At 38.1% G+C, this 491,391-nt stretch overlaps 1 protein-coding gene and 1 pseudogene across 1 annotated transcript; one reads left to right on the top strand and one right to left on the bottom strand.

Annotated features, from left to right (window-relative positions):
- Positions 1-14,805: 14,805 nt before the first annotated feature.
- Positions 14,806-427,253, bottom strand: Lrrc7 (leucine rich repeat containing 7). The gene is made up of 25 exons (XM_052178844.1): positions 427,157-427,253; positions 318,925-319,127; positions 285,659-285,776; positions 257,394-257,472; positions 241,836-241,925; positions 238,275-238,331; positions 173,609-173,672; positions 152,681-152,755; positions 143,407-143,551; positions 138,334-138,406; positions 109,172-109,301; positions 107,867-107,982; positions 103,751-103,820; positions 101,988-102,087; positions 99,423-99,547; positions 97,334-97,582; positions 92,747-92,947; positions 86,070-86,181; positions 85,687-85,867; positions 82,004-83,684; positions 70,018-70,137; positions 48,545-48,766; positions 40,419-40,511; positions 27,572-27,646; positions 14,806-14,913 (listed from the first exon to the last, which is right to left on the bottom strand). Exons 1-25 carry the CDS (start codon positions 427,251-427,253, stop codon positions 14,806-14,808), a joined length of 4,584 nt encoding a protein of 1,527 aa, XP_052034804.1.
- Positions 112,539-113,144, top strand: LOC127682443 (ATP synthase subunit g, mitochondrial-like; annotated as a pseudogene).
- Positions 427,254-491,391: the final 64,138 nt, after the last annotated feature.

Here is a 491,391-nt window from a genome sequence, read left to right as displayed (position 1 = left end):
ACAAGCAGCTTAGTGCTTAAGTGTCTCATTAGACTAAGCAAGAGGATCATTTACATTTGATCTTTTTTTTTCCTAACTATACTTGAGATAACCACATTTTATTTAATATCTATTTCATTCCCCTGAATTTATCAGTTTTTCTTTAAAAAATATTCACATATTTGGGTAAGTCCTGTTCAATTTCTGACAGTAGACTTGTTGCTTCTGGACACTGAAGCAGTAGTTGGGGCTGCCAATGTCTAGCCATGATGGAACCTAAAGTTCAAAACAAACATTTAATCTTGGGGTTGGGCTTTCTGATTAGTCCTCTTCCCTTTATGCCTACATTCCATTTCTAGCTTTAGTAGACCTTTGCAAGATCTTCCCATGTAGCCAGACTGGCATCAAACTTGTAATCCTCCTGCCTTTGACCTTCCATTGTTGGAATCATAGGCATACATCATCAAGCCAGATGTAGTTGCTTGCTTTTTCATACTTAATCACAAATTGTCGGAACTGAAGTGCCCCCTCCCCCATATAGGTAGCCACACCATCTGCATTCCACCTGAGTCTTAGCTTCTTTTCAAGAGCTTAGAGCTTGTTTGGCCTCTTTGCCATTTTACTTATGGGGAAGAAATCTGCTTAAGTGCCTCTCATCTTGCCATTACACCCTGACATGAGGCTCATTTTAGGACATGTGTATTTCCTCAGATACACTGGGTGTTTCTGATAGAAATTCAAAGTTGTCTTCTGTACATTCCTGATAGATGCATTCATGTTTTTGACACTTGGAACAGGAAGCCACAGGGAACCAAAGGTCAAATCCTTGAAGCTGTAGTAGCCTCAAAGGCCTCTGCATGTTTTCTGTGAGAGCTTTGCTTGGGGATAGGGATGGGAAATCAATATAAGAGGTAAGAAAATTTATTAGCAAGAGAACTCCAGTCTCTACTTGTTTATGTGGCACTTGCCCAAAAAGGATTTTACATTGTGATCAACGCTAAAAGAGTTATACTTTCTCTGCCAACATACATGTTGTCATGGGAACTAATGAAAGAAAATGAAAATATGACAAAGAGTGAAGAATTAAATTGGAAAAAATGATAAGGAGTTGATTTCTACATTGCTGTTTAAGCCTTTGGGATTTAAAGTGTTACTCATTTGGTGAGATCAATGAAAATGTCCAGAATGATTTGGCAGATGCAGGCAGAAAGGAAAAAGTAACAAGCCTATTTGGTTAAAGGAACTCTGTAAAACCTAGTTCCATCCCTGATAAGTTAAGCTTTTCAGCCCCTATGTGAATTGTGTGGGTAAGCAGGCAACCTGCACAAGACGTAAAAGCCCGGCATAACACCTGACAGGATTACCACATACCTCACGTTATTGCTTAAAGCAGCCTCCCAAGAAAAAGCCAGAAAACTTCCACAACAAAAGCCATGATTTAAAAATCCTCCCTTTCCCCTGTCAAGCAGCCACCTGAGAATTTAGTTTTTCAGGGAAATGAGGATTTAGTCCTCTTCACTTGCTCAAAGGCTCCCTGAGCTGTTGTCATCTTCAAGCCAGCCAGCTAGGAAGTTGGCAGTGAGGACCTAACAGTTTCAACTCTGATATGGGTTGTGGGTCTGCATTTGTGCTCCTGCAAGCCACCCCTCTTGTCCTCCCAGCTTCCCCAAAAGCTACTTTCACAAGCTACAGACCCTAAAACGCACCGTCACATGCAAAAGGTCCAAGGGAGGTCATTCAACTGCTTCTGAGAGTTGATTTCTAAATCACAGCGATGGCTTTTATTTGCCCTCACCTGGTGACCTTGCAAATACACATGACAAATCTGAACATTGCATCCACCAGGAATGGAGTCTGGACAGTCGGAACTAAGCCATGGTCAGGCAGTGATCCTCGAAGCAGCACCCTGCAAACCAGTTCTCTAGAAGCCTTGATTTAGAAGTGACTTCCTGACCTGTTAGAGCTCCTAACCAAAGCCTTTGGCATTGTTCAGAGCCCTTCAGAGACTTCTGGGATCTATGAGGGACCTGGACACTCAGGATACTAAGCATGTTGGAACCTAAAACCTAGTGTATGCAGACTAAATTTCTTTACATTAATACCATAGTGAAGGTCAGGATTGAATGATCCATGGAACTCTGCTTTTACTGAAGGCAGTAGGTAGTAGGGATATGAGTGAAAGAGGCAAGCACAACACAAGGTCTTCAGAAGTAGCTATGAAGTTGGCTATGAATAGGCTGCTGCTTCTCTCTGTCTGTCTGTCTGTCTGTCTGTCTGTCTCTCTGTCTCTGTGTATATATATATATATATACACACACACACACACAGTCTAAAATAGTGGCTAACTTCAAAGACTAACTGGCCTTTTCCTGGTAGCTCATTCTTTGGGTAAACTTGAGCCCCTCTGAGAGGCCACCCATCTCCTGTATATAGGAATTTTATCACATCCATCCCACAAGACGAGAGTTCCACACTATGAGAACTCCTGTAAGGTGCTAAGAACTAAGATTCTAGTCCACTTTCTTTTGCATGTATGTCTTTGGGTTTGTATGTACATGTGTGCATGTACCTGTGGAGGCCTAACATTATTGTCAAATATCTTCCTCAGTCTCTCTCCAGTTTATATATGGGAGCAGGGCCTTCCATTTGAAGCCAGAGCTAATCCAGCTAACTAGCTTGCTCTGTTGCAAGAGTTGGGGGCAGTGTAACTTGTTTTTGCCTTCTGAGACAAGGCATGGAAGGAGGCTGTCATGCCTGCCCAGATTTATGTGTGCTCTGAGGGTCCTGACTCAAGCCCCCATAGTTGTGCAGTCAACTCTTTACATACTGAGCCCTTCTCTATTTTTTCAAACATTTAATTTATTCTCTTCATTTTTTTTTGGTGGCTATATAAGAGATTCTCTGTGGTATCTGATGTCTTTGTGTGACAGGCTCAACTTGCAGTTTTTTTTAATGTATCATGTAACAGTATATCATTAAAATAAAGTCTGTTTTTACTTAACAAAGTATATTTATTGTTTTACACTGTACCAAACATTTGGTTCTAAAGACTGGCTTAAAAAAATGACAGTGTTCGTAGAGCAGGCACTATCAACTTTCTACAAGTAGACTTTCCATTACTGGCCAACATAGCTGTGGGGTATGTTTCAGTGTTTCCCAACCTAGATATCTAGCATGCTTAAAGTGGTACCTGGAGGTCAGGAAATACTTCAAGTATTTACAAAACACATCACTTTTTTATTTTTTATTTTTTTATTTTCTTGGAGTTCTTGAGACAGAGTTTCTCTCTGTAGCCCTGGCTATCCTGGAACTAATTCTGTAGACCATGTTAGCCTTGAACTTCAATACCCATATGCTTCTGCCTCCCAGGTAGATAATCTCATCTTCAAATGTGGTTATACTACATGTTTCTGCTAAATGCACAGATACACTAAGTCACTCTAGCTCTTCACCACCAAGGGTAGCTGTGTGATCACACCTGAATGCATCCTAATTTATTACTGCTGTCCTGACCCTAGACTAATCTGGGGTGGGGGTGGGGCTCTAGTTTTAACCTCAAGGAAGTAAAAAGCAAACAAACACAAACCTCTGTTCTTCTTGCCAAGGTAAATACAATAGCAGGAGAGACTTTATATGGGAACTTGAGGAGTTATCTCTTCATAGTAGCTAATGTGGATAAGGCAGCTGCAGTGGTCACTAGGACCAACCACTAATAATCTCAGCTGCTTATCAGGTATCTGCAAGGTGTTTACAGGAAATCTAGTTCCAGGAAATCTGATTTTTACTTTTCCTCCATTTAATTATCTTAGGTGCAGTTTAAGTTGCATTTTTCGATTTGCCTCTCGGGGTCTTATTTTCTGCACAAACACAGTACCTCAAGGACATAGGTTGTCCTTTCCAGCCTTGAGAATCCCTATTCCTACATCCTCTCTGGCTTTGTTCCTTGAGGGCAGCCTCCCTGAAGGACTAAATCAAAAGGAATGGTGAACTAGGCCTAGTATGACTCATCCTGGACGATACTGCCTCCTCTGTCTCCAGAGATTTGTCCTTTCTGGACAATAAACACAGGTGAGAAGCAAGAGCTGGCCTTCTAGAATGTTCTGTATCCACAGTGTGACTCAGAAAAGCTGAAAGGAATTCTTTGCTGCTGTATGAGCGTGAGGGAGACCGTGAGGATGTGGACTCTGCTCTCACATTTCTGGAAGACAGCATTTTGTTAGACTTGAGCTTATCTGTCTCTCCACTAGACTATTTCTTGACAGGAAAAGTTGGAACTTAGTTGTATGTTTAACTGTTCCCACAGTACAACTGAAAATATGGCTCTTTTTATTTGATTTAATTGCAAGGGCAACCAGAAAAGGAAAGGCTTAAAATATCATAGCTAGTTTAAAAATTAAAGTATTAATACCACAGGCTAGAACTCTGGAAACAGTCCCTTCAGCACTTCCGTATGGGTTGGAGTGAAGCTCAGGGGTGGGGCATCTACATGCTCCATAGGCACAAACTCCTGGGTAGAATGCCTAGAAACAACAGTCCCTGAACTGTCCCTATTCAAACTACAGGTCTGGAAGCACTCTAATAAATAAATAAATAAATAAATAAATAAATAAATAAATAAATAAAGTCTCTATAATGGTATAGATAAACATGTTGGGCTATTTATTAAAATAATTATAGAAAAGAAAGCCAAAGTCATGATTTCTTATTTTTGAGCTATTTATGTGACCCCAGGGCTCTAGGTCCAGAGGCCCAGATTTTGTAGAGATGTGTGAGAATGAAAAAAAAAAAGGAGTACTAATACCGAAAAGGACAGAGGTGTGTATCTGTGTGTCTGTGTGTCTGTGTAGTTGGTGGAGGATTGGTTCCCACATCTGACTCGTGTTGGGAGGCAGGCACAGATTTGTGTGTGTGTGTGTGTGTGTATGTGTAGTTGGTAGAGGGTTGGTTGTCACATCTGATTTGTGATTTGTGTTGGGAGGCAGGCACAGATTTGTGTGTGTGTGTGTGTGTGTGTGTGTAGTTGGTGGGGTTTGGTTCCCACATCTGACTTGTGTTGGGAGGTAGGCACAGAGATGTGCAGTTTGGGCAACAGTGCCTGCAACTGTATAAAGCACTCTGGTGCTCGCTGGAGTCTCTCTTGGCCAGAAGGAATCTTTGAGATCCTACCAAGTGTAAAATACTTACTGCTAAGTTGAATTTTCCCACACTAAGGCTGTACAAATGTGTTTGCCAACTAGTTTAAAACATGAGGAACACTGGTCAAGATGGGTGACTAGGAACAGGTTACATACAGTTTGGGAGAAGCTGGGACCTGCCAGCTGCCTAATGATTTTCCTACATGTCGAATTCTGCTTTAACAAACACCAAAAAAAAAAAAAAAAAAAAATGAAATAAAGAAAAAGAAAGAAAGAAAGAAAGAAGAAAGAAAGAAAAAAGCTTTGCTGATCACTATCATTCATCTATCGCAGAATGTGACAAACTGGGACAGGGTTAGGGAAGGTGTCAGAGGCCCCTTAAGTTAGTGCCTTTTTTTCTTGCAGTGTTCTCTTTCCACACTGAAGGCTAACTCCACTAACCAACATGGGTAACTCTAACATTCTGAACAGCTAAAAACACAGCCCTGGGCCCTTCATACTGCAGAGCAGAAAAGGGTGTTTGCTTTGCATCAGAGCTGGCAGTCTAGAAAGCAAAAGTAATGAGTCTTGATCTCGAAGAGCATGGTGATCTCAGGACAAGCGGGAATGTACAAATTGAGAGACTATTCCAGGAACAGAATGCTAAGATTACTATATAGACAAAAAAAAAAAAAACAAGCAAAAAATACTTCAATGGTTTGTACCAAAATTTGAGTGGCAGTACTGTACCAGAGCCACAAGGAAGATTCAGCAGAATTGTGGAGCACGGAAGAGCATCCGGGCAGCCTCTCATTATTGTTCTAAGGTTCTTCCCAGTTCTCATTCTCTTGTTTAGTTCTACAACCAATTTTTTTTTTTTTTAGGAGTTCTTGAATGTCTGAAAAGAGGATAATGATGAACTAGAGAAGAAAGCAAGTTAAAAGTCAAATGTTTTCCAAAAGAAGAGACAAGCGGTTGGCACTGTCGTGCTAGCGGGCAGGTTAATGCTGCTTAGGTCCAAGCTGGCCGGGGATGCTTCGCCTCTAAAAGGAGCGGACGGTCACCTGATGAGCCTTCCTGGTATCATAAAACCAGCAGGCTTGATCAAGGTCACAGCAATTAGTCCCAGCCCCTTAAAGAGGCTGACTAAATCTGCTCAGAGCTCACTACAGGAGCTGGTGACCTGGTGGCCAGAAGAAAGCAGCTTCCTTTGGAGAAAACCACCCGGATTTGAAGTTTTAGTAAGCTTCAGGGAGGAACATTCTGTCGCCTGTCTAGTTTTGCTGAAAGAGGACAAGATCAAGTGTTGGCAGAGGGGAGTCTGAAGATCCACTGGGGATGGTAAAGTTCTGATGGGGCCAGCAAGGGAGAAGCTGAGGCAGCGTTTCGGTGAAGACATCCTTAGCTTAGATGAGCTAGGACCCAGCTGTCAGGGCCTTGAAATTCTAAATATCTCAGAACCACAGTGTACCACGAAGGCAGCCAAGAGTTTGTGCTTGCAATATGTGGATCTTTCTGATTGAAAGAGGCTAGGGACGGGTTTACCGTAGGCCTTTTTTGAAACCCAATTCTCACTTTACGAGATGCCTTTTAAAAAAGCATTCTCTTTGCAATAAACTCCATTTAGGATAGGCTTATTACTGGTGCACATGAATAAAGTAAAAAGTGAGTTTACAGAGGAGTTACTACCAGATGTCAGCAGGAAATGTACATTCATGTAGACTTTGATTAGTATTTCATAAGAGAGGCCATTCCGGTAAACTTGATTCCTCATGCTCAACTTTTGGAGAGATAATTTACAAAGTAAATAATGACTATTTAAAGCAGAAATATTGCCACATCAACTGAAGGGAATTGTGGATAAAATAAGGGAGATCAGCACAAAGTACTTGGAAGACTCAAGGAAGCTATGAAACTGGAGGATGTCCTTGCTGAACAGTTTAGAAAGATCGGAATCACAGCACACACTGGTCCAAGGCTGAGTGAGAGAGGGAGAGAGAGAGAGAGAGAGAGAGAGAGAGAGAGATGCACTCTGGAAAGTTGATTCAAGCATTTTAGTACAGAAAGATACAGAATCCACTGGCATCATTTAATCTTAGAGCATAATTACAATCTTTAATAAAGAGCATGGAAAGGGCTATTATTAACAACTCCATCAACTACAAGAACTGGCTGGGAAGATTTGTCTAGACATCAAATCTAGGAAGACGTTCTCCACCTAGTGGTGACTCTTTGTAACTACATGCTCCTAAAAAAAAAGTTTTGTGGCCATGTTCAAATGATTGCAAGGATAGCGTGTATCTCAGGCTTGAACCCAGAAACCGAAAAGAAGGAAAATTTGGTGGAAGAGCAACAATAATTTGGCGCTTCCTCAGTTTTATTGGTGGGTGGTGGTAACACAAAGGTAAGACAGGCCCCTTCTCTGGGGAATTCAGGTGATATGTTGTATCTCAATAAAGCGATCTGTTGACTATGGGAACCTCATTTCTCCCCTGAATTTCTCATATTTTCTTCTTTTCAACATCCTTGTCTCTTCTCTCCACCTTCATATTGTAAAAACAATTTAAGCCAACAACTTCCCTAGTCATACAGACAAAAGGATCTTCACATTAAATGGGTCTAAAGTCAGCCTTGACCACATACAGTCTTCAATAGTCACCTCAAAGGGGCTTGAGGACTATGTCCAGGACTTGGTGGTCTCTAAGACGATTAGAACCACAGCTTTGTGAGTTCCACATCATCCTTCATGTCTCTAGGACATTTCTGGCGGCTGAACACATGAATTTTCCCCAGAAGAAAATTCTGAACTAATTAAGAGGATACACACACACACACACACACACACACACACACACACACACATACATATATGTTTTCAAACCAAACAACTATTTTGTTGTTAAAGGTTTTGGGTGGTGCTGGCATCTTTAGAACATGTTAAAAGAAAATGAAACTTATCTTCTGAACAGCACAAAGGTTCTGAAAATGTTTGAGAAGAAATGGCAAAGAGAGGGAGAAAGTCAGCCTAGAGGATGATGTCTCCACGCCCAGCAAAAGTGAGAATAGGTTTACCATTCTATACCATAGATACCATAAAGTGAATCTAAGGTTTACCATTATCTAAGGATATCTGTATATCTAAAGATGTACAGATTACCAGTTACCTAATTAAGTCAATATCTGTTAAATATGTCACTTATTCTGCTTGTGGCACTAAGGTTGAAGGATTGATGTGTTCTCGCATTACTGTTCAGAAGGTTTATAAGTACTTCCTGTTTTTTCTGTCTCTCTGTCTCCCTGTCTCTGTGTCTCTATGTGTCTCTCTGTCTCTCTCTCTCTGTTTCTCTCTCTCTCTCTCTCTCTCTCTCTCTCTCTCTCTCTCTCTCTCTCTCTCTCTCTCTCTCTCTCCACAGACCAAGCAGCCAGAGGCCAGAGGCTCAGGCAGAGTGAAGACTACATCATATCAGTGGTTCTGACATGGAAGTTTTCCCATTAAGATTAGGAAAGTCTTCATGGTCACTGAGGCAGGACTCTGAAGGCCAAGCATGATTGGTAACTTGAAAAGGAGGCTGGGACAGGAAGCTTGCTAGCAGAACCAGTGTGTACTGAGGTGGTGAATCACTGGGACACACAGAAGTGAAAGGACACCTGGTCTGGGTAGGGCAAAGAAAAGATACAGGCTGGTCCTCTAATCAGAGGCCTCAGCTCTCCTGGAGGAAAAACAGATAGTTTGACTTATGTAATCCAATAGCATACAGCAGGCTGTGACAATGTTCTTAAATTCACAGGAGAATACACAGGCAAAAATATTGTTCCCTATTTATTGCCTTTCTTTTTTGATTGATGAATTAATTAATAAGAGACAGGGTCTCACTATATGGCTTTGGCTGTCCTGGAACTTACTATGTATACCAGGTTGGCCTTGAGCTCATAGAGAGTCACCTGCTTTTGCCTCCTGAGTTCTGGAATTAAAGATGTGCACCCCTACATTGGGATGTTTACTGCCTTTCTGAATGGCTAATTCTAACATCGGACACTGAAAGTGTGTTCTAGTGGCAGCCGATACAGGAGGGATCTTCCCCTGTGTCTGTGTCTGTTAAGATGTTATCATCTTCTAATGCCAGAGCATGGAGCTGAACACTAGGCCAGATTGAGGGACAGCTGTCTTCATGATAACCCTTTATCCAAAATCCAAGAGTTTCTGGGTTCTATTTCCCTTGTCCAAAAATATCTTCAGTCCAGCCATGATCAATCTGTCAAAAGTCTTTTTAAGTTCCAACAAACACTTGAAATTCACTCCCAGTGGCCCTAGGACCCAGTAGGAAGAAATATATAGAGAATTCCAACTGAAGTACTGTTCCAATCCAGACAGAGTAGATGCCGTCAGCTGTGGCATGGGGTAAGGGCAGAGACAGAGGACTCACCATACTGCCTCATTCTGTCTTAAGCTTCTCTTTCCTCCCAGCTATGATGTTCTGTGCAGAGAAGAGACTGTGCTGTGCCCCCAATAGACCTGATGCATAAGGATGTCCACCAGATAATTGTCATCAAATTTATAATCACTGCACTTTGTTTTTATGGCAGTCTACAAAGCCATGTCTCTCGATGCCTTGACTGTATAACATACCTTACGTTTCTGAGATCAGCTACTCTATTGTGAAGGAGTTTTCTGTTGAAAACAATATTATGTGAAATAGTTTTCTGGAGGTGAGAGATGCCTGCCTATCTGTTCAACTGTATGCTCATTGTTTTATTTTAAAATAGGGGTGGGGTGGGGATCAAATAATATACTTGTTCAAAATGAGAGAACCAACTTTCAAAGGGAGAGAAATCTGAATGATCCTTTTAAACCCCTTTTTCATATCCATTCATATACACAAATGGTACTAGCTTAAATGATAAAACAAGAGCCCTTTTTTTAAATAAAGGAGGGAAAATTATGCTAGATTTGGAAATTTATGTGCTGGGGACTGGGAACACAAGATTTTAGCATTTTCTACATAAATGTGGCCTGAAATTTCCCAATATTTAATTTGTTATGGTGTTACCATGAACAAAGTTGTGCCAAAACAAGACTGTGTTTTAAAATTTTGGAAGAAACGACTATACCTCAGATCTCCTGACTGCTTGCACATGTTGGCTCCAGGCCTGTTATTTTTAAAAATTTTCTCCCTACCTAGGGTGAGGTCACAGAATACACCTGCAGAACCCAGGGAGTCAAGATGTCACTAAAGTTGAAACTATATCTCCTTATTTCCCTGAAAAATTAGCTCCTAGGAAAATCAAGACAATCATAGAGTGAAAAAGCAAAGGGACCCACATTCTTTTATTTTCACTGTTGATTTTTCCCCTTCCTTGTTTCAAAACACTTGAATGCTTTAGGGTGGAAGGCGGGCGCTTCTGTCCTCATAGGAGAGTGTTTGTGGATAATTTTCTCACAGTGTTAAAGGTGGGAAGACTGCTAGGTACCCCAATGTGCATAAAAGCAGCTCAGAGAAAGTCTCCCAGTATGGCAAGAACCTAACACTGAGAATAGAGAGGCAACAGTGAAAATAAGCAAAGAAGTGGAAAGATGGCTCTGTTAAGGCACCGCCACCCTCACACATCTTCGTGTATGAGCTGTTTGCTGCTGCCAGCAATGTGCGAATTACTGACTCTTCCCTAGGAGAGTTGCTCTCAAACTGGGGCAGAAGCCCCCAGCTGATATTCTGGGTCTTCTGGCAGCTGGAGCTCTGGAGGCTTGTCTCAGTGGGATGGAAACAACACCCACCTCCATTGGACAGCATGGGTAGGTAGGGCAAGAGTCTACTGAAAGACAACAGCTCTGAAAGGAGACCACCTTTGCATGCTAGACACAGAAATGTCTCTAGCTGTGTCATAACAGAGTTGGAAACACAGTTGTATCTGTCATAGTCTTGTACATGGGTGTTGTGGGAAACTCACTGAATCCTGTTGACTAGAATGGAACCATACAGATGTGCAGGAGAGTCAACATTCATTTTTTTTTTCTTTGATAACATTGTCTATGTGTGTCCCACAGAGCACACCCAATTTCCCTTAACTCACATTCTATTTGATTGACATAGCATGTTTTCAGAGGATGCCAGGCTAATGCTCCAAGCCAGGGAAGAGGGTCTCTCCTAGGATTGCTAAGCAAAAAAAGATTGTGATAGTAGTCTTAAATCTAGAAAATTCACCAAAGTCGTAAGTGGGTCAAGAAGTTGCACCCACGAGATGGACATGGCTACATTGCTGACTGACATTTGAACATTTGGTTAAGCTGTGGAAAGATGAGCATTTCTGCCACAGGGTTTTCCCTGGCCCTTCAACCCGGGTGTCTGTAGTGAACAGCCATCTTAGCCGACTGGACTTCATTATTTTCCTAACATGTTACTTTTTGCTGATCTAGTGTTCCAGGGAATCTGTGGGTAGGTTGTTGTTTCATGGATCATCCAGGTATGTTATGAATGGTTCAAACGGCAGTCTGACACCAACATGAATTTTGATGTGATTTGGTCATATTCTTCCTCTCTGTAAGAATGTGTTCACTGGAATAAATATCCTAGATCTTCCCGTCAAGGAGAAGCAGAAAATGATGATGACAACTCAGACCCATTGTGAGGAATGGAAAAGAACACTGTTTTCCAGATGTTTACACTGTGGTGTGCACTCTAGACAGGTTTGGGGACTAAAAATTAAGCGTTTCTGGGTTTTTCCCATCTAATATTTTGAAAAATTTGGAAACTTTTCTCTTGACATTTGAACATATAAATCAAACTCATTTATCATTTTTCTAACCTCTGTCTTCTCTCTTTACTTCACACATGGTAAAAAGTAGCTCCATCCCACTTTTGAAGAGAGAGTGGCAGCGATATTTTGCATCCACTCATCTCTGAAAACAAGGCAGTGCCAGTCCACACTCCTGATGCGGAGGTCTCCTCTATGGAGGCAGCGCTCCAAGGCAAGGCCTAGACAATTCTAAGAGACAGGCACAGTTCCACAGGCTTCAAGTCAGCACGACATGTGTTTTGAGGGTCTGTGTTGCCTGGCAGTCCAGGGTCACTCAAATAAAGTGTTATGACAAAATACTGTCTGCCCTGTGACTCAGTTTTAAAAATTGTCCCTTTATGACCATTTAATATCTTGCAATCCCCCCATGTTGGCTACTAATTGTCAGTATTTGTTTTTTCCACCTCTAATGTGTCCAACCTACCCCGTATTACCCTATTGATCATGCCTATAAGTAGCTTCCTCAGCAGGAAGCTCGAGGACCTATCAAGAGATAGAAATTTTATGATGCCACTGGGGAGTTCGACTTCTTTGTCTTGTTGGAGATTTTTCTTTTTTTTTTTTCTTTCCTTTTTACGGCACACTCTTGACTTATATGTTTGATATTAACATGAACCAGATTTAGTTTCAGGCAGCAAATTAGTTACTCAAAAATAAAAAGTCAATACCTCCAGATCAACAAATTATTGGCTCGGGTCACCTTAAAAGTCAACAAGAAGCCCCCACACCACAAATTGATTTATGATTCCATTGAGTTAACCTAAAACAGAAAATACCCTTCTGTATGACCATCTACCTATCAGTGTGTAGCATTGACTGTGTCCACACTTCCCCAAGAGGCCCACAAGCCCCGTTTACCCGTTTTTCCTTTCGCCATGGCTGGACCTCAGAGAAGGAAGTGTCAACACAAGGCCTCAGGCAATGTTGTCCATTAAGTAGGGAGCTCCAGCCTCTCAGCTGAAGGCCTCAGAAACATTTGATGCTCTGACACAAGAAATTTCCTGGGGAATCCTATCTGGCTGCTTCCTCCCTCCCCTGTAGATGGTTGGTTTCTGAATGTTTCAAGCTACCACACTATGGTCTGAACTTGGCTGGCTTCTCTTGACTAAGGCTGAGCCTAGAACATCTGCTATAGTGATGTGCTGTGAGTTTTTGACACAGAAAATTAAACTTTGAAAAACACTTCTCATTAGATGCTCTCAATATATTAAAATGCACATAATAGCTGCTTCTGTGTAAAAAGGCCAATCTAGAATGAGCAGCTAATTGTCCAAGTCTATAAGACTACAGCATTGTCACCCTGGCATAAATCAACACCAGAGTTAGTGCACTGCTTGGAAAATGAAGTAACATTTTTCTCCTAATGACAAATTCTATGCCAAAAAACCCCAATGTACTTCTAATAAGCGGCACTCATTTTAATAGATCCTACAAAAATACAATATTTTCAATGTCCTCATAAAACAAACTTACAAATATTATCCTCAGAGCTCTGGTGACATCCACATGTGATTTTATCATTAAATTCTATAGAATATTTAAACACTACTATATGAGATAAGTTTGTTGTATAAAAAAAGTGATGTAGATATATGAGGGAGCTTATACAACCAATTACAGAAAGTTGATCTGAAATTTCAAATTGACATTTTAATCAAATTGATGACTAATATAAAAAGAAATATTTTAAAGGATTATAAAACAAATTTTGAATTTTCACAAAGGTAAACAGAATGTAAAAGTACATTATTTAGGCTGTTTTCACTCTCTATTATGATTGAATTCATGTTTATATTCCTTACAACTTTTCATTTGGAGAAAAAAATTTTGTCTATTTCTGTCCACAAAAAAACCTAGGAATTAAGATTAATGATATCAGTAGACCACAGCTCTGAGAAATTATATCTGAAGTTTCATATTTCAATACCAAAGTTTTGAAACCACCATAGCGTTCTAACAAGTCTTTCTCTATAATAAATGTTATCAATTTCCAAAATTCATTTAAAATGATTTAAAAGTAGCAAATTAAATAAATCAGCACACAGATAAGTTCCACATTTACAGCAAAGGAATCACAGGGGCCACAGTTTATAGTCAACAAAGCATTAAGCCTTTCCCGCCAACCACCGTTCACTGCTTGTGGTTTTGGTGAAGAGACTGATCTGCAGTGATATGTGGTCTTTCTCTGAAGTCTGCTTGTGTCCTCTTAACTAGCTAAAGGCATTGAACAGATTTACCTTCTCCAGTTTTTACTCAGGTCCCAGAGATTAATGGATAATTTACGAATCATTTCACTCTACTGTGGGAATTTAGCAAATGGCTGTGGAACCAAATATAAATACTTCATACTTTATGTACAGTTGCTTCCGTAAGGCGTGATCATGTAATTTTTTATTGAAAAAGATTCAATATAGTAAAGTCTTATTTTAAGATATATTTTCTTTCTCAATCCAAGATGTTTACGAAAATATCGTTTTTCTATATTCTTTTTTTTTGTATATATGCCAACATATACCTTGTGCTAGAAATAACTTTATGGGGATTACAACTCTTTATATACAATTTTTGAGGCAGTATTTCTGATGGAGAGCAGAATTTTTAAAGAGCTTGTGTGTGCTTCCGTGCTCCGAAATCATAGGAAATCCACTTTGAGAAGACAACTTATTTGATTAAAAAAACAAAAACAGAAACAAAACCGCACCAATGCACAGCCAGAGGCTGCCGCTGGAACGGATACAGAACCGCACAAATGCTGTGTTTATAAGTAACATTTTTGAGGGTGGTCAAGGCTAACATACATTATTATACACCTGGCACTGATGTTTGCCATTGGTCCAGCAACTGGCAAAATTTGTTTCTATGTATAAATTTATTTTTAAACATTAGCTCTGGCCTGACATATCTTCACTATTTATAAAAACATTTAGACAGTGAGCTCACGTTGAATAACTAGGTCTACTGTGTTCTGGAAGCTCTTCAGTAGTAAAACAGCTTTTTCATGTTCCATATGCACAAAACTGTGTCCATTTGCCTGAAAACACAGGAATGAAACAGGTCAGTCAATGCAAACAGTTTAGCCCCCTCTGCACCATTGTAATTTCAGGGCTCCAAGGAGCACAACTACAAGATCTTAAGATCCAGAGTGAAATGGCTTTGACATGTATTTATCACAAGCCCAGTAAGCTTGTGTGTGATCATAATGCCTTACTTACTGAGTAGGATTCAGCAGTTCGGTTTTACTGGGTTGTTATGGGTTTTGTCTTTGGGGGTTTTGCTGTGCTAGAGATAGAACTCACATCTGGGTACGTGCTGGGCAAGCCCTCTGCAACAGAGCCATGCCCCAACCTCATGGCTCCCATTGTTTGACCAGGTTCCAAGTTGAGGTGGCACTTAGTTGATGTTATTACTGGCACAAACTCACCAGTATATTTTTTTAAAAATGATTTTTATTTTCATGTATGTATATGTGTCTTTGTGAATACATATCTTATGTTTGTGGGAGCCTGGGGAGGCCAGAAGAGGGCATTGAACCCCTATTATGGGTGGTTATGCGCTGCTTGGAATGGGTGGTAGGAACCAATTCATGTTCTTTGTAAGAGCAGCAAGGTTCTTAACCATTGAACTATCTCTCCAACTCCACGTTAGACATTTTAATCTTGCCAAACGTAAGTGAACATTTATGGCACTATTTAATCTTAGTTTGACCTACTTAAAAACAGTTGATTTATATATTCTTTTTTTCAGAGGTGCACAACTTTAATCCCATGATTTATATATTCTTTAAATTAAAACAATCTATTAGTAAATGCTAGCACTTCCATTATCCATACAGTGGCTTTTAACCCAGTTCAATGAATCCATGTCTTAGGAATAAAGCCCAGCAACATTAATCACAGAGAAAGCCTGCAGTTTTCTAGCTAAGGTTCATCAGTCAAGACATCAAAATTCAGTTAAAATGTAATTAGCCTGTTGGAATTTTAGAGCCCAGCTGGCTACTGCTGTCACAAAATGTATATTTTTCTCTCTAACAAGTGTCAATGGTCCTTGGCTTTCTTTATATTGAACAGCAAATTGTACTACTTGAATTATTTTCATTCTTATTTTAGGGAGAGGTAGGTCCATATGCTTCTGAAGGATTAAAACTAAATTAAAACACAAAATTATTGAAACTTGGAATAAATTTCTGTCACCCAATAACTGACAGTTACATAACTATTTCCTTGAAGGATGAGATGCATTGCATTTGGAGTCAGTTAATTGGACTGCTTCCCAATGCATATGTAGTAGAATCCGTAAGTTTCTGTGTGTGTGTGTGTGTGTGTGAGAGAGAGAGAGAGAGAGAGAGAGACTTGTGCAAGTGTGCACGCATACATGTGTACATGCGTGCGAGTCTTGTGTGCATGTGTGTGTATGTGCATGCGTACATGAATGAGTGTGTATATGTCCATGTGTGTGTATGCAGGCATGTATGCACACATGTGAGCACATGTGTATACATGAGTGTGTATGTGGAGGCCCAGAGGATGATATCAGGTGTCTTCCTCGATAGCTCTCCACCTTACTATCTGAGACGTGGTCTCTCATTGAATCGAATGCACACCAATTCAGCTAGCAAACCTTACAGATCCTCTTGTTTCTGTTTCCCAGCGTAGGATGACAGGTGTGTAATGCTATGCCCAATTTTTATATGGGTGTTGAGGACCCCAATTCAGGTCTGTGCGCTTGCACAACCAACTGTGACCTTTGAGTCACCTTTCTAGCTCAACTTCTCCAATTTTCAGTGCACTCAAACTTAATCTGGGGTCTCTTACTCTTTTTTATGCTTTTCATATTTTAATCAACCATTTAATTAAGAGTTAAATTGTTTTCACTGTCTTCATCTCTTCCAGATTCAAATAGAATTGTACCTCAACAATACTACACACTTTTGTAACTTAGACAAAAATTATTGTATATATAATTTTATATCTAGTTAGTTAAAATTGGATAGTAACATAGTAAAGAAGGTTCAGAAATGCTGAATTTAAAACCATGGCATGTCTATCAATAGAGAATATCCTGGGGAATGGGAAGGGAATCTGTGTTCCTAGAGCTACAAATTTGTTTTGAATTATCCAATTGTGTAGCTTTTCTTTTATAGCATTCAGTTAATGAAAATTCTGACTGGTTGGCATGAGTTATTTCAGTGGCAGGAGACAGTAGCTGAGTAGATTTGGGGGTATGCTAAGTTAAACTTTTTGATTTAAAACAACAACACCTTCTTGCTTTAAGTTGCAACAAAAAACAAAACAAAACAAAATAAACAACAACAACAACAACAACAAAACAACAGAACCCAATGAGGTTCCAGGGAATAGAACACAGCACGAGGAACTTTTTCCTATTCTCATTTTAGTTTGGCCATTGGGAAAATAGCAAACCCTCAGGAAAATGAGTATCCCACTGTAGCAGGAGTGATGTACTTACTGCTTTCAATTCTACCAAAAGGTGTTAGTTGTAAAATGACAGTTTAATAAAGGAATATCTCAGTGTTAAAGTTTAATAATCCCTTTGCCAGTGCTCATATTCGATCTGCAGCCTTAACCTAGAGTTGCAAAGAACCCACAACCCTCTGAGAATTGTCCAACGTTTTTATATTTCAAAGTGTCAGGTTGAAGGACTTCTGGATTTGGAGACCATAAATAATATACGTAAGATAATGGAGCTGGGAAACTCACAGAAGTAAACAGAAAGCTAGAGGGGAGGGCTTCAGTTAAGGAAGCACTAGGCAGTCCTGAAGAGGTAGACAGAGTCAAGACAGACTAATGGACAATAGATAGAGATTGGTAGCTGGGCAGATGGATAGAAGGATAGTTAGACTGAGACATAAATACATCACTGGAGATTACCCCTGGCAAACAGTAGTTTACCCACAGTAGTTAGCATTGTACTTTGGTACAGTTTGATTTTGGCACATTTTTTTCTGGATGTTGTGAATTATTCTTTTAGGTTTATTTAAACAGTGTTTAGCGCTGGGCGGTGGTGGTGCACGCCTTTAATTCCAGCACTTGGGAGGCAGAGACAGGCGGATTACTGAATTCGAGGCCAGCCTGGTCTACAGAGTGAGTTCCAGGACAGCCAGGGCTACACAGAGAAACCCTGTCTCGGAAAAAAAAAGGGGTGGGGGAGACAGTGTTTAGCTATGTAGCCAGGGTAGTTTTGAACTCATGTTTCATCTGCTACAAGTACATGGGTGTATGCTATTATACCCAGCCTTAAAAATTATTTTTAAAACAGTAATTGAGCTATTCATTTAAATTTTTTCATTCTAATTTTTAAATTACATTTTTATTTAAATTTTTTGTGTTTGTATGTGGATCCATGTGGATGCATATGTGCTGTGGCAAATGTGTGAAAGTAAGAGAAAAACTTGTGGCAGTCAGTTTTCTCTTCCCTCCTGGGATCAAACTCAGGTCATCAGGCATGGCAGCAAGCACCTTTATCTGTTAAGCCATTTTACTGACACTGAGCATTTTCTTGGTGTAGAACATACTGAAATGCCTATTTCAATGTGAGGCAGTGTCAGAATGAAAAACTGGTTGAGTGCTATCAGAAGTAAAAGGACACTGTCCCAGAGAACTGTATTCTCATCCTCAGGACAGAAGAGCCCAAAATAACTTACACTATTTCTGTGACCACGAGCATTGGATACCTTCTTTCATCTTGTGTAGTTCAGTCACTCAGAGTCATTGAATTTGTAATTTTTATGATTAAATAAAGATGAGAAAAACCTTAAAGCACAATTAGCAAGGTTGTGGTTGCTTTGTATATGTGCATAAGAGTGGCTGGGGAGAGGAAAGCTGTTTTAATGGTGGTGTCAACCGCAGGACACAAATTCAATGATGTTTGAAAGACAAATACATAGGAAACATTACTATATGACACTTAAATATGTATACAATATAAGTGCAAACAATCCTATGGACCAATGCTAAATCAGTAAACTTAGGAAATGTCACATTTGGTCGTGCGCACGTGCGCGCGTGTGCGCGTGTGTATGTGTGTGTGTGTGTGTGTGTGTTTTAAATAAACGTCAGGTTCACATAAAATGTGTGCAATTTTGAGGAAATTGGAAGTTAATGAAAATGAGAAACAAATGAGATGCTTATTAAGTTCTAGTAAAGTTAATAGGGAAACAATTGTGGAAGTGATATTCAGAATACGTTATGCTTTGAGAATATATAATTAATGGGCTTCTAGCAGGAGCTGATTTGAAAGTAAGGAAGACCATTCCAGTGTAATCTTTACCCTGCTCCCAAAAGGCACTCTGCCTAATTTAAATCTGGGAAAACACTTAAAGGGCCAGGGGACATATATTTGTATACCAGTATCTTGCAAATTCGAACGCTTATAACTCTTGAGATAAAAAGCACAGCCATTCAGCAAGCCCCAGCTGTGAAGGCAATCCTTTATGGGACCCAGCTCTGATAGCCAGGCATGCTGGGAAACAGTTCATCACAGATAATTATTGTGCTTCAGTAATTAATTTCCTAGAATTAATTCCCATTCTAGAATTGTCATGCTTTTTGTTTTGTCTTTTCTATTACTTTATCCTTCTCTTTTCCTTCCTTCTTTCTATCCTTCCTTTCTGTTTTGAGAGAGAGTGTGGCTAGGCCAGGCTGGCCTTGAACTCAATTCAACTCCCTGTTTCTACCCACTTAATGTTGGGATTACAGGAATGGTCCACGTCTGGACCAATTTTAGAATCTTTATTTGATAGAGTGTTCTCATTAAATGTGCTACATTTAGCACCGAATGCACTATATAATCGATACTACATTGACTCTGACCGAATTTACCATATATTCAATCCCATGCTGACTCCAACTGAATTCACTATATAGTCAATGCCATGCTGACTCTGACTAAACATACTATATAATCAATACTGTGCTGTCTCTGACAAATCACTAAGTAATTTTCTGCCACAAATCTCAACTATAGACCTTTATTTCTGAAACTGTCCTTTGTTAGAAAAAGAATTCCTCTTCTGTCTTAAGCAGAAGACTGATACCCGCTCTGCCTTTAGAGAGTCTTCCTTCCTGTCATGCATGCCTAATCTTTAACAAATAAATGTTTGAATTACCTGGCAGCTTCTCAAGATGATGGATCTATTTTATATATTGGCCACGTAATTTGAAAATTGTCTATTTTAAGGGGATTCTTTGTGGCTGGGCTGTTTTTTGTTTCACTGCTAATGTCCCAATTAGATCTAGGAATGGAGCTAAGTATGAGAGTGCTGGTCTAGCCTGTGAGGCCATAGGTTCCATTCCCAACAACAAATAATGACAGACTGGTGTCCATTGCATTATTATTATTTTATGGTGATGAGATTTGTCACAAAGCCTTAAGCAGGCTGGGCAAGAACAGTACCTCTGAGCTCTACCCCTAGACCCAGTATCAAATGCTTGATATTAACTCTCTAGTCTTTCACCACTTTTTGCTGTGTATTCAGAGCATCACTAGCTTGTAAAAAAGCAGGAACTTAGGTATATTTCATATTATTTTTTATATTTCTTATCATATTATTTTTTTATGTTGTTTGTCTCAATGTTTTTTACATTTTGAGTCCATAGTCCAAATAAGGAAATAATCAATCAGCCCTGCTCAATGGAAAGTGCTCAAGGTTATGTAAGGCATGCCAACAGCAGGTACTTACAGCACTGTGTGATTTAAATGACACCATGTAGATGCTTAATTAACACTATTTTCATAGTAGCCAAACTAGAGAGCAGAGGCAGAAAGAACCCGCTGAGCCTGACTGGTTTTGTAAACACATAGTTCAGTTAAACTCTGCGATATAAAACCATATGCATTTGAAAACAGCTTGGGTACTTTCTAATTAATCTGTCTTTAAAGGAAATTTTATTTTTCAAAGCATTCTGTGAGTATACACAATAATGAAAGATGTTGCTTCTTTTAGGAAAGATGGTGTCCCCTTTAGGGTCTCTGATGTTTGTGGTTTTTTCAGTCACCAACTAGGATTAAACTATACATAATTTATTCATGGTGCCTTGAATTTAGTTCTTTAAGGGCACAGAACTTCATTTGAACTTAAAGTTATTTCTCATTTTCTGATTTTTGTATTTTGGGCAGAGGAGGGAGAAATTTTTTAAAGATTCAGAAAAATGAAGGTGCTTCACCCTCTTCATGACTCAGGCTAATGATTGTGAACCTGCTGCTCTGGGAGACAATGATGAACTTTTGGTATAGGTAGGTCCCTTCTAAAAGAAGCAATTGCCAAAGTATGTTGCATAGAAGTGGACAGAAACAACCCACTGGGAAGCTTTGTAAAACTCTCAGGCTCTTAAGGAGCTTTGTACGAAATTCTGAAATGGGAAGGGTTTAAGGTGGCTTTGCAACTTACTTGATCAAAGAACTCATTTACTAAAGATATTTTAAAAGAACCACTGGTAAGCTATTGGCTTACACTGTCTGACTGCTATGCTGAGCCTTTGGAATACTGCTTCTTCTACTTTTTAAAACAAAAGTTGCACTTTCTTCCCACACAGGTAAGCTGTGACTATTCGCTCCTGGCAATATGTTTGGGCCTAGAGGCTTTCCTCTGGGTTTTCTAGGTTAGGTAAGAGACTCCCAGTATGAAACAAGTTCTTTGCTGTGGTAGCTATGGGTTCTCAGAATCTGGTTTTTGTTTGTTTGTTTGTTTGTTTATTTATTTATTTATTTTAATGTATAGAAGCTGGAGGCTTCTGAATAAACAATTTTTACATAAGACGATTCTGTTAGCTAATCACACTCATTGGTCATTAAATAGCCACAAAATCTAATTCCGACAAGGACAATCGGCCTCTTTAGTGGTTGTCAGAGCTATAGATCTGTATAGCCAGATCTAGCCAGCTACAGACAGACATTCTGCCAGACCATTGCAGAATCCATGACTACTGTCACTTTACTCTGAAGCTACACGATACTATGTCCCACCTGGTTCAGTTTATCTCAATGTTGGAGCCCATTCAAGTCCATACAGGATGGTACAGTGCCTAAAGGGTCTCTTTCCTTCTGGAGTCTCTTCAGTTTTCCCTTTGTGTCCCCCATAGCCACTCTGGTGTAAGTGCCTACCCTGCTTCTGTCTTTCTCTCAGATACTCTTCTTCCAGCATTCCCTCTGCCCCTGCTCACTCCTTGCCCCTATGTGAAGCTGGGATGAACTCTGTCACTGGGCAGAAGATCCTCTTCACTTCTTGACACATCTTGAAGTCTCTCCAAAGTCTTCAGTGCCCCTGTCATGCTCGTCACTGGCTCAGTGTTGTAACATGAGGAGGACCAGCACCTGGGTCTTTATCTTTGCTTGTAAGTGGTCATTATCCACTCCTCCTCCCAAAAGACAGCCTGTTCTCTGACACTTCATGCTCTTAACACTGATACACCTCCTATGAGTCTATCGCAGAACCAGATTCTTAGAATTTCAAGGTACCTTTAACCATTTGTCTCCTTAGTTGCATATAAGCTCCATTGGTTACATGTGACTTCACAATCATTTAGTATTACTGTTCTACATTGAACATGAATCATCCTCCAAATGCTGAGCAATGTTGGGAATTTGGTTGCAGTTGATAGCAAGGGATGAGATCCTGAGGCCTTGGACCTAATAAGTGGTTGTTTTTCGGACAGTGTAATAGTGTGCCAGCATTTGGGGTGAAGTAGTGGAGTCTAAAAAGTGGGGGCTGGCTGGAAGGAGAAAGCCACTCTCAGAGGTCTGTATGCTTTTGACATCTCATTTCTCACCCCTTCTCATCTCTCAGCTTCCTGTTAGACATACATTGAGCCACATTGTTCCACTATGTATTCCCTACCACACGGCTTTGTCTCAGAATGTGCCAGAATCAATAGACCTACGGAACTTTGGACAGGAACCTCTGACACTCAAACAAAGCAAATCCTTCATCCCTCAGATGTTTTGTTACAGAAATAGCTGGGAAACATCTAACACCCACTATTCATATGACACCAGTGGGGATATAGGGTAGAGTGGTTAAAAAACAGGACAGTTAGGTAACAGGCCTGGTGCAGACCAAACTTTAACAGCACCTAATTACACCTGCAAACATCCCAAGTGTTCACTCTAGATACTGTGCCTGACGATTCTTTAAACTTCTGTATAAACTCAACCACAGTTTTAATGATTAGTACAAGGGCTAGAGAGATGGCTCAGTGATTAAGAGCATTTGTTTCTCATGTAGAGGACCTGGGTTCAGTTCCCACTCAGTGGCTCACAGACCATCTGTAACTCCAGTTCCAGGGGATCTGATGCCCTCTTCTTATCTCCACGGGCACCAGGCATGCACATGGTACATACAAACATGTAGGTAAAACACTCATACATATAAAATAAAAAAACCCCAAAATTTTAGCAAAAAGGAGAGAAATACATGCTTTATATTACTGTCACCTTAACTATTTTGTTTTGGTCTCTTAGAAATATAGTCTTGGATCAGAGATTGAGGCTTGTCTGGTAGAGAGTTCCAGGTTAGCCAAGGGCTACATAGTGAAACCCTGTCCAAAAAAAAAAAAAAAAAAAAAAAAGAAGTAGAAGAAGAGTAAGAGGAGGAAAAAGAGAAGGTATAGAAGGTGTAGGAGGAGGAAGAAGGGAAGGAAGAATGAAAGGAAGTAGAGAAATGAACTATAGCTCCTCAGAATGATTATAAGTTATAAGAAATTATTTTCAATAGGGCAACACACTGACATGTCACAAGTTGGAAAAAAATATCAGGCCGGGTAACTGGTAAAATATAGATACTGTTGGTGAATTTTCTTTATGTTATGCACTTTATCTTCTCCTGCCCAAGATAGGGCTGTAAATGGGGTAGGGCCAGTGGGGGCAGAGTAGAACATAAGCACTCAGGATTTAGGCTGTGAATTCTATTGCTCACTAGCAAGTATAATTTCCTCCAATTTATTCATCTTTTCAACAAAGTAACCTCAGTGAATGGATATCTCTGTGCTCAGGAACATTTGGAATTGCAGTGCATGTAATGGATTTGGTTGGATTCTTTTCAAGTGGAAAGAGCATTAGAAAGAAGAAAGAACAGTAGATATTAAAATAACAAAACTGTCATTTGGATGGTTAATGATCAGCAAATATGCAGGGTTCCACTTAATGTGTGTGTGTGTGTCTTTTTAATGGTTTGTGCAATTTCACATTCTTTATCTTTCCTCCTTCTATAAATTATCCCAGGTAAGGCTGCAAAGTGCCAGCCTTTTGATAATAGAGTTTCTTCTGTGCTGTTTTAAAGCAGAATAGGACTGAGTTGTTTGAATACATCTGTCCTTTGCCATGTATCTATTCAGGGAAAACAAATGGTAAAGTACAGAAAAATCAGGCAAACATTTTTACATGCTCACCAGCCCTTCAGACACAGATTTTATGTTCACCATTTCACAGGTGTATAAAGGAGTGTTGGGTGAGTCATGCAGAGCTGGGAGGTGGCTCTGTTGATGAAACACCAGCGTAGGAACCTGTATCTGGACTCCAGACAACCATGTAGAAGCCAGGCTAGCATGAGTCTGTGACCTTAGTTCTGGTGAAGAAGGTTGAAGACAGAAAGACTTCTGGGGCTCACTGGCCATCCAGTCCAGCTAGCTGGTGAGCTCAGGTTCACTGAGAGATTTCATCTCAAAACTAGGGTGAGAGTGATATACAAAGATGCTTGATATTACTCTTTGGCAGTTTTCTCATGGTCAACATGTATACACACATACATATGCTATACATATACATATGAGTCACACACATAAATGTTACACACATATAGGCTACACACACATTACTCATACACACACACACATACACTTAGGTTACACATGTTACCCATGTACATACATACGTGTATTACACACTTATGCACACACATAAAACAGAGTCACAGAAAAGGAGAGAAAGAGCAGACCTTATACATTCTGGCTTGCGAGGTGGGGAGTGACATCTCTGCATTTTTGTCTCTTTTGTTCTGTGCTGTCAAATCTTCCTTTTACTTAGATGTCTCAGGAATTTTATTGTCATTAAGCTTTCTAAGTATATTTGTCCAAATGACAAAGTATAATACTGATCTTGTGGTTGATAACTAAGCCAATTCCCAGCAGTCCTAAGGATTCAAATGTGTTAAAACAAATCAAGAATACAGCTTACTTTGTCACTTATGACACAAAGCTACCAAATAATTAGTCTAATTTTTTCCCTAGAGAATGTAATTAGCCACTTTTGATTTTAATTACTATGAGAAAAACTGAAACTACACTAATGTATTTTTATTAAGGTCTATGAATTTTCCTTCTTTTCCTGACAGTGAACCAGGAAATGAATTCTAAGGTGAAGACAAAATGTCCACCTCCACCGTCATTTGTGGGGAGGAGTGATTTGAGCCATGTTCTTGCCTTTTTACTCACTGACTTATAATTCTTTTCCGCCTCTTATTCTATGATCCCATTTTGTATCTTTGGCAGCCACTGTATAAATCTCAGGATTTCAATGGCACACCCTTCTGCCCCACATGCACCCTCACCAGAATTTCACAGGAAAGAATACCTACTTATCCTATTAGGAGACATGAGTGTCTTATTTTTCTACCTTCAGAGGTAGTGGTCTCTGACCTCTTTTCTAACTCCGGCATGGGTAGAATGGAGTCTACCACTTGTTTGAAGCTGCAGATGGGAATCTACACAGCCTGGCCTTCTACTAGCTCAGATATCGGAAACTAATTGGCTACATTTTTCTCAAATTCTGAGTTTCTTTTGGAATTCAGTGAGGGCAGGGCAAGAGAACAAGTGAGAGACTGAGTTAAGGGAGAAAAGAGGGAGAAGAGAGAGAGAGAAAGAGAAAGAGAGAAAGAAAGAGAGAGAGAGAGCGAGAGCACTTGTAAACCAAGTGTTAGAAAGTTGTACTGTTAGTATTCTTGGTTGTTCTTTACAATTCAAAAATTTATCCAATTAAATTTTCGATCTGGCAGGAACTTTGTATATCAATATAAACTATGTTTAGAAAATCTGAGCTCTGTCAATATGATGCAATCTGCTTAAAGTCCACATAGTAGTTAGACCTTCAAAAAACAGATTCTTTCTAATAGTGGTCAAGAAAAATCTCAACAATTTTATGCCTGTTTTGTTTCCTTGTCCTGACTCAAAGGCCTTCTGCTTACTAATCTGCCTGAGGAGATGTCTCATTATAGACAGTCCTATGTTGACATTGCTTCAGCTCAAATCAGTCCATGGTCTTTTCAGGCATCTATTGCTTTAGAAACTTGAGCAGCTGACAATGATCTCACTAATTTGTTTAAAATACTTGTGAGGTAAATTACTACAGCAATCTTATTCTTTCTTTTAATATTGGGCTACTTTGTAATTCCTTTTTCTGAGACTTTCTGTGAGTGCTCTGTAGATAGAAGGCAGAAGGCCTCTTAGGGCTGAGTGAAGAAAGTCTCTGCATCTTTCTGACTGTTACTACAGAGCTATGTCAACTTATTTTTCTCCAGATGCCATGTCTCTTCAGGGTACCTGAGGCAAATGGTAGCAATTTTAGGTAATTCCATCATTTATATAATGGGGAGTTTATGGTAAATCATTTAACTTTGAGTATCCCGGGACCCTTTAAGGGGCTTTCATGTAGTACAGGAAATAATTACACATCTCTTCCATGGGAGTTAAATTTGGGGAGAAAGAAAAAGAAGTTAAATGGTTAAGGTTAAGGAAAGTGCATGTTTAACCGTTTAATACTGTGTCTCTTTTCTGATTATATGTACAGTTTTAAGTTTGAGAAAAATCTTTCTCTACCTGACGTTTAAAAAGCTTAACTTGTATTCTCGACAGGACAACAGGCAGATACAACCATGTGTTACAACCTTTAAACAAAACAAGCTGACTCATGACCTGACTCACTTTTCTTCCTCAGGTAGAGTCACCCAGGTGCCTACCAAGGCAACCGTGCTTACTTTTGCTTTATGACCTTACAGTTCATGTGTTCACATGTGTACAGATTCTTGTGTTATCACATAATCCGATTCAATCCAACAAGAATGTGCAGGGTGCCACCATGTACTGGAATTGTGCTCAGTGAAAGGCAGACACTGAGGCAGATTGTTTTTGTTGGTAAGAAATTTGCTAGAAGAGCTGTTACGGCCATGGACAGCAGCATAGCAGGGCTCTGGGGAGAGATCAGGGCCACATGGTAGAGTGAGGAACCTTTCTTACACATTTTAGAAGAGACAGGTTCTATAGGAGGTGACTTAAGGGGAGTCCATAGTATATGTTTGTCATCGAGCTGTCTCTGATTCCTGGTAGGCAGAAGGTGGGCATGGGGGAGTCTGATACCCTGGGCCTCATATGCAGAGTCAGCTGTGGGGATGGGGAAGGCAAAAATCCAGAGTAAGTTGCTTTTGATTCTAGGAACTGAATACCTTTGTTTCAGAAATTGTCTTTGTTGAAATAAAATGGAGGAGCTTTATAAAACATCATGTCCATGGCTGACACTCAGGATGTAGTTTATGGCATCTGGGGTTTTAACCAGTGATTAATCAGTGACAAGTAATGACACAAGAAGAACCGATTGTCAGTGTTCAGTTCAAGTTCTTTAACCCAACAACAGCACTATGTGTACTTGTTTTGACCTGACATTGAAATATCAGCTTCTTTTCATCTCACCTGAAGGATTTTATCCCCGGGCTGTAGTAGGTTAGATGCTGGTCCATCAGGCTGAACCCTAGTAACAAAGATACCCTATAAGTCAGAAGTGATAGAGGTTAGGAGTTTATCACCAACAAGTAGATGCATTTAAACACATTTCCATTCATATAGAAAACAGTGAAAAACAGTTTTTAAAAATTACAGTTTATACAAATAAGCTTTACAAGGATTATAGTATTTAAAGTAGAACATTTCTCTGCAGAGTCAAGTCCAATAAAAATCATGTGTAATATAAAGATTACCTTGTCTTCATTAAGTACAATTGCAGTTTATATACAAACCTCACAGACATCGATAGAAATGTCTTTTTGTATAAATTCTGAATTTGACAGAACTACTGATGTAGGCTGTAATCTTAGTACTCAGGAGGCTGAGGTGGGAGGATTGATGTGAACTTAAAAAAAAACTGTTTTGTTTTGTTTTTGAGATGGGATTTCTCTGTGTAGCCCTGGCTGTCCTGGAACTCACTCTGTAGACAAGGCTGGCCTTGAACTCAGAGGTCTGCTGCCTGGTTGGATTGATGTGAATTTGAGGCAAGTAGAGCTACATAGTGAATTCTGGGTCAGCCTGGGATACAGTATGAGACCCTGTCTCAACAGTGACCAATCAACTAACAATATAATAAAAGACCAACCTAACCAACTCAAACAATCAATCAAACAAACAACTCAACAATAAAAACCGCATTGCCAAACTTAGTTGTAAAATGGAAGATTTGGATGGGAAAGAGAAATGAGTAGTTTGAGAATCAAGACAGGTTGGTGAGATGCAGCACTGGTTTCATTAATCACTGGGGTCATCTACATTGTGATGACAGACACAGACCCTGCAGTCAGTCATCCCCTCCTTGGCATGGTAAATTGTGTGTGCATCCACCCAGGGGACTGCTACTGATGACAGCTTCCTTTGGAAGCCTCCTTCTTCCCTTCTGTGCTGTGACAGGCATCATGACAGCACTGTGCCAAAGAAGCCACTGGATCTCTGGCTGCTGAGGTGAAGTTTCAACCCTTACTTCATCCTGTCTGCCACTCAGCTGATCCTGATCACCCCTCTTCAGCTCACTAGCTCACCATGCAGAGACAGTTTAATGAGGGCTTCATAAATCCAAACCACAGGGGGCTAAAGTACACAGTCATATCCACAATACTGGAGACCTCACAGTGCAGAGTCTGGCTGCTTAGACAACATGAAGGTGACATCGGTGGCATGCTTAATTTCAGTAGTAGCATCATGATTGCAGGATTTGATCACTGTGGGTGGACTTGCCCTGAAGCTGACTTTTATGGTGGTCTGAGCTTTCTAAAGTCATTATTTCCCTTTTTCTAAAATTTTGCTTTTTTATTTCCAGTAAGTAAATTTCAAAAGCTAAAATGCTTCTATTTCTGTATCTTTCTCCTTTCTTTTTTGTTCTTTCTTGGCATATGGCCACACTAGTGAAACCAGAGAACAGTGAGGGTGCCGTGTGATCCTAGTCTTGTTATTTGTGTATTGTTTCCCAAAGACTGCCTCAGAGTTTAGGGCCAAGGTGTTCCAATGTTATATGTAATGTAAAGATACTACTTTGGGAACAATTTTTAGCTAAGTCCGGGTTATTCTGAGTCTCTAAGACAAGGATTGATTAAAGATGAAAATTATCATAACATCTTTCAATAATTTACTTCGTTCTGAGACTTGGAAGAATATTTTCACATTGGAGACAGATTTTGGCAGAAAATCAACAGATTCTTTTGGTATTAAAAATGTAGATGAATAACAACATTCTTTCTGGTAAAAAAGTTTCTTTCAAATTTCTGGGACAACAGGAAGCCACCTGGTTGACACCTTAGCAACTTGTATCTGTGTTGAGAGGATCTAGGCATGCTCAGATTCTGACATGTGACAGTGTGAAATGGGCTGCAAGCTATCAAGGAATACATTACAGAGTACACTAATATCCAAGTATCTAAAGCCAAACCATTTCACTCCAAAAGGTACTCTCTCCTTTGCAATCTATCTCTCTCACATTGAACAATATGTATTTGACCTTTTACTGCAGGATAACACATCCCCATAGATGTAGTGACTTAAAACACCGCCATGTTTATTATCTCATGGTGTTAGAGACCTGACCCTGCTGCCAGAGATCCCGGTGCCAAAGCAAAGGGTCTGGTAGAGCTGTGTGCTTTGACTGGTCCTCCTGTGGAGAACTCACTTTTCTAGAACAACTTCTAGGGAGGGGTAGATTCTTGGATGATGGCCTCCTTTTTTGTTTCAAAGATAGCATGGACCATCTCTGTGACCATTTTCCCTCCCACCAGAGCCATGGGAGATTTCTCACCTCAAAGGACACATCCGGATAATCTAGGATAATCTCAAAGTTCTTAGCCTTCACATATTCCTGTTTACTATATAATGTGCTATAATCATGGGTTCTGGAAATTAAGATCTGGGCCTATTTGGGGAATCATATATTCTATCTGGTATACTGAAGCCATAGCCAACATTTTTCTGGAGTTAGTCTTCTGTGTGTAACATTTATAAACTGGCAAGTATACTTTTAGTTATGTAATGTTTCTTCATTAGTAAAATGTACATAAAATGGCAAATAAGAGAGAGCTGTCTTAGGTGGACAGATGCATATAGAATATCTGGACAGTAGACAATCAATGATGATCAATGTAGATGATTAATCAAAGTAGATGATTAATGACCAATGCTATAATTTTTTAAGGTACTAAGGCTGAGCTACATCTGAACATCTTATATCCAGCAAAGCCCACATTTAGAATGTTCCTAGATTCACTGGCTAGCAGTTATTCCTCTCAGTGAGTATATTAAAGGCCAACATTTGTCATTTTATTTGAATCTGACAGACAAAGGGATTATTAACTTCTCCTACATTGGAAAGGAGTTCTGGGAAGTCTTTCCTGCCTCATTTGTGGACTCCTTGGGGTGGCTCATGGTGAAAGTGGCTCTAATCACTGGCCACTGGCCATACACAACCTGGGTTCCATCTGGGGAGATTTCCAGCAGTGATTAATGACTTCTGGAAGCTCTTCCCATGGTGGTTCCAATACAGCATTATCAGCTTTCCATATCTGATCTAGTTTATGACATCTCTGACTATGTTTGTCTGTTTCTTACTTTATGATCACCTCTGTAGTTCTTTAGTGACTCAGACAAATGGCTTAACTTGGTAGCCCTCCTAGATGCTGTCTCATGGCTGCTATAAAGTTTTTTTTCAAAGACTGAATCCTTGTTCTCTGTAGATATTAGCATGGGGTATATGTGACATTGACTTAGATCTCCCAGTATCATACATCTGAGACCACTATAGATTTTTAACATTGATAATCCAGATAGGGTTCACTGGCTGTTCTATGTGACATGACCTGTTGCTACATAGTTTTAATTGTGTGTGTGTGTGCATGTGTGTGTGTGTGTGTATTTGGATGGGGGAATGTGTGTATGAGCGTAAGTGCTCTCAGAGGTCAGGAGCATCAGATCTTCCTGGAGCTAGAGTTTCAAGTGACTGTTAGCTACCTGATTTGGATGTTAGTAAATGAACTTGCAAAAGCAATATGTGGTGTTAATCACTAATTCATTTTTCCACCCCCTATATTTCTGCCTTGTATTAAAACTTGTCTATTTGTAAGTTATATGACTCTTCAAGAATCATCCACCATGAACAGGCTTATGAAAGCATTTGCTTTTCACAAGTCCTTGTGTAAAATTGTGAGTTGGGATTTCTTAGTGTTGATATCTAACCTCTTCTGGTTATCTACCCTCAGCATCTCTGAATACAAACTGAGGACTCAGCAAGTTAAGCCTGCAAGGCCAGCACCTCACATTCTAATTTTAGAGGAGATTGGAACTTTATGTGGTTTTTTAATGATGAAGGTGAGTGACTGTGACAGTCTCAGCTATTGTCAATGTAGACACAAAAATAGAGCTACTCTTAAGGGACCTGTGACCACAGTGCATAAAATATATTTCTTTAAAAATTCCCCAAAGTGTTACCTCTAGTCACTGCTTGGAAAATGGTTTCTAGGAAGGCCATATCTCAAGTAAAATTATATATGTTACAATTCATAACACATTACATGCTTTAGAATACAGTGTTCCATGTATTCTTGTAAGTACAAAAGTTAAAAGAGGCTTTCCAGAGGGAAAATGACTCATTAAAATAGCAAACAGAACTGGAGGTGAGATAGTGTTTCAGGGGATACTGTCTTCTCTCCAGAGAGTATTAAGTACTGATTTCTTTCAGAAAGCAGGTACATGATTTACTTATGTTGAGGCTTTTAGAGGCAAAGTTAGGTCACTGTACAGTATAGTATTTAAGGGCTGAAATGGATATACCAGCAATAAAGACATCAGCGACCTATAATGATGAACTCTCCCAAAGTTTAATTGCTATGTGTCAGGACTTAGGCTTTGAAGAATCTGCTGCCTTACTAACAGAAGAATTGAGGCAAGAAATGAAATTTGTTCCATGCACATTAGAAACTAAGAAAAGAGAAATCCAAGAAGGAGGGAGTGGGGAAAAATGGAAGAGAAAGAAGGAAAGTCACCAGAAGCTGAATATAGTGTTTCCATGCTATGTCCAAACCTCATTCCCTAAACAGCGAAGCTTAAAATCTGTAAAAGTTCATGTTGATGGCCAGTGATGGCTCAGCAGGTAAAGGTGTCTGCCACCAAATCTGACAACCTGAGTTTGATCCCTAGACTCACATGGTGGAAGGAGAGAACCAACTCTTGAAAACTGTTCTCTGTCCTCCACATGTGTGTCACTGTATACTTGCTCATGCAGGTGCACATGGAAGGAAGGAAGACTCTAAATGTGGATTGTACCGTTCCATATGCAAAGGACAGTTCCAGACTGAATAAATACAGAAGAAAGGACGATGCTAGCTGAGTGCCAACGGTCATTTCTCCTTGTTCCTCGACTGAAGATGCAATGTGACCATAAACCTCACGCTCCCACTGCCGCACCCCCCACCACACTAGAGGGGACCCTCAAACTGAGCAAGAATCAATCATTCTGGAAGGTGCTTTTTTATCAGACATAGTGTCACAGCAATGAGAGAAGCAACTATTATAAAACTGATCAGAAGGGAGAATTCCTTTAGAGATTTAGAAAATATGTGAGAGAGATCCAAATTATAATTCTCCAGTTGACCATTGTTTTTTCTAGAGGAAGAGACATATGGCTTGGTCTTCTGAGTTCTAGTCTCCCTTGTCATTTCGAAACATTTTCAGTGAAAAAATAGTAAAAAAGTAAAGGTTTTCTGATTTAAGAGCACCCTTAGCAATTCCATTTTCCTCTGAGGCTGCTTTCAGAAACAACAAAGTGACTACTAGAATATTCTGTAGCCTGTTGTCCTTTGGGAAATTGGAATGTGTAAAGCCATGCTTGGGTTTGACTCTTGTATGATTATGTCTTTAATTTTAGCAATTGTTCCAGGAATCACATTGCAATTTCATAGATGTTTATCTGTGAGGAACAAAGGGATATTTTCAATGCTGTCTATTTCTTGGTGAAACTTTGAGCTGAAAACAGTTTCCTTTGGTATTTTCTTGAAGTCAGTGGTCATCTCCTTACTGTCTGGTCCAGATTTCTGGATTTCTAGGGAGGTGGAGGTAGTGGGCAACTTCTACTTGCATTATTTTTTGAGTCCTGCATAGCTGGCAATGGTGGAAACCTGCTTAGCTTTGCACAGGTTACTGATTCTGTCTAAGCCTCTAATGACTCCAGAAACTATTAAAAACAGGAGGTAATGAGGGGTGATTGTGTATTCTTCTCTAAGCTCTACCTAAAAATAGTGGTAGCATGTAGGCTTCATCTATCACCCCTGCAGGCTCCCCCAAAGCCCTGTCACTCTGCTATTTTTGGACACTACACTACACATCATTTCAAAATCATGAGCAATGGATTTAGTTAAACTTCTTTTTTACTTAGGTTAAATTTTTGGTGGTAAGAAAATGTTTCTCGAGTTGGGCAGTGGTGGCGCATGCCTGTAATCCCAGCACTTGGGAGGCAGAGGCAGGCGGATTTCTGAGTTCCAGGCCAGCCTGGTCTACAGAGTGAGTTCCAGGACAGCCAGGGATATACAGAGAAACCCTTTCTCGAACCCTCCGCCTCAAAAAAAAAAAAAAAAAAAAAAAAGAAAGAAAGAAAGAAAAGAAAAGAAAAGAAAAGAAAATGTTTCTCATAAGCTATATAAAAATCAAGCCATGGCTCTTACAGGTTTAATATTGTTTTATTTAATTGCTTATGCATTGTTGTATCCTGAGACCATTCTAGAGATATTTCTTAGAAGTGATGCTGAAACCAAGAGATCAAATTATCTATGGAAAATAGTCCCACGCACACTGCAGTTAAGAATCCCTGGTGAAAAAGAGGCTCTCAAACAGATCTGTACAATATAATATTCTCCTTTTCACTTTTAATCTTTATATTTCTGTATTGTTTGAATGTTTTTTTGAGACAAGGTCTGCTATATCCATAGCTGGACTCAAACCTACTATATAATTTTGACTTTGACCTTGAGCTTCTGATCCTCCCACCTCCACTTCTTAAGTGTTGAGATTCCAGGTATGCATCACCATACCAGATTTAGGCCGTGTTGGAGATAGACAATAGGACATGCATGCTAGGCAAGTGCTCTACCAACTGAATCACACCTCCAGCTCCAGACCCTGAATTATAAGAGATTTTACAGTGATAATATTTTCACTTACTACATGTACAGTTTTTCTAAAAGGTGTAAGTCAAAGAAGAAAAGAACTCTCTGGGAGTTGGACTGTCAATCATGTCAGGCACTTGCCCTGGCACTGATAACCAAACAGGCATACTTCACACCCAACAGAACCAACAGAAGCTCCAGAAAAAGTGGTTCTTGGATCTGTGGATCCCAATGAATACATTCAGCTATGATTTAGCAATGCTGAACCCAACCAGCTGGTCCAGTATAATTTATACAGATTTGTTTATCTTTCATGCTACAAGGGGACAATTTCCCAAGTGTGATGGTTTGAGCAAGAAATGTCTCCCAGAGGTTCATGTGTTTTAACTTTAACTTTAGTCCCTAGCTAGTGGTCCTGGTTGGGAAGGTTGTGAATCTTTAGTTCCTAAAGTTTAGGAGGTGGAGCCATGCTGGGGAAGGTTATTGGGGTGGGCATCCTTGAGATCTTATAGCCTGTCCTTACTTCCTGTTCACTCTGTTTCCTGACCTACATGCAATGTGACCAGCTGGCTTCCTTTTGCACTACCTGCCCTGCCATAATAGACCCTCCTGGAATTTTAAGTCAAAATAAGACACTCATTCATAAAGTTGCTTGGTTAGGGTATTTTAGCAGCAAGAAAGGTAACCAATATGCCAAATTTAGGAAACAGACCTAATTAGCCATTCTCAATTAGAGGATGTTCATAAGCAAAGAAGCAAATTAAAAATTAGATATGAATCTTTTTACCCACTTCACTATTTATGTGGGTAGTCTAGGTCCATAACAAAGCTTTCCTGTGAGTCTTGACCAGGTATTATAGCAAGTCTCCTTGAAAAACTTTAAATTCTAGGCAGTTAGTCCTTTTCTCAAATGGAGCTAGGAAGGATGTTAGTCCCTGGATGATGAGCTTTGAACCCTAACCGTCATTAGGAGCTCTTCACCATTCAGGGGATTTCAGGTTGATTTATGAAATCTTGCACAGCTTGGTATCATTCTGTTACTTTGGTCTTCTCCTTTCCCATGGAACTCACAGTGGGAAATTCCTTGGATTCTGCAACCTCAAATTAGTGTGTGTTTTACTAGAAAGCATAGTGAGTTTGCTTCATTGTTAGAGTCGCCACTGTGATGATGATACCTCAGCCCACAAGTTACATAATTGATTATCAATCTTCCCTGTACTGAACTCCCTGATTACTGAGGTTCAATGGAGGAGACATGCTGACTTCCACTGGTTTGTTGAAGCAAAAATGAGGATTTTGACTAATTAGGGAACTCTATAATATGTTCAATATTAGAAAAATTGTGTCTCAGCACCACAGGATGTGAAGCTGTTATGTGCTTTGCTAAGTGGCATCTGAGATAGAGGCCTATGTAAGAGCTCATTAAATGAAAAAGATTTGGAGGCAGAGCAATTTGGTTTCAGATTTTGTCTGTCACAGATTAGCTAAATGACCTTGGTCATGTTAATGAACCATGCTGGGACTCAGTAACATGTCAGTTACAATACTATCTGGCTAATAGATGTTGCTAACATAATCACATGATGTTACACTTGGATTAAGCTTCATACAATGCCTAATACATAATAATTAATACCATTCTTTTTTCCTCTCTTATCATTAGATTTATTTGGTTGAAATATTTCATTTAAACAGCATTTTACTACTGTGACAGTAGTGTTTCTCTCTGATGAAAAGCTGAATCACAGCTTCTATTCCCTTTACTGAGATGGCAGAGGTGGACTTTTCATGATTGAAAAGGTGTTTGCACCCAGTGTTCCACCACTTTCTTCTTAGAAGTACATATAAGCAGTTTTCACTTTGTATGATTCTTGTTCAAAATAGTGAGCTTTTTGGTAAGTAAGTTGTTTTTTTTTCATAAACTACATACTGTTTTGACAGTGTCACATTGATGCCTTGATCCCCAGAGAACACATTTGCTCAGGACCACCTCGGGTCTTAGAGAGAAGTCAACTTTGCTTCAAATGCTGCTCCAGATATGCCAGTCCTGTATGAAATGGCCTGTCAGTCATGTGAGACTTAATCATGAACCCATCTAAAGCCTCAGCAAACTTCTTGGCTTGTCTGAGGTGATTTACTGCAGGAATCTCACACAACCCAGAAAAGATGTGACCTAAGCAATGTAGCTCCCCCCTTTTGCCCAATATGCACCCCCTTGCCCAGTTTAGGGACTACTATATGCTTGCCCTGCTTGTTACCAGTGTGGGTATTCTTCTATACTCATCTGTCCTTGAGATTTGCTGCAATAGCACCAATAATATTGAGCAGGATGAGATAAATTTTGTGGTAACCATAGCATAGAAACTTCCAAGTACTTTCAGGACATGAGATGGTCAAGGATTCTCAGAAGCCAAGAGACAGCAAGCTTAGCAGCACAGCGTGTGCCCAGGAACATAGCTAATGTTTAATTTGTTCACGGGAAGGGAACATACATTACCCTGCAGACTAGAGTCTCTATGACCTGTCTTCTTCAGACGGAGGCAGTATCTGTTGAATTTAAATTACCACTGAATTTGGTACATTTCATCTCCAGATGTGAATAAGTCCACTCATGAAAAGGCAATTTCTTTTTTAACATTGAAGAAAATAGTATATTAGTTTATTTTCATATACTTACTGTTTATTTTGAGGATAGGTATATGTCTTCTCTCTATCTCTTTGTCTGTCTCTTCATCTATCTCTCTGTCTCTCTCTTTGCGCACATGTGCGGTGTGTGCATATGCACATACATATGTGTGTATGTGGATGTGTGTGAAGGCTAGACTACTACCTCAGATGTCATTCATTCCTCAAGCAGTCCTTTTGAGATGGGGCCTCTCATGGCCTGGAGCTACCTTCCAAATAAGGTAGGGTAGTTGGCTATCAAATTCCTGGGATCTGTCTGCCTCCCTTTCCCCAGTGCTGGGATTATAAATACATGCCACCAAACTTAGCTCCGAAAATGTGGAAGACTGAGGAAGTGTAACTGTGTTATGTAGACTTGAAACACTCTTCCAATGAACAGACTAAATTCTACTGTAAATTATTGGAATCAATATCTTTAGATAATTTGAATAATGTCAATCAAGAATCCATCGTAAGTTTGGATTGCCAAGGAAAGTATTTCTAACTTGAACAATGTTCTATAGACCTGAAATTCTGGTTACCTCCATCAGTTTTTCAATAACAGGGAAACATGATTTAGACTGTAAAGTGGTTCAGAGTGTAATGAGGCAGAGAAATGTACTTTCAAGGAAGGATCTTTCAACAGCTGAATTAAACAGACTATCTGCTACATTTAACCCAAAGAGTGAATTATATGATCACAGAAACGGTTGAGTCTCAGTACAGTCACCCAAACAAAAGATAAATTAATGCTTATAAGGTGTTCATAGCCAACATTCTGGAAGGAAATTGATGCTGAAGCTTAAGTTCTCAGTCTTTGCACTTAAACAGAAGCGAAACATCATTCCATTATTTTACTTTGTAATGTGTCTTTAACTTAAAAAGTTATCTTCTACCTACTGAAATAAGTGAATATTTTCCTATGCTGAGAGAAAGGAGGGGAGCACATCTTTTGAAAGGCAGCTACTCAGAGGATGATTATGTAGCCAAGTTTTTATTGAAAGAGTTCAGGGAAAAAAAAAAGAAAGAGTTCAGGGAAGGGATATGAGGGCAAAGGCAAGAAGAATGGTCAGCCACACTGTTACTGTCATGTGGATTTTGATGAGGATGCCAGAAATGTCAACCAGGGCAAAGGTGGCCTCTGTAGTACTTGTGCTAAGTAAACTGGACACATAGAAGATAGAATTAGGCCCATTATCTCCCACTGTGAACAGAAGTAAACTCAAGATGGACTGAAGACCTTAACATAAGAACAGAAATTTTGAAACATAGCAGAGCATAGTGGAAACTCTTCTGATGGACACAGGGAAGGAATTTCTAAGTCCTTCAACAGCAAAAGAGAGAGAACTAAAAAGTGACAAATGATGCTACATGAAATTAAAAGCTTCTATACAAGAGAGGAAACAAGTGCATCCTGCAGAAGAGAAAGTCTGTCAACACCTTTGACAGAAGTTTAGTACCCAAATATACCAAGAGCTGAAAATCTTAACCCCTCATCAAGTAGTCCACCAGGGAAGTCAGTATAGAAATTCCTTAGAAACCAAAACCAAAACCAAAACCAAACCAAATCAAACCAACCAACCAACCAACCAACCAACCAATTAACCAACTAAAAATATAAACAAAAAAACCAAGACAGAGTTACCTCATGACCGGGCTGTACCACACCTGGGGCTACCTGAAGGACTGGTGGTACAGCACAGAGACACACACACATGCACTATTCATAGTCACATTATGCAATCAGCTCAGTTGTCTGTTGATAGATTATGAATATATATATATGACTAACAAGATGGGAAGAGGGGCCAGGAGACTGATACTGAAACTCATCACTTCATACAATGCCTAATATCAATAAGAATTAAAAAGAGAGGATCAAGATGAACAAGACAGAACATCATGAAGTTTAAACACTCCTACATGTTTCTGACAGTTTTAACTTTTATTGATAATTTGTCAGATTAAATAAGTAGTTGCTCTACTTCTAGACCATCATTTTAACTTTATAAGTCAGCACCATTTCTGTTATGATATCTATTACATATCTCCTTCCTGCTGTACATCACTATGTTAAAAAATCTACCCCAACTTTTTCTATCCTTCTTTAGAATGGAGGAAGGATAGAAAGAATGTAGGAAGTGTGATAGCTGAGAAGAAGGTTAGAAAAATACGGGATGAGGGTCTTACTTTAGGCTTTAGAAATCTCCAGATAGGAGGAGTCAATGCGCATGTGTGTGTGTGTGTGTGTGTGTGTGTTCTTATGTGTTTAGCCCACATTTGTGTATGTCTGTCTGTTAGGCTCTAAGTTGATTTTGGATGTCTTCCTTGATCACTTCACCTTACGTTTTTGAATTAAGGTCTCATCCTTGAACCCAGAGTTTTCAGATTTGGCTCTTGCTAGCAGCTTATCTCTGCATCTTGCATTGGCGATTACAGGCTGCCTGCCATGCCTACTGGCTTTTATATGAGTGCTAGGAACTGAAACTCTGGATGTCAGAGATGCAAGCCTAGTGCTTTAGCCACTGATGCATCTCCCCAGTCTTACCTTCAAGTTTCCCTCAGAAGTAGACTATTTTCAGCAAATGATCTGTGAGCTACCTCTGTAATAGCAGTACATTGAAAAGGTCTGTATCTGAAGACACAACAGTGTAGTTTGGTGAGATCAAAGGTAGATCATTGTAATTCAGTGAATTTATCTGCACTGGATTTTAGTATGAGGTTGTTAAGCATTAATGGTAGTGGAGTAGGATACATAGCTTGAGGTAGAAAATTAGACTGTCCACCCTGTGGTCAGACTGGCCTGCTGGGTGGCAGTGGCCTACAGGGAGCAAGAAAGATGCACATTTATCCAATGAGACGAGGGTCTTGTTCTTCTGCTAATGCTGACTTCAATTTTCTTATAAAATTTGTTTTCTGTGATTTATCATTTCCAAAATTCTGTTAATGATACCCTTTTCAAGTCTGGTGGATTGAGGTCAGCTGCTGGCCTGAAACCTCAATCAAGGTGGGATCATTTTGTTGCTGTAAGAAAACATTTTCTTAAGTTATAAATGAACAATTTACAAATAAATCTTTGGAAAAAATTCTTATAAAATTTTTACATAGATTTCTTTACCACATACAAGTATAAAGTCAAAACAGATAGGGTAACACACACACACACACACAATCACACACACACACACACACACACACACACACACACACACACACACTAACTCCATGGAAACTAATCATGAGAATAGTTCCAAAAACCTTTTCTTTTTGAAGAGAAAGATTAAAATTTGGTTTCTCCTGCTCTGTTTTTTTCAAGCACTATGTGAGATTCATTTTTCGGTTTCTGACTGGCTTCATGGTTAGCTAGATCAGCTCAGCACAGCAAACATACCCACAAGCTTCCTTTCACCATTGCATCACAGTGGAAGACAACATTTGAAACTAAGACTGTCGATAAGGAATTCACTTCTTACCTTGTCGGAAGGCTTGAAAGGATTTCCTTGCCCACTAATTCCACCGCTGATACTAAATCCAAGCCCAGGATTCTTTTCTATTCTCACACAGAACTAAGAAAAGAAGACACGAAAAGTCACCAACTAGCCATTACAACTAAATATTTTCCAACAAGGTTTACAATTCATTCATGTTTCAAGTGAGCCAGCCCATGTTGATCTGGCATGAACAACACAAATTCCATAAAAGGGGTAATGTCTCTCTATGCCTCCATATTTTGTGGCTTTAGATGCCCAGTAAGCCTCAGGAGCATACTGGGTGGTGAGGCAGTATCTGTCATTCTATACACGTCCAGACTACTTAGAAAAGATTGTACAGTGAGAGAAAGCAGAGATAGCAATTTAAATATGGTCATGGAGGACATCTTTGGAAGGCCTGGTAGCATTTAGGGATGGTAGGGCTTTTAGTTTGAGAAAGGATCCACAAATAGGGGGTTGAAATGGAAGGGAAGCACTGAAGGAAAAGAGGATCAAGTTTCGTAGTAGCTGCTGAGGTGGGAGAGGGAGAAATAGTAGGAAAGCCTTACGGTCATTAGGTCAGAGACTGTGGTTCAGGAAACAGAGACTGGGCAGGAACAGTGTTCAGGGCTGTGGAGAATCTGGTCTAGCATTTATGCCGTTACTCCCTTAGGAAGCAGATGATTTTAGATGGATGGCCTACTGTTGGCAGAGGTTGCAATTCAGTGGAATGGGTGTTTATGTTAATGTAGACTGTAGACAGAACATCTGCAGACAGGAAATCTGCAGACAGGAAGCTAGCAAGATGATATCAGGAAACCTCAACAGATGAGGGCATCTGGGTGATCCTGGGCTGGGATTGAGTTTCGAGTGAGGGAAAAATCCTGGCTTTGCATATAGGGTGGGGCAGAGTGATCACAGATGATGGCAGTCTTGTGACTAAGAGGCAGCACTTTGTTGTTAAAAGAAGAGAAAAGAGATTCATAAGTGATAGGTACAGAGCAAGCAGGGGAGCCCTGTGGTACCAGACGACAGCAGTGAGGTGACTGACAGGTCAAGGAAAAAAGTGGTGGGGTACACACTGGCATGTGCTTTGTAATTAAATAAACACACAGAAGAACAGTTCTTAAGGATGATCCAATGACTGGCTGATTAAGCAACTTTATGCCTCTGGCTAGCACTTATCCACTCTCTTGACCTGTTAAACTCCAATGCCCAAAACACTCTTAATCGTTCTATTTTAAACCCGTCTCTAGTCACTCCTCTTAGATGGTTTAAGAAAAACACAAATCACATTTCATACTTAATTAAGATATACTATGGTTGCCAGACTTTGGATGAACTAATCCTATTAGAGGCACCACCTTAGTATACTGTTCTTGTTCTTAAAATGATATCTGACTGTCTTGTGGTTCACTTGTAGTACAAGGGCAAAAAAAAAAAAAAAAAATCAACCACTAATGTGATTTCTATTTTCAACTCATCAGTCAGTAATTTCTAAATTATAAATAAGTGCCATTGAAAAGAACACTTTTTTCATATTTTACTTTAAAGATACACTTATTTTCAACTTCTCCATCAAATGATCTAGATTTGTTAAAACTAGTTTTTATTGGGTAGCAAAAATTAGCTAATAGTTTATAATTTACATGACTCAAAGCCTATGAGTATGAATATAAAACAGTTTGATGTAGCTGGAGGGAGTATTTTAGCTGTATTTTTTGTAGCACTTTCCCTCTTTACTAATATTTATTAATTAGAAAATGACAGAGAAACATCCCATGTATTTGTATTTGCCCACAGGTACATGTACTTCCCCTCATCTGTAGATCTTAGAGCTTTTTATAGACATAAAATCATGTATACACATATGACACAAGGTAGATGCAGAACTGTCTAAAGCAGTGATTCTCAACCTGTGTGTTGTGACCTCTTCAGGGTCTGTCAAATAACCCTTTCACAGGGATCACCTAAGACCACCAGAAATACAAGAAAACATAGATCTTCATATTATGATTCATAACAGTAGCAAAATTTCATATCGGAAGTAACAAGAAAAATAATTTTATGGTTGGGGGGTAACCACAATTTGAGGACTATATTAAAGGGTCACAGCATTTGGAAGGTTGAGGACCACTGATCTCAGGGAAGAAGAGAATTATGGGAAACAGGAGGAACGTGGGCAAGAGAGGTTATGGAAAGGAAGACACTTATTTTTTTTATATTAAAACATCCTTGTGAAATCCCAATACTGCATATAATGAAGAACATGGGCACACACAGACACAGGTACATACTGACACACACACTCATGGGTGCACACTCACATGGACACACACAGATATGAAAACACACACACTCATACCTATATACTTATATGGACACACACAGACATGCACACACAACCTCACAATGCACACTCACATGGACACACACAGACATGAACATACACAGACTCATGCACACTCACATTGACAAATACACACTCAAACATGCACACTCATATGGACACTTACACACATGTACACTCATGCATGCACACATGGGCACTTACAAAAGTATCTACACAACAACAGCAACAACTATGACCCTATTTCATAAAAGCTGTACATAAGTAACATGGAAGCTGTGCTTCCTGGCTTCCCTCAGGTCACTATAAAACCAGAAACAATAGAGCCAATTTTTTTATTATGTGGACAATTTCCACAAGTAGATTCTAGTCATCCTTTTAAAAGGAAGTTATTATATTTAATTTATATTACTGAAAATCTGGAATGTGCTAAAAAGCTAAGAAAAACAGTGTTTCCGACATCAGCTCTGGGGAGTGTTCTTAGTATATTTAAAAAAATTGAAATAGTAAAGGTGATGCTTGTTTCACTGTGACAAACAGACTTCTGCTGTGATCTGCAGCTCAGCTATTTCTAGAATGCTCACATGTATCAGATTGATGGGTTGTGACTGGGGTCTCCTAAAGTCTCTGGGATGGAGGATTTCTCTTGTGATGGGGGGGGGTGCGGGTTTCTCACCTGCCTGCTGTGGCCCAGGGAGGAGAGAGAGAACCTCACAGTCAAGAGAAGCTGAAAAGAACTGGAACACAATGTTTTTACAAAAGCCCCTGAAGTTAATAAATAGCTTATTTAGTGAAAAATCAGTATTTCAATTTTCCCTTCAGAGACAAAATGAAATGTCTATCTAAAGCACTGTGAGTCTATGTGCTTCCTGCATGCTGCTTGACCAGTCTGTATTGATCCCACTGTAATTAGAACAGGTCTTAGAGAAACCTGCTTCTGGAATACACTAGTGAGGTGAAAGCGAGTGTTGAGAGATCACACAGTATCAGTAAGTACAGTATCAGTAAGGGCAGCTCTACCTGAAGACCTTCATCCAGGGATGAAAGGAGTGAGCATGGAAAGTCAGGGCTAGGAATTTCCTTTTGAAGGATGGGAACACTCTAAAATTACATTACAGTGATGCTACCCAGCTATATAAATATTAATATACAACCTGTGTACTTTAAATACACCGGTCTATGAGATGTAAATTATATGTATAATGTAGTTAAAAACAGCAAGATCATCATGACCAGAAGACAGATCAGTAAGGAAGAGAAGGCAATGTGAGCAAGGGCTAGACCCTCATGGACATTATACTATTCTGTAAGGATACAAGCAGGGGCTAGACCTATGGGACATAATACTATCCTATAAAGGTTCAAAAACAATTCAGCAATCAATTGAAAGCCAATAAATCATTTTAAGTAGAGAAGTGCCATGGCATAGATTTCATTTGAAAAAACTAACTCTGGGAGTAGAACAGACCAGAGGGAGATACACTGGAAAGAGAACATTTAGAAGGTTTCAGGAGTATTTGGAGAGGGAGGGATGTGGGTGGCAAGGAATCTTGGAAATTTAGGATATTCATGACAGAGGTGTTTTGGATTGGAGGTGAGAAAAGAGAAATCAGACACTTTTGATCATAGCAGAAAGCTGAATAGAAGGCCCTTGAATGGGAAGTGGACATCTGGAAAAAGGCAGGAGTGTGGAAGAAAGAGCAGGTGAAGAGAGTTGACAGCTCTTTTGACCGTGTTTATCAAGTGCTTGGAAAACCCAGGTGGAGAGAGTACTGGAAGACATAGCTCAGCCAGTGTACTCAGACAGCTGGAACCCGGGGCGGGAGGCAGGACTGGAGATAGAGTCATCCAGCCCAGGACTGAATGCTGTCATTGAGGGGATGGTGTGGATAGAGAGGCTGGACACTGGGTCACTCCAGTACTTAGAGGTCATCTCAGGATGAAAGTTTGTGAGCTCTCCTGAAAATGATTTCATCATACATGCAGCCCATGAAGCAGTGGCTGAGAGATGGTGACCTCAGACATTTCTTTCAGTTGGCTGCAGTCTTATAATCTGCTGGAAGTGTGTGCAAGACTTCAGGAGAGGTTTGCAGCTCTTGGAGTGGCTGAAGAAAGCTATATTATGTTAAATGATATAAGAAAAAAGGCTTGTAAAAGCCTGTTGAAACTACCCATTACTTATCAAAATCTGCAAGGAAATAACATCTCACATTTTTTAGAATGGTTTTTATAAACAACAAACTAACAAACAGTGGTGATGTTAAGAGAGGCACTCTGTCATGCATGCACATGCAATTTAGTACATCATGGAGAAGAGTGAAGTCTCTGTCCTCTGACTTATCTGTCTCACTTCTGGGCAAGTAGTCAAAGGAAATGTACTAATCATACCAAAGAGAAGCCTGCACATCCATGTTTACCACAGAGCTATGATTGGATGAACAGACAACGAAAACAGGAGGTGCACAGCTACAGACAGTGGAATGTGACTTGACTCTGCAGAATGAAGGCCTGGCATTTGCAGTGAGCTGGATGGAACTGGACAACCCTATGTTAAGCGAAGTAAGCCAGAGACGGGAAGATGAGCACAGTGTGTTCTCTTTCTTATATTGAGGCCTCAAAAAAATCAACATGAACATGGAACTATGATTTCTAGAGTTTGGATATTAGCAGAGTGAAGGTGGATAAAGGAGGCTGTACTACTCTAGAGTAGTGTACTAGATTAGTTCAGTGTGTGTCTGAACCCAACTAATAAATACAATTAGTACATGCTAAGAAAAATATAGAGCAACACATTTTCTGGATGCTCTTTCTTGTAGTTATCAATAAGTCCTTACTTGCTTACCCTCTGGTGGAAAATAAAAGAAAGACAGGAGAAAATTTCTAATTTTTAGATTAAAAGGCAACTATTTAATTAAGATAGCACACACTCAATGACTGGGCTGTATCCTATTTTCTCCTACACCTTCAGAGATACCTTATTCCCCACTCAGCCCACTTTACTTCATAAAGTATTCATAAATATTTTTCATATTTTTATACAAAAAGCCTCAGAACTCAGTGGCTCTAATAGTTCATCATTTGGCAAAGAATGTATAGTGAAATCCATACGTTGACTCTGTAAGTTGTGTGTAGTCACATGGTGGAATCCCTGAACTGTAGGGTGTATTCCTATCTCTACTCCTCATAGGAATTTACTCTTGACTGTGTTAAAGGTTATTGTGCCTCAGGCCACAATGTGGAATACAAAACCTCACAAAACCAGGTACTGATTCCAGGTATGTTTCTAAGATGCTACATTGCCACATTTGGGGTACAGTACATCCCTTAGCCCTCATCTATTAATGAGATAGGTGCTGGAAACCTGGATCATACAACTGAGAACTGAACTGTACTCTTGAATTTCTGATTTTAGGATGTCTCAACCATTGTCCTGAAGTTTCCCTTCTCATGGCTGCTTGGGTATCTCTATGTTCTATGCATGTAAACACAATCTGCCTTCGGTTATCAATATGCATAAAGAAAGATCAAAGATACTATCAGTTTATTTAAAAATATTTAACTAGTGTGGCTTCTAGATAGTGATGACACAAGTACATTGTCCAACTAGGACACTGTTGGGCCACAGGGCACCTCAGGCAGTGGCTCTCAACTCTGGTTGAACTGTGTAGAATGACTGAAGGGTTCTAAAGAATTCCCATTACCTAGGTCATGGGTAGGTGAACAAAGTGAGTTGACCTGGGAAGGAGGTCTAGCTTTCAGTTGGAAGTTCTATGTTGTACTGTGTAGGACTATGTCATATAACTCTCACCAAAACATTTTGGGGATGTATGTGTATATGTAGGAGGAAGCTGTGTGTGTGCAGGATGCATTCATAAGTGCACACATGCATATAGGGGCACGAAGTTATGAATCTTTGGTGTAGTTCCTTAGATGCCATTCTCTCTCTCTCTCTCTCTCTCTCTCTCTCTCTCTCTCTCTCTCTCTCTCTCTCTCTCTCAGAGAAAGGCTTTCTATGTGTAGCCATGGCTGTCCTGAAACTTTCTTTGTAGTCCAGGTTGGCTTCAAACTCACAGAGATCAGCCTGCCTCTGTCTCTTGAGTGCTCAGATTAAAGGCATGCACTGCCAGCACCACCACCTGGTTTTCACTTTGCTTTTTGAGATTGGGTCTCCTATTGACCTGGAACTTGCTGAGTAGTCTTTATTAGCTAGTGAATACTAGGGAGCCACTGAAATCTTCCTCTTCAGCTCTGGGACTACAAGGGTATACAACCACACCCAGATTTTACTTGGGCTCTGTCAATAGAACCCATGTGTTCATGCTTGCACGGCAAGCAATTTACGGGCTGAACCATCTCCCAGTCCTCACCAAAACCATCTGAAAGTTATTGACAGGTGTTGTCATTTTCAATTTAAAGAAAGAAACAGAACCTTAAAGGGAGTGAATGACTTCGGCAGGGTCACAAGGCTAATAATGGTAAAGGAACTGCAGATCTGGAGCCCTGGCTTAGTGATATTTCTTGATCAATAGAGCTTGATGAGGAAGAACAGAGATTAGGGAAGGCAAAACAGAAGAGAAGCAAACACAGAAGCAAACTCTGTGTGCCTAGCAGCTCATCAGTTGAGGTACACTATGCTTTAGGGTGATTACCAGTCTTGTGGTTAATTATTGCTATAATGTCAACTTTTTGATGGAGGATAGTTTTTCCTGCAGAGCCAGATATGCACAGAGCCTTTGTTAAAGCATAATTTAAAATTGATTACCTTTTTAGAACCTCTGGAGAATCAGTAGCTATCTACATCATTATCTGACTACAGGTGCCTGCCTGGCTTGTCACACATTAAATCCAACATGTAGCCTGGATCAAGGAAAGGGAATGAGAAACATCTTGAGCATCTATGATTCTGAGGATGACTGCTACAAAGCAGGTGTAAGAAATAGACATTGCTTGAAGCAGCTGGGGCTCTCGGGGATAAATGGCTCTTAGCAACATCCAGAGAAAATCTGGAGAAAGAAGTTAATATTAACTGGTGTGTTTAGAATACAAGGTTGACTAACATGTACAGCGCTAGATAATAACAGAGCAGACCACTTATAAACCATGTGAGGGGTGAATAAAGCCCTGGAGTTTTGCCTATAGTAATCTGAATAATGAAGTAAGAGGGATTAATTGTAGGTGCTAGATCATGTTGTCTTCTCTCTGAGATTCCTAGCAGGGAACATTTGTTCTGGTATCAAGGAAGGAGAACATTCTACAGTGGAGAGTGAGTTCTCGATTCTAGTCAGGGCAGGAGAACAATAATTCTCGTTATTAAGATTTTGCTACATCGCAATGATCAGTAGCTTTTTAAGCACCTAAAATATTTCTTTTCTAATAATTTGTAAGAGTTTTCTATACTCTGTACTAGCTAACAAAATCCAGAAAATAGGACTACAAATGTTTTTCTGCAAATGAGGATGGGTTAATAGTTCACCTTTCAGACCCTGCATTTCTCCAGGGGCCTTAGTCAACATACCCCATTCACAGAGCTGCTTTGTAACACTCAAAAACAATGCTGAAGAACTGAATTGGGTTGGGCAGTGGGAAGAAAGGACAGGACTGAAACGCCACTGCATTTTGTATGATTTGAAAGAGCATTTGATCAATGTGTTATTGACTATAACCATTGGAAGCAACAATCAGTTCCTATGAAGAGCGTCATGTGTGAAGGACTAACATGCAACATGGAGTTGTTTTAGCTTCCTGAATGTTTATTTACTGTTATAAGACTAGTACTTACCTGCTCAGGATAACCGTCCATACTCCTCTGCCCTTTCGTTTGAATTAAGCACCGTCCAGGCTGAGGTCCCCGGGTAGCTTGTGATGAGGGGATCTGGATGGGCAATGGTGACTGGAACTGCTGAATGGTCACTTTGTTGATGTTCCCTTCATATGGCTGCTGCTCCCGGCTGCGGTGCTGAAGGCTCTGTGACCCCATTAGGGTCTGAATGTGGCTGCCTGCCTGTGGAGAGCAGAACCGTCAGGCCAAGTTCCCTGTGTGCAAACAGAAGGCAGCAGTGCCACCCCATGGGCGAGACGCTGGAAGAAGATACCCACGGGTAAGAGGGTATCAAGTGGCCTTCCAGTCTAGGCTGGGAAGGATAACAAGAGAAAGGTAAAGGGGTGTGCATGGGGCTGGTGGAGATGTTTGTACTGGTACAGATACCTGGTGGTTTACCAAATATTACTTTATTCCTTGTTTTAAGGAAACAAAATTCACCTGAAGAGAGTATAAAAAATGAGAGAGTTCACAATAAATATAAAGGGGAGTGCTAGCTGACATTTATATTGAGGAATAACTCAAAGAGATATGTAGGCACCAGGGGACAATGATTCTGCTTCCTAAAATAAAACAGAGGAACTGCCTACATTCTGTGATACAGGTGCACAACGAACTTGTTCTGAAGAGAATAATCAATGTTTAATAATTTGTTATTAGCTCGAGAGCACCAAAAACCAATCATTTGATAAATGTCTATAAGATTCTGCTGCCTATGGGAAGTTAAAGGTGTTTAGAATGAACTGTGCCCTCATCTTTGTTTTAGAGCTCTTAATGAAAATGTTAAATAAAGAAACCCATAGTGAAGATGGAACATCATCTAGAGGAAAATATTTTGCTGGTCCACACAAGAGGTGATTTAAAAATAAAATACTCAAATTTACTAATTGGCAATATGCAATGCAAAATAAACAACTCTTGGGTTATATTTTATATGTCCAATTAGCTGTCTTAGCATGATGAACCATTTTCTAATTTCATAAACATTAAAGATGTTTGAGTCATGGGGAGTTGGAGGGAAAGTTGGGTCTTTACTCTGTACCAGTGCAAGGTGCAAACAGTTACTCACGTGACAGTGACCACAATGTCATAATCTTATGAACCCAATTAGTGTAACCTCAAAGGTAAATGCTTTTCCTCAGGCTCATCTGTCTCTTTAGGAAACTTCCAGAATCTTTGTCACTTTCCTGCCAGTATAGAAGACTGGAAGTCCTTATGGGAAGTTTGGCTATTCTCTACTGCCATAAGTTTTTCTATTCTCTTGCTTGGTAGATGGAAGCCCTGGTAAGCTCAGGATTATATTCTGAGTTGTCTCTTGAGTGACCTCACTTGGCATGGCCAGTTACATGCAAGAGAGAATGATCTAAGGTTTGAGGAGGAAAGCTGACAGGGGTTGATTTCTGCATTCTTACCTGGTTGCCTGGTAAAATATTTGACAGCTTCTGCACCTTAATATATAATCTGCATGAAAAAAATCAATAATGTCTGCTTGAAAGCTACTCTGCTGATTAATTTCGAAGTGACTCTGTCCAAAGGCAAATCAGACTTCTCTGTTCTGCTAGTTCTTAACTTTAGACATGTTTTTCTGGTGTATTTTTTCTCCCGACAGGCCAATTTGAACTCAGGATTACATAAATGTTTGAATTGTTTTTATGTGATGTATGTACATGTTCATGTGCGTGTGTGCGTGTGTGCACATGTGCATTTGTGTACATCCAGGTAGAGGCCAGATGTTGACACTAGTGTCATCCTTAATTGTTCTCTCATTAAACCTGAAGCGTGTTGATTTGGCTAGGCTAGCTGGCCAATGAGTTCTAGGAACCATCAGCCTTTATCCACTCCTGCCCCTTCAGTTCTGGGCTTACAATTATTCCTCATGATTTTTTTTGTGGGTGCTGGAGATCTGAACTCAGTTCCTCACGTCTATGTGGGCACTGTACCAGCCGAGCCATCCCCTGGCTCCTATTTTTGAATTGTTGAGGACATGCAGCTTATCCCACTTATTCTTCTCAGCAAGTGGGCACAGTAAATGCAATTAGCAATCACTAGGTATCAGCAAACGTGAAGAGCGTCCCAAGACATCTCACATGAGTTATCTCCTTGAGTTCTCACAGCAGCGTTAAGAAGTGATTAGTATTATTATCCAATTTTACTGAAACTAAGGTTGTGCAACAGCATACAATATTTCCAAGTAATTTATATAACTGGGAACCGTCAAAACAGCCCTTGACAAAGCTGTCTATTAAAGGTCAACCTCTTGACTATGACATTACACTGCATCCTGGTCCCCATCCCCAGTTTAACTGAGAAAAGAAAGGAGATCATGCAGAAGAGCCTTTGGGTATGGCTGGTATTCACAGCCAGTTCCTTAGCAGCTATTGTAGTATTTCCCACTCAGCGGATTAGGCCTGTGAGCCTTGATGCTCTTTTTGGGACATCATGCTTACAGGTATGCAAACAGGACAATGCTGTTGTAGTTATTAATCTTTCCTTTACTGTGAGTTAATAAAGCTTATGTTCTCAGATCGTGGGTGTGGAAAGGGCACACTGGCACTCTACAAGTCATTCTGCCTGCCCACCCACTCTCCTGGGCTACAGGCAGGCGATGGCAATGATGGCTGTAGAAAGCAAAGAACAAACACCTACTTGTATAAACGAAACAAACGAAAATGACAAAACACTTAGAGGGATGCGATGCAAGGACAGGAAGTGGCACAAATGCTTCTTCAAGGCGATGAGAACATTGATAATGAAGCACAATACAGCAATGGGAACACAAATGTCAGAGGCTATGTTTATTCAAGCAGGGGCTTCCAGGCAGTAAGCCATGTACACTTGGCCTCTCTCTGGATGGGAAATGCCAACACAAAGCTTTCTGCAAAGACAGCATGATATGTTGAAAATGACAAAAAGAATCAGAGGGTTTGGTAATTTTGGAGCTTTCAAGGGGAGACTGGAGAAACTGTACATATTTTTTCACAGAGTTGGAGTATGGCATTTTCAGGTTGAACCCCCCCCTAAAACAAGGTTTACAGGGGAAAAATCTCATATCATTAGAAGTCAGGAAAATATTTACACCAAAAAAACCAAGGAAAAGAATGGTGATTAGATACCAAATGCTATAACTAATTCCAAATTCGGCCTGGGTTTATTATGGAGAGTTGCTCATTGCTGAGGAGATTCATGCAAGATTACCACTCAGGTGGTTTGCTCACAGTGTTCTTTCAGACCCAAGCATGAGGATACACTGGGATATCTAGTTGGGCTTGTGCCTTACTATATCCATCTTGACACTTGGACAACCGGAAAATGCCCTGGTACACTTGCCTCGCTATCATGGGGTCATATGAAAGCCTGACTCCATTAGGCCATCTCCCACATCCCATTGGGAAGGCAGTAGTCTTATTGTGGCTCGATGGGAGGGGCTGGAAAAATCAAATATAGCTTCAAGGGATGACAGCTCATGGCACTTAGGGTGTTCAAACGTGTATGATTTATGTTATAAACTTAAAGGCTGCTGAAGTACAATACCAAAATCCTTAATTCCCAGAGGCTATGTAGGGAGCCAGGGCACTCAGATGACCAGCACTCAATGCCTCCTCCCACCCAGCCACAATAAAATTGCTGTCTTCCCAATGTGATGCTGGAGGTAGCCCAATAGAGTCAGACTTTCATCTGACCCTGTGATAATGAGGCGCTTGTTCCAGGGCATCAGAGGAAATCACTGGGGAGTTGGATCTTCACCTTAACCTACGAACTTTTGTCTGAAGTTTCAGTGAAGGCCCAAAGAGAAATCTTTCCTTTTGTTAGATTTATTTATTTTTATTTTATGTGTATGGGAGGTTTGCCTGTATGTATGTCTGTGTACCATCAAATCTAGATCTTCAAACTAGATTTACAAATGGTTGTGAGCCATCACATGGATGCTGGCAACTGAACCTGGGCCCTCTGGGAGAACAGTGTTCTTAACCACTGAGCCATCTCTCTATTCCCAACACCTATATTTCTATCTTCTTTTGATTACAAGTCACACTCAATCCTTCTCAACTGAATCAGAATCAGAGAAATCTAGTTAAAACAAAAAGACCAAATTGAAATGGAGAGATAGCTTAGTCAAGAAAGTGCTTGTCTTGAAAACAGGAGGACCTGAGTTAATCCCTAGAATTCGAGTTTGAAAGGCAGGGCATGATGGGATATATTTGTGGTGCTGTATTTTTTCAATTTGAGCACTAAAGAGAGGGAAACATGACATTCTTAGATTTCCAGGTGAGTACAGGATAGTAAGAGAGTCTGTCTCAGAAACATATGTAAAAAGACAGTATCCTCTGACATTCACATGCATACACACCCATGAACAAATGTAGGCCTTTCACAACACACATGCACATTTCCCCCCAACTACACACCACACACACACTACACACACAACACATACCACACCCCCACACCCAACACACTACACATACAAACACCACACATACACAACACCCATATACCATATCCCCCCATATGTTGTGTGTCAAAATAAGACTGAGTTTTAAAAATATAAAAGTGTTCACATCTCAATGGGAAAACCACTCCTCATACCATGAGTCAGGAAAATCTCAGATGCAATGAAGGTAAACAATCAATAGATATCTATACTGAGAAGATGAAGGTGTTAGAATTACCCCTTTTTAAGGCAGTCATCAAGAAAAAAAACCCCAATGACTGACTATACACACCCATTATACTTAGAATTATAAAAGCCCTCAGCAAAGAAATATTATACCTCAGTGAACACAAAGAAGCAGAAAGAAAATACGTGGGGATTTTAGATTTTCTAATTCAACAAAGTGGTTGAAATAGAAAGCCCAGTTGCTGGAGAATCTTAGCGAGAGACCACAGAGAGCTGGGATTTAGGAAAACAGAAATCATCTAGTCTGAGTAACAGAGAAAGAACACACTAGAAAAAGTCTCAAAACCCCATGGGACTACACACAGTTTTAGGAATCATGTTGTCAGAAGGATAAGGGAAAGAAGGAAGAGCTAAAAATGCTACCAGAAGAAATAATGCCCTGGAGTTGGGGAGACGACTCAGTAGCTAAGACCATGTTTGCTCTTGCAATGCCCAGTTATCCACATCCTGGAGCTCACAACCTCCTGTGTCTCTAGCTAGCTACAGAGGATATGATACCCTCTTCATCTCAGCTCGGCATACACACATAATTCACAAAATTAAACACATAATTAAACATAAAATAAATCTTAAAAAGTAATCCCCCCTCCCACCTGAGACAACATAACAGGTTCGGGAAGCAGAGAAAAACAAGGTACATGTGCAGACACAGTCTAATATGATGACTAAAAGCTAAGGTCAAATAGAACCTTCAAAGCAACTAGAGGAAAAGATGACACCTTCTCTACAAGGGAAAAACAATTTGAATGCCAGCAGATGTCTCACCAAAAGCCAGTAATGACAGAAGGAAATTACATAATTTTCAAGCACTGGAAAGAATTAGCCGTCAGCCCAAATCCTCTAACTGTTTAAGTATTCTTCAGCAATGAACAGGAAATCAGAACAGTTTTAAATGAGGGAAATGAGGGGAATTGTCCCAAGAACTCTCTTAAAATAGAGCTGTAAGGCAGCTCACCAGCAGGAAGGCAGCTCACCAGCAGGAAGGAAATGGGAAAAGAAAAATCTTGTATTAGCATTGCCAAAAGAGCTGCCAGTGGATAAACTGAATTTCCTTTCCTTAAGTTTGTAAACATTCTTTGATGTTCAAAACAAAATTATGACACTATCTGATGTGGCTATATGCAGACCCACACAGGTCAGGTGCAAGAGGAGTCTGCATCCTATAAGGCAGCTGGGACCAGGAAGATGGGGCATATCAGGTCTGTTCTCTGTGCTTCAGCCTCTAAATCATGACACCAGTAGATTTGTAAATGCTCTCTTCTTCTCCCCACCCCTTCTCTCACTGAGTATGTGCGCGCGCGCGTGTGTGTGTGTGTGTGTGTGTGTGTGTGTGTGTGTATACATGCCCTAGGAGTAGCACTACAAAAGATATATAGAGGGTCCCACTAAAAACATAATAAATGAAAACGAAATTTTAAGAGATGTTCAAATAATTCATAGGAAGCAGGAATAAAACCTCAGAAGCAATAAAATTCATAATCAAATGTAAAAGAAAAATAAGTGGAATTAAAGCTCTGATGCATTGGAATAGGATTGAAGACCCAGAAATGAACACACACACCTATGGTCACTTGATCCTTGACAAAGGAACTGAAAACATCCAGTGGAAAAAAGATAGCCTTTTCAACAAATGGTGCTGGTTCAATTGGAGGTCAGCAAGCAGAAGAATGCAAATCGATCCATTCTTATCTCCTTGTACTAAGCTCAACTCCAAGTGGATCAAGGACCTCCACATAAAACCTGACACACTGAAACTAATAGAAAAGGAACTGGGGAAGACCCTTGAGGATATGGGCACAGGAGAAAAGTTCCTGAACAGAACACCAGTAGCTTATGCTCTAAGATCAAGAATTGACAAATGGGACCTCATAAAATTACAAAGTTTCTGTAAGGCAAAGGACACCATCAAAAGGACAAATCGGCAACCAACAGATTGGGAAAGGATCTTCACCAACCCTAAATCCGACAGAGGGCAAATATCTAATATATACAAAGAACTCAAGAAGGTAGACCCCAGAGAACCAAATAAAAAAGTGAGGTACAGAGCTAAACAAAGAATTATCACATGAAGAACTTCGGATGGCTGAGAGGCACCTTAAGAAATGTTCAACATCATTAATCATTAGGGAAATAGAATCAAAACAACCCTGAGATTTCACCTCACACCATTCAGCATGGCTAAGGTTAAAAACTCAGGAGACAGCAGGTGTTGGTGAGGATGTGGAGAAAGAGGAACACTCCACTGCTGGTGGGATTGCAAGATGGTACAACCACTTTGGAAATCAGTCTGGCGGTTCCTCAGAAATCTGGGCATGACACTTCCGGAGGACCCTGCTATACCTCTCCTGGGCATATACCCAGAGGATTCCCCGACATGCAATAAGGACACATGCTCCACTATGTTCATAGCAGCCTTATTTATAATAGCCAGAAGCTGGAAAGAATCCAGATGTCCCTCAACAGAGGAATGGATACAGAAAATGTGGTATATTTACACAATGGAATACTACTCAGCAATTAAAAACAATGAATTCATGAAATTCTTAGGCAAATGGTTGGAACTGGAAAGTATCATCCTAAGTGAGGTAACCAAATCACAAAAGAATACACATGGAATGCAATCTCTGATAAGTGGTTATTAATTAGCCCAGAAGCTCTGAATTCTCAAGACACAGTTAGCATATCAAATGATACCCAAGAAGAGGGAAAGAGAGGGTCCTGGCTCTGAAAAGAGTTGATCCACCATTGTAGGGGAGTACCAGGACAGGGAAATGGGGGGTGATTAGGAAATAGGTGAAGGAAAGAGGGCTTATGAGACTGTTGGGGAGGGGGGAACCGGGAAAGGGGAAAGCATTCAGAATGTAAACAAAGAATATAGAAAAAAAAATAAAGCTGTGATGCATTTTATTACTGCTTTGTATGTGTATGTGTGTGGTGAATGTGTGTATCTGTATCAACATGTTTGTGGGTGTGCACATGAGTATGTGTGTACATGTGCATGTGAAGGCCAGAAGTTAAAGTTGGGAGTGTTTCTCTGTTGCTCTCCACTTTAATTTTGAAACATTCTCTTACTGAACCTGAATTTCCTGATTGAGCAAGGCTGACCAGCAAAACCCAGGGATCTGCATCCACCTGCCTTCTCAGCACCAGGACTACACGTGTGTAACTACTGCTTCTAGCTTTTCACTTGGGTTCTGGAGATTTGAACTCTGGTCCTCAGACTTTTATGGGGCAAGACTTTATCAACTGACCCATTTTCTCAACCTCTCAGTTTTTACTTTAAATACAATGATCTATTTAAAAGCTAAACAGGTTTATGAAGTGACATTGTGTGAATATTGATGAAAGGAAAAGAAAAAGTGATTGGGTGAGACCGAATAAAGATTTCAGAACAAACACTTTGCCAGAGACAGATTGGAATTTTATATTATGAAAGAAGTTTAGCTCATCAAAAAGCTCTGTCTTACATATAGTCAGATAATGAAGGTGTAGATATGACAAACAAATATTATTGAACTACAAGAGGACTAGATGATGGCAATATCCTTTCTAAATAACTGATAGAAAAACTATATTGATAATTATCAAGAATATAAAAATACAGAGAAACCCAACACCACCACCCACCAAACACATCTCATTGTTATGTCTAGAATTCTCCCTAATTTACTATAGGAATCTGTCTAGGCCATGACCTAAACTGAAAATCAACTGTCAACAAGTCACACCAAAGGTGGTCTCCAACAATAATTTATGCAATGGCAGAAGGATGGATGGATACTCCCACAAAAAATAATTTCTAAGTAGTCCAGGCTCAAAGAAGAAACCCAGGGAAAGTAAGACAGTGCATTGAAACAGTGTACCTGAAAATATGAAATCTTAAGGTCTGTGGGACACAGCTAAACACAACTAGGAGGGACAGTCACAACACCAAAATCACTTTCTAGACAGAGACATGGACAGCCCCCTTCAGTGACAGCAGAGAAAATTAGCTTAAGACTCTGAGATGCTGGCCATAAGCAGGGACTTTCTGAAAATGACTCCAGTAGCTCAGGAAATAACACTAACAATTGATAAATAAGATTTAATGAATGAAATTAAATGAATTCTACACTGCAAAGGAAGCACTTAAATAAGTAAAGAAACAGGCTAGAGAATGAGAAAAAAATTCACCAGGTATTTATCTTATAGTGTATCTAGAATACTTAAGATCTAAATAACAAGAAATCAACTATGTCAATGAAGAAACTAATGAAATGAGCTGATGATTCTCAGAATATGAAATGGCCAATAAACCGATGAGGCTATTCATCTTCTCCACCCTCCAGGGAAGTGCAAATTAAGACGATATTGGTAATTCACATAACTCTAGTCAGAATGACAGCTATTAAGACTAACAATATGTCCTGGAGAGATGGCTCAGTGGTTAAGTGCACCAGCTGCTCTTCCAGAGGTACTAAGTTCAATTTCCAGCAACACATGGAGGCTTATAACACCCTATAATGAGTTCTTATGCCCTTTTTCGGCATGTAGGTGCCCATGCAGATAGAGCACCCATACATAAACAAATAAATCTAAAAAAAAGAATAACAATTTATGCCAATGAGGATTTGGACAAAGCAGTCTCATATATACCCTGGTGGGAATCTAAACTAGTTCAGCCAGTGTGAAATCAGTATGGAGGTTTTAGAGAAAACTGAAACAGACCTGTCATATGACCCAGCTCTACTACTTTTGAGTGCTAACAAAGAATTCCAAGCAGACATGTATGTCATAGAGATTCTAGAACATCAAAGCCTCTGGCAGCACCATTTACAGAAGCTAGGTTATGAAACCAACTCAGGTGTCCATTAACGGGGGGAGGGGGGGAGTGGGCAAAGAAAATGTATTTTATATACAAAGAGGATTCCTTTTTCATCCACAAGGAACAAATGCATGCTTTTTCTCTCACTTTTGGTTTCTAGATTTTATACAGATGTATGGATGTATATATATATATGGCATGAAAATGGAAACAAAACTGTCTAGGGTCCATGGACTTGTGGGAAAGGGAGGGAACTTGGGGTGGGTATGCTGAAAGCATATGTCCTTATTTAAGCCATCATGAAGCACAATGAATATACACCAATGAGGAAAGCAGAGTACATTGTATGCTCAGAGTTGTCAGATTATGACAACTCTGTAAGAACTATTAGTAAGAAGAATAGGTCTTCTCTTTAATTTGAATTTGGTACCCCAACCTATCCTCACACTTGGGTGCTAGAGTAGTCTCTCAGGGATCGGTGGTGTGTCTGCAATGTGAGTGGCATTCACAGTTCTTGCTGATCTCTCAGGTTTTAGTTAGAGGCAGGTGACACACCATTGTTTCTCTAATGGCACATGAGATATGAGGTAAGCCTTCTCCTTTGGTGCCCAATGCCACAGGGTCACAGCTGGATGACGTGAAGGCAATCACATCTGTTTTATTGAATATCCATCAGTATACCATTCCAAGATTAAACATCAACATAGAAAACAAAGCAATGGAACTGGGGTTAATAACCTAAGTCCATGAAAGTGGGATGTAGCAAAAGTCAGTATGTCTTTTCATTTTAGCCCATTTCCTATATCACTGTCACATATTTCCCCAATAGCAAGATAAGATAAGAGAGATTAGCAACAGTGATAAAAACTACAAGTTAGTTTTCCATCTTAATATTTTTTTTGCTTGATATATTTTTTTCTTTTTTTATTTGATATATTCTTTATTTACATTTCAAGTGATTTTCCCTTTCCTGGATTCCCCCCTCCCCAAAAGTCCAATAAACCCTCTTCCCTCCTCCTGTTCCCCAATCCAACCTTTCCCACTTCCCTGTTCTGGTATTCCCCTACACTGCTGCACTGAGCTTTTCCAGGACCGGAGGCTACTTCTTTCTTCTTCTTGGGCACCATTTGATATGTGCCATCTTAATATTTTTAAGAACCAATACATAATAGAGGGCTAATAACCATGTGACTAGAAACTGAATCGTTTCTTTGGCAATAACTCTTGATCCCCCAGTTAGTATGTTATCTAGGTCTTCTAGCTACACAGTAAGTCATGGGCATTTTTGTGATGTTAGGCTAATTTTGTATTTTTGTTTTTCTCAAAGCAAAGATAGCATGAATGGAAGTGATTATCTCAAATTTCTGAAGTAAAGAAATACTTTGCGAAATACTTTGCTTTATGCATCACCTGTGCCAAAGATTGATATACAAAATGTTTTAATCCAATACCCTTTCTAGTGCTTTAATATATGATGAATTTATTCTCTGCCTTGACTTGATAACTATATAATAGATAATTTTGGGGCTTAGACTTTTATTAAAGGGACAATTCAGAGTCAGTGGGGACAAGTGGGGTTCCCTGACTTTGTGGCTACTGCATGGCTACACTGGCATCAGGAAATAAAGGAATGTGCTCTGCTAATAGGAACCAGGACAATGACTATCACATTAAAGACCACCTATTCACCTGTCACTTTGCCTTTAGAACAATTTTTGATATATATTTTCACAAGCTCCTACCCATGTTGCTTTTGCAAATAATTGGAATTACATACCAGAAAGAGTAAGTTTTAAAAATTTTACACAGTCCAGTTAACATTAAAAGCAATTGGTAGGACTATATCATCTTGGTCTTCTGAGTTTTCAAAACAAATATTTGAAATGGATCAGTTGAAAGGAAAGTTATTCCTTCAAAACTATCTTCCTGACTTGCTATTACAGTGGTGCTGCCTCTGTAAACTCTTATTTTTATAGAATTTGGGGCTTTATTTCTCATTTAGCAAGTAGATCAATCCCTTTCCCCCTCCTATCCTTCTCTCCCATATCTGTCTAGTACAATCTTATTTCTCTTCTCTAGCATCTCTCTGTCTCATGTTAATTACATAGTAAAAAGAAATAGTAAATCCCAGTAACATGTTCCTTTAAAGATTTTTATTTAGTTATTTTAATCATATCTATGGGCATGTGTGTCTCTGTGTGGGCTTGTGCGTGTATGTGCAGGAGCCCACAGGATGCCAGAGGTATAGATCTTCCTGGAGCTAGAGTTAAAGCCAGTTGCTGGACATAGGTGGTTCCTCTGCCAACAGGCCGGTCATGGGGCCTGTGTCCTATGTGGAGAGCAGCAGAGGGAGTGACTCCCCATGGCCATCTTCGCTTCCTGCCAGGGCAGAAAAGCCTCACTAGGTACAGTATTATCCCGAGCTTAAGATCTCTGGGAGTGCAAACTGCCAGGGGTCTGCCTGTATCCAGGACCTGAACACATAGGCGGTTGTCTGCCAGCCAGCCTGTCGTGGGGCCTGTGTCCTACGTCACGTAGGATCAACAGAGGGAGTGACTCTCCACCGCCATCTGCCATCTTCGCTCCAGGACAGAGCAGTCAGGGAACACCTGGTTCACTGAGACAACCCAAGTATAACATTGCTTGAGGCAAGACTCAGCAGGGCTCCAAAGGCACAAAAGAGGAAGGCAGCATATCAGCAATCTGTGACAGGGGAAACCCAGTCATCCAGTGTCATGGAAATAGCCTTAAAGGTCCACAGGAGGTTGAAGCACCAGCCAGTGACAGTAAGACCATCTAACACCAGTGAGAACCAGGTGACTAAAGGCAAACATAGGAACGTTACTAAAAGAAACCAAGGCATTATGGCAGCATCGGAACCCAATTATCCAACAACAGCAAGTCCTGGATACCCCAACACACCAGAAACACAATAGTTGGATTTAAAATCACTGGTAAGGATGCTGTTAGAGGAACACATGAAGGACATAAATAAATCTCTTAAAGAAATTCAGTAGAAAAATGATCAAAAGCGAGAAGCCCTTACAAGGGAAACACAAAAATCACTTAAAGAAATTCAGGAGAATATGGGTCATGATTTAGTAGCCAATAAGGAGGAAATGCAAAAATCACTTAAAGAAATACAGGAGAACTTTGATCAACAGGCAGAAGTCATGAAAGAGGAAACACAAAAATCTCTCAAAGAATTACAGGAAAACACAAATAAGCAAGTGAAAGAACTGAGCAAAAACATTCAGGATCTAAAAACAGAAGTAGAAAAACTAAGAAATCACAAAAGGAGACAACTTTGGAGATAGAAAACCTTGGGAAGAAATCAGGGGCCATAGATGCAAATATCAACAACAGAATACAAGAGATAGAAGAAAGAATCTCAGATGCTGAAGATACCATAGAAACCATGGACTCAACAGTCAAAGAAAATGCAAAATGCAAAAAGCTCGTAATCCAAAACATCCAGGAAATCCAGGACACAATGAGAAAGCCAAACCTAAGGATTATAGGCACTGATGGGAGTGAAGATTTACAACTTAAAGGGCCAGCAAATATCGTCAACAAAATTATGGAAGAAAACTTCCCTAACCTAAAGAGAGAGATGTCCATGAATATACAAGAAGCCTACAGAACTCCAAACAGACTGGACCAGAACAGAAATACCTCCCGTCACATAATAATCAAAACCTCAAATGTATTAAACAAAGAAAGAATACTTAGGGCAGTAAGAGAAAAAGGGCAAGTAACATATAAAGGAAGACCTATCAGAATTACACCAGACTTCTCACCAGAGACCATGAAAGCTAGAAGATTCTGGGCAGAGCTCATGCAGACTCTAAGAGAACACAAATGCCAGCCAAGAATACTATACCCAGCGAAACTCTCAATTACTATAAATGGAGAAATCAAGATATTCCATGACAAAACCAAGTTTACCCAATATCTTTCCACAAACCAAGCCCTACAAAGGATAATAGGGGGAAAACACCACTACAATGAGGGAAACTATACCCTGGAAAAAGCAGGATATTAAACTTCTTTCATCAAACCCAAAAGAAGATAACCACACAAGTATAAAATTAACATAAAAAATGATAGGAAGCAATAACCACTACTCCTTAATATCTCTTAACATCAATGGACTCAATTTCCCAATAAAAAGACATAGACTAACAGACTGGATAAGGAAACAGGACCCTACATTTTGCTGCATATAGGAAACACACCTCAGTGTCAAAGACAAAAACTACCTTAGAGTAAAAGGCTGGAAGACAATTCTACAAGCAAATGGTCTCAGGAAACAAGCCGGAGTTGCCATTCTAATATCAGATAAAACTGACTTTCAACCTAATGTCATCAAAAGAGACATGGAAGGACACTTCTTGCTGGTCAAAGGAAAAATCCAACAAGAACTCTCAATCCTGAACATCTATGCTCCAAATGCAAGGGCACCCTCATTCATAAAAGAAACTTTACTAAAGCTCAAAGCACACATTGCACCTAACACAATAATGGTGAGTAACTTCAACACTCCACTCTCTTCAACGGACTGATCAGGAAAACAGAAACTAAACAGGGAGACAGTAAAGCTAATTGAAGCTTTGGACCAATTGGATTTAATATATATATATATATATGTATATACATATATATATATATATAAAACTTTTCATCCTAAAGCAAAAGAATATACCTTTTTCTCAGCACCTCATGGTACCTTCTCCAAAATCGATCATATAGTTGGTCACAACAGACCTCAACAAATATAAGAAGATCAAAATAATCCCATGCCTCCTATCAGATCACTATGGAGTAATATTGGTCTTTAATAACAATAAAAACAACAGAAAGCCCACATACACATGGAAACTGAACAATACTCTACTCCATAATACCTTGGTCAGGGAAGAAATAAAGAAAGAAAGCAAAGATTTTTTAGAATTTAACGAAAATGAAGGCACAACATACCAAAATCTATGGGACACAATGAAAGCAGTGCTAAGAGGAAAACTCATAGCTTTGAGTGCCTCCAAAAAGAAATTGGAGAGAGCATACACTAGAAGCTTAATGGAACAACTGAAAGCCCTGGAACAAAAAGAAGCTAATTCACCCAGGAGGAGAAGAAGACAGGAAATCATCAAACTTAGGGCTGAAATCAATCAAGTAGAAACTAAGAGAACCATACAAAGAATCAACAAAACCAGGAGCAGATTCTTTGAAAAAATTAACAAGATAGATAAACCCTTAGCCAGACTAACCAAAGGGTACAGAGACAGTATCCAAATTAATAAAATTAGAAATGAAAAGGGAGATATAAAAACAGAAACTGAGGAAATTCAAAAAAATCATCAGATCCTACTACAAAAGCCTATACTCAACACAACTGGAGAATCTGGAGGAAATGGACAATTTCTTAGACAGATACCAAATACCAAAATTAAATCAGGATCAAATAGATGATCTAAACAGACCCATAACTCCTAAAGAAATAGAAAGGGTCATAGAAAGTCTTCCAACCAAAAAAAGCACAGGACCAGATGGTTTCAGTGCAGAATTCTATCAGATCTTCAAAGAAGACGTAACACCAATACTCTTCAAACTATTCCACAAAATAGAAACAGAAGGAACACTACCCAATTCCTTCTATGATGCCACAATTATGCTGATACCAAAACCACACAAAGATCCAACTAAGAAAGAGAATTTCAGGCCAGTTTCCCTTATGAATATCAATGCAAAAATACTCAATAAAATTCTTGCTCACTGAAGAGGTGGGTGGGAGAACAGGGGGAGGGAAGGGGGCCTATGTGACTTTTGGGGAGTGGGGGACCAGAAAAGGGGAAATTATTTGAAATGTAAATAAAAATATATCAAATAAAATAAAAAAAGAAAAAAACAATTTAAAAAACAACAACAAAAAGAAAACTGGTAATATCACAAAGAGGATGCTCAAAACAGTTTACATATATCACTAAAATTACCATCTACTATTGACCTTAAATCTATTACAAGGTAGTGTCCATGTATTGTACAATGACTCAAAATAAATGTGTTGTTCTTTTTAGTTAATTGAGCTATCTGACAAGTAAGCCATCTATGTTCTCTGGGAGAATGCCAGACATTGAAAAGATACTTTTGTTGACTGGGTAAATGGAAAGGCTGCATAAAGTCCTATAATACCCTTGACTCTAGCAGAAAACAACACACTACACGTCAGTAAACTAAGAAGGAAATTATTGAAGAAAAACATTAATAAGAGTCTATGGTAGTTGTACAGGAATTACAGGGACAGCAATAGCATCCTGGAGGCACATAGCAGGTAAGAAAGGGCACATGACTTCTGAGTTAAAAATGGCAAAAGAGAAAAAGTTTACCAAGCCTGGAATCAGAAAAGGCCCCTTGTAGAAGTACAAACTTCAGTGAGGGTCAGTCAAAGACAAAAACTATGCTCCAAGACTCTGCTTTCTCTGTTGCTGATGCAATGATCAAAGTCAAGGTTGGCTTCCAAGGACATGGCGCTGATGGAACAGAAAGGAGACTGAGGGAGAAACAGAAGCACCTCACATAAGGCTGATGTCGTTTAGTACTGCAAAGAAACACAATCCAAAATAAATTAAGAATAGTACTAATTGATCACTGTGTGTTTTGAAAACATGAAAAGAAGCAAAGCACAATTTAAAATCAATAAATTAAGTTTTTTAAGAAAAATAAATTCTTGCCCACTGAATCCAAGAACACATCAAAACAGTCATCCACCATGATCAAGTAGGTTTCATCCCAGGGATGCAGGGATGGTGCAATATATGGAAATCCATCAGTGCAATCCACTACATAAACAAACTCAAAGAAAAAAACCACATGATCATTTCATTAGATGCTGAAAAAGCATTTGACAAAATTCAGCATCATTTCATGCTAAAAGTCTTGGAAAGGACAGGAATTCAAGGCCCATATCTAAACATAGTAAAAGCAATATACAGCAAACTGGTAGCCAACATCAAACTAAATGGAGAGAAACTTGAAGCAATCCCACTAAAATTAGGGACTAGACAAGGCTGACCCCTCTCTCCATATCTTTTCAATATAGTTCTTGAAGTTCTAGCTAGAGCAATTAGACAACATGAGGTCAAAGGGATACAAATTGGAAAGGAAGAAGTTAAACTATCACTATTTGCAGATAATATGATAGTATACTTAAGTGACCCCAAAAAACTCTATCACAGAACGAATTCCTACAGCTGATAAATAACTTCAGCAAAGTGGCTGGTTACAAAATCAACTCAAGCAAATCAGTAGCCTTTCTATACTCAAAGGATAAGCAGACTGAGGAAGAAATTAGGGAAATGACACTCTTCACAATAGCCACAAACAGCATAAAGTATCTTGGGGTGACTCTAACCAAACAAGTGAAAGACCTACATGACAAGAACTTCAGATCTCTGAAGAAGGAAATTGAAGAATACCTCCGAAAATGGAAAAATCTTCCATGCTCATGGATTGGCAGGATTAATATAGTTAAAATGGCCATCTTGTCAAAAGCAATCTACAGATTCAATGCAATCCCCATCAAAATCCCAACTCAGTTCTTCATAGAGCTAGAAAGAGCAATTCTCAAATTCATCTGGAATAACAAAAAACACAGGATAGCTAAAACTATTCTCAACAGTAAACGAACTTCTGGGGGAATCAGTATCCCAGACCTCAAACATTATTACAGAGCAATAGTGATAAAAACTGCATGGTATGTAATAAGGATACATGCTCTACTATGTTCATAGCAGCCCTATTTATAATTGCCAGATGCTGGAAAGAACCCAGGTATCCCTCAACAGAAGAGTGGATGCAAACAATGTGGTATATCTACACAATGGAGTACTATTCAGCCATTAGAAACAATGAATTCATGAAATTCTTAGGCAAATGGATGGAGCTAGAGAACATCATACTAAGTGAGGTAACCCAGACTCAAAAGGTGAATCATTGTATGCACTCACTAATAAGTGGATATTAACCTAGAAAACTGGAATACCCAAAACATAATCCACACATCACATGAGGTACAAGAAGAAAGGAGGAGTGGCCCCTTGTTCTGGAAAGACTCAGTGAAGCAGTATTCGGCAAAACCAGAACGGGGAAGTGGGAAGGGGTGGGTGGGAGGACAGGGGGAGAGAAGGGGGCTTACGGGACTTTCAGGGAGTGGGGGGCTAGAAAAGGGGAAATCATTTGAAATGTAAATAAAAAATTATATCGAATTAAAAAAAAAAGAGAAAAAAAACTGCATGATATTGGTACAATGTCAGGCAAGCGGATCAATGGAATAGGATTGAAGACCCAGAAATGAACCCACACAACTATGGTCACATGATCTCCAACAAAGGAGTTGAAAGCATCCAGTGGAAAAAGAGCCTTTTCAACAAATGGTGCTGGTTCAATTGGAGGTCAGCATGCAGAAGAATGCAAATCGATCCATTCTTATCTCCTTGTACTAAGCTCAACTCCAAGTGGATCAAGGACCTCCACATAAAACCTGATACACTGAAACTAATAGAAAAGAAACTGGGGAAGACCCTTGAGGACATGGGCACAGGGGAAAAATTCCTGAACAGAACACCAATAGCTTATGCTCTAAGATCAAGAATTGACAAATGGGACCTCATGAAACTACAAAGTTTCTGTAAGGCAAAAGATACTGTCAAAAGGACAAAATGTCAACCAACAGATTGGGAAAGGATCTTCACCAACCCTAGATCTGACAGAGGGTTAATATCTAATATATACAAAGAACTCAAGAACGTAGAACCGAGAGGACCAAATAACCCTATTAAAAAGTGGGCTACAGAGCTAAACAAAGAATTTTCACCTGAAGAAATTCGGATGGCTGAGAAGCACCTTAAGAAATGTTCAACATCATTAATCATTAGGGAAATGCAAATCAAAACAACCCTGACATTTCACCTCACACCAGTCAGCATGGCTAAGGTAAAAAACTCAGGAGACAGCTGGTGTTGGCGAGGATGTGGAGAAAGAGGAACACTCCTCCACTGCTGGTGGGATTGCAAGATGGTGCAACCACTTTGGAAATCAGTCTGGCGGTTCCTCAGAAATCTGGGCATGACACTTCTGAGGACCCTGCTATACCTCTCCTGGGCATATACCCAGAGGATTCCCGGCATGCAATAAGGACATATGCTCCACTATGTTCATAGCAGCCCTATTTGTAGTAGCCAGAAGCTGGAAAGAACCCAGGTGTCTCTCAAGGGAGGAATGGATACAAAAAATGTGGTATATTTACACAATGGAGTACTATTCAACCATTAGAAACAATGAATTCAAGAAATTCTTAGACAAATGAATGGATCTGGAGAACGTCATACTAAGTGATGTAACCCAGTCTCAAAAGATCAATCATGCTGTGCACTCACTGATAAGTGGATATTAGCCTAGAAACTTTGAATACCCAAGACATAATCCACATATTAAATGATGTCCAAGAAGAACGGAGGGTTGGTTCCTGGTTCTGGAAAGACTCAATGCAGGAGTATAGGGGAATACCAGAACAGGGAAGTGGGAAGGGGTAGATGGGGGAACAGGGAGAGGGAAGAGGGCTTATGGGATTTTCGGGGAGTGGGGAGCCAGAAAAGGGGAAATCATTTGAAATGTAAATAAAGAATATATAGAATAAAAAAAAAGGCAGTTGCTGGGATCAGAATGTAGGTCCTCTACAGGAACAATACATGCTCTTAACTGCTGACCCATCTCTCCAGCACTAACATATTCATTCTTATTTCCACAGTATAGAAAAAATTTGCTGTGTTGATTTTCTAGAAAATGTAACATAACTGACTCTTCTAAAAGAGTTCATTTAATTTGCCTCAGTCCCAGTTTGGTTACTCAATACATGAAAGGAATTTTTTTTTCTTATCACAAGATACTCCTAGATCTACCTGTTGGGCTTTTAATGCATTCAATTCCTGTCTACATACTATGTTTCCATTTTTTCTCCTCTGAATAATCATAGAAGCTTCTTGGCTTGTTCTTTGGTTCTAAGCTCTCTCCTTGGCAGTGTGTTCTCTGAAGACCCATTAGAGACAACTGTTTAAATAAACATTGGATCATGCCATTTCCTTTGACAATACTTCCATGTTCCCCTTTCCATTTCTTGTAGGACACAGCCCATATGATTTGACTTCCAGTTATTTTCCACTTATTTGGACACTATGCCCCTGTCCTTAGGTCCCGTTAATTTCTCCCCAAATGGTGTCTTTCTTGGAATTGTCAGAGTCTGCACCCCTTCACAGCACAGATCACATTCATGCTGCCCAAGTGCATTTGAGTGTCTGCAAAGCAATGACTCACCAGAGATTCTGGAAAAAAATGTATATCTTTAAGAATGACTAAACTCATCTGAGGCAAAATCCCCAAGGTTACACTTTAGGGAAATTATGAGTATAGTTCCAATGTGCTGTCACTGGACCCTCAACATTCTAGTGTAAGAACCACAGTTATCGGAAGGGTTTCACCCAGTGTTCTCCCTAAAAGTATGTGGAACTCTAAATACAGTGCTTATCATGTCCTCATAAAAACAGTTCTCTTTCTCATGTCTTAGACCAGAGATGCTCAGATCTAGTCCTGTTTGGTATATCTCTGGCTTTAGGGCTTATAACCACAACCACAATCAAATTTATTCATTGTTCAGTTCTGTAAAATATTCCTTTGTGAACACAGCAGAATTTACACACTTTCTTGCTGACAGGCAATTGAATCTGCCCAGTTTTTTGGTAAATGTCCCATGACCTTGAATGACACCTAAAGTTTAGTTTAATGATTTTAGAGACTTTGGAGCAGGTCTGTGCTTACTCAGCTGCACAGCATCATGGGTCACCATAGTCGTCATGTCCTGTGTTCTTATAGGCATAGACATATGAAGAGTCTTGTCTGTCTCATCACTCTCTGCTTAGCCTGTGTAGCAGATGAGAAATGGACTGTGCCCATTTCCTTGACTGCTAAGAATGTTTAGTTTCACTGTAATGTTTACTGATTTAGTCTCTCAGGACAGCTCTTGTTTTACTAATTTAAAAGTTAGGCCAGTGTCTCTTTTACTGTTTTATAAGAACTTAAGATCACAGTAAGGGGCACAGACCCTCACCTGTTCACATGTTGCAGCTTTCCTTTGCTGTGGTGAGCTATCATGTCTGACCCTCTCACTCACTACACCCATTTGGTTAAAAGATTCTTGAGGCTTGTACTCATCTTTGCTTCTCTAGCATCAAGCATGTAGTGTGTGTACCATTGCTCAGTGAGTGCTTGCTAGGCAAAACTTTAAACAATTGTTATTGTATTTATTTACAGATTGACTTATATGTGTGCCTGTGTGTGGTCATTATTGTGCCACAAAGCATGTATACTTTGTCAAAGTATTTTTTCCCTTTCTCATACAGTGTACTTGTAGGAATTGGTTCTTTCTTTATTGTGTGGGCCTGGGGATTAAAATCTGGTAGTCAGACTTGAAGGGAAGCACCTTTACATGGTAAGGCATCCTGTTGACCCTGTTACAACTTTAGATGTGGCAAATCAACCTTTTAATGATAAATTTAGTTTTATGGATGGTGGTTATGTGCATTCATTGAAGCCAAGGCTAGATGAAGTATATGCAACACATCTTTCTGTTCTTGCACTTCAAAGCATCTTAAGGCACTCCTAGAAATGGTAAATCAGCAGAGGGGCACACTACTTAAATACAGCTATTACTAATTGAGCACCAGGCTGTGTTTATTTTTTTTTTCTTCAATGCATTGACAGTTGACTAGAAGCCCTTGAATGTCAGGATAGTTAGCCTGTATTTACCATGAGGTTAGAAATGATGTTAAGACACAAGATATGGACTACAAATTACGATGGATGTGTGAGGTTCATGGTTTGTGTCAACTTGAAATTGATTACCTTTTTAGTAATGGTGTCCGGAGGTACATCCCGCCTCCCAAGTGGGTAAGGATTCCATTGGCCACTAGGAGAGACATCTTCTTGTCCATTGTCTAAAATGTTGCTTTGCTGGGACGGGGTCTATTGCGAAAATGGTATGGCATTCTTTAGTGATGTTTACGATAGTTTTCTGAAAAGAGTCCCTAACAATTATGGTAAAATTAATTTTGTTTGATTATATAAAACATATAACCTAACTGGAAACACTATTGTATGCTATTTACTGAGTAAGAATTCTAAACTGACAGCTACTTTGGAGCAATGAGAAATATGATTAAAGTAACCATCTCAGAGTTACTTACTGAATTTTAAAGTTTAGATTCCTTATAATACCCGAATAAGATAATCAGAATAAAATTAATTAATGCTTAAAAAACACCCACAACATTTTAAAGATTGCTTAGTTTGTCTCTTTAGTTTGATCTTACCATTTATAATATAAATTGAAACCATGGAATTCATAGACTGGAATGTGCAATATTCCAAGCCTTAGCCTAACATGAATTTTTGGACTTTGATGTGATTTTATAAGGATGTATTTTCCAATAATCCTTGGCAGGATCAGCACTGGCAGATGAAGATGCTTGGCACTGTGCATTATTAACAGAAAGCTGTTAGAGTCATGACCAAGTAAGCCATTACTGTTCTAATTACTAAATTCATTTATGCATTACTTATATATTAAATTTAAATTAATACTTTTTTTTTATAAAGAAATTGATTTCTTAGTGTGGTTATTTAGCAAATAGGAAAATCCTGTCTTTATTAATATTGATCTTAGATATTTTGAGATGATCCATACTCTATCTAGATTCACATTAAGCAATCATATACCATTAGAAGGTAAGACCCATAGTTTCTACTGGAGAGACAATTGGTGGTATATATAGTATGGGACATGTATACAAATTCTCTTTCCCTCTAATCTTCAGGATGCATGAGTGCTGCCTGTCTTATCGGGAATCTGTGTGAGTCCGTTGCTGCTCACGCCAGTCCTTGCCTACATTTTAAAGTATCTGTGGTAGCAGAGCCTGGCTAGTGCTTGCTGGTACTCTGTGTGAGGTGGGTCCTTCAGTCTTTGTGAGCTGAGCCATTGCCTTCATAACCATCATAGACAGCTGCTTGTCAGGCATCATCTGGCTACACTGAGTAGTCCTACCACTATAAAAAGCAGCTCCATACATAACCTCTTATCTGTATTATGACCACATAAATGTTTTTAAAGAACTGCTGGAAAATATAGTAAAATTAACAGGACTCACAGTAAAACTGTCTCACTGTCCTTCCAATGGACATAATGAAAAGGACATAGCTCAAATTTCACCTTTTACTTTGACTATGTAAATTGTGTTTCTTTAAGTCCATCAGAAATGGAAAAAAAAACCAGCAAAAAAGGTTTTTGAATGTAAACTCTCATGTTAAGAGTGAATTTGTGTTTAAAAAATCAAATGAAGAGTAACACATATGGAAAACATGTTTTTTCAAAGCAGTGAGATAGTTATCTGATGCATGTTTGAAATGGATTTCTATTCTTTACTATTTCTAGACCAGTATGCTCACATGTGCCCACATACAACTTCTCTAGACATTAAAATATGGCAAATCAGAATACAAATATTAAGTAGCTAAAAGGTATTCATATACTCAAGAGCCACTGATTATTGGATTTTCAGTGTCTGTGTCTCTGTGGCTTGGTCCTTTGCCCTTAAGAATGATACAACCTGTCAGCTGGCTGTCTCTGTATCAGACACATTCTTGAGAGGTGGCAGAATTCAACACAGGGTTCTTTTTCCTGTTCAAGTTCTTCTTGTTTTTATATGCATTTTCTCACCTGCCTAGGAGTGAATAGTTCTATTTTGAATAGTCACTGAGAGCTATTCAAATTGCCACAATTCTTCTTGGCCTAATGCAAAGGTACAGCTCCATTCATGACCCAGGTTCTTCGTAAGTGTTTAAATTAATTTGTCTTTTTTTTTTAAATTAGAGTTAATTGTCACACTAATTCTTTCATATTACAGGGACAAAGGGGACTATTCAAGAGATTCTTTTTCTTTCTTTTCTTTTCTTTTCTTTTCTTTTCTTTTCTTTCTTTCTTTCTTTCTTTCTTTCTTTCTTTCTTTCTTTCTTTTTTTTTTTTTTTTTGGTATTTTTTTGAGACAGGGTTTCTCTGTGTAGCCCTGGCTGTCCTGGAACTCACTTTGTAGACCAGGCTGGCCTCGAACTCAGAAATCTGCCTGCCTCTGCCTCCCAAGTGCTGGGATTAAAGGTTTGCACCACCACCGCGTAGCCTATTCAAGAGATTCTTTTTCACTGCACAGTAAAATCACTTTCTGAAAGCATTCTCCTTATTTCGAGAATGAGCCATGACTCGATTTTCCTAACTGAGGCACTAAAGCCTGAAGAAACAGAAAAGCCATGGAAACAACTTATTTATGTTGGGTAGTGATAGAAAATGACTGAAAAGTGAAATATTTAATGTGCTCACATTGTTTCTTAAGGGACAAATGCTGTAAATAAATTAGTCATCTAGCTGTTAAAAGTTCTCCAGAAGATAAAGAAACACAGTGCTCAGGACCTCAGCTGTTGGATTCTGCTGGTTTGTTTATTGGAATAACAGAGAGAACTGCCAGTGTGCTTTAGTGGAAAAGCAAACATTTTGATAAGGACTATAGCTTAAGAAAATTGACTCCAAAGTATGCTTTGGTTATTGGTAGACTCAGTGTGGAGAATTTTGAGAACTAGGAATGATGGTGTCTAGTGAAAGAAGTAATTTCTAATCTGGTTGAGCCTACAGTGTGCATCTGTGTGAGTATATTTGTACATGTATTTGTGTACATTCATGTACACAAACGGATGAATATTTATGTATATATATGCATACATACATAGCATTAGCATGAGTAAATGAGCATAGCTGAACCAGTAGCCTTGTTCCTTTGGTAATTAATGGTGCAAAGCATGATTGTGAAATTACATGTAATGCCATCTTATGAATGGCATTATATTTTGACACTTCGCCAAGTTCTTGTGACATCTTTGATGAATTCAAGGTTCTATTTTGTTTGGTAATTAGTATATGATTTGCAAAGGACATTTTCATAGATTTAGGAACATGTTAAAGATAATTAGTCCCAAGAAGCATGGTGTCAGATGCCTATAAGCTCAGCACTTAGGAGGGAAGCTGAAGTTGGAGAATCAAAAGTTTGAGGCCAGCATGGGCTATGTACTGAGACCTTCAACAAACCAAACAAAACAAAACAAGCAAAACAAAACAAAACAAAATGCCCAAACTGGAGCAAACATACAAGTCAATAAATAAAACCTAATAACAAAAACAAAAACAGGAAAAGCAAGAAAAATAATCTGTCCAGAGTAGTTTTAGTGAAATTATTTCTGTATTCCAGCAAGCTTTTTTTTTGAGAAGAGATATTTATGATAAAGGTAAATATATTGTGAGGAAAAATCTCTGAGGCAATTGTTTTAAACGACTATGTTAGCCTGAAACAGAGATGAGGCATCATCCACACTGATACTAACATTGTTTGCTCATTTTAGCCTCTGTCTGTGAGGAACTGTGTGCACTTGCAGACTGGTGGCTTTTTTTCATAATTATAATGATAGATGGCTCTTTCTGGAGGGATAAAGAGCCATTCATAAGCATAACAGAATTGATAGCAATTACAGGCAAAGCTGGCTAAGGTACAACATAGATTTTGCCTTGCTTTCAACAGGGAAAAATGGCATTTAATAAGTGACTCTTGGCTTTAGGGTAAATAAATGGACAGTAGTGATGGAGCCATCCTGTCCTGAGTCATCTGCATAGGTCCAGTGAAAAAGGACTCCAGAAGTTTAAAATTAGTCAGGGTAAACATTGCTGTATAATTTTCTGTAACCCAGGAGTTTCTTAGACAACAATAAACTGATTTAGTAACTAATAAAACAGATGCTGAGGACAATTTCTCCCAGATAACTTCAAAGAAACAATTATTTAATATAAATATATATATATATATACACATACATATATATATATATACATATATATGTATATTTACATGACTTTGGCCTTCATTCTCTAAAATTATAATTTATATTACTGCCTGAGACTATAAACAATAAGCAAAAGATTCTAAGGTATAACATTATGATAATAAACACTAAAAGAAGAGGTGGCAAATGTAACTCTAGCTCTGTGGAAACTACTGTACTCATTTTGGAAGTCACAGCTGGACTGGCATTAGCAAAGGCCAGGATTTCTTTTCTAGTTCTGATGCTCTTTGGTGATACAGCTGTCAGCGGGGTTAGCATGTGAGGCTTGGAGTCTGTAACAGTCGTGTCACCAAGCACATTCTGGTGAGACCCAATAGTCAGGAAGTGCAGGTGGATCTGGTGAAGTACAGGGTAACCACCGACTTTCACTTAGATCAGATAGCCTGAGACCTGGAGTGCCTACAGAATCATGTGTTATCGGGTCAGTTAAGTTATTCCATTTATTTTTGCTTTTAATTTTTTCCTATCCCATATCATCTACTTTCATGGTCATTTGGATAAATAAGGTGTGTGAAGGAATTGTATTGACTACTGAGAATCATGAATGAAAATGTCAGGAGTTAAAAATTGTGAAAGGCATCAACTTTTGGTAGAAAGGGTATACTCTAGGTACCAGGCAGAGTCAGATTTAAAGTCTTTCTATTGCTATGCTGGGTATTAGAGGCATGACAGCACATGATATGTTTGTATGACTTATGATCTCCAGTCTCCAGTCTGTCTCATAACTTCCTAAATATGTCCACTTAGGTTTGTGAGTTGCAAGTAAAACCATCCCTAAAGTACCTCGTGGTACCAGACAGATAAAGTGAGTTCTCAGTGTTTCTCAGCCTTTGTTTTTTTCCCAATGGAAATATTTATCATTCTATCATTAATCTAGGCAATAAAAACAGGGTTTGAACTGACATTCCCTTATAATGTTATCCTTTTTTCAGTAACATAACATTTCAAGACAATAGCTGAACTCGTTACAGTAGAACACATCCAAAAAAGCACATGAACCATTAAAAACATCATAGAAAGTTGACTCAAATGCTTTTTGGAAAGGCAGCAAATAAAGGATGAATGAATCAATAAATGAATGAATAAATAAATAGGAAATATTAGTATCCTATAATTTAAGTCTGACTTCCATGTCAACATGTTAGTTCATAAACACTCTTAAAATTTCAAGTTTAGCAGAAATGTCAACAAATTATTGAATAATCTTAACCCTTTATATTAATTTTGTTGTATCTGGTGGCATTTTCAAAAGTATCTTAAAGACTTTCATGAAATTATCATTTGTTGTTTATATAATAGAAAGACCATAGTTATCTGTTGATCCATGGGAAATGTATGATTGACTGAGCATGCAATAAAGAGATGAGTTAGAAATGTTTGAAATACTCAAGAAGATCAGCTTGTCTTCCTTCCCCATGCCCTTGATCTGCATACCTTCCCCCAATGCCCTTAACCAACATGTCTTCCCTTCCCGTGGCCTTGGTCATATGCTGTGCAAGCACTGCCAGGTGCCAGGGCTCTTCATTACAAGCAATTGTGTCATTTAATTAGCTTATCGTGAATTTGCTTAAGGACAGTGTCAGTGCTTTGGAGGGAATTAGAATAACACCTTCCTTCTGATGAAGCCAGGTTTGGGAGGAAGAGAGGATTGCTACAAGGTGTGATTTGGGAAGGGCACCATTCTCACAAATGTGTGCTTCTCATTCCATTACATTCTTTAGGAAGCATCATGCTTTTTTTTTTTTGTTTGTTTTTGTAGATGCCTGAGAGTAATTTTCTGCACAAAGGAAAATAAATGTTGAATGTGATCTTGTCTGGCAAGAAGGATTGAGAGGAAACATGCTATATAATAAAAACAGTTATCCATGGCTCCTGAAGTTATGGTAGTTGGTCAGAAACTGAAACTGAACCAACTGAAGTGGTGAAGTAGATGTAGACAAGCTCTGCACATTTTCTCTCAGGTACAGACTTTAATATATGTGTCTATACATTTGTGCACATGTATGAGATCATGAGGGAGCATGAGGAAATCTTAAGGGAGTGGAGAAAAGAGAGCCCATGTGACATGGAAGCAGAAGGGGGCTCTGAGACAGGAAGGAGGCAATGGGGAAGGGAGAGGGGAGGACAGGTCAGAGTGTAGTGTAGTTGAGTGACTATAACACCCATTTCCTTGTATGCTAATTTAAAAGTATATAAAAATAGATTAGTTCTCTCATTTGGCAGAAAACCTCCCCAAAATTTCAAACCCAAGGTCCTCAGAGATGAATCTGGCAGAATAGATAGAAGCTTAGGGTGTAACCTGTGGAGTGGAACACAGGCTGAACTGCCACAGCCGCAGCTTTGGCTACGTTCTGAATGCTTGTGTGTAAATGTTTTCAAAATCATTACATGCCATGTCGGGTAGTATATGTTTTTCAAAGGTCTTAACTGGTAATTTTAGAAATGGCTTTTTTATTATTCTTCCTTCTCCTTTCCCTTCTCCTCTTCCATGCAGGAGATAATATATTGATAGTAATTTACTTTGAAATCTTTCATTGTATTAATTGCTGGATTGCAATTTATTGTGCTTTCCAGAGGGACTTCCCTTCCAAACGAAAGTCCATTTTGTGTAAGTTCTATTTGTGTCTGAGAGAGGATAGCTGAGGTTCTCAAATAGAACTCTGCCTTATTGCTTTTAACGAAGTGTGGTGTAATTCCAGTGAGATGTAATGAATCTATTCTCTAGGGTCACCACACTATAAGGTTAACACAACAGGGATACTGTCCCTAACTCATATCTGAGTTACCAGAGACACATTTAGGTACACTGCTGCTGTCCAGTTACTGCATGAGTCCACTGTATAGCTCAAATTGAAATTGGGCCCCAAATGAGTTAAAATAGGCTTGTTGCTATTAGATATTTTTATAGGGTTCGGGCAGTGGCTTTCTTCCTTTAATCTGCTTGTGAATTTTTTTTTTTGAAATTTTATTATTTAGTTTCAAAGTCTGCTTTTCATTACTTCCCAAGTCCTCTTGTGGAGAGGCTACCGTTATGACAGCTCATCCAATACTTGAGTGTGGGTAGGATAAGAAAGTTGGTTTTAGGTGGAGAGAGGATGAGGCTTTGGACATATAAGAGGTGTCAAGAAAATGGTTGATGACATACTAGAGCCAACTTGTGCTGGCTCAAATAAATTAACTGCACACAAGCCCAGTTCTAAGTTTAGGGGCTGTGAGCTGGGTCATGGGCATGGTTACGATGGGAGATACTGCTGACCGCAGGACAAACCAGCAGAGAACATTATCAAGCACCACTGGTCATCCCCTGGAGACTGAGAAAGTTTCTGGTTTAGTTAGGCTTTGATCTCTCTCTCTCCTTCTCCCTCTCCCTCCCTCCCTCCCTCCCTCCCTCCCTCCCTCCCTCCCTCCCTCCCTCCCTCCCCTCCTCTCTCTCTCTCTCTCTCTCTCTCTCTCTCTCTCTCTCTGTGCATGTGTTTAAAGTTGCAGATATAAAATATCTATGTCATGCTACTCAAAGCATGGATTTAATGATCTAGAGTTAGGGAATGTCACCAGACATTTAACAGTGAGTGTGAGGCATAAAGCCAAGGGAGTTTCTTCCACATTTAATCTTCTTCAGAAAGCAGAAATGTTAGGAGGCTGCTATCACTCTGTTTTTCTACTTTGTATTGCTTCCTCCACAAAATGACCACATTAATATACAGTCATAGTGACATTGTACGAAAATGATTCATTAGTCTCTACCAACATGTAACAGAAAAGCATTAATGATTCCCAGTGCTGAACAAGAAAAATATTTCTTTAACAACGGGGATTTTTTCCTCTCATTAATATGCCTATATTTTTATTTAAAATATGTGAACTCATTACTACTTACATCTCTCCCTCCTGTGCTCTATTTCTACAAGGAAAGTGGACTTAAAAAAAGCATTTATAGTGCTAAACACTTAAGTTCCATGCTCAGTCATAATGTGCCTTTTAAAGGAACCACCGAGGTCCAAAACCAGTTTTCAGCATTGGTCTCAGTGCTTCACCAAGGGAGGACAGCAGTCACTTCCAAAACAGTAAATGATAAATGTGTAAACACAAAAGAAAGAAAACCATGGAAGAATAGAAAATAAGTAGAAAGAGGATGCTCAAAGCAATCTCAGAAGCCATGTGCCTGCTCAGTCCAAAAAGCAAGAGTCTGGTAATCAGTCTGGCTACTATAAACACCGAGCAGCTATGGACTCAGGCTCTACATCATTTGCCCTGGTGTTTTCGAACCATGGGGAGTCCGTAACAAGTAGGGCTGGATGCATAGCCTAAATACATCAGGTGAACAAACATCAAGTGGCTTTGGGATGCTGACACATGTAGGGCAGTCCATACTTACTTTCTGAAGAGGTAGGTCTTGAAGGTCAAATTTAGACTTAGTCTGCAAGTTTAAAGTCATGCTTCTGCCTGCATGCATTGCTGAAATACCTCCATAGGGCAGCATGCCAAGGTTAACTGTGTTGTGTTTGTAAGCAGCATTCTGAGTAGAGGAGATAACCATGTGACAGGATGTAAACACGGGCTCCACAAACGGATCATTACATGAACACATCTAAATTCATAACATTGAACTGTAAGCGGGCAAACAGTAACTCTTTATAAACATGCGCTCGATCAGACAAAAGCATACAGTAACAGGGTTAGTTGTGCACAAAATGAGTACCGTCCAGAGCTACAGAAATGACAAGAGCAAAGATACACTGTTTACACCTGCTCTCACATAAAGGCTAAGGTCTGTCTCTTAGATACCATGGTCTGGCTTGAGACAAATATTGCTCATCTACAGAAGTCTATTAGTTTTGCAAATTCAAACAGTAAGATTTTAATAAGATCCCCTCTGCTATAAATCTTAATGTCTCACATTGCCAGATCTACATGTGTAAAAGACAGATGTTAACCTTTAACTCTGCCTAAGCTAATGTGTGGCAGCCTTAAGGGCAATTATAATTTAAAAATGGTTAATACTATTCCTTTTTTTTTTTTTAGTATGCATCAAATGTCTGCACAGCACTCATGATATTTACATTGTGAATATCCTTTGCCAGGTACTAATGACCAATAATTTTTAAAAAAAATTCTCTTCAGTAATTAAGATATTTTAAAATGGCCTGGCATCAATTTTCAATCTACAGCGGAAACAAAATTATTGGCAATGTTTGCGTCTGTCAGTAATTCTCTTATTTTATGCAGTAGACTTTTTCTTGGGTATCATTAAGAACTAATGGGTGGATTCCAATTCCAAAGTAATGGTTTTTACCACCAGAGTTTGGTGAGCTATGGAGAGAGATGACTAAAGATAAACTTGTCTGCCAATTCAGTTTGTTAAGGACTAGGGACTAAAGTTCACTGTCACCGTGCCAAAAATGAAAAAGACTCCTGATTTCTCCTCCTTGTTCAGGGTTAATTCCTTAATGACCTATAGAGGACAAACAATCTCAGACACTTAGATTCCTGTTTTATTCTTGGTCACAAAGGTGTTCTGTCATGGAAGCCTTTGTGATTAAGGGAGAAAGCGGAATCCTTTTTCTAGTGTAGTACTTGAAGCTGTCTGTCTCTCCAAGGCCAACACTGAAATCTTTTGCCAACTCCATGTTGGACTGTTAAGCTTATAACAGGAACAGTTCTGCAGGCAGTTGGCTTTTATGTGAAATCACAGAGATCTTGTAGCTGCTGGAATTATTGTTTGCTCAAGATTGGACAACTTTCAGATGAAAGAGGTACCCCGAATTTCTGGTGCCATCTGATCATAGGCAGAATATTAATAGCTCAGCTCTGTCAAAATTATTTGACATTATAATATGCGCTCTGGCACCCTGAATTCATTTGGGAGAATAGCTGGAAGATTTCAAAGGAGATGCAGCTTGAGTTATTGCTAAGTAACTCAGCTGACTGGGGAAGGAAATGCCACTTGGAGTAAAATAGGAGAAAGGTCCTAGAAAACCATGGCTTGGAGCAATGGTCTAAAGTAACTCAACTTCTTGAATCAAAGGAGAAACTATTGAATATACATCAAAATGGCTCTGAAAAGTTAGCGCTAGAACCAGAGAGTTATAAACAAACAGCTCAACGGAAAAGGGAGGTATCATCACAACAATGAAAAGAATACAGATAAATTCACGTTAGCTATTTGGATCAGTCAGGGCCTTCAGACCTACTTATCCAAACCCACTCTTATACTCTCTCCAGATACAGGAGTCACCTAGTTCTTAATGTCTCATTTCAAAGTGTGTGGGACACATTTATCCAGGACACCAGTAAACTGATGACACCAAATGCTTCACATGTGTTGTTCCATTTTTATGCTTTGTTTCCATTCATTCTTTTGTCTCCAATTACTAGTCATCTTACACACACTCCTCACACCTTCTTAGAACCTCTCTTAGTTCATATTACTCTGTTATATATGGTCATGTCTACATAATGCCAGAGTTCCTGACTGTATTATATTATTAGACCCTAAATTTTCACCCTTAAGGTATTTGTCTACGTGAGGTATACTTCGGGGTAAAGCATGTACCATCTGGCTAGGTGTCTCCTATGACATCAGCCATGAAACTTTAACAAAACTTCCTTCAAGGAGATGGAGTATATACTTATTTGAAACATTTTGATCAAATACTTTGCAAGGCAGAGATAATTTTCATGCTGAGAAATTAATGCTCACAGCCACATTTATGAATTCATTCTTTCTCTAGGAAAATGGTTTCCTTGTCATGTAGACACAACGTACAAATCAGATTTAAAATGAAAGAAATACTTAATGCAGTGAACTTGCTCTCTAAAAGCAGAACATTAAGTAAAACTAAAATGACTGCGTGAAGCACCCTGGTGGATAATATCACTCAGAACACCCAACTTAAAGACATGATAGGAAAAAGCCCCATTTTACAAACAATCCTTAATTTTGACGTGAGTTTGGGGCACGCACACTCTTCTGACCTAGAGCCAAAGGCTCGGCAAATGATGATGCAGATGGCCAAAGCTCTAGAAAATGAAATTCATGGTTTCTTTTAGAGAGATTCAACAGGAACTAATTCTAAGCCTTGTACTGTTTTTCTGTTTTTGTTTTTAATTCTCCAATCACTGTTCACTCCACACAGTATTATGACTCAATTTTTTAACTGAATTAGGATTAATTTGGGATTTATTTCATTGTTGTGCTACATTGTATACACTAATTTGTTTCATTTGTAGTCCTTCTTGAGACATCATCTGCATTTGTTATTTGTAGAGTGACTTGAATTTTAGAATTTCCTTCTACATAAAAGCCAATATTCTAAATGGCAGGATTTTATAATCGAATAAAATAGTGTGTAGGAGGGCATTTAATCTCTGCTTATTTTATTTTCCTGTTACTTGCTGGGAAGATTATGCTCATTAGAAGTAATAACTTCAGTTGTCCCTTAGCTGTAGCAATGTGAAAATTTTATAAACAAATTAAGCCTGAGTTTAATATAAGTGAGTCCGTGTGGAAAAGGGTAAAATACTCACTTTTTATAGACTCAATAAAAATAACACTCTTTAGGTCACCAGGGAACAGTTTTGGTTCCTGGGAGAGGTGGCCTTGCTTCCATGACTAGAAAAACATCAAAGCACCGTCCCAGATAATAGAGTCAAATTTGTTCTTACCAACATTATTTAGGTTATCTTTGCTAAGTAATTCACCTGCTGGTTATGACTTCTTAGAAAGCATTAACAATACTGACAATAAACTGTTGTAATCCATCTCCCCCGCAAAATAAAAATAAAATTCTGGGAGCTATCATTCCTGTAACTCATGTGCCACCACATGTGCTAAGAGACGCCAGGAAAGGAAAACCCAAGGCAGGAGGGAATTCTTACAAAGAAACGCCAGACATACCCTGTCTAACCTTCTAGCTTCTATATGTCTAAGCAGCTGCTGTCTCCAGTCTGCCGGCATTTTGCCACAGCTCTCCTCTCCCTTCACAGGGGTGGGCCTTGTCTTTATATCACTGTTATCTGATGTCTTGTCACCATAGTTACCCAAGTTATAGTCAGATGGTATTTTTTCCAGTAGGGCTGCCATGGTAGGCCTAGCTGAAACTGGCCTGGTTTGGGAGGCCCCATAACTCTCTGTGCTGTAGCTCCTGGCAGACAGCGGCCTCCTCTGGGTAAGGTTTTTAGCAGGAAAACTTCCCGCCTGCGTTTTCACTTCTTGATATGAAGGGTGCTCATCTTCGTACCTGCCATTCCTCTTGAGGAATTGGGGATCAGTCATTGAAATGCTGCTCTGGCCTTCCAGCCCTCCCCTATAGGCTGCTCGGCCATACCTGTCACCAGGGGGCAGCTCGTGGGGCTCACTGACCCTTCTGAACATGGCCATCTCGGTGGAGCTGGCCAGGGAGTCAGCCCTCCTTAGGAAGCCTGCCCTGGGCCCCTGGCTGGCGAACTGAGCATTCACCATGGCATCCTCATTTACAGATGGCTGGGAAAAGGAAAACATCTGCTCCATGGGTGGGTATCCTCTATAGGCTCTGGGACTGACCAGATCCTTGGCGATGTTTTTACTGGGCTGCTGTACATACTCAGAATTGTGTGCAAAAGGGGGTGGAATCCTCTTCTCTGCTTTTACTTCCACCGCTCCTTGTGGGTTGAAGCTTTGGTCAAACTGATAGACCTTCTTAGTCATAGATGCTTTTTGTTGGGGTGGGCCTTTACTACTTCCATACATGAGCATCTCATCATCCAGCATGGGTACCGACTGGCTCCTGGACATACTGGACATGCCATGCTCTGGTCCCAAGAACTTGTCTGGCCTCTCGTGGCTTCCTAAGTGATCGCTCCCGGAGGCATAGTTTTCTAGTGGAATGTTATAGACCTTGTAGGTACCGACGTCAATCTCATCAATACTCTGGGACTTTTTGAACTTGTTGGACTTTATATCTTTCATGAGCGGGGAAAGCCTCTCCGTGCTTTTGCTAATTGCGATAACACCTTTAGACGAATCTGGGCGGCAGTGGATTTGAGAAAAGACATTACCGAGACTCCTGTTGGGGGTGGGGTCGTGGTACTCCCATGGCACTCCTGGAGAAAAGGGACCTGGTGTCTCTGTAGGTTCCTTCATGTGATCTTTTCTTTCAGGCAAGGGGCTGGTAGTAGGGGTTGTTTCTAATTTGGAAGGAAAAGCAGTCCTGTCTTCAAATGGACTGGGGGTTCTGGTCCAATTCTGCCAGGGATTGGAAGGAGGCACTTCTGTTTCTGGTGTGTGTCTGTGTGTGGACTGCTCCAGTTCCAGGGGAACACCGACAATCCTTTCTTGCCTGATTAAAGGCCTGCGCCCATGAGCAGGTATACTTCTAGCCTTGGAGCTTAAGAGAGGGTTATTGTTGGCATTCTCGCCTGTGGCTTCCTCGGAGACAAAACCTGTGTTGTCGTAATGGGAGCCATCGGTCCAGTTGTCAGGGAAAGCATCACTCATTGGCAGCCTATCAGGACGCTGGGGGAGGTTCCCTGGAGGGACGGCCTCCCGTTGGCTGAGTAATGGCTTTGCATCTAGAGGCTGTGGGAAAGGTGGTGCAATCCTGTGAACACAAGCGGGAGGAGAAAATGACCAAGAGGAAGAGGAGACTTTTCCTGAAGAAGAATAAGTAACAGAGAAGGCCACCAGCCTTTGTGTAGCTCATTTATCCCCACCTGGCTTATGGTTAAAGTCACATCATTTCATGTCCGCCATCCAAAAAAACCCAGTTTAACCTGCTCTGACTTTGATATCTTCTGAGTAAACACAGCGTTGTAGAACACTAGGAAATGGACTGCCTAGTATATTATTGTATACCATCTTAGGTCCTCATGCAAACATGAGGAGGGAGGTCTTCTTTCTGGGCGCAGGATAGATGTTGGCTAAATGGGTGACTGAATAAAGTAAGCGCTCTTTCAACCATGGTCCTGAAGACTGACCGGCAAGGGGATTTCCCCTACTTATCCCTAGAATTTCTGACTCAGAACACTTTCAAGTCACCAGATGAAAGAACTTAAAAATGCTTAGTATTTCTAATCAGTATAAGCTGTTTTCAGATAAGACCAAGTCTCCAGCTTTGTTTTATTTATTTCATTAATTTGTGGGGGTTGGGAGACCCTCTAGAAAGAGACCTGGATGTGAGAGATTCCTGGGACTCAATGGGTATGTGTGTGTGACCTTAGCCAAAATGTGCAACTGTTGGGAGAGGGAACCTGAAGAGGGCACCCCCAGTAGATAGTCAGAGCCCCAAGTGGACCGATGGGGTTACCAACTCACTGTCACAGTTTCTGACCCAGAAATGTTTCTGTGTAAAAGAAATACATTTTTTAAAATTAATTGTTTATTTACACAAACATGGAACAGAGACTGAAGGAAAGACTGTTCAGTGACCAGCCTAACTTGGGATCCATCTCATGGGGGCACACCAAAGCCTGATACTATTACTGATGCTATGTTGTACTTATAGACAGGAGCTCAGCATGGCTGTTCTTTGGAGGCCCTACCAGCAGTTGACTGAGACAGATGCAGACACTTACAGCCAACCATTAGACTGAGGTTGGAGACCCCTATGGAAGAGTTAGGGGAAGAATTGAAGGAGCCGAAGGGGACGGCAACACCATAGGAAGACTAACAATTTCAACTAACCTGGACACCTGGGAGCTCCTTGAGACTAAGCCACCAACTAAAGAACATACACAGGCTGGTCTGAGACCCCTGGCAGACATGTAGCAGAAGACTGCTTTGTCTGGCTTTAGAGAGGTTGTGCCTAATCCTGCAGAGACTTGATGCAATGGGGAAGGGGAATTCTTGGGAGGTAGAGAGTGGGCCACCTTCTCAGAGGCAAAGGGGAGGAGAAATGGGAAGATGAACCGTGGGAGGGGGAAGTAGGAGGGGGCAACATCTGGAATGTAAATAAACAATTAATTTAAAAAATAGCATTAAAAAGCATCTTCAGACTTGGGTGGCATTAGACGTTGTTCTAATTTGGTCCTCTCCATTATTCCTCTTCCCCAAGTATTCCCTTTCACTTCTTGTCACATGTGTCTGTTGCCTTCTCTTTCCTCCTTCCTTAAGATCTCTTCCTTCTTCTCATGATTTCATAGCCTTCTATTGGCCTATAGATAGTCTATCCAGGGATGGTCTATAATATTGACTGCACTATGGCATCAGGCTAGTAGCATATTTGAGCCAGTGGCCACTTCTAGCATATGCCTGTTTTCCTGAGAGTGTGTGAATTCATTTGCTAATAATGCTGAATTATAATACTTATAATCTAATATATTTCATTATTAGGGATGGTCAAACACAGATGTTCACTTTCAAGATTTTAGTTCACACTGTGACTTCCTATAGTCTCTTCCTACTGGCCTTGCATGGATGCCAGGCCCTGGAGGATGGCTTTGATGCCTTCCAAAGTCCCAGGTGAGCCCACATGCTTACCTCCATATTCTCATCTTCTGTGCCACTCACATGCCAAACCCAAGCCCAACATAAAACAGATCCCGCTTTGTCAAAGTTGCTGAAAATGAGCATTTGGGAACACAGAGGGGGAGTTCTCAACACACCTGTTACCCCACAAAGAGTTATGGACGGCATCTTTAGCTGTTGTCTGCAAGGACCCCACTTTCACCCGGGTGTTAGAAGATGCTGAAGAAGCTTGGGAGGGCGAGTAGTCTGAGTAGGTGCCTGAGGAGACACTGTTATTCAGACAGTGAGTTTTGTCAACTTCAGACTCATCAGTTGATTCTGAAATTTAAAGGGGAAACATGTTATAATGCTACGAACACTGACATATACAAAAGAAGTATGAAAAGCAGATTCCATATGGATTAATGTCAGAAGCACACATGTGCGAGTACTTATAGACTATGGCATGTCATAATGTATAAGTGGCGATTTATCATGCACATGCATCGGGCACAGTTCCACATCGGCTTCACGATGTTACCTTTTTTGTCCTTCCCTAGCAGAACAAGTTTGGGTGGGTACAGAGGGGTCTCAGCTAATGAAGGGTGAAGTTCCCCAATCCTCATTTCATTAGCTGGATGAACAAAAGAATCCTGAGAGATATAATAATACAGGACAAGGAAAGTAAACATTTAAATAACGGTTAACCAAGATGGCAATATCTTATTTGGCTCAGACTCAAAGATTCGGCCCTAGACTTTAATTCACCACAGGGCATTGCGAAATAACCCTCTGTGTCTGTAATTGAGCACTAATTATTTTTCTAATTTATATGAGCCCATTTATTCATTAGATGTGTTTTTGGATGCTATTTGTATGCCTGGCACTGTGCAAAGAACTGTGGAGGTTTCCCAGAACGACACAACGTGGTCCTCTGGGAATTTCCAATCTAATTGAGATGGAACAGAACTCATTTTAACACAGCATTAAATTATGCTGCTCCCTCCACAGGCAGTGTGGCTCATAGTCATATATACTGCATGTGAGAATTCTAGAGGCCGAACTCTCATGAGTTCCAAGTGGGAAGGGCATTGCTGACCAGTGGGATCTTTGTTCTACTCCATTACAATATCCTAGTAGTCCTGCACGCCTTCACCCCTGGCCTCTGCTCTTCAGTCCCTGCCGGGTCCCTGGTGGCTGTGTGAGCAGTCACTGTGGGTCTGCTGTTTTTCCTTCCTGGATTGTTAGCATTCTCATGGTCAATTCCAACCTACTTAATCTTCATATCGAATGTTGAATGTAATAAATGGCAGTGGTGCAAGAATATGACTTTATAAAAAATGAACAACATAAAAAAGTCCCACAAGCTTTGAAATCTCCCCTCTTGATTTATTTCATTTTATGTGTTAGTGCTTTGTCTGCATGTACATAAATGCACTATTTGTATACAATTCCTGTGGAGGCCAGAAGAGGGCATTAGATTTCCTGGAATTGGAGTTAATACTGTGGGTTCTGATGAACTTGAGGCCCCCTCAAAAGCAACCAGAATTCTCAGCCATTGAGCTGTCTCACCAGTGTACAAATTCTATGAGTTTTAATTTCTAGAATTCAGATAATTGCCAGTTAAACAGGTATTAGGAGAACATTAAGAAAGCCAATATTTAAATCCCCACTTTCTATAAACAACAGCTGTGTCTTTTAACTTTTTTATGATAATTTGAATTCAAAGAAGAACATTCAAGTTTTTATTTGTTTGTTGTTTGTGTGTTAATTTGGAACACTGAACTAACACAAATAGGGATGTTTTGTTGAATTAGAGAAGGGTATACTTAGATAAAATAGGAATTTGGAAAGATTTGTCTAGTGTTTGGTTGGTGTAAAAAATGGGCATAAAAACACTCAAAAGGACAGGATATAGGTTTCTGGTATTTCAGAAAAACACATCTATTTCTTTAGGTCTTGACTGAACCTTTTTCTTTTGAACTTATTTTTGGGGGTGTATGGGATTATTTGCTTATGAAAAACCAACATCTATCTGATATGTATCAATTTTTAAAAGAATTATATTCCAAGATGAAGATGGACCTATCAATTAGTTCAACTTTTGCCCTGGATCTGGGTCACAGAAAACACTTAACAAAGACTCAGCATTAAAATGTGATTCTCTTGGGTTCCCACATGGCTAGTTCCCCCCTCCAAAGTGAGGCTTTCAGTGAGATCCCCTGTATCAGGGACCTAAAGCAAATGATCCAATTCAAAAGAGATCCTAAGAGAAAAAGGGTAATGAAAAGCCTGGGGTTGAAGAGAGAAACATGCATTTCCATGGAGAATGAAGTAGAGGGAGGAAAGGTGAACCATCCTTTCGCCTTTAATCCCACCACCCTGCCTTTATTTAAATAGAATCTTGGCTCTCAGTAACATGGAGAAAGAGAGTCCTAAGGTAAGAGTCAAGAAGAATAAAAGTTTATTTTTTTGAGCGTTTGAGAGTTAATAAAGGCGACAAGAGAAAAAAACTTCAGGGACAGTAGAACGCTTTTCATTATTAGGCAGACAATATAGATTTTCTTCCGATGGAAAATATGCTGTCTCCTCACTATGAAAAAGGCGTGCATCATTTTTGACTACAGCAGACATGGTGAGCAGGTATCCAGATAGAGATATGCAGCCACTAAAGAGAATGGGACAGGAGTTGGAGTTTTATTTTCTTGATGAATGGTCTGGGGTTATCATTTACTTTAGCCTTCTGAGCTAAGTGCTAGGCTTAGCTTTGCATATAAGTGTCGGTTGTCCCCCTATTCCATCTCCACAGGGTCTCTTAGCACTTAGATTTTTAGAGGTAAAGAGATTGTGGCCTGGATACACCTCCCTTGCTAAGGTCAGCAACAAGTTAGATCCAAAACAGTAGTTCTTGTCTCCTAGACTTAAAAGCCCTCCTCCACAGTTCCCAAACTGTGTTCTGAGGCACCCAAGGAGGCCATTGCTGATTCTCAGAGATATTATGGGTTGTAGAGAGTGTTTCAGGGAAGCAATACTTGAGATCAACCAGACAGGTGTGAATCATTGGCTCAGTGTTGCACTTGGTTTCAACATTTGACTGAATTTACTTGGTCTCAATCTACATGAGGCTGGATTTTGGTGGTTGCTATGATCAAAAAGTAAAACCTCAGTGCTAGTGTGCGACATCTGACATCTGAAGGTTGTCTTGCTATGACTTCCAGCTTTGAGAAAGCATAGTGTCTGCTGCATTTTAATATTTGACTTTGGTTATTTAAAAATAAGACAAAACATTTCCTTTCCTAGTTTATGCACTTTATTTTTCCAATAACCTTATAGGAGGATGTATTTACTAAGTTGCACCTAGCTACTTCCATGGAAATGTTAAGTATTATTTTAATCTATGGACACTATAACAAAAATTACTGAGATACAGAGGGCTACCTATCTCAAAAAGATATGTAGATAAATAAGCTAGGAATTTCTTTAATGCCCAGGTGAAGAGTGGCTACACAAGGCTGCCAACAAGGATGAATCGATTCAATAAAACCTCAGAATCTCACCTGGCCTTCCATGAGCTTCTAATTGGGTGGAGAGTCAGATTGTAACACTAGACTTAGTTAAACATTATTTTATTCCACAAATATTTATTGTGTGCTTTTTATGTGCTAGATTCTGGGCATATAGATGCTCCCAGCTTGTAGTTACATCTAGTAAACCCAGAATAAGTTGAAAATATCATTACATAGAAATGCTTTTGATATTTTTAACACTCTGCATTTTACAGCCCAGTAGCCCAGTACACTGTAGTGGATGTACTTGGGATGTAGTGTGTACTTGGGATGCTGCAGCTGCTGAAGGGCACATGGCTTGTTGTTGAGTACGGAGAGCACATTGTTAGCCTAGCAAAAGGTCAGAATCCAAAATTGGAGCATGGTTTTTACTAAGAGCTGATCGCTTTGGCAGCAATGCAAAGTTGAAAAACTCCAACTTGAATCACCACATACTACTAAGACAGAACTGGCTCTTATTCTCTGAAGAGTAAAATGTCTGAAGGTAATATATAAAGTCATTGTAAATGTCATCATTGCATTCAGTGCAAGCAAACAGTGATGCAGTAGAGAATGCAGGGAGGTTAGACTGATCAGGAGTGGCCCTTTGAGATTTGAAGGGTGAGGGCATACTAGCCACGCACAGAGCTGGGAATGAGCACACAAACTTCTAATGACATTATGAAGGAAAAAGGCAGGAGGGGAAGCTTTCCTGTCACCAGTTCTCTTTGTTTCTATGGCTGTCCTGGCTCTCTTCTTTATCTAGTACAACTGTATGAAAACTCTAGGGTGTGGAAAAGGCCGACTGGGGCTGACTTTCCTTTCTCATTCACTTGGCATCTTAACAATTACCTTTTTAAAAATTATTATTATTATTATTTGCTTTGTCCTTTTGAGATAGGATCTCATGTATCCCAGGCTAGCCTTGAACTTACTATCTAGCCAAAGATGATTTTGATCTCCTAACCTCCTTTCCTCCACCTTCCAAGTGCACCATTACACTAGGTACTTTGTATTGCCTTGCAGATTTACTTTTTCAGTCTTGCTTACCTCAATTCTTCATTTTTCTCCCTTGGTTAAGGTGTTTAGTCACCTGGCTGATTCTATCATGAAGTGTGTAATTCTCTATTGCACAGTCTACACATACCACTGACAAGGTGATACAAACTTGCAGTCATGGTCCTCAGGAGGCAGAAGCAGGAAAGTTTTGATTTTGTAGCTAGCCTGGGCTAATATTAAAATATTAAAACCCTGAATAAAAATGCAAAATATATACAGATGCAAAATATACAATAAATGCGGAGTTCATAACTAATAACATACTTGATTATCCACACTAATTAAATCAGGACCCTGAATAAAATGTAGTGTGGCCCGTAACTTGGCTATTTTAAGAGGGCGATGAATGCCTACAGTTGGCTCAATGGGAAAGGGAGATAAAATCTCGATTTCAAAAAAAGTATTGAGATATTCATTGGAATTTCTTTATACAGAGATCACTTCAGCAGATGGAGAAAGGGATGGGGCAGGTTACACAGGACACATGGAGTTGGAAGTCAGCTTCCATTGTAGCTTCCCTGGCTAATGACCCTCAGACTTTTCTCCCAGCAGTAAGAAGCTATTGCCAAGGAAACAATTAGGTTGGCACTCTTTTTAGGAAAAGTGTTGCCAAGGCAACAAGGAGACTGGGGACAAAGTAAAGCAAAAAGACAATGGCTTTTCTAGCAATGCTGACAGAGTTGTGTACTTGAGGAAACACAGCTGAAAATGTGAAGGTTTGAGTAACTATTTGGAAGGGATAAGGAGTGAAGAGAAAGAAAAATTGTTACCCCAATTTTAGCCTCAAAGATAGATAATGGTAGATAATGTTGTGAAACCAGATTAAGGTTGGGGCAGAAGATGTTTTATTTTTGGCATGTTCATAGGAGACTTAAACTAGTTTTATCTACCATGAGTTATTATTAAGTTTATCATCACAGATATTCTTCTTGCTTTTTGCCTATCCAATTCTGAAATTAAGCAATTATAAATGTTGTTATATTTGTAGTGAATTTGGTCAAGGTTAAGTTTTCATAACCACAATGCTTCAAAGGGTGTTGAGTGTGATTCCATGAAGTTTAAATACAAAGGGTGTGTGTGTGTGTGTGTGTGTGTGTGTACTTGTTAAATACTGCTTTCTTGTAATATCTTGGATAGAAGACTGTCACTTTGCTTTTATGTGTGTGGGTATCATGGACAAAAGAGACCACAGTAGTGCTTATAAGGCAAAGAAAAAGAAAACTAAACTAAGCTGAAGATTTATTTTATCCTCTAAAACTCCGGGATTTACTTCTGTAGGTGTAAAAGTGTGCTTCTCTTTCACGTGAATCTGCATTTTATAACTATGTATTTTTTTTTCTTTTGCTTTTACTCTAAGGTCTCACTCTGTATCCTAGGCTGGCCTTGAACTTCCAGCCATCCTTCTATTTCAGCCTCCCAAGTGGCTCTGGCTGTTTTTGCTCCAGGTCTTCTCCTTGTCTGGAATGTCCTCCACTGGTTTCTATGTTAAGGAAATTAAGCCATCTTTAATACATGTTTCAGCCCCAATTCAGAACAAGAAATGCTGGCATCACTTCATGTGTGTTTCTAGCTTAGTTTTGAATCAGTGGGGAGTCTGGGACACAGTTTGATTTATTTTATCCTCTCACAGTGTTTAGCACAGTGCTACATATATTGTTGGTGTTCATATGCCACAAATTGATTATCTGAAATGCAGATTTGTAAAAGAGTTTTGTCAATTTAGATTTTAGAGAAGTAATATGGACCAGACATGCTCACTTCAATTGTGTTTCTAGCAAAAGTAAATGATGCAACTAATTAGTTGAAGAGTTGATGAGATAGCAGAGGTGGCAAAATGTAGTTGAATTCTTTTCAGACTACGCAAATCAGTAAGACTGAAATTCTAGCTTATTTCCAAACGTAGGAAGCAAGTCTTTCATGGTCAGATCCCACAAGCCTGGGTTTTACTTGTTCCTGATCCTGGTTAATGTTTGTGGGTTTTTCTTTCTCTTTTTCTCTTTCTTTTTCTTTTTCTCTTTCTCTTTCTTTCTCTCTTTCTCTCTCTTTCTCTCTCTTTCTCTCTCTTTCTCTCTCTTTTTCTCTCTCTTTCTCTCTCTCTCTCTCTTTCTCTCTCTCTCTTTCTTTCTTTCTTTCTTTCTTTCTTTCTTTCTTTCTTTCTTTCTTTCTTTCTTTCTTTCTTTCTTTCTTTCTTTCTTTCTTTCTCTCCGGCTGAAACTCAAACACAAAAATATTAACAAAAAATTCATGCTAAACTTAGTAGGGATTTTACTATGATTATTTGAATAAGAATGTCCCATTAGTTTTCCCAGGAAATGATCAGATAAATTTTGGGTAGCCAATATTTTCATGGGTATAACACATTATGGGCTAGCCTGGGTAGCTGATGAGCCACTGTATGTATTAAAGATATAGTAGTGATTTGGGCGATGGGGGGTGGGGTGGGGCAGCCATCTTTGATTTACTAGATCCAACCATCCTATCTCAAAAAGGAGTCATTTTTATTTAAGAAATAATGTGTAATTTGCTTATTAAAGCAATCTACTCAGAAGAAACATCATCACGCAGAAGTCTAAAAGTCAAACCACACTGGCAATTACCAATAACCTCCAAATACCTCCACTGTAATCTCCTTTGGGGCCACCGGCCACTTGTGTTCAAACTTTTCTTTCACAGTTTGCTCCGTGTTAGCTGTTGGATTTGAGTTCTCAACACGCACTCCATGGCTTGGCTTACCCACCAGATTTTGAACAGATTTTACCATATTCTTTAAATCCTCCGGGTAAGGAGTTGGATATCGTTTTAGGTTTATTTCAACCTAGAAGTTTATAAAAAGAAATTTAACATAAAAATGACTTCAGCAAGCACGTTCACCAAGCTACTCCATGGTACAAACATCACGAAAAACAAATGCAATACAGTGAGTGTTGAGCTTCCCAGGGAATTCTTGTTGATGTGAGGAGTTGGGATTGATGCATACTGAACTCTGTGGTGCTGGTCCGAACTCCTTTACACTCTTATACATCATCAACAACTTTTTTAGATTATAGCCTATCTTTAGGTGAGTGAAATAGCAGTCCATAAAACTCTAATGTGACTGCTAATGTTAAAAAGTAGAAACAACATATTATAAGCTGCATTACATCTTAGAAGTTTCCCACCTTTGGTATTTAATAATTTTAAAATTTAATAACTTTCATAGTTCAAATGTCTTTGGAGTTCAGTGCAGGTATTGGGAGGAGACCTCAGAAGATTTACAAGTGGAGTTAGGCATTGAAAAAGCCAAACAGGTTGTTAGCTTTATACACATTTTTAACACAATGTTAAAAGTAAGGTGGCTTTTTAAAATACTTCCCCAAAATCTTTGGGGTAGCTTCCATACTTGTTTTATAAACTAATAAAACCATATGCTTCTTAAGTAGTAGTTTACATAAAGAGAAAGAAAAAAGTCTTTGTTTCCTAGTATGTTTTAGGTAAATGTACACATTTAGGCTGATTTTTTCCATCTTTAAATTCTTTTGCAGGTGTTAATCTAACTTTTAAGAACATATTTGAAGGCCTCTGCTTAGTACTGATTTTGTTCATGTAGAATATTCTACTAGGAGACAACTCATTACAATGTATTTATTTGAAAGAGACTCAATACAAATTGTTCATGCTGACATAAACAGATAGGTGTACCCAATTTGACTTGTGTGCAAGCACTATGTTATTTTGAATCTGAGCAGAATCAACTTTTTAAAATGGAATGGCTTAAGTGGCTGTAGTATGTGTTTGTGGAAAGCATGTGTGTGAGGCTGGAGGGTGGGAACAGAAGAGGTGGGAAAGAATGAAGGAGGAAGAGGGTGGGAATAGAGGAAGGCAGCCAGGAGGGACTCCCCACCTGGTCCATGGCATGAGGGAGAGGCTGGAGAATATGAAGGAGTCAAACACTTTTGCTAATCTGCTCTTTTAGCACGTTCACCAACGGTGTTATCTTAGGAGTCACTGTGGCTCATTATCCTAATCAGATACAGGGATTGGATGTTACTATGTAATTTCTTTTGATATTAAAAGCATAAAATTATTTTCCAATACATTTGGATTATAGAGAAAGACCATTTATTTTTGTTAAATAGGGTAACTTATTTAGTTTTTTAATGTTCTAAAATGAATGAGAATAAATGAATAAATAGAATTAAGGCTGTAAGAACCAAAGAAAAAAATTAGGTTTCATAAGAAAAGGAGAGTAGTGATAGTTTACTACTGATATGTTCCAGGAGGTTAACTTACAGTGTACTCTTTAGTAGTCATAAAACAACGATGCCCATGCTGAGCGGAACACACTAGGGTATATGTATTCAGCTGCACTGTGGATGCTTCTGGTCATTTTTAAAGTGATTGGTGCAGTATTTTGCTCATATCATCAGAATGTTTGGTTGTTTTAGTGCTGTTGAAATATTCACACACAGTAGCTCTCTCACAAAGCTCAAACTCTTTGCCTGTCACTTTCAAGGGTGTGGGAGGGTTGCTACTTAATTACTTATTTATATGGATCATTTTATATATTTTTTTCCTTACAGTGGCTCTTTCCCAAATTTGGGAATCTTTAGGAATCATTAAACCTGAATTTGTTTTGTTTAGAAAATAAACACATTGCGTTCATTCACTATTATTCTCACAGAATGTCGAACTTGGGGTCATGGAGTACAAATTCCATCCATAGATCTATCTATAACTAGCCAATCACCTTTAATCCTTTGTTTCTACTTATGAACAATACAAACCTAATACCTTTCCCACTCACTTGCATTTACCTAGAACTAAAATGATTTAAATATGAAAGGTACCTGAAAAATGTATTACATCTATGCAGAGATCTCAGTTTGTAATACAGGTTTGTACTGAATCTCAATCCTCCTGTCTCAGCCTCCTGATTACTGGGATTATAGGTAAACACTACCATACCCAGCTTGATATTATCTTTAATACAATATTTTGCTTGTTTATTTAAAAAACTCTGGATTCCTTTGATAATTTAGATTATGACCCACATGTCTAGCTACATGCTAAGTTTTCCCTTTAGGCTGTATAAGAGACAATTATTCTATATTCACTGTGTTTCAGGTATTATGATAAATGTTTTATAGGGATATTTTATTTAATATTGGTTAACTATATGATATGCAACAAGGTTAATAATTATTCCTCTGGTTTAAATACAAATTACCATATCTTACTATACATCAACTTATAAATACTACACATTATAGGATGTTGTTAATTTGTAATTGTACATTTAAATTTTATACAGTAGCTGTTGTCACTTTACAAAAGGTATATTGGGAGTGAGAGAGCTTAACTTCTCTGAGATCATGTTAAAGCTTAACATGGACTCTAAAGGTTTTTTTTGTTTGTTTGTTTGTTTTTTGTTTTGTTTTTTTTTTTGGATTTTTTTTTTCCGAGACAGGGTTTCTCTGTATAGCCCTGGCTGTCCTGGAATGTAGACCAGGCTGGCCTCGAACTTAGAAATCCACCTGCCTCTGCCTCCCAGAGTGCTGGGATTACAGGCGTGCGCCACCACAGCCCGGCTTGGTTCTAAGGTTTATATCACACCACTGTTGCTTAGTTTAGAGCTATTCTCTGCTATAGTATGACACAAAATTGTGTGACCCCATTATAAAGCTGTTATAAAACTAAGATGTATGTAAACTTTACTGTTAAATAATAAGATATTTGCAATTTAAAAATAAAACTAGGTAATTCCAATTTCACTTCTTTTAACATGAAACTGCATTTTATAATTCAATTCTATTTTAAGCTCTGTGCAGACATATTTATATCTTTTCTTCCTCTCAGTTCCTGCCTTCGGTACTTCAGAAGTGGGGTAACATCATCATAAAGAATTATATTGCTAATTCAGGGAATCCATATCTAAAAGCAGTTTATTTAAAAACATCTGGGCTAGAAACATCCCCCATCCTGTTATGATATAAAACATAGTGATTTTTCTGATACGCAGAGGTGGGTAAATCTCCAAAATTCATTCTCAGATAGTGTTAAATTTGTCACTCACTATAAAGTATTTGCTTATGTCACACATACATTGCATTAGAATGCAAGAATTTTACTAAAATATATATATGTATATATTTTAATTTTTGGAGGTAAAATGCGTCACAAGACTCTTAGCATCTAAATACAGTACATTAAATGCAAATAGCTGCTTCAAGGTATTGAGGACCTTGAAAATTCAGTAAAGAAAGAATTACCTATAATAGAGTGGGCATTCAGAAATGGTGTATTGGATTCAGACAGAACTGTTTCTCATATATTATATTATATATGCATAATATAATATACTTGATCATTGAATTTGAATTTGATTGTAAATTCCAGTAAGAGAAACAATAGAGTATTGAAGTGATTATTAAATATCATCTTATTCTAGAAATTAATGGAAGTTAATTTTACAAAAAAGGAAACAGGGCAGTTTTAGTCAGGAAGGTGCATTCTCAGCTTGTCTTATATTGTGGAAAGAATATAAGACATAGAATGAGAATCTAGTCCATTACATGTGGGTAGTAACATTTACAAAAACACACTGTTTGTGTTTTCCCTCCTATCAATTACCCTCTTAACCCCCATCTCTGGGAAAGGCAACTCCTTCCTACCATACCTCCCAACCCTATCTTCTCTTACAGGAATTCATATAATTTGCATCTTCAAATTAAGGGAAACTGCTGCCCGTGAACAGAAGTCTCTGCTCAGAGTCCATTCCCAGCAAATATCAGTTTTGACTTCTGTTGTTTTCGAGTCAGGTTTTATCTAGTCTCCTCAAGCTAACCCTGAGAAGCGTGCATGTTAACGGGAGGACAAGTCTAATCTTTTCCAAAGTCTGGTCAGCATTCTCACAGCTCGCAGTATCCCGCACGTTAAAAGAAAGAGCTAAGAAGAACAAATAAAAGCGAAGCCCCAACTTTAAAGCCATGCCAGATACCCCGCAAAAAGGCACCTTAAATTGAAGTCCCCGCCCTCTGACTCAGGCCTCCCCAACTTTTGCCAATGTCCAGAATCTAAAGATAAGTTGTATTCAGACACTGGCAATCTGAAGTGTGCTGTGCGATCAGCAGTTCTCACCCGTAACCATGCAGCACATACCCCATAAAGCACTGTTCCAGGGAGCCTCTACTGGGCTTCTCCTACCCCGCACACCTAGGCCTACCTGTCTGCCACTTAGAGAGGGAAGAGTGGTGGACTGTGCTGCCACTGGCAATGGAGCACACATGCTCCTCTCCTGCTGGAGGCCACTTATACAACCCCATGCCAGCTGGGGGTCACTCTGGGGGACGGGCATATCTTGGATCTGCTGATCACACCTGGCCCATGGTGTGCAGCAATCGCCAGACAGCCTGGCAGGTTGGAGAGTAATCCCACGCTGGCCCCTGTCCCAGGGGGCTTGGCAGGAGAGAGCCTGTGGGAGAAGGAATCTCCATTTTCTGGGAGAAACAGGAGCACTGCAGCAACACGTTTGCTTGATCATTTTCTACTCTTGAATAGGTTTTTTTTTTTCCCTTTCATTCTGGGCAATGCATTTAAAACAATGAATTTTACTTCCATGTAATAAGACAGCATAACATGAAACCACGGGGGCCACCTTTTCCCACAATGCAGCACTCACACGCACTGTACACACTGCAAGCAGGGCTTTTTGTCCCATTGAAAGCTGATGGCATAGGCCCATGGTTCCTTTTTAAATTTCAGGTTGATTGAAATTAAAATAGCGCTAATTTTAATGTACATGTAATGAACCAGAAGAGCATGAGCTGTTAAGACTCCAGGGTGTTCCATTCATCATCTTTCCTCGATGATGGACCTATGAGTGTTTCTCCTCTAATTTGTCTGATAGCCAGTGGCATCAGGAGCAGCCAAATTAGTCAAAGCCAAGTAGTTTGAGATTTTGGAAAAACATATTGTTTCACCAAAATGCAAATAAAAGTGAATGTAAATAAATGCAGAGAAAAAAACAAACCACTCTAAAGCACATGGAACCCACTATGAGCATAGAGAAACCAGTCACAGAGCACACAAACAGGGGCTCGAAATTTTTGTCTCCAATTATTGTGTCTGTTTCTCTATCTCTTGTTTTGATCAACACATTTATGGAGCATATTCAAGGTATTTTCCTTTGGATCCTTGATTATGCAGTTTTAAGAGGAAGCATGTAGTTATTTTAAAAATACAGTGAAATATAAAAATGTAATCAAGAGTCCAACACAGAATGCATCATCCACTGGATCTTTATATAACCAAAAATCATTGAAAGCAAGAACTGAATTGTTTTAAAGGTTCTTATCCAGTTTAGCATAATTATCTTCTAAGATTTCACAAGTTTTAAAACATGTCTCTGTGGTTGAAAGTGAGCAAATAACTAATCATCCATAAATGTCTTTTCAACCAAAAATTCTAAATGTAAGTCTGCCAGTTTGGATTTGTGACTCCATTTTGAGTTTCCCATGATGACTCAGTCATCATGAATAATGGTTTAAAAAAACAGAAAATGTCATAAGGTGGGAACATGGAACACACCACACAATCTTGACTTATTAATAAGATGCATACATAGTTACTTAGATCATTAGTCACTACGAGTGAAAGCTGTTAGTATTTATGACAGTTTTTAAAAAGTGCAAAAAATTAACGAGAGATTCAAGATGCTATCATGACAGAACATGAAAATTAGTGTTAATGAAATCTCAGCCAATTCTGATATTTGAAAATTTAAATAATGGAAAAAATAGATTAAAGGTTTAATCTTGTTTCTTCATCCAGGATAGTCACAATAAAAGATTTCTTTTAAATATAGTTCTAAAGAAAAGAAGTCCTTGGCCATGTGGAAGGCTTTGGGGATGCAGCTTTAGCATGCCGAGTGGCCTGTCTGCCAATAATACAAACACAAACATGTATTTTGGCTGGTACTATCTGCAGGAAGCATGGCTCAGTGAAGGAAAGGATCACTGCAAAGTGTTACAGCTGTGAGGACTTTCAGCTTGAATCTCTCTCATGTTATTATACTGGAGGGTGTGTGGAGGGGGAAGTGCAAATCAGACTTGCTCAGTCAGAACTGGGACATTCATATCATTCTGAATCACACCAAAGTTGCCCAAACACTGGCCCTCTACACTGGGCATGTTCATGAAAACAGACATGACTGAGGCCTTCCAGAGAGGTCACTCAGTGTATCCTTCCTCTATCTGAGTAGTAACAGTGGACATATAAGAACAATAACAGAGAAACAAAGGCCAAAAGTTCACCTTAACTTTCCCAGCACTTTCGTCATCTTCTTTTTTATCCTCAAATTCAAAGGCAACAGTCATGCGCTGTTGTCTCTGTTCCTCCCACAGGGTGGGGTTGAAGCTGTCGCTGTCTGACTGGAAATCTATAGAGTCCAAAGTATTAATGCTTTTCTTTTCTTTTATAGACACAATGTATTTAATAAATTTAATATATTATGAAAAAAGAGACAGCAAGCACCATACATGATTACATTTAAAAGGACACAGGAGAGAAATATTGAGAAAGAAGAGAATGGAGACACAGGAAGGGGAAAGTAGAAAATTCCTTTTCATGTTTCTTATGTGGTCTTGTGCATTTTACTGTTACTCATGCGGGGTTGGGAGGTTTCCTAGCATAAGAGTGGGCTTCCCTAGGCTAACAGGAACAGCATGGAGATTGATTGGAGCATTCCAGTCTCTGGACTCCTCACAGCAATGGAGTCACACTAATATCATCCTTGGTATGGAAAAGATGGCTGAGTTTTCAGATTCTGATCTAGGGCTCTCAGGTCTCTCCAGGGTACTACTCTCCTTCGTGGTGACTACAGAACCTGAGCCACATTAAAACCAAAACAAAGCAAGAAACTGCACAGCAATGAGTTTTCAGTAAAGTGCCTAATAATCTAACTTTCTTGTTGGTTCTTTGTGTGTAGGAAGTGTATGTGACTGGAGTAACTTCATTTTTAAGGTAGGGATCAATTCAGTTTTAATACTATTGTTTCATTTGATTTGAATGTGTCTCAAATAAGCAGGGAAGATTTGTAAATCTCTAATTTACAAAATGTTGTCTAATACTAAAATATGCTTTGTAACCCAATAGTGAAAACTCAGGGACAAATGCTAAATCCTTTAGTTGAGGCTAAACCCTTTTCCAAAGACTTTCTCTGTCATATCTTTCTTTGTTTTACAGGATTCTTAAAATTCATTTACTGTTTTCTTTTTCAACAGACAGAAGTTGACTGACTGGGTTGAAATTCAAATATTATTTTTTAATTATTACACCAAACTTTGTCCTTTAGTAGAAGAACAAACAAAATCCAAGACAGCAAAGGTGAATGCTTTCATATCTCAGGTCACCACTGCTGACCTCATAGCCCAGAAGTAACAGGGGTTTAGGCAACTCACTGGTTCTCAGGGATGACTTATGGATCTGGGTTACTTTTGATCTTTTCTTTGCATTATTTTGAAACCCAGGGAGGGATATTGCAAAGGAGAGGAAAATAAATCCAGGTTAATAGAACAGTCCTCTTTTGGTTCTTTATGGTACAAAACTTAGAGACTTTTCTTTTATAAAATCAAAAGATTAGTTTATGTAGATGTGAAAATTATATTTCAATACAAACTTCCTTCTTCATATTTCTATAACTCAGAAGTATCCTTACATATTCCCCAATGATTCATTCACATTCGATGTCAGAGAATAAATCCATTTATTATCATTATTCTTGAAAATGAGAACACTCAGGCAAATAGTTCATTGTACAGGTTAATTTCAGACAGGTGGGTTTATCTGTGACTGTATCAAAGTGGGCTCATTGTTCTAAGAACTACTATGACTTTGCATGACCACAGAGAACACATATTAGCTAGTGCTGTTTCAAATAGGAAAGGACAAACCTTTTTAAAGATTTGAATAATAGTCTGATCACAGGCTAGAAGATTTATTGTAACAAATGAAGATTATTTTTAGAAAGTGTCTTTTAATTATAGCTGTTGACATTGCTTAGGGAATCTCAATGTAAAGATGAAATGCCATTATTGTAAATCTCATCCTAGGACTATCTCTCATGTAGGGATCCAAGATAACTGCACTGATACTTAAAATATGCTGTGAAATATATGATCACAAGAGAAAAAGACCCTCCCCAGTCAGTCCTTCTTTTGATTTGAAGCCTGTCTTTCTTTTTGCTCCTAGTAGCTATGCACAACATTTGACGACCAGGTCCAATACCCTGAAGCTTAATCTTGAAAGTTGCTGAAGAGTGCTGGCATTTTTCTCACATTTCTCTTTGGAGTGTGTGTGTGTGTGTGTGTGTGTGTGTGTGTGCCTATGTCTGTGTCTGTATGTTTATTTGCATTTGGGTACATGTGTGTGCACACGTCAGTAGAAGCCAGAGATCAACAGTAAGTGTCTTCCTCATTTTTCTTTATCTTAATTTTTAAGAAGGCATTTCTCACTTGGGACCTAGGGCTCACCAATCGGCTGGACTGGCTGGTCAGCAAGTACAAGGTATCCTTCAGTCTCTGCTCCCCAGCTCTGGGATTACACAGGCTATGTGTCACCATGCTGGGATTTTTACACTGATGGTATGGCCTGGACTTAGTTGGTTCTGATGTTCGCTTAGCAAGCACTTTAGTGAGCTATCTCCTGAAGGAGCCATGTCTTTGGACTCTTACTTAAAATATTACAGCATGGAGACTCAAACTCCCAGATGACATACTATAGAATTTTCTTTTATTGTCTGTGAACTATAGATTATAATTAAACATTTTTTTTGTCCACAACACCTTAAACATTAAAGAATGTATCTGTTGACAGCCTACCTTCATCGCCACGGGGCTGCTGGGGAAACATGTAGTTGGTCAGTACCCTTTGCTTGGTTTCTGGATGGGCTTCTGTTTGCAGAGGGATAAGGGCCTTGGACTGGAATCAATGAGCACCAATTAGATGAAGAAATCAGCCAAGATTTTACACAAGAAAATGTCCAATAGTCTGATCTCTCAGAGATGACAGGGCAAGATGAGACACCATAGATATCGCCGAGACTCCAGATTTTAAGGTTTTCACTTTTTGTCTTCTTTAGTAAATTCTTACAAAGCTTACCAAAACCTGTTCAGCTATGCACTTCAGTTCTAAGCTTAAGGAGACCAAAGAGTGGTAAACTGTTTAGTGGAGTGAGTGTTTGGTGGGGTCCTGGACATGCATTCCATTTCACGGGTTGTGTTCTAGACAGATAAGTGGTACCAGTGCTTTCTACTGAGCAAGGCACGCCCCGCATATGGATAAAAGCTGTGCAAGTATCTGATGTTTATGCTGAATTTTTTCTCCATCACTAATTTGATATCAGAAATACAATTTTAAAGGATTTTAGAACTCAGGTATTATTTTCATAAGAATAGCATAAAGACTACTTAATAGGACAGACAGAAGGCCTTCTGAGGTACTATTACATCTCATGAAGCTGTTTAGAGACATTAACTCACAATTTTAGTTAAATGGAGCAGTAACTTTCTGGTTATTCTCCCACCAGAAGAATATTTTGATAAAGAAATTTTCATAATGTAAGACTACTGCCAAAAAAAAAAAAAAAAAAAAAAGACTACTGCTCCATCAGCACAGTTCACAGAGTCTGGAAATGACCACTTAGAAGGACAGACCAGTGCAGAAGAGGCCATAAGAGTTTGGATGACAATCTGACCTTTGACCAGCAAATGGAGGCAAGGCCTGTGATTAGCTGAAGAAATACCAACATTCTTATTATGCTTACACTATAAATTTTGTAGGAGTCATTTTTAATTTTTTAATAAAAGTACCCAAATAATTGAAATATATACTTGATGCCCAGTGAATATTGATATATCAAACCAAAGGTGTATTGTTTTTATTTGGCCATTCATTTTATTTTTCAAAGATTTAGGAACATGAAAAATGATTAGTAGTAAACTCTGTTTAAATGACCCACAGCCGCTTTTGATGCTCTGTTTTCTGTTATTTTTCAGTTAATAAAATTATTCATTAACATGCCATCCCTGATTTCATTATAATCTATTTTCATGAGTATATAAAAATATTAAGATAACCACAAAATACTGAAGATATCTATCAATATATCAGCAAAGGTCTTGAATAAAGTTTTAGAATTAAGTTGATTATAATTAAAAACAGTGAGATAAAAGGAAGATAGTGGCTAGCAATTCCCTCCTGTGGGGATTATGGTAATGATTTTTCATTTTTTACCTTTAGAGCTATAATTAAAGTGTATCCTCTAAGGACATGTGTACTACCAGGATCTGAAAAGCCATACAAACCATCCATTGTGTGTTGTATCTCTGAAAATTAAGTAGGTAGAGAACAGGGGTATTTGAGGAGCATGGAGATCATGACATTGTTTCACCTACAGCAGTATGTTATGGGGCCTTTGTACGAATCTGTCCTCCAGGCATAAAGAATCTATACTCTATAATAGTTGTCAAGTGTATCTACTGGGACCCAGTAATCCAGAGTTTCAATCACACACACATTTAAGAGACATGATAAATCAGGGCATACATGTTTTGTTTATTTTATTATTATTTTTTTATTTTACCTGATTGTCAGAAAGCCACAATGCTGCAAGCTCTTTGAGTTTGGTGAAGGAGAATGGCAAATTCTTCAACCTGTAGAGACAAGAGACATCTCATAGCACAAGCACAGACAGTAAGGCTCATTTCTAGGAACTTTAAACATGCTAGTGTGTTGGTTAATTTCTCTCTTTAATCCTTTCTCCTGAGTGCTCAAACAATCTTAAAAGAATGAATATCTTCCTTCCATATATATTAGCATGTGTGAGTTTGTGCATATATATGTGTGTATATACACATTGTTCATGTGTTTGTGTGTGCATTTGTGTGCGTGTGTGTGTGTGTGTGTGTGTGTGTGTGTGTGTGTTTGTGTGCACATGAGCATGTGGAAGCCAGAAGACAAGCTGGAGTTTTTGCTCTCCTACCATCATGTTGGTTTTCAGGAACAAACACATGTCATCAGGATTGGAGGCAAGTGTCTTTACCTTCTGAACCATCTCCCAGGACCAAGACAGCAAAGACCTTTCTAATCCTTCAGATGCTTCCCATAATTCTCTAGATAACATAAAAATCCTCTTAGCCCTCATGGTCAGGCTTTCTAGTATGCACCCTGGTGCTAGAGAGATGGTTCAGCAGTTAAGAGAACTCCTAGGACAGGAGTTCAGTTCATAGTCCTTACATCATGCAGCTCACAACTGCTTTTAATTCCAGCTTCAGGAGCTCTTCATACATGTGGCACTCACCCCCCAATACATACATAACATTTACACTTACACACATACACACACACACAAATACTACACACACACACACACATACACACACACACATACATACCCACCACAAACATACCACACACACATATACATATACATACACACACATTCAAAACTCACTACACACACACACACACACACACACACACTCACACCACAAACATACCACATGCACATATACATACACATACACACATACCACATTCACATACATACTTACATAGACACACGATATATATATGTATGTGTATATATATATATATTCCAATATGTACACTCAAGGTGGCTTACACTGGCATACACAAACACATATAAATAAAAACTAAAACTAAAATCTTAAAGCCCCTAAAGCCATTTTTACACCCCAGCATTGATTGTCTTTTTCTCATGGCTGAAGTACACAATGATGCTCTACCAACCCAGGAGAAACTTCTGCATAGCCCCTCCTGTCATGCTTCTCTTTACTAAATCCTATAGTTCTTCAGTGCTTAAGTGTCATTTTTTCCTGGGAAAGGTTTTCTAGCATCTCAGTTGAGCTACTTAACTTAGTCTAGTCTTAGGGTGCCTTGCACTTTGCCTGTATAGAACATTTCACAGGTTTTACATGTGACTATTATTTGTTTACTCTCTAATATCCTCACAAAACTGTTGTTTCCATAGGTTCAAGGGTCATGATGTCTTACATCTAAATCACTTCAGAGTTTCCAAAGTGATGCTGATGTCCAGGAAGTGTGTGGCTATCTTCTTTCTTCCTCTGTACATTGCACAGTAGACATTATAAGAGAGAATCTTTAAAAATAGTATTTTGGAGATAGGTTTGGACTCAGCTGTAGCATTTCAGTTTAAATGTAGCTTTGACTTATGGAAACCCAAACTGAGAAACATACTTCAGTGTGCTCTTGATGTCTTCAAACCAGTACGTGATCAGCATCTCTGGTTACCTGAGTGACTATCACCTCTGAGCTGTAGAGCTAGCATCACAAACACACTCACAATAACATCCACAGCAGGCTCATCTCCAAATATACAAGCATTCTACACATATAGTGCAATGAAATTTCCATAAGTCTCTTATATACTGGTTTTCTATTCACCAAATGACAAATTCACTTTTAGAAAGAAGTACAAAATGTTACAATGATTAATAATGAATTAACTTGTGTCTAAAAAGTAATCAAGCACTTTAAAATAATTTAGCAAACATGAAAAGAGGTTGGCAACCAGAACAAATGTTACCAGAGTGTGTAGTAGGCAGAGATCTTAGGGAGACCTCCTAAATCTTATAAACTAATGAACATCTGTAAAACATAAATAAGAACACAAACAAAGGAGGTCTTGACTTACACCATGGTTCTTTCTTGGTAGAATTACAACTTTAATTTCAAACTCAGTTACCCACACAAGCTGTTAAATTCACTTAAGCTGGAAACTGGAAAATAAGATTTGTGGGGTAGGGTAGTGCTTTTGATATTAAACACAGTTAAATAAAAAGGTGCCAGTAAGTGCTACATGAGTAAAACTCATCTACTGTTCTCATCGTGTTCATGCATGTCTCTGAGGAGTCATCACTGTGCATCCTAAAGTGTAATACAGAAAGAAGGATGTGACAGCGCAGGGATCTTATTGCTTAGTACTCCCCCAGTGGTCTTTGATGAATGAGCAGGGCATTGGTCAAGGCCTTGTAGCTGACAACAAAACAGTCACTATTTCTAGCTACAGTGGCAAACTCTGAAAGTCTATTACATTTTAAACACAAATTATAATAGTTCACTACTTACTATAGTACTTCCCAGTTAAAGTTTCTCTAACCACCTCATTTTCTGTGGCAACATTAACTTTGGCTTCATATTTCACTATGCACTGACCGTCCTCACTCCCAGATTGATTCATTGATGGAATAATTAACTGAAAATATTAATATGGTTGTGTTGCAGCTACCATTTTACAGGATAAGTATGACTAATATAATTTTCTTTCCTGATAAGGCATTTTTAACTTCTGGCTTTGTGAGTCTCATATATATATTCAGCATCCATAAATGTGTCTGACCTATGGCAAGTGCTGAAGTCTACTAGATTTGCTAGGTTAGGATAGTCAACATATCAATACTTCTATCAGGTATATGGAGAGACAGAAGGGAAACCCAGAGGGCCAGGAGAATGAATGGAAATCTGCTGCTGCTGGGAGTTGCGGGTAGGGGGTATTGGGTGCGGGGTAGGGGGTAGGGGAGTAGGGGACATGGGGGAGGTGGTAGGGGGTAGGAAGAATCTTCAGGAGGTCCCAGAGACCTGGCACAAGGGATGCTGCCAGGAGTCAATGAGGCTAACCTTAGACAATATGCCTAACAGTGGGGACATGGAACCTTAAGAGGCCACCTCCTGTAGCCAAGCAGGACCAACAGTAGAAGGATAAGGACACTAACCCACCTGCAAAACTTTCAACCCTAAATTTGTCCTGTCTAAAATAAATGCAGAGACAAAGATGGAGCACAGATTGAAGGAATGGCCAACCAATAACTAACCCAATTTGAAACACATCCCATGGGCAAAAGCTAATCCCTGACACTACTAATGATACTCTTATGCTTACAGACAAGAGCCTAGCATAACTGTCTTCTAAAAGCTCCACCCAGCAGCTGATGTAAACAGATGCAGATACCCATAGCTAAATATTGGATTGAGGTTGGGGCATTTATGTAAGAGTTGGGGGAAATATTGAAAGCCCTGAAGGGGAAGGGAATCCCACAAAAGGACCAAGAGTCAACTATCCTGGACCCCTGGGAGCTTGCAAAGCCTGATCCAACAACCAAAGTACACATTGGCTTGAACGAGACACATGACACATATGTAGCAGATGTGTAGCTCAGTTTCTATGTGGGCTCCCCAGTATCTGGAGTGAAGGATCTCCCTATAGCTGTAGCCTGACTATGGTATCTGTTCCCCAACAGGACTGCCTTATCTGGCCTTAGTGACAGAGGATGTGCTTACTCTGGTTGAGACATGATTTGCCAAGCTTGGGAGAATACCTGGGAAGGCACTCTTTCAGAGAAGAAGGGGAGGGAGGGTCTCTATGAGGGTCTCTATAAATTGTAGTTTCATTTTTGTTTCTTCATAAGAATAGGGTTCACCTTATTTTTTTGTCCCTCTTACTCTGAATGTGACTAAATATTATCCATCCTTGTTGCAATGGGCTCTACTGTGGCTTTGGATCAGAGTTGACTAGATATTCTTATCTATGGTCACTATATAGACCAGGTTGGCCTACAACTCACAGAGATTCACCTGTCTCTGCCTCTTGGGCATTGGGATTAAAGGGCTGTACCACCACATATGGCTTCATAATTTAATTTTATCAAATAATACATACCTATTATCACTTAGATTTAAGACACGCAGTCTCTGCATCTGCCCAATTTCTTCAGGAAGAAATTCTAGCTTATTAGAGCGTAGAGACATAACGGTGACATTCTTACAGCTTCCAATCTGCAGGTGGCAAAAGGAAGTGGTTTTTTATATTGTTGCACTGTTTCTTGTATAGAATTCTCAAACAAATAAAAGTATATTTAGTACAGAAAAGTATAGAAAAGAATCACAAAGTACTGATACTACATATTAGTTTCTCTAGTGTTCAGAACAATTTAGTGCTCTCTCTCTCTCTCTCTCTCTCTCTCTCTCTCTCTCTGTTTCACACTGTAGTCCATGCTAACCTAAGATTCACAATATTGTCAGGCTGTCTTGAATTCCAGGTGATCCCCCTGCATCTGTCCCCCGAGCTCTGGGATAGTAGGAGTGTGCCATCACAGTTAGCCTAGAGATTTCTTTACCATTTTAATGTCTCTTAATATATGTAACAGGGAGTACTTACTGCCTTATGCTTTTATAATATTGCTCTTTACAGTGGTATGTACCTTTAAATATGACAGTAACACATATCTTATATTCCTTCACATATTAAAAATAATTTTTTAATAATATAAATTTTCCAACATTTGGTAGCCTTGTGGCTTTCATGAATCATGCTATTTTCCCATATGATTACAAATCTACCTGTGTTTAAAACCAGACAGCACACATATTCACTGATACTCTTGATAATTCCTGGGAAAATCTAATTTTATGTCACATTGTGTGGTACTTGCTATTTTTATTAAAAATGTTTGATTCTAAAATAATGGTGTAGTTATTAGTCTATCATTGTGGACATCTGTAGTAGAAAGTTTTAGATTGAAAATATACTTTACAGTTTTTTTCTGGACATTAATAAATAAAATCCAGTTTAGAGACAAAATTAAAAGAATCTCTTCATATACCCAGAAACATCAAGCCTCACAGACATAATAGAAACATACTCTTTCACTTCAGAAGTAGAGATACAATTATCCTGACTGCTGTGTATAACTATTCTTAAAAGTAAAGTAAATAAAAGATCCAAAATTGCATCCCTTAGCATTGATTAACATATTTTACTATTCTTTACTTGCAAAATTTAGTCAATGCATCATATGAAGTTCATCACTCAGAAAAGCAATTATCATACATCTACATAAACAGGCAATGCCTACATATTTTCACAATTCAACTCATAAATCTATCCTTCGATTGCACCTGTTAGGATTTCATTTCAAAACAGATTCATTGACAGTTAATTGATAGAAATGAGCTTGCTTCTCACTTCTCTGGGCAACTCTGGGAGGAAATTCTCGTCGACCGCTAAGGTTCGAAGGCTGTGCAGGTAACCGATGGTGGGAGGGAGGGACTCCAGCTCATTGCAGCTGCAGTCAAATTCTTCTAATAAAGACAAGCTGAGGAGTTAAAGCACAGCGTTAGACATCCTAAAGGGTTACATGGTGAGGGAAAAAAAAGAAAGGTTTGAAAAAGCCACATGTCCAAATTCACCGAATATTATTAAGCGAGGATGGCACAATAGTGTATAAATCAATCTAGTTAGTGACTACAGGGGAAAAGATCAAATACCATCACATACATGATTGCATTTGTCATTTATTTGCAACCCTCAGGATGACACAAAGACAGTTTACAACTTAGGTGTTGTTGACAAGAGGAGGCTTGGAATGAGCACCTGTAATTGGAGGGGCAGAAGGTGAAGGGGGCAGAGAGCAAGATAGAAGCAAGGTAAACTGCTCCAGATTTTTCTAAGGCCTTAGAGACTAGACCCCTTTAAGAGATCCCCCTTAATAACTGAATAAAATATCTACCTTTAAAAGCCATTTTACAGATGGGGAAATCGAGGCTTACAGAGACCTAGATTTGTGCTCCCAGCCACACAAAGCAGTAAATCTGGGGTGGAAGCAATGGCACACAGCTTGCTTGCCTCCATTATCCCACCTGTCAGACAGGACATGTTCAGTGTAGAGGTGTATGCTATTGGAGTAGCACAGTATTTGAAATATATCAAGTTCTACACAACGGCTCAGATTTTGGTGCCTCTTGAAGCAATTGGCTTTTCCCTGTCCATGACTGGCATTTGAAAAAGAATAAGAGGCAGTGTCTTCAACTGAGCATAACTCTTCATTTTGTCACAGTCCCCAGAACTGTACACTTAGTCATGTGTTGCACAGCTTCTGAGGAAAGACACCCATAATTGGCTGATCTTCACATGGACACATGTGCTTGCACTGCTCCACAAATGTACTGGCATATGCATGAGCGTATACCATCTCCCAAATTTGAGTGTAGTACAAGAGAAATTTCTAGCACTGTGGAAATAACTGCAAGATTTGAACAGATCTACAGGAGGAATAATGAACCAGAGGATTGTTGACACCATTTTAGAACCCTAGATAGGCTGTCAGAGGCTCTTCATGAGGGCAATGTAACCTACTTTACAGAGGAAGTGACCCAGAAAAAGTGCTGGTGAGGGAGAGACTGTCTAAGATATATCATGACAATGAGACCACAGAGAATCAAGGTATCAAGGTTTGGAAATGGATCCAAATAACAGCAGTAGCAGCAGCAGCAGTAGCAGCAGCAGCAGCAGCAGCAGCAGCAGCAGCAGCAGCAGCAGCAGCAGCAACTGCATTTGTTTTTAAAGGCAGGGTTTCTCTGTATATCTCTGGCTGTCCTGGAACTAGGTCTCTAGACCAGGCTGGCCTGAACTCATTGAGATCCACCTGCTTCTGACTCTCAGTTCTGGGATTAAAAGTGTGCATCATTAAATTGGTACAACCACTCTGGAAATCAGTCTAGCGGTTCCTCCGAAAACTGGGCACCTCACTTCCAGAAGATCCTGCTATACCACTCCTGGGCATATACCCAGAGGATTCCCCACCATGTAATAAGGATACATGCTCTACTATGTTCATAGCAGCCCTATTTATAATTGCCAGATGCTGGAAAGAACCCAGGTATCCCTCAACAGAAGAGTGGATGCAAAAAATGTGGTATATCTACACAATGGAGTACTATTCAGCCATTAGAAACAATGAATTCATGAAATTCTTAGGCAAATGGATGGAGCTGGAGAACATCATACTAAGTGAGGTAACCCAGACTCAAAAGGTGAATCATGGTATGCACTCACTAATAAGTGGATATTAACCTAGAAAACTGGAATACCCAAAACATAATCCACACATCAAATGTGGTACAAGAAGAAAGGAGGAGTGGCCCCTTGTTCTGGAAAGACTCAGTGAAGTAGTATTCGGCAAAACCAGAACGGGGAAGTGGGTAGGGGTGGGTGGGAGGACAGGGGGAGAGAAGGGGGCTTATGGGACTTTCGGGGAGTGGGGGGCTAGAAAAGGGGAAATCATTTGAAATGTAAATAAAAAATATATCGAAAAAAAAAGTTTGCATCATTACACCTGGTGGATCCAAACTTCTTAAGGATGATGGTAATCCACCAAGGAAAAGAAATACGTTGGCATGTTTATCATGTGTGTCAAAACTTGCTGGTCAAGGTCTTCCTGGTGGATTTTCACAAACAAAATGAATCTTTAATTCTCAATGTTCTTAGTGACTATGTACTAAGTAAATATCAGTCTTACTATTTTCCCCATTTTGTTATACATTTATGGTTTTCTGTTAGAGTATTTAATTTCACAACAGACAGATGCAAAAAAAGAGTTTTTATTAAAAAGTTATGCACAGTGTCAAAATGCATGATCATTTCTATGGGCCCAGTTGTAATGTAATTTATACTGACAAATATGTATCTGATATTCTGATATCCAACCAGATACAGGCACAGAACTCCTAAAACTCTTGGTGTGGTCAAAGGCAAGGTGTCTTTTTGTGTACTAATGAGAAGACTTATGACTAAGAACTCTTGCATAGCTTCAGGAGAGGTGTGTATCATGTAAGGTAACGGTGTGATTTTAGGGTTGGAATGTCCAGCCACTCCTGACCTCCGGGGAGGGGAGAAAAGCTGAAGTCGATCTGGACACCAAAGGCCAATGACATAATCAATTATGCTTACAAAATAAAGTCTCAATAAAATGCCAAAGGACAAGGTTCATAGAGCTTCTAACTGCTGACCTCATGTATGGGCCCAGTTGTAATGTAATTTATGCTGACAAATATGTATCTGATATTCTGATATCCAACCAGATACAGGCACAGAACTTCTAAAACTCTTGGTGTGGTGAAAGGCAAGGTGTCTTTTTGTGTACTAATGAGAAGACTTATGACTAAGAAGCTGTTGGAAGGGGGTGTGACAAAGAGGTAGTAGAGTCTGTGTCTCTTTGAAAATACTTTTCCCTGCACAGCTTCTCATGTGGCTGCTCATCTGTGCCCTTGCAATATAACTGACAACCATTTTCTGATTTCGCTGAGCCATTCTATAAAAAGCAAAACAAAAAAACAGTGGACCTGAGAAGGGGATTCCAAGAATTCCCAATTTACAAGTGGTTAGTCAGGGTTTGTGATTGATCCCCGGTTGGAAGCCAGTCTGTGCGACTGAGACCTTATCTATGTCTTCTGATTTTAGCTAAAGAAAAATGGGAAAAAATAAAGAAAAATGTGTGTGAATTCATTTAAATCGTAGTACCTCTAGGGTGACATTCATTCGGTGGTTCAGGGATATGTACCTTCCACCTCAGACCGTGACCAAGTTCATCCGTAACTTTGGGGAGAATGCACAGTCAATGGTGGTCACTGCATTGACTTACTCAAAACCTCCATTGGCCACATTTTGGCACTATGCCAAGGTGAGCTGGGTCCCCCAACCCGTGGTGAAATCCCTACAGCTATTCAGAGTGTAAAAAAAAAAATCAAAGTGCTAAAAGATCAATCATGGTATGCACTCACTAATAAGTGGATATTAGCTTGGAAAACTGGAATATGCAAAACATAATCCACACTTCAAATGAGGTACAAGAAGAACAGAGGAGTGGCCCCTAGTTCTGGAAAGACCCAGTGTAGCAGTATAAGACAAAACCAGAACAGGGAAGTGGGAAGGGATGGGTGGGAGAACAGAGGGAGGGAAGGGGGCTTATGTGACTTTCGGGGAGTGGGGAACCAGAAAAGGGGAAATCATTTGAAATGTAAATAAAAAAAACCTGGTAGCTTCAAACACCATACAGTTAAGGAAGCTGTGTTGAATGGTTTAGTGGCCATTGAGGTGTGGATGTGGTTTTTATATTGGAGAGATCATAGGCAAACGTGGCATTGTTGGCTAGGATGTTTGAAGGCCAATCTTTAACTTCTGATTTGAATTCTTATTTGAATGTTCTTGGACCATGGGTAATGGGACTGCTATCTGAATAAATACTAGGTGTCGAATAAATAAAAAATGTAGCACCTCAATTTGGGTCTACTGACAACTGAAGAACTATTTTGTGTGGTATAAGACTACAGATTTCAGTTATAAGTATTGTTCTCTATTGAAAATACCAGAGCAAAAGCACCTAAAATAATAGTACTATGTTACTGTAAAATTGGAAAATTCTTTTGTTAGAATGATATCAGACTTTTCCCTATGCAGTAGACAGAATGAATTAGGAGCCTGACGGTTATGAAGTAAAACTGATGGGCACAAATACTCATTTCTCAATGACCTCTAAAAGCCCTAAGATTTAAACCCATCACATATAATGCCAGCTTATTTTATTAATGATTATCTGGTTAAAGTCACTAAAAGTGTTTTAATACAGGCTCTTGTATAAAATCAGTCATCACATTTTATCAGGTTACCACAAGTATTAATAATGAAGTATAAAGAACAGACCAAATAGACAGTATTAATATAGAAATCTGTCTATAACTTTTTACAGGTTAAAAGTGAAAACAAGTATTAGGTATTTTTTACATAGTGCTTCCTAAATTTCAGTATCATGTGTATCCCCAGGACAACCTGATAGGATTGAATGATGCCATGTTTATGGATGGGACCACACTGCACCTATAACAGCTCCTGGGATACACGTGTGCTGAGGGGCCAGAAAGGTGTAAAATAAAGCTCTTGCAAATATTTCAAGAGCAAGATGTAACACACATATCATAGACATACCAATAACAGTTGGTGTCAGGTGTGGACCTCAGCTCTCTCAGCACCAGTGACCAGAATGGCAGGGAATGCCTTAATCGCATTTCTGAAGATGTACTCTGGGCACATCCTCCTGTTCTCCAGTTTAGTTAGGAATCTTTAGGAGATTCCTGGCTGGAAAGATAATTTTGTATTCCTGGTCCTCAGTTACAGAGTGAATAGAGGAAGGAATGTGGACATGTCACATATAGAATCTATAAACCACTTCAAAGTTATTTATGTCATAATGAATATAATCAATGCAGTCACTAATAAACAGGAACAAATGATTTTGAGCTTCATCTTAATGCATCCTTAACTCTTAACAGAGTAATGTGGTCCTTGAGAGCTGAGTGAATTGAAATGGGTAACACAATTGTTGAAAAGGCTATCTTTTTCCCCCCCCACTGGATGTTTTCTGCTCCTTTGTCGAAGATCAAGTGACCATAGGTGTGTGGATTCAATTCTGAGTCTTCAATTCTATTCCATTGGTCCACTTGCCTGTCCCTGTGCCAATACCATGCAATTTTTAACACTATTGCTCTGTAGTATTGCTTGAGGTCTGGGATACTAATTCCTCCAGAAGTTCTTTTACTGTTGAGAATAGTTTTAGCTATCTTGGGTTTTTTGTTATTCCAGATAAATTTGAGAATTGCTTTTTCTAACTCTGTGAAGAACTGAGTTGGGATTTTCATGGGGATTGCATTGAATCTGTATATTGCTTTTGGCAAGATGGCCATTTTAACTATATTAATCCTGCCAATCCACGAGCATGGCAGATTCTTCCATTTTCTGAGGTCTTTTTCGATTTCTTTCTTCAGAGACCTGAAGTTCTTGTCGTATAGATCTTTCACTTGTTTGGTTAGAGTCACACCAAGATACTTTATATTGTTTGTGGCTATTGTGAAGGATGTCATTTCCCTAACTTCTTTCTCAGCCTGCTTATCCTTTGAGTATAGGAATGCAACTGATTTGCTTGAGCTGATTTTATAACCTGCCACTTTGCTGAAGTTGTTTATCAGCTGTAGAAGAGAGAAAACTCTGGTGGGGTTTTTTGGGTCACTTAAGTATACTATCATGTCATCTGCAAATAGTGATAATTTTACTTCTCCTTTCCAATTTGTATCCCCTTTGACCTCCTTATGTTGTCTAATTGCTCTAGCTAGAACTTCAAGTACTATATTGAAAAGATATGGAGAGAGAGGGCAGCCTTGTCTAGTCCCTGATTTTAGTGGGATTGCTTCAAGTTTTTCTCCATTTAGTTTGATATTGGCTACCGGTTTGCTGTATATTGCTTTAACTATCTTTAGGTATGGGCCTTGAATTCCTGTTCTTTCCAAGACTTTTAGCATGAAAGGATGCTGAATTTTATCAAATGCCTTTTCAGCATCTAATGAAATGATCATATGGTTCTTTTCTTTGAGTTTGTTTATGTAATGGATTGCATTGATGGATTTCCTTATATTGAAACATCCCTGAATCCCTGGGATGAAGGTCATCGTGGTGGATGACCGTTTTGATGTGTTCTTGGATTCGGTTGGCAAGAATTTTATTGAGTATTTTTGCATTGATTTCAACAAATGGTGCTGGTTCAACTGGAGGTCAGCATGCAGGAGAATGTGAATTGATCCATTCTTATCTCCTTGTACTAATCTCAAATCCATGTGGATCAAGGATCTCCACATAAAACCAGACACACTGAAACTAATAGAAAAGAAACTGGGGAAAACCTTTGAGGACATAGGCACAGGGGGAAAAGTTCCTGAACAGAACACCAATGCCTTATGCTCTAAGATCCAGAATTGACAAATGGGATCTCATAAAATTACAAGTTTCTGTAAGGCAAAGGACACTGTCAAAAGGACAAAATGGCAACCAACAATTGGGAAAAGATTTTCACTAACCCTACATCCAATAGAGGGAACCCACACACCTATGGCCACTTGATCCTCAACAAAGAGGCTGAAAACATCCAATGGAAAAAAGATAGCCTTTTCAACAAATGGTGCTGGTTCAACTGGAGGTCAGCATGCAGAAGAATGGGAATTGATCCATCCTTGTCTCCTTGTACTAAGCTCAAATCCAAATGGATCAAGGACCTCCACATAAAGCCAGACACTCTGAAGCTAATAGAAAAGAAACTGGGGAAGACCCTTGAGGACATCGGTACAGGGAGAAAGTTTCTGAACAGAACACCGATAGCATATGCTCTAAGATCAAGAATTGACAAATGGGACCTCATAAAATTACAAAGTTTCTGTAAGGCAAAGGACACCATCAAGAGGACAAATCAGCAACCAACAAATTGGGAAAAGATCTTCACCAATCCTACATCAGATAGAGGGCTAATATCCAATATATACAAAGAATTCAAGAAGTTAGACCCCAGGGAACCAAATAACCGTATTAAAAATGGGGTACAGACCTAAACAAAGAATTTTCACCTGAAGAAATTCGGATGGCTTAGAAGCACCTTAAGAAATGCTCAACTTCATTAGCCATTAGGGAAATGCAAATCAAAACAACCCTGAGATTTCACCTCACACCAGTCAGAATGGCTAAGGTTAAAACCTCAGGAGACAGCAGGTGTTGGTGAGGATGTGGAGGAAGAGAAACACTCCTTCACTGTTGGTGGGATTGCAAGATGGTACAACCACTATGGAAATCAGTCTGACAGTTCCTAAGAAAACTGGGCATGACACTTCCAGAGGACCATGCTATACCTCTCCTGGGCATATACCCAGAGGATTTCCCAGCATGCAATAAGGACACATGCTCCACTATGTTCATAGCAGCCTTATTTATAATAGCCAGACGTGGAAAGAACCCAGATAGTCCTCAATGGAGGAATGGATACAGAAAATATGGTATATATACACAATGGAATACTATTCAGCAATTAAAAACAATGAATTCATGAATTTTTTAGTCAAGTGGATGGAACTGGAAAATATCATCCTAAGTGAGGTAATGCAAACACAAAAGAATACACATGGAATGCAATCATTGATAAGTGGATATTAATTAGCCCTTACATTCTGAATACTGAAGATACAATTAGCATATCAAATGATTCCCATGAAGAAGGAAGAAGAGGGCCCTAATCCTGGAAAGACTTGATCCAGCATTGTAGGGGAGTACCAGGACAGAGAAAAGGGAAGGGGAAAGATAGGAGAATAGATGGAGAGAAGAGGACTTATGGGACTTATAGTGGGGGAACTGGGAAAGGGGAAAGCTTTTAGAATGTAAACAAAGAATATAGAAAATAAAAAAAAGAAATGGGCAACACCCAATTTATACAGGTTCAATAAGGGATAAGTGTACATTAACTTAGGTCAGACTCCATTAATACTACACAGCAGAAGCTAGAAAACACACTGAGGAATCAAAGCCTGAGCAATCTCCTCCTCAAGCATGCAGATGTTAAGAAAAATTTACTTAGTTAAATTTGGTTATGCCATGAAATAAAACTGCTGATAAATTATCCACAATTGATTAGTAGTTTGTGGGAAGCATATGAACTAAGTCTATCTCTGAGGAATTTAATCTGCAGATATTTAGGATAGAGGGAAGAAGGGGAGGGAGTGGAGAGAGAAGAGAAGAGGAGAGAGAGAGAGAGAGAGAGAAGAGAGAGAGAGACAGAGAGAGAGAGACAGAGAGACAGAGAGAGAGAGACAGAGAGAGAGAGACAGAGAGACAGAGAACTGCTAAACTAATAAGACTCAGACTTGGTGTGAATGTGTCAATTTAGAGCAGGGCAGAGACCAAGGTTTAGACTGAGTTAAGCTAGAGTCCTCACTAACGACCAACAGAGGGAGTATCTATCTGGTCAATGGTCAATTTTTTTGTTTGTTTGTTTTTTTATTTGATATAATTTATTTACATTTCCAATGATTTCCCCTTTTCTAGCCCCCCCACTCCCCGAAAGTCCCGCAAGCCCCCTTCTCTTCCCCTGTCCTCCCACCCACCCCCTCCCACTTCCCCGTTCTGGTTTTGCCCTATACTGTTTCACTGAGTCTTTCCAGAACCAGGGGCCACTCCTCCTTTCTTCTTGTACCTCATTTGATGTGTGGATTATGTTTTGGGTATTCCAGTTTTCTAGGTTAATATCCACTTATTAGTGAGTGCATACCATGATTCATCTTTTGAGTCTGGGTTACCTCACTTAGTATGATATTCTCTAGCTCCATCCATTTGCCTAAGAATTTCATGAATTCATTGTTTCTAATGGCTGAATAGTACTCCATTGTGTAGATATACCACATTTTTTGCATCCACTCTTCTGTTGAGGGATACCTGGGTTCTTTCCAGCATCTGGCAATTACAAATAGGGCTGCTATGAACATAGTAGAACATGTATTTTTAAGTGGGTAGTAGAGGTGCCAGTAGAGCTTAGCCATGCCTATAAGGTTGAAGTGAACAGTAATGAAGTAAAACCCATCAAGTCCTTCTAGGGCAAGAGAGACACTGAGTTTTGTTCTACTCTTTTAAATGTGTCTCTCTTACTCATCAGAGAAATAATGGGCTCATCATAACATGCTCACACATGTATGTAAAACCCCCTTTTCTCCCCACTTTCCCTTTCTCAGATAGCCCTTCTATCTTTCTACTTATTCTTTATTAAATCCCAATTCTACATATAGGAAAACAAATGTAATTTCCATTATTCTTATTTCAGGTATTGTAAATCAATTCACTTAATTTAGCCTGGGGATTAAGTCTTAGATCCCATCCTTCATGTTCCCACTAAGCTTAGGAAAGTTGTGAGGCTGATTCTAAATAATGACAAGAAGTTAACAGACTTCAGTCAGATTAATTCTCTATTGTTAATGGAAGAAGCCTATTTATTTTCAGGTCTAAATTCCCATCTGAGTTGGGTGTGGCCAAACTGAGGAAGAGGCTGTGTCTTTTAGAAGTACTGTCCAGATCTCAGCAGTTCCTATCATTACACAGAAAACACACAGCATTGTCACCCATCCAGAGGAGCTACAAGCTTTCTCTTTCTTTGCTCTCTAGGGAGCCAATTAGATTGATTGAAAAGAAAGACTGAAAAAGTATTTCAGATTGCATGAGAAAATTGTCAACAGAATGCAAACTACTGCCCTCACCACTTTTTTTAGTGAAAAACAGAGAAAATAACCCTACCTGTACCCTTCCCCCCCTGCAACTAGTTGGCTAGCGGGCACCCAACTCTTCCGATGGCTACCTCCGGCCTTTGTTCTACAAACAAAGGGACTCCACACCTCGGCTATCGACACCGCCCCCAGGCCGGCGTTCACCTGAGCTCTCAGGCAGTAGGCAGACGACCCGCTGAGACTTGGAGCCAGAGAATTCACAGCACCGCCTTTGAAGCTACCGACTTCTGGGGGGTTGGCCGATCCCCCAAATGTCTATAAAACCTGTCTTCAATTTATTAAAAGCAGTCTTGACCAGAATCCTAGGCTTGACTCAAATCCCTTGTCTGTGTCCCTGTTCCCCAAGATTCTTTCAACAGGTAACCTGGTTCACATGTAGCCGCTGGCGGTTACATACTGGCGCCTGAACGTGGGAGACCTGGCACGAGAGAATTCCTGAGGTGGCCCTATCCAGCGAAGCTTCGCAGAAAAAAGGTGAAAATTAATGGTATCTGCACGGTAAGCAACATAGAAGTTAAAACTAGCGCTAGTGAATTCGTGTCTATCGTTGTGAGTGCAAGGAAGAGATACAGTTTTTCAAGCATATTGTGTGCACCCGACACAGGAGTTGCTTGGGTTAAAAGGATAGGAAAAAATGGGACAGGAAAGTTCGCGCGAGATCTGCGCACGCAACATTCAAGAGTTGCTTCAGGCAAAAGGGATTGGGTTTGAAGAGGAAAGATTAGAAGATTTCTTGGACCAGATATATTCCTGTTGTCCTTGGTTCCGAGAAAAACGAACGTTAAATGAGAGAACTTGGCTGAGAATTGGTAATTCGCTAAAGGCAGCCAAGGCAGACAATATCACCCTCTGCCTTTGGACTCTGATTAAGGACATCATAGATGAAGGGAGTTTGGAAGAATTAGGTGTTATTCATGAAAGTGAGGATTTTCAAGTAAAAGGCCATGTGGAGAGGATCCCTGTTATAGAAAATTCTCCACAACCTGAGTCTCGTAAACAAAGAGACAGTTCTGATGAGTCTGTGGTTAGGAAAAAAATAGCTCATCCCGAGAAAGGAGCAATTGAAGTTCATGGAGAAACTTGGCCCTCTGTAGCGCCATCCGCGCCGCCTGTGACCTTGATGGCAGAGGCCGAAATCCAGAAGGATATGCAATTACAAAAGTTAGAGTTTGAAATTAAATTGCAGAAATTGACTAATGAGTTACAGGAGCTAAAAAGGGTCTCTAATACTAGAGAGAACAATAACTCGGAGACCCGCCAGTCGCCATTAGAAAGAGTTATAAACCAGGCCCGCGGAGAGGGGCAGGATACGTCAGAAATCTTAGCTTTTCCAGTCCTTGAGATAGAAGACCAGGACAATGTGGTCAGACAATATCAGACCTTGGAATTTAAGGTGATAAAAGAGTTAAAGCTAGCCGTAGCCCAGTACGGCCCGACAGCTCCCTTTACACAGGCGTTGTTGGATACTGTGATTGAGTCGAATCTAACTCCACAGGATTGGAAAACGCTGTGTAAAGCTACGTTGTCGGGGGGAGATTTCTTGCTCTGGAGTTCTGAATGGCGTGAGGCTTGCAAAAGAACCGCTGCCACTAACACTCAAGCAGGCCATCCAGAATGGAATGCGGAGATGTTGTTGGGGGAAGGCCTATTTGAAGGAAATAATAACCAGATTGGGTTTCCCATCGCAGTGTATGCGCAGATTGCGGTGGCCGCCCGCCGTGCTTGGACTCTGTTACCAGCTAAGGGAGATATTAGTGGAAATCTAACAGCTGTGAAACAGGCTCCCGACGAACTCTTTCAGGATTTCGTAGACAGATTGCTGAAAACGGCTAATAGAATTTTTGGAAACTCTCAGGCAGAGAATCCGCTGGTTACGCAACTAGCCTATGAGAATGCTAATGCGGCCTGCCGAGAGGCCATTAGACCCCAGAGAGGAAAGACAGACCTAGCCGGTTACATTCGCCTTTGTTCTGAGATCGGTCCTTCCTATAATCAGGGTTTAGCTATAGCTGCAGCGCTGCAGGGAACAACTATTCAAGGAATTCTGTCACAAAGACGAGGAAATAGGAGATGTTTTAAATGTGGTAGTCTGGGTCATTTTAAGAGTGATTGTCCTGATAATAAGCCCAGTATAAACGGGCAATCAGGTGGTCCACCAGGAACGTGCCATAAGTGTAGAAAAGGAAATCAATGGGTTAAGAGAGACAAGTCAAAAAATAACTTCCAAGGTAGACCCGTGTCGGGAAACGGGGGGAGGGGCCAGCCCCAGGCCCCGATGCATCAGACTGTCTGTGGGGCACAGCTACTGCCGAGCCAAGGAAATCCATCCTTGACCTCACCAGAGCTACACCAGGAAGTGCAGGGCTGGACCTCTGTTGCATCTGCAATGCCGTACTAACTCCAGAGATGGGAGTTCAGGTTTTGCCCACGGGAGTTTTTGGGCCATTACCTGAAGGTACTTGGGGATTGTTGTTAGGACGAAGCAGTTCTACTGTGAAGGGACTACAGATTTATCCAGGAGTCATAGACAGTGATTATGAGGGAGAAATTAAAATTATGGCTGCTTCCTCTCGTGGTGTCATAAGTATTCCAGCTAATCAAAGAATTGCCCAGTTAGTCTTGGTGCCCTTACATGCACTGCCTTCCAAATTCATTAAAGATAAGAGAGGGGAGGAGGGCTTTGGCTCCTCCGGAGTGTTCTGGGTTCAGTCTATTACTAATAAAAGACCTAACCTTAAATTGACTATTGAAGGAAAGAGTTTTGAAGGATTAATAGATACGGGAGCTGATGTTACAATTATTAAGGGACAGGACTGGCCGTCTAATTGGCCTTTGACAGAGACCCTAACGCATCTGCAAGGAATTGGTTATGCAAATAATCCGAAACAGAGCGCTAGACTTCTAACTTGGAAAGATGCAGATGGAAATTCAGGACAAATTCGGCCTTTCGTGATGCAGAAGTTGCCTACCACGCTCTGGGGCAGAGACCTGTTATCTCAGATGAATTTAATTCTGTGTAATCCTAATGAAATTGCCTCTAAGCAAAAGACAGTGTCGGAGGAATCCGAGCCTACTCGGGGGCTTGGATATGAAGGACAAGGCACTAGTAGGTTTAAAAACCCCCAGGCAAACCCTAACTCTAGAAGTCTGGGGCATTTTCAGTAATGGCCACTATCTCTCCTGCACCCCACGCCGATAAAATTCAATGGCTTAGCGACATTCCAGTGTGGGTTGATCAGTGGCCTTTAACTAAAGAGAAATTGGAGGCTGCCTCGCTTTTGGTGCAGGAACAGTTAGAGGCAGGACATCTGATAGAGTCATTATCTCCATGGAACACGCCGATATTCGTAATTAAAAAGAAGTCCGGCAAATGGAGATTGTTACAGGATTTAAGAAAGGTAAATGAAACAATGTTGCCCATGGGAACCTTACAAACAGGTCTTCCATCTCCCGTGGCTATTCCAAAAGGGTTTCATAAAATAGTCATAGATTTAAAAGATTGTTTCTTTACCATTCCTTTGCACCCTGAAGACTGCAAAAGGTTTGCGTTCAGTGTTCCTTCTATTAACTTTGCAGAGCCTATGAAAAGGTTTGAATGGACCGTGCTTCCCCAGGGCATGGCAAACAGCCCCGCCTTGTGCCAGAAATTCGTAGCACAGGCCATTCAACCTGTGAGACAGAAATGGCCAGATATTTACTTTATCCATTTCACAGATGATTTTCTAATTGCAGGAAAAAATCCTCAGACCTTGCTTTTATGTTTTAGAGATTTGCAGCAAGCCCTGGTCGCTAAAGGGCTGCAGATAGCTCCAGAGAAGATTCAGATTCAGGAGCCATATAACTATCTAGGTTTTAAACTTACGGACCAGTCAATTTTTTCCCAGAAGATAATTATCCGCAGGGACAATTTGAAAACTTTAAATGATTTTCAGAAATTATTGGGTGACATTAATTGGCTTCGGCCGTATTTAAAACTTACCACAGGGGAATTACAACCTTTATTTGATATTCTTAAAGGAAATGCCGATCCGACATCCCCTAGGGTATTAACTTCAGAAGGACTTTTTGCCTTACAGACAGTGGAGAAGGCTATTGAGAACCAATTTATTACCTATATAGATTATTCCTTACCTCTGCATCTGCTAATTTTTAATACTACTCATTCGCCTACAGGATTATTATGGCAAAAGGCTCCTCTGATGTGGATTCATTTGAGGGTGTCTTCTAGGCGTAATATCTTGCCATATTTTGAAGCAGTGGCCCAAGTAATTATGCTTGGTAGAAAGCAGGCATTGACTTATTTCGGTAAGGAACCGGACTTTATTATACAACCTTACAGTGTAAATCAGGATGAATGGCTAAAACAGCATAGCACAGATTGGCTGCTGGCTCAGATTGGTTTTAAAGGGTGTATAGACAATCATTATCCTCAAGACAAGTTAATAAAGTTTTTAAATATGCATGAGGTCGTATTTCCAAAAATGACATCTCTACAGCCGCTGCAGAATGCACTCCTAGTGTTCACAGATGGTTCATCAAAAGGAAAAGCCGGATATCGTGTTAACAATCAACAGGTGGTCGTAGAAACGCCTGGGTTATCTGCTCAGTTATCAGAGCTTACAGCAGTGCTGTGTGTTTTTCAAACTGTAAATAGTACGTTTAATCTCTTTACTGACAGTGCTTATGTTGCATTTTCGATACCGCAACTAGAAACCTGTGGCATGTTTAATTTTAATACGCCAGCTGGATCCTTGTTTTCACAATTGCAAGGTATCATTCTTGCTAGAAAAAATCCTTTTTATATAGGACATATTAGATCTCACTCGGGTCTCCCTGGACCTCTGGCTCAGGGCAATGAATGCATTGACAAAGCACTAATTGGTCAAGTCTTGGCACTCACACCCATAGAATTGGCAAAACGTGATCATGATAAATTTCATCTTTCGAGTCATACGTTGAGACTCCGCCATAAGATCACAAAAGAACAAGCTAGAATGATCGTAAAGCAATGCCCTAATTGTCTCACTTTAGCACCAGTGCCCCATTTAGGGGTTAATCCACGTGGCCTGGTGCCCAATCAAATTTGGCAAATGGATGTAACTCACTATGCGGAGTTTGGGAAATTAAAATTTATACATGTTTGCATTGATACGTGCTCAGGACTTATTTTTGCTTCCCTGCATACCGGAGAAGCCTCTAGAAATGTAATTGATCATTGTTTACAAGCCTTTAATACCATGGGAGTACCCAAGGTCATTAAGACAGACAATGGACCAGCCTACACTGGTAAGAACTTTATCTCATTTTGTAAAGAATTTAATATAAAACTTAAAACTGGAATTCCTTATAATCCAATGGGGCAAGGAATAGTGGAGCGCGCCCATCGCACGCTTAAAAATTGGCTTATTAAAACTAAGAAGGGAAATTTATATCCCCCTCGGTCCCCAAAGTCACATCTTGCCTTTGTTTTATTCGTTTTAAATTTTCTCCAAACGGATGCGGAAGGCCAGTCTGCCGCTGACAGGCATTGGCATCCGGCTACTTCCAATTCCTACGCCATGGTTAAGTGGCGGGATCCTTTAAATAATTCTTGGAAAGGCCCAGACCCCGTTTTGATATGGGGAAGAGGCGCGGTATGCGTTTTTTCACAAGAACAGGACGAGGCGCGTTGGTTGCCAGAAAGATTGGTAAGACAAGTGGATTCGACCCCAAAAACGGTTGGTAAGTATATTTAGGTCAGAAGGCTGTTTTCCAAGCCGCCCCACTCATTTGGGGAGATATAGTTCCTTTGTCTCCTTGCAAATTAAGTTGCAAGCCAGGCCTTTTGCCTGAGTGGATTCCACCCCCAAACTGTAGGTAAGTATAATTAATTCAAAGGCTGTTTTTCAAGCCACCTCCCAGTTGCTTGGGGAGGCATAGTTCCTTTGTGTTCATGCAAACTAAGTTGCCGGCCAGGGCTCTTCCCTGAGGCCACTGAATTTCAATTAAACCAAAAACCGGTTTGACCTCCCAAGACTAACCAGACAGGTTCTCTTAATCTCCTTTTATATTTGAAGCAGATAACACTCAGAAGACGAAATTCCTTCAGCAATGGCCCTAGGTGGAAGATGGGTTGCCTTTTCAGCTAGCCAACGCTTAGCCGCAGAGAATTTACTCTGCCAGTGGAAGTCCTCGGAGATGAGGCTGCTTGATACTCGGAATCATGCGTGTTTGTTGTCACAACAAACATGGGCATCAGTTGAGGTGCGAGGCGAGGCACTGCAAGGGAAAGGGAAAAAATTCCTGGCTCCGAGTTTCCCTGAAAAGCACGCCCAGCTGCATGGGGGTTTGACATCGTAAGACCGTCCTGAAAAAGGCGGTCTAGCCCCCCCCCTGAAAAAAGATGTCGGTAACACTTAAGGGGGCTGTGGCCAATGCTTTCACTCACTGATGAATGCCCGTCATCCATTGGATGAACTTAATCATTTCCACTGAGTGGTTTTAAATTTAATAATTAAGGGGGAATTGTACCCTTCCCCCCCTGCAACTAGTTGGCTAGCGGGCACCCAACTCTTCCGATGGCTACCTCCGGCCTTTGTTCTACAAACAAAGGGACTCCACACCTCGGCTATCGACACCGCCCCCAGGCCGGCGTTCACCTGAGCTCTCAGGCAGTAGGCAGACGACCCGCTGAGACTTGGAGCCAGAGAATTCACAGCACCGCCTTTGAAGCTACCGACTTCTGGGGGGTTGGCCGATCCCCCAAATGTCTATAAAACCTGTCTTCAATTTATTAAAAGCAGTCTTGACCAGAATCCTAGGCTTGACTCAAATCCCTTGTCTGTGTCCCTGTTCCCCAAGATTCTTTCAACAGGTAACCTGGTTCACATGTAGCCGCTGGCGGTTACACTACCTACTGACCTTTTTTTTTTTTTAAATTAAATCCCACATGCTCCAAGTGATACTAAACAATACTAAAGCATTGTCTGACCAGTCAAAGCTACAAAATATTTCATGAAGTGGGAGGATTATGTACAATTTCAGTTTAGCTATAGCAAGATGCTGTGGCCTGGTGGGGGCAGTAGGAGAGATAGATGTGCCTCATAGGTATCATAATAACCTTTGTACTTTAAATATTTTATGTGTTTTAATATCACCAGTGAATTCCATGTGATTACTTCTTTGTTTTTCTCAATAATCTGTGAATACATGTGAAGGCATCTATCATTGGGGCAATATTCTTAATTTGTGCATTTCAAATCTCCCTAATAACTTCGACCTGTAATCAAGCACAGCAGTGTAGTACAGCCATCTTTCAGTGACTGTCAGATGGAATTATGACAGCACTTTGGAAAGATGATAATGGGGCTGAAGGATTTTTACTGCTAAACTTGGGAGAGTGGCTCCATTGCAGAGCTCTTATCTGCTATCTATGAAGGCATGTGACTGTCCCTTAGCACACAAAACAAATGAAACAGCAAAGCAAAAACAACAAAATGAAGCAGAACCCTGGTTGCTTGGTGACACCCTAACACATAGTATGATTGTACTTGGATGTATGGTAATGCTGGTATAGGCAGACCTTTTGTGCTGTTAGTCACACAGAATGCAACACATGTAAAGATGTACAACAGATACTCCTGATAAGGACAGTAAACAGTCTACTGTGTAAAATATTTACTAGGCTATGCTTTTTTTAAATCAGTATTTTGGAGGGTATTCCTTCAACTTTTTCAAAAGTTCAGTGTTGCCCTTGTGGAAGGAAGTGCCTCTATGTTCACACAGTGATATAATGCATATCCTTGTTATCAAGTAATTCTTGGTTGCTCCATGACTTTGAACAGTTTATTCCCGAGGACTCTATAAAAAAACTAGATGACTGAGTTGATAGCTCAGTGGGCAAAGTTTACTATTCAAATATAAGGAGCTGAATGTGGCCTCCAACACCCATATAAAAAGGCTGAGCATGATGGCTTGAATCCCAGCAGAAGGGGCATGAAGACAGGAGGATCCTAGGGTTTTCTATCAGCTAGCTCAGTCTATTCAATAAACTCCATACCAATGAAAAACTGTGTGTTAGACAGACAGGCAGACAGAGAGTGCCTAAGGCACAACACCTGAGCTTATCTTGTGGCTTCCACATGCAGGTGCACAAACAAGCATGTGCACCTTCACACATTTTCATTCATGCACATATACATATACACATACCCATATACACAAAAGTCTGTGAAATACTACATATCTCATTCATTAACATTACACTTTAAAGGTTTCAAATGTGTATTTTATAGACTGAATAGTTATTTTCTTCCAAAACTTGTGTGCTGATGTTCTGCCCTGCCCAGTGTCATAGGACTGGGACATGGAGCTTTAGGGAGGTAATGGAATAAGATACAGCCAAAAGACTGATGAGAAAGGATCTTCACACTCCCATGGGAAACAGAGAGGTCACAGGACCATAATAGCACAACAGCTGCTAGCCAGCCCCGTGAAGAATACTCTGGTAAAGACTGCATTGCTAGGTACAGACTCTTCAACCATCTAAATACATGTGTGTTGTTTCAGACCTCAGTGGAGCTATTGCTCCAAAGAGATGAAGAGACACATCATTACTTCATTCCCAAGGGAAAGCAGAACATTTTTCTTGGGAATGATGAGGTCAGATCTTCATGCTTGACTGGCAGTCTCTTTACTGACTGAGTCATTTTTCCAGCCCTGAATTACACTTACATGCAAAGTAAGTACATTTTTCTGAACCAAACCAAACCAGACCAGACCAGACCAGACCAGACCAGACCAGACCAAACCAAACCAAACCAAATCAAACCAAGTAAAACAAATACCCCCTCAACAAGACTAAAACCAAAACCCTGGGAGAAGTAGTGCCATTGTTTTATTCCTGTTATAGTCAGTACTGATTTTCAAGTTAGTTTTAGAGGAGTTAGTCCAATCTACTGACACTTTTCTTATTTCTTCCCTGAAACAATAATCAAAGGAATATAATAACACTAAAAATCTCTGAAAAATGAGTTATTGTGATGGAATTCTCAACCTCTGCCCTTGTAAACCCAGCCACCGACCTTTGAATTAAGTGTTCCCATTTATCTTTGTTAAGTATCTCTCACACTTTTAGGAGAGTTACCAATTTTAGCGAAAAGAAAATTAAGTATGTGTTAACCTGGCACCCACTTCACTTGCATAATTTCCCCATTTTTCATTTTGTATTTTCATTCTGAGTCAAGGCAATTAGCGAAAAGTCAGAACATTAGAGTTCTAAATAGAAAGACACATCCATTACCCACCCTTTCTGCTTGATACTCTCTACCTCTTAACAACAAGCACAGATCCACAGAGAACTCCGGAGAAACAATTTACCAAAAGCAAATTAGGTACCATCATTTGTAGAAGCTTTATAAAATTTCGGAGCTGGGATTTAAAAACTACCTTAATTGAGATTCATTATACAATTTATGAGTTGGAACTGAAGAGTAAGATAATCCATAAAATAAGCCGTAATAAACTGTGAGGAATGGAATGTAAAATCCAGGCTTGGTAGCACTTTCATGAAGGAACCACAGGGAGAGAGAACATTTTATGGTGGACATTTTGGTAAGGAGTGTAAGGGAATCACAAGCAAGTAGTGTTTAAACTCATGCCTAGAACCTTGATACTCAGGGCTGTCTGTGTATCAGATGTCTCCTGGACAACTGGGATTGGTATAGAACTCTAAGCCCTATTATTCCTATTAGATCAGAGCTTGTTTATTAAACAAGATTCCCAGGAGCCTGCGATGGCTGTTGCAGTTTAAAGGCACAGACTTACAAGATGTAAAGCAGCAAGTCTTAGGAAGAGGAGTACAAACTATTCTAGGTAACATGTAAGACAGGACCAAGGAATCAGACAAAGTTTGTTTCAATGGAAGTTGAGAACAAGGGAAACCTAGAAACAGGCAGAGCAGTGGGACAGATGTGTGTCAGTTGTCATAATCAGGCCAGTGTAACCTGTGTTTATGTATTTTATCAAGAGCATTCTTAATTTTATAACATTCCAGTAATTTGTATAAAATTTGTATCAACAAAGCCTGTACTTTTTCATTTTCTCCCTCTCTTCTCTTTGTGTACTATGGAGTTTAATTAGGGATGTCTACAGAAACATGGGTAACTCTGTTACAGAAGTATGGACAGCTTATCAAAAGCAGACACTGAAAATAATGTCTCTACCTTCCCCAGCAACCACTAACTGTCTATAGATTTTCAGGAAGTTGTGGGGCAAAGCGTACTTTTTGCATTCCGGGGAGGCAAGGAAGATGGCATTTATGGTTGGATGTGCAATATTCCTCCAAATAGCTGAAGACTGCATCCCTCATGTAATGTATCAGTGGCAGAGCTCTCGGAAGCAGCTGGATCATGTGGGTTCTAACCCTGTAAAAGAACTTATGCATGGATGGATCCATAACCTAATGGGTGACTGAGGTGGAAGAAGCTTTAGAAAGTGGGTCCATGTGGGGGAATATTCAAGAGTGTGCTGTCCCCATTCCTTTCCTCTCACTCTGCATTTGAACTACTGTGAGTTAAGCAGCTTTACTTTTCTGACATTCACAGTGTTCTGCTGCATCACAAGACCAGAGCAACAGAGTCTTGTGACCATTCATTGAACCCACCGATACCATTGACCAAAACAAACTTCCTCTTTTAAGTTGATTTTCTCATAATGATAGACCAGCACAAGTGGTTACTGTACATAGTACTCTGACATCAGAAAGAGAGTCTAGGACTAGAGACAGTAACAGTGGGTGATAGTGGTTTTTGGTTCCTGAGGTATGCAGTAGGGAGAGTGTCAGGTGACAGCAAAGCTGGAAGTGGCACTGGGAATATACACTAGAGGGCAAAAGCCTGTGACCATGGACTTCTAGGTACTCTTGCTTTCTCAGCGAATTGTGAATCTTCATGTACTCTTCAGAACACATTTCTTTAGGACAGCACCTTTATCTTTTCATCATAAATTAGACTTCTTCATGGTCACTTAGGAGTCCCATTAGAGGTGATGCCTGGGTCTAAGAACACTCTACCAATGAGTTACAGTAGCCTGAGAGTGGATCTCTGTGTCTACACAGTCCATGGTGATCAAAAGCAATGCTGGTAACAGTCAGTTCAAGTAACAGATTTCCTTTCAGGAGGCACCTGCCCTGCTCAACTCTTAGATATTGCTTCTTTGATCCAGCACAAGTGTTTCTTCTGGCTTTGTGGTATCTGAGAATTTCATAAGAACCTGCACTTTCAACCTGGAGACTCAGTGCTCTATCTTGTTGGTACTTATAGATACTGTGTTGCTCTATTTACTACCTCTCAATCAACTTGAGAGCTGATAGCTGACTGGTGATCATGAAGTCTGGTCCTTTTGAATATAGTAATATAAGTGCCTGCATTGAGTTGCCATTTGACCAGCACTGGTTTCTCCTTATTTGTAAGTCAAGGAACCTGAGTTCAAAAGCCAACTCTAGTTGAGTTTGTGCAATACTACCTGGCTGCTGGGAAGGAGGTGGAGAGGTGTAGTCCTGCAGCAACTAGCATGAGACAGATCTTGCACTGGGGAAATGCAGACACTTAGGGTGTGGACTGCCAGCTTGGGTAGGAACTGGTCCTAAGTATGTTTGGGATTAAACCAGATGCCAGAACCTAGTTTATACCTCAGGTGATAAGAGGCCAATAGAGTCTCAGAACCACACCTAAGGGCAGGAGCTACTTCTCTGGGAAACCAAAGTCAGGTGTCCTTTCCTGCTGAGAAAGCAGTTCTGTGCCCATTGGATTGTCTTATCTAATCTCTTGATTTTGTTTTCAAAAAAAATCAAGGAATTAGTTTGTATAAAAAAATGCAAAGTTGTCAGCAAAATGCCAATCACAGCCTTTGTAGTGATAAATAACTTTGAATTCAGCTCCCTTTTGTTTGACCCAATGAAGAAAGATCAGTGTCTAAGCATATAATTGGGAAGTGAATTTTGAAGAAAATCAGACTGATAAGAAAAATTGCTTTTATTCAAACCTCAAAGAAGCACATTTCTCTCTGGTAGGAGAAATGGAAATAACTACAGAAGCATACTGGATGGTCTGGATATTTTGTCAGTGTTTGAGGCTTTTACTGATCTCCAAAATAGAATGTGTACATTTACATTTTTGAATTGTTCACTCTTCAGAGGTGATCTTTCCAGACAAATGGCTGCTTATCCACTTGACAGAGGACAGATGGGACAAGAAAAGGCAGGGATAAATTCACCACTACAGGATAAATAAAAAATCTATCCTGTAGTGGTGGTGGCTCATTCAGGTATCCTTAATAGTAATAAACATAGCTTTTTATTTTATTTTATTTTTTTATTCAATATATTTTTAATTTACATTTCAAATGATTTCCCCTTTCCTGGATTCACCCCTCCCTGAAAGTCCAATAAGCCTTCTTCCCTCCCCCTGTTCCCCAATCAACCCCTTTCTGCTTCCTTGTCCTGGTATTTCGCTACACTGCTGCACTGAGCCTTCCAGGACCAGGGGCCTCTCCGTCCTTCTTCTTGGGCATCATTTGATATGTGAATTGTTTCTTGGGTATTCCAAGCTTCTGGGCTAATATCCACTTAACAGTGAGTACATATTTGTTCTATTGTGATTGGGTCACCTCACTCAGGATGACATTCTCCAGTTCCACCCACTTGCCTAAGAATTTCAGGAATTCATTGTTTTTAATTTCTGAGTAGTAATTCATAGTGCAAATATGCCACATTTTCTGTATCCATTTCTTCGTTGAGGGACATCTTGGTTCTTTCCAGCTTCTGGCTATTATAAATAGGGCTGCTATGAGCATAGTGAAACATGTATCCTTATTACATTCTGGGGATTTCTATGGGCCCAGGAGTGGTATAGCAGGGTCCTCTGGTTGTATCATGTGCAGTTTTCTAAGGAACTGCCAGACTCATTTCCAGAGTGACTGCACCAACTTACAACCCCACCAGCAGTGGAGAAGTGTTCCTCTTTCTCCACATCCTCGCCTGCACCTGTTTTCTCCTGAGTTTTTGATCTTAGCTATTCTGACTGGTGTGAGGTGAAATCTCAGGGATGTTTTGATTTGCATTTCCCTGATTACTAAGGATGTTGAACATTTCTTTAGTTGCTTCTCCACCATTTGATATTCCTCAGGTGAAAATTCTTTGTTTTTCTCTGTACTCCATTTTTTAATAGGGTTATTTGGCTCTCTGGAGTCTACCTTCTTGAGTTCTTTGTATAGCTTGGATATTAGCCCTTAGTAGGATGTAGGGTTGGTAAAGATCTTTTCCCAATTTGTTGGTTGCTGTTTTGTCCTTTTGTCAGTGTTCTTTGCCTTATAGAAACTTTGTAATTTTATGAGGTCCCATTAGTCAATTCTTTCTGTTGTTGTTTTGTTTTGTGTTTTCTGAAACAGGGTTTTTCTGTGTAGCCCTGGCTGTCTTGGAACTCACTCTGTAGACCAGGCTGGCCTGGAAGTCTGAAATCCATCGGCCTCTGCCTCTCAAGTGCTGGGATTAAAGGTGTGTGCCACCCCTGCCCGCCCATTTGTCAATTCTTGATCTTAGAGCATAAGCTATTGGTGTTCTGTTCAGAAACTTTTCCCCTGTGCCCATGTGCTTAGGCTCTTCCCCAGTTTCTTTTCTATTAGTTTCAGTGTCTGGTTTTATGTGGAAGTCCTTGATCCACTTGGAGTTGAGCTTAGTACAAGGAGATAAGAATGGATCAGTTTGCATTCTTCTGCATGCTGACCTCCAATTGAACAAGCACCATTTGTTGAAAAGGCTATCTTTTTCCCACTGGATGGTTGTAGCTCCTTTGTGACAGATCAAGTGACCATAGGTGTGTGGGTTCATTTCTGGGTCTTCAATTCTATTCCATTGATCTACTTGTCCGTCACTGTACCAATACCAAGCAGTTTTTAACACAATTGCTCTGGAGTACTGCTTGAGGTCAGGGATACTGATTCCCCCAGAAGTTCTTTTACTGTTGAGAATAGTTTTAGCTATCCTGTTTTTTTTTTTTTTTTTTTTTTTTTTTGTTATTCCAGATGAATTTGAGAATTGCTCTTTCTAACTCTATGAAGAATTGAGTTGGGATTTTGATGGGGATTGCATTGAATCTGTAGATTGTTTTTGGCAGGATGGCAATTTTTACTGTATTATGCCTGCAAATCCAAGAGCATGGAAGATTTTTCTATCTTCTGAGGTCTTCTTCGATTTCTTTCTTCAAAGACTTGAAGTTCCTGTCATACAGATCTTTCACTTGTTTGGTTAGAGTCACACCAAGATACTTTCTATTGTTTGTGGCTATTGTGAAGGGTGTCATTTCCCTAATTTCTATCTCAGCCTGTTTATCCTTTGAGTATAGGAAGGCTACTGATTCGCTTGAGTTAATTTTATATCCAGCCACTTTGCTGAAGTTGTTTATCAGCTGTAGGAGTTCTCTGTAGAGTTTTTTGGGTCACTTAAGTATACCATCATATCATCTGCAAATAGAGATAGTTTGACTTCTTCCTTTCCAATTTGTATCCTTTGACCTCCTTTTGTTGTCTAATTGCTCTAGATAGAACTTCAAGTACTATATTGAATAAATATGGGGACAGAAGAAATCCTTGTTTAGTCCCTGATTTTAGTGGGATGGCTTCAAGTTTCTCTCTATTTAGTTTGATGTTGGCTTCTGGTTTGCTGTATATTGCTTTTATCGTGTTTAGCTATGGAACTTGAATTCCTGTTCTTTCCAAGACCTTTAACATGAAAGGTTAATGATCGTTTTGATGTGTTTTTGGATTCGGTTGGCAAGAATTTTATTTAGTATTTTTGCATTGATATTCATAAGGGAAACTGGTCTAATGTTCTCTTTTTTTGTTGGATTTTTGTGTGGTGTTGGTATCAGTGTAATTGTGGCTTCATAGAAGGAGTTGGGTAGTGTTCCTTCTGTTTCTATTTGGTGGAATAGTTTGAAGAGTATTGGTGTTAAGTCTTCTTTGAAGGTCTGATAGAATTCTGCACTAAAACCATCTGGTCCTGTGCCTTTTTTGGTTGAGAGACTGTCAATGACCACTTCTATTTCTTTAGGGGTTATGGGTCCATTTAGATGTTCTATCTGATCCTGATTTATCTTTGGTAGTTAGTATCTGTCTAGGAAATTGTCCATTTCATCCAGATTTTCCAGTTGTGTTGAGTATAGGCTTTTGTAGTAGGATGTCATAATTTTTTTGAATTTCCTCAGTTTTTATTGTTACTTCTCCCTTTTCATTTCTGATTTTGCTAATTTGAATACTGTCTCTGTGCCCTATGGTTATTCTGGCTAAAGGTTTATCTATCTTGTTGATTTTCTCAAAGAACCTGTTCCTGCTTTTGTTCATTCTTTGTATAGTTCTTTTTTTTTTTTTTTTGTTTCAACTTGGTTGATTTCAGCCCTAAGTTTGATGATTTCCTGTCTTCTACTCCTCTTGGGTGTTTTTTTCTGTTTTAAACCTTTCAGGTGTGCTGTTAAGCTGCTAGTGTATGCTTTCTCCAACTTCTTTTTGGAGGGACTGAGAGCTATGAGTTTTTGTCTTAGCACTGCTTTCATTGTGTCCTATAAATTTGGGTATGTTGTGCCTTTATTTTCATTAAATTTTAAAAAGTCTTTAATTTCTTTCCTTATTTCTTACTTCACCAAGGTATCATTGAGTAGAGCATTGTTCAGTTTCCATGTGTATATGGGCTTTTTGTTGTTTTTGTTGCTTTTGAAGACCACCCTTACTCCATAGTGATCTGTTTGGAGGCATGGAATTAGTTTGAACATCTTATATCTGTTGAGGTCTGTTTTGTGACCAATTGTATGGTCAGTTTTGGAGAAGGTACCATGAGGTGCTGAGAAGAAGGTATATTCTTTTGATTTAGGAGGAAATGTTCTATAGATATCTTAGATATCTATAGATATTTGGTCCAAAACTTCTGTTAGTTTCACTGTGTCTCTGTTTAGTTTGTGTTTCAGTGATCTCTCCATTGAGGAGAGTGGGGTGTTGAAGTCACCCACAATTATTGTGTGGGGGTACAATGTGTGCTTTAAGCTTTAGTAAAGTTTCCTTTATGAAGGAGGGTCCCCTTGTATTTGGAGCATAGATGTTCAGAATTGAGAGTTCTTCCTGGTAGATTTTTCCTTTGATGAGTATAAAGTGTCCTTCTTTGTCTTTTTTGATGCTTTTTGGTTGAAAGTCTATTTTATTGGATATTATAAATGCTACTCCAGCTTGCTTTCTGGGACCATTTTGCTTGGAAAATTGTTTTACAGCCTATTACTCTGAGGTAGTGTTTGTCTTTGACACTGAGGTGTGTTTCCCATATGCAGCAAAATGTTGGGTCTTGTTTATGAATCCAGTCTGTTAGTCTATGTCTTTTTATTGGGGAATTGAGCCCATTGATGTTGAGATATTAAGGAATAGTGATTGTTGCTTCCTGCTATTTTTGATGTAATTTTTATGTTTATGTGGTTCACTTCTTTTTGGTTTGTTGAAAGAAGATTAATTTCTTGCTTTTTCTAGTGTGTAGTTTCACTCCTTTTGTTGTTGTTTCCTATTCATTATTCTTTGAAAGGCTGGATTTGTGGAAAGGTACTGTATAAATGTGTTTTTGTCATAAAATACCTTGGTTTCTCCATCTATGGTAATTGAGAGATTTGCTAGATATAGCAGTCTGGGTTGGCATTTTTGTTCCCTTAGTGTCTGTATGACATCTGCCCAGGCTTTTCTAGCTTTCATAGTCTCTGGTGAGAAGTCTGGTGTAATTCTGATAGGTCTATATGTCACGTGACCTTTTTCCCTTACTGCTTTTAAAATTCTTTCTTTGTTTAGTACATTTGGTGTTTTAATTATTATGTAATGGGAGGAATTTCTTTTCTGGTCAAATCTATTTGGAATTTTGTAGCCTTCTTGTATGTTTGTGGGCATCTCTTTCTTTAGGTTAGGGAAGTTTTCTTCTATAATTTTATTGAAGACATTTACTGGCCCTTTAAGTTGGAAATCTTCACTCTCTTTTATACCTATAACCCTTAGGTTTGGTCTTCTCATTTTTTCCTGGAATTTTTGGGTCAGGAGCTTTTTGCATTTTTCATTTTCTTTGACTGTTGTATCAATGCTTTCTATGGTAACTTCTGCATCTGACATTCTCTCTTCTAGCTCTTGTATTCTGTTTTTGATGCTTAGATCCATTACTCCTGACTTCTTTTCTAGGTTTTCTATGCCTTTGTGATTTCATTATTGTTTCTACATCCATCTTTAGATCTTGGATGGCTTTTTTTTCAATTATCTCACTTGTTTTGTTGTGTTTTCCCTTAGTTCTTCAAGAGTTTCTACCTGTTTACTTGTGTTCTCCTGTATTTCTTTAAGGGAGTTATTTATGTCCTTCTTTAAGTCCCCCATGAAGCCCTCCATCAGCATCATGAGCTGTGATTTTAAATCCAAATCTTGCTTTCCTGGTGTGTTGGGGTATCCAGGACTTGGTGTTGTGGGAGAATTGGGTTCCGATCATGCCATATTGTCTTGATTTCTGTTAGCAACATTCCTACATTTGCTTTTTTTGCCATCTGGTTATCTCTGGTGTTACTTTGTCATGCTGTCACTGGCTGGTGATTGCCGTCCTATGTGCCTGCCAGCCTATCTCAGCAACCCTGGGTGACCTGTGTTCCCCTGGCACAGATTGCTGTGGTGCTGCTGAGTTCCTGGGTGCAGGTGGATTTCTGTTGGGGTGTGTCCCAAGCGATATTCTACTCAGGTGATCCCTGCCTACTAGTCTGCCCCTCTACACAGTCACAGGAACAAAGATGGCGGCATCTCACTTCTAAGCACGGGACTCCCTCCAACCATGTCCCTGCAGGGCAGATGACTCCCGGCAGGATAGGTGCCCAGCTGGCTGGCCATGACATTGCCAGGTTCCTGCGTGCAGGTGGATTCCTGGTGGGTTGTTTCCCAAGTGATCCTCTACTCTGGTGATCCCTGCCTATTAGTCTGCTCTCTACACAGTTCTTGGAGCACAGATGGTAGCACCTCACCTCCAAGCAGGACTCCTTTTACCAGTCTCCCTGCAGGGCAGATGACTCCCAGCAGAGTAGGTGCTCAGCTGGCTGGCTGTGTTGCTGTTGAGCTCCTGCGGGCAGGCAGAGTCCTGGCGGGGTGTGTCCCAAGTGATCTTCTACTCTGATGATCCCTGCCTATCAGTCTGCTACACATTCACAGGAGCAAAAATGGAGGTCAGCTTTTATTTATTTTTTTTAATTGAATCTTTTTTCCCTGAGTATACTGAACTCTCTCATGTGAAAGGGCTTAGATACTTCACATCAAGAAGAGGTGGCCAAAACCTGATGGAATGCCCTTGTAGGGATGACCCCACATGACTTCAGGTTGGAGATGTCTTGTTCTGATATCTCATTTCATACATTGTCAATAAAATCATTTCAGTTAAACATAGGGCATACATAGTCTATAAAGTATTGTAAACTAAATGCTATTAGCAATTTAAGCTAAAATCAGTTAATAAAAAATGTGTAGTATATTTTATCCTTTAAGATAATGTTGAGATTTATCTTTGAGATTTTTTTTTAAGATTTATTTATTTCCTATATGTGAATACACTGCTGCTGTCTTCAGACACATCAGAAGAGGGCATCAGATTCCATTACAGATGTTTGTGAGCCATTGCTGGGAATTGAACTCAGGACCTTTGGAAGAACAGTCAGTGCTCTTAACTGCTAAATCATCTATGTAGTCTCAATTTTTTTTAAGTGTTGGATAAGCAAATGCTTTCTCTCAGGTATCAAAAAATATATCAAGCTTCTCTATATATACAAAATTATTAGAGTTTAATTTCAATATATACTTATTACCAGGACTTAAAAACTTGATTCCCTTTTACAAGAAATAGTTAACTGAATTTATGTCTGCTACTCAGTAAAAAAATAAAACAAAACAAAACAGATTGATACTTTCTGGAAAATACTATTAACAGTGTAATTGCAGATCTGATCATCACTTGCTTGAGAAAGGTTCATGATTGGCTATTTTTCATTATGCTTTATAGCAGTATCTGATTCTGTGGTCAGATATAAGGTATGTATAAAGATGTATATAAACATCAACTGAATGAAACACAATCTAAATGAAGAATCTGCAGCTATGCTTTGATATTTCTTGTCACACCCAGGCTGACGGGCTGGTTTGGGTACTTACTTTCCGATTGTGTTGGGTAGCATTGTAAGTTGATTGTCATCTACTTTTAGAGTTGTTAACTTTTTCAGCAACCCTGAAACAGAGAAGAAAAATGTAATAATACCTTGGAGCAGGAAATAGCATAGAAGGAAATCAGTGGATCAGTCATGATGAATACATGGTGTTCTGATTGGCCATATTCTGATCTGCATATTACAACACACAAGCAGAAATAGACTAGCTTGGGGTTTTCATTATAAAAAATTCACATATCAATGGGAATAAATAACATCAGAGCAGACAAGTTCACACACGTGTCAAGAGATGCACTCATATCTCCTGTTCCTATTCTTCTGCAAATGGACTAGTATAAACATTTCAAGTAAGCGTATATTTGATATTGAATTAATTCCCAAGTTCCAATAACTAATTTTCTTGTTGTGTTACAGACTGGAAACAGATTTAAATGGAGTATAACAACCAACAAGATATAAGGAAGGTCCTGCAATGAAGTTCTTATGATTACAGACTTGGAAAATGATCACACATGAGTCATGCTCTATGAGATTCCAGAAATGTTGAACTTAATCAGTGTTGGAACAAAAACAGTGTGATTTTTAATGCATCCCATAGAGCTGAGCATGGATTAATGTTAATCTTTTTCATATGTATGTGGGAGAGGTGTATATCCTTTTGTGTATGTGTTTTTGCATGTGTGCATGTGTGTGGAGACCAAGGTTGGTGTCTGGAGTTTTCTAGGATTGCTCTTATACCTTCTTTTTTTATTGAGACCAGTTATCTCTGTCTTACCTAGACTGGGTGATTTTTATTTATCTGGCTTGAAGGTTTACTCTAGGATCTTCTTTCTGCACCTTCTGAGGCTCAGATTACAAGTAGACTATCGTTTATCTGGGTGCTTGGGATCTAAAGTCTAGTCCTCACTTGTCTGGCAAGTATTTAACCCTGAGCTATTGCCTTAGCTCCATAGCTCTTATTTCTTCACTGTCTAATCTGTGCCCTTCACACTTTTTATGGATTGCTCTGCTATCACCTTAATGCGCAATCACCACACAGTAATGGGAGAACAACCACTTTTGGCAAAAATCACCCCTCTTACCCAGCCATTATATAGCCTGTAAATCAATGTGGCTTAAATAGCCAAACCCAGGGACAGAATATTAATACTTGGCTAGCTTTTGCTTTATATGGGAACTATGTATGTATGCTGTAGATCACTGAAAGTTTTTCATAAAAATGTTAAATTCATGATCAAACGCCTTTTTGAAGAATGCCAACTTTAAGAAAATTAAACCATTTTCTTTTTTTTTTTTCTTTTCTAAATTCCTTGTTTATATTCCAAATGCTTTCCCCTTTCCTGGTTCCCCCTCCCCATATGTCCCATAAGCCCTCTTCTCTCCACCCATTCTCCAATCACCTCCCTCCTTTTTCTCTGTCCTGGTACTCCCCTACAATGCTGGATCAAGCCTTTCCAGGATCAGGGTCCTCTCCTTACTTCTTCATGGGAGTCATTTGATATGCTAATTGTGTCTTGGGTAATCAGAGCTTCTGGACTAATTAATATCCACTTATCAGTGATTGCATTCCATGTGTATTCTTTTGTGATTAAACCATTTTCTTTAACAAAGTTCTTCTAGGATTTTTTGATGTAGTAATATGAAAATGTGATCCTCTGAAACTACCGTGAAATTGTGCATGCACATGTATGTGTGTGTGTATGTGTGTGTGTGTGTGTGTGTGTGTGTGGTGTATGTTTTCTGTGCATGTCTTTTTCTGTGTTTATGTCCCCACATACATATTGGTGTTGACATTAATGCTTTGTGGACATAGTGTCAGGTCATGTCACCCCTTTTAGTATTCTGATAGTTTTTTTTTAAAGGCAGAGGAAGTCACATGAAGTATGAAGTAAAGCTGTGGGTGACTTGAGATTCCAGTACAGTTACATTTTCTTTAGTAGTGAAAAGGAGTGTCCTTGATGTCAGGTTCCTATAACAAAATGCCTGCAACATGGTAGCTTAATTCATCAGTTTGAAAACAATAGCATGTGGGAAACATGACATTCACACTATGCAAATTTATCTTACCAGTCTGAATATCTACTGGCCCATTCATCTCTAAAAGGTATCTGAATCATTTTAGCTCCCCCAGTATATGTTTTGAAACATCAGATCTGGGAAGTAAAAGGACACTCGAGCTTGTTTATGAGTCGAGCCATGAATCACAGTAGAATATTTTGTAGCTCATAGCCCTAATCAGACTGCTGTGCTTCAGCTGACTTGTGGAACTATGGGAGTGTTGTTGAGCTTCTTTACCTCTGTGCTAGGTCACAAGAAGCTGAGGGTGGATGGCAGAAAGGTGAGCAGAAACCAGGAAGCCAGGTCATCACATGCTTTTCCAGAAGATCTGAGGCCTCTGGTATGAAGCAATTGTAAGGCAAATTTGAGCAGGTGTGGATTCAGGGAAATGTTTTCTGTGCAGATTGGAGACATGGCTCCCATATGGATCTTTACAGGAGAGGCAATCCAGTCCTTTTGGCTTTGCTGGAGTTTGTGGATTTATGTTCACAGGAACATTCTGATGCCCTTGTAGTACCCAAGCATTTAATCTGGATTGATTTAGAGCCTTGGTAGGACTCTGATTGTGGGACAACCACTATCTTCACCAAGGCTTGTGTTTTTTTTCTTACTCTCCTGTGTTTGCTCTCCCTGAGTTCTCTTTCTTTTTATATGCTCCTTTGAAATACTGGCAAAAAAGGATGAGGAGAACAATTATTGTGATTGTAGATATTCTTGTATAGAGACATAATTAATGTGAATGCACCAAACGTTAAACTAGCTTTTTTATTAAAGTAGACATTTATTTGGCATTTGTACACATTGTAATAGTGCTTTGAAAGCAAATGGCTGTGTACTCCCCAAGTCTAAGTTCTTACAGGAGCTGCCACTGATTGAATACTTGGTATGTCAGAGCCTTTCTGATAACATTGTATTAACTAGTGAGCTCCTCAAAATGAGTACGTGGTGCTTCTCCCACACAGTAATGAGCAAATGGAGCACAGAGATACATGTCTTTTTGAAGGTCACACAGCTGGCAAGCAACGTGAACTCAGGTATCTCGACTGTGAAACCTGTGCTCTAATTACTAAGCGATCATAGTTTGAAAAACAAAACATTATGTGTCCCCCTTTACTGATTTTCCTTGCCATTTTTTAAAAATTAAAAAAGTCAGAAAGAGCAATGAATAGAGGACATCTTACTCTTTGTGGAAACAGCATGCGGAGGAACCACACACAAGTAAGAGTGCTTAGTGGGTGTGCCTCTCTGTCAACTGATTCTCAGCTGCAGGACTTATACCAGAAATGGAAATTTTGTTTTAGTTATATTTTATTTTATTAATTTTGTGGAAATTCTTATCTATTATTTTTAAAATTTGTGGTGGCTCAATAGATATCCATGTACTAATAACAAAGAAGAGGCACCATTTCTCACCCAGTTGGTGTCTGTGGTGTTTGTTGTCAGCTACAATGGGACACAGAACAAAGCTTTAATGTCTGTTGGTCATCAGGGGAACTCTCCCAGGGAGGTTGGTCTGTGTCTATAACCAGGCTCTAGGTAGATACACAGGTACAATTTCCTCTGACATTTTACTGAGCTAGAAAGAGGAACTAGTGTTTCTAAGCTGATTTTTCTGTGATTTATGACACTTTGTCCCATTGTTTTCTATTCTATGATTTCTTTAACTTCTTTTATTTTGTCTTCTGTATGGATTATTTTCAATTTCCCATCCTCTGGTTCTTTACAAGGTATAAATTTTATCTTTTTTTAAGTGGACACATTTTCATTTTTAACATGCTTGTTTAATTTCATTTTTCTTGCACACTTGTGGGATTTTTTTTTTAATTATCAGAGAAATATTCATTCTTAGAGGCCAAATACACAGTCTCAGTACTGAGTATGCAGCTATGGGTAAACTCTGAATCAATTTATTTGTGGATGCATTTTCAGTTATATGGAGCGGTGCTGAAGCCACTCTGCTGTGTGTTCAGACAATGCGCTTTGTAGCTGACAAGCTTACAATATTTCCACACCCAAACCAGCTAGCTCTTCCTGTACTCATCTGCTCACAAATTTCATCTAAGGTGAATAACATTCAGATCAGAGCCCAATATCCTTACTGCACAAGAACCTCATGAGATGCAGCTGGGAAATGAGAGGTTTAATGATGGTTGGAGAAACACTGTTGCAAATGTGTTGATTATGTAAATAAAAAGGCAGCCAATTTATGAGAGAAACTAGTGTGATTTTGTTAAAACCAGTGTTCTCCATCAGCCTGAAGGAATGGTTAAAGCGATGATAAAATACAGAAGAGAACAGGAAAACTGCCTGTCATCAAGTTTCCCTACCATTGGGCTACTTAGCTTGTGACTTAACTCCCAAGAACATTAACAAGTTGCTGAATACATGGCACACCTACTGCAAATAAGTTAAAATCCCCATTTTAATGTTAAGTGAATTGATGTTTATTCTCCTACCTGAGATATCTCAAAAACATTAGGAAGAATATAAAAGAATTACTCGTTTCTCAGTCCTTTACAACTTTACTCATAAAATTCATAAAAATCCCTAGTGTGCATGCTATACTTACAGTTATTTCTACTGACAAGCATCTTACAACATATTAAGGGCAATGCATCCTTTAAAAATAATGGAATTATAAATCTAATTTATATTCACACATTTTGTGTTATTTACATGTTATTCCAATGTTAAAATACACCCACTATCACCAAATCATTCTAAATCTAAATTCTTACTTTTCATGACAACACTGTGCAATTCAGGACATTTGATAATTTAAAGATATACCAATTTACTAGGAGAGTTGGATTTGGCAGATAAAGTTAACTGTTCATTGTAAGGTATTCGTAATATACCATTTTATGATCTTCCATGGTAAATTTCCTAATTCATTAATGTAAGACTAGTATATTATCTACATGCATAAACAAGTTATACTGCCAAAAAAGAAAACTGTACACTTGACATAAATACTCATGACAAAATGTTACATCCTCACCTATTGAGTCAGGCAGCTGTTGCAACATATTGGATGATAGTAAGAGGTCCTCGAGGGCTTCACATCCAGAAATATCCATGTCAACCGTTTCTATCCTGTTTTTTGACATATCCAGGTATACCAACATCTTTAACTTCCCTATAGACTTGAAGACAGTGCATAAACTCAGGGTTAGTTGAGGGAACTTTCATAAGTCTCTTGAAGCTATAAAAACCACAATGTTGTGAAATTAATTTTAATACCATCACAGCAATAGGAAGGGTACAGAAGCATTGGTCAAATGTACATTGATTGGAAGTTGGTACAAGTATATCCATTTGGAAACACAGAATTCCTACATGACCTATACAACTCTAGACCTATTCTGCAGAATAAAACCACAAGTGCATCCAAATGGTCATGGCTACATTATTCACAGCAGCTAATCCTGCCTCAGTGACTGCATAGGAAGGCAAAAGTGGCCTGCCCACATAATGGATGTTATTTGGCAGTAGCAGTGAGTGAAGTGCTTCAAAATAGATGAACTTTGAAAGGTGCAAGTCACAAAATCCCACACATCATAGATTACACCCATATACAATCTCCAAAACTGGTAAATTTATAGACAGAAAGTAGAGAAGATTGCCAAAGATTTTGGATTTCTTTTAAGGGTTATGGGAATATTCTAAAGTTAGGTTATGATGATGTTTGTAGAACATTGTGAGTCTGCTAAAAATCCACAGAGTTGTAAATGCCTGTGAATTATATCTCACTGCAGTGGCTATAGATAAATTCTGAGTCAACGCAGCAGTCACAGCACAACGGTTCTCAAAGTTGCCAATGGAGCACTGAACATTGCATATTATTCTTACAGTTTAGATGCCTCAGAAATAATTAGAATTATCATCTGGACTTGATTCCACTAATTAGAGTATGGGAGGCAAGGAGGTTTTTGTAATCATAGATAAGGACTAGGGGAACCTGAAATGCTAAATACACAGGGTTGTTCCTTCAAAGAAAGGAATACATAACCAGTCATCCTCCCAGAAGTCTGGGAGAAGATATTAATAGCCTGCTTACCTTTGTGAGATCTTTGTGGGTAAAACTATACTGGACCCTTCCTCAGATCCTTATCACAAACTTGTTTTTCTCACTCAATCTACAGATCCCATCTGTATGGAAGGTGTCAACTTTACAAAGAGTTTTGATGTAGTATATCTGATCTTCATTTTAACTTACTTTGTTCTTCAAAGAGATTTATGTTTGCTTTATTGTGCACATGTGACTGAGTTAATTATCACCTGGGAAGTTTTTACCAAATTGTGCGTTGCTTAAACATACCTAAAATAAGCTACTCAGGGTCAGACTCCCAAAGTTTGAATCAACATTAGGTATTTATTTATGCTCAGCTGAACTGCTTTTTTGCTTCCCACAAATCATTACTCTGTTGGCCATGGTGGTCACAGAGACCACTGTATTAGAGTTTCAACATTCTGCTCATTCATTAGTCATTTCTGAGTCTCCCTATTATATGCTACTATCTATGTTATTTATTGCAGACAACATCATGAGCCAGGCAGCTATGTCTGGGAAGGCACAGATAAGGAAAAAGGCATTTTAAATTTTTGAAACAAACTGTCATTGTGAAGGACAGGCTGGTCATCAACTCAAAACATTTCTGATTCCTTCTTCCAAGGACTTTAGTCATAACTATTCAACATCATAATTGATAAAACAAGGGTTTTATCTTTAAGGAAGTTTTTACATTAGTGAGGGCAACATCCAAGGAAACAATTACAAACACTCATTATAGGTACATGAAAATTCATATGGGAAATATCACAGAAGAAAGGACAAAAATACAAAGACTGTCCAACAGTTGTTATTTGTCAAGAAAGAAGAAACTCAAGTGTATCAAGATAGTTTAGTAAGTAAAGTGCCTGCTGCAAAAGTCTGAAGACCCCAGTTCAATCCCTGGTACTCATACTGAATCCAGGCATACTGACAGATGGTCACACTCCTAGTGCTAGGGAAGCAGAGACAGACCTGCTATACAGATAGCTGGTCTACCTGAGCTAGTTAACTCCAGATATAGCAAAAGATGCTGTCTCAAAAAATACGAGAAGGACTAATTGAGAAAAGAACCTAATATATGTCTCAGGACTCTGCATGTGTGCACACAGATGTACACACACACACACACACACACACACACACACACACACACACAAACACACACTAGCACACAAAAAAAGGAAAGGAGGGAACCTGGAAGAGAGAAACAATTTCACATTCACAGAGAAGCTTGGAAAAGTATGGCATGCTGAGAGAATTAATAACTCAGAGAAATTGAAATGTGTGCTAAGGCCAGGTTTTCAGGAAGAGGACTACTGCAGAAAGATTTCACATGTTACAGGGCCACAAAATCCCTGTCTTGTAGGTGAGAAGAGAGACTAAAAGGTATGTAAGACTGAGAATGACTTGATCAGATCTGTGCTTGAAAAAAATTATTCCAGGGAATGTTCAAAAAGGCAGATTCATGATTAGAATCAAGGAAACCCACTAGATGCTGTAATGTAGGCTTGTGTCATCAGCAACCAATCGTATACCAGAAATATACAAAGTAATAGAAAGTTCTAGGCTAACTCAAGACATGTGGGGAGACTGTCCCAAAACAAACAAACAAAACTCATTAAAAGAAATAGTGAGAGTTTCCCCTTGCTACTAAATAGCATGGTTGTTTAGCACTTGCACTGTAGTGGCTATTATCCAGAACCTAGAGAGGATTTAAAACATTTGGAAGATCCAAATAGTTAGAGGCAAGCATTGCACCATTTCTTATAAGAAACTTCAGCACTTGTGGATTTTGGTTTGTGGTATACAGGATCTTGAAGAATCCCCTAGACACCAAGGAACTACTGATTACTGGAAGAGTATTTTGTGTGTAATAGCCAGGTACCCAAGGCAGTGGACGTGAAGAGGAAGAAGGATGGGCACAAGAAAAGGTGAAGTCAAAGCAAGGATTTCTGACTGACAGAGTAGGGTGGGAGGGTCAGCTTCTACCTGTGGTTACTCAACTTGTAGGTGGATAAAAGAAAACAGCTGGTAAAAGCTTCCATCTTCCTTTGTTTCAGGATGTTTTTAGATAAGTACCTTATGCATTTTGGTTGCTTGGTAGTTCACTCATTTGATCCACCTATGGGCACCTTACCATTTATTTATACTTATTTGACAGAGTATAAACAAGCCAGCAAAAATTATTCAACTTGGTTGACACTGAGCTAAGGGTTTTATATATTTTTTAAATTTAGTATTTTATATTCATATAATGCAATTTTCAATCAGACCAGCTACAGAGACCCCCATTCCTGCCTTTCCCTGAGCCTGCCAGGAAAGCAGATTCTCCAGCCCATCTTAGAGCCACTTTCCGCAGTAGCCTTCTAACAGGCACTAAGGCTTGGAGCTTAAGGTTGTAGATGAAGTTCCCTAGGAAGCAAAGGCAATGACTGAAATTCAGGATGGAGTCCTCTGAGAATCAGCAAAAGAGGACAGGAGAGATAGGGAAGGAAGGAAGCAGACCTGGACATCTTGGCCTGTGAGGGAGTTGTGAGAAAGTCCACAGCAAATCTTTTTTTTTTTTTTTTCCAAAACATTTTTTTTATTCATTATAATTTATTTACATTTCAAATGATTTCCCCTTTTCTAGCCCCCCCACTCCCCGAAAGTCCCGCAAACCCCCTTCTCTTCCCCTGTCCTCCCACCCACCCCTTCCCACTTCCCGGTTCTGGTTTTGCTGAATACTGTTTCACTGAGTCTTTCCAGAACCAGGGGCCACTCCTCCTTTCTTCTTGTATCTCATTTGATGTGTGGATTATGTTTTGGGTATTCCAGTTTTCTAGGTTAATATCCACTTATTAGTGAGTGCATACCATGATTCACCTTTTGAGTCTGAGTTACCTCACTTAGTATGATATTCTCTAGCTCCATCCATTTGCCTAAGAATTTCATGAATTCATTGTTTCTAATGGCTGAATAGTACTCCATTGTGTAGATATACCACATTTTTTGCATCCACTCTTCTGTTGAGGGATACCTGGGTTCTTTCCAGCATCTGGCAATTACAAATAGGGCTGCTATGAACATAGTAGAACATGTATCCTTATTACATGGTGGGGAGTCTTCTGGGTATATGCCCAGGAGTGGTATAGAAGGATCTTCTGGAAGTAAGGTGCCCAGTTTTCGGAGGAACCGCCAGACTGATTTCCAGAGTGGTTGTACCAATTTGCAACCCCACCAGCAGTGGAGGAGTGTTCCTCTTTCTCCACACCCTCTCCAACACCTGCTGTCTCCTGAATTTTTAATCTTAGCCATTCTGACTGGTGTAAGATGAAATCTTAGGGTTGTTTTGATTTGCATTTCCCTAATGACTAATGAAGTTGAGCATTTTTTAAGATGCTTCTCCGCCATCCGAAGTTCTTCAGGTGAGAAATCTTTGTTTAACTCTGTACCCCATTTTTTAATAGGGCTGTTTGGTTTTCTGGAGTCTAACTTCTTGAGTTCTTTATATATATTGGATATTAGCCCTCTATCTGATGTAGGATTGGTGAAGATCTTTTCCCAATTTGTTGGTTGCCGATTTGTCCTCTTGATGGTGTCCTTTGCCTTACAGAAACTTTGTAATTTTATGAGGTCCCATTTGTCAATTCTTGCTCTTAGAGCATACGCTATTGGTGTTCTGTTCAGAAACTTTCTCCCTGTGCCGATGTCCTCAAGGGTCTTCCCCAGTTTCTTTTCTATTAGCTTCAGAGTGTCTGGCTTTATGTGGAGGTCCTTGATCCATTTGGATTTGAGCTTAGTACAAGGAGACAAGGATGGATCAATTCCCATTCTTCTGCATGCTGACCTCCAGGTGAACCAGCACCATTTGTTGAAAAGGCTATCTTTTTTCCATTGGATGTTTTCAGCCTCTTTGTTGAGGATCAAGTGGCCATAGGTGTGTGGGTTCATTTCTGGATCTTCAATCCTGTTCCATTGATCCTCCTGCCTGTCACTGTACCAATACCATGCAGTTTTTAACACTATTGCTCTGTAGTATTGCTTGAGGTCAGGGATACTGATTCCCCCAGTTTTCCTTTTGTTGCTGAGAATAGTTTTAGCTATCCTGGGTTTTTTGTTGTTCCAGATGAATTTGATAATTGCTCTTTCTAACTCTGTGAAGAATTGAGTTGGGATTTTGATGGGTATTGCATTGAATCTGTATAGTGCTTTAGGCAAAATGGCCATTTTAACTATATTGATTCTACCGATCCATGAGCATGGGAGGTTTTCCCATTTTTTGAGGTCTTCTTCCATTTCCTTCTTCAGAGTCTTGAAGTTCTTGTCATACAGATCTTTCACATGTTTGGTAAGAGTCACCCCAAGATACTTTATACTGTTTGTGGCTATTGTGAAGGGGGTCATTTCCCTAATTTCTTTCTCAGCCTGCTTATCCTTTGAGTATAAGAAGGCCACTGATTTGCTTGAGTTGATTTTATAACCTGCCACTTTGCTGAAGTCCACAGCAAATCTTAACAGTTCTGTTCCTGCAAACCACAGGTGTCTGAGCAGGGGCTGTAGGGTGGCCCTTTGAATCCTCTAGAGGAACAGATTGCTCAGAATGGGGTTTTGACATTGAGTGAGGAGGCTTTCATCATAAAAGGGAATCTGAAGAGGCAAGGGAAAATGCATTCAGTGTTTCTAGAAGCTGGGGAATAGAAAAAGTTCTTCATTCTTGAAGAACACACACAAGCATATACTTTCTGTGTGACCTTTTCAGTTTGCTCCAAGAATGATTGTTGGTGCTGAAATGGAACTTTACCTGGACAAAGGTCATTCTGTCCCCAATGCCCCTCATTAACTCAGGGCCTCATCCTGCCTCTTTAGGTCACTCTGAAACTGGGTGGAAGCAGACATTTGAAGAGCTGGCCTTCCAGAACAGAGGAAAAGAAAGTTGTAGGTGGCATGTCCCCAACTCAGAAGAATGACATTTGATAAAAGCTGCCACTTCATTATCATGCCCCACGCCAAGGAGGTATGAGCATGTTAACTCTCTCTTTGCCAGGGGTAAAGGACCCTCTGTGCTTTTGTATTGTAGTCCTGCTACTGTCCTTTAATTGGGAGGGATTTTTCCATCTTTGAAGCTTCTCTCAATGCTGTCTTGCTCTTTCCAGCACTGACCAACATTTGCTATGCAGTTTCTAAACATTTTCTGGAATGAAAACAACACTTGGGTGTTTATTTTTGAGTCTTTCAAACACCTTCTCCTTTCCTTCAAACCCTTTCCTACAGCAAAGGTCTCCAACCCCTGGGAAGATTTTTCTTGCTTCATCACTACTCTGGGTGCAGAGGGTCCACTAGTGAATGGCAGAAGAAAGAGTGGAAATCACAAGATGAGGAAGATGCCAGACTATTTAGAAAGAATATAAGTTTATGCACCATTTGTTCAATAGCTGTAAGATAGAGCTTTGCAGAGGAGGAAATACTTGATCATTCTATTTTCCTCTCTGAGTTATGGAAAATGAGTTAAAAGCAAGAGTCTGGACTGTGCATGTTAGTACACTGCCACTGTCTTTAGACACATCAGGAGAGGGCATCAGAACCCATTATAGATGGCTGTGAGACACCATGTGGTTGCTAGAAATTGAACTCAGGATCTCTGGAAGAGTAGCCAGTGCTCTTAACCGTTGACCCATCTCTCCAGTCCTTGAGTCTAGACTTCTAAAAGTATAATAACTTAATATGTTAGGATGCATGAGCAAAGGAAAAAGTGGATTTGCTTTCCCTCCACATCTCTTCACAGTAAACACTAAGGTTATTAATCTTTGGGACTGATTGACAGTTTGGACTGGACATGAGCAGGCTGCCAAAGCCATGTAGAATGGGGCCACCTAAGCTGGAAGGAATGGAGAACTCACATGCAGGGCATAGCAAAATATCAAATTAAAGCATACTAAATAAAATTAGCCATGGATTACAGCTGAGCTAGTGGATTAGATACAACATTTTTGAAAGAGGCAGTCTAGAAAGATTGTCTGTCTCACCTTTTACTTATTTAGACCTTTAGATTCTGCAAATATAACCATTACAGAAAGCCCAGTGACCCTGACTCTCACCTGTACCTTCTGCAGGTTCCAGAGAACACACACACACACACACACACACACACACACACACACACACACACACACACAGTGCATAGACACACACAGTGCATACACACACACTGCACACACACACTGCACACACGCACAGTGCATACACACACAGTGCATACACATACATACACACACACACTATGAGGTCAGACACTACTGTACAAAAGCAGCTGCTCTGATTTACAGACCAGGGCTCACTGGCTCTGTGACCTGAGCCAGACTGAACCTACTCATAGGGTATCTTTGAGGATCCAAAGAATGAATATTTATGAGCTTAGTTAGGCAGTGCCTCACACGCAGTAAATGCAAAGTAAGTGGCTTTGCATAAATGAATATATTCAAGAAGCTGGTGAAAACTTGCAGCTAGGTAACATTCTGACTTTCCCAACTCTGTTCAGGAATTAAGAAGTGTTTTATCTTCATTCTCCAGGACTGTACATACACTGGTCTCCCTTCATTCACAGGGATAAACTCTAAGAAGGTCTGTAGATGTCTGAGACTGCTTGTAACTCAGACCTGTACAGACTGTGGCTTTCTCTATATATTTACCTATGGTAAAATTAATCAAGAAAACAGCAACAGACTGCAATAAAATATCAGAACAGGAGACTAGTAAAAAACTGCTTAAGCCAGGTGTGGGGGTCCACACCTTTCATTCTGGTGCTCAAGAGGCAGAAGCAGGAGAATCTCTGAGTTCAGTGCCAGCCTGGTCTACAGAGCTAATTCCTGAATAGACAGGGCTATGTAGAGAAACCTTTGTCTTGAAAATCCAAAAATAAATAAATAAATAAAAAATTGACAAACCATTTAAACTCATACATTTTTATTTCTGGAGTTATTATTATGTGAGTCTCCCAAACAATACAGCTGAGGGAGTTGGCTATATGACCTCTGTGCTCTGACACTGACATAGTTTCTGATCATATTAGTAAACTGTCTTATATAAATCAATAAGCATGAGATGTACAAACTTCTCAGTTTATGCCTGTGATGCTATAGATATAATAATATCCTTCCAGTGGCCCCTTGTTCTGGAAGGACTCAGTGAAGCAGTATAAGGCAAAACCAGAACGGGGAAGTGGGAAGGGGTGGGTGGGAGGACAGGGGGAGAGAAGGGGGCTTACAGGACTTTCTGGGAGTGGGGGGGCTAGGAAAGGGGAAATCATTTGAAATGTAAATAAAAAATATATTGAATAAAAAATATTGCACTATAGTAATAAAAATAGCATATTATCAGCACAAAAAATAATATCCTTCCAAATTAAAAAAAATCCTTAATTTTCCCTGATATATCTCCTTTTCTATGGCCTCATGATTATTTAGAGAGAACAAGCATCTTACCTCTGAAAATTTAATTTAAAGTAAATTCAAAAGAAGGGAAAATTACTTTGAGGAAATATTGAAGCTTCAGTTTTGGCTGAAAAATAATTTCCTCCACTTGACCCTTAGTTGAGAGACACGTATGTTGAGGTGGCCAGGAAAAGCAGGAAGCAGGGGCTTGGTCTGTTGGATGTGTGAGCACACACTCTTTCCAGCGCATGTAGCAAGGCTGTTACCGGAAATCATTCTCTCACTAGGTGGAACTTCAGCTCCAACAGTTGAACCTGCCCAGGGAGGTGTAATGAAACCACCTTCTCACTGAAGGAAACCTGGCTCTGGTTCAGTTTTTATTGGATACTGTGTGATCTTTGTGATTTTCAAAGGTGTAAGTGGGTACTACTGGATAAGAAGCAAACAGAGAAAGCCATTTCATTTGTGAAGAGTTCTAGCAGCAAGAGGAAAGACAGCTGTATGGTTACCTGTGAGAATAAGGCTGCTTTTGTGAAATGCAATCTGTATTAAGAATACAACTGTGAACTTATCAGCTTTTAAAATCCACTGAGTAGGATAATAGATATCAAGAGAAATCTCAGCTTTTTTTTTTTCTTCTGCAAGTCACAAACGACATAGACAATTAAAGACAAACCTGTGAGAAGCACTTAGTGCTTGAGGCCCGAAAACGTGTTAATCCCAAGCACTGGGAATGCAGATGTGGAATTAACGATTAAAAACATAATCAACCTTCATCAAGTCAGAACACATGCATAGCAAAGCTTACGTACCCCAGGCAGCACTTGCAATGCATTGTTATCCATCCACAGCTCCCTCAAATTCTGTATTTGATCCAGAACTTCAGGCTGGGTGAAAGGCAGAGAGAAAGAGAGGCAAGACAAACCAAGTTAGATCATTAGATATTAGATGTTTTTTCTTGAATCTTTAGCTTTGATTTAGGAATCTATTCTTAATCTAAGAAATTTCATGTTTAACAGACCTCCCAGTATAGAGGGAAAGCACAGACCTATAATCATGATATTAATCAATCAGAACAATCTTTATAAAACTTAAGATCTATTACCCAGACATCTTAATCTATTTCTTTAATATAGCTTGGTTATCTTTCATATCATTAATTCTTTTTTAATTACTTGGTAGGTTTATTCTTCACATAACTTAAGCTTTTCTCCTTCAAAAAATTGAACTTTTATGTGTATGGGTGTTTGACTTGCATGTATGTCTGTGCACCATACGTATGCAGTGCCAGTGGAGGCCAGAAGTGGGCATCAGATGCCCTGGAACTGGAATTAAGGACAGTTAATGAGTTTCACTGTGGATGACTTTGAACCTGGGTCCTCTGAAAGAGCAGTCATTACTTTTAAGTGCTGAGCCAGCCCAAGTGGCATCAGCATTTGAAAGCCCAGGCACTACTGTTTTAAATGCAGACATGTACCCTCACTGTGGCTCTTGATACACATTAGGTTCTTATTGTGTCTGAGCGCCACATACAAAACTCCTGTGGGCACAGAGCATCGCAGAACTGTGGTGTGCTAAGTCAAAGATCTGGCCTTTGAATTCCCATCTCTTCATTTCATCAACAAAGAACTGTTGTTCTTGATGATGATTCAGAGGCTGTCGTTGTGTGAGGTACTTTCTAGTCTTACAGTGACTCAGGTCAGGCTTCTTGAACATTCTCCCTCCCAGACCCTTCTGCTGAGAAACCTAGGTGATTGTGGGCACATAAATCTGAGAAATGATATACAAATTAGGCCTCTTCTAACAAAAATCAAATAGAAATTTATTTTAAAGCATTTCTAGGTACATATATAATTTTAGGATTCAGTAAAAATAAAAGCAAATGTGCATATAAGTAACATGTAAGTGCTTATTTTATAAAAATAATTTAAATTCTGGATGTGTATTACTGTAGAATGTAGAGCATCTTCAACATTTTCAGAAATGATTCATATTTTGATTTTATAATAGTATTAAGAATGTTGCTTGACACACACAACATAGGGGCTAGAAAAAATTGTTGTTTTTAAAAAATAATTATTTTATTTATTTACATCCCAAATATTGGCCCCTCTTGATCCCCCAGGGTTCTTCACCCTATCCCCCTCCCCTCTCAGAAGGTACCCCCAGGGTATCCCCTTTCTCTGGGGCATCAAGTTTCTATAGGATTAGGTGTATCCTCTCCCACTGAGGCCAGACAAGACAGTCCTTAGTTCTCTGTTACATATGTGCCAGGGGATTTTTTTTTTTTTAAACAAATGACTTAATTTCCTCTGAATGTCCTGATCATTGGTGCTTAAATTGTTTTTTTCACTCTTTACCCTTTCAGTTTTGTTTGGTAACATCTAAAATCTGCACCTCCTAAAGGACGATTACCTTCAGCTTAAGAAACTTTCTTCTACTTTTACTTAAACCTTTTATTTAACAACACACTTGCTTTATTACAAGCCCTTTGGCTCTCACAAGTGGCAAATGTTTTATTCATGAATTTCATAGCCCACATTTGAAACCCCAATACACAAAATTGGATAGCCGAAATTGTTCAGCACTTGATGAAAAGCCCACTTATGATTCTCTCAGTTGTGATGTACGACATGACTTGAGATTGTCTAACCTCTCCAGGTAATTTCTTTGGAGACAGAAAGGTCACCTCCATAGGGTCTGGACCTGTTTCAAGGTTACATTAATTTTATTCTTCTCTGTTTTATTTCAGAATCAATTCCACTAACATGCTCATAAAAATTTAAAGCTTTGTTTTAATTCACCCACTCTCAGTAATATAGGAAGAAAATGATGTTATATTTCAGTAATTGTTGAGTGAACAAATAGGTATTTTAGTGGCAATCATGAAAGGCATTGCTGAGAAAATGTAATTGATTCATAATTAATTAAAATACTTTAATCCATAAGCTCTTATGAATATTTTAATGTCTATGAGTTTAATATATCCATTTAAGTAATCAGATGAGTATATTGATGGAACAGGGGAAAAGATGACATGAAGCAGGGAAGAAAAGCCAATATGTGAAATGGTAAAATTAGCATAGTAAGAGACCTAAAGATTCTGGAAATCTGGCCAGTTCTCAAAAAAGTGGCAGTCAGCAGAATCTCACTTAGACCAAGCCCAGAAGTCTGGAGACAGAAGGAAACAGTGAATAAACTTGGGAATGTAAGTCAAGAATGAGCTTGGTATTCACTGTGACTCCATTCACTCCATGATATTTCCTCTACATAAGATGTGACAGTACCCAAGAACACAATCGGATAGTGGTGGGGTTGTCCTGTGTCTAATTCTTTGAATGTTCTTTTCTACAAATGCCAGCATGTCATGCATGAATGAAAAAAAATTTGCTTCCTTTAATGCTCAAGTGCTAAGACGTCTTCAACAAGGTGAATGCGTGCAGCCCTTCTGGAGGTAGTTCTAGAGGAAAAATGGTTTAGGTGACCCACATGGTCCAGATGGGGAAGAATGGCTGCCACAGATACTCATCTTTAAACATAGTAGAGTTGTTATAAGGAAGCAGGGCTGGTTTAATCTGATTTCACATTTGGACTAGAAAAAATTATCAGAGTCAGAGACAGAACAAAAGTTTACCCCAGTGGGCAGTTAATTTTCCCAGTTAGATGTTTCCAAAGGGGGAAAAAAAATCTAATCCTCTTTCAGACACAGTGGCTCCTCTATCAAATAAAAATGTAACTGCCTAGGAAAGCATTAATGATAATTAACAACAAAAACTAACACTCACTATGGCAAGACACTTTTTTTTTTTTTTGGAGTTGGGCTTCACAAAGGCTGGCCTGGCATGAAACTCACTGAGTATCCAAGGATGACTTTGAATTTCTGACACTCTGGGCATGTGCCACCATACTTAATTTATATGATGCTGAGGACCAAGCCAAGATTCTGTGCATGTTGGGAGAACTCTAACAACTCAGCCCAAGTCCCATTAAGGTGTTTTCCTATAGATTATTTTCACTAACATTTTTTTTTAGATATTTTTTTTATTCGATATATTTTTTATTTACATTTCAAATGATTTCCCCTTTTCTAGCCCCCCACTCCCCGAAAGTCCCGTAAGTCCCCTTCTCGCCCCCTGTCCTCCCACCCACCCCTTCCCACTTCCCCATTCTGGTTTTCCCGAATACTGCTTCACTGAGTCTTTCCAGAACAAGGGGCCCCTCCTCCTTTCTTCCTGTACCTCATTTGATGTGTAGCAACAAAACCTAACTGTAGCATGAAGAAAGGGAAAATACAAGCTGGCTCTCTCTATGGCAGCTTGCTCTCCTGGGACTAGCTACTCCCCATGTAAGGACTACATTAATTTCTGGTAAGGGCAAGACCTTCAGTGCCTTAATTATCTCCAGTCAGGCTCTACTTCTTAAAGGTTCAATCATCTCTTGGGACTGTCATTCCTAGACTAAGCTCCTGAAAAATGAACCTTTGTGGAAAATGGTTTATCCACGTTCAAAACACCTAGTGTTCAGTATTTGTCGAGTTAGCTTTAATCTTCATTTCAGAGCCCCATGCTTAAAGAAGCAAATGCATGTACCCCAAGTTATAACTATCATATGAGAAAAGCTAGCCTGATCTTAAAGCTATGTGAACTATGGTGACTAAGTTTAGGAGCAAATAATCATCATGGGGAAAATGACAGGTGGTTCCCATGTATGTGGTGTTTTTCAGGTAGAATCTCTGAGTAGGAGAGACTAGATGCCAGAATTTGGTTTTGACTTCTTTGACAAATCCCCTCAGCTTGTATGAACGCTCTGTTATATTCCAGATTGGGGAACTAATAATGCAGAACAATCCTCTTGGGAGTTATGTTCAGGTAGGTCACATTTCCTAGCTTGGTTAAGGGATGTGATCTGGTTTCAGACACATCACTTTATAGCACTACCTTCTACTTAGACCTCAAATTAATTGACCTTGGAAGACTCTAAATTTAAGAATAAAATTATGTAACAAATACATTCTCATCTCATAATGTGAACTGGTTTTACTTTCTCTAAAAATGGTAGCCATTTACATCTTCTGCCTCTAAGTTCACTGCTGTCAGGATCTATGTCAATGTGCTCACTCCTGTTTGAAAAGTCTTACACAACCCAGTAACTACAACTCTCAGCTTATATAGAACATGCTAGACTGCCCTGTGTTTACTCTGTGTCTTCTCCCTGTGCCCTATAGGCATGAGGAGTCCCACTTTCTACATTTTTCATGCTTACTTCTGCCATCTGGTCATCCTAAGCCTGTTTGCTGATCTCTGGCTGGCACAGACTTTTTCCTGCTGTTGGTATTTGAACAACATCACTGAGCTTGGAATACCAAGATGCTGGAAGCCCCGATCTGAATTCCTTGCCCCTCTGTTTTCTGCTCCGCCCAAAGCAACTTTTTCATGGGAATGCCCCTTAAAGGCCCATCCGAGTGAACAAAAAGGCAACCCATGCCCATATCTGATAGTTTCCTCAAATCCTTGTCAGTTACTCTCTTAAGATAACACCCAGACTGTTGTCTTAATGATCAGTATCACTTCTGCAGTCTGAACTGTGTGCAGTCTTGACACTGTTGACCACCCATCCTTGTTTGTTTGTTTCACTTAGCCCAGCATTCTAGAAGACCCATACAGCAATTACCAGTGTAGCTTTTCATTGACTGTACTTATTCTCAACTGGCCCCTCTACTTCCTTCCTGAGCATAGATACATTATTAACAGTTTCTCAGCATATCATTTAGCAAACTCTTGGCATAGTCTTGAGCTTAGCATGGGTTCAACAAGACTTTGCCTTTCTTGCAACTGTACCAAGATTTGTTGGAGAAAGCTACAATTTGGCTTTGACCTCCCTTTGTATTCCTGACAAATGCCTTAAGTGGGGGTTGGATGCTTGCTATTCAGCGACTGTCCTCCAGGAAATTGCTTTTCACTCTGGAGATGATTTTTTACCCATGTCCCAAGTGTCCTTTCTTTACTCTCTCTTCACCTTCACTACTGCTCCCTGAAGTAGTTAGTGACCATCCAAGTAGACTGACTAATCATCTGAAACTAGAACCTCAGAATCCTATATGTATGGTTACAAAAATTAGCAGATAACATTTTAAAGACAGCTAGCCAAGACATTTCTCTTGCTGCACAGATTTCTTCTTTATTTTACTTCTCTGATGCCACAGAATTTAATAGCTTATACCTTTAGACATACTACTGGGCTAAGTGTACAGAATATGAACTTGACTCAAAATAAGACAAAACCGAAACAAGCAACAACAAACCATTTACCCTCTACCTTCCAAAGCCCAGCAACAACAAACCCAAAAATAATGTTTCTAACCCCACTGCTCACCCCGCAAATCACATTCCTGTGGCATAAAGTGGTGTACTTAGGACCTAACTGAGGTTGAGTTGAGTACACATTTAGTTTAAATTTGGTGCCCTACATTTATGTATTTTCAGTAAGTTTTCTGATTCTCATTTACTACATCTGGCTCTCCCAAACTTGTATGACTTTCTTACCTGTTTTTTGGGCTCTTGATCTCTTCTAGACTCTACAGACTCCAGTCTCCTATGCATGTACAGTTTCAGCCTGCCTCTTCCCAGGTTCCTTGATCTCCTATCTAGGACAGTCTCAGCCTGCCTCCCCCTAGGTCCCTTATAGCAACAGCCACGTTCTAGTTTTATTCATCACTGTCTCTGCTGCCCCTTCTATCAATGACGCTCTTCCACCTGCTATTCCTCACAAAGACGTGGCAGAAGTATCTTACCTGTTCTGCCTGAGCCTCCCACCACTCTTAAGCCTGCTCTGATGCAGCATGGAAAGGGATTTATGAACTCTCTATGCCTTTGATCCTTATGGGTAGGTGGATCAAAATACCCATGGTTCACAGCCTACCAATAGACTGAGCATAGGGTCTCAAATGGAAGCAGCTAGAGAAAGGACCCAAGGAACTGAAGAGGTTTGCAGTACTACAGGGGGAACAATAATATGTACTAACCATTACCCCCCCCCCCCCCACCCCCAGAGCTCCCAGGGACTAAACTGCCAAAACTGCCAACCAGAATACACCTTGCCGGACCCATGGATCCAGCTACATATGTAGCAGAAAATGGCCATTTTAGAAGTCAATGAGAGGAGAGGCCATTGTTCCTGTGAAGGTTCGATGCCCCAGAGTAGGAGAACATCAGTCATAAAAGTGGGGAGGGGGTGGTGAGCAGGGGAGGGGGGATGGGATGGGGGTTTTTGGAGGGGTAATGAGGAAAGGGGATACCATTTGAAATGTAAATAAAGCAAATTATCTAATAAAAAAAGAGAAGTCTTTATGCCCTCTATACTGAGGCTGAACCCTAGAAAATATCTGAATATTTTCAGATATTGGTTCCTACCTAGCAACATACATAAAGAACATAAGGAAGAAAGAAAAATCAATGTATAAAAACAAAACTTACATTCATGACTAATTGATTAAAGAAAACTTCTTGGTTGTGCTTTCAAGACAGAAAATTTGTAATAGTCAGGCAATGTTTTGTTTTAGAATCTTCAGGTGATGTATAGATGCTCATTAATGGAAATTAAATTTAGATTAAGCTATATGACTTTTTGTAATAGACTAGTTTTCTTCATCTCAGCATTTGAAATGCTGAAAACATTTAGATATATTTTATTTGCAATTCCATCATTACACATTCCTAAGAGCTAAACTCCAAAAAATATAGAAACTTTTATTTCTTCCCCACAAGAGAAATACTTTTTTTCCAGTTTAGATAATTCAACAAATGAAAAATGAATCAGTTATTTTCTTATTGGCAAACCCATAAATAGTCTTCACCCTATTTTTGCTGTGAGGTGGTCTACACTGGCAGTTGTAAGCGCTGGAGCAAGGCATGCCCCTCTGAATCCCTGCAATTAATCACATGCCTGTTATAAGAATACTGGCAGTGACCCCTGAAGGTCATGGAAATGAACTGCGAAAACAAGATGCCTATGAACTTGAGACACTGCTGCTCAGTGAGCACTGTGTAACTCAGAACTGGAATTCTTTTCAAGTCAGCAGTCAGTAGCAGGCACATAAGAATTTTTGTTCTATTAAATTTTATGAATCTTGCCCAATTACTGGAACAGAAAACCTCAGTAGAATTGTGCCGCTAATCTGCTGATGGTGAGCATCTCACTGAATGAAAGCAGGAACCAACACTTGTGCCTGCATTATCTTTCCTGCCTCAGGATACATAGATAGGACAGATTAATGAAGTTAGATGTATCTGGAGTCAGAGATTGTGGCAAATGTTGTAATCTTAAGTGCTAAAGGAAACACTAAAAGAGTTGACGGAATGCTATCAGTCTCTCTGGCCAAGCACTCCATCATAGCTATAGAAAGCAAAGCATGTGCCGCTCTGCATGTTCTAAACATACCTTTATTTCCACATCACTTAGTTGCCCTTTTCATAGTCTTAGCCTTTCTATGCTCTGCATGAATGCCAATTAAGAATATGTTTTAAAACTTGTTTTTAAACTGCAATTGAATGCGCCATTTGGCAAGTATATTAAGGTCAGTAAAGCTCTACATCAGTGCACCTAAACTATCCTCATGGTGCTACATCGACACGTTTACTAATCCCTGCTCTAGGGCTAATTAGTGCTCTGTGATTTAGTAACATTATAATTTTATTGGTATAATCTACAAGGATCAAGGTTATGTAATTCAAATTTGAAATTACATACTCAATTCTTTGATTATAATAATTTTTGCTTTGTCTAGTCAAAGTTTTATATTTCAAATGAGCAAAGAGCTTTTGGGTTATAACTTCAACCTATGCCAATTACAAACACATCAGTTTTGTTAGCCCAATTTGGATTTTATCAGCTTCAAATAATACATGTTCTCCGCTACATAATTTTTCTAATATTTTAATTCTGGAACACTGGAAAAGCTATCCTCACATATTTTTATGTTACCCAGCTTTCTGCCCTCACTTTTAGACAGAAGGAAGTCTTGTGCCCTGCCAAGACCTCTGTATAAAATACCACTTTTTTTTTTTGTCTGTTTTTTGGATTTGTTTTTTTTCCAGACAGGGTTTCTCTGTGTAGCCCTGGCTGTCCTGGAACTCATTCTGTAGACGAGGCTGGCCTCGAACTCAGAAATCCGCCCACCTCTGCCTCCCAGAGTGCTAGGATTACAGGCTTGAGCCACCACCACCTGGCTCACTTCTTTTCTTTGTTGAACTAAGTTCCATTCATCCTTCAGATTTCAGTTCAAGATCACTTCTGCAGGGCACCCTTTGTTTGCCAGGGAAAACTTTACTAGAACTTCAGGACACATGTTAGGGTTAGAGTCCTTCAAGTCTGATTCTACTTGTTAACGTGTGACATCCTCTCTAGATTCTACATGAGTGGGACAACACCATTTCTCTTTCCATGTTAACTTGTATTCTTCTAGCTTGAGAGAGAAAGAGAGAGAGAGAGAGAGAGAGAGAGAGAGAGAGGGAGAGAGAGAGAGAGAGAGAGAGAGATCAGTGTGGTCATGTGAACTACACCAGCTATAAACATTTACTGAGCACTGTGCTCTGCTTATAATACAATACAATACAATACAATACAATACAATACAATACAATACAATACAATACAATACAATACAGTACAATACAATACAATACCATAGAAAATGAAATATGAATAGGAAACTTTATCCATTCATCCAACAATTTCTAAATGAATGAATGAGTGGATGAACACTTAATGACACCTGACCTTTGATATCACTTAAGAACAAGTGCTAACTTGAGCTTTGTTTCATCATGTAGTCCACAGAACTCTATAAGCACTAGTCTGTCAGTTGCTAATAGGAACCTATAGATTTCTGAGTGCACAGGTGAGGTAATCACAGATGTATGGGCTGCCACTATGTCCTAGTAACAATGTATGTATGTATGTATGTATGTATGCATGTATGTATGTATGCATGTATGTACATATACACACACACATATATACATGTATATGTTTGTGTTGTAGTATATACAAATTATATATATAATTTGTTACTCCACTTGTAACAAGCTAGTTTTTTCTCCATCTGTGAGCAGTATGCTATTGTTTTTTCTAAGCTTTGTTTTACTGTTGTTTTATTTAGCAAGAGAAAGCTAATAAAAGTTTACTAAAAATGCAAATTACATTCTTATGGAGTCATATAAAATGTTGCCCATATATTTTTCTTGTAGCATATGCTTTGATCCTTTGGTCTTTTTTTCCTGTTTCATGTACAATTGTGAACAGACACTTGGGCAGGCTACTTCTGTATCAATCTTATATTTCTGTTTGTGCCAAGGTGGTGGATAAATGCCAAGTCAGCTCTATGGCTCCCTTGTTGGTGATCAATCACACCAAGGCACTCAATTTTACTTTTATTACGTGAAAATGAAATTAGAGCTTATGCTGTGGGAAGGCACCTTGTTTCCTTCCTCTGCCCTATCTCTGGCTCTTGCTGAACTCACTGTCGACACTCCATATATGTTCCTCAGTCCTTTCCCTTTGATTCTGCCAATCTCATGATCAGCATGCCCACTTTTCTCCACACATATTAAATATAACTCATTTTTCAGGTCCTATAAGGTCTTGTTCCTTGAAGACTGTGCCTTAATTGCTTTACTCATAACTCACCCTTTTGAAAGACCAATTCCAAGTATCCTAGCATCTACTGTGGTCAGTGTTCATATAGTGAGGGGAAGTGAAACAATTAGGTAGTAGTCATATGTCATTTTTCCGAAGATGCTTATAGTAGCCTGTCTGCTCAGGAAATAACCTTTATCTGAAGGCAAAAACATACTTCATACTTCTTTATAAGTTCCTCAGGATGGAGACAGTGTCTGGTTCATGACAGGATTGAAAAAAAAAACTTCTGTTGACTGATTAATAGAGGTTATTTTCATTCATAAAAATCACCTCAACAGCGAACAAGAGGACAATGTAACACCTGGATTTTCTGTGCTCTGCTGGTATAAGCTAGGCATACAAGATTACTGCTTGTCACTGTTAACAATCAGATATTTTTATGCTGAGATGTTGGATATGCCTGAGAGTGTATAGAGAGTTCTAACCCAGGGCAACCTTATGATTGGTGCATGTTTTTTTTTTTTTTTTTTTTTTTTTTTTTTTTTTTTTTTTTTTTTTTTTTTAGCTGTAAACATTTCCTTAAATTGTATTTCTGTTTTACTAACCTCATATAAAAATGTTCTCTAGGATGGGGAAGAATAGTCACAACTCTCAAAGCTAATGGCTATCTCAGCTATGCTAGCAGATGAGGCCATTATTTTCAGAAAGAAATACTGTCTTTAGTGTTAAAGAGCTGAGTGACCAAGTCAACTGTGTGGCTATAGAAGAGAGTCTGGGGAAAGCCACAATCCCCTCCTTGCTTCTGTATCCCAGTTGTGTGGCAAATACACTAGAGTAGGGGATCTATTTCCAGATAACTCTTCCTGTGTTGGCAGAGTCTGATGTGTGACACACTGGTGAACAAGGAGGTGCTTCCTGACACTGCGGAACTTAGATTTCAAAGTTTTGTTGAATTATGGATCATAGTTATCAGTTACTTTTCTATAAGTTTTGCATAATTTCTATGTCTTTAATCATATACATAGGCCAACTCTGCTAGTGTACCACAGATATTATGTATAGTCAGGAACCTTTTCTAAATCCTGCATCCATATTTCTCCTATATTTTCCCCATATGTTTCAAAGGTATTCAAACTTCATGCTGACAGAACTGTCTTATCTTCAGTCCGCGTTCCTCTCCAGCTGTGTTTCTCTTACCTTTTACCCAGACTACAGACAAAGCTACACTCTAGCTTTCCCTACCTCCTCATGTTCTGAAATCCACCCTCTTTCCCTTCATTTCTTCCATTTTCACTTTGGTTCGAGTAGCCCAGTATTTCTTAAACCACTATGATTTTCACATATTACTTTTTTTTTTTTTTTTGGCCTGTTCCTATTGAAACAATCGTGCTGACTGCAACTTGAGACACGTATAGTGAATTAGTAGTGAACAGTTGTTGGTAAGGCATCTTTCATATCAGAGTACAAGGTCTTGACCTTTAAGGCAGGCTGCCACCCAGGGTTGAATGTTAGGTTCTTTCATGGCATTAAAGACTCTGCTGCCCTGGCTGTGGTTCTTTCTCAACCATTCTCTTTTTATTCTACAAAAGGGTCACTATCTGGCCCCACCATCACACAGCCTTCCCAGCTGCTTCACATGTCTCACTGCTCTGCCTTCCCAGAGCTTTTTAAGGGCATTCCTTTTTCTGAACTTCCATGCCTTTTCCAATCAAAAGCCAGCTTTCAGCTTTCCTGTCTTATTTGTCTGAGTAGCTTTCTGTGAGCTGCCACAGTGATTTGCATTCTTATTAAGCTTGAATTTCTAAAACGCCAAACTTGTGTTTAATTAATCTTTGGAACCTCAGTTCTTACAGAACAACTGCATAAACAAACACAGGGCAAATGCGTGTTGCATGGATAAACAGCAAGCTGACTCAAGACACCAGAGGGATTCGTCTTTTATTGCTCCCCAAATTCCACCAATAGGACACAACCAAAATTAAATTGAAAGAATGAAGGGGAAGATGCTGCTGTTTTTAAGCTGGAAAGACAAGTAAGAGGATAGGAACTTAGAAGAGGAGGTGTAGAAGCAATAAAGTAAATTTGATTATCCTAAACATTTTAGTATCATCTACTTGTGACTTCATAAATACTAAAAGGACTCTTTCTGGGTAATCATAGTTCTTTGTGTCCATAATGAGCTCCAAAAGTCTGTGAGAATTGCTATTTCTGTTGAGAGGAAAAAGCTCTAGTATCTATTATCATAAAAAGCACGTGTCTTTCTACCTGTCCAGTTCAGCAATGCAGTGATGATGTTTAGGCCTGGCATGGTGAGTGAAAGTGAGATATTTTAAGTTCTATTAATTTCTCCCATGATGTGGAAGAGGGTACTCACCGGCATGCTGGGGAGCAGGTTGAAAAGCAGTCAAATGGGGATACCTTTGACAAAGATTTGATGTTCTTTGCATGTTCTTCAACAATTTCTGCAGATGCCTTGTGGAAACTATTTAGATTTCAAACTTTGTGGGATTGCCTGGCAATACTTTCACAACTAATTCAGAAACTAACTCCTTCTCTTGCCTGTGGCTCTGATCTCCCAGATACTCTTGTCCTTGCCTAGATTATGGCAATAATATTAATAACTTCCCTGACTCTACCTTGACAAACATCACTTTCTTTCTGACAAACATTTCTTTCTGTTCATGGTTGACACAATAGTAAAGGAAATAACAGTAACATTGTACAACATAAGTCAATCCATATGTCAAAAGGTAAAAAGGCTTAATGAGAGCTTTACTGTCTCAGTTTCCCAAAGGACCAGGAGTTCTCCCTTGTTCACTACTGGTTCATTGCCATTTCCTCTTCCCATTCTACTGTGTCCTTTTGGTCTTGCAACCTTCAGTGTTACTGCCATATTAGAAGTGAAATACATCTATTTCATTTGAAAAGTTTTAATTGTGAACTTGAACTTATATTTAACACACTTCACTCTGGTTCCTTCAATACTTTTTCATTTCTTTAATTTTTCTGATTGAAAATGTTGACAGAATTACTTGTACTTGGCTAAATTGAAAGAGCATGCCCGCTTGTTATAGAGGTAGTTTGATTCCATTCATGATAGCCATTATGGTACTGTAGTAATGGGAACTACCAACAGGAGAAAGCTCTCTCTTTCTATTTCTCTCTCTCATATTAATATTTTTTTGCAAGCCTGGATAAGATGATTTATTTTATTGCTGTTTGAAGCCACAAAATAAGTTTTTATTTGCATGCTTGACACTGGAAACCATGAATTGAGATCCTATGTCAACAGATGTTGCACTGATGGACAATGGTGATCCCCTTAGAGTCTCTTATGAAAGAAATGTCTGCAACTGTTTTCACTGGAAATACTCTTTTAACTGAATCATTCATCAAAGATTTCTTTTAAATTCCAGAGTTAGTTGGTGTCTTAAGGTTTCTATCCCTGTGAGAAAATACCATGACCATATGCAACTTGTGGAGAAAATGGTTTATTTTCATAGTCCATCGCTAAAGCAAAGCACAAACTCAGGCAGGAAACTGGAGGTAGGAGCTGATGCACAGGAAATGAAGGAATGTTGTTTACTGGTTTATTCCCCATGGCTTGCTCAGTTGACTTTCTAATAGCACCCAGGACCACAAGTCCAGGGTTGATATCACATGAGCTTGGCCCTTTCACATTAAGAGTCAATAAAGAAAATGCAACAAAGACTTGACCACAGGCAAATCTTAAATTCCGCAATTGAGTTTTCCACCTCCAAAATAGGGTCTATCTTGTTGACATAAAACTAGCCATCACAATTTACCTTTTGTCAATGTGGCACACAAATAAATCGCAATTCATCTAGAGCCTTTCCTTCTTCATTTATACTCAAGAAAGTATGTTAATATTAACAACAGTCTAAAACATTCCAACTTTTAAAGTCCTAAGTCTTTCAAAAATGTGGGTGGGACAGGAAGGAGAGGAGGGGCTTTGACTGGGATGTAAAGTGAATGAATCAATAAAAAATTCAAACACTTTAAAAGTTCAACCGTTTAAAATATCTACCTTTCTAAAGTTCCCAAATCTCTCTAAAATTTTAAAATCTCATGCAACTGTGGGCTCCAGTAAAATAAAAAATATATTAAATACTTTCTCACTGCAAGAATAAAGAACTAGAACATGGTCACAATTAGATTAGAGTAAAACTGAAGTCCAGCTGTGTAAAGCTCAGTGTCAGGATTCTGGGCTCCAAAGCGTGTGTCATAGTACACATATTATATCTTGTAGACTCAGGTCAGCTCCTCTCTACACCTGCTGCTGTTCTTGGTGGTAGGCCCGTAGTACTGACCATCAAAATGATGGGGTCTCCTGCTACTACTTACACTGCTGCATTTTCACCAAGAGACACTCCTGGGATCTACTCCGGGACTCTGACCCTGCTACATGGCATCATGCCTCAACTTCTTCCCATGTCTCTTTCAATCCTAAGCCTTCTACAGCAACTGAGGCCACACTTTCCACCCATGAGCTCTCCCAGCTTTTCTTCAAGGATCAAGCATCAGTTGCTTTCCACAACTACTTTATGCCTATAAAACCAAGGTAATCCTTACACTGCCAAGTTTAGCTGCCAGCATGAGCTCCCTCTGTACCACAGTTTCCATTTGTTGACCCTGAGGAAATGCTCCCAGATTTATAATCCTTAATGTTGTTGGTGTCTTCTTAACCATTGCTAACTTCTTAGTTTCAGCTAAAATCCAGCATCAATGGTTTCAGTAAGGCTATTTTATGTTAGGGATGTTGGTCTCTTGTCAATCATGGCTAATTCTGACTAGAACCATAGAGTCTTAATTAAAAAAAAAATCACATGTATGGCCACAATAGAGTCTTTATTTCCCCTGAAACATCACAAACCAGGCCTCCATTGTCTGCTTTCATTTCATCAATCTTATTGTCCAAGGTCGCCTCGGAAATGCCAGCTGCACTCTGAGCATTCAATGGCTTTTTCAGGCCAGTGTTCATATGCTGCCACAATGGGAGTTTCTTAATTGGGACTTCCTCTTCCAAAAGGACTCTATCTTATGTCAGGTTGACACAGAACTAGCCAGCATAGTAGGGATGGTCACAATTTTGAATTATAAAGCTTCCTATATATATGCTGTTTGGAAGATGTTTAATATTGCTCTTGGAGATTGAATCCTCAAAAGACAGTTTATAATAAAATGATTGCTTTTTCAGATAAATGAAAATGTTTTTCCCATCTCCATTACTGTCTAGCTTGAATTAAACCTTTCCTGCATGGATAGGCATAATTCTGATGATTAAGACTAACTGAACTGTTTGCTTTTAAAACCAAATGATTCATTCCAAGTGCCAGGTGGGAGCTGGGTATCCTGCTAGGTCAGGGAGAACTTTCAGGAAAAAATGATGCCAAAATCTAGTCAGAAAGGATTTCTATTGTATATTGTACTTGGCACAGAATTAAATGCCACTTATTAGGCGATTGACTTTCCAATGGGAGCTTACTCTTTTATAGTCTACTTCAGAAATCTGAATTTTACTTTTTCTTTTTTTTTTTTTTTGACAGGAGGATCTGTGATGATCTATACAAACTTGGAGAGAATGAGGGGCTGGACAAATATTGGATTTTTAAACTTTTCTTCTCATTGTTTTACCAGCAACATTTCTTCAGGCTGTTGACACTAAACACTGTAAGACCATTTAGTTCCATTTGTGGTTTTCTCCACACAGCTACAAAACATATGATACCCATCAAAGACATAGTGCCAGCAGGTAAGCATTCCTCTCAACATCATCAGCTTCAGGATCTCATGATTCTTCATTTGTTCTCTTCTGTTGTATGTTAGTGGCTTTCTGGAGCTATCACTTCTATGTTCTCTCTTCCTCTTTCTCTTCTCCAGGGCATAATTAGTCAGTCTTTATCCAAAATTTCTGTGAAATAATTTATACAGTTTGTACCTCTGGTACTCCTGACCAAGGCAGACAATGATGTGCTTGCAATTACAGTAAGAGTGAGTTTCAGTTCTTAAGTTTTGTTATGTTAATAACTCTGGCAATGCCTCTGATGTGATTCAAAGTCTTAATAGTTCTCCAAATGCAGGAAAATGGGGGCATTACTAATCAGGATGTTTTAAGTTTTAAATACTTTGCCTAAAGATAAGATGGCTTGTTATATAATGATTCATTCTTATTTTGTTCTTTTAAAATAATCTTTACTTGAAGAACAATTGGTAAAATTTGATTAGATGTAGGAACCATGTTGTAATTACACATTAAGGAAATGAATAGGTACATGAGTGCTGTTTGCCTCGGGTGTGCATGCATCTTAGGTAATTAGAAATGAGCAAATCTTGCGAAACTAGGGAAGTGGAGGCACTTACTGTCATGCTTTTGTAAAATTAATTATATGGTCGAATGAATTTCAATTGCATGTGAAGACATTAAAAATGTACTCAACAATTTCAAATTTCTGTGAGAACACATTCATTGTACACACTACCCAAGTACATAGTCTATGACTGACCGTTTTAGTTATATGGATCAGGGTATATTCAATATACAGATTTTCATTAAATTTGAATATTTCATACAATCAAGTAGAGAAAATAGAAAAGAAATAAAATCCATTTGAATACTGAGATGAAAATTTTTTCTTGCTGTAATTTTCCTCTTCACTAGAGATTTGAATAGTGGTTTATAGAATACAGAATATTTTCTTTACTTTTTTATAAAGAAGTCTCATAGAGTATGAATTCTTTAATATATCAATGGGCGACTTATTTTATGAACTGTTTTTAAAAAGATTTTCTGACTTTCTTGAAATACTAGTCAAATATTGTTAGTTTTTGGATGAACTCATAAAGATGATAAATTCAGTCCACCTTTACACTGTTGGTAAAACATCAAGTCTTGGTCTTTCCTACAGATTCAACACTTTTCTTTTGCTCTTGACTTTTGTTTCTGCTTTCATTTAGTTTTTCTTTTTTTTAAATTAATCATTTTATTAGTTTATATTTCAAATGATATCCCCCTTCCCAGTTACCCCTCCACCAACCCCCCATCTCATTTTCCCTTTTCCTCCTCCTCCCCTTTGCCTCTATGAGAGTACTCCTCCACCCATTCATCTACTCCTGCTTAACCCATCTAACATGCCCCTATGCTGGGGCATCAAGCCTCCCTCCTTTCCCATTAATGTCAGATAAGGCTACATATGTATCTGGAGTCCTGGCTCCCTCCATCTGGTTGCTGGGAATTGAACTTAGGACTTCTGGAAGACTAGCCAGTGCTTTTAGGCTCCTCAAGCTCCTATATTTAACACAGAAGTGTTCAGCAGGTTCTGTTAGCAAGTGGCACATAATTTCAAAGAGTTACAAATATTCTGACAGTGATCTTTCCAGAAAGATCTAAATGCTGAAAGCATCTTAATACTGGAGAGTAGATACTATATATTTCTAAGCAGAGAGATTAAAAACATGTTTTTAAGGAATTTAAATATGTATTTAAAAAATCATTCCTTGTTGGGTTACTTTTCACGAAATGCATAAAATAAGTAGCTTGCATTTCTTGAACTTGCAGAATTTCTTGCTTATATCTTGCTTCACATCTAACAAATTTCAGCAAGAAAGAACATAAGTAGATTAGAGGGTAATTTTAAAGAGAAAAGGGCTGGAAATTATCCTAAGTTGATGAATTATAAGAATCTACAAAGTAGACAGAATAATGTATATAATTACAACTATGAACACAAGTTTAAAAAACCTGGAATTGGCAAGTGAATATATTATATGGTGATTTTTTTTTAACTATATGATTTTAAAATCTATACTGAAATGAAATCTCTATTGTACTGGTATCTAGGCAGGCACATTTTGTAAGTGGTTTATCATGTGTGCTGGGTGTTCATGAATAGATGGATATGTTTTGAAAAGAAGCTTCTGAGAGAGTTCACCTGTTCTGCCCTTCTGTCTTCTGCCATGTCAGAATACAACAGAGTCATCTTTGAAGAAGAGAGATGGACCCCAACCTAACACTGAATCCTCCAATTGTGAGAATGACTTTCCCTTGCTCATAAACTATCTACTCTAAGGCATTTTATTTCATCAACACACACACACACACACACACACACACACACACACACACACACACACAAAACTGTGGTCTGTTTATTTCAGAAATGGAAAAGTAGGTTTACATTGGAAATTCTTTTCATATATCTTACTGTCATGGTTTGAATGAAAATAGCCCTCACAGGCTCACAGGGAGTGTCCCTATTAGGAGGTGTGGCTTTGTTGGAGAAACTGGGACCTTGTTGGAGGAAGCATTTCACAGGTGGTGCGATCTGAGGTCTCAAATGTTTAAGCCAGACCCAATGGCTCTCTCTTTCTCTCTCTCTCTCTCTCTCTCTCTCTCTCTCTCTCTCTCTCTCTCTCTCTCTCTCTCTCTCTCTCTCTCTTCATTCTTCCTGGGGATCCAGATATAAAACTCTCAGCTACTTTTCTAGCACCATGTCTGTCTGCATGCCATGCTTATAATGGACTAAAGCTCTGAAATATAAGCCAGCTCCAATTAAATGCTTTCCTTTATAAGGCTTGCCGTGGTCATGGTGTCTCTTCTCAGCAATAGAAACCCTAAAACACCTAGTCATGTTTGCTGATCTAAATCTTTAAAGTATTAATTGACATTTGTCCATGTGAAAAGCTTGCAAAGTTTTAGGTGACTGAAATTCTTCAAAACAATATTTTACTGCAGATTTTCTTACATTCAAACTCTCCTAAAGTCCATGAAATATGTAAAAGTGATGCTCTTATTTTAATGGTAAGGAAGATATAGTTACAAAGTAAGATAAAGGCCTTAATTGATATCTGTGTTCTTTTTCTCTTGACATCAAGACATATGGGGTAAACAAAAGCAGGGCTCTCCCTAGAGTTTTAGCAATTAACTTTAAATCTGCCTGTATATACTTCAAGGTTATTTATCACCCTTACCAATCCCTGTCTCCACCATACATGTATTCCTTAAAAATGAAATGATTCAGGGCTAGAGAGATGGCTCATTGATTAAGGATGCTTACTGTTCTTCCAGAGGACCCAAGTTCAGTTCCCAGTACTCAGGTCAAGTAGCTTATAACTGTCTATAACTCCAGCTCCAGAGGATCTGAAAGACATTTCTGGCACTACACTTATGTGCACACACATACACACACTGAAAAAAAAAAGATCTTTAAACCATTGAGAGGAAAATGCAAGCTAGAATGCACATGTTCTCTCTTCTTTGTGCCCACACACAATAAAATGGGTGGCATAATGTGACAGATGGAAGGTCTGACATCTACCTTTCCTGGCCTTATCTCAGAGTACACATCCAGAGGATTCAGGCTGGCTGGCTATGGAACCACTCCTGGAGACTGACTGGCAAGAACAAAAATGACAGCTGAGCTGGTTTTGGAGGGAACATGGAAGGAGAACCAAGTATGGTAGTGTATTTAAGAGGGAGAGAGACAGTGCTTGGTTTCAGAGATACATGCTATAGTACATTGCTAAGTGTCCCTAGACTGAGAACCCAGCAACATCACGTGCAGCTGGCATACTGCTAGCTTCCCAGTCCAGGAGTCCTTTCTATCCAGGTCACAAAGACAAGTTATTGTGTAGGTCCATATCCCAGTAGCAGAAGGGAAGATATTTTACTGAGGGAATTTTTATTTAAAGATTGATTAAAACCTTTAATCCAGACACATAAAAGCCTACCTCTGACATTGACAATCAGCATGTAGGGCAGCATAATAATATGGTTAAAGTAAAACAGTGAGTATTCTTCATGCATAACCTTATAGCATGAATGAAAACCCTGCCATTCTACACAGGGCACTGGCTGAGAGATCTTTTGGCCCAATCTTATATACATGTTCAATTTCATTCTCACACAAGCCTTCTGAAGAAACAATCACTATAATACCCATTTTATAGATCAGGAAAATGAGGCTTAGAGATATTAATTGACTTTTCCCAAACGTGTTAACAAGGGTTGGAAAAACTGATTGATTAGTTAGAGGCCTTCATTTAACTACAGGTAAATTTGATTTTGGAGACTTGACAATGTCTAATGGGAAACTTTTGAATAAAGATGGTGTTTTTTTTTTTTTTTTTTTTTTTTTTTTTTTTACAAAGTACTTTCTGTTTGCTTTCTAATTTGATTTTGTGATTCTGATCTTTGGACATACTTGAAATAAAGCCAAAAATTGAAAATGGCCATCAGAACACTGTCAATCTTAAAGGCAGTGAATAAGGTATCAACATGTCTTCATGGGAAGGTTCTTTCATTAAAACTGGACCTTTTCATTAAAAGCTTTTATTAAAAGCTGCTGACCCTTCGGATTTACTTTCTAAATCATCACAGCAGTCTTCAAAATGAACAATGCCCTTTCTCATGTATTAGGGACCACTTCAGGTTCATTTAAATAAAGTTAAAATGACCATGTGTCAGGTGAAGATTAGCTGAGAAGAAGTACTGTGCCCTTCCTCCAGCCTTGAGCAGGGTAAATAGACTTTTAAGTGTTTGCCACAGTTGGACCTTAACGATCCAGGTAGAGTCAATTTCCTACAGAAGCAGACTGCCTGCTGAGCTTGCTTTGCAACTCAATCCAGCTGAAACAAAGGATGTGGTCTGTGGGCTTTCTCTATATAAATGAAGTGCTGACTATTAGATTTTGAGCCTTGATCAGAAATCTTTGTCTTGGCTTCATCCTTCTCTGGGGGGGTGCTCCCCCTGTCCTTTTTCATTTTTTCCAGCCTCCCTTTCAGGTACCCAGTTCAGCCAAAGCTGCTGGACAGCTAAATTGCACACTTAACATGGTTCCTCTTGCCACATAATTGGTACTAAATTGTCAACACACATCTGCTCTGATTCTGACTTTTTGTGATATGTAATACCCAGTTCCTGTGGTTTACTATAGAGTGGATCAATCAATATAACTCTTAGCTTTCACTATCTTAGTGTTTCGAAGCACACATATTTACTCATTGCTTTAATGCTTGGGGTTAGGAAGATACGACAGAAAGAATCTCCTTGAGACTATTTGACAAGTTAATGAAGCACATTTGCTTACCAGCTCACTGAATTCATTATTGCCTAGGTCAAGTCTTTCCAGCTGGGCCAGCTTGTGCATTGACCTGTAAAAGATGGAGAAGAGTAACCATGATGAGGCAGCACTTGACATATCTCTCTAAAGATAGTCTACCCACACTTGATAGATTTTTCTGACCATATCACGGACAAAAACAAAAGCAAAAACGTCAGGATATTCCTTAGCAAGAGATGAACCACAGATGCACAGAGAAAAATGTGAATGACCACCTGGGTTCAGTTCTAGAAGACCATGGTCCACAGCACTGAGCGTCCAATGCAATGTGTGATGGGGATCTAAGGACAGCTGTTTCACACACTTGGAATTTCATTAAGTATCTATACTAGAAAGCTTAGGATGGATCCACTACCACATTTTTAAGAGTCACTGCCCTGGTTCATTAATCACAAGTGGCTGAAGTCAATCATAGTAAAGGAAGTCCTTCTTCTACCTATGGCTACACCGTCAGCTTTGCTATTTCTACTTATTACAGGAGCTTCTGTTACAGATAGAATATTTTTATTGACCCTGAAATATCCTGCATTGGGGCTGCAATAGTGCCGAGCTATTGTAAGACTCTGGACTAAGAATTTGCTTCAAAGGCATTTTAGAAAACCCCTACTACAGTAAGCATTTCTCAAATCCTTCCTAAATAAACATATGACATTATAAAATATAGTGATTTTTAAAAAAATAATTTATCCCCAATCTCAGCATACACAAAAGCTCTTGAAATTTCAGAAACAATAATCTTAGAAATTTTGGTTCATTCTTAACAAAACTATTAGGTCTAAATATTAACTATTATTCACTAAATATAACTATTAAGTGAAAATATACTACAAGTTAGACTCAAACAGTGTGTGTTTTTCCCATGACCACATTATTGAGAGATTATTATTCACTAATTAAGGGTATAGTAATAAATAAAGCTGATTTTTTTTCACCAAAAGGCTTTATAGCTAGTTGGAAGAGAATGGCAGTAGGCAAAACAATTAACTAAAATACAATAATATGTTAGGTTAAAGGTGCTACAGTGAAACTTAGTGTCAGTGGACAAGAAGGAGACTTTTTTCAGGAATTATATTTTCAATAAGGTGATCAAGTTAGCCTTTATCAAGATGAGATTCCTCAAGAATGTTAAGTATTTTGATTTCCTTTTGTCTTCCAAATCCATGAACATGAAAGGCATTGCTCACATTACAAACAGCCCACAATCTTGAGCTGTTTAGCTCTGACACAATTGGATGAATTCCATAGAAAGGGCATTTAAAAGTTGCTAGATACACAGAGTAGTACTCTTTTAGCCTTGAGAACATGTTTAGAAAATAAAACTTAACTGAGATTTTGATTAGAGTAGTTGATCAGGCTATATGAAGATTGGGGGAACGTAGCAGTGAAATGTTAAGAAGATAGTTCACAAAAAATAAGACGTAAGAAATATAGCCACAAAGTCACATGTTCAGTCACAAACCCTAAGTTTTAGTCTAAAGGCAACACAAAGCTTTACTATTTTTGTAGTAAGAAGTTCTTTGAGTTTTACTTCAGACCCTCACTTTGGAATCATTATATATTGTAGGAAAGAAGAAAAGGCAGTAATAGCATGAAGCCACATAAACAAGTGTCCTGGGATCTATGATTGGGCTGGAAACAGAACATTGTGAGCTGGATACCATGGTGACATAGACAATATGCTCTGGAGAGAAGTGTGACTTCATGACTCATTTGATAGAGTGTAGCGTTTGGTTAAGACTGAACAAAACATTTCAAAAGTGGTAGCTCATGACTAGAATCAGAAAAGGCTAACAGCCAGAATCAAGGCTCCTATTCTCCCTAACAAAAGAAGCTGAACTAAATATGAACTAATATGCACCGTAAAGTGCCAGAATATATTGGTGAGTAAAATTATACAGTATAAACAATAGTGTAGAATGTATGTTATACATGTAAACAACTATGCATATGACTGAACACATTTCAATTATGATTCTGTGTAGATGCTTCAGTCAGGAACAGAAAACACCAATTTTTGATTTATTATTTATATAACCATTCATGTTCATTTGCTTTGTACAACTTACATATATTTACAAATTTATAAATACACAATAGAGTTCCTTGTTACATTGAAATAATAATGTAAATTAATTAACATTAATTTAATTAAAAAATGTAATTTAAGTAAAAAATGTGGAAATTTATTGAAGACAGTTCAAGAATAGTAAAAATTTATATTATTGTCTATTTAAAAGATAATAGAATATTTGTGAATTGATGTAGAGGTTTTTACTTAAAGAATTAAGTCGACATCTTTAGTCATCAGGGACATACAAAACAAAACTACTTTGAATTTAATCTTACCAGTAAAAATGACCAAGATAAATAAAACAAATGACAGATCATGCTGGCAAGGATATGGGGAAAGGAGAACGCCCATCTATTGCTGTCAGGAGTGCAAACTTGTGCAGTGACTATGGAAAGCAATGTGGTGACTTCCCAGGATGCTGGGAATAGATCTATGTCATGATCCAGCTATACTACTCTTGGGCCCTTCTTGCTCAACCATGTTCATTGCTGCTCTATTCATAATAGCCAGAAACTGAAAACAGTCTAGATGTTCATCAACAGATGAATGGATAGTAAAAATGTGGTAAGTTCACACAATGGAATATTATTCAGATGCTAAAAAAAGTGGAATCATGAATTTTGCAGGTAAAGAGAATCAGGAAAAAATACCATGAGTAAGGTAACTCATACTCCAAATGACAAATATATGTACTCTCTTATATGTAGGTGTTAGCTTTTCAACATGCAACAGGCAGCTACTATCTGAATAACCATAGGAGTTTGGTATACAGTAAGGGACAGGGGAGGGAAAGAAACTCTTAAGGTAGTGGAAATAGAATTTATAGTCATAGAGAGAGAATTTGGGGGCATTGGAATGGAAAGATTAAAAGGCAAAGGGAAAGGGAAAGGGGGAAAGAAAGAGAATATGTGGAGGGATAACTCACACTAAGGGCCATCTGAAGGTTACACATAAACTTACTGCAGAAGAAGACAAATATTGTGCATATTCTCTATTGCCCAGATATGTGTATTTGTTATTAGTTCATTGGTAAGTGGTTAATCACAGAGGTTAGTTGTGGAGTAAGAGAATAGATGTGGGATGGGAAGAAATAGAATAGATAGTTATGAAGGGGTGGGGAGACTAGAGTAGAAGGATTAAATGGAGGAAAGAAGAGGAGGTAAGGGAGAAAATATAAGGGGACAACTAACAACAAGTGCATTTTAGGGGTCATATAGAAACCTACTACTATAGAAGCTCCTTAAATATTTACATATATCAAAGAAGTCAAAATGGAGTCACCAAATAATGGGGGAGACAAAGGCCCAACTAGAGATATTTTGTAATCAAGTGAAACTTCGAGTGCCACGGACAGATTACATCTAATTGAGTTGTTGGTGAAAGGAACTCTGTGGAAACCCTCAAACAACGCAGGCTATTGCTAAGATTATTTGTTCTTCTTCACACACTGATGGTAAGTAAGTTCCTATTGCTGAAGACAAAACTTACATATCTAATTTAACAGGGAGAAGTAAAGCCTGTTCTTTTTTTTTTTTTGATGGTGAATTTTTTTTATTCAATATATATTTTTATTTACATTTCAAATGATTTCCCCTTTTTGGGCCCCCAATCCCAGAAAGTCACATACGCCCCCTTCTCTCCCCCTGTTCTTAAATAGGGCCTTCCCCCCTATTGTCTAGTATTCATGGTACTTAAAGATACTTTGCACCAACTTAGCTACAAATCCTACAATCCACAATATTAAACTATTAATACACAATATTAATACTATTTATGTATAGTATTCTGGTACATTAGTGGCATGAATGTATGTGTAATTAACCTTACCTCATTGCATTTAAGAGCCACTCCATGAGATGGAACTCATTTGGATAAATTTCTGACACCACTTGGTAGCCAAAAAATTGAGACTAAATAGGCCCAGGGCCTACAGGGAAACCAAATACTATTGTCCTGCTAGAAGAATGTAACAATAAAATTGACTCCTAATGACATTGTTTCATGCATCTATAAGTGTGTTCTCAGCCATCATCAGAGAAAGTTACCCTTGCAGTAAACAGTGACAAATACAGTGACCCACAACTGGACAATGTACAGAGAATAAAAGGCCTTGGAGTACTCAATTTTAAATGGGATTTCTTCATCAAACCTCTTCTCTCATTAATAAAAATACAGGTTTTTCTTTATTTCTTACTTAAACAAAATCCCAAAGTAAATGAGTAAAAAATTCTTGTATTTATTACACATAAGAATGTATAGACAGTTGCTAGCTATGCACGTGTGTTTGTGTTTTTTTGTTACATATTGTTAGGTTTCATTGTACATATTGCTGACATTTTTTCAAGTATATCATGTATTTTCTTTCTTGTTTCCCCTCAGTCCCTCCTTTTACTCTTTTCATGTCCTTTATCCTATGTGTGCTGGGTGTTAATCATTCTGTCAAATTGTCCCCACATTTCTTATTTAGATGAGCACATGCAGTAAGTATGACTCCATTGCAAGCATACAGGACTGGTGACATTTCCATGGAAGCAGTCCTCTGTGAGCTTTCATTCGATTATTTCTTTTTGGCAGGTGCCATGTTGGGCAGCAGAGTTGCCACAGTCTCTAAGATGTAGGTTTCTCAAACTTGTCATTACTGGTGTTTTGTTGAGATGGCTTCTTCTCTGACATAGGGGCTATCAAGTGTGTAGTGGGAGTTTTAGCACACCCTACACAGCCTCTTCTCTAAAGGGCTCATTTTCTAAATGGGAATGACCTTTAAGTGAGTAACTGCTTCCCAGAGCGATAACTGTGAGGAAAAGAATGTGTATAGATTGCCACAGGAGGTTGGAAGAACTAAAGACTCAGTAATTAGGAATAATGTCAGGAAGCAGAGACATTTCCATTGGGGTTTGAAGAGTTTGTTGTATGAATCATATATATTTGCACATCTGAAAAGAAACAATGAAAAAAAAAAACAAAGGAGAACTACTAGAGGACAGAAAGAACTCCATACTTCTGAATTTGTACCTTGAATAACAGTACATATAATATGGACACATGTCTTCAAGAGAGATGAAAGATTTTGGCCAAAGGTGAGGAAATTCTTGTGGGAGCTGGTGCTAAGAGTTCAGTATCTTTTGCTATAGATGGAAAAGGAGTTGTCTGGGAGCAGTTCTCAGTTCCTGGCAACTTGTATGGGAAGCCCTCCCTGACCAGGCATCAGTAGTACCGAACAGCTGTCTCTATAGACATGGCCAGATGGCCACCGCTTTCCCTGGTATGAGGAAAGAACAGCTGATCTCTACTATCTGCTTTGCATTTCAGTCTCTGATGCACTGTGAAGAGGAGGCAGACATGCACCTTTATGTCACTGGCTCTTCGAAGTGATAACAGTTGCACATAAAGGCAAACACTCCTTGGGAGTTAGCTCAGTTTAAGGGATTGTAAGCCATCATTTTCTGAAAATTTCATAGGATCTAATAGACATTGTAGGAGTTCTAAAAGATTTTAGATGGCCAGGATGTTTTTGAGACATGGATTTGACTTTCTTGGAAGTCACTATGTAGACAGGCTGGTCTTGAACTTTCAGAGAGCTCTCTGCCTGTCTCTCAAGTGCTGGTACAAAATGCATGAACCACCATACCTGGCTAGAGATAGATTTTGTATTGGTGGGAATTCTCAGATAAAAATACACAAATGCTCACAGTGGCTCTCCACCAGATGGGAAGAGATTATTTCCTGTTTACTTGATATGGAACATTTTTCTCTGCTTGTTATTTGTTAGACTAGGAACACATTTTGCTAGAGGTTCTGGTAGTTCATGGTTTATCTCAGACTTAATTTCACCACAGTCCAGAGACTCACAAGCACACACACTTCATGAAAACATGAGCGTACTGAGGATACTGAAACTATTAGTACCCTGTCACTTGCCATGTCTCACTAGTCATGTCTGACTCTACCTCAGGGCCCATGTTCACTTCAGGTCCTTGTGAATGTGATTGTGTTGAACATCAGTTATTGACTTGGCTCCCATGATGCTCCCCAAGAGATAAACTTGTTCTTCTCTCTGGAACTGGGCATAGAAACCCGACTGTAGAGAAATATACTGCCTTAGGAGAAAAGAACAGGTGATGTATCAGCACAGCAGAGGAAATGCAAGATAGAACTGGCTTCAATTGCAGCCTCTGTTCCCAGCCCAGGCAAGAACCTGAACCTTGTTTTGTTTACCCTGACCATTATTTAAATGACAAATACTTAATTTTAATGAAAAAATGCAGTCTCTAGCTCACTATAGTCTACACCAGGGGTCAGCAAATATGTTCTGTAAAGGGCTAGATAGGCAAATGTTGCAGACACTGGGGCCCATGTGATCTCTGTCTCAATCTCTCTAATCCACTATTATAGAGAAAAGTTGCCATAGTTGTATGTTCTAATAAATCTCGCTCTTTCTATCTGTCTGTCTGTCTGTCTGTCTATTATCTATCTATCCGTCTGCCTATCTATGTATCTATGTATCTATATATCTATGTATCTATCTATGTATCTATCTATGTATCTATCTATGTATCTATGTATCTATGTATCTATGTATCTATGTATCTATCTATCTATCTATCTATCTATCTATCTATCTATCTATCTATCTATCTATCATCTATCACCTATTCATCCTCTGTCTGTCTGCATACCTGTCTATTGTCTGTCTAGTCTTATTTTATATGTATGTGTGTTTGGTCTGAATGTATGTCCGTGTACTACATCCATGCCTGGTGCCTATAGAGGACAGGAGGGGCCCTAGGATGATCCCCTGGCACTGGGTTTACATGTGATTATGACCTTCCATGTCAGTGTTAGGTCGTGAACCTGCAAAAGCAAGTCTTGTCTGCAAGAACAACAAATGTTTTTCACCCTTGAGTAATCTCTCCAGCCCAACAATAAAGCTTTATTTATAAAAACAGGTTGGCCAAAGTTTCCATCACTTGGTGCACAGTCTTTAACATCTGACATATAGAAAACAATACAGGTTTTGACTACAAGCCCAGCCCCTAAGAACAGTGAAGATTTCAGATGCTTCACAAAGGGCAGATAAACGAAAAGCTAAGAATACATTTTGTTAGTATGCTTTCCTTAGATAATTATAGTAAGTGCTTTTGAAATAGTCATTTCTTGTACACGTTGCTGGCATCTGCGACACTGGCTTTCAATGAGCACTGTCCTTTGGCTGTGCTTATTAAAGTCAAGTGTGTCCTGCAATGCTATCACTTTGCAGCATTTATCCACTTCAAACATTCCAGCTGGCGTAGGATGGAAGACAATGCAATATTTCCACGGTCTGTGGCACTGATGGAATAGTGCAATCTATGATTTTCTTTTCATTTTGTTCAGAGGTTTTCTCTGTTCAGACATACAATTACCTCTGAGCTGTATGAAGTTGGCAGGACTGCAGCTTCCTCTGGATCCCCAGTGAGTCACTTGGTTACTGACTTACAGGATTCTGTGAGATTTTGGCATGGGCTTTTTCCTTCCAGCTTTAACTTGTCCTTGAAGTGTGCACACTTTCTCTAGTTACTAGCTATTTGTGGCACAAAGGCTGGGAAACTCAACGTTGATTTCCAGCGCTTCTCTATCAGAATTTTAGAGATGGTCCTTTGCACTTCACCTGAACTGTACACTAAGTGGATAGAGACACATTTTATATTTTTTTAGCTGCCAGTTTTATCTGTTCATGCTTTGCTCTTGGTAACAATGTGTGCATTTAAGGAACCCCATATCATACAGGATTTTATTGTTCTTATTATAGCACACACATGAAAGTCTAAAAAGTCCAGGAATTAACATTATTTGAAAATACAGCTACTGGCCAATGAGATAGCTTAGTGGGAAGGATGCTTTGCCTTGCAGCCAAAGTTTAATCCCTGTATACCAGGTGCCAGGAGAGAACCAACTCCTATGGTTGTCTTCTGATCTCCACATGTATACATACTTGCACACACACACAAATAAAAAATGGGTAATTACTAGTATATCTTATTATGAAATAAGGTCTAATGCTACAAACCTGGAAACAACATAAATTTAGTTTCTGATGGCAAATAAAATATAATTTCCACCCTCAAATGTTGAAAAAAAATCATGTGTGTGTATATGTGTGTGTGTGTGTGTGTGTGTGTTATTTCCCTAAACATGCAAAATAGTCAAACTGTCTTCTGGTATCTTCCAGAAAGAGGATTTGAGGCAAATTGAATATCTTCTTTTTCCCCCCAACGAATATTTGAAAGATCTATTTTTTGACCAGGCTTCTAAACGTTTATTCATTATGATGCATCTCTTTGTAGACTTTGAACTATAACAGACAATTAGACTCTGTAATTTCTACTGAGTTGTTTCCCATTTTGAGTGTCTTCATATTTTTATTTTTAATATTAAAACTTGACATTTAAGAGTTTAGTTGACTTTATTTATTTTTTTTATTGGAAATGCTTTCTTTCCTGTAATGACTCATCTCAAGTTTAATGAAATATTCTGTAAGAAGTATCAAATCCACAAGTAAGCTGCCAAGGGCCCTTCCACTTGATGTAGCAGAGTGTACTTGGCTGAAATAGAAAGATTAGATTATGAAAGTATGCCTTCAGAAGAGCAGCTGTCTACAGGTAAATCCAGGATCACTGCTTTATCTCATTAGGCTGAGGACAATCTTGCATTTTGTTGCTGCTCTTTAGTTTTCTTTGGTTTATAACCTGAACCAATTATTCATTCACCCCGCACACAAATTTTTCCACTAGCAAATTGTAGCTCTTGATACAGAGAAAGTAATCAAGCAAGCTTGCAAGACCTGCTGGGCTTCTGGGCTAGGGGTGCTATGTAATCAAGAACTTTGACTATTATCTCCAGAGCCCAGCTTCAGTAATTACATCTTCTGCAACACACTATAGCAGCATATCAAAAGGTTGCGGGTGCTGTAATAAGCTACAAATGCATCAGCTTTCACTAGAAGATGCTGCAGTTTCCATTATTCTTTCACAAAGAGGTTTGGGTTCTACTGAACAATCTTAAGCAGAATTGCCATTTAGAATGACCTCAGAAAACTGTACAGGGAACAACAGCAAATTTTCTCTCCCATGGACTTCTGCCACATGCACCCTTGGTTGTGTAGAGCCTTGTGTGAAAGGCCAGATTCAATGTTTCTGGGCTAAACTTCATAGAAACCTTTTTCATTTGTATTTGGGTTTTCTTATGTTAATCCTCATATACTTCATATAGGTCAATTACTGATGCTATGAATAAACAAAGTCCAATCCAACGACTAAGAAAAGGGAGAATTATCGCTTGAGACACTAAGTGAAGGTTTTGAAAATCCCACCCAGCCAGCAACAGTGGTTTCCTCTTTCATTCTTGCCAGTAAATATGTCCAACATCACAGACAGAAAGTGAACACTGTATACAGACAGGCTTTCTGGTTGTAGTGACTCCAAAGGAAGAAAGCCAGGCAGACAGAGATGGAGCAGGAAGACAAGAACCATACAACTGACCCAATTCAGGGATGCTTTTTTTGAAAGTTCATGTTGAGAAACAATTTACTCACTATTTCAAAGTCTGCTTTTATTCAGAATTAGGTTATTTTAGCTGAAAGCATGTTTCCTAACATATGTGTCTACTAAACAAGTAGGAACCTCATTGAGTGTACCTAGTGTTGGAGACAGGACGAAAACAAAAGTCACACCACAGGGTCAGATGTACCACACATTAAAAAGAAGATCCTGCTTTCAGTGACATATTTTAATAAATGTTAGTCAAAATAAGTCAATGAAAAGAAAAATAATTTAAAAATTTATCATATAGAAATTCTCTGTAATATATACAAATTGAAATACTATGAAAAATGTTTAACTAAATTAAAAGCAGTGTGGATTACTTACTAATTCAGTATAAAACATGCCCTTAGGATCATGGAAAATAAAGTTTTTTAAGTAAGAAATTGAAAGAGTGCAAAGTATTCACACATCTTTTAAGTATAAGCTTATAAGAACACATTTTGATTAATTGCTCACTTATTTTTTCTTCCCACATTGGAATTGTAAGTATTATAGATTCTCATTTTAAAATACACTTTTATCCACAGGGTCCCTAATGGAGGAGCTAGAGGAAGGACCCAAGGAGCTGAAGGGGTTTGCAACCCCATAGGAGGAACAACAATATAAGACACCCAGTATCCTCAGAGCTCCCAGGGACTAAACCACCAACCAGTGAGTACACATGGAGGGACCCATGACTCCAGCTGCATAGATATCAGAGGATGGCCTTGTCAGACATCAATGAGAGGGGAGGCCATTGGTTCTGTGAAGGTTCCTTGCCCCAGTGTAGGGGAATGCCAGGACAGGGAAGCAGGGAGTGGGTAGGTTAGTGAGCAGGAGGAGGAGGGATGGGATAAGGGTTTTTTGGAGGGGAAACAAGGAAAGGGGATAATGTGAAATGTAAACAAAATATCTAATAAAAATGGTGACATGGATAAAAAAGAAATTCTGGAAGCAACACACACACACACACACACATATACAATATACTTTTATCAAGTATTCTTTGTATTTACACATGAGTTCTAGTATTTTATACAACTGTTTTTCAGTAACTATTTCTTTGATTCTAAATATAGTTTCTTTACATCGTATGTCTTTATAGATTTTGAAATTTAGATGTTAGTGTTTTCAAACATACATTGTTTCCCATTTACATTTATTATATTGTCAAAGAAAATGAAAAATTTTTTCATTTGATTATTTTTAATATGTATCTGATCCAGATTCAGCTGTTTTTGACTTATTCAGCCCTTTCGTGCAAAACATTCACTGAGGTTCTCTTCTTACCATCTGGATGCTAAAACTTTCATTATGAGTATACTTGTTAATAGTATCTACTATACAGAGAAGTAAAATTAGATTTTATTCCAAAATTGAAGTGACACCTGTATTTCATTTTGTTTACAATGGCAACTTGAGAATGAATTTCACTTAGGGTAATTTTCAATTGTCCATAACTAGGTTTAATTTTTCCAGTGGATATAATATGGCATGAAGATTATAATACTAAAATATGATTATAACATCCACTACTTAACAGTTTTGACATAAAATATAGCAGGATAGCTATCAAGAATAATTGACTGTATTCTAAAAAATATAAATGGGCAAGAAATCTACTTGACCTGAGAAAACTGTGAACATACTTCATTAGAAAGCTAACTTTGTCTCAAAAATGTAAAAGATACTGATATCCAATTACATCATTTCTTATGTAATTACATCTGGATAAAGTAAATCTCGTTTTTAAATAGTCATAATATGTACCACAGTTTCTCAGTACAAGTTGTATTCTTAAGCAAAATTCAACTGAGGAAAGATTAACTTTGTTCAAGAGAACAAAATTTGGTAATTGTCAAAGAGGAACTGAGGACAAATACAAGTCCACTATTTAAGTTCTTTGCCTTCATTCCACAATGATGTATCACTTCATTTATTAAATCCTCTATAAATTAAGCTTTCATTTTCAGCCAAATATTTTTTCTCTACTTTAGCTGACTTCTTTGTATACTTAGATGATAGGCACTATAATATAGCTGCAGTTTTCAGGTAACTCTAAGCATCATGAAATTCTTATTAAAAAACAACAACAACAAAAAAAACCAAACTCCTGTTTAACAATAAGTATGGTGGCTTAAAGCTTTAGCTTGCATGACATCACAATCCTAGCAGAGCAAATTTGGTATAATCCCAGCTCTGGATCTTATGTAGGAGATCTAGTAAATTCAGAAATAAAGTGATCATGAAATGTCTTTTTTTTTACTCGATATATTATTTATTTATATTTCAAGTGATTTTCCCTTTCCTGGGTCCCCACTCCCCAAAAGTTCCATGAGCCCTCTTCCCTCCCCCTGTTCCCCAATCCACCCCTTCCCACTTCCCTGTCCTGGTATTCCCCTACACTGCTGCACTGAGCCTTTCCAGGACCAGGGTCCACTGCTTCCTTCTTCTTGAGCATCAGTTGATATGTGAATTGTGTCTTGGGTATTCCAAGTTTCTAGGCTAATATCCGTTTATCAGTGAGTGGATGCAAACCATGAGTGTTCTTTTGAGACTGGGTTACCTCACTTAGGATGATGTTATCCAGTTCCATCCATTTGTCTAAGAATTTCATGAATTCATTGTTTCTAATGGCTGAATAGTACTCCGTTGTATATATAAACCATATTTTCTGTATCCATTCCTCTGTTGAGGGACGTCTGGATTCTTTCCAGCTTCTGGCTATTATAAATAGGGCTGCTATGAACATAATGGAGCATGTATCATTATTACATACTGGGGAATCCTATGGGTATATGCCCAGGAGTGGTATAGTGGGGTCCTCTGGAAGTATCATTCCAAGTTTTTTGAGGAACCGCCAAACTGATTTTCAGAGTGGTAGTAACAGCTTGCAACCCCACCAGCATTGGAGGAATGCTCCTCTTTCTTCACATCCTCTCCAGCACTTGTTTTCTCCTGACCTTTTGATCTTAGCCATTCTGACTGGTGTGAGGTGAAATCTCAGGGTTGTTTTTATTTGCATTCCCTGCTGAATAAGGATGTTGAATATTTCATTAGTTGCTTCTCCACCATTCGATATTCCTCAGGTGAAAATTCTTTGTCTTTCTCTGTACCCTATTTTTTTAAGGGGGCTGTTGGCTCTGTGGAGTCTACCTTCTTGAGTTCTTTATATCTTGGATATAAGCCCTCTGTCAGATGTAGGGTTGGTAAAGATATTTTCCAAATTTGTTGGTTGACATTTTTTCCTTTTGACAATGTCCTTTACCTTACAGAAACTTTGTAGTTCTATGAGGTCCCATTTGTCAATTCTTGATCTTAGAGCATAAGCTATTGGTGTTCTGTTGAGGAAATTTTCCCCTGTGCCCATATCCTCAAGGGTCTTCCCCAGTTTCTATTCTATTAGTTTCAGTGTGTCTGGTTTTATGTGGAAGTTCTTGATCTACTTGGACTTGAGCTTAGTAAAAGGAGATATGAATGGATCAATTTGCATTCCTTTGCATCCTGACCTTTAGTTGAACCAGCACCATTTGTTGAAAAGGTTATCTTTTTTCCACTGGTTGGTTGTAGCTCTTTTGTCAAAGATTAAGTGACCACAATTCTGTGGGTTCATTTCCAGGTCTTCAATTCTATTCTATTGATCTACTTGCCTGTCATTGTACCAATACCATGCAGTTTTAAACACAATTGCTCTGTAGTATTGCTTGAGGTTGGGGATACTGATTCCCCCAAAAGTTCTATTACTGTTGAGGATAGTTTTAGTTATCCTGGGTTTATTGTTATTCCAGATGAATTTGAGAATTGCTCTTTCTAAGTCTATGAAGAATTGAGTTGGGATTTTGATGGGGATTGCATTGAATCTTGCTTTTGGCAAGATGGCCACTTTTACTATATTAATCCTGCCAATCAAAGAGCATGGATGATTTTTCCATCTTCTGAGGTCTTCTTCGATTTCTTTCTTCAAAGACTTGAAGTTCCTGTCACACAGATCTTTCACTTGTTTGGTTAGAGTCACACCAAGATACTGTATATTGTTTGTGGCTATTGTGAAAGGTGTCATTTCCCTAATTTCTTTCTCAGCCTGTTTATCCTTTGAGTATAGGAAGGCTACTGATTTGCTTGAGTTAATTTTATATCCAGCCACTTTGCTGAAGTTATTTATCAGCTGTAGGAGTTCTCTGGTGGAGTTTTCTGGGTTGTATAAGTATACTATCATATCATCTGCAAATAGTGATAGTTTGACTTCTTCCTTTCCAATTTGTTTTTTTAATTATATATTTTTATTTTCTATATTCTTTGTTTACATTCCAAATGATTTCCCCTTTCCCAGTTCCCCCCTCCCCATATGTCCCATAAACCTTCTTCTCTCGACTCATTCTCCAATCACCTCTTTCATTTTTCTCTGTCCTGATACTCCCCCCCCCCCCCAATGCTAGATCAATCCTTTCCAGGATCAGGACCCTCTCCTTCCTTCTTCATGGGAGTCATTTGTCATGCTAATTGTGCCTTGGGTATTCAGAGCTTCTGGGCTAATTAATATCCAATTATTAGAGATTGCATTCCATGTGTATTCTTTTGTGATTTGGTTACCTCACTTAGGTATATTTCCAGATCCAACCATTTGCCTAAAATTTTCTTGAATTCGTTGTTTTTAATTGCTGAGTAGTATTCCATTGTGTAAATATACCACATTTTCTGTATCCATTCCTCCATTGGGAGACATCTGGGTTCTTTCCAGCTTCTGGCTATTATAAATAAGGCTGCTATGAACATAATGGAGCATGTGTCTTTATTGCATGCCAGGGAATCCTTTGGGTATATGCCCAGGAGAGGTATAACAGGGTCCTCTGGAAGTGTCATGTGCAGTTTTCTGAGGAACCGCCAGACTGATTTCCATACTGGTTATACCATCTTACAACCCCACCAGCAGTGAAGGAGTGTTCCTCTTTCTCCACATCCTCACCAACGCCTGCTGTCTCCTGAGTTTTTAACTTTAGCCATTCTGACTGGTGTGAGGTGAAATCTCAGGGTTGTTTTGATTTGCATTTCCCTAATGACTAATGATGTTAAGCATTTCTTAAGGTGCTTCTTGGCTATCTGAATTTCTTCAGGTGAAAATTCTTTGTTTATATCTGTACCCCATTTTTTAATAGGGTTATTTGGTTCCCCGGGGTCTAACTTCTTGAGTTCTTTGTATATATTGGACATTAGCCCTCTATCAGATGTAGGGTTGATGAAAATCTTTTCCCAATTTGTTGGTTGCCAATTTGTCCTTTTGACAGTGTCCTTTGCCTTACAGAAACTTTGTAATTTTATGAGGTCCCATTTGTTAATCCTGCCAATCCACGAACATGGAAGATTTTTCCATTTTTGGAGGTCTTCTTCGACTTCCTTCTTCAGAGATCTGAAGTTCTTGTCATGTAGGTCTTTCACTTGTTTGGTTAGAGTGACCCCAAGATACTTTTTGCTGTTTGTGGCTATCGTGAAGGGGGTCATTTCCCTAATTTCTTCCTCAGTCTGCTTATCCTTTGAGTATAGAAAGGCTAATGATTTGCTGGAGTTGATTTTGTAACCAGTCACTTTGCTGAAGTTGTTTATCAGCTGTAGGAGTTCTCTGGTAGAGTTTTTTGGGTCACTTAAGTATACTATCATATCATCTGCAAATAGTGATAATTTTACTTCTTCCTTTCCAATTTGCATCCCTTTTGACCTCCTTATGTTGTCTAATTGCTCTAGCTAGAACTTCAAGTACTATATTGAAAAGATATGGAGAGAGAGGACAGCCTTGTCTAGTCCCTGATTCTAGTGGGATTGCTTCAAGTTTCTATTTAGTTTGATGTTGGCTACCGGTTTGCTCTATATTGCTTTATGTTTAGGTATGGGCCTTGAATTCCTGTTCTTTCCAATACTTTTAGCATGAAAGGATGCTGAATTTTATCACATGCCTTTTCAGCATCTAATGAAATGATCATATGGTTTTTTTCTTTGAGTTTGTTTATGTAGTGGATTGCATTGATGGATTTCCTTATATTGAACCATCCCTGCATCCCTGGGATGAAGCCTACTTGATCATGGTGGATGATCACTTTAATGTGTTCTTGGATTCGATTGACAAGAATTATATTAAGTATTTTTGCATCGATATTCATAAGGGAAATTGGCCTGAAATTCTCTTTCTTTGTTGGATCTTTGTGTGGTTTCGGTATCAGTGTGATTGTGGCTTCATAGAACGAGGTGGGTAGTGTTCCTTCTGTTTCTATTTTGTGGAATAGTTTGAAGAGTATTGGTGTTAGGTCTTCTCTGAAGGTCTGATAGAATACTGCACTAAAGTCATCTGGCCCCAAGCTTTTTTTGGTTGGGAGACTTTCTATGACCCCTTTTATTTCTTTAGTGGTTATGTGACTGTTTAGATGATCTAGTTGATCCTGATTTAATTTTGGTGTCTGATATCTGTTTAGGAAACTGTCCATTTCCTTCAGATTATCCAGTTGTGTTGAGTATAGGCTTTTGTAGTAGGATCTAATGATTTTTTTGACTTTTCTCAGTTTCTGTTGTTATATCTCCCTTTTCATTTCTAATTTTGTTAATCTGGATACTGACTCTGTGCCCTTTGGTTAGTCAGGCTAATGGTTTATCTATCTTGTTGATTTTCTCAAAGAACTAGCTCCTGGTTTTGTTGATTCTTTGTATGGTTCTCTTTGTTTCTACTTGATTGATTTCAGCCCTGAGTTTTATGATTTCCTGCCTTCTACTCCTCCTGAGTGAAATAGCTTCTTTTTGTTCCAGGGCTTTCAGGTGTGTCATTAAGCTGCTAGTGTATGCTCTTTCCAGTTTCTTTTTGGAGGCACTCAGGGTTATGAGTTTTCCTCTTAGCACTGCTTTCATTGTGTCCCATAGATTTGGGTATGTTGTGTCTTCATTTTCATTTGATTTCTTTCTTTATTTCTTCCTTGACCAAGGTATAATTGAGTAGAATATTGTTCAGTTTCCAGGTGTATATGGGCTTTCTGTTGTTTTTGTTGCTATTGAAGACCACTTTTACTCCATAGTGATCTGATGGGAGGCATGGGATTATTTTGATCTTTTTATAGTTGTTGAGGTCTGTCTTGTGATCAATTATATGATCGATTTTGGAGAAGGTACCATGAGGTGCTGAGAAAAAGCTATATTATTTTGCTTTAGGATAAAATGTTCTATATATATTTGCTAAATCTAATTGGTCTAAAGCTTCAATTAGTTTCACTGTGTCCCTGTTCAGTTTCTGTTTTCCTGATTGGTCCATTGAGGAAAGTGCAGTGTTGAAGTCACCCACAATTATTCTTAGGTGCAATGTTGAGCTTTAGTAAAGTTTCTTTTATGAATGAGGGTGCCCTTGCATTTGGAGCATAGATGTTCAGGATTGAGAGTTCTTCTTGGTGTATTTTTCCTTTGACCAACAAGAAGTGTCCCTTAGAGTCTCTTTTGATGACTTTCGGTTGAAAGTCAATTTTATCTGATATTAGAATGGCTACTCCAGCTTGTTTCCTGAGACCATTTGCTTGTAAAATTGTCTTCCAGCCTTTTACTCTAAGGTAGTGTTTGTCTTTGACACTGAGGTGTGTTTCCTGTATGCAGCAAAATGTAGGGTCCTGTTTACGTATACAGTCTGTTAGTCTATGTCTTTTTATTGGGGCATTGAGCCCATTGATGCTAGATATTAAAGAATAGTGATTATTACTTCCTGTCATTTTTGATGTTATTTTTTAAATTTGATTGGTTATCTTCTTTTGGGTTTGATGAAAGAAGGTTACTATCTTGCTTTTTCCAGGGTGAAGTTTCCCTCCTGGTATTGGTGTTTTCCTCCTATTTTCCTTTGTAGGGCTGGGTTTGTGGAAAGATATTGGGTAAACTTGGTTTTGTCATGGAATATCTTAGTTTCTCTATCTATGGTGATTGAGAGTTTTGCTGGGTATAGTAGTTTTGACTGGCATTTATGTTCTCTTAGAGTCTGCATGAGATCTGCCCAGGATCTTCTAGCTTTCATAGCCTCTGGTGAGAAATCTGGTGTGATTCTGATAGGTCTTCTTTTTTATGTTACTTGGCCTTTTTCTCTTACTGCCTTTAATATTCTTTCTTTGTTTAGTACATTTGGGGTTTTGATTGTGATGTGACGGGAGGTATTTCTGTTCTGTTCCAGTATGTTTGGAGTTCTTTAGGCTTCTTGTATATTCATGGGCATCTCTCTCTTTAGGTTAGGGAAGTTTTCTTCCATAATTTTATTGAAGATATTTGCTGGCCCTTTAAGCTGTAAATCTTCATTCTCATCTATGCCTATAATCCTTAGGTTTGGTCTTCTCATTGTGTCTTGGATTTCCTGGATGTTTTGGGTTACAAGCTTTTTGCATTTTGCATTTTCTTTAACTGTTGAGTCCATGGTTTCTATGGTATCTTCAGCATCTGAGATTCTTTCTTCTATCTCTTGTATTCTGTTGTTGATAGTTGCATCTATGGCCCCTGATTTCTTCCCAAGGTTTTCTATCTCCAAAGTTGTCTCTCTTTGAGATTTGTTAGGTGTTTCTACTTCTGATTTTAGATCCTGGATGGTTTTGCTTAGCTCCTTCACTTGCTTGTTTGTGTTTTCCTGTAATTCTTTAAGAGATTTTTGTGTTTCCTCTTTTATGACCTCAGCCTGTTGACCAAAGTTCTCCTGTATTTCTTTAAATGATTTTTGCGTTTCCTCCTTATTGGCTTCTGAATTCTCCTGAATTTCTTTCAATGATTTTTGTGTTTCTTTTGTAAGGGCTTCTAACTTTTGACCCATTTTTCTCCTGAATTACTTAAAGAGATTTATTGATGTCCTTCATGTGATCCTGTAACAGCATCATGACCAGTGATTTTAAATCCAAATCTTGTTTTTCAGGTGTGTTGGGGTGTCCAGGACATGCTGCTAATGAAAAATTGGGTTCAGATGCTGCCATATTGCCTTGATTTCTGTTAGTAACATTCCTACATTTGCCTTTTACCATCTAGTTCTCACTGGTGTTAGTTGGTCTTGTTGTTAATGCTGGACTCAACCAGTGCAAGCTTCCTCTTCACAGCTTGTCTCTGGGTGCACAGCTGACCTCCTGCACTGCATGGAGACTAGGTCCAGTGACCTAGGCTGTTCCCCATCCCAAAGCTGAGGCCTGAAGGCTCCCTCCAGAGGCCTCAAAACTGGATCCTCGGCTCTGCAAGGCAGGACTCACCAGAGCACGCTGCTTGCTTCCAGCCAGCCTCCAGGTGCCCCTTTCCAATTTGTATCCCTTTGACCTCCTTTTGTTGTCTAATTGCTCTGGCTAGAACTTCAAGTACTATATTGAATAAATATGGGGAGAGAGGGCAGCCTTGTCTAGCCCTGATTTTAGTGGGATTGCTTCAAGTTTCTCTCCATTTAGTTTGATATTGGCTACTGGTTTGCTGTATATTGCTTTTATTATGTTTAGGTATGGGCCATGAATTCCTGTTCTTTTCAATCTTTTAACATGAAAGGATGCTGAATTTTATCAAATGCTTTTTCAGCATCTAATGAAATGACCAGGTGGTTTTTTTTCTTTGAGTTTGTTATGTAATGGATTACATTGATAGATTTCCATATATTGAACCATCCCTGCATCCCTTGTATGAAGCCTACTTGATCATGGTGAATGATCGTTTTGATGTGTTCTTGGATTTGGTTGGCAAGAATTTTATTATTTTTGCATCAATATTCATAAGGGAAATTGGTTTAAGGATTTCTTTTTTTTGTTGGATCTTTGTGTGGTTTTGGTATCAGTGTAATTGTAGCTTCATAGAACGAGTTGGGTAATGTTCCTTCTGTTTCTATTTTGTGGAATAGTTTGAAGAGTATTAACATTAGGTCTCCTTTGAATGTCTGATAGAATTTTGCTCTAAAGCCATCTGGTCCTGTGCTCTTTTTGGTTGGGAGACTGTCAATGACCACTTCTATTTCTTTAGGGGTTATGGGAACATTTAGATGTTCTATCTGATCCTGATTAAATTTCGGTATTTGGTATCTGTCTAGGAAATTGTCCATTTCATCCAGAGTTTCCAGTTTTGTTGAGTATAAACTTTTGTAGTAGAATGTGATAATTTTTTGGATTTCTTCAGTTTCTGTTGTTATTTCAGCCTTTTCATTTCTAATTTTGTTAATTTGGGTACTGTCTCTGTGCCCTCTGGTTACTCTGGCTAAAGGTTTATCTATCTTGTTGATTTTCTCAGAGAACCAGCTCCTGATTTTGTTGATTCTTTGTATAGTTCTTTTCATTTCAACTTGGTTGTTTTCAGCCCTGAGTTTCATGATTTCTTGCCTTCTACTCCTCTTGGGTGTGTTAGCTTCTTTTTGTTCTAAAGCTTTCGGTGTTCTATTAAACTACTAGTGTATGCTCTCCAGCTTCTTTTTGTAGGCACTCAGAGCTATGAGTTTCCTCATGCACTGCTTTAATCGTGTCCCATAAATTTGGGTATGTTGTGTCTTCATTTTCATTAAATTCTAAAAACTCTTTGATTTCTTTCCTTATTTCTTACTTGACCAAGGTATTGAGTAGAGAATTGTTTAGCTTCCATGTGTATGTGGGCTTTTTGTTGTTTTTGTTGCTATTGAAGACCACCCTTATTCCATAGTGATCTGATAGGAGGCATGGAATTAGTTTGATCGTCTTATATCTGTTGAGGTCCGTTTTGTGACCAATTATATGGTCAGTTTTGGAGAATGTAGCATGAGGTGCTGAGAAGAAGGTATATTCTTTTGATTTAGGAGGAAATGTTCTATAGATATCTATTAAATCCATTTGGTCCAAAACCTCTGTTAGTTTCACTGTGACTCTGTTTAGTTTGTTTCCCTGAAGAGAGTGGGGTGTTTAAGTCACCCACAATTATTGTGTGGGGTGCGATGTGTGCTTTAAACTTTAGTACAGTTTCCTTTACGAATGCCAGTGCCCTTGTATTTGAGGCATAGATGTTCAAAATTGAGAGTTCTTCCTGGTAGATTTTTCCTTTGATGAGTATAAAGTGTCCTTCTGTATCTTTTTTGATGACTTTTGGTTGAAAGCCTATTTTATCTGATATTAGAATGGCTACTGCAGCTTGTTTCCTGGGACCATTTGCTTGGAGAACTTTTTTCCAGCCTTTTACTCTTAGGTAGTGTTTGTCTTTGACACTAGGATGTGTTTCCTATTTGCAGCAATATATTGGCTCTTGTTTACAAATCCATTCTGTTAGTCTATTTCTTTTTATTGGGGAATTGAGTCCATTGATGTTAAGAGATATTAAGGAATAGTGATTGTTGCTTCCTGCTGTTTTTGATGTAATTTTTATGTTTGTGTGGTTATCTTCTTTTGGGTTTGTTGAAAGAAGATTAATTTCTTGCTTTTTCTAGTGTGTAGTTTCCCTCCCTTTGTTGTTGTTTTCCGTTCATTATCCTTTGAAGGGTTGGATTTGTGGAAATATACTCTGTAAATGTGTTTTTGTCATGAAAAACCTTGGTTTCTCCATTTATGGTAATTGAGAGATTTGCTGGATGTAGCAGTTTGGGTTGGCTTTTGCGTTCCCTTAGGGTCTGCGTGAGGTCTTCCCAGGCTCTTCTGGTGAGAAATCCGGTGTAATTCTGATAGGTCTACCTTTATGTGTCACTTGACCTTTTTCCCTTACTGCTTTTAACATTCTTTCTTTCTTTCTTTCTTTCTTTTTTTTTTTTAGTACATTTGGTATTTTAATTATTATGTAAAGGAATGAATTTCTTTTCTGGTCAAATCTATTTGGAGTTCTGTAGTCTCTTATATGTTCATGGGCATCTCTTTCTTTAGGTTAGTGAAGTTTTCTTCTATAATTTTGTTGAAGATCTCTACTGGCCCTTAAGTTGGAAATCTTCACACTCTTCTATACTTATAATCCTTAGGTTTGGTCTTCTCATTTTATCTTGGATTTCCTGGATATTTTGGATCAGGAGCTTTTTGCATTTTTCATTTTCTTTGACTATTGTATCACTGCTTTCTATGGTATCTTCTGCATCTGAGATTCTCTCTTCTTTTTTTTTTCTTTTCTTTTCTTTTTTTTGTTAACATATTTTTTAAATTCGATATATTTTTTATTTACATTTCAAATGATTTCCCCTTTTCTAGCCCCCCACTCCCCGAAAGTCCCATAAGCCCCCTTCTCTCCCCCTGTCCTCCCACCCACCCCTTCCCACTTCCCTGTTCTGGTTTTGCCGAATACTGCTTCACTCAGTCTTTCCAGAACAAGGGGCCACTCCTCCTTTCTTCTTGTACCTCATTTGATGTGTGGATTATGTTTTGGGTATTCCAGTTTTCTAGGTTAATATCCACTTATTAGTGAGTGCATACCATGATTCACCTTTTGAGTCTGGGTTACCTCACTTAGTATGATGTTCTCTAGCTCCATCCATTTGCTTAAGAATTTCACGAATTCATTGTTTCTAATGGCTGAATAGTACTCCATTGTGTAGATATACCACATGTTTTGCATCCACTCTTCTGTTGAGGGATACCTGGGTTCTTTCCAGCATCTGGCAATTATAAATAGGGCTGCTATGAACAAAGTAGAGCATGTATCCTTATTACATGGTGGGGAATCCTCTGGGTATATGCCCAGGAGTGGTATAGCAGGATCTTCTGGAAGTGAAGTGCCCAGTTTTCTGAGGAACCATCAGACTGATTTCCAGAGTGGTTGTACCAATTTGCAATCCCACCAGCAGTGAAGGAGTGTTCCTCTTTCTCCATATCCTCTCCAACACCTGCTGTCTCCTGAATTTTTAATCTTAGCCATTCTGACTGGTGTAAAGTGAAATCTCAGGGTTGTTTTGATTTGAATTTCCCTAATGACTAATGAAGTTGAGCATTTTTTAAGATGCTTCTCTGCCATCTGAAGTTCTTCAGGTGAGAATTCTTTGTTTAACTCTGTACCACATTTTTTAATAGGGTTGTTTGGTTTTCTGGATCCAACTCTTCTATCTCTTGTATTCTGTTGTTGATGCTTGGATCCAAGTCTCCTGACTTCTTTCCTAGGTTTTCTATGTCCCAAGTTGTTTCCCTTTGTGATTTCGTTATTGTTTCCACCGCCTTCTTTAGATCCTGGATGGCTTTGTTTAATTCCTTCATCTGTTTTGTTGTGTTTTACCTTAGTTCTTCAATGTTTTCTCCCTGTTTATTTGTGTTCTCCTGTATTTCTTTAAGGGAGTTATTTATGTTCTTCTTGAAGCCCTCCATGATGCCCTCCATCAGCATCATGACCTGTGATTTTAAATCCAAATCTTGCTTTCTTGGTGTGTTGGGGTATCCAGGACTTGCTGTTATGGGAGAATTGGGTTCGGATGGTGTCATATTGCCTCGATTTCTGTTAGCAACATTTCCATGTTTGCCTTTTGCCATCTGGTTATCTCTACTATGAGTTGGGCCTGCTGTTACTGGATGGAGCTTGCCCCTCCTGTGTGCCTGCAGGCCTATCTCAGCAACCCTGGGTGAGCTACTTTCCCCTGGCACAAATTGCTGTGGTGCTGCTGAGTTCCTGGGTACAGGTAGAGTCTTGGTGAGGTGTGTCCCAAGTGATCCTCTACTCTGGTGAAACTTGCACAGTCACAGAAGCAAAGAGGGTGGCCAAGACCCACTCTCTTGCTGTTGTATTTGGGTATGTACCTCTGTGGCCCTGATCAGCTCTGGATGCAGGCTGTGCTGACTATCTCCTCCTAGCTGGCTGCTGGGAGTATAGGTGGCTCCCTGCACTGCTTGGAGATGGTGCACTGTGGCCCAGGGTGTTCCTGATCCAGAGGCGGAAACCGAAAGGCTCTTGCCAGAGGCCCCCAGACTGCAGTGCTGGTCTCACCTGTGCAGGCTTCCTCCTCCTCGCTGGCTGCTGGGTGTATAGCTGGCTTCCTGCATTGCTTGGAGATGGTGGGCTGTGGCTGAGGGTGTTCCACCATGAAATATCTTAAATAATTTTACTGACATTTATTCAATCTAGGAGAACGCAGATTGCTAAAGGATTTGGTCCTTCAGGACTGAACTTTGACAAGCACTATGAGATAATGTTCAAACAAGAGTTCAACAGATGGCATTAATGTCATCATTTTCCTAGCTTTTAAAGTATCTTGTATGTTTTAGAAATAGCAACATATTTTCTCAGTAAGTTCTCTGCTACATGGAGATCAAAGGAATCTTTATTTCTTTTAACATTCCTGCTCAAGGAACATGAGTCATGTTTTCCTGAGGAAGCCTCTTTCATTGAATTATTCCTTTGTGAGTCCACAGCAGGTCATGTTATCAGGGCCAAGGTATCAGAGCTTTCACACTGAGAGTACCACTTCTGAGGAGTGGAGAATGACCACCAGACAAACCAGAATATGAAATTCCCATCTCTACAGGAGAGGACTGTTCATCGCAATGAAGCCACACTAGAAAAAAACTGGCTCCTTCTCTTCTCTGCCTTCTCTCCGTAGACATCACCACTTCCTTCCCAATATCCAAACATAACAGAAGCCTTGAGCACTGGTCATTATGCCCCTGTGACATCTGACCTAAAATAGGTTTCATTCATGCTTTGCCATTGTTTTAGTTTACCTTCCTGACTGACACCTACCTGGCATTTGAGATAGTTTTATTATCAGACTCTGCTTTCTGGTTTTCACAATCTGTATCGCCTTCCCTTGAACAACCCTTAAGATAGCTGGATCCTGTAGCTTTTAGCTTTGAAATTCATAAAACTTCAGTAAAAGTTCAAATTCTTGGACAATGATCTCAAGCTACCTGAAAGTGTGAGCACAGCTTACTTTCAAGTTTTACTGGCCACAACACTTCTAACATACTATCTACAGCAGAGGAGAGAGCAACAGTATTCGTCCTAAGGGGCTGGTCCCTGTATGTAGCCCTGGTTTGACAAATCGAAATCCAAAGTTAAGGGATTGAAGAGTCTTTCACACACACTTGGGAGATGTCTAAAAAGTCAAAAGAGCAGTGTAACTGAGTTATTGTAAAAAAAATTCTCTTATATGCTACATCCGAACCACAGTTTCCTCTATTACCCCTCACCCCAATCTCTTCCCCCTCCCTCTCCTCTCCAACACTCCACCTCACCTCAGAAAATGAACAGGCTGCCTAGGGACATCAACCAAATGGCATAACAAGCTACAATAAGATCAGGCACATACCTTCACACCAAAGCTGGATGAGGCAAACCTGTAGATGGAAAATGGTTCCACAAGTAGGCCAAAGAATCAGGGACAGCCCCTCATTGCACTGTTAGGATCACCAAGCTCCTCAGCTATTACATATATGCAAATGACTTAGGTCAGATCTCCACAAGTCTCTTGAACTCTGGGACTCCTCCTGAGTGCCAGTCAGGTGATTCTGTGGACCATGTTCTAGTATTCTTATGTTCCTGACTCCTTTGGTTTCTCCAATGCTTCTTCTCCCTCCTCTACAGGACTCCTTGAGCTCAGCCTAATGTTTGGCTATGGGATTCTACATCTGCTTTCATCAGTTTCTGGGTGAAGTCTCTTTGGTCTCTTTCTAATGAGAAATTGCTAGGGGAAATATTATACTTGGCTTCCTAGAAGAAAATTGCATATTACAAAAATTGTTATTTTATCTAGGTTAAAACCTTAGTCAACACAAGATGAAGTCTCTTTGTGCATGTGTACTCAATTTGAAGTCTCTTGGTACATGCACATTCAATGTGAAGTATCTTGGTGCATTCACACTTAGTGTGAAGGATCTCATATAAGGCCAAGCCATGAACAATGTACCTTTAGAAATCTATGTGCTTTAACATCAGTGAGGAAAATGACATGGAATGGAAATTCATCACTGCCTTCTGCTCTGAAATATATGGCCTAGGTGGTCTGAACGCTACTGGGAAGGCCTAGATAAGTAGAGCCTTTGTTATAGTTACTTCTAATTCCACATGAAGAGCCAATAAAATTCTTTGGTTCTTGTCCTACACTGTTCATAAAGGCCATAGACTTATCCAAAATATGGATTATTATTTAGAGGAGACTGACCCACTGCTTTTCAATAACTTACAAATTTGATTTTTTCCCCACATTTTTCAAACAGCTGAAAAAACCAAGAGAAAAACACTGTTCCAAGATAAATGAAAATGTCCTGAAGTTCAACCTCAGGGCTAGAGTCTTACTAGAGTATAACTGTTCTAGAACACAGACCGAGGGAATGGGCAATCAATTAAGTACCAGAGACTAGAAAGGCTGGTTTTAAGGTGCCAGCATCTGTCCAGTACCCTCCTGCTGCATTCTCTGAAGGAGGGGCACTCTGAGTTTCCACAGGGCAGAAGATCGAAAGATCCAGGAAGGAGATGGTGTCTGAAATCTCTTCAGAGTTCTTAATCCTGTCAGGGAAGGGGCAGAGCCTATGGCCCAATTACTGATTATGTCTCTCCTTTGCCTACCACACCATTAGCACCTGAATTATGGAGAGGACTCTTTCATAGCCCAGCGCCATGGACACATGTACATTTTCTTACTTCCTGTCAAGGCTTGAATTGGCTTTATAATGGCAGCGTTGAGGGCAGATGCTCCATGACTTTCTGTTCCAACAAATCCATCATAGGCTAAAAATTCTATAAACTGTGGATTTAGTAGCCCTAACCTTCAAAGAATTTTCACATTTGAAAAATGAAGTATTGTTGAAGTATGCTCCTCACATGAGTTAGTAGTTATAAGACACTTTGATGACTCATGATATACTAATTAATGTTATGGTTATTTTGAGAAGTGGATCCTAGAACCAAGTACTAGTTTAAGAAGAACTTTCTGTATTATGTCTCTCAATCAACAATTTCAGACAGAGAAGAAGGCAGCCTATAGTACAAATCACCTAAAGAAGATTTGGAGGTTGAATTTCAGTTAGATGTATAAATAATCACTAAGAGAGTCAAATATTGCTCCTTCAATACTCACTGATAGCTACTGCATACCAAGCACCAAAAGCAGGCAGAGAAGTGGGAAAGCTCAACACTACCTTCTTTTAGAAGAAAGGAACACATAAGACAAGCAATAGAAAAGAAATGGGAAGGAAATGACACCCTTCACAATAGCCACAAACAATATAAAGTATCTTGGTGTGACTCTAACCAAACAAGTGAAAGATCTATATGACAAGAACTTCAGGTCACTGAAGAAGGAAATCGAAGAAGACCTCAGAAAATGGAAAAAATCTTCCATGCTCGTGGATTGGCAGGACTAATATAGTTAAAATGGCCATCTTGCCAAAAGCGATCTTCAGATTCAACGCAATCCCCATCAAAATCCCAACTCAGTTCTTTACAGAGTTAGAAAAAGCAACTCTCAAATTCATCTGGAATAACAAAAAACCCAGGATAGCTAAAAACTATTTTAAAATAGTTTTAAAACAAAAGAAATTCTGGGGGAATCAGTATCAAGCAATACTACAGAGCAATAGTATTAAAAACTGCATGGTATGGCACAGTGACAGACAAGTGGACCAATGGAATAGAATTGAAGATCCAGAAATGAACCCACACACCTACGGTCACTTGATCTTCAACAAAGGAGCCAAAAACATCCAGTGGAAAAAGATAGCCTTTTCAACAAATGGTGCTGGTTTAATTGGAGGTCAGCATGCAGAAGAATGCGAATTGATCCATTCTTTTTTTTTTTTATTCAATATATTTTTTATTTACATTTCAAATGATTTCCCCTTTTCTAGCCCCCTACTCCCCGAAAGTCCCATAAGCACTCCAAGTGGATCAAGGACCTCCATGTAAAACCAGACACACTGAAACTAATAGAAAAGAAACTGGGGAAGACCCTAGAGGACATGGGCATGAGGGAAAAGTTCCTGAACAGATCACCAATAGCTTATGCTCTAAGATCAAGAATTGACAAATGGGACCTCATAAAATTACAAAGTTTCTGTAAGGCAAAGGACACTGTTAAAAGGACAAAACGGCAGCCATCAAATTGGGAAAGGATATTCACCAACCCTACATCTGATAGAGGGTTAATATCCAATATATACAAAGAACTCAAGAAGTTAGACCCCAGGGAACCAAATAACCCTATTAAAAATGGGGTACAGATCTAAACAAAGAATTTTCACCTGAAGAAATTCGGATGGCCGAGAGGCACCTTAAGAAGTGCTCAACATCATTAGTCATTAGGGAAATGCAAATCAAAACAACCCTGAGATTTCACCTTACACCAGTCAGAATGGCTAAGGTCAAAAACTCAGGAGACAGCAGGTGTTGGCAAGGTTGTGGAGAAAGAGGAACACTCCTCCACTGCTGGTGGGGCTGTAAGATGGTACAACCGCTTTGGAAATCAGTCTGGCGGTTCCTCAGAAAACTGGACATGACACTTCCGGAGGACCCTGCTATACCTCTCCTGGGCATATACCCAAAGGATTCCCCGGCATGCAATAAAGACACATGCTCCATTATGTTCATAGCAGCCTTATTTATAATAGCCAGAAGCTGGAAAGAATCCAGATGCCCCTCAAAGGGGTAATGGATACAGAAAATGTGGTATATTTACACAATGGAATACTACTCAGCAATTAGAAACAATGAATTCTCAAAATATTTAGGCAAATGGTTTGATCTAGAAAATATCATCCTAAGTGAGGTAACCCAGTCACAAAAGAATACACATGGAATGCAATCTCTGATAAGTGGATATTAATTAGCGCAGAAGCCCTGAATACTCAAGGCACAAATCACATAACAAACAGCTCTCATTAAGAAGTATGGAGAAGGTCCTGATCATGGAAAGGATTGATCTAGCATTGGAGGGGAATATAAGGACAGAGAAAAAAAGGAGGGAGGTGATTGGAGAATGGGTGGAGAGAAGTTTTATGGGACATATGCGGAAGGGGGATCCGGAAAAGGGGAAATCATTTGGAATGTAAACAAAGAATATAGAAAATAAAAATATTAAAAAAAAAAGAAAAAAAATGGGACATGCAGGCGAAAAGCATGGGACTGAAAAGCTGACTAGTGGAAAACCATGGACAGATGCTCCAGTCAGACCACATGCATAAAAAACCTCCAGATGGACCAAAAAGCCACTCATTAATCTGTCTTTAACTTTTAGGTGTAAAACAATTATAGAAGGTAACAGATAAGAAATGCAATGCTCACTGGATTCTTATACATTGACCTCACAATATTACTAGAGTAAAAAGTAACCCATTGCTGGTCCCTGCCCCTGTCAACCTTCCTGAAGGAAAGTTGCTCTTAGCGGTTTCTGACAGCATAGATTAGTTTTGCCTTATGTTATACCATATGTAAATATGAAAAATATATATTCATTGTGCCTAGTTTCTTTTGCTCAACCTTCAATAGAGACTTTATATAAAGTCTATTTTCATAGAAGCCTATTTCTGTTAATCCAGATCTGGCAGGAAGAAATCAAAATATCCACTACTATGTGAACACAAAAATGGCTCTAGTATATTCACACCATGCAATAGTACTCAAGTGATAAAAATGACATTATAGCATCTCTTCATAATAATTGTTTAGTGAATAAAGCCAGGCATGAAATGAATATATTCATAAGTATATTTTTAAAAATTCTAAATTTGGACTAATCTCTGGTGACCCAAACAGAGTTGTATTTGGGTGGGGTACAGGGTAAGTTGGCCAAAGAACACACTGTGAATGGATTTGTACATTTGCCTTCACTCTACACATGTGCCCAAAACTTATATAATTACACACCTTCTTCCAAGCTTTATATAGAATCAGCTAGTGCCTATGAATGGCAAGTAACAACAGCATCTTATTTCTTCAGCCTGTAATTAGGTATGCACTGATGATACTTCTATAATCTAGATAAGAAAATATCCATCCATCTTGATAAATTTTGGATGGATTTTACTTTTTAATTAATTAATTTGTAAGAACGCTCAACATGAGTTTTTTCTATCAATACTATTCAAAGGTGATATCACTTGGTGGTAACTTGGGTTTTGTGCTGTAGAACACATCTCTGTAATCTCCTCATTTCCTGGAAGAGGCACTCTGAATCAAAAATTCCCCTGCCCCATCCCGGATAGCCAGAAGTCTTGTTTCCTTCAGTGTCTTCCTTTACTTTTATGTAGGAAGAGTCACACAGAATTTGTCTTGAGTGATAGTCAGCAGCATGCCTCCTGTGTACTTATAGGTTATAGGTGACAGACTTTTCCTTTTATAAGGTAAGGCCAAGTAATGAAATCACTGGGTACATTTTCTCTGGCTTCTTTATCTGTTGTTGGATTTTTACAGTTATTAGTTGTTGCGAATTTATACATTTTAAGTTTGTGTAATTTATGTTACTTATTCTTCAACAAAACTCTTTTCAGTAAAAAGAAGGTCTACTAATTCTACTGACAAATATTGCTAAAACTTTTCTGAGATCAATACACAATTAATATGTTCAAACCTCTGAAAATACCACAGATCCTTAGAATTTTAATATAATTTTGGTGGGCACCTGCATAATGTTAGCTAAGAGTCAGGCAGTTGGTTTAATTCTTTCTTTTTCACCTTGCTAGCCCTGTGACCTCAGGGAAGATGTTTTTTAGTGTATCTGTTTCCTCATTTGTAAAATGGGACATGACAGATTTTGCTTCAGAGTGACTCTGTTACTGAGAGGACTAGATGAGTTAATCTATGTAAATACTTTCAAATTCAAATATTAGCAATTCTATTAATTAGTAGAGTCAAAATTCTCCCGTCTAAATTAGGTAAAATCAAATGGGCATTATCTCATGTCAATTCACCTTAATGAGGTTAAAAAACAAATTCTTTCTGACCTAGTAATTGTACTGCATGCAGTCTGAAATGGACACTTCTTTCAGTGGTCAATGAGGTCCCGCCACCTCAAAAGAACTTTCCAGTGTTTTATTTTAATCATTTACCAGCTTCCTGTTCATTTATATTTTTGTAAAAGATGGTCCCTGGTCTAGAATGCCTCTTTCATGAAACCAAGAGCATGCTGAGAGAACTGCCAAGAACGTTTATATTTCACAATGGAGAAATTATGTGTTCAAATGCAGGAAAAATTTCCTCAAGAGACTGGGGAGATGACTCAGTTGTTAACACACCTGATACAAAAGTTTGGTGACATGAGTCCAGATGGCCACGTAAAAAGCCTGATGCAGAGGTAAGTGTCTGCAACCCGAGGACTGGTAATGAGGTTGGGAGCAGTTGGATTCTGGTTACTGGCCAGCCAACCTAGTTGAAACCTGAGCTCTAGGCACAGTGAGAAAACTTGTCTCAAAATTTAAGATGGACAGTGATTGAGGAAGAAGACACTTGACACTGATCTCTGGAATTCACATATACCTCATACTCATGTGCATATGCCCAAGTGAACACACTCCACAAGAGCATACGTGTGTGCATGCACACGCACACACGCTGACACACACATATATTTATTTACTTACTCATCAGTTAACTAAAACATGTTATTTTACAGCTTGGCAGCAGTGAATACAGAAATCCAGATGTCTCTCTGATGTGCTGATTTTCTTTTAGTTGGATGTAACACCATCTGTTTTATTTTGTTTTGCATGTTGGAGCTTTTGCTATGATGGTAATTCAGCTAAAAGGGAGCTAGTGCCTACACCTTTCCTGAATGCCAACCATTTTTGTCTCAACAGTATTCCACAGCTTATCCTATTCTGAGAGTCTCAGATCTAGAATACCCCGAAATCCAAAACATTTTGAGCCCTTATATAACGTCATAAGTGGAAATTTCCATACCTGATCTCATATGACAAGCCACAGTCAAAGATCAGGTTTACTACAAATATTGTAAAATTATCTTTGTGTAAAAGCTGCATGTGAGCTTAAGTGAATTTTGTGTTGGAACTCTAGACCCACCTCCGAGATTATGCTAACATGCTAATAGTCCAAGATAAAAAAATGCAAAATAATTTCTTCCATGCATTTAAGACAGAAGATATTTAACCTGTCACAAAATGATTGAAACTGACATCTCAAATGTACTAGGCACCTGAGAATAATTCTGGGTATAGTGTCATAGCTTTGTAAATAGACACAAAAAATACCCTTAGGTATTTTAGCTTTATTGTTTTTTATTATATATAATAGTCTTGAACAGTCAGCAGGAAATTCTATTTTCTCTAATTGTTACAGCTCCTCTATTCATTCACTGAAACAGCTTTAGAGATATCAGTTTTCCTGTCACTGGAGATGCAATGCTGCATAAGGCTGTCCTGCTTCTAAAAAGCCTAAGAAGGCAGACCCTAAGATGATCCATAACAGGACACCACTTTAGGATTTCATAACTAACATCTCATATGCTTTTATGACAGAGAGACTTGGGTTGGAGAGAGGAGAGCTCCACACTCAGCACTGATATTTAGGTTGGATCTTGGCCAAAACAATAAAGGAAAGCCATGTATGCTCAAGATGAAGCACATAACGGTTCTGTTTTGATATTTAACATTTTGGGTTCTTTACATCCACAACAGAACAAATGTATTAAGCAGATACTTTTTAATGAAATACAAATCCTCAATAAACATATAGAAAAGTGTTAATATCTCTGGTCATCAGGGAAATGCAAATCAAAAGTATATTGGCATTGAATCTCACTCAAGTCAAATGGTCATCATAAAAAACTAAACAGTGTAATGAAAACAAATGCCAGTGAGAATGTAGGGAAAGGGGAACCTTCAATGCACCATCGATAGGAATGTACCTTATTCTAAGCACTGTGGAAATCACCATGAAAGCTCTTGAAAATTTTAAATTGGAACTACCTTATAATGGAGCTGTTTAATACTTAACAGCACAAATCCAAAGGAATAAAAGTGAGCTTACTACAGAAACACTCACATACCCAGGCTTGCTGTGGTACTAGGTTCTCATTAATGGATGACCAAATAAAGAAAATATAGTGTGTGTGTGTGTGTGTGTGTGTGTCCAAATAAAGAAAATATAGTGTGTACACACACACACACACACACACACACACACACACACACACACACACACATACAGTAGGTTTTTATTCAGCCATAATAAGAATAAAATTGTTGGTACATAAATGGATGAGACTGGAGATTATCATGCTAAGTGAATTTAGCCACATTTACAAAGACAAGCATTGCATTTCTCTCTAATATGTGGGACTAAGGGAAATAAGAGGGCTGTCAGGGAGGATGAAGCATGATATATGCATTTCATGTGCAGCCAAATACTTTGTACAGCTCATATACGCTCCCTGATAAGCTGCCTTCTAATCATTTACTCAGTGAGATGTTCTTTTTTGACCTTGTGACTTGTCTTTGGCAACATTAGAATATGCTTCCATGTTGTGTCTGGAAAATAATTATTAAATTAAATCCATCAGGGCCATAGAGATGATCTGGAATACATTTGAGTACATCAACTTTACCCCTACATATGCTGATGATAAAGCACATGCTGTTGAATATCCCTTAGATTTACTTCCAAATTTGTCTCTTAATTCTACTTGCTTTTCTCTATCTTGATTCCATAGCACTCAGTCTCTGTTGACCTCCTTAGGGTACCTGTCTCCCAGTACACCACATTCCCTGACCACCATATGCATTACAATAAAATTGTTGAAAAGTATGCTTAATTTACCTTTAAAGTTATTTGCTGTGATTGAAAAGGCTCCAATTATTTGACCTCTGGCCCTTACTGATATTTTATAATTGCATAGCCCATTCTCACAGGAATTCTCAATTTTCTCTGTTAACAATTCCAGGTTTTATATCAGTCATCACATTTACACTCTAGCATCTCCTTGGTGTTGGGTGATGCCCTGTTATGTATATTCCTATTTACATGAACACTCAGTTCCAGCTTTTTCATGAAGTCCAGAGGCTAATTCCTTTTCTCCAGCATAGCTCTTTGCGGGATTCTTGTTCTTGGTGGTCTTAAGACTTTCATTCTGAGCAGGTTCAGGGTCATCCTCATCATGTGTCTTCTTTCTTCATTGTCTATGGTTTGGTATGAAATATTTTTATTCTGTTTGCCTAGGGACAGCATGGCTTGAACTTCACAAATATTAAAAATATAAGATGCCAAATACCAAAGACTGTATATAATTTCCTTATGTGAAATATACTGTGCAGGCAAATTAATAGAGTCAGAAAACAGACAACTGATTATCTGGGGCTGAGATTAGAGAGAGGGTAGGAGTTGGTGTTGACTGGAACAATTGGATTCTGGTGATAATTGCACAGTTGATTAATATTGAATTTTACAGTTAAAATGGTCATACTTTATATTCACCGCATAAGTGCATATTAAGACTATTTTTAAATGAAAACAGCTTCAAACCTCAATAATGTGATTTTAAAGAAATTAATTCTAGAATGGTGTATATTCTTTGCTTCCTTAGACTCCAGACTGCATATGAATTTGTTCTTCATAGAATCCCATCACTAACAGGTGTGGCTTACTTTCTTCTGACTAAAACTTTTTCATTGTGAATACATTGTTGCCTACAAAGCAGTATTTATGATACAATAAAAAACTGAGTCCCTTGGGAGCTCTCCCTAGTTATGCAAGTTATTCCTCCTCTGCTCATTCAATGCTGGGTTAGGCATCTCTGTTATAGACCTTGCCTCAAGGCTCAGGGATCTGTGTAGCAGACAGGGTAGAAAAATTATAAATGTCAGAGGTGGTGGGTGACCTCAAGGAAATAGCATTTTATAGACAGAGCAAGATAAACACATACATAAGCTCACAATGGTGGTAAAAGCAGGCAAAAGACTTACACACGCTCAAGCCAGCCCGAAGAAGGGGAGCGGGTATGAACCTCCAGCTGAGGTGTCATTCTATTTTGTTGTTGGAGGTAATCTTTTTTTAATGATATGATACTTGGTTTATTGACTAGATTTCAGGATAGGACCTACATCCAGAAGTAGTCTGGTCAACACAAACTGAGAGAGACAGAGAGAGAGAAAGAGAGAGAGAGAGACATACATACACAGAGAGAGACAGAGAGACAGAGACAGAGAGGATAAAGGAAGGGTTGGAAGGGAGGGAAAAGGAAGGAATGAGAGAGGAAGATGGGCAGTTAGGTGCATGGGGGTAAGGATGATCTGGGAGAAACTGGGGAAGTGGGATGAATATGAAAATACAGTGTATGAAATTCTTAAAAATTTTACTGCATTTTAAAAAGGAAGTTTAGATTTCATGTGTTTTATATGTTATATCACATTTCAAAATGGGATTTTGGGGTTGGTAGACCAACTTACCTTACTGAAACTTTGAGCTGTGCAGTATCTATATCCTCAGGTTGTTCTACATTTTTCTGTGCACCCACCTGTTATATATTTGCCCCACCCCCTCAGAAGGTTTTGTTATGTAGCCCTGGCTTGCCCGGAACTCATTATGTGGCCTAGGTTGGCTTCGACTTGTGGCAATTCTCCTACCCTTGCTTAAGTGCTAGGATTATAGGTATGTGTCATGATGTCTGGTGCTTATTATGTCAATAAACACAACACCAGTTTTATCCAACGTATTCTGATAGCTAATGCCAGAAACAGGAATGATATAAGATCAAACAAGCCACAGATGTAGCTTCTTTACATTTTATTTTTAACAAAAAAATTTTGGTTGAAAAAACTTAAATCTTAAATTCCACACTGCCATACCCTTCCATGATTAAGCATGAAGGAGAGGGAATAAAGAGTCACATGGAAGTTCACAAACGAGTTTGAAAAGAATGCAACTGAAGGATAGAACCTTCATGTGAAATGGAAGGAGGGCAGGGAGAGGTAGGCTGAGAGTTAAAAGAATTTAGCAGGGATGGGGTGGAGAGTGGAAGGCAAGAGGAGGACATAGTGGCTGCTTGGATATATATGATTGATATATGGATATATATGATATACGGACATATGAAAAAGCTTTATGGAATCCTGCTAGTTAGTAAGATAACTTCAAAATAAAATGACAATGACAAAAACAACAGCAACAATAACAATATCAGATTCCAATGAACTTACCCTGTATGGCTGAGCAATGTTCCTTCCAGAAGACATGGGTTATTAATTGAAAATCAAACTACTGGGCATGGGATACCTCTCTATGAGTTACTGGTCACAGAGACCCTTAAGGTCTCCAAAATAACACAGGCTAGGGCTGTTGATTTCTGTCATCCAGAACAACTTCATGATAAGACTCTATTGTTGAGGATGCTACAGTTTTTCTACAGAACATAGAGAAATAAATCACTCCTAAACTGACCTGGAATTGAACTCCTTGCTGGCTAGCTTCCATAGTGTCAGTGCTATGAAGACTGGTGGATGACCTGATGCCTTGTGTGTGTTAGCAGAGCTGATAACTTATTGGGCTATCAAAAACAAAAAGAATCCGAGAAGCTGGAGGGGAGAAAAATGGGCTGCTGATTGTATACAGTATAAAATTTTTAATAATAAAGATATTTCTAAAGTGTGATTAACTAAATGTTGTTTCAATGACAGTAAATGTATATTATTAATACAGTTCACTTTCTTGTTATCTAGTTTAAAAACCAAATATTACCATTAAAATGTATTTTATAAGATAAGCTGCTGAGGTGCTCACAGTGATATACATAGGTCAGAGGAAACACAGGCCAAAGGCTGTTCTGTGACATGATTTGAGTCCTGGTTCAGTAACTCCTCTAGGTCAGTTTTAAATTCTCTTGGCTCTGATAGTAGTTACCTCAGTCATCGATTTCTGTTCTATAATCTTTCAGTGGTTATGTATTGCCATGGAATCAGAGGACAGCCTGGCTAACTGCAGTAAAGACATGTCCATGAAGAAATTTTCCCACCAGCTGGACACAGCTACCAATGCAGTTGCAGCTTTATCAGATTTTAAGCTTTGACAGTGGGAAATGCAGTGACTTTCTTGTGACATCATGGCAGCAGACGAGCGACGCTTCTTCTTCTCCTCCCCCCTTTTAAGCACTTTCATGACAAGTGCTCTACATTATTTTAAAAATAAATTTTAGGAAACTGAATGTTGGTGATATTTGAAGAGCTTTGAAAATTCATAAGAACACATTATATAACCACCGAGAGCTCACAATTTATATTAAAGAAGAGAGAAAGAATGATGGCTTGACTTCTTAGAATAACACATGGTTTTCAGAACATTGTTTTTGAGACATATTTGCAATTATGTGAAAATGACAGAAGTAAGTATACAGCACACCCTGCTGAAAATAATGCTGTACACAATGAGGAACTTTACAAACACACTCATAAGTATTCATAGACAAACAAAGCTATACATAAGTTTAACAAAGGAATCAAAATCCACTTTTATGTGCACGTGAGGTTTATACAAATGGCCTTGCATTCTAGAGCACTTTCATATTTTGTGTATTTGCCATAGTACAATGCACAAGACATAATATCAGAAAGATTCATTTTGGTTCTATAGCATAGGTTTTTGATGAAGTGTCAGATTTTTCTATTTCCTAGACAGTAAAATGAAATAGAACCAATAGTGGACAACCTTTTAAATTCAATGCATTCCATTTGTAATAAAAAGGATTCTTCCAGTGGTATTTGGCCAAGCAATATCCTCAATATTCTTTCTTTGTTCTTCTTCCCAAAAGGAATGATCCGAAAGATGCATCATGAAGATCCCTGTTCGATAGACAGCATGCTTTTCAAAGCTTCAATAACAAATATGTCTTATTTCTAATTGTATGAAATAAATAGGATTTTGGGGATAATTTCCACTTGGGAATCTGTCATTGTGCAAAATAAGCTCACAAATAGAACATCAGGCAGGAAAACTGGGCACATTCAGCCTCTGAAGAGTTTGATGGATTCAACAGCTGTTAAATGATAGTTTAATCTATATAAAAATAGCCAATTCATATGCAACAGCATCCTTACACAATACACAGGAAAATAAAGTTGATGAAGGTTGGGGCTTGTGGTTCCTGCAACCGATAAAATTTCATATTTACTGCAAGTGGTGGCAACAGAATACACTTGGAGAAAAATTAGATCTCTTGGAATAGCGCCGTTAAATTTTAACAAAGACCAAACATTGTGTACAGAGAGGCAGTAAGAAGGCTGCCCCTATTGGCAGGTAGCACACCACAAATGTTTGGTTTCATAACAGGGTTTGGGAGAACTACCTCTCCAAAGTCTACTGGTGCCGAAGCTCCTGCTGCTGCCGCCTCCTCCTCATCTGTAGGTGCCACTGTACAGTCTCAGGCGACTGGGCAAGGGGGACACTCGGGATCTTCAGATGCTAAGATGAGAAAAATCAATTTCAATGCCCAAAAGATGGAACTCCTGAGGCAGAAGGTGACTATAGTAACTACCAGTTGGTCAATATGATAGGGAGGCAGAACTCAACTCGTTTTAAAGTGGTTGCATTCAAATAGGACTTGAGGAAGATATTGTGTGGAAGAACAAGTCTAGGATTAGGGAAATATCAGTAATAAAACTTAAGGAAGTGACTGGATGCAGAACTCATGCATGCTTCCTTCCCTTAAAGAGAATGCTAGATGTCACTAGATAATCAGTGTGATATGCATTCGTTAGAGTAAATTCCGCACTGAAATTTCTGAGACTACCTGTGTTTGGGTAAACAAACTGCTCTGTAATACAAGAAATGGTGATGGATGCTGTTCAAACCAGGCCAGAGTCATTGTCTTCATACATCCCCATCCCCATCAATGCAGAACACATCTGTTTAATCTTTCTTTTTTTCCTTGGTTTTTCGAGACAGGGTTTCTCTGTGTAGCCTTGGCTGTCCTGGAACTCACTCTGTAGACCAGACTGGCCTCGAACTCAGAAATCCACCTTCCTCTGCCTCCCAAGTGCTGGGACTAAAGGCCTGTACCACCACTCCACTGCCTGGCCACATCTGTTTAATCTTAATGTGAGTTTTCAAAATGCTTTTATGTAAGAAAAACCAGAGTTGACAGTGGTCTGCCAGTTTGTCTGTCCTTCCTTCCTTCCTTCCTTCCTTCCTTCCTTCCTTCCTTCCTTCCTTCCTTCCTTCCTTCCTTCCTTCCTTCCTTCCTTCCTTTCTTCCTTCCTTCCTTCCATCAGTCTTTTATCTATCTATCTATCTATCTATCTATCTATCTATCTATCTATCTATCCTATCTAATCAATCCATTCATCATTCCAATCTCTCTATATATGCATGCTTCTATAGAACAATGTATTTCACTACATTAAAAGAATTTTTTGACTGATGTGCCTGGTAGCAAATATCTAGAATCCTCACACTTGTAAGTATGAAACAGAAAAATGGCAAATTTGAGCACAGTCTGGGGTATATACTAAGACCCATTCTCTAAAAAAGCAAATTTCTGATTAGAAGATTATATTGGGTTTGAAACAAGCAATTCTTTTTCTTTTTAATAAATGTTTAACTAACTTTGATGGCTTCATGTTTTAATAAAATATGTATACCATGTGTTCTGAAAAAAGGTATAGACTTGAGTGAAATATTATAAATATATTAAAACAAAATCATTTACAAGAATATTTACTATCTCTGGAAGCCACAGTACATCATGGCTGTTAAGAAACCATTTTCAAAATCTGGCATTTTTACACAGGCACTTATACTGGATTCATTACATTTCATGCATAGCAGAGTGACAGATGAGCACAAATTATGACAGATGCTCATTGAGCAGAATTTGTCATAGAAGCCATTCTGAGTCAGTCAATCAAACCATTTCCTGATTTCCTTTCTACTTTACTTCCAGGAAGGCTATCAATCTCAGATTTCAATTAACAGCTGATATATTGTTCACATCTTTGATGTACTATATTTTATTTGTATTAGGTGTTACATTTTTATTAAATCAATTTAAAAAGTAGGTATGCTCAAGTAACAAAGCACAAAGCAAATTACTATTCCTCAGGTAAATGCAATTACAGCTATACAAAATATTAAATAATGGACAAATACCTTAAACTACATTAGAAGTTTCTCTTTACAGTAAAATACCTTTTGATATTTCAATTAAAAAGGAAAATGTAATATTTCTTTATATTATTTTACATATATCTAAAATTAGGGCACATTAATCTTCAAGTATTTTCACATTAGAAGGCAAAAAGAATGGACAACTCTATATGATTATGAATTACATTAGAAGAACTTGGCAAATGGCTTAAAAGTTAAAGCACAATAGAATTGCATAGTAAAGCAATACATTCTTTATGGGTGTCTTTGACAGCCGATGTGCATTCATGGTGTGTATATTTTGTATTGAGATTTTGTTATAAATTTGGCTGTATTTCTTTGTTTTTAGGCATATAAAGCATCATTTAAAAGAAATGTTTATCTTCAGGTTGATATGAAAATGTGTGCCTATTCATCACATTTTTATTTTTGTCATAAAAGATGAAAGAACATGTATACAATGTTGTATGTGTATTTATGTGTACATATATAAGTATATGTATGCATATTCCTATTTTTAGGAATAAAAACTGCTATTTTTTTTAGCAGTTGTTATATATAATCCTAAATAAAAATGTACACTGCTCAATGAATTTTGTAAGTCATAAGTGTATCAAACTAGAAAGTTAAAGTCAAGCTAAAGTTGAGGACACCCATGCTTCTTTTGTATTTTTTTCAGATGCTTTTGAAGTAGGCAACCTGCTAGTTACAGCTAGAGAAAAATCATGTCTTGGTACTTTGTCTCAGATTTCTGTCTGACTGTTTGCTGTTCTATCGGTCATCAATGACTTAAGAATGAAAATGTCCAACAACATAGTCAATAGGACAAAATGGCAACCAACAAATTGGGAAAAGGTCTTTACCTACCCTACATCCGATAGAGGGCTAATATCCAATGTATACAAAGAACTCAAGAAGTTAGTCTCCAGAGAATCAAATAACCCTATTAAAAATGGGGTACAGAGCTAAACAGAGAATTCTCAACTGAGGAAACTCAAAGGGCTCTAAAGCACCTAAAGAAATGTTCAGCATCCTTAGTTATCAGAGAAATGCAAATCCAAACAACACTGAGATTCCACTTTACACCAGTCAGAATGGCTAAGATGAAAAACTCAGAGGACAGCAGATGCTGGAGAGGATGTGGGGAAAGAGGAACACTTCTCCATTGTTGGTGGGATTGCAAGCTGGTAAAACCACTTAGGAAATCAGTTTGGCAATTCCTCAGAAAATTAGACATAGTATTACCTGTGGATCCAGCTATACCACTCCTGTGCATATACCCAGAAGGTGCTCCTACATGTAATAAGGACACACGCTCCACTATGTTCATAGCTACCTTATTTATAATAGCCAGAAGCTGGAAAGAACCCAGATGTCCCTCAACAGAGGAATGGATACAGAAACCGTAGTATATATACACAATGGAGTACTATTCAGCTATTAAAAACAATGAAGTCATGAAATTCTTAGGCAAATGGATGGAACTAGAAAGTGTCATCCTGAGCGAGGTAATCCAGTCACAAAAGAACGCACATGGTATGCAGTCACTAATAAGCGAATGCTAGTTCAAAAGCTCAAAATAAACAGGTTACAATTTACCCAGCACAGGAAGCTCAAGAAGAATGAGGACTTAAGTGAGGGTGCTATGGTTCCTCTGAGAAAGGGAACAAAATGCTCACAGGAGCAACAAGAGAGGCTATGTGTGGAGCAGAGTCTGAAGTAAAGGCCACCCAGAGAGTGCCCTACCTGGGGATTCATCCTATAAATAGCAAACCCCGACACTATGTGTACCAAAAGGATCATGCTATGGCTGTCTCCAGAGGGGCCCTGCCAGAGCCTTACAAATTTAGAGGCAGAAACTAGCAACCAACTATTGGACTGAGCTTGGGGTCCCCAACGGAGGATCTGGAGGGTGGTCCAGAGGAGCTGAAGGAGTATATATCCCCATGGAAAGAACAATGACTTCGGACACCCAGACACCCCAAGACTCCAAGGGACTGAACCATCAACCAAAGGGTATACATGGTTCCAGCCAAAAATGTGGCAGAGAAATGCCTTTTTGGGCATCAGTGGGAGGAGTGGTCTTTGGTCAGGTAAAGGCTCAATAGAGGCCACAACAAAGGGAAACAGATGGGGGGGGGAGGAAGTTGGGAAGGAGGTAGGACTGTGTCAGGTAGAGGAGCATATACATGGAGTCAGGGGTTGGGAGGAGGGGTAGGGAATATTTGGGGAGGGGGGCTTTTGGGAAAGGGGAAATTGGGAAAGGTTTTACCATTGGCAATGTAAATGAAGAAGATACTCAATAAAAAATGAAAAAAAATCTACACAATAAGAACACAAGAAGCTTTGTTGAGAAGTAAAACCAAATAAAAGTAAACAAAACATTAAAAAAACCAATGGGGATTATTATTTTTTAAAGGCTGGTATATTGGGCAATTTACATATATGTATGCCCAGCATCCATCTAAAAATATACAATAAACAATTTACACAATGGAAAAAAAGAAAATGTCCAACAAAATGTTAATATATTTGTCATTAATGATACTATACTTTTCTCACTATTGAAGCAGCCAAACTTAAGCATCAGCTAAACTTTAGAGAATTATAAAATTTCTCTTTTTTTTTGACCTTGAAGCTCGGGCACAAATACACATCATTTTTAAAAATATAAGTAGATAAATTAGTTTTTTAAAACATTTAAAACTAAGTTTTAAAATTAAGATATAAAAATATCACTCCCCTCCCCATTTTTTCCCTCCAACCCTTCCCATGTGTTCTTGATACCTTCGTTCTCTCTCACATTTATGGCTTCTTTTTTATTGTTATTTTAAATATACATACACATATACACATGTACACACTTATTCCCAATATATAAAGACTACATGCTCAGTTCATGTAGTGTTATTTGCATGTATATGATTTCAGGGCTAACAACTTCATATTGGACAACTCACTAGGAACTAATCCCTTGGTAACATCATTTTTTTTCCACTCAGCATTTCCCTGAGTTGCCTGAGGCTCTTTGACTAAATCTGAGGGCACATGAGCTCTCTTCCTTACATGGTAACATGCCATTGTTGCCCCCATTGTTCAGGTCTTATTTAGGTGGTGGCTCTGTTGGTGAGATTTCATGGAGGTAGCTTCCCTAACATTTCTGGGAGATGAAGTCTCTCAGCAAACTCATTGTTCCTCTGACACGTACAATCTTTGTGACCCACTGCTGCTTTGATCTGTGATTCTTAGGTATAAGGGTTGGGTTATAGATGTAAATACCATTTAGGCAGGCAACACTTTGCTCTTAAAATATGTTACATAATTTTTACCAACCCATATGTCATTCGACACATGACATAAATAAAACTTGCTGAACCACGAGTTTGCCTTTTTATTTTAGAATGGACTCATTGCTAGGTAGTCTTTAGTCAAAAAGCAAGAAAACAAACAAACAAAAAATGTAGCTTAAAAAAAATCTAAGAGGATGAATTTAGTAAATGCAAGTGTGTTCAAGCTAAATTACGTTTTAAAATAAGTTTATTATAAAATTTACATAGTATCATTTTAAACATTGCATCTATCTGTTAAGGTATTGCAAAAGGAGATGAGTAAATAGCTAGGAGGTTGTTTATTCAAAGCCTGGAAGTATCTCTGGAATAAGGAGTGGTTGAGTTAAATGGTATGGAGAGGGACAGAGTGGATGCAAGACCTGTTGAATGCAAGAAGGAATTTTATTTTAGATCTTCATTTTTTTAAAAGTATTCATGTAACAATAAAAATAGAGAATTCCAGGCATAGGGTCTGATTAAAATTTTAAAGTAACTTAGATTGGGTGTCCAGGAGGGAGCTGCTTTCCTTAAACACTTGTCTTTTAACTACACTTATTTGGTTCAATACCAGAGGAAGTTTTCTTCCTTTAATGTAAGTGTAATCTCTGTTTGTGTTCTCATCCCAGTCTCTGCTCACATCCTCTAGGAAGGATGTTGTCTTCTGGATTACCTCCATTTCTCTTCAGTGCCAGCCTCTCAACTGGCTCCAGACTCTGAGGCTATATGCAATTTACATCCTGCTGCTCCCCATCAGAATCCTTATATGTCTACCTGACAGCTGTCACATGTGAACATTTATTTCTTGCTCATTCACTATTTTTTTATTGAGTATATACTGGCAGTGAATACAATGATAGTGATGGGTAATGGCAAGGGCTGTCTTCTAAAGGAACCATCTATTCTTTTTCTTGGTCTTTTTCACTTGGTGTTGCTTGGGGACAGATTTTGATAAGTAGCCAAGCTGTCTTTGATCTTACTATATCATTCAGACTGGCCTTAAACACATGATAATCCACTTACCTCAGCCATTGAGTGCTGTGGTTATCACTGTGTGGCGCATACATGGCCTAATTTGGTTCACAAACCATTCCCTTTTAAACCCATAAAGTCTGTACCCATTGATTTGGTTGAATTTATTTTATTTATTTATTTATTTATTTATTTATTTTTGGTGATGTGAAAGAAGTTCTAGGCTGGCTCCCACATCTGCTCTTCTTTGGCCAACCTTAGGCAAGCATGTGACTTTTCTGGGCTGCAATATGCTCAGTGTGTGGGAAGGATATGATGATGTTTTCCTCAGTCTCCTGTGATGCTAACATTACAGCACACTTTATGCAGTCCTTTACCTGTGTCCAGCACACAAAAGCCTGGGGCATCACTGTGAGGTATCATTATCCACAAATCATTACAGCTCCTTCTCTAGTCAACACCTCAGGCTTTCCCATTGGAATGCACTGATTTTCAACACTGATTAATCTCTTTCCACCGAGCTGATGATTCTCTTTACAGAACAGTATACTTTCACTCATGGCCTTTTCTCTGCTTGTCCCTTAAATGTTGGCCGTATTAATTTTATTTCTTAAATATTTGAGAAGTTGATTCTTTTCTGTACATCTCTGTTGTCACTGATTTATAATTAGACTAATTTTTACCTGGCTTGATATCATAACTTGTTAATCTAATTCTTTCTTGAATTCATGCTCTATATGCTTGTCAAAAGGAATGCAGCCCCATCATTTCTGTATGGACTATGTTACATCCCCTAGAAATGACATCTTAATTAGACATCTTAATTTATAGCACCCTCAAAATGTGGCTAGTTTTAAAAAGTGATTAATTTAAAATGAAGCTATCAAGGTAGACCTTAATGCAGTATGATGGGTATGATTGTAAAATGAGAGGTTTAGGATATATATATATATATATATATATATACACACACACACACACACACACACACACAAAGAAGACTACACAGTGGCACAGTGAGGGCATCATTCACTGTAAACTCAGGAAAGTGGCTGCACAGAAACCACCCATGCAGATACCTCCAGAGTCAGCAGACTGGATTCATTGGGGACATGTCATACTCTTGGTCATACCAATGAAGCTTAACGAGTTCAAATGGATCTCTTCCTTTCCCTGCATCTCTCCAACCTCAAACTACCATTTACAATGATTCACTAAAAACTGAATATAATAGAATACAATAGAAAACAGAATCTCTCTTTATTACACTTTCCTTCAATCTTCTATGATTTCAATAATTATCCACTAAAGTATTTGAATTTTTCCTAAGTATGTCTTGATGTCTTGTGTTTTATCCACTTCACTGCATTGATACAAATTACTTCTTATGATTTGTTGGCACACAGAAGCTATAAGCCTATCTTCAGAATCCTAAACACTCTCTCTCTCTCTCTCTCTCTCTCTCTCTCTCTCTCTCTCTCAAATTTGTCTTGTAATTTGAATATTATTACATTTTTTCTTTTCTCAGCTTAGAGCTCTGCAGTAGATTTTAGTTCCTTCAAAATCAAGGTTCTTTCTCAGGCCAGTATATGTCCTAGATGTCTCAGCACCTATACTGACAAATTATTCATTGTACATTCAAAGTTAGAGACAGAAGACAAAAGAACAAAAAACTTGGTATATACTTATCATCAGAACTGAAGCAAAAATGCATTTGAAAAATTCTCAAATCGTTGCCAAACTATTACATAACACTGTCTCAAGGAGTATGAAAAAGTGACATATTATTCCTATTGTGCTCTTCATGTATAAACTTTTTTGGGTTTAGTCAATTATAATTATTGGCAAAAACAATAAAGATATTGCTAAAAGCATTATTGCTCTTAGAATAAGTCTTAGAGTCTGAAATAGTCATCAGCTTTTAACATGGGAGTTTAATAATGCCTTGACAGCAGACAGCAATTATCAAAGAGCGCGAATGTAGAGTTGACATTCCATGGTAAACAACTAATTTCAAAGCTAATTGAAACTTTGCTATGAATAACAGCATCGTGAAGTCTGGTTATTGTTAGAGTTTGATTATGAGTTCCAAGAGTGTTCTTGTGTTTTTATTTCCTGGGCCTGCTGGTGATAATTGTGTCATCTTAAGACATATGTTTCATGAATAGAATGTGATAAATAATCCTTGGGTCAGAGGGTGCATGTTTGAAAAGTCTGCCTGATGTTAGAGCCTATTTAATATTTTATTAACATTTGGTTTTTGTGCATCCATCATTGAGCTGTTGCTGTGCAACCTTGGAGAGCATACTCTTCCCTCCGACTTTATGCTGCAACTGCTGATCTCACTGTCTTCTCTCTGGCATGAAAACCCTGCCTTCTTGGGAAGCCACTGCTTCTAAAGAAGCCATCTGTGATCTTGGGTGAGAGAAAACAGGGCTAAGATTCTTATTCTCATGTCCTATCACTTGTTTTTTATTCCTTTTCAGATCCACTGATGAAAACAAACAAACAAACAAACAACCCAAACAAATCCCAAACAAAATCAAACAAATACAACCATCCATGGCCAGTATGGCCTTGAGTGATCTTTCTATCCTGATACCACAGTGCTAGAAATAATGACACAGTTGAAACTGCAGCTCCCTCTTGAGTTTATCTGAACTTTCATTATTTTATTTTAAGTTATTATTTATTATTAAGTTATTAAGTCATTATTTCATTATTTTATTTGAAGTTGAGAATGACTATCTAAGGGAATGTATATCAATTCACTATTGATAGTTCAATGAATGCCTTCAAACATTAATTTCTTTTTAAAGTTTTCATTTACCATCAGGTAATAATATCCAGGGAATCTTTCTTCTCCATTACTCCCAGTGAGTCTGAAGTTGTCAATGGTTACAGTTGATTGCCAGTTCATCCCTGAGATACATAGTATGGGTTTGCTATCCCTGCCTCTCTGTGTTATCTCTACACAGGGGATTATCTTCAGTGTCCAGCTTATCCTGCTGCTCTGCAGGCCCTTAACTCTCTGCCGGGAGCAATCTTATACCTATTAGTGTTGATGTCCTTCCACCAGCAATTCTTGACTTTTGCTTCCAACAGTTAGACTCCATGAAGCCTTTGTACATGGAATGCAGGTATTTAATGAGTACTTGCAGAACTCTGGGCACATATTCTATAGCTGGTCAGCTAAAGCTTTTGCTAACATCATGACTATAGTGTAAGACTACAATGTTACTCCATTTACCTTTTTGTGGTGAAGGGACTTGGTTCCCCTGGGCCACTAGAGGTGGGGTGACATATTTCCTGTTGGCTATGAAAGCCTCAGGTGAAATTACTATATTCGTCCTATTTTCACACTTTTGTTAAACACTCATCCCATCCTCAATGGCTAATGACACAAACAACATTTTGATTGAAAATGGATGCTGACATTTGGTCAAGTGCCAATTAACCTTTTTATCCATTCTCTTCTCTCCTTCTCTAACAAGTCAGCATTCCTAGGACATCAAAAGGGCATATCAATTCCTGGCCTTCATTAGACCTTTTAGGTTGCCATAAACACTTGAGTATTTTTTAGCATGCAAAATAATATTGCTTCTATTCCTTATACACTGAAAAGAAGCCCCTAAGTACATTCATTATTCACATTTTCAAGTCTCTCACTAATGATTAGGGAATGCTGAGACATTTTGTGTTGAGTACATTTCAATGGTGGTAGAAAACGTTGCAAAGTGTCTTTTTGTGTGATAGTATAATTGCCATATTTCCTTGACTTCTATGGATAACTGCTGTTATAAACAAAAATAACAGAATAGATTTAGGGGTTTAAGTGTTGATTACCAATGTTTGAAAGATTCAAAACTAGCAGAGGACAGGAAATGGGAAATTCTGATGACAAACTGAACTAAAGCACAGGCAATGGACATTTAGAAAATGTAAATTAAGCTATACTACTTAAGGTTGTAATTTGATATTTTGCTGTGTGGTTATTAGATAATTACTTCTACATATTAGTTTCTTGTAAGTGTTGCTGCCCTGAGGGGGAAAGATTGAGTTTATTTTACCCATCCTTCTATTTTCTGCATGGAGTCAATGCCATTTATGGAAATGGCTAATACACAGTTGTTGAGTGGATCTCATATTGAATGAACTTGAAGGCTATATCCATATATCCAATACACTGGCCAGTCTATCATGCAGTAAGTATAGGGTAGTGAACAAGCTGGGACACTCATTTATGTTAACATAGAAATTATAAATGTGTGCTTATAAATGTGTGCAGTGATAGGAGGGGCTACTTTATATTGCGAGAACCACTAAAGACCTTATAGAATAAATGGCATTTGATTTGAGATTTGAATGATTAAAAAGATGCAGAGAGTTCCAGACAGAAGGAAATGAATAAGCAAGTTAGACAGATTTGACAGAGCTTTTTGACTGACTAATGTGGGAGTAAGAAATAGGTCTGAGATGATTCACAGGCTCTAGAAAATGTTATTTCTATTAGTTGAGCTTGGAAATGCTAGACAGAATGCAGACAGTGATGAAGAGGATGAACCCAACTGTTCCAATCCAACTTCAGAGCTCCTGTGAGTTACTGAACTTAAGACAGAGACTCTCCAGAGTATGCCCACTAGGGACAGCCCTGAAAGAAGAGCAACTATCATGCTATGAACTCTTAATCTGTTAATTTCCCCGTGATCTTGCTGGGACATGCTTTCCACTTGCTGAACATACATGTGTGGTCTGTTCAGCGTCCTTTGTCCTAACTCCTTCTCAAACTCATGGCCTCTCCTTGAATTATTTACCTGCACAACACACACACACGCACACGCACACGCACACACATGCACACGCGCGCGTGCACACACACACACACACACACACACCTCAGATGAGTCCATTGTGTGTGCATGTGTTGACCACTCATGATGGGATAACCCATCAAGGAGGTTGTCCCTTGAAGAAGACAGTCTTCCTTTTTCAGCAGTCATTAATTGCCTATAGGGCTGTGGTCTTGTGAGATTTTCTCCATTCACACTGGCATATACACTGGTGATTTTATTGCACTTGTCTTATTTAAGAGACTGCAATGTTGAGATTTCAAGGGTGCAGCTTCCTGTTATAGATAGAGGATACAACTTTACAGCTGATGTCCTGATCCTCTGACTCTTAAAATATTCCCTCTCTGTCTCTCTGTCTCTCTGTCTCTCTGTCTCTCTGTCTCTCTGTCTCTCTCTCTCTCTCTCTCTCTCTCTCTCTCTCTCTCTCTCTCTCTCTCTCTCTCTCTCTCTGTCTCGGATCTGCCAATGGTTCAGAACTTTTCATGTTGGGTTTAGATTACAGGAGTTCAGTGTTATGCTTGGCTTTTTAATGTAGGTGTTAGATATTGAATTAGTCCTTGTAAGGAGAGTACTTTATGAGCTAGCTTCACAACTCTAAGAAAATACTTTTTTAAATTCTGTCTTGGGACACATACGGTTTTCTTTATTCCCAGATAAGGGTAATAATTCTTTATTAAAACAACAATAACAACAATAACAGCAACTTTTGTGCTTGATTTTTGAAGGCATTGTGCTGAATAGAGACAATCCAAGGTAGAGTGTGCCCATGTGTACTGATATGCTGGAGACTATCCTGCTAGATACACGGCAACTGGGGATTACAATGGAATGATATTTCAGCACAGATCATTCAACAAGGAATAAGATTTCAGAGAGTTGCTCTACTCAGAAACTCTTCAACAGTTGCTGGAAAGCTAGACTTTAGTAATTAATGTTACATCTTGTCTGTAAGCTGCAGGAACATCTCTAATTCCACTCCCACCACACACAGACTTGGAAGAAACCATCAAAGCAAGAATGTCTGTCTGGTATGGGAGCCAGCCTGAATTCCCTATTAGCCTTTGGGGTATGGCTATTGTAGCTGGAACCGCCTGCTGTCAGCAGGTTCCTCTTACAGATTGATGCTCCATCTCCTGAAGGACAGCTTGGATTTGTAAGTCTATCCCCTGGGGCATTAAGCTCACTCATTGTGTCAGATCTTTTGGCAGCACTTTTGTTTTTCTGTTTGATTTTCACTGTAAGCTTTCTGTAAGCTGAACCTGTGCAATCATTCTTTGTGTCCAGCAGATTTCAAAATTGAATATGCTGTGTTTTAGGAGCCAAAGCACCCTAGAAACTCTTAGTGATTATCAGATCAGACATGGATTGCTCATTCGGCGTTTGACACAAGGCCATGATATGCTGTGCTCATTGATCAATGTTTGGATATCCACTTACTCCATAAATCAAAAGAAGGTCACAGAAAAGTTCCAGTGTTGTTGAAAATGTAGATTTCTATGGTGGATTATAAAAATTCATATTTTTTATTTCACCTTAAGTACATCAATGGAATTTTTTAAAACCTTTTTATGATTTGATGCCTTGGGCGTATGTAAAGTTAAAGAATAACTTCTGTAAATTTGTATGATTTTGCCACATCTATATTTTCAGTAGTTATAAATAATTCAAAAATTTTATGTTTGTTTTTCACACAGTTGCCACTCTATATAAGCCCTCAGCTGACCCAAGTACATAAGCCAGTACATTTCTACTACTTTTTTCTCTACAGTTAAATAATTGTATACAAAATACACACAAATACAGGAAGCTATAGAGTTATTAGTTTATAGATTATATTATCTGATATGTTCCTGAATGTCCCTTCCCTATTCAACAATAACTTGTTGACATGTGTTTGTAACCTCTCTGAACCATCATTGTTCAGGATTCATCCTGATAAAAGCCTTTTCTTAGTCTTGTTTTTCTTGGTAAGAAATATGTGTGGTAACTGTTTTTGACAAGACCTGAAGCAGTCTAATAAAATTTTGTATCAAGTGGATTCCTTACTGTGACAAGTGTATTTACTAAGTAGTTAAGTCTCACTGACATAAATGATCAACATTGTCGTGCTTTAATTCCTTATAAACACTGAGATCTACTTTTGTCTTTCTATTGTTTTTGCTATTCATTTTGTTACTGTGTTTCAGATTTGCCAGGGCATGGCACAATTATGTGTCAGCAAGGGCACAGACATTATTTATTTTCCATTTGGTGTCACAAGCCTGGCAGAGCTTCTTTTGGTTCCTCACCTACCTATAAGAGTTAATCAATATTATGGCTGTAGCTTAGGCCCACTAAAATCAGGGACTAGACAAAGCTGCACACTTTCTCCCTGTCTATTCAATATAGTACTTGTTCTAGCTAGAGCAATTAGACAACAAAAGGTGGTAACTTTATAAACTGGTGTTGAATATGAACTGTTATATTTGATTAACAGTTTTAAACATATAGATTACTAATGTGCAGCGAGGCTTTCAGATTTCTTGGTATCACTACAGAATGTAAGAATCATCTGGATTCATAGTCCTCTCCTGTGTTGATACTCTGTTTCCTTCATCTGGAACCAAATCTTTTAAAATGTTCTTTCCACAACAATCTGAAAACTTAGTGCCAATAAAAATAATTTTGTCAGTTACTATAAATAAAGAGAAAAATGGAGGGATTGATTTTTGTTGAGAACCCTAGCTGGCAGAATGTCACCCAACTATGGCTTCTTTTACAGTTTTAGATAGACCCTGAATCCTCATCAGCTTTATCAGGCCTACAGCATAGCATTCAGACCATGAATCACTTAAAGGCTTACAACATTTTCAGCATGACATTTCAGCAAGCTATAGAAAGTTCTAGAAAAGATTTCAGTGGCAATTTACAGTTGCATTATGGGTTTTCTGATTCAAAGTGCTTTAACTGGTGTGCTTCCTAAGTAAGTGCTTGGTCATCTAGAAGAGGCCACACGGCCTCACAGTGCCCTTTCCTGCTTTGCCATGTCTTTCTTTTGGACACATTTGAATTTTGCAGAGTGGTACAGAAACTCATATTTTGGAATATGTTCCATCAAATATTTTATAAGGAAGTTTAATCTAAGAATCTACTCAAACTTGGTATTTATTTTTATATTGAAGTTGAGAACATGCTAGAATAATTAACTTAAGAAAAACAAGTCTATGCACTACTCTGATGCAGCAGTTATGTCATGTGATAACATTGACAACATGTTTGAAAACAAAAATTAGCAACAAAGCTGAACATCTGGTAGGCTCTCCCTAAAGCCTGGGTAGTGGCTGTCAAGTGATGTGAGATGAAGAGAATGTAAATTATATTTGAATTATTAAGTTGTCAGTGACCTAAAATCCCTTGGGGTTGACAGATTGTTTAATGCACTTAGCTTCCTATTAACTTACTGTCTTTAAAAAATGTAAGTGTTGGCCAGGTGCCCAGCTGCTTGGCGTGATGAGATGTACTGAGGTATTTACTTCACGTCATGGCACCTGCTTTCACATAGCAAAAGTTCTTTGGGAACTCCTGCATTGCCCCCAATATTGAATGAAAGAAAATGAGTGAATAAAAATAAATTAATAAAAAATTACAGTTCTGTGTACAGCTTTCAGTCTTCTTGGGGATTTATTTATACCATTCTCTCATTTTTACTGTGTTCAATTCCTTTAATTCTTCAAGCTTCTGTTCTAACAACCACCTCAATTTTCTCCTGCATTCTTTTTTCCTTTCTGCAGGACCATTCCTACCAGCTTGTAAGGACAACTTAAACCAATTGCTTCCATGAGACTGCTTTTGTCCAGTTATACTTCTCACGGCATGGTTTTGCAGTTAAACTTGAAGGAATTCTTTGTACTTGTTTTCTTCTAATCTGTACTTTCCATTTACTCTGATGAGCTGATCACACTGCACTCCTGAAATAGCTCCCATTGATCTATTGAAGACCCATCTCACCGAGGCTGAACTGCAGCTTTTTCTTCTCATCTTACTTCTCATCAGTGATGGGTACAGCTGACTCCTCACTTACCTTTTTCTGGATTTCTCCTGAACTGCTTTTTCATTTAACTCTTTGGCCCCCACTCTTAGGGTATTTTATAGGCTTCTCTTCAATGCTCAAGCAATACATAATGATGTGTCCCAAGCTCAGTTCTGGATTTTATTGTATACTTCCTCCTTTGACAACTTCAGTGAGTGCCTTAATTTTAAATTTTGCTATGTGCTGATGACTCTTAGGTTTGCATTTCTTTCTCCTTGAGTAGATGCTCTTTGCAACTGCCTATGCTTTGTCGCCTTGCCAGCATTATTGAACCCTGCTTCTCTCCACCTGCTCTTCTAGTTTCCTCCACATCCAGAAACTTCCCTGAACATGTTAAACCTGAGCTCAAGGGAAGTGCTCTAGTTTGTTTCCCCCTCTTCCAGTATTCTGTTTGTCAAATTGCCTCTGATTCCAGCATGGCTCCCAATGCTTCTTGCTTACCATCTCCAGAGCCGCCGCCTTATCTGCAGTGACAATTTTAAAACATTCTCTGCCGCAGTGGTTTCCTGACAGCCTTTCTTTCAGTTTTGCAGGCCTCTACAGAGCAGCTGACTGGTCCTTGTAGATCTTACATGCAGCCACAGTTTTCTCTTGCTGAAAGCCTCAGTGGCTTGTTAAGAATGTCATGCATCTTAATTCTGAAATACAGTTCACAAAATTCTCATAATTTTGCTCCACATACTGCTTGCCTCTATTCTTAGACCTCCTCACCCAAGCTCACCACACTTAAAGTATTCCGGCTTTCTCTTCAGAAACATCAAGTTTATGTTGTATAAATGTCTCGAGCTTCACATTTGCTGGTCTCTATGACTTTTCTTCTTTTCTAGATTTGATCTTTCACATTCTCATCTCAAAACACAAACTATCTTTTTATAAAGGTCTCCTATGAGCAGTTAACCTAAAATTGAAACAGAAAAGTTTTCCAAACTCTCCCCAAGCCCACAAAAACTAAATTTCCCTAATATTCTTCCAATTTCTTTAGCACATCTGTGCATATTTCTTAGGTGGTCATATTTTGTTATCTGCCTCCCTCCACCACAGTTGAAAGTCACTGAAGTGCAGTGACTTGTACTTCCCACTATTATATCCTTCCTAGAAGAGAATCTAACTCATATCTGCTATATGAGCTACTACAGCTATTTTTAATAGACTTTCCTTATGTGAAGTGTGAGTTTATCAGAATGATGGAGAGGCACCAGCCTACAGGTTCTTTTCAGAGAGTTAAGGGCTAAGAGTGGGCGAAAACAGGCTTATGGTCTTGGAAGTCACATTTACAGGTTTTGACAGTGCTTTGAGCAGTGATCACATATAGGTTTTAATGGTGCTGTATGAACTATGGGAAAGCAAGGCTTTGCATCCATTTTCTCTTAAATAGAATGCAGGCAACAGAACTTCCTTTTACAAATCAAATACGTATTCTAAAATGTATCTCTATTTAAATGGATGCAATAATTCAAGACATGTCTTTCAACAGTGCCTTTGTGTAAGAATTGTGATTCCATTTTCTTTTGGAAATTGCATAAAACACTTAAGCAGAAAGAAAAGTTTCCTATTAAAGAAGTTTAATTTAGAAGTGCATTGCAAAATGCAGTAGCAAAAAATTATGCTCAACAATATTTTAGTGCAATTAAAACATAAAATTTATCAAAGTGCCCCTGAACATTTCCAAGACACTACAATTGTTGCTTTTTAATCCATCTATATGCCAAGATGCATTATTATATCTCATCATTTTAAAATGTATATAAATCCAAAAAGCAATGGTTGATATGAGTTATAGTTTTTCAAATTAGCTTCATTTTTAATCTTGTTCATAACATTACAGTGGGTTTATTTTATAGCTAGAAATGATTGCCATTAAATGTTAAATGTGAACAGAAGTCCTATTAAGGGTATAAATAAAGTTTAAATTTAAAGAGAAAGAAAGAATTATAGTATAGCTGGGGAAGAGGCTTGGGCCTTTCTGAGTGATTTTAAAAACCAAATATTTGTTTTATTTTGAATAAAATAGATAATAGAGTAAGTGCTTTGTCAAACAAAAATCCCACAATGTTTATATGCCATAATAGGACAAAATAAAATTTCATTCCACTAAAAGGAAATAGAAAATATGATTTAGAGAAACTAATGTCATGGAATTAGTATCTTAAGTGAATTTTTATTTTAAATATTTCTCAGCTCTGATCTTAAATGTCATATAAACTGTGTTAAACAATAGGAATTTAGAAATATTTTCCTTCATTTGTTTAGCAGAAAGTAAAGATTTTTAAAGATGTGTACTGCACAGGGTAAGACCTGAGATAATCTTGATTTGAGTGAAAGAATGGAGGATTTGCGAAGAATTGGGAAGATTATGCCTTTTACTGAGCTTGCTTGGTACCAGGAACAGGTAGTTGCATGTGGTTTAATCATGAAGAATCCTTGTTACAAGTACAAACCAAAGAATGGGCAACAGGATTCTTATAAACATTAAGGAAAACAGATCTGAAAAAAATCCATCTCTTTTTTTCTGTGCCTTGGGAGGACCCGGAGAGACACCTTCCCCAGTCTACTAGAAAACACAGTTGCCTGTGTCCTGTCTCCAGTCATTATGCCTGAGTTTCTCTGCAGATGTGGCTGCCTAGTAAGACCACATCAAAGATCTGCCAACACACAGTCATACTGACTGGCTTGCTTCTACACAGGGGGGAAAGAATAGCTCTATATATGATATAGGAAAACCACAACAAGGAAATCCTTGGAACTATAAAATCAAATTAAATCATGAGTTCTGGCTGGGGACTTAAATATCTTAGCCATTCTAATTTCTCTAGAGAAGCTAGGAGACTAAGCCAACTCCTGTCATGAACTTTTTTCCTGGTTGTAACAAGTTTTTGCCTCAGGTTTTTAATCTGGTTTAAGCTGGCCACTTGGAATAGACAGAGCTTTCTGGGCTTGAAGAAGAGAGCTTTTTATGCACTAGGTAGGATGACTCCTGTCTGAGTCTCCAAAGCATGCTGGTAAAGCACATTATGTTGGGCTCTAAGTACCAGGATGAAGAAAGACTTCGATGTTCCTGAGACTGAGCTATTTTGTATTCTGACGACTGTATATAGCTGTTAACCCCAATTACAGGACCATTACACTATTAGTAGATATACTTTTTCTTTTTAATTAAGAAACTGATGTTGAAATGCAGAGAAATAAAGTAACTACCTGAAAAATATGCTGCAAGCAAAGATGTACTCATGGTCTAAATAATAGATCTAAGACTTAAGTATCTTTATTTTTGAGCTATCTAAGTTTACCACTGCCCTCTCATGCTAATGTATCACCTGTATCCTAAGAACAAATAAAATGCATTGTCCAGGCTACCTCAAAAGACAAAGAAGACACAGATTTTATAGTCACTTGGATGTAGAGTGAGGGAATATCTATGGCTAATTTTAATAAGGTTTTATAACGTTGATGACTTTGGTGGTTTGGATAAGAATTGCCCTCCTAGGCAATTCTATATTTGAAAGCTTATTCACCAGGCAGTGGCACTCAAGAAGTATTAGAAAGTATGGCCTTGCTGGAGAAAGTATAACATTGGGTTTTGAGATTTCAAAACCCCAAACCAAACCCAGTTTCTCTCTCTCTCTCTCTCTCTCTCTCTCTCTCTCTCTCTCTCTCTCTCTCTCTCTCTCTCTCTCTCTCTCTCTCTCTCTCCTCTCTCCCACTTGTCTGCCTATGTGCCAGGACACAACTTTCAAGTTCTTCTCCAGCATCAAGAATGTTTCTATGCTTCCCACTATGATGATAATGGACTATACCTCAGAAACTGTAAGCAAGCACTCTGTTCAATACTTTCCTTTATAAAGATTGGCATGGCCATGGTGTTTTTTTATAACAACAGAACAGTGACTAAGGTAGTGATATTCATATGGTTTAAGGGAAAAAAAAAAGAAAACAGTTGCAAAGGGAGCACATCTAAGTATCCATTCCCTTTCAGGGAGCTGGAGCATCAGATGATAAAACCAGGATGATGAAGCCTTCACAAACTAAGCACACTAGTTCTCTGAATAAAACTATAATGATATAATTTTTTTTAAAAGTAGGAACTTTGCTTCAAAAACCATATAGAATAAATTTCCACCCTGGTTACAGAATTCATGATTGATATTTTTTTAAAAAAAACATGCAATGGTTGAAGTGCGTCTTTGAATTTTTCAGACAAAAAAAAAAGTATGTGTCAAGAGAGATTCTCAGTGATAGGAAGCTGTATTGACTTAATACACAAGTTAGCTTTGTATCATCAAGAAAGTGCTAGAAGCTAAATACTCTGGACATGCAGAACAGCTAAGAAGGACCTCAGCATGACTGTCTTGTGAAAGCTGGTGCACTTCCAAATTGATATATGCCATGATATATTTTAGAAAGAAAGTTATGGAAACAACAGAGAGACAGATTGCAATGGTACAGGTGATGAGGAGGGGATGCTAGAGGCAGAGGCCAGTGTGTGGGAGCTTAAGGAGGCAGCAAGGAGAAGGGAAGGTACTCAGGGGTAACAGAAACTGATGTGGACATGTAGGTAAAGCATGTGCAGTTCTCTCTTCCAAGGTGGCAGTGCTCTGTGTAGGATGCAGAGGTGAAGATGCTTTTGGCCTTGAGCTGGGAGGATATTGTATCTGTGGAAAAGGAACTCAGGCCAAAGCTCAGGTTTCAGTGAAGAGACTGGTGATTCTTTTTTTTTTTATTCGATATATTTTTATTTACATTTCAAATGATTTCCCCTTTTCTAGCCCCCCACTCCCCGAAAGTCCCACAAGCCCCCTTCTCTCCCCCTGTCCTCCCACTCACCCCTTCCCACTTCCCCATTCTGGTTTTGCCGAATACTGCTTCACTGAGTCTTTCCAGTACAAGGGGCCACTCTTCCTTTCTTCTTGTACCTCATTTGATGTGTGGATTATGTTTTGGGTATTCCAGTTTTCTAGGTTAATATCCACTTATTAGTGAGTGCATACCATGATTCACCTTTTGAGTCAGGGTTACCTCACTTAGTATGATGTTCTCTAGCTCCATCCATTTGCCTAAGAATTTCATGAATTCATTGTTTCTAATGGCTGAATAGTACTCCATTGTGTAGATATACCACATTTTTTGCATCCACTCTTCTGTTGAGGGAAACCTGGGTTCTTTCCAGCATCTGGCAATTATAAATAGGGCTGCTATGAACATAGTAGAGCATGTATCCTTATTATATGGTGGGGAATCCTCTGGGTATATGCCCAGGAGTGGTATAGCAGGGAGACTGGTGATTCTTAACATGGGGTTAGCATCCGAGAGCGTGGGGACAGAACTAATATGCAGGTTCTCTGTGTATGTTCCTGCCCCAAGATGCTGAGAACAAGGTGATGTTACTATGAGGTACACAGTGTTACAGATATTCCATTCATTCTGAAGCTATGAAGGAGGAGGATAGCATCATGTTACCTGACTTTTCCTGTCTATGGAGAATGAGTTTGACAGCAATGACACAGACTTTGGTTATACATATTTCCTGATATTGAATGATTTGTTAGTTTTTTTTTATCATGCTCATTTCTACTTAAGTTCAATATTCAAAGAAACCACCAAGCTAAAAATGGAAAAAAATTAATCTTTAAAATTTAATAATTTGATGCCTAAACTTTAAAAATATTTTATTGAGGAGACACTGCAAATTCTTATTTTTTTTTTAATCTTAAAAATATTTTAATTAAGTCTTCAGACCCATGGCACTAAACTGTCATTAATTTAGGAGCATTTTTTTAAATTTTTTTTTTATTCTTTTTTTTTCTTTTTTTATTCGATATAATTTATTTACATTTCAAATGATTTCCCCTTTTCTAGCCCCCCCCCCACTCCCCGAAAGTCCCGCAAACCCCCTTCTCTTCCCCTGTCCTCCCACCCACCCCTTCCCACTTCCCCGTTTTGGTTTTGCTGAATACTGTTTCACTGAGTCTTTCCAGAACCAGGGGCCACTCCTCCTTTCTTCTTGTACCTCATTAGATGTGTGGATTATGTTTTGGGTATTCCAGTTTTCTAGGTTAATATCCACTTATTAGTGAGTGCATACCATGATTCACCTTTTGAGTCAGGGTTACCTCACTTAGTATGATGTTCTCTAGCTCCATCCATTTGCCTAAGAATTTCATGATTTCATTGTTTCTAATGGCTGAATAGTACTCCATTGTGTAGATATACCACATTTTTTGCATCCACTCTTCTGTTGAGGGAAACCTGGGTTCTTTCCAGCATCTGGCAATTATAAATAGGGCTGCTATGAACATAGTAGAGCATGCATCCTTATTATATGGTGGGGAATCCTCTGGGTATATGCCCAGGAGTGGTATAGCAGGGAGACTGGTGATTCTTAACATGGGGTTAGCATCCGAGAGCGTGGGGACAGAACTAATATGCAGGTTCTCTGTGTATGTTCCTGCCCCAAGATGCTGAGAACAAGGTGATGTTACTATGAGGTACACAGTGTTACAGATATTCCATTCATTCTGAAGCTATGAAGGAGGAGGATAGCATCATGTTACCTGACTTTTCCTGTCTATGGAGAATGAGTTTGACAGCAAAGACACAGACTTTGGTTATACATATTTCCTGATATTGAATGATTTGTTAGTTTTTTTTTATCATGCTCATTTCTACTTAAGTTCAATATTCAAAGAAACCACCAAGCTAAAAATGGAAAAAAATTAATCTTTAAAATTTAATAATTTGATGCCTAAACTTTAAAAATATTTTATTGAGGAGACACTGCAAATTCTTATTAAGTAATGCTACAAATAAGGAAGTTATATCACTATATTTTATTAAGATTTTTCCTATAAAGAAACAAAAATTATTATCAATCCCTTTGTGATAGATTTTTTAAAAGATAAAATAAAAAATCATGTGGCTCATAGTATTTTTAACACATCTAAATATCATGAACTCTAATGTAAATATTTAACTATAAAATTTCCTAACATTATTTGCATCAGCAATCTCTCAATATTTTCAGATTTAAAGAGGTAATGATGCCAAATCCTCCTTAAAGTAGGTTCAGAGAAGGTTAAAAACTCAAACAAGCCATGAGGGCCTGACTACAAATCCAGGCTGTTTGTCTGTAAAGCAATTGGCCACTCACACACATCTGCTCTTCTCAGGGTTCAGGCTAATCACTCGGTGCTCCTCTGAAGCCTCATGATTTATCATCCTGCAGCTTTCATCTTACGGCACATGAAAGGATCAGGGCTCAGAGCAGCTATTTACTGGAGCACAGAGCACAGAGTGATTTAGACTCCCAGGGATTATCTGCTTTCTGCCTCCACTCTACATGTTCCTACCATCCCCTTAGTAGTCTTAAATCTTAATTATACCAGGAAGGTCAAGAAGAAATATAAACTAGTTCATGTGATAGCTCATAATCATTCTTTCCATGAGCCTATAGAGAGTTCATGCTTTATGTTTTAGAGGATAGCCTAAAATTGTACCCTTATACTACATTATAGTTTATGAGCTATTGTTATGTACAGAATGTCAGCCATCAGGTGAGAAAGTGTGCCGCTCTCTAAGGCCAGTGGAGCTGACATGGTTTCCTTTGGGAAGCAGGCTTGTCACCATGTCTGATCCATAAAGAGAACCCAGAAAGGTATGACACTATATCCAGTAAAACCAGGATGTGTTGAAGCTTTATAAGAATTTGAGCTAATATGATTATAAAACACAAATATCTGACTATAAATTGCAGATAGAAAATCAGAATTGATAGAAACACCAAGAAGCCATTCAGGAAGCTGTGCCTGACAAGGGCATTTTTTTTTCCTGTAAAGCACTAGAAAACCTATCAAAGTATTTTACAGAACTGGAGGTTGTGTACCATTTGTCAACAACACATTGATCAGAGAGGAGAAGAGGCGGTGGTCCAACTGCCCAGATCAGAATGCACACTTGCTTCTGAGTTTTTTTTCCTCAGTGTGTTGACATTGATAGTCTGTATCAAAACAGAAGATAAAGAGAGGGAAAACATGGTACTCCAAGCAAATCTTTCAATGGACTAGCCTTAGTAAAGAAGAATGAAAGATCTTCCATGAAAATTAAGTACATGTAATATGCATTATGTTAGTGAACTGTCATATGCTACATAAGCTTGTTGGAAGAACATTGGGGTGAGGAGTCCATCCTTGGCTCAGACTCAAGCATGTTTATCCTAACATTCCACCCAAACTTCCCATCCTGGGGCTGGTTGGCTCCTTACTTCTATGACAGGGACAAGGGAGAACAGGAAATAGCTCAGTTAGAAACAAGGCACCCTTGAGAGCAGCCAGGTTATAGAAACTCTGGCACTGGGAAGGCGAAGGAGGAAGCTCATTAATAGAGAAACTTTGTTCCTCTGTTGATTTCTGTGGGATGCTGTAAGCTTCTGGTTTGACTATGTTACCTTTCCTTTCTACTCTCTCTGTATTTCTACTGGATGTTCTAAGTGCCTGATTTTATGGTTTTTACTTCTGTCTGCTGTTTTTATCTGCTGCTTCTGTCATCTGCTGCTTCTGTCTGCCTGCCACCTGCCATTTGTTCTTTAATCTTGGCTTTGCTGAATACTGTATAAACTCATTCATTTGAAACCTGAAGTACAGCTGTAATAAATCATTCTATGTACTGTAAGGAATAGCATGTTACTTGGAAATAAGCACGTTAGAAATCTGAGTGACAATTATGAATATAGACACTATTTATATGTAAAATATATAACATGTACATAGCACAAATGCACAGTTCCTTTTCAATTGAAACACATTTTTATACTTGGGCTTGTATACTTTATGCATGTAAACTGTCCCCTTGATCTCTATGTGCATAAGTTTTCAGAAACGAAACTGGTTAACTTCCATTGATGTGCTCAAGATAGCAACGTTTCTCCTATCCCTTTCTTCTATTCTCCCTAGTTATTTCCTCCCCACTTCTCACAAGTTCTGAGAGCCACCAACTGCAACTTGAGAGTAAGTAGCCTTATATATGTAAGACCAAAGCTTCTCCCCAACAGCCAGCACCTTAGAAAGCACAGAAGCATAGTTCAGACAAAGGGCTCTAGAAAGCTGTAGCCCTGTCAAGAGTGGAAGGTCTCATCTTCCGAGATGAATCATCCAGGAACCACCCTTTCAATTTTGACACCCAACTGAAAGGAAAGAACAGACAGGCAACTAAACATAAACAAAAGAGAGCAAACGGAGCAGGTTTCCACTCACATCTAACATTCATCTGAATGACTAGTCCCATACTTTCACATTACCACCCAGAACATGCAGTTAACAGAGTAATTGTGCTTTAAGAAATGGTATTGTTGAATCTCAAGGTTTTTACTTTGTATTATATTCTTCGTTTAGATGCTTGGTGTCTTCTGTCACCACATCCAGCTGACTTGACAAATTTCCACATTCAGCTGACTTGACAAATTTCAATGAGTTTATAAGCAGATGTCTAAGGGCCTATCACCACTATTTGATACTCTTAGAGTATAGTCACAGGGGACATTGTGTGGAGATGGACTGCCTATGATTGCTTTTTAAAACCAAGACACAGATCCTAGGTTCCCCACATAATAAAGCCCATCACATTTTTTTTTTTTGGTTTTTGACATATGGTTTCTCTGTGTAGCCCTGGCTGTCCTAGAACTCACTCTGTAGACCAGGCTGGCCTTGAACTCAAAAATCCACCTGCCTCTGCCTCCCAAGTGCTGGGATTAAAGGCATGCACTACCCTTATCATAGTTCTTATATACTTTGGCATTTCTTACCTGGCATTTGTAGCCTCTAAGACAAAATAAAGGAAACCAACCAACCAACCAACTTACAGAGCAAACAAAACATTCTCCAGCTTGTTTGTATCTTCAAATAAACCACAAGATCTCAATTCTCTGAGAAGTTATTTTGAAACTAAAATAGTTTTTTTTTTTAAAGCTGCATTTAACTTTTTTCATTGGAAAAGCAAACTAAAGGAATGTACAAAGCTCTCATGTACTTGTAAGTTACAGGTCCAGATGGTGATCAAATAGTTGGCTATATGAGGAAACAGAGCTTACTTCATTCAACAGAACATCTTTATGTAATTTTCATTCCATAGATGTCAAAACTAAAGTAAAGCACCATGCATTCTCCGTCTATATATTGCTTTTTAGATTCTTGTTGACACAGCATAAAACAAACATTCTGAATTGCAAATAGCTCTAAAAATGTTTCTTAAATATAAAAGTTATAGCTGTGACATGTACAGCAGTCTACCAAAGACACTCAGTATCCTTCTTTAAGAGACTTTGACAATGATTTACATTCCCAAACAGCCCAGGCATGCTGTTCAATTTAACTTAATTTGACTTAATACAGGTGGTATTCTGAAAAACCCATAGAACACCCACATATCAATTAAGAGTACTGTTACTCATTGCCTATGAAGTCCATATTATGAATTGATATTAAGTTATACCTTATATATTATGAATTATATCAAAAGTACTAAAATTCTTACAACTTATATTGGGTTGATTTTATATTTTAAACTGAAATCCTTATATGAGGAGGCTGCCCCTTCCCCTCTGCACTCTCAGAATTCTCCCAGAACTGAATGCAGACAATCAGATGTAAACAATCACTGCTCTTCCCTTTTGGTTCATGTTCCACCTGGCTTTCAATGTGACAAGCAAAAGCCACTCAAATGAAACAGTAGCAGTAGCTTTCTGTGTAGGAGACCAACACTGAACACACACCACCCCATTTCTACCTGTCTAGGATTCTGGTACAGGAAAGGTATTGCTTATACACAGGATGCTGTACTGTGGAACACACTTCCCATTTTGAAACTTTCTTCTTAACTGCCACATAGCGAGAACCACACACATGCTTCTCCATGTGTCTAAGTGCATTTCAGAGCATGGATGGGACTCCTCATCATATCCATGCACTGCAGAGCAGTGATGAAAAGTTCATGATTACATCACATGCAATTGCATTTAAGTCAATTTATCAGTATATTTAGCCTCATTTGCTGAAGGAATATATTTAAAAAGAAAAATTAAGTTTTAATCTGGCAGAGTAATATGTTTGAGCCTTGTTGAAAGTTTGGAAATGAATTGATATACTTGCTGTCTTTGAAGAATTGAAGTAAAGCAATAATAGTAACAAGATATACATTGAACCACCACCCAGAAAAGCACATCATTTTACCAGAACAACAACAACAAAAAAACATTGCAAATACATTTTGACCTTGAAAAACAATTATTCTTGTACAGTTCAAATCCTGTTATTATACATGAATGAAAAAAACAGAGAAAAACAAAGCATTTTACAAAGCTGTATAAAATTAGATTTTGCTTTAGAATGTTTGGAATATTTATATAAACCATCTTTTAAATAGACTGGTTAGAAGCAACAGTTTGAAAGAATATGTGAATAGAACCCTTTCTTTGTAACTTGCTAAACCACTTTAATTTAATTTTTTTTTCCTTAAAAATTTCTGGCTTTGATGTGCAACTGTAAACTGTCTCAACTCACAGTTTAACCTGAGGTATGAAGCGTCTGAGAAACTGGCTCTGGTTGTAAGAATGACACAGGTGCTGGTTCAGACTCATGGCAAGGCTCTTTAGCCACAAGAAAACCTCTGCCAGTGAGCTGGTTTGCAAAGCAGGAAGTCTACCACCTCATGGGTCTATAGTTTACTGTGGAATTTGGCCTTTAGTTAGAATGTGTAAAAACAATTCACTCAAAATGGCAAAGCAGCCATTATAAAATCAAAAAGGCATTTTCCTAGCAGTGAAAAGTCACAATGGAGACCCTGGAAAAGACGCTGTCACTTACTTTGGTAGAGTTTTCAAGTGATTTTCTCTTAACTCCAATATTCGCAATTTGACAAGTCTGTAGAGAAGAGTTTTAAAAATTACTCGTCACTGTTTCTATATAAAAGCATTTACATGGTAAAGCAAACAACCACTACTGTTAATTAGACAGAAATTCTCAGCTGTTTTAGTATGGTATCAGATATTTATTTCTTATTTTAATTTGTATGGGTATTTTGCTTGCATGTATGCCTATGCACCATGCATGAGCTTATGCCAGATTTTAAATAAATATGTAAACTGATGATGTGCAGGGTCACATCATCCCTGGCCAAATGCTAAAACTAAAAATATTTGATTATATCTTTGAATTCCAATTTCTAATGTTTCATAGAAGTACATTGCTGTTTACATTTAATAAGTCTGTATGTTCATGAGATTACTGAGTATCTTTAATAATTTCAGGTGTTATGCTCATTGGGATATAGCAATGCTTTTCATTGAGAGACCGCAGACAGACCTGAAAGACAGACAGAGGTAAGAGGCCTCAGTTTGGTGTGAAGACAGGTAAATGAACATTCTGTTTCTATTTCAGACTATGCAAGCTCATCAACCCTGTTATCCTCCCAACTTTTGTTTCCTCATCAATAACACTAGATCCTTAGGTTGAGTACTTTAAATGATATCATGCTTGTAACACAAATTCCCAGCACATCACAAGTTGTGGTGAAGTGCTTGCTCTCTCTGATCTCACTAAAGGCATAATGGGAGCACTTCTGTGTGCCATGCTTTACCGACTCCAAGGTTCATGTTTTACCATTTCTGAAAAAGTTTGTTTGGAACCTGAAGGTCTTCTGCCTGTGACAGTACTGAGTGGAGGGTGACACCTTCAACTTTCTTGCTGCTCGGGTACCACTGTGTTCCAGGAGGGCACCTTACACTTGATCACATAAGGGTGTGCCATCAGGAACACACACTGTTGTAGACAACCAGACTGAGCCTTGATTTTGTTTCTCACAAAGCTACTGTTAAATAAATACCAATGGATTTTCCAAAATCTTAATTTTAAAGGACAATCTATTTAAATGACTTCATCTGTCATCTATCTTTAATGTGCTTTTAGGTATTTATCTAGGCCTCTTCCCCTTTTCTTCTTCTTCTTCTTCTTCTTCTTCTTCTTCTTCTTCTTCTTCTTCTTCTTCTTCTTCTTCTTCTTCTTCTTCTTCTTCTCTCTCTCTCTCTCTCTCTCTCTCTCTCTCTCTCTCTCTCTCTCTCTCTCTCTCCTCTCTCTCTTTACTGATCCCACATTTATTGAAAACTGATAGTTCATTAATCACAAACCTTTTCATTCATTCTATTTTTTCTTTTTAAAATTAGATATATTCTTTATTTACATTTCAAATGTTGTCCCCTTTCCTGCCCACCCTGTGAAAACCCCTAAACCATTCCCCTTCCCTCTGCTCACCAATCCACCCACTCCTGCTTCCCTTTCCTGGCATTCCCCTATACTGAGGCCTGGTGCCTTCTCAGGACCAAGGGCCTCTCCTCCTTTTGATGTCTAGCAAGGCCATCCTCTGCTACATACTGCTACATATGCAGCTGGAGCCATGGGTCACTCCTCGTGTACTCTTTGGTTGGTGGTTTTGTCCCTGGGAGCTCTATGGGTACTGGGTGGTTCATATTGTCGTTCCTCCTATGGGACTGCAAACTCTTCAGCTCCTTGGGTCCTTTTTCTAGCTCCTTTATTGGGGACCTTGTGCTCAGTTCAATGGTTGGCTGAGAGCGTTCCCCTAGTTCTCAATTTAACTTTAATTCTTTATTAAATAACATGCTTCAGTGCACAAAAGCTCCAGTCATGAGAATGTCTTAGATACCTGAAAACCTCACATCCCAGTGGCTGTGGTAATATTGACAATATAGTGAACTCTACTGTCTTTTAAAAATACAAAGTTTTAGGCTGGAAGAAAATTTGGGCATCATTTTGTCAAACCACCTAGTAGTTGAACTTGAAAAACTTCTTAGATTATAAATTATTATAAGTAAACCTGTTATTAAAAATAGCATATTTTGGTAACTTATGTGAAACTTAAATTCTAATTCAAAGTAGCTTTAGTATTGGTATTATATGTCCTCTTGGCATAAACCTCATGTTCATTTTAAAACTACTTAAAGAGAAATGACAAAAAAAAAAGACGAAAAGTGTCTTAGGGTATCATAAATATTTTATGCTTTATTCATTTTAAAAAACATTGTGCTGTAGCTGATATTTAAGGGATAATTCTCGTCTACAAGGCTACATAGAGCTGCACAAACACTCTTACAAGTCAATGACTTGTAATTTCTCTCATGTGTGTGTTTAGGGTACTGTGATATCTTCATCCTCAGAAGTGAAGGAGTCTCAGACATTTAAGCATGTAAGGAGGAACACTGTGTGTACGTTGACTTCATCATGCTACCTGATGCCTTTCTCACCTCTGCCAAGAGGTAGGTGCTGAATAACACCCAGCTAGTCATTTTCACAATTAAAAAAATGATCAACCAAAGCTGATAATTATGTTAGAATGACTGTGGTATTTATGAGATATATGTTCTATAAGAAAATAGCTTGGAAGATCTGAAACAAAATATGAATGAAAATCAAAGTCACCTAGAATTTTAGCCTTTTACCTCATGTATTTATATTGGAAAAACAGTTTATATACTTTGCTAAATAGACCTTCCCAGCTTTATCTAGGGTTTCATACATGATCATCCATTTCTGCACAGCACTGTCACATAGGAGCGGCACATAGGAGCACCACAGCAGAGTCAGCCAAGCTCCTAGACAGAGATGTGATTTCTTAGTCTTCATTTTGTCAACAGTGAAAAATGTACTCGTCGACAAAATCCAAATATGGCTTGAGACATTTCTAGTAATAAATTTAAGGTAATAGCATTACAATTTTTGAAGTTCTTTAAGCATGTATTACTACTCTCAGTTACATACTTTGGTTTCAGAAGCTAGGACAAGTGAAGTGTCTTGTCATTTTAATTCCTATTGTATCAGATATTTGTAGAAAGACATTTCTTCTGTATTCACTATTTATTTACATTTTATTACAAGTTGTCTGTGTTGCTACCCATATACTTCTCACTATTATGGTCTTCATGCTCATTAGTAAGGACTTTATATATTAAGGATGTTATTTGTTTTCATAGACAATGAAAACAATTTTTACTTTATTTTATGTTTAATGATTCCATCTGAAAGCATTTTGCTGGCCAAGACTGTCTATACAATTACAATGCTCTCCTTTGCTTCCTTGACTATGAAGGAATTTTGCAACTCAGGAGCCATGAATAGCCTCCTGAATTTGCTCATATTATCTGGGGCATTTTTTATATTTAATTTTAACTTACCTAAAATTATGTTATGATAATACTATGTGAAGACCTAATTTTATGTTAATTATTATAGAACACTTAATTAACATTTATTGTATACTAATGAGACCCAACTATAATCAGCCCTGTCACTCACGGGCTGGTAAAGCACTTGGCAGAGACAAAATGAGATTACACAAGTAATATCTCTTATTCTTACCTTCCAAAATTAGCTGGAAGAAATTCGAGGAAGGCGTCATTCAGGTAGAGCTGGGTCAGGTTAAGAAGCTGCGTGAAGCCATCGGGTAGTCTAAAAAGGAGTTAAAGTATTAGTTACTACATCAATCTTGCTATAGAAATAGCAAGAATATATCTTAGAGAAGGAAAAAGGGAAAAGAAATATGTCTTCAAACTCTCCTCTCGTGTCAGTAATGGAAAAATTTATTGAGCATATAATTTTACAGCTGGAAGTTTTAAAACTTTTACTTGTTATTAAAATATATGATCCCCTCCCCAATGCTTCTCTCTGGAGCTGAAATTGCTATCATGGAGAGCGGAATCTCAAACTGTTGGCTGCAGCCAAGATATTCTTTCTTTTTCTTTCTTTCTTTCTTTCTTTCTTTCTTTCTTTCTTTCTTTCTTTCTTTCTTTCTTTCTTTCTTTCTTTCTTTCTTTCTTTCTTTCTTTCCTCCTTTCTTTCTTTCTTTCTTTCCTCCTTTCTTTCTTTCTTTCTTTCTTTCTTTCTTTCTTTCTTTCTTTCTTTCTTTCTTTCTTTCTTTCTTTCTTTCTTTCTTTCTTTCTTTCTCTTTCTCTCTCTCTCTCTCTTTCTTTCTTTTGTTCTTCCTTCCTTCCTTTCTTTCTTTTTTCTTTTTTATTAGGTATTTTCTTTATTACACTTCAAATGGTGTCCCATTTCCTGGTTCCCCCCTCCCCTTAAAATCCCATAAGCCATCTCCCCTTTCTCAATGAACCCACCCCAGTTTCCCTGTCCTGGTATTTACTCTACAGTACAGTATCAAGTCTTTCCAGGACCAAGGGCCTCTCCCCCATTTGGTGTCTAACAAGATCATCCTCTGCTGCCAATGTGTCTGGGGCCATGGGTAACTCCAAGTGCATACTTTGGTTGATGGTTTTGTCCCTGGGAGCTCTGGGAGTACTTGGTGACTCATATTGTTGTTCCTCCTATGGTGCTGCAAACCCCTTCAGCTTCTTGGGTCCTTTCTTTATCACATCCATTGGGGACCCTGTGCTCAGTTCAATGGCTGGCTGAGAGTTTCCCCCTCCGTATTTGTCATGTACTAGCAGAGCCTCCCAGGTGACAGCTATATCCGGCTCCTGTCAGCAAGCACTTGTGGATCTCCACAATAGTGTCTGGGTTTTGTAATTGTATATGGGATGGATTCCTAGGTGGGGTAGTATCTGAATGGTATGGAAATTTCAGCTGAATGACTTTGTGACTTTAAGATGAACAGGCCTTTCCTATTATAAAAGTCACATCAAGTCACACAAGGACTTATTGACATACAACGAATTCATTTAGTCATTAACATTTCTCACAATTTATCATCAGGATGGTGTAGCCTGCCCCATGTGAAAAGGCACTGAACTGACTCCCACTCCTATAATTCCTCCACTGCCAGATTAATCTGTGTGTACAAATGCAAAACTGGTCCAAGTCCTGTTAGTTATAGACAAGCAAGAACATTAGGCAGATATTTGAACAGAATCATAATGGCTATAAGTGACATTGAAAAGAGAGAAATTACCTTTAATGAAATTTTAGAAATTAGATGAAATAATTACTTGAAACATTGAAACTTTTTTTGCTGTTTAATTAAATTATTCACCAGGAGTTTTTTCCTTGTAACAATATTGGATTTTTCCTATAACTGTACTTCTATTTTAACACTTTAATGTTTTTATAGTCTAGTCTGGACTTCATTCTTCTATAAATATTTCTAAGATGTCTTTCCTCATCTCCTAACCTTCTTCCCTGCTGACATCATGAGAACAGCTGCTGCCTGTATTCACTGATGTCTCCTTCTCCAGTGTTTTTGGCCTGTGATCACCAAGCCTCCTCTATCCTCTACTTTGCATCCCAAGCTGCCTGCTAACTGTTGTCATCAATGGACAGACGATCCCTTTACTTCTATTGCAGCCTCCACATCCCACTGCGGGAACATGACATGTGAGTTTTAAATCCCACAGAATAAAGAAACAGCTAGTACTGTGGATGCTACCTGTTGCCTTTCCCTGAATGTATCTTCTAGTTTGTTTCTCTACTGTGTAGCGTTGGCTGACCTGGAACTCTCTATGTAGACCAGGCTGGCCTTGAACTCACACCTGCATATACCTCCCAAGTTCTGAGGCATACACCCTCATTCCTGGCCTACCTTACAAATTCTTAAATGCTCATTGATTTTAGCTTTTCAGACGTTTACTATATAACTATTTAACTCCCTAAAACAAAGAAACCTGTTTGTGTTTTTAGCATGTTATATACATACTGTTTATATTTAAAAATAGCTTTATATTTTTCATATTTATTCATTTGGATAATGGACTGTCCACTCTTAGAATGCCCTGTCATTATGCAGATACAACAATATTGTTTAGCATTCTCTTGTAAATGAAGGGTAGTTATTTTCAGATTTTTTTTTGTGGTCACAAATGTCGTTTTGGTGAAGTCATTTGAATACATATCCCAGTGTTCCTTCACTAGAGGTCATGTACATGCCTTTCCTGAAAGGAATAATAATGAGTTGTTTGGAATGAATGTTTAAATGTATCCGGGATAGTCAAATTAATTCATAGCTCCATCCATTAACAACCCAAAGTATCTCTATAAGAGCTTTTTCTCCCTCTTTGTTCTTGTCTTTCTTTATTTCATATGTGTGGGTAACTTGTCTGCAAATATATCTGCATACTCTTTGAATTCAGTGCCTTAAGAGACCAGAAGATGGCATTTGATCCCATAAAACTAGAGTTAAAGATGGGCAGTCACTAAGAACCATACCTGGGCCATCTGCCAGGGCAGCCAATACTCTTAAAGCTGAGCCTCTGTCCAGCCCCTCTCTGTGTCCTTTTTGACTCCTGGTTTCATTTAGTTTTTCTTTTAATATAGCTTTTATAAATTTGATAACATAAAATATTTGTATATTTCATTTATTAATACAATGATAATTTCAGTGATGAGTTATAGCCAGATTTTGATTTTTGTCTTCTGTGGAAAATACATTTATTCATTTTTGTGGTTTTCATACATCTCTACCCGGACTCACAGTCTGTGGCTTTCTATACATCCGAGCTCGACAAGGTCCCCTGCAAGATGGTGTCTTCAGCCAGGCCTTCAGAATATCATAGGGGCAATTCTTAGCTACTGTGGAGCAGGTGTGAAATAGCTTACTCCCTCATCTGCCTTGTCTACAACTCTATAGAATTTTATGCCCTTGAAGCATCCCCATGAGACTGAGTCCAGTGGAGATCTTGAAAGCTCAACATTCATTTCCCGGGACTGTTGCCAGCATATTCTGCCTACATTCACTCTAACACCTGCTTTGTGTCAACCAAACTAAACACAGAATTCCCTTCTCGGAAATAATTTTCTTTTATTACTTTTTTATTAGCACGCTGATTATGCAGATTGGCAGCTCCACGGGAACATCTCCCCACATGTAACTATTATCTACAGATTTTTGTCCATTCTCTTCCTCTTCTTCTCTCCCTCTCTTCCCAGGCCCTAACAGTCTCTCTGCCACTTTTAGGCCTTATGCTTTTTCTTTTTTTATTCATAGCAAAAACTTTTCCAAAACAATTTAAATTTAGTACTTTATCAAATTGAAAACTGTTATCATTATTTCTTATGGAGGGGCATGCCACAGTGTGTGTGGATGTCAGAGGACAAATCTGTTATTTTCTTCTGTTTTTAAGCGAGATCTTGGGATTGAACTCAGGATGCCAGACTTGTTGGTCAAATGCTTTACTCACTGAGCCAGTGCTCTGTCTCTCCTTGGCTTTTGAGACAGACAGTATTTGGCTATACATCTCAGACTGGTGTTGATTTTACTACATAGCTCAAGTTGACTTCAAACTCCAAGCAGTCCTCTTACTGAAGTCTCACTATTACTGGGTGTTACTGGCTTGTTAGACCAAATCTAGGTACAACTTTACACACAATAATTTGATATTGACTTGCATAGTGACTCTTTACACATTCTCAGAGGACATTAATGTTGTATTGGTCATTTTATTCTGCTCTATCTTGCTCCCGCTTGGATTTTAGAGTGAGTTTGTTTTTGGATATAGCTTCCAGGAGGTTATTTTCATAACTTTGTGAAAGTGAGATTTATGAAAACAGGAAAGGGGGTAGGGGAGATAATGTGGGTTTTATAGGGAAGATCCCAGACAGATAGACCCTGAGTTCAAAGTGAGTTCATGGGACAGTGCTGGGAATAAACATCTAAGAATATCTTTAAGGAACTGCACATTGAAGGCTTTGAACTTTTGCCTTAGAATTGTGGCCTTGACTCTACAGAAAACCTCACCTGAAGTGAATTGTATCTGTTCTTCATGCCTTCCTTTCCACACACTGGAGCCTGCAAGTCTACTATGTGAACTTTTCCTGGCAGTGGCAAAGACATTAAACATATTTCTAATGAAACTTGTCCTTTGATATCACAAGAAGGAATTGATTATGATTTTGGAGGAAGGAAAAGCCACAAGCACATATAAATGTGAGGAACTTGACAGTTTATCTCAAAAGTCACTTCTGCCTGAGAGTAATAATCATGTGTGGGGTGAGACAGGAAGATTGTGACCCAGGTTATCACAGGCTACATAGCAAGGTTCTGTCTCTATCAGCTGAGGGGAAAGGTCACTGCTAATAAACAAAGACTGAAAACCTGGACTTTGTAGTTCTGGGGCACTTTGAAGCATGGGCCTTCCTTGGGCCTCTGTCCATAGGTGGGCACTACATGGCATCTTATTTTTCACTGTGATCAAAAATGTGTTTCTCTATTTTTGTTTCTGTGGCAATGTTTCTACAACTTGGAAACTCACAATGATAGAACATTTCCCTTAGGATTAAAAACTGACCAAAGATTATTTAAAATGAAACCTTACATTAATATAGTAAAAATGACCATCTTGCCAAAAACAATATACAGATTCAATGCAATCCCCATCAAAATTCCAATTCAATTCTTCATTGAGTTAGAAAGATCAATTCTCAAATTCATCTGGAATAATGAAAAACCCAGGATAGTTAAAACTATTCTCAACAATAAAAGAACTTCTGGGGGAATAAGCATCCCAGACCCCAAGCTGTACTATAGAGCAATAGTGATAAAAACTGAATGGTATTGCTACAGTGACAGGCAGGTAGATCAATGGAATAGAATTGAAGACCCAGAAATGAACCCATATATCTATGGTCACTTGATCTTTGACAAAGGAGCTAAAACCATCCTTGTTGAAAAAAGATAGCCTTTTCAACAAATGGTGCTGGTTCAACTGGTTGTTAGCATGTAGAAGAATGCAAATTGATCCATTCTTATCTCCTTGTACAAAGCTCAAATCCAAGTGGATCAAGGACCTCCACATAAAACTAGATACAATGAAACTAATAGAAAAGAAAGTGGGGAAGAGCCTGGAGCATGTGGGCATTGGGGAAATAATTCCTGAACAGAACACTGATAGCTTATGCTCTAAGATCAAGAATTGACAATGGGGCCTCATAAAATTACAACATTTCTGTAAGGCAAAGGGCACTGTCAGTAGGACAAAACAGCAACCAACAAATTGGGAAAAGATTTTTAGCAACCTTACATCCAATAGAGGGCTAATGTCAAATATATACAAAGAACTCAAGAAGTTAGTCTCCAGAGAGTCAAATAAGGGAGGAGAGGCCCTTGGTCCTGAGAAGGCTGGATGCCCTAGTATTGGGGAATGCCAGAAGAGAGGGTAGGGGGAGTGGGTAGGCTGGGGGAGGGTGGATGGGATAGGGTGTTTTTGGAGGAGAAACCAGGAAAGGGGATAACATTTGAAATGTAAAAAAGAAAATATCTAATAAAAATGAAAACTTGGACTAACAAACATAAATTTCATTAAAAATATTCAATACTCTAAGATTATTTTCAACATAGTTACACACAAGAATGCTGACATTTACATAGTACTTTAGGATAAAAAGTCTCCTAAACCCCATAGTACTCTCTTGTGAAAATGTAGACAATAATGTGGGTTAGGCGATATCGAGGTGGTAGATAAATCAGTAAATTTACTTGGTGAAACATTTGGCTTTTGTTAATTTTACCCATTTGGCTTTTGTTAACTTTACAAAGTAAGTCACAACTGCACTTTCTTTTCTTTTTTTATTATATTATTTTTTATTTTCTATATTCTTTGCTTACATTCCAAATGATTTCCCCTTTCCCAGTTCCCCCCTCCCCATATGTCCCATAAATCTTCTTCTCTCCACCCATTCTCCAATCACCTCTCTCCTTTTTCTCTGATACTCCCCTCCTATGCTAGATCACAACTGCACTTTCTAAGGGACTAATCCCACTGATAAGACCTCCTGTTTTCATCAGAATGCCTAAGAAACTGTGAAGAAGAAGAAATCCAGTAATAAGCAATAAGAAGGCTTTCAGGGGTTCTCATTAGCATCTGAACTATTCAGTGGAAGCCAATATCATACACAGTAAGAAGTTTTTGATAGCGAAGTGACTTTATTCTTTAAATAATTTAATTGCTTTCCATAGTTAGCTGATTTGTTGAAAACCAATATCTTAAAACAATTAAACAATTCTGTGACACAAACATTGTCTTTTTTAATTTCTTGAATTAAACTGTATATATTCTATCCTCAGTATAAGACATATATATGTCCTTGGTCATGAGAGATACTTGGACATGCATCCCTGGAATATTTGCACTGGAGGCAGAAATTTTGATTTTGAACTGCAGTTCTGCTAATATCTGTGAGATCTTTGAAAATAATCCTATCAGACTTAGTTTCCTTACTCATAAATGGTAATTCTAGCACCAATTTCTCAGATATGTCTCCATAATAAATGACTCCTTGTTCCATGGGGAGACCATGAAGTAACAATCACATTTCCTCTTTATTGTGTTTTTATTCTTCCCATTTTAACTAAACAGTGCTTTACATCTTTTTTTATAACTGCTTATTTTCATCACTGGAATAAGAATCTTAAGAGTGACTGCAAACAGCTTTGCTGCAGCCCTCCTATTTTCTTATTGTGCTTTTTATAGAAGCTAACTGAAAATGTATTTTAAGCATCAGACCTGTAATTGAATGTTTAGGCCCACCAAAGTAAGTTTTATATGTCGTAACAAAGAGTCAATGCAAAATCTTCTCTAATTGGGAAGACATTTTATATATACTTTTATTTATATAACTTTAAATAATGAAATTAATATCTACAGAACACTTGGGAAAATAATGGGAAATTGAATTGCAAGCATACTTCCTTTACACAGCTCTGATTTGCATTTTACCTGGTATGTAAAAAAATATTTTCCTGTTTTTACACAGTAAGGAAAATTGCTTTAGCGACAAATGGCTATCTATTTTTCCTTTTCCTTATAATTATTTTTGCAGTTTTGTAGTATAAACTGCAGCTATGTAATTTCTAGAGCATAGTCAGACACTTCTGAGAGCGAAGGAGGTGTTGGTATTAATTGTGCCCCATGATAAACAGCAAAAGAAGCAGAGGCCATGCTGTGCAGTCTCCTACATTCCCACAGGGTGTTGCACAGCAACACAGTACTGGGTTCCTTGGTACTGAACTCTGAATATTTATTTTAACATTTGTATTATAAGTTTATGTTCTCTCTGTGTGTACATGCCTGTGAGTACACATGGAGAGCCCAGAGGAAGGATTCAAGTGTCTTCCTTTTTCACTTCCATTCTGTTCTTTTGGGGTATGGTCTTCTCCTGAGCACAAAGCTCTCCATTTTGCCAGTGTGTCTGTCAGAGAGGCTTTAAGATCCATCTGTCTCTGTGTTGGAGTCATAGGCACACACCTCTCTTCTATGTGTGGGTGCTGGGAATTTTCACAGGAACTGCTTCTCTCACTGGTTCATATCTCTAGTCATATTTTGAATATTCTTTTTTTTAAAAAGATTTATTTATTTATTTATTTATTTACTATATGTAAGTACACTGTAGCTGTCTTCAGACACCCCAGAAGAGGGAGTCAGATCTCATTATGGATGGTTGTGAGCCACCATGTGGTTGCTAGGATTTGAACTTAGGACCTCTGGAAGAGCACTCAGTGCTCTTAACCACTGAACTATTGTTCCAGCCCCTGAATATTCTTAAAAGTTGAAAATTCATCTGTGATTTATAACAAAGATGCTTCATTGTGAAAAGAATGATGGAGGTAAAAATGGGTTTTAGTTATTTATTATGGTAAGAGGAAATAACAGTAGCTACATACTTAGTGAGGTCACTGTGGAAACTAAAATGAAGCTATGTAGTTAAAGGCCAGAGAGGCAAGGGTTCTCAGGAAATGTTGGACTCTGTCTTCTCACTAGGAAGTTATTTTCAGGTTTACTTTGATTATGTTCACTGATGGCTGAGAGCAAAGCAAAGCGGTGACTCTAAAACTTGTAACTTTCATGTTACCAGCTTTTATCAGTTAATATTTCATAAATATCCTTCTGAAAAAATTAAAAAATTCCATGCAGAAAAAAATCAATAAAAGCAAACATATGTTTTGTATAGACCAATAAACCTGATTGATAAATTGGTGGCCAGAGGGGTCAAACCATAAAATAAGACTCAAAGCCAGTGATCAGAGAGAGAACAACTCTAGAGCTACAGAAATAGAAATAGTTGACTAAGGAAAACTTACTGAAAACATCAAGACATGACTTGTACAAAGTGCATAGATTCCTAAAAAACAGTTGCTGCAGATTGCTGGTTTGGATAGCTGTTAAGGAAAGGCTACTAGCCATAATGGAAATTCTCAGCCAAATAGCTGCACCTGTGTAGTTCACCAAGGGTTATAAGAGATAGAACCAATGCTGTGCAAATCATTATAGCAAACTGAAGAGAACATTTCTCAGCCCACATCATGGAATCAGCTTTACCTTGATAAAAATCTGGATAAAAGAATTAGTAGAAACATCTGGTGGGTGTATCTCACAAAATCAACAAAGCATTAGTAGATGATAGCAAACCAGAGCAATAGAACATAAAAATGAGCAATGCCCATGACTAAATAGAGTTTGTTTTTGGCAAGCGTGATTGACAGGAAACATTGAACAATGTGACTCACCATAAAACCATAGGAAAGCCAAGTGATCACCAATCTTAGAAAGTAGCTTTGACAAAATCCAACACTCAATAAAATAAGCCCTCTTCAAACTAGATACCAAAGGTGTGATAACTCTAGTGTATGGTGGCAGGATTTGGTATTTCTTACCAGCTAATACCATGTGGCTATACAGTGAGGTCCATGTTTCTAACCTTCTTCTTGACTCACACTCACTTTGTGATGACCAGATGCTGGGTAGCAAGTTGAATCTGGACATGATTATAGAGCAGGGAGAAGTACCTTTGAGAGGTCCATAGTGTCTGTAGGAGTGGCCAGCAGAAAGCTTAACGAGGATGAAGCTTAACCTTAAACGAGGATGAAGTTCTGCAACAGCTTGAGTGAGTGCTGGCGTGGACTCTTATCTATCTGAGCCCCCTGAAGATACTGCTCAGCTCTTCTCTTGGCTCCTGAAGGTGACACTATAAACAAGCAGCTAGCACTGGCTATGTACATGTTCCTGAACCACAGACTCTGGGAGATGCCAGTAGACAAGACAATAAACAAGCTGCTAAGCTCATGGGTATTTTTCACACAGAGGGAAACTGATACATTCTTTTGTACCCAGAATAAGATCTCTGCCATAAGAACCTTCCATAATGCAGAGTGGCTTTGGAACACAGAATAAAGGATTGCTAAAATCCCAAAACAGAAAAAAAAAACAACCCACAAACACAGGCCATGAGACAGAGACTGCATTTCCTTGAATGAATCTCACTGGTTGGACCTGTAGACAAGAGTGCCAATTGAAGTGAAAGCAGCTTATGAGGCATTAAAGAGAAAACAGAATTATAAGAGAAAATAAGAAGCAATGGCAGATAATGAAAAACTGACAGTGTTGTCTGTTTTTACTTCTTTATTCAGTGTGAGTGGAGGTCCTCCAAGACAAAATCAGTATTCAGCAAATACAAACAATGAAATAAGAAAAGTTTACAGGTTCATGATTGCTTCTTCAGAACCCCTTTCTCTGCAAATGTTCAGAAACAGCCCAGTAGAGTTAAGAAATGAAATTTAGTTAGCTTCTATAACACAAATACATAAAAATCTATCTACATGGCAAAAAAATAAGTGGGAAAATTATTCACTATAGCATAAAAAGTAAACTTGTGAAATTAATGTTATATTTACATGCAAAATTCTATAAAAAATGAAACAAAAGTTTTAAAAATATAAAGATGGTTTGGAGGCACTTTTTGAGTTAAAGTTTTTAATATTTCAGGCATTAATTTAAACTTACTGATCAGTGCAATACCTGTCAAAATCCTGGCAGACTTTTAAATGTTTGGAGAAACTGGGAAGCTGACTGTGAAATTTATATAGAAAAGCAAAAGGCATAGACTAACTTGTGCAATACTGATGAATAAGAAATTTAATGAGGGCTCATATTACTTGGCTAAATGATTTGTAATGAGATTATATATTTGTAAATGAGAGGGTATCAGTGGTGTGAAGTAGACATTCAGGGTGGTATACCATAACAGAGAACACATATGGACCCAAACACATGATCAATTAATTTTTAGTGGAGGCACCTGTCAGCCCTATTCAGGATGGCTACCATTCCCAACAAATGATCTGAAGCAATTGGATACTTGGGCAGTAGAGAGAATTTCAGGTCCATTAGATCCCAATGATAAGCAAAGGATAGCTCTGGTGTGACATGTAAGCTGAAGGGAAAGCCTGAGCAATGAAAGCTCCAGGAAAAGCTTCAAAGAAATCAGCAGGACTCTGTCTGAACTTGCAAAGTTTTCTTAGGCCAGAAGCTGGGATACATGTTATTTAACAGGACTTCATACAACAAAAAAAGCCTTTTTCTGAAGGGTACTATTTAGAGCGTGAGGGAACAAACCACAAATCTAGGAATCTTACTACTCCTGGAATCTGAAAATAGTTTATAATTTAGCATTTAAAATTAAGTCAAGAAGAAATGAAAAAAAATTGAATCACTGCCAGAGAAACAATACATTTAATTAATATGCAGACAAACATGCTGATCAGACACTATAAATGTAAATTAAAACTACAAGGAGACAGCATATCTACCAGACTGACTGAAACTGCAGAAATCAGAGTGGATAGCAGTGGATGGTGGCAAAGAAACAGCTCTCATTTGCAAAAGCTTGTAAGTTTCTTTTAGGCTCTAGTATATGAGTTTAAAACACAAGTGACACCTGAGCATGAATCACTCAATGTCTGCACCCAGTTTCTACCAGCAGTACTTATGGACAATCTTAACTCCCACAACGGACACAGGAGTCCTGTGATCTCTTCTCATGGGATACTCCTGCCAATAATGGGACCAAGGTGTAGACCAAGAGGTGGCCAGTAAAATGAGTAAAATACTCAAAGGATAAGCAGGCTGAGAAGGAAATTAGGGAAATGACACCCTTCACAATAGTCACAAACAGTATAAAGTACCTTGGGGTGACTCTTACCAAACATGTGAAAGATCTATATGAAAATAACTTCAAGACTCTGAAGAAGGAAATAGAGGAAGACCTCAAAAAATGGAAAAAACTCCCATGCTCATGGATCAGCAGGATTAATATAGTTAAAATGGCCATTTTGCCAAAAGCAATATACAGATTCAATGCAATACCCATCAAAATCCCAACTCAGTTCTTCATAGAGTTAGAAAGAGCAATTCTCAAATTCATCTGGAATAACAAAAAACCCAGGATAGCTAAAACTATTCTCAACAACAAAAGAACTTCTGGGGGAATAAGCATCCCAGACCCCAAGCTGTACTATAGAGCAATAGTGATAAAAACTGCATGGTATTGGTACAGTGACAGGCAGGCGGACCAATGGAACAGGATTGAAGATCCAGAAATGAACCCACACACCTACGGCCACTTGATCCTGGACAAAGGGGCTGAAAACATCCAATGGATAAAAGATAGCCTTTTCAACAAATGGTGCTGGTTCAACTGGAGGTCAGCATTCAGAAGAATGTGAATTGATCCATCCTTGTCTCCTTGTACTAAGCTCAACTCCAAATGGATCAAGGACCTCCATATAAAGCCAGACACTCTGAAGCTAATAGAAAAGAAACTGGGGAAGACCCTTGAGGACATTGGTACAGGGGGAAAGTTCCTGAACAGAACACCAATAACTTATGCTCTAAGATCAAGAATTGACAAATGGGACCTCATTAAAATTACAAAGTTTCTGTAAAGCAAAGGACACCATCAAAAGGACAAATCAGCAACAAACAAATTGGGAAAAGATCTTCATCAACCCTACATCAGATAGAGGGCTAATATCCAATATATACAAAGAACTCAAGAAGTTAGACCCCAAAAAACCAAATAACCCTATTAAAAATTGGGTACAGAGTTAAACAAGGAATTCTCACCTGAAGAACTTCGGATGGCGGAGAAACATCTTAAAAAATGCTCAACTTCACTAGTCATCAGGGAAATGCAAATCAAAACAACCCTGAGATTTCACCTTACACCAGTCAGAATGGCTAAGATTTAAAACTCAGGAGACAGCAGATGTTGGAGAGGGTGTGGAGAAAGAAGAACACTCCTCCACTGCTGGTGGGGTTGCAAATTGGTACAACCACTCTGGAAATCAGTCTGGCAGTCCCTCAGAAAAGTGGGCATGTCACTTCCAAAAGATCCTGCTATACCACTCCTGGGCATATACCCAGAGGATTCCCCAGCATGTAATAAGGATACATGTTCCACTATGTTCATAGCAGCCCTATTTATAATAGCCAGAAGCTGGAAAGAACCCAGGTATCCCTCAACAGAAGAATGAATGCAAAAAATGTGGTATATCTACACAATGGAGTACTATTCAGCCATTAGAAACAATGAATTCATGAAATTCTTAGGCAAATGGATGGAGCTGGAGAACATCATACTAAGTGAGGTAACCCAGTCTCAAAAGATCAATCATGGTATGCACTCACTAATAAGTGGATATTAGCTTGGAAAACTGGAATATGCAAAACATAATCCACACTTCAAATGAGGTACAAGAAGAACGGAGGAGTGGCCCCTAGTTCTGGAAAGACCCAGTGTAGCAGTATAAGACAAAACCAGAACAGGGAAGTGGGAAGGAATGAGTGGGAGAACAGAGGGAGGGAAGGGGGCTTATGTGACTTTCGGGGAGTGGGGGACCAGAAAAAAGGAAATCATCTGAAATATAAATAAAAAATATATCGAATAAAAAAAAACAAGAAAAAAAAAACCACAATCTGACAGAGACACCAGCCATTCACAAGGCATTCTAGAAAGGACAGATGGTTTAGGGTTTTTTTTGGGGGGGGATGTTGAAATTATTTCTAGTGATTGCAGTTCATGACTAACCACCTGTCAAAATGGACTCAGTTGTGACCAAAAATGTTTACTTACATAATGTAAAAGTCTGACTTTGAAAATGACCAATGGGGGGAAAAAAAAAAGAAAGAAAATGACAGGTGACTTAAACTTGCCTTTCTATTGACTGTAATTTTATACCTTCCAAAACTATTTAACTATTTAACTATTCAAAGTGTTAAGGGTCTTTGATTAAATAGGTTATTTAAAATATTTTACAAAGTTAAATATGTGAAATTAATTTGTAAATAGCTATGATAAAACTAGTTTCTAAATTTTTGGTAATTTATTTATTTTTTTATTTATTCACTTTATATCACACTCACTGCCCCCTCCCACTTACCCCCTCCCACAATCCTCCTTCCTTACCCCTCCTCTTCTCTTCTGAGATGTTGGAGCTCCCCTAGGTATCCTCTTACCCTGGCTCATCAAGTCTCCCTGGGACTAGGTGCAGCCTCTTACACTGAGGCCAGACAAGGTAGCCAAGATAGAAGAAAATATCCCATTGTCAAGCAACAACTTCTAGAATAGCCCTCGTTCTAGAGCCGCATGAAGACCAAGGTGTACATCTGCTACATTTGTGAGGGAAGGCCTAGGCCCAGCCCCTATATGATTTTTGGTTGGTGGTTCAGTCTCTGGGAACCCCAAAGTGTCCAGGTTGGTTGACTATGTGGTCTTCCTGTGGAGTTCCTATCCCCTCCAGGGCCTGCAATCCTTTCCCCTTCTCTGTCATAAAACTTTCCAAGATCCATCCATTGTTTGGCTGTGGGTAAGATGTAATTTTTAATCTGACTTCTACACAAAGACTTACTGCAATCACTAAACAAGACAATGTATTATAATCAAGGAACTAAAGAAAACAAAAAACCAAATAAGCATACACAAATCAGCCCAGCTCTTCATCCACCCTGTGCTGTGTGGCTTTAGGGAATGTTCCAAGTCTTGGTGTCAGAAGCTATGCTGGGATGCTGATAAAATGCATTTGGTATACAGTTGGGGGAATATTTTCAAGGCTTGCATTTGTTTCCCTCTCCCATACTATACTTTTACATAGGAATTCTGATTTTGAAGCACTTTTTTTTTTTTTTGTTGCATCACATTTTCTACTGTTTCACATACAAGTCACTCACTGGACACTTCCAGCTCAGTCTACTATGTCCTCCGGTACAAAATTCAGACCAGCCTCTTTGTGTCTTTTGAAAATACTCCCTCCTTTAAGCATTCTAGTCTCCTCTACTAATGTAGAAAAAGTCCTGAAGGACTTTGCTGTCCGCTTCATATAAATAAGGTATCATTTCTCTCAGAACACCACCATCTACATTTCTGGACCATATTGCTTCAGTCTCTTCTACATAACTACTAAGATGTCAGTAGCCTTCCCAGACATTGGTTTTACTTCCATTTTACCTGAGTGTTCAGGTTCAGGACTCATGTCACCCACTTGTTCATGATACCACAGGCCTCTTACTTCAGAAAATATTTGAATCAGCAACACAGCCCCATGTTGAGTTTCATTTCCCACAAGATTTCTTAACTAATAGATCTTGAGCCACAAACACCATTTTTTTTTTACGATGCTAGCACCTTTACTATTCATATTTCTCTATCTACTTCACCTTTAGGCTTTCCCCTGTATTCTTGATGTCATCTCTGGGATCCAAGCATTTCTTTTATATTGTCAGACCCAATTTCTTTGGTGGAGACACTCATTTATTAAAGCATTCTTTGGAACTTTTAAACCTTCCAATGGTTTTGAACTTCCATTGGGTCCTGGATGCTAATTTCTTATCATGACAGCAACTAACAACCATTTCCTTGATTTGACTTGCATCCATAGAATACTGCTGAGAATTACAGAAAACCAATGCCATGGTTGCTTAAAGTAATGCTATCTTGTGCCAATTGGGTCTTTATTCATTTTCTTAGTGCTTTTAATTATTTTAATGAAACTCTGAGATCTTGGTAGCTTTTCTATTATTCTCTTAACTCTGACAATTGATGTTACATCGAAAACTACTATCATAGAAGTTCCATTTAGGTACACTATAAGTCAATGTAATGGAATTACAAATAAAAATATAAGTAAAATCTATTTATACTCACTTAGAAATGGGATTGACACTGGCTTCAATAATGGTTAAACACTTACAGCACTTTATGTTTTCTGGAAATTCTTGTACACCTAAAAGGTTGAAAAGAAAACAGTGATATGAGTTCATGAAGATATCCCTGCAAACATGTTGAAGCTTTGGCTCCTACAGTGGAAATAAACAATTAAAACAAGTATGGATCTAAATTCCATGTAGGGCAAACATTCAAGCAGAGATGAAAACAAAATATTATAAAGCCACACAAAAAGAGAGGCATAAACACAATATTCCTAGTAATAGAATGTTAAATAATGCTTTAGAATAGTACTAGCTGGAAGTTGCGCATGAAGTTAAGGACAATTGTATTTGGACCTTTACCAACTCTCAGGAATGAAAACAAAAGCAGCTTACTGATAAGATTTTTGCAAAGGTTTTGACTGTAAAAGCAGCACCATACATCCAATGTTCCAATCCCTGTTTTTCAGGTAAGGTCATGAAACTGTATGAGCTCCCTTCTAAGAACATCCCAAGTACAGTTCTGGGAAACTCTGGGCATTATTTTTATGTTTAGGCTGGTTTCAAAGTCTGGCTGAACTTGCCTCATAATAGAAGAAAGTTCTTATTAGAGCTTTTTCTGGTTACCAATAATATGGGGGCATTGCGTTTTGTAGGCATAATGGCATATTTGCTTTTGAAACTGGAAATTTTATATTCACTAATAGCAAAAGACATTAATCAACATTTATACTCCAAATGAGGACATTATGTTGATATGTCTCTAATGCATTCATTTCAGTAAATATACTACAAAGTCTAACTTGATTGTGTTCACAAAATTAATGACAAAAGGAAATAGTATTCCTGAATTCTGAACTCAAGTCCTCTTAGAAACAAACCTTTTAAACCAAAGAATTAATCATAAGTGTTAACAAATTATTAATTACTCGAAGAATAAAAAGTGTTTGCTGGAGTGCATAGATCCTTGGGCTTGATTCCTGGTACCACATCCACAAGGTGTAATGATAATTGCCTGTGATCTTAGGGAACTTGGGAGGTACAGACAGGAAGGTTATCCTTAGCTACACAGTCATTAAAGGCCAGCTGGGTCCATGTTAGCCCTGGCTCAAAAGAAAATAAAAGGCTTTTCTCCAAATGCTTGATTATTTGAGAAGCAATCCTTTTGTTACTTATTAGGGCTATTTATTCATTGTACATATTCTGCTTCCTGTGTTTCATTTGACCATTATGCTTGTTCATTCTTCTACTAGGAAACAGAATGTATAAGGGAAGAAAGACATCTGAGACTAATCAGTTTATCATTTCTACCTGTGATGAGGAGGGGACTCAGGGAGTTATGGATTTCAGGTTAGGAGGTTTAACTTGTTCCTTTTACTTGGGTTTTTCTGTCTGCTGCAGACAGGATAAATCAAATAAAGTCACATTATCTTGCCAGGTTTGTATCTCTCTCTCTCTCTCTCTCTCTCTCTCTCTCTCTCTCTCTCTCTCTCTCTTACACACACACACACACACACACACACACACACACACACATTTGCATGTGTATGCTCACTATTGAGCCAGAGAATCATACTAAGTGTGTTCTATAATCTTTCTCCATCTTGTTTTTTGAGTTAGCATCTGCCACTGAACCTGAAACTCACCTATTTGGCCAGAACTTATGTATCCTCCTGTCTCCATTCCATCAGTGTTGGGATCATAAGCATGCCATTATACCTAACATTTTAAGAGGATGCTGGGGAGCTGAACTTGACAATTAATTCATTTTCCAGCCCCTTACAGAGGTTCTTAAGCTTGTAGTTAAAATGGTTTTCGGCTTTATCTAGTGATGAAAGGTTTCTGAAGTTAAAAAGGACACAAAAGGAGTGTCATTAAAATCTGTGTTAGGTTTAAACCTGCTCTAACTATATTTCTAAGTACGAAAAGAAATATTTCTTTCTGTACAGAAGTTAAGTTTAGAACACAAATGTAGGGAAGAGTCTCATCTCATTACTAAGCTCTGAACTTAACAATAGAACATAGATCCCCGAGCCTATAAAGAGACACTACTCAGAGAGACTGAAAACTGAGATTTCTGTGACATAAAAGTTGTTTTTCTATCTCACTTCCTGATGTTTGTTTTATTTGTTATAAATTTTGCCTGTCTCCATCTAATTTCTCACCCAAACCTGGGCCTAAATGCCATCTATATAGAGAAATTTAAATTCTAGCCACTTGCATGAAGATTTATTCAATTATTTTAAGCCCCTAACTTCTTACTGCCTACTGTTTTAGCCTGTATTACATCTAAAATTGAATAAGACTAGAAAAAAAGAACAATAGGAAAAGACAACAAAATAAAACAAAATACTATTGTGCATGATTATGTGGTAAAGAATCTGATATTTTCTTTTAATATAGCTTTAGTTTCTGAAGAAGATTCCTCCAGCATTCAAAGGTTTTACTGAGTACTTATTCTATTGGGAAGCACTGAACTTTGAGTAGACAGTTTGGAAAAGGCAGGGAATTCTTTTTATTGGGGGAGCTTATATTTTATTGGGTGAATGCAAACAATAAACATATATATGCAAATATAAGTATTTATCATGTTTTAGCAATGAGAAATATCACAAAAATAACACTTTAATATTAGATAAATGGAATGAAAGAGAATTAAGGATAACCCCAGAATGTTTGACTGGGTTACTCAAGAGTTGGAATTACCTTCTGCTCTGATGGAAATAGTATATGGACTAAATTTTAGATAGAAGACAGAGCTGCACTTTGGGCATCTATAACTACTTGTTGGAACTCAGTAGGAGAAGTCAGGAAAAGTTTTGCTCATAAACTTAGAGTTTAAAAGAGAGGACCAGATGAACTTAAGAACTGGCCATTCAGGTCTGGAGAAATGGCTCAGCGATTAAGAAGCACATCCCTGGAACCTGAGTTCAATTCCCAGGCCTCACATTACAACTCACAAACACCTGTACCTCTGGCTCCAGGGCAATCTATCTCCTTGTCTCTGCAGGCACCTGTTCTTATATGCATATACCCACACATAGTCAAAGATGGTGAGACAGACACAAAACATAGATACAGATACAGGTACAGACACACGGACATACACACAGAGACAGACATACTCAGACATATAGACACAGACACATATACACTCACAAATACATACACATGCACAGAAATAATAAAATAAAAAGTCTAGTTGTATAAATAATATTTAAACTATGAAACAATATCAGCACTGATGGAATCAGTATAGAAGATAATGAAGATGATAAGAATTCAGCTGTGATTTTCTCCATGATTTTCTCCAAAATGAGGAAGAATTAACACAGGAGACCAAACAAAAGGTTTATAATAAGATACTGGACAAAATAAAAACATTGAGACCTAGAATTCAAATGGAAAAGAGTTTTCAAGTTGAGAAATAAGATGAACTAATTCAGACGATGTTGATAGTTCATCAAAAGAGAACCACGAATGACAAGTATACTTAGTAAGGTAAAAGGTCACTATGGCTGTAAAGCAACCTATAGGAGGGATGTAATGAATATTAAAGAATGAGGTTTGGTTTAGAAGAATGATGATGTCAGTCAACCAGACCCCCCTGCCCCAGGGCTCCCAGGGACTAAACCATCAACCAAGAGGTACACATGGTTCCAGCCACATTTGTGGCGGAGGAATGCTTTGTCAGGCATCTATGGGAGGAGAGGTCCTTGGTCCTATGAAGGCTTGTTAGATGCACCAATGTGGGGAAATCAAGGCGGGGAGTAGGTGAGAGTGGGTTGGGTGGAGGGGAATCCTCATGGAGGCAGGCAGAGGGAGGATGGGTTGGGGGTTTTCTGGGGGGGAACCAGGAAAGGGAATAACATTTGAAACGTAAATGAAGAATATATTCAATAAAAAATGAAATAACTAACTTATGAAAAAAAGAATAGACGGAGAGAAAGTCCATATAGATAATACAGATAATACAGACACAATTTGTCTAAAGTTATTGTAGTGAGGAACAGTTGGGAGAAAATAGCAGGAAGCTTTTGTTCTTTTACTTTAGGCCTGAATAAATAGTAGTACATATGCATTCTAATTAGAATAATCATGTAAACTAAAGGATCTAGATGATACAGTGCAGAGTCAGGAAAGCTGCTGTGACAGTCTGGGGTTAGGCAAGAGAGCATGATCCAACTGTGGGGAGACAGTGAGAGAAAGCAAGCCTGTCTTTCCTGTACCAACATGCAGAAGTCAGGCAGTATAGGGCAGAGGCTGGGTGGGGAAAGAAGTTATCTTCTGAGAGGTTCAGAATTCTCAGTGGTGTATGGGCAGCCCAGATGCACATGGATATGACAAGCCACAGGTCTGGAGGTGGAGGATATGTGGTCATCTTCACACTGAGGAGAGTGGGATGATTGGTGAGGAACAAAAGGCTACATTTCGGATTGTGATAATGAATTCTGTAATACCCATATGTGTGATTGGTTCTCCACAACTTCCATTCTGCAATAAGCAGAAAGTTGATTTCAATCAGGCTTGCAGTTTTGCTGAACTATAGTCAGTGTGTAGGAACAGAGGGGTAAAGAGGTCTATAGAGGAACATACTGAAAATTAATCACATGAACAACAGAAAGAGTAATGAAAAATTTCAAGGGTTGGCATAGGAGAAGACAGTGCTGTTAGGGACTGGTACCTTAAAGATGGCAGGAGCTAGTAGGGAATGATTTAAAAAGACCATGATATAGTCAGAAACTGGGATTCATTCATGTTTCATTTCCTATATTATACCTTAAAAACATGACAGCTTAGCAAGTGCTTGTTAAATTGCTTGTAAATTATATTTCACATCAGTAGATTGAAGCATTTAACTGAAATATATTTCAGACACGGAAAGAAACACTTGATTTTGGTATGGAGGATATAGATTTTAATTACCTATATTAAGATGAAAGGATAATTGTGTCTTTTCAAACAAACAAAATACAACACACTTTATAAATGTCAAATTTAAAGGATTTCATGTCTTTTCAAATTTAAAAACACATTTCTTATAAATTTTTGCATGAATGAATATACATAATTATGGGGGGCAGTGACTACTGAATGATAATGTTTCTGAATTGCACATAAACATAGCAAATAATTTACTATTTGGTACAAGTGCTAATTTCTAGGAAAAACTATGATGCTGTATCTTATATAATAAAACAACAGAAACATAGCTACTAAAACATTTTCATCCACATTTTAATTGTTACTAGTCCTTGAAATTGTAGTTTTTTATTCTGAGGAAAACACAGTCAGGTTACTTGTGTGCTAAACTGGTTGCATTAGTCTCAGAGGAGTAAAAGATGAAATATATAGACAAGATGTTATATGTACTTTATTTTATTCCAAAGAATTTTTAACAATAAAGTAAGTAATATTCACCTTGGATGGTCAGGATTTGAAATCAGCATATCTCAAATATGTTTGCCTATTCTGAGCAACAGCTATGAAATCTAGGATTTTATCTGCTGAGGGATATAATTTCTACCTATACATATTCATCAATGCAGTACTTAAGACAGAGCAATTTGCATAGAATTTGATGTAAATTTAACTCTTCTCAGTATGTCAGCAAGAAGGAATTAGAATTACTGTCTCATTAGAAGGGAGGTGATGGGAGAGCTAAAGTGTAACTCCAGCATCTTCCTATTCATTACTGCTTGGTGTAGACAACACTGCTCTCTATTATAAAAGCAGTCATTTCTGAAGCACAGATGAGCTTATGTGAGCACAGGAAATGTACATTAATCATTTAGAATTGTTCAAAGAAGATAAATAGGAGCTGTTTTGCAACAATTAGGATGGTAACACATGAAAAATGATATATAAAAACATAAGAGTTTAATTTTACTTCATATATTAGTTCCTATAGAAAGTTATTAAGGATATGTGGCACATAAGGTGACAATAGGTACAATAGACTATACAGGGTAAGAACTGGCAAGGAGACTTCAAAGGGCAGTTTGTAGTGTTCTGGAAGGTCAAAGTGAAGGGCATGCATCTGTTGGGTTAATGAATTGGAGAAGCATCTGGAGGATGCTTTGTATTCTACTCCTGTGGAGAAAAAAGAGGGACTCAGGAACCATGTATGGGAGATCTGGGTTACTTGTAAAAACCTGCTTGTCTCAGTGGTATTACATGGATAGACCATGTAATGGTCTGGTAAAGTTATCAGTAAATGGTTACAATCATGCAACAGAATCTGCCTCTGGGACATATCCTGAAAAAATTCTATAAAGTTGTTATGACTGTGGCTCTGAGGAAAGTATAAGGTTCAACTCCAAGTCATAATGGACCAGAAGTTCTACATGGTAGTGGGGAATTAAAAAGGCACACACAAGCTTAATTCCATCAAGCTCAATTTCATTATTTATAAGAATTTATGGGTCATATATTTTTTTAAAAGGTCATGCTGTGACCCTGGGAAACCTAATGACTAGCTGACAGACCCAGAGTGCACATCAGAGGGTGAGGGTATGGCCTTCTTGTCCTGGTTTTAGTTGCAGAACCCAGATGGAAGGGATGTTGACAAGAATCAGGTTTCATGTCCTTACAAAGATCCTAGAGTGTTACTGAGCTTTAGAGGACACAGGAGATGCAACTTTGATTTTCATTGTTATGAACTTAATGGAGCAAAAGATACTGTGAATTTATTTGAACCATCATGGGCAGAAGAGACTCTATAGACAGGGAAAATAGACTTAAGGTGCAAGAGAGTGATTTTTAATATGCTATTCAGTAATGAAGTAAGGAATTTTAAATGGCAGGGTACTGGACAAGCACAATTATTACATATTGTTTATGAACATATGCTGACATTTTTCCATCAGCCATTAAAAGCATCCCAAGTAGCTTCCCTGAGGATTTACAGTGCAGACAACTGGGGTTTCTCTTTCTTTTTCAATATCCTCAAAGGTTTAAAGATTTTTATAAATCTGTTAACTACTTCCTCTTGGGAATCTGGAACAGAGAGTTTCCCTTTCTTCCTGCAGATGGAGAATGTGATTTATCCCATGTTTCACAAGTGCTTCAGGAAGGGGTGGAATAATTGGCACATCAGTAACACACATAATAACCCTTCAACTATGATTGCCTCTCATTATAACTAACAATAGTGATTTTGCCCACCATGGTGCTGCACACATCCATTCATGTATAGAAGTAAGTTTTAGAAGATGAGAGAAAAATCTATTTAATTGCTGGAGAATTAGGGAGCACTTTCAAATTAATTCATTTTCATTAAAGTCCTTAGATTATGGTGTCATTGTCTCTAAGAAGCTATGACAAATCAGCAATCAGACTTGAAATAAAATCACTGACTAATTAAATCGTATCCTTCGTTATTTAACTTCACCATATAAAACAATTCTACTATGACCATGCATTAGCTCCAAGCCGACTTAGCCTTATTTATTCAGACATCACAATATCATGAAATGCAGTACTCTCTGATTTGTATAGAATTTATTTCACTATTGAATTCAGAAGTGAGGGTGTCTTAGGGTTTCTGTTGATGTTCTGAAACACCATGACTAGAATCAAGTTGGGAAAGAAAGGGCTTATTTAGCTCATACTTCCATATTTAAATCCATCATTGAAGGAAGTCAAGATAGGGACTCAAACAGGGTAGGGACTTAGAGGCAGTTGCTGATGCAGAGGCCATTGAGGGTTGTTGCTTACAGGTTTTCTCAGTCTGCATTCTTATAGAATTCAGGACCACTGACCCAAGGATGGTGCCACCCTCAATGGCCTAGGCCTCCTATCAATAATCAACAAAGAAAATGTCCTATGACCAGATATTTTAGATTTTAATCAAAATAAAAATCTCTCTTTTCTGATAACATTAGCTTGTGGTCAAGACGACATAAAACTAGCTAGCGCAGAGGGCAACAGATGGAAGATACATTGGGATGGACAATGGATCACTGCATAAAATTAGGGAATTTATTATTGCAGAGAAATGAAGGATGGTTTATAAGAAGTCTGGACATGTTCTTGTTTCTCTCTGGTTACACAAATGACAAAACTTATTAACAAAAGTTTGTTAGAAGGTCAAGGTTAATAAACTTATTTTTAAGAAAAAGGAATCTTTTTTTATTCGATATATTCTTTATTTACATTCAAGTGAGTTTCCCTTTCCTGGATACCCCCTCCCCAAAAGTTCCATAAGTCCTCTTCCCTGCCCCTGTTCCCCAATCCACCCCTTCCCACTTCCCTGTCCTGGTATTCCCTGACACTGCTGTACTGAACATTTCCAGGACTGGGGGCCACTCCTTCCTACTTCTTGGGCATCGTTTGATATGTCCATTATGTCTTGGGTATTCCAAGTTTCTAGGCTAATATCCATTTATCAGTGAGTGCATGCAAACCATGAGTGTTCTTTTGAGACTGGGTTACCTCACTTAGGATGATGTTCTCCAGTTCCATCCATTTGTCTAAGAATTTCATGAATTCATTGTTTCTAATGGCTGAATAGTACTCCATTGTGTAATATACCACATTTTCTGTATCCATTCCTCCGTGGAGGGACATCTGGGTTCTTTCCAGCTTCTGGATCTTATAAATAGGGCTGCTATGAACATAGTGGAGCATGTATCCTTATTACATGCTGGGGAATCCTCTGGGTATATGCCCAAGAGTGGTATAGTGGGGTCCTCTGGAAGTATCATTCCCAGTTTTCTGAGGAACTGCCAGACTGATTTCCAGAGTGGTAGTACCAGCTTGAAACCCCAGCAGCAGTGGAGGAGTTCCTCTTTCTCCACATCCTCTCCAGCACCTGTTTTCTCCTGACTTTTTGATCTTAGCCATTCTGACTGGTGTGAGGTGAAATCTCAGGGTTGTTTTGATTTGCATTTCTCTAATGACTAATGATGTTGAACATTTCTTTAGGTGCTTCTCAGCCATTTGATATTCCTCAGGTGAAAATTCTTTATAAAAAAAAAGAAAAAGGAATCATTCTTTTTTTTTTTTTTTTTATTATTCGATATAATTTATTTACATTTCAAATGATTTCCCCTTTTCTAGCCCCCCCACTCCCCGAAAGTCCCGCAAGCCCCCTTCTCTTCCCCTGTCCTCCCACCCACCCCTTCCCACTTCCCCGTTCTGGTTTTGCTGAATACTGTTTCACTGAGTCTTTCCATAACCAGGGGCCACTCCTCCTTTCTTCTTGTACCTCATTTGATGTGTGGATTATGTTTTGGGTATTCCAGTTTTCTAGGTTAATATCCACTTATTAGTGAGTGCATACCATGATTCACCTTTTGAGTCTGGGTTACCTCACTTAGTATGATATTCTCTAGCTCCATCCATTTGCCTAAGAATTTCATGAATTCATTGTTTCTAATGGCTGAATAGTACTCCATTGTGTAGATATACCACATTTTTTGCATCCACTCTTCTGTTGAGGGATACCTGGGTTCTTTCCAGCATCTGGCAATTACAAATAGGGCTGCTATGAACATAGTAGAACATGTATCCTTATTACATGGTGGGGAGTCTTCTGGGTATATGCCCAGGAGTGGTATAGCAGGATCTTCTGGAAGTAAGGTGCCCAGTTTTCGGAGGAACCGCCAGACTGATTTCCAGAGTGGTTGTACCAATTTGCAACCCCACCAGCAGTGGAGGAGTGTTCCTCTTTCTCCACACCCTCTCCAACACCTGCTGTCTCCTGAATTTTTAATCTTAGCCATTCTGACTGGTGTAAGATGAAATCTTAGGGTTGTTTTGATTTGCATTTCCCTAATGACTAATGAAGTTGAGCATTTTTTAAGATGCTTCTCCGCCATCCGAAGTTCTTCAGGTGAGAATTCTTTGTTTAACTCTGTACCCCATTTTTTAATAGGGTTGTTTGGTTTTCTGGAGTCTAACTTCTTGAGTTCTTTATATATATTGGATATTAGCCCTCTATCTGATGTAGGATTGGTGAAGATCTTTTCCCAATTTGTTGGTTGCCGATTTGTCCTCTTGATGGTGTCCTTTGCCTTACAGAAACTTTGTAATTTTATGAGGTCCCATTTGTCAATTCTTGCTCTTAGAGCATACGCTATTGGTGTTCTGTTCAGAAACTTTCTCCCTGTACTGATGTCCTCAAGGGTCTTCCCCAGTTTTTTTTCTATTAGCTTCAGAGTGTCTGGCTTTATGTGGAGGTCCTTGATCCATTTGGATTTGAGCTTAGTACAAGGAGACAAGGATGGATCAATTCGCATTCTTCTGCATGCTGACCTCCAGTTGAACCAGCACCATTTGTTGAAAAGGCTATCTTTTTTCCATTGGATGTTTTCAGCCTCTTTGTCGAGGATCAAGTGGCCATAGGTGTGTGGGTTCATTTCTGGATCTTCAATCCTGTTCCACTGATCCTCCTGTCTGTCACTGTACCAATACCATGCAGTTTTTAACACTATTGCTCTGTAGTATTGCTTGAGGTCAGGGATACTGATTCCCCCAGATTTCCTTTTGTTGCTGAGAATAGTTTTAGCTATCCTGGGTTTTTTGTTGTTCCAGATGAATTTGATAATTGCTCTTTCTAGCTCTGTGAAGAATTGAGTTGGGATTTTGATGGGTATTGCATTGAATCTGTATAGTGCTTTAGGCAAAATGGCCATTTTAACTATATTGATTCTGCCGATCCATGAGCATGGGAGGTTTTCCCATTTTTTGAGGTCTTCTTCCATTTCCTTCTTCAGAGTCTTGAAGTTCTTGTCATACAGATCTTTCACATGTTTGGTAAGAGTCACCCCAAGATACTTTATACTGTTTGTGGCTATTGTGAAGGGGGTCATTTCCCTAATTTCTTTCTCAGCCTGCTTATCCTTTGAGTATAGGAAGGCCACTGATTTGCTTGAGTTGACTTTATAACCTGCCACTTTGCTGAAGTTGTTTATCAGCTGTAGGAGCTCTCTAGTGGAGTTCTTTGGGTCACTTAGGTAGACGATCATGTCGTCTGCAAATAATGATAGTTTGACTTCTTCCTTTCCAATTTGTATCCCTTTGACCTCCTTATGTTGTCGAATTGCCCGAGCTAGTACCTCAAGTACAATATTGAAAAGATAAGGAGAAAGGGGGCAGCCTTGTCTGGTCCCTGATTTCAGTGGGATTGCTTCAAGTTTCTCTCCATTTAGTTTGATGCTGGCTACCGGTTTGCTGTATATTGCTTTTACTATGTTTAGGTATGGGCCTTGAATTCCTGTTCTCTCCAAGACTTTAAGCATGAAGGGATGCTGAATTTTGTCAAATGCTTTTTCAGCATCCAATGAAATGACCATGTGGTTTTGTTCTTTGAGTTTGTTTATGTAGTGGATTGTATTGATGGATTTCCGTATATTGAACCAACCCTGCATTCCTGGGATAAAGCCTACTTGATCATGGTGGATGATCGTTTTGATGTGTTCTTGGATTCGGTTGGCAAGAATTTTATTGAGTATTTTTGCATCGATGTTCATAAGGGAAATTGGTCTGAAGTTCTCTTTCTTTGTTGGATCTTTGTGTGGCTTTGGTATCAGCGTAATTGTGGCTTCGTAGAAGGAATTGGGTAGTGTTCCTTCTGTTTCTATTTTGTGGAATAGTTTGAAGAGTATTGGTGTTAACTCTTCTTTGAAGGTCTGGTAGAATTCTGCACTGAAGCCATCTGGTCCTGTGCTTTTTTTGGTTGGAAGACTTTCTATGACTCCTTCTATTTCTTTAGGCATTATGGGACTGTTTAGATGGTCTAGTTGGTCCTGATTTAATTTTGGTATTTGGTATCTGTCAAGGAAATTGTCCATTTCCTCCAGATTATCCAGTTGTGTTGAGTATAGGCTCTTGTAGTAGGATCTGATGATTTTTTGGATTTCCTCAGTTTCCGTTGTTATATCTCCCTTTTCATTTCTAAGTTTGTTAATTTGGATGCTTTCTCTGTGCCCTTTGGTCATTCTGGCTAAGGGTTTATCTATCTTGTTGATTTTCTCAAAGAACCAGCTCCTGGTATTGTTGATTTTTTGTATGGTTCTCTTTGTTTCTACTTGATTGATTTCGGCCCTGAGTTTGATGATTTCCTGCCTTCTACTCCTCCTGGGCGAAATAGCTTCTTTTTGTTCCAGGGCTTTCAGGTGTGTCATCAAGCTGGTAATGTATGCTCTCTCCATTTTCTTTTTGGAGGCACTCAGGGCTATGAGTTTTCCTCTTAGCACTGCTTTCATTGTGTCCCATAGATTTGGGTATGTTGTGTTTTCATTTTCATTGTGTTCTAAAAAGTCTTTAATTTCTTTCTTTATTTCTTCCTTGACCAAGGTATCATTGAGTAGAGTATTGTTCAGTTTCCACGTGTATGTGGGCTTTCTGTTGTTTCTGTTGCTATTGAAGACCACTTTTACTCCATAGTGATCAGATAGGAGGCATGGGATTAGTTCTATCTTCTTATATTTGTTGAGGTCTGTCTTGTGACCAATTATATGGTCGATTTTGGAGAAGGTACCATGAGGTGCTGAGAAAAAGGTATATTCTTTTGTTTTAGGATAGAATGTTCTATATATATCTGTTAAATCTAATTGGTCCAAAGCTTCAATTAGTTTCATTGTGTCCCTGTTTAGTTTCTGTTTTCCTGATCGGTCCATTGAGGAAAGTGCAGTGTTGAAGTCACCCACAATTATTGTGTTAGGTGCAATGTGTGCTTTTAGTTTTAATAAAGTTTCTTTTACAAAAGAGGGTGCCCTTACATTTGGGGCATAGATGTTCAGGATTGTCAGTTCTTCTTTTTGTATTTTTCCTTTGACCAGCAAGAAGTGTCCCTCAGGGTCTCTTTTGATGACTTTGGGTTGAAAGTCAATTTTATCTGATATTAAAATGGCTACTCCAGCTTGTTTCCTGAGACCATTTGCTTGTAAAATTGTCTTCCAGCCTTTTACTCTAAGGTAGTGTTTGTCTTTGACCCTGAGGTGTGTTTCCTGTAAGCAGCAAAATGTAGGGTCCTGTTTACGTATCCATTCAGTTAGTCTGTGTCTTTTTATTGGGGCATTAAGTCCATTGATGTTAAGAGATATTAAGGAATAGTGATTGTTACTTCCTATCATTTTTGACGTTATTTTTTAAATTTGAATGCTTAACTTCTTTTGGGTTTGATGAAAGGTTACTATCTTGCTTTTTCCAGGGTGAAGTTTCCCTCCTTGTATTGGTGTTGTCCTCCTATTATCCTTTTTAGGGCCGGGTTTGTGGATAGATATTGGGTAAACTTGGTTTTGTCATGAAATATCTTAGTTTCTCCATCTATGGTGATTGAGAGTTTTGCTGGATATAGTAGTTTTGGTTGGCATTTGTGTTCTCTTAGAGTCTGCATGAGATCTGCCCAGGACCTTCTAGCCTTCATAGTCTCAGGTGAAAAGTCTGCTGTGATTCTGATAGGTCTTCCTTTATATGTTACTTGGCCTTTTTCTCTTACTGCCTTTAGTATTCTTTCTTTGTTTAGAACATTTGGTGTTTTGATTATTATGTGACGGGAAGTATTTCTGTTCTGGTCCAGTCTGTTTGGAGTTCTGTAGGCTTCTTGTATATTCATGGGCATCTCTCTCTTTAGGTTAGGGAAGTTTTCTTCCATAATTTTATTGAAGATATTTGCTGGCCCTTTAAGTTGTAAATCTTCACTCTCCTCTATGCCTATAATCCTTAGGTTTGGTCTTCTCATTGTGTCCTGGATTTCCTGGATATTTTGGGTTACAAGCTTTTTGCATTTTGCATTTTCTTTAACTGTTGAGTCCATGGTTTCTATGGAATCTTCAGCATCTGAGATTCTTTCTTCTATCTCTTGTATTCTGTTGTTGATATTTGTATCTCTGTCCCCTGATTTCTTCCCAAGGCTTTCTATCTCCAAAGTTGTCTCCCTTTGAGTTTTCTTAGTTGTTTCTACTTCTGATTTTAGATCCTGGATGGTTTTGCTTAGCTCCTTCACTTGCATGTTTGTGTTTTCCTGTAATTCTTTAAGAGATTTTTGTGTTTTCTCTTTCATGAGCTCAGCCTGTTGACCAAAGTTCTCCTGTATTTCTTTAAGAGATTTTTGTGTTTCGTCTTTCATGACCTCAGCCTGTTGAGCAAAGTTCTCCTGTATTTCTTTAAGTGTTTTTTGCATTTCCTCCTTGTTGGCTTTTGTATTCTCCTGGATTTCTTTCAATGATTTTTGTGTTTCCCTTGCAAGGGCTTCTACCTTTTGATCCATTGTCTCCTGAATTTCTTTATGTATGACCTTCATGTGTTCCTGTACCAGCATCATGACCAGTGATTTTAAATCCAAATCTTGTTTTACTGGTGTGATGGGGTATCCAGGACATGTTGGTAGAGGAGAATTGGGTTCAGATGTTGCCATATTGCCTTGATTTCTGTTAGTGACGTTCCTGCGTTTGCCTTTTGCCATCTAGATCTCACTGGTGTTAGTTTATCTTGTCAGTGCTGGACTCACCAGTGCAAGCTGCCCCTTCCCAGTTGGCCTCTGGTGCACAGCTTACCTCCTGCACTGCTTGTAGACAGTGTGCTGCTGCCCAGGCTGTTCAGATCCCAAAGCAGGCACCCGAAGGCTCCCGCTGGGGCCCGCTGGATTCACTGGAGCACACTGACTTCTCCCAGCTGGCCGCCCGGAAGCCCAGCTAGCCACTTGCAGGACTTGGAGATGTAATGCTGCCGCCCAGACTGATCTGGATCCGGAAGCGGAGAGAGTAGAGCTAAGGGCTTCTGCCTGAGGCCTTGCCCCAGATTGTGTCTGTGGAGCAGATGGAGCCCGTGTGCACTCCCAGGGAGTGCCGACGGTGTATGCTACTGTGACCTCCCCTGAGATCCGCTCACTCCGCTGGGCAGCCGATCTGCCAACCGGGCTATCGCACACAAGGTTAGCCTGGCCGCCCAGTCCCTGAGTCCAGGCAAAAGCCTGCGAGGGAATCATTCTTTAAACAAGAAGCTGGGACCTCATTTTCCAGTTCACTGCCTTCCAGTTAATTGAATATTTTTATTATGCCATGTAAGTATATATTCTATGAAATGGGCTCTTTTAAAATTTCTTTTCTAACAAAGACGAGAACATAAAATCACACATTTGACAGGAATCCTGTGATACTCTGATACATGTGTACACTATGCAATGCTGAGACCGGTTTACACAAGCCTATCTCCTCAAACATTTATTATTTCATTGGTGAACTAATTTCCTCTTCATTTTTGAAGAATTTTATGTTTTATTATACTCAGTTACCCTTTGTACAGTAGAGCAGGGAAAACTCATTCCGTGTGACTGTAACTTAAGTTTCCCTGGTAGTCATCTCTTCATCCTTTCAGTGCCCTGACTTTGTAAAAATTATGAGCATAATACATTCATCAATCTGAGAAGTTGACAGTAGGGGCTGTAGTGTACTATTAGTATATCCCTAATATACATCTACCCTCAGAGAATGTGCATTTTCATTACAGCAACCTTTTGAACACCCACAATGAACTTGGTTACAATGAGAAAGCCAACGAATAATAAGAAATTAGCATCACTTAGAACATGCACCAACAAAATTGATGTGACTGAGACAGTATTAAATCCACTAGAACACTAAAAACACCTGAGAAAACACTGAGATATTGAAGGAAGGGTCATAATAAAAGTAACTTCCATTGGAAGTGGAAAAGTAGGAATTAATGAATAGAAATTAAACCAATCACATAACATATGAGAACAACAAGGAGAAAAGGGACTGCTTGAAAGACTTAAAGACTAGAAAAACTTCTGTTAAAAGTTTAAACTAGCCCGGGCTCCAGAGATCGGTCAGACTGAGGTACACAAACATAATCCTAGGCCCAACACCGCAGGGGTCTGAGCCAGACGGGCATTGGCCTGCACCCAGGCCCTGGGCTGTTCGAGTGGCCATCGGGGCGCCAACCCAGCCAGGAGTTTTTTTTTTTTGCCCCGGCCAGCGCACGCGCCGCCATTTTGCCTACAGGAGCCAGAGTGCTCGGGAGGGCAGAGACTGCTAACAAGCGTAGCCTGAGGCTAACAAAACGGGGGTCTAGGCCCCAAAAGACACAGGACTGACCCCAAGAACTGGGCGGTTTGGTGGGCCATCTGTGTGTCAACCCGCCCAGGAGGTTATTAGCACAACAGACTCTCCCGGTGCTTTCGGGGAGCGCGGACGCGCACGCCCGCCATCCTGGTCACCTGGTGGACCCAAATAACAGTCATAGCCCTAGGGGAACTTTGCTCGGACCTTGGCCTCCCAGGCGTTTGCCTGGACTCAGGGTCCGGGCGACAAGGCTAACCTAGTGTGCGCCAGCCCGGTTGGGGAAATTGGCTGCCCAGCGGAGTGAGCGGAACACAGGGGAGGTCACAGCAACATACACCTTCGGAGCTCCCTGGGGGTGCACACGGGTTCCATCTGGCCCACAGACACAATCTGGGGCAAGGCCTCAGGCAGAAGCCCTCAGGTCAACTCTCTCCGCTTCAGATCAGCCTGGGTGGCTGCCACATCTCCAGGTCCCTCAAGAGGCTAGTGGGGGCTTCCGGGCGGCCAGCTGGTAGAAGTCGGTGTGCTCCAATAAATCCTGCGGGCCCCAGCGGGAGCCTTCAGGTGCCTGCTTCGGGATCTGAACAGCCTGGACAACAGCACCCTGTCTAGAGGCAGTGCAGAGTGTAAGCTGTGCACCAGAGGCCAAGGGGGAAGGGGCAGCTTGCACTGGTGAGTACAGCACTGACAAGACCAAGTAACACCAGTGAGAGCTAGATGGCAAAAGGCAAACGCAGGAACGTCACTAACAGAAATCAAGGCAATATGGCAACATCTGAACCAAATTCTCCTCTACCAGCAAGTCCTGGATACCCCATCACACCAGTAAAACAAGATTTGGATTTAAAATCACTGGTCATGATGCTGGTACAGGAACACATGAAGGACATTCAGGAGAAAATGGATCAAAAGTTAGAAGCCCTTGCAAGGGAAACACAAAAATCATTGAAAGAAATCCAGGAGAATACAAAAGCCAACAAGGAGGAAATGCAAAAAACACTTAAAGAAATACAGGAGAACTTTGGTCAACAGGCTGAGGTCATGAAAGACGAAACACAAAAATCTCTTAAAGAAATACAGGAGAACTTTGGTCAACAGGCTGAGGTCATGAAAGAAAAAACACAAAAATCTCTTAAAGAATTACAGGAAAGCACAAACAAGCAAGTGAAGGAGCTAAGCAAAACCATCCAGGATCTAAAATCAGAAGTAGAAACAACTAAGAAAACTCAAAAGGAGACAACTTTGGAGATAGAAAGCCTTGGGAAGAAATCAGGGGACAGAGATGCAAATATCAACAACAGAATACAAGAAATAGAAGAAAGAATCTCAGATGCTGAAGATTCCATAGAAACCATGGACTCAACAGTTAAAGAAAATGCAAAATGCAAAAAGCTTGTAACCCAAAATATCCAGGAAATCCAGGACACAATGAGAAGACCAAACCTAAGGATTATAGGCATAGATGAGAGTGAAGATTTACAACTTAAAGGGCCAGCAAATATCTTCAATAAAATTATGGAAGAAAACTTCCCTAACCTAAAGAGAGAGATGCCCATGAATATACAAGAAGCCTACAGAACTCCAAACAGACTGGACCAGAACAGAAATACTTCCCGTCACATAATAATCAAAACACCAAATGTTCTAAACAAAGAAAGAATATTAAAGGCAGTAAGAGAAAAAGGCCAAGTAACATATAAAGGAAGACCTATCAGAATCACAGCAGACTTTTCACCTGAGACTATGAAGGCTAGAAGGTCCTGGGCAGATCTCATGCAGACTCTAAGAGAACACAAATGCCAACCAAAACTACTATATCCAGCAAAACTCTCAATCACCATAGATGGAGAAACTAAGATATTTCACGACAAAACCAAGTTCACCCAATATCTATCCACAAACCCAGCCCTAAAAAGGATAATAGGAGGACAACACCAATACAAGGAGGGAAACTTCACCCTGAAAAAAGCAAGATAGTAACCTTTCATCAAACCCAAAAGAAGTTAAGCAATCAAATTTAAAAAATAACGTCAAAAATGATAGGAAGTAACAATCACTATTCCTTAATATCTCTTAACATCAATGGACTCAATTCCCCAATAAAAAGACACAGACTAACTGACTGGATACGTAAACAGGACCCTACATTTTGCTGCTTACAGGAAACACACCTCAGGGTCAAAGACAAACACTACCTTAGAGTAAAAGGCTGGAAGACAATTTTACAAGCAAATGGTCTCAGGAAACAAGCTGGAGTAGCCAGTTTAATATCAGATAAAATTGACTTTCAACCCAAAGTCATCAAAAGAGACTCTGAGGGACACTTCTTGCTGGTCAAAGGAAAAATACAACAAGAAGAACTCTCAATCCTGAACATCTATGCTCCAAATGCAAGGGCACCCTCTTTCATAAAAGAAACTTTATTAAAACTCAAAGCACACATTGCACCTAACACAATAATTGTGGGTGACTTCAACACTGCACTTTCCTCAATGGACCGATCAGGAAAACAGAAACTAAACAGGGACACAATGAAACTAATTGAAGCTTTGGACCAATTAGATTTAACTGATATATATAGAACATTCTATCCTAAAACAAAAGAATATACCTTTTTTTCAGCACCTCATGGTACCTTCTCCAAAATCGACCATATAATTGGTCACAAGACAGACCTCAACAAATATAAGAAGATAGAACTAATCCCATGCCTCCTATCTGATCACTATGGAATAAAAGTGGTCTTCAATAGCAACAGAAACAACAGAAAACCCACATACACGTGGAAATTGAACAATACTCTACTCAATGATACCTTGGTCAAGGAAGAAATAAAGAAAGAAATTAAAGACTTTTTAGAACACAATGAAAATGAAAACACAACATACCCAAATCTATGGGACACAATGAAAGCAGTGCTAAGAGGAAAACTCATAGCCCTGAGTGCCTCCAAAAAGAAAATGGAGAGAGCATACATTACCAACTTAATGACACACCTGAAAGCCCTAGAACAAAAAGAAGCTATTTCACCCAGGAGGAGTAGAAGGCAGGAAATCATCAAACTCAGGGCCGAAATCAATCAAGTAGAAACAAAGAGAACCATACAAAAAATCAACAAAACCAGGAGCTGGTTCTTTGAGAAAATCAACAAGATAGATAAACCCTTAGCCAGACTGACCAAAGGGCACAGAGAAAGTATCCAAATTAACAAACTTAGAAATGAAAAGGGAGACATAACAACGGAAACTGAGGAAATCCAAAAAATCATCAGATCCTACTACAAGAGCCTGTACTCAACACAACTGGAGAATCTGGAGGAAATGGACAATTTCCTTGACAGATACCAAATACCAAAATTAAATCAGGACCAACTAGACCATCTGAACAGTCCCATAAAGCCTAAAGAAATAGAAGGAGTCATAGAAAGTCTTCCAACCAAAAAAAGAACAGGACCAGATGGTTTCAGTGCAGAATTCTACCAGACCTTCAAAGAAGAGTTAACACCAATACTCTTCAAACTATTCCACAAAATAGAAACAGAAGGAACACTACCCAATTCCTTCTACGAAGCCACAATTACGCTGATACCAAAGCCACACAAAGATCCAACAAAGAAAGAGAACTTCAGACCAATTTCCCTTATGAACATCGATGCAAAAATACTCAATAAAATTCTTGCCAACCGAATCCAAGAACACATCAAAACGATCATCCACCATGATCAAGTAGGCTTTATCCCGGGAATGCAGGGTTGGTTCAATATACGGAAATCCATCAATACAATCCACTACATAAACAAACTCAAAGAACAAAACCACATGGTCATTTCATTGGATGCTGAAAAAGCATTTGACAAAATTCAGCATCCTTTCATGCTTAAAGTCTTGGAGAGAACAGGAATTCAAGGCCCATACCTAAACATAGTAAAAGCAATATACAGCAAACCGGTAGCCAGCATCAAACTAAACGGAGAGAAACTTGAAGCAATCCCACTGAAATCAGGGACCAGACAAGGCTGCCCCCTTTCTCCTTATCTTTTCAATATTGTACTTGAGGTACTAGCTCGGGCAATTCGACAACATAAGGAGGTCAAAGGGATACAAATTGGAAAGGAGGAAGTCAAACTATCATTATTTGCAGACGACATGATCGTCTACCTAAGTGACCCAAAGAACTCCACTAGAGAGCTCCTACAGCTGATAAACAACTTCAGCAAAGTGGCAGGTTATAAAATCAACTCAAGCAAATCAGTGGCCTTCCTATACTCAAAGGATAAGCAGGCTGAGAAAGAAATTAGGGAAATGACCCCCTTCACAATAGCCACAAACAGTATAAAGTATCTTGGGGTGACTCTTACCAAACATGCGAAAGATCTGTATGACAAGAACTTCAAGACTCTGAAGAAGGAAATGGAAGAAGACCTCAAAAAATGGGAAAACCTCCCATGCTCATGGATCGGTAGAATCAATATAGTTAAAATGGCCATTTTGCCTAAAGCACTATACAGATTCAATGCAATACCCATCAAAATCCCAACTCAATTCTTCACAGAGTTAGAAAGAGCAATTATCAAATTCATCTGGAACAACAAAAAACCCAGGATAGCTAAAACTATTCTCAGCAACAAAAGAAAATCTGGGGGAATCAGTATCCCTGACCTCAAGCAATACTACAGAGCAATAGTGTTAAAAACTGCATGGTATTGGTACAGTGACAGGCAGGAGGATCAATGGAACAGGATTGAAGATCCAGAAATGAACCCACACACCTATGGCCACTTGATCCTCGACAAAGAGGCTGAAAACATCCAATGGAAAAAAGATAGCCTTTTCAACAAATGGTGCTGGTTCAACTGGAGGTCAGCATGCAGAAGAATGCGAATTGATCCATCCTTGTCTCCTTGTACTAAGCTCAAATCCAAATGGATCAAGGACCTCCACATAAAGCCAGACACTCTGAAGCTAATAGAAAAGAAACTGGGGAAGACCCTTGAGGACATCGGTACAGGGAGAAAGTTTCTTAACAGAACACCAATAGCGTATGCTCTAAGAGCAAGAATTGACAAATGGGACCTCATAAGGTTACAGAGTTTCTGTAAGGCAAAGGACACCATCAAGAGGACAGATCGGCAACCAACAAATTGGGAAAAGATCTTCACCAATCCTACATCAGATAGAGGGCTAATATCCAATATATATAAAGAACTCAAGAAGTTAGACTCCAGAAAACCGAACAACCCTATTAAAAAATGGGGTACAGAGTTAAACAAAGAATTCTCACCTGAAGAACTTCGGATGGCGTTGAAGCATCTTAAAAAATGCTCAACTTCATTAGTCATTAGGGAAATGCAAATCAAAACAACCCTAAGATTTCATCTTACACCAGTCAGAATGGCTAAGATTAAAAATTCAGGAGACAGCAGGTGTTGGAGAGGGTGCTGAGAAAAAGGAACACTCCTCCACTGCTGGTGGGGTTGCAAATTGGTACAACCACTCTGGAAATCAGTCTGGCGGTTCCTCCAAAAACTGGGCACCTCACTTCCAGAAGATCCTGCTATACCACTCCTGGGCATATACCCAGAGGATTCCCCACCATGTAATAAGGATACATGCTCTACTATGTTCATAGCAGCCCTATTTATAATTGCCAGATGCTGGAAAGAACCCAGGTATCCCTCAACAGAAGAGTGGATGCAAAAAATGTGGTATATCTACACAATGGAGTACTATTCAGCCATTAGAAACAATGAATTCATGAAATTCTTAGGCAAATGGATGGAGCTAGAGAACATCATACTAAGTGAGGTAACCCAGACTCAAAAGGTGAATCATGGTATGCACTCACTAATAAGTGGTTATTAACCTAGTAAACTGGAATACCCAAAACATAATCCACACATCAAATGAGATACAAGAAGAAAGCAGGAGTGGTCCCTGGTTCTGGAAAGACTCAGTGAAACAGTATTTGGCAAAACCAGAACGGGGAACTGGGAAGGGGTGGGAGGGAGGACAGGGGAAGAGAAGGGGGCTTACGGGACTTTCGGGGAGTGGGGGGGGCTAGAAAAGGGGAAATCATTTGAAATGTAAATAAATTATATCGAATAAAAAAAAAGAATGAAAAAAAAGTTTAAACTAGGTGAAATGAATAAATATTGTGAAGAATACAGAGGATAAAGTGGCCACAGATATGGTGGAGGGGCAATAAAACATTGAAGTGAAGAAAGTTATGAAAAAGAAGTAAAAATAAAATTGAAAATCTGGATGATGGAGTGGGCTAGTTACTAGTTGGATTGTAACTTGTGAAAGAATGACTCAAGAACACACAAAGATAACATAATTAGAAAGGAAGAAACTGGCCCACGATCAGACTGTATGACACACTTGAATTTTAGCAGACCAATTGGTAACATGTTAGAATTGCATTCAGCATTGTGAGTGAGTATAAGACAAAGGTCTCAAAATTGACAATGTTTCTGAAATATCAAATCAACCAAAGTACAAAAAGCATTTTTAAAAAGGTTTATAAAACAAATGATTTAAAGCAATTCTTAGTAACTAAAAACGTGTGCACAAAACTGGATGGTAAGATGGCTCAGTGGGCAACAGCACTTGCTGCCAAGCTGAGGGCCTGAATTCAGTTCTGAGGCCCAAACAGTATAAGGACAGAACTGATTTCAGTAGGTTGTTCTTGACTTCCACACATGTGTTGTGGCAAGTACACACACACACACACACACACACACACACACACACACACACACACACACACCTATTCAAGTATAATTAAACAATTAAAAATGTGCCTAAACCTTCTTAAAGAAATGTATAAAACTCAATTGAAACTTACAAAGAAAGATATACTAATAGGAAGTGGCATGCTGTTACTTATCATCATGAGGATCAGTTCTTTCCAAGTTAACTGTTAAATTAAAATCAAAACTTAAAATTATGCCAGATCGAGAAACTTGACTAAAAGCTTGGGACTGAATATTGGGAGCATCAAGACACTTAAAATGAAGAAAGGAAGAGAGGGCAGAATGTTTCGACTAAAACTCAGTAAGTCACTGTAATGGTGAGAACAGGCTTCAACCAGACAGGAGCAGTTCAGCAAGCCAAAGAGGCTGAAGAACTGGAAGACTCAGTGGAGAGAGATGCTGCTGAGTATGACTGGGACACAGGGATTCTACACTTAGCATGCCCATGGCCACTCATTGCAATCATCTGTAACTCTAGTTCCAGGGGATCTCATACCCTTTTCTTACCTCTCTGCATGCATGTGGCACACAGACACAAAACACTCATATGGAAAAATAAAATAAAAAAATTAAAATCCTTTGAAGAATAATATGTAAAATGTGACAGTATATTACAGAAAATTTAAACTGCAATTCAGACAATAGGCAAAAGGATGGCATTTACATTTATATGTGTCTGTAACATTTAATTCACTTAAAAAGAATATATATATCTGCAATAAATGTTAACACTCCATCTTATCATAGACACATTATCTGGTATTCTTTTCTGCATAGTTAAATCTAGCTTAAAACTTAAAACTAAATAAGTGTTTTAGTACAGTTAAATCCTGACTGTTTTTTAAAGAAGGTACATACAAGTCCTGTTAGTACATAGAGGTCAAGCGTTCTGGAAAGGCTCAGTGCAGCAGTATAGGCAATACCAGAACAGGGAAGTGGGAAGGGGTAGATGGGGGAACACAGGGAGGGAAAAGGGCTTATGGAACTTTTGGGGAGTGGGGAGCCAGGAAAGGGGAAATCATTTGAAATGTAAATAAAAAAATATATCGAATAAAAAAATAGACTTAATTTAGAAATTCAGAATCTTCACAGAAACAATGACATTTGAATATTGAGTAGAGTGAGAGTGAGCCAGGTACAAGAGGCATGGAAAACGGTTTATGCAGAGGAAATAATATTTGAAAAGAGAAAGATCATGAATCTCTATTAAATGTCTGAGAAGCTTTCTAGTACCAAGACCAAAAAGAGAAAAAATGTCGTTTACCTGTGGTTAGATTGACACTTGAAATGAAAGTTTTATTAGGTCAGATATGAAGAGAGACTCTCAGCTTTGTGTTCAGGAGCCAACATTGTGTCCTAGATCCACAGAATCACCTTAAGTTAGAAAGAAACATAGCCCTGCTGGCAATTTAGGTGGGTGCTAAAGCTAACAAATGGGGAACCAGTTTGGCAGTGATTGGACAAGCACAAGCAGTTGGGGGTCTGTTGAAGTCTGGTACATACCAGACACAAGAGAGAACTGAACTATAGTTGTGGGAACTGAAAGAAGCAAACGGACTTTCCACAGACACAGGACATGGCAGCCTTGGCAATTTAATGGATAAGAAACTAGAAAACAAAACAAAACAAAAAAACAAACAAACAAAAATAGAAACTAGAAGTGAGAATAAATGTTTTCATCCTTTGCTTTAGTGGATACCATAAGCAGGGGCCTAGGAAATGAAGGATTTCAATGATGATGAGTTTGGTTTTGAATGTATTATGTTTGATACTGCAGGGCATCATGTACCTATGCCCAGCAGACAGATGGCTATGTTAGTGTGATGCTAAAGGGAGAGTCACAGCTTGACAGGTGGTAGTCATTACCCCAAAGAACATAGGTATTTAACATATTGCTTTGCAGCAGGTTACTCAGTGTGATTTTCAGTCTTTTTCTATCTTTTCCAGCAGTCAGTTAAACCACTTAGAAGTTCCCAGTGTGACAAGTGGGACTTTGTGAGGAGTATCTAATGTAATAACACATAATTAACATTGCATTTTTAATAGGATAAAATATTATTTACCTGTCAAAACTTACAATATGCCCTAAACATTGTTCTCATAGTTCCAAATAGAAAAGTGAACAAGATAGTTTCTGAATTCTAAGATCACATAATATACCATTTATTAAAAAAAATCAAATGGAAAAGTAATACCTGTCTAGCCTGTACAAAAGCCCTAGATTAGATCCCTAATGTTTTCCCCTGACTTGAAAAGGTTATGCAAGTTCAAAACAAAACCATCTGCTAGGCAAAAGTTACCACAGAATAGGCAACTATACAATGGAATAATTAATTTTCTTTTTGTAAATGGAAGGAAAATTTCAGAATTTGAAGTCTCCTCTGTGTATGTATGTAGTGTGTGTATATGAGTGTGCATGCATGTGTGCACACATATATGGGCATAAAGACACACTTGGATTTTTTAATAAACCAAAGGCTCTGTTGAGATTATAACATTCAGCCAGAGAGGGGAGAACCTGGGCTGAGGAAATTGTGTCATTACTACTATGACAGATATTGCAGTGACCAAGGGTGATGTTACAAGAAGTTGGCAGATTAGAGTCTACAACAGATGGTCCAAAGCAGCTTTAGACTTAAAGTGAATGTATTTATTAAAGGGTCTCTCAATCTAATCCAAGCACATTTCAGTCAAGTTTTTGCTCAGGTTGACGAGTCCTTACATGGGTCTGTCTAGAGATATCAATCGATATTCTCTCCCTGTGCCCCAGCTCTGCTGTAGTCTCTCCCCTTCCAGCAGGGCTATTTCAACTGCCAATTGTAATGCTGACTCTACTCATTTCAGACTTCTGTTCTTTCTTCACTTGACAGATTCTTGAAAGATTCATTAAGCTCTTTGAGTAACTGCCCAGGTCCCTGTCACAGACTGTGGGGACGGGACAGCCTGCAGCTATAATTTCCTGAAGGGCTGTTTGTGTGATTGCCAGCTGTGCTCTTCTCATTGTCACCTCATACTCTTGCAATCAAACATGTACCCTGTAGTGGCCTGACATCTCTTGCATGCCATTTTGTGCAAATATTTTCAGGCTATGGAGGTAAAAGTAAGTAATAGTTTCAAAGACTTCTAAAGATGCTCACAGACTTTCTTCTGGGATAAATAAGTGCAACTTGTAATTAGTGTAAAAACACCTCTGGGAATTATTATATTCTTTCAATAAGGTCACTTTTTAGGAACTTAAAATTTATATGTGGCAATATGTTATATTATCATCTTTAAAAATATGATAATTTTTTATTACTTGCATTGCCTACTAAATTTGCCCAAAGGCCAGATGTGGTGTTAGCCACATCATATTTCGTAGAATCATAAATAGAAAGTAGAATTTGGAATATAAGTGCATTTAAGCATTTTAATATCAGTAACACACAGCAAATGCCCCTCAATTTGTTATTTTAAAAACATTTATTTTAATTTTATTGTGTATGTATATCTGTGCAATTCTCACAGAAGCCAGATGAGGGTGTTGGATCCCTTGGACCTTTATTTAAAGGCAGTTGCGAGCTACCTGATGTGGCTGTTGGGAACTGAAATAAGATTTTCAGGAAGAACTGTATACTTTCTTAAATGCCACCTTTTCACCCCCAGTAAATATATTTCCACAAGAATAAAAGTGGATTGAGGAATATGAGGTCCCTATTCATGGGTCTAAGTCTGGTTGCTATTCAGGAGCACCTCTATAGTCTTTCTTGAATTGTCCTCATAGAAGATATCTCAGTGGCCAGTCAGCTTAGTGTGGAAGATTGTTAAAGGACCTGATTGCAAATGTATTATCTCTTTCAAGTTAAATATGGAACTTGATCCCCTTTCTATTAATACAACAGTCTTAAATAGTTCTGTGATTCTCTAATAATGCATGTAATTAAACACTACTCTGAGTAGTGTATTAGAGATTATTGGTTATTTGTGGGTATCTATCTTAGCTCTCCAGTGACACTACAAAGTTAATGACGACTCTCAACCACTCAATCGTGAATCAGTAAATATTTATTGAGATCCTATAATAACCACACATTATTGGGGATGGAAATAAAAAGCAACAATAAAGAATCTGAAACATCACTGAACTTAAGTGCTAGGAAGCGGATTGACTGCAGGTAATATATAATGTATATGGCATGTTACTTACATGTGTGGGAAAAGGGTGAAGTGGGATATGCTTATAGTGGATCTTACCATCAGAATCTGGTGTTTTAGATGAGAAGGTATAGGAAGGCTTATGAAGAGGACATTCAAGTAGTGCCAATGTCTGTAGAGAGTTCCCTTATGAAGCTGTCATAGAGCACCATGAGGCATCAAGGCATCTTAAAGATGTCGTATTTATATCTAAGAAATCTTTAAACAGAATATTTACCTAGACATCAAGACATCTGGCTCCCATTCATCTTGGTTTGGCTTGTTTACTACTCAGCAGGAAACATTCTCTAAGAATATTCACCCTCCTCCTAAAGATGGTCTTCAGGTTGAACATAGCTTTACACACAACTGTTTGCTCAGTTCTTCAGAGCTACTTGTTTAAATATCTAAATCATTTTCTAAGATGCAAGTTTTGTGAGGGAGGACTTGCTTTTTTTATGCCTGTCCCCTTGGCACCAACCATACTGGGTGGAGTTACCATAGTAATACTTGTATGGGACTATGGCACATTTTTCATTCAAGAACTTGATGGTGAGGCTGAGCTCTGCACCACAAATTACCTGGTCACAATCCTTTGAGATACTTAATTTATTTTAATAAAATAGGTAGCTGAAGTCATTTGGAAAGTAATAAGGGCCTACTGAATGAACTACGACACTTGAGATCATCTGAAGGCCCATCTTCTGGGAAACCTTCAGGGAAAATATCAACATAAAAATCAACATTAGCACCAGATCAAAAAATCACTATGTGCATGAATGTGGCTCAAAATACAACAGCTATGACTAAGCCTTGATGGCTTTTCAGGCTCTGCTCAAGTCATTTGGAATGTGTCAGTAGCCAAAACAGTAATGTCCCTCCTGCCATTGGATAGAGTTTGCAAGCTTGGCCAGGAGGAGAAAGCCAATAAGCATGATGAGTAAGTGAATGCTGTGCAGAGGTGAGTTCCCAGGGTGCAGTAAAGCTCAGAGGAGCAAATGGGAGGATTATTTCAAGGAAGTGAACAGAGTTCATTGATTAGATAATACTCTGAAAATGAGGATGAACCTAGGAGAGGATGCAAAACAGTTTAGAAAGTTAGAATGCATATCTGAGTCGAGCAAGGAATAAAAATCCAGGAAAGTCAGGTATAATGTGAGACGAAAAGGAGAAGTTTGAATTTGGGTATAGTTTATCTTTTGAAAGTAATAGAACTTTAATAAAATAAAAGAAGACCTTATCATTCACTAAGAAAATAGACATTTTCAGTAAAAAGATTTGAAGGTGTTTGGAGATTCTTACCGTTTTTACTGATGTCGAGTTCTTTCAGATTAACTAGGCTAGCAATGGAGGTTGGCAGACTTGAGAGGTCATTATCAGGAATGCTTAGTTTCCGTAGAGCTTGACAGTTGAACAATTGCTGTAATAGAAAAGAACCATACACTTGTTAGGTCACAGTGTGGTTAGACTCATTTTCTTGTAGAATTTGAACTCACTAGAAAATTTGAAGTTACCATTTTTATCAACATGACAGCAAAAGAACCATTGATTCACCCTTACTTTCTTCCATACCCAATTTGGAACAGCTGTTAGTGTCTGATTGTCCCCCCCCTTCCCCAATAGAGATATAAACAAAACAGAACAAAATAAAAATCCAGAGACAAAAGCCTTCAGGAGGTATCAATATTCTCAAAGCTAGGGACATCACCCAAGCTCTCTCTCTATTTTGTCATAGTATTAGATTTTAGAAAGTATTACTTCTATTTCTTCATTCTAAATAAATACTTGTATGTTGTAAAAAGCTGTAGCACATCAGACTATCACACTCACATTCTTTTGTGTCCCTTGCTGTGCCTCATAAATCACTAGTAAATGAAACATGTGATGAAAACTCAGTCAGACTCAAATTATAGTTCTATCAGTCTGAAGTACTGGGTTAGGGAGAACTACTGTGGGTTGAGATGTGTTTTGGAGGTGGCTTCTTGATTTACTCAAAGAGTCTAGTATGTAGTTAGGTCAACTTGCATTTTCAGGAAGACATCAATTTGGGTGAATTTATATGTGTTTCTAGTACCACACTGTCAAAAACAATAACTTTAATTTTTTTAAAGCTCTATTCAACTCATCTTGACTACCAAATGCACAAACAGTTGGAAGAACAATTTTTATTAATTTTCTTGTAGAATTATCTTAATGAGATCCTTTTCTGACATTTTTAATGCTGTTTTGCTGAACTTCCACAAAGGAAGTCTGGTAATCATGATTATGCAGTTGGCTAATGGTATATTTAACTACTGTTTCTTCCTACATGTAATTCCTTATTTATAGGAAAAAATGTAGCATATGGCTGTTATTTCTTAACTCATTGGCTTTTTAAAAAGGAGATCATATTGGATATCAGCCCTGTATCTGATGTAGGGTTGGTGAAGATCTTTTCCCAATTTGTTGGTTGCCGATTTGTCCTTATGATGGTGTCCTTTGCTTTACAGAAACTTTGTAATTTTATGAGGTCCCATTTGTCAATTCTTGGTCTTAGAGCGTAAGCTATTGGTGTTCTGTTCAGGAACATTCCCCCTGTACCGATGTCCTCAAGGGCCTTCCCAAGTTTCTTTTCTATTAGCTTCAGAGTGTCTGGATTTATGTGGAGGTCCTTCATCCATTTGTAGTTGAGCTTAGTATAAGGAGACAAGGATGGATCTATTCCCATTCTTCTGCATGCTGACCTCCAGTTGAACCAGCACCATTTGTTGAAAAGGCTATCTTTTTTCCATTGGATGTTTTCAGCCCCTTTGTTGAGGATCAAGTGGCCATAGGTGTGTGGGTTCATTTCTGGATCTTCAATCCTGTTCCATTGATCTGCCTGCCTGTCACTGTACCAATACCATAACCCTATTAAAAATTGGGGTACAAAGAAGAACGGATGAGTGGCCCCTTGTTCTGGAAAGACTCAGTGAAGCAGTATAGGGCAAAACCAGAATGGGGAAGTGGGAAGGGGTGGGTGGGAGGACAGGGGGAGAGAAGGGGGCTTATGGGACTTTCGGGGAGTGGGGGGCTAGAAAAGGGGAAATCGTTTGAAATGTAAATAAAAAATATATCGAAGAAAAAAAAAGGAAAAAAATGAAAAAAAATTGGGGTACAGAGTTAAACAAAGAATTCTCACCCGAAGAACTTCGGATGGCAGAGAAACATCTTAAAAAATGCTCAACTTCACTAGTCATCAGGGAAATGCAAATCAAAACAACCCTGAGATTTCACCTTACACCAGTCAGAATGGCTAAGATTAAAAACTCAGGAGACAGCATGTGTTGGCAAGGATGTGGAGAAAGAGGAACACTCCTCCACTGCTGGTGGGGTTGCAAAATAGTACAACCACTCTGGAAATCAGTCTTGTGGTTCCTCAGAAAAGTGGGCATGTCACTTCCAAAAGATCCTGCTATACCACTCCTGGGCATATACCCAGAGGATTCCCCAGCATGTAATAAGGATACATGTTCCACTATGTTCATAGCAGCCCTATTTATAATAGCCAGAAGCTGGAAAGAACCCAGGTATCCCTCAACAGAAGAATGGATGCAAAAAATGTGGTATATCTACACAATGGAGTACTATTCAGCCATTAGAAACAATGAATTCATGAAATTCTTAGGCAAATGGATGGAGCTGGAGAACATCATACTAAGTGAGGTAACCCAGACTCAAAAGGTGAATCATGGTATGCACTCACTAATAAGTGGATATTAGCCTGGAAAACTAGAATACCCAAAACATAATCCACACATCAAATGAGGTACAAGAAGAACGGAGGAGTGGCCCCTGGTTCTGGAAAGACTCAGTGTAGCAGTATAAGACAAAACCAGAACAGGGAAGTGGGAAGAGATGGGTGGGAGAGCAGAGGGAGGGAAGGGGGGGCTTATGTGACTTTCAGGGAGTGGGGGACCAGAAAAGTGGAAATCATTTGAAATGTAAATAAAAACTATATCGAATAAAATTAAAAAAATAAAAAAGAAAGGAGATCATATGACTTCTAACATAAGAGGAAGTATAAAGTATCTTACATTGAGTTAGTCATCTTGGGTTCCTTATAAAGATTATTTGCTACTTGATATAATGTCAGAGTTATTTTTCCACACCCTACATAGAAATGTACATCTTCTTAAAATAAAACTTTGATAAAAGATGCTTAATGGGTTCTTTGAAAGAGATTCCTTCTAACCAAATAAGAAAACACGTGGCTACACTCCTAGAAGTTATTCTCGACTGCCTTCCAGTCTATGCTATCTAGTAAGATGGTTATGTGCTATATGAATATGCAATGTGGTTAGTTACAGCTTCAGTCAATTATCTCATCATTGATTTGGGCAATAACCAATTTTTCTGCTGATCACTACAACCACTTTAAGGAATGTTAAAACTAATGCTTTTTTAAAATATAGTCTTTTAAAACTAACTTATCAAATGCATTCAAAATTTAGTAGAGTCTTAATATTCTTAATTTTGAATGAAGTGACATACAATTTTTTTGTTTGTTTTTATTTTTTTATTTTTTTGACTTTTTTATTTTTTTTATTTCATTCAATATATTTTTATTTACATTTCAAATGATTTCCCCTTTTCTGGTCCCCCACTCCCCAAAAGTCACATAAGCCCCCTTCCCTCCCCCTATTCTCGCACCCACCCTTTCCTACTTCCCTGTTCTGGTTTTGCCTTATACTACTACACTGAGTCTTTCCAGAACCAGGGGCCACACCTCCATTCTTCTTGTACCTCATTTGATGTGTGGATTATGTTTTGGGTATTCCAGTTTTCCAGGCTAATATCCACTTATTAGTGAGTGCATACCATGATTGATCTTTTGAGAGTGGGTTACCTCACTTAGTATGATGTTCTCCAGCTCCATCCATTTGCCTAAGAATTTCATGAATTCATTGTTTCTAATGGCTGAATAGTACTCCATTGTGTAGATATACCACATTTTTTTGCATCCATTCTTCTGTTGAGGGATACCTGGGTTCTTTCCAGCTTCTGGCTATTATAAATAGGGCTGCTATGAACATAGTGGAGCATATATCCTTATTACATGCTGTGGAATCCTCTGGGTATATGCCCAGGAGTGGTATAGCAGGATCTTTCTGAAGTGACATGCCCAGTTATCTGAGGAACCGCCAGACTAAATTTCCAGAGTGGTTGTACCAATTTGCAACCCCACCAGAGTGGAGGAGTGTTCCTCTTTCTTCACATCCTCGCCAACACCTGCTGTCTTCTGAGTTTTTAATCTTAGCCATTCTGACTGGTGTAAGGTGAAATCTCAGGGTTGTTTTGATTTGCATTTCCCTAATGACTAGTGAAGTTGAGCATTTTTTAAGATGTTTCTCTGCCATCCGAAGTTCTTCAGGTGAGAATTCTTTGTTTAACTCTGTACCCCATTTTTTAATAGGGTTATTTGGTTTTCTGGGGTCTAAATTCTTGAGTTCTTTGTATATATTGGATATTAGCCCTCTCTCTGATATAGGGTTGGTGAAGATCTTTTCCCAATTTGTTGGTTGCTGATTTGTCCTTTTGATGGTGTCCTTTGCTTTACAGAAACTTTGTAATTTTATGAGGTCCCATTTGTCAATTCTTGATCTTAGAGCATAAGCTATTTGTGTTCTGTTCAGGAACATTCCCCCTGTACTGATGTCCTCAAGGGTCTTCCCCAGTTTCTTTTCTATTAGCTTCAAAGTGTCTGGCTTTATGTGGAGGTCCTTCATCCATTTGGAGTTGAGCTTAATCCAAGGAGACAAGGATGGATCAATTTGCATTCTCCTGCATGCTGACCTCCAGTTGAACCAGCACCATTTGTTGAAAAGGCTATCTTTTTTCCATTGGATGTTTTCAGCCCCTTTGTTGAGGATCAAGTGGCCATAGGTGTGTGGGTTCATTTCTGGATCTTCAATCCTGCTCCATTGATCTGCCTGCCTGTCACTGTACCAATACCATGCAGTTTTTAACACTATTGCTCAGTAGTATTGCTTGAGGTCAGGGATAATGATTCCTCCAGAATTTCTTTTGTTGTTGAGAATAGTTTTAGCTATCCTGGGTTTTTTGTTGTTCCAGATGAATTTGAGAATTGCTCTTTCTAACTCTATGAAGAATTGAGTTGGGATTTTGATGGGTATTGCATTGAATCTGTATATTGCTTTTGGCAAAATGACCATTTTAACTATATTAATCCTGCTGATCCATGAGCATGGGATGTTTTTCCATTTTTTGAGGTCTTCTTCCATTTCCTTCTTCAGAGTCTTGTCATATAGATCTTACAAATGTTTGGTAAGAGTCACCCCAAGGTACTTTATACTGTTTTTGGCTATTGTGTAGTTCCCTAATTTCTTTTTCAGCCTGCTTATCCTTTGAGTATAGAAAGGCTACTGATTTGCTTGAGTTGATTTTATAGCCAGCCACTTTGCTGAAGTTGTTGATCAGCTGTAGGAGTTCTCTAGTGGAGTTTTTTTGGTCACTTAGGTAGACTATCATATCATCTGCAAATAATGATAGTTTGACTTCTTCCTTTCCAATTTGTATCCCTTTGACCTCTTTATGTTGTCTAATTGCCAGAGCTAGTACCTCAAGTACAATATTGAAAAGATAAGGAGAAAGGGGGCAGCCCTGTCTAGTCCCTGATTTTAGTGGGATTACTTCAAGTTTCTCTCCATTTAGTTTGATGCTGGCTATCGGTTTGCTGTATATTGCTTTTACTATGTTTAGGTATGGGCCTCGAATTCCTGTTCCTTCCAAGACTTTAAGCATGAAAGAATGCTGAATTTTGTCAAATGCTTTTTCAGCATCCAATGAAATGACCATGTGGTTTTTTTTTCTTTGAGTTTGTTTATGTAGTGGATTCGTTGATGGATTTCCTTATATTGAACCAACCCTGCATCCCTGGAATAAAGTCTACTTGATCATGGTGGATGATCGTTTTGATGTGTTCTTGGATTTGGTTGGCAAGAATTTTATTGAGTATTTTTGCATCGATGTTCATAAGGGAAATTGGCCTGAAGTTCTCTTCCTTTGTTGGATCTATGTGTGGTTTTGGTATCAGCGTAATTGTGGCTTCATAGAAGGAATTGGGTAGTGTTCCTTCTGTTTCTATTTTGTGGAATAGTTTAAAGAGTATTGGTGTTAGGTCTTCTTTGGAGGTCTGATAGAATTCTGTACTCACACCATCTGGTCCCGTGCTTTTTTTGGTTGGAAGGCTTTCTATGACCCCTTCTATTTCTTTAGGGGCTATGGGACTGTTTAGATGATCTATTTGGTCCTGATTTAATTTTGGTATTTGGTATCTGTCTAGGAAATTGTCCATTTCCTCAAGATTCTCCAGTTGTGTCCTTTTGTAGTAGGATCTGATGATTTTTTGAATTTCCTCAGTTTCTGCTGTTATGTCTCCCTTTTCATTTCTAATTTTGTTAATTTGGAGACTTTCTCTGTGCCCTTTGGTCAGTCTGGCTAAGGGTCTATCTATCTTGTTGATTTTCTCAAAAAAACAGCTCCTGGATTACTTGATTCTTTGTCTGGTTCTCTTTGTTTCCACTTGACTGATTTCAGCCCTGAGTTTGATGATTTCCTGTCTTCTACTCCTCCTGGGTGAATTGGCTTCTTTTTTTTTTTATTCGATATAATTTATTTACATTTCAAATGATTTCCCCTTTTCTAGCCCCCCCCCCACTCCCCGAAAGTCCCGTAAGCCCCCTTCTCTTCCCCTGTCCTCCCTCCCACCCCTTCCCACTTCCCCATTCTGGTTTTGCCGAATACTGTTTCACTGAGTCTTTCCAGAACCAGGGGCCACTCCTCCTTTCTTCTTGTATCTCATTTGATGTGTGGATTATGTTTTGGGTATTCCAGTTTACTAGGTTAATAACCACTTATTAGTGAGTGCATACCATGATTCACCTTTTGAGTCTGGGTTACCTCACTTAGTATGATGTTCTCTAGCTCCATCCATTTGCCTAAGAATTTCATGAATTCATTGTTTCTAATGGCTGAATAGTACTCCATTGTGTAGATATACCACATTTTTTGCATCCACTCTTCTGTTGAGGGATACCTGGGTTCTTTCCAGCATCTGGCAATTATAAATAGGGCTGCTATGAACATAGTAGAGCATGTATCCTTATTACATGGTGGGGAATCCTCTGGATATATGCCCAGGAGTGGTATAGCAGGATCTTCTGGAAGTGAGGTGCCCAGTTTTCGGAGGAACCGCCAGACTGATTTCCAGAGTGGTTGTACCAATTTGCAACCCCACCAGCAGTGGAGGAGTGTTCCTCTTTCTCCACATCCTCTCCAACACCTGCTGTCTCCTGAATTTTTAATCTTAGCCATTCTGACTGGTGTAAGATGAAATCTTAGGGTTGTTTTGATTTGCATTTCCCTAATGACTAATGAAGTTGAGCATTTTTTTAAGATGCTTCTCTGCCATCCGAAGTTCTTCAGGTGAGAATTCTTTGTTTAACTCTGTACCCCATTTTTTAATAGGGTTGTTTGGTTTTCTGGAGTCTAACTTCTTGAGTTCTTTATATATATTGGATATTAGCCCTCTATCTGATGTAGGATTGGTGAAGATCTTTTCCCAATTTGTTGGTTGCCGATTTGTTCTCTTGATGGTGTCCTTTGCCTTACAGAAACTTTGTAATTTTATGAGGTCCCATTTGTCAATTCTTGCTCTTAGAGCATACGCTATTGGTGTTCTGTTCAGAAACTTTCTCCCTGTACCGATGTCCTCAAGGGCCTTCCCCAGTTTCTTTTCTATTAGCTTCAGAGTGTCTGGCTTTATGTGGAGGTCCTTGATCCATTTGGATTTGAGCTTAGTACAAGGAGACAAGGATGGATCAATTCGCATTCTTCTGCATGCTGACCTCCAGTTGAACTAGCACCATTTGTTGAAAAGGCTATCTTTTTTCCATTGGATGTTTTCAGCCTCTTTGTCGAGGATCAAGTGGCCATAGGTGTGTGGGTTCCTTTCTGGATCTTCAATCCTGTTCCATTGATCCTCCTGCCTGTCACTGTACCAATACCATGCAGTTTTTAACACTATTGCTCTGTAGTATTGCTTGAGGTCAGGGATACTGATTCCCCCAGATTTCCTTTTGTTGCTGAGAATAGTTTTAGCTATCCTGGGTTTTTTGTTGTTCCAGATGAATTTGATAATTGCTCTTTCTAACTCTGTGAAGAATTGAGTTGGGATTTTGATGGGTATTGCATTGAATCTGTATAGTGCTTTAGGCAAAATGGCCATTTTAACTATATTGATTCTACCGATCCATGAGCATGGGAGGTTTTCCCATTTTTTGAGGTCTTCTTCCATTTCCTTCTTCAGAGTCTTGAAGTTCTTGTCATACAGATCTTTCACATGTTTGGTAAGAGTCACCCCAAGATACTTTATACTGTTTGTGGCTATTGTGAAGGGGGTCATTTCCCTAATTTCTTTCTCAGCCTGCTTATCCTTTGAGTATAGGAAGGCTTTGTTCCAGGGCTTTCACGTGTGTCATTAAGCTGCTAGTGTATGCACTCTCCCTTTTCTTTTTGGAGGCACTCAGGGCTATGAGTTTTCCTCTTAGCACTGCTTTCATTGTGTCCCAAAGACTTGGGTATGTTGTGCCTTCATTTTCATTAAATTCTAAAAAGTCTCTGATTTCTTTTTTTTATTTCCTCTTTGGCCAAAGTGTCATTGAGTAGATTATTGTTCAGCCTCCATGTGTATGTGGGCTTTCTGTTGTTTTTGTTGCCATTGAAGACCACTCTTACTCCATAGTGATCCGATAGGAGGCATGGGATTAGTTTGATCTTCTTATATTTGTTGAGCTCTGTCTTGTGGTCGATTTTGGAGAAGGTACCATGGGGTGCTGAGAAAAAGTTATATTCTTTTGCTTTAGGGTGAAATGTTCTATAAATATCAGTCAAGTCCAATTGGTCCAAAGCTTCAATTAGTTTTATTGTGTCCCTGTTTAGTTTCTGTTTTCCTGATCGGTCCATTGAGGAGAGTGGATTGTTGCAGTCATCCACAATTATTGTGTTAGGTGCAATGTGTGCTTTGAGTTTTAGTAAAGTTTCTCTTATGAATGAGGGTGCCTTTGCATTTGGCGCATAGATGTTCAGATTTGAAAGTTCTTCTGGATTTTTCCTTTGACCAGCAAGAAGTTTCCTTCTGTATCTTTTTTGATGACTTTAGGTTGAAAGTCAATTTTATCTGATATTAGATTGGCTATTCCTGGTCGTATCCTGAGACCATTGGCTTGTAAAATTGTCTTCCAGCCTTTTACTCTAAGGTAGTTTTTGTCTTTGACATTGAAGTGTGTTTCTTGTATGCAGCAACATTTAGGGTCCTGTTTCCTTATCCAGTCTGTTAGTCTATGTCTTTTTATTGGGGAGTTGAGTCTATTGATGTTAAGAGATATTAAGGAATAGTGATTATTACTTCCTGTCATTTTCGATGTTATTTTTATATTTGAGTGGTTATCTTCTTTGGGTTTGATGAAAGAAGGTAACTATCTTGCTTTTTCCAGGGTGTCGTTTCCCTCCTTGTATTGGAGTTATCCTCCTATTATTCTTTGTAGAGCTGGGTTTATAGAAAGATATTGTGTAAATTTGGTTTTGTCATGGAATATCTTGGTTTCTCCATCTATTGTGAGTCAGAGTTTTGCTGGGTATAGTTGTCTTGGCTGACATTTGTGTTCTCTTAGAATCTATATGAGATCTGCCCAGGATCTTCTAGCTTTCATGGTCTCTGGTGAGAAGTCTGGTGTGATTCTGATAGGCCTTCCTTTATATGTTACTTGGCCTTTTTCTCTTTCTTTTTTTAGTACATTTCAATGCCTTTAATATTCTTTCTTTGTTTAGTACATTTGGGGTTTTGATTATTATGTGACGAGAGTTATTTCTGTTCAGGTCCAGTCTGTTTGGACATCTGTATGCTTCTTGTATATTCATGGGCATCTCTCTCTTTAAGTTGGGAAAGTTTTCTTCCATAATTTTGTTGAAGATATTTGCTGGCCCTTTCAGCTGTAAATCTTCACTCTCATCTATACCTATAATCCTTAGGTTTTTGTCTTCTCATTGTGTCCTGGATTTCTTGGATGTTCTGGGATACAAGCTTTTTGCATTTTGCATTTTCTTTGACTCTTGAGTCAATGGTTTCTATGGTATCTTCAGCATCTGAGATTTTTTTCTTCCATCTCTTGTATTCTGTTGTTGATAGTTGCATCTATGGCCCCTGATTTCTTCTGAAGGTTTTCTATCTCCAAAGTTGTCTCTCTTTGTGATTTCTTAGTTGTTTCTACTTCTGATTTTAGATCCTATATGGTTTTGCTTAGCTCCTTCACTTGCTTGTTTGTGTTTTCCTGTAATTCTTTAAGAGATTTTTGTGTTTCCTCTTTCATGACTTCTGCTGTTTGACTCACTTTCTCCTGCATTTCTTTAATTTTGTGTGTGTGTGTGTGTGTGTGTGTGTGCTTCTTTATTGGCTTCAATCTCTTGAGAGCCTTATTCTCCTGAATTTCTTTAAGTGATTTTTGTGTTTCCATTATACGGGTTTCTAGCTTATTCATGTTCCCCTGTATTTCTTTAAGAGATTCATTTATGTCCTTTTTGTGTTCTTCTAGCAGCATCATGAACCATGATTTTAAATCCAAATATTGTTTTTCTGGTGTGTTTGTGTAATCAGGACTTGCTGATGTTGGAAAGTTTGGTTCAGAAGCTGCCATATTGCCTAGGTTTCTGTTAGTAGCGTTCCTGCGTTTGCCCTTTGCCATCTTGTTATTTCTGGCATTAGTTGGTCTTGTCTCTGGCTGGTATTTGTGCCTCCTGTGAGGCTATATGGCTATTTCTACAACACTGGATGGATGGGTTTCCCCTGTTACAGATTGCTAATATGCTGCCCTCCTCTTGGGTGTCCCTGCAGCCCTAGCGTGCCTTGCCCCAGGTTGTCTGTGTGAACCAGGGGGTGCCCGTTTTCTCCTTCAGCAAGTGCTGATGGTCTATGCTGCTGCGGGACCTTTTCCGAGTGCTGGTCACTCTGCTGGGCAGCCTATCTCCCAACTGGGTTGGTGCACACAAGGCTAGCCTAGCTGCTGAGGCCCTGAGTCTAGGCAAAAGCCTGGCAGGCTAAGGCCTAAGCAAAGTTCCCCTTGGACTATGACTGTTAATTGGTTCTGTCTGGTGGCCAGGATGGCAGAGTGCGCATACTCCCTAAAAGTGCCGGGAGAGTCTGCTAGGCTAACAACCTCCTGGCCGGGTTTGCACACAGATGGCCCACCAAGCAGCCCAGGGCCTGGGGGCAGTCCAACGCCCATCGGGCTTAGACTCCCTCGATTTTGGCCTTGGGTTATATTTGTGTACCTCAGTCTGTCTGATTTCTCTGGCGCCCAGGATCTAAGATGGCGGAGAGTCTCTCCAAATTTTTAAAAAGGAAAATCCCTTACATGTTCTACTAGGGAGAATCTAAGTCAGAGTGAGCACATCAGTATCTGGTCAACTTTGACTCTTATTGCAGTGTTATCTTTGAACCCAGCTGTTTTCTTGTCTGTAGAGTAGGGATACTAAGCCATACAACATGAGACTTGAGAGAGTAAAATGTGTTAATATAGGCTATCAAAAAGATACACAGTTTTCCTTTACTAACATCTTTGATATTTGGAATGTATATTACAATCAAGAGTAAGTTGGTTTTAAAACTTTTTATTGGTTATTTGTGAGTTTCATATCATGCACCCCAGTCCCACTCATCTCCCTCTCCCCTCATATCTGCCCTCTACCCTTGCAGCCTCTCCCAATGTAGAAAAATCTCATGGATGCTGTAGTTTTGTCATAGTGTGTCCCACAATATAACCTATATAACCTTTGTCCATGCTTCTTTGCTTGCAAATGCTTATTTCAATGTCTTGGTCTAGTACAAAGCCTCTGGCTTCTAATATTCTATCAATACTGAAACTTTGAATATCCTGTTGTTGTCCTGTGTCATAGAGACATTGTAGGTTAGTACCAATTCATGTACTCTAGCAGTTTATCCAGAGGGTAGATGTTGGTGTGGGCCAATTTAATTCCTAGGATCTGGGCCTGAGATGTATCTGAGCTCGTCAGCCTGCCAGCTCTCCTAATCTTATCTCCTCTGGAGGGATCACCTGCAACCATAGCCATCTATACTGTATTGCCCAGGTGAGGTGCAGGGCCCACTCTCCTGAGTGTTGCAACTGGTGAAGGACATGGCAAGTTCTCCCACTCTCATAATCCTGGGCCAGTTCTCATACCTGCCATAGGTGGTAAGGGGTGAGGGAGAAGAGAGAATAAGTTATCTTTAAGGATTCCCCCCACCCAATATTCATGCACTAATGATTTATCTCTTAATAACAGTCTGGTGAATAAATCACCTGTGATCTATCATATCCAAAAAGTTGGGTGACCATTTGCTATTAAAAGTACATTAATATACAACAATATGATGGCCTGTTTGTTACTTTTCTAAACAAAGCAGTCTGTTTGGAGGCAGAATCTTGATCAGCTTGCCTGGGTATCACACATTTCTCCTTCCCATGTACCACAGGATGCTTTCCTGTCCACAATTTATGCTGATTCAATAATTTTGAGAGTGCAGATAATTAAAGGGAAAATGAGAAGAGTATGAAACTCTTGCTGAGACAGGCAGTTTTGGACAGGAAGCTTCAGAGAGTAAACAGTCTCAGTGGAGTACATGTTTCCTAGATCTAGTTTCTTATCTGAGTGAACTTCTTCCCCTGAGCCATTCCCGCTACAAAGCTAAGAGCCCTTGCAATGCCTTCTCAAGATTCAAGCTTTGAGTAAAAAATGAGGTGGGATCATTATAGAAAAGCTGTATTCTTCAAAATAGGGGAAATAAGAAACCGCAAATAGCTAATCACGGTCAGACTGTTAACTACACGGGTATCCTAATTTTGATTTGCTAATATCTCACATTTTAAAAGCAATAGAAATGTTTTTAATATGAAGATGCATTTGTGCTAGAGTGCCATATTTCTCTAGCTAAGGAAGCAATTTAATGCTGAAGAGATTTGTTTCAGAAGCATATGTAACTTAAATTATTGACTCTGTAAGAAGCTTTTAGAACTGAAGTACAATTACTTAAACATCTTAAGTATTACAAAAGATACAAAAGCTTAATAAAAATTATTTGAGGCTAAAAGGTATATTCTATTGTGTGGGTCTCTGCAAACTCCATGGACAGTAATGATGCATGATCCAAAAAGGAAATCCTGTTCAACATGAAATTTGTAGTGTGTGTTGGTTCAAATGTCTAGAGTGTGACTCTGGGATGTTTATCTTAACTCTAGGAAAATTTTGGAAAAAGTTACTCAATGACAATGAACTCAATCCCATGTCTACAACAAAACTTAAGAAATGTTTACATTGAAACTCTTTACAAAATACATATGGCTTTTCCCATAAAGATGGGTTCTAGTGATTGAGAAACAGTACTCAATATAAGAAAGGATCTAGGGAGAATGAGATAAATATAAATGTTTGAGGGAGTCAGGTATGGCCTGGCCTATAAATAGCTCAAAGGTCATCTAGGCTATTATAAAGTACATGTGACATCCCCCATAAGATTGGGTTCTACTAACTAAGAAATGATGCTCAAGATAAAAATCTAGTGAGGAATAGTCTAGGATAAAGATAATAATCTGGGGGAGTTAGGTATGTCCTGGCCCTATAGAAACACAGGATACCAGGCTATTAATTATATCCATTCCCAGCCTTCTGGGCAGAAAACAGGTTATGCATCTCTCCCTTAAAGAGACAACCCTGAATCTTTACCATTCCTTGTTTCCCTAGTGCTTATACATGAGCATAAAGACCTCCTGCCTTCTACATTCTATAAAGTATAGTTTCACTTATTAAGTCCTAGGACACTATTTACTTGTGCCTCTTACAAACTAGACCTATGTGGCTGTGAGTACAAGGGACATTATTTGATATATGAAGAGCTATCTCCTTGGAATCCAGACTCTGTGATTGAATACTCTGCCACACAAGTAAACGGCCCATGTACAACTGTTCTTAGTCAAGTGGACATCAGACTATAAGTGCAGGGAGCCATGAAGTAAGAAGACATCCCATGGAATCCAGAGTTTGTGCTTCAATACTCAGACACACATGTAAGTGCCCTGTGTAAATCTGTACTGGGTATCAGAAATACATCCGCAGGGCATCTAATTGGGTAGGGACAGAACATCAGCAACTCACATAGGCCTCTCCAAAAGGGGCGATGAAGAGAAGAAATCTTCGAGGAATCTACTTGAGAGTGTCAGAGGGGTCTGAGGAGCAGCCATGGCTATGCTTCTCTCTGTGTTATTTCAAACTAGTTTCAGACATTCATTTGATAATATGAGGGGATCCAGTTATTGGAGAGAGTGCCCTGAGTCTGTATTAAAGGTACATGTGTTGGAGATACGTTGAATGTTGGTATTGCCTTCAAGAGCTAAACTGAAGCAAACACTAATTGACTCTGACCCCAGGAATTAGACAGAATATTATTTGGTGGATGCCATGCAGGAGATGCTATAGTGATGGAGACAACCCATTATTTTGCACAACTGTGATGGATGTGCCTCAGAGAAGCACAGTCCCAGGGACTTTTGGTAATTATGCTTCTTGCTGTTGCTGTTTCTTTTTATGCTTGTCATTGCTATATCCCTCCTGTATCTACTGCTGTGTGAATGGGCATGAGGAGACCCTCAGTGCTTATAGTATGGTATAATTGCTTCTTGTGAGACAGCTCACTCTGCTGGGTATTTTTCTTGCAGATCAATACAAAGATGAACTTTCATAAAATAATATTTAGGTGAATTAACAATTTTACAGAATTTCTGATTTGATTTAAATTTTTAGAAAGTTAAGTAGTTGATAGGGAGTTTAAGGAGATGGTTTGTTTTGCCAAAAATATATAATAAAGCTAGAAGTAAGAGAAGAATGTGCCCCCTCTCTTGTAAAATAGTGAGGGCACAATAGGCTAGAAAAGGCGTGCGGTGAGCTTTTGTGTGTTACAAGCACATAGTTGTTCTTGGAAGAGAAAAATAGGATTGGGACAAGTTAATAATAGAAAATATTCATTCTAGGTCAGGTCTGAGTTTTTAGATCTTATTCCTAAGGATGTGTCCATAGTTATTGGTGTGTACCATGAAGAGACAGGGATATGAATAGTAAATAACTCTATTATGAGTATAAGAATAGAAAATAGATGATTATCCAGTTTAGCTGATCAAGACCTCAATAATAAGATGTAAGATAGATGATTTGTTTCTTGATAAATATAAATTGTCATCAGTTAAGCATAATAAAAAACTTGCTACTATAGACTTGAATTACTTAAATTTTGTTAATCAGTGTCAAAAGAAATACTGCTTTGGGGTTTACAATGAACTCGTGGAGAAAGATGGGGAATGTTTAGTTAGGTATGAGTTTTAAAGAAAGAATATGTAATTAGTAATCCTTTTGTAATTTCCTTTTGTTTAAATATTTTAATCTGTTCTTGACAAATAAGTTCTTATGGTGATTGTTTTTGGAGAAAATGTAATTTGTAGCAGCTATGGGCTAGTCTTTTTCCTTACAGAGAGAATTTTTGTCTTAGGCGATCTAAAAAGGCTAAGAGAAAAAATAAAGTTGTTGAAACTTGTTTACAGGAGCATTGCTTCATCTACCAAATACATGTATATATGTATATATGAATGAGCTTTGTTCCACCCACCAAATGTGTATGTGCACATATGTAAAATGGTTGAAACCTTGCTTTTTCCATTCTCTCTCTCTCTCTCTCTCTCTCTCTCTCTCTCTCTCTCTCTCTCTCTCTCTGTGTGTGTGTGTTTCCTCACTTTTTACTGGGCCTAAAGAATCAAGACTTGTTCCCTCAGAGAAAAGTCTGCCTAGTGATCAATCTCGGACTATGTATACCTTGTGACAGTTTACCTGTTATGTGAAAGCTGGCTGTCAACAATTATTAGCCAATAACATTCTTATATTCATGGGATAATTACAAATTTGGGAAATTACAGTGAAATAAGCTGTTAGAAATGCTAAAGAAAATAAAAAATCTGCAAAGTGAATTGTTATTAAGTTATGTTTAGATAACTAAGGCAGGATCTGAAAGTATGACAATGAAATAATATATTATTAAAGAGAAATCAGTGAAGAAGATTAAAAGAGATTAAAGTCAGATGCAGAAAGTAGTAGTAGATCAGATATTATGGAGAAATAAGATCAATGTGCCAAGAAAGATATCAGGCAATCAGGAATATTCCTAAAGGACATAGGGGAGAGAATTAGAAGATTTTCTTAGAACACAAGAGAAAGTTAGTACAGAGAAAAATGATAGGGTTCATAAAGGGTGTTATAAAGGCAAACTTTACTAATCTACAGGAGGCACAATCTCAAAAAATTCTGAACAGGAAAAAAAATCCTCACACAGATTCATATGAAACTGTACAGTGCATGGACCAGAGCATCTAAAAGATGCCAGGAGGAAAGATTTCCTTCAAAAGTCATGTGGTGGCTGGAGGGACTAGTGCTAGGAGCCCATGACACTGTGGTTGTCAACACTTATAGACCATGCTTCAAAACCATAAAAGAAGACTTGGTAGTTCTCAACAGATGAAAGCAATAAATGTTGGAGGCAATGTGGTTGCTAAACAACATGATTAGATTGATGCTTACTGTGGACACGTATTGAATTATCTCGCAGTAACTCCGGACTTGGATAAACATTGTCTCAATTAAAAACAAAAAAGTAATTAAGGAAAACAGAGATGAGTTCCCAACAACAATTAGAGTAGGGATTCTCTAGATATTAGTCTTTCAAGAACCAATAATAATCTTATGCTGACATTTTTTTTTAAACAAAAAGTACATAACAGCATCATTTCAGAGACAGATCAAGTGAGTTCTTTACCAAGAGTTGCAGACTAAAGCCATCATTAGAAGACATCTTTAAGTACAATAGAAAATGACTCTAGAAGTGATGTCAGAGTGGAATTAAAGACTAAATAAATTTGTTAAAATATCAAAAAGAAAGTATTGGTAAATCTAAATAGTCACTGGCTCTATAAAGCAACAGAAAAGTATTAATTATTGGCTTAATAATCAGGGCAGAAGCAAAAGTCTGAAAAAATGAGAGTGTCTCTGTCAAGAGGGAGATGATTAGATTAAAAAGTCTTCTAATTAACCTTGCAGATGTATCTCTAGTGAAATCCCTGAGTGTTCACCATATGATACTTCTTAAAATGCAGCATGGTCTCTTGATCATAAGCTGTAGATGGTTCTCTGTTCTTCAGGCAAAAAGGCAGAGTCTCCATTGTGGCCTTTGAGACCCTCATCTCTGCATTTCCTCATCCTATCACATCCTCCATCTCCCATGCCTTCTCTAACCTGCATAGGCTCTTCTGCCTACCACTCATGTTCCAGTCTCCAGCTCAAGCTGTTTCCTCTCCTGCTCTACCCCACATCCTTCTCATCAGTATATACACTCTGCATGTGTCCTGTCCTTGAGGTCCTGGCACTGACATTCATGTGTGTGTGAAGGCTGTTTGGAAGACTTTTGCTGGTCCAGTACCTGTGACAGTGTGTCATGCAAGTTCTAGTTTATTTTATCTTCTTAGTGAGAAGGTATTTCTGCAAAAATATAATGAGAAAGAATAATATAGCACACAAGGAGCCCCATTTCGTGAATACCTGCCTACATAAGGGCAAATCACCAAGCTTCACTGTAAAAATATAGTATATTCTTTTAAAAGTAATGGAAACAAGTCATTCTTAACTCATTTTGTAGGGGAGAACACAGCTTTTTATGGCATATAATTAACAAGGATCAGAGCCAACATTCAGATACACATCTGTACCCAGCTGTGTACTAAGCTGTGTTCAAAGCAGCACACTCCCCATTCTGTGAAGTATGATCTGGATAGTTAACTATGACATCTGACAAGAGTGAGGAAGAAGAGTGAGCAGGACTAGGAGCACCAGTGAGCCATCTCTGAATGGCAGATAGAAAGCTCACTGATGACTTTACAGGAGTAAATATGCAGCTGGAGAGGCATATGAGTGTGCTGGATAAACATTAGTATTCTTTGTACTGGTATTATATACATCCAGGCTTGGAGATTCATGGCTACTATAGTAACATCATGACATGCATGTAAAATGATTGTATGCCAAAACATTGTTTCCTAGGGTGAAGGTAAGAAAATAACTGTTTAACTCTCCACTACAACTGGGAGTATTTTTTATATGGGGACATTTTTCCTGGAAAGTTTCATGTAATTTCATAAATGTTGAACAAAAGGTCTGTGGGTGCTTATGAAGAAGGTTCTGGAAGAAAGACTAAAGTCCAGTGAACTGATATATCTGAATTGTTGATTTAGAAATTCCTTCTTGAATCCTGTTTTCAAATGTTCAACCAGTGACATTCCCAACTTGGTTGGAAAGCTTTCAAAGAAACAACTACTTTGTGTACATTACAGGAAAATGTAAAAATCTTTAGTTCAATACAAATATGAATAATTATTTAGGAAAACAGTAATTCAGAAATAATAGGGTAAAATAGTTTTATATTTGCATTTTGTGAAATTGTAAGCTTCCAAATAATACCTCCTTTTCCTTCGTTTTGTCCTTTTTACCCTTTCTTTCCTTTCCCTCCTTTCTTCCTAGATTGCTGGTGTTCAGCTTATGCCTCTTTAATGGTTATCTAGTGTCAGTACTCAAGAGAGATAACTAACAATCCCCTTCCTCAAGTATTCAGTCATCTATAAAGAGAAATAGCATATAAACCTAACTAAATAGGGTGCCAGAAAAGGCACCTATTTTCAGAGGACATCAGATGAAACACTTCTGGGTATTCCTAACTTAAAGACCCTATGCCCACCTTAATGCTTATTAGCAGTGAGCTTATTCATTTATTTATCCCAGTTTCTGTTTGTGAAAAGAACTACTCCTGTGATCAGAAATGGGCTGATGGGAAATGAAAACATGTGTGTTAGAGCCCATGTAAGGTGCTGTGTACGTTGGTAAGGAGAGAGTCCATTTAAAGGAGAACCGTTGACTGAGAATCACATAAGGGAAGATTTTATATTCAAAACACAATTCACATATCAAATGATGTCCAAGAAGGAGGAAGAACAAAGTATGGATACTTCTAGTCCTTAGAAGGAGGAACAAAATACCCAGAGAAGGAGATACAGAGACAAAGTGTGGAGCAGAGTCTGAGGGAAAGACCATCCAGAGACTGCCCCACCTAGTGATCCATCCCATATATAGTTACAAAACCCAGACACTATTGTGGATGCCTGTACAGAGCCATATTGGGGCAGTCATGCACTGGGTCAGAGTTTGACTTTGGTCAAGGTTAACTTCTCCCAGATAGCCAGGATCCTGCTCCACCTAGGGCAGAGTGCTCAAAGTAAAGGTTAAGTTCATTGTTCCTCCAGGTCTAGGAATTCCTGAATTAAGCAGGTGACCCACCCAGCTGCCGGAGCAGTCAAGACGAGGACCTCCAAGAGAAGCTAGACAACTTCCACTGGAACTCAGCCTGGAGTCTGGGGGGAAGGGTTTGCCCAAACTGTTAAAAGGTCTGGCGCCATTAAAGTTTCTGGCTTTGATCAGTGAATATTGTCTTAGCCATACTTCTTTTCGCCCCTCTTCCCTATTTATTCCTCAGCTTCTGTTCCAGAAACCCACTTCGTAATAGCTGCAGGCAGCTATGGAACCCTACAGATGCCCACAAGTGCTTGCTGACAGGAGCCAGATATAGCTGTCATCTGGGAGGTTCTGCTAGTGCATGACAAACACAGAAGGGGAAAACTCTCAGCCAGCTATTGAACTGAGCACAGGGTCCCCAATGGATGAGATAGAGAAAGGACCAAAGGAGTTGAAGGGGTTTGCAGCACCATAGGAGGAACAACAATATGAGTCACCAAGTACTCCCAGAGCTCCCAGGGACAAAACCATCAACCAAAGTATGCACTTGGAGTTACTCATGGCACCAGACATATCGGTAGCAGAGGATGATCTTGTTGGACAGCAAATGTTGGAGAGGCCCTTGGTCTTGGAAAGACTTGATACTGTAGTGTAGAGTAATACCAGGACAGGGAAGCAGGGATGGGTATATTGGGGAAGGGGAGATGGCTTATAGGATTTTCGGGGGAGAGAGGAACCAGGAAAGGGGACAACATTTGAAGTGTAAATAAAGAATATACCTAATTAAAATTTTTTAAATAAAAAATAAAAAAACCCAAAAAGAATCCGAGGGTCTCTTGCAATGAGTGGGGCATAAATGTGGCAGATGTGAGACTCAGCAAGGCCAGACAGGATTAGGTAAGATTCCAGCTATAGGAAAAGACAGCAGTTTGGCTCTCCCTCCTATAATTGGCAATATTGAATGGGCTATAAGGAAGGAATTTCTCTTATGTCTTTCAGAAAGATTGCAACAAAAAATTCCTAGGCATTTCATCTTATGAAATGATAAACACTGTGGGTGTTCTTTCTAAACTACAGATCTTTCAGCAACAATTTGTGCAAAGATGTTGGGTCGTTTTTCCTTTCAGAACAGCAGGGTGATTTTTAGCATTTGTCACAGTCCACAAAGGGGGTATATCCTGATAACTAGAATAACAGCTGTTGCTTTGAAGATAGAAGGTATATTTCCAGACTTAGGCTATTCAATAATAGTATACATTTAAATTTTAAAGGTAAAATATTTAACTTACATGTGTATAATTACTTGGCAGTATCAAGCTAATATATTCAGGAGAAAAACAGAAACAATTATTGAGTAGAAAATAATATCTTTAGTTGTCTTTCACTTTACAGTTTTCCCAGGATATTTGAGGTAAACTGTTTTCTCAGTGCTGGGGACTGAGACAGGGCTTTGCTTTTCAAGGTAGTTATTCTACCCCTGTACTACACTGTAGCCTAGGGTATATTATAATACTACATTAAACTACGGATCAAGGGTATGTGTGGGAATGCATATTATTTTGGAGTTCTATTTGGCTATACTTTTTGTGACTGGAAGTTATTATGATTGCTGGTTATCCAGAATTTAAGGAAGCATTTTGTCTCAGGAGAATAATCAGTATAGGTATGAACAATACTAGGTTGGATGGCATTTGATACAGAGTTTATACATGTTCTGCAGTGTCTATTGTTATTTCATTTAATTTTTTATATTCCTATAAACCATTTTACAAAGTTAAACTATAATTACTTGTACAATGAGTATGTGATAATAAGAAAGCTTTAGACTGACTGCTGTGCTAGTTCCTGTTGACTCAGATATTAACTTGACTTCCACGGGTGTGTGGACACAACAGAACTCCGTGCTTCATCCTGTGTCTATGGACACAGATCAAACACACAACATATATGTTATGTGAGCAGTTGCCACATCAACATCAACCTGTGTATGTGGTATAAAAGGAGGTACAGCAGATCATGGAACTGAGGTGTTGAGGTGGATGAGAGATTTGAGTGGGGTGCTGAGCTTGAGAATAGTTGCTACTGGAATCAAGCCGGAACTGGAAGAGCCCCACACCTATGGTGGAAGGGAGACATCAAAATGAAACCTTGTGTTCTGACCTGACGGAGGATCCAGTTCTGTATTCTGCATGACAGTGCAGTCATCCTGCCTTGGAATTCTACAGGCTCCTTCTCTCTCCCTCCCCCCCTCTCTCCCTACCTCCGTCCCCCTCTCCCTCCTTTCCCCCTCCTGTAAATAGAGTTGGAACTTTTGTCTGTTAGGGTCTTCCATACCAAGCCTGCTACTGAATTAGGTTTCTTCACAGGTTAGTGACACTGTTTCACTGACAAGTGAAAAAGCTGTTGTTATTAATGTTAATGAGAACATTGGCATGGTGCGTGTATTTTACAAGGTTCTCTGTAGTCAGCCCTTAATTATTTAGAACAAAGAAAAAGTGCCGTTCTTTCGGTTAAAGACAGCTGACATAGGAAAGACTCTATTGAGGTCATGGAAATTAAATGCTGCACAATTAATCTGTACTGTCAAAAAAGAAAGCAAATCTTTAATTCATCTACTTAAATTGTAAACTTAAATTGTAAATTGTAAAACAGAAAACTTTCTGGGCAATAATTCCCTCCTTTGTCTCTCTCAACCAACCAGTAAGGCTTCACTGTTGCCAGAAAAGCAGGAAGTTCTACAGAGAGACCCTCAGCACTTCTAAGTTTGACCAATTAGATGGCTAATTCAGTGCTGCCTCAGGCTCCTTATGGCAATGCCAAGTTGTCTCCTTGCATGGGAAGGCGAACTAGTTTCAGAAATTTATTTACACTAAATTTCTGCATAAATTGTAGAAAGGGTACCTGTAAAAATGATGTTTTTTTTGTTTTTTGTTTTTGTTTTGCTTTAAATCATTGTTGATTTATGGAAAAGATCACTTATATTTTGAAACATAGGACTGCCATATTTCAATTTATAGAAAGAAAAAGAGATCACTTTTGTGCTGTTTATGATGTGACAGCTAATGAGAGCCACAGCTGCTTGCAAAATGTACATGTCATACTCACATCCCACTCACATGTTTTATTACTTAATTTAAAACTGTAGAGAATTGCCACAAGGTCAGTTCATGAAAAAATTGAAAGAGGCAAAATATTTTTGTGAAGAACAAGATACTTTTCCATTTGTCACAGGAGCATTCTCAGGGTATGGTTCAAACTCAAGATGGCCTGACCCCAACTTGTGGTTTTTCAATGCACAACACCAGTGTGTACTCACATTGTCCAAGGAATGGTTCTTTGTCTTAGGAGTAGAGTCAGGGGTCTTTTACCTTTGTACTCCATATCTTTGACAAGACAATTAACAGAATAGGATTTTTGTCTCCATGTTCAGGTAATTGTGACCTCCAGAGCTTATTCATGCTCCTGTCTTAGAATTCTTCAATTATTGGTCTTTGTGGCAGGATGCAGCACACATAGACTCTCTAAGTGTTTTCTTATTTATTGTCTACTAACTTTTGGTAGTCAGCAGCACATAGTAGCTTACATAGTTGAGGAAAGATCAGTTCTATGAAAGGTCAAACTCACAATAGCTCTCAAGTAGGATCATGTTCTTTTAAAAGTTTGGAATGCCTTGACATCACAGAGCTTTTTGCATGGGAACAGGCCAGGTCAACCTCAGATTTCACAGCTTGCCTCAGGATTGGGGTACATGGCCTTCTTGCCTCTGCATTTACTCTTTATATTCTACTTTTGATACAGTCAGACTGTTTTTCATAAGGATCATTTATCTTGGTAATATCAGCTGAATTTTAAAATATATTGCAGAAGAAAATTAAAACTCTTCAATTTAGAACAGAAGGCTGTACCATTTTAGCCTCATTTCTCTTTCTTGCTTTATATACACACATACTGTGGAACTTTAATTCTTTAGCAAAGTCTGTTCATACCCTGATGTACAAATTTCTTATCTGAAAGGCTGCTACTCATTCTTAAGTCTTGCTTGCGATGTTATTACTTAGGAAGAGTGCTCCATTGAGCATTTCCAAAGTCCCACTGCTTGGTTGTGCACATCTGATAATGATGCTTTTGAACTCATGCTTTCCATGTTAACAACCATGTAAGTCTTTTGCATTCCCATTCCCTTGTGATGAGCAAATGACCTGACACATATCTGATGCTTAGCATTTCAATGATTCCTCTTACTACTTTTATTATTAATAAATGACATATTATTGTTGAATAATATCCATGTTGAGTTGAAAACTCATTTCATTTCTGGTATACCATCAGCGAATTCAGTGTTGCAATGAGCCTACCTGGGGTCAATGGCAAAGCATACTTGCTCATTGTAAGGTCCCATCACTGATTAGCTCCATCTACCATTGTCAACAACTGGTATTATGGACCTCACTAGATCTCATGTAATTTTAAAAAGAGAAGGCACAAAACTGGACTTTTGTGCAAAATCTAATTTTCTATATATTACCTGCTAACTCATTTGTAAAATGTCCCACTGCCTCTTTCTCAATCTCAGGATGAAAGCTTGTCTTGTATTTCTGGCCATGTTGGAATGGATCAGCCCCAGATCCCACTCTTTCCTGAAATATTAATGAAAATGTTGACCCAATAACCCATATTTTGCATCTAATATACAATCTATCAAGCTTCTTTTCGAAAACAACCCATTCCAACACCTTTCATGATTAAAGTCCTGGGAAGACTAGGGACATGAGAGACACATCTTAACATAATAAAAGTAATTTACTACAGGTTCATAGCTATAATCATTGTAAATGTAGAGAAATTCAAAACATTTCCACTAAAATCAGGATCAAGTCTAAGACTGTTAACTTTCTCCAGATGTATTCAAAATAGTGCTTCAAGGTTTAGCTAGAACAATAAGACAACCAAAGGAAATACAATTAGGAAAGGAAGAAAGACAAAGTATCCTTATTTGCAGATGATATTATTTGATAAATAAAACTGTTAAATAATGCACCAGGAAACTTCTATGGCTGATAAACATTTTCAATAAAGTATCGGGGTGCAATATCAACATGTAAAAATCGGTAGCCTTCCTATACACAAATGGCAAACTGAGCAGAAAGTCTGATAAACAGTGATCTCCACAATAATATTAAAAATAAAATATCTTTGAATAACTCTCACCATGTAAATTAAAGACTTGTATAATAAAAAGTTCAAGACATGGAAGAAAATAATTGAAGAAGACATCAGAAGATGGAAAGAAAACCACTTGTGCTTGCAGAATGGAAGAATTAATATGGTAACAAAGTCCATAGTACCAAAAGAATTTTATAGATTCTATGCAATTCTCAGAAATCCCAATATAATCCTCACAGAAATTGAAAAACTGATCTTAAGCTTTATATGGAAACAAAAGAAACCTAGGATGGCTAAAAGCAATCCTGAACAATAAAAGAACTCCTGGTGGTATCACCATCCCAGATTTCAAGTTATATTACAGAACTATAGTAATAAAAGAAGCATGGTATAGGCATACAAATAGACATTGATTAATGGAATAGATCTGAAGACCCAGACAAATTCACCCACATATGGACAACTGGTTTTTGACAAAGATGTCAACAAATGGTGCTGGTCAAATTGTATGTCTGCCTATATCAGATCAGAAATGGATCCATCCTCATTAGCACAAAACCAAACCCAAGTACCTCATTGTATACCAGATAGTCTGAATCCTAAGCAAAAGAATGTGGGCAGTAGGCATGAACTCATTGGTACAGGAAAGGACATTCTGCATAGGAATCAGAATAGTTACTAAGACCAACAATTAATAAATGGGAGCTCTTTCAAAATTGAATGCTTTTATTTCTTTAGTTTTTATGGTTTAAATCCTATGACATTTGATTATGTCTTTTAGTTCATGCATGTTGACTCAAATGTTAAACTATAGAGAGACTCTGGGCTGTAGTGTAGCTTAGGGGTACAATTCTGAGAGATTGAAAACATGCGTGCTACACCTTAAATTTGTATTAAAAACTGTGCTGTGTGCCAAGTGTACAAGTTTCAGTCCCCTCTAGCCTCATGGTGTTTCAGGTGACTTAAATTCAAAATGAGGCCAACAAAATATAACAAAAAGAGAGGCCAACAAAACATCTGGAAGAGTTGTATTGACATAGGAGTGCCTTTGGTTCAGCACACAGATGTTCATTTCCACATCCCTATTTAAAGTACATTACAAAGGATGCCTAGCAGACATATTTATGACTTTCAGTTCTTGTCATGTGACCTTCAACTGTAAACCTGAAGTTCATGCTCCTATTTTCTCAGTGCAATGTAGGAATGCCTCCTTCCACCATTTTAGTTCATTCAACTTTGGAACTTTCTTTCACACACCAAAGCCTTTATCATTTACACTAAATTTCAGTGTGCATCATGTCCCACAAACTGTTACTGTCTGCACCCATGTTTTCTCCTTCTTTGCTTGTTACAATGATTGGAGACATCTGCTTTTCTGAAAATCAGCCTTTGACATAGTCAGCAAATCTAAGTTCTTCTACTATGGCTCCCAATTAAGATAGCAGTTTCTGCTTCCAGCTTCTTTCTCCTTCTTTACTTTTATGTATACAAATGAGCTTCCACATTACCAACTGTAGCAAGGAGGTCCCATCTTTTCATTCAAAAATGTATTTGTTTTTATTTAATGTGTATGCATGTTTTGTCTGAGGTACCTACATGTACTAGGTGAGTATCTGGTGCCCTTTGAGGCCAGAAGTGTCAGATCTCTCATAACTATCTGGAGTTACAGAAGATTGTGAGCTGTCCTGTGGGTTCTGAGAATCAAACCTGAAACCTCTGCAGAAACAACAAGTTCTCTGAACCTGTGAGCCTCTTCATCACCAAATGTCACCAATCTTAACAAGAAATAGCAGTGCCCTGCTCTCATGGGCTTCTCTGGCTTGCTTCACTTCTTCCTAGTGACATCTCACCAGAGAGTCAGTACTGTTGGTTCTTCAGGTCCGTTCCTCACTTCAGTTCAACCTTGCGACAATACCTATTATTCCCATGTACTAAATACAATCCTCCTTCCTGTTTTTACTGTCATAGTCTCTGTTTACACTACAGCTTATTTTACTTTACATTTTTTTCTCTGCTTACATGACAACACATTTCTTTCTCCCACATCCTTAGTGATACTTCATGCTTATTTTCTAGCTCTACAAATGACTATTCTTTCTAGATCTTTCTCAGGACTTGATAGTCCATTTCCATTGACTAAGTTGTTTCCTTCACCTATGAAACATATTCTGAAGGGTTTTCTTTTCTTTTTTCTTTTCTTTTCTTGTTTGTTTTAGTTAAAACTTCATTGGTAGAGTTGAAGCCTGTGGCTTCCCCCTAAATTATACCAACCACAAACTCTTTGCTTTCACTTTTCACTGCTCATGCTGTATTCCCACCTCACCAAAATTGGCACTTGAAAAATAAGTCACTTCATATTCTTGTTTTTTTTAAATCCTTCACTTACACTTAGAATTAGATCTCAAATTCAGTTGATTTTGTCCATCAGTGCTTGCCAGCCTCCTGCCCTGTCTGCTCCACTCTTCCTCTCACTCATCACATGCTCTTTTGCAAGTCCGATGACTCCTGGCCTAGCACACCTATTCTCAGATCTTTCCTTGTGACCTCTCCATGTCATTCAGAATAGAACACAAAATGTCACTCTCTGGGATGTGCAGGTTGCCCTTTCAACCTGAACTGCCCTTTCAGAAAGTCTGCACTTTAATTTCATCAGGACGCCTGCTGTCCCGTTTGAATTCTTTACCTTTTACAATAAAATAAATTTTGTGAGAGAAGGAACTTGGTTTGTCCAGTAATGAATACTGGTTCCTTAAATAACATCTACAGAAAGCATGCAGAATAAACAAGTATGTCAACTTGTATACTCTACCTGAAGTCTAGGAGCTTATGTATGATTCGCTCCAAATGGCAACAGAGATTAGACCATGGGACTTTAAAATGTTTCTACCAGATTTACTATTCATGTGCAATTGATAAACACGAAAGAATGGGGTCCTCACGTAAAAGACGAAAAATATCTAGAAAATGCATGAAATAGACAAAGGACCATTGTTTACTGATACTTATGTGTAAGAGTAACAGCCATATTAAATTTTCCATGTGAAACATTTTAAGCAACAGTAGAGATCCAAGTAAGAAAATAAATCTATTATCTTCTCTACAAGAAGTGTTTATGTTAATTTGTCTCTCATTTTCCTCTGCCATATACTTGCAGACTTCACCTAAGTTCTCAGTTACTGTAAAATTATGGTAAAAATAAATCTGTCCACATGAATGCCAAAATAATTAGAAAGCATCTAAATATGATACTCTAAGAAAGAGATTAAACAGTCAATCATTGCTACATCTTTATTACTTAGAACACACATGAGACAGTTTTACTTTTAATATGGTTTTATATATTTAGAAAACACTACACTTTTATACTGAAAGTCAGAATATCGGGCCCCAGATATTAAAAGGAGGTAAGGAAGTTAGAGATGCATTCTTTTTTCTCATCTTTATTTAAATGAAGAGGCTTTCCTAGATCTATGTGGAAGATGATATTCACACAAAATGCCCAATTATGAACAACTCTATATTTATGGGAGACATTCAAAAGAATTATAGTCAGCATGAGGTAGTCAAGTAGATTTTTTTCATGGTCCACATTTCAAATTTATGGAATCTTTAATCTTGATCAAACCATTTTATAGTTATCAATTATGATGATTAATCTGTAAGTATAGAGATGTAAGTAGTTTCTTCTATTCAAAAGGATTTGTTTTTAGTAGTAGAAGGAAACAATCTGTTATCTTTCAAGTTTTCATAAACTGTAATCACTTCTACAAATTATCATTTCTCAACTTGTCATCTTCCATTGGTGTTTCCTTTGGATCACAGACTTCTCCCAACATAGGGAGTATCTTGGTCTTCAAATAATTGTATTTAAAGATTTAGCAAATATGGCTTTAGACTAAGTAGCAACTGTCAAAAATGAAAAGAGAATCTATATAATTGAAGATATGTGCTATGTAGGATATTGGAGAACACACTGTATATGATAAGTATGTGTGTATATAGATGAATAGGTGTATGTTTGAATGTGCATGGTATATACATGTTCTTATGTGTCTGTGGGTGTGCATGTCTGTGGTGTATGTGTGAGCTTGCATATATGGAAATTACCCCCTAATTATCACAACCATGGCATTCCTTATAAGGCATCCTATCCTCAGTAGGTATTATTTCAACATTGAGGAGTTTGAATCTTGGGCAGCTGACCCAGGTTGATAATTGTGCTGTAGAACCTGGAGAGTCTCCTTAAGTCTGTTTTCTGTACTTTCTACATGAAGTTCTTCAAGTTATTCTTAGTTTTATGAGCCAGGTTCATTTTTATCTAATATGGCCATAATAGACCTAACAGGAACAACTGTAAATCTATATTAAATAGTAAACTTATAGCCACTAATAGGCACATTTTTGTTTATTATAATTTTTTTATTATTTTGAAGAAGCAAATAAACCTCATTAAACAAGCCCTTTTCTTTATTGCAATTAGCCCTCCCCCCACACATGTGCACATTTAAATGTTGGTGCATGGGTGTGTGCACATGTGTGTGAAGGTCAGAGGTCAAAGTTAGTTGTCTTTCCTTATCATTCTTATTTTGGGGAACAGGATCTCTCATTAAATCTGGATCTCAGTGATTCAGCCTGACCAATTGACCAGTGAGTCTCTGGAATATGTCCATCTGAACTCCACCAGTTCTGGGGTTACTGATTCATGCTACTGTGCCCAGAATTTTACACAGGTGCTCTGGACTCAAACTCAGGCTTTTTGTTTGTGTGGCAAACACTTTACCAACTGAGCTTTACCAGCTGAGCTTCCTAGACCCCCAAAGTAAGCCATTTCTTTTATGTATCAGAGTTGGAGTATATTAAGAAACAGCTCTGACATAGATTTTAAACATGGGTATTATGAGAGAGGGAGAGAAGAAATGCTAAGATATTTTATGCATCCAAGATAAAGGCCTGGGCTTCTCCAGAGGGTATCCAGCTGCTTCTCAAGAGTCACAGAACACTTTGATTTTTTAAAAAGTCAGTTAATATATTCTGCAATATTTTGGTTTTTACGATAATTATACGAGAAGAAACCAAAGCCTGTACCCCAGGTGAAGAAGCTGTGGCTTCTGGGACTCAGTCTGTCTGAACAATATAACTACTAAATGACAGGGACTTTGTTAAACTAGGTATTTTCTTACTCAAGTCCTTCACACTTAGAAGACTGCAGGAGTGCTGAGCAACCGTGGCCATTGCTGTGCAGGATAGAGCACTGACAGCTACAAATGTTCCTTTTGTGCTTCTGTTCTTTTTTAAATGGAAATTAATTTGTATGTTTCTTAAATTTTAAAGATAGAACCAGTTATCCCACTTCCGGACATATCTAGAGAATGATATATCCTACCACAGAGATGTATGAACATCTGTTTATTGCTGCTCCATTCATGGTAACAAAAAAATTGAACAACCTGGATGGTTATCTACAAGTGAATGCATAATGAGAATGTGGTAATGTATAAAACAGAAGGTGAATTGGCTATAAATAAGAATAAAATGACAGAAATCTCAGAAAAACAGGTAGATCTAGAGGTATAACAATAATTGAGGTGAAAATTCAAGTCCAGAGAGTAAAATGCCAACCAGTGTTCTTCCTCAAATGCAGGCAAAGGACATACCAGTCACTAAAGAATGTACAAAGATAATTGTTTCAACTCAGTCTTAGTTTTTTGTTTTCTTGTGGTGGGCTTTATACTTATAAATTTATAAGCATAATTTATACTTATAAAAGTTCACTGAGTTCACTGAGACTCAAGTTCACTTGAGTTCAAGAGACCCAAGACTGGAAAATGTCTGAATGACTTTCCCTGTTGCTGTTGGGTGATCACTACTTAGAACTGTCACAGGATAATGCAAAATCTAACTTTAGTTGGATTCAGCATAATTTATGTGGGAACTTACTATAGCTCTGGCAGGGTAAATATTTGCTTTTTATTGTTTAACTTATAGGTCTTGCACTTACATTATCATCAGAAACCTGAACCTTTGTTCTGCCCTACTTACTCTCTGTATCAGAGCTGCTATTTTCCTTATGGAGGCCTTTCCAACCAAACAGTAGAGATAGGATCAAATCTGCATCCAGAATATAAATTCTCAGCATTTTAAATATTTTTGAGATTAGATTGCAAAGTTTGTTATTTTACCTATAAGTATTATTTATATTTTTGTAAATATAAAATTTATAAATATAAATATATGTATATAAATATATTTATATACTATACGATATAAATATAAACATTATGTAAATATAAGATATGTTACCTTATAACATTTATAAATATTTTTGTATTATTTCAAATTTAGTTCTATTATACTTTACATATGGTCAACTTGATTTAATTCACTATGTTCCCATTTTATTATTATTATTATTTATTTATTTTTATTTTCTAAATTCTTTGTTTACATTTCCAATGCTTTCCCCTTTCGCGGTTTCCCCCTCCCCATATGTCCCATAAGCCTTCTTCTCTCCACCTATTCTCTAATCACCTCCTTCCTTTTTCTCTGTCTTGATACTCCCCTACAATGCTGGTTCAAGTCTTTCCAGGATCAGGGCCCTCTCCTTACTTCTTCATGGGAGTCATTTACTATGTTAATTGTGTCTTGGGTATTCAGAGCTTCTGGGCTAATTAATATCCACTTATCAGTGATTGCATTCCATGTGCATTCTTTTGTGATTGGGTTACCCCACTTAGGATGATATTTTCCAGTTCCAATCATTTGCCTAAGAATTTCATGAATTAATTGTTTTTAATTGCTGAGTAGTACTCCATTGTGTAAATATACCACATTTTCTGTATTCATTCCTCCATTGAGGGACATCTGGGTTCTTTCCAGCTTTTGGCTCTTATAAATAAGGCTGCTATGAGCATAGTGGAGCATGTGTCCTTATTGCATGCTGGGGAATCCTCTGGGTATATGCCCAGGAGAGGTATAGCAGGGTCCTCCGGAAGTGTCATGTCCAGTTTTCTGAGGAACCGCCAGACTGATTTCCATAGTGGTTGTACCATCTTGCAATCCCATCAGCAGTGGAGGAGTGTTCCTCTTTCTCCACATCCTTGACAACACCTGCTGTCTCTTTTTAACCTTAGTCATTCTGACTGCTGTGAGGTGAAACTTCAGGGTTGTTTTGATTTGCATTTCCTTAATGACTAATGATGTTGAGCATTTCTTAAGGTGCTTCTAGGCCATCCGAGTTTCTTCAGGTGAAAATTCTTTGTTTAGATCTGTACTCCATTTTTTAATAGGGTTATTTGGTTCCCTGGGGGTCTAACTTCTTGAGTTATTTGTATATATTGGACATTAACCTCTATTGGATGTAGGGTTGGTGAAGATCTTTTCCCAATTTGTTGGTTGCTGTTTTGTCCTTTTGACAGTGTCCTTTGCCTTACAGAAACTTTGTAATTTTATGAGGTCCCATTTGTCAATTCTTGATCTTAGAGCATAAGCTATTGGTGTTCTGTTCAGGAACCATTTTATTATTAAATCACATTTTAGTCACAATTTTTCTCACATGTTGGCTTTTCTAAAATCACTTTTATTGTCTTTTACAGAGGTTTTAAATTTCAAGAATTAAGGTGCAATTTTCAGTTTACTAATTTATTTATGCATGTCTTTATACATGATTTTAATATAATGTATGCCAATTATAGTTTATTATTTTGTCAATATCTTTAGTTCTTCAAAATAAAAGCAAAGCAGTATTAAATTCAATATTAAATTACAAACAGAATTGGCTTATGTCCCTGTGGAAATAGTAAGGCTTTTGCACTTCTGCCTTTTACATTTCTACCCTTGACTCAGACCTTCTCTTCAAAGGTTAAGGATTATCTCTTCATGCTTTGCATTGCTAAAAATGAAGTCAGTCATTTTTGAAATAAGCATTAAATATTTTCAAACTTTGAAACATTTTTTAAATTCCACAATTCATAATCTCATGTAAAACAAATATTCAATAATTTTACTTTGATTAGCACAAATGAAATATTTAATAAACCCTTTTGTATATTGAATGCATTTTATTTCTTTATTTTTTTATTTATATCTCAGATGCTGCCCTCACAAATATATAAGTCCTTCACAAGTAAATATCAAGCTACTGCTCAAGATAGTGATTTACTTAGGTAACCAATAGGTGCCTCTAATCCTGAACTTCTTTGAATTGTGGCTTTAGTCACTTCTTAGTCATTTAACAGAAAATGAAGTCACATAAATTCTGGATTTCCTTATGGTGGCAGTGTGCATATGTAAAGATTCATACATATTTTTTGAAATATTTATTTTTTATTATTTTATTAATTATTATTATTAAATATGTTTTATTGAAATATTTTTACATAAAAACTCACAGATTCAATGTTTTCTTTATTTTCTGCCTATGCTAGGCAAGCACTACACCAACAAACTGTTCTATGCATGTTTGTCACTATAATAATCCTGTTAGTTAAATATGTTAGACTTAAGAAGAACAAAGGTTTAAAATAATTTTAATATATCATAAATTTACATTTTAAATTTATATCACATTTCATATTATCCCTCTCTTTTCTAAGTAAGAACACACCCACTGTGTTCTTGTGTATGTGAGTGGGGAACCCCAGGGTTTCACTTTATAGACTTGAAGAACTCACTTTGTAGCCCTGCTTATTAGTTACTAAGATGAAAGGCCTTGCTGTATTACCTGGATGGAAGGTATATGCATCAAATAACGTGAGGGCTGTACTATGCCATTTACTACTGTGATGGAAGTCTGTTTTGTGAGAGGCAGTGATGTGTTAATTACTGAATGGAAGGCCATCATGTCTCAATTACTAGGAATTGAGAAGGAAGCTTAACTATCACCATTCTGAATCTTGGCATTAGGAACTTGGCATTGACAGTGTGTCTTCGATTTTTTCAGAACTCACCTTGGGCAGCTCCTCAATCTGATTGGCATCCAGATAGAGCTCTTCTAGTGTGCGTTCAAAGTTGAAGACCTCCTTGGGCACTTGTTGCAGGCTGCAGTGGGAGTAATCCAACACTGAGATGATCTCTTCCTCTCCACGGAAGCAGCGGCATGGCACCAGGCGGCCGATGAGCTTCCGTTTGGTGGTCATCTCCAGGCACTGCACTGGGAGAGAACACACACAGGTGTTTAGTATTGACACTAAAGGAAGGTTTCATCTTCAGCCAAAAGGGTTGGCTATAATTCTACAGTGTGTATTGTCTACACAGGCCATACAATCATCACACCCTTGAGCTCTGTAACTGCCTCCAGATGTGAAATCAGGCACAGGGCAACTTCCACAGAACTTTTTGAAAGAGTATCTCATTTATTCAAAACTAGTCAAATTTTAATCCCAGAATTTATGATGTCTTTTTGACCCATAGATAGATTCCGCGAATAACTTTATTGTGGACTATTACTATTTTACATTCTCAAAACACTCTTCATGGAATCTATGATCTTGGAGCCATAGAATCCTGATTCACATAGAAGAAAAGATTTATAACCAGGTTAGACATTCCTAGAAAAACCCTGACACGACTCTTTTTGATTCCTCTAAGTTAAAATGAACAAAGGCCTTGCAGACTCACACAATGATACCATCAACACTAAACTTATTTTATAGGTTTTCATGTCATTTTCTCCCATGATAAGTTTTTGAGGGCCATGGCAGTACTTTATTCTTCCTGACATTTGTCTAGATGCCTAGAAAATGGTAAGTCTTATTGACTACAGAGTGATATATTTGCCACTCACACAGGACTATATGGATGAGTACATTAATGCATGGAATTATGTCCCTGATTGCTATCAGCTACTGATAACTGGCCTGAGCAGTTATCAGTAGATAACAGGCTTCATTTTTAACTAAAGGTCACTCTTCTGGTGTATGTGCCCTGGGAACAAAGGTGACATTGTTTCTTCACTGTGTGTTCTTTCCCCATGTACATATCTTGAATTCTTCAAGGAAACCTTGACTTATATATTCTTAAATATATAGCATTTTATATTTATCTTATTATACTTTCACACATATTATATAATATACAAGCAATATCTTATATCTTAAATACATACCACTGTAGTTTGATGACTACAGAATTAGTATCAAATGACTATTAACTCAAACTTTGCATTTCATTTGTTTTGTGTGTGTGTGTCTGTGTGTGTGTGTGTGTGTGCAGACCAGAGGTAATCTTCAGGTGTGATTCTTAGGAGCAGTTACGTTTTTTTTTTTTTTTTTTTGTTTTGTTTTGTTTTATTTTTCTGAGATGGGCTTCCCTTTAGCCTTAAACTTGCTGAATTGTCTATGCTGGCTTCCTGTAAGCCACAGGGATGCTCTTGTTTCTGCTTCCCCAGTGCTGAGATAAGAAACCTACTAAAATCTATCTTCCTTCCTTCCTTCCTTCCTTCCTTCCTTCCTTCCTTCCTTCCTTCCTTTCTTTTTCTTTCTTTCTTTCATGGGTCTTGGAATTAAACTCAGGAACTTATAAATTCATGTTTGTGTTACAAATTCTTTACCAAATGATCTTGATCTCTTTCTTCAGTCTGTTAATTATTCCTTTTTTTTTTTTTTGAGGAATAGAATTGTATTGCTGAGGGCATGAAGATGCCCTCATCAGTCAGGAGTGTTTCTGTTCTTGCAAAGGACCAGTGTTTTGTTTCAAGCACCAACTTTAGGTACTTCTGTAGGCATCTAGGCCACCCACACCCATACACACTCACATACACACATAGATGCACACAGTCTGTAAAAATGTATTGTTTAAATAAAAATTAATGACATTTATTTATAAAAATGCATAGCATTTTATTCTTAAAATTGCATAGTTTGACTCAGATTTGGAAGCAACCAGGCACAATTTATTTAAAAGCTGCTGGGTTTTTATTCAAGGCTGTCCTTATGCCTCCTTTAACTTCTGAAATTCATGCAAAGATATTCTTGGGACAAGTTGGTGAATAAGCACTTATATACTGTTTTTCACAATGGAGTCTGAAGAACACTGAAAACCGTAACAAGATGATTACTTCCCCTCTACCTTTTATCATTCCAACTCTGACCCTTCCCATTTCTAATAGTTACCAAGTTACAAGACTTGGTAACTATTGTTTTACCAAATTTTATTGAAATTGCTGGATTGTGGGATAGCTTTATGTCTCTACCTATCACATACTAAGAATCCAATAAGTGGCATTGTACTATCTACCTAGTAAATATAAGTGGAGTACTTTGCAGTCATAAAGATAAATGCTGATAGACTATGGTTAACATTGAATTGTTTTTATAAAGATTTGTTTATTTATGTGTATACCTGTGTGAGTTCACATAGACATGTATGTGTGTACAGGACTGCATACTTGTGTATAGACACAAAGCTGGAAGAGAGTATCTGGTGCTCTTCTTTATTGCTCTTTGTAGTTTTGTGGTGGAGCGTCTCCTGGGATTTGTGGCTAGAAGACAGCAAGCCCCAATAATCTTCTTGTCTCTGTCCCACTCATGGGTCGGGTAACAGATATGCATGGTGCATCTAGTGTTTAAATAAGCTTTAGGGTAAGAATTCCAGCCTTGATGACTGGGTGACAAGGCCTCCTAATCACTGAGACATCTTTCTAGTCCCTGAACTAGTGCATTGGCATATCCTTTGCCTATGTTTTTCTTTGTACCTTCTACTGATTCAGTTTTCTGCATTTCTTCTCTAGATGGGACCACACAGGTTTAATCTTCACTGAATCTTAGTACTCTGACAACACTATCTCCCTGCTTCATCTGGAACTTTTGTTTCTGTAGACCAATGCAGAAGCTTCCTTTACCCTCACTCTGTAGAATATGCATGCAGAAGCTTCCTTCACCATCACTCTGTGATTTCTAAAATTCCTTCCTGTGTTAGAGCTTGTATTTTCGGAATTCCATGTCTTCTTCCAAGAATTTATTCCCTCAGTTTGGTATAACATGGCTTCCATTTATTAGCTGAGAAAGGATGTATAGTAGGCACTTTTTTTTTTTTTGAGAACTTGCAATCTTGCTTATTTTACCTACAAAAGAGTAAAAGTTCATCTGGATATACATTTCTAGGTCAGAAATACTTTTTCTTTATAAATTTAGAAGCACATTTGTGGTAGCTTGTAAGGAAGCCCAGTTCCATTCCTATTTAAAGTCCTATTTCACACTCAACTTCTCCAGCATAAAGTTTAAAATTTTATCTCCAGTTTTAAACATTCGTGACAATGTGCTTTGCATGTGCTTGATTCTGAAGAGTTTTCCACTCTTGCAATTCTGCTGAAGTTTGTTATTTAATGGATGCTTTCTTCCCCTTTATCAGTAAGTATTCTTTCCTGCATATTCCTCACTAACTGGATGAGAAAACTTAGATATAGTCTACCAGTAAATTGATTATTCTCTAGTAATTTCTGTATCATTGTTCATTGACGCTATTTTTTCAGGGTGCCTTCTCAAGTTTATCTTCTAACCCTAGGGTAGTGATTTGTCTTAGTTCCAACAGAGTACTTCATACTTTATGAGAGTCTTATGCTGTATTCTGAATGTTAAAATCCCAGTTTGTGTGTCAGAGGGCCATGCTATCTTTGTTTCACTCAGAGGATGTTAACTATTAATTTATCTATTCCACCCTGTTCCTTCTGTAGCCCATGAGATCCAATTTGTTTGTTTCCTTTGGTCTTCATCTCTCAGAACAGAGGGTTTCCTTAAATATCTGGTGATCTGTGGCAGTCCTCCAATACTGAATGACTCTCTAAAAGGATAATTGATGCTTTGTGTGCATGACAAGTTTTATTTCAGAATGAACTGACAGCAAGCCAAAGAAAATTCTAAAGAATGTTCTGGTCATTTACCTGGTCTGGAGGTCTGGAAAAATGCTTCTCTACAGAGAAAATTTTCTTATATTCTCTCTCTCTCTCTCTCTCTCTCTCTCTCTCTCTCTCTCATCATATGTATGAGTATTTGTATGTATGTGTATTTAAATGTGCACATGATTGCAGAGGCCAGAGGGCAGAGGGCAGAGGGCAAAGGGCAGAGGTTAGCCTCTGTTTGCTCCTCAAGGCTCATTTATCTTGTACTTTGAGACTGGACCACACTTATTGGCCTAGAACTTATCAATAGAGCTAGCCTGGTAGGCAGGCCTAGGGGATCCTCCTGCCTTTTCCTCCCTATCCTGACATTACAAGCATTAATTTCTATACCTGCTATTTTTACATGGCTTCTGGGAATTTTACATGGGTTCAGGACCTCATGTTTTCATGGAAAATACTTAATTGGCCAAAGTCTCTCTAGCTACTCTTCAGTTTTTTGCATCTTAATTTGGAGTCTTCAATATTCATGAACTGGAAAATCAACTCTTGTTCCTTAGAGAGTATTTTATAATGTTGTTAGCAATGACTCTGCAATACATTTCCCTCTCTCCAGTTATTTATATTTATATCATCTATATTTATATTCTACTCTCTCTTCTAAAACCATGTTGAAGTTACCTACTAATATGTCCTCATGTCCACACACTAGGAAGAAAACATGTAGATAAATCAATAATGGCCATGTCTAAGGAACTTTCTAACAATGCCTTTTATTCTTCCAGTTCTTCCCCAGTTAACCTATGGTAGTTCTAAGCAGAAACATCACGGCCTTCTTTCTTCTATTAGCTCTTCTGATGTCATACTCTGACTTCATATTCTAACTTCACACTAATAACAACACATTTTGATATTGTTCTGGTCAATCCTCCCACATAGGCTCTCTACTCTAAGTCTATTGAGGGAATGCCATTTACACCAAATTTGTAGTCTATAGTGTTAGCTTGCTATAAAAATGCTGTGCTTCCAGTTGCATAATACCATTCACCTTTCTCAACACCCACTTCATTGACACAAGCTTAAAAGAAAGTGGATGTCTATAAAAAATAAGTGTCTTTAATAGATTTATTTTCTTCATCATTTATACTTTATGATCTGAGGATATCACAAGCAGCAATGTCTTCAGTGCTAAACTGATACTCTTGAAAGGGAGCTCATTGTGGTGGAGCCCTTGAACTCTAGAGCCAGCTGCCTAGGTATATGTGATCCCTAGCACATTATTCTAATAATATTCTTGACTTCATCATTGTGAAAACTACAGTCTACATCTAGGATAGATAATTTTATCTCCAAGTCTGAAGCCAGTACTGCTCCACCCAAACTTCTCAGTCTCAGGATGGTTCTACCACATACCTAGACTTTCAAGTCAGAGATCTCAGGATTGTGGCTGATTCTTATAGATCACTCATGTGATATTTTGCAGTCAACAAGCCATAATAACTAAATAACCTGAAGTTCCCTGAATCATGCATGTCTATCTTGAGAACTCCTCAATTCAAACTCACAGTATAAACATTTTCTGCATCTGTATCTACCTGTCTCTCCACAGTGCAATGATACTTTGAAGACACATATATGGGTGAGTGAGATGGCTCAGTGAGCAAAATTGCTATAGAATGCTGATGACCAAGACTGGTTCATTGAATCCATATAAAGTTGGAGGGAAAACTTACTACTGAGAGTTGTCCTCTGATGTCCTCTGACCTACACTTACATAATAATATATTGCATTTAATATATAATTTTATATATTTAAAGTTTATTTAATAATTATATCTTCAAGCTACTCTAAAATGAAAGCACAGACATGATTATTCATTCCCTTGTGACAGTACTTTATAATGCTCAAGATGACTCTCAAAAGAACTGCGATTTTAGCAAAGGTACCCCTAAGTATGAATTGGTGCTCTTCTTCTACATCATACTCAGCTTCAGGTCTTCTTGGTCCCACTCTTCACATCATCTCTTGTGTTCTCTTTATTTGAAAATAGATACTTTTTTTTTTATACAATCTATCCTGATTATTGTTTTCTCTCTATTTTTCCCAGCTCCTCCCTTCCTCCTCTCCCTCAGGATCCACTCCATTTCTGTCCTTCATAAGAGAAGAACAGGCTTCTAAAAGATCACAACCAAACCTGAAAAAAAATATAATATGCTGAAGCAAAAACTATCATACCAGAATTGGATATGGCAACCCAAAAGGAGGAAAAAAGTCCTAAGAGTAGGCACAAGACTCAGAAACTCACATGTTCTCACAGTTAAAAGTCTCATAAAAATACTAAGCTAATAGCTATAATATTTATTCAGAGGGCCTGGTGTAGACCCATGTAGGCCCTGTGCTTGATGTTTCAGTCTCTGTGAGTTCATATGCTCCTTGCTTAGTTGATTTAGAGGGCTTTGTTATTTTGGTCTCCTTTATTCTCGATGGCTCTTATAATCTTTCTGCTTCTTCTCTACAGGATTCCCTGAGCTCTGAGTCAAGCATTTGATGGAGACTTCCAATTTAGAGTTTCTTTCCACATCATGTTTGGCTGTGGGTCTTTTCCCCAATCTAATGCCAGATGATGGGAAATCTTGATGATGACTGTATTGATCTTTGAGTATTTATTTTTAGATCAGTAGTGTTTGCTTTTATTCTAGTATTCTTAGCTATGTAGACTGTGGTCTTTGGTCTTGTGGCTGGGTTGATGCCTACATTCTCTTTAGTAGCTTAAAGAATACCTTCCCATACCACACAGACAAGAGTAAAGGAGTGAGGGCTTCAAGTAGAAACCACATCAACTTCTCTGTGTTCAATGAACTATGTGGGTGTTGTTCTTGGTAGTAGGGCCCTGCTGTCAATTGGCAGATAGCATAAAATTACATATTCTTATGCCAGACCCCTGAGTGAGCTATGCCTTACTCTGTATAGTAAACAAAGTTATATTTTTCCTTGAATTTTAAAAATTCAAATCAAAATAGAAAATAGTTTTTCCCTATCTGCCAGAATAGATTATGGTTTCTATAGCATGAGAATATGTCATGCATCTATGTACAGTGGATTACTTTGATCACAGTTTCATTAGTTAAAACTCAATCTTCTGAATACATCAGAAGCTACGTGAGGTCTGGATGTTCAACAGGGTGCACTCGGGATGAGAGCAATATCAGGTTCAAAGTAGATACATAAAAATATTAACTGTGTAAGTAAATAGATATATTGCTTAAGACGATCTTATTTTCTAAATTTGTATAGTATAGACCCAGCTATACAACTCCTGAGCATATACCCAAAAGATGCTCTACCATACTACAAGGACACATGCTCAACTATGTTCATAGTAGCTTTATAATAGCCAGAAACTGGAAATAATCTAGATGTTCCTCAAATGAAGAATGAAGAAAATGAGGTACATTTACATAAGGGAGTACTATTCAGCTATTAAAAACAAAGACATCATGAAATTTGTAGGCAAATGGATAGAAATAGAAAATATCATCCTGGGTGAGATAACCAAGACTCAGAAAGACATGCATGGTATGTACTCACTTATAAGTCGACATTAGCCATAAAGTACAGGGTAACCATGCTACAATCCTCAGATCCAGAGTGGTAGTACCAGCACACAACCCCTGTTCCTCAGAAAACTGGGAATGATGCTTTTGAAGGACCCCACTATACCATTCCTGGGCATATACCCAGAGGATTCCCCAGCATGTAATAAGGATACCTGCTCTACTATGTTCATAGCAGCCCTATTTATAATAGCCAGAAGCTGGAAAGAACCCAGATGTCCCTCAACAGAGGAATGGATACAGAAAATGTGGTATATATACACAATGGAGTACTATTCAGCCATTAGAAACAATGAATTCATGAAATTCTTAGGCAAATGGATAGAGCTAGAGAACATCATACTAAGTGAGGTAACCCAGACTCAAAAGATGAATCATGGTATGCACTCACTGATAAACGGATATTAGCCTAGAAGCTTGGAATACCCAAGAAATAATTCACATATCAAATGATGCCCAAGAAGAAGGAAGGAGTGGCCCCTGGTCCTGGAAAGGCGCAGTGCAACAGTGTAGGGGAATACCAGGACAGGGAAGTAGGAAAGGGTGTACTGGGGAACAGAGGGAGTAAAGAGGGCTTGTGGGACTTTTGGGGAGGGGGGATCCAAGAAAGGGAAAATCACTTGAAATGTAAATAAAGAATATATCAAGTAAAAAAAAAAAACCAATCCTCAGATCCAAAGAAACTAAGTAACAAGGAAGGCTTAAGGGAGGATGCTTGAACCTTACTCAGAAGGGGAAATAAAATAGATATTGGAAGTAAATGGAGGGAAGGCATTGGGTGGGAGAAATTTGTATAATCTATGCAGTTTCAAACTAATTTACAATCTGTCAATTTGGGATTTTTTAAAATGTATTTCCAGCATTTTAATGATAAAATGATTAAGAGTTAATGGACTGTAATGAATGTAAGGCTACAGATCTGGCTGGGATTTTACATCTCCTTAAGCAAAGCCATGGCTAGTTGATTCATTTTAAAGCAAGCTTACGTGTACCTATAAGCAGCTGAACATTTAGACACAGGACATTGCTGTTTCTCTCACAAAGACACAGGAACAATGAACATATCTAAAGGGTGATTTATGCACAGAATATTGATATAATGTTGAACAAGGAGGTAGCACCAAGGGAAATAACTTTGGTCTCATATTTAATGATCTGTTTAAAATAACTTTTTAGATAGTACAATAACAACAAAAGCAGAGAGAGAATGTGCCTTAGAAACAGAGTGTAATATTAAACATAAGAAATTATAAAATAATTATAAAACATAAGAAATTCTTAGGCAAATGGTTGGAACTGGAAAATATCATCCTGAGTGAGGTAACTCATTCACAAAAGAACACACATGGAATGCAGTCACTGATAAGTGGATATTAGCCCAGAAGCTCTGAATACCCAAGACACAACTCACATATCAAATCATTCCCAAGAAAAAGGAAGGATAGTGTCCAGGTCCTGGAAAGGCTTGATGCAGCATTTTAGGGGATTACCAGGACAGAGAAGTAAGAGGGGGTTGATTGGGGAAGGAGGGGAGGGGAGGGAGGGAAGAGGGCTTATGGGACTTTTGGGAAGGGGGGAACCTGGAAAGGGAAAAATCATTTGAAATGTAAACAAAGAATATAGAAAATAATAAAAAAAAGAAAATAATAAAAAAAGAAATTACAAACATGTCACATACATACCACACATAGAAACGCACATTCTCTTTTTCTGAATTGTGGTCACAGCCTAGAACACATCAAAGCCAGGGAGCCTCTCACCTGGAATTTTGTACCTGACTGAGTAACAATATGATTTCCAGCATTGCCTCATATTTACACTCATGGAAGAGTAGTGAGGTCAGCATAGGAGTTCATGTCATCCCAGCATATGGGGGGTAGAAGCAAGCAGACAAACAGCTCAAGCCCAGCTTGGGTTACACAAGGAGGCCTGATCACTACAAAGGCAGAAGAAAAGAAGTTTTTAGATTCTAGGAGTTTTATTTTTTGAAAGAAATGGAAAAGGTCAAAAAGAAAATAAGAATGTATTTCTTTTGGCAAGACTAGTATAGTATGTTTCTCTGAAGTCAATGATAACCTCATCTGAGTTCACACAACCCATAAAAGCTCCCTTTTAATTAAATAATGTATGTTTTCTAGCCTGAGTTGAATCTATCTATGAAGAATTTTTATTCTTGTCTAAATTAATTGTATGTGGTCTACAGCCACAGCCTCTCTTTGAATACTCTACCACAAACAAATACAGATCATGGCTTCCTAGACAGGTCTAATTCAGCCGAAACCATAGGGAGATTCATCTTGTTGTATTATATAAATCTAATACCAATGAAAATTTAGATAAAAAAAGAGCTGCTGTTACCTGAGAATTATGTGTACCCTAGTCAAAAGTCAAAAGTTGAGAATATGTGCACCCAGTGCCTGATTATCAATGCGACTTTACTCACGCTAACCTCAGGCCAGTCTCTGAGTTGATCTTGCCTCACATGCCTTACTTGGAAAGATGAGGGCCAAAGGAGGGCTTAGTCTTTCCAAGGTTTTCTATGGCATACATGCTGTTTTTATTCGTCCACACAAACTCGCATTTTTCAAGTGACAAATGTTTCTAGTTCATCCTCGGGGAAGCATTTGCCTTACTAACTGTGCCACAGGGATATGGAAATCTGCCAAGCTCAATCCACGTCCTACTTAGGAAGAGGCATCTTTAAACTCATTGCACTCAAGCACATCTCTGAAACCTGTATCAAGGGTCATCGGCATGAGGATTGAGGATGCTGAGTGCAGTGCCAGAGGCTTGTTTAGTTTTTGACTGATGACATGAGCACATTTAAAACCTAATTAGATTTGAGGGTTAATCTTCATCTTACCATTATAATACCTGAGTTTTAAATATTTTGTTTTTCTGCCATTTCAAGAAACATCATCATTTTGCATGGATCATTGGGCTGATGGACAGTGGACTTTAATGATGATGTCATCTTATCAGTAATCAAAACAAGTGATCAAGGAGGAGAGAAGATTTAGTTTTTGTCTTCAGGGGCACTCACTGACACCTCCACCAGGTTCTATGAGAAGCTTCTCATAGCAGAACTTCGGAGCTTCTGTGCGGTCTGCGGTCTTTCCAGGAACCTTCATCAACTGACTTCAAAGAACTTTTTTCCAAGGTGATTCCTAATATAAACCATTACTTCTGATTTTATCTTCAACTGCTTAATGAGGAGTCTAATTTAAATAAAATCCACTCCTTAGCAGCAGGCCTTGGAGATGTTTGCTAAGTCTTTGCTTAGAGCCTGTGCTTTCATTGTTCCTTGTTTTTATTTGTGCTTTCATGTTTATGCAGCACGGAGTCATGTTTCATCTCTCCCCTGCTGTGCTAGATATGAGGTTATATGCTGGGAAATACCAAGGAATAAAATAGTTCTCTGAACTAATAAATTTATAGGAGAGTGACAAGAGATAAATATTGAAGAGAGACTCAAGAAAATAAATCCATAATTGTTCATAATGTTAACTTCTAGGAAATAGCCAAATCTTAAGATTATATATTGACATATACTTAGTATATTTAATGAAATAAAATAAGATGAAGTATAATATTATGTATTAATATATTGTTTTCTAAAATCCACATGCATTCTTCAGTTCTGAAAGTTGCACTGAACATACGTTTTCCTTTTTAAAAACTTCCGTTTTGTGATGATGGATATCAAACTCATGGTTTCTGAGGTTTTCATCAAACTATTTCTTTAGCCTAGACTTCACTTTCAGCGACAGTTTTTCTTAACTCATATTCCTGCTTTTCACTCTCTTTTAGAAATAAGTATAACAAATTGGAATATTATGAGGTCAGAGGTAGTTATGGCTCAAATGTTTATGTCAGTTTAAAATCAACGCTGGGGCTTAGTTCTCAGACATGGGCTTTTAAAGGAAATACAATGGTACTTTCAAACAAAAGCTGCAAGACAGTGGAAAGTAAATGTCAGTATCAGATTAAAATATCTAAACTTCAGGAGAAAGTTATGGTTTAGTAATAAATGGTTCCAGCTATGTTTCTCAAAAGACTTTGGCTTCTAGGAAAATGGATAACATCATTTAAGCATTAAATGAAGAAATTAACTTCTAAGCCTTATGATATTTTCAAGGAGCTAGCTCTTCCAAGACAAAAATGTGAATTTCTGTCCTAGCATTCAAAGTTTACTCACATGAAGGTACAGAAAAGACCAGAGCATCTCTGTCAGATAAAGACTTTTTTTTAAAAAATCTTGTGTTTAAAAAGAACTTCAGTCTAATAACTTTTCCAATCCTTGAATAAATTACTCAGGTGATGTTCTTATTTGAATAACTCTTGAGAAGACTTAGGGTGTAGTACAAAGCCAAGATGATGATTCTTAAGAAGTTATCAAGGGAAAGTCCATTGCACTATTATCTTTTTTTTCTTTTTTTATTCGATGTATTTTTAATTTACATTTCAAATGATTTCCCCTTTTCTAGATCCCCACTCCCCGAAACTCCCATCAGCCCCCTTCCCTCCCCCTGTTTTCCCACCCAACCCTTCCCACTTCCCTGTTCTGGTTTTGCCCTATACTGCTTCACTGAGTCTTTCCAGAACAAGGGGCCACTCCTCCTTTCTTCTTGTACCTCATTTGATGTGTGGATTATGTTTTGGGTATTCCAGTTTTCTAGGTTAATATCCACTTATTAGTGAGTGCATACCATGATTCATCTTTTGAGTCTGGGTTACCTCACTTAGTATGATGTTCTCTAGCTCCATCCATTTGCCTAAGAATTTCATGAATTCATTGTTTCTAATGGCTGAATAGTACTCCATTGTGTAGAGATACCACATTTTTTGCATCCACTCTTCTGTTGAGGGACACCATCAAGAAGACAAATCGGCAACCAACAAATTGGGAAAAGATCTTCACCAATCCTACATCAGATAGAGGGCTAATATCCAATATATATAAAGAACTCAAGAAGTCATTAAGCAAATCAAAACAACCCTGAGATTTCACCTTACACCAGTCAGAATGGCTAAGATTAAAAATTCAGGAGACAGCAGGTGTTGGAGAGGGTGTGGAGAAAGAGGAACACTCCTCCACTGCTGGTGGGGTTGCAAATTGGTACAACCACTCTGGAAATCAGTTTGGCGGTTCCTCCAAAAACTGGGCACCTCACTTCCAGAAGATCCTGCTATACCACTCCTGGGCATATACCCAGAGGATTCCCCACCATGTAATAAGGATACATGCTCTACTATGTTCATAGCAGCCCTATTTATAATTGCCAGAAGCTGGAAAGAACCCAGGTATCCCTCAACTGAATTTTTAATCTTAGCCGTTCTGACAGGTGTAAGGTGAAATCTCAGGGTTGTTTTGATTTGCATTCCCCTAATGACTAATGAAGTTGAGCATTTTTTAAGATGCTTCTCCGCCATCTGAAGTTCTTCAGGTAGAAATTCTTTGTTTAACTCTGTACTCCATTTTTAATAGGGTTATTTGGTTTTCTGGACTCTAACTTCTTGAGTTCTTTATATATATTTGATAATAGCCCTGAGTATAGGAAGGCAACTGATTTACTTGAGTTGATTTTATAACCTGCCACTTTGCTGAAGATATGATAGTCTACCTAAGTGACCCAAAAAACTCCACTAGAGAACTCCTACAGCTGATAAACAACTTCAGCAATGTGGCAGGTTATAAAATCAACTCAAGTAAATCAGTAGCCTTCCTATACTCACAGGATAAGCTGGCTGAGAAAGAAATTAGGGAAATGACCCCCTTCACAATAGTCACAAACAGTATAAAGTACCTTGGGGTAACTCTTACCAAACATGTGAAAGATCTGTATGACAAGAACTTCAAGACTATGAAGATGGAAATGGAAGAAGACCTCAAAAAATGGAAAAACCTCCCATGCTCATGGATAGGCAGAATCAGTATAGTTAAAATGGCCATTTGCCAAAAGCAATATACAGATTCAATGCAATGCTCATCAAAATCCCAACTCAATTCTTCACAGAGTTAGAAAGAGCAATCCTCAAATTCATCTGGAATAACAAAAAACCCAGGATAGCTAAAACTATTCTCAACAACAAAAGAAATTCTGGGGGAATCAGTATCCCTGACCTCAAGCAATACTACAGAGCAACAGTGTTAAAAACTGCATGGTATTGGTACAGTGACAGGCAGGCAGATCAATGGAACAGGATTGAAGTTCCAGAAATGAACCCACACACCTATGGCCACTTGACCCTCGACAAAGGGGCTGAAAACATACAATGGAAAAAAGATAGCCTTTTCAACAAATGGTGCTGGTTCAACTGGAGGTCAGCATGTAGAAGAATGGGAATTGGTCCATCCTTGTCTCCTTGTACTAAGCTCAACTCCAAATGGATGAAGGACTTCCACATAAAGCCAGACACTCTGAAGCTAATAGAAAAGAAACTGGGGAAGACCCTTGAGGACATCGGTACAGGGGGAAATTTCCTGAACAGAACACCAATAGCATATGCTCTAAGATCAAGAATTGACAAATGGGACCTCATAAAATTACAAAGTTTCTGTAAGGCAAAGGACACCATCATAAGGGCAAATTGGCAACCAACAAATTGGGAAAAGATCTTCACCAACCCTCCACTATTATCTTTATGAAGTCAAAGACAACTAAAGTTTATATTAGTTGACAAATATTTTTCTAAATAAAAATTTGAGAATATAGAAGTTAATACTTTTTTTTTAAAAAAATACATACTCTCTGTGGAATGTTCCATATTTTCCTCCATTGGAGTAAATGCTTCAGAGATAGGAAACATCTCAATATGGGTTATATTATTCCATTGTTTGCCCCTTGTGAGAATAGGACCCTGTTCCCATGATCCCATTCAAAGGGCAGGGTAAAATGTTTCCTTTTTAAAAATCTTTTATGAATAATTGAAAGAAAGCAGTTTCAATGATATTTCTTGGTGTTTCATTCTACAAACATTTCTAGAATTTTTAATACTGCTTGTATTTATTAATATTTTAATTAATTCTGGTGATGGTTGTATTTGTGCCTTCAGGACAGTTTGATCAAACACTACAATTCCGAGACTCACCTAAATAAACAGAGCTTGTAGTGATAATCTTTTAATCAATTAAAATTCTATGGGTATAAATCCAGGCACTTAATTTATAATTGGGAATATTTTAGCAGTCATGAAACGTACAAGCTTGTCTGATGTTACCCTAAGGCTAAAAGGGAAGTTAAAACAAGAATTGAATGGATGTTACTGAATTAAATTATTTAGAAGATGATTAAAATCCAACATATTTTGAGAAAATTAAGAGAGTACAACAAGGAGAAAATGCCTTGAAAAGCAACAGAAAAGGCATTAAAGAATGGAGATAGCCTCTAAACTAAAAAGGGTAAACAATGAATTCAAGAAGCCATCGACAGAGAAGCTCAGGCATAGAAAATGCAGCCTTGGTCTAAGCAATCACTAGAGAGGCTCATGAAATCCCAAAATGGCTGAATCAGAGCTCATTTTAAAGATGAACAATTGTTAGGATTCAGAATTCACTGTTAGTTTTTGCTATGGGATAAAAAGTGCAATTTCAAGCAGCAATTTACAATATTCTGAATATTTAAGTACCCATCTTGATTCATATTGTAAGTAATAAATGCCAGAAACATTTGGTTCATTCTTAGTGAAAGAAAATTGTTACTGAATTAAATTATTTAGAAGATGATTAAAATCCAACATATTTTGAGAAAATTAAGAGAGTACAACAAGGAGAAAATGCCTTGAAAAGCAACAGAAAAGGCATTAAAGAATGGAGATAGCCTCTAAACTAAAAAGGGTAAACCCAAACAGCAGAACCTGCCAGTGGACAAATGTGTTCCATGTTACTATAGCACTATAGGGCTAATCAATTAAAATTCATACGACATGTATATAAACTATTCACCAGTTCTCCATTGCTTTCACTGTAAACCACATGGTTTTTGCCTCTGATCGCATACCTGGACCTAGTTGTCAGTCTCCCCTTGAACAACACCCACACAAACCCCATACTCCCTGAAGCTCTGTGCTCATGCTTTGCAACCTCTGTCTTGTTCTGAGGCTTTCTGCTTACTCAGATCTCTTGGGTAATGATTCTAAGGAAGAATATTCTTGTTCAACTAAGGCTAAGGGTTAATATATAAATTTCCTCCCAAGTACTTTTTGTTGAGAGTTACACAATTTTCCCCTGAAAATATGTTTACCTCCTAATCTTGGGATGTCAAACTCTTACCTTATTTGGAATATAGAATGTTGTAGATATAATGTTGTGATTGGTTAACTGCAGTAGGGTAGACCCTTTTCCAATAGTACCAGTATCTTTATTAACAGAAGTCTACATGAAAGGCTGTGGAGGGACAAGATGGAAGATGCACAAGAAGGAAAGTCATCGACAAAACAAGGAATAGATCATCTCGTAGCCCAATGGAAGGAAGCAGCAGTGTTATCACTTGAACATTAGCCATCAGGCTGAAGAAAAGATGAGACATTTGAGAATTAGTTTCATTTGGTCTTAGGCTTACAAGCCTGTTGAAGATGGTTTATGAAAATGATTTTAAATTAGATAAAAATGTCCAGTGAAAGCATGAAATAAGACACTGGGAAGAGCATGTATGAGATCACAGAAAGACAACACTAACTGTGCCCACTCATTCTCAGAAATGCACATCCAGGAAAAGAGCTGACTCCAAGTGTCCTTAGACAACCTCAGAGTGGCTGTCATAAACTACTGTACTTAAGCAATTTAATTCAAAGAATTAATGGATCTTAAATGTGTTTAGAAAATGCCTTGACAGGTATCATACAGAAAGGAGTATATTTCAGCTAATTAGTTCCCATTGGAAGCAAGAGCTTTGAATGACAGTGGAACATGGTGGAGAATGGAGAGAGGGTAGAAATCATATGCCTTAGAAAGCACACTGCCAACCACCAGACCATGAGTTGCACCAGCAGGCAGCATTATGAGTGAACATTATCTTTCAGAGAGTAGAAATCACAACCACAAAACTATTTAGGTATGTTAGACACACCACTTTGCTTGATTGTAAACATTTTCTATTTAAAATTTCATTTCATATTTTAGTTAGGCTATAAAAGCAGTGCATGCTTACAAATAAAAGTTTAGAAAATATAGAATAAATAAGAATATATCGGTGAGACTCGGCTGCGGCAGCAGCAATAGCAGCAGCGGCTGGACCAGAGGAAGGGCCATCAGCAGTGGAACCAAGCTGACAGGGTCCAGGCAGATCCTGTGCCCACGACCACTGGCCATCGCTGGCCAGCCAGGCTGAAAGCAGTGGCGGATTTACGGTGCCTTTCACCACACAGAAGCCACTTCAGAACTCTGCCTCCCGCCAGGCAGTTACGAGAGACTGGCCTCCATTTTGATTCTCAGACGCCAGAGAGATCAGACAGAATTGAGGTACACAAATGCAACCCGAAACCAACATCGAGGGGGTCTAAGCCCGACGGGCGTTGGCCTGCACCCAGGCCCTGGGCTGGTCGGGGGGGGGGGGGGCACCAGTGTGCAAACACGGCCAGGAGGTTGTTTGCCTGGGCCGGCACGCGCGTGTGTGGCGCTGCCTCCATTTTGCCTACGGGAAGCCAGCAAGTCCTAGCAGGCAAAACCGGCTAACAGGCTAGCCCGAGGCTGACATAGCTGGGGTCTAAGATGGTCAGGCCCTGGACTGCCCCCAGACCCTGGGCTGCTTGGTGGGCCATCTTTGTGCCGACCTGGCCAGAGGGTTGTTAGCCCAGCAGACTCTCCCAGCACTCTTAGGGAGCGCTCGCATGCCGCCATCCTGGCCACCTGACAGACCCAATTAACACTCACAGCTGAGGGGAACTTTGCTCAGATATTGGCCTGCCAGGCTTTTGCCTAGACTCAGGGCCTGAGCAGCGAGACTAGCCTTGTGTGCACCAACCCGGTTGGGAGTTTCGCTGGCCAGCATAGTGATCAGCACTCAGAAAAGGTCCCTGCAGCTTACACCCTCAGCACTCCCTGAAGGAGCAAACGGGCACCATCTGGTTCACAGACACAATCGGGGGCAAAGCACACTAGGACTGCAAGGGCACCCAAGAGGAGGACAGCACATCAGCAATCTGCAACAGGGGAAACCCTGCCATCCAGTGTTGCAGAAATAGCCTTAGAGCCTCTCAGGAGGCTGAAACACCAGCCAGAGACAAGACCAACTAGCTCCATCAACAAGATGGCAAAGGGCAAACGCAGGAATGCTACTAGCAGAAATCTAGGCAATATGGCAGCATCTGAACCAAACTCTCCAACATCAGCAAGTCCTGGTTATGCCAACACACCAAAGAAACAAGATATGGATTTAAAATCACTGTTCATGATGCTGTTAGAAGAACACAAAAAGGACATAAATGAATCTCTTAAAGAAATACAGGGGAACATGAATAAGCTAGAAACCCGTATAATGGAAACACAAAAATCACTTAAAGAAATGCAGGAGAATAAGGCCCAAGAGATAGAAGCCAATAAAGAAGAAAGGCAAAAAAAAAAAAAAAAAAAAAAAAAAAAAAAAAAAAAAAACTTAAAGAAATGCAGGAGAACTTGCGTCAACAGGCAGAAGTCATGAAAGAGGAAACACAAAAATCTCTTAAAGAATTACAGGAAAACACAAACAAATGATGGAACTGAGCAAAACCATCCTGGATCTAAAAACAGAAGTAGAAACAACTAAGAAATCATAAAGGGAGACAACTTTGGAGATAGAAAACCTTGAGAAGAAATCAGGGGCCATAGATGCAAATATAAACAACAGAATACAAGAGATGGAAGAAAGAATTTCAGATGACGAAGATACCATAGAAACCATTGGCTCAACAGTCAAAGAAAATGAAAAATGCAAAAAGCTTGTATCCCAGAACATCCAGGAAATCCAGGATACAATGAGAAGACCAAACCTAAGGATTATAGGTATAGATGAGAGTGAAGATTTACAAAAGAAAGGGCCAGCAAATCTCTTCAACAAAAATTATGGAAGAAAACTTTCCCAACTTAAAGAGAGAGATGCCTATGAATATACAAGAAGCCTACAGAACTCCAAATAGACTGGACCTGAGCAGAAATACCTCCCGTCACAGAATAATCAAAACCCCAAATGCACTAAACAAAGAAAGAATATTAAATGCAGTAAGAGAAAAAGGGCAAGTAACATATAAAGGAAGACCTATCAGAATCACACCAGACTTCTCACTAGAGACCATGAAAGCTAGAAGATCCTGGGCAGATCTCATGCAGACTCTAAAGGAACACAAATGTCAGCCAAGACTACTATACCCAGCAAAACTCTCATTCACCATAGATGGAGAAACCAAGATATTCTATGACAAAACCAAATTTACACATTATCTTTCCACAAACCCAGCTCTGCAAAGAATAATAGGAGGAAAACTCCAATACAAGGAGGGAAACTACACCCTGGCAAAAGCAAGATAGTTACCTTCCTTCATCAAACCCAAAAGAAGATAACCACTCAAATATAAAAAGAACATCAAAAATGACAAGAAGTAATAATCACTATTCCTTAATATCTCTTAACATCAATGGTCTCAATTCCCCAATAAAAAGACATAGACTAACAGACTGGATAAGGAAACAGGACCCTACAATTTGCTGCATACAGGAGACACACCTCAGTGTCAAAGATAAAAACTACCTTAGAGTAAAAGACTGGAAGACAATCTTACAAGCCAATGGTCACAGGAAATGAGCAGGAGTAGCCATTCTAATATCAGATAAAACTGACTTTCAACCTGAAGTCATCAAAAGAGACACAGAAGGACACTTCTTGCAGGTCAAAGGAAAAATCCACCAAGAAGAACTTTCAATTCTGAACATCAATGCGCCAAATGCAAAGGCACCCTCATTCGTAAAAGAAACTTTACTAAAGCTCAAAGCACACATTGCACCTAACACAATGATTGTGGGGGACTTCAACACTCCACTCTCCTCAATGGACCGATCAGGAAAACAGAAACTAAACAGGGACACAGTAAAACTAAATGAAGGTTTGGACCAATTGGATTTGACTGATATTTATAGAACATTTCACCCTAAAGCAAATGAATATCCCTTTTTCTCAGCACCTCATGGTACCAGCTCCAAAATCGACCATATAATTGGACACAAGGCAGACCTCAACAAATATAAGACGATCGAACTAATCCCATGCCTCCTATCAGATCACTATGGTGTAAGAGTGGTTTTCAATAGCAACAAAAACAACAGAAACCCCACATACACATGGAGGCTGAATAATACTCTACTCAATGACACCTTAGCCAACGAAGAAATAAAGAAAGAAATCAGAGACTTTTTAGAATTTAATGAAAATGAAGGCACAACATACCCAAATCTTTGGGACACAATGAAAGCAGTGCTAAGAGGAAAACTCATAGCCCTGAGTGCCTCCAAAAAGAAAATGGAGAGAGCATACACTAGCAGCTTAATGACATGCCTGGAAGTCCTGGAATAAAAAGAAGCCAATTCCCCCAGGAGGAGTAGAAGACAGGAAATCATCAAATTCAGGGCTGAAATCAATCAATTGGAAACAAAGAGAACCGTACAAAGAATCAACGAATCCAGGAGCTGGTTCTTTGAGAAAATCAACAAGATAGATAAACCCTTAGCCAGACTGACCAAAGGGCACAGAGAAAGTATCCAAATTAACAAACTTAGAAATGAAAAGGGGGATATAACAATAGAAACTGAGGAAATCCAAAAAAATCATCAGATCCTACTACAAGAGCCTATACTCAACACAACTGGAGAATCTGGAGGAAATGGACAATTTCCTTGACAGATACCAAATACCAAAATTAAATCAGGACCAAATAGATCATCTAAACAGTCCCATAACCCCTAAAGAAATAGAAGGAGTCATAGAAAGTCTTCCAATCAAAAAAAGGAGAGGACTAGATGGTTTCAGTGCAGAATTCTATCAGACCTTCAAAGAAGACCTAACACCAATACTCTTCAAACTATTCCACAAAATAGAAACAGAAGGAACACTACCCAATTCCTTCTGTGAAGCCACAATTACGCTGATACCAAAACCACACAAAGATCCAACAAAGATAGAGAACTTCAGACCAATTTCCCTTCTGAACATCGATGCAAAAATACTCAATAAAATTTTTGCCAACCGAATCCAAGAACACATGAAAACGATCATCCACCATGATCAAGTAGGCTTTATCCCAGGAATGCAGGATTGGTTCAATATATGGAAATCCATCAATGCAATCCACTACATAAACAAACTCAAAGAAAAAAGCCAAATGGTCATTTAATTAGATGCTGAAAAAGCATTTGACAAAATTCAGCATCCTTTTATGCTTAAAGTCTTGGAAAGAACAGGAATTCAAAGCCCATACCTAAACATAGTAAATGCAATATACAGCAAACCGGTAGCCAGCATCAAACTAAATGGAGAGAAACTTGAAGCAATCCCACTAAAATCAGGGACTAGACAGGGCTGCCCCCTTTCTCCTTATCTTTTCAATACTGTACTTGAGGTACTAGCTCGGGCAATTCGACAACATAAGGAGGTCAAAGGGATACAAATTGGAAAGGAAGAAGTCAAACTGTCATTATTTGCAGATGACATGATAGTCTACCTAAGTGACCCAAAAAAACTCCACTAGAGAACTCCTACAGCTGATAAACAACTTCAGCAAAGTGGCAGGTTATAAAATCAACTCAAGCAAATCAGTGGCCTTCCTATACTCAAAGGATAAGCAGGCTGAGAAAGAAATTAGGGAAATTATCCCCTTCACAATAGCCACAAACAGTATAAAATACCTTGGGGTGACTCTTAACAAACATGTGAAATATCCGTATGACAAGAACTTCAAGACTCTGAAGAAGGAAATGGAAGAAGACCTCAAAAAATGGAAAAACCTCCCATGCTCATGGATCGGTAGAATCAATATAGTTAAAATGGCCATTTTGCCAAAAGCAATATACAGATTCAATGCAATACCCATCAAAATCCCAACTCAATTCTTCATAGAGTTAGAAAGAGCAATCCTCAAATTCATCTGGAATAACAAAAACTCAGCATAGCTAAAACTATTCTCAGCAACAAAAGAAATTCTGGGGGAATCAATATCCCTGACCTCAAGCAATACTACAGAGCAATAGTGTTAAAAACTGCATGGTATTGGTACAGTGACAGGCAGGCAGATCAATGGAACAGGATTGAAGTTCCAGAAATGAACCCACACACCTATGGCCACTTGATCCTCGACAAAGGGGCTGAAAACATCCAATGGAAAAAAGATAGCCTTTTCAACAAATGGTGCTGGTTCAACTGGAGGTCAGCATGTAGAAGAATGCGAATTGATCCATCCTTGTCTCCTTGTACTAAGCTCAACTCCAAATGGATGAAGGACTTCCACATAAAGCCAGACACTCTGAAGCTAATAGAAAAGAAACTGGGGAAGACCCTTGAGGACATCGGTACAGGGGGAAATTTCCTGAACAGAACACCAATAGCATATGCTCTAAGATCAAGAATTGACAAATGGGACCTCATAAAATTACAAAGTTTCTGTAAGGCAAAGGACACCATCAAGAGGACAAATTGGCAACCAACAAATTGGGAAAAGATCTTCACCAATCCTACATCAGATAGAGGGCTAATATCCAATATATATAAAGGACTCAAGAAGTTAGACTCCAGAAAACCAAACAACCCTATTAAAAAATAGGGTACAGAGTTAAACAAAGAATTCTCACCTGAAGAACTTCGGATGGCAGAGAAACATCTTAAAAAATGCCCAACTTCATTAGTCATTAGGGAAATGCAAATCAAAACAACCCTGAGATTTCACCTTACACCAGTCAGAATGGCTAAGATTAAAAATTCAGGAGACAGAAGGTGTTGGCGAGGATGTGGAGAAAGAGGAACACTCCTCCACTGCTGGTGGGGTTGCAAATTGGTACAACCACTCTGGAAATCAGTCTTGCGGTTCCTCCGAAAACTGGGCACCTCACTTCCAGAAGATCCTGCTATACCACTCCTGGGCATATACCCAAAAGATTCCCCAGCATATAATAAGGATACATGTTCCACTATGTTCATAGCAGCCCTATTTGTAATTGCCAGAAGCTGGAAATAACCCAGGTATCCCTCAACAGAAGAGTGGATGCAAAAAATGTGGTATATCTATACAATGGAGTACTATTCAGCCATTAGAAACAATGAATTCATGAAATTCTTAGGCAAATGGATGGAGCTGGAGAACACCATACTAAGTGAGGTAACCCAGACTCAAGAGATGAATCATGGTATGCACTCACTAATAAGTGGATATTAACCTAGAAAACTGGAATACCCAAAACATAATCCACACATCAAATGTGTGGTACAAGAAGAACAGAGGAGTGGCTCCTTGTTCTGGAAAGACTCAGTGAAGCAGTATAGGGCAAAACCAGATCGGGGAAGTGGGATTGGGTGGGTGGGAGGACAGGGGGAGAGAAGGGGGCTTATGGGACTTTCGGGGAGTGGGGGGCTAGAAAAGGGGAAACCATTGGAAATGTAAATAAAAAAATATATCGAATAAAAAAAAGCTGATGAAAAAAACAAAAGAATATATCATTCCCCATATTGATGACATCCATAAAGAAGGCATTGATATGGTAGAGAACATCCTTCCATTTACTTAAGGTAATATTCTAAATGCATACAGCAACAGGCCAGGTATACATATTGTTAATATTTCATAGAGTGGGAAATATTGAGACCATATTCACAAAAACAGACTTAGAAAACTATTTTATCTATTATATATGCATATACACATTTATGTATAAAACGATTATAATCAAAGAAAATGAAGCTATCAACAAGAGTGGGAGGGGTTCAAGGGAAGGAAACTTGGAGGAACTGGAGGGGGGAAGGGAATAAGAGAGGAAAATGAAATAATTCTATTTCATTTAAAACATAGGGAGTATTAAAAAGTAAAATCATCATATATATTTTGTGTCATCCTCATTATCCTAAAAACACATATCATTCTTACATACAGTTCTTGAAATACAGTTGTGTAGACTGTAAATATATCTACTAATTCTTTGAAGAGTGTTCCTCTTGATTTGGGAGCAAAAGTGTGACTAATCCATGTCTGGTTAAAAAATTACACACAAACTTCTCGTTGCACATCTACTGCATGGAAAAGATTACAAATTTCACTAATGACAAATATTGTAGAGTTAATTCTTTCTGCCAATTGATGCAATATTATCCACATATACCCATCTCTGACCTGTCAGTTTGATGATGCAGACAGTAAGGTATTTTAAATCTTTGTCTTCAGTAGTGTTTTCTTTGAGCTATACTTATAAGATCAGTCTATTGCATTATGTGGAAAGTCCATTTTAGATGAAGTATAAAATCTCATTTAATGGAGTCTAAATTCTCCATCAAATCTTGCTACTTAGAGCTCGGAGAATCCTGTGGAGGAGGATGTGGTAAGAGCTAGAGGGTATTGAAGACAGCAAGAGAACAAGGACTCCTAAGTTAACAAGAAAGGTACATATGAGCTCAAAGAGACTGAAGCAGTGAGCACAAGGCTTATGTGGGTCTTCACCAGTTCCTGTGCATATATATTATGGCTACTAGCTTAGTATTTTTATGGGAGTTCTGAAATGAGAATGAGTGAGTCTCTGAGTCTTATGACTGTTCTTGAGAATCTTTTCCTCTTGTTGGGTTGCCATGTCCAAATTTGATATGATAGTTTTTATTTCATTGTATTTTATTTAATTTTGTCATGTTTGGTTATCTCTTAGAAGCCTTTCCTAATGAGAGAGAAAGGAAGTGGTTCCAGAGAGGAGGAAATTTGGAGGAAATAGGAGAAGTAGAGAGAGATAAAAACTACAATCAGAATAAATTTTATGAGAAAAGAATCTATTTTCAATAAAAGAATAAAAAGGAAAAATGCCACTGGGGGGAAAAACAAGAATGGTGTCTTCTAAAATGTAGGATTAAAAAAGGAAATTATTAGTTTTCTCAATGGATTTATTTCAAAGCAGTGCAAACAAGAAACTGGTATTCCATCCATCATTACCCTTCAACCTCAAATTGGGGAATTCGTAGAGGAGATCTGTCTACCTCACAGGTTTCCAGTGTTTTGGTTGTACCATTTGCTTTGTAGCACTCTGGCTATGACATCACTGCTATCCTCTTGAATCTCAGCAGGATTGCCAAGAAGGCTGTGTGCACAAGATTGGCCCCTGGAGAAGGACTCACGAGGTCTACCCTCTCATTGAGGGCTTTTAGGCACTTGAAAGCTGCTAAGGATAAGGACTATATGACTTTCTCAGAGGATAAGTAGGCATATAACAGTTTCTGGAAAAGACTTTTGGTGGGAGGTAGTGTAGCTAGCTGCCTGTAAGTCACTCATGTTCTTGTAAGTAACGGTATCAAAACTTATTGGCTCAGTAGGCTAGACTTGGGTGAAATTTGTTTCTGTCATTTCTGTCCCATCCATAGAAAATATACGGTTCCTCCATGTCTCTTCGGGAAACAGTCTTATACTACTACCTCATGTTGATAACTAATCTCACTCTTTGGAATGTGGATAATCCAGATGACATTTTTGGAAATTTGCTATTTGCCATGGCTTTGAAATGATAGCATTTATTACAAAGGGGCCTTATAATGCTCATATAACTGCTAGAATAGCAGCATTTGGAGGACTGATATGGCATTTTTCTATATAATTTCCTATTTGGTTTGTTAGATGGGAGGATTAATTGCTAGGTGTGCATCGATGAAGAGAGAAATATTCCCAAGTTTTCCTTTCCTACTGCCACACCAAATGGAGTTAATTCTCCTAGCATAGTACAGGAATATAATCATTATATCTTTCTGCTTATGTCAGAGTTATTATAAATTTCATTAGATTCTTTTGTAAAGCTTATAATAGATATGAGTAGGACATAAAACACATTCTATTTCATCATTTTAGAGATATTTTTCATTTTTAATAGAGTAGATGTGTACAATTATATAACCTTTACATTAAATGATAAATGATCATATCTTCTTTTTTAGTGTTAAAGTTTTACTTCAGTTATCATAAGATTTCCCCCATGAAATTTTCCCTCTGTACAAACTGCCACCCACAGGACTCTCACTGCCCTTTGACAAGGAACAGGGTTTACGCATGCCCTCACTTTTCTCCTCCACAAATCTGACCCTTCTAGGATACTGTCATCTTTGTTCAACCGTCAGTTGTCATCTCCTCCTCTCAGCTGTGGGAAGCATCCTTCACTCCCTATTTTTTCTCTCTTCCCCACTTCATGTCAAGAATGAGTCAGACTTGCAAATGTGACTCTTCTCTTTGTAGCATAGCTGAGGTGCTGCTTTCCCTCTGTCCCCCCATTTAAGCAGATTTTCAGTTGGAGCCTGTCTGGAAAAGCTGTCAGTCTCTTCCTGGCTGGCATGTAAGTGTGAAGCCTCCTCATCTTCTATACTTTTGCAAACATTTTCCTCTGCCAAGAAGGATCATCATTGTCTCCTTAACTTGGAGAAATTTTGATCATCCAACTTCAGTACAGTTCACATGTTGGTCCCCTAGCAAACCTTACCCCTTCTTCAGCCTGTAAGCTTCTCTCTCTCCTTTGCTCACAGAGTAGGGGCTAGTGCTAAATGGCGGAGCTCATTCTGCGATTTTTTTGTGGTTTCAGCAGCTTGTCTCTAATCAAGACAGAAATGTTCAAGGTTTTTCTGTATATTGCTAGACATCACATATAGTGACATGTAAATGAAGAATCCTCATTTCTTGGAATGTCTTCCTTAGTTACATTTGTGTTGTAAATAACACTCTAAGGATGCATTAAATACCACCACATTAAACATTGACATCCTGTTCAGTAGAATCTCTTGTCTTTCTTAGTAAATCTATGACCCAGGAGTGCTTTTCTGCTTCAGAAACAGGAACACATGATATTTAAAAACTTCTTTTTGATTTATTACAATTATAGAGAAAAGTAGGGATATGATTAGCAAAGTTGAAGACACTAGCCTAATATTTTTACTCAGGAAGATATAAGCAATGAAGGTCAATGGTATAATTCTTCAAAATATGCTTTATTCCATGAATGGTTAACTTGAGAGTAAAACTTGTAAAACACCATTAAATAAATTAGCATCATACCCCGCATTATTAAAGATAGTTGTTGAGACATTGTCTAACACACACACACACACACACACACATTCATAAACACATACACATTTAATATTTACAAATATCTTCCAAAGACAACTTAATAAAAAGACACTGAACTCAGTCAAAACAAAAATTTAAGAACAAATACAATCATTTTCTTGTTAATAAAGCACTTATTTTGCAAGCCCAAGAATCCAAGTTTGATTACCAGAGCAGTGATATTCTAGCAATGGGGAGACATGGCCAGGTTAATTCTTAGTGCCCTCTGACAGCCAGCCTACCCTTATTGGTAAACTCCAGGTTAATGAGAGACCTTGTCTTACAAAACTGGGGTGGACAACACCTGAATTATTACAAGTAAGCTTAACTTCTGCTTCCATGTGCACTTGAACTCTCAAATATACCTGTCCACCATAAGGTCATTTTCTTTTCTGGTGGTAGATGTTTTAGCTTATTATTTGTTCCTATAGCAGAGTACCTGTGGTTGGTAATTTAATAGGAAATAAATTTTCGTTGGTACTCAACTTTAAGCCCAAGGTCCCATCCTGCCATGCTACTCCTGGAGGGAGCTCTTGCTGCTGCCTGCACTGTGTGAATGAGGGAAATCACGTTGGGTGTGCAGAAGGAGGTCATATTGTTGAGGAGGGAAGTAAGAGTGTGAGTGCAGGATGCCTTGACCCCAGGAACTAGTCCACTCTCAGAAAAGCAGACTCTTTCCTATGACCTAACTTGCCACTTCACTGCCTCACTACTGTCCAATACTGATGAACAGGGACCAATCTCAACATGTGACTCAGAGGGACTAAGCTGCACTCAAGCCACAATGTCAGCCCAGTTGATTATACAACTGTGCCTGTATGACTACCCTAAGTGACTAATATGTATTAGGTCCTCAGATCTTCCTTTGTTTATGTTCTCCACTTGGTGAAGGAGGTCTTTTTTTTTTTTTCTGATGCTGCTCATATATATGAACATTGGGTAGATACGATCTGACTAGCAGGTTGAGGGCATTATTTTTATACTACAGCTATCCATTGAATTAAATTCTCCTGATGATAATTCCCTATTATTACCAGAAACCAGAACACAGTGTGTTCTCTAGTGATTAACATCTTGAATGATCCAATTCATGGCCACAAATGTGTACAATTTAAACTTGCTTGTGACAAATTACAGTTTGAGGGACTGACTGAAATGGTTCAGTGGGTATAAATCACTTACTATGAAAGCTTTAGGACCATAGGTGATCTCCCCAGCACTCATACAAAAAGCAAGGCGTGTGGCAGACACCCTCAACCCTGGAGCTAGAGGGTGGAACAGACACAGATGGGTCCTAGTGCATCACTGGCCGGTCAGACTACCCAAACTGGAGAGCTTCCAGTTTAGTTAGAGACCTTATGGCAAAATTAAGACCCTTTGGCAGAGTGACTAAAGAAGATCTGATATTGCCCTCTGGCTTATAAACACACACACACACACACACACACACACACACACACACACACACACACGGAGAGAGAGAGAGAGAGAGAGAGAGAGAGAGAGAGAGAGAGAGAGAGAGAGAGAGAGAGAGAGAGAAGAGAGAGAGAGATATGAATATATACATGAATGCATACACACAAATATGACTTGATATCTTGGTAACTTGGTTTTTATAAAATTAAATGAACTATAAATTATCTAGCACTATTAGTCATTCAACTGCCAAGTTAGCTCATAAATAACTCACTTCTTTTTTTTGCCTTATTTTTTTAGTTTTTTTTATTCGATATATTTTTTATTTACATTTCAAATGATTTCCCCTTTTCTGGCCCCCCACTCCCCGAAAGTCCCATAAGCCCCCTTCCCTCCCCCTGTTCTCCCACCCACCCCTTCCCACTCCCCTGTTCTGGTTTTGCCCTATACTGCTACACTGAGTATTTCCAGAACAAGGGCCCACTCCTCCGTTCTTGTACCTCATTTGATGTGTGGATTATGTTTTGGGTATTCCAGTTTTCTAGGTTGATATCCACTTATTAGTGAGTGCACACCATGATTGATCTTTTGAGACTGGGTTACCTCACTTAGTATGATGTTCTTAGTATGATATGCCTCCAAAAAGAAAATGGAGAGAGCATATACTATCAGTTTAACGACACACCTGGAAGCCCTGGAACAAAAAGAAGCCAATTCCCCCAGGAGGAGTAGAAGGAAGGAAATTATCAAACTCAGGGCTGAAATCAATCAAGTGGAAACAAAGAGAACCATACAAAGAATCAACGAATCCAGGAGCTGGTTCTTTGAGAAAATCAACAAGATAGATAAACCCTTAGCCAGACTGACCAAAGGGCACAGAGAAAGTATTCAAATTAACAAAATTAGAAATGAAAAGGGGGATATAACAACAGAAACTGAGGAAATTCAAAAAATCATCAGATTCTACTACAAAAGCCTATACTCAACACTTCTTTCTTAAATATATTTTTGGTTGTGAGCCTAACCTTTAAAGGCTGATCCATCTTATGCTGTCTACAAGAAATGTGGGTGGAGACTGGGGATGGAGCATAGACTGAGGAAACAGTCAATCAATAACCAGCCCAGCTTGAGACCCATCCCATGGACAGGCACCAGTCCCTGGCACTATTAATGATTCTCTGTTATGCTTGCAGACAGGAGTCTAGGTTGGCTGTCCTCTGAGAGCCTCCATCCAGCAGCTGACTCAGATAGATGCAGACACCCATAGTAAAACAGTGGATGGAGCTTGGGAAGTCTTATGGAAGAATAGGAGAAAGGATTGCAGTCTCTAAGGGGATAGGAACTCCACAGAAAGATCAACAGAGTCAATTAGCCTAGACCATTGGGGATCTCAGAGATTGAACCACCAACAAAAGGATATACACAGACTAGACCTAGGCCTCACCACACATATGTAGGAGATATGCAGCTTGATCTTCATGTAGGTTCTGAACAACTAGAGTGTTTATCACCAAAGTTGTTGACTGTGTGTGGGATATGTTCTTCTAGCTGGGTTGCCTTTTCTGTCCTAAGTGGGAGAGGATATACCTAGCCTCACAAAGACTGGATGTGCCAGGGTTGGGGGATATCAAGGGGGCCCCCACATACTCAGAGGAGAAGAGAAAGGGCCATAGTATAGAGGGAAGGATTGTGGGAGGAGGTGACTGGGAAGGGTCATTGAGTAGGATAAGTAAACAAACATACAAACAAACAAACAAAGAACCCCTTAATCCTTACCTAATAAAATTCATATCCAAGTTGGGTATGGGGTAAATATAAACACTATTCAGCATAACTGAAAAAGTGAACTCTAAGGCCTACATGGAAGTTAATTGATTCTCTGCAATCCCAATGCAATCATGTGTTCTTTCAGGGTATTTTCAGTGAGTGTATACAGCTTCAGTAATTGTATAGCTGGTAAGTCATCTGTATAGAAGATGTGGCCTTCAGCTATTTTGACACTTGACTTTAGAGATATTCCTCTTAGGCATCAGCAATAGTGCCTGGGTTTGGTGTGTGCATACGGGATGGACAGTGGGGCAGTCTCTGGATGGCCTTTCCTTCAGTCTCTGATCCACACTTTGTTTCCGTAATTCCTTTAGACAGGAACAATTTTGGGTTAAAATTTGGGAGATGAGTGGGTTACCCCATCAGGAGCCTGATATAGCTGTCTCCTGAGAGGCTCCACCAGAGCTTGACAAATACAGATGTGGATGCTTGCAGCCAACCATTGGACTGAGCACTGGGACCCCAATGGAGTAGTTAGGGGAAAGACTGAAGGAGCTGAAGGGGTTTGCAACCCCATAGGAAGAACAACATCAACCAACCAGAGCCCCCTGAACTTCCAGGGGCTAAAACCACCAACCAAAGAGTACACATGGCTCCAGCTACATATGTAGCAGAGTATGGCTTTATCTGGCATTAATAGGTGGGGGGGGCCCTTGGTCCTGTGAAAACTTGATGCCCCAGTGTAGGAGAATGCCAGAATAGTGAGGTGGGAGTGGGTGGGTGAGGGAGCACCCTCATAGAAGCAGCGGGAGGGTGGAGGAGATAGGTGTTTGTGGAGGGGAAGCAGGGAAAGGGGATATCATTTGAAATGTAAATAAATAAAATATCCAATAAAAATATTCCTGCTAGTGTATGTCTTAGTTGTGCCCTTCCATGACTGATGTCTAGTTTTTATGCTTCCTTTTATTTTAGCCTATCTTCTGCTAGTCCCATATGGTGAAAACTGTATGGTTCCTGTTAGGATAGTTTCTAACCCAACTGGCTACCCTCTACCTTTCATTTTCCAAATTGGAAGATACTATTCAGTAGAAGCAGCTTGGTGTTCTTTCTCTTTGGCCTAATGTAAAATATTCTTTCTCAGTAGCACTGTGTCTCCTTTGGTTGCCATAGTGACAAACTTCTGCTATGATGCTTTTAGCCATTCTCTTGACCCCACTTTTACTTCTCTACACAGAATTTGCATTATATCCAGTAATGTAAAATCTGCTATTTTAGGCATAATTACAGTATGATTTTCTTCTCCAAGGAATTTCTCATTGGGGTCTTTTCCTAGGTCCTGCTTGTCTCCATACTCTTAAAGATCCCTTTAGAAAATCTTGCCTCCACATTTTTATGAGTCTCCAGGGTCCACTTAGACATTTTGCATCTCAAACTACAAAGATTCAAGTTTGTAATTACTATAGCTTATTAAATAAAGAAGTTTAGTTCTTCGGTGCCTTCTAAGTCCTCTTTCCTTTCACTTACTCGGTTTGTGGAGTGGTGGTTGACTTTATGGCTAATAGACCCTTGCCCCGCAGGTTATTTTAAACAAAAATAATCTTCCCCTCTCTCAAAGAGGGCAATATTAGTTTTCCCTAAGCAAATGAGTACAATAAGAGTCCACGAATTAAACTAACACTATACACATTAAAACAGGTATTATTTAGAATTACAGGTTTCAATTTATTTGGGAATGAGATCACAATAAAAGACAAAACAGAAGAGCAAGAAAGACCTTGAAGACAATAGCCCTTTACATGGGTTTGTGCCATTGCCAGATCATGGTTAATGTTTCTCAACATTTTAGAAATACAAACATGATTTTATAGTAATGTAAACATTGTAAGAATAGATACTACAGATCAGTGCTGTCTGTGTTCTTTTTTTAACTATTAATTTATTTATTAACGTTACATCCTGATTGAAGCCCACCACCTCTTCCCAGTGTCCCTCCCCGCATACGACCCCTTCCCCCAGCTTCTCTTTTTTCTTTTCTTTTCGTTTTTTTTAGATAAAAAAATTTATTTTATTTTTTTAAAAAATTTATTACATTTTTTATTCTATATATTCTTTATTTACATTTCAAATGATTTCCCCTTTCCTGGATCCCCCATCCCCAAAAGTCCCATAAGCCCTCTTCCCTCTCCCTGTTCCCCAATCAACCCCTTCCTGCTTCCCTGTCCTGTTCCCTACACTGCTACACTGAGCCTTTCAAGGACCATGGGCCTCTTCTTCTTTCTTCTTGGGCATCATTTGATATGTGAATTGTTTCTTGGGTATTCTGAGCTTCTGGGTTAATATCTGCTTATCAGTGAGTGCATATCATGTGTGTTCTTTTGTGATTGGGTCACCTCACTCAGGATGACATTCTCCAGTTCCACCCACTTGCCTAAGAATTTCATGAATTCATTGTTTTTAATAGCTGAGTAGTATTCCATATTGTAAATAGACCACATTTTCTGTATCCATTCCTCCATTGATGGATATCAGGGTTCTTTCCAGTTTCTGGCTATTATAAATGGGGCTGCTATGAACATAGTGGAGCATGTGTCCTTATTACATGCTGGGGAATCCTTTGGGTATACGCCCAGGAGTGGTATAGCAGGATCCTCCAGTAGTATCATGCCCAGTTTTCTGACGAACTGCCAGACTGATTTCCAGAGTGGTTGTACCAGCAGCGGTACACTGCAACCCCACCAGCAGCAGAGGAGTGTTCCTCTCTCTCTACTTCCTCACCAGCACCTGTTTTCTCCTAACTTTTTGATCTTAGCCATTCTGACTGGTGTGAGGTGAAATCTCAGGGTTGTTTTGATTTGCATTTCCCTGATGACTAAGGATGTTGAGCAACTCTTTAGGTGCTTCTCCGCCATTCGATATTCCTCAAGTGAATATTCTTTGTTTAGCTCTGTACCCCATTTTTTAATAGGGTTATTTGGCTCCCTGGAGTCTACCTTCTTGAGTTTTTTATATATCTTAGATATTAGCCCTCTGTTGAATGTAGGGATGGTAAAGATCATTTCCAAATTTGTTGGTTGCCATTTTGTCCTTTTGTCAGTGTCCTTTGCCTTACAGAAACTTTGTAATTTTATGAGGTCCCATTTGTCAATTCTTGATCTTAGAGCATAAACTATTGGTGTTCTGTTCAGGAAATTTTCCCCTGTGCCCATGTGCTCAAAGCTCTTCCCCAGTTTCTTTTCTATTTGTTTCAATGTGTCTGGTTTTATGTGTAGGTCCTTGATCCACTTGGACTTGAGCTTAGTACAAGGAGATAAAAATGGATCAATTTTCCTCCAGTTTCTCAATTCTTATGTTTTTGAAACATAACAGAGGCGAATACTCACAGCTAACTATTGGACTGAGCATGGGGTCCCTAATGGAGGAGTTAGGGAAAGGACTGAAGAGGCTAAAGGGGTTTGCAACCCCATAGGAAGAACAACAATATCAACCAGACACCCCAGAGCTCCCAGGGACTAAACTACCAACCAAAGAGTACACATGAAGGGACCCATGGCTCCACTTGCATATATGGCAATATATATGCGAATATTATTGGGGATCAATGGGAGGATAGGCCCTTGGTCCTGTGAAGACTATGCTCCAGTGTAGTGGAACTGGAGTATGGTGAGGTGGGAGTGGGTGGGTTGGTGAAGGCGAACCCTCATAGAAGCAGGGGGAGGAGGGATGGGATGGGGGTTTCAGTGGTGGAAACCGGGAAAGGGGATAACATTTGAAATGTAAATAAAGAAAATAGTCAATAAAAATTAATTCCAAATTAGAAAAATAAAACAAAACAAACTGTTAAGTGCAAAGATTAGCAGATGACTTATTTAAGAAAAGACCTGCCCGCAAGGGAGCAGGCTTGAACAATCAGCTTTGTTGGGTGGCCTGTGAACAGGTTTACAAGAGAGCTGGAAGAGCCTCTCAGAAGACAGCTATATCAGGCTCTTGTCAGCAAGCACTTGTTGTCATTCCTAATAGTATCTGGGTTTGGTAACTGTATATGGGATGGATCCCCGGGTGGGGCAGTAGCAGAAGATGGCCTTTTCGGACATTAATGAGAGGAGAGGCCCTTGGTCCTGTGAAGGCTTGAAGATGCCCCAGCGTAGGGGAATGGCAGGACAGGGAAGCAGGAGTGGGTGGTTAGTGAGGAGGGGAATGGAGTGATGGGATAGGGGGTTTTCAGTGGGGAGACGAGGAAAGGGAATGACATTTAAAATGTAAATAAAGAAAGTACCTAATTTAAAAAAAGAGAGAGAGAGAGAGAGATCTGGGAGGTTTCTTACACTGATATATAGAGACAGGAGGCCAGGGAGAACCTTCATAGGGAGAGGAAAGGAAACAGCAAAGCCAGGGCTCTAACTCATAAAACTACTGAGGATCCAAGCCCTATGAGAACTCCCTCCCTCCCTCCCTCCCTCCTTCCCTCCCCCCCTTCCTGCCTCCCCCCTCCCTTCCTCCTTCCCTCCCTCCCTCTCTCCCTCCCTCATCTTCCTTCCTCCCTCCCTCCCTCCCTTCCTCCTTCCCTCCTTTCTCTTTCTTTCTTTCTTTCTTTCTTTCTTTCTTTCTTTCTTTCTTTCTTTCTTTCTTTCTTTCTTTCTTTCTTTCTTTCTTTCTTTCTTTCTTTCTTTCTTTCTTTCTTTCTTTCCTTCTTTCTGTCATGGTCCCAGTATATATATATCCCTGGGTAGTTTGGAGCTCACTATGCAGACCAGGCTGGCCTCTAACCCTTAGCAGCTTCCCTGCCTCTGCCTTTAGAGTGCTAGGATTAAAGATGTGTGTCATCACACCAAGCTGGAAAGGTGATAATTTTTTCATGCCAGAACATATCTTTTTCTACTTGTTTAGGCTCTGTTTTGGGACTCTTGAGTTCTCTTTATTAAACTCTTGATGGTTTTTGCTATTTTTTGATAAAATGCATCCTTGTTGAATTTCTACGTTTTCTCTTAGAGTGGACAAACATATGTATCTGCTTTATCTCATCACAGCTTCCTCTTGCAAATGCAGTGTCTTGGAATTTTATGTCATCAGTGAATTTTTTTTCTCTTTGGGTGTCTACTCCAATTAAGTGTTTTTAATTTTGCTTGCTTTTCTTATTGCAAAATTAAAATTTCACTAAATCTTCCAAGAAAAATTCAGATTGGAATGACTGTAGCAGAACACGCTGTATGAATTTTTATTTTAAATGACCTGCTTTGGGGATTTTTGTTATTCATTTGTTTTATAGTGTTGGGATTTGAGTTAGTCACTTATTAGGACTTTGCACTGACCAGAATGTGCTCTTCTCTTGATAAAAACAGTGCAAACTATTCTTAAAAATAACAGAACACTGCTAATTATTAAATGTGTGTTCTATGTGACACCACTATTTTCAGCCCTTTAATTTTCCAAATTAAACTAGATTTATTATGAACTTTTTTGCTTTTAGTGATTTTTTTTTTTAAAAAAATATTGAATTAAAAATAAGTCTTTCACCTATAGTGGTAACTAGTGGTGTAAGGAAAGAGAAAAGGGAAATGGGAAGGGAGGAAGAGGAGACTGAGGAAAAGCTTCATAAGGACTGTGAATGCAGTATGGGAAGATGGGGTGATGTACTCATTCTACAACTCTTGCTCAGGAGACATATGTGTATTAACTCCCTCAAAGCTGAGATATGTATGCTTTTATACTTGGTAATAGAGCCATCAGAGACCGGATATTCACACTTCAAATGTACACGCATCTCTTAGTCAGCAGATATGGAAGAAGGGGCACCGCATGTCTTCTGGTACGGCAGAATAAGAGATATATGAGATGGATAATGTTTTAATGAATAACCTTAATATAATGACAAGGGCATGATGAATAAAACGATCATCATTTAAATATAAAAAAGCCGAAACACATTTATTATCATTTAAAAATAAAAGCTGAAACACGTTTAAGGACAATTTGAGTACATATTGAATACTATCGAAATAATGCAAATTTCCTTAGGTTCAATAATGATGCTATGGTAATAATCAAAAAATATTTATTTCAAGAGGGTCATGTGAAATATTTAAATACTTCAGGGTTTAATGTTCACATGTAAGAAAGAGAAAGCTAATGTGGCTGACTGTTGGAATAAAAAAATGACACATGAAGACTTATTTTTCACAAATTTGAAAATTTTAAAAATTTAGAAAAGAATCACTCCACAATGTTTCTTTTTGTTGCCATTCATCCATTTAACTTTATTAAACTATCACTTTTTTCTATAGTGATGAGAATTGGATATTTAGAAAGAGTAAAGCATAGGAATAGATTGATAATGAGAACATGAAGTAAACAGGCAGGAAGAGTTTAAACCAGCAATGCAGATATTCTACTTGAATCAGTAATTCTAACCTTGAAAACTTGTCCAGAATTAAACACATATAAAGTCACACATGACTGCTTCTAAAAGCAAAGGGAATTTAGAAAAGCTTAACTTGAAGCCATGGAGGATTGCTTAAATGAATATGTAATGCACTTTAAATAGAATATTATCCAGCCATTAAAATGATATTACAGATGGATAATAATAAGATATTTGGGATTCAGCAAGCTGGCCAAATGAAGGTGCATGGTGTTTAGCTCTCTCCAAACCGAAAGGGCCAAAACAGCAGCACTTCCATTTAAAGTTTCTAAATAAGAGCACCAGAGAGCAATAACAGCTGAGACCAGAAGAATGACAGTGGACTCTGGTTGACTGCATGGAGAAGGGGGCAGCCCTGCTAACACTACTCAGCTACCCATTTGGATTACATCAGAGCCAGTGGTGGGGTGCTGCAGGAGAAATAAAACCAGAGGCTCCCTACAAGTTCCTGTTAGTATTGTGGGTACCTGCTAAAGTCTTCCCCCAGCCCTGAATACAGACTCAGCAACAGCCTAGACTTCACATGGCTGTACTATTTCCAAGGGAGTCCATGCCATATCCCTTTTTTATGATCAAGATACTATGTGCTGGTCCCTCTCCAATTTTTTTGCTCCTAAGATGTTTTGCAGTTATTGTGCCATATTCACACATAGCCATTCTTGGGCTGGGCCTACAGCTCTCTTCTCCTGAGTAGGAGTGGCTGGAAGCATACCATCTTCCTTGTTTGAGTGGCTGCTATGTTCTTGGCATGCAGGCCAAGGGAACAAGTTAAATTTTGGATGCTCATGGCCATCAGTCCTGTTATTCATGGAACTGCACTAGTGTTGCGTCCTGCTCTCCAGGGTTACAGCCACATTCACTCCCTAGTCGGAATGACGTATTTGGGCAAATCTCAACACCACAGTTAGTGAGAGAATTGCAGCTACCACATAGAGGGGCTAATCTGCCTCATATCTCAGGTACCACGGTAGTTCTCAAGCACTGTAAGTTTTGTGCCCTAGAACATGGTACATCTGTGCTTGCCTGTAGCCAGGTCAGATCTAATGCCAGTATAGATGTCCTCAATTAAATCTCTCCAGTGTAAGAAAAAAAAAGAGGGTGGATTATCTATAAAGCTGTTCTACTAAAGCCATATTGAACTTGCTACCATCTTCACAAGTTTCTGCAGCCCAGGCCAGTAAGCACCACATGCACTGTTTACACTGGAGACAGCTTGTTGCACAGGGATTATTATTATTATTATTATTGCACCCAAATATAACCCAAATGAACTGAGACCATGCATCCCCTCAAGTAACCCAAGAACCCTTCTAAAGACATGAATTTTCCCTGTAAAACTACTGAATATGACAGGAGGAAGCTGTTCCACTAGACACTGACACAGCAACTGCAGAAACACTAATCTACAGGGAGCCTGGCCATCACGTCCTGAAGGAAAAAACTTAAAGTAGTAATTGTACAAAGACAGCTCAAGATGCAAGAGAAATCAAGCAGATGATCCAATCAAATCAGCAAAATCATGTTCTAAATGAGAAATTCAATAGATATATCACATAGACTGAAGTCTGATGCTGAAGAACTCAGTGAATACATATTAAGTAAAGTACAACTGAGAACTTTAATTGGACACTAGAACAGTCAGGAAAAAAGCTTCTCGATTTGAAGAATCATTTTTTTTGAAACAATCCAAGTGGATGTTGGGACTAGAAAGAGTGAAGGGAATCTACACAATTTGTAGAATATCCATAAGTGAACACTTTTACATTATGGGAATTCTAGAGGGGAGAGAGAGAGAGAGAGAGAGAGAGAAAGAGGAGAAAAAGAGAGGAGAGGGAGAGAGAGAGAGAGAGAGAGAGAGAGAGAGAGAGAGAGAGAGAGAGAGAGAGAGAAAGAGGAGAGAGAAAGGAGAGGGAGAGAGAGGAAGGGAGAGAGAGAGAGAGAGAGAGAGAGAGAGAGAGAGAGAGAGAGAGAGATAAGCTCAGAAAGTTTATTTAAGAGATTCTCAATGTATATTTTATTGCTTTTCTTTTGAAGTTAGGCCCTATATAATTTAGGCCAATCTAGAACCGACTGCATAGCTCATGCTGGTCCCAAGCTCACAGTACTCCTATCTCTTCTTTTTGAACGTTGGGATCTTCTGAAACAGGAAGATAAAAGGTTTCAGGGTAGATTCCACCCAAAGACGTCCTTTCTCAGATATAATCAGCCACCAAAACAAACAAACAAACAAAAAAAACAAAATCAAACAAGTAAAAAAATGGAGGTACTAAAAGAAAAGTGTGTAGTAATAAGAAGCAAGTCCCATTATACTATTAGATTCATCATGTCAGAAGAAAATGGGTTGACATATTCAAAGTGTGGGAAGAAGACTCCTGATAGCCACGGACATCATACTTAAATCTTTCTTCCAGAAAGTGAAAGAGAAAAAGCCTTTTCAGGCAAGTGGAGAAATTCACAATCACCAGACCAGCATCAGCAGGTTCCTAGAAGAGTGTGTTTCAACTGGAAGTAAAGATTTTTATGCCCAAGAAAATGCTTGAAAATGTAATGCCTAAAGGCAGAGGTAAATCCATAATCAAATCAAATTTAAAATGCTCCATTACCTTAAAGGAACTGTCTTTCAAATTTCCAGTATATATATTAAAAGTAAAAATTCTAGAAAATAATTTCTACAATACATAAAAGATCAGGAGAACTCTGAAAATCAGTCTTGCAGTTCCTCAGAAAACTGGGCATGATGCTACTGGAGGACCCTGCTATACCACTCCTAGGCATATACCCAGAGGATTCCCTGGCATGCAATAAGGACACATACTCCACTATGTTCATAGCAGCCCTATTTATAATAGCCAGAAGCTGGAAAGAAACCAGATGTCCTTCAATGGAGGAATGGATACAGAAAATGTGGTCTATTTACACAATGGAATACTCCTCAGTTATTAAAAACAATGAATTCATGAAATTCTTAGGCAAATGTATGGAACTGGAAAATATCATCCTAAGTGAGTTAACCCAATTACAAAAGAACACATATGCTATGCACTCACTGATAAGTGGATATTAGCCCAGAAGTTTGGAATACCCAAGACTTAATTCACATATAAAATGATGCCCAAGAAGAAGGAAGAACAAAGTACGGATACTCTGGTTCTTCTTAGAAGGGGGAACAAAATACACACTGAAGGAGATACAGAGACAAAGTATGGAGCAGAGCCTGAGGGAAAGACCATCTAGAGACTACCCCACCTAGTAATCCATCCCATATACAGTTACAAAACCCAGACACTATTATTAATGCCCACAAGTACTTGCTGACTGGAGCCAGATATAGCTGTCACTTGTGAGGCTCTGCTAGTGCAGGACAAATACAGAGGGGGACAATCTCAGCCAGCCATTGAGCTGAGCACAGGATCCCCAATGGGGGAGCTAGAGAAAGGACCCAGTGAGCTGAAGTGCTTTGCAGTGTCATAGGAGGAACAATGATATGAGTGACCCAGTACTCCCAGAGCTTCCGGGGGGTGGGGGGGAACATCGACCAGATAGTACACATGGTGTTACCGATGGCTCCAGATGCATAGGCAACAGAGGTTGGCCTTGTTGGACATCAAAGAGAGGAGAGGCCCGGGGCTGGAGAGATGGCTCAGCGGTTAAGAGCACTGACTGCTCTTCCGAAGGTCCTGAGTTCAAATCCCAGCAACCACATGGTGGCTCAAAACCATCCTTAACAAGATCTGACACCCTCTTCTGGAGTGTCTGAAGACAGCTACAGAGTACTTACATATAATAAATAAATAAATCTTTAAAAAAAAAAAAGAGAGGAGAGGCCCCTGGTCCTGGAAAGGCTTGATGCGTCAGTGTAGGGGAATACCAGGACAGGAAAGCTGGAGGAGTTTGATTGGGAGAACAGGGAGAGGGGAGATGGCTCATGGGACTTTCGGGGGGGGGGGGAGGAAAGGGGAAATAATTTGAAATGTAAATGAAGAATATATCTAATAAAAAAAGAAAAAAAGATTGGGAGAGGGAAGACAAACAATGCCTATATATAAAATCAAAATTGTTATTAGTTTAAAATACTCTAGACTTCTATAAGAATGCTTCTGTAGCCAGGCAGTGGTGGTGCATGCCTTTAATCGCAGAATTTGGGAGGTAGAGGCAGGCAGATTTCTGAGTTTGAAGCCAGCCTGGTCCAAGGAGTGAGTTCCAGGACAGCCAGAGCTACACAGAGAAACCCTGTCTCGAAAACACCAAAAGAAGGAGAGGCCCTTGGTCATGGAAGGATTTGATGCTATAGTATAGAGGAATACCAGGACAGGAAAGCAGAGGTGGGGGGAGGGGGAAGAGAGGGTTGACTGGGGAAGGCGAGATGGCTTATGTGATTTTCGAGGGAGGGGAGAACCAGGAAAGGGGATAACATTTGAAATGTAAATAAAGACTATATCTAATAAAATAAATAAATAAATAAATAAATAAATAAATAAAATGCTTCAGTAAGGGGTTTCAAATACAAAGTAATGATAGTAGATTAAAAATAAAAACACACAAAAAATCCCCAGCAAACCATGAAGTTAAAAAACAAAAGGAGAATAATAATGCCAGAATATCTGCAGATCAACAAGAAAACAACACAATACCCAAGTGAAACTCCTTAATAACAACCCAGAATGAAAAATGAAATGACTTGCCAGAGAAACAAATTTAATCTTTTTTTTTGTTTTTTTTTTTTTTGTTTTTGTTTTTTTTTGTTTTTTGTTTTTCGAGACAGGGTTTCTCTGTGTAGTCCTGGCTGGCCTTGAACTCAGAAATCCACCTGCCTCTGCCTACCAAGTGCTGGGATTAAAGGTGTGCGCTACCACCGCCTGGCAACAAATTTAATCTTAAGTGACCAGAAAGGAGATCCAACCACATGGCTCAAACAGGAGAGTCAATTTAACTTTAAAACAAATTCAAAGAATGAAAACAAAGAGATGGGAGTTCTTTCATGTAAAAATCACAAAAACAGCACAAATAAAATAGACAAAATCAGAAGCTGCTATGAAAGATAGAGTTGATCATTATGATAAGAAGTCCATTTTATCATGAGGACCTAACAAATTCATATATAAACATATAATTTTAATCCATATATATACACATATAATTTGACACCAGTTCTTTAGACATGCAAAGCGAATATTAGTAGATATAAAGGTAAAATTAAGTAGAACATAACAAAAATAAGGGCCCTCAATACTACTTTTAACAATGGTTATAACAATAGAGAAAATAATAAAATGTTGGATTTAAATTTCATTCTCTACCAAAAGGGACTCAAGAGACATACTTCCCATCAAAAAGCATAAACAAAACAATCCCCACTCCACAGCAAACAAACAAAAAACCAAACCAACCAACCAATCAAACAAACAAACTAACAAACACAAACCTAAGTCCACAAATAAATAATAACAAAGCACCTCGGAAGCAGAAAAGACACTATTGCGCCGGAAACATACTTCAGTTAGGTTACCAACATTAACTTGAGTTTTAACAAACTCATGGATGAAGTCATGTATTGTATTGTTTCTGAAAATTTTAGCATGAAGTTACAAGTCAAAAGAAGAAGGGTTCCTGGGAAATGCACTGGTATGTCGAAACTAAGTAGAATTTTTGCACGCTTGATAATCAAAGAAGAAATAAAAGAAAAGCTTTGAAGCATATCTAAACAAACGGAGATGCAGCTATAAGGAGTCAAAATTCATGAGCTATATAAGAAGTCTTAAGATGAAATTTTATAGAAATGAATGCTCACACTTAAAAAAGTAAAGACACCAAATGAATTACTTGAAGGAGCTTGAAAAGAAACCAGTAGAAGTAAAGATATAATAAAAACAAAAATGTAAACAAACCAAATAAAGAATAAGAAAAGCCACAAAGTTAAATATAACAAAACTGAGTTGATTCTTTGAAGAACACAAAAAGTATTAAAAAGGTATAGATGATACAAGATCAGAGGTGAAAGTAGAGACATTATAACAAATGCTTTAGAGATAAAAAGCATCACTAGAGACACTATGAGGAACAATTATATACCTAGAAGCCAGTTAACTTAGAAATGGACTCATTCCTAGAAAAAAATAACCTGTCTAAACTGAATCAGGAACAGACAGAAAGCCCAAGCAGATAGACTATTAGCTACTTTCTTTGTTGCTATGACCAAATGCCTGACAAGAATCTACTTAAGGGAGGAAGGGCTTGTTTTGAGTGTGCTATGTGTGTACCATTAGGGAAAGTGTGGTGGCAAAAATTTGTTCGTATCTAAGGGAATTCACAGAGACATTGGCAGAAGAGGGGCCGGGCTTTAATTTTCAAAGTCTGTTCCCAGCAACCTATCTCCTCAAGCCAAATACCACTCCTAAAAGCTACCATAGCCTCCTCAAACAGCATTAAAATGTCCAAACACATGAGTCTTTGGGGAGCATTTTGTATTTAAGCCCAAAACAATGACACAAGAGAGATTAAAGGAGTAAATTTAAAAGCTACTAACAACAACAACAACAGCAGCAGCAGCAGCAGCAGCAACAACAACAACAACAACAACAACAAGCCAGTACCAGAAAACTTGATTCATGAATTTTTCCTAACAACCAATGAAATAGTGCTTAATACTTCTTAAAACCTTCCAAAAATACAGCTAGAGGAAATAGGTCCAAAATTATGATGAAAGGCCAAGAATGCCATGACATAAGCCAGGCAAAAACCACAGAGGAGGAAACCATAGGTCATTAACTTGGAAGAATACACAAAACTTAGTTGAAAAGACAGTTTAATTGGGTAAAGTACATATTATGAAATCATGAGGGTTCTGAGTGGAATGCCTAGAACTTACAGTAATAGTCAAGTGCCTAGTGCTAGGGATGTGGAAACTGGACATCCCCAGGACTCACTGGCAAATGACTTAACTCAATTGTTGACCTCCAGATTCAGTGAAAGACTATATCTTAAAATTTTAGGAAGATACCTGATGTCAATCTTTAGCCTTCACACTCATGCATATACTGTAAGAAATCAAATTTTAAAAAACCAGAAAGATCCTACATCATAGTCAGAAGAACCTACCCCCCATCTAAAGCTATTTATAAACATATGCAACAGTTAATGGAATACTTCTCACTTGTAGAATGAGTAACAGAACCCTACTCTTACAGAATGAGTATAATCATTCCTACTGATGCAGAAAAGCATTTGCCAAAGGTTAACATCATTTCTTGAAACTCTCAAATTATAGGTATAGAAGAAAAATTCCTCAGCCTAGTAAACTCCACTTAAGAAAACTCCAAAGCAAATATTATTATTAGTGGTGAACAACTGAAAGATTTCCCACTAAGCTTTGCTATTGCTATATCTATTTGATTTAGTGTTAGAAGTATTAGCCAGAACAATCAAATAAGTAAGCAAATCAACAAAAAGCAAGAATGTACTAAATCCAGAAAGGAAAAACTAAAATTACTTCCATTTTCAAATGATAAGTTTGTATACATAGAAAACAATAATAATTCCATAAAGAAGTGTTAAAACTAAGAAAATTTAACCGAGTCATAGAATATAAACTCATATAAAAGTCAATACATCTATACATAAGTAATGACTTAGCTAAGAAAGAAACAAGGGGGGTTTGTTCTGTTATAATAACATCAAGATAAACACCCAGGGATAAACTTAACCAGAGAAGTGCTATGTACTTAAAATAACTAAAAGTTATGTGATAAATTAAAGACAACATAAACTATTCCATGTTCATAAACAAGAACATTGATAAGGAATTTATACCAGTGACACTACTCAGATATAACTCATTCTTTGTAAAAAATGTTGTAGGCATTCTTCACAGAAGTAGAACAAGTAATATTGAGAATGCAAAATAAAGTTGTAGATATAAGGCTTCTTGAATTAAAGTCATATAAGCAAGCCACACTATCAAAATAATCCAGGACTGAAATAAAGGTATAAACACAGACCAATGGGATAGAGCAGAAAAGCAAGGAAAAGAGTTTAACCACATGGCCAATTAATCCTTAATCAGGACATCAGAAGAAGCAGTGAGAATGGCTAGTCTCTTTAATAACTGAAGCTTAGAAAACTAGATTACCATGCACAGAAGAATGAATTTGGATGCTTTTATTTCTATCATGCCCAAATGTCAACTCAAAGTGGATAAAAGACTCAAGTATGAGCTCTAAAACTACAACCCTCATAGAAGGTAAAATAGTGGAAGCCTCCTTGGCACTGGTCTTGGAAGTGAGTTTGGTGAATATCACATGGGAAACTTAAGTTACATAATAACAATAAATAAACAGGATTATATCAGACTAATGTCTGCACAACCAAGGGAGTGGGTGACAGAACAGAAGGCGACACACAAAACTGAGAAAAATAATTGCAAACTCCATTGCTCTGAGAATTAATGCCAATACTTATAAAGCTCTTTTACAACTCAGTTGACAAATAACATGATGAAAAAAACTGGGCAAATGACCTTGAACATACACATTTTCAAATAAAACACAACAGTGGCTTATAGGTATAAGAAAAACATGATTGTGTTAGTAATCATTGGGGAACACAAATTGAAACAGTTGTGAAATACACTTCAAATGCACACAAGGGTGATTACTATCAAAATGACAAAAAATAATGAATGCCAGTGAGGGTCTACACACAGCAGCTGAGACTGTAATTGGTATAACCTTTATAGAAAAATATAGAAAGTCCAATGAAACTAAAATAGAATTCATATGGCCCAGCAATAGCCTTCTGGTTGGACTCTAATGTGTCTGAGAAATACATGCTTACTGACTAAAATGTCAGATGGCAGAGGAAAGGTTAATATACACCAATGAAAAGTAGACAGAAAAAAATGTATATGCCACAGATGCAAATGCAAATTAATGTCCCTGGTTAGACAAGGATATGGATGAACTAGGTACACAGCATGTTGAGATGGAATATGGAATAAATCATCCATATATAGAAAAGTATTTCACTACTTCACTTATACGTGTGATAAAGGTTTAGAAAAGAGAGAGGAGGTAAGGGAGGGAAGAAAGGAGAGAGAAAGAGAGGGAGGGAAGGAGAGCAAGAAAGCAAAGGAGGGAGTGAGGGAGGAAGAGACACAGGAAGTGTCAGGAGCCATGATGGGACAAGCTAATAACCAGCAGGTGATCTTCCTGGGATGGCCTGCTTCAGATTATTATATAATCTGCAACAGGTTCACTCTTACTGGTAAAGGCCATAAGGGAATTAATTTTAGGAAAGATTCCTGCTATTAATATGCTTTTCCCGTTATTAGTAAACATATATAACAATCACTAAGTAATAGCAAATCCCTTTGGAGCTGATCTCTGCAGATCCACAAAGAAGTACTGTCTTACAGTAATGATATATAGACAAACAGATGATTTCTTAAAACTTAATGATAAATCTCTAATAATTCCTAAAATTATATCTGTGATTATTAAGCTCTTTTATAGTGTGACTACTATTAAGTCCTTTTCTGATAGTCAAAACTGCAATGAGAGCTCTGCCAGTCTCCCAAGTGTCACAAGTTAATTGCTTTTAGATGGTAAGCAGACTTTCTCCTACTCAGAGCACACTCCAAGAGGTTGTAAAAGAATTAACCAAAGGTCATAAAAAGGGAAATAATGATTTATTATAGGTGCTAGGGCAGAAGATAAAATATTGACTGGATTTATCTATACAAAACTTCACTAATAACTTAGTTATGGTTTTCAACCCAACAATGAATCTATGGAGCTGTGACAGATGATGGATATTTAGCCAGATAATTACTCCTAATGGATATGCATGTAAGCATTCTCTGTTGTAAACTTCTATTTCAATTTATTTTTATTTATTTTTTATTTTCTATATTCTTTGTTTACATTTCAAATGATTTTCCCTTTCCCGGTTCCCCCCTCCCCATAAGTCCCATAAGCCCTCTTCCCTCTGACCATTTCCCAATCAACCCCCTCCCACTTCTCTGTCCTCATACTCCCCTACAATGCTGCATCAAGCCTTTCCAGGACCAGGGCCCTCTCATTCCTTCTTCTTGGGAATGATTTGATATGTGAGTTGTGTCTTGGGTGTTCAGAGCTTCTGGGCTAATATCCACTTATCAGTGACTATATTCCATGTGTCATGCCCAGTTTTCTGAAGAACCACCTATGACTCAGTGGTTAAGAGCACTGACTGCTCTTCTGAAGGTCCAGAGTTCAGATCCCAGCTACTACATGGTGGCTGACAACCATCCATAATGAGATCTGACACCCTTTTCTGGTGTATCTGAAGACAGCTACAGTGCACATACATATAATAAATAAATAAATCTTTTTAAAATAAAGATTAATGTCTATTTCAATTTATGATTTGATTTTTGCATGTGAACTTTTGATGAACATTTTAACATGTATTCTGAAAGATGTTTAAGTACTGAGGACAAAGGGAGGAGTCAGAACTGAGGTGAGAACTGAGTTGAGAAGAATTGAGCCATGAGAGGGAACTGAGCTGAGGAGAAACTTTTCGACAGAACACTTTTTAGACAGAACTGAACTCAAAAAGAACTTAGAAGTATAGGCATAGCTTTGGGAGAAAAGGCATTGAGAGTAATAGCATTGTTGTGACTTCAGAGCCGAGGTGAGACCAAGATTAGGAGAATGCAGAGTAGAATGACTTAGAAAGTATAGGTAACATATAAAAATTAAGAGAGCAATGTGAAGAATGCAGAAGGATAGAGTTAAAAAGAAGCTGCAGAGACCAGAAGGAGCTTCTCCTTACTATGGCAAAGAACAGGTCTTAATAACAAGGCAGTCTTAGTCTTTTTAAAAGGAACAAAGCTTTTTTTTCTTTTTCTTCTTACAAATGTGGGTTTAATTCATTTAGCACTAAAGGGTAGAAGCTTTTTCTTTCTCTATACAATAAAGATTGGAGCCCATTTTTCATATAGAATGAGTGAGTTCTTTCTGTACTAGTGCTTGGTTTGTTGCTCCATATGCATACATAAGTATGGATGTGTGTGAGAGTATGTAATTGTCAGAATGTATGCATATATATGTGTACTTATGTAATTGTGAGAATGTATGCAAGTTGGGCCCAACTGGTTTAAATGGAAATGCATAAATGCGCATGTGTGAATCTATATATGAACTTAAGTGAGTTTATGCATATTTGCCCATGTAAAAGTTTTTCCTTCTGCAACCTTTAGTCTCTTCTCCTGGTTCAACAGAAGTTTATTGCTCCAAACTTCCCCCTAGCCCAACAAGCAAGAGGCATCAGGACAAAAGGGAAAAGGGTCTACCAATTAATCCTTTACTTTATCTCCTGCTGTTTTAGGATGAGATGCTAAGTTCCAGAGATTGCAGTTTCTGGCCTCAGAGGAACACAGAAGGCAGGTCAGCTACACTAGCACAGTAACTTAGACTTAGCTAAGTAAACTTCTTATTATACAGCAACCCTAAATATCTCCTAAGATAAAGTCTCACCTTCCTCCAATGCTCTTCCCCCTCTGCTGCCTCAAGAAGAACTAATGCCAGAGCTGCCCCCACTCCCTTCAAGGAATAGAGGGACAGGGGGAGGGAGGGAGTAAGGGAGAGAAGGAGAAAGAGAAAAGGAGGAGGGAGGGGCTAAGAGAATACAACAGGATAGAGCAAGTTTTGATTAGGTTTGGGAAGGATGAAGAATTACATATAGGTAAGATGGACAAACTTGAATGTACATATCAGGAACTGTGGTTGATAAAACTATATTCATTAGGACTGTTTTTTTTTTTTCTAAATGCATGAAGGGAGGGTCACTCTTACCATAGAGGAATAAATTTGAAGGAGGGACATGTGAATTAGTTTCACCTCAGCAATTTCACTTTACATGTGTTTTATACTAACATTCTGTGCTTCTTAAATATCTACAATACACTGTTCACAAAGTTAAAATTAAGAAAATCATGACAAATCAGTGTTTGGAAGACCTCCATGCTGTTTTTTTTTTTAAATATTATCCCTATCAAAATTGATTTACTTATTATTTGCTTATAAACCCAAGTTAAAAAAAACACTTCACATTCATTCAAGTAAATGCACATTTTATTATTTTTTAAAATTCAAAACTATGATGAGGAAAATCTTTGCTATATATTAACATATATTAATTAAAATAAGAATAAATGAGATGAATATTGAGACTTATCCTCTTTTGTATGTGTGTATGTGTGTGTGTGTTCAGATGGAGGTATCAGAAATATAATTGTTTTCATTGGTGACTTTCAAATCTTTCATATTTATTTTATGGCAGAAACCTGCATGATGCGGTTTCTGTCCCAGTTGCCCTACCTTATGACAAAATTTCTGTAGTTCTTTGTGAGTAAAATAAAAAATAATTTGGGAGTTACTTGTACCTAGCATAGATAAATCAGGTACTTAATTAACAAAGATAAGGAAACAGAAACTGAAATTAACAAATAAATCACATTACTGCCCTTGTTTTCTGGACAGTTTAATATAAGTACTTCTCTGAGTTAATCTTACACTTTGTTGTCCGTCCCAGGGTGGATAAGGTGTCGTTTCATAGGATATGAGGAAACATGTTTACAGAGACAGGAACAAGGACCAATTACAAGCTTAACTGCATGGCTAACGGGCAGCAGGATCCTTGCCAGGCTTCCACATAAGGTCTTTGGATTAAGAGTCAGGAGCTCTGGACTGCTGTCAAGCAGCCACATGGTCTAAGCGGAATAGACTAAACATGTCTTCAGCTATAAATAGAGCAGTTTCAGACTGTTATAACTTGACTTCATTGCTTCCTAAATATACAACACATGTTTTTTTAAAATTACTATTTCTGCAAAAATTTACCTAAGTTGTTTCCACCCGGAGTATTTCTTAGGAACTAGCTACCTTTCCACATTTTCTGGTTCACAGTTTCTGTTCTAACTCCTGACAATTCAAAGCCATTCTGGGATTCTAGACAATCCACTTAAGCACTGTAGTGTGCCTGTGTGATATAAAAAAGCTCATTCTACAGAAGCACATTTTCAGAGGAGCATGCTAGTTGCAGCCTAATCTTCATTCACATCTACATTCTAATTCAGGTATTTTTTGTTTTTAAGAGAGACATGGAGTCAGCCATGCTGGCACAAACCGGGATCCCAGCATTTACAAGGCTGAGAGAGGCAGGCCCCTGCAAATGTAACTCCACTATACCAGAGCAAGATCCTGTATAAAACCAAAACCAAAAAACAAAATAAGAAGACAGGACCAACTCTTCATTCATTTAGTTAAAATTAGAGTTAAATATTACAAGCATATATTACTCTTACATCTCCTTTTTTGATGAATGGATCTGGCAATATACTCTCTAGTATATAGGACTTAAAATAATTGCTGTTTTACATTAACTGGATTTGGGCAAGATATTGAGGTCTTTTAAGTATTTAATATCACATTCTTTTTGAGTTGACCAGAATTGATTTTTTTTAGTGATCAGAGTTTTTGTTGTAATCATTTGCATTATCATTTGAACAGCTGGACACACACACACATACACACATACACACACACACAGACACAGACAGAGTTTAGACTGTGAATTAATATGAAATATTTTAGAATTTTAAATAGCATTTACATGTCTGTTACTTTGATGCAATGTTAAATGTTTGGTTCATTTAAAAAACCACTTAGCTTAATAGTTCCATACTCGTTAAAAATTAGTATATTAAAAGTACCTGTTACTTATTACAGAATTAGAATAGATTTATAACCCATATCACATCCTTTTAAACTAATAAGAGTTTTTTTTTCTTCTCCCACTTGATGGTATTTTCTAAGTGTTATGTAGTTCAAAGTATAGATTTAAAGTTGGGATAAAAAAATCAAGTACTCTCTGTAATTTCTAAGTAATTATCCATAAGACATGTTATTATTATTATTATTATTATTATTATTAAATTCAGATGATGAGGGGCAGTACAAAGGACCTGCTCATGCTTTATCTCCATGTAAGAAATTATTTCTTACTATTTATAAGCAGGCTTTTTCGGCTGTGGTTCCTGTTTCATAAGTGGTAATAAACTGTTCTGAGCATCTGATGTTATTCTGCTATCTTCAGAATGCATCAACAGAGTTCTTGGATAGATTTGCTAGCACTCACAGATGGAGACCACATCCACTAAGTTTGACACTGAACATTTTGTCCCACATAATGCTTTTCCAATTTGTTGTTTGATAGCAAAAGGAACATTTTCAGAAGTACCATCCAAGCAAAAAGCTACCTTTGCAAAGAATGAGCACACTAGTTTTATGGTGCCTTTTTTTGTAGGAGCTGGTTATGAGGCAGAGTGAGTCTTGTCCTCATCCTCTAATGAGCCTGATTGTCTCCACTGATTCCACATTTTGTAAAACAGTAATTCAAGGTGCACAGTTGCCATTATCCAGCTCACAAGCACACCCTTCGGTAGGCTTTCCTGTTCCCATTGGGCAGAGCTGCAGAATGTAACATTTTTTCTCTTTCTTTGCCAATTCATAATGACTTTCATAGAGGCACCAGCTCCCCAATCACAAATAAAGGCCTCCTTTTGTTTATTTTGGTATTGCTTGGTAGGAATAATTGAGATTTTCTACTTTCAAATGGAAGGAAATGTTATTAATTTTCATCTTTTCTTGGGTAATGATTGCACAAAGGGCCGGATTTGGGAGTCAAGTATTCTGTTTCGAATTCTCTGATTCTCCATGGGGGCAGGTAATCTGAGGTAGCAGTAACTACCATTTGTTTTCAAGGAGTATGCTGCAAAATAGGGAAAGTCAAGGTTTTTTTTTCTTCCATTGCTTCATTTATAGCTTGAATGTAGTTTTATTCTTCATTAATTTAGTTCTCTAGGCAGTAGATAGAATTGTGTGTGTGTGTGTGTGTGTGTGTGTTTGTGTTTGTTTGTGTGTGTGTGTATGTATGTGTTTATGTGTGTGGTTGTGCATATGTGTGTATGTATGTATGTGTGTGTGCGTGTGTGCTTGTATATGTGTGTTTCTGTGTGTGTATGTATGTGTGTGCCTGCTGTTTTCAAAGCATGAACAAATCCCTGTTATATGCTGTTATATGCTTCTGGGTGTTTTGGTGGCAGGGCATAGTGGAATGCCATTTGTTCATGGGTTCCAGATAGGTCTTAAGGACCAGATTCCATAAATTACTAGACTTCTTTTCAGCTTTTGTCTCTCTTGACATTTTTTGCTTGTTTTTGTTTTTTATTTTTTTTTCCTTCTGTGGACTCACCTCCTGAATCCATATCCACGCTCAGTACAAGTTACTTCTAAGAACCCCAGAGTTTCAGAAAGAAAAGAAAAACATCACTAATACATTTTAAACTATTTTACTGATCATCTGACAAAATATAACAATATCATCTGAAAAACTAATGAACTGGCACTTAATACATATTGCAGACAATTGAAGGTAGTTGGCATTGCATTAACAGGGAACATAAAAATGCAGGGTGATAAAAAATGATAGGATAGTGTAAATGTGTGTTGACTCAAATCCCTCCTGAGAACTATTTTACATTATCCCTACACTCAGAGCAGCCATAAATTAATAATTGCCAGAATGATTAACAGCTTTTATTAACCTTTTCTATATTCATGAGCATGAGATTACATTCACATTTATAATTGTAGCCTCTTCACTTAGCATCCTCTTTGAAGGAAAGGCAAAGCCAAACATAAAATATGTAAAGCCAGGCTCTTCTATATTTTTAGAGCTCAGAAATGATGTATTGCTTTAGCCTGTAACTTCTGAAATCTTTAACCTAGATGCTCCACAGAAAGCCTTCTTTCTGATGGTAATTGATATTAAAAATCTCTGTAAAATATATTTATTTTTTTAAATAACACATGATAACAGACTTGGCTGGAGGAAGCCACACAAGTTTACCTTATTCTGCTCCCCCTGGCTCAGATAAACTAAGAGCAGTGGGTCAACGAGAACTGGAAAGAAAATATCTGCTTAGTTGGAGAACAGATGAACAAATGAAGCTTCTATTGGTGAAGATCTATCAGTAGGGAGTTGGGTAGAAGCACCAAGCAGCATGAATGGGGTATGGGAGGCTTTGGTAATGCCTCCCTTTGCAGCAGTGGTTCTAACCACTGGATCACATTTGTAACTGGTTCAGCCAGTTGTGACCTCTTTGGGAGTCAATGATCCTTTCACAGGGGTCGCATATCAGATATCCGGTATATCAGACATTTACATTCTGATTCAGAACATTACCAAAATTACAGTTATGAAGCAGCAATGAAATAATTTTATGCTTGGGGGTCACAACACAAGGAACTATATTAAAAGGTTGCAGCATTAGGAGGGTTAAGAATCACTGCTTTATAGCGAAGTGCATCAGGAATCCTAGATTTCCTACCATGGTCTGAAGAACCAATACCTCACACTTCCTGCATGGACTCGTTTACGCTGCTCCCACCTGCTGTAAGACTGTTTACTAAAGGCCATAGACAGCCTTTTCTGTGCATTGTCCTTCAAACATGCAATCTCACTTCAATCAGAATATGATCTCCTTTAATGAATATTAAGGCCCTGGCTTAGAAGCCCAGTTGCTCAGCCTCACACAGGCACTGTTGCAAAGGACTTTCCCAGCTACAGTGAACTGATGAAGCTTTCTCGAAGCCTCAGGTTACCCTCATTACTGTCTCTCTCCCAGTGCTGCTTAGAAATCCTCCACACACAAATCCAAGGAGCCCAACCTAAGACCATCTCAATTTTCCAGGGTGCAAGGTGATGTAACTCTTCTACTGGGTTCAGCCACAAATAACTATATATCTTCATAGCCTTTGACTCTCATAACCTCTATTTAAAAATTACTTTTCAAACACTGTTTTGCTTCTGTGGATTTGTTTTCCAAATCCACATCTCACTCCAGACCCTTATGCTACATTTCAGGGAACCCCTGATATGGTCTTGGTTCCTCTGCCTTCTGTTTATGGTCTGTACCCCTCTCCACCTGCCCAAGGTCACCACATTCAAAATTATCAAGATTTCTCTTGTTACTGTCTTTCTATTGTTTTTTGCTTTAAGAAGATTTAAATTTTTCCATCTCATGAACTTATTGCCCTATAGAGTTTATTGAGGTGATAAAATTTTATAATACTCTTTCCATTTAATTTATTTCAAGCAAATTCTTTTGTTCTGGCAACACAGTAGAGATGGAGTGATCCTTCCCACCATGTAGGAACATGCATTTTTCTTTAGCAACTGTGGCAACCACAGTAAAGTTGGGAGAAATTTCCCTTCCCCCAGTGACTTGTCTTTCTTCAGAAATATCATGGGGATTAAACTATGTATCTAAATGTTCTAGGCATAGAGAGAACTTATTCCATTAATGTCAGTTTCCCTCTCTTCAGGGATTTTTTTCCCTCTCTAGGCATATATGGTTTTCATTATCATTTAAACATCTAATTCAGTTTCTTAGTGCCAGCTGGGATGATATTGGGCCACGGGATAGGATTGGTTCATGGTTCAGCAAAGATGACAGAAATATAATCAGACACAGCAGATATGGAACCTGGTTGCCTGTCATAGGAACCCTGCAGCATGAAGAGCTGGGGTGCTGGCTCAGGGAGAGAGCAGTACAGGCATGCCTGGCAGCCTGGGGTATGTGTCTGGCACCAGACTTCACTCATCCGTCTGGTGGTGAGAGCCAAACACAAGAGTGCCAACCTCTCTGCTCGTCTCCGGCCTCCCCCTCTCTTGTGCTGACAGCCCAGCAGCTCACCTCTCATTCCTAGCGCTTACTAGACCTTTCCTTCCTGTCCTAATAGTCATTACATGAGGACACCTGAGCTGTATGCTGGCATTGAGGTGCTTCTGCAGACTGAAGAATCCTTGTCAACTATTGTATTCTTGTCTCTCTTTCTGTAATTTTACAAGGTTTTATTTGCCGTCACAAATTATGAATAACAACTTCTTTCAGAACATGTTTAGAGCAGGTTAATGAATTTTGAACAATAATAAGCTCCATGTGTGTTTTCTTTTAAAAACCAATTTGTCCAGTTTGATCTGTATGACATTTCAAGTGCCCTTGACTTACACTGGCTAGATTTAGCCTCTTTTCCCCTTAGGGATTGTGTAAAATAGGTGATCAGTAGAAACCTTGCTTCACAGATTGACTTTTTATCTTTCTCTGACTGGGGTTATAGTACTTCTACAATATTTTCTACCATGTTTGGGTTCACTCAGCTAGGATGCTGTGTGAAAGAGATGTGCTAAATGCATTTCTTCTCTGGGGAAAAGCTAAGGAGCACCTGTCACTCCCATGAGCAGTTCTTTCTATGCTGTGTGACTTGTGTCTTTCTGCTCTGTGTAAGAGGACCTTTCATGTCCTGCTTTCCTATTTCCTATAAAGGCTACAGGGCTTTACTTGTGAAGGATGAGGTTTGTCAATACTGTTTGTTTTGTTCCTCATAGGAGGAAGTTCTAGGATCGCCTGAGCATCTTCAGGCTAAAAGTCCCAAATGTTCTAAAAAATCTAAGAATTTTAGAGTACTCATATGATACACAGTACAAACTCTTCATGACCTCACTGAGTTTGCACTCACATTGCAGGTGGGTATACCAATAATGTTTTTAAACTATTTCCATTTTATGTATATATATATCTATATATGTATATATACTTATGTACATATATATATATCACAAACTGAATAGTAATAGGAAAATTTGAAAGCTTAATTTCTAAGTACCTTTTCTAATAATTTGTGAAAATTATCTAGTAAAACACTGAGTAGGAGTTAGATGTGATTCAAAAACCTCTGGCCATATCCCATTGCTCTTTTGATACTTAATTTTTGTTAATGGGTTAAGGATTATGACTGATATCTCTCTTTAAATAGAAAAATTTCAATGTGTGTGCTTATGTGCACACAGTGCTACAGATGACAGACAAGTACATGGGATGTCCCATTACTCAAGTTATAAGTGATTGTGAGCTGCTGTGTGGGTGCTGGAAACTGAACCTGGGTTATTTAAGAACATCAAATGCTCTTCCCTAGTGAGCCATCTCTCTAGCCCCTTTTGACATTTCTTATCTGGGAAGTGTCTGCAGAACAGTTATATAAAAACATGAAGTCATTTGTATGCTTTAGATTAAAGATAAATGATTCCTTCATTGCTGAAGGGGTTTGCAACTCCATAGGATGAACAATATTATCAACCAACCAGACCAGCCAGAGCTCCCAGGGGCTAAATCACCAACCAAAGAGTACACATGGAGGGACCCATGTCTCCAGCTGCATATATAGCAGAGGATGGCCTTATCTGGCATCAATGAGAGGAAAGGCCCTTGGTCCTGTGAAGGCTCAAGGGGAATGCTAGTAGGGCTGTGACATGGGAGTGGGTAAGCTCATAAAAGCAGAGGGGGTGATAGGACAGGGCGGTTGTGAAGGGGAATCTAGGAAGGGCGACAATGTTTGAAATGTAAATAAAATAATTTAAAAAATATGCAGAAAATCAATGCTAATATCATAAATTCTTGATGAAGAAAATGTTCAAATACGTTGTGGAAAGTGGAATAAAGTTTAAATGTTACCAGAAAAAAATTCCTTCATTACAGAAAAAGAAGTTTTTACTATCATTAATGAATTTAGTTGGAAATTAAATGATTTAGGAACTTCTCATCATTATAACCCATACAAATGATTCTCCTGCTCTGGGGAATTAAATACAGAAATAAATTATATGTAGAAGAGTTTATAAAACCCTATTTCATGCAACACACAAATAATAGATGCATTTTGCCTCATATAACTAAAAGGGGAAAACCTAAAATTAATAAAATCTAACTTTACTGAAGAATCATTTGTGGTACATTACAAAGAAAGTAAGGCTGGCCTGTGGCACATACAAATAATAGCTATGGAGTAATAAACCGAAAAAGCTCACATAACATAATATAAAAGATAGGGCTGTATGAAAGGCTGCATTCCTCTAGTAGATAAAGGTCATCGACAGTATTCAAAACACTGCTTTGTAACCAGCAGAATGAATAAAAACAGAAAAGAATAACTTTTGCCTAACCTACTTCTTGGTAGCAGGGCAAGGAATAGAATACTGAAGATTCTATTTCACACAGAACCTCAAAGAACAGAAATATGCACACAGCCCTGCAAAGGAGGAAACCAGCCCAGAATTTGAGTGCCATGCCATACTCATTACACTTTGAATAGTGGTAAAAAATGAAACAGTCTTGATGAGGAGTGATTTTACAAAAATCTATAAAATTACAAAATGGCCTACCATTGTGCCTAGCATCTCACTTCTATGCTGCACTCCCAGAAATTCGATATGCACGGTCATTCAGAGCAGATCAGCAGTGGAAGTCATACAGAGCCATGCAAGGTGCCACTAATGAGTCTCAAAAATTGAAGTATCAAAGTTCCTTGTGGACATATGTAATATGAATTTTATAGTAAATGAAAAAGCAATATGATCTGATATCAATGGCAAAGAAAAAAATTCTGAGAACTTATATCTATCACATAGGTGAAATTAGTTTTTGGAAATTCAGATCATTAACTGGCAATAGAAGTGATCATACAGAGTAAATTTACGTGGTTGTCTTGGGTTCCAGTCTCTGTGTTTGAAAGGTTAGTTACCATTTGCTCTTCACTTATTGTGCCTGGATTTTATCACCTGGAGATTAGAAAATTTTATATATTTAATGTCTCTCATTTAATAAAACTCTACTTAAAGATATAGGTCCAAAAGACTCATCACAAAAAGAAAATGGTAAGTATAGGAAGTCATTAATTTGCTAATTAGCTCTGTCAATCATTTCCCTAGGATGAGAGCTTCAAAAGTTTTGACTACAACAGAATAGTCATAATTTAACACAACGTTATTTAAATAGTGAAACACACATTTTTTGGTTAAATATTTTAAAATACTTGTTTTAAAACAAAACAAATTTCTTAAAGACACAGATAGGATTATAATGACACAAATTTAAGAGAACCAACATTAAAAGTAACAATGCAAATGACCAATACATCAAAGTTAGTAGGCAAGAACTTTAAAAGGATTATGGTATTCTGTTTAAACAGGTGGGAGAAAAGGTGCATAATGAGTTAGAGGAAAACTGAAAATAAAAAGAATTTCACTACAGAACTGAAATATAGTAAAAGATCAAATGAACTTGGATTGATATATATCTCAAATCCAGTGTTTAAATTTAAAACCAGGTTAGAAATCCAGAAAAATGTCCTGGGAAGTAGAACAATAAAATCAGTCCTAAAGAAAGCGAGAGAAAAGATTCTAGTTTACAGGAAAAGGGGTGAGAGAACAGGGGGAGGCAGCAGAAAGCTAAGGTTAAAGTCTCAGAAAGAATGAGATTGAAATACTGCCTGAAATGAAACAATGGCTTTGACTGTCCTAAACTGACAGAGGGCACCAACCAGCCAGCCAGCCAGCCAGCCAGCCAACCAACCAACCAACCAACCAACCAACCAACCAACCAACCAAACATTGGTAGAAACAATAAACAGAAAGCCATATCTATACATGTGTTAAAGGGCTGAAAATGAAAAATTGAGGGAGAATTTTGAAAATCAGGTAACCATCCTGTATTGGCTAGTTTCGTGTGTCAACTTGACACAGGCTGGAGTTATCACAAAGAAAGGAGTTTCAGTTGGGGAAGTGCCTCCATGAGATCCAATTGTGGGGCATTTTCTTAATTAGTGATCAAGTGGGGAGGGACCCTTGTGGGTGTGCCATCCCTGGGCTGGTGCTCTTGAGCAAGCTGGGGGAAGCAAGCCAGTAAGAAACATCCCTCCATGACCTCTGCATCAGCTCCTGCATCCTGACCTGCTTGAGTTCCAGTCCTGATTTCCTTTAGTGATGAACTGCAACGTGGAAGTGTAAGCTCAAAAAACCCTTTCCTCCCCAACTTGCTTCTTGGTCATGATGTTTGTGCAGGAATAGAAACCCTGACTAAGACACATCCAGAAACAAAAACTCTCCTGACTAGAAAATTAAACTTAAACATACATTTCTACAGCAAAAGGTTATAAGCAGAAGCAAGTATGCTCATCATAATTATCCACTAGGGAACTGCAAATCCAAACCACAGTGGGATGGTGACAGATCTCAGAGTAGGTAGAGGACACCCACATTGTGCATGGATTTAAGAACTTCTGTGAAGAATCCCCAGACAGAAGGAGAGTAGAGACCTAGAGAGTGAGGGTGGAAAACATTACTAAGACACAAAGGAAACTTTGGAGAACAGAACAGAAGGAAAGAGAGTTTAGAAGCCTCAGTCCTCAAGAATGTTCTTTTCCTAGTATGACTGTATGAAGAAAATGTTTGGAAAAGGCTTTTCAGTTAACACCATTTTATGAGCAGCAAAAGCAAGAAAAAGAGCAAGGGCCTGAGCTAATGAGAGAATAGAGAGGAAATAGAGGGGAAGAGATGAGAGGAGAGGTAATGGGGAGAAGAGATGGGAGAGGAGAGAGAAAACACAAATACAGGAAATAGATACAGTTAAGATAAAGATAGAGGAGATAAATGATAGATGATAGCTAGGTAGTTAGATAGATAATAGAGAGACAGACTGACAGACCAACGATACATAGATAGAACAAAGCCATAATTGCAGTTGCACTGTCAGCAAGGGCTTGGCACATTCAACTTCTTTTTTTTTTTTTTTTTTTTTTTTTACACCCAACCAAAACAGTGTCAAAAAGCCATCTCTCATTCAGAAGCCTTTATAGGTAATGGTCTATCCAGAGCATTCTCTGGGAACTCCTAGCAAGTATTTGTGGACTATAGTCTAGAGTTGTCTTGCAGAATATCCCTAGATACACTGACAATTCTTTAGGTCAGAAAGGTAGAATACAAACCTACTGTGAGTCATAGATTAGATTGAATTACAGTCATCCTAAGAACAAAGGTGGACCCACATGAAGGATTTCACAGAGACAGGCCTAGTTTCTATAACTTTGCCAATGACACACAAAGACAGGCTAGGATCTGTGCCCACACGAAGGATTTCAGGGAAAGCTTGAGCTTTGTGTCCAGGCAAGGAGCTTTATACAAACTGCCCCTTATCCATATTTCTCTTGTTTATTTTTGTGGTCCCTTTATTTAATATTTAATTTCAAATTAGTTACTTAGCTTTCCCCACCTGGCTCTTTTTTTTTTTTGCCTCTTTTTTTTTATTCGATATAATTTATTTACATTTCAAATGATTTCCCCTTTTCTAGCCCCCCCACTCCCCGAAAGTCCCGTAAGCCCCCTTCTCTTCCCCTGTCCTCCCTCCCACCCCTTCCCAGTTCCCCGTTCTGGTTTTGCCGAATACTGTTTCACTGAGTCTTTCCAGAACCAGGGACCACTCCTCCTTTCTTCTTGTATCTCATTTGATGTGTGGATTATGTTTCGGGTATTCCAGTTTTCTAGGTTAATAACCACTTATTAGTGAGTGCATACCATGATTCACCTTTTGAGTCTGGGTTACCTCACTTAGTATGATGTTCTCTAGCTACATCCATTTGCCTAAGAATTTCATGAATTCATTGTTTCTAATGGCTGAATAGTACTCCATTGTGTAGATATACCACATTTTTTTGCATCCACTCTTCTGTTGAGGGATACCTGGGTTCTTTCCAGCATCTGGCAATTATAAATAGGGCTGCTATGAACATAGTAGAGCATGTATCCTTATTACATGGTGGGGAATCCTCTGGGTATATGCCCAGGAGTGGTATAGCAGGATCTTCTGGAAGGTGCCCAGTTTTCGGAGGAACCGCCAGACTGCTTTCCAGAGTGGTTGTACCAATTTGCAACCCCACCAGCAGTGGAGGAGTGTTCCTCTTTCTCCACACCCTCTCCAACACCTGCTGTCTCCTGAATTTTTAATCTTAGCCATTCTGACTGGTGTAAGATGAAATCTTAGTGTTGTTTTGATTTGCATTTCCCTAATGACTAATGAAGTTGAGCATTTTTTAAGATGCTTCTCCGCCATCCGAAGTTCTTCAGGTGAGAATTCTTTGTTTAACTCTGTACCCCATTTTTTAATAGGGTTGTTCGGTTTTCTGGAGTCTAACTTCTTGAGTTCTTTATATATATTGGATATTAGCCCTCTATCTGATGTAGGATTGGTGAAGATCTTTTCCCAATTTGTTGGTTGCCGATCTGTCCTCTTGATGGTGTCCTTTGCCTTACAGAAACTCTGTAACCTTATGAGGTCCCATTTGTCAATTCTTGCTCTTAGTGTTCAATTCATATGCTATTGGTGTTCTGTTCAGAAACTTTCTCCCTGTACCGATGTCCTCAAGGGTCTTCCCCAGTTTCTTTTCTATTAGCTCTGGCTCTTTTAAAAGGTATAAAGGTGTACCCAGGATACACAGGTTGTTTGGACTTTTAAGTGTCTATTGCAGTCTTTTTTTTCTTTTTTTAATGATTTAAATATATTCTTTTATTTATTATTTAATATTGAGCAAAACTTCACAAATGCAAACACTATAAAATATCACAAATGTCCACATAGAAACATATACTTTACGTGGACACAAAAAGACTGAAGAAAATATCTGATTTGGGTTAAAATGATGCCCAGGTACCTACAATTAAGGTAGCTTTCTTTCTTTAATTAATTTCTTTATTTTTCATTTTTTATTGGTTATTTTCTTTATTTACATTTCTTTTTTTTACTTTTTAAATTTTCTATATTCATTGTTTACATTCCAAATGATTTCCCTTTTCCCAGTTCCCCGCCTGCATATGTCCCATAAGCCTCCCTCTCTCTACCCATTTTCCAATCACCTCCCTCCTTTTTCTCTGTCCTGGTAGTCCCCTACAATGCTAAATCAAGCCTTTCCAGATCAGGACCCTCTCCTTACTTCTTCATGGGAGTAATTTGTTATGCTAATTTTGTCTTGGGTATTCAGAGCTTCTGGGCTAATTAATATCCACTTATCAGAGATTGCATTCCATGTGTATTCTTTTGTGATTGAGTTACCTCATTTAGGATGATATTTCCCAGTTCCAACCATTTGCCTAAAAATTTCACGAATTCATTGTTTTTAATTGCTGAGTAGCATTCTATTGTGTAAATATACCACATTTTCTGTATCCATTCCTCCACTGAGGGACATCTGGGTTCTTTCCAGCTTCTGGCTATTATAAATAAGGCTGGAACATAATGGAGCATGTGTCCTTATTGCATGCCGGGGAATCCTCTGGGTATATGGCCAGGAGAGGTATAGCAAGGTCCTCCGGAAGTGTCACGTCCAGTTTTCTGAGGAACCGCCAGACTAATTTCCATAGTGGTTGTACCATCTTACAATCCCACCAGCAGTGGAGGAGTGTTCCTCTTTCTCCACATTCTTGCCAACACCTGCTGTCTCCTGAGTTTTTAACCTTAGCCATTCTGACTGGTATAAGGTGAAATCTCAGGGTTGCTTTGATTTGAATTTCCCTAATGACTAATGATGTTGAGCATTTCTTAAGGTGCTTCTTGGCCATCTGAATTTCTTCAGGTGAAATTTCTTTGTTTAGATCTGTACCCCATTTTTTTAATAGGGTTATTTGATTCCCTGGGGTCTAACTTCTTGAGTTCTTTGTATATATTGGATATTAGCCCTCTATTGGATGTAGGGTTGGTGAAGATCTTTCTCCAATTTGTTGATTACTGTTTTGTCCTTTTGACAGTGTCCTTTGCCTAACAGAAACTTTGTGATTTTATGATGGGTATTGCATTGAATCTGCCCCAGACATAATCCACATGTCAAATGATGTCCAAGAACAGAGGAGTGGCCCCTCTGGGTCAGTGCAGCAGTATAGGGCAATTCCAGAACAGGGAAATGGGAAGGGGTAGATGGGGGAACAGGGGAAGGGAAGAGGGCTTATGGGACTTTCGGGGAGAGGGGAGCCAGGAAAGGGAAAATCATTTGAAATGTAAAAAGTATATCCAATAAAAAAAAAAAAAGAAAAAAGGCCAAATCTATGAGTCATGAGGTCAACATGAAAATATTAAAATATTTAATAAAATAATAGAAAATTACTCAAATATAGGACAAGAGACTGCTCTGCCAATGAAACCATTCCATATTAAATTATAGCTTAAACACCAAGGTTATAGAAATAAAAGCATATTTAAAGCTTAAGGAAGCAACAAGGCATAGATAAAGGCAAATCAGAAAAACATCAGATTATGCCTAAGAAACCCTAAAAGCCAGGAGCTCCTACAAAGATGTATTTCAAGTTTTCAAAGGCCTGGATTTCTATACTCAGATAAGTTATCCTTCATAAATGGAAAAAGACAAACTTCCAGTGATGAGCACAAGATGATGAAATTCAGGACCACTAAGCCAGAGTGATAAAGGTTGTAAAGGAATCTTGTACATAGAAAGGAAAGCTCAACACATTTAGGAGGTCACAGGAAAACTATACCTCAAGATGATAGTCAATAAGCAAATGAGAACTACGAAATACAACACAAAAACAAATGGCAGGATTTAATTCACATCTTTCAGTAATAAAAGGTCTAAATACTGAATACTGGTATTCTTACTTTTTGTTTTTTTTTCATTTTTATTTGATATATTCTTTATTTACATTTCAAATGGTATCCTCTTTCCTGGATTTCCCCTTCCAGAAAGACCCATAAGCCCTCTTCCCTTGCCCTGTTCCCCAATCACCCGCTTCCTGTTTCCCTGTCCTGGTATTCCTGTACATTGCTGCACTGAGCCTTTCCAGAACCAGGGGCCTCTCCTTCCTTCTTCTTTGGCATCATTTGATAGGTGAACTGTTTCTTGGGTATTCTGAGCTTTTCGGCTAATATCCACTTATCAGTGAGTGCATATTATGTGTGTTCTTTTTTGATTGGGTCACCTCACTCAGGATGACATTCTCTAGTTCTACCCACTCACCTAAGAATTTCATGAATTCATTGTTTTTAATTGCTGAGGACTATTCCATTGTGTAAATATGCCAGATTTTCTGTACCCTTTTCTCCATGGAGGGATATCTGGGTTCTTTCCAGGCTTTTATAAATAGGGCTGCTATAAACATAGTGGAGCATGTGTCCATATTACATGCTGGGGAATCCTCTGGGTATATGCACAGGAGTGGAATAGCAGGGTCCTCTGGTAGTATCATGCCTAGTTTTCTGAGGAATCACCAGACTGATTTCCAGAATGGTTGTACCAGCTTGCAAACCCACCATCAGTGGAGGATGTGTTTCTCTTTCTCCACATCCTTGCCAGCACCTGTTTTCTCCTGAGTTTTTGATCTTAACCATTCTGAATGGTGTGAGGTGAAATCTCAGGTTTGTTTTGATTTGCATTTCCCTGATGACTAAGGATGTTGAACATTTCTTTAGGTGCTTCTCAGCCATTTGATATTCCTCAAGTCCCATTTTTTAATAGGGTTATTTGGCTCTATGGAGTCTACCTTCTTGAGTTCTTTGTACATCTTGGATATTAGCCCTCTGTCGGATGTAGGGTTGGTAAATATCTTTTCCCAGTTTGTTGGTTGTTGTTTTGTCCTTTTGACAGTGTCCTTTGCTGTACAGAAACTTTGTAATTTTATGAGGTCCCATTTGTCAATTCTTGATCTTAGAGCATAAACTATTGGTGTTCTGTTCAGGAAAATTTCCCTTGTGACCATGTGCTCAAGGGTCTTCCCCAGTTTCTTTTCTATTAGTTTCAGTGTGTCTGGTTTTATGTGGAGGTTCTTGATCCACTTGGACTTGAGCTTAGTACAAGGAGATAAGAATGGATCGATTTGCATTCTTCTGCATGCTGACTTGCAGTTGAACCAGCACCATTTGTTGAAAAGGCTATCTTTTCCCCACTGGATAGTTGTAGCTCCTTTGTCAGAGATCAAGTGACCATATTTGTGTGGGTTCATTTCTGGGTCTTCAATTCTATTCCAATGATCTACCTGCCTGTCATTGTACCAATACCATCAAGTTTTTTAACACTGTTGCTCTATATTCCATGCTCTTGGGTTGGCAGGATTAATATAGTAATAATGGCTATTTTGCCAAAAGCAATATACAGATTCAATGAAATTCCCTTCAAAATCCCAACTCAATTCTTCATAGACTTAGAAAGAGCAATTCTCAAATTCATCTGGAATAATAAAAAACCAGGATAGCTAAAACTATTCACATCAGTTAAGTAACTTCTGGGGGAATACTGATATTCTTAATTTTTCAATCAAAGGATACATACAGATTTGCTTAAAAATAGGACTTATCTGGTTTTACATTGAGGTCCTTGAACTACTTGGACTTGAGCTTTGTGCAAGGTGACAATTATGGACATATTTTCATTTTTCTTTGCTTTTTAAGACGAGGAAAGGGTTTATTTGTTTACAGGTTACAGCCCACTATCAAGGAGAGGCAAGTCAGAAAATGAAGCAGAGACCATGAAGGAGTGGTGTTCACAAGCTTGCCTAACTTCCTTTCTCATCCAGCCCAGGACCACTTCCCTAGAGCTAGTTCTGTCAACACTAGGCTTAGCTCTCCCATATCAACTAGCAATTAAGAAAAATACTCTACAGACATGCTCACAGGACAGTCTGATGGAGGCACTTCCTCAACTGAGATTCCCTCTTCCTAGGTATGTCTAGATTTGTGTTAGGTTGACAATAGCTAAGACACTGTTTAAATTCTAATTGAGCCTCTTTCAGAGGGATGGGAATTCTTTAGATCCATGCTCCATTTCCAATTACCCACCTATTGCCAGGCCAATCTTGAATGATTCTCAGACCTCCTCCTCTTTTACAGCCTGTCCAGTGTAGAATAACTGTGCCAGGAAAGAGTGACAATCACAGCCATACAAGTTGTAGGACTCAAATAACTAGCAGTTGTAGTGGATGCATGTACTCACTGGGGAGAGAAAGGCTTCTCAGACTAAGGCAGAGACAGCCTCAGAGGTAACCACTGTCCTCATGGAATGTATTATTCCTGATGATGGTCAGGCTTTTGATTTTTTTTTTTTTTAGTTCTCACATACCTTTAATCCTTCTTTTTTTTTTATTCGATATATTTTTTATTTACATTTCAAATGATTTCCCCTTTTCTAGCCCCCCACTCCCTGAAAGTCCCATAAACCCCCTTCTCTCCCCCTGTCCCCCCACCCACCCCTTCCCACTTCCCCGTTCTGGTTTTGCCGAATACTGCTTCACTGAGTCTTTCCAGCACAAGGGGCCACTCCTCCTTTCTTCTTGTACCTCATTTGATGTGTGGATTATGTTTTGGGTATTCCAGTTTTCTAGGTTAATATCCACTTATTAGTGAGTGCATACCATGATTCACCTTTTGAGTCTGGGTTTTAAAATTATTTTTATTTTTAATTTTCTTTTATTGGATATTTTCTTTATTTACATTTCAAATGTTATTCCCTTTCCTGGTTTTCCCTCTGGAACCCTCCTATCTCATACCCTCTCCCCTTGCTTCATGAAGGTGCTCCCCCACCTACCCACATACTCCCACCTCCTTGCCCTCCCATTCCCCTATCCTGGGGCATCTAGCCTTTATAGGAACAAGGCCTCTTCCTCCCATTAATGCCCAACAAGGCCATCCTCTGTCACATATGTGGCTGGAGTCATGGGTAGCTCCATGTATACTCTTTGGTTTAGTCCCTGGGAGCTCTGGGTGGTCTGGTTGGTCGATATTGTTGTTCTTCCTATGGGTTTGAAAACCCTTTAAGCTCCCTTCAGTCCTTTCTCTAACTCCTCTATTGAGGACTCTGTGCTCAGTCCAATAACCATTAGACTGCCAGTTAGACCAGTACCATTTATCGAAGATGCTTTTTTCCCCATTGTATATTTTTGGCCTCTTTGTTAAAGATCAAGTGTCTACAAGTGTGTAGGTTTATTTCTGGGTCTTCACTTCTATTACATTGATAAACCTGTCTGTGTTTGTACCAATACTATGTGGATTTTATCACTATTGCTCTGTAGAACTGCTTGAGGTCAAGGATGGTGATTATCACAGAAGTTCTTTTATTATTAAGAATTGTTTTTGCTATCCTGAGTTTTTTGTTTTTCCACAAGAAACTTAGAATTGTTCTTTCCATGTCTGAAGAATTGTGTTGGAATTTTGATGGGGATTGCATTGAATCTGTAGATTGCTTTTGGTAGGATAGCCACATTTACTATGCTAATCCTGCCAATTCATGAGCAATGGTAGATCACTCCATTTTCTGAGGTCTTCTTTAATTTTTATCTTGAGATACTTGAAGTTCTTGTCATAGAGATCTTTCACTTGTTCGGTTAGAGTTACCCCAAGATTTTTTATATTTGTTGTGACTATTGTGAAGGGTGTTGTTTCCTTATTTTATTTCTCATTATTTTTATCATTTGTATAAAGGAAGGCTACTGATTTGTTTGACTTAATTTTATATCCAGACATTTTGCAGATGTTTATCAGATGTAGAAGTTACCTGGTAGAATTTTTGGAGTCACTTATGTATCATATCGTATCATCTGCAAATAGTGATACCTTTATTTCTTCTTTGCCAATTTGTATCCCCTTGATCTCCTTTTGTTGTATTATTACACTAGCTAGACTTCAAGTACTATATTAAATAGAAATGTGGAGTGTGGCCAGTCTTGTCCCCAATTTTAGTGGGATTGCTTCAAGTATCTGTCTATTTAATTTGATATTGGCTGTTAGTTTGCTGTATATTGCTTTTTTTAAAAATTGGCCTTGATACACTGAATCTAATAGAAGAGAAAGTAGGAATGAGCCCTGAACTCATTGGCACAGGGGGGCAAATTTCTTAAACAGAACTCTAATGGCTTGTGCTCTAAGATCAATAATTGATAAATGAGACCTCATGAAACTGAAAAGCTTCTGCAAGGAAAAAGGCACAGTCAATACAACAAATCAGCAACTTACAAACTGGAAAAACATCTTTACTAACCCCATATTTGATAGAGGCCTAATATCCAAAATATATAAAGAACCCAAGAATCTAACCTCCCAAAAAATCGAACAACCCAACAAAAAATGGGACATAGAACTAAACAGAGAATTCACAACAGAGGAATCTCAAATAGCTAAGAAACACTTAAAGAATGTTCAAAGTCCTTATTCATTAGGGAAATGCAAACCAAAACAAGCCTGATATTCTACCTTGCTCCAATCAGAATGGCTAAGACAAAAAAAAAAATCAGGTGACAGCATCTGTTAGGAAGAATGTGGAGAAAGATGAACACTCCTCCAAACCTGGTGGGATTGCAAACTGGTCTAGAAATCAATCTATATTTTTTCAGAAAACTGGAAATAAGTCTACCTGAAGACCCACCTATACCATTCTTGGGCATATACCCCAAAATGGTTCACAGGGACCTATGTTCCCCTATGCTCATAGCAGCCTTATTTGTGATAGCAAGAAGCTGGAAACAACCCAGTTATTCCACCAATGAAGAAAGGATACAGAAAATGTGGTTCCTTTTCACAATGGACATTTACACAGTAGTTCAGCTATTAAGAACAAGAACATCATGAGTTTTGCAGGCAAATGGATAGAACTAAAAACTATCATCCTGAGTGAGGTAACTCACATGCAAAAAACATGCATGGTATGTACTAGGTAATAAGTGAATATTAGTCAAAAAAGTAGAATAAACAGCATACTCAACATACATAGAATAGAACTCAAGATGGACCCAAGTGAGGATGCTTCAATCCCACATTGGATGGGAAAGAATATAATCATGGAGGCCAGAGTGAGGGAGGGATCTCAGTGGGAGAGAGGAGGGGCAGGGGAAAGGGGAACATGATCAGGAATGGGAGTGTGGGGACAGGAGTTAGTTATTGATTGGGCTCATCATCTAGCATGACAATAGTAAAATTCTAAGTATATAAGCATTTGCTATTAGTACACCCAATTGTGAAAAACACCATTTAATTAAAAATTACTTATAGATATACCACATTTTTTGCATCCACTCTTCTGTTGAGGGATACCTGGGTTCTTTCCAGCATCTGGCAATTATAAATAGGGCTGCTATGAACATAGTAGAGCATGTATCCTTATTACATGGTGGGGAATCCTCTGGGTATATGCCCAGGAGTGGTATAGCAGGATCTTCTGGAAGTGAGGTGCCCATTTTTCGGAGGAACCGCCAGACTGATTTCCAGAGTGGTTGTACCAATTTGCAACCCCACCAGCAGTGGAGGAGTGTTCCTCTTTCTCCACACACTCTCCAACACCTGCTGTCTCCTGAATTTTTAATCTTAGCCATTCTGACTGGTGTAAGGTGAAATCTCGGGGTTGTTTTGATTTGCATTTCCCTAATGACTAATGAAGTTGAGCATTTTTTAAGATGCTTCTCCGCCATCCGAATTTCTTCAGGTGAGAATTCTTTGTTTAACTCTGTACCCCATTTTTAATAGGGTTGTTCGGTTTTCTGGAGTCTAACTTCTTGAGTTCTTTATATATTAGAAACAATGAATTCATGAAATTCTTAGGCAAATGGATGGAGCTAGAGAACATCATACTAAGTGAGGTAACCCAGACTCAAAAGGTGAATCATGGTATGCACTCACTAATAAGTGGATATTAGCCTAGAAAACTGGAATACCCAAAACATAATCCACACATCAAATGAGGTACAAGAAGAAAGGAGGAGTGGCCCCTGGTTCTGGAAAGACTCAGTAAAGCAGTATTCGGCAAAACCAGAACGGGGAAGTGGGAAGGGGTCGGTGGGAGGACAGGGGAAGAGTAGGGGGCTTACGGGACTTTCGGGGAGTGGGGGGCTAAAAAAGGGGAAATCATTTGAAATGTAATAAATTATATCGAATAAAAAAATTATATATTATATTATTTATTTATATAATAAAAATTAAAAAAAAGAGATTCTTAGTATAAGCACTACAATGTAATTTTCGGTTTAAAATGAGATATGAGGGCAGAGAAATCAACATTTGAATGACACAGAATAAACTTTACACAGTATATAAGAGCAAAAAAATTACTTATAGATTCAATAATCCTCATCTCATTCTTACAGAATAGGGAAAAACTATTCTAAAATTTATACAAAACAATGAAAGACTCTACATGGCCAAAAACAATCGTGAGCAAAAGAAAAGTGCAGGAGAGATGACCATCAAGATCTTTCTATTACAGACTCATAGTAATAAAAACAGCATAGTACCAATACACCCAATTTCATAAAACAAACACTAATGTATATAAAATCATAAGTTTACCATTATATAATAATAGTGGATGAGTTCATCAAGCCACTTTTATAAATAGATATATGGATAAAAAGTCAGCAAAGAAACACCTGAGTTTACTGTGATTATAGACAAATGAATTTAACAGGCATTCCACTCACACTGCAGAATACATTTTTCTCAGCAGCTCATGGATTTTTCTCTATATTTAAACCACATCTTAGGATACAGGGAAGTTCTTACCTTATGCATGACAATTGAAATGTTTCTTTTATTCTATCTGATTACTGTGGAGTAAAACTAAAATCATCAGCAAGAGAATGGAAAGGACACAAACTACTAAAGGTGGAACAACTTGACCGTGTGAGTGACGGATATGTCATGAAAGAAACCAGCAGTTTAAAACTTCTTACAATTGTATGAAAATAGAGCCACAATATCCTGGGCTATGCAGTACAATGGAAAGTAGCTCCAATGAGAAGTTTAAATCTACAAATGCTTGCACTAAAACATCAGAGAAATATCAAATAATTAACTCACTGAAGCACTATAAGACTTAGGAAAGACTATACTTCTTAGAAAAGTAAGAACAAGCTGATCCTCACTCAATAGATAGAATGCACTACAAAACACCAGGAAGGCACCAATAAAATGGAAATAAATAGATTCTATGTAGCCAAGATTCAGTTATTCTAAAAGACAAATGAGATTTGCAAACTGTTGGTCAAACTAACTACTGTGAAGGACACTCAAATTAATAAAATGAGAGATATAAAGGAAATGTTACAATAGGTGGAGAGGAAATTCTAGACTTTCAAAGTATAGCCTAAATACCAATTAGCTAAAAAAAATGAAAAACATGGATAATTTTCTAGATAAATTTCACCTAAAAGTAGTCCAAGAGAATATAAATAACTTAAGACTGAGAAGTTGTAGCAAAGTTTCCCAACTAACAAAAGCGAAATGTTGATGCTGCTGAATTCTACTGACCTTTAAATAAGAAATAGCAAAATGTTTCTCAAACTATTCCATTGCCAAAAAGGAAAGGCATGTTACCAAACTCAGTTTTGAAGCCAGTATTAGCTTGATATCAAAGCAGATAAGAACACAAAAAATAATAAATCAGTATCTCTATTGAATACTGATGCAAAAATTCTTTAAAATGCATGCAAATCCAATTCCACTATGTATTTGCAAAACAAACAAAAACAAAATAGAACTCATTCACTATAACTAAAATGTCTTATTCTATGAATTAAAGAGTAATTCAAAATATAAATCACTATATTAATATATTATTAGATTTATGCACAGAAATCACATGATCACTTCAAAAGATGTAGGGAAGTCTATAACAAAATTCAACAGCCCTTTGTGATAAATGACCCAAAGAAACTAGAAACAGAAGGAATGTACCTTGTCATAATAAAATATATATGTGACAAATAGCTAATGTTTCACTAAATAAGGAAAATCTCCAGGTGTTATTAAATCAGGAATGAAATAATAGTGCTTATTTTCTCCATACTTCTTCAAAACAGTGCTTTAAGTCTTCACTATAAAAGGGAGCTAAGGAAAAAGAAATGGAAACATATAAATAGGAAATTTAAAGGATCAAATTACTCCTGATGCACATAATATGCTACTGGGCATGAAGTGGTAAAACCAGTAAAAGTTAGTACTGACAAACACCTCACAAAATTATCAGAAACAAATTAGCATATAAAAATTAGAAGTTTCTCTATATAATAATAATGAACACACTGATAAATGAATAGAGAAATCAATCAATCAAATGTCAATTATTATTCACATAGCTTCAAAAACACCTAGAAATAAACCTAACCAAGAGAGTGAAAGACCTCTGCAGTTTTAAAGCACTGAAGGAAAAAATGTAAGAAGACCCCAGAAGATGGAAAGACCTCTCTCAGTTATAGATGTGTAGAATTAGTATAGTAAAATTATAGCTATAGTACCATTTTCTACTGATTCCGTACAATGCCCATTAAAATTACAAGGACATTCTTCACAGAAAAAAAATTCTAAAATTCCTAGGAAAGTTTAAAAGATACCATGCGACCAAAGCCATCTTCAGGAAAAAGAGCCCTGCTCCAGGCACCCTGGTATCTGATTTGACTACAGAGCCAAAGGAGCAAAGAGCAGTGTGGCAATATCATAAAACAGATTTAGAGACCGAGGAATACATCCACCCTCCCAGAAGAGACATTAATGATGGTGTGGGGGAAGATAGATGTCTACACATAAATGAGTGGAATTCTCTCTCCCTATTAAAAAGTTAATTTAAAATATACAAATGCTAATATAAGGTGTCACCTGAAACTCTGAAAGTGTTAGTGGAAAACATAGGAAAATCACTCAAGATATAGGCATAGTCAAGGATTTCTTGCAAAAGACTCTGCAGTCAGGAAATGGTGACAAGAGGAGACCAATGAGAGCACATGGAACTCAAAAGCTTCCTCATTTCAAAGGAAACAATCAAATGAAGAGAAGCTTGAAGAGTGGGAGAAAGTCATTGCCAATCATCTGACAGATGAGTAACATCTAGAATATGTAGCAAACACAACCAAATACTCCAAACCTAAAAAATCCAGACACAAATGGATCAATGAAATGGACAGGTAGACAGCTTTCAGAGGACGAAGTTCAAATGGCCGGTAACAAATGAAAGATATTAGATAACTTTGTCCAGAAAAATACAGATTAAAACTCACATTGAAATTCATTATAATTCCATCTCATCTCAGTTAGAATGGCTGTGAGAAAACGTTTACAGCAATGCTAGTGAGAAATGAGGAGAATGGCAACTCTCATACAATTTTGCTGGAAATATACACTAGTCTGTCCACTATGGAAATCAGAATGCAGGTTTCTAAAAATTTCAAAAATAGAAAATCTATATGACTCAGCTTTACCACCACTGTGTATACATGCATCCTTGTATAACATCCCGTATACATTCACGGATTCTACATCAACATGACATAAGACATTCCACACATCACTTTTCATTCCATTGCCATTATAGCTGAGTTATAAAATCAACATATTTATCCATCAATAGACATATAAAATAACCATGTATGTATTTAGCAGACAAGATTCCCTTAACTAATCTATTGAATTAGCTATTCAAATTATGGAACGTTTTAGAATATTTAAAATATAATACTCAACAAATCAGATGTGAATTTAAAACTGAACTTTCCCATGGTAAATCTGAAAAATCTCTAATTGGTCTCTACAGGAAGAAGCCAAAGCACAAAGGTGCCATTTTGGATTTATTGACCAGCCCTTTCTCTTTCTTAATGTTGATTGGCTTAGTTACTCATCTCGGTTATTGACTAATTGCAAGGCATGAACCTTTTTCTGCCAGTCACCCTACCCAAGAACTTTCAGAAACTTTGAACACCAATGACTTCTATGCTACTTTCTTGGTTTCAGTTTACTCTTATGATTTACTTCCTTCAAACAGAATCTGTATGAATGAATCTTGAGCCTCAGAACTGACCTGGGTAATATTCACCTTTCACTTTGTAACACAACTTTTGCCTGGTTAAGTTCTTGTGGCTTGAAACATAATTTCTATGTGGGCCCATAGCCCTGATTACAAGCTGTCATTTTCAGTTTACAGAGTTTAGAGACAGGAGATTTCATCTTGTGAAACAGTTGCCATGGTAATAGCCTCCATTGGAAGTAAGCTGCCCCCCTTTGTTAAATGTTTCAGGTCAAAGCTTATCCATCCAAAAAGTTATTGTGGAATGTGGAGGGTGTGTGTATCATCCCCTCTAACATTAGTTCTTGATAATTTCATGCAGTCTATTCTTATCTTAACCTTCCTCCTCAAACTCCTCTAGAGGTACCATTCTTTCCTTTCCTACCCAACTTCCAACTCTCTCTCTCTCTCTCTCTCTCTCTCTCTCTCTCTCTCTCTCTCTCTCTCTCTCTCTCTTTATTGCAAGTCAGGTTTTTGCTGCCCATGCTTTCTTGATATGTGACCTTGCTCTGACTGAGGTAGGCTGATCATGGTCAATTTACCAGTGTTCACAACCTTAAAGAAAACTGACTTTCCCTCTCTCAGCAGTCATCAATTGCCAAGGCCTTCAGCTAGAGTGTGGGACTTCACGCTCATCTTCCCTCTCCATGCTGGGAATTGTTTGGACTGACTGATCTTGGAAAGATTATTAAGAGAGCCAGAGGCTATGGATGAATATGAGGAAATACTCCCCGAAACAGCACATAGGCATACATATGAACATATGCAGCTGTGACTTCATGCATAAGATGTTTCTATCATATTAATGCTTTCCCTTCTCTGTCACCACCTCTTTAGTTTGGGTCCTACCATTCACACCTAGTTTCTTTTAAGTGTCAACTTCCTGGTTACAAGCCCCACATCCCCAACAGTTCAGCCTCATCTGCCACCTACTATTCTCTCTTTATTTAAAGAGCAATTCTGCTTTTAGTTTCCTTCATGCCTTCTAAAAATCATGGTCTTCTTTAATTATTTCTTGATATCTACACAAAAGTATTTACAAGCATACTTTCAACATCCCCCCCTTAAATATGAAGGTTGCTTTGGTAAACTGTATAAAAAGACTGAATTTTAAAGGCATTTCTTCACATATCTTTAAAGTGAGAGTTTTGCTTTATGCCAGCCCATTATAAAAATATCTAAATGTGTAATCAAATGCTTTAAAGGCAAATAGTTTACATTATAAATTTTTATCTCTACCTAGTTATTGCTGAGCATGTTTCTTCTCAAATTGTGTCATCTCAACTGTATAAACATTTGGCAAATTTTATGTATGAATTGTTTATCATCTGTAAGTTTTCATTCATAAAATTTTTATAGGATATTGAAAAGGAAGATAATTCTCTTGGGTTGTATAATTCTTTAGGAATCTGTATGCTAAGCAGCTCAAATACAAGTTGCATATTTTCTGTCATAGAACTGTCTTGTACTATGAGGTTTTAAAAGCAAACATTTATGCACAATCTAAAAATTTCAATTGTGAACACCATATTTACTAATTATTTTTGTTGACAAATGTGCTATAATGATATAATACTAAAAAGTACTTAATAACTTACTGCACTTATTTCGAAGACTTAAGAACTTATGGTGCTAATTTTTACCTTGAAATGATAATGTATTCATGTGCATAGATGTGTGAAATATTAAGACATACAGTTTGTAATTGCAAATCTACTTGCCATAAAATATTTAATGTCAGTACATCTAACATTATTTGGCCTGAACATTTGATTGCATTATAATTTTATAATAAAATTAATATAAATTTATGTAAGTTAATAAAGGTTAATATAACATTAAGATAAATTTGAGGAGCACCAACCTTGGCTACTTTAACATGAAGTCAATAGGTTTTCAGAAAATTCTCTTGCTATTCATTCAACCGTATGTACCTTTTGCTCTCTGTGGAGGCCTCCCATTAATCTATTCATCCCCACACTGCATGGTTTTGTTATTGAATCTCTCTAGCAAATGTCAGGCTCTGCTGGTAAGTGCACTGTTACTGCACTCTACCAGGGTTTTATTTCACAATACCTCGATGTTTTGAAATACAACCTTCAAAAGTGAAAGCATGATTAAAAAATAATTTTCTCAAATGGTTTGTGATAGGAATTAATACATTTGTGCCATTGTTAAATATGCCACCAGAAATTGGGAGATTCATTTACTCTTTTCATGGCTGAGTAAGTGTTGAGTTGGGAATATAAAACTTAGGCCTGGGGGAAGACATAGTACTTAATCTCACATTTATGTTAAAAAATAATTTCATTATTACTGACAGTAAATGAGTTTCCAGAAACCCATGATGGTTCTTATTCTTCCTAATTATTTTTGTGGTATAGTAGAGCTTAGCACAGATATTACTAAGCAATACTTTAAAGCTGTAAGAATATTTGGTCACCATAGAGTCAAATCCCCAGAATATGACTGAACCCTGTACACTTAGGCATAGGAAGTATCACAATATCTACTTGCTAGTCACTCCTGTCTCTGAAGACTTCTAGGCTGTGGGCACTTTGACTTGCATTCTTTTCATGTAGCGGGCTCCTTAAAAAAAAAGAAAATTTAAACAATTTTAATTAAATGTACTTATAAATTAATAAATGCATGTAAATGAACACAGTAAGCAAGAACAGAATGTTCAGAAGCATTCCTAGCTGTCAGTTGCTACACTTCCTATCAGTGTCAGTCCCCAAATGACACTCAAACATTTGAGCCATGGCTGTGCAAATTCAATGTGTGACAGAACCTTCACTTTCCAAATGACATGCTATCCCTGTGAGAAGACTGTGCATATCATAATGCTCCCATTGCTGCTTTAATGCTGTGCTAACAGAATGACAAACACAAAATGCTCCTTCCTTTATTTGGAAAATTAGAAAAACATGATTTCTTGTAAAGTATCATAGAGTTTATTTCTTAAAGATCAGAGTAACTTCCAATAATTCCATTTGAATGACTCTTTTGTTCTCACTACTATAAACACAAATCAGTAATTTCTGGTGATCTTGAAACAAAATGGTCTGCTTTGAAGTGGTCATTTCCCATGCAGAAGCGATCATGACTGATGTCTTCAATGTACCATTAATAAAGAAAACAAACAAACAAACAAACAAAACAAAACTTCACATATTTCTATGTACTTGTAATAATTAAATTATTGAAGAGTAGTTTCTGTAGGTGAATAAAGTTATTTTGACTTTTGCATGTGTTCTAACCATGGCTGATGTAGGAAATATTAAAAAGTACTGGAAAAGCATTTATTAGAATATTCTATATAAAATCTTATATAAGAAAATCTCTAGGAAATTATTAAATTATTCAGATTATACACACACACACACACACACACACACACACACACACACCACTCACTATTGAACTGAGAATACTATAGTCCAAGTAGCGTTAGATAGAGCTGGAGAATTGGTCCAAGTAGCGTTAGATAGAGCTGGAGAATTTAATGGATTCCAAATGTTTCTATTGTTATTTTCACTCAGTGTGTATTCCAAATAAATATTTAAGTTGTAAGGAAAACGGATGGAGGAAATGATCAAGTTGTACTTAATTATGCCTACTATATATGGAAGAACTTACATACTAAGGGCTTGTCTTCAGGGAGAATGCTAAAGGATGTTTTGGAAAATTCAAAACATATTGACGGTGTATAAATAGCAATTAAAATGATGAAGATTATGTTCATTTAATTGATGCAATTTATTTGTTTAAAATGCTCAGTCTTAGATGTAATAAAGCTTAGCAAATGATGTGTTTAGGTTCAAGTAATTTTCTGATTACACATGCATTGTTAAAGTGAAAAAAAATGTATCTGTTAGAACTAAACATAAACAACAATAGCAACAAAAGATGAGAAAGAAATTAGAGTTGTTGTGGTTTAACATCTTTATAGACTTGTCATTGTGCCAGAGGAAAAAGATCCAGATTCCTTGTCATGACATACAGATATTGATTCTGTTGCATGTTTTCTTTTCACAGAAATGGAGACATGGCCTTTATTCTCCCAACCAATTCTTCATTTTGCTTAAGCTCTCTTGCTCTTCAGATATCTGTAGGACAGTTTTCATAATTCACCTCAAAGTTCAAGTCAATAGCTCCTCACTTGGTTCCCTTTTGGTTCTCAAGTGCATGTTACATAGGTCCTTTAGTCTTTCAAACTTTCCATGACTCCTATTATCAGATTTACACTACGAGGCCTCAAACAGCTGCTTTCTCTAAACCGTTCTCCCTGACATACCCTCAGAGTTCTACTTAAGACCATGCATTGTGGACTGTAAACACTTCATACATTGGTTAAATATTTATTTAAGTTTGAAGAGTTTCTGTTTTCATGAGAACGTCTAAAGAGGTATTAGGCTTGAGAAAGCTTCTCAATATGCTTTTCCTCTAAAAGGGGATACGAGACTCAGGGCAGCTTTGTGTGTATATGGACCATCTTCTGGGGAGAGCGAAGGTTGCTACTACTGTTTAAATCTAGACTGTTTTCCAAAATCCATGTGTTGTTAATGGCTGTGTTACCACACAATGGAACTATTGGGAGGTGAAGAAACTTCTTACATATAGTTGAAGCAAATTAGGCCACAAAGAATTAAAACTGAAGTGAATCTCGCTCTCTCTTCCCTTTTCCCTCCCTTGACTTCATAAAATGAAGAGCTTTGTTTCATCGTGTACTTTACCACAATGTTTGGTCTCACAACAGTCTCTCAAACAACAAAGCCAACTGTTCCTGAGCTGAAAGCTGTGAAAGTAACAGCCCAGACAAGCTTTTCCTACAAAGAAGTTGATGATCCCAGATATTTTGTCACAGTAACAGAGGCCAACTGACATTGCTGTAAAGCAAGGTGACCTGTCAAAAGGGTATGGCTTCTCTTTATAATAAACTTCTGTATATATTTTCCTTCTTGTAAATTCTAAAAAATATTCTTATTAAGATGTTGGTAGATCATTGTGTTTGATAAAGGAGTAAAGGTGAGTTTTCTAGGATCTAGCAAGATGACTGAGTGGTGTGTTCTAACAAAGCTCTTAGTGTAATGTCTAATACACATAGCATGTTAACATCTTATAATGGCAACACTCTTGGGGGGGAATAAAATGCCGATTTAGCATTTAATAATCTCATTTATTCCCTATAACTGAAGACTCTTTGGTAACTTTTATACTAGATCTCATGCAGATTTAAAATTTGTCAGATTTTAATGAGCAAGATTTAACTGTAGTGAGCAGGAACATAGTTGCTGTTACTGCAATGGTCATTTTACAATCAACTAAAGACTGTTGATAAAACCTAGGTCTACAAATTAGAAAACAGGAGTCAGTTACAAAATGGCAACAATGTTTGAAATTCACTATCTGTTTTCACGTAATGTTATAAGTTGTTAAAAATCTAAGCACTCATTGTTGTCTTTTTACAACAAATAAAGTTGTGTCAAAATACATTATTCTACTACCAAAAAGTGATATATTTCATTTTTAATAGCTTTTTATTGTCTTTTTAGAATCTCTCACGTACCTCAGGCTGGCCTCTAGCAGATAAAAATCCTTCTGCCTGAGTCCCTCATCATTTCAAGAACTTGAATTACAAACGTGAACTCTTGGCTTGTTGCCATTTTTAAGATCAAATTCTGCTTTTACTCATCAATTTTTTGTTTGCTATGTTAAAAGGAACACTTAGCTGCATTTACAAGGATATGTGTTTGAATCCTGTAGGATTTTAAAATCTGGGCAAGCTTGCTTCTGTCTCTACTAGAATTGGGTATTTGTAATGGTTCAGGTGATTAGTGGGAAATTGACATTTTAAAACAAAAACAATAACCACAAAAAAAAACTAAACAGCTTTTTGTTATAATAGATCCAGTACACCATCATCATGTTGTCATAGACTCACACAGCACAGCAGCACCAATAGTTACCTTCCTCCAAAATAAAATAAATTTCTATAAGGTATGTAAGTGAGTAGAAATTTCTAGTGCTCTTCCAGTCTTGGTTGGTCCAGGGCTTATTGGCTGAGTGCCTGAGCATTTCAAACACTTCTTGAAGGAGCATATACAAGGATATATTGTTTAAAAACCTTTCAAAAAGCTCCTTGCTTTAAGCTATAATTCCTTTTCTGGCAGTTCTAGTTTTTGGCATCTTAGTTAACATTCTATATATCAAACCATGTCCCTGGATATGGTGGCCATCTGTAGAGCATGCCAGTGAAGAAGGATGTACACTGCAGTGTTTGGATACAGTCCTCTGGATGTCCCTTCCAGTCAACACTTGCTCATATTTTGAACTGTGTCTCTGAGACTGCTCAAAAGTAGAAAGCACATGTTAAAAATCCTCTGGGCACAAGTTCCAACTTAGCACATGATTTCCCAGGGGCAAAGGCTTGTTCGGTTACACTTTTAATCAGAGTGTCTGTTCTGACGGCAGTATTTAACATGCGTCCCTGCAGGCTTTAGTGTGAGTCTAGGGAAAAAGGACAGACCTAGATGCCAAGCCCTACAACCTGCCATTTACTAATGCTATACTTAAATATGATTCTTCATTGCAAATGTTAATATGATTCTTCACTACAAATATTGAAGCGATAATTAAAATCATCCATTGAAATCCATAAGGTAGAGAGGGTCTGCCTGACAATTGCAGGCTTAAGATTGAGGACACAAATGATGCTTAAGTGAAAAGCCCTGAGAACTTGAAATGCCAAGCACACTCTCAAACAAGTATTGATTTGTCTGAAAGCTTTAAGTTAGTGTCATGCTCAATGCTTTCTTGAGTTTTCTGTGACATGATTACTAATCATCATTGATTATTTAATGCCAATAATATCCTAGGTGCTGATGAAGTACAAACACTGCATAGCAAAGAAATTCAATGAGCATTTTACCTAGCAAGTGGTATAATGAAGGACATTTTAAGGGCAAATTACTGGTTAAAAAGAAATTTGAAAGATCCATTGTCTGCTCATCATTTTAGGTAAATTATGCCTTGTCCAGCTTCAACAAGAAAAAACCAACTACATTTCAAAGGTCAGCACTATGTTCACTATAACTGATACAACACGGTTGAAAGAACCAGAGTGGACGATTTCCCCAGGATCATGTAATCAAGTATTTTAACTTTGAACTTGCAAAAATCTGGGTGGAGCAAACTGATGTGGTAAAGGATCTGTATATAGAGATGGGAAACAGAATTCACAATATGATACTAGGGTCTTATGGGCCTAGTTTATGGTACAATGTTAGCACATTCTGCAGAAGGCTCTGTGGAGGGATAGAGAAAAAGACATTTAAATCGGAGACACAATTTGACATAGCCTTTGCACTATATGATCCCAGAAGAAGGCCACTGACCACATGCAAGGAGCCATGGAGGGCTTTTGATTGACAAGTATGTCATGGTTTGAATGTTCCTAGACCAAGATATTTGAAGAAATTCTTTTAGAAAGCCATCACTAGCCTACTTGGATTTTGGTACTTAAAGTCATAGAGACACAGGGTGGTACGGGAACAGACTAGAGCTATAACTTAGAATGGATAGGAAATATCTTTGTCTAAGTGTCAGAAGGGACAAGAAGGTGTTTTATTTAGACTTCACCCTAAGTGGGTATAAATGGTCCTTTTCAGGTTAGTTTCCCCAGGAGGAAACATTGACTGAAGCCAATTTTGTTGAATAAATAGTTCATTTTGGTGAGACCTTCAGAAAATGCAAATATGAGTGAAAAAAAATAAGCAAGGGAAAGAAGCAGGTAATGGTTCTACTTTGGAAGCAGGTTCTACTTTGGAAGCTGTTATGCTTGGTTATGTTCTGAGGAGCCTCTAAGAGACACTGTGGAGGTCTTTGGCCCAGGTACAGGGAGGGAGGAAGTCCTCAGCAGGCACAAAATCTCATTTTTTCCTTGTTGTTAACAATTCCTTTTAAAAGTCTCTTATCAGAATTCACATGGATTTTTGTTTCTTTCCTTTGGAGACATTTTCCCTTCAAAATTGTTCATGATGTATTTGCTCCTTTTCATTCAATGTTTATAATTTTGCCATCAGATTGAATGTAACATGTTTGAGAACTGACCTGTTTTGTCTGATAACATCTCTTACAAAGGGAGAAGCTGTTGTTTGTCAAATCAATGCATGGATGAGACTCCCAGAGAGGAGGTAGTGACATCCTCTACAGAGGGTGGAAAGATAAGATCCTGTTTTTGGTGACAGGATTTCAGTTCTTGAGAATCTGATATGAAATTCTATACCTTCCACCCTACTGTGATAATGGCCGCATGCTCCTTTTCTATTTCCTGCCTCAGAAAGCTCAGTTATTTCCTATTTCCTACAGCATTAAATCTAAACTTCTCTGCCTGAATTTCATATCCTTCCAAAATATTGGCAGTTAGATTATTCTTGCATCTTTATGAAAAATTACTGAACAAACAAATTATAGGACAAATGAAATGCTGGCAAAAGCTGTATGATATAATGACTTGCAGGTTGCTTATTGTTAACAATTAGTTTAATAGAAGGAAACAGCATGATCTAGTCTCTCCAAATACAAATATGAAAAGTCTGCGTGAGGGTAAATGGAGTTTCTTGAGAACAAGAGTTGCTATGAACACTAGAAACTGCTGCAGTATATTTCAGAAGACAAAAGCCAGAGGCACGCGAAGTGCCATGGACAGGGCACAGCTAGACCTGAAGACACCACACAGATAAAGAAGCAAAATGGAACTATTAAGGATGAAGATAGGAGCAAAGAATAGGACAACACAATGCTGTTCATGTTGCTCAGGGTACAGGGATGATTTCATTTCAGGGACCTCACTGTAACTTCAAGATAGAGTCATTAGCTTGATCACATACCTTGGAAAAAGCAAAGTAATAATAATAATAATAATAATAATAATAATTTAGTATTAGGCCATGTGACAAAATAGCAGACAAAGAAGATCTTAACCTGAGTCCTGAATGGCAGAATCACCCAGTAATTTAGTCAGGATGTGACCATTTTTGAGGGGTGACAATATAAGAGTGTGCAGCACCTATTGACTGAGGTATTTGATGTCTGAGATGTTAAGTAGTTCTGTAAGTAGAATGCTGGCATAGAGTGTTGCACAAAACTATGGGTCTGCACTTCAGTACTATATAAACCAGGCATTGTAGCTAATCCTTCTAGGTCTAACACCTGTATAGTATAGGGAGGAGGATCAGAAGTTCAAAGTCATCCTCAAATGTATAGTGAGTTCAAGGCCAGCCTGAGCTTTATGAGACCCTTTTCCAAAAGAAATTAATTGATATATTGTTTATGCTATCCTCTTCGACCTGATGGGAATGTTGTACTTGTCCTTGTGATGTCTTCTAGGCAAGTAGTTCACTCCAGTTTATAAAGCAGAAGCCAATGGAAATCTGAAGAACCTGCTGTAATCCACTGCTGCTCTTTCTATAGATGGCAAGCATCAGTCAATGGTTATGGAACAAAGATAAGGTGGATCTGAGCTTGGGGCCATTGTTAGTCAGTGACTCATGGTTCTGTAAAATAAACTTGGTGTGACAGCAAGGTGTTAGACCTGTGTCTAACTCTACACAGTGGTAAAGTTGTATAAGGATTATAAAAAATGACTTCCAGATTCTGGACAAGCTTGCAAATTAATAACTAAAATTATGAAAAATTACATTCTAGTAATAACTTGTGGTTTTAGTACAAGGAAATATAAAAATGCTATTAAATGTGTTAATAACTTTAAAAAAATTTGACCTATGGAACACGAAGACACATAATTCCAATGAAGTGAGAAATAAATTACACTATTATGATTTTAATTGGGATATATAGGAGAATTATATTCTGAGGATTAGTAATGGTTCATAATGTTTAAGAGAACTGGGGCTTTCTATACCTACAGATATATAACTGATTAGATATGGGAGTAATTTTAGTCCTTGGGAGGTTTGTTTACTACACTAGGGCTTAGAATGTACAGTGAATCAATAAAAGTAAGTATATTATAGCTACGAATAAAAGAAATACTTTAAAAATGGAACAAAAATCTATAAATAAGCCTTAAAGCAATTATTTAACCTTGACAGATTTATAAACACAATATATTTCATGTTCAATTTTAAGAAAATACTTTAAAAACTAGGTTTAATTTAAAATATTTAAACTGTTATAAAACAAAAATTTCCATTAGCCTTGAGTTTTTCCCCCTAGGTACAAAAGCCATTCTTAAACATGAGAAATTCAGTGCAAAGGTCCTGGTGACATAATGACATATTTTACATTTTATAGATGAGAAATGAAGATTCATGCTGCCAGAACCAAACTCAAGGAAAAATTAATCAATTTTGTAATTTTATAATTTATTAATGGGCCTCCTAAAATGTATTATTTCTCTTTGGCCTTTAAAAGTCAATGTATGTTACTTGCAAAGTTTTACAGCCAAGAGGAGTAAACCATGGCTGTGGTGATCTGAATGAGAATGGAGCAATAAGCTCATATATTTGAATGCTTGGTACTCAACAGAACTTCTTAGGAATGATTAAGGGGTGTAGCCTTATTGGGGTAGGTGTGTCTTTGAAGGGGAACATTGTCCTACTTTTGGATAAGGCTGTTAGCTCTCAGGTACTGCTCCAGTGATATGTCTGCCTGCCTGCTGCCATGCTCCCTACCATGATGGTCCTGACTTGTAACCCTCTGGAACTGTAAGCCACAATAAACTCCTTATTCTCTAAGTTGCCTAGGTCATCGTGTCTTCACAATAAGAAAGTAACTCAAACAACAGCTGTAATTCAAGAAGTCAGGAAGCTAAAGCAGGAGAAGCACTGGCTCAAAGCCATCCAAACTACATAATAAAACTGTCTCCAAAATACAGAAATGTCTTCTAAATAATCAAGTCTACTTTTTAAATATGAGGGAGGCTCATAAGACTCTAGGAGAGAAGAAAGGTTAGACATCTAAGAAAGTTTCAAGACACATCAGGTCCCATCACCAAGATTAGGTAAACAACAAACCATTATTAGCAGAGAAGACTCTTGGGTGAATCTGCCTATAAGTTGTGTAGGGAGTTAAAGAAATCTAGCTATCATGAGTCATCACCTATGGAGGGGTGGGGCTTTCAAATGCAGTCTCCTGTAAGTAACCTCTTACTTAAGTTCCCCAATAAGCTCATTGGGTCATCAATCTAGATTTGGGTGGGGTTATTTCTGTGCTCTTTATGGTTCCTTGACTGGAATAAATTTCTTCATGTGCCCCAAGATAAAGTCATATAACTCAGATTTTGCTAGAGTAGAAGAAAATTAGTCATTGGTTAATGTCTCTTTTGAAAGCTCTTTCCTTTCCAACTTGATATATTTTTCCTTAAGAAGAGATATTGCAAATTTAAAAACCTTTGCACAAGCAGTAAGTGCTCAGTAATTAAGTAAACAAATGTATACCACCTAAGCATTTATTTTATTATTTTATTGTCTTTTCCCATCACATCATCCTTCAGGAAAGAACTTGAAACATAACTAAAGATGAATATAAACTAGTATTCGATAAAGAAAATATAATCATGAAAAGTAAAAGGAAAAGAGAATAAATTACTGTGTTTAAGACTAGAAGGCTTGTTATGACTAATTAAGGAGTAAAAATGAGGGACAATCAATGAGGGAAAATAAAACACAAACATCTCTGTTTTAAGGGAGCACACCAATTCAAGAAAGCAAAGGCATTTGACCTGTTTATTTAGGTATCTTGTAACTTAGAGAATGTCTAAACAAGGTCATTGACAAAGTTTTTTTCAAGAAAGGAATAAAAAACACATTAAATAATAAGGAATGTGAATAAGATGAATGCATGATTATCAGTTATTCACCTCTATGTTTCATCTATAGATCATCTGTTTATTAATAATAGTTACTTATCATCTATCAAAATACCACCTATTTATACATATCAATTACATATTCATGTATCAGTGAATAATCTATGTAACAACTTTTCTATGTATCAACTGATTTATATCTACCTACCTAGAAGGTATAACTTGGTGTTGATAGTATTTTGAAATATTTTTTGTCACCTAAAGGGTGACCATCATTATTTACATGAACAAAATATGAATATATATTTACAGAATTTTGTCTATTTGAAATAATGCATATATACTCCATTGGAAGATTCTCTTCTTTTATTATTCTTTTTTTTATTCGATATATTTTTTATTTACATTTCAAATGATTTCCCCTTTTCTAGCCCCCCACTCCCCGAAAGTCCCATCAGCTCCCTTCCCTCCCCCTGTCCTCCCACCCACCCCTTCCCACTTCCCTGTTCTGGTTTTGCTCTATACTGCTTCACTGAGTCTTTCCAGAACAAGGGGCCACCCCTCCTTTCTTCTTGTACCTCATTTGATGTGTGGATTATGTTTTGGGTATTCCAGTTTTCTAGGTTAGTATCCACTTATTAGTGAGTGCATACCATGATTCACCTTTTGAGTCTGGGTTACCTCACTTAGTATGATGTTCTCTAGCTCCATACATTTGCCTAAGAATTTCATGAATTCATTGTTTCTAATGGCTGAATAGTACTCCATTGTGTAGATATGCCATATTTTTTTGCATCCACTCTTCTGTTGAGGGATACCTGGGTTCTTTCCAGCTTCTGGCAATTATAAATAGGGCTGCTCTGAACATAGTAGAGCATGTATCCTTATTACATGCTGGGGAATCCTCTGGGTATATGCCCAGGAGTGGTATAGCAGGATCTTCTGGAAGTGAGGTGTCCAGTTTTTGGAGGAACCGCCAGACTGATTTCCAGAGTGGTTGTACCAATTTGCAACCCTACCAGCAGTGGAGGATTCTTATAAATAAAATATTTTAATTGGTCTTAGAGTAGATAGGTGGACATTTGGATATGTTAAGTTAAAACAATCTTAAATTTTGATACTCTTGAATATCCAGAGAAAACTTGCATGTCTTTTTAGTTCTCATAATCTCATAATATTCATTGTGGAATAAAAATATCAGAGAAAGTTAAAATTTCCCAGGCATTAAAATAAATAAGTTCTTGAAAACCTAAAAGTTTATATAATATAGTAAATGAGCTTTATGACAAAATTTTATTTTTTCTTTGTCTTAAAACATAATATAATTACTAAAAAAGAATGATGTATCTTTAACAATTTACACAACTAATTCCAAGAGAGACTTATTTCTATAAAAATGTTCAATTAACCAGGAAGAGATTAAAATATAGATTTCATCAAGCAGTTAGAATCTGAACTCTAGGCAGACATATTAGCAAGCTGGGAAACAGGCACATCATGGACCACTTAATGAAAAAGAAGATGATATGTAGCTAGGAAATATATATTAAGTCTATTTAATAAGCACAGCTATTGTTCCTGGAGGGAGCAACACATCTGGATGATGGCAACTCACACACCTGCTCATCCCTTCCTGACCGCTATGGATTTCTTTGTAAACACAAAAAGCCATTACAACTACTTAATGTGAATTATCCAATGCCAGAGATGCTCTGTATTTCACATCCCATCAGTCAGATCACCAATAAATTGCCAAGTGTAACAATTATCTATTTATCAAAAATGACTTCCTGTGTTCATAGTTTTCTTTCCAGCTCACTTTTTGTCACATTCATAAAGCAACCTTTAGTAGTCATGTATCTCCCAAAGGCCAGTAAGAACTACAAGAAGAATCTGCTCTTTAGACATAGAACTTAAAGGAATTGTGTGTGTGTGTGTGTGTGTGTGTATGTGTGTACCTGTAAGAATGGTATGAATGTATTAATGTATAAATATATGTATGTATGTTGCTAGCTAGTTTTACATCACCTTGAAACTAGCTAGAGTACAAATGATTGATGTAAGGTCAAACCCATTGTGGGTTGTGCCATCTCTGGGCTGGTTCTATAAAATAACCAAGTTGAGCAAGCCACAATGAGTAAGCCAGTAAGCAGTACCCCTCCATGTCCTCTGGATCAACTCCCGCCTCCATATTTCTGCCCTGTTTTTGAGTTCCTACCCTGACTTCCCTCAGTGATGGACTGTTATCTAGAAGGGTAAATAAAATAAACCCTGCCAAGCTGCTCTTAGTCATGATGTTTCTTCAAGCAATGGTAACCCTAACTAAGATGTATATGAACAACACTAAATGGATTTGGCCAGTTATATATGTATATGTGTGCATATATGTAATAAAATTAAAGAAGAATTCAATACTTGAGAGGAAGTAGGGGGTATGGGAGAAGTTACATTGAAGGAAGGCAGATGGAATAGATGTAGATATAACATTTATATATGAAATTCTCAAAAATTTAAAGCAAATCATAAAATTACCTTAACCAAGAATTAATTTCAATGATCTCTTTTTTTCCTTTCTACTTTTAAGATTCAGTTCATAACAAGTTTACTTAAGAGGTTGTTTTGTTTCAAGTAGAAACATATAAAAAAAGAAGAAGAAGGCTTATAAAAAGCTTTAGGCTAACTTTGTGGCCAACACATCCATGCTACAGGTTCCCTGGAAGTGGTTTCTGGCTAAAGCATTGTGGGTTATAGAATATCAGCCAGAGTGCAGCTGAGTGTAGAGCTTTCTCCTTTGCTCTACATTGATGACATCAAAAGGCAGACTAAGGAGGGATGAGCTTTGCTACATGATCTGTGTCATTCCACACCTGATAGACACATGGTGTAACAAATGCTACAAGTGACCTGTGACCTCTGAACAGAGAGAGAGAGAGAGAGATAGCATTGTGTAATACTTAGACACCCAAGTAAATGGCTCAAAAAGTCACTTATATTGTTGGTTTTTAACTTAAGAAAGAAGCATTTGTCTGTGTTCTGTGCTACAGTTGCCCAAACTTGCACAGAACAAAACTCTGGATTTTGGATACTTGATGTAAAATGTAGTTGAACTTATAACCATGACTTAAATTTATCGATTCAAAGATTTTATGAGTTTTATTTGTATGGAAACAACATTAATTTAAACAATTAAAATATTAGAAGGGACTCTTTCCCTTAGCTTGTATGATACCCCAGGTATCATGTAAATCATTTAATACAAGCATCCATTGTGTACTAACTTGACTTATTTTCAATGTTCTTAAAATCATCCACTCTCATTAAACATCAATGTTTAATTTAATAAAGCTAGAATTTTCCAAATACACCAGACATCATTTTTTGTTTTCCAAGACTTTTAATTCACAGGAACACTTACACATTCTAGAATTGAAAACAGCCTTGTGCTGGTTGGAGGTTTGATTGTTAATGGATCCATTAGAAACCACCAAGAGACATGCATTCATAAATACATAAGTAGCTTAAAATGCCATCAACTTAATGACTTGCCTTTTCATTTCATGTGGAAGATAGAACAAAAATGGAAGTACGTATTTTTCTAAATGAAGACGTCTTATTACTCATTAATTAATTTATTCCTTGAACAGCTATTTGCCAAGCACTTTCACACCCAGCCCTGTTCCCAATGCTGTTGATATCCATTGGAGCCATAAATGCATCATCCCTACTTCTTCAGAGCTAAGAATTAGCAGCTTATTTTCTTGGTAGGAGGGTTTTCTGCCCAAGGCTGTATTTTCGCACTTACACACTTTGGGAAGCTGATGCATTTAACACTCAGCAGTTTCCCAACTTATAATCTTAGTTTCTTACATGTAGAATTTGACCTGACAATTCAGAGAATAATTTCTTTGAAACCTGATAGTTATCTTTTATCCATCATTTTAAACCATATGGACAATCCTTTCTATTTTAATTTAGAAAATATCCCAAGCTGAATGCAGAACACTTGATTATACAGCTACAGATGTAGCAGGTAGAAGTCCAGGAACCACAGAAGATGACAAGACAAACAACAGGGTATAGAAAATGATCCGCTTTAAGCTGCGGAAGAAAACTCTCTGAACTGAATGAAATCCTGAAATGGGAAGTTGGTGATTTTAGATTTTTGGAGCTGAATAACAGAAATGGCACCATTTAAAAGGTAGTAACCATGAACTGACTTCCTAGACTTTTCTAGATTATTGTGACTTCTATGCCTGCTTGTTTTACTTGATCTGGACTGGAGTAAAGATGTGTTACTAAGATCTGATAATAGTTTTTTTCTGCAGTCTTGCTTTGTTCTTATTTGCAGCTGTGAAGCCAACCTCACACAGGGAGACACTTGCCAGGCTTGATTTTTCTGCTCATTGTTGGGGGATGAAGGATGTAAAGATGTCAGGTTAGTATGGTTTCTACTAGGAAGCCCTTACAATCCTGGACCCACTGTTTCTTCTTGGAGAGGAAGAAGAGTTCACAAGGTCCTTCCCTCCTTTTGACAGAAAGAGAAAGAGATTTTTCTTTACTGGTATAGCCCCCTGTAGGTAGCTCATAATCCTATAAGTAACCCTAAATAAACTTATTGGTTTTCCATATTAGACCCAAACCAAATTTTTTTCTTTAGTCTATTGTTTTTTTCTTATGTAGCTGAATATACTTTATTCTCCCCAGGAAAAGACAAATAACAAGGAGCCATATCACTGGCTGTTAGTGAAGGCACACTTACGGAATGGTACCACAGTTATTTATTGCATTTCAGGTTTTACTGTACAGGAGTTCATATAATCCTTACTATTGTTGTCAATGAAGAAACAGCATAGGAAGATAGAGTAAATTTCCTGAACCACAAGGCTTAGCCATGGGTAAAGCAGTCAATCAAATGTAGACACCTTGGTCCAGCTCTGTGTTCCAGCTACTCCAAAGGCCATGTTCCCATCCTAGCATCAGCGTGTTATATGAAAGGAGCAATTGTGCAGAAGAATTTGTGATATGTTCTCTTATAAATGCATATCTTCCTCCTGCACGGGGTACTATCTTATATCTCTTAAAACTTGGAGAAACAGGCTTCCACAGGATTTTTTTTTTTAAACTTTTAGTCGATTTCCTGAACCACAATTCTGGTGCTTGACTTTCAGAGAGAAGTAGTCCCAGGTTCATAGAGGTAATATGCATGCCTAGTGTTTTTAAGCAAGTAAGGCATGTGTATCCCTGCCTATCATAAGTAGGCCACACCAGGGAGTGAACTCAAGTGGTCCCATGTTTGGTCCTGCTTCATACAACTGTCTGGTGGGACAGATGAAACCTCAGAAAACAACTTGAGGACAAATTTGCATTTACCAGGTGCAGCACAAGTAGTGTAAAGAATTTTCAGAAGGGAGATTATGTCCAGAGAGGTCAGGTGAGAAGTTCTGCAAGGTAAAAGGCTTAGGAAAGTGAAGCATGTCATATAATTTTACTTTAGGTAATCATTGTGGTTTATCACAGATGCAGAGCAAAGCCTCTATCAACGTAAGACTTTCCTGGATCCTTCATCTCTTCTCCAGCTCCTTTCTCCATCTGATCAAGAAAATTAGAGAAAAAGTGCCAGATGATAGGGCTGAGAGGGAATAGATAAACAACACACTCTCCTGTTTAAGTCATACAAGTAAACAGGCATACATGGGATGAAAAAAAAAGGATGAAATATCTTAAAATCTAATGAAAACTAATAGAGAGAAATTTGACGGATATAGTCTAATGGCAAAATCAAATTTATGTTATGTGAATTAAAGCCACCAGAGGGTTATTTTCTAAGGCTACCAAACAGAGGTATTAGGTATTACCTTTACACCTTTAAATTTAAGCAGGAGCCAAAACTCCAGCTGATTCTCCATTGTGCTTTTCAAGGTAGTTGTTTGACATACCAGATATATTTGCATGGGAAAACAACACAATGATCTGGCTGTGTTGTTGGGCTAAAAATATATTAGAAGTATTTTTAATTTTTTTCATTTGTTAAAGTGTTCTTGAGATCTCTCAAACACTGGACCACCAAACAGGCAGCATATGCCAGCTGATATGAGGCCCCCAACACACATACCCAGTAGAGGACTGCTGGGTCTGTATTCATTCAGAGATGATGCACTTAACCTTCAAGAGACTGGAGGCCCCAGGTAGTTTAGAAGTCAGGGGGTTTTTTTGATAGGGATTGCATTGAATCTGTAGATTGCTTTTTGCAAGATGGCCATTTTTACTATATTGTGGTAAAACCACTCAGGAAATCAGTTTGGCAATTCCTCAGAAAATTACACATAGTACTACCTGTGGACCCAACTATACCACTCCTGCGCATATACCCAGAAGGTGCTCCTATATGTAATAAGGACACATGCTCCACTATGTTCATAGCTGCCTTATTTATAATAGCCAAAAGCTGGAAAGAACCCAGATGTCCCTCAACAGAGGAATGGATAAAGAAACTGTGGTATATATACACATGGAGTACTATTCAGCTATTAAAAACAATGAATACATGAAATTCTTAGGCAAATGGATGGAACTAGAAAGTGTCATCCTGAGCGAGGTAACCCAGTCACAAAAGAACACACATGGTACGCACTCACTAATAAGCGGATGCTAGTCCAAAAGCTAAAAATAAACAATTTACAATTCACCCAGCACAGGAAGCTCAAGAAGAAGGAGGACTTAAGTGAGCATGCTAAGGTTCCTTTGAGAAAGGGAACATAATACTCACAGGAGCAATATGGGAGGCAATGTGTGGAGCAGAGTCTGAAGTAAAGGCCACCCAGAGATTGCCCTACCTGGGGATTCATCCTATAAACAGTCACCAAACCCCGACACTAGGACAAGAAGCGTGTACACAAAGGAGCATGCCATGGCTGTCTTCAGAGGGGCCCTGCCAGAGTCCTACAAATACAGAGGCAGAAACTAGCAACCAAGTATTGGACTGGGCTTGGGGTCCCCATCGGAGGATCTGGAGGGTGGTCTGGAGGAGCTGAAGGGGTTTAGAGCCCCAATGGGAAGAACAATGACTTCAGACACCCAGACACCCCAAGACTCCCAGGGACTGAACCATCAACCAAGGGGTACACATGTTTCCAGCCATAAATGTGGCAGAGGAATGCCTTGTTGGGCATCAGTGGGAGGAGTGTCTTTGGTCAGGTAAAGGCTTAATAGAGGCCCCAACAAAGGGAAACTGATTGGAGGTGGGGAGTGGAGGGTGGGGGGAAGGTGGTAGTGTGTTGGGTAGAGGGACATATACATGGAGGCAGGGGATGGGAGGAGGGCTAGGGAATCTTTGGAGAGGGGGGGCTTTTGGGTGGGGAAATTGGGAAACGTTTTACCATTGGCAATGTAAATGAATAAGAAAGTCAATAAATAAATAAATTATAAACAAAAAACAAATAAAAAGAAGTCAGGGGGGTTAGGGGGTGGGGACATCCATGTGGAGATGGGGGTGGGTGGGGTGGGTAGGTATGGGATGTGGAACAGTCAGAGGGTTGATGGGGTGGGGAGGAATAAAATATGGAGTGTAAAAATTAATTAATTAATTAATAATTTAAAAAAGTATTCTTGGGAAGCCAAAATTATACAAGAAGGCACAGAAGGAATTCATTGGTTATGCAAGGCTTTTTTTTTTTCATTTAGTAAATGAAAGCTTCAGATAAGCCTTATTGCTGGCACAGGGCTTGGACTGTATCTCAGATCATGTATTTTGGGGGTACATCCCTTTGGTCAGGAAAGAATTCCATCAGCATAACAAAGCACTGATTGAAAGGGAGTTAAATCAGAACTGGAGTTTTCCTGGAATCATGTAGTATTTGGGCGTTTTCTTTCTTGTTGTTTACATTCTGGGATGGTATTGTAGGTATCAGTGTTCAGTTCTATCACTGAAGACTGACCTACATGATCCACTATTGCTGTGGGCAGTTACAGGTATGTCAAGGATATTGTTGAAGGGAATACAATGGTTGCTCATACCTCATATTTCATGGGAAGTCTTTTCTCCCAAACCTGAAAATGTCTCTATTTTCTGTTGGGAACCAGAGAGCTTGGCTCAACACCCCCAGCTGAGCTTTTTGCACAGGTTTCTTGAGAGTAAAACATCCCGTGGCTTAGCTTGATTCCTGCCTTCCTGCCTGGTGTGGTAGGGACTTCCCAGGTGCCTGACCTATGACTATAATTGATTTTTCCTGTTCCCTTCCCTGGCCTCTAGTATATATATTGCTGGTCTCTCAGTAAGGTTTGGGGGGTATTCTCCTTGCAGAATGACCAGTGTCTGTGTTTTTTGTTAATCCCCCAGGCCTACACCCGATACTTGGTACCGTGGCAGCGTGGGCGCTGTCAATTTTCCACAGATGGAAACTCATAGAAGGTTTATTTCTGATCATACTGTTTGGGCAGCAGTATTCTGTCCCTGCTGATGAAGCCTGGTGGCTAGGGAGCTTGTTGGAAGTTCTCATACTATAAATGATTTTTTTTCCTTCTAAGGCAAAAAACACCCAAACACTCAGTGTGAATTCCGACCACTTTTCAAAGATTAGTGAATCAACACACAAATCAAAGGTGACGGCCAATTCTTTCGGTGAAGAAGAGCTTCTTTGTCCTAAATAGAATTAAAAGTGCCAAATCACTTATTGAAATTATTGCATATCAGAGGATAAAAGGGGAAAAGCAAAAACCTATGTTTGGACCTCGTTGGACTTTGAGAAAAACCAATTAACAGGCCTGGGGATGCACAGGAGTGAATGAGATGGTCTCTGTTTTATTTTTGGAACAGAACAGTGATAATAAAGGAAAGCTGTTTACTTTAGAGGAAGAGAAAGATCTCCTTAAGGGAACATTTGCATTTTTATATTCTAGTTTAGACAACTATGAAATAGAGAGTAACCTGAAACTTTGGGAAAAACAAATGTTTAAATAAGTTGATAGACTGAGGTCTGAGGAACCCAAAACAGATGTAGAAAGGAAGACATGGAGCACAGAGAAATCTACAGAAGCCAGAACAGAATTTCTGGAACAGTCTGAAAGAAGACCCCTAGAGGAAAAATATGACAGTGTAGACACAGATAAAAAGCCTACAGTGATGTAAGCCAGTTGGGGAACTGTAGGTTGAAAAATAGTGGTAAGAAAAAGTCCAGAAAATCTGGACATATTTCACAGAGAAAAGACAGAAAACAAACCGAAAATATTCAAGGTATTCTTGGGTGAGTTTCAAAATCATTATTTCTATGGATTCCCATGTTGCCTTGCCTAAGGGAGCTCTGAAGAAATTTATGGAATTGGGCAACTTCCAGAAAGATAAGACTCAGTACCAGAGGCTTCCCACAGGAAGAGGAAGGCTGAGTGATGAGAGGTCCTGTCTTTGCTTAGATTTTGTTAGGAGTAGAAAATTTCTTTTTGGGTGGAATTCTCTAACATAGACATATTGCAAGATTATAGCAAGGGATGATTTGGAAGACTTAGAATTTAAGAATATATCTTTCATTTGGGAGAGCTTATGAGATCAGATTTGTAGAAATAATTTACAAAATATGTTTGGGTTCTAAAATGAGTAACTAACAAAAATAATACTCAGTAGTCGTAGGCTAACATGTCTTAAGAAAGGAAGAGGTCAACAAGGGGAGCCGTTGAAGTTAAATTCAGTTTAGAGCCAGTGGTCAAGCAAACAAATATCTCCTACGAAGATTAACAAGTCAGCATGACTGGACCAAAGACTCAGTCAGTCTATGTTCTCGAAGTTTCTGAGAGGGTGTATTGAATATGGTTAACTTGTAATCCAGTAGGCTTTATGTAAAACATATTGAGCTTGTAATATGGGTAGGTATGTCAGCTGAAGGATTTAGCAAGAAAAGACTGAGCCCTCTCTTGCTAGCAGACATCCTTTGAACTTAAATTGCAATCCTGTGTTTTAAGACTGCCAGCTTACTGTGCCTAGCAACTTTCATGAGGTGAGGTGAGCTAATATCTGAAAATAAATTTCTATATATAGATGTCATGTTAGTTCAATTTCTTTTCAGAATCTGGTGTCAGATAGACAATGCGGATATATACATAACTACATGCTTGCAAAATACATACATGTATATGTATATGTGTGTTCTAATTACCATCTGTGAAATAGTTACACTAAAACTATTACCTACATAAAAATCTTATCATTTTCATGGCAATCTCATTGAGAAGAATAATGAGGAGTGATAAAATATTGTCAGTTTTACTTTTGAAATAAGATACAAGAGAGTAAAAGTCTGCTACCGAGAAAAGCAGGTTTCTTGAAGGAGTATCCCTATTTCCCACCAGTCTCCTGGGGCACAGATTCTGAAATAGGGACAGCAGCCTTAGGCCAGGGTCACGACGGTCATGTTGATTCTGACCAGAGAAGTGATAGGAATGGACTTGAGTTCTACAGCAACACATATGACATATGACAGTAGACACTGGGGCTCAAGGACCAGAGACACTTCTTTTTTGGAAACAAATTAATATTCAGAACGCTCATTGTGCTCATAAAAGAAAGGAAATTTTAAAGTTTTGAAAACATGATATAGAACATAAAAACACTAAAAAAATATAAAAAAAATAAAAAAAGCTGTGATAACTTGAGTGTCCAACCCTTCAAGTTTCTAAATTTTGCAAAAAATGTAAGAGTATCTTAACCTTACCAAAACCAGAACCAGTGTTTTAGGCAACTACTTCCTATGCTGTTATAAGCAATTTTGCAGTGGAACTTTCTAGTTAAGTACACATGAACAACTCATACATTCTCAACAGTCTGTAAACATTTTCCATTCTCTAGACATCCTCAGCATCTTTCATTGACATTACTTTCAGTTGTAAATACTGTGACTTTAGTTCACTTTTTTCACAATATGACATACCTATTGATTTGTCATAACTGTGTTATATATCTGTTTTCTCCCCCCACTCCACCAAGAATATCATTATTTGTTTACTTGGGCTTTAAATTTTTGTTCACTTTTATCAATCATTATTCTATAAAAAGTAGAAATAATGGAATATGTAATATACATATCTATATATAATGAAATTTGTTAAAATTTTAGTATAACACTGCAATAATTATAAGACTGAGATGTGTAAGTGCCTTTGTGTGCAAGATGCAGGCCTGGAGATCAGAGGCAAAGGTGGAGGGATGTATCTGCTGTTGCTAGAGCAGTGGGCACCAGAGAAAATAGTGTCCACATGCCCTCAGTGTGACAGCATGAATCCATCAATTTTGTTCTCTTTAAACCATCAGAGGTTGGATGATGTCCACCCAATGTGGAGAAATGTGGTATAATTTACTCAGTCTACGTATGCCAGTGGTAATCTCTTCTGGAAGCACCTTATAGACACATAAATGTCATCTTTAGCTAAACATTGAATATCAAGTTGATACATATGATGGACTTTGGCACTATGTATTAGAAGCACCATGGAGTAGAGAGAAGCACATAGACCTTTGGTGCGTCTTGTGAATATTAATGTAACTTTATCATATCTATAGATTGGTCATATGTAGGACACAATTTTAGAAGAAAATTAAATTGATGTGAAGTGTCACTTCATATCACTTTGCTTCAGAGTGCTCTTGGCATAAAATTTATAGTCACCCTCCTTTCTGACCCTAGAATGACTCAATGGGAAGAAGTGTCTAGAGGGAAATGCAATGTTTCCTTCACTTGCTAAAAGTTTAGCAGTGAACCTGAACAGATTGGAAGATTAAAATTATGGAGGACCTTAGACATAGAGTCTTTTCTAGACTCCCAACACTGTGTTACTGTTTGCATCATAGTAATAAGCACAAAAAATCGACTGAACATTATGCAACTTGAATGTAAGTTATCACAGTATAATAATAATAAAACAAAAAACAAAAAACAAAACAAAACAAAAAAACCCTTGTTTTTTGCCCTTGTCTCTGTACGAGGAGTTCTTGCAGTTTCCTAAGTGACAGGGATATTTGATTATTCCTAAGTTTGTGTTCATGAAGTGACTTAGAACAGGTGCCCTAGGTAGGTGCAGATAGATGTGGTGATAAGGAAGTGCCAGCTGTTGCTGCTGCTGCTGCTGCTGACGACCACAATGATGATGATGATGATGATGATAATAAAATAAAAAATTAAAAAAAGAAGAGTCCTCGGAAGCCTGTGAGTTAGTTGCTCAATTCTCAGAGAATTAATACTATGGACTGGAGTGGGGAGGGAAACTTGGGCCAAGTTGATATGACTTGTCTTCAATAAGGATTAAGAGACTCAGTTTGCTGCTCCTTTCCTGTTACATTTCCTAGCCATAAAATGAATAGATTTGCTCTGACGACTGCTTCTGTTAAGGCATGTAGCTTCTCTATGGTCTTAGGACCATGGGAGCAGTTATTAAGGGACTGAAACCTTTAAGTATGATAATCTCAAATAACTGTTATCTGTCATATTTTCCATAGCAATGATAAGCTGATTTTGATTGTTACATATGAAAGAATAAAAATTTAAAAAATTTAAATCTCTCTCTTTCTCTCTCTCTCTCTCTCTCTCTCTCTCTCTCTCTCTCTCTCTCTCTCTCTCTCTGTGTGTGTGTGTGTGTGTGTGTGTGTGTGTGTGTGTGTGTGTGTGTGTGAATATATGCCATCTGTGTGTACATGCATTCCAGAAAAGGGCATCAGATGCCCTGAGTTAGAATTACAGGTGGGTGTGAACTACCTAATATAGGTGCTTGGAATTAAAAGTACGTTCTTTGGAAAAACACTAAGTTTCTTAATTACTGCTGTCTTTCTGGATCCTTACATGACATTTTATGATTCATTTATACATACATAAGGCTAGAATCATTTCTGACTCTAGTTAGGAAAAGAACCAGTTTACTTGATCTTTAAAGTTTAAAGGAGTTCCTGCATTAGTATCCATCCCTCTTTTCTTTTAGATGGAGCTGATTTCGTAAAGAAGCATTACACAATTCTTTTCTATAAAGAATTCCCAGGTGACCGCTATATCAGGCTCTTGTCAGTAAGCATTTGTTGGCATCCACAGTAGTGTCTGGGTTTTGTAACTGGTTAGGGGATTTTTAGGACAGGGGGACCAGGAAAGGGGACAACATTTGAAATGTAAATAAAGAATATGACTAATAACAAAAAATAAGAATCCCATTGTCAAAAACCACAAGCAGGAATAAGGCTACTATGAACATAGTGGAGTATGTGTCCTTATTGCATGCCAGGGAATCCTCTCGGTATACGCCCACCCAGGAGTGGTATAGCAGGGTCCTCTGGAAGTGTCATCCCCAGTTTTCTGAGGAAACGCCAGACTGATTTCCAGAGTGGTTGAACCATCTTGCAATGCCACCAGCAGTGGAGGAGTGGATGCATCCTTGCCAACACCTGCTGTCTACTGAGTTTTTAACCTTAGCCATTCTGACTGTTGTGAGGTGCAATCTCAAGGTTGTTTTGATTTGCATTTCCCTAATGACTAATGATGTTGAACATTTCTTAAGGTGCTTCTCAGCCATCCTGAATTTCTTCAGGTGAAAATTCTTTGTTTAGCTCTGTACCCCATTCAGAACCCAGATGTCCCTCAATAGAGGAATGGATTCAGAAAATGTGGGATATTTACACAATGGAATACTACTCAGCAATCAAAAAAAATGAATTCATGAAATTTTTAGGCAAATGGTTGGAACTGGAAAATATCATCCTAAGTGAGGTAACCAAATCACAAAAGAATACACATGGAATGCAATCACTGATAAGTGAATATTAATTAGCCCAGAAGCTCTGAATACTCAAGACACAATTAGCATATCAAATGATTCCCAAGAAGAAGGAAGGACAGGGCCCTGGTCCTGGAAAGGTTTGATGCCACATTGTAGGAGAGTACCAGGACAGAGAAATGGGAGGGGGCGATTGGGGAATGGGTGGAGAGAAGAGGGCTTATGGGACATATGGGGAGGGGGGAACCCAGAAAGGGGAAAGCATTTGGAATGTAAACAAAGAATATAGAAAATAAAATAAAAAGAAAATTAAAAAATGAATTACATGAAATTAAAAAAAGAACAAGATGTAATGTCATGTGTATGATATATCATCATAATATTCCTAATTAAAAATTAATGAAACTGCAAAAAAAAAATCACAAGCATGTCCTCTAAACTTGTAGAGAGCCTTATTGAGGTGCCAAGCCACCTGGCAGGAACTTGACATTGACCAATGTGAAGTTCCTCATCCAGCCTTTGAGTGGGAACTCCTGTGTTAGTCATAATCCCCTCCACCTAGGGTGGAGTGCTCAGATAAAGGTGAAGCCTATTGTTCTTCAAGGACCTGCAGTTTCCTGAGAAACACTAGCCATCTGTGGAGCAACTGAACTGATTCTGCTTAGAAGCTTCCAGCCTTTACCCCCTATCTATATGTATTGGGAGTTCTTCATTAAACTTTGAGACCTTGAATAGCAGGTGTTATCTTGGTTTCTGTCTCTTTTTTGCCACCTTGCCATACATCCCCAGCTTCCCTTCCAGGTAACCCTTTGGATGTAACTGTGGGCAGTTACATAAACAGATCTTTGTAAATCATAAGAATGACAGCTAATATTTAACTTTCTGGCACTTTCCCGAGGTTTCCAGTGGAATACAGAAATAAAATGCTGGAACATGTATCCTTATTACATGGTGGGGAATCCTCTGGGTATATGCCCAGGAGTGGTATAGCAGGATCTTCTGGAAGTGAGGTGCCCAGTTTTCGGAGGAACCGCCAGACTGATTTCCAGAGTGGTTGTACCAATTTGCAACCCCACCAGCAGTGGAGGAGTGTTCCTCTTTCTCTACATCCTCGCCAACATCTGCTGTCTCCTGAATTTTTAATCTTAGCCATTGTGACTGGTGTAAGGTGAAATCTCAGGGTTGTTTTGATTTGCATTTCCCTAATGGCTAATTAAGTTGAACATTTTTTTTTAAGATGCTTCTCCCCCATCTGAAGTTCTTCAGGTGAAAATTCTTTGTTTAACTCTGTACTCCATTTTTTAATAGGGTTATTTGGTTTTCTGGAGTCTAACTTCTTGAGTTCTTTATATATATTGGATATTAGCCCTCTATCTGATGTAGGGTTGGTGAAGATCTTTTCCCAATTGTTCCACTATGTTCATAGCAACCATATTTATAATTGCCAGAAGCTGGAAAGAACCCAGGTATCCCTCAACAGAAGATTGGATGCAAAAAATGTGGTATATCTACACAATGGAGTACTATTCAGCCATTAGAAACAATGAATTCATGAAATTCTTAGGCAAATGGATGGAGCTAGAGAACATCATACTAAGTGGGGTAACCCAGACTCAAAAGATGAATCATGGTATGCACTCACTAATAAGTGGATATTAACTTAGAAAACTGGAATACCCAAAACATAATCCACACATCAAATGAGGTACAAGAAGAACGGAGGAGTGGCCCCTTGTTCTGGAAAGACTCAGTGAAGCAGTATAGGGCAAAACCAGAACAGGGAAGTGGGAAGGGTTGGGTGGGAAATCAGGGGGAGGGAAGGAGGCTGATGGGACTTTCGGGGAGTGGGGGTCTAGAAAAGGGGAAATCATTTGAAATGTAAATAAAAAATATATCGAATTAAAAAAAGAAAAGAAAAAAAAGAATAGCAAAAAAAAAAAGAAATAAAATGCTGGATATCATTAAAATCCAACTATCCTTTGAGCTTTAACTGCTGTAATAGTAATGAGGTTGTGCCCTTGATAATTACTTACTGTTTAAGGAGGTGATTATATATCAAATGTTATGTTTAATACTAGATTTAAAAGATGCATAAAACATGTCTGTTTCATCTGTAAATATCTTATAACAGAGGGGGCTGAAAGAGACATACAGATGAAAGGATAATTTGTACTGTAGTAAGTACTATAGGAAGTCACAAAAACACTCCCGGGAACTATGGGAGGTGTTACAGGAAGTACCATATGAGCAACATTGGGATTGTAGAAACTACCACATGAAGACTTAAGGAAGTATGTGAAAAAGTTGTTTTGTTCAAAGAGTGTCAGGAACAGAGAGGAGGAGGTTCATTTTCCTCTAAGAGAGCAAAGAGGTACCAGAAATGTGGTGATAAAGGAAGGGTATAGAACAAGACAAGCTTAAGCTTTGAAAATCTTGTTTGAAAAGACTTTTATCTGATAACAAATCAATCCTTGGCCAAAATGTCTTAGATGAAACTTTCTTGTCCAAGTTTTCCTATCAGTTTTCTGGATTTCATCTGTTTTTTCTTTTCAGTGACCCCTCGTTCCTTGGTTCTTCCCAGTCATGGATGCCAGTGGTTAAAACTCATTCACAGTGAAGCTCTATGTGACTGGAGAAATTGTACTTCAGGGTATGTCCAGTGATAACTCAAGTGCAATATATACAAGTGAGGAGCTAGGTCACAGGTGAGAAAAAAAATGATGACAGATGTTTTCTAAACTTGCATCTAATATGTACTTAGGGGAGATGCTATAGAAATAATAAGTAGCTATACCAAGGTGAGGATACAATACTATTTAAGTATGTTCTTTGTTAGGATTTTTTTTTAATTACAACTTGGGTGGTGAAAGTTTTGAAACATATCTGGAATACCCCAAGGTAGTATTAGGTTTTAGTAGCTGTTACTATTTCTAAAGTTTAAGAATGTTCAAGTTGTAAATAGAACATTATCAAACCTCCCTTTAATCTTATTTTTACATTGTGATAAAATAAGTAGTCAGTGGAATGTGTTGATTATGTGTATGCACATAGAAGTCAACTGAGCACAATTTCTAATCGATTCGTTGACACTATGTAACTGCAGCAAGAAGACAAGAAGAAGAGTGATGTTTAATAAGATTTTATAATTCACAATTAGAGGTAATCAGAAATCACTGAATACCTGTTTCCCATGAGTCTTTTTGCTGAAATTGTGTATATTGTGTATTTGATTTTGATGTACAGTTTATGTGATAGTCATCTTAGAAAGGTACCTTACCATGAGTCCTGGGAGGTCTGGTCCCCTCAGATGAATGCACAAAAATGAACTACTGAATGGAGGTGAGGCTTCACAAAGAAATAAGAACCTGATGAATAAAAAAAGAACACCTTTTCACCAGCACAGCTGAGATGAAGCTGAAGAGAGGACCAGAGCTCCAGAATCACTTTTTTGTTTGTTTTGCTATTTGAGATATGGTCTGACTATGTAGCTCAGGTTAGCCCATGGTTTGCTATTCTACTTTTATTTCCCTAGTGCTAAGATTTTGAGCTTTCCAAGGCTTTTTTTTTACCAGAGAAATCCTTGCCTGTATTGCATTCACATTCTGAACCATTTTTCCTCTATATATTGTGAGGCATCTAAGTTGTATTTATGTTTCAATTGTTGATTCACATTTAAAATCTATAATTCTTTTATTAGATATATGCTTTATTTACATTTCAAATATTATCCCCTTTCCTTGTTTCCCCTCTGAAAACCCCCTATCCCCTCCTCCACCCCCCTGCTCATCAACCCACCCACTTCTCACTTTCTTGACCTGGCATTCCCCTATACTGGGGCATCAAGTCTTCACAGAATAAATAGCCTTTCCTCTCATTGATGTCTGAAAAGGCCATCCTCTGCTACATATGTAGCTGGAGCCATGGGTCCTTCCATGTGTACTCTTTGGTTGGTGTTTTAGTCCCTGGGAGCTCTCAGGGTACTGGTTGATTCATATTTTTGCTTCTCCTATGGGGCCGCAAACTCCTTTAACTCCTTGGGTCCTTTCTCTAGCTCCTCCATTGGGGACCCTGTGCTCAGTCCATTGGTTGGCTGTGAGCATCAACTTCTGTATTTGTTAGGCACTGTCAGAGTCTCTCAGGAGACAGCTATATCAGGCTCCTGTCAGCTAGCACTTATTGGCATTTGCAATAGTGTCTGGGTTTAGTCATTGTTTATGGGATGAATCCCCAGGTGGGACAGTCTCTAAATGACCTTTCCTTTAGTCTCTGCTCCACACTTTGTCTCTGAATCTCCTCCCATGGGTAGTTTGATCCCCCTTCTAAGAAGGACGGGGAGAATCTCAAGATTTGAAGAGGGTATGGCAGACATGGGTTTCGGTTTGTAGAGTCTGTATTGTTGGAATAGCTGAGATGTATTAAACCAACAACTGAACTAATGGAGAAGTATCAATTGTGAATCATATGATTATGGGACTAGCTGATAGACACTGTGATGAGATGGTCTGTGGTGGAAAGAAGACTTCACACTATTTCTAGAAACTAGTATTTATAGCTGGAAATAAATGAGTGTATAAGAGAGTAACCTAAAATACTGGAAGAAAACTAAGAAAGCTTTATACTATGGTAGTCATGACCAGACGAACATCTGTGTTAATCTGTTCCTTTTGTAATAAGCTATGGTAAGCTTCAAGAATCACCAAAAGAAGAATGCATTTTTTACAGTTATGAAATCAAGGTGTGGCTGATTTGGGATTATGAAAAGGACCATTTTATGTTTCATGAAGGTTCTTTCTCTGCATGTATTCAGAGCACAAAAAGGTTGAAGAGAGACTCCTCTGAGAGGTCCTTTTATGAGGTAATAAATTCCATTTACAATGATTCTCAACTGACCATTAAACTCTGTCTCAAAGCGTGCCGCCTACCATTATCCCTCAGTAATCATATTTTAACAAATGAATTTTGGAAGAATGTAATTGCTGAAATTATTTATTTTTTTTAAAATAAGCATTTAAAATACTTGGTGAGTTTAGCAAATGACAAAGTAGAACTCTAAGATTGTGTAGTGAATGTCATTACATCTTCTGATTTTTTTAAAAACATAAACTATTTCTACAAATACAGAAAACTGTGACCTTCCTCTAGATGAGAATATGGCAAAGATACATTGGCACTATGGATCCAATAAAATTATTTTGAATTAATAAAAAAGGAGATTATCTTGGGTGGTTCTGGATTAAACAGGTGAAAAGGCTGAAAACAGAGGCAAGAGTCTAACTGGGCAAAAGGAAAAAAAGCACCCATATTTAGAGTGTTAGCTGCAACCTAATCTAAAGTCCCTCAGATGTCAGTGAGCAAAAAGAAAGGGCAGCTGGTTATCAACTCTATAGGATATAAATTCTACCATCAGGTGGAAATCATTTACAAATAGATCCATCCCAAACTAAGCTTCTGGTAAGACCCAAACTGACAACCTAGGAGTAAACTCTTGTCTCACAATTGAGAGATAATAAATGACAACTTAAGCTAATAGATTTATTGCAGCTGGTGAAATGGAGACAGAAAATCTTTACAGCAGCGTGAAGATGTTATTGATGATCTGAGTGGTAGCTGTCCTTGTGGAGTGACAGGTTGGAGGCCCCCTCCGGGGTTGTTTGAAGGAGCAAGTGTGAAGCAAGCAAATGGGCCTGCCACAGATGGCTCTTTGGGGGAGATCATTGGGGAAGAACATAAACATGTAATTTTAGCTGATTGAGGATATAGTTTTAAGGACATATATTTATTTGACTTTTTAAAATGTGGACTAACTTGTCTATGTCTAAAATTTGGTTTTTACAGAATTAACTTCTTTTTTTTTCCTGTATGTCTGCTCAGCCTTGCTAGATGCAGCACAGCTAGGTAAAAATAATATTTAAAAACTAGCTAACAGTATCTAGTGACCCAGTGTTGATTTCAATATTGAAAACAGTATAAAAAATTAGAACTTACAAATATAGCATAAAATATGCCATTTATTAAAGCCTTCCACAAAAAGATCCTGACATCTTAACAGAGCTCCACATTCCTCTCTGTTCTTCTAGGAGGTAGATGATTCGCCTGGATCTTCTATGATTCTGCTTATCTGATGTGACAGCTTTCCTTGGGAAGTGAGCAGAAGTTGTAGGTTGGACTCTAGGGTGAATGTGTGCATTCAAAAGATGTAACTGCACCCTATGTTAGGTGTATTGCTGGATAACATGAATTAGAGTCTAGCGGTTGCAAGGTCAGCTTGATACTACCTCTGTGGAACCTGTAGTGCACTGTACATTATTTTTTCTATAAAATGAATAATATGAATTTTCAGGTTTTGGCATTTCATTGTTTTGGAAGCTAGAAGGTCATAAATTTTTAGGTAATTTTCATTTTTGATATAAAAATATTCTCTTGTTTATGTTTGATCTTTTGCTATGTATTATAGTGCTAAATATGGACCCCCCAAGACCTGGTTGCCCCCAGGGATGAGAATCTGCACATAGACCCAAGTGACACTATGTAACTTGACCCCCAAGTTATCCCTGATTGGTGAATGAAATTGTGTACAGCCTATCTCTGGCCAAGAGATTGGTGGAATTTTTGGTTCCTGGGATTAGAAAAAAAGGCAGGGACCAGGAAGAGAGGGATAAAGGAAGTAGGTAAAGATAGAAGTTGCTATGGGATAGATGAGTTATGAAAACATGGTCATGAGTGTTGGCCAATTGGAGTTTATGGCAAGCTAAATGGAAAATAGCAAGTTGTATGGGGTTATTGACAGGGAAGTAGATTCTAGGAGCTAAGAAGGTAGATATCTGCTCAGCTCTACTGCATTAAAGGCTTATAAACATAAAGGTTGTATTTCTTTTATTCGGGAACTGAATGATCAAAGTACAAATCCCAAATTTGAGATTAAATATATACTATAACTTTCTATTTTCCTCAAACAGAAGATTAATTTGGTATAAGATCATAATATTAGCAAGCTAAAAGAGACAAAGTTAGAGGGAGGGAAAGAAATCAAGAGGCTGAAAAAAACTTTGTATGTCCCAGGTTCTGTGAAACACACTTAACATAAATATTTATCTTCTTACAATAATTCTGTAAAGCATTCAGGCATGACTCAGTATTACTTTTACTTTAGAAGTGTATCAATAGAGTTCTTTACAAAAATTATACACAGCATACTGCAGTCAGTTAATGTGACGTGTTGTGTTAGAGAATAGACCTTCTCACATGCTTCTAAAATTAATAAAGTATCATAGTGTTTGTTGCTACTGTTAAAAAAGATGGTGTCTTTTTCTCAGGAGTTAATGCTTCCCTATCAGAGCACAGAGGGGACTTCCCATTATATTAACTAATGGGCAACGTGGATACACATACAATTTCATGTGAGGGCTTCCAGCAGTACTAACTTTCTTAGATACATGTGAAATATGCATAGTCAATATATATAGTTTATACCAGAAAGAAATGAGGCTTATTGTTTTTAAGTATGAAATATATCTATTGACATCTCCATCATCATTAGTCTTGTGTGTTTGATGGCTTAATCTCATCTGCCATCAATCACTTGCTTGGATGGTGGCTTTCATGCTTACCCTTGCATCACAGTAACATGGCTTTTTAAAGTATAGATCACTACTCTTGTCTGAAGAGATATTTAATTCAGCAAGTTTGCCCACAAGCCTTTGAATCTGCACATCTAATGAGTTCTCAGGTGATTCATCTGCTGTTGGCTTAGATGCCATAATTTAAGCATCACTTTTTCAGACAGGAGTTCAAATCTTTCCCAAGACATCTGGAATGGCTGGCTCATTATGCCAGCATTGAGAAGGCTGAGACAAGAGGCCAGTCTGGGTTATCAAGTGAGATTTTGTCTTAAAGAACAAAACCACATAGATAAACAAATTCTTTTTCTTATGAAGAACTAGGCAGTGGACTTTGGCTCTGCTCTGTGGAACATTTGGCCTAAGTCATTACTGCTGAGTCTTTCTGTGTAGGCAAAAGTAATTCTGCAGAACATCTAAACAAATATGCAATGCCAATGTTTCCATAAAGTTGTATGTACAAAAATAGTCATTAGGATGAATACCATGGTAAACTGCAGTTGAGTAAACATTGGCCTATATAATTTGCTAAAAGAGTACTCATGGAAAAATCACTATATATTAAACACCAACTACCTGGGAACCATCTATCAGTGTATCCACATATCTTCCAAGTTTTTAAGTTAAATGTATAAGCCTATAACAGAGATGTAGATGAGGTGTTGAACCATAAAAGAGGAAAAATCCCAATGATTCCTATGAATTCAGTACCAGAGATAATAGTTAAAAGCTAAGGTCTTCATAAGTACTTTTTCCTGAATAGCACCTTCACTTTCACATTTTAGTTTTTATTGAATATTGTTTATAGAGTTAAGAGACATAAATTCACATGTGAAAGATCAACACTCTTGTGAATGACATAGAAGTTACTGCAAAAAAAGTATTTCTTGATGTTACTACACAACACACAGTATAAGTACTTCACTTGCTGAGTATGTGGGCAGTGTACTTGACTTTACTCACACTTCAAACTATTTTAAAATCCACATGTAAAGTTAATAATCTACTGTGCCATCTATGTCTGTGTAGCTCAGCATTAACTTTATAGTTAAGAAATGTAAGTTCTTAAAATTGGACAAAATTCAGATGAATGTTTGTCATAATGGAACATAATTTAGTACGCTGAAAATAACTCCATGCAAATACCACAAGAAAAGTTAGTATCATGAGTCATCTGACAAACTTCAAATGCAAATAGCATGTCAAAAGTCTCCAACAATCTGTTATATGCTATGGAATATAAATATTTAAATGAAGTCTCAGTAGATGACTACACATTCTAATATAAAATAATTTGAGGCTGGATTAAAGTGTCTTTACAGTGTCACTTATAAAATCTATCTTTCAAAACATTTTACTAAATTCCATTAAATCAAATATTTCAGTTTGACAAATGGGTCTGCATTTACCCTTAGGCATTTAATTCTCTAGTAACAGTGTTTTTCAAAGACTGTGGCATTTTACGGAAGAAAAAAATGTTCAAAAGAGGACTGTAATGCAAAGGAAACTGTAAAATGTTGATTTTAAGCACATTTTATAAGGTTCTTTACCTCAGGACATTAGTATGTATAACATATAGTGATTTTGAAAGATTTAGAGTACTGTGTGGACTTTTCTGTTCTCATTTAACACAAAATTCATATGCCATGAAAAGTTGTTAAAGTACCAGAGGATGCTTGTGGCACTTGTATTTGTTATAATTAAAAAAATCAAGTCAATATAACATATTTATTGAATATATCTCTGAATTGCCTGAACTTTTTAAAGTGAACCTGTTCTCTCTCTCTCTCTCTCTCTCTCTCTCTCTCTCTCTCTCTCTCTTTCTTTCTTTCTTTCTCTTTCTTTTTTCTTTGTCTTTATTCTTTCTTTTTTTGTGTGCCACTCACCAAGATTCTACCTATAACATGGTTAATCTGATTAGACATACTTACACTCCTCTTCAGGCCTCTTCCGAAGTGCTGCACGTGCCTCCTTACAAGGACTTCTCTGATATTGTGGGGGATTCCTTCCCCGTATTAGGCTCTCCATCCTATAAGACAAAAGACCAAGAGTGTTTTAATACCTGAATCTTGGTTGATAATGGAAACATCAAATTGGAGATTAAATACTGATAGAAGCTTTGCACCCCACTCTGTACCACCTTGTCACCTTATTTAACAAATAAGGATTTATTTAACTAATAAGGTGACAAGGGAGCATAGCACATGGTAAGCTGGAGAGTGTTTGGTCTTTAAAAGCTATATTGATTTAAAATGTTAAAAACATCAGGTGGAACTAGAGAGACAGCTTAGTAATGCCAGTGCTTGCCCTATAAGCACAAGGACTTGAATTTGATCTCCAAAAACTATGTAAAAATGTTAGGTGTGGTTGCATGCTCTTGTAATTCCTGTGCTGGGGAAGCAGACAGATGGATCCTGTCAGATTGCTGGCCAGCCAGCAAAATCTACTCAATAAGTTTCAGGACAGAAGTCTTGTATCAAATACACAAAGAAGATTAAGTAATGGCAGCACACTTTGTCTTCTGGCATCCACATGTGTGTGCACATATATGTATGTAGACACACACACACACACACACACACAAACACGCTCACTATACCATGTGGACAAAGCCCATGCACAGTCTAGTAAGAGTCTGTTAAGAATGAATTTTTTTCCTTACTCCAACATGAAAGTATTTGGAAGTAATTAGATTTAGAAGTAGATGTAGAGGATGCTATAACGGTGGTGTCTTCATAGCAGGATCACTGTCCTCCTAAGTTTTAGAGAAAGAACAGAGATCTCTTTCTCTTCCATTACAAGCCCAGTGAGAAGACTGTCATCAGAAAGGCCTTGCCTCAAAGCAAAACTACCTGCACCATGACCTTGGATTTCTCAGCCTCAAAATAATGAATTGTACATACCTATCATTTAGCTATTATGTCTGTGATAATTTATCAGACATCCAAATTAGTCCAAAGTGAAACTATTAAAAAAGAGTAATCACTTGAAAATAAAATCATTTGTAAAAAGTCTAAAGTCATCCTTTAGGAAAAAGAATATGTCCTGAACACCTTAGAGAATAGTCTTCAGGAGTGGACTTTCTACATCTTTCCATGCTACTGGGTGAATCTGAAAGGATTTCTTTATTATTAGTAGTACTAGTATTTTACTCCTCTTCCTATTATTTTATTAATAGTAGCAATAATTATTACCATGTATACATACTAATGTACTTGTGTAGATGTCTATAAAGTATAAGAAAATGGCCAGGCAGTGGTGGCGCACGCCTTTGATCCCAGCACTTGGGAGGCAGAGGCAGGCCAATTTCTGAGTTTCTAGGCCAGCCTGGTCTACAGAGTGAGTTCTAGGACAGCCAGGGCTACACAGAGAAACCCTGTCTGGAAAAACAAAACAAAACAAAAAGAAAATGTTTCAGAATATGCAATTATAACTTGAAACTTAGCTCCATTTGAAATTTACTTTAGGTGAGGAATAGTTATTGATCTTAAAATAATGATGGTACTATGGCAAAAACATAAGGGGGACCTGAAGGATTTAAGATACAGTTTGTCAGAGACTGAAGGAGAGGCCATCCAGAGACTGCCCCACCTGGGGATACAACCCATATACAGTCACCAAACACAGACAGTATTGTGGATGCCAAGAAGTACATGCTGACAGGAACCTGAAAGAACTGTCTCCTGAAAAATACAGGAGCCTGAATCCAGAGCCTGACAAATACAGAGGCAGATGCTTGCAGCCAACCATTGTACTGCACACGGGGTCCCCAATGGAAGAGTGAGAGAAAGGACTAAAGGAGCTGAAGGGGTTTGCAACCGCTTAGGAAGAACAATAGCAACCAATCAGAACTCCCAGGGTCTGAACCACCAACCAAAAAGTACACGTGGAGGAACCCATGGCTCCAGCCACATATGTAGCAGAGGATGGCCTTGTTGGGCATCAATGGGAGGAGAGGCCCTTGGTCCTGTGAAGGCTCAATGTCCCAGTGTAGGAGAATGGGAGGGTGGGGAGGTGGGAGTGGGTGGGTGGTTGAGGGAATATCCTCATAGAAGCAGGGAGAGGGAGGATGGGATTGAGAGTATGCGGGGGAAATTGGGAGAGGGAATGACATTTGAAATGTAAATAAACAAAATATCCAATAAAAATTATTTGATTGTAATACTAAAAATATTTTTCACAAAAATATATATAAATAACAAGGATATATAAATAATATATGAACAATTTTATGTACATATATATAATAACATTATCAACATTACAAGCATTAAGTTTTCTTTTTCACTTTTTTTTTTTTTTGCTTTTTTTTCAAGACAGGGTTTCCCTGTGTAGCCCTGGCTGTCCTGGAACTCACTTTGTAGACCAGGCTGGCCTTGAACTCAGAAATCTGCCTGCCTCTGCCTCCCAAGTGCTGGGATTAAAGGTGTGCGCCACCACCACCTGACTCCATTTTCTTTTTCATGATCATGATTACAATGATCAATTTTAATACAAACATATTTCATGTTCTTATTTCTAAATTGCTTTATTATTATGTTACTAAATAAATACTTCTTATGTTTTTTTTTAAGATACAATGTGCTTGTTTCTTGAAAGAGAATCCTAACTTTTGCCATGAGGCTTATATATGAAAATGAAACTTACCCAGTTTTTCAGTTTCTGACTCTTGAGTCAATTCAATATACAATTTTGATAATTTGATTGAGAAAATGTATCAATTTCCATGACACTCTAATGATAATTTAAGTGAATATCCACCAGTATTTATAAATTCAATGTACTAAAATGAAGCAACTACAATTTGCATTTGCAATGTCTCTATAAATGTGTAAAAGTATTTTTCTAATGTTGGGGATTTAACATGGGTCTTAAATGTAGTAGGTAAATATTCTACCTTGGCCCTTGTGTAGTTTTTTTTTTAAAAACCAGTTTTTCTTACCATAACTAAATTCTGATATAAAACAAGAAGTTATCCATGTTGGAATATGTGTAAACCACTTTTGAGAAAACTATTGTTTTTTTTCTTAATATCTCTATTATGTGAGAACAGAAATTCATTCCCACATAACTATGATGGGGAATATATTTCAAGATTCAGAGAGTTTGCACTTGAATAGTTGCAGTTGGCATACAAGGACCTAGTTGCCAGAGGTTGCATTTTGGGCACACCAAACACCTATGTCAGAAGATAGGCAATGTTAGGAGTAAAGCTTGGGTGAGATGGGGTGGGCTTCATGCTGACTGCTGACTGGGGGCCATGTCTTACAGGATGGCATCAGGGAACCTTGTTCACACAGTCTGTGTTGGTTCAGTTTTTCATCAGTAAAGTGATACTGTTCTAGTATATTTTTGTGAGGATCGGATACATCAACATAGATGAGGTGGTTTATGATATGTGACAGGGCAACAGGGCAGGTAAAGGAATGGTTCTGAATAGAAATCTTGACAAATAGAAACGAAACTATAAAATAACACTTTTGTGTCTATTGTGCTTGTAAAAATGTCAACACTTCCGTTCATTCAGAAGAGAAAAGAAACATTTGGCCTTGTGGAGAAAAATATCTGAGGAAGGAAATGTTTTAGTCATTGTGGAAACAGAAAACACCCACATCCATTGGAGATACCTAAATTAAACTGCTTCAAGATTCCATTTTACCTCAGTCAGAAGGACCACAACAAAAAGGCAGAGTGTAACAAATTCTGGAGAGAATGTGGAAAAAGGAATCTTTAATCAACATTGGCTGGAATGCAGACTGGAGAAGTCATTATAAAAATCAGTGTGTATGCGTTTCTTCAAAAAACTAAAAGTAGAACACCTATATGACCTGGCTAAGCCATTCCTGGAATAAAGCATTGGGCCTCCACATCCCACCACAGAGAATGCATCCCCATATCATTATTATTCACAATACCAGGAAATGGAGTCAGACTAGATGACCATAACTGACAAATAGATAATGAAAATATGGTTGATACACTCAATGGAATTTCATTCTGCTGTAAAAAAATAAAGTTTACAGGAAGATGGATAAACCAAATCATACCAAATCGTACTTCATCTAGTTTTTAATTTCTAGGCAAATATATTCATACATGAATGAACAATGCTAATATTAATGACCAGAAAATTAGAAAGGTCCCATAGAGGAAGAAAGAAAGTTATGGGACTGGTAGAAGACATGTGATAATAGAATGGGATTAGGATTACTGGGGCTAGAAGGGTATAAACAGGGCCCAGACAGGAAGATGGCGAGAGAGAGAATCAATCAAAACCATATACATACAAAAAGGAAGAAACCTGAAACAACCATATATAATAAATGCCAGCTTTCAGAGATGAAAAATGTTAATATAGTGTACTTCAATTAATCAGTTCATTTAAGAGAGGACAAATAAAAATCTAAGAATACTTGCATGAATAAAATGTCCTGCTATCCATATAGTATTTAAAGAGCTAAATACCTTTTTATTTTTCATTTTATTTGACATTTCAAAATTTAGAACTATTCTCTAACCAGAGGAATACTAAGGAAGCATCTATAATATTTCACAATTTACCCAGTTCATTCAATATCCAGTGAAATGTCCAGAAGGAACATTTTTAAAGTGAGTATGTGAAGTCTTAGAGTTTCTCAGTTACTTACTCATAGCTACACAGGCTGTGGAAGATGTAGCCTGTCTTTCCTGGCCTTTGCTGTCTGATTTTACCTCATTATTCTATGTCCATGATTATATGGAAAAAGTAAGCCTATTATTCTACTGATTAAAGTACCATTAATTGATGTAAAAATCCTTCATAAACACAAAATTTATACTAGCTGTATACTGATGTATGAAAGTTTAATGTATAAGCTCCTCATCAGATCAAACAACAATATATAAACATACATATTTGTTTGTTAATATGTAATAATATTCCATGTTATGTTTTGATTGTTGTCCTGGTGTCACTTGATGTCTGCTTAATTCAGTGATATTTTATCTTCAAGAACTACTAAAAAGTTAACTGGAGCCAAAGAAATGTCCTATAAATTATGTACATCACACAGTAATGGAAGCAAACATTGAAAGCATTAAAATTCTTTCATTCTTCAGAACTGTAAATGTTGTGCCCACTGAGAGACTTGCACTCATGTCCACAATGTTATATAACTGACACTCCAGCCTTCTGGAGATCACACTGATATTTATGCAAACTCTTCAACCAGTGCAAATTGTGGTACATGGTGTACATTATATGGCCAAAGTTACCAAGGCTGGAACCTTGGAATACTCCAGTACTCTGCAAAGGAACTGTCTCATCTATTTTTTAGCTTGGTATGTTACCAGTGGGGTGTGTTAATAGCTCCATTTATCCAATGAGAGATGAAGTGTGATGACCACAGAGTAGGCATCTATAAAATGTGCCCCCACATGTCTTTTTACTGAGAAATATGAACATCCATGTAAATTTCAAACAGCATGAGTAGGAATTTGTAATATGTAAGCAAAAGATGTCTACAACCTGTTTGATGTCTCCCTAAAGCCTGTTGGATGTCTCTCTAATGTAGCCAAGTGTCAATCAGTTGAGAAACTTCAAACAATCCCTCACCTTATTCCAAAGCTAAAGATGCTCACTGAAGATTTAGTTATTGAAGTCAGTTTCTTAAAGGTACTGTTCAGTGTTTGAGAATTCCTAAAAACCTCAAATACATATTTAGAAATGCAAGGAGGAAGTTTAATGGATTTACTTAGTTGATAAAGTCATTCACCAATAAAGAAGTGTGGCACAAGGCCCAGAACAAGTCTACAGTTAGTATGGATGCCATAAGAATGAAGAACGGCTAAAGAGACAGCAAGCCCTTGCCACATTGCCTGCTGATCCATCAGAGGAGCTAGAGATTAAAAGTCTGGTGATTACAGAGTAAAGTGATTTCTGATCCATTATCTGTCATGACCATTTCTTTTTTTGGGGGGGGGGGGTTGGATTTGTTTTTTCAAGACAGGGTTTCCTCTGTATAGCCCTGGCTGTCCTGGAACTCACTCTGTAGACCAGGCTGACTTAGAACTCAGAAATCTGCCTGCCTCTGCCTCCCAGAGTGCTGGGATTACAGGCGTGCACCGCCACCACCCAGCTGTCATGACCATTTCATTCTGACTAGCTTCTCTCTTAGAGATGACATCAAGTGATTTGTTTATGGTAACACATTTAGATCCAGTCTGTCTCCCTTTAATGTGGCTTTTGCTATATAAGTTTCTGAGAGAATAGGAATGTAGGACAGTTGTGCTGGCTATGCACAGCCACTGTGGATTTTAAACTGACTAGTGTTACAGAGGAACTAAAATTGGGATTTAATAATTATTTTGACTCTTAGTTTATTATAATGGGAATTTCAATAACTACACCTAGCTATAGCTTTTCAGATTAGCATGTCTGGAAGTATTTAATCATCACAAAAGCACTGAAAATACCCATTTCAGTCACTTTTCTATAGATACAATAAAAGAACATTACCAAAAGCAACTTGGGGAGGAAAGGTCTTAGTTCAGTTTATAGTTTCACCTCTCAGTCTGTCTTTAAAGGAAGTCAGGGCAAGAGCTCCAGGCAGGAATATGGAGGTAGGAACTGAAGCAGAGACTATGAAGGAATCATTCTTATTGACTTGCTCTTCGTGGTTTATTCCATTCACTTTTTTTGTAGCACTCAGTACTACCAGCCAAGTGGTAGCACTACCCACAATGGGCTGTAAACTTTTATATCAATTATCAACTAAGAAAATGCTTGCCCACAGACAAGGCTAGGGAGGTGCATTTTATTATGAGATTCTTCCCTCGAAAATGACTCTAGTTTGTGTTAAGTTGATATACAATTAGCCAGTACAATATAACTTATGCTTCTATAGCAGTGTTTCTCAACCTATGAGCTGTGACACACTTGGAAAACCTTTATTTGCCAATTTTTTTTTTACATTATGATTTATAACAGTAGCAAAATTACAAATATGAAATAGCAACAAAAATAATTTTATAGTTGAGGATTACTACAACATGAGAAACTGTATTAAAGTGTCACTGTATTAGGAAGGTTGAGAACAACTGTTCTCTAGTTTAAAACCAACTTCAAACTTCAACTTCAAACTAAAACTTCAACTTCAAAAATGATCTGTAGAAATCTAAACAAATTAGGACTAAAAATGAATCATAGCATGGTTATGCAGATAAAAAGATGATTGTTATATTATAGTTAGAAATAATAGTAGACAGAGATGTATACCCTCATACGGAAAAGGAAAATATAAAGCCAAAAGGCATAGTGGTAACATACTATGAACATTGATTTCTATAATGCTCTTAAACCATCAACTTCCTGGACTTTCAAGTCTCCTTATTTAGCTTTGAATTCATGAAAGAGATGAAGGTAAAATGGAAATAGTCTTGGTTCATCAGTGGTATTTTTTTTTTTTTTAGGACATCTGAGTCCAAACCACAGCAGTCTGATCGCCAGAGCCTGGGTATGCTCCCAGAGAACACATGTGACAAGTACAATTGAGTATTCATGTGGATCCAACATGAACCACAAATGACAGCATAGAAATAATCAGTGCTTAGTTATCTTGCCTAAACATGTTGACTTACCTACATTAAGGAAAAGTTAAAGTTGAAAAGGAAGATCACTTTGAGGAGAATGAATTTCATTCAAATGAACTACCTATAAAAAGTGAAATTTCAGCTCCAGAAATACAAGCAAAAGGCTGTGGATCTGGAAATGAGTCAGTTTGTCTTGTGGAAGATAGCAGTGATTTCTCAAAGAGCAAGAATCAGCAATGGTTTCAGAAAGGAAACTGTTTTATATTTCTGTATCACGTACCTTGAGAACCAGCAAACATAGTGGTACATTTCCCCCAACTTGTAAAATGAATCTTTAATTTCAATTTATTTCATTTTTGTTTGTTTGTTATATTATGTGTCCATAGGTACATAGGGCATGCCATATAAACATGAACACAGGCAAGCTGAGGAAAGAAGCTAACATTTGAGGTCTTCCTTGATTGCTTACTATAAAGCTTTGAGACAGAGCTTTTCATTGAACCTGGGTTAGGCTAGGCAGATTGGCCAATGAACTCCTGTGGCCTATCTGTCCATGTGCTGAATACTATGTGAATATATTTTTACATTGGTTCTTGGGATTTGACTCAAGTCTTCATGTGTGAGTGTTAGAAATTTAACTATTTCTTCAGTTCAACCCTTGTCCCTCTTTAAAAAACAGAATAGAAAATTGATAGGTACCATTAAATAGTCATGAAAATCTATACTTTTTATAGAAAAAGAAGCCAGCACTAAATATGAACAGTATATAATTTTCTCTGCAGACATATCAAGTAAATGCATCATGAAAAACCCACGATGATTAACAGTAACATATATAGCAACAGAGAAAAGTCAAGGTCCTCAAAACCCAGAATTTGAGTTTTGCCTTAATTTTTATTCTTCTATGTTTTAGAAAAGATGTTGTGCTTTCTTGTCCATTAAGGTAGTAGTACTGTATAATGGAAGGCTGCTATCTTTTATGAATATGTGTTGTAAACAAATTTGGTAGTACAAGAGACAACAAGCTTCCCTTAGAGAAGTTCTAACAAAATGACTATTTAACATGTCTGAGATTTAAATATGTCCAGCAACTAAATCATGAAATATTATATAATTGTAATAATTTAAGTGTCATTTGTGATAATTTAAGTGCCATGTTTTGAGTGGTTATTATTTATGAGTGATATGCCAAAAGTCATCAGAGCACATATTCTACTCCTGTCGTAGAAGCTCCAGTGACCTTGCTCTCATTCTCGGCTATCCTGGATCTACTGTCTCAAAACTGTATGCATTCATCCTACTCCAGAGTTGGGGTTGGGCAGAAGTCATATCTGATGAACTTCACCAAACCCATTGAAAATGGTGTACTTATTTCAAGATATTTAATGAATGAATGGATGAATGAATGAATGAATGAATGGAATTTGATATAAATGTTTGCTCCAGTACAAGGTTAATGTCTATGGTTATATCTCTATACAGTCTCATAAGAATTCTTTGAGGTCAATGTATTATAGAAAGGTCAAGATTCACACTTAGACTTTCTGCTTCTTGCAGATTTGAACTGTGCTAGAAGATGATTTTTTTTTGCTCTCATTAACATTACTTAGCCTTGCTGTGGAGCCTTCTATTTCAGAGAAGAAAATAATATTGCCCGCAGTAACTGCTTATAGACATAGAAGAAAAACATGGAGGGACTACAAAATATTTATTTCTTGAAGGAAAATGGATGAGATTGGCATCAAAGAATAAATGTCATTCTTTTGGAAATATACAAAAATATGTCAATAATACACCATTACCTAGAATATAAAAGGACATCAGTCTTTATAGTCAGATATACATTAAGTTTTGCCTTCAACCCACTATCCTTTTGAGAAGAATTCAGTGGTCAGTCTTTTTACTCAGGACCACTGGAACAACATTCTAGAGTTTTTTCCCTAGAATTTTGCATATGATAATGACCATTCGCAGCAAAGATATTGTATATTCTTTTCAGGTAGACAGACCACCATGGCTAACCTAGTGAATAGTCTGATAGCCATGAACAAAATGCAACACAATACTCCGGATCACACTGATAATTTCTAGCACTTTTCAGATCATAAAATACTTTAATCTCAGTATTTTATGAGGAAATAGAACATGTGGTCTCCTTTACTAAAGAGAAAGAATAATCACAATGCCTAATTTATTTAGGAAGATGGGTTTCTGGGAAAACCTGAACTGAGTCTCCATTTAAGATTCAGTGAACATTGCAGCACCCTGAATAGCTTGGATGGACTTCACATGATTTTGTGTAAGATACTGGAACATCACCACCAAGTCAAAACCAAACAAGTACAAAATAAACCCCTCCAAACCTTTTATTCTTTATCCTAATACTTTGTGGGATTGCTAGAAAATACCAGATGCACAGTAATTTCAGCTGCAGCATCTGTGCCTCTTACTTCCTTTTCAGTTTCTTCCCAAGGGTAGGAAGAACTTGCTATAGATGTTCTTGAAAAAGGTGAATACATTCTCCATTTGAAAAATGTCAAATCCTCTCTGCTTATTCTTGCTCCCTTGAGGCCTTTCAAGTTGTGAGATTTCTCTGTTAACACTGAGGACTTCTGTTTCACTCAGTCTTTACAATTGCCAATTAGGTCCTGTGTGTGACCATTCGTAATTCTTCTTCATCTCTTTTTTCCCTCTCGCATTTGATCCCGTGTTATCTACGCTCATTTGACTGAATTCGCATAAATGTTACAGACTCTTGCCTTAGTTAGTTACATTTGCAATATTCTTTTGGTGAAACCCCTTCACTGACCATTTTTGTTAGGATGTTCTTCTGTCGATAGTGCCTCTCCAAATAGCCACACTTCATCCAACACTCATTGTATCTTCCTTAATGACTGTAGCATTATTGCTTCGATCTTGAATTTTTTTTACATGTCTAGATAAACTTACATATTGAATAATTGCTTACTATTACTCACTGAAATATCTATTTTCAAAACGACTTTATTTTAGTTTTGAAGAACTTTGAAAGGTTTCCTTAAAATGATTCAGGAGATTTTTTTTTTAATGGGTACAGTTTTTGGTGATCTGAAAACGTGTACATTTTGTAGCTCTTAGGACACCTCTGTGATGTGAAGCATTAAGGAAGGACTATTGCACCTGATAGTCCATTGAATGTGCTGTTTCTGGCATTGTGGCTCCCTGGTTACAGCTTCAATGCCAGTTGCTTCCATCTGCTCTGACCTCTGTGCTCCTCCCTTACACACAAAGGAAGCAGCTTCCTGTTCTTGGAAGCCTGATGGATGTATCCTCCTGGTTTCTTGTTTAACTTCCTCTCCTGGTTTGACAAATTCATCTGGTTATTTTTATAGAATCCATTTTCTTCTCACAATTCCATGTACATTTCTTGAGACACTCACTTTAGAAGATTCAGGTATCTGAGCTCTTTGCATTATGACTCTTCTGAGTCTCCCTTCTGTAGATTGATTCATGGTCAGGTCTATTGCAGTTGCTGATTTCTCCACGTATTTTGGGATTTTACATAATAAATTCATTTTTTCTTGGACACTCATCTTTATGGGCTTATTAAGGTTCTGCTAAGATTATTCTTTGTTGTGTCTCTTTGCTACTTCCTGATTTTCTAATTATTGCAGGATCTCATTTGAAAATATTTAAATTATATCACATGATTATGTCAGTTTCCATGGAAAGGCACTTGCAGAAGTTCATGTAGTTAGCAATGAAAATCACATTTTAACAAACAAATTCTCTTATCTTAATGGCTCATAATTGGAAGGGATCAAAGTAAGCTAACAAAAATTATTTAAAAAGACACCTTGGTGTCTGAAATATGAGATTTTAGAGCCTTAGAAATGCTTCATGGATTAAACTGCCCGAGATTACAGAGATTGTAAGACAGTGGATAGGATTTAGAGTTCATCAATGTCAAAGATTCTAGCTGTAAGACTTCTTCTAGCTCTGGATTTTGTGTTATATTAGAATATTATTATCAAAAATATACATAATTATTATTATAGGCTAAAGTAAGAATAATTAAGAGCCTACAGCACTTGCACAAAAGTAGTGAATTAAAATTAGCTGTTACAAGGGACATTGGGAAGAATCAATAAAACAATGTATGGGTAGGAATCAACAGATCCCTATAATTTTCAGTATTAACTGACAAAAAGGACTCATTTCAGTTGACAGAAATAGTCTATCAACACACAAAACCATAAATATGGCTGTGACTCCTGTGGAGAACCTAAATTTAAAAAAAGTCTGAAAAATGTTATGGAAAAAAAAAACCTGGCTAGTTCAGCAGAACTATTTCTAGTCAAAAATGTAAATAGAAAAAAAGTGGAATGAGCCTTCAGTATCTTTCTGTCAAATTTGTTCAGTTATACTTTTTCTGCCTCTCTCTTAGCAACATTTTCTGTGGTTCTTGGCATGTCAACAACATCTTGTGGCTAATGCACTCAATATTATCCTTTAGAACATATTTCATAAAATAGCATATATGTCCTTAGGTGGTATAGATACACAAAACCCCAAATGAAGGAAGTTTTATAACTAGACAATATAAGGCACCTTCTAATCTTTCACATATGTGTAACTTTTTCTGAAGTAACTCCACATACAGAAAGCAACTGGTAATTCTGTGCAAAATATCATCTCATCATAAACAGTGCTATGGACTGACTGATGAGCTTCTATCTTAGATAATTGGAACTTATGAGTTAGTTATTTCCTTTAAAATGATTATGCTTTTAGTCTTTCAGATTAATCCTATGTAAACTCTGAAATATTCTTCACTATATGTAATTCAGTAACACAGAAGTGCTGACAAGATCAAATTTGAGGTGTATAACCACCTATGGACCTTTTAACTTTATGAAGCAGTGTGATTTATTTTTATTCCTTTATTTCCCCCTCTGTTTATTCGTCTTCTTTCTCCTAATCTGCTTGCTATGACTATACTGTTATGAGACATGATGGCATTTGTTTTTATGTTTTTCATTGCACTGACACTGTTTGTCTAGGACATCATTAAAACTACGGATATTTATCAACATTTAATCAGCTTTTGGGATGAAAAGGATTGTTATACAATGGAAAGCTTTGAAGAAAGTCTGCTTTAGAGGAATATTTGGACTATAAATTTTGTTAAATGGACTAGGTAGTGTGTTTCTAGGAAACTTAAGTAATAAGTGGATGACTCCATTATTTTTTTAAACAATACAATTTTCCATTTATTTATTGCTGTCTACTAAGACAGCCAAATCTAACTTTTTGATAGTCTCTGCAACTGTTCTTTTGACTGCTACCAAATCATTAGCATGTTGAAGAAGGACAATCTAGCCATGAGAAAGGGTTGTGTCTAGCATCCTAGGCATTAACTGCCTCTCTTTACCTTACCTCTTTCTTTTTCTAATTCCTTGGAAATTTTCACTTATTTTCACTTAAGAAATGAAAAACAAATAGCATTTTCTTGAAGCATTAACTTAGACTTTTTTTTTGAATTAATACATCCCTTCTTGTAAAATGGCGGTATCAGGACTGAACCTGAAATAATCCCCAAGAAGTCACACAATGAAAGTTTGGCTCCCATTGATGTAGTTCTAAATGTGAAGCCTGGGACTGAAGAGATGGCTCAGTGGTTAAAAGCACTGACTGCTCTTCCAAAGGCCCTCAGTTCAAATCCCAGCAACTACATGGTAGCTCACAATCATTCATAATGAGATCTGACACTCTCTTCTGTGAGTGTCTGAAGACAGCTACAGTATACTTACATATAATAATAAATAAGTCTTAAAAAATAAATGTGGGGCCTGTGGAAGGTAGTGATTAGATAACAAGAACTTTGGCCTTATTGACAGCTTCATCCACTGATGGAGTGGTATATTGATGGCATCATTGGCAAGTGGAGGAAATAACAGGAAACAGAGTTCATTGGTATAAGCAGGTAACAGGCAACATGTCCAGGAATAATGTGCCTGGTACTGTTCTCTCCTCTCCTCTATCTCTACTACATTCTGTATACACTATTCAGGCTATGATAAGGTGAGATACTCCTTACCAACCTTCCTTGCCATTAAGCTTAAATGCTATGGGTTAGTCTAACCCAGACATCTCGGCAATGGTAGTTTGTATAATTTTGGGAGAAACTACAGGTAAAAATGCTACTCTGACAAACATAAAGAAGAAATTAGAAATACACTTAATTAGGGAGTTTATGTCTACAAGACATATTCTGAGAATAGTGGCTGAGAGAAGTCATAAGTAAAATTCCAGCTGTAATCTGAAAAAAAAAATCAGTGCATTGGAGAGTAATCTAGAAGCACCAAAGTGATAAGTCTGAAATGTATACCAAAGAATACTAGTGAACAAGCAAATACTACTAACTGACAGAAACTATGGACATTATTAGCCAAAATTCACCTAAAAACATGGGGAAGAACCAAGTTTACTTGATAAATCCAACTCTATTCCAGTCTAAAGTCAGACAATAAAAACAGAAATAACATACTTCCTGTTTCTAGAGTGGGCTTTGCTTTATGAAAAATTCCATCTGTTCGTCTTTTAGCAGAAGTATTCCACTAGGAAGTCTCTGAAAGTCCTCAGTCAGCAGCTGTTTGGGGATGATGGGAATGATGTGTTTCCTCAACTTTGATCCTAAAATGATGTTTTCTTTTACTTTACCTTCATTATACATAGAAAATTATAGAGGTAGACAAAGAGATGCACTTATAAGATACTCTATATCCAGTGAGAGATACATATCTGATTTGGGATATTCCCATCACCAAGATGAAGATTTTATTAGAGCTTCTAGTTAATTTGCTGTCTGAATTTGTTAAGATAATAAGCAGGTTCTTGAGCATAAAATTTATTACCTATTGCTAAAGCATGAGAAGACATAGCATCTCATGTTACTGCTGCTTTATGCATCCTAATGCTTTCCAACTAGAATCTGTAAGTGGACCTCTAAATATACTGTTCTGAGATGTATTTATTCTGACAAAACTCATGTGGGAGCTTAAATATTGACGCTTCAGAATGTAAGAGGTAGATCTTTTAAGAAAGTGATCAAAGCCAAGCTGATTGGGAGATCCCTAATAAAATTGATGGGTGTAGTTATGACAAGAAAACATTCCATATAAAGAGTACTTGTAAGCCAAGAAGAGATCTCAGGAAAAATCACATTGGATTTGGATTTATAGTCTCCGGAATAGAGAAAAATCTATTGTTCAAACATACAGAACCCTGTTATAACAGCTACAACAAAATACAAAACACAAAATCTTGACAGGTGGGCACGTGTCAAGACTTTTAGAAAATAAAGATTTTTATTTAACTATTAACCTCTTATATGGTTTTTATTTTTTATTTTTTAGATTGATCTTTAATCATGTGCTATTAATGAAGGTTTGTTTTAAGCATTGCTCTGGCTGATTGTTTCACATATCAAGAGCAATCACATATCAATAAACTCATCAAGGGAGTAAATTAAATACCTTACTAGGATAGAAAGCAGGTTAACCTAGAAAGGTCAGACTAACAGCTCTCTTTCAATTAAAATTACTTATTGTCTTACCCAATGTTCTATTCTTGTGAAGAGGCACTATGTGTATAACAACTCTTATAATGAAAAACTTTTAATTTGGGCATGCTTATAGTTTCAGAGGTTTAGTCCATTATCAGCATGACAGGAAGCATGACAACACATAGGCAGACATGGTGCTGGAGAAGGAGTCAATAGCTCTACATCTGGATCCATAGGCAGCAGAAAAAGACCAATTAGGTCTTATTTGGTCTTTGGGAACAGCAAAGCCCCCCACCAACGACAAACTTCCTCCAACAAGACCATACTTCCAAATAGTGCAATTCCCTGGTGATTATGCATTTACATTTATGAACCTTTGGAGGTCATTTTTATTCAAATCACATTTATTCTGGAAAAAAATGTAACCTATTGATATATGTACTATAGTATCCATTTCAGGATTTTAAAAACTCCATGCTACTTGTCCTGTATCCATTTATTAAGAAGCATGAATTATCTGAATTAATAGCCTATGCAAAGAATCTAATAATAAATAAATAAAAACATCCCCTAAGTCCCAGTAATCTTTGTTATGTAACTTATTCAAACACCTGCCTATAAAGCACAAATTCAGTTAGTGCTCAGTAAGCTCATGAAACCTGAATTAATTCACTCTATTATTATCCAGATATGTAATGGCCTTTAAAATGAAGGAAAACTGAAATTATAACTACCATATTTTATTAACAAAGGCAAAGAAAATAATATAACTTGGTTAGGAAAATATCCATCAAACACTATTCAATGCAATGGAGTCCAAGGCTTAATATTTCAGTTTCAATTAATGAGTTATTAATCAAAATTCATTCAAAATTCCTGATTGTATGAATTAAACATCTCATTAACTTTTCAGTTCCCTTGTGAGGGTCCTTAGTAGATTATGGTTAGCATTTCACAGAGGATGAAATACTTTCTTCTATCACAGTAGATAGTGATGAAATTGGAATTAGAATTTAGGTTATCTTGCTCCAGAACATACATTGCTAACCCACCGAACATTTAACCAAACGAAACTTTACTGTCCTTAAACAGTGTATGTATGTCACCTTACTCAACCATCAAAACAACTTTATGAGGTACTCTCTCCCTTTGGTAAAAACATCATTTTTCATATATATATATATATGAAGAGCAAAATCACTGCAGAAACCTTGGTGAGTGCAGGATCCTTAACTCATTATGCTGTGTGGATGATGGCCTATAGAATTGTGATCCTGTTTTATGTGGGCCACTATCTGCACTGGATCAGATCTTCAGCTCCCTGAGAGAGGAACTGGAACCATATTCATGACTGTAGCCTTAATGTTAATCTAAATGGCTCAGAAAAATTGAAAATTGGTTGAAAATGGGCAAGAAACCTAAATAGAGATTCCTCAAAAGAAAACTCACAAATGTCCAAGGAGGTAATGGGAAAATCCTTCAATATCACTGTCCATCTGGTAAATTAGACTCCAACTGTGATTAGATATCACCTTCTCCAGTAAAAATTGCTGTTGCCAAAATGGCTATTTGAGATATTCATCCTGTGATACCAAATGAAAAAAAAATTTCCGGTCCTCACAGGGTATGATAGCTCACACCAATCTATTTTCATAGACAAGAACTTTGAATCCTTCCTAGTATCTCACTGTATTTAATCCCCTTTCTCCAAACACCACATTTCCAACATTAAACCTTAATTTTTTTCTAATTAAAGATGCTATCTAGTAAATAAAAATACTAAAGAAAACAAATGTGGGAGAATGTGTAGAAAATAGAGTCTTCTGTCTAGCAAGATGGTTCAATTGGTTTCAGGAGTTTGCTGCCGAGACTGATGATCCAAGTTTCATCCAGAAGGACCATGGGGCAGAGGGAAAGACTTGATACTGAAAAGTTGTCTGACCTCCACAGGTATACTGTGGTGTGCCCTCCACCAGTTAAATAGATGAATGCAATAAAATTTGAAAAAAAAAAAAGAAAATAGGACACTCACTCATTACTGTTATAAATCTAAATAGATACACCCAGTGTGAAAGCATTATGGTGATGTCCTATAACTGTTTGTTACATCTGTTAACTGAAAGATATAAACTCATAGGAGATAAAATCAGATCTTTGAAGAAAGATCTTTATTCTGCTCACCCAGAATGTAATGCAACAACAGCCAACATTCACAAATGAAAAACAAATAGGTGCTCTGTGGCTTCCCAATGGATAAAGAGCACATTATATGCACACAATGTAAAAGGAAATAATATCTAATCTTTCATAGCAATGCAAGTGGAACTGCAGACCATCCATCACATTATGTAGAATCAAGCAGACACAGGAAGACAGACAGCACATGATGTCATTCATACACACATGAGATCTTTAAAACTTTGATTTTACAGAAGTTGAAAATATTTAACTGTTACCAAAGGCTGATGAGAATGAAGTCAGGTAAATAGAGGTACAGGTTGATCAATGGATACTGGGATATAGTTAGAGCATGAAGTTTTGGTGTGTTCCATCACACTAAATGAATATTGATAACTAAGCAACTGAACAACTTAACAGCCTGGAAAAAAGAATTTAATGCTTTTCTTGAAGAAATCATAAACAATATATATATATATATATATATATATATGTATCTGCAAGCTTAAACATTATGCACCATATGCATATTTAAATACTACATATTACTCCACTAATATGTACATTATTGAATATTAAAGTGTCAATTATCAGTATATTTAAGTTTGAGTAAAAAAAAAAGTTTGAGTAATTGAGTACATTTAATGCAAAAAGAGGAAGTTGACACTTTACTGTAGCTCTGTGTTATCTCCAGAATTTGATCATTATTTTTCCTAGTAAAAAATAAAATTACATCAACTGGTCCCTGAGTACACCGTTTCTAAGATTATTTAACATAAATTCAATACTCGCTTCTTACCTCTTTTATAAGTAGGGATATCCACTTATATACAAGTACCTGCACTGTAATGAGGAATCAGTTCAAAAACCTTTTCACATGGCCAACATGCAACCAGGAAATGTCGATCTCTTGATCTACTGTGGTCTAGTTGGAAATGTGTTATCTGTCACATCCCTATGGATGTTCACGTGTTTCTGTTTATGATCCTTGGTTCCAAACTGAAAGCATGATTGCTTCAGTTACAGGAAGCAGTCACATTACATACAGAGTACACTTTAAATCATTTTCAGATTTTAGTTTGCAAATGAAAGATGAAATATCCCTCATTTATCAGCTAATGTACAAGAAAATGCTTGAATATTTATGTCAATCTTTATATAATTTGAAGATGTTGCTAGCTGCCTTACATAACTTTTCTTTGTCATTAAGAGCTTCAAATTTGTTCTGGGGAATGCACCTAAATACTAAAATTCTATTTTCTGAATATCTTGGAGTAGCAATGCAATCCACTTCCACCATACATCAAAAGCCATCAGGAGACTCTGGAGAAGTCCTTAAAAGGCTCTGTTGCCCTTCAACTTTTGAGTTTTTTCTGCCTGTAATGTGGTCACAATGACCATGCTGGTAGTATAAGTAGCGAAATGAGTGCTTGCTGGTTTGAGATAGTTTTCAGTGATTTATATTCTTACTTTAATGTAATCCATAACTTAAACAAATATCTAGGTTGTTAAAGTATTCAAGCAAGTCTGTGAACTCTTTTATTTAACTCCATCAAATATTTATCAAGTGGTAATTTATCACAGAAATCAGAGCAAATTCATAGCTTTCTTAAGATGCCTAACATGCTTCAGGGATTAATTTGTCTGTTAGTGAAAGAAGCCCAATTAGGTGTGAGATATAGAATTCTGTGCCCAATTGAAAAGGGAACTTGAATACTGATGTGGTTCCTGAGAAAATTTCCTTAAAATACTGGTGCGTGCTTCTGGTCTCAGTCATCCTGATAATTTATCATCAGTGTCTTAGTTGGGGTTTTTATTGCTGCAACAAAATACCATGATCAAGTTGGAGAGGAAAGGGTTTATTGAACTTCCACTTCCACATCACTGTTAACCACCAAAGGAAATCAGAACAAGAACTCAAGCAGGGCAAGAATCTGGAAGCATGTGCTGATGCAGAGGCCATGGCGAGTATTTCTTACTGACTTGCTCCACATGGCTTGCTCAGGGTACCTTATTATAGAGCCCAGGATCATCAGCCCACAGATGGCACAACTCACAATAGCCTTGGCCCTTCCCTATTGAACACTACTTGAGAAAATGCATTATAGCTGCATCTCATAGAGGCATTCTTTCAAGTGAGGTTCTTTCTTCTCTGATGACTCTAATTTGTGCCAAGTTCACACACATTCACACACACACACACACACACACACACACACACACACACACCATAAACAGCCAGTACAATCAAGAATTCATTTGCCAAAAATACTTCTATTTCTGAGAAGTGGAACAAATTTGTGTTTAAAATAACTTATCATTTATAAATGATAATTGAATGAATGGCAAGTGGTCACAGATCCATTATGAGCTCAACTTTCCTTCCATGTGTTTGCAGAAGGGGAGTGCTGACACCTCCCTTCACCTAACAGGAACACTCATCCTGGTGCTCCTGGATGGATCCTGGTGCTGTGGTACAGGAAAGAAGTCAATAGACCAGCAGGGAGGTTTTGGTTTTTTTTGTTTGCTTGTTTTAATTTTTTTTATTCGATATAATTTATTTACATTTCAAATGATTTCCCCTTTTCTAGCCCCCCCACACTCCCCAAAAGTCCTGTAAGCCCCCTTCTCTTCCCCTGTCCTCCCTCCCACCCCTTCCCAGTTCCCCGTTCTGGTTTTGCCGAATACTGTTTCACTGAGTCTTTCCAGAACCAGGGACCGCTCCTCCTTCCTTCTTGTATCTCATTTGATGTGTGGATTATGTTTTGGGTATTCCAGTTTTCTAGGTTAATAACCATTTATTAGTGAGCATACCATGATTCACCTTTTGAGTCTGGGTTACCTCACTTAGTATGATGTTCTCTAGCTCCATCCATTTGCCTAAGAATTTCATGAATTCATTGTTTCTAATGGCTGAATAGTACTCCATTGTGTAGATATACCACATTTTTTGCATCCACTCTTCTGTTGAGGGATACCTGGGTTCTTTCCAGCATCTGGCAATTATAAATAGGGCTGCTATGAACATAGTAGAGCATGTATCCTTATTACATGGTGGGGAATCCTCTGGGTATATGCCCAGGAGTGGTATAGCAGGATCTTCTGGAAGTGAGGTGCCCAGTTTTCGGAGGAACCACCAGACTGCTTTCCAGAGTGGTTGTACCAATTTGCAACCCCACCAGCAGTGGAGGAGTGTTCCTCTTTCTCCACACCCTCTCCAACACCTGCTGTCTCCTGAATTTTTAATCTTAGCCATTCTGACTGGTGTAAGATGAAATCTTAGTGTTGTTTTGATTTGCATTTCCCTAATGACTAATGAAGTTGAGCATTTTTTAAGATGCTTCTCCGCCATCCGAAGTTCTTCAGGTGAGAATTCTTTGTTTAACTCTGTACCCCATTTTTTAATAGGGTTGTTTGGTTTTCTGGAGTCTAACTTCTTGAGTTCTTTATATATATTGGATATTAGCTCTCTATCTGATGTAGGATTGGTGAAGATCTTTTCCCAATTTGTTGGTTGCCGATCTGTCCTCTTGATGGTGTCCTTTGCCTTACAGAAACTCTGTAACCTTATAAGGTCCCATTTGTCAATTCTTGCTCTTAGAGCATACGCTATTGGTGTTCTGTTCAGAAACTTTCTCCCTGTACCGATGTCCTCAAGGGTCTTCCCCAGTTTCTTTTCTATTAGCTTCAGAGTGTCTGGCTTTATGTGGAGGTCCATGATCCATTTGGAGTTGAGCTTAGTACAAGGAGAGAAGGATGGATCAATTCCCATTCTTCTGCATGCTGACCTCCAGTTGAACCAGCACCATTTGTTAAAAAGGCTATCTTTTTTCCATTGGATGTTTTCAGCCTCTTTGTCGAGGATCAAGTGGCCATAGGTGTGTGGGTTCATTTCTGGATCTTCAATCCTGTTCCATTGATCCTCCCAGCAGGGAGGTTTTTAGCTAGAGACAACTCCATGTAACATGGAGAGATGATAATGTCCGCTTTTCATGTGTACTCTGAGATGTACTTGCCACAAAGACCATCATGACTTCTTATCACAAGAGTTTTCAAAGGAAAAAAAAGATCTATGAAGAATTCCAGGGGCTAGGGTTATTATATGTCCCTTCTTTCCTGTATCTGTTGAAATAAAGACAAAGCCATCTCCAGCTTACATTTTTATATTTTATGTTAATGTTTCTCTTGAATTTATACATATAGTATTTTGGGGTAAGAGAGAAACTGAGAAGAAAGTGAATTAAGCTTTTGTCATGTGTGATGTGTATGTGGTGGTGGTGGTGGTGGTGGCTGGAGAGACGGCTCAGCAGTTAGCACTGGCAGTGTTTGTTGAGGATCCATATTCAGAACCTGCAGCTCACAGCCACCTGTAACTTTACTTCCAGGGTATCTAATGACCTCGCTTCACTTCTGAAGACACTACATGCTGATATGCATGCACATATATGCAGGCAATATACTTATACATGTAAAATAAAAATAAGTAAATCTTTAAAAAAGATTTGCCTTTGGCTTCAAAACTTGTGCCTGAAGCCATTTGCTTGTAAAATTGTTTTCCAACCTTTTACTCTGAGGTAGTGTTTGTCTTTGACACTGAGGTGTGTTTCCTGTATGCAGCAAAATGTAGGGTCCTCTTTATGTATCGAGTCTGTTAGTCTATGTCTTTTTATTGGGGAATTGAGTCCATTGAATTTAAGAGATATTAAAATTAGTGATTATAGGCGGGCAGTGGTGGCGCACACCTGTAATTCCAGCACTCTGGGAGGGAGAGGCAGGCAGATTTCTGAGTTCAAGGCCAGCCTGGTCTATAGAGTGTGTTCCAGGACAGCCTGGGCTATACAGAGAAACCCTGTCTTAAAAAAACCAAATCAAAAAAAAAAAAAAAAAAAGAAAGAAAAGAAAAGAAAAGAAAAGAAAAAGAAAGAAAGAAAGAAAAGGAATAGTGATTATTACTTCCTGTTATTTTTTATGTTATTTTTATGTTTGAGTGGTTATCTTCTTTTGGGTTTGATGAAAGAAGGTTACTATCTTGCTTTTTCCAGGGTATAGTTTCCCTCCTTGTATTGGCGTTTTCTACACTGAAACTAATAGAAAAGAAACCGGGGAAGAGCATTGAGCACATGTGCACAGGAGAAAATTTCCTGAACAGAACACTAATAGCTTATGTTCTAACATCAAGAATTGACAAATGGGATCTCATAAAATTACAAAGTTTCTATAAGGCAAAGGACACTGTCAAAAGGACAAAATGGCAACCAATAAATTGGGAAAAGATCTTCACCATCCCTACATCCGACAGAAGGCTAATATCCAATATATACAAAGAACTCAAGAAGTTAGACTCCAGATTCCAGAGAGCCAAATAACCCTATTAAAAATGGGGTACAGAGCTAAACAAAGAATTTTCACCTGAAGAACTTTGAATGGTTGAGAAGCATCTTAAGAAATGTTCAACATCATTACTCATTAGGGAAATGCAAATCAAAATAACCCTGAGATTTCACCTCACACCAGTCAGAATGGCTAAGATTAAAAACTCAGGAGACAGCAGGTGTTGGTGTGGATGTGGAGAAAAAGGAACACTCCTCCACTGCTGGTGGGATTGCAAGCTGATACAACCACTCTGGAAATCAGTCTGGCAGTTCCTCAGAAAACTGGGCATGACACTTCTGGAGAACCCTGCAATACCACTCCTGGGCATATACCCAGAGGATTCCCCTGCATGTAATAAGGACACATGCTCTACTATCTTCATAGCAGCCCTATTTATAACATCCAGCAGCTAGAAAGAACCCAGATGTCCCTCAGTGGAGGAATGGATACAGAAAATGTGGTCTATTTACACAATGCAATACTACTCAGCAATTAAAAAAAATGAATTCATGAAATTTTTAGGCAAATAGTTGGAACTGGAAAATATCATCCTAAGTGAGGTAACCCAATCACAAAAGAATACACATAGAATTCAGTCATTGATAAGTGGATATTAGCCCAGAAGCTCCTAATACCCAAGACACAACTCACATCTCAAATCATTCCCAAGAAGAAGGAAGGAGAGGGCCCTGGTCCTGGAAAGGCTTGATGCAGCATTGTAGGGGATTGGAAGGACAGAGAAGTGGGAGGGGGTTGATTGGGGAATGGTCAGAGGGAAGAAGGCTTATGGGATTTATGGGCTGGAGAGAACCAGGAAAGGAAAAATCATTTGAAATGTAAGCAAAAAATATAGAAAAAAAAAAGTAAAGTAAAACTGATCTTGACATTTAAAAACAAAAAAAACAACAAAAAAGGTGTGCCTATCTGCCCTCATCCTTTGACTTCCTTTGTTTCATTGTTTTCTTTTGTTTGTTTGTTTTTTAAATGGTTTTTATAGGTTTTATTCTCACTTTCCTTTGCTCATCATGAAAAGACAATTGTTTCATGGTTACTAGGAACTTATCTAAAATGTCTTATGACTGTCAGTTTTATGTTTATCAAAAGTAACTTCAAGAGCTCTTTTTACACTCTAGCCTCCCACTTATGCATAGTTTCTGAAGTCACAATTTACATATACTATTGGGGGGTTATTAGCATATTTTAGTTATCTGTGGTAGTTTAGACTGTTTAAAAATCATTACCAAATTCAAGGTTATTTAGAAACCGGCACATCATCTATCCTCACCTTTGCCTTGAGATCTAGAATTCAAGTTCAGGATACCTTTCAATGTAATTCTAAGCCAAAGGAACCTAGATACTGGCTTTTGTAAAGTAATTTAAGTGGAGACAAATGCCCTTAGGCTTCAGTTATGTGGGAAGTTCATTAATTAGTTTTTCCCCTTTCCTCTTCTCCCCTTTCCACTCTTCTGTTCCCCTTTCTTATAATATTCTTGGTAAGGTTTTTTTTTTTTTTTTCACTTTGAATGTATTTTCTTCTCATTGTAAGTACAAAGCTTTGCTAGGAAATTTGTCTCTTATGAACTCTCTGTTATACATGATCCTTTGTTTACAAAGTCTCTTTCTTGTCTATGAAATTTGGAATTCAAGATGATATATATTTTCCTCTGGGTGTGGGGATCTGTGCCTTTGAAAAAAATGCTACTTCTCTTCTTTATACATTGTTTCATACATGGTCAACCTACTTAAACACTGAAACTTTGGAAAGCATATGATTTATGTTGGCCTATGTATACAAGTTCTCATTCTCTGGCCCATTTCCTTCTCAGGGACTTTGCTTCTTGTTGACCTTACTGCAAATTATTTGGTTCCACAATGAATTCTCACACTTTCCTTATTCTGAGCAGTCATGATACTTTAGCATTTTGGGGCTCCCATTCTGTGTCTTCAGTTGGAAATAAATGTCAAACCATGTGCAGATTCTGGAGTGCTGGACCATAGTGTACATTCTTCATTACCATTTTTCACAGGTTTTTGAGGAAGAATCCTCAAGTTGGGTCCTTTCAGTGCTCAGGCCAAGACTTGCAGCAGGCTACAACGTCTTCCTCTTAGTTTTCAAATCAAGGCATCTGAACTGTCAAGGATGTCAGTAACCTCAATGAGACAAAATAGAAGCTAATCACTGGGGGAGCACTCTAAAGAGTTGGACATTTTAAGGCACATTTCACTCTTTCATTCTCCCTGAGAGAGGACTGATTAGAGACCTGGGCCTTCTCACAGGGTCTGATTCCAGCTAATGACATGGCTCATCTTCCTCATGCGACCATTCTCCTCCGTGTGCTTAACTAAGATGCTGTCACTTTTTAACTGAATTTTGAAAATCTCAGTGATAATTTCAATTTATTTGAAAATCTCAGATAATAATATTATTCTATATATTATTGCTAAATTAGTGTTTCAGTGCTGAGCAAGGACTTTGGATTCAGCCATTTTTTTCTGACATCAGTCCTCCCACAGTGCTTTTGACATTTAAAGGCACTATTCAGTTAACTTTATCTGTCAATGCTTTCTACAATAACTTTGTCTGGTAGAGTAAGTCTCAATTTAAAAAAAAATCCTTTGAGTTGACAGGTGGAGTTGGGTCTTCAAAGTTTCATTATGTCCAAAGTGGGTGCATCATTTTAATTTTAATCATAAAAAATTATGATTGTACTGTCAGGACTTCAAGGGAGGGAACTTGGATGAAGTGCTCTACAGTGGGGAAGGGGACCATGTAGAGTCCACCTCTAGTGGGTAGACAGGACATCAAGTGGAGGGATGGGGTTGCCATGCCACAGTCAAAAGCTCTGACCCAGAGTTGTTCCTATATGAAGAAACTTCAGGGACAAAAATGGAGAAGAGCATGGGAGAAAGGAGGTCCAGTGGCAGGCTTAAGCAGAGGCTTGGGGCCCTGATACTGATACTGATGCTGTGGTATGCTTTCAGATAGTAGCCTAGCATGGCTACCCTCTGAGATTCCCAACAAACAGCTTAAAGAGTCAGATGAAGATAGTAGCACCCAACCAATGGACAGAAACCAGAGATCCCTGTGGTTGAACTGGGGAAAAGCTGGAAGAAGCTGAGGAGAGTGGCCCCATGGGAAGACCAGCAGTCTCAATTAACCAGGACTCCTGAGATCTCTTAGACACTGAGCTACCTACCAGGCAGCATACATCAGCTGATATGAGGCCCCTGACACATATATAGCAGAGGACTACCTGGTCCGGCCTCAGTGAGAGAGATGCACCTAACCATTTAGAGATTTGAGGCCCCAGGGAGTGGGGAGGTCTGATGGGGTGTGGGATGTGTATGTGTGGGGCAACATTTTGGAGACCAGGAGGAATTAAGAGTTATGGGATGGGGATTGGTTGTGGGGCAGCCTGGGAGGGGGATGAAGTCTGGACTGTAAAAAAGGATTAAAGAATAAAAATAAATAAATTTAAAACAAAATTATTGCTTTCCTTTCACATACAATATGCCTACCATGGAAATATCCTCTCAATTTTATTAACTATCCTATATTTATTTAGATAGAATGCATACTTGAAAGAATGGATGAAAAGTATGAGGAAACTATTAAGGAGATACTATTGTTTTTATTTCATAGTTTATATCAAAGTTTAGTTCTATTCAGGTAGCAGATCTCAATTGTCACCTGTTTATAAGGAGTCGTCTTTCACTACTTATATTCATAAATCCAGACATACCAAGTTGTCTGCAGGGGTGGTGGTAGAGTGATTTAGCTGAAGATCTTAGCCCATAACTCAGAGTTCAACATCTGCACCTGTCAGAACTGTTGTAACTTTTATATGAGGATAACATTGCTTCTAGTGGCAGCTATAATAGGGTGAAAAATGTGGGAAGATATACCTGTTAAATTAGGTAAGCTAGCCATAGACAGAGTAATGATGCTTGCAACACATTCCTCAACTCTGCTTGGATATCTATGATCACAAAACATCCAGAGTGAGTCTCAAAAAGAAGAATTAATATTTTCTCACTGTAAGAAATTACACAACATTCTATTTAAAAGACATGGTTGTTAGAGGCAGTGATTTTTTTATGTGAATAGATTGTTTTTATTTTATTTTCTATGAAGGGATTTCCACAGCATAGGCATCAAACACAGTCTAACTTTCAGCCTAGTCTGTACATTCTTTTCTAGAATTTTTATTTGTATTATTTTCTGTGTATGATGATTTTGTCTGTATGTATGCCTTTGTACCCTGTGCTTGCCTGGTTCTTAGCGAGGCTTGAAGAGAGCACTGGATACTCTAGAACTGGAGTTACCAATGATTGTGTGTGTCCGTATGGGTGCAGGCTACTGAACCTGGGTCCTCTGGAAGAGTAAGCAGTGTTCCTAACTACTGAACTATTTCTCTATTTCTTCACCACGAATGCTTGATGAATATTCTATACTTGTATAAAACAATGCATTTCTCTGTAACAAATGAGAGATATCATTGCTTTTTGTGTATGAAGAAGCCTTTAAAGAATGCTCAAAAATGTTTAAAAGTACATCTACTCTTTACTTATGAGGAATAAATGAGATTTATAGTAGAATACAGAAAAATAAATTTTCCTTGAATAAAAAAGTAGAGAATAAATAATGAAGTGATAGTGTGGCTGTTGTGATATGTTTTCTCCTTGGCATAGAACCAGAAAGAGGTAAATTAACAGTCATCTTGAATATTTACTTTATACTGATAGATTCTGTAACTGCATCTTGAGATGTTTTATTTATGCTTGCCTGCCATGATTCATGAAGTTTTCAAATATGTGAAATCCCACCTGGGAGCCTAAGGCTTCTGCATTTGTAATTAAGGCCAGGTATCATTCTGAGGAAGCCCTTTTACAACCCCTTCCTTTATGGTAAGCATTCCATAACAGCCTGGCAATGTCTAAATTGTATGCAGTATTATCTGGAGGCAGTTTGCAATTGTATGAGGGTACTTGTTTTAGAAGTTTGCCCATGTGTGTGGGAAATGTGCTCTTTTCTTTACCTGGGCAGCTGTCATGACTTCCAAAATCTCATCATGACACAGGCACTAATGTAATTTATTTTACTCAAAATTTAAAACTTAATATAACAGCTTCTCAACCCGTAGTATTTTGCAATTTAGAACAACAGAGTAAAATCACATTCATTCTTCTTTTAAAATTTTAATGGAAAAATCAATTTGATAGTGATATTTATCTGGTTTGTTGCCCAAGCTAGTTAGATCCTTTTATAGTATCACTCCCATAAAACTTGGCCTTTATTTTTATAATATCACAAAGACATAGTAATTATTTTACATTTTTGTCTTCTGTACAAGGTCTATTTACTCATTAACCATCAAGCTATTTGTTATATAAAACTTGCTAAAGGAGAAAATCTGCTGAAGTAGCTGAGAGCTTGAGTTGTGGCATTAGACTCCTGTTCACGGAGAGCTGTTAAATTCAGATTAGCCTGGTAAGCCTGCTTAGCTGCTCATGCCTCTGCATGTCATTTTCCTGAGCTATAAAATTTAAAGAATGGTTTAAGATATAAGAAACTTTTCAGAAGGCCAAATAGAGAAAAGAAAGATGGGTGTTATTGAAAGTTAGTATATATAAAAATTAAATTTTAAAATGAACCCATAGAATGGAAAAGCTGTTTTTTGTTTTTTGTTTTTTTGTTTGTTTGTTTGTTTTAGAACTGAAAACTTATATCTGTAATCCTGGGGTGTACATGACATTCATGGCTGAGCAAGCCATAGGGAGCAAGGTAGTATGTAACAATGCTCTGTGGCTTCTGTTTCAGTTCCTGCCTCTAGGTTCCTACCTTGACTTACATGGATGATAGAATATAAGCTATAAGGTGAAAAAAAAAACATTCTTTACCAAGTTCCTTTTGGTCATGGTCTTTATCATAGCAATGAAAAGCAAACTGGGACATAATGGCTATGTTTCTCCCTTTGTTCTGGTAATACATGATAAATTAATTAATCATCTTCTAATTGGTACACATAATTACTAGTGTTTTCTCAGTGATGATACTTACATAAACATCACCTGTACATGATACATCTTCCTTTATTTATTGCTAGATTCAGTTTGATACTATCTTATCTTTTTTGTGTTTGTATAATTGTTTCCCAAAAAAGATATTTTTTACTAACCTTTTCTGATAGGATCATTTATCTGGGTTAGTTGGGAAATATTTTCCTATCCATTTGTTTGTTAAAGAGTTTGCATAATATTGAAATTATATATTATTGATATTTGTCTATTATTTATCATCTGTCACCTTCATCTTCTATTTATTTATATTCATACATACATATATACATATGCATACATTTGTTCTCCAACAGGTTCTCTCTCTGAGTCTGAAGATGACGTTCTACGGTGACTACCTCAGCTCTCATGATGTTTTCACCCTTTCTGTCTACATAATCACATGGTATTTTCTTTATGTTGCAAGTGAATATTTTGAAATAGTATAAATCCATCAAGAAAAATCTGGAGCTTTAGAGGTCTTGAGTTTTGAGAATTTTTTAGATTCATTTTATCATGAAAGAAGCATGAAAAAGCATAAAACTTGGAGAGAGCCTTGAAGAAGAGATCCTCTGTCTTATCTATCCCTTTTTTCTTTTGAAGGTAACTTACTTTTGTGTTTCTTTTTTCCTTCCTCTCTATTTTTCTCTTTTCATGGGACCTTTCAGAGATTAATAATAACTTTTTAAGTATTATTATACAGTGAATTGCTGATACAACATTTCAAAACAAGATTTTTTAATATTTTTGTTCAGAATTATTTAAGATGAAAATGTAGCCTTAAATTTGGTTTCTAAATCAATATAATCTAATGTTGTTATGCGGCTGATAATATCTCTCATGGGCATGGCACTGACATCTGCCTAACTTCTGGCAAGAGCTTCCTGGCTGTACAGCATGAGGAGGCCACACTTGGGAAGTTAAAGCACTCGTGCCAAGAATAAATCAACCCTGTTTACAAAGCCAATAATGTCATCACTTGGTTTCCACTCAAGACCTTATCTGACCATAATTCCTCCAAAAGCCCTCATGTTTAACAACATAGGGACTTGGATATTTCGCTTACAGGAAATGAATCTTGGAAATAAACATTCAAAGTCTATTGCCTGTTACTATATCAAAATACACATACATATGAGCAAAATCAATAACAAAACAGAAGGAGATATATTTGAATTTTATTCTGTATATATATAAAAGTTATGAAATAAACTATCAATTTGCTTACGATTTTAGTATATATAGATAATGAAAGAATTATACTTTTTCAAAAATTTTGGCAGGTTTAATGCAGTGTTAGTGGCTGTCTTAGTCAGGGTTTCTACTTCTGCACAAACATCATGACCAAGAAGCAAGATGGGGAGGAAAGGGTTTATTCAGCTTACACATCTGCATTGCTGTTCATCACTAAAGGAAGTCAGGACTGGAACTCAAGCAGGTCAGGAAGCAGGAGCTGATGCAGAGGCCATGGAGAGATGTTCCTTACTGGCTTGCTTCCCCTGGCTTGCTCAGCCTGCTCTCTTATAGAACCCAAGAACACCAGCCCAAAGGTGGAACCACCCACAATGGGCCTTCACCACTTGATCACTAATTGAGAAAATGCCCCACAGCTGGATCTCATGGAGGCACTTCCCCAACTGAAGCTCCTTTCTCTGTGATAACTCCAACCTGTGTCAAGTTGACACACAAAACCAACCAGTACAGTGGCTTTATTACTAAGATAGCAAAGGTTTACACCTTGTTTACATGGAAGATAAAGAGAAATAACTAGGCAATTTGGATTTTTTCCATGAACCTTCCAATTTCTCTTTTCACATAAAATAGAACATTCTTTGACCCTCTGATCATTTTTTCACTTTTGAATCACCTTGTCCTTTACCCCATATTTGATGAAGAATTAGCTTCCAGAAATCACTGGGTATTTTGTTACACAGTAACAGAATATTACTAAAGCTATGGTAGATATAGTGATATGAGTTAGCATTTCATTCCACTAACAATCTCCAGTTTTAGTCTCTTCCATATTTTATGTACAATACAGAATGAATGTTATTATATCGTTTCACCCTAAATTATCTGTTTCTTCATATCATAAATGACAGCATAGCAGAATTAACTTTGTGATTCATCCACCCAATTTTAATTAACTCAAAATTATAGTTACTTTATTTACAAACTTAGAATATAATTTTCATCTTTCAATATTATTAGGTATAAGTAAAGTATCAATATTCAGTGTCCTTACGCTGCAATTGTGTTCTGTGTTGAACACAATGATAATGTGCATGGCCTTGTTTTGGGTTCTTAGCTCCATTGTTCTCACCAATCAGGTACAATCACAGTGTTCATTGCTCTGTGAATCAAAGAGTTTGTATTATTTATTACATGTTCCTCCTACCCTCACACTCATAGATTTCCTCTATAAAAGTTAATTGTGTTTTACTTTTGTAAAAGAAGCATTTTGACTGCTCTTAACATAATAAAATTTTAATGTCTTTTGTGGGGGAGACACATGTGTATATTCAAATGCAGGTCCACTTTGCAGAAGTGATTAGATTCAACTGCTTGTCCTCATCTACAAGGTCCTTTCTTATGTATACCAGATGGCCTCTGGACTTAAAGCTTCATTACATAGTGGTAATTATCATCAAGCTGTTACTGAATATAAAATATCATTCAACAACACTGTGTGACCATTATGTCTGAAACTTTGGGTAGCTCTTACTGATTACAATCATAGTTTAGATAGACTATACTATTTTAGAAAACTAAGACCTGTCATGGAAATGCCTTTGATATTGTCCAGACTCTAGTTAGGACTAACAAATCTCTTCCTTGGAAGAAAAAATGGACAATTTTAATGCACAAAGAAGAAAGTTGCCTCAGTTTGAGTTTAGATTTTACCCAGTTAAGTGTAATTCTGAATTGAAATGACTTTCTTATTCAAAATTTCTTTTTTAACATTATAAAATAGGACTGAAAACTGGGTAGCCGTATATCTGATACAGAATATATAAAGTACAGAACATAGAGGCCATGGAACTTCTGAATCAACAGGACCCAGGCATGCACAGTGAGCTGGTTAATACGTCATAGCAACAGCCCAAATGTAAATATTCTTTCTTAGAGATAATGCTGCACTTTCAATCACATAGTCATCCATGATTGAGAAAAGCAAAACTAGTTTCACAAAAGAAAGAAACAGTGAAGTTAGATGATTTTCCTCTTGTTCACTATCTAGTTCTGCAGCTCCTAGGATTGGGATGGCCCTGTGGTCTCTCTTCACTTAGTAGGTGAGTGTAAACTTATTTATAAGTTTCTATGTAGTAGAAAATTTTGATGTCTACACTCTCAAATACTGATACACATCCATTGTGAAATTTCATTAAACAGTATAACAAATCATAATTTAAAACAAGCACCAAAGATATAGTGTTACATGCAGGGGAGAAATGGAATGATCACCACAGTAAATAGCACCTAGGGTATTCCTGAATCAGAAGCACATTTGATTAACTGTTCTGCACACCAGCAATCAATATGACCCAATAGTTGCTATTAAGAGGAAAAGAAAATAAGGTATTGAGATACTGGATAAGAGTCAAAACTAAATGACAGCTTGTGCAACTTAGCAATATCCTGCCTTGAAAGCAAAGAGTGCTTCTCGTGTAGATAAGAAAGAGTGCTTGCCCAAGTTTGTACAAAGTCATGAGTTAATTGCTTGCCCAAGTTTGTACAAAGTCACGAGTTAATGTCAAAATACAAAGGAAAGCAAATCTCTCTTCACTGCTCTTAGAGTCAAACATTTCATTCCTTGTGAAATAATCCTATAATCTTAGACTGTAAAGTTAAACATAATGGTACATGTTTCAAATCACAGTATTCAGAAGTCTGAGGGAGGAGGATCCTAAGTTCCAGGTCAGCTTAGAACATTTCTTAAATCAAACCAAACCAAACTTTGCTCTGACTAGCTTTCATGGTACCAGAAGACATCATGCAACTTTACAAAGAAGAGAAGCAACCAACTGTCCTGCCTAGCCACAATGTCTAAGAACTACATAGATGACCAGAATGGCATGACAACCTTAAAAATGCAGTAGTGGTATACATAACTTGGTGGTAACCAATAGCTCTCTAATTATATGTAAGCCCTGCTCAGTAAGAAAACAAAACCATACCTGGTACTGGAAATATGGCCACCTTTCTCAGGGCTAGAAAATTTATGGATCTTAGAGAAGAGCCGTGACGACTACCACTTATGAAAACAGCCAAATTCCTAATGATATTCTAAATGTTTATCCTTTTATTCACAGATTAAATACAGTTTTCATCTGCCATTAGGGAAACTTCACCTTGCAACAGAAAAAAAAAAGACCACTACAGAAAACCATAAACAATTAAAATGCAGAGTTCTGGTACCAAGTTCCAATTGGATGCTTCTATGGAACACTCTGGCGCCAAGGCTCAAGGAATATTATAGAAGAGAGAATGGAAAGACTGTAAGAAACAGAGGATTTGGGAGTTTTCTGTGGAAGTATGTCTCTTCCTAATGTCAGAAACTACACACATAAAGTCTAACTAACATGATTGCCTAAACATGAAGAAAGACAACATGACAAACTGGATGGAGAAAAGTCCACAAGGCCTCAAAGATACATAAAGGTCTACACACAACTAAGGGATTGTCAGATGGAGAAAGGTTAGAAAAATCACCTTTGTCAAGTTTCTTTACTAATTGTTTAAAAGAATTCTTTATTCATCTTTTATATCAACATTTGAAATATATAAATTACATTACATTATTGTAATATATAAAACATATTATATTATTCTATGTAATCTATAAAATAAATTAAAATATGCAAATAAATTTAGTAGTGGTAAGAGAGTATATAGGTAAAGAATATGATGATGAGCATTATGGAATAGAAATCTATAAATTTTGATGTAATATGCAAAAATGAAATAGAATTATCCAATGTGTTGTTTTCCTGAGAGGCACTATGTTTAATGCTTACAATGAATCATTTCAATTAGACTTCCATTTCCTTGTTTGAGAAAAAGAAGGACGTGATAACAACCAAGGCTTCTGTCAATTCTGTATTGCTGCTTTCCTTCCTATCTACAGAATATATAGGTATTTGCAAGGAAATGATCCTACAACTATAAGGATATTCTTTTTATAAGTCTGAAAATATCAAGGGAAGGCAACATTGTTTGGAAAACATGAATAGATAGTTAAAGAGCGGTTAGAGTCAGGAGTCGTTAAATACATCTATTTAGCGGCTTAATATCCTTCTCAACAAATTAAACGACATCCACCATAAACATCACTAGAAAATCAAAATGAACTCTATATATTTCAATTGATCTATAATACATAAATGACTACAGAGAAAAGAAAGTGACAAGTGAAGCCATAGAGGAAAAGAAAAAAAAAAGGAGGGAAAAGAGAATGTTCTCCTAGTTTATATGAAGTCACTGTTAACCTTCATACCAAAGAACAAGACAAGAGCTATATGAGAAAAATGAGTCTAATTTTACTCATAAACATATTTGAAATATCATGAATAAAATATTACCAAACTAAATCTAGTCAGGTATAAATATTTATGTCTTTCATAATCAATATAAGTTTATTCCAGGAACGCATGGTTAGTTTAACTTTAGACTCTATTATTATAATTCCTATAATGAATATATTAAAAGAATAAAACAGTATTGCATTTCAATATGTTCAGAAATATTTTCAATAAGTATAACCTTGACACTTTCATTTTCAACAGGCTCAAAATATGTTTTTTTAATCCTCTGTATTTCTCTTGTTGGACAAAAAAAATTATCTGACAAAGCAACTAAAGATCAAAAGGACATATTTTGTTTCAAAGGTCATAGGAAAACAGTCCACCATGGCAGGAAAGGCAAGGAGGATGGAGCAGCTTGGTCTAAGATGCCATGCAGAAAGCAGAAGGAGAATAAATCCCTGTGCTCAGCTGACTTTTTCTGTTTCTTTTTTCTTTTCTTTTTTTTTTTTTTCCGGTCCAGAGTCCTGCCTATGGGATGGTGTTTCAGACATTCAGAGTGGGTTTTAACCCCCAATCAAACCTCTCTGAAAACATTTTCCTGGGTTCACGTAAAATTTTATGTCACAAATGTGATATTTTATTTTATTTTTTTATTTTATTTTATTTTATTTTATTTACATTTCAAGTGTTATTACCTTACCAGATTTCCCCTTCTCCCAGAAACCCCTGCTTCTATGAGAGTGTTCCTCCACCTACTTACCCACTTTCACCTCCCTGCCCTTGATTCCTCTACAGTGGGGTAACAATCAAACCTTTATAATACAATGAAAATTAACCATTAGAACCTATAATGGCCTCTGCCTGCCTGAATGCTTTAGCAAAATCATGGGTTTTGGTTAACATTAAAAATATTACTCTTATTGTCATATCAAAACCAAATCAATCTACCAACAATTTTTGTACTTAAAATTCATCTGAAGCAATGTAACCATAAAAACATAAAATATTACAGATACCTTTAGAGAATCACCTGTACTGAATCCATTTTCCTGTACTTTCTAACTACAAATTCATCTGAAGCATGTGATTATGTGTGTGTGTGTGTGTATAAAATCCTTTGTATATGTAGTGATTATGTTTTATTTACTTATTGCTGAAGGAGATATATTCTAAAATCTAGCAGCGCTTTGTATTCTACCTGTGACTCTAAAGACTTATTTAACCTTAGAGTCACAGGTAGAATACAAAGCTCTGCTACAAGAGAGAGTGTTCTCCTAGTTTATATGAAGTCACTGTTACCTTTCATACCAAAGAACAAGACAAGAGCAGGTAGAATACAAAGCTCTCTTGTGCCACATATAGGGAACAGGAAATACATTAAAATGTTTTCAAACTGCACAGAAGTGAACATTCATGTGGCTGTCTGCCCTAAGAACACTCTTCCTGATGAATTTGAGAATAACTCTAGGAAGAACTGAGTTGGGATTTTGATGGGTATTGCATTGAATCTGTATATTGCTTTTGGCAAAATGGATATTTTAACTATACTAATCCTGCTAATCCATGAGCATATGAGATTTTTCCATTTTCTGAGGTCTTCTTCTATTTTCTTCTTCAGAATTCATCTGGAATAACAAAAAGCCCAGGATAGTAAAACTATTCTCAACAACAAAAGAAATTCTGGGGGAATCAGTATCCCTGACCTCAAGCAATACTACAGAGCAATAGTGGTAAAAACTGCATGGTATTGGTACAGTGACAGGCAGGTGGATCAATGGAATAGGATTGAAGATCCAGAAATGAAGCCACACACCTATGGCCACTTGATCCTCAACAAAGGGGCTGAAAACATCCAGTGGAAAAAAGATAGCCTTTTCAACAAATGGTGTTGGTTCAACTGGAGTTCAGCATGCAGAAGAATGGGAATTGATCCATCCTTATCTCCTTGTACTAAGCTCAACTCCAAATGGATCAAGGACCTCCACATAAAGCCAGACACTCTGAAGCTAATAGAAAAGAAACTGGGGAAGACCCTTGAGGACATGGGCACAGGGGAAAACTTCCTGAACAGAACACCAATAGCTTATGCTCTAAGATCAAGAATTGACAAATGGGACCTCATAAAATTACAGTTTCTGTAAGGCAAAGGACACCATCAAAAGGACAAATTGGCAACCAACAAATTGGGAAAAGATCTTCACCAACTCTACATCTGACAGAGGGCTAATATCCAATATATACAAAGAACTCAAGAAGTTAGACCCCAGAAAACCAAGTAACCCTATTAAAAAATGGGGTACAGAGTTAAACAAAGAATTCTCACCTGAAGAACTTCGGATGGCAGAGAAACATCTTAAAAAATGCTCAACTTCATTAGTCATTAGGGAAATGCAAATCAAAACAACCCTGAGATTTCACCTTACACCAGTCAGAATGGCTAAGATTAAAAACTCAGGAGACAGCAGGTGTTGGTGAGGATGTGGAGAAAGAGGAACACTCCTCCACTGCTGGTGGGGTTGCAAATTGGTACAGCCACTCTGAAAATCAGTTTGGTGGTTCCTCAAAAAACTGGGTATGACACTTCCGGAGGATCCTGCTATACCACTCCTGGGCATATACCCAGAGTATTCCCCAGCATGTAATAAGAATACGTGCTCCACTATGTTCATAGCAGCCATATTTATAATAGCCAGAAGCTGGAAAGAACCCAGATATCCCTCAACAGAGGAATGGATACAAAAAAATGTGGTATATATACACAATGGAGTACTATTCAGCCATTAGAAACAATGAATTCATGAAATTCTTAGACAAATGGATGGAGCTGGAGAACATCATACTAAGTGAGGTAGCCCAGTTTCAAAAGATCCAATCATGGTATGCACTCACTAATAAGTGGATATTAGCCTAGAAAATTGGAATACCCAAAACATAATCCACACATCAAATGATGTCCAAGAAGAATGGAGGAGTGGCACCTGGTTATGGAAAGACTCAGTGTAGTAGTATAGGGCAATACCAGAACAGGGAAGTGGGAAGGGGTGGATTGGGGAACAGGGGGAGGGAAGAGGGATTATGGGACTTTCAGGGAGTGGGGAGCCAGAAAAGGGGAATTCATTTGAAATGTAAATAAAAAATATATCCAATAATAAAAAAGAACACTCTTCCTTCATCATTAAGTCAGACATTCAACATATATGTCAAACTAAACATGCTACTTACTTTATTATCTTACACATTTCACATATTCAATGATGCCCAAGAATGAGGAAGAAAAGAGTATGTATCCTTGGGTTCTTTGTAGAAAGGGGAAAAATACCCACAGAAGGAGATACTGAGAATAAGGGTGGGGCAGAGTCTGAGGGAAAGACCTTTCAGAGACTACCCCACCCAGGGATCCGTCCCATAAACAGTTACAAAACCTAGACACTATTGTGGATGCCCACAAGTGCTGGCTGACTGGAGCTGGATATAGCTATTCAGAAGGCACTCCTAGTGCAGCACAAATACAGAGGGAGACACTCTCAACCAGCCACTGAACTGAGCACAGGGTCCTCAATGGGGGATCTAGAGAAAGGACCGAAGGAGCTAAAGGAGTTTGCAGCACCATGGGAGGAACAACAATATGAGTCACCCAGTACTCCCAGAGCTCCCAGGACCAAACCATCAACCAAAGAGTACACATGGAATTATCCATGGCTCCAGACTCATAGGCAGTAGAGGAGGGTCTTATTAGACACCAAAGGGAGGAGAGGCCTTTGGTCCTGGAAAGACTTGATGCAGTAGTGTAGAGGAATACCAGAATAGGGAAGCAGGGGAGGGTTGATTGGGGAAGGGGAGATGGCTTATGATATTTTTGGGGGGGGAACCAGGAAAGGGGACAACACTTGAAATGTAAATAAAGAATATATCTAATAAAAAAAAGAAAAACTATGACACTGATATGTCACATTTAAAAAAAAGTTGGGATAATCCTACTTTTAAACAGATTTTGTCTTCATTTCTTTGTAATATTTGCATGATTGTTGTCTAAAATTTGACACTCCTCCCCCTTTTTGCCCCTTCTCTGCTTAAACAGTACACATTGTATTATGGAATATAATTAATATAGAAATAAAAACCAAAAAACCATAAATGACTTGTGTCTTTCACTCTTTCTTTACATTGGCTTTAATGTACTAGACAAATATTGCAGACCTGACCTGACATGGTCACTGTTAACTTTTTGTTGTTTTCTATGAATTACAGCTTCTTTTGTGTTCCAGAAGTTTTTAAATTCCAGACACATAAATTTTTCACATTAAAATGTAACCCATAGACGACCTAGAAACCTAGTACAATGGAAACACCCAGGAATCTATGAAGGTGACTCTAGCAAAGACTCCTAGCAATGGAGACTATGCAGCCTGAACTGGCCATGTCCTGTAACTAGGCAAGACTTACAGTGGAGAGATCAGGACACAAACCTAGTTATAATTTGTCCTGTCTCGAAGATGTGCTGGGGTAAAGAAGGCACAGAATTTATGGAGGAACCAACCAATGACTGGACCTGAGACCCATGCCACAACAAAGATCCTATTCCTAACACTGCATGTATATCCAGGACCCAGAGGCTGGATAGACCAGAGTCTTAGGATAGAACCAAACAACACTGGCAAAAAAAAAAGTGTCAATGAAATTATGCCTAATGATATTCTTCTATACTGATGGACTGGTACCTCACCCAACTGCCATCAGAGAAGCTTCATTCAGTAACTGATGGAAACAGTGGCAGACACCCACAGCCAAACATTTCCCACAGCTGGGGAAATTCTACTAAATAGGGGGAGAAAGGATTGTAGGAGCCAGAGGAGTCAAGGACACCATAAGAAAACCCACAAAATCAATTAACCTTGGCTCAGAGGGGCTCACAAAATTGAACGGACAACCAGGAAGCCTGAATGGGACTAACCTAGTCTCTCTCCATGAATGTTACAGTTGTGTAAGCTTGGACTTCTTATGGGACTCCTAACTGTGGGAGCAGGGCTTTCTGAGTCTTTTGCCAGTGTTTGGAACTCCCTTTTCCAAACTGGGTTGCTTTGCTCAGCTTTAATACAAGAGAGACATTTAATATTACTGCAACTTTGATTACTTGCACCATGTTTTGTTGATATTCATAGGAGGCCTGCCCGTTTCCGAATAGAAATAGAATTACAGATGGAAGGGAGGCAAAGAGAGGTGCAGAGTTTGGTCTGGGAAGAGAGGAGAGAAAGGGAAATGCTGCCAAGATGTCAAAAAAGTAAGAATAAAAACAAAATGCCAAAAAATTGAATAAAATATAACCCATAAAATAAATTTTTTTCTTTTTTTTTATTCGATATAATTTATTTACATTTCAAGTGATTTCCCCTTTTCTAGCCCCCCCACTCCCCGAAAGTCCCGTAAGCCCCCTTCTCTTCCCCTGTCCTCCCATCCACCCCTTCCCACTTCCCCGTTCTGGTTTTGCTGAATACTGTTTCACTGAGTCTTTCCAGAACCAGGGGCCACTCCTCCTTTCTTCTTGTACCTCATTTGAAGTGTGGATTATGTTTTGGGTATTCCAGTTTTCTAGGTTAATATCCACTTATTAGTGAGTGCATACCATGATTCACCTTTTGAGTCTGGGTTACCTCACTTAGTATGATATTCTCTAGCTCCATCCATTTGCCTAAGAATTTCATGAATTCATTGTTTCTAATGGCTGAATAGTACTCCATTGTGTAGATATACCACATTTTTTGCATCCACTCTTCTGTTGAGGGATACCTGGGTTCTTTCCAGCATCTGGCAATTATAAATAGGGCTGCTATGAACATAGTAGAACATGTATCCTTATTACATGGTGGGGAGTCTTCTGGGTATATGCCCAGGAGTGGTATAGCAGGATCTTCTGGAAGTGAGGTGCCCAGTTTTCGGAGGAACCGCCAGACTGCTTTCCAGAGTGGTTGTACCAATTTGCAACCCCACCAGCAGTGGAGGAGTGTTCCTCTTTCTCCACACCCTCTCCAACACCTGCTGTCTCCTGAATTTTTAATCTTAGCCATTCTGACTGGTGTAAGATGAAATCTTAGGGTTGTTTTGATTTGCATTTCCCTAATGACTAATGAAGTTGAGCATTTTTTAAGATGCTTCTCCGCCATCCGGAGTTCTTCAGGTGAGAATTCTTTGTTTAACTCTGTACCCCATTTTTTAATAGGGTTGTTTGGTTTTCTGGAGTCTAACTTCTTGAGTTCTTTATATATATTGGATATTAGCCCTCTATCTGATGTAGGATTGGTGAAGATCTTTTCCCAATTTGTTGGTTGCCGATTTGTCCTCTTGATGGTGTCCTTTGCCTTACAGAAACTTTGTAATTTTATGAGGTCCCATTTGTCAATTCTTGCTCTTAGAGCATACGCTATTGGTGTTCTGTTCAGAAACTTTCTCCCTGTACCGATGTCCTCAAGGGTCTTCCCCAGTTTCTTTTCTATTAGCTTCAGAGTGTCTGGCTTTATGTGGAGGTCCTTGATCCATTTGGATTTGAGCTTAGTACAAGGAGACAAGGATGGATCAATTCGCATTCTTCTGCATGCTGACCTCCAGTTGAACCAGCACCATTTGCTGAAAAGGCTATCTTTTTTCCATTGGATGTTTTCAGCCTCTTTGTCGAGGATCAAGTGGCCATAGGTGTGTGGGTTCATTTCTGGATCTTCAATCCTGTTCCATTGATCCTCCTGTCTGTCACTGTACCAATACCATGCAGTTTTTAACACTATTGCTCTGTAGTATTGCTTGAGGTCAGGGATACTGATTCCCCCAGATTTTCTTTTGTTGCTGAGAATAGTTTTAGCTATCCTGGGTTTTTTGTTGTTCCAGATGAATTTGATAATTGCTCTTTCTAACTCTGTGAAGAATTGAGTTGGGATTTTGATGGGTATTGCATTGAATCTGTATAGTGCTTTAGGCAAAATGGCCATTTTAACTATATTGATTCTACCGATCCATGAGCATGGGAGGTTTTCCCATTTTTTGAGGTCTTCTTCCATTTCCTTCTTCAGAGTCTTGAAGTTCTTGTCATACAGATCTTTCACATGTTTGGTAAGAGTCACCCCAAGATACTTTATACTGTTTGAGGCTATTGTGAAGGGGGTCATTTCCCTAATTTCTTTCTCAGCCTGCTTATCCTTTGAGTATAGGAAGGCCACTGATTTGCTTGAGTTGATTTTATAACCTGCCACTTTGCTGAAGTTGTTTATCAGCTGTAGGAGCTCTCTAGTGGAGTTCTTTGGGTCACTTAGGTAGATGATCATGTCGTCTGCAAATAATGATAGTTTGACTTCTTCCTTTCCAATTTGTATCCCTTTGACCTCCTTATGTTGTAGAATTGCCCGAGCTAGTACCTCAAGTACAATATTGAAAAGATAAGGGGAAAGGGGGCAGCCTTGTCTGGTCCCTGATTTCAGTGGGATTGCTTCAAGTTTCTCTCCATTTAGTTTGATGCTGGCTACCGGTTTGCTGTATATTGCTTTTACTATGTTTAGGTATGGGCCTTGAATTCCTGTTCTCTCCAAGACTTTAAGCATGAAGGGATGCTGAATTTTGTCAAATGCTTTTTCAGCATCCAATGAAATGACCATGTGGTTTTGTTCTTTGAGTTTGTTTATGTAGTGGATTGTATTGATGGATTTCCGTATATTGAACCAACTCTGCATTCCTGGGATAAAGCCTACTTGATCATGGTGGATGATCGTTTTGATGTGTTCTTGGATTCGGTTGGCAAGAACTTTATTGAGTATTTTTGCATCGATGTTCATAAGGGAAATTGGTCTGAAGTTCTCTTTCTTTGTTGGATCTTTTTGTGGCTTTGGTATCAGCGTAATTGTGGCTTCCTAGAAGGAATTGGGTAGTGTTCCTTCTGTTTCTATTTTGTGGCCATAAAATAAATTTTAACAAAAAATTTCAAGTATTTTGATTAAATAAACATATTGAATGAATGAGTAATCAAAGACATACTCAAAATGGATTTTTTCAAGAATGCAAAGCTGTTTTGCTTTTTCTGACACCATTCATGCTGTTGCCGTTAATTTCTGCTGTTTATTTATCTCTACTCTTTCTCAGGTTCCTATAGTGATTGCTTTGCCTTTTTAAATTCAGTGGAACAAAACAGTTAGTGACATAATTGGAATTATTGAGATAGTTTAAAGTGATTATTTTTCTCTTTTTCTTGTCTTAGTCAATAATTAATCTCATTCACCAGAGTGAAAGCTGAGCTATTTGGAGTAATACTTCTTGTGTGTTCTGCTTTGTATTTGCTTCATTCTGCAACTGTGTTGCTTGAACTATGGATACATTGGCTCTGTGATAATCTTCAAACTTAAACTTACATCACATGCCATATTTTAGGAATCTGCAGTAGAGTGACTGCACCATGCCACATTCAAATGAACTTAAGAGTAGTTAAATCTTCTCTGAGTCACAAATTCCAATGATAAGCTGTTTATAAGGGTCATCATCAACATAAAATGAAAGATTAAAAGTAAGGATTAGGAAGACCTGAGCTGGTAAACAGGAAGGAAAATAAAGTCAAGTCTAAATAGCTGATTATACAAATGAGCTAAGGTTAGAAAGATATGGGTCATCTAAATTGAAAGCAGTTGTAGTTAATCCATAAATGTGATTTCTCATACAATAAATAAGGTATTAGCTTTTAATTTACAGTAGTTTTATAAATGCATGGAAATTAAAATAAACAAAATGGGAGCGTTTACTCAATTTAAAAAACATTTTCTAGAACATGAAACTACCTTATTTTTCTACAAGGAAGGGAGGAATGTGGTCAGCATAGTATGTCAATTTTACAGTTATATATTGCCTTTTGGAAACTATAAATAATTACAAAATTTAGAACATGCTGATCAGATATTATCTAATGAATAAAATTCAATTATCAGAAGTATAAGTAGTAAATGCTCTAATTTAATTTTTCATTGCTTTAAAACTGAAACAATAAGACAAGTTACAAATAACAGAAAAAGCAATTTCACTTTTTTGGCCATTACTCCCTTAAAATTGTGTATATTCATTAGCCTTATCTATATTCTGTTGATGAACAAGACAACTGTACTGGTTGGTTTTGTATGTCAACTTGAGACAAGCTGGAATTTTCACAGAGAAAGGAGCCTCCCTTGAGGAAATGCCTCCATGAGATCCAGGTGTAAGGTATTTTCTCAATTAGTAATCAAGTGTGGATTGCCCATTGTGGTGGTACCATCCCTGGGCTGGTAGACTTGGATTCTATAAGAAAGCAAGTTGAGCAAGCCAGGGGAGGCAAGCCAGTAAGGAACATTCCTCCATGGCCTCTGCATCAGCTCCTGCTTCCTGACCTGCTTGGCTTCCAGTCCTGACTTCCTTTGGTGATGAACAGCAATGTGAAGTGTAAGCTGAATAAACATTTTCCTCCCCAACTTGCTTCTTTGTCATTATAATTTGTGCAGGAATAGAAACTCTGAATAAGACAACAAGCTATTCCTTGCTTGGGTGGAACTGTTAACTCAGAAGAGAAGTGGTCATATACCCATTAACTCATTCACCTGTTCAACAAGAAGACAAGCATCAAATACTCAAAGGTAAGAACACTCCAATACAAGAACAAAACACTATACCATATAACAGTGACTTACATGGTAAGGCATTATAAAAAAGAAAAATTGTTATAAAACAGTTTTCCAGAGAATAAAATCAGTAAGGGGAGATCTATGTAACAAATTATATAAAATATTAGTCAAAAGCATTTGAAATAAGAATGAGTGGTGTAACCAAAGAGCAAGCAAGGGCTAAACCTAGGCTTCCCACACTTATGTCGCAGATGTACAGCTTCAGCTTCATGTGGATCCCCAACAACTAGAGTTGGGGCTGTCCTTTAAGCTGTTGTCTATTTGTGGACTCCATTCCACTAACTGGGCTGCCTTGCCTGGCCTCCCTGGGAGAGGATATGCCTTGTCCTGCAGTGACTTGATGTGCCAGGGTTGGGTGATACCCAGGAGGGCCTCCCCATTCTTAGAAGAGGAGGGAAGGGGAGCTGTGTGAGGCGGGGATGGGAGGAGAAGGAAGCAGATATTGGGATGTAAAGTGAATAAATAAATTATTTAATAAAAAGAGTAAGAGGCATAAAAATTAGATGTGTGTGTGTGTGTGTGTGTGTGTATGCTTGGTATTGGGTTGATTCTAAATTCAATAACTGTTGATAGACCTTGAAACATTCTGGTCTGCTATGTCCAGCCTCAAATTGTCAACAGTGTTATGTGAGAGCTATCAAAGGGGTCAAAGGAAGCACAGTTTGTGACAGTGCTACAGGGATGAGTGAGCCGTGGCTCTGTCACAAAGCCCACCAAGAACATATAGATAACCCAACATTTGTTTGAAATATCACAAAAGAGAAGGCGGGTCCATTTAGAAGCAGAATCAGACAGAACCCTCTGGTAAGACATGATAAATGTTTTAGATTTTGACACTGAGTTACTGTTGGGCTTTAGAAATATCTAAGGAGGGCACAGACATGGTCAGATTTAAAAATGAAATGGATGCTGATTAGAGAGTGAGTGACTGGAAAAGCTGATTGGGAGCTTGAGCAGAAAGATAGAGGGGTAAGACCCCATGACAGAGGTCAGGATTTTAGGGGAAGATGAGAACAGCAGGCAGAATGATGTTTCATTATCTCAGATGGGAGGACGTTAACATGAGGGCCATTAGATATCAGCACAGCCTTAAAAACAAACCTTTTGGACACTTTTTTTTCGTACATATCTGAGAGTATAGTGGAAAGGGGAAAAGGTTGAGTTATTAGGGTGGACCACTGATATATTAATGCTCTGGCTGGTGGTAAGGGAATCCCATCTTCATGCTGGTGTGTGAATCAAAAAAGCACCAAACCTGTAGCTGCAAGTCAGGGCTTATGTAAAATGAGAAAGGTTAAGTTTCCTTCTCCAAAATTTAAGGAGACTCAACACTCAAGAGATTTGACTTAAGAAGGCTATAAAGGAACAGTGAAGAATGAACAGTCAACAGTGTGTAGTAAATCTGCAGGAAAAGAGTGTCTTATAAAAGTATGGTCATTCTCATTGATGGCCATCACAGCATCAGCAGTGATGAGAGAAATTGGTATTACAGTGGATTAAAGCATACTGGGGTTTCAGGAAATGTATACACTCTGTATGAATGATTCTCTCAAAAATGGGATATGTTTTTAAAGCATATAACCCAGAACCCAGGAATAAAATATGACAAACTGAACTATATGTCTATCAGGGAATTGCAAAATAAATAGAATATTTAAAATAAATATTTATTAAGAAAGTTCCTTCATAGACCACATGAAGCTCAAGAAGAAAGAAGACCAAAGTATGGGTCTTTTGGTCCTTCTTAGAAGGGGTAACAAAATACTCACAGAAATAAATATGGAGACAAAGTGTGGCGTGAAGACTGAAAGAAAGGCATTTCCAGAGACTGTCCCACCTGGGGATTCAATCCATACAGTCACCAAATGCAGACACTATTGTGGATGCCAAGAAGTGCATGCTGACAGGAGCCTGATATAACTGTCTCCTGAGAGGCTCTGCCAGAGCCTGGCATATACAGAGGTGGATGCTCATAGATGACTATTGAACTGATCATGGAGTCCCCAATGGAGGAGTTAAAGAATGGACTGAAGGAGCTGAAGGTGTTTGAAATCCCATAGAAAGAACAACAATATCAACCAACCAGAGCTCTCAGGGTCTAAACCACCAACCAAGGAGTACACATGCAGGGATACATGGCTCCAGCTGTATATGTAGCAGAGGATGGCCTTGTTGGGCATCAGTGGAGAGAAGAATCCCTTGGTCCTATGAAGGCTTGATTCCCCCATGTAGGGAAATGCGTGGGCAGGGAGGCAGGAGTGGGTAGGCAGGTGGGGGTACACCCTTATAGAAGCAGGAGGAGAGGGGAAGGGATAGGGATTTCTGGAGTGGGACATTTGAAATGTAACATTTGAAATGTACATAAATAAAATATTCAAATAAAAAGAAAGTTCCTAAAAGTATAAACATAAAAAAGCTAAGGACAAAAGTAATTATTAGGAAAAGGAATCATCAAGAGCTTAAGAAGCTGTTAACTGCCATTAATTACTAAAATGGTGAACTCAAAAGGCCAATGTCTAGGTTTCTTATTAAGTACAATAATTCTTTAATTGCAAAATAAAGGTAGTCAATAAAAAGCCAAGTGTCAGTGAGAAATATTAACTTTGGGATTCCATCATTATGAAAACATCATAAATATCAAACCCTTAAACAAATAGTAAGCAATACATCTCCCTCTCAGGAATACGTTCTGGGATAGTGAACTACCCAAACAATGCATCATTATAAAGGCTGACAATTTCTTTATGAACATGTGCAGGAGTCTGTAAGGGAATAAAGACCCAGCAGATGTAGAAATAGCCATAGTTGTGAAAGCTTGTTAAAAATGGAGGACTCTATTAAAGATACTTTGTCATTATTCACCCAATACCTGACAGAAGGAGCTTCTGGGTTTGAGGGATAGAGTTTATTTGGCTCATAGTTTAGAGTAGTCCAAATGAAAAAGAAGGTAGGGTGCAGTGATCCATCCTTGTAGGTGAGAGTGTGAGCTGGTAGTTTGTTCATGAGCCATATAGAATACAAATCAAAATTGTGATGACCTCACTTCCTAGAACCCAGCTTCTGCCAGCCAAGTCCTTCCTTTTCTGGGGTTTTCAGCCTTTAAACAGATCTTCAATCTGAACGCCTATCAGGAACACTTCAGATTCAAACCATAAGAGACAGGAAGGAACCTGAAGAGACAGATGCAGAAAATGGGTGGATGGAGGCAGAATAGCTCACCCTGAAGCAACAGCAAAGCAGTAATTTACATTTGTAAATAGAAACAGAAAGGAAGGGGACAGGTGCATATGCCAGAATGACTGCAGACTTCGTGGTAAAAGATGGACGCATTTCACATGGATTTCTTGCAACTTTAGAGGGATGCTCTTAACTTCTGAGAACTGTAAGAGTTGAAATCAAGTTAGATATGGAGGGAAGTAAGAAATAGTGAACAAATAAAACAGAAACAGGGATCTGTAGTTAACTCTAAAAGTATCAACTCAAATTGTGTCAATTTATGGGTTATCTTTCTATTACCTGCCTGTATAGGTAAATAGAGAGACCATAGGTCAATGATTGTGAAGAACAAAGATATAGGGGTTGAAGGTGTATTGGGTATATGGTAATTAGGACGAAACACCAAAGAGTCAAAATTGGTTCAAAGTGGAAGGAAAGAAAAACTCTATTTAAAGAAACTGAATAGTCACCATGAGACAATATTTCATTGTGTTTTGAAAGATAGAAAACAGTGATCTTAGATGTTGTTGAGAATTGGATACTTAATTATAAGTTACAAAAAGTTCTTGTTTCCACTTGATAAGATGTAATCTGTGGGTGATATTTTCCTTATTATAACATTGCACTAAATTCTTCAAGTGTGTTAAAGATTTTGAATTTTCATACTCACCTTAAAATAAATCATATTCAAGCATAACTTTTGGTGAGACAAAAATTAGTCTAAAAAGTAGACTGTTTTTCAGAAGTGTTCAGTTTAGAACAAAGTGGAAGGCAAATTCTCTCATTGCTCCTGAACCTTTCATACTATTAACTGCCCTATATCACAAGGATATGTTTTCTAAAGCTAATGGATCTGCATTGAAAAATAAGTACCTACCATCAGAAGTTCATGCTTTGGTCCTTTATTTTTAAAACCTATGTACTTCGCCAGGCAAGCATAGGACAAATATTTATAATCCTAGTACTCAGGCAGCTGAGGCAGGAACATCAAAGGTTCAAGGTGATTATAGTGAGACCTTTCTGCAAACAAAACTAAAACCCAAGGGTCTTAACAAGGTTATAACCACCCATATAGAACCCTAGGGTGTAGTTTCATTGCCCTAAGCATGCTTGGTTCCTCTTATTCAACCACTAGCAGCCTTAATCTCTTTAGTGATCACTGATCTGTTTACTGTCTAAAATATGCCTTTTTTAGAAATTTAGAGTTAGGATAATGCAGTTGATCTCTTCAGACAGTTTTCTCTTAGGAATATGCATTTAAATCTCTTCCATGTGTTTATTCTGCTGACAGCTCATTTACTTTCATTGCTTCTCTATTCCTTGGATTGAATGTACGAGAATTATTTTTCCATTCACCTACTGAAAGATTTCTCAGTTTCTTCCAACTTTGATCATTTATGAATAAAATGACTATGAACACCTGTGGGTCGGACTTTGTGGAAGCACAGTTCAAATGTTGTGCATCGTGATTTCTGGTTTATATGATAAGTACATGCTTTTCATACAAAAACCTACTACATTGCCTTACAAAAATCTTTTGTAATTTTATAGCTCCCAGCTGTGAGGACCACCAATCTCTTCATCCTTAGCAGCAATGACATTGTTTTAGATTTTTGCCATTATAGATTTTGCCAATATGTATGTACATACATATTTTATCTAATTTGTTTTATCTAGAAATTTCCTAATTTCACATAATGTTGAACACCTTTTCACATGATTACTTACCATATATGTAATAAATCTTACTTAATGAGGTATTTACCTAATTTTTAATCAGATAATTCATTTCTTAATTGTTGTGTTTTAAAATATTTTTATATTTTATACTAATGTTTTTTTTTTTACCAGATACTTGAAACTATTTCTCTGCAATCTGATATGCCTCTCATTCTTTTAATAGTGCTGCTTGCAGAGTAGGAACACCTTCATTTTAGCCGAGTTATCATCTTTTATGGATTGTCTTTAGTGTTGTATCTTAGAAGCCATTGCCAAACTGAAGTTCTTCTGGACAAACAAGCAAATAACAGGTGAGGACTCGCAAACAACAGAATACATAAAAAAGAACACAGACATAAGGAAAGGAGGGTAAGAGAAATATGGTTTCCACCTGTGGTTTAACAGACAAGTCAGTTACACTGTGAAAGAGCAAACTGGTAATATCTAGGGAATGAGGGAATGGGAAATCAAGTCAGGAGACCAGTGCACTGTACCCAGCCTGGCAGTATGCTAGTTGTGTGGACATTTTGTGTCATTCAGCTTCAGTTCCATATTTGTATGTGTTGTGGATTGTAGTGAATAAAACAAGATATTTATGGGCAAAAAGAAAAATAAATTTTATACTTTTGGATGAAACTTCTTTTAACATATTGTGTTCTCAAATTAGTTAAAACAAAATAAAAGAAAAAACAGCAGAAATTTTTTATTTTTGAAGTGTTGATTCTTTTTAAAATCAATCAATTAATAATCAATAATTAATGTCTCAGCCCCTGGGGCCTGCCCAGTACCCCCCTCACAGAATTCCTCACATCATTCCTCTTCCCTTAGCTTCTGAGAAGATGGGGACCCTGTAGGTAGTCCCAACCCTGGCTTCAAGTGCCAAGTGTTTTGATTCTTAAGAAAGAAGCTCAGAATCATACCAGATTTTCCCATTCTTCTGACCAAAAAATATTGAAAACAAATGTAACGCACCAGCTCTTGGGATGTAGTTCATCTAGGTAAAGCAGTAGATTTATGCTGAGGAATTAGACATTCTGTCACATAAGCTTGCTGTATCTCTTACCCAAACTCTGCATCTTTGGTGATTGGATCAAAGTGCCCATTTTCTCAAATTGGGCAGATTTCCTCTGACAATATATTATCACAATATCTCCAAATTTCTGAAGATTGTGACAAAAGCATCTTTTGTCTTGGGTACACTTGAAACACTAACAGCCCCAAAGAATTGACTTAGGCCAACCAAATGTTGCTTAATTTAATTGTCCTTCAGAGGATTTTATAAGATCTCATCTGTGTGGTTGATGCTGGATTTTTCCCTGAAGGAATGTCTGATTTTTAGTCCCTGTACAAGAAGTAATTGATATTTGGCTGGGATCAGAAGCTATAGAAAAATGAAAAGCCCTTATGCCTTCCTCCAAGGTTCATGTGGTAGCAAACCTAGACTGATAGGCAGTGTGCTATGAATACTCACTGATTTAGACAAGTTGACTCCTGGTCAGAAGAAGTAGAACAAGGAGCCAGACTTCTCAGTTATAGTGGTGAAAAGAAGCAGGTGCCAGATCTGAGAAGGCCATTCTCTCTTACCAGCCATTTAGACTGTAATTGCAAGGTATATCCATGCATACATATATTTAGTACCTTTGATTTTTACTTATAAAATCCAGGACACCATGATATATTATATGTCATAGAACATTATTAGGAAGAACTTTCCTAAAATTGGTAAAGGTCTTTCTGAGAGCTTGGGCTTCTTTAAAGTTATGTATTATTATTTTACTAACTTAACTTCAAGATGAGTTTTATACAGTTCCCTTAAATCTCTCCATTCTCAACTCAACCTCAACCTTCTGATGAGTTGCACATGTTTGGATATTTATGTACATAGTTAATCATCACTAACCATTTGTAGAATATCAGAACAGAATTTGTGTTGTTCTGAAGTGCATACTAGAGACACCAGGGCTAAACTAATAATTCATGGGTTCTTAGATAAGAAGGAATTGTTAACATTTAATGACACTTTTTTCTTTATGAATAGACCAACATGTGGGAAATGGTCCTGAATTGACGGAATGGGTATCTGAATACAAGGACATTTGGAAACTGGTTATAAAATGAATATACGAACCACAGACAGAAAAAGTTCTGCACTGAAATGAATAATACGAGAGAAATAGATTAGAAAACCACCCAACTGAAGCTTAGTCTTGCAGAATTTTCTACTCAGCATCTACCAATTAATAATCAATCATAAAGTAGGAGAACAATATCAACAATCACACAGAATGTAAGTGATATGGCGACATTAGGTAGGTAGAAATTGCAAGGCAGTGATTCTTTTTTTGAGAGTAATAACTGATATTCAGGTTAAGGCAAGTAAATAAACAGTACTGTAACAAAATAACACATTAGATCATCTGTAAAAGATGCAAGTTATAAAAAACAACCCAGAAGTTTAGTTTTTTTTTTTTTAAAGCAGTGTTGAAGATACAGCCCAGGGAAAGCCTCCCCTTACATGCTGAAAGTTGAAGCTTTTGTCCTCAGTACCATCACATAACCAAAACCATAAAAACAGATTAACAAAGGTCCAGTAACCCACTGTAATCTTGGAGAAATATTCTGACTGAGGATGATGCTATAGAATCTGTGGCATTCAGTCGATTGTGATTGTAACTCATTGAAGAAAAGTCAGAGTCAGTGGAGAGGAAATATAGGTGCATTGCAAGTTAAAACAAGTCAGGTTGAGTACTTTGGGGGTTCAAGATAAGGACATTATAGCAGGTGAAATGACAGGATCTAGAAAGAGATTCTGAATGCAATCCCAAATTAGTGTTGATTGTTAGTTTGAGGCATCCAGAGTCATCTGGGAAGAGAGTCTCAATGAGCAACTATCTGTATTAAGTTAGTATATGGTTGTGGCAATTAGGGATTTTTTTCAGTCGGGTTAATTGAACTGGGAAGACACACTCTGCATGTGGGAAGCACCATTTCATATACTAGGCCCTGGACTGAATCAAAAAGAAGGGAGGAATTAGGCATTAGCAAGCAATATGTTCTCTGTCTCTCTGCTTTTGAATGGGTGTGAGGAGCTGCTTCACATTCCTGATGCTTTGACTTCCCTGCAGCAGGGATGGACCTGCTGCACTTGGAGCTGAGAGATAAACTAAATCCTTTTGGCCCTAGATTGCTTTTGCAATGGTGTTTTATGACAGCAACAGAAAAGAAATGGGCCAGGTGGTAAACCAAGAGGGTACCAGGTGCCAGAACCAAGGAAGGGGTTGCATTCACAAGTACTGTGTAGAAAATGCTGGAAATGGAAAAGAAGAAAGTCAGAGGAAGACTGAAGAGTGTTTATTGTGACAATTACAGAGGAGGAAAATGAAATCTCTACACAGAGAACAGCAGCAGTTAATAAAAGGGCATTGCCAGTTCCCTTTTTCAGAGACTGAAGCTGCAGCCACTGCTACTAGGCTAGTTAGAAACTGCAGTGCAAACATATTTGTACAAATAAAATGATAGAACCTGACAAGGCAATTTACAGGCTAACACTCTAAAATAGAAAAATAAGCCCCTAACTCTAGGGAAAATATTGAGTGCAATTATGAGACAACTATATTTCAACCAGGAAATTTTCTAGTGGGAGAAAGATCTACGTACTTGAATAAGGAAAAATATAAATTCATTTCTAGAAATTTGCTGAATTCCAGGACTGCAAACAGTCTGAGTTAGAGAATCTATGAGCACTGCTAGATGATTATAGAAGATCAAAGGGCAAGACTCTGATCTCAGCCAATTGTGGTTCTATAAACCAGTGTGAAAGTCAGAAGGAAAAGAGAAAAGGAACTAGACAGATTCTGATTTCTGCCTACAGAGATCACAGGGTAACTTTTGTCACTGCCATTTATACAGAACTCTACTTCTGAGAAGTGGAGATAGGAATGTGGACTCGGGATATTTACATCACAAAATACTAACAACAACCAAACAAACCATACAACTAAGACAACAGCCCAGGACCATCTCATAGCTCTGTGTGGTGATGTACAAGTTCAATTTCTGCACTTTGAATACTGAGGCTGTGAGATCCTAAGTTTGTGTACAGCACAGAATATATAAAGAGCCATTGAAGAAAAATAAAACTGTGTATGAACTCACTTCCACAAATGATTAAGTACAGATAAGGAAAATTTTTGCATGATAGACAAACATCAGTAGAAATAAATCGTAAAAATATTAAGGAAAGTTTCCAATTTCAGTGTGGCCAGTGGCTCTCAGGTTGTTATTATTCCTCTTTTGTTTCTTTATTTGGCTCTCTTGCAGCTGTGTCTGCTAGTGAAGAGCATTGTCTAAAGTGGGACTCATGGTGCCTGCTTGGGTCCAAACGATGACAGCCTGCACTTGTAATCTGCCTTCCGCATCACTGCTTACACAGGACATTCTAGAGCAGTGTTTCTCAACTTTGTAAGGCTGTGACCCTTTAGTTCAGTTCTTCATGTTATGGTGGCACCCAGCCATAACACTATTTTTGTGGCTACTTCATAACTGCAATTTTGTTACTGTTGTGAATCATGTTCCAGTGGTCTCAGGCAATTTTATAAAATGCTCACTTATCCTCAAAAGCGTCACAATCAAAAGGTTGAGAACCAGTGTTCTAGAGCAACAGGTCAGATCTTTTTTATTTTAGAATTATTTCATTATTATTATTGTTGTTATTGTTATTATTATTATTATTACTGTTTTTTGAGACAGGGTTTCTCTGTATAGCTCTGGCTGCCCTGGAACTTACTCTGTAGACCATGCTGGCCTCAAACTCAGAAATCCACCTGCCTCTGCCTCCCAGAGTGCTGGGATTAAAGGCATGCTCCACCACCGCCCGGCTCAGAATTATTTAATTCTCTCTCTCTCTCTCTCTCTCTCTCTCTCTCTCTCTCTCTCTCTCTCTCTCTTCTCTCTCTCCCTCTCTCTTTCTCTTGATAAGGTTTCACTAAAGCATGAAGATAATCAATTTAGATGGATAACCAGTCTTAAGGTCTGCCTTATCTCTGTCTTCCCAACATAATCACGTGCTCCAAGTCTAATTTTTTTGTGGGCAATGAACAGCAAACTCAGGTCCTAATAATACTCATGTACTTTACTGCCTGAGTCATTTCTCCAGCACCCAAGGAGTATATTTTTTAATGTGGAATATATCTTCTGATATTTCCAGTATTATAAATACTTATAATATTTACAAATGTAAAAAGTGAGATAATTAATAAATAACCATTTATTTATTTTAAAATATCATCATGATTGTTTTAAATTCAAGAGCAGGGAGAACATTAATGTACATTTTTGCGAATTTCTTTTTGTAAGACTTAATTTAAGATAGCTATCTTTTCATATGTTTTTGCATATGAAACCCCCCAAATACCTAGAAATTCAAAGAATATATTTTTGAGAGAGGATCTCACTGTGTAGCCCAGGAAGAACCTGACTCTGTGATACTCAGCTTCCTGATGAGATTATAGGTGCATCACCATGCCTGGTTCAGAAAATATCTTATCATTATTTGGATATTCTTTAATCTATGAAAAATCCCTATTTTCCTTCAAGTATCCTTGTAGCATAGATTCAAATCACACTAATTCTATTATATGAAGACCTACATCATTATCTGGGATTTTGAGTGAATTGTTTATTAATACTTAATTTCACAATATTATATAATGGTCATTTGCACAACATTACTTGGCCAGTTTTATAACTCTTCTAGATGTTGAAGCATTTAATGAATACTGCTATTAAAAACAACATTGTTGCATCTTTACTGGAAAGCTTTCAAGCTCTTGGAGGAAAGTAAGTTTCAATTATCCTAATTTTTATCAGAAACCTAAAATTTTACAATTTTCCATAAATGCAGTCAGCAATTGTTTAAATGCAATTACCTTATTCAGGTTTTTTGAGGTGTTCCTGTATACCACATAGTCAACTCTAAATTGCAAAAATTGTATCTTATGTAAGCCAAATAAGATTTGAGGAAGGATAGCAGCAGATCTACTTTAGCCCAAGCTATCCCACAAAGACATTTCCTTGAGATTAAATGCTATACCTCTGTGCATAATAATGTCCTTTTATCTCTAGATCCCATTTCTTCATTCAAAACTTGAAAAACATTTCTACTTAAAGAATACAATCTGTTGATAATTGATCAAAATATTATATTAAAATTAATGTTTTTTTTCCTTCGTTGCAGCATTGCAGGCATACTCAAGAGAAGCAACAGTGTCTCACGTAAGCCAGTAACAACGAATAGAGCATTGGCAGCTTGTGTGGTGGAACATCAATCACTATCCTAATCTGTGTGAAGACAACTGAATTTTTACTCTTCCTCCTCCTCCTCCTCCTCCTCCTCCTCCTCCTCCTCCTCCTCCTTCTCCTTGTCCTCGTCCTCCTCCTCCTCCTCCTGTACTTACAGTGCAAATGTCAACTCACTGAAAATAGATACACATGTTCAAATAGAACAAGAAAGCCAGACCCAGACTGAAGGTCCATAGCTGGAGAACTAAAGAGGGCAAAGAAGTGGAGTCACAAGTGAACAGGGTATGGATGTTGGTTATCAGTCCTAACTGAGTAAGGTGAGTTTCATTATCTTTCCACCTATATACCTAACATAATTGGGTCATATATACTCTATTATCACTCTACCTGGTCTCCCTCTTTCTACTCAGCCCCCTCTTTTTCCTCATACCCATCCCACTTTTCTTAATAGTCACTGTTATTTATTTATTTGTTTGTATGTTTGTGTGCTTGCATGAGTCTATTTGCACCATGAGCCCACTTGTATATGAAGAGAGCAGAAGATGGAATTGGATTCCAAGAACTAGAGTTATAAGTGGTTGTGAGGCTCCTGACACAGATGTCGGGAACTGAAGTTGAGTCCTCTTCAAAGAGTACTGAGTGCTCAGAACTGCTGAGCCATCTCTTCAACCCTCCTTTTATATATTCATTTACAAACCTAGTTTCCTCATCTGAGGGAAAACATGTGACATGGCTGTCATTTTGAGGCTGGCACATTTTGATTATATTCTAGATATTTTCCATCAAAAATCATCATTTTTCACTTTTGGCAAATTAATATTCCATTGCACATATATACCATATTTAATTTATCTAGCCATTTAATGAGTGGCACCTAGGCTGATCCCATAACTTGGCAATTATGTTCAGTGCAGCCATAAGCTTGGAAATACAGGCATCTCTATTGTGCACTGACTGTGATTCCTTATGGTCCTTGAAAGATTACCTGCAGATCATATATCTTCCACCAGGGTAGTTTTACACTATGACATGAGAAGGCATGCCTTTCTTTGTGAGAGATACTTGTGAACATTGATTGCTCATTGTGGCACTAAGACTTCCTACAGAAGTAAGTACTTGTAAAACTGAAACATGGAACATTAGGCTTATACTATGTTGCTTAACCCAAAGGTGGTAAGGAATGAGATGATAATCTCTGAACTGTACATTTTGATTTTGCCTTTTAAATTATTTCCTAGAAGCATTACCATTGATAACTTGTATGTAGGCCCCTGATCTCAGAATGCATGACCCTAGGGGAGTCATGGGAAGGAATGAGCATGGCCACAGGCCACATGTGTGAATTCTGTTGTTTTCACAAATATAAAAGAGGGATAATCTCAAGCAAAAATTGGTAGATATTTTGGTAGAAATAGTAAGAAAAAGAAAGCCCATAATCTAATTCTTCTTTGAAAAACTATTAGGCCGTTACTGCCAGGAAATTTCTGCCTAGAAAAAATTATTGAAGAGAAAAAGCTTGCTAAGGTTTGTCTTAACACATGAGCAGAATAAGAGAGAACCTTATGGTTCTGTCTGATACTCTCAACAAGCAATCAAAAACTGAAAAAAATGGAATCCAGAAGAAAGAGCATTAAGTAGAGTCATTGACATAGAATTGACTAGAATCAACCAGCCCAAAACTTAAAAAGTTTTCAAGGAAAGTGGATGGTTAAAGAAACTGGGAGCCCAAGTATACCTTATGTTTATAAGATGTCCCTGGTCTCATTCAGTATGCAACAGAACCAGCCTGTAAGAGAGGCAAAACCGAGGCGCTCATAGTCTCAGGCTCCCTTAATCAATTCTGCCAGTGAAGGAAAGAAGAAAAACAAGATCTTCCCAGAGAATAGAGCCAGGGTTCTGGAAAGGACAAAGTGTTCTCTTCTAGAAAGTAGAATTAGAGACTATATAAGGAATAGCACTCTTCAACTACCAACACCAGGAACACTGGGTCTTCATATCCTATCAGGGCAGGTTTTATTACTGTCACAGGCCAACATCTATCTACTTCTTCTGAGAGTGCACTCATGTTCTTATGTGAATGTATATTAGTATCTTTCATGTTGCTTCCAGAATGTGTTTCATTTAATATAAATGTACTTATACCTGTTTCCATTTTTAAGATGGATTTTTCTTTTTTATTAGTATTTGGAAATCAGAAAGCTGTCAACATTGACATGTAAGTCACTGATACCTGTCCCAAGCACTGTTATATTTTTTGTTTCAGGGTAACTTCTGTACCTCCCCCCCCTCCCCAGTTTGAAAAGAGAAGGAGCAAGGAGGATCCAAGAATACCTAGAATCCTTTTGCAAAAGTTTCATTGATCAGAATATTGCACACGGTCAATCATATATTTTCAAGGATGTCTGGGTAAAATTAAAATCTTGTTTTCAGTATTTGCTGATATAAGCGGTAAAGGAGTAGAAGATAGAACTGATTTCTACAAATAAACTTGTATATTCTTTATGAAACAGGAAATCAGTGATAAAATATAACTGATTTTGGAACAGAAATAACAATTGCATGGATTTTAATCTATTGTAATTATATTTAGTCTGATTTGTTCTGTGACACTTATTTGGTAAAAAGTTGAGACAATCAGGTGAAAATTAAAGACTGAGAGACTAACATATAATTACAAATATAAAATACAATAAATTCAACTGATTCTATTGTGTCCAAAGGGATAAGAAGTGAAGAAGTCTGTATGTCAAACTGGGTGGCTTACATAACCCTCATGTACTGCCCAAATTTGTAAGTTGTTTCTTGTCAGTTAAGTAATTAGAGTCGCCTGGTGTAATTAGCAATTCCACACATTGCTGCAGTAAGTAGATTAGTTGCATTTTACAAATAAGACAGATCACACAAGTTCTTAAATTTCTGTATCCCTGAAGTCACATGAAGTTAATAGGAGAGCTGAGATAGGTAATCAGTGCCAAGAAAGGTAACATGAGAGACGACAATGAAAGCTGCCTGCAGGCAATTTTAAACTGCTCCTGATCCTTCCTGTGCGAAAGAACACAGTCCAAATTGGCATTCCGTCAATGACAGCAAGAGGCACAGTGGCCTGGACAAATCAAAGCTTTATCTCTCCCAGTTCTAACAGCTAACAAGGAGCACATTCTCCAACTGATCTACATTTCATTTTGGTGGTACAGAAACAAACACACACACTTATACTGCACTTGAGGGTTGCATTTGATTGTATTTAGTAGTGCTTGGAATAAATTTGGTAATGGCATTTGGTTTGGAAACTACAGTAATAAACATAAACTACTACTATTATTATTATTTCTCATATTTTTCTTCACAAAAAACTAAGAATTTGATCTGCCTCTTACTGATAATTTTAGCATTCTATAACTTCATGAGCAAAGATAAATAAATTCTCATGATAATAGAGAGGTAATGTATTCATAAAGGTATATCCCTCTTGTTTAAAATCATCACCCTAATGAAGACACCTGGAAAGTCTTTGATCACTTAATTTCTGGTCTCCAGCAAGAGTATTCAACAAGCAGGGGATCACCTATCAATCAGGAAGAATGCCCCCAGTAGCACTGGATAGGAAGCATCTCTTTCTGGTTCCATGATCTCTGGAAACTTTAGTACCTCAAACTACTTAGCCTATGGTATTTGTATCAGTCAGAATAAGAGACTGAGTGACAGTAAAGTAGTAAGGTTGTTTGAGATAAACTGCCTGGTAGACAAGCTATAATATAAGGCAGAAGTAGCTATAGCAAAAAGTTGTTTAATGTAATGATCTTATTTTGTGAGGAGTAGAAAGATAAATCATGGCTTTAACATTTGCTTGTTCTCTGATCTTTGGCAAGGTCTTTGATTAGGAGAAGTTATTTAAACCCATAAACTTTAGTTTATAAAACTAAGTACAAAAATTAAGTGAATTGTCCTGTCCTCTTCCATCATTGTATGGATCTTACTTTAAAGCAACTTGGGAGAAGAAAGACTTTATTTTATCTTATAACTCTAAGGTCACATTCCATCACTGAGGAAAGACAGTACAGGAACTCCGAGCAGAAACTTGGAGCATGGAACTAGAATAAAAACCATGGGAGAGTGCAGTTTACTTGCTTTCTCTTCATGGTTTGCTCAGCTTGCTTTCTTCTACCACCCTAGACCACATTTCCGAGCATGGGAAAGGGCCCTGTGAGCTGTAATCTCCCACATAAATCCTTAATCAAGACAATAATCCCATATATTTGCTCACACATCATTGTGATAAAGGCATTCTTTCAATTGTGGTTTCTTTCTCAGATAACTCTTCTTTGTATCAAGTTGTTAGAAACCTAATCAGGACAGTCATTAACAAGACAGTCAGAGGAAACCTTCTCTTCATATTAGAAACATTTCATAATGGCTTATGTCTAACCCTCCTCATGTCTACTTCCTACTGATTAAACTATTTAGTCAAACATCTAACAAGTAAATTTTAAATTTTTAATAAACTAGTTTATAACTATTCAGATATTTTCCAGTAAGTTGTTTATTAGCTCCAAAAAAAAACCCAAAACAGATAATTGCATATAAAACACAAATAGTTTTTTAGAGGAAAGGAAGAGGAGTTATTGAGACAGGCTCTCATTGTGTAGTTCTGGCTGGGCTGGAACTCACTATGAATACCAGGCTTGCCTAGAACTGACTGAGCTCTACCTGCCAATGCCACTCGCATACTGGAATTAGGTGTGTGTTCCATCATGCTTGGCTGTGATTTTTAATGTCAAATAAGATCAATTTTTGATATAGTAATTTCAACTGTTAAAGTCTTAAAAATTTGTAGTATGTTCTTTTATTGCAGAAATCACCAAATTTGTTTTATTTTAATTTTATCTTGTTGAAATAAAGAAGTTATTAGTGAAATATTGGTTAATGGCAAAACAGTAGCACAGAAATTTCTTTAAGACATCATTAAATATGGATGATAGAGACAGCAAAGAGAAGATAACAAAATGAAAAATAGCATAGCTTCCTTAGTTTCTGAACTTGCCTACTTGAAGAAGTTGAGTTGCCCAGGCAGACATCAACCTGCCATGCTTCTACAGGCATCTGTGAATAGAGAAGCTGCTGACTGGGATGGCTCAGTGTGCCAAACTACGCTGTCTCTTCTTTCTTGTTTCAGTGACTGGCCCACAGGACCCTTTTGTGGTCTTTATCATTTTCACTTGTGTTTTACATGGTCCCTGAATAACATCAGAGCATTGTCCAGACTTTAAACATAAGAAGGCTGAAATACAGCTATAAAGAAATGCTGTGTGTTAGGAAAGACCATTGAGGCATGAATTACAAAAATCCAATGTTAGTGAACTAACAAAAATATGTTGAAAAGTCCTGGATAGATGATTAAGAGAACATTTTGCTCTACTAGAGCATGTACATAGTATCTCACAACTGTCTAAAACTCCAGTTCCAGGAAGTCCAACACCTTCTTCTGACACAAATGTGCTACACAGATATACAAGTGAGCAAACCACTGATACAAACTAAAAAGCTAAATAATTTTAAAAATTAAATATTGAACAGCTTGTTTTTAAGATAGAAAAATTCATAAAAAAGTTATGCACCAATCAGATGAGAGTGTAGCCACCAACTTACATGAGCCTACATTTGTATTTCCCTTAGGAGCATAGTTTTGGACTATGACTTGGACTCTGAAGTTGCAAGTCACGGCAGTGATTATATTATAGTAGTACATGTATGTAATAACAAGAATTGTCTATATAAATATATGTATACATAATTACACATATATAATCATGTGTATTATATATAAATATATGTATACATAATTACACAATATATAATAAATATATATATATAATTATGTATACTATATATGTATGATTATGTAAGAATTGATTGTAGCAATATGTTTTATATTATTAAATGAAATTTAAAATTAGTACAAAGGGTCAATAACCATTGTTTTTTTTAAATCTAGGACTCATATAAATTTAAAACAAGGTTTTAAAGAAGCTTGAAAATAAGTGGAGGTATAAATACTGAAGGACAATAGTCTGGGTCCCATGACCAGCATCATCAACACTGAAAATGGGCAAACTGAAGTCAGAAATCTCTTTGAGAGACACAGGAATATTAAAGCCAAGTATGAAAACTCACTAAATCCATAGATTTAACCATCAGTGTTTCAGAACAAAAGGGATAATACAATTGTTTAAATACCACCACAGAGGATTAATTAAATCTTTATCACAGAAAGTTGTTGAAAAAAAAAACAGTCTTAAGTCTTCTATAAGAAAGAAGCAAAGACTCATTATAGAAGTGCCACAGCTCTCATTATAAGTTGCACCTCATAGTGTCCACAGGTGAAATAACAGAACTTTGTTTCTTCTTTAGAATACCTTGAAAAAATTAATGCCAGTCTCAAGGAACAGGCATAGCAGAACTATGACTGTAGGTGAATCTGAACATAGGCTCCATTTTTTTTTTTTTTTTTATCTTTTTTTTTTTTTCTTTTCTTTTTTTTTTTTTTTATTTTAGTAGTTCTTTTTTTTTATTATTCGATATAATTTATTTACATTTCAAATGATTTCCCCTTTTCTAGCCCCCCCACTCCCCGAAAGTCCCGCAAGCCCCCTTCTCTTCCCCTGTCCTCCCACCCACCCCTTCCCACTTCCCCGTTCTGGTTTTGCTGAATACTGTTTCACTGAGTCTTTCCAGAACCAGGGGCCACTCCTCCTTTCTTCTTGTACCTCATTTGATGTGTGGATTATGTTTTGGGTATTCCAGTTTTCTAGGTTAATATCCACTTATTAGTGAGTGCATACCATGATTCACCTTTTGAGTCTGGGTTACCTCACTTAGTATGATATTCTCTAGCTCCATCCATTTGCCTAAGAATTTCATGAATTCATTGTTTCTAATGGCTGAATAGTACTCCATTGTGTAGATATACCACATTTTTTGTATCCACTCTTCTGTTGAGGGATACCTGGGTTCTTTCCAGCATCTGGCAATTACAAATAGGGCTGCTATGAACATAGTAGAACATGTATCCTTATTACATGGTGGGGAGTCTTCTGGGTATATGCCCAGGAGTGGTATAGCAGGATCTTCTGGAAGTAAGGTGCCCAGTTTTCGGAGGAACCGCCAGACTGATTTCCAGAGTGGTTGTACCAATTTGCAACCCCACCAGCAGTGGAGGAGTGTTCCTCTTTCTCCACACCCTCTCCAACACCTGCTGTCTCCTGAATTTTTAATCTTAGCCATTCTGACTGGTGTAAGATGAAATCTTAGGGCTGTTTTGATTTGCATTTCCCTAATGACTAATGAAGTTGAGCATTTTTTAAGATGCTTCTCCCATAGGCTCCATTTTAATACTCAGGCTCCATTTTAATACTTTTGTGTTTTGTATGGGTGAAAAAGCATGGAAAATTATTCTGAAGGGCAGTGTGCACAATGAAAGTTCTATATAAACAGCAGTTCAATGTTTTCTGGAGCAGTACATAATTAAAATCACCACCAAAAATATAAATAAAGTACACACACACACACACACACACACACACACACACACACCACTTTAGAACTTTTACCTTAAGGAAGTTATTATTCACATCGATAAAAATGAAGCTTTGAAGCTGTACTGGCTTTAGTAAAGTCAGGTTACCTAGCAGGTAGGCTGCATTGCCTGTGTTATTCAATCCATTTAGACATCAATTTCTTCACCTATTAAATGGCAATTGTAATATGCATACTAAAAAGCTGTTTTTAACCTTCTATATTGCCTGTGTTTATTTCTGAGGACTACTATCAGTTTTTTAATAGCAATTTTTTGTCAGTAGAGATTAGAAACACGCAAAAGCTAACATGATGAATTATTTTCTGCTATTGTGTTTAATTAATCACCTTTATGAATATGCAGAAGTGAGTCAGATTTGAATCATCAGAAGATAAAAAGTACCATCTAGCTGAATGCACAGAATGGAAGCAAGATTCTAAGAGATGTAATAAACAATCTAAGGTACATCTCCTTCTTCTCTGCTTTCATAGAATCATTCTTTACCAATCTTGCAAAGCTTAAGATTTTCAGACTACCTCTGCTTCATCTTTAAAGAAAATGTGGTACATTTACACAATGGAGTACTACTCAGCTATTAAAAACAATGAATTCATGAACTTCTTAGGCAAATGGATAGAACTGGAAACTATCATCCTGAGTGAGGTAGCCCAATCACAAAAGCACACACACGGTATGCAATCGCTGATAAGTGGATTTTAGCCCCAAAGCTCAGAATACCCTAGATACAACTCACAGACTACATGAAGCTCAGGATGAAGGAACACCAAAGTGTGGATACTTTGATCATTATTGGAAAGTGGATCAAAACACCCATGGTTCACAGCCAACCAATAGAATGAGAATAGGGTCCCCAGTGGAGCAGCTAGAGAGAGGACCCAAGGAGCTGAAGAAGTTTGCAGCTCCTCAGGAGGAACAATAATGTGTACCAATCTGTACCCACAGTGCTCCCAGGGATTAAATCACCAACCAAAGAGTACACATGGAGGGACCCACAGCTACAGCTATATATGTAGCAGAAGATGACCATTTTAGACATCAATGAGAGGAGAGGCCGCTGGTCCGGTGAAGGTTGGATTTCCCAGAATAGGGGAATGCAAATCAGGAAATTGGGAGGTGGGTGAGCAGGGGGAGGGAAGATGGGATAGGAAGTTTTCAGTCGGGTAACATGGAAAGGGATTAACATTTGAAATGTATATAAAGCAAATAAACAATAAACAATAAAATAAAATATAAAATAAAAAATACAGCTAACAACAAAAAAGATATCAAGATAAAATCATATTGTATTTAAGCTATATGAAATTTGTAGTTAAAAGTATTACTACTATTATTATTGTTTTTATTATTTATTATTATTATTTTGCTATACAATATGTGATGGCCAATCTTTGACTATACCTGGATACAAGTGAAAATC

Source organism: Apodemus sylvaticus, chromosome 4, assembly GCF_947179515.1.
Source record: "Apodemus sylvaticus chromosome 4, mApoSyl1.1, whole genome shotgun sequence".
NCBI lineage: Eukaryota > Metazoa > Chordata > Mammalia > Rodentia > Muridae > Apodemus > Apodemus sylvaticus.
This window is presented reverse-complemented; position numbering and strand designations above follow the sequence as displayed.

Bases quoted from the DNA above. Each gene is read 5' to 3' on its own strand.
- Lrrc7 (XM_052178844.1), bottom strand. From the start codon at position 427,253: ATGGAGAGCCTAATACGGGGAAGGAATCCCCCACAATATCAGAGAAGT. The intron at 143,552-152,680 runs GTACGTAAGCTT...ACTGTCTTCAAG, and splicing joins CATTGCAAGTGCTGCCTGGG to TCTATAGGGAAGTTAAAGAT. The intron at 70,138-82,003 runs GTATGTCTGGCG...TTTTCGCAATAG, and splicing joins AAGCTAGAAGGTTAGACAGG to ACCCCGTCCCAGCAAAGCAA.